We start from the raw sequence: 576,716 nt of genomic DNA, 5'->3' as shown, positions 1-576,716 counted from the left end.
AAAAATCAAGCAAAGATGTTTGCCTGCTCTCCTCCAAAACAAGTTTCATAGCTGAAGTTTTCACTGCATGCATTATCCCTACATTTACTTCCTGATGATCCATTATTCTCAACTACTGACTTCCCTAGATTTCTTGCTGAGATAAAGTGGACTCCTCTCCTCCAGTAACATTTCATATGAGATATCAAAAAAATGCAAATTAGACTATGCACAGCAGGAGATGAACATCTAAAAGCTACTTCAGCACTCAGTATTGATTCCAGATCCCAAACCTTCCCTCCATAGTCAGCACACTTCTGTATGCAGAGGCATAAACACTAATATCAGGCAGTAATAGTTCTCTGCATTGTGTTTTGAAATTAAAAGAGTAATTTGTGAGCCCACATCTTATTTCTGTTCTTTATTTTAGTTTGTTGTATATATGTATGTGTATAGAGTACATTTCTGACTAAAAAAGAAAAATCAATTAAAATTTGAAGTCAAGGAAATTGAAATGTGTTTTGGATGACACTTTCAATATTCAAATACACTACTGAGGAATGCAAAATTGTGATACCCAAAGCACCTGTAACTCAAGCAAAACAGCTGTTCGTAAGTCCCTCTGCTAAAGTTAATATTTAGAATTAGAGAAAAATTGTAGTTTGTGCCTTCCTTTTATTGACTTTAATAGTAGGTCTAAGCCAGTGCCCTTGAAGATTTCATCCACCACATTTCTTAAGATAAACATCACACCACAGAGGCACGGATGGTTTCACAGTATCTAAACGTATTTACAGCCCACAGAGTACAGCAGGGAAAGCTCTGCTAGATCTGGACTCTGGTTGTAAACTGTAAGTTTCCAGCCCAAAAGCAGCAGAACTACCCTGCAAGACTAGCACATCTCAGTTGCGTTGAGAACCAGGGAAAGGACACCATGGTACCTCCCTGGTGTGCCAGCTGCTGGCTTTTGGACAAGTCCTTGCAGAGTGCTGCATGAGGGTGCAGTATGAAAAGATGCTTAATCTCATCTGACCTCAAGGTATTAAGGGAAAAAAAAAAAAAAAAGAGAGATGATAACATTTGCTTTCCCATGTCTTAATGGACAACTTGTTTAAAGAAAGGAAATTAATTTGATTTCTCCATTGTGAACCCCTTGATCCCTCAGACTAACAGAGTTAATGTTTTATTCCCAGATAAAGCTGAATTTTGATCAAATTCAGTGCCTAACCAAATAAGAGTATACATGCTTTCCCCCTGTTGTTCCCTGGTGTTTTGGGAAAAGCACATCCCCTCAGGTGGCTGAGGCTCCAGGAGGAGCAGCAAGGAGTGGTTGGGATGTGTCTGGCTAAAAGGCAAGATGAATAAACTTTAAGTGCCTATATTTACCAATAGCTGCACGACTCTATCCACTGCATTTTCAGGACAGTCTTGGCTGCTGTAGCAGCAGTGCCTTGTTCTTCCAGTACAGCCCTTTCAACCTGACCTGGGCAGCAAACAAAATTCCTTTCCCCATCTGTGTGGTTGGTGGTGCTGAACGTGCTTCTGGCCATGCAGCCAGTAAGGACAGAGTGCACTCTCATGTAGGTCACAGCCTAATTTCTGCCACCCTTCTATGCTGCAGTTCACCACTCAAAGGTTCAGAGCAAACCACATTTTGCAGATCTGCTTGAATGGCCCTGAAGCCCAGAAGCTAAAAAAGGCCCTAGGACTAAATGAGGTTCTTACTATCTTCCCAACTATATTGCTTAAAATCAACAGTCAAAACAAAGAAAAAAAGAAACACACACACACAATGTTTGTTTCAGAGAACTTCTGCATTTCTCCGTTCTTCTAACTCACTTTCAGCTGTTTCCATTTCACTTCCAATCTTTTACTGTTATTTTATTCCTAATATGTTATGGCTTCAAGTAATCACAAATATCATCTATTTTCTCAGGTTCTGTTTGTGAACACTACACACCAGCTTGAACTACACATTTTTAGTTTGCACACTGGTAATACTGAAGTTGTCCCTCACAAGGTCACCATAGAAATATAATTTTCTCAAAATAAATTTCCTCAAATATTTTTCTAAGAAAAGCTGAGAACATTTTGCATGTTGAAAAAATCATCATAATTTTAGTTTGTTTCATGTTTGCATGAAAATTGGGGATCTTGCCCAGCTGTCATTGAAAATAACATCAACTACTGTTAAGCCAAAGTCAGTGGAATTGCCCTGGTAGATGATTTTCCACAAGTTTAAGAGCAATGATACCAAACACATTCAGATTTCATAAAGTTACTTTATTTTCTTTAATGACAGAATTCATTAAAATAATTCTTAATTTTGATTTGCATTTACTCTGTAATAATTTGGGAATGTAAAATTTCCAGGATGACACCACTAGAGGGACTCCTGAAATGGATGAGAAACCACCTGGAAGGTTTCTCAACTAGGAGCACTGCCCAGGGAGCCAAAACACAAAGATTTTCTTTAAGGAAAAAACAACAACTCTTTGTCGTTAACTGTAACTCATCAAGGAAATAAATCAAGTCAGTATTAAGGGCCTGTGACAGTGAAGAAAGTATCCCTGAGCTGTGTGCTAGGAACAAGTGGATTTCTTCTTCATCCTACTACCTCTCATCCCAAGGAAAAAAGTTTTGTCCCATTTTTCCAAGTGTGATGTAATAGCTTATCCAGCAGGTAAGGTTGGTGCTAGTGCTAATAAGATCCCAATGTCATTCTGCCCAATATTTAGAACCAACCATCAAAGTACCCTCCCAAGTCATTATGGAAGCAATAACTTTCAATCTGCATATTCTATCTCATTGCATTTGGCATCAAAACTTGGTGCTGTAGAAAAGAGTCAACTCATTATACCAGGAAAACAATTGCTGAGCAGCAACACACGTTTTCTCAGTTAAATTATTATTGTATAGCCTTATTTTACAGCTAGGCTAGACAAAGCACCAGAGAACGTGCAATAGGGAAGAATACCCAGCTGACAGTATAAAAACAAATTTTCTTCAGATGTATTTTATCCGCAGAAATTTTCATAAGCTTGTTGGGAATCTTAATATTTGAGGTGGAAAAGGCCCAGAAGTCTGGCAGCTCTGCATAATGCATTTACTTAAAAAACAGTAAGACTCTAAGGTCCTTTGAGATACTGACTGAATGCTTTATGAACCCTAAAACATGTACATTTTAATTTGGTATGTTCTTTTAGCATTTCTTTTAAACATTTTCATGGAGTAAATTGCATACTAATTATTTTAATTACAGCTGAAATTATTGAAAGCTGAAATTTTAACAACTCTTAGAATTATTGACATTTTTAACAGAGCTGTTTTTTTGCTTTTCATGGGATCTCAAACACAGACACAAAATACTGTTGTACATCTTAATTCACTAAGCTCCAATGGAAAAAAAAAAAAAAAAAAAAAAAAAAGAGACAGAATTTGTAAAACTAAATTAGTAAAAATAGGTGTTTGACAAGTCCCAGGCAATGTTAAAATTTTAAGAAAAAATGTTGTTTAAGAGCCATAGTCTTCATGTAGTGGTTGGATGAGAGATAGCAGATGTGAGATCAAATGAGGGAGGGACAGATGGGATGGAAGGAGAAAGGTTTTCTCCATGAGGACAGACCAGCAGTGGGACAGGCTAGGGAGAGTCATGACTTGTTTCAGTTCAGTTAGTGAGAAAATATGGGCCTAGTTAACAAGAAACGTGCAATACAAAGGCTTTGGGTCTAGAGGCTTTGTTTCAGGTGTTTCAACAGCATTTAGCATGTGTTTGGCACTAATATAGTAGTTATTAGCCTGTAGAGCTATTTCTTAAGTGTAAGAAGAGGTGTCAGAATAATGCATTTTCAAAAATGACTTAGTTGGTTCAACTTAAAGAAATGCAGCCCTTTTCCCTGGGAGATTTTGATGATATTTCCCATGGACAGAAGTCCAAGGAAATAGATTTGTCCTCAGTATGGTGTGGATGGCTTCAGAGGGCTGCATCTCAGCTATTCCCCCTATTGAAGCTTGAGGCAGCCAGCTGCGTGGACTCAGATGTACACTAGATAGTGAAACCAGCATAGAGTTTGCAGAAGCAGATACTGAGAATTCTCGAGCTCTGCAAAATATTAATAGTTGAGATTTATTTTTTTTTTCCAGTGAAATGTGGAAGCAATTAGGACACTAAATGTGACAACTGTAAGCTGTTCAAGTTTTTGCAATCATACAGAAAGGCAGCAATGACAATTGCATGGCACATGCTTGCTTTCGCCTGAGGTCAAATGCTATTTCAGTTCATTTCAGACATGTTGTTTTAATCCAATGAAAGCTGCATGGGCTTTGCTGTCAGCTAGGCCACTCTGTGACAGTGGCCAAAATAGGGGCATTTGTCTTTTGATCTGCACAAATCCAGCCTACAGGTGGTGAACAGGCAGAACAGTAATCCCTACTCTGGGAAAAGGTTTTTTTGACTCCAGATTTAACTGTAAATGTGACCAGCCCCAACTCCATCACCGGAATTGACACCAAATGGAAAGGCAACACCTGCATCTAGATTCTGTATAGGTAGAAGAATGTAACACTAGAAATGTAAAAAAGAATGTAACAATATCCAAATGCCAGAGGGGGGTCAGTTCAGACCTAGTTTGTGCCTATTGTTTTATATTAGCTAGTTCAAGGCAGAACTGAACTTATTTGGGTTAGATCAGAGATTCATCCATTAATGACTAATGAGTAACATCTATCAAGAAATGCAAAAACAGTATGTTTGTATCATGGCTCAGATCACCATGCTGCTTTCTGGATTTCTGTGCTGATTGTAAAAGTGGTCTGCGTCATCCTGTTAAAAACACTTCAGCTACAGATGTAGAAACTATAGACACTCATATTTGTCTCTGCAGATCTTGGTTTTGTCTTTGAGATACATAAACCATATGACTGTATATTGTGCTCACAAGGGTAAATACTCATGGCACTCCACCAACAAACAAAATAACTAGGTTGAGAGTACCACCAAGTCAAAATAGTATATCTTTGTTCCAAATATGAAGACTGGTGAACAAAAGACATTGTGTTGTTGGAGGCAAAAATTCAGCCAGGGCCCTGTGGGTTGGAGGAGCAATTTTAAAGAAATTGGTTCTACTCTGTCATCCTCTCTAAAAATACATAAAATTGTTCCTGCTGTTAAATTACCATTTGCTGGTACCTGGCAGACTCCTAATTGATTAGAGAAAACTAATTCAATGCAATGAATTATTTGCAAGTGAAGAATCTGAAATATCTACTTTATTAATATTTTTGATTTAAAATTATTATTTTATTCAGATGTCTCAGATAAAAGCTCGTTATAGTCCAGAAAAGTAACTTGAAGGGTGAATAAAACATATCCCTGGAGCAAAAGCAGCTCAGCAAGTAGTCACGCCAGGCATGAACTTGGCCCAGGGTAACTCTGCTTGTTTCACTGGCACTGCAACAGCTTAAACTTATCCAGACAATTCAGAGTTATTCCCAGCTGGGGAAAAGAAAGAAAAACAGAAAACCCAGTCATGGTTTGGAAGCAGCTCTTTTTTTCCTGCTAAACTAGCTTGACCTTTCCTAGGAAAGGTTAGAATTGCCAGTTAGCAAAGTTTCAATCAGACCTCTACCACCTACCTCTGCATGAATTGATGTTCAGCTTCCTCCCCTCCTGAGCCTGACCTTCCCCAGCATAGTCTGCTTCTGCTGACAGAGACCATATCATGCCTCACATCTCCCATAGTTTTGTCCAGCTGAGGATACCACCTCATCACCAACAGCCCTACCTACCCATCCATTTCACAAAGGAAGGAAATGGGCATCTTTTTCCCCAGTGAAAAGCCCCTTAAAATAAAAGCAGAAAATAATATTTTTTGTGGGAAACATGTTATTCAGTATCTGCAGTTTCTTCTGCTTGTTGTCCATGGTGACAGTCACATGTAAGACTACCTGACTTGTAAGATGACATAAGGAAACTTGCTCATGGCTCTTTGTAAGAAAACTCTTCAAAACACAGCAGTTTCACTAAATTTTGACTCACGAGTTAAGTAGGCTTTCCCAGGAACACTTCCATCTAACCAGGCACTGTCATCTTTGGCCTGGGTTGTATAAAGTTTTTCCAGTGCATTCTTAGGATGCCAGGCACTTCAAGGAATACCTGCACCCTTCCAAATACCTCCTCAGTTCCCAAAGGAGTGGGCTTGCAGAGTCTAGAAAGCCACTCTGATATGGGATTTACTACAAGACAAGATCATGCACAAGATATTCAGTCTAGCAAAATACAAGACTAGGCAAAATACAAGATGATTTTATTATGTAGGTAAATTATCTCTCTAGGTAAAGACCTACAGAGATAAAAAAGAAAAAGACAGATTCTCAAAGTCCATTTCTCCTGAAGGAGAACTTCCTGCAAACCCTGGACTTTGTTTATAGGACTGTGCCTTCACATGGTTCATCACTCATTGTTTGCACCCTTGCTTGGTCAAGATGCAAACAGATGCTCCAAGCTGATCCTGAAACCTGCTATAATATTTTTTTCTTGCTTGAGTTATCCTTGAATATATATATATATATACAACTATGAATATTAAAATGAGATGCATTTCACTCCCCTTTTCTTTCACAATCAGGAATTATGGTTTCACTTGAATTTTTGAGGACACTATAGTATGAAGATTCCTCACTCCTCGTTAATTTTCTCTCTTATCTTCTTAACTTGACTTCAGTTTTTATCGTATTTTTTTTTCACAAGGCATTTCATTCTAGTCTTTCCCCACTTGTTGCAATATAATAAAATAATTTATGTTGAGAAACAAGAACTGAGAGACAACTTATTAATGGAAAAGACTCCAGCTTGTTCCTAGCATTTCAGAGCTCAAGTATCAAATAGTGACAAAAGAAATGATAACATTGGGGATGGGGTGACTGGACTGAGTCACACTATCCCTGCACCATGTAGATTGCAAGGCTCACATACTTCATATTATTTTGTATTTATACCCTTTAGTAGTGACTCATGCAGCAATAAAACCCTATGCCGACTGAAGCCCTCACTACCAACAGTCTCAGCATCATCCTGTCTAACCTGAGGCAAGTGTGACATCGAGCCTCACACAGCAAGAGCTGAAAATGTCAACCTCCAGCTCCAAAAATCAGTGGGATTTTATATCCTGAGCTGCTCTGTCTGGCAAGAGTGAGACGGACAATAAAGATACTACAGTCTCTGAAGGGCCTCTCTGTTTCTTATCTGGATCTTACGGACACTGCCTGGGTGGGGGGTGGGGGGAAACACAGCTTTTTGTTCTGTGATTTAATCTGTTTTTATTTCCTGATTAAGCAATTTCCTATTTCATCTATAAGCACATGAGAGATTTTGAAATATAGTCTAATGAAAGGTAATTCTCAGTTCAACTGCTAGAAATTCAACAGCACTGATAAGTTTCAGTTGATATGAGATACAGATTCGTTTTGGCCCTCTAACACTCCTTTTGGACAGCAACTTAGACACAAACCAGGTTTAAAACACTGAAATTCAGACCTGGTAGTATTCAGTACTTACATCATATAGGCATGAATTATATCACACAAAGTTGAATGTCCAGGCCCAATGATATCATTTCTTTATCCAAGACCATAGTTTCACAAGACAATGGTTTGTATAAGAAAGTCAATGTGAATAGCTTTTGCTGGAGTTTTCCCCATGGGAGTCTCTGCTCAAGCTGCAGTGTCCCTCCTTGTCTGTGATCAGCAAAACCAGACCCAATCACACTGTCAGCTGGAGCATTTTGACTACTTATCTTGGCCAAGACAACACACTGAGAAATCACACTCAACCGCAATCAGATGAAACAGAATAGTCTGTACTAGAAAAAGCAGTCAACATATGCTTATCTACATCAAGACAGAGAAATACATGTACATTTTAATATGAAATATCTAAGCTGGACACAACATTAGCCCTCAGTGATGACTCACTAAACTGTGTTCCTGGCAGCCTAGAAACCATGGCATGGCCAGGATGATGTCTCTCTCATCGTGACTTATGTGAGTTGTGAGGACAGAGCACACTGAGGAAAATATTCCTATATCCTCGAGAAAAATCTAAGACAGATAAACTAGCCTCAATGGAAAATATTCAGTCATCCTTAATATTGCAATTCTTTTATTTAAGAGAAAGCAGATCTTGTGGCTTTAGGGGAGTTTTAAGAGATAATGGTTTGCTTTTTGAAGATTATTTTCTTTAAATTTGCCTAGGGTATTTCTTTAAACTATATGTTCAGAAAGCCTAAACAGTCAGCACCAAGAATTTCTACTGCTTATAGGGGATCCAGTTCATAGTCTCTCTGTGTTTATTATATGAGTTTTCATATCAATGCCTGGGCATTCCCATTACATATCTATCCCATAAACTTTAAATTTCTTCATTTTAACCCTCAAAATATTTATATATGAGATTTTTTTGCCAATGACAAACTTTTCCACTGGCAAGAAGAAAGCAGGAAAATTTTGAGCACTCTTTTGAGCTCACAGTCTGTGTTTGTCACAGGTACATGACACAAAAAGCACCAGTTGTGCAGACACCAGGTCTCATACTGCCACAGCCTAGTGAGCAGAGGAGCCAGCTGCAGAACACACCTGCCACCCAGCTGCAGTGCTGCACTGTAGGGATGGGTATAGACACAATGCCTGTGCAGAAAGATCAGGTTTGATGTGGTTTCAGGGTGAGGTCTCACTTACCCTGAGCTGAGTAGAAACTGATCAATAAATCGGTAAGTACTAGCTGCACACAAATAAGCACTTTATAGCTTTCAAAATTTTGAGCAATTTTGTTGATCGTATGATTATGACATGAGTAATATTCAATTATAGTATGTCTACTTGCCTGTTGGTGTTGAAATCGAACTGAAATTCTGATTTAACTAATATAGTGCAGGCATAGAAAAAAAAAATCACATGAGTCTGTCAAGCTGGGATAGATGAATATGGCAGTGTTCTGTGTGGCTCAGTGTCACGGCCTGTGGTACATTTACATGGGGCATAGACTAGCAGGCTGTGAGGCCTGAGAAATCTGTGGTTTTATCTCAAAGGAAAAGTGATACTCACATTCAGCTCTTAGTAATTTCTAGAACTTTTCCTCAATGTTTTTGGTTCATGACCCTGCATTCAGTCGTACCACTAAATTTTGTCGAAGCACAGAATTTTGTGGGAACATTGAGCACTACCTTCTGCACTGATGCATCAGTCTTATTCAGGGTGCAGTTCGTACTCCTTGTCTGCCTTTTTGTGAAGGGCAGCAGAAGCCAATGTCACAAAATAGGAGAACAAGGCTTACAGGTGTTTGAGAAAGACATAGCGGAAGATCATACAGCATTATACATGTATTACAGGTGCAAAACTGCAGTCCTTGAGGTAAGGTCTCCTAGTCAAATGAAAAGCTTTTCTGCAACATCTCAGATGAATGAATAACAGTGGGCATAGCTAGCTGCACGGGTCTGCTAAATGGAAGACAGTAATGAAGGCTTTATATTCAATATGGAATAGGAACTAAACAAATAAATTGTTTGTCTTCAATCCATTTAGTAATATCACTATATTAGAAGATGAAAAGAAGAAGAGAAGAAGAAGAGAAAAAAGCATACCTTGGGACATGGAGCAGAAACCATAAAATTTAAAAACCTATCAGTAATCATATACTTCTCACAGATATAAGATTTCAAAAAGAGAAATATTTCCATAGTCCAGGGCTGTGCATGGTCCTTGTCCATTCACAGATCTAGATCCCAGCAGGCCATGCCATTTAGAAGAATAGGAAATTCTTTTCTTTCCCATAAAGCACTGAGATAGGATTATGTCCAAGACAGGAAACCTCTGACAAATCTGCAGTCCTTGTCAGGCATAAGGTAGTAACTTTGTATTAGCTGTGGGTTAAACACTTTGAGTGAGCAACTTTCTACTTTCATTTTAATTACTTGCATTATCCCATTTTATTTACTTACATCACAAAAAGTTCCATTCACAGCCAGCACACACAGGTAGGTGATGTCCCTCCCAAGAGCTGCAGCATACATGGGCAAGAGGACAGAGGGAAAAATTACCATTGTTCTCAGTTTATAAGTGAAAATCTGAAACGGGAGAAAAGATGAAATACCTGCATCCATGGCAGAAGAGTTCTACTATAAAAATATCTCTTCAGTTTTCCATCACGATTATGCAGCTAAACTGCATACCTTATGTTGCCTTGTATTTGGACAAGGCTCAAACATTACCCAGGAAGTAGAGTATGTACTCTACCAATCATCCAGTACTCTTCCAATCATCCTACCACACAGACTGCAGTCAAATTCAGCAGGATCCTCAGGATTTTTGAAGTTCCATTACCCGTTTCATCTCTGACAACCTAATTTTAGCAGCTATCTGTTGCTGATTATCTGCATATCATCTTTCCAGATGATTGCAGGTACCTGCAATAAATACAGCAAACATACACACAAAGAAATGAACAAAGAAACAAACAAACAAAAAAACACCTTGCAATCAGCAGCTGTTCATCCTGAATGCACATAGGAGACATCTAAGCAGACAGCCATATTCTATAATACGGAAGAGTTTCATTTGTCTTTAGTAAGTCAGAGCCATGTTTTAATGTCAGGGAAGAGGGCTGGCCAGGGAAAGCTTCTCTGAAAAATATTCACTTCAGAAAGGCAATTACTTGAGTAGATCAAGTTTTTCATCAGAATTTAAACCTGGCAGTATTCTGGGAGACTTTTTAAGAATATTTCCCTTCAGTCAACCAAAAACCTGTTCTTGCAATCAGCAGAGAAATCTACATTCCTGCAAGTTGGCACCAAATTAGAAGCACAGAGTTGTTGAAAAACAGAGTTATTTTCACTAGTGCTGGCAGGCTGAATTTCCCCAGCTCTCCCAAAATTCTCCCTGGCACTGCAGGGATGCCAGGGACTGGATTGATGCTGACTCCATAAAGCTGGATGTGTGGAAGAGGTCACTCCCAATCTTTTAAAATTTATTATTTCAGATATAACTAAGAAATGAATGTAAAGGACAAGTAAAGAGTGAACCAAGAGAAAAGAGAACTTTCTTTACAGAAAGACAGAAAGATCACTGGTCACCTATCTGGGACAAAATGCTTGAAATATTAGGCAGGTAAACAGTTATTTTTTCCACAGAGGGTTGGACACATATTGATAAAAGTTCTTCACAGAATTACCCCATGTGAATAGAGTGCATTAAATGTGGCATGCAAGCCTGTAAGCCACTCTCTAATTATTAGATACACAGAACTGACACTACATGTTTTTACTTAATGTCTAGAGATTGCTAGAGATCTAGAGATTTTCACACCTTCCACTGCAGTAGCAGATACTGACCTATATCTAACTGATAAATTAGATGGTCCTTGGGTTCATTCTTCTATGCAATTCCTATGCGAAGCAGAACTTTATTTAGCAAAGGTAAGTTGGAATAAAAGCCAGGGAATAACAACTACAATCCAGGAAATGTTGAAATTTATTTATACCAGGAAAAAAAGCTACCTAAAGTTTAACTTCACCTACTATGGCTCATCATTCTTTTCATATAAAGACCTTTTTATTTATTTCTCGGTGAAAATCCACAGTTAGAAGTGTAAGTCAGAGATTTAAACCATGCCTCTTGTGATATTAAACTACTTCTCCCACTTGCCACTATAGGATTGCATAGGAAGGAACTGGAGAGTACCCAGGCAGGAGAGAGAGTTGGTGGAGACATTGTACAGGAGGCTAGTAGGATCATAGCTCATCTGACACTTCCTGCAACTGCTCATTCTGAAGGATTTAAGTAAGGTAATATATTTGGATCAGCTAGTTTGGAAATCCATTTTAATCAGTCACTAATAACTAAGCATGGCAGAATTGTATTGGACCCATGATAACAATCCTTAAGGCTATGAAATTACAGGAATTACTGTTGGTTGTCTAGCCAGAAGCAAACAGACAACTGGATGGACTGAAGAACAGTGCAGAAAGCTTTAACCTCTGTTTATAAGAGGAGCACCAGCTGAAACAAGAAGAGGATGCGGCCTGGGGAGTTTCTGAAAGACTTGCAAACAGTTGAAAATGCCATTGAAGGACTTGCCTACAGAAGACCAACCAGAAAAGGCCTATAGACATTGTCACTTTCATATACCAGCTGATGTGTCAGACCTCTACACCTATCCACTGCTGAAAGTTTCTCAACATCTCTACAGGCATCAGAGCACTGTATACTGTGGAAAGTCAGGAACTACAGGGGCAGGGTCAACTTTCCAGCATTTGTTGTTGCACCCCACACCAACTAGACACTGTTTACAAGTGCAGTGCTGCAAATCTTTATAAAGCACCAACTAACATAGCAGTTTTCTCTGACTGCAGTTAAGCATGCTCCCAGAAAAGTGTTTGGACAGTGAAAGCAAATGGACAGAAAAAGCAAATGGAAGTTTTGTTACAGAACAAAACCTTTTGCTTTCCAGTGCAAAAAGGAGTGCTATAGCCTTTGTGAGAGCTTAAACCAGTTTATTTGTAGGGGGGGTGGATAATGGTAATTTGTTCTTTTGTATTCCCACAATCTTCACACAGAAAAAAACAAACAAATAAAAAAAAAAAAAATAATAATAATAACAGAGTTCAAAACAAAGTTGCAATATCCATGAAAATCACCCTCATGGATTGGCAGCTGTTTTAGCATTAGTTTATGTGACTAAACAAGTGGTCTGTTCAGAAGTCAGGATTTCAAGAAATATTATTTTGTGCTTTTTAAAGTGCTGTGTCTGCTTCTTAAAACTAGTTATAATAGCCAACTGTCATCACTAACCAAGGAAACACACTTACACCTGAAGCAAGTGCTGCAGCCTTGAACACCTAGTAAGACAGCAAGTCCTGACCTCAGTTAAATTGCAGAAGAGCACCAGGTTACTCTATTCTCCATCCATACTTTTGTTGATTGCAGAAGATGTTGCTGAGTGCACAGCACTGTTATGAAGTCAGGACATTTATTTTTAGCTCATAAATATTAATTCAAGGCACTCAACCTCAAACATTTGAAAGTCTTGGTTCTTTTTTATTATTATTCATTACACAATGATATTTTAATTGGAAATAAATAATTACCAGAATTTTAATTATGTTCTACTCTTTTGGAATTGTTATGAGTTTAATCTGCACACAAAGAAGTACTGAAAGTTATGTCTGTATATTAAAACAGGCATATGTCTCACTATATTGTATTAATTATGTAAAACACATATTTTGCATATAGATGTCTGCTGAATTACATAGAGATGTTTCTTTAGGACTAGGGCTGTAAGACTACCTGAATTTTCCCCAGCTATAGCTCCTTTTTATGAAATCAAAGTAGGGCAGAGGCTTTAATTAGTTTCAAATGAGAATGAAAGTTCTGTCAAGCTTGACAAGAGCATTCTGATGAAAGTTGATAAAATCTGAAGGGGACTGATAAAACACTAACAACATATTGTTTCAGTGGCATCACCTGATTTTGAAGGATCAAATTATCCCTGTAAGAAAGCCAGGTTTTGATAAAACCAAAGCAGAAAAATATCAGAAACTTGAACATCTTCTGGCAGGAAGTCCCTGCTGAAGCATCCTTCCAAGACCTGCAGTACTAGACGAATTATCAATGCCTGGGACTGTTTCTCAGGATATCCAAGGTTTGCCAAAACTATGGGCATAAACAGTTGTCTAGCAATCCAAAACATCATCATGGGCACTGTTTCAGGCTTTGTTTCTGGGTGCAAAGAAAAGTAATATATATATATATATAAACTTTATATATATATATATATATATATTTATATATATATATATATTTATATATATTTATATTTATATTTATATATATTTATATATTTATATATATATACTATACTATATATATTTATATATATATACTTTTTATATATATAAACTTTTATATATATAAATATATATATAAACTTTTTATATATATAAACTATATATATATATAGTTTATATATATATATAAACTTTTCTTATATATATATATATTTATATATTTATATTTTTATATAAATATATATATTTATATTTATATTTATTATATATATATATATTATTTTTCTTATATATGTCTTTGTAGAATAGAGTTACCTTTCTCAATTAATTCATTCTCTAATTTTATTTCTTTATTTTTATTTTAAAAGCACATGATTTGTAACATGTAAGTAGCAACAGCTTCAAGAAAAGGAACAAGCTATTCTCCTCAGTGCTGAATTTTCTGTCCTCTACGAAATATCTTTTTCCTTCTGAAATTTGTTAGTGAACTTTTCCATATTCAGTGGGCCAGGGTGTACAGTTGCTCAGTAGTTACAGCTGACATATCCTCCTGATATTCTCAAGTAGGCTCCTTGTGCTACTGTACCAAGTACTGGATCATTCATACAAAAGGAGCAGCCTCTGGAGGGACAACTGGGAGAAAGACACTGAGCTCCCCTGTCCCAGATGATTAAGACCATCTCATGAGAGACAAAGAATCACTCCAAATCTTTGCAGTAAGACTAATGAAGATCAATGCCTTGCAGCTGTAGTACAATTCCCCCAGCTCTGCATCCTCCTGCAGTAACATTAGCTTCTCTCCATGTCCTCAACAGAGCTGGAGGTGTGTAAGTTTGCTACTTGGCTGCTGCCACCATCAAGGTGAAGGATGAAGGTAAGGATGAAGCCAACAGCCTGAGGGCTGGCCAGTGACCAGGCATCAGGCAGGGCTGGCAAGGAATCTAGAAATCTTTGACATTCCCAGCTTTTTACCAGATATGATTGGAACTAATCAATGAATGGAGAACATTATGGACTGAAAGGCAGAGAGGAGGTGGAGAGATTTCTGAGACAGTGCATGTGTAATTCTCCTTTCCTTAGAAAAGTCAGTGGGGAAAAAAGAAAAATCTTTATTCTTATTCTTTAATTCTTAACAAAAAGCCAGGCTTTTGGAAACTGGAAGAAACAGTATGTCTGTAAAGATTTCTGAGCAAAACTTCATGCATTGATCTGCTAGCACAACTGCTCTGTTTCTTGACCTCATTTTCCTGCTGAAATTGTCATTTCTGGTAATGGGCTTAGTGATGTTGAATTCTACATGTGGACTGTTGCTTAGATTTGAAAAGCATCCATTTCAGCAGGTCATTTGTGGTATGGTGAAGAAGCATGAGAAAAACAAAAAACAAAACAAACAAACAAACAAAAAAAACCACTATGCAGGCACTGACTTAGTGACTTAATCATATACTGATATACCTGTTGAGCAGAGGCAACCACTGCTTTCATAACAAGTCATAAGACTCAATACAAGTAAAAATGTGGACAAAATTATATCCCCAGCCTCACTTCCAAACTCTCCTCTGTTTTTACAATGAAAAAAAGTAAGAACCTTACCAAGCCTGGAAGCAGGGCTGTACTGTAAGCACACGTGGAAAGAAAAAGCTGTTGGCTACATTCTGAACCCCTTTCACAACTGTCATACAGGACTATAACTTTTTCAGTGAAATAATGATGCTAAAAAGTTTACTTTGGGCAAAGCTTTAAGAGTTGTTTTTTAGTACTGAAGTTTTAGATGAAGGATTCTATTCTGGAGCAGCACACAGAGAAAGTACAGCTCAGAGCATCATTTTTTCTCCCACTCTGACATAAATGGGGGGCTTTGAGAAGTGCCAGATCCCTGGTTTGTTGTCACAGATCTGCCAAAATGCTCAGTGCAGTTCATAGTGCCTAGAGGGGGATCCTGCAAAGTAATATGCAGCAGTGGGGCAGAGGCAGGCTGGCAAAATCCCAAGTTTCAAGGTTTTCCTGCCACCCCATTCCTGACCTACTGAGCTATCCACCTGTCCTCCCAGTCATGCAGAAAACATATGTCATTAGTGTGTTTTAAACAAACTTCATGCCATCTGGGTAAGTCACACATTTCCATCTACAGAGCCTTAGACCCTCTGTAACACACAGCATTTTTATCCCTGGAAGTCCTTGATCTAGCAAATACTCATCTGGCCAGTGGCTTATCAGTCACAGAACCACAAAACAAACTGCTAAGCAGACCTCTAGACTAAGCCACATGGTAATGCAGAAATAGCCCAGGAGCTCTAGAGTCAGCCCTGTTGGTCACCATGAAGAGCAGTTTCAAACCCTATTGGTCAGCCAAATAGGAGTGAGGTGCAACACAAGTGTGGTGGAACAGGGCTACTTTTATAGGTATTAAGGAATCCCAGAGATGGGTATGAAATAATTTGCAGGTCGAGATTTAAGATTAAATGAAAAAAATCTACCCAAGTAAATTAAAGGAGATTTATCTATTACTATTTGGTGACTCAGAACCCAGTCCCAAATCTTAAAATTGAATCTTCACAGATAAAATTAGTCTGGAAACATACAATCAAAAAATATACATATTATTGAAGTCGTAGCAAACTCTCAAGAGTGTAACAGTTTGGAAAGCTGTCCTCACTTCTGTGTTAGGAGTTCTTTGTCATTTGTCTAAACGAGTTAATAAGATTTCTTTAAAATACCTAAAACTAATTTTTAAATTGATGGGTACAAATGACTTTATGAAGCATTATACATTCATTAAAATATTAAATACAACTTCTTTTCAGATTACCAAGTTATTAAAGCTCCCATTTGTGAATATTATTAAAAAATGTATACAAAATCTCATTTTCTATTTGGTTTTAGAAGAACAGATTTAAGCTTTCCAATTAGATAATCCTCATGTGGATTTTTGTGAGGGAAAAAGAGAAGAGTCTCATAATACTTATTTTCAGATGAGGGAAAAGATAAGCTATTTTATATGCAAATATAACTGATCTCATTTAACTGTTCCTGAGGGAAATGGAAGATCAGTATGCAAACCTCTTGCCAACTGGTAGTGCCTTCAACCTCCTAATTTTTTCCTCTCTGAACATTAGTTAGTAACTGCGCTTTCCTAACGGAAGGGGCACAGTCCTGCAGGATGCTGTATTGAGTGCCTACATCTCCCAGAAAAATCAGCATTGGCTGGGAGTCGTGGGACTCAGCCCCGGGAGCTGCTCACTGCCCTGTGTGAGTGAAGTGCTTATAGCTGCAGAAGTCCAACAAAACAAAAACACATTTCCCCAGAACAGTGCTACAAGTATTTATTAGCCTATCCTCAGGGAATATGGCACGCAGTGACCTAAATGATCATACTAACAAATCTACATGAGACATCCTTTGCTTACGTTTCAGTTTCATGCTGTTCCCAAAGCAAGTGGTAGAAATGCATAACTCACAGGCACAGTCAGGCACTCAGGCAAGACAAATAATCCATCACCAGGCAGCTTAAATTTTATCTCCACCTCTTACCTTGTGGGAAATCTCTACAGGGTGTCTTGTAGGCAAGGGCATTTTAAAATTACATTGTTGTATCAACACAAGAGCCATACCATCAATTTATAGAGGCTGGTCTCAGACTAGAACAGCTGGGTTTAGGCTGCCTCAGAAAGACATTTTTCTGTGCTTTCTCATTCAGTTGTACACCTCCATGAATATTTCTCAGAGCAATGGCAAAGCATTCTTGTCTCTGATTACTTCATTTGTCCACTTTACATTTTATATACAAATCTACATCTCCTCTAATTTAACTAAACACATCATGAAGTCCCAATACTTTACTAACCTCCATAAAAGCAGATTTACTCTGAACTCCTATATAAACCTTAACTGTCTGTTTAGAAAAGAGACTTTCAAGTCACATAGCACAGTCTAAGTCAGGAACACCCACTCAGCATTTTGACCCATTCACCACACAGTTATGCAGTTCACTTTTCATCACACACCTTTATGTCAGTAGTTGAGTAGAGAAACAGCAAATATTTCTTTTCTCTTGAATTTGCTCTATGACTGGTTGATCTCGGCACAGAGAATTTAAGGAGCCTTTTGCATGCACCAGTCCTGTGGCTTTAACTATCTCTTCCTCTTCAGGTGCAAATTGTGCTTGTCTGAAGAGGTGAAGTCATCTGCGTTCAGCTGTTCACATGCCCAACCCAGACACATCCAGGCTCTCCTCCATCCCCAAGCACTCTTCAACCACCAGTAACACTATGCTGTCTTGCAAGGAAAAGGGGGGTTCAAGTATGTCTCAGCTTAACAAGTAATTCCAGGCTCAAGAAAATCCTGATGAGCACTTGGGGATGTAGTGAATTTAACAGCAGATGAACCAAAGTACACCAGCTCTGAGTCCATCCTTCAGTTGAGGGTGATCATTCAAACACATTCCTTTTGATGCCTTCTGGACTGAAGATACAGTACTTGTGTGAGGGTGTATAAAATGTTGTTTGGTATCTTGTGATAAACTCAAGATATAAAATGTTTTAAAGCAAAATTTCCTTTGAAGATGCCACAACAGAACAGTTAACTGGGAGATCATATTTTTTCGTTTATATTGTTTCCCACTGTAGCCAATAACCATGAAATAAGATTTCATTCTAAATATGTAAAAATAAATAAATAAACAAATAAATAGTTTATAAATATACATATAGTGCAACTAAGTATTTTTCCAACAAGGGATAATATTAATATCTTCCCTTGGAAGTTTTTTTGTTTGCTTTGCTTGGTTTGATTTTTTTATTTTTTTTTTAATCTAAGAAATCAATTCAAAGGGGAAAGTGAACACAACTCAAGAAATCAACACCCCCACCTCAAGTTGTTGAAATCAACCAAGAGGATGATGAAAAGTGACAAGAGAAGTAAGAAATTCTCATCTTACTAATGCTCTAAAAGGCATTATTTCCATGGCTCTTTCTGCTCTCTGCAAAATGATCCGTACTGAAAAAAGCTGTTCACTTCCCAGACCCCATTAGCATCACATCCCTGTTTTAAGCTCTTGCATTATTCATGGATGGTCACGTACGGGGCAGTCCTTTGGCTGTTTGTGTTTTACTAGTTTTGCTATTTTCCCATTAGTGACCAGGACAGTGCTCTAGATACAGGTTATAGAATCATTATTTTGGCAGAACCCCTAAAGCCAGATTTATGCAATTATAAAAGTATTGCAAATGAGTTAAGCCAAGGCAATTTGAACCAACTTTCTTATCACAACATCTTTCTGAAGGAAAAAAGTAAGTGTACTTCTACAGTCCCAATGTAAGATGCTCATGTTATTCTACAGCAAATTCAGTTCCATACTGAATTATGTTGTGTAACATTTTCCTTTAAGGGCCAGGGTAGAGAAGACAAAAAATAGCTTATTTCTTCATAAGTCTTCTTGAGCCTGGTCTAGTAAGATTGTCCAAGGAGGAAAGGCATTCAGCAGAGACACTGCAGAGCTCCTCACTTCCCTTCTACTCCAGCATCCTTTCTACTGCTACTCATAGGTGTGCAGGAGGCTCCAGCACTGACAACAGAAACACAATGTAAAAATAAAGCAGTTCCAGAGCATGACTTGAATTTGACCGTAGGAAACCTAGATTTTTTTCCCCAGAAGGCTTATGATTTTCATTCCATTACAGCACATTTTCAACTCAGAAATAGAGCAGTTTCATCAATTGCTTAGATGAATACAGATAGTGTAAAAGTAAAGTTAAACTGTTAAAAACACTGTCTGCTACAGATGCCGTGCTTTAAATATTTATCTCGAAGCTGGAACATTAGCTGCACCTACAGCCAAATATAGGAATAGATCTATATTAGTTATTGTTTAAAATGACATAAAGATATGATTCATGAACTAGAATTGTATAACCATTACAAAATCTGCTACATTAGATCCACAACAGTTATCTAAAGCTACTTCTTTATGACTTGGAGAGCATCACATTGATGTTCTCATTCAAACCCAAAGAACAGTACTCTATACATGGATCTGTGGATTAAAGCATTTATCAAAAAAAAAAAAAAAAATCCATTACCATGTAGTAAAATGTGTTATTGAAAGAGAGACAGAAGTTGCTATTCAGCTGTGAGAGAAACAAAACACCTGTACCTCTGTCTCAGGCTTTGCCACTGTTTTCAAGACTGATTTTTATATAGATCTCCTGCTTTTCCATCTACGTGCAGAAAGTCTAGAAATCGGTGGAAATTTTAAACAGACTTGAAAGTTCCCATGAATCCTGGAAATTGAATGAGCACACAAGAATTACTGATGTAATGAAGTGGTGGAAATTGTATTAGGTAATTTTCAGATAAACAGATTGAGAAAGAAAATTGTAACAATTAAATAGTTAAAACTGAAAGAAAGTGTTGAACATTATAGTTAAGAAAATACTTGTGCATAACATCATCTTTCTGCTTGAAGCTTCTTTCTTGACTCCTTGGCTTCCTTCTAAGATAGTAGCTGTCAGGACGTCATTGTTTGAAGAAAGTACTTGCTAATCAGACAGTAATTATAACCTAATTATATTCTAGACCTGTCCAGTTTAATGTGCCAGGTTAAATTTAATTTGAATTCCTTTCTGCTAACTTATAGCAAATTTGTCAAAGTAGCTTTGTGTATGTTTTCATTTCGCCACAGCATTGCCAGTCCATCAGCCCAACTTAGTAAAAACAAAACTGAAGGGAGAAAAAATAATTAAATCCAAAAACCTACATGCCCCAGTTACTGACCTGGGGCAGAAAAATCTTGAAATTGACATGTCAACATGCTCTGAAAACAGATAATCACACAGACCAAATCATATAGTTTTGTGATGTTTATAGGATTGAATTGTCAATGGGGTTAAAGGTGATTATGTGATTCTTTGTAAAAAGCTTGAGATGTCAATAAGACATTTATCAACTCAATAGATACAGATTTTTCATAATTTCTTTCAGAAATATCTTGTAATAAAATACTACAAGTCTTGCAACTAAGGTTATGCACTTCAGTATTGCTAGATCAATATCAAATGAAGCTCCTGCTAGTCTAAGCCCTCTACATTAAAAAAGATATTTTGTTCTAACAGTACCAGAGTACTCAGTGGATATTGTTATATATTTCACTATGAGCAATTGAAATGTGATTTTGTATTTTGTTTTCATGTTGATTCAGTTTTTAGCAACTGCAAGATTGTTTTCACTGTTTGGTTGCACTTCCTTTACTGTACTCACTCAGCTACTTGGTATCCCACAGCTTCTAGGTCATCAAAGCTGGGGCATGAGTGCAACCGGTCGGACTTTTGCCCAGCAAATCAAAGAACTGTACAAACAGTATGATAGCCTCCACAGTCCATGTAGGAGCATCAGGAGTTGGGACTGGAAATTAAGTCACAACATATGTCCAACATTCATCCAGAATACAGAGCCAAAATAAAAGTGAACTAAAGACAGATACACCTACAACATAGCTGAGGTTAGACTGAGGTTCGAGCTTAAATAAGGATTCTGGGCCCATGGAAAAGGGATGAGGACAGGTCCCAAGGCAGGCCAGTCAGGGATGTTAAGGCCTGTTAATGCTCTTAAGGCCCAGGCAGTCGGAAAGCAAAGGATGAGGAGGGAGGCTTGCCGTGTGTGGAGTTCAGGGATTTACTGAAGAGTAAAAGTGGTAGGATGGTAAATCTAGGAAAAAAAGGTAAGTCATACCATGGGGAGGTACCAAATAAGAAGCTAAGAGTGGAACCCAGACAGGGGAAATGCCAAAATCCATGAATGAAAGAAGAGAGATTACACTGTAAATCAAAAGAAGAGGGAAAAACATGCCAAATACAACATAGTTTAAAAAGCAAATGGGGTTTCACAGATCAAATCCCTCCAAGAGATTTAGGGGAAAGTAGGATGAATGGTTCAATGCAGAGGTAAACCTGAAATACCCCACAGAAGCTCAGACAGTCAGGGCTGTGAAACCGTGGTCTCTGCCCAAGTTTAAAGGTTTCTCACCTCTTTTGTGTTGTTGGTGGAAGTCTATCTAGTAGTAAATCATATTCCATCTCTAGTGATGGTCCCCAGGTAAACCAGAAAGTCACTGCTCTACTCTCTCAGGTGACAGTGAGCAGTGTAATAACAGCACAGGCTTTTTGATGACCCAGTTGAAGGTTAACATCACATTTCTATATTTTAATCTCTGTTTTGAATTAGAACAAACAATGCCCTCTATTTAGAAAACAACAACAACAACAACAACAACAACAACAAACAATGCAAAGAATTAAATGGTTATGAAATTCCAAAATTTAAGTAGCTGTGCCACTTATTCTGGTTCTCTTCAACCCATGAGTTCCTGCTTTATGATGAAACATAAAATCATGACACAAAACATCTTTTTCTCCAAATTGTCTCCAATTAAGCGCACAAATGAGCCTTCTCTGCTGACTCCTCTGCATTGTTCTGCTCATTTGTTAGACAATGGAAGTTCTATGAAGAAAAAAAGAAGTTCTGTAGTGTAACTATACAAGAGTAAAGTTATACTTTTAACCAAAATTCTACTGAAACAATGCCAGGAAAATGAATTTGTCCACTGCAGTAGCTTTTATATATATTCTGAACAAGTTAGTTACAAGTGTTTGCCTTAAGTTCTCCTTTACATTTTCTACCTAAACTTTCTCTCTGTAAAATGGGAAATAAGAGGATGATCCCATTCCAGGAGTACAAGTAAATAATGGTTTTCCAAACTGATTCTTTCACTTCACAATGCAGAGTCATTAATAATGAGGAAAAATTGAGGATTACTGAATGAGTACTACCCATCTTCTTCCTGCATTCAAGCAGGAAACTAAAGGACATTAGTCTTTAAACATTGTAGGTGGTTAAAGAGCATAAAAGAAAGCTTATTCACCTAAACTTCAATTGAGATTGCACAGACAATTTTATTTCCAGCACTTTTTACTCCTGTGTGATTCCACTATCTACATAATGTTCTTTTGACCATTTTTTTTTTAATCTATGATGTTACAGTTACTGTGGTCTTGTACATACTTACAGCAGGATTAATATAAGTCTAGCTGGGGATGGTGAGCCCTTCCAGTATGGTTACTGAAGTTAAAAAGATGACTTAGGTGAATAAAAGTTTTATGAACAAGGCAGTATGTTATTTAGACCTCTCATTATGTAACAGTTATCCTCTACAACTTATACTTTGTAGTATCTAACTGTGGGACTCTTATAGAGTATATTGCTGTTTCTAAGAACATTAAGAATTTTTAGAATATGTAAATAGAGTATGAATTCAACAAACCTGCTCATTTTAAAAGTCCCAATAAGTAATATAAGTCTGCAAGACTGAGGGCTAAATTTTACTTTTGTCTTTACAAAGACCTCCCATTGACTTCTGACAAGTCTGAGTAGTCTGTCAAACATACACTTCCTATGTAGACTTCATTAATCAACACAGGGTATGTAGTGCATCAATATTAAAAGTACCTTAACAAGGACAGAGAGCAGAGACTAAGGGGGAATACTGTGCAGCAGGTCAACATCAATAAATGATTATGGTATGGAGCAGACCATTTGTACAGTGAGACTGTTCCTAAACCCATCAATCTAGGTGCTAAGAATGAAATGTAATTTCTATATTACTTATCTTTATCTCTCCTTGGTTTAATTTTACTTTCCTTCCTCCATCTATTTTCCTCTACTCTCTTAGTTGTCATTTCTTGCTGGAAACTCATATTTGCAAGTGATTCAGCTCTTGTCTTTTCCCCCTCTCTTTGTTCCTCCTTTTTCTCCTTTCTTTGCAGCACTTTTCAGCTTTTTTTTTCCCCCTTTCTTTTCTGTCTTCTTCCCACCCATCTGTATTTTCCCTTCTCATAATCAATTTCCACTAAAATAACCACTTTACTCTCATACAATGCAGAAAATATAATTTAATTTATTAAACACCTGATTGATTTCAAACTTCTGGTCTAGCTTTGTAGGTTGTTATAAATCAGCAAAATCTTTTGATCATGTTGGAATTGTCTAAGTTGAAATATTGTTTTTTTTTTTGCAGGATCTGGTCCAGAAAAAAAATAAAATAATAAAATAAAATAAAATAGCATTGTTTAGCAAATAATGTTCTCGTCTGAACATCTGCAGAAGGAAAAACATTTTTCTTAGCATACTGAGTACACATACAAATGATGGTGTTCTATTTCCATGTGTTCTGGAATGGAAAAGTAACATGATAAACTTTGTATCAAAACTGATTTGTGTACAGAAAGAGTCACTGTGAATCTGCAAAGATTTAAAAAAGGGAGAGGAAAATGGCAGCTTGTTACAGTACACCTGTACACCTGTACACCTGTACACCTGCATGTTAATTCATCACTCTGAATTAAGAGCAATTCCTTTATTTCTAAGTGATATCATCAGAAGGGAAAGAAAAAATAAATCCATGGCTATTTGTGCATTTTCTTCTCAGTAATTGTCTTAAAACTTTTACAAGGTCAAACCTGGGACTCCTGAACCAAAATGATAAACCTACAATTACCTAATGTGGCAGGCAGGAGTGTAATTAATGCTTTGCTGGATTGTAAGTAGTTGAGATAACAACAACAACAACAAAAGTGGGAGGGGAAGGAAAGTAAGGCTTCTGAGGGCAGGGTGCTGTTAAACATTCCCTTTGCCTTTATTATTTATTATTATTATTATGAGGTTGTCTCCCTCCCATCCAAATTAGGAAGTCTGAGGGCTGGCTGTCCTATCAAGCCGGCAACAAAACTGTCCAAAAAATAACTTTAAATACATATACATGTATATGTGTATGTATGTATTTCAACATTTTTCTCAGTGTTTTTACTTCTGGAATAAAGGAAAATTGATTAGCTGGTTTTGAGTTCACAGAGTGTAAATATATATTTATAGCATATCTATATTCCAAAACTATATTCTGAACAATTTCAACTCTCATCAAACTACTGCAGTGAACTATAATAATACTGAGTGAGTATGTGGGAGGAAAGGTATTCTTGCAGATGTAGTTTCTTAGAAGATATTGGATGTGTTCTATGACAATACAAAACTCTTCCACAGTAACATATCATTACTTAAATGTAAACAGTAAACTTCCATTTTCAGTTGACGTAAAAAGTCAAAGTCAGAATAAACTTCTATTTCTACAGATGCTGCTTGATGAGATCCCTTTTAAATATAGCTTTATGTATTTCCCATTTCTATGCAAAATGAATTTTACTGAGATGGCTGATGTACAAGCAGCACTTCAAAAAGCAGGCAGACATTTAAGCAGAATGATTAATAAAATTGCAAGATATAAATGACTTTTTCAAGTAACTTAGTAACCAGTTTTCATGGCATAAGTTGTGGTCAGCAGTAGGTTTTAGATTTATCTTTGAAATTACCCCAGCTGTTCTCTTGAGATTTTTGTCTCTTAGTGGAAAGAAAATGTGGGCAATATTTCAGCATTGGAAACCAGAAAATACATCGCAGATGGGCTAAAACTTAAAATCAAAAAGAAATACTATTGGATTTGATCTCTGGCCACTGAAAACATGCACATGTCAACACTAGTTGTTAAGGTTTGGGGCTTAATTCGTGTAAGGAAAAATTGTCAATTAGAACAGAAGTCGGTTAATCATAGAGTGATTTATAAAACCACAGTTTGTCTCTAAGGAGGCAAAAAATGAATGACACAAATGCTTGGAGTGTATACATTTACCATGAAAGCAAATATGGAACTACAGAAGAGTGCAAATGTTAAACCACATTCATAGCCAGGACCGTCTTTTCATGTATCAGTATCGATATGGAGACAATCGATTGCTAGAACTGCCTACTGCAAAAAATCCTTCTCTGTCAAACCTCAGTCAGGGTATAAGCAAATTAAAACCAGAAGACTAGATGGAGCACTGGTCTGGTCCAGCACGTTAGTATTTATTCATTGTAAGGAATATGTGATAACTTTTTTGATGATATTTCTTTTGCTCTGTTTTCTCATTATAGACTTTAATCCATGAGGCACTATTTGACTTGGAGAGTGATACCTTTCTGACATACACAGTTTATCCAAAAGTTGAAGAAAATCTTTTAGAAAGAGACAATTATAAAGGTATAGGATGAAGGAGTGACAAATTCTTAGGCGAGATTCTTCAAAGTTTAACCACTCTCCTGATTAAAAATGCATACATTATTTCTCATTTAAATGTATTTAGCTTCAGCAAGATCTGGCTGTCAGATACTGTTACACCTTTTCTTCTAAAATAGAAAGACTTATTGTATCAGAAATCATTTTCTCTCTGGATAATTCTAGACTGTGATCATATTAACCTTCCCTTTGCTAAACTCAGTTTCTTGTAGCTCTCACTACAAGGCAGACGTTACTTGCTCCTCCAACACTGGTACAGAGCTATCCTGGAAGACTTACAAACAGTATTACAAATGACAAGGTATTTGATTTTTTTTTTTTCTTTTAGAGGTTTTCTTTTCCTCCTGCCACCAGACACATGTCCAATTTCTGTATATTGGTTGCCCAGGCAACCTCAGTTGCCTGTGGCCTGGGTGCGCTGGTAGGTTTTCAGTTCTCCACCACAGGAGAGGCTGATATGAAAGATGGAGGAACTGGTAATGAGCTGAAGCAGATTTAAAAAGCCCAATTAAGTGGCTGACTGCAGTAATGGGAGTTTTATTTAAAGGTTAACTGTGCAAATAAATTAATTTATGCAGATTGTTTAAAATAAAATAAAATAAAATCCTATAACTTGCAGGAAATTGGATTGGACTTGATGATCTTAGTGGTCTTTTCCAGCATAAATGTTTCTATGATTCTAAATAGAAGGGGAGATTCTACATCAGTGCATTTCTAAACTAAAGTGCAGTAGGCAAATGTAATAAAAAGATATGAGTGACATTTGCTAAGTATGTTACTTAAACTGAAACTGATATAGCTCATGCTTCATTATGTATGCACCTTTGCATTTTGAAAGCATGAGCAGAAACACACACCCTACCCTCCCATCCCCCACCCCCTGGCAAAATAAGAACATTTAAGATGTCCTGAAAGTGCATTATATTGAGACTTGGCTTTTAAATGGAAAATCATTAACTATCTTTACCAAAACCACTTCAGGTAAATAACACGGATTGATTTGCTATTCAGAATTTCTGAACTTCTGTTTCTCTTAAATGATCAGCAGAGGTCTTGCTCGACAGCTGCAGACATTTTCTTGCTTGTGAAAAAGGAACAAGTCAGGACCGGACACTTGCTCCAAGAAAGGGAAAGTTTTAACATTTCAAACTCCCTAAAAGGATGTTCTCAACCTAAAACTCACTTCTAATGAGTACTTCGATGCTTCTTAAGCAGAAAGCTTTCTTTTAGTCCAATAAAATGTTGAATTGCATGCAAACAGCCCATAGATGAGACTCAGCCCTGGATCCAATGGGGATTTTGTCAGTTTGATCGAGGCTGCCTCTGTATTCAGGGCAGTGGTAGTCTCTGTGAGCTTCTAGGTGTTGCAGTCTGTTGGTGCATAGGATGAATGTAGTCTTTGGATTATAAGTTTCCAAAGCATGTAAGCTTTTGAAAGCTTTTGACATTTTGCACCTACCGCTGATTGATGTGGGCATGGTAATTCAAAGAACTCTTGGCTTATTGATCATCTTTGTTTGGTAGCACAACACATTACTTCTAATATGTCAATCCAGAAAAACTCAAAAAAGTTAAGTTAAAGTCACTTAAAAATCTTCCAAAATACAATGCAAGAGAAAACAATCACATTCTTGAAAGAAAGGTCATTATTTATTATAATGTTAAAAGAATGTTACCATCACTCAAAATTAAGCTGATAGAAAGGGAATCCAACTGTGTATGTGCTGCACCACTGCTGACTCTGCTACCACTTGAACCCACACAATCCTCCTACAGAGAGCTTGGTTTTCTCCATACAAAATAACGAAGGCTATTTCCAGTTGTCTTGAAAGACTCAGCTTTTGACAATATGAGTTCAGAGACCCAGGAAGTTTTGAGGGATAAAACATGAGGAAGACTCCAGGTAAGGTTCTGGAAAATGAGAGCCTTCATACAGCAGGGTATCTATTTAGAGATGAATCTCTAAAATGGCAGACAAGCAATGCTCTGTAATTATTCACCAGTTTCAGGAAACATTACTGTATGGCTACAGCTACCACTGACAAATCCTACTGTGCTAAGGACTTGTGTTACAATGAATGGCACAGACCATACTGATAGAGGCACAGACCTCTTCTGATAGAAGAAATGTTAAAGTGGAAAGGAAGGAGATGAAGACTGACACAGGGCAAGTAAAAACTGCAGATGTCAAAAATAAGCCATGGAAGATTGTTATAGATATTGTTGTAGTATTGCCAGCCTTAAAGGTACATAAACTAGGAGAAATTGAGGAGAAAAATAATCTTCCTCCTAAGCAATGTTATACCACCAAAATAAGGAGGAAAAAAATGAAGACAAAACAGCAGTGGAAGTGAAATGCAGCAAAAGGGAACTTCCAGTGAATAGTCTCATTCCAGCCAGCCCAGGCTTAGAGCACAGACAGCTTCAGGCTGCCTTCAAGGAGAGGGAGGAGAAGGTGCTGTGGTGACTGAGGCTGGCTGAGGGACTGCTCCTGACAGACCCCCTCCTCTGCACTCCCAATTTCCCTGGGAGCACCCCATCATGTCCTCCCCAGCCTCAGTGCTCAGCAAAACTCCCAGTGTGACTTTGCCTCCAAAGAACAGAAGTGAGGGACACCAAGGATATCCTCAAAGGCTAACCTCTGCCTGGAAGGACAGTTCAGGCTTTGGCTGTAGCTAAAAACATGAACATCTCTTCACCAGGTACCCGAACTGCAAGTGCTCCAAATTGCTCCCCCTCTATGAGGAATTGTTCATTGTTAAGACCATGAAGGCAGAAGTTTCTGTCCAAAGGACCCTGCACACACAGCTATGCAGCCACTCCATGATTATTGCCACTGCGTTTTTATTTGATAGAAAATCTGGAAGAAATGTGATGGGGTGTCTTCTGTGAACTTTTTCCCAGGGACAATTCTCCTATAATAATGCCATTTAGGAGAACAAAGAGGACTTCTTAAAGATTGATCTTTCACTGTTGGTTTCTTTTGGTTAAAATGTCTTTGTGATAAAATTGCTTTTATTGGAGTTCTCGGAAGGCAGTTTCACAGTTTCACACTATCCTGAGTTCAATGAGGAAATGAAAGACACAGCTTCTGGAAATTTCAGATAGTTTTAATCTAAAAAATAATTAAAAAAAAAAAAGTTTAAATGATGTTAAAAATGGTCATTAATATGTGACTGGTAGAGTTTATTATATGAATCCCCGTTTTAGGATCAGCAGCTTACACATGTTGAACATAATTAGTTAACTAAATCATTTATGCCTTCTTGCTATAGCTGCTTAGAGTAATAAATAACTCTACAAAAGTCACAAGTTTCAAACAAGTTAATGAATTAATTTAAGCTAATGAAAAAATATTAGTTTTCATCAATAAATTTTCTATCCAAAATTTGAAGGCTGCAGGGCTATACTTATTCCACATTTCTGTTTCTCTTTCACTGTCTTGCTTGTAGCAGGGAAATTTAAAAGGCTTATCAGAGGGGAAATGGGGGTGGGGGGAGAGGGAAAGAAAGGAAGAAAGAAGGGAAGGGAAGGGAAGGGAAGGGAAGGGAAGGGAAGGGAAGGGAAGGGAAGGGAAGGGAAGGGAAGGGAAGGGAAGGGAAGGGAAGGGAAGGGAAGGGAAGGGAAGGGAAGGGAAGGGAAGGGAAGGGAAGGGAAGGGAAGGGAAGGGAAGGGAAGGGAAGGGAAGGGAAGGGAAGGGAAGGGAAGGGAAGGGAAGGGAAGGGAAGGGAAGGGAAGGGAAGGGAAGGGAAGGGAAGGGAAGGGAAGGGAAGGGAAGGGAAGGGAAGGGAAGGGAAGGGAAGGGAAGGGAAGGGAAGGGAAGGGAAGGGAAGGGAAATCAGACATAAAACGTAAATTGAAACATAAATACTCAGTATTTTGATTTTAAATTTAATTTTCAGTGAAAAAATGATAAAAGATTTACACACATTTCTATAGCATTTTTAAAGTTTTGAACAACTTTATTCTTTTTCTTCTAGTTAGCAAATGTTAATATCATGTATTGGATTTCATATTTACTCTTAATTAACTCTTAGTTGCTAATTGTCCCTTTCATACTTTTCACTAGGTATCACTTATTCACTGATAACAGTTTTCCAAGACTTGAGAATGTTGATTAGATTATTAATCAATTGGCTGATTATAAATGGATTCTAAAAATATTTCCTTTAAAAATTCTTTAGCTAGACTGTGAAGTTACTCAGATCATAATCAAGGAGTTCATTTTTTCGAACCAGTATATCAGGGTGGTTTCCAAGCTTTGCTGATCTGCAGTTCCTCTAAACTTTCCAATATCGATTAACAGTATCCATCTCTGATTTATTTGGTAGCGAAACATTTTCCAACAGCATTTGAACTATTTTCTCCTTTCATTGAAAAAATCCATTTAAGAATTTGAGGTGGCAGAGAAAGAATATTTAAGTTTTCTATAACATTAAGCATTTTTAAAAGCAAAAAAGGTCTGGATCATACTTGCCTACACACGAATTTTGATGAATGGTGACATAGTACATTGTCTAACCTGCTGGGTTTAGTAGAAAAATAATCCTGACTACTGTTCAACACCATATTTACAAATATTGTAATTTTGTCCACTGTGAGAACAGCGTACTAGAAAGTCTAGAGGTAAAGAGAGTCATTCACATGAAAGGAGACAGGCAAATTGGTTTGTTCAGTCTCAAAACATAAAAGGTGAAAATAGGATGCAATCATCATATAAATATAGACAGGATAAGAGCAGTCTCTATTGAAGTATAATACTGGCACAGGAATACACACATAAATAGATACTATAAATAGATCTTGAATGTATTTAGGCCAGAAAAAAAAAAAAAAAAAACAAAAAAACAAAAAAACAAAAAAAACCCCATGAAATTTCCTAAGAGCAAAAGGTCTGGTCTAAACGGCGCAAAAGGACCAAGACTCGAGCTAAATTTAAGATATAATAAGAGCAATATAATCTCTGATATGTTGGAAATATGTATTTATAGCACATTATATGTACAATTGCCTAAGAGGTGTTATATGGTGTGGCTGGGAGAATGGGGTCAGTGATCAGATTCCCCTTTCCTAGTTGTGTTCCAATTTCACTCCTAAAATCAGCTTCAGAAATACCTTAAAAATCCTTGTAACTTAGGTCTGTTTATAAGAATTGTCCAGACCTGGAAAAAACAAAAACAAACAAACAAAAAACAGTTTCATATAAAAATTGTGTGAATCCACAATACCTTCCTTATCATATTTCTCTTGTGACTCTGTTGAACCTCATTTTTGTTGTTTTCAGAAGAGAGGGGGCTCTCCACAAATTGACAAACACCTGGGTTTTCCATGTAGGTCTTCCATGTTTTTCCCAAGCTTTGTCTAGTTGGAAAACAAGGGAAAGATCCCACAGCTTCCCAGCAGCTGGAGGTCTGCTGGGCATCCTCAGGGAACAGCCTCTGTGCCCAGACATGAGATTTATCTATTGACAGTGTGTCCAATGCCCAGAAATAAATATTTGTGCAAGGCCCGTTAGAACTTAAACCTCTGTAACCACTCAGATAGGAGAAGAAAGAATGAGTGGTGTGGAGGAGAAGTCAATGGAAAACAAAAGAATATACAAGCAAGATTTCAGTTTACTTTTATTTGTTGCTGCTTGAAAGTTGCTGAGTTTTAAAGCATTAGAAACAGACACAGTGGGTGACACATAGCAAATGATGGGGTCAAGCTTCAAGACAGAGTTATCGCATGTCTATCAGGAGCACATGGTAAATATTTATGTGTTTCAGTCTAGAAAATCTGGCATTTCCAGGTGAAAAAAATGCAGAGAGAGAACATATTCTTATCAAACAGCTTCAGTAATAACCTTTCCTTGTCACCATTGTGCTCATAATTTTAATTGTTATCTTTCATGAATTTTTATACGACTTTTAATGTTTTATCTTGTGGTTTGCAAAGGAAAATTGATAGCTATACAATTACAAACTGTCGAAAGCAGCTCTGAATTTTCATCTTAAAAAAGAAAAAAGGACATCTAGAAACACCTCAAGATATGTTCCTGTGGGGATGTTATTTAAAGACCTAAATTATTATCCTCTAATTCTCTCTTCTCTAGATAGAACATCTACTATATAGAGTTAAAACTTATCAGATACTTCTACGATAACTCTTGATTAGGATTAACAAAAATAATGAAAGACTATGTTAATCCAATTTCTTTCATCTCCCATTTTTAATAATATACTTTATCTTTATTTTCATTAAATATTCTTTTTTTTCCCTTCCGGCAGATGAAACAGTAATACATTCCACAAAGTGTGTAGGTGTGTTGCCAGGGACAACAGTTTCAGCCATAAATTACTTTTGAACCACAAACCCTTTTATTGCTCCTTATTGAAGGCCATCTGTATGTTATGCTAATTTGAGGCTTTCAACTAACCCTTCTGAACATAGCAATTTGGTGTGTTAGGAGACATTCATATTACAGCTGTTCTTAAAGTAATGACATTAACTTACAGGCTGCAAACAGGTATGCCACAGTGCAGCAGCAAACAAGTTAAGGTTTAACCCAAATTCATAAAGCAGAGGGAATTATTATTGAAATGTAACTAAAAGGGAATGAAAGCCACCTGAATAAAATAATAGAAAAGGTAATGATTCCACTGTATCAATTAAATGTATACCAGAGAAATAAAACATAGTATTTTAGCCAAGATTGCCTAATTTCAAAATTACAATTTCATAGCAGTGGCCTAGACTCAATCCTTCAACAAAATCAATTTGAGCATTATCTCTTCCTGCTGAAGCTGGTGGAGCTTTAATGATTCATATTTGCTGAAATGTGGACTAATATTCTACAAAAAAAAAAAAAAAAAAAAAAAAAAATTTTCCAACAGTATGAAAATTTCAGTCAATTAAAAAGAAAACTTTTCAAACTAGAATGTTCTTTTGCTTAAGTATGTGCTTCACCCCTCAACATTAATTGAGGGTAAAAATGAGTCAGGTTTGCAACTGAAAGGGAAAGAATGTAATTGCCAGTTTTATGAAAGTGCTCAGACTTTTGCCTGGCTGCTACTTTTTGTTTTGCTTTTCTTTACTGTCTATGGCTGTACTCTGCGTCCAGCTGGATCTGACTATAAACTTCTAGGTACATAAACCACTTGGATTTTCCTCCCTATATGTTACCAAAGACACTGTTGAATCTGAATCGATTATAAACATTACAATATTAGTTGGTAAGTTGCGGTCTTGAACACTACCTTATTTAAAAGGTCCATACGGACTGAAATAGCATTCTAAAATGCTATTTTTTGAGAAAATAAAAAAGTTAATTATCTGAGAGCAATCCTATAAATATAGCAATATTCAATGTTCATAGAAAAAATACCTCTTCAAAACAAATACATCAAAGATGGCAACAGAGAGGAGATGGCAAAGAGCACAATCTGTGTAACTGCCACTAAGTTTTATGTTTTATAAGAACAGCCCATGGCCAATATGGAGCTTGGGTGTCCCAGTTCTCTTAAACACCTGTGAAAATTCAGAGCATAATTGACACCAATGCATAAGTGCATGCCTCACTTGCTGTTTGGATTAGAGCACTGGCTTAGATATATAACATGTATGGTCTGCTATAACAGGAATTTTAACCCATCTCCCTCATGACTTTATTTAGGTCTCTAGTTGCTGGCTGCATTGGTTCCTCTGTCTCTCCACTTTCTTGAAAGAGAAGTCAGGGAATCCCATTGCTCAGCTACCTATATCCTACCCTCCCAACAGATAAAAGTGCAACAGGTAATAAAAGTCAATAAAAGATAAGCCAATTCCTCAGGCTCTGTAGATAAGGGAAAATCACAATATTACATGAAATTTTCTACTACCAGCAATAAGAGAAGTTGGACAGTTAGGTTGCCCGCAGTGTGTGTGCATCCAAATGCCTGTGGACATCAGTTTGTGTGTTAAAATGTGACCGAGAATGTAAAGGAGAGAAACGACAGTGTTTGAAAGGATTTGAATGATAAAATACTTGTACTGCAAAAGAGATGAACAATGCAGAACATGCCTCTGTTGCATAGCACAGTTAGCAGGGAAACACTGTTAGAAATATCATTTGGAAATAATGTTTGGAATAATATTTTGTATATCATTTGGAAAGTGCTTAGAAGGAATAAAGGATATGGCAAAAGCTACGCAAAGTTGCTTTGTGTTTCTCGAGTATCTTGGATAATCTCTTAGATGAAATATAATTGCAGCAAAAGAGCCTCATATAACTTTTCTTGTGGGTATTGTCCAGACAAATAATAGCTTTCATAGAGAAATCCTATATTTGAAATTAGTTTTCAAATGATCTGCTTGAAAAGAAATTTCAAAATATCAAGAAGGAAAAATATTAGAATTTAACTTGGTAGAAATTAAATCAGATGGATTTGAAAGATTTCTCTAAATCAGACCACTGAAAAGAAACACCTGCTTAACTTCATTTCATAGAGCAGAACTCCCTAAATAAATGGCTCTACAAATTTAGCTGGGTAGATTGATACTATCTAAACAGAAACGAATTGATCATTGATGGTACAATGATAAATAACAGATAAAAGGAAAAGCAGAGGTGATTTTTAAGAAAAAAATTATGAGGACAAGAGTATTAGTTAGTCTGTCAAACAGTCTCCCAAAGGAAGCAAAAGAATATTCATCACTTGGCAGAGTAAAAATTAGACTGCCCAATACAATAAATGGTCTGAATGTGAAAGATAACACTTCTTCATTGGCAGCAGGTACAGCAGACGAGCTCTCTTGAGGCTCTGATGCTGTAGCTCTTATGCTTCACTTGCCAATTTTCTTTAGGAAACCAATTGCATTCAACATCCAATATGCATCTTGCATGTCCACATCATTTGTACTAAAATAATGTATTTTTATTTTAATCTGTGAGAGCCTATACTATCTTTTGTCTAAGTCCTGTATATCTGTAGTGTTCACCATAGTAAAAACGTAAGCCTTCTTAAGGTAAATTGGATCTATATCACTTGAGCTCTTTTATATTTCTGTGTAAAAATAAATAAATATATACCATAAATGAATCATAAATATTCTTTCTTTTTTTTTTTTTTTTTTTTCAGACATACACAGTTTTTGAAGAACAGTGAGACGTTTAGGATTAAATAGATTGTTGGATTGATGACTGAACAACAGAAAAAAGATTGGCCTGAAATAAGACAATCTTTTTTTTTTTTTTTTTTTCAACAAAATAACCATAAATTCTTTGCCACTCAACTAAACCAGAATGTTTTCTTCTCATTTGTTTGGTGTTTGTTCTTCTTTTATTTTACTTTCAGGAAATGTAAAAGCAAGTCATTTGAAAATGTATGGACTTATTCAAAAGCTTCAGTATTTTTTTCCTACAACTTACCTCTGCTTAATCACAGCAACGTCAATTTTAACTAAGCCCATTTTCCTCTTTATTATTCTACTTTTACAACATAGGGCAAATATAACCAGATTTTCCCTCAGAAGAGAAAGCAATTCTCAGACTCCCACATAAGACTTTCCCAATTTTTTCATCCTGGCCCAATGTCAGGCTTCACCCCATGAGTCAGAAGTTCTTCAGAAACTGCGTTGTCTGGCCTGAATAAAGAGAGAGTATTGCCTGAATAAAGAGAGAGTAGAAAATCGTCAGGCCTTCAGAAGCAGAACCAACAATAACAGGAACAAAATTCACTTATTGAGCCCTCTGCCAAGAGAGTCGTCATATTCCCTAGAGCTACTATCCACCATTTCAGGGACTTATAGCTAAAGTTGAATTTAAACCTTTTACACGGCACAAGCTTTGTATATCTAAAAGCTGCTCCTCATTTTGGCCTGTTGAGGGCCTACTTTGCAGACTCCCACAGGGTATGGTCCTGGAGGGAAGAGGGGTACAGAAGGTTTGGTTTATGCTGCTGTCCAAAGGGACAACAATGGGCTTGGGAAATAGGCCAACAGGAACCTCATAAAATTTAATAAAAATAAGTGGAAAATACTCTACCTGGCAGAAATAAGATCATTACAGCTGGAAAGCAGCTCTGCAGAAAAGAACCAGGCTGGGCTGGTGAGCACCAAGATGGCCATGAACCAGCAATGCACCCTCACCCTTCTGGACTCAGCCATTCTGTTTGACACATTTTTAAGTCCTCATGAAACATCCTCACGTCACATTTTCCTCAGTCTTACTGAGAATTTATCAAGTGCCAATTTATCAGTGTCAGCTGGCTGAGGCAAGAACAGCCTGTAACCATCTGAGGGGATGTTTGCCCACCCTCTTTCACCTGTTTTTGACTGGGATGGTCTCATGAGAATATGTGAAGCTTCCACACTGGTTACTCTGTAATGCATATTCTAGGCACCATGAGCATACAAATCAGACATTTGTAAGTACAATAAGCCTGGCAGAAAAGTTATAATGCTGTGGACTGATCAAAAAATGTCTTTCATTGTGCAGCTGAGAATATTGCAATTCAAAAGAAATTAAAGTCTTCAAAGTTGTGTCTGTGCAGCCTAACAGATGGGCTTCTTCAAAGATTCATTATTAGTCTAACAGAAACTATAAATACCAGTGTGTGAACTGAACAACCAAAATACACACCTGCTGGTTTAAATCCATCAGAAATATGTTCAGCTCTCTGCAATGAAAAAACAAATAAATAAAAATTAATAAATAATCAACAACAACAACCCTCCCTGATGGCTAAGGAAAGCAATATTAAATATTTTGTCTTGATAGCTGAGATGTAACAATAGTTTTCTTTACATAAATGATTAGGGCAAATATGATGTGATTTAATTTCATATCATTAAAAAAAAAAAAAAAGTAAATAATCTATTTTTATACAGAGGTTGTCATTCTGGGGAACAAAGAATCATTAAAACCTGGAATTATCTTGAAGGAGAACTGCTCTTCACCCTCCTTTCCCTGCGCAACCCACATCTCTACTTCTGGTACACAGATTACTTGTACATTGAGACCCATTAAAAAATGGCTGTTTGTTTAAAGACTGAAAATGCTAAGCAGCAAAGGGAAATGTACACAAAATGCTATGCAACAACTTGCTAACTGTAGATATACAAAGGGTAGCCAGATGCCAACTGAAAGGAAACCTGAACACCGCAGGCTTCTTCAAAACCACCTCCTGTGTTGGCCACAGAAAACAACCTGTTGACAGCCATGCTGCTGTAGTTGCACATCTGTCAGTACCCTCACCACCTAAATTAGTGCTAGCTGCAGCATTCCCATGTGTTGAAATTTCACCATCAATTATGGTAGCAATGTAACCCTCAAAATGGGAAAACTTATACTTCAGAGGACAAAGACTGAAAGCTGGGGAACTGCTATGCAGAGTATTTATATTGGACCTTTCTGTGCATGGGCACAGAGATTTTTGACAAAGAACAGGCTCAGTGCTGATGGATGGGACCATAATTTCTGCCAGAGCAGACTGCTCCCAAAGCAAGGCACAGTGACGTTGACTCCCCGCTGGGGTCTGTTGTTCATCCTGCCAGAGAACATCGTTTTGATAGGCACCACTGCTGAATGAGAAGGACAATTATGAGAAATTACTTCACATCCCTTGCACAGTCTTCCCTTCCACAGAAGATGTTTCCCTTTTTGTTTGGTTGCCCATGTATGGGTACACACCACCAACTTGGGCAGCAAGTACAAAGAGCTTCTTTCACTTTTGTTCAGCCCTCACCCCAGATGTGTTTTCAACTGCTGTACTACATTGCTTCCTTTGATAAAGTTATTGGGTGCAGTGATTTGATGTGTTTCATCTCTCGGTAGTGTGTTGGGTCTTACACGTAAACCTTTTAGCAGAGGTCTGGTTTGTTTCACTTTTCTTTTCCCTCATTACCTTTCTCTTCAGCTACTGCTGCTCTTCCTTTCCTAAGGCCATTTACTATAGTCAATGCTTAAGTACCTTTTTAAAATTCTGGGGAGTTTGCCTAGAAAATGATGGCTTTCCCTGCCTACCATGGATCATCTCTTTTACTCTAAAAAAGAAAATAAAAATAAAATAAAATAATAAAAAAAAAAAACACTCCAACATTAAGGGTTTTTTGTTTGTTTTTTAACTTCTTGGAGATATATGTTATGCTCCTCACTTGCTGCAAAAGACCATGCAGGTGATCCTGCCACACAGGACAAGCAGCATCTTGGCTTTGGCTGTCCATTGACAGAAGTAACTCTTGTGTCTTGGAGGTGTTCTAAGGATTGCTGCATTGAAGTTTTTACACACTGAATTTCTATGGTAATATAAATACAATTGATAAAAATTTCATTTATTAATATTGATAAAATTACATTAAAATGCAGTGGAATCTCACTGAGTTTTGAAAATTCAGACCTTTATATTTGTTTTTATAGTCTGATTTAATAATTTTCCCTAAACCCTGAGGTGTGGGGCCCCAGCCGCTATAGGATTGTTGTGACTTTGACCTCCCACTGCATGACTGTTTGCATCCATATTCACATACAGTACAACTCTGGTTATACCTTGTGTAGGCTTTTGCATAAATCCTGGAGAAAAGCAAACAATGCCATTTGACAGAGAAGAAAAGGATGGTAAATTATTGGGTAAGATAATTTTCCAGCAAGACACATCTCATTTGATTAACCTGGATTGATGGTGACTATAGGTCACAAGTGCAGGGAGGTGCCATGCTGGGTCAGATGCACTCCTCTCCCCACCACGTGAGAAAAAGCAGAGGGTAGGGGAAAAAATGTGTCCTTTGGCATATGTACAGCTGGGCACTTTTCACACATATCCTCATCTATTTGGGGCTGTGAATTGCAGTGCCCTACATGATACTGGATCTCCCATCCCAGTCCACATCCCCATGGTGTGCTTTCTCTGGCACACTTTTTTTTTTTTTTTTTGAGAAGCTTAATCACAGATCCCCCTGCTCATGCAGGGATCCCTTATTTAGGTTAGTACAAGTGTGGGGAAAAAAAAAGAAAGGAAGCTTTGCGCCAACAGTGTAGGTGGAGAGTAAATGAAATTGGCTATTTGAACTCAGAACCACTTATTCTCTTCAGAGGTGAAGACAAAAAAAAAAATAAAATAAAAAAATAAAAAAAAATAAAAAAAAATAAATAAATGAAAAAAGCCCAGAAATTCTTGAAAGACACTGTATATATATATTCTCCACAGTTTTCTACAGCACATGGTCATGTTCAAAAGCTGAACACATGTTGCTTTCACTGGAGAGGAAAGGCAACATGACAAATGAATAAATTAGCAACCAAAGTTCAAAAGTTCAAAATTGCTTTTATACTAAAAGAAAGATGTATTCCTATGCTCCACATAAACAGAGACCTATGTCTTCTGTCTAAACTGCTCAGCTCTGGTAAGTCAACAGACATAACAGCAACTTCAAGCAGTGTTATTCTAGCAGTGGACTATTGTATGATATATTCTATACATCTTGTTTGGCTACTGGATTCTCCAAAGAGTGCATACAGCTGCTGGAAAACAATGCACACATTGTTTTAAGATAATCTGAAATAAATCCTGCTTTTTTTTCTTATCCTCTTTTTTAATTCTATTTTATTTAACAAAATAATTCTGACTTTTAAGACACATCATATATTCTGATAATTGTATTCTCAGAATGAGTAAATAAAAAAATCTGCTTTTTTACATAAACATATAACTCTAGGGTTCCCGTTAATTTTTGTTGAAAAGTGGAATGAGAAGGTTTGTTGAAAAGAAAGAGAGCTCACAGTGGCTTTTGGAAATGTGAAAGTACATCCCAAGTACAACCAGTAATCTTCAGAGGTCAAACACAGTCAGTAATACTTGTCTGAACCCAGTGTACACAATTTGCTGAACAGGGTAGGGAAGGCACTTTCATTTCAATATCCCTGGAGAACCTTTAAAATCTCCTCTAAAGTTCACCATTCCTCAGGCTCCATGTGCTTCATGGTATTCAACAATTGTGTATTCAATAAATCAGTAAGCCTTGATGTGATTTGAAAAGCCCTGGCTGGAGTTTATAAGAGAGCCGTCTGTGTTTTTTTGGCTTTCATCCCTGTTTCCAGATGGTAACATACATTTAAAGACATTGCATACATTCACACCCAAAACATAAACAAATAAACAAAACCTGTGCTAAAACTATTCCGACATTTGCAAAATCAAGCACTAGAAGTTAAGAATGTGAGACTGCAGTGTCATAGTGTAGCCAATGCACAGGATACCCATAAATTAGACTGCTTGAAATTAGTTTTAAATGTTCAAAATTAGAAATAATTTAAATTCCGGGTCAAGGTTGGCTTTTCTTTGCTGTCTATTTTTTTTTCTTTTTGCCACAGAGATCTTTAAAATATCTGTTTAAAAGGTAGACATCAAAACCTGAAATTAAAATAAGTTTATCTGCTTCCTAACTTAATCCTCCAGCTACGTCCTGACTGAAATTCGTCAGTAGTTCTGCTGTTTGTTTTTTGTTGTTGTTGTTTGTTTGGTTGTTTTTTTTGCTTGATATTAGTTTTCCATGTGTAAAATACATGAGAAGAGCCCTCCAAAGGACAGGTCTTACACATCCACTTTTTATCGCTTTTATTCTTTGAATTTTTGATGTACAAGAAGTTTCACAAGGGCCTACAACATCTCTGATCTCTATCCCTAATCAAAATACTTTTTTCTTCTGAGGCAATGTAAGTGTTTTCACAACAGCAGCCTTCAATCACCCTTAGCCAAAAATATGTCTTCTTCACTTTGTTTTTTCCAGTGGATGATTACTGCAGAAGTCTCATTGCCAGCCCTGTGGTATTGGGTTCTCCATGATGGAGTACAAGTCCCTTCCCATTTCCCCAGCCTGACAAGCCATCCAGTTCTTCAACTGATACCCAAGTCCACCTCTGTACTAGTTTTCCCCATGATTTTGCTTCAGCTGCACAAAGCCAGCCCAGGTCAGCAATGAACACTAGCTGCTCAAAGGGGTTCTTTTCCATTAACCTAACACTGCCTGTTAACATCTCTCCCTGGGGCAGTTCCTTGCCCATCTGATATAACTTCTTTCCTAAGGACTTATCTCTACTCTGTCCTCTCACAACCATACTCAGAGCAGCTCCAAGGCAGGAGCAGATGGAGTACGAACCCTTGTAGACCTAGTTTCTTTCACACCACCTCAAAGTTCGGAAATTTATGATAATCTGCAGCATGTACATAAAAACTTTTGCTCCCTGGAATTTTTATACTGAAATACCCTCCTACATTATAGTGCTTAGCCTTTGTTTATGATGCTGAACACAAATTTCCATAATAGCATTGACATATCACTGTCTACAAGTCATTACCATGACGGAGTTATTTATGTCCCTAAATATTTACGTATTCCATTTCAGCCAGGAACTATTTATCAAACAAAGGCAATCACTGCGAAACAAAGTCAGCTTTTTGCTTGTGAAGAATGATCCAAATATAAGCATTCTCTTCTTTCTGACTACACATTAATCTTCTATGAAATAAAAAGTCTGTCCCTTTTTCTAAGATAGGAGCAGCAAAATGATTTCAGACTTCATTCTTGAAGTACTCTGTAGAAAATTACTCTTTTGAGAAATCCTGGTCAACATATTTAGTGCTGTAGGCATATGTCATAGCCTGAGAGATCCACATTAAATGTACATAAGTGCATAATGAGAAACATAGTATGAAAACTGCAGTAGTTGTTCATTTGATAACAATCTTGTCTTCAAATGCCAGTATTAGCTATTATTTTACATGCAAAAACGATCCTAGTTCATTGGCCAAGTTGATTTTTTTTTTTTTAAACAAAGGGATGAAAAGTTCATTGAGAGCTTTGCAAAGGATCGGAGAGTAAGACTGAACTCATTGTAGTGGCGCCCAGCATTTGTTCTGGCTGAGGACTGTCTGCAGTTGTCACGATCCTAAGCCCAACTGGCCCCTCTGGCTGGGCTGACTATTAGCAGTCTCAGCATGGTTTACTTGGATCATTGTGTCCAGGCTTTCTGTTATTTGACCTGGTGTATACAAATCTCCTCTCTGCAGAAAGACTCCCAGAAAACAGAAATTTCCCCAGTGCATCTGTCTATGCTAAGGCAAGACCATCCTAAATCATTCCTCACAGGCTTTTATCTAGCCAGTTCTTGAAAATCTCCCTAATAGAAGTCCCATTAACCATAACACCAGTAATAACACTCTTCTCTCATTATTAACACCAGTGTTAAACTTTGCATTTATAATAGGTGCTGTAATCATGTTGATAGGAGTTAAGCATTTAATACTTTAAAAAATCACTTAAAACTTAAATGAGGTACATTATTTTAGATTTATTTCAAGAAGCCTTCTTAGCATATGAATTTTACTTAGCTACTGCTGCTATTTCAGCACATCTTCCTGGCAATTAGTTTAATTCTCCAGCTACATCTATCTGCATCAGACCCTGCTCATCAGGAAGAGGATGTAAGGTACCTGTGTCTCTAAGAAAAATCATAGTAACTGAGAATAGTAACCATGCAAAACAGTCCTGCAGGATACAGTTCATGGCCAAATCAATCTCTGGGTTGTTTTTTATCCACATAAAATACTCTTTTGCTGATTTGTGTATGAGTGACATATACATTTCTGGATTTTATTGTCATCATCTGTTTACTGGCAAGTGGGAAACATAAAAGAGCTCAATTCAAGGAACAAATTATTTGCTGTCAACAGTTCACCACGCACTAATTTTCTGTTAAAACTAGAATACCATTGGTTAGCTTCAAAGGCATTCTTTTTGTCTATTTTTTTTTCTTTTGAATAGATGAAATTTTCAGAATAAAACAGCTAAAGAAAAAAAAAAAAAGAAAAAAAAAAAAAGAAAAAAAAGTCATAGAAATAATTGTTCTGTGTGAAACAGTATGATTTAGCGTAAAGTAGTCATGGATGGGGATGCTCCTTTGTGAGGTCCTGCTGTGGGCCACCATTCCAGCTTGCAGAAGGCTCCTTGCTATGGACCCCTGATAAATTGCACAACAGCACCAGCAAAGCTCAGGTTTTCCCATACTGACATTTCGTGCAACAGAAAATTGAAAACAAGAAGGTCATTGCCATGAACGACTGACATCAGTCCCTGGAGAGCTTCGGAAGAATAAAGCAGCAGATAGAAGGAAACCAAAAAGTCAACGGGCTTTGAAATCCCTGCCTTGTAAAAACAGAATAATGTGTTCTTGTGGTGGGAAGTCACGGGGTATGAGCAGCAGTGTCTCATTAGAGACAACGTTTCTTCCAGCTTTGTATAAGACTGTCATGCTACATAGACACAAATGCCAAGAAACAGATTTTGGCTTCTACTGCCCCAAAATAGTGCACTGAGTTGTGATTTTCACTAGAACCCATCAGACAGGAGTGGAGGAGGTACAGGACATAGCTCAAGGAATAACAGCGTTAGTAGTATCCAGAAGCAACACACGGGTTTCTGCAAGATTTGGAAAGACACTTCACTGCCAAAGCATCTCAGGGCTCAGATATATAAGCTAGGACATGTTAGTTTAAGACACAATCACATAGTCACAGTCATATTCAAGTAAGGTTTTAATTACAACCCAAATCTATTAATGGATCATTTAATTATTCTTCATCCCCTACAGTGCACAGGCAGCTGAGATAACCTGATCTATTTCAGGGCTATTTCAGCTGGGCTGTCTTTGCACAAAGTAGGTGAAGAAAGTATGTGACCTAAGTATGTGGTTTAGCCTCAAGATAATGACATCCACAAACTATCAGCTACAGACAGATTTCCTCAGGCTGCTTACATGAATTCTGTAAAAGGACCCTTCAGTCCTGGATTAGCAGATTGATTGGGAACATTTGGAAACTTAGATTATGATCTAACAGCACGTCCTTGCAGCCAGGAGAGCCAACCATTACCCTGGGGGGCATCATGCACAGCACTCACTGCCAGCCGGTCAAGGGATGGGATTATCCCACTCTGCTCTATGCTGGTGCAGCCTCACCTAAGGAACTGTGAGCAGTTTGGGGCACCACTGTATAAGAAGGACATAAAACTATTAGAGAAAGTCCAAAGGGGGGCTACAAAAATAGTGAGGGGTCTGGAGAGCAAGACATGTAGAGGAGCAGTTGAGGTCACTTAGTTTGTTCAGCCCAGAGCAGAGCAGGCCGAGGGGAAGCCTCATGGCGGCCTGCAGCTCCCTCATGAGGGGAGCAGAGGGGCAACCGCTGAGCTCTGCTGACTGGGGACAGCGACAAGACCCGAGGGAGCAGCATGGAGCTGGGACGGGGGAGGGTCAGGCTGGGGGTTAGGGAAAGGTTCTGCACCCAGAGGGTGGTCCGGCACTGGGACAGGCTCCCCAGGGCACTGGTCACATCACTGAACATGCCGGAGTTCAAGAAGTGCTTGGACAACACTGTCAGATATAGGGTCTTATTTTGGGGTGGTTCTGTGTGGAGCCAGGAGCTGGGAACAATGATCCTTGTGGGTCCCTTCCAGCTTGGGATACTCTGTGATTCTGTTAACACCACTTCACTTTTTTTTTTTTTTTTTTCTCCCCTCAATTTGTCCAGAAAAGCGTTGAAGCTCCCCAGGTAAGGGACTGGCACAGGTAATGTGGAGTCACACTGTGCCATACAGACATAAGAGTTGGACTTGAAGATCCTTAAGGGTCCCTTCCAACTCAGGATATTCTATGATTCTATAAGTAATGCCCTCCTGATCAGCAAAACACCAAAACAAAAATGTCTTGGTCAAATTCCCCAGCTCTGAGTGACTAAAAAGCAGAGTTTTATAATATTTCAGCACAGGTCCCAGCTCTCTCATAGCGACTTGTGTTTAATGCAGTGATTTCCCTACTTTGCTCTACTTTTCAGGAACTAAACAACATTATTTCTCAAGCTCACAAAGTAATTTTGTTCATTCTGGTAAAACAGCAATAATGAAACAGGCTTATCAGTAAATAAATTCTTTTTCTTTTATCAGTTCTGCATTTTTCACAGAATGCTTGTCACGATGCCAGAAAGGCATTGCTTTAAGGAAAAAAAAAAATAAATAAATAAAAATCTGCCTTCGCAGATTGGACTGCTGAGATAACACTGCAGAAATAAGAAATTTCATGCAGGGAAAAAAAAAAAAAAAAGGTATCAGAAGTTCAGCTTACTGAGGGTGCAGCTGGTATTGTTTTGTGATGCTAAAATAACTTACACTTCATATACCTCACAATCAAAAAACAATTGTCAGAAATCCAAGCAGACAGTAACACTGACAAAAGCAAACAAACAAACAAAAAACTCATGGTGCATCTCACAAGCTATGAAAGCAGACTTTGTGGCTATCTTTTGCCACTTAATTCATCACCTATGAAAACCAAACTGTCAGTATAAATTTCTAAAGCATGTATCTGAGTAAATTAGATGCTTTTAACAACCCATCCAAAATATCACAGCAGAAACACTAATTTGATCCTGTCCCAGCTATTTAGCTGCTGGACTCGCTGCTCCCTGTGCACGCATACCACTCTGCACAGCACCAGCAGCGAGCACGGTGACCATGGCCAGAGATGTCCAAGGCATTTCTATATGTGACAGAGTGGGGTGGTGGCTTGGATGGCAGAACTAGGACAGGTGTGCCCTAAATGCAGTTAATTAGCCCAGCCACCAAAGCTGACCTGCACTGCTGGCACCACCAGACAGAGCTGCTTTTCCTGATTTCTCACATACCCATCAAACATGTCTTTCATGAAGATTTGAAAAATATGGTTGAGTTGTATGTTATACCAGCAGTCATAGCTGATTACCTCTGCTATGAAGATAATATGGGTCTTCACTACAGCAAAGGTTATCCAAGAAGCAGAGAAAATGTTCTCCTTTTGTTAATGTATTGTCTTAGAAGTGGTAAACCACAGATAACTAAAATGATGGCTTAACTAATTTTTAATGGAAATGTATTAAAATGTGTTCTTTATGTTTTCAATAAAATGCACAAAATTGTTCAAGAGGACTTTGGAATACTTTACAAGCATTATCCAGCATCTTCCTTTTACTGCTATTTTTGTCATGCAGCTTTTCCAGCAAATTTCAAGATTGTATACAACTGAAAGAGGAAATCAAAATGCTTTTTCATTCCTAATAAATACATCTGAAATTTACTTCTCACATTCCACTGCATGTTGAGATAACTATCCCAACAAGAGGTGATATATGTTTTCTCTTAAAAAAAAAAAAAAAAAAAAAGAGAGAGAGAGAGAGAGAGAGAGAGAATGAAAAATCATTACTTAAAATAATGATCTAAAATTGTTAATTCACAGTAATTCATGATGACAGTTTAATAGAATTATGGTAATAGGGGAAATAAAAATTCACCTCTGTGAGGCTGATAATAATAAAAATAATTTGAAGCAAGTATCTAGGTTTACACATATATAAAATTATTTTTATTACACTAAATTAAAAGTAATATAAATCATTATATTAAAAAGTAGAATGTTTATATCACATTGTTACTTTATGAACAGATATGATAGTATATAGTATATTTATATCATAAAACACTGAGGTTTAACACCTTGAAAACTGAAACAAGTATGTCTCCAGTCTCATAAATTCATCCTGAATTTAGGCTTCAGCACAGTTCAGTAGGTTCAAAAACAATAAATCAGCTGTAGAAAAGGAGGCTGTCTTTAAAAAAGAGGGAGAGAGAGAGAGAGAAGAGACTATACGAGCACACTTTTTTTTTTTCTCTTGAGACTGCTTTCTGACTTCTAAATGTTTCTGATGCATATTGGTCTCACTGATTTGGAGTTTGCCCATGCCTTTGCACAGGGGCACATCCGCCCCTTAAAAGTATCTCAGATGACCCCAAATCTCCATAGGAGCTGCAGCTGCTCCAGGAGCGATGCCAGTCCCCATTTCCCAATGGCAACCTGGAGGCTCACGACAAACACCAATTACCAGCTGCTGAAGCATGTGATTACCCTGTGCAAGCTAATATTATGAGTTTATATAATTACAAATTATAATTTGTGTCTCCATCTGAATGGATTGCAGAAGCTGCCGTGTAGCCCTTGATGTGCTGTAGCCACTTCATGGTGAAAAACAACTGTCCACAACAAATAATATATATATATATATATATACACTCTGCTGCAGAACACTGAAATTTGAGTATTTTCTACTAAATCTGTGTTTTGTATGACCCCTGTATTCTGAGCTTCTAATTGATGATTTTTTTATTTTAGCTGGAGTGTCTGGTTGCACCTCTCCTTAGCTGTTGCTCATCTGTGTCCCCCAGCTCAGCATTACATTCTCCCAATCACCTCCCTGGGAAAAACTGGCACCCTTTCAAATCACCTGGCATACACTGCTCAGCTGGCTGCTCCCTAACCTCATTCAGTCAAACTGATCAGACTTGGCTAAAAACCATTAACAGCAGCAAGCAAAGCACCCACATGGTGATGAGACAAGCTGGGCAGTGGTCAGCCCCAGTCCCTTTCCTTTCCCATCACCACTCTCACCCTGCCTTCCTACCAAAGATCAGCACCTCCTCAGTTTAAATGATGGTGGGGTTTTGTTGGTTTGTTTTGTTGGTGGCTTTTTTGTTGTTGTTTTGGTTTAGTTTTGTTTTTAATACCAGTCATTTCAGAGTTTGGGGTATGCCACAAAGCTACGCAAAGAAAAATAGACATTAGGGGAGGAGGATGACTTTCGGCCAAGGTCTGGAAAGAGCATCCTCATACCAGTACAGATGGTGGGTGGCAGCTGGAGCCCCTTAAGCCTGACCTGTCATTGCTTTAGCAGAATTACTGTGCATTTTCTAACCCAGATTGCTGTGAGTGGGGCTTGCTGTGGCTCAGTGTTAAGGCAAGAGGCTTTTTGATATCCTGAATTACCCAAACAACCCCCTTCAAGAAGAAGTTTGAAAGGTTTTAGTTGCCTCTGCAACAGCAACATTATCACTGTCTTATAGTCATCCAACACCACTGTAACTGGATTTTAATGATCACAGAACTCAGTCTTCAGAGCAAGTAGTTGCCTTTAAGATGAGTTTGCATGTGTGTATTTTTAACAGAACATTCACTTCATTCTTGAATTATTTAAGGGCTCTTGGATGAACCTGCCAATATGACATTTTGCTGTGAAAAAGAAAGTGCAAAACAGCAAGAGCTAATAATACTGGCTGAAAGACTAGATGCAGCCCTGTAGCCCAGTAAATGCCATGTTGCCATTGCTGCTAACAGGCCACAGACCTCCCACTAACCTTGCAAGATTGCTTTATCTGAGGTTTGGTGTAGCTCGTGTAGCTGTAACAGCAATTTTTCTAATGACCAGGTGGCTAATTCCCAACTTGTTTGAATAATCTCCATGTCTAGTAATTGAGTATTACCATAATTTTTATGTGGCTGGGAGTAATAAGTAGCTATCTGGTATAACATGAAATATTCATGACCCCAAGCTAACCATGTTGTGCAGAGGAAAGCAGCCACAATGTGACTGTAGGAATGACCAGGATGGGTGCAAAGCAGTGCTGGCAGGGATAACAACAGAGAGGTCATGGGCTAGTGCTGGACATTGCAGGATGTGAGCCTCCCACACTGGTTCATGGCATGACCACATTAAAGACCTGGATTGGGAACTGTGCAAAACTGGCCTCAGCTACAGCATAATGAACAAAAGGCAAGTATCTAACATGGCAAGATACTAAAGGTACGGGATATACACATGCAGTGTGACATTACAGCCTGCAAAGACAAAAGAGAAGAGATTAGGCATGGCAGAAGTTGCATAAAGATAGCCCTGTTGGGAGCCTGGAGTGAGGAGGAAGAAATCATCAACATCACACTTCTGCTGGCAAAGCAGGGGAAGAAATGACCCCACCAGGGCACTAGGGAAGGACTAGGTGGTTCCCCAGCACACCACCACCTCCCTGGGGCTGAAGCCACCAACCTGGGACCTGGGCTCAAGGGAGGTGATGAGCGTACAGCAGGGAAGGGTCAGAGGTATGCATGTAATGTGTCTGTTTTCTGACTCAGCAATGACTTCTGGACTAGTGATAACTCTTTGATTAGACTGTTAAGATTTTAAATATACTAAAAATAAATCATTGGCTTTGTGTATAAGGTTTTGTTTTTTTTCCCTTCACCCACAAAAAAAGGGATCTTAAGTATAACAGTGAGTGGATGCAGTGGGTATTTATAAGGCAGCCAGGACATGACTTCAGCAGCTATTCCTGTCTATAAGGTAACCGGTACACTGAGGCAGTGAAGCAGGAAAGAACTACAGTTATTATGCAATCCCAGAGAAAAGGGATCTCAGGAAAAGACTGAATTTCTTCTCTGGAGTTCAAGGCCAAAGAAGAATATATCTCTAAATCTCTATATGTGAAAGCTATTTAAAAAGAGTTATGACTTTGTACTTTTCCTTGGTTTTGTGGTGGCTGTCAATAGTTACATTTTATAGAGTGAGAAGTATTTTTTAATTTGCATTTGGTGGGTTTGCAGACTGATCTGATGTTTTGTACCCATAATAAAAAACATGCCTGAAGGGATTGTCCCACAGCTGTCCTGCTGCTGCCCAACACGCCCTGTTCAGTTTGGGTTACTTTCTCTGTATCTTACGGATCCACTTTGGGCAACTCCACTCTGACAGTAACTCCTCAGTGTTGTTGGAGTAGTATTCATTTAGCTGTTTACCTCATGAAGAGAAATAAGATTCAAATCATCACTCCTTGCAATTTAAACCAAAATACCAAGGAGGAGGAGAGGGGCTGCTTTTCTAATTAAGGCATAAATTTTTACAGGCAAACATGAAATTCTCTGTGCTACACTCTAATATAGCTATATATATATATATATGTGTGTGTGTATATATATATATATAAAAGCAAACACTTATCTCTGATCCATGTTCTGTGCTTGACAGCCAAATGGGAACTGCTTTCATTCTTGCCATTCCATTCCTGAGCTATTTGTTATTGCTGACTTTTGTATTGCTCTTTACTTCTGCTGAAACCACGAAAGGGTAGAGCAAAAAAACAAGTTAGGCTGCCAGCACTGTGCAGACAGAACACATCATTAAAGAAAAAAGAATCCTGAAAAACATAGTTAAAACAAGAAATATTTCCAAAACTTGGTCTGCACAGAATAAATACCTGGAGGTATTTCACTGGAGGACCTCACTCTCTGAGTAATTGTCCTGGAACAACCCCTAGTGCAGACATCATGGCTTCATCTACACCGTATAGGAAAAGCAAGCTCGCAGTCAGATTCACAGGATGTCTCAATCCCACAAGTCTGAGCCTGCTCTCAATTTATAAAATACATTTTGATGTCCCTTGGCAGTTTCTAGCTAGCTTAAAACTTCATCCTCCTCCATCCGTAATTCCAGCATTAAGTGTTTACCAACAAATTAATTCTCCTGCTCTCCCACGTACCTCTCTCAGCTGTATTAAGGACACAGCTGCACTCTATGAAGTTTCCAGAGTTTGGCTATTTCTTCCCATAATCTTAGTTATACCTCAGGTGACAATTGATTTATTCTCACCTACCTAATCCAAGCAGAACCTAAAAAGGGAAGACTTTCCATGTCAAATCTGCCCCTGGCAGGTCAGTCTTTACACCCACTTGTCCGCCTGCTGACAGCTACCAGGCACTGCCTGCAACCCTCCCAGCTCTCTCCTGTATGATGTTTCCATTCACCCTAAAAAGTACATGATGAAAGCCATGTAAGCTACATATGGAAGGGAAAGAAGAGGGGAGAAAGAGCACATTCAGGAAGCCATCAGGTTTCATTTTTTGATTATAAAGCTAAAAGAGTGGAAGAGCTATACAGATTATTTCCTGCTTTTCAGCAAAGACCCTTGTTTGGCTAGAGAAGAACAGCATTGAGTAGGTACGTAATCACTGTGATCCCTGGGAAAAAATCATTTGTGGTGTGGACAGGCCTATTGCATCTTAGATAAATTTAATGTGTATGGAAGTTGAAAATTAGCACAAAGGCTGTCTGTCCAGGCTGTATAGACCCAAAAATTATTGTTTACCTTGTGGGCAACCTGAGGTTGATCTTGGTGCAGACTGGCAGTATCCACCACTTTCAGAGCAACAAGGTTCAGGTTTATAAAGGCAATGTGGCTCCATGGGAGTGCACTGCAGACCACCCACATCTTCAGGTCACTCCTAGAATAACAATTGTCTCAATGCAGCAGGGATAATCAGAAGCTATTTTTATTTTTATTTTTATTTATCCACTTGAGAAGGACCATATGGACTCTGTACATATTAAGAAATTAAAGACATATACAACAAAACTTGCAGAAACTATAATCTTGTAATGTAAAGGAAATCATTAGGGAGCCAAAAATTAAAGTGACTTGTGTAGAAATTCATTAAGGCTGAAGAGTCTGGTTCTTATATGATTTAATAATACTTTATCAATTATATATTGGATGGAGTGAAAACGTGGGATAAAGTGGGATGGCCATCAAGAACATCAGTAAAACTGCAGCCACTCAGAGCATAGTTTCTTTTGGTTAATTAGGTTACTCAGAATAGTTCTTGTGATGAGAAGTGTGACATCTTGCTTCTGCGCCAATGAATCCATTAGGTGCCCATGATTTGGGCAGAATTTTGTATTTTTTGACAGACTTTTTGTGAGGTGTGAAGACAGGTGAGCTGGGAGGAGATCCACGTTTTTCCGAGAGAGCGTGTGGTAGGTATCACCACCAAGTCCTCTGGCTGCTGGATTTCTAGAACCTGTGTGAAATGAAAGTAATTAGGATTGCAAAAGGATTTACTGTGTCTCTTTACATGGCTGTTGTTTTGCATAATCTATCCAACAACACCTGTGTTTCTCCCTAGTGTGCTAGAAAGACATTCTTTGATCCACCAGAAAATTGAACTCAAGCTAGTTAAACTACATGGTTTCTTTTCCTCAGAGAGAGGGAGAGATTTTTCTGCAGAAAGTAGGAAAGGAAAACAGACAATTACAATGAACTTTAAATGTGTATCTCTGTTATGAAGACTAATCAGACCTGAGTCTCACTGTAACATCAAAACTTCCACTTGTGTTTAGAGATTACACATATACAGCCCTTCTTTTTTGACTTTTTGATTATGTTTCTAGGCAGAAGAAGGCATGGTAGAAACTTCCTTCCCTTGAATCAGTAAAGACCATCTCAGGATCACTAAACAGAGCAGCTAGAAAACTGCTACAAGAGATGAATGTGTCAATTCACGCAGCTAAGGGAAAAACTTTTGCCTCCTCTTGCTATCAGTGACAACCAAGGAAACATGATACTCCCAGAAATGCAGTCCTTGTCCATCCCAGCTTTGGCACTGATGTCTCCCTTCTCTGCTGCTGAAAATATGCTTCTCTGGCACATGAACAGCGAATTTTTTAGCTTCTAAAACAAATCGGTCCTGCAGCCCCTGCTGCTGTTATACTAATAAAAAAAAACAATTCCTGAGAAACCAACCATCTAAATCTTTAAAAGTAGAAGGAAGTGTCCCCTTTGCTGTACTAAAATGTCAACCTGATGTGTGACTGAAAAAGTCAAGAGTAACAGGTTTTATTCCCAAACCACAAAAAGACTGAAATTGTGTTTTGTAGCCAGCCTCTCCACAGTCCTTTATTTAGCTTTATAATAAATGAAAATTTAGGGCAAAAGTTCTCCAATGTTAAATAAAATCTTTTATTTGTACATCTAATGCACTGAGGCTCTGTTTAATGAAAATAAATTTATCAAAATTTGGCTGTTGCCAATAGCAGCAACACATAAACTGAAAGCTCCCATTCCCTGACACTTTAGCAAGTCACTTCACTGCCTGCCATTAGAATCACTTCTGATTAACACAGGTGTGACTGAGAAGAAAATTAGGCATAATCTCTAGCATGGATCTAAACATATTGCTGATGCTTAACATATAAGATAAGTGTCTTTAAGAGAAATGAATTTTCCTCCTCCATATAACCACTCTTACTAAATGCATCCTTCTAAATGTCAGACTCCCTGATGAAGTAAACACTGCATGAGTCATCAGCTTCTTTAAATGCAAAGCCACTATACTGAAGAAACTGGAAATGACTTTTAATTTTCCTTTAATGATACTTGCAAGTGCATATCTGTGAGATGACCGAGGCTGACATCTGAGGAAGAAGCACAGATGCAGTTTCTTACTGCCTGTAAATCATCATCTGTTCGGTATTTCTTAATCTTGCCTTAGTGTTTCTTTTTTTTTTTTTTTTCTCTTTCTCTCAGAATTCAATAAATCATATCATGAGATTTAATCATAGCCTTCTGTATGAGTTATGAAACAATCATTGTCTGCTGCATTATTTCTCCTTGATAACTCTGTTGCATGGTGAATCTCCATACAATGTCCTTTGCTTCAAATAGCTAATTCTTTATTAACAGAGAAACAACAGTAGCAACCCATAATAATCCTTTTCATTATACTCTAATGCCCCACAAAGTCCTTGGTGTTTCTTGTATTGTGAGACTGAGATACATAAGCTCTCGTGAAATTGACAAGAAAATAAGAACAACATGGGGAGGGAAGAGAGAAGGAAACTTTATTTAGTGGATTTTAAACCTGAAATTTAGGAACAATGAGTAGAAAAAATATTCTTTTTCTGGGAATGATTCCTACAGCTGATTCAAAGCACAGTGGCCTCACTATCTGAGCAGGATGAGCAGATTATGGCAGTGCTTCTTGTATGCTTTTATCTTCTTCGAGCCCAAAGTGCAATCTAAGATTTTGCTCCTTTCCTTTGCTGGAGTCTAAGTATCTCCAAAACAGCCCAGGCTCTTAAAAATTATATAGGTGAAATGAAGATGTTTGAATGTTCAACCACATTGGAAGCAAATCTACTGAAGAAAATGCAACTCAGGGGAAGTTACCTATGCTCCAGTAATGGAGAGTGGAAAGACTTGAGTAACTGTAAAACTTTGGACCTAAATTTTTTATGTGAAGTCTATGTATCATGATAAACCTACTAAGTGACATTATTCACTGTATCTTGCATAAGTGTTACCAAAGAACAAAAGCAAAGGCAAGAACAGACTACTAAATCTTGTTCACAGACACTCTCCTAAAATTCATCCAGATTTTTGAGCCATTTGCAACTTTTCTAACCTACCTGTCTTTCTAGCTTTGCTTCTCAGATGTTTTTGCCTCAGTTTTGTTTGTTCACATTCCTCCCGTTCCTTTAACTGCTTTGGCTTATACTGGCTTATTTTGCTTTTTTTACTATTGTTGCCATTATTTTTTTCTCATCTGCTTCCCAACATTCTATTTTTGACTATTTGCCAGTGGCTAGCTATGTTTTGTGCAAGTGAGGTGCTTCATAACATAAGAAACTTCTGAAAAATATTTTTGTTTCTTTAGCCAAATATACCTGGGAAGTTCAAAATTTTCATAATTATTTTGTTCTTAAGTAAAACATGGGAAGATTGAGACACCAAAAGACTATTTAAAGAAACAACAAATTTATCTGGTTCATGGAAATAGTCTTCCATTACAGGTAAACAGGACAACTGAATATCTTCCTTCTTCCCTCAAATGAAGCATGAAATACAATTTTAGAGCTTGATTCTACCCACTCCATCCCCATCTTAAAATGATTTTCTACTACAGGAATACCCTCACCTTTAACTAAAGTAGCATTGATTTATATCCTGCAAGCGAGAGGAGGAACCATGGAGGGGATGAAATAGTTGCTGGTCTTAGCAAAAGGTTTTGCCACTGAACTCCCTTTGCAGTGACATCACAAGCCAGCTACAGTTACCCCTTGCATGCCATCATGGGGTAAAAATGCTTTGATGTCCTGTAATAAAAGACATAACTTACGTAGATGTCCTTTCAAAGATCTGTTTACTAAAGAAGATTAAAAGGGTTTCCTGCACCAAATGAAAAACCTTGACAGAATCGGATGCCTCCTTATTTCACATATACTGTGTGACACATGGGGAATCAAATAAAAAGTGACCATGACATACAGCAACTGTATGTCATGGTCACTTGTCATGTATGTTTAGCTTCAGTACTAAAATGAGGACCTGCAGAGAGCTTATATTTAAAAATACAATTTTTGCAAGTTTTGCTAAAGTGTACATTTTCAAACTATACATTCATGGCTACAAAACCCTTATATCAACATTTGCTAAAGTAGCATTTTATATGAAGAAGCATGCATGTATTTTAATATTGGAAGCAGATGGGACTTCTCCTATGCTAAAAAGGGAGCAGATAGCTTCAGCATTTTCAGTAGAATTGGGTGCTTGCTCCCCTGGTCTGTTCATTCAAACTCCAGCTCCCAAGCAACCCTGAGTCTCCTCAGAGGCAGCACAGAAAGAGGTCTGAGCAGAGAAATCCAAGGGAAGCTGTGTTTTCCTAGGACAGCCTAGTATCTGATTGACAGTTGCTTGTTAGGGGAAATAACCTACACCAGGCAGTTGAAATAACATTTTCCTACAAAGAAAGCAAACAAATAAACAAGCAAATGAAAATGATAAGATTGAAAGCCCATCTATTTGGGAATAGGAAAGAAAGTCAGGATAAATTAGAGAAAGCTATCAACACATGCGTAAGTTACAAGGAGGAGAGGAGGAGAGGCTGTGAACTTGGAGCTTAACTTTAACAAATCTTGCAGCTGTGTTCATGCATCCTCCTGCCCAAAAAAAAAAAAAAAAAAAAAAAAGGAGGCTAATTTAATTTACCCCTCTTATCCATAGTTTAACTTCTAAAGCATGCATGCAGACAGTTACCTCTGGTTAGTATTGCTTTGCAAATTCAGCTTCACTCACCTAGTAGTAGTGAATGTATCTGTCCATACATTTAATGTATATCTATGGCAGAAAACTATCATGCATTAAACTCCTGTTTAATGCTGAAACTGTGTCTTTTAATTGGGATTAAACTATTAGTGCAGTTTAATGTAATTAACAGTAATGATAAACTGACCAAAGGCCACTTCAGTTCTGAACTCAAGCATTCACAGAAAGACTAAATGCTTTTTAATGAAATCAGCATTAAGTGCCAGCTCAGACAGGGATCTGCTGCAGACAAACCCTCAGAAATCAGGCGCTTAGAAGTCATTACATGCAAGTACTCAGAAGAACAAGCAAGTTGTGTGTGGTAGCTTAGATCCCTCATGTTATCTGTTAAATTGCAGTGTCTCATCAAATTATTTTACCTTGTTTGACAGCTAAGACAGTTACATAAGAAGTAGATTTGTGAGACACCCTCATAGTAACTCCTATTCAAGTGTTTAATTAAGTGTAAACTGGCTATGGAACTCTGGACTCCTGGTCTAGTCCATAGATGGATAAATAAAGGTTAAAGAAAGAAAAGTAAATACCAAATGAAAAAGAAATGCAATAAAGGTTATTTTTATTCATTGTCGTATTTTCCCAGGTTAAGCTTTTATGAATTTTGTAAATGGCATCATCTGGTAACTACTCAAGCCAGAGAGCAAGCTCTACAAAATATTCTGATTGCACCAGAAGGATGATGAAAAATGAAGTGATGCAAAACTGAAATGACATTGTTCTCCCACACTTAGGTAAAAGCATCCCTCTCTTCTTTTATCTGGGAAGATGCACGTGGCTGGAGAAATGGAGCCATGTGTGGGTGTCCAGCTGCACCAGGAGAGCCACACACGCCTCTGCAAGGTGGCACTTGTGCCGAGTGAGGACTCCCCTGTAGCCTAACCCCTCAGCTTACAACAGCCCTCTGTGCCTGCTCAATGCCTGCCTGCAGGTCTCCCTCCTGTTCAGGTGTCTTTGCTGGCAGGGGCATCAGGGTTCCCCTTCCCATTTGCTTTCCAGGAGAGTCGGTCTCTAGGAAGAGACTGGGGACAAACCAAGGTACACATAGCAATGTTTCATCACAACTCCTCTGTTTGTTGTCATATAAACTGTTCCCTGGCACTATTAGAATCATTAAGGTATTTTAGAAGCATTATAATCATTGAAAATGCCTTCACTGGTGGTTTCTTAAACCATATAGCTACTACCAAAGAGTCCACCCTCCATGAAGACGGAGTCAGTCCTTCCCTTCAGGGATGTCTGGAAAGCCATCTGCTTAGCACAGACTTGCACTGTATAATCAGACACCAAGACGCAGCAGCCTTTATGAAATTGCTGTTTCCCCACAGGGTGACTTGTTAAGCCCGTGCCAGGGCACAAACACCATGGTGAAACCACCAGCTGCTCCTCAAAACATGCTACAGATGATATCCATAGTAAGCAATTCAGAGCATGCTGCCACTTCTGTCACTGCCTGGGGATTTTCTAACAAAGCAGTTTTTGCTTGGAAGATGTCTACTTGTCAAAAACAAGCTACCTATTGAAAATGCCACCAATTGAAACGGGAATGGCACTACCAAGAGATGTTTCCTTCATTCTAGCATGGCTCATAAACAGTCCCATGACAAGAAAACCCTTCTCAGATCTGAACAATCTGCTTCCCAGTGCTCCTTCTTATCAAAGTTAAGAAGGTAGCAACTCCCCACATATCCTGGGCAATATCTACCTCAGGGACCAGCAGCATGCAGCTCCAAGCCAGCCTGAAGCAGTTTCCATCTCCAATGTTCAAAGATGCAAGCCCAGCCACCCAGATGTTCTGCGTGAGCTTCTTCCCACATTTTCCTCTCTTACATTATAGGCACAGTCAGTCAACCCTTGGCCCTCCTCCATTCCAACTGAAAGGTGTTTTTTTTTTCTGTATGACAATATTTTTTTTTTTTTTCTGGCTGAATGGATATTTAGTTATACAATCTTAAGTAAAGCAATTCAACAAGTAGAAGCCAAGGACCAGGACACCCAAAATTGAGAAGACTGATATCATAATTTCAAGTTTTTCTAGGCCTTAGAAAGCTATTTTTTATCCTTCTCCAGTTGAGGCATGTTCTGCAGCCTCAGTAAGTTACCTGTAGTTTCTGTAACTCAAGCAGGTACTAATTATGGAGGCTAATAACCATTTTATGGTCACTCTCCATTAATCCCCTTGGTAGCTCCATCGCTATTTCTTCTTGATGCTCACCTCCTCCTTCCCCTCCCCAGACATGTTCCAGAAACCTGATCTATAAAAGCCTTTCACTTCTTATCTGTAGCAGACAAAATCCTTTAAAAAGCTAATCTCAGGTTTTGTTTCATTTGACACTAACACATTAAGCCTCTGAGAACTCTTTGTATTGCACTGTCAGCTTACATTTCTCAGTGCTATAGGGCTGAAAAGATGAAAATTAAATGGCAAGGCAGGGCTCCCTCCATCAGCACAGGCAGATAACTGTGGTTGAATCTCTTCAGTGCATTTCTGAAGGTAGCTGAACAGGTTTCCTCCACACATGTGAAAAACTTTAATTTTCTCTATGCCTGTGATAAATCCCTGCCCTGGGGCTGTGCCAGCACAGCATGCAGGAGCTCCCAGGGCTCTTCAATTCAGGCCACAACAACCAGTCCACATCAATCCCAGACATATCCTACCCATGCCAAGCGAAACAGAGCGATGCTTAATGCTTCGGTGTTGTTGTCTGTTACTGGCCAGACAAGGCAGCTAGGCATATCTGCTTTTGTCACTCACAACAGCAGCCTGCAGCTGATAAAAAGATTTTATTTTCAGCTGATTTTCTTCTGTTCGAGCTACTTAAAAAGCATGGACACGGTGTTCCCAGCCTCTGCCTGTGTGCAGTGCTTTCTTCTGCGCGATGCAGTAGGTGGTTCATGCTGCCTAAGTACATTTCTGACCTGCCATCACATGCCAGTTAAACACAGCACCGAAGTGAAAATCCTTCGGATACATAAGAAGGAATATTGGGGTGAATTTGTGCTAGAATGAATACATGGCGTGCAGAGCACAACACATCGAAAATCATTGTTTTGTGCGTTCTTTTGTGAGGGAAGGTGGAGGGGAGAGCTGACGACCCTTTCATTTCAATATCCATACTGCTTTCCCTGTGCCTTAGCAAAGCCCTGAGAGAGAGGGGCTCCCTGCTGGGTGTGAGTAGCCTACACAAACCAGCCTGCAGTACAAACGCCCCACTGCTGAAACGCAATAGCTTTCAGACCAGCTTTACTTCTCATGCAACAGACAATGGGATCCTGTTAATAACTTGACTTTGTTCCTAGAGGGCTATTATATGTTAATGCAGGGCGATCTTTAGTCTGCTTACAAAGACATCTGACCAGGCCACGCAGCAAATACTTGGCCTTTGCTTTGCACAAATAAAAAGCAGAAATCAGTTTTGTTTCAGACATTGCACAGAGTATTGGCTGCTCAACACTTCCCCTTGAAAAGCTGCTTATAGAAACCTGTATGCAAGCATATCACAAGCAGAGAAAGCAGATAAATGTACTTCAATGGAGAGCATTTGTTTAATATATATCTCTTTAAATATAATATGTATACATCTGTATACATAATGCATACAGCAGATGTATTTAAATGGAATAGATGATCCTATGATCGGAATATAAATCAATAATTTTTATGATGTGCTGTCCTGTGATTGCTTTAAAATTGGATGGGTAGCAGCAGCAAAATTGAGAATAACTCACAGTGCATGTCTAAATAAACTACCTATGCCTATATGTATATATATGCATATATACATACAACACCAAGAGAAAAGCACACATAAAAGTCTGTGTAACAAACTAACCTGTTTTCAGATTTTAACAGAAAAAAAATCACACAGAGATAATAATCAATAAATGCATAATGCCTGTGTAATTTTCCTTTGATTCTTTTCTCTGTAGGATTTTCAGACTTAAGAACACTAACTTCTATAAACACTTGATCAGTGTTTATAATAAAAGGGGAAAAACTGTCTGCAAATATTTATGCTAATGAAAAGAAAAATGAAGCACTTCTTGCAGGCTTTACAGTTCTTTAATGTGCTGTGTGCTTTCAGGAAAATGAACTTTCAAAAAGCCATGTTTGCTGCTGCATGTAAAAATACAGATGTCTCTCAAAATGGATCCCAGTATTAGCTCCTGATCCAGAATTGAACAACACAGTGCTATGACTAATTTTTTTTTTTTTTTTTTTTTAAGACTGGCTTTCTATTTACACAACCTAACTTGAAAATATGTACTTTGGATGTTATTAAGCTTGTAGAGGATATTCTATAGCAAGACAACATGCATTTTCTTTGCATGAGGACTTTAAATTTTTGTCCTAATCTGTAGCTATGAAGTTAGCTTCCTTTCCCATTCCTGCAGAGCACCTCTAGGGAAGAAACACCCAGGAGCAGGAAGGCCAGCTTGAGACACTGGCATGGCTCTGCCAGGGCTTCCCTGTGGGAGTTTATACAAAGTGTGGGGGAATCCCTGTGAAGGTGGTGGGCAGCACACCTGCCTTCATCAAGCAGGCTCATTCAGGTCCCTGCAACATGAAAATTACTGCTGAATCTGCTGGGAAGCAGGAATTTGTTGCTGGCTCTGGGTTTGTTTCCTTCCCCTTTCCACGGAGCAGGTAATTTATAGGTAATGAGGAAAAGCAGGCACTTCTGGCATATATTTCCTTACATCCCATAGCAGACAGCTAAACCAGATAGTACAACCCCCACTTTAAAGTGTTCACTGCTGCCCATTCATTACAAGAGGAATTTAGTGGGGCTACATTGTGGACAACAAAAATTAAGCCTTGTGAATTCCCAGCTCCACTGTCCAATTTAATGGGCCTAATTACCCATTTTCATTAGGTTCTAGTGAAGAAATAGAAAAATTCTCTCAGCAACATATTCTAAGCTGCTTTTCAGCACCTCTGTAGCAAGTGGGAATGAGCAGGAGCCAGCACCATCTGGGCAGCCAGCTCGCTGCTGAGCCCCACCAAACACTCCACAGGGCATGCTTTGAGAGCACCGTTACACAACACAGCATTAACAATATTTTCATTGCATTAGTGTTTGGGGATGAATCCATCAGGAAAAGATGCACAAAAGACCTTTTACAAGTACACCACCGAGGGCCACTCTGGCAGACCTCATGAAAACTGTTTGGAGTAAAGTCTGAGGAGACAGGAAAAGGCAAAGGAGCCAACACAGCATGGAAAAGCATTAATCTCCAACAGTGGACAGATATTAGCCCTGGTTCAAATTGACCATCTGACCAACAAATTATTTGCATAAAATTATGTTTATTTCTGTCATACATTCAGCCATTAAAACCTCAGGATGTTGTGCTAAGCACGTTGTCTCTGGTACAGACAGGTCTCAAACTGCACATAGGTTATTTATTGGTGTCTAATATGTTCCTTAATCAACCCCACGTTTAATAATGCCAGAAACTGCAAATATTATGACTGTCTGTGACATTTCCAAAGTGCTCCTTTGCTAGAAAAATAATGGGAGTAGCTACAATGCAGGCACCAGCTGCAAGGCAGTCAAGCCAGCAAGAGTCCTGGAGAAGGTGAATCAACCTGAACCTTTGCATTAGGTTTGCAACAATATTTGGAAAGTAAGTTTGTCCTGACGCGAACTTCTTCAAAATGTAGAGCTCCTGATCCCATGTGATTCGTCTCTGACGCTTAAACAAATTAAATTTTCAGTAAAGTTTATACACAACTGGAGTAGACGCATCAAAATATTTTTTGTCTCCATACATCCTTAGTCATGCTTGCCAGAAATTTATTTTATTTGGCTATAGAGCTGTATTTAACCTCACTGAAGTATAACAGGCAAAGAACTAGCACAGGAAGAGCACCTTCCCTTATTTTAGATATATTGGTTCAGCTTGGACTGCAGGAGCGCCACTTTGTCCATGAGGGCAGAGATTTATGTGGCAGCATGCACCCGGGCATATTCATTTTGTTGACTCTCTGAGGTATACGTCAGGTTTCGCAGTGAATCGGCACAAGTTGTACCCTAGAGTTTCACACTCTAGGGTACAACTACTCACTGTAGTTCTCGAGTGCCATTTCACACATTATTTTATCTTTTGTGGCCCAGATGGCCACTTCACACAACCTGCAATACAGATTCCCTCTTGAATTTTCTTTCCATTATACCTCAGCACCTAGGCTATGTGGATGTTCTGCATCTGGATAACACAGGTCAGAAGAATACCTGCCATAGTCCAACACCAAGTGGTGAACCACTCATCTCACCATCAGTAGAGATGGGACCTATGTATTGGGATAAAGCTTCATGCATCTGTTATGGGTGGTACTCAAATTCAACCTGTTTTGGGATGTGATTCAGTGACCAGTGAGCTTCCTGGCAGAGGGAAGCAGGAACACGTGAGCCAAAGCCATTCCTGTCACCTCACCAGCGTACCTCATAAAGAAGGTGATGAGGGCTGAAAGAGGAAAGCAAGAAGGGAGGAATACAGCATCTTTCCTTGTTGAAGAGAAATGGAGGTGAAAACTGTGATGTTTTATGGCTTTAAATCTACATGAAGGAGTCTGTAATCGCCATAAGCTCCATATCCACTATAGTTAGTGGATAAATCTCATAGCTATCTGATAGCTAACAGCTACCAGAAATCCATGGAATTGGGACAGATTAGGATGTGTGCAAGACGGAAGACAGAACAGGGAAATACCTGTCTTGCTTATTGTCCTCCATCCCAATGCATCCATTAAGACCTCAGCATTAATGCAGTAGAGAGTTCTTTAGTGTAATACTTGCCTTGTCCCTCTTAATGTCTGATCAAAAGATCTGAAAATTAAGTCTGTTATGTTCTCAGAATTTTAGTTTGGAAAGACAGATCTTGGAAATTACCAATATGCAAAGATGTGCTTTTATTTTATTATTTTTTTCAAGTGAATTTCATCTACATTTCATCTGTGAGCAGGATATTTCAAATATTATAGACTAGACCTTACGGCCTAATTTTCTATGCATAGGCCCACTCAAGTCTTATTTTAATTAACAAGAGGTGCTTTAGTATACCAATAAAAAATAATTATTGTCCTTTCTTCCTTATTCCACTGAAGCAAATAGATTTCCTGTAGGCTCAGAACCTAGTCTCATGATTCTTTTATAGCTGAACAGAAGAATCTTCAACAGACAGAGGTCATGCTGACTACAGCCCTGAGAACAACACTATTTCTTATCGATTTCTTTTGTCCTCTGAGGAAAAAAAAAAAAAAAAAAAGTCTTCAGTCTTCTAGCTTAATGTTTGATCTGGCCAGAATTACACTACGGTAGTTGAATAAATGAGCCATAAATTTCATTAGCCCATAACTTTTCTGTAGTATGTTGGTTAATGTAAAGAGAGCTCTAGCCAAGTAAAATATAGTTATGTCATTTTTATTATTCCCCTTCAAATAACCAGGCACAACTTTCAGCCCTGATGTAAGAGGGCATATCTTAATCGCAGTCATTAGGGTCTGTCTTTAGCTTTTGATGTTGAAAGCAAGAAAGATGAAACCTGTTAGATAAAAGAGAATGTCAGTGTTTGATGTATAACCCTCCTTCTCACCCCCATTTCTTGACCATAAAATTTATATCCATGGAAAATCTGAACATTTTTCTAGCACTGTTCTCAAGCTTTTATTCCACAAGCTTTGTTGAGCATTTCACCTAAGAAATTATGAGTTTCCTTTATATTTACTCTAAATCAATGTTAATTACTTTACAGTATTTATGTGTCCAACAGAATTTACGAGAGAAAAAGAAAGTGCATCTCTCAACCTCCTTTATTTTCTGTACCCTAACTGTCTACAAAAGATATTTAAACGAAATCAGACAGAATCCTCGTGGAAGTATTGGTAAATGTGCAGAGGCCTGAAGTCAGAAAATCTATTCCACGGTTATTTATATATAATGTTATACTTATATATTTCTGAGTATTCAGACAAACAAACACAGTAAACCAGCAAATGTAACTCTAAATTAAGTCATCAGTATCAATGAGGATGCAGCTTCAGTAATGGTTCCATTTCCTACATCCATGTCCATTGAAGAAGAAACTAACGTAAATGTTGACAATCAGTTATACAATCACCTAATTGTAAGCTATCGAGTTCACATATTTTAGGAAAGTACTTGAGCAGAAGGAACATAAATCAGCTTTCTTACTGATTTGCTATGTATCACAAATGACTACCAACAGGTGAAGGATTGTGTCTCAGCTTTAGATCCAACTAAGTAGGATCACCACTCTGTTTCTGATTACATGAACATTTCAAACTGTTCTCTTATTCTCTCACTTTCTCTGGCTTGGTGGATAATTGTTTAATATAAAGTACAAGAGCATACATGTACTTCACACAAAGAAAACTTCATCTCCTTCCTCCGAAGTGGAAGCAGATGTGGTTCAAACCTTTCAGATTAGTCTGTACAGGCTGGACCCAGGCTTACTGTTGTTCTCAGAAGTTCTCCAAATGGAAGGTTAATAGCTATCCCAAGAGGTCTTTCTTTTTCTCCTTACGGAAGGAAAAACAAGACTTAAGCAGAACTTCAGCAGGACTTTGGCCAAGATAAGAAGTGAATGAATCTAGTGGTTTCTGTCTGGACCTCTTAAGTGCTTTTAAGCAGCACTCCATATGGTTCAAGTTAATTCAATTGGTTGAGACTACATCTGCAAGATAAACCAAGGTTGCCATGATTGCTCATATTGCTAAATTGTTAGCTTCTCTAGTACAGCTTTGACTTATGCCAACCACCAGCTTCCCAGGAAATGTCCAGGTTGGGAAATAATTGAGCCCACTCATTTGGGTAGGGGAAAAAGCCAGATGCAAACAATACCATGTCATTTGCCACCAATGCCACAAAACAGGCCTTAGCACACTTGTTTATTAGAACAGGCAAAACCAAAAAAAGCATGTCTTTCATGGGGTATTTCACACTGTGCCATACTCTCTTTACTAGACAACAGGTTACCTAGAAGTTCAGTCTTACAAAAGATAAGTATCTGTGGCAAAACAGTATTGATTTTCTCTGTGCCTTCCTTCATCATCTGTACAGTAAGATAACTTTTAATTCCTTTTAGTTTTATTGGTATAATTAAACAGACAGTAAACTGTGATGTACAGCCATTACCTGGCTATAGTGCAGTTATTACACAAAAACAGGTGAAAATTTTATCTCATAAATCTGGGAATACACGTGTTATCTGGAAGCCTTGGAAGGACAAGAGATGTGAATTGCAGTTACCTTTCTTGCCCTAGCTGCAACGAATGATCCTTGATTAGTGATTATTTACACACAAGAACAAAAATGTCAGATAGCATGATGCTTTTATGTTGGCCTTTTGAGGGACTGCACAGGAAAAAAAAAAAAAAAAAAACAAAAAAAAAAAACACATGTTTCCTGGATAAAACAAATGCTATTGATCATGATAGAAAAAGAAACAAGCCCTTTATATCCAGGGACATTTGCCAACAGTGTTACCTTAGTTTAGCAAAAACAATATTCACATATGGGGAAAACAGACTCACTGGGAAAATGCCAACAAGATGAAATTAAAGCAGCAAAAGGGTAGGAAAACTTCAACAAATGAGAAAGTGAGAAAAGGCAGCACCTTCTCATCTGTGAGACTGCCATCTGGGGAGATTTTTTGTCCTGTTTGTTTGCCTTTCTTTAAAGCAACAAAAGATGTTAACTGAAAATGCAAACTGACAATAATCACTCACCTTGCAAAATGCAAGTAGTGCTTGCAGAAACATTGCTTGGCACTCTCCATGCTGAAAGAAGTTTCTGATAGGTGAGGAACCAGCTTCTGGAGAAGAAAGATATGCTCTGGTGCAGCTCTGGGCTAAATCTAGGATGGTATCGTTTGCATCCCCAGCAGTGCCTGAGGGCACAAAGCAGCCTGTGCTTCAGAAGTTATTCTGCATATCACTGTTATTCATTCTGGTAGTCTGGTCATAAACCTGCAGCTGAAGTTCAGCTCAAACTTATTGTTAGTCTTTAATTTAAGTGCTGGACGGAGAAGAGAAGGAGCAAGGGATGCCATGGCATGTCTGGGACATACTGGTAGATCCTGTCCTGCTACACTGACAAAATGGTCAAAGCAAGAAGGCAAGTGGGAATGAAAAATAATCAGCAGTGAGTTTTATTTTTGTTTTGTTTTTATGTTTTAAATACCCTTTTGTGAGCTTTCTTACAAGTTGATCTAAAATAGAGCAAATCAAATTTAGTTTTGGGGTGTGGAGGGGGGTGGTGGTGAAGAACAGCAGATTTCTTTTTAATTCCTCAGAGGTAAAACACATTGAAAAGTACCTGCATATTTTTAATGCAAAGTAGAATAACTCCAAGAAGAAAGACTAAGAGAAAGAGTACCTGTAGAAAGATGGCTCAGTGACCCTACCTCCAGAACAAGGCAAATTCAAGTTTAATTGAATGTACCAGATCCAGTCACTTAGGTACCCAAAAAGGAAAGTGCTCTAGACAGAAAGCTGGTGCCCTTTTCCTGGGCAAATGTCTGCTCCTGTTAACTATGCAGCTGAAATTTGAGTATCACAAAATCTGTTTACCATTACTACTTTTAGTTTTTTTCTGTTTAATTCTAATTTTTTTTTCCCCGTTAATTACTGAAAAACAGTCTATTTTTGATATCGTGATTGAAAACAGAATTTTTGGTAACATGATGCCCAGAATTGAAAACAGAATTCTTCTGGTCCCAAAATTCACAGAACAAGGAGGGTTACCTTCTCAATCCAAAGTTAAATATGATTACATCTTACTACTGGAGAAATATACAAAAAGTCTTTCTTCCCATAATTCATTGCCCACTCAGTTTGTTGTCATTTTGGTTTATTTTGTTTTGTTTCTTTTAGAGAGGCTGAACACTTTTATGGATAAAATTCATATCAGGACTAAAGTAACACAAGGTCTTTTCATGATATGCCAGAGAAGACCTTTATGTGCTTTAGTCTGGAGGAAGTACCATGGTTTCAATTGATGAACGCCTCTTGGAGCAGCTTGTCTGGTTTAAGCCAGAAAATTGCTTCTCTTGAGAATGCTCTGCTCTCTGAAGAATACAAGTGTGTGCCAGCTTTTCAACTGCAATGCCATGGTGTATTAATATAATGTGCTATGAGGATAAGTTTTTCCACTGTTTTGAAGTTTCATGAGTACTGGCATGAAAAGCATTGCAGAAATCTAATCATAAAATAACTAAACTTGTTATTCTGTCATTTAGTTTAAAATTTCTCCTTAGCACTGAGCTTCACATTCTTTGGGCTATTTACTTTTTGTCTTGCCCATAACCATATCTTCTGCCAATATTTTGAATCACTCTCATTTTCCTGTTTGATTTACTGACTCTTATTTACCTGTGTCTGACTCTTTTAAAACTCTCAAATTTCACGTCATCTGGAAATATCACTAACGTAGCAGTCTTCCTTCTTTGGAAAAATAAATAAATAAATAAAAATGCAGAATAGAAATACATGCCTTTCAAAAGAAAGACCATAGATGGTAATAGCTTTCTTGGAAAAACAAACAAACAAACAAACAACACCAATTTGCAGTATGTCACTGATCAAAATTATTTGAATTACCACACAGGAATACTGCATGTGCATAAATTGTTGATACCACACCACAATTAGGTAGATTAAACAGGCCCATTGACAGGCCCATACACCTGGCAAGATCTGACTCAGTGAGTTTAAACCAAGGATAAACCTAATCTAGTAATTTTTTGCTGATATTCACTGAACTTCTGGGGTCATACATTAACCATCTGTTGAAATGATTTCATGACACAAAAATATCCAGAAGTTCTAAGGAGTAATACATTACAATTATCAGCACGTATGTTCAAAGAATTTGAGGGAGAAAAAAAATAGTAAATATTGAAAGCACATTTACTTAGTGAATCTAATGTCATTTATTGTAGCTATGTCTTATTTCAAAGCTTACAATTCTCAGATGCCAAACTAAGCAGTGCAAATCAGATTTGTTTTGAAGTGGACTTTAAAAGACCTCTGTTTTGTGTCACATATTGGTAAGGCAAAACTAAGAGAACAAAACTAGTTACAAATGTCTGTATGAAACTTTATGTATGATTCCAAAATATTGTTTTAGATTTCTGATTCCTGAAGGTTATTATTCATAAATAATTCATGTTGTAATCCAACCTCTTAATGCAAGTTGAGGACATGAAGAAAAAAAAAATTGTCTTAAAATCAAGTAGGGACAAATATTATTTTATTTCCAATTCCATAGTAATATATCATGAATATATCAGCATAATGCTGATTTTTTATTCCTGCTGTTAATTAGAGAAATATAATATAGCAACAGGGTTTATCTTGAAATGAAACAGTCCAAAAATATAAACTAGAATCTGTTAGAAGAACTATACTGATCTTTATGGGTCACGGAGGTATTTGACCCTTACAGATACTTGTGAAACCCATCTAGACACAATTAGCACAGAAGCAATACTTGATATAATATTGTACAATGACAAATTTGATCAAACAGTCTAAAAGCATTGTCAGTGCACACAGTAACACCTTCAGCTCTATCTAACAGGCAGTGTAGGGGAAACAGAGCAAGATTCTGAGAAAAAAATATGTTCTGGTACTGATTTCTTTTAGTAAGTACCTCATTATTAATGCTTCAAGATAAAAAAAAAAATAAAATAAAAATGTTACTTCTAACTATACTCACAGCCATTTTAATTATGATCAAACTGCATCAAAGTGAATTTAATTGCCTTAGTGCTTCAAGTTTTAGAGGAGCAGCTCTGGAAGCATCTAAATGCACTTCCTTCCCTGCTTTCTTCTTGCTCCCTGGGAAGAGAGTGTTATCTGCCAGCCAGCTCAACAATAAATTAAGGTACACCCCTACTGTCACAATAGTTCTGAAGATTGTTTCCTTGCCATGCTGCTTCAGAAAGAGAGTAAGCAGGTGCATATATAACCTTCAATTAAGTGTATTATAGAGCACCACCTGTGCATCCCAGGGATGTGTTCAGCAATCACAGAGCATGATTCCTTAGTTCAGACTGGACTGTCTATGGGGGCAAGGCTGTCAGAGAAATGGGTTTATCCACCCTTAGGATTTTTTCTTCTTTCCCTATTGGGCACATAGTTGAGGATCTACATATTTTCTGCAACTAATCACCTGAAGCCTCGTTTGAGACATACAGAATATTTTGTATTTGATCTATCAAAAATATTAGCATAAAGTTGTCTGAGGTGAAATGAATCCTTCTTTTGTAAAAAAAAAAATAAAATAAATCAAGGTGCTGATTTCAGAAATCAAGCAAGTGAAATGGAATATGATGAATCATGAAAAACTGACATATGACAAAGACTTACGTGTTTTTCAAGTTAGAAAAGATTGTTTTTGAAGAATTTCCCAGTTTTGATGAACTGACACTTTATGATGGCAGAACATTAAAGATGGATTTTCAAAGAACATTTTCAAGCATCCCTGGCAATAGGATCTTATCCTATATTTCCCTGCACAAGAGTAAAAGGCAACTCTTACTTCTGGTGCCTGTGCTCTGTTTAAAATCAAACTTTTTGTGTTGCCAGAACTCCTATCACTTCTAAAGCAAATGCTACATTACTTCTTAAATTGGTAACTATCAGAAAAACAAAAACAACAACAAAAAAACCTATCTAATATAAATTTGATAGCACAGCGTGGCAAGGGTCTCTATTTCATTTTGATTATGTGCCCCTATCTTCACTCTGTTTATAAGTACAATGGCAATTCTCCAGAGAAGTGTCACAGCTTAATTGTCACTTTTCTCCTGAACTATGTGATAAATATAGAGTAATGTAATTAATGCAGCAGCAAGAAAAGTGCTGCTCTTTGAGAAGGAGAATTCGTAAGTTCTCTCATGTTGTCCTAGCAACTTTGCAGAGTTGACATAGATTCTTCTCTTTGAAGGAGGAGTAGGTACATGTCAGTTCAGAAACAGTGGTGTTATCTGTCATCAAATTACCTTGCGCACTGAATAAAATATTGTTTTTGCAGTCTGACTTTAAAAATAAAATAAAATAAATTAATGCCCTGCATGCAAAAATTGCTAAAATAGATTATCAAGCAGGTGAACTTAGGCCCAATTCAAAATTCTCTGAAATAAAGAGAAATAGGCTTGTAAACTGAAATAAATTTTAGCTGAAAGACCAGATTTGTAAAGGTATATGAACAGATAAGTCCCTTCATAAGCCTCTCAATAAACTCAAAAGCCACTTGTCTCAACATACTTTAAAAACTCTGGTCCTGCACGTACAACAGAAGAATAAACAACTTCAACATTATTAGTAAACAGAAGTAAGTCTCTGATTGTTCCTGGAGATCATATAGCTCCACAAAAGATACAGTGAAAGGTATAGTGCTATTGCAGAGCACTGATTTTAACCCATCTCTCTTCTCTGCCATGGATTTTATGTAGGGTTGGGCTACTATGGGTTTGTTTCCCTTGGACACTACCATTTCCTCACGCCAGCAAGATAGCTTCATATTTGTGTCCATATCCTGGCATTGCAATCACACAGCCTGCCATGCTATCAGAGCTTTCTTCTTATTGTAGTGCACACAGGTGACCTGCTTTCCTGCTGCGAAGCCTCCATCAGAATTTCTTGCTAGATTAATTTTGTTTTAATATCAAATGAAGTCTGTGGTTTCACTCATAGCTTCATTTTCTTCTCCCCGATATGTACCAGCTCCCTCTTAATCTTCCTAGCACATGCTTCTGCTGTGCTATTCTTTTGTCTGTTATTTTAAGGATTTCCATTCAGTGCTCTTTCTTGGCTTAGATAATTCCTCCTCCACCTATGTGACAGCTGCAGCTCAAATCCTGTCCTCTCTGGGGACTGCCCATTCCCCCTCAGTTCCAGGCTGCCTCTCATCTGCATCTGATGATGCCTCAAAGGGCTCAGATTTGAAGTTCTCCCTGCTGCCTCTCTAGTTCTCAGTCATAAGCTGTTGATTTTCACTGCCCCTTTCTGGTTAAAGTAGATTCAGTTTTATTATCTGCCAATATAAAGACTGAGGTTGCTGCTCTTACCAGATGCTCAATTTATCCTTGAATCAAGGATACACGCTCTGAATCTCAAGTACATGCAGGTTGATTTGACTTTAAGGGAGGATGAGAATAAGGACAAAAATAATAATTATTATCCTCATCCTGCTCCATGTTTTGTCATCTTATTTTTACAGGTAACTTGCTATAAACTATGTTTAATGTTGTGTAAATACATGTACAAACGACAAAGGGATTTCTTTTTGAGGTGGAGGTGCTCTGCTTAAACTGGTATTTAGCAACATGTTAAATTGTTATGCTAACATGCTAATTGTTATGTTTTGGTTTTTTTTCTTCCATTTAAAACAGTATGATAAAATATTTTGATGATGTTCAAAATTTTTCTTACACACCAATGACATGCTACAGCTACTTTCAGCAATATCTGTCTGCTGATATTTATTTTTAACAGATTCAGAAGATTGCTAATTGGTGCACATACTTCCAAGAAAGGTAAATAGGACAGCCTGCATGAATACAAGCTAACATGGGCAGATTCTTAATTAAATCCTGTATCAGTTTACCAATTAAAAATCTAAATGCTGGAATATAATTACAGCCATTGATTATGATTTCAGAGAAAACAGATCTTACTGACTAAATCTTATTATTTGATGAGGTCACAATTTTCCTTAAAAAAATAAATATATAACTGTGAAGCTATATTTACTTTTATAAGGCATTTGACTTAGCAGCATATGACAAACTGATCTAAAAATAGCACTACACATTGCACATATTAAATGAATTAAAACTGACCCACAAATTTCTAGAAATAATCACAAAAGGGGAAACACCGTGGAAATCAATTAATTTTACTATGATTACAGGGCTGAAACTGGACTTCAAAATATAAGACATTTTCATAAATTATTCTAAAGTAAGGCTAATGGAATCTTAAAACAATTACAGATGACAAAAACAGGTGGAATGAAAAGGATCAAAGATAGAACAGTTACAGAATAATCTGGAGTACTTCAGCACACAAAATAATTCAAGCCCACAAAATATTTTAATAGAATCAAGCTCACATCATATATCCATAAAGAAAAATGCAAATCATACCTACAGAATGGGGGTGTATCGACAAAGCAGTGACTTAAAATGAATCTAGAGTTAAAACGGACAAGAAGAGACCTACAGGGATGTTGAGTCCAAACAGGGTCTGTAGTCAAGCAGAGGCAAGCCAAGAAACAGTGGCTGACAGATCAAGTCAAACAATTTCAAGTTGGAAACACTCAGTTTCAACTGCAAAAGTAATTGAATAAGATCTTCAAATCAAGACAGAATACATCTTTTGAAGAAAGTCACAGCCCTTAGTTCTCTCAATCTATTATAGCTTAATGAACAAGCAATCAAAGGCAACAGGGATCCAGCCTGAAGTTGCCACCTGAAGACTCTTCCCATTGAACTAAGGACCTCAAAAAGTAGAACAGTGACATTTTCTAAGTGTAAAACAGTGAAGTTTTTAAACTTGTAAACTAACACTTGAAATTGAAGGCTCTTTTTTTTTTTTTTTTTTCAGCTCAGTCCACTCTTTTCTGTGGTTTTGGGCCTTTCTTTGCAAACAACATTAAGGAAAACCAACAGTCAGACCACATCATAAAGGACCCAGAGACTGTATCCTGTGTATATCAGATTATTAGGATATTAGGCCAGATGCCCTATCACCATAAATCATTGTAGACATATTGCTCTGTCTCAATCTCATAGGAAAAGATGCAATTTCCCAAACTGGGATTTGGCTAGATATAATTTTTACACAACCTAGAAAAAACATTAACATATTCCTCAAGTAGTTGCAAAATGCCACAAAAAGATTTTGTGCTGCTGTTTAAGAGGCTTGGAAAAGGCTTTCCAGGTAAGTAAGCTTGAAAGAAGCTATAAAAAATGTTTGTAACACATATAGGATCTATTAATTCAACCAAATAGTCCAACTCAGTTAAGCATTTCTGGTTTCCATAAGGCCCAAATGACTTTAGAAACACCACACATCTGTTTAACTTTCATATTAAAAAGTGCAAGAGTTAAGTCTCTTCTCAGCATCCCAGACTGGGCTATTGAATTGCTATATTAAACTGTTAATTCTGATCTAATGAAGATTACTGTAACGAGCCAGTAGGGGTGAAATTCTAGTCTCTACCCTCAAAGGATTATATTTCCTGGGTCTACCCAATTTTAGGAGAAATCAACAAAAGCTCACATATCTTGTCACCAGAACATAGCTCCATCAGTATTAGGCTATTAGGAATGAGTCACCGACAGATCCAAAGAGCAATATGTAGGCTTCAGAGAAGAAAAGTACCACAAAAAATTAATCATGGTATTAAATCAGCTCAGCTCAGGATCTGAGAAAGCAGACAAGCATAAACCTTTCCTGAGAAAGCTACTGACTGCAATACAGTGTGGGGGTTCCCAATTTTGCTTCGCAAAGTGCCCATACCCGGCTAGGAAAAGACCTTCGTGGGAGATAAAAGATGTTCTTATTGGGGCTTGTGGTGCTATGTATGAGCCTTCAGCAGTGCAAATTCCTATTAGTTCTATATTCCTATTGGAAGAGGAACAATTTTCCCTAGACAAAAATGACCTTAATACTTCTCACTGCACTTTCCAAGAGATGCTAGCAGTTTACAAATACTACATGTTCTATCATCCTATCCACCACACAGCTAGTCATTTTTTTACAGAAGAAAAAAATAGTCTGAAATTTCCCCTCAGTAAAATATGTATTGTCTGGTTTTTTATTAACAACAACAACAAAAAAAACACCACTTGTCCTTCACGTGCTTGGAAATGGATTCCACGGGGATATACTCTATGACATTTCCAAGAAGTGTTAGGCTGAATTAACTGTAGCTCACCAGTCCCCTTTCTTGCCTTTTTTAATGGCGTGTACTGTTTCCAGTTATTGGGAAGCAACAGGAGTTTTGATAAAAGACTGACAGCAGCCTCATAGTCACTGCACTAGCACCCTAAGGTGAATCCCATCCACACACACACACACACACACACACACACACCCTCAGGTTTTAAGAAATTCAGCCTGAATATAGCATTGGTCACAATCTCCTTTCCAAACTGGTGGTACATGCAGAATTCTGGAAGCAAGTTTCCCTATATACAGTGAGAAAAAAGTTACCAAGAATTTCAGCTCTTTTCATTGTCTATCACTAGATTCTCATTTGTTAACAGGCACTTTTTTTTTTTTTTTCCTAAATTTCCTTTTTCAGCTAGCACATTTTTTTTGGAATCCATCTTTATGAAAGCAGCCCTCAGGAGGCTTTCATAAGGAGGCTTTTTTCAACACCAGGCTGGTGAGAAGCTCAACATGAGCTAAAGAAGCTGTGGGTGCTCCATCAAGTGTTCAAGGCCAGGTTAGATGGGGCTTTGGGCAACCTGGTCTAGTGTGCAACATCCCTGCCCATGGCAGGGGGGTTGGAATTAGATGGTCTCTAAGGTCCCTTCCAACCAAAACTATTCCATGATTCTGTGATTCTTAGCATTTTTAATGTTCCCTGCTAGATTTAGCTGCAGCTGGATGTTGTCACTTCTGATTTTGTCCTTAAGTACTAAAACAGTGCTTTTACTTATTCTTCCTTCACTGTTTTTCTTTGTTGTTGTCCACCTTCTTCCTAGACCAACCCTTGGTGAAGCCTTTCTTCATCCCACTCACGCAGTCTCCTGCAAGTAAGCAAAAACATACTTACCTAAAGGATTTTGAAACAATGTAGTGGTGAACACAAATATGATATTAATATGCAGACACGTGTATACACAATCAAACAAAAAAGAAGCTTTACTGTTTTTTTTTTTGTTGTTGTTGTTGTTTTGTTTTTTAAACAAAATGGCACTTTCATGGCACTTTTCCACATTGCTAAGAGGTTAGCTACAGTAGCATAGAATTTTGTACGGAAATCAAATAATGAAAAAATATGATTGCCAGACATGTTGAGACCTGTGTCCATCTCTTTCAGTATCCTTAATACAACAAGGGCCTACAGATGCATCAAAGTAAGACAAGCTCATTAAGGACAACTGTAGGACAACATGGTCTTAGAGAAACCAGTTTCCTCCCTCCAGGAAGAAGGTCATACTATAAAGGCTGTCTTATGTCCTTAAGTGTGTAGTTTTATGGTCTTTTCTATTTTGAAGTCTTTTTTTAAATTTTAATTTCCTCTAATTTGTCATGAGATTTTCTCATTATCTATTACCCTTTTTTGATCCTATTAAGCTTCTGGTTTCAGTGATAACAAGAGACAGCACAGTTCAGAGGTTAATTGTGCCTTGTATTTAAAAAAGTACTTCCTTTTTTTCCATTTTAACTGTGCTCATTTTTAAATAATGCTAAAATAGAAACAGGAAAAAAAAATCAGTTTAAGACAAAAATGAAAGAAAAAAGAGTGAGTTAAATTATGACACTCAATTCTTTCCTGCAAGCCTTAGGGAGAACTTGATGGCACTGAGAAGTTAATGCAAATTGCAACTGTTAAGGTTAGATTAGAAAGAAAATTTAAAAAATAACTCTTTTAATCAGCTCCTCAGCTGGTGTGAATCAGCTTAGTTCTCTGGGAGTTATTGAGCCTGAAGTGATTTATATCACCTGAAGGTCATGCCCTTTGATCTTTAAATATCTAATCATTTTTTATGAGTCTCCTGTGGTCTTCTTGTAATGTATGTACGTCTTTCTTAATCCACAGTGTACAGAACTGGACAGTCTACTTCAGCTGAGGTCTCTCCTCCTGCTTCCTATATATGATCTACCTGTTCTTAAATTCCCAGATCAAATTTATCCTTTTTTTTTTTTTTTTTTCCCCAGCAAACACTACTGATCCCTATTTAGTTTGTGACCATCATCAACCAGTAAGCAACTCCCCGTGTTGTATTAATGCCCCCTCCTGGCTTACAAACACTTCATGTATTTTGTACTCAAACTTACTGGATTTCATCTCACTGATTTCAAACCACTTCTGTAATTAATCAAGATCATTTTGAATTATAATTGTGTCCTTCACTTTCATTCTTTCCCCAGGAATTGCCTCCTACCAGCCAGGGACTATCCTTTCTCCCTACAAACTCAATTCTGCATCAGAAAAAATTTATTCAAGGAGCCTAACTAGTGCAATACTGCAAATTGCTGGCTATACAGCTATCTATGGGACTCACTATTCCAAAGCTCAAAATCAAAGATTGTCAGATCCAGTTTGCTATTTCAGCTCATCCCTATCTTTAATTACTCATTCTTGTTATTAATACAGTTGATAAAATTCACATAAAGACCCTTACCCTGCATCTGCACCAGGGCAATCCCAAGCACCAATACAGGCTGACTAGAGAATGGATTGAGTGCAGCCCTGAGATGGACCTGGGGGTGCTGGTTGACGAGAAGCTCAACATGAGCCAGAAATGTGTGCTTGAAGCCCAGAAAGCCAGCCATGTCCTGGGCTACATCAAAAGCAGGTGGCCAGCAGGACAAAGGGAGGGGATTGTCCCCCTCTGCTCTGCTCTCATCAGACCAAACCTGGAGCCCTGCATTCAGTTCTGGGGCCCCCAGCACAAGAATGACATGGATGTATTAGAGAGTATTCAGAAGAGGGTTATGAAGATGGTCAAGGTACTGGAGCACCTCTTTTACGAAGACAGGCTGAGTGAGTTGGAGTTGTTCAGCCTGGAGAAGAGAAGGCTCCAGGGAGACCTCATAGAGGCCTTCCAGTACTTAAAGGAGCCAACAGGAAAGCTGGGGAAGGACTTTTTGTCAGGGGTGTAGAGATAGGACAAGGGAGAATAGTTTTAAACTTAAAAAGGGAAGATTTAGATTAGATAGACATAAGGAAGAGATTCTTTCCTCAGAGGGTGGTGAGGCACTGGCACAAGCTGCCCAGAGAGGCTGTGGATGCCCCATCCCTGGAAGTGTTCCAAGACCAGGTTGGATGGGGCTTTGAGCAACCTGGTCTAGTGGGAAGTGTCCCTGCCCATGGTAGGGGGGTTGGAATTAGATGGTCTCTAAGGTCCCTTCCAACCCAAAGCATTCTATGACTATTGACATATTCTATGACTGTTTATTCTATAAACAACTCAGTGAAGGCCCTATATTCCTCTGGGTCAGTAGTTGTACAGCTGGTGAGAAACCAGGAGATGAGATGAGATAACATTATCTCAAGTGGCACTTCATGTTTAGACAACTGAATTGTTCTTTTTAAATTTCCCTACCTTATCATAAATACGTCATTTAATGCGTCGGTGCTCGCTTATGCCTAGATTTATGTGAAGGATGCTTCTATAAAGAGGAAGACTATACTGCAGCTATACTCCTCTTTTCTGAAAGAAACAGTTTTATGCCTGCAGTCTACATTTGCTTCTGACAGCTAATGAGTCAAAGGAGAATTGTTCAAAGCTACTTGACGTATGCTATAAAAAAAAGTCTTAAAAAGAACTGAGCACACGGATCTCATCTCTGCCTGCACGCCTTCCTCTTGCTCGGAGAAAATGCCGAAATGCTTGACATGTTCAATAATAAAAAGTGCAGTCTCTCTATTTTCAGTGTCAGCCAGCAACCAGAACTATTCCTGTGGACATATACTGTGCAATGCAGGCAGTAATTATTTCTTTCAGAAAGATCCAAGGAGTACAAGTGTAATCCTGCTTTTCATCCTCTCTAAAAACCTTTAGCTGTGTTCTCCTAGTGGGATGTATCTTATCTCCCTTTCTCTTCAACGTACGCTTGGAGGTTTAAAAGCAACCTATAGGTTTCTCTGCCAAGAACACGCAGCTGACTCCCTGTTGTATACTACACAGATGTAGACGTTGCTATCTTTAAAATGTCACAATGCCTGGAAGAAATTAGTTCCTATGCAGAGCAGCATACTCATCCTGACCCTACAAAAGGCGTAACAATGATCCACAAAGGAAAGTACTTCAAAGAATGAGCTGGGGCATATCCTGTTTCTTTCATCACAAATATCAGTCCCCTATTCATCAAAACAGTGTGGAGCTGCTGGATTCTGTTCCACTGCTGATTAAACAGTGACAATCATCATTTGTAGAGGAAACAAACAAAAAAGCCATTTCCCATTAAGTGAGCACATTTAAGAATAGTATTTCCAGCCAAAGCTGATTGCTTGTTGACAAAATTACAAAATATGTCTGCATTTTACAAAAGTTAAGCCTATAATCTACTGAAGTGCAGAGGTGGAGTGCTGTGACAGATGAGCAATGGCAGCAAAAGTGTTCAAAGGGACCTGAACCTTTGTTAAGGCTTGATCCTGTATCTCAAAAAAATTAATAGCTCGTTGCCTTTGCAGGGCCATAATAACATGGTTTATCGTATCATACAAACCATTGTGTAAAGTTTACCACAGCAAGGTATACAATCTGGCTTCTGAACCCAGTGGAGAAAAGAGGTGATTTGTCCTTTTTCCATTACACCAGAAAGTGGCTGTAAATAAACGAGGCATGGGAGCACTGGGGCTTCCCTTCTAGCTGTGGAGGTACCTCTGCCCTGTGAGCAGAGCAATGACCAAGGGTCAGGTTCCAGTGTGATGCACTGAAGTATTGTCCATGGGCCTGACTCCAGATTGATAGTGATGTGATAGATCAGAACTGGAGCTTTCTTGAATGACCATCAGGTGGCATTTATATTGGTTTAAAGTATTTAAGGTTAGAATCTCTAATCTTCCCCTGAGGTATTGCTAAAGTGGTGTCAGTAGAAGTTCCTTCTCCTATTGATTCAACTACAAGCCAACTGCTTGGTTGGCTGTTCTTACAACATCAATACCATCCATTTTCTTTCACTCCCATCATCACATTAATGCTTCCTAATTTCTTTATAGCTCTTTCAAAAGCTCTTTCTTTATAACCCTTTCCAAGCCAACATGAAGCAGTATCAGAAAGCAACCACAGTAATACAAACCAAAGGAACTCCTTTTTATAAATCCAAAGAATAAACATTTTTCTGAGTAAAGCATCGATGTTTAAACAGAAGGAGCGTATCAGTGACAGACACCACACAAATCAGCTTTGCCCGCTATGTGTCAGGTGCAAATTGATGTTAAATAACCTGTGGCAAAGAGCAGGAAAGATGACAAGCTCTTATGCAGTAAGTTGAGCTACTAGTAATTACATGCCTGATACACAATTAACAAGGTAACATTGGTTGTGCTCAGCCAACACCCTGCTAATCACCCTTTTTTTGCTGAACATCTGTAAGCAAACCAGCACTTCTATTATTTTTAATGAGACCCCTGCTATTTAGTAGTCAGCTACTCATTGAGTTTTATATTACTCTTTTGGGGGAATTAAGTTCATAAATATTTTTAAACATCTTCCTATCACAACATTCATTTTACCTTGTAAAGCTGACTGACTAAGGAAAAAAAAAAAAAAATTCACAAAAGCCCTTAACTGTACCATAAACACAGTTCTTCACATAAGGACTCCTAAGGAGACAGTAATTTGTATTACTGTGCAGCATTTTCCTGTTTTGGTTACTACAGAGATTCCAAGAGGCCTTTGAAAAGGGAACATTGTGACATTTCTATCTATTTATCAGGAGTGATCCATAGCATAATTCAGGACCTTTTTACTCACTAGTAGAGGAGGGTCAGTAAGAACCGTCCTTCTTTTCCCATCTACTAGAAGACCTAGCACAGCACAGGCAGTTTTAGAAAAGAAAATGATATTCCAGAAGGGGAAAAAAAAAAAAAAAAAAAAAAAAAAAAGAGTGCAGCATTACATACATACACAGTTTCTTAATAACTATTTGCATTTCAGATTGCCAAGAAATGACTTGAAATAACCTAGTGTCTTCCACCTAATCAGGACAATTATGAAAATAACACCGTTTAGCTGTAATGTACTTCAATTAAATTTACACAGAAGAAAGATCCTAGAGACAATTAACTACAAGTTAGATTTAGAAGAGCAGAATACAGGAATACTCTGGAAGAATAATGAAGGAACCAATTGCCTAAAACATCTAACAAAACTCAATGCAATCACAAGCCTACTTTCCCTAACACTGCAAGAAGCAACCCTAGGCCCTTCTGAGCCAGGTATCTGCAGTTGCTGCAAGGAGTTACCTCTCTACTGCTTTCTTCTTCAGTTTCTCCACCTGCTGGCCATGCTGGAAAGCAGCACAGCGCAAACACAAAAGCATTTGATGCCAATGATTCACACCGTGGTACTTCTACAGGCCATTAATGAAGTTTCTCTGTTCTATTTTTTACTGTGAGATCACACAGTTGAGACAACACAGTAAAACAACACCGCATGAAAGGGCAAAAATACCTGGTCATTAAAGCTTTTCAAAAAAACATTAAGCTACACTCACTGAAAGTATTCCCTATATTCCAAATGGAAGGAAGGATACAACTGCTGAGCTAAGCTTTACAGAAAGGGTCATTATGTTCAGATCATTGACAATATATGATTAAATTCACTATAGGGTGTAATGTCTCTGAAACAATCTGAGAAAACATTTAATAAAATAGGAGGCAAAAACGAGGACCAAAATGATTAAACCTGTACTGTTCCATAGTAAAACAGAGACGATGATAGCAGTATCAGTACTGTACTTCATGATGGACCAAAGACCACTGAAGACAGCACAGATGCTGCAGAGTAAAAACATTGTCTCTGGGAAGGTCGCACATTCAAAGAAAACAAACAGACAAAAGTACGATTTAGTGCCAAAAGATAAACAACTTGAAAAATCTCTACTGTCTCAATATTTTGTCCCTGAGAAAAGGCCAATTTTCCCTTCCTCTCTCAGTTCCACATTTAATCACTGCATTAAAAAAATACTTACATGAAGCCTATAATTTGAAGCAAAAAGACAGTCATTTCACAGCTGTCATACCTCTGTATACACCCCCCACACAACATCAATTAGCTGTGAAGGCAGTTTCCTTATTGCTACTACAGCAAAACAATCACCAAAGCACTCAAAATCCAGGGCAGTCTTTCTGGGAGAAGATTGCTTTGTCTTTGTACACGGTGCCTGGCTAGCTGTCAAACAACAGGACTGACTGGCAGCTTGAATGACAGTGTTTCCAAAACGTTGCAGGTGCACACAGCTTCAGCGGCCAACGCTTTGCCCTTGAGTATGCATAAGCACCACATACGTGGGCAAGGCTGGATTTGCTGAGCTCTTCCACAGTTTTGTGCAAAGCACAGTGTGGCTTGCTGGAAAACTAATGCAGATGGACCCAGGTATCTGAAACATTAACATCTATCTTTTCTGTTAGAAAAATTTGCTATAATGCTCCCACTGCAAAGGAACCTGAAGCTGAACTCACCTATATAGAGCTGCTGAAACCTGCTATAACAAAACTGGACAGGGAAGAGGGGAGCTGGATTGACATTGCTAAGCAGATTCCATCTGGCAGTATTTTAGTAGCAGCCCCTTAGAAGTCGCTTAAAGCAGCAGCTGGAAGATGGTAATTGAGCACTAAAGCAGTTAAGTATTTCTACCTGAAAAACGTGAACGTTAGGAAGGAACCACAAAAACTCACCAAATAACAGTATTCACTGAAAATTACTCACAACACACAATGCCCAGCCATGAAACTGTTGCCACGTATGCTGCTGTAACAGGCTCCAGAAGATGAAATGCACCAACACCCTGAAGGAAAATTTTAAGATGCTCCTTACAGATTCACCATGATACAACAACAGGTGAAGGTGATTGTGGAAGGTATTCCTTGTAGTAACATGATGACATTATATTCTAGGCCACTTCCCAAGTAATTACAATTTTTCTATGAAAATATTCTTTCAATAATACAAATTGAAGCTACCAGCAATAACAAAAGATAATAGAGCAGGTGCAGGTGTCTGACTTCAGTTGATGCTGAATGTTTAGACACTTCATCGGACACCTGTCCCAACAGTTGTTCTAGCTGTTGCTTAGTAAGATTCAGATTTAAGATTCAGATTTTATTTTTTATTTCTGCTGACTTTGAAATATTTGCCATTATGATGCCTTCAGCAATGCTGATGACTGCTTGCTCTTACTTATTCTATATGCTAGATAAAGCTAGATTTCAGCTCATAAAAGCATGCCCTTAAGATCATTTAAGTGTTAATTATCATTTACAACTCTGAATCTGAACAAACAAGTCCCCAAACTCATGAGCAGATTGACTTCATTACAAAGCATGCCTAGAGGCCTGTATTTGCTGTGAGACAAGCTGTAAGACCTCCTCGACAGGCTACAGGCTACCTAATAACATAACATGAAGTACTGACAGTAACTTCATAAACAGACAACGCAAATGATACAAACACAGAAAATCGAACTAGTTTGAAATGTGCCAGAAAATAGACTGTCCTGAAGATACATTCAGGCATTCCATAAGGAAAATACTGTCTTGTGACTTCATTTCAGTTTTAGTGACTTGATGAAAAACAAAAATTCAGGCCTTTACTGATGTGTAAGAGAGAAAGCAAACTCATATTTTTTGTTATTCTATTTAGAATATTCAACTACAGACTATTTGAAACTGTAACTCTTCTACAGATGCAATTATAAAATCTCTAGATCCTAGTATTTCTATGATTACAATCTGTCATCCAAATCTTCTGTCTTTCTAATGCTCTCACGCTCGTGACATATCTACAACAGCAACTGTTTCTCCTCTATAATGAAAGATTTCAAATAAAGCTAAATTAACTAATGGGTAGTGATGATAACAAACCTAGCAGTAAAATGACAGCGTGACATCAATGATTGAGATTTTATGCTCAAATGCCTTGTGGATAAACAGGTTTTTATTAAGAGTAAAACTGATCCTTACTCACTACTGGCTTTCATCTATTGCCAAAGTTAATTATCATATTAATGCCATTCTAAGATGGTGGATCACAGACGAAGCAATAAGATACAGCATTAATATAAAATAGAGCTTTTTTTTATGCGTTTGGCAGTTACCTTCAGATTTATATTTGGAATTATACAAGGCTAACATTTCTACTCAAAACTGAGCGGGAAGAATGTTCTCTTACCACTTCTCCAAAGAACAGGAAAATACAGATTTGTTGGATGGCTTGCTACCTGCAGCGATGCCAAACTGAAAGAACAGCCATCATGGATCTGTGTCAGAGCTGTTATGTTGGTGAGTTTAGGGAACAGTGTCTGTACAACAGAAGTAGTGTACTATACTAACATACTAGTTATCATAGCTTGTGGAGGACTTGTGTTAGGTCAGAGGTTAGACTCCATGATCTTGAGGTCTCTTCCAACCTAGACATTCTGTGATATATTCTGTGATAGCATTGCACAAAGGAAAACAGAAGTTAGTTTTAAATTTTATACCATAGTCTTAACATGTGCATATTTGTGAACTTCAGTGAGTCAGGCATGTGTTTAATTCCCCTTTCACTGGAAAGATGTAATTAAAAAAACAACCTAGGATACTGTTATCTACCAAGAGCCACTTCTTCCAAGATCAAAAGAGAAATGGAAGAGAAGAGTAACATGACACTTCAGAGTTCTTTGCAATCTGTTGGCTGAAAGCGAAGGAAGTAAATAAAAATCTTTTCCAGTGTCATCTTTCACTGTTTCTTTGCTTGGTCTTCAATTATTTCCATTCTTTGTAATTCAGAGTCCCTGTGCTCTTACAGAGTTCTTACATGCATTAGTCACCTGTAGTCCTAAACTTACTTGTCCTATAATCAGTTCCTACGCAATTTCTCTAACCTCTATAACTTCCCAGGAAGTTAATTCTTCAATCCAACAATCATTTTATTAGACTAGGTCTGGCCAAGAAAGGAAGGATAATAATTAGCATTACTCCACAGTAAAGAGGCTGTTACCAGAAATGCCAGAAATGAGTGAAGCCTCTCTGCTTCTACTCCCAAGAGACACTGTGAGTTTTAAGAAACCATAAATCATCCTGGAAAGTATTGAGCAAAACAACTGAATGTTAGGGTTTGCAAATCCATCGTGTACATTTGATGGAATCAAGGATGGTGAAGAATGTAAACTTTTGCATTTACACAAATGCATATCAGACAAGCCATTCTTTTACAGAAAACAAACAAAACCCAAAAGTATGTATATATTTTACTACAACCTTTCCATGTCAATAATAAAAGAATTAAAATACAGGAGAACCTGTAAACCAACTAGAAAACAAGATACATAGGAATAAGAAAAAAAAAAACAAAAAACTTTACAGGTCTTCATGCACTAAGTGGTCCCCCAAAGTCAGTCAAATTCAGTTATGCACACGAACTTCAAAATAAGTGGCAGATTTTTAACACTGTGTATGTTTTTTCTTTTTAATAGTCTTAGACTGTCTTAGCTCCTCAGTCCCATGAGCATATGGGCAAGATTCAGAAGGCAAAGCACAACCATTAGGATGATGAATGAAAAACCAACAGAGACGTGTTTTATATGCTTCAGCTGAAAGGCATCGTTTTACTTCAGGCTTAGTTTTCCTTGATGGCTTCTCTTTTCTCCAGTCACGAATATGAACTCTCCCATTTAGAACTAAGATTTAAAAACAAACAAAAATGCAGCTGTTAATAGACAGCCATGGGAATCATACTGGAAAAAATGCATAGTGACAGTCAGCAAATAACATATATTTTCTACAAATGGATCACTCAGGCAAAACCAAATGTACCATTTGTAAAAAACCAGAAAGATGTGCACAACAAACTGAAGTAATATAGAGATGGACAGAGATGGTCTAAAGAAAAATTGATCAATTTCCCTGAGAGATGTTTTACCATCGTGCTGAATAGTTTGAGGCACCTATTTATCGTCCTCATAGAGGAGAGGGTTTACAGAGGTGTATTTTTTAAAAAAAATATATCAGGTAAGATAACTTATACCAAAATCCTCAGAATTTAGATTGCAAGTTCTGAAAAAAGTTTGATCTTTAAGAACTATAATCCCTCCCTTGTTCAACACTTTATTAATCCATGTTCAAACTGTAATTACCAGCAAAAAACTAGTTTAAGTCTGATTAATTCTGATAATCACTGTTCAAAAAAGAGTCCAGCAAAAGTTTAATATCACACATTCAAGCCTGGATGAATTTATCCTTCCAAGTTTCCTTGTGATGCACAAATAGCTCTAAACTCACACAAAGCCAATCCAGAAGTGGGTTCAGTGCTTTAAAATCTCTCTCAGACTTAAAATAAGCAGACCAGTAGATCTCATTAGATTATTAGGGCTCATAGATCACTTAGTCTCGTTTTTTTTTTTTTTTGTGAATGCATACATCTGTTTGTGATGAGATTAAGAGCTCTACACATATTTTCCTCTGTTCTCTTTGGCATGAGCAAGGTCCCTCCACAACATCCACTAGCAGAAGTCCCTTGTTACAATGACGGACTACTGAAGAAAACAATCAAAAATTGGTCGTCTTGAAGTCCCAGGCACTTTCCATGCGATGCAAGATGCTGTGAAAGATGTGGCCTTAATCTTAGTCTTTCTTCAGAGGTAACGTGCAGATAACATCCATGACAAATTAAAAACAAACATGGGAAAAAAAATACACACACAAACACCCTCCCCATACCACATTACAAGAGGGGAGAGAAGGAAAAAAAAAAAAGCAAATAACCCACTACCATCACAGCTATAAACAAATCAAGCCAGCCACAAAATTGTGTTACTGAGCCCTTTGAGCCATACTACTACACACTATATAAATACATCAAGCTTCACAGTTACAGCAAAGCTAGTTTGATTTTGTCGTCGCCATTTATACTACAGGGCTTGGTAAGGCCAGGCCAGGTCCGGATTAAATGCTTTAGCAAACTTTCTCTGCATTTGCCTGCCCCCTAAATCATGAATACATTACAAGAAAGGAAAAAAATCTCCCTAGTCAAACAACAGTATTAGATCAGCCACTTTAACTGAAGGTTTGTCTTTTCAGACAAAATTGATCTAGAAAAGTTTTTTGCTGATTACCGTACCAGTCTTATTCAAAAGGAAGCTTTACTAACTGTACCTTGGAGCAATGAAGGGGCACAAAGAATACTCAGTTTTCCAGACTAGAACAGTAACTTTTCAGTTAAGTTTAAAAGCAAAGCGAAACAAATAATGCCTATCTACTTCTTACCTTCGAATACTTGATGATTGTTCTTGAGCAGTGTCTGTAAGCCTCCATATTCACTCTTCAGCCTCTTTAAAGTTTCTTTATTTAAATGTTCTGCTACTTCTCTCAAGGAAAGGCTTTCTGTAATAAATAATGGTGTAGCTATAAAGATGTGTATATCTAAAATCCTTGAGAACCCTAACTTTTGTATAAATTAACGATTATGAACAGAATCTATGAATTATACACAAGTACTGTAACAACTTTGTGTTCCCAATATCAAACACATAAATGGTATATTTTATATGTATATTGTCTGTAAAATGGCAGTTTTCATTCTACAGGTCTCAAGTCAGAATTTCCATGGTAAGACGTATTTTTTCTTTCACTGCTTTTTTTTTTTTTTGCAGTAATCCTCAATGTACTAAGCACTGTTTACATGCACGTAGTAGAAAGTTTACATGCATGTAGTGAAGGAGAATGAGTCATTTTCTTCCTAACAGTAGCATATAACTGCATATACGATAGCATATCCTGTAGCATATAACAAACTACAGTGAGTAAATAATAAATATGGGTGCAGGAAAATGAAACTTACTGAGTGCCTATAAAATAGGCTGCAACTTCTATTCCTTTTCATTCTAATGCTAAGCCAACCAAAAATCCCTAATCATGTTGTAATTAAATGGCACTTCAAAGCACTTCTTCAAGAGCTATAGCTAGTTATTATGTCACTATCCAAAAATAAACTTAGATCCTCCCCAGCTTAGATGCAGAGATGTTTTGTGAAACAGGGAGAAGTTCTGTTTAAGTTGATTCTGCCACAGTACTCAAGTGTAGAGTAAAAGAAAAACAAGCAAAGACACGAGTTTCAAAATACACTTATGCGACTTATTTGCACCCCAGAGTGCAATAAAACATTGTATAGTAGCAATCAAAGGTGTTTTTTTTTCAGTTCATGGTATTTCCTAAAGTCTATGTCACTTACTAAATTTAAAAACATGTAAATTCATTGGAAAAAACACCCTCCACCAGCAAAGGTAAAAGGTAACAGAAAGTGTTGCCAGAAAGACAATCTCACCTCCTTGATTCCAGGTATTCATATTTCCACCGTGAGTATTAGAACATGATTTTTGGGGGACTGTATTTAATAGCAAATTTGCCACATTCAGAACCACATCATCTACAAAATCTCGAGGGAGGGCAGCACAATTTCTGATTTGCTCTACTTTTTCTCTGGGTTGAAATCCAGGCATCCAAATTCTACCAGAAGTTTCCATTTCATTTTCAGGAAGTCCTGAGCCTGCTTCTTTGCATACATCAGAGCAATCTTTATGATTAAATCCAACTCCTCTGTCACATGCAACCACAGGACAAGTCTGACGATTATGAATATACCGTGTTATCTGATCGTCAATCAAAGCACATTCTGTAGGTGGATAGGTCCTGTTTTTTCCAATAAGGCACACCTATCTTAGCAGAAATAGGTAAATCACTATTTGTATCATAATATTTAAACAGAGTCCCATACTTCGATACAGCCCCCCAGCCAGACAGCACGTTTTATGCAGGCTTCTAAACAGCAAAGTTAAATACAATTAACCAACATAGGCTGATGGAAAAACAAAGGCAGAAAGAAAGCGTTAAAGTTTTCCATCTTACAGACAAGTATAATAAATAACGATAAATCCTTTCACTCTTTCTTGTATTGAGGATTGTAACCTAGGATGTTAACTTTAATATAGCAGATTAAAAATACTCATGGGTTTCTTGAGTAATCTATCTTCAAAGCATATTATCTAAAGCAATGCAACTGACTATGCTTCAATCTCAAAAAACAATAACGAAGAAATATCACAGAATCATAGAACTGCTTGGGTTGGAAGGGACCTTAAAGATCACCTAGTTCTAATCCCCTTGCCATGGGCAGGGATGCCACCCAGTAGATCAGATTTCTCTACGCCCCATAGAAACTGGCCTTGAACACCTCCAGGAATGGGACATCCACAGCTTCTCTTGGCTGCCTGTTCCAGTGCCTCACTACCCTCTGAGTGAAGAATTTCCTCCTAACATCTAATCTCCCCTCTTTTAGTTTAAAACCATTCCCCCTTCATCCTACTCTGCAGGGGGGTTGGACTAGATGATCTTCAGAGGTCTCTTCCAACCTCAGCCATTCTGTTATTCTGTGTCCTATCACTAGCTGCCTGAGCAAAAAGTTTTTTTGTTGTTGTTGTTTTTTTAAACAAGCCCCACTTCAGACAACACCTTTAAAAATAAAGATAAAAGCCCTACTGAGTCCAAAATTACCCTTTTTGTTGATGGAATTCTAAGGCAGTCTTCTTCCACATGAAAACCACATACAGATCCCACTTGGGCAACAAAATCGAGATATTCTCTGTACTGAGTCTTCTTGCTTTGTTTTCGACTGTATTTTCCATGAAAATCGAAGAAGCAACATGGCAGCACAAAGTAGCTACACGAATAGGAAGACCTATGGGAAGGATAAAGGATAACTGCTGAATGGAAAGTTATTTCAGATAACACACAAATTTAAGAAATAGCCCAGACACAGGCAATGATGGAAATTTTTATGGAGGTGACAGAGCTTTATGAAGTACTATTTATATGTTCCTCCTTCAGAAAATTTATTAGTATATTCAAAGTCACTGTTTCATAAAGTATTTGCTATACCAAACTACTGTATCAACAGAGTCTGCAGGACTAAATCTCAAGGTATCAAACTATTGCAGCTGGTTGTGATAAGCAGAATGGTTCAAAGAAAGGCAGGACTAACAGTATTTTTTTTAAACTAGATTCATGTCTAAAGAATAAATACAAAATTCTGTTTGAACTTCAAAAGCAAAATGCTGTACTGAATTCCATGAGAAAATAAATGCTATTCCTGGGCTTCTCTGCAGCAAAAAAACATTTTGTAAAAATAATCGATTGGCACCACAAGAAGCAAAACTTGCAAGAACCCCTGATGTGGCTGCAAAAGCAGCAGTTTTCACCAAACACATATAGGTAGTTATGCTTTTATTCCTTTCCTCCTGCTTCCCCACCACCACCAAGTACCTGGCCGCAATTACAGGTATCCATGGCGTTAATTCATCTGAATGGTTACCTATCAGCCAATCAGTATCTGGAAAGAGATGACTATCACCTGGCATGATAGATAATTCCTAAAAAAAAAAAAAAATAAAAAAAGTTGAAGTACGATTTATTATAGGTTTCTTTAGATTTATTTGCCAATAAAGCACTGAACAACAATATAAAATCCTACAACAGGAAAAATACAAGGTGAATGAGAACCCACAGAAGCCATCAATATTTTTCTCAGTTTGAAGTTTCGCCAGGCAGTATTTTTTTTATAGCTACAAATAATTAATTTAGCAACAACCCACAACATATTGGTCAGACAAAGAGAGGAATGACAAGTCTGATGAAGGTATCTGACATCCTAAATGTATGTTAACAAATCTTATAGATCGATTATGATTTCTTGCCATTCTCCTATCACATGTATTTCTGGGCCCAGTTTTTCAGACTCATTTCATTTGTTATGTCTCTGTCTCACACAGCAATGAATCAGAACACAGCTTCCCTACTATCTTCTCTTCTTTCACAGGCGTTTCCTAAATTAAATCCAAGTACACAGAACACCACCTTTCAACCTTACCATTTGTTTATAATCAACCTAATCCAGCCCACCACTTTTTCTTCCTTGTGTACGTTGCCAGAACACTCTTATCCAAGTTGTATCAGAGGTACCCTATGATACATGCAATATCAGGAGTAGAAATGGGAAAGCAATACGCCAGGGAAAGAAGGCTTCATTGGCAGCCTTTATGATAGCATTTTGTTTGCGTTATTTCATTACATATGGAATAAAGAGACAGGTTATTAATCTTAAGAATACCCTATTCTGTTATTCTTTAACAAAACACACAAGAAACAAAAACCATCAAACAAACAGCATGAACAGCTCATACAGGCTAAATTGTAAAAGTTCCAGAGTGCTTTTAACATTCATCTCAGTATGTTCCTACCTAGAAAATAAGTTCAGCAAAGAAAATACTTGAAGTTCCTTATACTATGGAAGAATACGTTCTTCTCTAAAAACATGTACAAATCTCACAATAATTACTGGACAGATTTGAAGAATAAACAATCATGTTTCAGATTCAAATCTCCAATTAATCTCATTAATAACAATTCTGAAAATGATGCCTTTACTCTCATTTTATATATAGAACATATGCCAAATTCACACACACATGTATAATAGTATCTGTACAGGAATTCAAAAAAGCTAACAGGGAATTTCAGAAATCTCGGGCTCTCCCTATTCCATCCCAATTGTCCTCTTCAGAAAGCATTGCTTTAGGTGCTTTAAGTATCAATATGGTATATAATCATTTACTTGAAGTACCAAATCCCTCTCAATTTTTAGTTATGTATATAATTTCCAGATAACATACTTAACAAATTTCCTTTTTGAAAGGTTGGCATATGTTAAAACAACTGTTCTGTAAGTGTTTTCTTATGGTTAAGCAAATTACTCTTCCATTATATTTCAGTTTTCATTATTCAGTTTAGGCATAGCATGAATTATCAGCGTTATACTCCACATTTTGACAGTAACCCATAATCACATTTGTTTTTGTTATATCTGACAGTAGTTTGGTGATCTAAAGTACCACCTCTTACATTCGTTTATATCATTAGCATAGACACTGAATGTCACAAATGCCAATATCCATGTTGCAACTCATGCTTTAAATTAATATCAAACCAAAGCAAAGCAAAGGCTGTACAATATGACTGCTCCACCTCCCAACTATGAAAGCTGCTGCTCTTTTCTTGATGTAAAGTTGATAGCATTTAAAGATTTGTTGAACTGATGTTCAACCAAACCTACTAGAGAATAGCTATGGACAGAAAAGTTAGTGTATTGGAAGCTGACAATTTTTGAAGGAATAAGGTGAGAAACTCCAGAGTCTAGAGAACAAGAAACCAGGAACACTTCACCTCCAAAGGGCAACTGTTCATCACTGCCACACTTAAACGAGCATCAAATGAAAACCAGCTAGAGTTGAAGCAAATGTGCCTGTGCTCAGATTGTTCCTGTCCTCATAAAAACAAGAATGGAGAACTTGAAATACAATCCCTCTTTCAGACTCATTTTTCTGTCCATTTTTTTGAAGGCTGTTATTGCAATGACTTACCACAAGGTCAGAACAGCAGAGGAATTGGCTCCTTAGAGTTTCAACAATTTTGTTCCGAAACAATACAGAGCACTATAAGATCAGAATCACTTTGAGAGTGATTCTGTTATTAATTCGTGAATAAACTACCCACAACTTTGGAAACCAACATCTTTTGTGATGTACAGAAGGTGCAAATAAAGCTGCTCACTATTGAACTTCCAGTAAAATCAAGGATTGCTTCATAATGTGCATGTCTGCACAAGCAGTAAGAAATCATGCTAGTGTTCTCAGCTGAAAAACTAAGTAAATTGCAAATAAGCAAGCATATGATATAGCTTTGCTCTATTAATCCCCTCTACAGCTTACTTTATAATCTTTTAGGACATACGAGTGGCAGCATACCAAACCCACACATAGCTTTAGACAATTGTCAATAACCCCATGCTTTTAATTACATTTGCATCAACACAGCCTGAAGCAATGAACGAATGAATAAAGTTACAAATGAATGAGATTGACATACATTTGCTTAATACCTCTAAATGAGTTTCTGGTCCATACATGTCCCATATTTTTCTTCTCCTCAGATCAATTCCTCTACCAGAGTGCTGAAATATTTGAACAAAGTATCATTTGTAAGTATCAATTGCAGTAGAAATTCTCAGACAAGTTGACTAAATGTACATATTAACATACACTACTTCAGTCACACTAAAATTTGGACACATAACGAAACACAGTTTCATCATTTCAGGCATAAATTGATCACCTCTAATCCCTTGTTTTCCATTCTATTCTTCTATTTACCTATTAATAATAATTAGAAGGTTTCTAAAGCTCTATTTTTTTTTTGATAATTAGTGAGTAGTAAAGTCTTGTTCTAATGACAAGAATTAACTGAATTTTGACTATTTGCCTGCCAAAGGAAAGCAAAACAAGAATAATGAAGGTATCTTTTGTCTGTTTTAAAATGCACTCTATTTACCCCTTCGCTGCTTAGAATATGAACCAGTAAACCATTTCCACATCCAAGATCTACAAAGGACTGTTTCTTGGCCAATCCTTTTTCTTTTCTCTCTTCTTCCCAGAGAATCTAAGACAAGAAAAGAAAACATTTTAGACTTATACTCTCAAATTTCCCAGTCAGAAAACAGTAATAAGACGTCTGAAACAAAAGGAGAATGCTGGGAGACAGTGAAGAAGTGACAGAAGACAGCCACAGCACTCAAAGAGAAAGCAACTTGAGAAGGGAAAAAAAAAAAAAAAAACAATATAAAAAAACAACTAATGGAGGAAGTAAGATTACGTTTCAAAGTATCGAGCATTTTCCAAGTGCTAAGCATCCTCCACTCACTTCTGAGTGCCTGAAGTTGAAATTAATATTGGCTGGGCTAGGGAAAGTATAAAGGTAAAAATATGCTGCTGAAACAAATGGCACAAGAGATTAACATGACGAAACAGCAACTAAATTAACAACAATACCTCTGCATGTGACACTACAGAAGCCTTTATATCCACTGTATAAAAGAAAGAATTGGGTGCAGGGATAAAAATAAAAATGTCGCTTGTAATCAATTGGCTATGAACTGCAACTTTCTATAGACCAGACAAGAAATTGTAATTTACTTTGCAAGAATCAGCTTCCCCAAATTCTGAATCAGATGAAGTGGATCCCCCAAAGCTCTTAGTCCAGTTCCAGCCCCTGCTCTGTACCTAAGTAGTTACTCCTACATAGTTCTGCAATTTGGAAATTGCTATTCTTAATAATAGGATATTTGTCCTCAGCATATAGATTAGTCTCCTCTTATTCCTGTCAAACTCTTTTTTGCTCAATGAGTGTGTCCGCTGAAGCTTCTCAATTCTTATTTTCCCCATGAATAACAGAAATTGTCAAGAATATTTAACCACAAGAATTAGTAACATCGGTGCTTGTTATTTTGCCAGTTTAGGCAAAGAAGTTCCAGATAAACCATAGGATTACGTGGTTGTGTTTACATTTTTAAATGTAGCAATCATTGCTCTTCTGCTCTCCAAACTGTAATCCAGAAAACTCTTATTGCCTCCTACTCAGATCACACCCATCCTCCATCCCTTGATGAGTTTCTTATGATTCAACCTGAACAGGTACTTCACTGGTAATGTGTCTAGACAGTAGGCAGCATTTATATGACTGCAGAGTATAATGAAGGGGTCAGATGACCCCTCCTCTCATCATGTCAATTTAAGTACTGTAAATCCATATTAATTTAACACTGGACCTTTTATCACTCATTTAACATATTTCTAAATAATGAGTTATTCATATCTGTTTTTTTTTTCCCCAGTGAGGTTAGGTTATTAATATATTAAGCTTTAATTTATATAAGCCAGTTATTGCATCATTTTAATAACTTATGGAAAGTTACTGCTACTTCAACTAAAAAACATTATGACTGTAAATAAACACTGTCTTGCAAATTTGTATGCACAACATCTTCAGCAGTGTCATCAGAGAATTTTCCTGGGGCTACAACTATTATAATTCCTCATGTACCTGACTTCATTTTCTATTTTTCAACATTCAACAGCTACTACTGTCATGGTGGGAAAAAACGATAAAAGTCTGTTAACTAGCTCTTTCCACAAGCCAATGTCACATCAATATGATATTCAAGATTTTGAGAGCAGCCTATGGCAGTCAGGCTTCCTCAAACAATTTTAAAAAATTGATGGGATAAGGAACTGAGTTTCTAAGTTTAAACAAACAATTAGTAAACTAAAATAGTCCTCAATGAGATCTGTAAATGAGTTAACTTGTTTACAAATACTGATTTAGAGGAGATGCAACAGGTATCTGCATTATACTTCTAGGTAGACAAACTCTTACTGCACTCTAGATAGTAATCAAAATATTGATGTGCCTACAGCTTCTCATCTCCAAACTAGACAATAATCGTTATTTCTTTGGTATGTAAGTGCTTTTGTTTTAACCACTCTAAAATGAACAAAAAAACTACAGCTTGCCTGTGTGACATAAGAGTCCTATGACAAAAGACTGCAAGTCTTCAAAAAAAGTGTTAATTTTCCTCTAATTTTAATTTTGTTACTGTGCTTATTTTTTGTGGTATGTCATGGTATAAAAAAAATAAATAAATTCTGTTTTCCCCTTGCTTTGTCACATTATTTTTTTTTCCAGATTCTATTGTAAAATGCTTACTTTTTGTAATCGGTTATTGTATATAAATCCCTGAAATGCCATTGAGAGTACTACCAAAGAAGATCCTAATACAAGCTCAATTCAAATACACTCTGAGCCACAAATTCCACTTTTGGTCAAGCTTTGTTCGAAAACACTAATAAAAGCTTACCAGCAAGTAAGTAGCAATGGCAACATCCTCATATACAAACTTCTCAGGATCTGTTACTTCAGGCCATACCTTCAGGAGAAGAAGAAAAGAAAAAAAAGGAAAACTATTATTTTCTGTGCCATCTTAAAATACTGCAAAGAGAGCTCAGAATTACCTGCATGCTCATCTTCTTCAATAGACTTCTATACTTCATACATTTTGAACTGAGTAAAAATACACACAAAAAACGTAAACAAAGATTTTGTGAGTCACACAAAAGTACATTGGTATAAAGAATGTCTGCTTTCAGTCAATAAAGTTTCCAAGAACGTTACAGCTCCATATGCACACCTTGCATGTAACCTGCTGCATCTGGTCTGTAATAGAGCATGTATTTTTTTGCTTATTCTAATTCTCATATTATTATTCTTCCTGTTAAGTGCATTGTTAATTACAGTATTCATAAATTTATTTTCAAAAGATGAGGAACTATCCTGGCAAAATGGAACAAGAAGAATCAAAATATGAAGGAGAAAGATAGAAAAAGTATAATCCCTATTTTCTAAATGAAAAATGGAGACGGACTAAAACATTCTATGGTACAAAACGCTACTGAAGAGCTTAAAAAAAAAAAAAAAAAAAAAGAACCCATTACCTTACTCACGATTCAAACTTTCCTGCCACATGTATCTTTTTATTAGTGGAGAAACATCAACAGCAAAACCTTTCAACATTTCCATAATGTTTTACAAAAACATTTATCAACTTCTTTGGTTTCTAGAGTTTGGTGTATAAGGATATTACATCATACAGCATTTAAGGTCATTTTCAGGAATCCACAGGATAAGACGCTACTAAAACACTGCTGCTCCAACTCAGAAAGGCATACTAATGCATCAAAATGTAAATAAAGCAACAGACTTTTAACCAGCGTTGCTTCCTAACTCTTTGATGCTTTTTACAAGAACATACTATATTTATGTTTTATTGTGTGGGTAATTTAGTATTTCCATCCACTGACCTACTGCTTACTTCTTTTTTGAAGACAAAGACTGTGGAACATGTCTATCACCACCAGATATTTAGTGTGAATTTGGTTCAAGATTTTCCAGTTCAGTTCTTCCAAATACTATAAAAACTATTTTTTTCCTCCACATATGCAGTAAAAGACTAAAAAACAATCCAATGAACTATAATGCATGCATTTTAATTAAACTGATTCCTTTATTAAAAAAAAAAAAAATGGAAGAAGCAGTTTCAGGAAACATAACAGAAATAAAAAACAACGGCAGGAAAGCATGTTATTACTACATTTATTGCCAAACTTACCTTTACCATCTCCTTGTATTTTTCTTTAAGGTCTTGATAAACCTTGCAGTACTTTGCTACAGAAATGAGTGAGAGTGTACTTCTAAACTCACTGTGCTTTTGCTCCACAGACCACTTAGCCAGTTTGGGCAAAAGTTCATTTCCAAGCCATGCTAGTTTGGGGTATGTAATTCCATCTGAAAACCAATCTTCTGAAGACAGAGCAACAATAGACAAAGACCTTAAAATAAACAAATAAATAAATTAAAACTTTGATGACATACAGTGGATTCACACATCTCACCAACTCATGAGTAGAGAAAAATATAATAAAGTGGAAAAAAAATCAGAAGATCAAATAAAGGCCTAAGAGTACACTGTAAGCACATAAATGCACAAACAAGAGGAAAATAAAAGTGAAGTTAATGAATAATAAAACAGTCTTTCCTAGATTTTGTTAGACAGCTCATTATCTCCTAATTCAAACACCATATGAGAGTCTATGCTAGATTTACTACAACGACCAAAGACTCACATACAATAAACAACCTGATTTACCACAATATTCCAAATGCTAACAAGTGGGTACCTCATGAAAACAAACAAAAATTAGGAGCAAAATATCATCAGTTGGTACATTTCACTATTTCCGATCTCTAAATTTATTTAGATTTTGTTAGTTATGTAAGCTGTCAGCATGAACAATTACATCTTCCACGCTCAAGACCAAGATGTCCACACATTTTAATGACTGAAGCCTGGCAGGTTCCAAAGAGCAATTCCTTTTCATTTTTTAACCTTACTAAGACCTACACCTGACTTCCAGCACAGACATAGTTATCTCCTACTGATGAGGATACACATACAGTCAATATATTACATTTGAAATTGAAATAGATTCGTTTTGTGTTGATTTTGGTATTTTACGTATCATTTTTAACTGAACACTATGCACTGAGATCATACCAGTAATGCCACTTGCTAATCACACAAGTTATAAAAAACAAATCACCTGGACACCAACGCTAAACCACGATGTGATTCTTAAAGTAACTCAGGGTTTCCTTCCACTCACTCACCATTCTTCATCTTTTATGTGCATAAGCTGAATTTCATAAGTATTGCACTTTTTAATCTGGTATTTTCCTTCCTTGTTTTCCTCCAAAGGCAGAAAGGTCACAGTTCCATTGTAAACATCTGAAAAGATACGTAAATGGTGATATATTATTATTACATGGTATAAACCATCTAGCACAAAAGAAAAAAAAAAATAGCTTTTTTTCTTACTATATTAAATGCATACTACTGAGGCAAGATCAAGGACAATGAAGGAGAACCACAACGCTGAATTTTGGGAATTCAAACAGTTCAATAATTTCAGACATCAGGCACACTGAGAAGCAGATCTACTCTTAGCACTCTACTGCATGTTGTTTCCCAAAAGGTATAAGGCCAATCAGCAAGACTATTCACAATCTATAAATATCTGAAAAGCTAGAGACATTGAGATTTTTTAGTATAAAAACGATGCTTTCCCATTCCACACAGCAAATCTGGAGTTATGGGATGCACACTCCAATTTATTGCAGACTTACCTGCTCAGCCTGACATTAGAGAAACTATCAAATGCAGAATTCCATGACATTATAATATTATGGAATACTATGGAAAATATGATCAGTATGATCTACCGTGTGATTATGATGAAGTATAACCACTCTTCAGTTTTAGCAACACCAACTTTTCCAATTAGATTTCCTGGATGTAGCCATATGAAAAATAACAACAACATACAAACACTAAATTAGTATTCTGTAACTCTGAAAGGAGACTACCTGAGAAGACCCGTTTTTAGGTAAAGGCACAGGTAATATGTTAAATAGTAAGTTATGTTCAGCAGCGATCCTACCGATCTTAGTATCTGTCACCTTTGGAATAAAATACTTATGCTTAAGTTCCGAACACTATGGATTTTGAAAAAGTTGAGATGGGCAGAGTAACAGCTGGCCATGCTCTTCAGTGCTTCTACCATATTTAAAGAAGATATCCTGCAACTTTTAACATGTTACGTTTTCTAACATTACTCATGCATGTATCAGTTAACTCCTACACAAAGGGAAACACAGAGGGAAAGAATACATCCTTTTGAAACAACTTTCAAATAAAAACAAAAGAGACTGTAATGAAACATAAGTGGTATCATACAATCTAGTATTCACATGCTACTATTTTTTACCGTCTTAATTTAGTCCCTATATCCTTCCTATAAATTTTCTCTAAAAGGATTTACTCTATTCTATATGGCACGATACGTATGTATTATTAATTTACATACTAGTTGCAAAAAAAAACAAACAACACTTAGCTATTGCTTATCCAAGGGAATTTCTTTAGAATAACATAAGTTCCCTATTTGAAACTAATCCTTCACTTAACATCAAAACTGATAACTGCAAATCTCCAAGCTATGAAAATATTACGTTGACAAAGAAACCAAAATATCTATGGACACCAAAATTTCTTGTGTGAGATGGAAAAGAATAATTTGCAATAGAGCAAACATTAAGTCTTGCTTTTTCAGCCTATCCTTAGCCAATCCCCTCTCAATGCTCCAGATTTTAAAAATCTTAATAACAAGAAAATTTTACAGGGTTTTTCCAGGTGTAGCTCAGAACATCACCTTACAACATCAAAAGAAAACAAACAAGCCTAAACATAGACTTTTTTTGGAAGGCTTCCTCAGTACTCAGAAGTAATTTTACACAGTAGGACCACTCTAAGTCCTAGCAGGACTTCCTGCAGTGTGATTCCACCACAGCAAAAACAAAACAAAAAAAAAACACGCTTTTTTTTTTTTTTTTTAAAGCAAAACCAACAGCATGCAAACTGGCACAAGCAGTTTGGAAGTGGCGAGGCTGATGCAAAAGCTGTCTATGTATTTTCTGAAAGCTAACTCAGCATATTTATAGGGTACAGTCACTCCTTGCAAGCTGTCATTAGGTCTGCACAACGAGCAGTGTTTCTTTGGGGGAAGCTTCTGACAGGAGCCCACACGATGCACAGTCCTTCCTGCCTCCCTAAGGAAGACGGGACGATGAGCCGTTTTCTCCCCCCTCCCTCAGGCCCAATTAATCAGAGGGGGTGCCCAGGGCTGGAGGCTCACCTTGTACCACCAGCTCCTTCGTCGGAGGGGCAGGGGGCCCGGCAGGCCGTGCCCGAGGCAGCAGCGTCCTCAGCACGGCGCGGAGCTCGGAGCCCGGCCGGCCCCGGGCCGTGAGGGAGGGCGGCAGGTGCCTGGTCACCTCCCTCCACAGCCGGCTCAGCTCCGCAGCCCCCTCCGGCCCCTCGTCTGTCCCTCTTCCTGGCACAGCGGTGAGACGGGGAGACCCTTCCTCGCTTTCCCCGAGCAGCACCGTCCCCTCCGCCTCGATGGCGGCGCCGCACAGCCGCCTGTTGGCCACCTGCGGCTTCTCCAGCCAGACGCGCACCGCCGCCCAGAAACCGCTGGGCAGCGCGGCGCCGCCATCTCGCACCGCCGCCGTGCCCACCGGCCCCATGGCCGCCTGCTGGCGGGGGGAAGGAGGCGGGACCGGGCGCGTCCTGCTCCCGTCAGTTCCTGAGGCGGGGACGGCGACGGTAAACAGAGCGGCCCTTCATCACCTTCTCGCCCGTAAAGGTTGCAAACCCGATTAATTGTGGTGCCGGGCGGCTGCGGAGCGGCTCCTAGAAGCGCTCTGCTGCTGTGTAGGGGAGCGGGCGCCAAACGCTGCGAATTCTCCCTGAAGCAGCACCGTGTAAGGTACCTTTAGTCCCAGCAGCAAGGCTGAAGGGTTTTTAACGTGTTTACGGCTTTTAAAGTTCAAAGCTGTCGTGCTGACTGCCGTACCTCGGTGTAGAAAACGCATTTCTGGGAAAGCTGATCGGGGTTTTAGGGCTGTAATCCCGCAGGTCACACACTATCTGACCCCTCAATCTCGAGGAAACAAATGTTAGCACGCTTTTGCAGTAAAACGTGGTATCTCACGTAGTCTTTTTTTTTTTTTTTTTTTTTTTTTTTTTTTTTTCTTGCTTTCCGGCCAGAAACGAGCCCCTTTTGCTTAATTTAGGCAATTCAAAGAGAGGTTGTGCAACTGAAACCTCAAAGGGAGTTGGGCAGTCACGGAACTTGAATTACCAGCAGGAGCACCTTCCACATTTAATTAAATAAATAAATAAACTCAACATGTATCATATAAGCAGCAATTCTCAGAGAGTTAAAGATAATCTGCACCGTTGTTTCATGCCACATCCATGTGCGGATTTCAAACTGGCAGTGGAATACTGTTCGAGGATGGACATAACACCTTGGGGCAGTCCTTTGGCTGCCATTCTTCTGGTGTAAATAAATACCTGGCTTGATTTCTAGTTGATTTTGAAGTTGTTGCTTGGAAGGACTTAATCAAAGCATTGTAGGAAAGCAGAGAGGGAAATGTGTTTTTTGTTTGTTTGTTTGTTTTGCTATGCAGGAACACTTTTCTTGAATGCTTAGTTTAATTATTTGAACAGTCTCATTGATTTACAATGTAAATAATGTTTATACACACACATATTTAAATAACTGCAGTATTTTGATGTCATGTTTTTCTCTGTTCTGAGCTAGAAGCTTCAGCCTGATTTAAATGCTTTACAGTTCACTTTTGTTTGCCAGTAAAAGGGTAATGTCTGTTGGTATGGCTTCAGGTTGAAATGCTTTTTCTCAGCGCCTGGGATTTGGGTTTTATTTTTCTTTTTTTTTTTTTTCCTTTCCAAACCAGTTGCTCAGTACTGTAAGGAACTGCTCCTTCCTGGAACTGTTAGCATATATAGTATATATAGCCAAGTTTATTTGTGAGAGCTAGCCCAGTTCTGGACAATATTAAATTAGTAGGAGCTTTGGAAGGCACCATATCATTCCATGCTGGTCTGATCAGATATTTGCTTTGTACTTTTACAGTACTGTTATCTACAGTAATCTATCCACTCCACCTTTCCTGCTCCCCATTTCCTAGTACTCCAAATAACTGAATGGACTTTTGGCTAATTAAGTCAAATGTCCATTACAGCAATAATTTTAGAGTACCTTCTGTTCACTTAAGTAAACTGCTTGACATTAGCCAAATACTAGTGCCTTTGATCTTCAGTCCCCAAAATTTATCCTTATTTAATGAATTTAAGTGCACAATTTTTCACCAAATAAAGGAAGAATTCCAGCTGCAGAAAAGTCCTTGTTTCCTGAGAAAATAATGATGAATCTTCCTATTGGAAGATTCCAATTTAACTTTTCAAACTTAACTTTTGAAATTTAAATTTTCTTAACTTAGTAAACAGGATTTATTCAACCAATTTTGGAAATGAAATTACTAAACTTCATTTTAAAATCAATTAATATATGTTAGCCCAGCACCTGAAAAATTCAGCTGTAACATTTCTACACTGATCTAAAAGTGCTTCCAGTTTATATAGTGGTATCTGACATACCTAGAAATCATATAGACTTTTGAAAAATATAAGTTAGATGGAAAAACTTCATTTCACTGACTATTCTCTATAAAAATCAATTAAGGAAAATAATAGATTAAGAGGAAAATAATAATTTTCTGTTGCAAAAAAAATAACATGCACTATTCAGTACTTCAGGCCTTAAGAAACATTTTGGCAAAATACAAGGAAGGGCAAAAGCAATATTTTTTTGTATTAGAATATTACAAAACTATTTGGAAGCAGGTTTAGGAGGGTTTACGGTCTTTGTACAGTTTCTGTGTTAGTGAAGAAAATTCTACCTGTTTTGAAAGCATGAGAACTTTAGTTTGTATTCCAAAAATAGATCTTCTATCTAAGTTTGAAACTGAAACACAGTGTCTTTTTTTTTTCTCCAGAACTTTGCAGATGTGTGAAAGTAGATGGTCATGAGTTAATTCTTTAACAAAGGACTACGCTAACTATTCTGGAGGTTTGGGAAGTCTGCTTTCATAATGACTTGCCTTATTTCAATCAGGCAAAGGAGTTGCAAATGTGCAGAATTTACAGGAGTTTGTTTCTTGCAGTGGTGTACATGACTTTATTGCATGGTTACTCATTCATATATTCAACCAGTGGAACATAAGGGCAGAGTTCCTACCATTTCCCTTAAGTCTTCTGACTTGTGTTGTTTATGCCTGAACAACAGCTTATTACTTCACTTATGCAATAATAAGCCTTAACGCATAACCAACATGACATTTACATAAGAATTGCTTGAATTTTAACTAGTAATGTGGAGATAGTATTGGTATCTTCTGAACAGGGTTTCGTTTTGTTGTGCACGTTTGGTTGCTTTTATATTTTATTTTGCACTACAGATAGAAGTGAAGTGGCTTAATCATTCACATTAGGTTATTCAGAACATGCAATTTTCTTCCCTAGATCTTTTCTCACCTCTTATTATGCAATATTCACCAATGCTGTCCCTGTTTCATATTTTGCTCCTTTTAAAATGTGCAGGCCATATTTTAGTAACAAAGGCCATGTAATTCATTTACATTTGATCAAAGACATTTTTCCTTAGCTTGTACCACGTCAGTTGAATTAGAAAAACGTACAGCCAGTCTTTTAGTCTGCTTTGCACTGCTGTATTCACAGATTTGAACAGGTTAAATTAACAACCCTTTTTATTTCTTTATACTATTAAAAGTTAGACATCTGCAGTGCCTCAGTGCATGTTGTATGTTTTCTTGTTTGGTGCAGAACGGTTTAGCTATCAATGGCATCCACTGTGAATCTGAAAGAAGCCAATGGCAACCAAAGTTCCTGGGATACTTTGCTACCAGATTTCCCCAAGGGGCCGCTCTGCAAATATCGAAAGAAAGCTTCCTTCAACTGGAAGGAGATGGCAGTGTTTCTGGATGGTGAGGATATCATCCAGCTTAAAGTAAGTTTAGCAAGAACAGTAAGCATGTTTAAATTTTGTACGTCTTTTCAACAGAATCACATGTGATTTTCAAACACAAAGTATTTAATAACACTCTGTACTTATGGAGCATGAAATTACCTTTGCACATGCAATTTCCAGAGCAGAACTGAATTTTTAAGCAAACTACTTTGATGCCAGCTAAGGTTTATTTCATTACTAATTGTCAATACAGTGGAGACAAGTAGATGCTACATTACAGGACTTCATTATCCATTCCAAACTGAGAAAGAACTATATTTTATCAGTTTTCTTTATGATTATTAAATCATTAAAAATTAAATAATTAAACTTTTTTTTTAAATAAAAATAAATAATAATTAAAAATTAAATAATAAGACATTAAATCATGTATTATGTATTTCTATTTAATGCTGATATTTATTAATATTATATATCATGTTTTACAATTAATTTACAGTCACCTAAATTTATGCCTCATGGTATTTCTGCTGTTCTTTGACCTGATGTAAGTTCCTACTGTCTTCTGTGCTTGTATTAATGCTTATGTGGCATGTGTTGGACACTTTAGCTTGCCTACCTGGCTGAAAGCTGGGCCTACAAAAAAAAAAAAAAAAGGAGATGAACTGCTGCTCAAAAAGTGGTGTAGGAATGCATGATGTGGAAGATGTAGGAGGAGACAGAACTGCCTTTTTTGGATGGTGTAGATTTATGTGGATTTAAGCTAATATTGAAGGTGCACTGTAGGTATTAAAATCTTACAAGGAGGATCAAAGAAATCAAAAATGCCTTGTTTTGTATCTAACATATACTTGAAAGCGTATGCCAAAAAAAAAAAAAAAGAGAAAGTGAGTGCTCTGCATCTGAAAGAGTTTCAAAACTGAGCAAATGGTATTGTTCATAGAGAGAGAATAACCCTAACTTTGAAACAGGAGCATGGGGAATCATCTGTTGTTTTTTTTTTGTTTGTTTGTTTTTTTCCTTTATACTGCAACATTCCTTTCAAAGAGGCGAAAAGGACTTAAAAAAATTAAAAAAAAATAAGATTTTGCCTAAGGCACTTTATTATTTTTTTTTTCTAAATCACGCAAAAGATATTTAAGAAGATGCAGATATCATATCATCAAGACAGAGATTTGAGGTGATAAAAATGCTGTAGCATATCATTCTCGTTAGGGTCCACCTGGAGTACTGCATTCAGATGTGAAGCCCCCAGCACAAGAAGGACATGGAGCAGTTGGATCGGGTCCACTGGCGGGCCATGAGGATGAGGCTGAAGCACCTCTGCTATGAGGACAGGCTGAGGGAGTTGAGATTGTTCAGCCTGGAGAAAAGGAGACCTTAGAGCATCCTTCCAATACCTAAAGGGGCCTACAAGAAAGCTGGAGAACTTTCTTACGTATTCTTTAGAGCCTGTGGTTATAGGACAAGGAGTAATGTTTAAAACTAAAAATGGATAGATACAGATTAGATATAAGGAAGACATTTTTCACTATGGAGGTGATGTGGCACTGGAACAGGCTGCTCAGAGAAGCTGTGGATGCCCCATCCCTGGAAGTGCTGAAGGCCAGGCTGGAGCAAACTGGTCTGGTGGGAAGTATCCCTTCCTATGGCCAGGGGGTTGGAAGTAAATGATCTTTAAGGTCATTTCCAGCCCAAACCATTCTATAATTCTGTGGTTTTAATTAAGGGAAAAAAAAAAAATAAATTTTAAAAGATGTGCACATTTACATATTAAATGGAGTACGTTTCTGCTTTCACCTGGGAACAGAACAGTTGTGGTACCCTAATGCCTTTAACGTTACAGCATATTTTTAACTGGATGCTACCCCTGGAGTTCTGCCTTTGTTCTCAGATTGAGAGCCCTTGCTCGTTAGAGTCCTTCCCTCAGCTTCATGGTGAAATATTTAAGTGGCTATAAAAAGCAAGTAACTTTTAACAAACCGTTTTCTTACATTCAGAGTGAATCAGTCTCACACTTGTTACTTCATGACAAAGGAGCTTTTGTAAAATTTAGCTGCATGAACTGTATATATAATGACAGACAATTTTGATATATTTTTAATTCTGGGGGATTTTGCCTTTATAAACTTGAGTCTATCAAACTATTGTAGTTTGAGGCCTAGTATTATCCTAGAAGAACATTAACTTGTTTTATTAATGCTTTTCTGTTAACATTCTCATGTCATTTTTCCACCCTCAAGAACAGAATCTTCTCTGCTCTAGAAAATGATCCTTTCTTCGCACATCGTCCTGGAGAAGATTTGAGCCGTGAGAAGTATCAGGAGCTGACGTTCCTGCGCTGTAAACGACTCTTTGAGTATGACTTTCTTACTCAGCAAGAGATCATAGAGAATCCATTAAAAATATTTAATATGGTTATCTGCATAGGAATGTATGATTGGTCTCCGTGTCTCCAGTATTTCTTGCATTGTGGTGTAAGTACAGGTCAAAAATATATTTGAATTTAAGTGTCTCATAATACCATAAATCTGTTGTTTTCTGTCTGTTGTATTAAAGCAATATTTTTTCCAGTTCATTGTTTTGAAAAATCAAATTCAGTTTATCTGTCTGGAAGAATCACAGAACTGTGGGGTAACATTAGTAGATCTTTGTCATTTAGCCCCATCTCTGTTGGAATCCTGCCTGGAGAGTAAAGGTGAAACAGTATGGGCACAGCTACAGAAAGGTATTTTGATGCTTACAGTTCCACCTTTTGTGTCCTCTTCTGCCTCTTCAATGGCAGCAGTAGCTAAAAGAACTTCTACAGCTCCAGAGACAAGTATCAGAAACTTCCTTGCCTCATCCCCTTGAGTGTTGATTCAAGGCAGAATCCAGAAGGAATTGAAATCAGTGTAGAGATTATCACTGACATCAGTGGCTGGGCTTCTGTTCATCAGGTCCCCCCTAGATGAGTCTCTCAGAAAATACTTCAGAAGGAATACTTAACATAGGTAACTTCCCACTACCTACTGGGAGGTGTTCTGCCCATTGCAGGGAGATTGGAACTAGATGATCTTTAAGGTCCCTTCCACACAAGCCATTCTGTGATTCTATGATAGGTGGTCAAATAATATTTGCTGAATTAGTAAATTATTACTCATTGCAGGGAAGGTCTGGAGTTTTGTTATGTGAACATCTCTTTAGAAAAACCGAAGGTAGATTTAAAAACAATAATCTTACTGGTTCTGAAGCAGCTACCTTCAGTTCCCAATCTATTTGCTGTGAAACAAACTAGAATAGTCTGAAAATTTTGCTTTATTCAAGGAGATATCCACATATAAAAGTGGAAAGTGAGCTCACTACGCATTTCTAAGAGTTTGCATGGAAGGCTTGAAGAGGTTCATACTGTGAAAAGTTGATCCTGTCTTGAAAATATTGCAGCAATGGGCCATTTAGTCTTTGATCTCACTACTCAGTGTTTTCTCTTCAGAGAGTATTCAATCCTCTGCAAAGGGTCCATGACAAGATCAAGTCTTGACTTGCTTCCTTAAGGTATAGTCTAAGTAGTAGTTTACTATGCAACCAACCTTTCCCTTGTCTCTTTAATGGATATCACTATTGCATATATATTTGTGTTTTCTATCATGGGATTACCGATTTCATTCATTATTTGTTTTTACAGGTATTTGCAGGTACAATTTTGAGTGCTTCAAACAGGTTTGCAGACCTACTGGGAAAAGTTTTTAACATGGAGGTAAATTTTTTTGAATAGCTTGTGAGAACTGGGCATTGTCAGAAACATGGCATTACCTGTACCTTTGTATTATTTCTGATCTACTTAGGTACTTCTAAATAGCAAAAAGAAGACCAAGGAGCACATTGAAGCACTGAGCCTTGAATGCTCTCACTGCTAGTTGTCATGCCAGTTCCTGAATCTGTATTAGACTGTCCAAGTTAACATGCAGTCAAAGTTTGCAGACTTCTCCCAAAAAGGCAACATTGATGACACTATGCCAGTTTTGTTATTGCCCAGTGTCTTTTAACAGTATGGTAGCAAATTTTGCACTCTCAAAGACTCCAACATCTACATCATATGCTATGCAACACAAGCCCTTGGCATGATGCTGTAAATATTCCATAGAAATGCTATAAACTGGAAAACAATAATCTCTTAATGCCACAGAAACTCCACAGGTATTCCAAAGGAGACCCAGAACCAAGTGCTCTGTACAGTAAGTCGAGCCTACCTGATACAGAAAGAGCCAATCCTGAACATTTTCTCCTGCTCAGCATTCACTCATTGCCTGACCCTCATTGATTATGCAAGATAAATACTCCTGAGTGCATTCAAACTGAGCATCATGCTTCTTTTGTATCTCTTTATCATTTTTTATCTTGTTTCTTTGTCAACCATTCACCTTCCTTGCTTATTAAATCTTCTGAAATTGTTTATGTCTCAGCAGTAGACAGACAGCAATATACTCCTACATTTTTTGTTTTCACTTGCTTTTCAAAGGTTTGGTAACTACGAGTGCATACCACAGGCCAAACCAGCCTAGGTAAAAGGGTGCAATATGTACATTTCAGTGTGACCTCAAACAGCTGGTGTTCCCAAATACTGATGGAGAATCAAGTGTATGCATATATTCATATGATTCACCCATTTTCATCGCAAAAGAGTTCTCTCAGCCCAGACAGTTGAAAACTATCAGTCAGTGGATGTAACAATCTGTACCTGTCTGAATAAATCAGCCATCAGCAAAGGAAAAAAATCTTTTACCCTACTGCAGGTAGATTTTGTAATTGCAAGTCACTTTTCAAGAGCTAAATTAGTAATCGTTTTCATGTCTTATGGTTTTAATTACTCTAATAAACTAGTCTTGAATTGTGCCTTATATCTCTTTGTTTAGATTTTTGGATGTTTTGCTCTGACTGAACTCAGCCATGGAACTAATACCAAAGGCATACGGACCACTGCCACATTTGATCGTAGCACTCAGGTTACTCTTTAATGCACAGGAATAATACTTAACACTGTTAATCTAAGGTTAGACTTCTTCAGAAAACACAGTACTTGTAATCTAAAAATCTGAATGTTGAAGCTATGTCTGCATTTTGTGATACGTGTATTCTAGAGAGTAGATCCTACTCGTGGTCCCTTAGTTGTCCGAACTGGAAAATGTGCTTTCACACTGTTAGCCAGCATTCCTTTCCATAGAAAACTGCACAAGAAGGAGGTGGTCCCTGCAGAAGTTTCAGCCCACAGTGGACTCAGCTCACCTTAACCCAAGATCTAGGAAATGCTTCAAAGTCCATCACTTCGCTTTACTTTTTTAACTGCTTCAATGAACAATTTAAAGGCTGAAATTTAGGCCTTGCAGTCAAGTCATGAACTTTTTCTCCTTTAAAGGTTTCCTCCCCACATGAGTTCTCTCCGAAGTTGAACACTGTAAGAGACATTTTAACTGTTGAAGCACAGTACAGGATGAAATACTGGCAGCTAAAGGATGCTTTCAAAACATGATCTTGTCCATGAATAGCTTTTATCATTTTAATCATTTTGTTCCTTTTTTGCTGGCTGCAGGAATTTATCATCAATACACCTGATTTTGAAGCTGCAAAGTTCTGGGTTGGTAATATGGGGAAACACGCCACCCATGCAGTTGTGTATGCCCAACTGTATACTCCTGATGGACAATGCCAAGGATTACATTCCTTTATTGTACAGGTAGGATAAGAATATTGCTAATCTGTTGTCTTTCTGTGTGGGTGAGGGGTATTAAATTAAAGATCTTCTGTTAATACTGTTTCTTACGGCTGACCAGAACTTTAATGAATGCCTTCAATATTAATAGCAATTGTGAACAGTGCACCATTTTAAAATGTTCACTGTGTTTTTGTGCTGGTTGTTCAGCCAATTTTATGTCAGTTTTCTGCAACTGGAAAATGCAGAAGAGGTAAGAAGCCTGAAGATTATCACACTGCCTATACAGTTAGAAATAACCTATGCTGTATGAAGTCCTGAAAGTCTTGGACAAGGCTTAAGGTCAGGGAATATCTCGAAGATGATTGTTCAATTGAAGTTAGGTTGATTCCTGCTCTCTGCGTGCACCTGAAGGAGGTTTCAATGTTAGTTTGGTCCGTGTTAAGGCTTATTTAACGAAGTATTGTTATTAGCTTAAGTAATTTTCATTATGGTACCTATGTCCTGAATGAATGGATATGTAAGTATGAGTTATATCTAGGATTATGTGCCTGGAAAATCAGAGAGCTTTCTTTAGTATTAATGACAGAATACAAATATGGGAATATTTTCACTGTTTGAAGAGTTCAACCAAGAACTTTAATTGTCCCACAACTGAACTAATGTTTCCTTCCTCTTCTATGCAGATTCGAGATACAAAAACTCTCCTACCTATGCCAGGTGTGATGGTAGGTGACATAGGAAAGAAACTTGGGCAGAATGGTTTAGATAATGGGTAAGTCTATCTGTTTGAACGAGGAAACATTCTACATTATATCATGCATAGTGGTGCAAAATCCTGAAATCCTGTGTCAATTCTGCCTGTCCTTCTGAGATGGTGAAAGGGCTGAGGTAGCTAGTAGCTTTAATATGTTGCTATTTAAAATAAAATGAAATATCAATTTTGAAGAATCCTGAATTTCATTATTTTCTATTCCTGGAACTTTCAGTCTTTCTGTTCCACTCACTTTTTAGAGTACGAAGTGCCACTGATAACTCTGTGGATGTTACCGAGTGATTTTATAGTCAGACTCTGCAACAGTAATACTGAAAAAAGAAAAAAAAAAAAAAAAAAGTTACTAGCTAAAGCATGTTAGTCTATAAATCCACATGGGTGTAAGCTCTCATTTTTTTTGCACATTAATTTCCAGCCCAAAGCAGGGCTAGTAGAGGACCACAGACAAGGCTTATTGTTAGTAAAGACATAAGATTACTGTGACCAAGTAGGTCTGGATCTCTGACACAAGTCAGAGACTCATTACCTGTCTTGTTTAAGCCATGAGGTTCCTGGACTAACCCTGTCCAGTTCAGATGAGGAGGTTAGTTACTTCTTCTGTATTCTATGTGTACAGTTGAAATAAAGAAGTTCCTGGACTTCATTTCTCAGTCATGGCATTGAGTGGCCATGTTGAGTCTCTGCTGACCAAAGGAATCTGATAGATTTGTGCATAGAAACAGAAAATATTTAAAATTGTTTTTTAAACCCCTACATTATTTTTACAGCTCTGTTTAAAGACAAGAAATCTGAAATAATAAAGGGGGTGTTAGTGGGTGTCACTTCTTTAAGCTTGCAATTTACTTTTTTTCTGTTGATTCAGTTTGTTGTTCAGTTGTTGACCTACATAGTGTGTCATTGCAGTGTGCCATTGCCATCTGCAAAAAGCAGATATCTTAAGGTATCCTTCTTTGCAATGTAATGGTTTTGACTGGCTTTCCAGCAGGTCATAGGTGTTCTGTAGTTTTTGTCTTTACCAAAAGACAAAAACTCTTGTCTTTTGACTTTAACCTCCTAATACCCCAAATAACCTGTAGTGTCAATAGTGGCTCTGACTGTGTATGTACATAATTCTTATTGATGCTCTGTAGTGTAAAGACACAGATGAAAGAAGAAAAAAAAGCATACAGCAAATGAAGTTTTATAGAGGATGGTTGTGAGAAGAGGCCTGGACAAGAATTTAGGGAGGTTTAGTTGGGATTTGCCTGCATCTGCATTACAAACTTGTAGCCACCAGATGGCACAGCAACATGGGTTTGAGTATTCCGAATGTAATCCAGCTTCATATTTCAGTAGAAATAGTCAAATTCTGCTGCTCATTCTTAATTTGCAGCATTGTTTTAAGCACAACATGAGGATGGAAAAGAAAAAAATGAAAATTTGTCATATAATCTGTATGTATGTTCATCTAATAAAGTATTAGATCCCATTATGCTGTTATTAAAAGCATTAGCCTCTACCTCATACTTTGCCAGTTTCTTGAATGTACATATGAATTCTGGTTCTACTACCATTGACACTTAAGTAAATCAGATATATTTCCATAGAGTAATACTTAGGATAAATGGTCAGAGTGAAGATCGGAGTACAGGGAAACTGATAGAGATGTCAGATTTTGTTCCTGTACTCAAAGTTTATGATATGCCTTTTCAACATGGGTATACAGATTTAAACTCATGAGCATATTTGTAGGCCATGGAGAAAAAAATCTAGTTTGCTTGGACATTGTAATTGATTTATGCTATGTAAGAGAACAGAGAAGGTGATTGTAACAGTCCCTTTTGGTTTTAGAAGATTAATCTCCTCTGTCATTTGGCTGAAGTTTGACTGATACATTCTAATACAAAGTGTAATGTTTTCAGTAAGAGTTGCAGAAATAATGTGGGAATTTTTGTGGTGTGAATTCAACTGACTAACCTGCTCCTTCAGAGTCTGTCTTTCCAAATAATTCTCATAACTTCTTAACTAGAATGTCATTTAACTAGAATAACATTTAAAAAAAATCACTTCAAAGTATTTTAAATTATCTTCCTTTCTTTTTGTCATTCACAAAATTCGGTGTAATAAATACATACGTGATTAAAGATAGAAATACATTTTTTCTTACGTTAAATTTAGACTCCAAAAAATAAATCGGGCTGCCACTAGGGGATGCAAGTGCTTCAGTCTTTATTTTTATAATACAAAAATGTCCACCTGTTGCTAGTAGTCTAGCACTCTGTGAAATATGCTGTTCACTGTGGTCCCAAAATCGAAATATCAGGGGAAAAAAAACAAGCACTAAAAAAAAAACAGAAGTGTAGTTAGGATCCAGGGGCTTTTCAGTAACATGTATGGCAGGTACAGAAGTTGAGAAACATAAAACAAGAGCTTAATTGCTGATGGCCATTTCTGTTTTTCCCCTTTGTCTTGGTTTTGTTTTGTTTTGTTTTTTGTCTACTCTGGGTAATGTAACATTACCAAACCTTCCCATTATGCAGCGCACCTCAGTAAATGATTGCCACCAAATCAGTAGTGAAACAATTTCATATCCTGTTGTAACTAAGAGTGAACTGCTGCTTTTCCAGTTCAGAAAAAGAAAACATGCCCACCTGAATTTATGTTGGAAAGAGTTTGAAAATTAGTTTTAATTGTGTTTCTTAAATAGTGCTGAACATGCCTGTCTTTATAAAACGTGCTCGGAGTTCATTCAGCTGTATCTACTGGTAGTGTGGATACGGTCTGTTGAGCAGACAAAACCTACGATAAGGGAAGAACTAGTGAAATTAAGCTATCAACAATACAGCAGACCACTGCCAAAGAGAAAGCTGTTTATTTGAACTGAATTGTTTGTAGGGGAAAAAAGGGTCTTCTGGGTGAACAGGAATTGTTAGTGGTATCTAATTTAATGATGGACTTCAGAAAACCGAAGGGTTTTTACTAGCAGTTTTAACAACCTTTCATATACAGTTAGCATGTGATCTCTGCACATACAACCTGCTGTGACATTCAATGTGTTCTGTAACAACAAAGCTAGATTCAGAGTTCTGAATGCTGAAAACTAAACACAAAACCCAATAGGAATGGGTAAAGGGAATTTGTTGGACAGAAAAGCAGTAAGTCCTGTAAAAGAAGCCCTCCTGGAAAGAAACTGAGGGTTCTGAAAGCCCTCACTGCAATTCCTTGCATGCTAGAGATATCATACATCATACAAATTCAAGTCCTTTTTATTATGTCATTTAAATGTTTAGCTAATTTATTTATTGGTAGCTGTAGCAGTAGCAGAATGTTAATGAATTACTGGCAGTGAAACTGAAATACTAACAAACACACAATAAATTAAGATTCTGCTACTGCTGATGTGAAGTGTAGACCAAATGAAAGCCTAGTCCTTCAAAGGATTTTTGTCTCCCAGAATTTATGCCTTTAAATCTTAGATTTCCCAATGTTTGCAGTTATTTCACTTGGAAGGTTGGAGCTGAAGTTCATTTTGGAGCCTAAGTAGTCTCTTGGAGCTTCATTTTACAATCCAGAGCAGTAGTTGCTGAAGATAAGTTGCACACTATGGTCCTTTGGTTGGTTGTTTCTACTCCCACACTGCCTTTTTCATTGTGCTGGGACAAACATTTGTGCTGTGCAGTGGACTCAGCTAGGGAACAGGAACTGTCTGAAAACTAATCTCACCAAAAAAAAAAAAAAAAAAAAAAGTCTATTTTCAAGCAGATGATTTGTCAGGTCTGGTTCACTGCAAGGCCACAGTAGAGGCTGTTCCGGTACAGGGAAAGTGACAGTATAGGGATGTAAATAAGAAAGCAAGCATAGAGATCAGTTGTGCTTCTCTAGAAATAACAAGCTCATGCCTGTTTGAGGTTTTTATTGTCCTTGAGCCACTGACCAGAGCCACAAACAAGTGTCTGAAGAGAACAGATGAAGCAGCTATAAAATACAAATAATAGTTAAAATACCTGTACGTGAACTTAAGTTACCTGAATACACTACCGTCAGTCCTTGTGAGGAATATTTTGTAAGACATGTCTTGTATATTTGCAATTTAAGTCAAAACAGTGATTTTGCAGTGGTTTCACTGATATTTCCCTGTTTCACTCTCTCCACTTAGTTTCTACAGTCAAGGTGAGATGTATGGATACATATAATGCTGCATACATGGCTAAGATGTGGTCACATCGCTAAAGAGCTAAATGCATTATCCCCTTCTCATTTTTATCACTTGCAAGTACGCAACAACAGCGTAGCCACAGCTAGTTTAGCCACGATAGCCAATAAGACATATTGTGATGCCTGTCATAATGACAGGCACTGATGGTATTAACGGGGAAAGGCAGATTCAGATCTGATCACAAAGTTGTTTTATCACCTGCAGAAACTGGGCCTCACATCTGTAGTGTATTTCAGACAGCCTTTTTTTTCTTTTTCCTTAGCAGAGCTTTGTCTGCTCTTGACTTTTGCAGGGGTCTAACCATCCGGAACTCCTTGAACTCCTTGCCTGACTGGCACTTAACTTAGAAGAACTGTAGGGTGACTGGATTTTTGTGTCTCCATGGAGTCCATTAAGATAGGATTAGGAGGCCTCTGTTGTTTTACTACTGTTGTTGAGTGTTTCTTCTACAGACCTGCATTCTTAGATTAGTTTTGTTCTTAGAAACTGGAGCTAAAATACCGCGTTTCAGTTTTCCCCAGCCTCACTGTAACTCTTCTCAACTTTAACCTTTCTGTGAGTTTCAGTCTGGAATATGCGGCTGTTTTCTTTCTCTTCCACAAGTTTTTCACCAAACCTCTTAAATGTTATTCTTCCGAAGGTTTACTGTGTCTCATAAACAGCCGTGAGATCACTTGACTTGCAGTTTTTCAATACCATTCACCTGCTTTCTGTTTCTGGCTAAAAGGATTGACAGAACTGTCACTGCACCATCTCTAACAGAGTCAGTAATAAAAGCTGGCAGGACAGGCATTTTTGTGGGTCTGAAATTCACTAAAGCATATTTGAGCTATTTGTACCATAGGTAACAGCTTATTAATTTAGTACTGGCAAAAGGAGCTCGTGGCTTTTCCAGCTGCTCTTTTTTTTTTTTTTTTTTTTTTTAATCAGCATTACTGCACACCAGATGAATTACTTTTGCATGATTTAAAGTCAGTAAGATTAACTTTACTTGAAATGTTCCCTAAACCACCGGCCAAAGAACCCAAACAAAAATGTTACTATTGGAATAGTGCTTCACTCAGCTCAGCTAATCTTGGTAGAAGAAATGTATGAAATACAGTTGTCTTACCTGTGTACTAGATTCTGTAAAATTCCACATTTCTTTAGAGCTCTGTGAAACATATTTAAAGTGGCAGCTATCTGTCTCTTTTGCAGAGAGGTCTTAATCTCAGACACACTAATTGCTGTGCAGAAGAGTCCCTAATTAGGGTAGCTTTCAAACCTATGGTCTTGTCATCACCATGTGAAACACAGACATTTTCCAAACTTGCTGGTACTTGATATCCCCATGGCTGTATATACAGTTCCATTATTGTAAGATATTTCTACTTCTCTTCAATTATTTGAGGAGATTTTCTCCTAAATGCGTTGACAGATGTGGTCCATGTCTATTCACTGTGCTTCCTAGGCTAATAACCATTAGAAATGTGATCGTTGACTTCATTAAAGCTTACTATTTATTTTTAATACGTTCCGATATCAAGTTCAAATTGGCCAGCATGTCTAATAATTTCAAATAGCAAAATTCTTGGAGAGGGAGCATAACAGCAGTTGGCAGTCATTTCATAACGTCGACTAACTCCCAGATCCTATAAGGTTCTGCTTTTATTTTCAACATTGGTGCTTATAGGCAATATATCATATTTCTTAATGCACGGGAGCTTTCTGTGGGTTTTTTAATTGCTAATTCTATCTCTCTCCTTGGCTTCCTAAAGTTTTTGCCATTTTACATGCCTCTATTTTGATAGCAGCTTACAGAAAAAGAAGGAAATAAAGTATCTTTAATGGCCAATATCAAGGAAAGAAATCCGAACTTCTAAAACCTGTCTCAGTGTGCATTATTTGAATCAATTTTCAAAATAAAAAAATAGGTTGTTACATAATGAGTAGAAATTTAGTATTCTTGTTCACTAGCTATGAAGAATAGTGATTATAAGAAGGTATACTTTTTTAATCAAAATAATTCTAGGTAACACTTTATAACGTGCAGACCTACCTACCTTACACTTATGGCTGACAGGTTATAACAAAACTTTCTACAAGGTTTTCTCTTTCCATAAAGACTTATTCTACGTTTAGGTTTTTAGGTTTATATTACAGTTGAAGAAATGGAGTTAAACTGTTCAGGTTATTTTGCTAGCTGTTTTGTTTGACACACAATGTGTTCAATGTAAGTAAACTTGCATTTCCTAAAAACAGGTTATTATTATATGGAAGATGTGTATGTTAGTAGATACAGAGCTTCAAGCACACATCAATATAATGACTTTCTACAATTGCACAGCATTGTTGAATGAATTGAACTAATCACTACAGTGTAAAACTCTAAAAGACAATTAGTCATCTTCATCATTAATGCTACTATGAATCTTGCCATCATCATACACAGGTCTAAACCTACTCCAGATGTATATTTGCAAATAGAAGTCCCAAGAGTTGGAGCCTTTTGAAATTTCTTTGTATCATGTCTTTGTTAAGTCAACTTTTCCTCTAACCTGGCTCACGAGTCCAGTTTTTATCACCATTCAGTAGCTTTTCTAAATGATGTTTCATTGCATTCTTCCATGCATCTTTTCCTGCTTGGGAGGGATTCTTTAGAAAAATCTACAAGGCTTCCTTTCATCACTCAAATTCTTCCTTAAAGTTTTCATTTGTTCTAATGGCATGTAAGAAATGGTTATGATTAAGAAATGATTAGCTACTGTGACTGGCTGATACATCAAGCAAGTATTCTGTAGCAGATAGTGTCTGCCTCACAGTTTGAACTATATACGTAGTTTCTTGCTGTGCGCTTTGGTTGTAAGGTCAAAGGAGAAGGCACCTCCTAGTTCTGTGGATGTACAGCTCGCTAAGCAGAGTGCTAAACTAGGGATCTAATCCTTGCTACACACACTGTCTTGTAATTAAAGTAATAATTTTTAAAAAGTTCAAATTCTATCTAGTGTGCATGCTATTGCTTAAAAATAGTAGAGTTGCTATACTTTCTTAGATGTGATTAATTTTATTTGGTGTACAGGGAGCAGGGAACACGAATTTAGCCAAAATATCTTTTTGGAATTAGATTTTTTTATTTTCAGTGATAAGAAGAAATATTAACAAAGATGTATATGAGATCTTTGGAAATTCTGAATTTGGTTCTATTATGTAGTGTTGTCTCACTGAAACTCGCACTTAATAAAGCACATGTATAAGGCCAGTAAGCAGCTGGTTCTTGGTTAGGATAGCCTGCTTTTCTCTGTGGCTAAGTTTGAAAATAGCCTGTATCTCTAAGGCTGAATAAATTCAGTATGCAGATATGTTTCCTTGGAAACAACTCGTAATTTTAAAGCACATGCAGCAATGCAGCCCTTATGTAATTTATTAACGTGAAAGACCTGGCTCTCAGGGGCCTTATTAAGTAGATCAGCCTGTATTGGCAGGCAGAAGGAATTTGCTTTGATTACAAATGCAGCTTTTCAAGTGCTATTAGATACTGAGATATTTGTGAGTGGAGCAGATATTACCCCTATCGAGCCAAGTTGTACTGCCCATTTTGGTGAAACAGTTCATACACTTTCTTCCTGAAGAATATGAATATTTAGGACAGTCTGCCTATTCTAACAGCTTCCTTCTTTATTGCTGCTAGGATGCCACAATTTAGAAAAGACAATGTCACTCATCCCTTCTTAAGATGACACATTCCAGGGAATAGAAGTCCTAGTCTGAGTTCAAGCAAAGGAAGGTTCTCCTTTCTGTTCCTTCTTAGTGCACTAATTCAGCTGTGTACTCATTTGTATTACAGAAACATGGAAGACCCTCACGGATCTGTATTGTAGACTCACACAAATAGCTTCCCCCTTTTCGAAAGCACTACCTTCTCTAGACTGCAATGAGCAACCCCTCAGTAAGCCAATAAGACATTTGGTTCAGCAGAATTAACAGTGTCAAGGAATTCTTTGGAGTCAGAATGGCCCAGCCTGGTTTTAGCAGCAGAGAGAGTTGAATTTTTCATCTTCCCAAGCTTTTTGATAACTGAGTCACCAAGCTAACTCACTTTCCTAAGTTCATGCAGACTGAGACGTTTATACTCTGTCGCTGAAAGCGTCTATCACACAGACTCTGTATAAGGTCTCTGATAAGTAACTACCCAGAAGACTGTCCCTGTCCTCAAAGAGAATAAATTGCTCTTCCTTCTGTTTGGTTGTTTTGTGTTTTGTTTTGTTTTTTGTTTTTTTTTAAAAACTTATTTTCTTATGGAGTTGCTCAAAGGGTCCCTTGAGGGTTTGTTTTTTAACCATCACCTTAATTTTTAAAAAACAAATTGAAGAGTGACAGCAAATAATTTCCCATATTGAATTTCCTCTACTGGCCTGAGTATGAATACATACTATCCAAAAATTACCTACCTGTCTTGATGGGTTTACTGATATGCATGCTGTGACCTTTTTCTGAAATGTAGACACCCTAAACTATGTCAAGATAGATTTTACATTACTTGTGTGTTTGTTTGACTAGGTTTGCCATGTTTCACAATGTCAGGATACCTAAAGAAAACATCCTGAATATAGCTGGAGACGTCACAGCTGAGGGGAAATACTCCAGTTCTTTCAAGGTATGAATCAAAGTTTTGTTTCATTAATATGTAAATATACAAAGCCACAAGTAGGTTATGAGATAAAGCATGAGCATCATATGTTGGTAAGCACTAGTACCTAAATGATTGTTGACACAGTGTCGCATGAATGCTGATTTTCTAATTGTCTTTCAGTGATGTCTAAATTCACCTTATTGATTTTACTGACTTCTTGCTTTTTGAGGTACCACAGCAGTCCCAAAGTAGTTTAAAGAAACTGCTTTGGATCTTTTCCAAACACCTTAACTGACTGTGTCAGTAAATAAAATTGTCCAGCCCTCTGGGCTTCTGATCATGCTCCAGAGTTGTATTTTTATGGGGTAGGCAAATGAAATGTTAGCTCCTCCATTTACTCTGTGCCGTTTATCCATTTAGGATGTTAAAGAGCGTTTTAGCGCATCTCTTGGATCTTTGTCCATCGGCAGAATTCTGATCACAGCAGTTTCTGCAACCAATTTAAAGCTTGCCTTATCAATAGCCATTCGCTTCTCAGCAACTCGCCATCAGTTTGGACCAACTGATGAAGAGGAAATACCTGTTCTTGAATACCAAACACAGGTAAAAAACTTCAGACTTTGCATCTATAGACTTTTATGTAATGACACTCAGATTCAAAGCTACTGCAAATCAAAATAGTGACACCGAAGTTAATGAAATTAAAATTGTCTTTTTCATCTGAAGTGTAGATGCAGTGTAGCTTTGGGTGTTCATTGCAGCTTAAGACTTCTTACCCATTCTCTTGGCATGATCAGACTTTTGAGATAAGTTCTTGGACAAGCAAAAGAAAAAAAATATTTATGTCTCTCCGAAGTACCTAGAACCATATGTCTTCTAAAATAGTAACCTTTTCAGAGAAAGGCTGTCTTCTATGTGCACAAAAAAGTACTGATGAAGAAACTAGCATTAAAAAATGTCAGTGCATCTTTTGCTACTATCTTCATTTTCTCTTTTTTAGACCTTAGTATTTAAAAGTACACAAATCAATGACAATCATTGTAGTGAACATCCAGCCAGCACTGATTTTAAGACGAATACAGCCAACCTTTTTTTCCACAGAATATGCAAATGAAAAACACTTTTTGGTCTGAAAAAGGTAAAATGGGTAGTAATGGTAAACTAGAAAAGAGTGAGAAAACTCAGATCAGCTGGATGAGAAAGGTTGTTAGGTAAGAAGTGCTAGAATAACCAACCCACCCATTCTGTCCTTGCAAAGTAGGTGCCTTTTTTCCAGGCTTGCAACTTTTTAAGTTTTCATGCATTTCAACAAACTCTAGCAAAAGCTGCCTTCTTTCCACCTCATCTAAATAAACCTGGTTTTACTTCCCACTACTTTGTGAACCTCTATTTTGCTCGACTTCAGCTTATTCTGTAGGTTTTGCTTCCTGAACCTTTATTCCCTTTTTTCTCTACTACAAAAGCTTCTTTAAGCAGTTTCCCTTCTCCTTCATGGGCTTCCATCTGATTTGCATATAAAGATGCTTTTTTTTCTTCTTTCCAGCCCTGTTTTTTTCTATTTTTTCCTCACAAAGTGCAAAGAGCACTACTAACTTAGGTTCTTTAATGAACAAGCAAGTGAAATAGTTATACCCTCTGCCATGGTGGTGGACCACGGTATGCCAGGCATTGTGTAAACACAGAGCAAAAAATGTCGTTGGTCCCCAAAGCTGCAGTGAACTTCTGCACTGGGTTAACAGGATGTAGGATGTTGATCACAAATTCACAAAATCCATGGACTGGAATAATATAAATGACTTATTCACAGAATAGTTATATTTAATTATGTTTATAAATTATTATTGCTAAGTTCTCTTCACCATAACTTCACACACATCTCCAGTTTAAAAAAGGTAAAAAGGAATGTTGTTTCCCAAATGATATTTTTTATATATATAATTACAAAGTATATATGTTTATCAGTTTGCAATCAAATCTATTTAATTTTTATTCTAGCAATGGCGTCTTCTTCCTTATTTGGCTGCTGCATATGTCTTAGATTATTTCTCCAAATCACTGTTTGAGAACTTCGTTGAATTTTTTGCAGGCTTATTGACAAAGCAAAGGAGTCAGAGGCAGGTGAGATATCTACACATTTCCTCTTAGCTGTGTTCTTACTTCAACAAACTGGAATTTGTTAAGTGAAGGACCTACTTAGAAGTAGGCTGTCTTATGATCAAGAATGATAGAGCAATGTCTCAGAAATATGGATGAATAAGGAAAAGCCCCCAGATGAGTTTTAATGGAGTGGTTAAAGTTTTATTGGTTTCACTGGGATTTAAGACTATGTCCCCTTGCAAATTGTTTATCATAAGTATATGATGATGTAAATTCAGTTTATGACCGTTATAAAAATGATATTGCAGGGGGCATATATCAAGCACTTTCCAAAATGGTACTATTCGTAATTACTGCACAAACCATGCAAGTTTCATACTCATATGAAACCATGATTGCATCAACCATGCAATCATACTCATGCATTAGGAAATATGCTTTTGGAGAAAAACGTTAATATTTTTGAGTTTTAATGCTGAATTTCTCAACTACTCATAGACAATCAGAAGTTACCCCTTTATAAAGTAGTTTGATCTATCAATCAGTCTCTGCACGGACTGATTCTCAGCCAAAGTAAGTGCAGTATGTTTTTTTATAGCATATAAATTATATATATATATATATGTGTGTGTGTGTGTGTGTGTATTTAAATCTTGACATTTTTTACTGTAAGGTCCTACACAGTGGCTACACATTGCTCAGATCTCACTTAAACATTCATTTTTTTTTCCAGCTAAAATAAAGCCTGTGATAGATTTCTGTACTAGTGTCTGGGTATTGTAATTTATCCTCTTTGCACAAACCACAGAAGAGTCTGATTGATTATTTGATCTGTTATTTTATCTCTAGAGGTCTCCAGTGCAGTCACTAATCCTAGATAAAACTCAGATTGTAACAAAAAAATCTGCCTGTTGACAGTGTTAAGAATGTAATCCTTATGAACTTCTTTTGTAGTATGGGAGATCTGAAGGAAAAAAAAGAGAAAAGAAAAAAATGTTATTTGCTTTCAAACAATTTTGGTGGTATTAACCCAACACCTCTAGAAAATCTATGTAGTATGAAGGTTCCAAGCACACTTTCAAAGGAAGGCCAACAACATTAGTGTCAATGCAGTAAAAAGCAGTAAATAATATAAATATCCCTTTTCTGACTCAGGAGAGAGGGATTGCTTATGTCAAAGAGGAGAAAGAAGCTTTCTCTGGATGTACCACCTTCAATAACCTTCCTCCATCTTTGGGAGGAATAGATCGGCAGTCAGTGAGCTATCCTGTGCAATGCCATTTCATCTGGCACAACTGAGCCATGTATCTATTACCTGGCACAAAATTTTCCAGTTCCATGTAAGAATGCTAGTATCTAGCAAGTTTTTTATGGCAGTTTTTTTTTTTCCTTTTTTTTGGGGGGGGAGGGGTTTCAAAAAAAAAAAAAAAAAAAAGATTCTGCGCTTACATAGATCTCAGAAATTTGTATGTATGTATTTCAGGTTATTCTTTTTCTTTTTTTCTTCTTTAAAAGAAGTACACTGAGCTGTGGCTTTTATTGGTCAGAAGCCTACTTTGCGTGAAAATTATTACTAACTTGTAGCTTGTTTTTACAAGGCTGATTTGGGACGTGAGATTCATGCCTTATGTGCTGCCAGCAAACCACTGTCTTCTTGGACTGCTCAGCAGGCAGCCCAGGAGTGTCGAGAAGCTTGTGGAGGGCATGGTTACCTTGCAAGTAAGTCACAAACTATTGCATGCACTAATAAGAAATAAAATGATTATGTTCACTTGTATTTTGACTGTTACATCATGGTATCCGAATTTTAGGAAGGTATCCGAATTTTAGAAAGGGATTTTTCCTCACATCCATATTTTAAAATTTTATTCCTAATACCACATTAAAAGAACTAAACCTGTGCAGTATCTGCAGCAGCACTTGGACAAAATAAGACTTTCTTTTTCAGTCTCAATTCCAGAAGTAAAGATGCAGATTTTATAGAGGAAAGTTCTTCTTCTAAGTTGAATGCCACACTTCTCTAAAGTCTTCACAGTATACATTTTCACAAGCTAACAAGTGAACTTTCAAGCTCACATGTTTGTAAGAATACCCATATATACAGGAACGGACAACTCTTACATTTTGTTACAGTATAATTATTTAATCCGTTTTAGCTTCCTTTTGGTGCATTGCAATATATTAACGTGTTCACTTGATCTCTATAAGTGAATCGTCTGGGTGAAATCCGAAATGACAATGATCCAAACTGCACATATGAGGGAGATAACAATGTCCTGCTTCAGCAAACCAGCAACTACTTAATGAGCTGGATGAATTGCATAAGAGGTAAGTTTTTTTATTGTGGCATCATGTGTTGGACCCAGCAGTGAGTAGGTAATGGAATTAGGAGGTAATTTCATACTGAAAGCAACTGATAGTCATTTAATTATTTTGTAGAGCATAAATAATGTGATACAGACTCCATCATATGATACATTCACAAATACACAGATACTTGCTGCAAGAAATATACTTTTTCCTGTGTCTTGCAGTAGCTAACTAGATGTTTTGCCATTCTTAATCATGTTATGCAGTATTTTACTCCATGTGAAGTGCAGGTTAGTTCAATGGAACTACTCCTAAAATCACTGTAAGTCTGCATATGCTCTGTTCATTATACTTAAAACAGTTCATACCACCTAACTTGGTTGCAGTCTTCATCGGTACATGTTGTAGTTCTTCAGATCGATGATTTTGTTTCAGTTTTCTAGCAGTAATTTTCACCAGCTGGAAAACACAGCAATAGGAGTTGAATCTTATGGGACTTATACACAGTGATGTAATTTTTTTCAGTACTTGTCAGCCATCTCATTTGGCTGGACTAGGCCATAATAAAATAAATATTATGTCCTAATTGCATCTGGCCTTTCAAGGGTATGCATGGCTTTGTAATAGGTTTTTAGTTCCAAAGAGTCTAATTTATTTTCTCATAAATCAGTTTTATTGTCTTTGGTATTTCAGATAAAGTTCCTTTCGAATCCCCTCTTGGAACAATAAACTTTTTGCAAGACTACCATCACATCCTTGGCAGGAAATTCACTGCCGTTAGTGTTGAAGATTGCATGGACTCCTCAGGTAGCCTTTTGTTGTTGTTAAATTCTAAACTCTAGAATCTTAAATTCTTTCCAGATCTAGAGATTGGAGATTCACTTTCTGCTATTTATTACATATTTTTCTACATTGCTATATGCTGACTTTCTTTGTATTAAATGCATTTCAGTTTTCATTTCAAAATAATGCTTTTTTATCCCCAGCCTCAATTTTAGAATCAAAGATAGCATCAGCTGTTTTTCTTCCATTTTTGTTCTTCTAAAATATAATTTCTAATCTATTTTTTTTGCCACTACATGATTGTTTTCAAGTGAAACTGTTGTGAGGGACATTGATCGTTACTACCTTGGAATTTTAAAATTTCTTATTTTAGGAAAGCATACACATGATTTAGAAATGTGTTGGGAAGGTCTTTAAGTGTGTGCACTCTTGACAATTGCTTCTGGTTGCATGGAGAAAAAAGAGTAACGGTGAAAGAAAACTCCCTACAATTTTACTGGCTTACTGTACTATAATCGAGTATGACATGACATGCTGTTCCCACTTCTGTATCACTGTGAGCCTAGATTGGCCCTTAGAGGCAAAAATTAACAGAGAAATGAAGAGATAATGAGATAGTGACAAGGAAATGAGCAAAAGTGGATTTGTGAAACTGAGAACATACTAGATGAAGAAACTCCAGTCTTAATGCATAAGGGACAATAATATTGATTCTGAATGCAATAACCATTTCAGTGCTCAAATAATTGCAAAAAAACCTCCGCTTTAGATAGGGATGCAAAGTAGTAATATGATACCATAATAGATTTGGGGAAAATATGAAGAAACTCAAAATATAAAGGCTTATAAGGAAAAGATTAACTCAGAATGACTGCATGCTTTCTTCTTTGTTGTATGTCTCCAGCTTGTGAAATCCAACAGAGCACAAACTGATACCTTAAAATATTTTCTCTTGTGTTTCCTACTGGACCAGATTACAGTTTAAAAAATATATGAATCTGTTGATTGTTGCATTCTGCTAGAAGCTGGGATTTTAAAACAGGTGCATAGGTTTAGGCAGCATGTGAACCCTCATAATTACCTAGATAATATCCTACATAAAATCTTCAGCTAACACACAAAGCTATCGAGATTATTAAAAGGACTTTATGCTGATGTACTTGTCCCCTTACTAGTTCCAGGCTGCTGTAAAAAATGTAGCACAAGCATACGAAATAGTTCATTCACATGCAATTACATTTGGCCACCTTTGCAGTGTTAGAAATCATGTGTTTTGCAAGTATGTAACATCATACCTGCAAATGGAGTGGGCCCACAGATTGTGTGTGTTCTTCTGTTCTTTTATTTTCAGAAGAGAATGAGTATCTTATAGACCTAGGTCTTAATATGGAAGAGAATATAACAAGGTAAAAAAAATAATCAAATCAGAAAATGCATCTAAATTGAGCTGTGGACATATCTTGTCTTTTAGCTTAGGCACAGTTGGAACTAGTACATGGTCAGGTACAGTAGGTCTTCGCTGTATCATTTTAATCTATTTTACCCAACATTTATTTACTGCAGCTACGATAATGGGCAAAGTGTCATGTTAATGGATTGATTAACATCTTCACTTTTCATCTTAGGTAAAAAAAAAAAAAAAAAAAAAAAAAAATAATGCACTGAGACTGCAGTAGAATCTGCATGTGACTTCTCTTTTCCACAGTTCCTTTAGCAGCATATAAGTGGCTGGTTTGCTACCTGCTCCGAGAAAGTGACCTAAAGCTGAAGAAGGAGAAGCAGTCAGGGCAGAGTGATTTTGAGGCAAAAAACAACTGTCAGGTAATGCTTATTCAGCTTTCCTATTTTGTTTACTTATTTTCATCCAAGTTTGCCAGATCCTTTTAGTTTTATCTTCTTGCGTCAGGAAGTACAATTTCCTTAAGCAAAAAGCAGCAAGTTATATAACTTATAATATGTAATTCCTGTCCATATGAATCGTATTGAACATGATAGAAGGAGGACAGTTATGATCAGCAGAAGTCTTCCAAGATATATTTCCTTTCAGAAAAGTTGCAGGCATGTGCTGGATGGTGTGTATAAGTTTATCACAACTTCTGAAAACCAAATCTGCTACTACTAAATCTACTGCGGCATCTGATTATTACATCTCCATCTGCTCTTGTGGCCAAATACATACTGTAGGAAAGAATCTTGCTCTGGCAGATAGGTAGACTAGATGACCTAATAGGTCTTTTCCATCTCCAGTTTCTGTAGTGCAAAGCACTCATGAAAGATACCAGACTGAAAGCATTGGAACCTGAAAAGGAAACGTTGACAATCTACAAATAGCAGATCCACTCTCTCACCAGAAAGTTCTAACAGCTAGTAATGGCTTAACTCCAAATTTTGGTTTATATCCCCAAGCTCCCCAAATTCTTCTGGTACCTTCATGAGAAACTGGCTTGTATCCAAGAAAATAAGACTTGTCATTTGTCACCGAGGAAAGAGATCTGTTCCCTGAAGATGGGCAATGTGGTTTACCTTATCTGCAAAGCTCGTTAAAAAGCAGCAGGAAGGAAAATTCAACTCTTCACCTAGAAAGATCCAGTCTGGCTTCAACAAGGGATAATCTATGTAAAACCACTGGTAGAGGAGAGGAAACCTTTCCTGCTTTTACCCTAGAAGCAGTCTATTAGAGGTGTCCTTCAGGGTGAAATTCAGAATGAGAATTGCCCTACAGCTGAATGCAAGATAAGTTTCAGAAATTTAAATCTGATTGCTTGTCAGTTGGCCAGCTCCTGGGAGGCTTGTGCCAGGGCCAGAGAGGATGGTTTGCACAGCGGTATGAAGATTACTCACCTCACTTCTCTTCAGTGTGCTAAAATTTAAAGAAATTTAGGCACACAGCTGCTTTTGAGATAGGCTTTGATATACCTCAGGTCATTAGGTTTTCTTTTCTCCCTACAATTCATCTTCAGAACAGAGGGATTTCTTATTTTAAATGACATGCCTCAAAACCATCTGAAAATGATTTACAGGGTGCGCTTTAATGCATATTTGATTTAAAACTTTCTGGGCATGAAGAAACACTTCTCTGTCAGCCCACTGACTGACTAATATATAGTATTTTTTCTTGCTATGGGAAATCTGGAAGAGATTCCTAACTTAGGTCCCGAGGCACAAAGGAGAAAGTACTTTATATTACTTGTCTATGATGTTTCACACTGGTTGGAAGTTTACCAACTTCAGGAAGCAAGAAGGTCCATTTCTTTTCAGCCAGGAGCTTGATAGAAACAATACAGAATTGCAAGGAAAGGTAAAGAAGGAAATAGAATTTGTAGGAGAGAAGAATAGGGAATTAATTGTTAGTGTTGCATTTGGGATATTGAAACCTATTTCATTCTGACTAGAGAACTGACATTTCAATATTCTGATATTAAAAAGTCTGTCTATTAAGGGGGAAGTCATCCCTAAACCTGCAGGTAATAGCAATTTTGCAATTTATACTTGTATCCGAGCTTGGTCATAAGTATGCCACTATACAGTTATCAATAGAGATACAGTGATCTTTGGAATATGCCCGTTTTTAATGCTACAATTGATTTAAAAGCAAAGATGATAAAATTATTTTTTAAAAAAGGAAAACAATCAATTCTAAATGAAACAAATTGAACAAATGGGCTAAAAGCAAACATCAGTTTACAAATCAGCCACTATATTCTATTTTCTATATATTCCTGTTCTGTTCAACTAAAATGTTTTCAGTCAGCAGTCTGAGGACAGGACATACATGCACCATCATACAACAAAGGTGAAGTACAAAAAAGTGGACAAGCCTTTCTGTATGAGTACAATCACTTAAAGTTTCATATTCCATAATAACAGTGATTAGTAAGTGGTCACTTTTGCCTTTCTGATCTCATAGTTGGCAGGGATTCGTTGGGTAGTTCTTTCAAAGCATGTTGCACTGAATAGACTCATGCTAACATGATCAGATTTTATTATTTGAATGGACTGTAGTAAGTTTTCAGTAGGTTACTGAACACCTTTGACATTTTTATCCTTGTTATAAAATTCTGCATAATATTAAATAAATATAAACCATCCTTTATAATTTTAGAGTTAAATGGGTTTATTAGTGACCCTGAAGTTAGCAGTCCTAATTTTGCTTGGTCTTCTCTCTAATGTAAATACTTGCTCCCATACGGTCTGGGTGCAACATGCACTGCCAAGTCAGTTTATATTTTAGGCATACAATCTTTGCTCCCTTTAGATCGGCATGAGACTACTCAAACTGGAACACGGTGGAAAATTAGGGTATTATTTCTAAAGGGGATTTTCATGCAGTCTTTTATATAAAACCTTTGCAAATAAATTGTAGAGTTTTTTCTTCTAGAGTTTTGTCTTAGACTTTCTTTTATCTCAAGCTGCAACAGCAGATCTAAACCAACAATTCTCCACTGACACCACCACAGCAATGCCATTTTGCAGCAGCTGAGGATTGTTTCCTTGTATTTCATTACTCAATATCCTTCTCTTCTCTTTCCTAAGGTGTACTACTGTCGGTCACTAGCCATTGCTTTTATTGAACAAACAGTCTTACAAAGATACCATGACTACACTCATGATCCCAACATACCATCTACTCTGCAGACAGTGCTTAAGAATCTCAGTGCTCTGTATGGACTCTGGTCTTTAAGTAAACATCTGGCTGTGCTCTACCAAGGTGAGATCAGCTCCCTGACTACATATTATGCATGTCACTTTATAAAAGCCCTAACCTAAAGATTAGGGATTTTTTTCCTAAGTTGTATTTTAGCAGGGGGAGGGACCCCATGATTACAGCATTTTCTTACTGCCTGTGTAACGTAGAACGTTCATTCTGGACAAAAATTTCAGGAGCAGGGATATGAAGCTACAAATTAACCCAAAAGACTCTCTCAGCTCTGAGGTGATGGAGGATTCACAAGTTTTGATGTGGCCCAGTGCTTGGGGGAGATGGCAGGATAGGAAGCCAAATGTTGTAGTAGATGCTCGTTCATGCAAAAGTCTCCCAGTGTCTTAGCCTAATGGTTTTGCAGCCAGCTCATTAATAAATGACAGTCAATCCAATTATATAGGAGCATTTGGTCTCTTGAATACTGAACCGATAAACTCCTTACTAAAAGGATTTTTAGAATTTTTAAAAGGATTTTTAACTCCTTACTAAAAGGATTGTATCAGTGTAATCTTAACTGCTGTAAGTTTCTTTGATCATTTTGTTGTGAATGTATTTGCAGGTGGCTATGTTTCAGGTGAACAAGCTGGTAGGTTTATTCAGAATGCTATTCTGGAGCTTTGCTACAGGGTAAGCAAATCAATATTATTTGTTGTGTTTAAAAAATATATAGATACTAAAAAAGAGATGTCATATATTCCATACTTGAAGGGATAAATTAGGAGGATATGGCCTCAGTAGTTTCCAAATAACTTGATGTTAAGAGAAGATTAGTAATTCATTGAGCCAGAATCTGGTCCTAGCTTATTTACCAGAAAATGAGAAATGGTCTAACTCACAAAATAATGAACTCTTCTTACCTGTAGTCTTGCAGTCTTCGTTGGAAAGCCATCAAAATACTGTAATCTACTGCTCCTTATTTCATTATTGTGTTAGCTCATGAATTGTTTTTCTCAGCACAAAAGCTTTTCAGAGTGGTTCATATTTTTCCGAGGTAAGTAAAATTTAAAAGAAGAATCTAGAAGTTATGTCTTTAAAGTTCTAAATTCTATGTTTTTAAGTGTATAAACAGTATGATCTTGGTTGAAATATGTTTTAGAAAACAGTCTCTTTCTGGCAATTTCACTGGGAGGAAAAACAGGAAAATAAATTGAGTCTCCTTGTGTATTTCTCTTAAGTTTACAGCTATCTGGTATTTTATGGAAATAATCTTTATGCTGTTCTGTAGTTCACAGATAGCCGTAGAGGACTTCAGAAGTTGCCAAATGTATGTCTTTTGTTTTTAAACAGTTGAAAGATGATGCAGTTGCCCTTGTTGATGTCTTTGCTCCTCCTGACTTCATTCTCAACTCTCCCATTGGTAAAGCTAGTGGTGAGGTAAGAAAACCTATTTCAGCACTGTTAAGTCTAATCATTAAGAATGATGTGTCCTGTAAATAGCCATAACATATTCAAACCACTTCACAGCTAGGCAAGAAAAGATGACCCTTTGTCAACAGAAACTATATTAGTTAAATCGAAGTCAGCAAAGCATTACGTTTTGAATTTATTTGTTGGAGATACACTTTAGTAAAAAAGTTGTACAGTATTGTTTGAATTTGCTCTTTCGGGGACCTGTGCTGCTGAAAAAAAAAAAAAAAAGTTATACCTTGTGCTGCATTTATTGGTATTCACTTAACTCCCAGTTTTGTGTAATGTACCTTTAAATGGTGTAAAAATTAGTTCCTTCTCTTAATTTTTCATAAAATATTAATTTTAATAGGAGAAATGAGAATTTTAAATTCAAATATGTAAGTATTTTTCAAGACAAAAATAAATTGGTATGTTTTCAACAGCAGTGTGTCAAACATCCAGCAACAAGTCACATATTCCAAGGTACAATTACAGCCAGCATGTTTCAACACCAAAATCAGCTCTGTTTGGAATTTCTTGCATATATGGGAGGGTCGAGGAAGTTGATATTCAAGTTTGCCATCATTCTCCTAGTAAATCAGGGGAGTTTGGCACACACCACAACCAAATTAATTAATCTACCCAGTATGTTTGTAACCCTTGGCAGTTATGTAGTCATTAATTCTCACCAAGTACTTTTACGCTTTCATCTAGCAATCTTGGAATAATTAAAAATCCCGCTTAATTAAAGCTCCTAGAAACCTTTCAATGTAAGTGTATGTTTACATAATTCATAGCCTAGGAAACACAAGCCCCAAAGGTTAAGGGTTGCTAGAATTGTAGAATATACACAGCAATTGTCACAAGTTGACAGATAAGTTGTTATGAAACTGTGGTTTTGTTTACTTTATTTGTGATAGATTCCTAGAAGCCAGCATCTCCTCCTTACTCTCATCTTTCTACTCTGCTGTGAGCATGTAGGAACAACCTGTCATGAAGTGCTTCCCAAATGTCTTACCAAGCAGTATGTTAGCAGTTTTCCCTTGCTAACCAGTACAAGGTACAGCATTACCCAACGGGTCTCAGTGATCTCAATACAGATGTGAAAGTCAGTGTTTTGTGAGCACCTCTCCTTGCTTTAATGAATATATTATTTATATATATGTTATATATATAAAATATAGCAGATGTAGGTGGATATATAATTTATATCCTTTCAGAGGTGTCACCAGACCTACAAGCAGGATTCAGGATGTGGGTGCACCATGGATTTGGCTTTACTAGGTCATGGTTCCTCTCAGCTTTTTTTTTTTTTTTTTGCTTTTTTTTTTTTTTTTTCTTGGCATGTTTAAAGAGCTGTGTTTCATTCCAAAGCCTCAGTAAAACAAAAATTCTTGCTTACTGGCCAGCCCTACTCAGCAGGGCCAAGCTGTGGGATAACTATTATGTGGAGATTGGTGTCACAGTACAGCAGTTTGGTTTAGTGTGGAGAGACCCTGCAGAGAATCAGTAGAGCCTAGGGAGAGTGCCAGGAAGTTTGACAGGATTGCTGAGTCAAGTGTACTCAATGGTTTTCAATATTCTTTGTCTGTGTCTTTATGTCTCGAGTTGTCCGTAGTTCCCATGGTGATCAAGCAATACAGAAGGCAGCCCAAATGTTTCTGAAGAGACTGACCTCACAGAATGATTACTTTGGTAACACAGTCTCTATAAATAAAGGAGGAAGGGCTTGCTCTACATATCAAGCCACCTGAACAAGAGGACTGTAATCATGATAGGAAGCTTTGTTTTCCTTCCTGTAGATTTTGAGGCTTAAATTAATGAAAGAGGGAGGGAAGCTCCCAATGTAATCCTAAAGGAAGGAACATCATCTGTAAGACTGTAAAAATATCTGTATTGGCCAAAAGCCCATTGGTACCCAATGTCCTGTCTCTAGCAGAAGCTGACAGTGGATGCTATAGCCAAGAATACATGGCTAGTACACAGTGATCTGTTCCTAGAGTACTACTCCCTGTCAGTCATCTGGAGATTGCTTATCACTAGCTGATAAAACTGTCATGTGGTGGATTTGGCTATCCCTACCTGGGGTTATTTTGTGCACTCTAACAAGAAGTTTGGCTTGATTACTCACACAAATACAGAAGCCATGTAGACTTATTAAGGATGAATATTGGGAATTTGAAACTAATTTATTTCCATGTACATCACTGAAATCAATGCAGTTTACCCCATTCTTACAGAATTTCCTTTGTTTAGAAAATCTATCACAAAAGAACGATGTCAGTTTATTCCAGCAACTGTGTATCTTTAGCTCAAGAGCATTTTAGGACTTTGGAAACCGTTAGACAACCCACCACATCAGTTGCAGTACAGACATTGGACAATGTGAGACAAGCAGATTAGGACTGTAAACGCTACTGACTTCCTAGTATACTAAATACTTGCTAATTTTTTTCTAAAATAATTGAGTTATATTGAGAAAGTAATTTTAAGCAGTGATATCTAACCCATGTTCTGCAGAATTCAGGGAGGTTTTCTGAACTGCCTCAAAGTCTGTGGTTTTTAACTTGTGCATGTATTTTCAACTCTAGTTTGAAAAAGTCTGCCAATCCCTCACTCAGAGAAAATACTTCAAGCTCCCTGTCTCCTGACTGTCTATATTTAATTCTTTGTTCAGTGCCATCTTTGCAACTTAACAAAACCAATGCAATCATTTTAGTACAAATTACAGTATGATACAGAATAGATTATCCAAACATAACAGGAAAATGAATTTAATTCAGGATTACCTATGGTGCACTGAAGTGGAGTGGCTTTCACCACAAGCCACAGTTCATAAGCAGAAGCTTCCAAATCTATTATGGGCAGCTTTAAGCAATGAATAAGATTTCAGGTTTTATTTAAAAGAAACTTTGACAATCTCAGTTTAAGTATGTAAAATTATGTCTGTGTTTATTTCAAGGTTAATTAAAAATTGTTAAACAATGTTAAGCCAAGCTTGGAATGGGTGAGATAGTTAACATAAGTCCACATAATCAATGTGAAAATACATTTAATACTCAGAGGATTTATGTCAGTATTTATTTAAATCACCATAAATATATAGGGCCAATCCTTCTTTTGATGTGGATGAAAGGCTTTTCACTTTATATGAGACTGCTGTTATACTAAGTTAATATGGTATTGTGCTGCATTCAGCCCTACTGCTGAAGATACAGACCTCACCTTTCTATAACGTTATTTAAAGCTTTAAGCTTAAGTTAATTATGAGCTGCCAAATGTTTCTGAAATTACACTTCTACAGAATGTACCTCTCATGTACCTTTTTTAACTGTTCCACATTAAATTGCAAATTGATGAAGAGTGACGAATTAACAGTCTGCATATAAGAGAGAACTTTCTTAGACTGAACAGTGCACATCTGGGAGAGAAGTTGCAGTACTGTTGAGAAATGGGTTGAAATAAAGGTGAAAACAGACATGCATGGGTGCTTTCCAACAGTCTTCAGGTTTGGACAGAGCAAAGATTAGCTTAATTTAACTTGCTTCCAAATTTCTGCCTTTGATAATACAACTACTGTAAAATATAAAACAAAAAAATCATAAAGATTACTATTTCCCTGTTCTTATGCCAAAGATGGTGTAAATGATTTGGGTGGATATCTGATGTTAGCAGTACTTAGAAATTTTGAGCTTAGTCTTTTTATTTATTCTCATCTGTACATAATTATTCACATTAATTACCTAAAAATTCAGTCACGGTATTGTTTAAACCAGTAAGTTTGATACTCTTCCTGGATTTATTTTATGTATATTTTTCTCTTTTTTTCAGTTATATAAAAATATGTGGTCGGAGATCCTTCAAGGCAACAAAGCTCTGAACAGACCTTCATGGTGGGCAGAATTTTGTATTAATAAACCTGTTACAGGCAGGCTGAGGTCAAGATTGTAAACCAAACAACTTGTAAAAGGCCGGATAGGCCTGAGATGGATACCATATTTCAAACGTCAAGAGGAAATGAGACCATATGTCAAACACTGAAAAGCAAGAAATTTCATATAGAAGTGCCAAGTTTTAAAATAACTTTGAAATCAGGTCCAACTTGGTCTCAAGGACTCTTAACATAATAATGACAGGAGTGGGAGCAACACATCTGCACACTATTCATATTTACTCGGTTAAATACAAAGAATGAAGGTTCGTAATGATCATTGCTTTGCAAAGTTTCTGTAAACGAAGTGTTCCAATTGCTCTCTTGACCACTGGCATATTGCAGAAGTTAAATAATCAAAAAACATTTCCTCCAGGGCATATGAAAAAGCTCAACAAATGTATTTTTTTGAGATTCTAGGATAATATTTGCAAAATAAAAGAGAATCTGAAGAAAAAAAGGAAAAAGACTTCAAGAACATCAACAGTGGTAAACCTAATTCCTGACAGCTATGAAGCTCTTCTGATTCACTTCATGCACGTCTGTGTTAAACTGCTTAATTGCTCTTCCAATGCAAGAAAAGGATTGGATTTGTAGATAATCTGCCTTTGAATCGTGTGTATATCTGTACATACAACAAATCAAACATGATTCATGCATCTTTTTTTTTTAAATGTGTAGTACTACAAATTCAAAAGTCTTGTATATATTTTCTTTGATTATAACATTTTTGCTGCTGCACAACTAGTATCAAGTCTGGGATATATTGACGCACAGAAATTGCACCTATGTTTTAGGTCAGAATATGCTTGAATTATTATAAATAAGGAATTAAAAGTACATACAACAGTGATAGGCATTATTAAATGTATTAGTATTTTTCTCTTTCAACTATATTAACTGTCAAATGTTTTTAACTTGTTTTTCTTCAGAAATAGAAAAGACTAACAGAACTTTGAAAATTCATAATATTTTGTTTCAGATATGTTGTGAAAAACTAATTTTTCCTTTATTGTGTCTATGAACTGAAGTACTGTTATGCCTAAATCTTGTTTCTTTTTTTGTTATGAACAGTCCTTTCAAGCCAAAGAGATTATTTATCAATTCAAAAGTTGAGTATTTGTGGCTAATTATGGATAATTTTTGGCTTGGGCTATTAAATGAATGTGAATTCAATACTTGAGTGTTGAATTCTACTTGAGCAGAATCAGACCCTTGTCTTTGTGGAGATTTACAATTTCCTCGATAGCTGCAATGTCAATATTTGAAAGTAAGTCTTTACAGACTGCTACAATGTGATCAGGTACTTCTGTAGAGGCTTCTACAGTTCCATCCAAATCTCACAGAGTTCGGGAAACATTTCATTACTGGAGAATGCATTGAAAGGGCAGTGTCAAGATCCCTCAGAGGACCTCAAGGTACATTTATTTACCAAACAGATTTTTTTAAGGTTTTAAGAGCAATTCATGGTCAATTATAAGATCACCCGCAACATACTTTATTAAAAACAAAAATATTTTGTGTAGTTCCATTGGAACTATTCTTTCTTCTTCTGTCTCTATTCTTTCTTCTTTTCTAACGAAGTACCACAGTTGAGGATGTTCCAACGCAAGCTCTTTGTCTGTAGAACTGTATGAAACAGTAAAAGTTTAGCCATCTTTGCTGATAAACAAATCAGTATTAAGTATTTATTTTCTTTGAACTGTTTTGGTTCTTTTAAGGATGTCCAATAGATGGCATCATCCCATGGAAAATATTAGATCACTACAGCTAGATTAGATTTTATAGAATTATAGTCACATAATTAACGTTATCTATTTTCTGTATCACTGGGGAATCCAGCAGCTGTCTACTACTTGCATGTGTGCAGACCTGATGGAAGTAGGTAGAGCACGTTGTGCCTGATATCTGGTGTGAATACCAGGATTGCTGGTATCAAAAGGGGCAAGAGGGAGAAGAGATGCTGCTCTGCACAAAATGGAGCAAGCAGCAGCACTGATCTGCCACTCCACATTCACTACTACCAACTGATCACAGCAGCGTTATGTCTGAACTGTCTTACACATGTGGGATTTCACCGTCACCTCTCAGCTGTTTGTGAGTGGTGCAGTCTTTTCCTGCCTCTTTCCACACCTAGGAAGAAGAAACATAGCAGAGCTGTATTTATATCTTGCATATATACTAGAAGTTTATTTGTGAGACCTTTGCAGTCCAGAAGAAAAAGAGTGTTTTGCATTTTTTTTTTCTTCAAAAAAAAATACAGAAAAATCAGCTGTCTTGCATTAGAACCGAACTGAAGACACAGTAAGCCGCAAAGTTATCTACCAAACATGACAGGAAAAACATAATCCTATCACTTCTGTAGAAATATATCCCTAAACAGTTCCAGCTAATCTTATTTATGGCTACTATTAAGTCAACATCCAAAATCCCTGATAAAATCTGAGCTCCTCCGTGCTGATAAGGACTACAAACTGACAGGGAAATGTGATGTTTGTACTGAAAACCTCCTAACTTTGACTAAAACAAGCACTGCAGAGTCTGCCAGCAAGCATATGATTATGGGTAGGCAGAATTGGATACCCAGCGGCTTGCTGCAAGTTTAGAGCTTCATGGGATCTTTGAATACCCATACAGTCATGGGAGGAGTTGGCCACCTACACGTTTTACCACACCTTGGATAACAAAGTGCCAAACTGGAACAAGGAAAAATGAAGCAGATGTACATGGGGACCGTAGGGAGTTTGTGACACTCAACATCTCTGTACCCCATCCGAGGGGGCGATGGTGGCTGCTCACCAAGACTTTGCACACTCAGTGCCAGGTGTTCAGCAGCTGTTGGGCTTTCTGTGCTGCCAACAGAGGCTATCTCCATTTACTCTCACACTCAATGCAGAGCCACAGTGCAGCAGGCTCACTATGTAGCTCCAAGGCATTCTGCACTCAATGATTACCAAACCCTTAATAATTTATGTATGAATATCTGGATAAGCATTCCTTAATCAGTTACTACTATGAAGTTCTGGTCTGTGTATTAAGCCAGAACAACACAACCAAATAAGCAAAATCATTTTCCTCTTAAGTCAGTAACAAGCCAGAGGTTCTAGAGGACTTCTATATCCAGTGTGTCAGGAGGCCAGAAGCTGTATGCAGAGTAGCATGGAGGGAGAAAGATGTAATGAAATTTGGCATCCAGTTCTCTACTAAATCATAGGTCAATAATTCAACACTTACCACAAGATGTCATTGTTATATGCAGTTTGTTCCTCTTCACAGGACATTAAATAAAAGAGACTTCTGGCTGAACAGAAAAGTCATTTCCTTCCCAGTTCAAAAGCCAAATAAGGTTGGATCTGACATTTTAACTTGGGCAGAGAGCTGGGTCAAAGGCTGTCAAATAGCTTCAACCCAAAACAATTTGGCCATGGGAATCTGTCCTTTCAAGCTGCCACATGAAGGCAGCTAAGTCTGTCACCAGAAACTTGAATTCAAGTAGATTTTTGCAAGAGCCCTGATCAACAAGGTTTCACTGTGCCCAGGGTGGCTTGTCTCCTAAGTAGTGGCATTTTTCTTCTTTGAGATTTTGTCAGGCTGCGTCCCCACCAAGGGTGTTTCAAACTGCTTTCCTCTGTGATGTGATATTTCTGCTGATGTGAGTCAATTAAAGCAAGAAAGCTTTTTTATATAAGAAAAAAATGTATTATTCATGTGCATTAGGACACTGAATGCACACACCTCCTTTGCTGGTGTGGCAAGAGACATACGTAGATATTTCACATCACCTTTTGTAGGAGTGATGGTGTCAGAAGAAAAGAACAGGGAGTCAGATGGAAGTCCTCCCAGCTTTACAGCTGCAGATCTGGGGATATGGCTTTCCCAGAGGTGCTTATTTTCTGCACTAAGCCGTAGACTTATGCTCTTCCATTTCTGTCTGTAAACCTCTTTCCCACTATAATAAATGTTTTACCATGAATTCTGCAGAGTAGCAAGTTTCTCTTCTGTTTGCTTTTATTCATGTATTTTCCTTACTGACATAATGTGTTTTCAGACCTGAGTGGTGATTTAATGCTAGCACACACTGCTGTCAGCATGACCATTCCGTCTCAGATGCAACAACATGAACATCCCAGGGCCCGTGTTTCCTCTTGGAGCCCTGTAATTCCATGGGTCTTGGTACTGTTTTGTTGTTCCCAATTCTCATTAGCCCGAGGTCAGAGTAAGGCTCCAGATCATTTTAGCTCAGTTCACTGGCCTAAGGAGCACCATAAGCAGAGGGGAGCTCGCTGCATGAGACAGCCATGTGACAGCATAATCGGAGACAGACAGCTACAGCCAGGGAGGGTCAGCTGCGAGCACAGCAGGCAGCCCGCAACGCTGTCAGTGGGAACAGAAGCACAAAGCTTCACCCTTCCCCAAGCAAGTCAGGTCAATGGTTTATCAAATGCAAGCAAAGCACTTCACATCATTTCTTTTCAGAGGCAGAACAAGGGATGAATTTATTTTTTGCTGAAAGCAACAGTTTTGCTGGTTTCCTTGCCATTATCTCTCCCAAAGTTTTGCAGTCTGGTTGCACTTGTTCAGTCTGCCCTCAGCATGAATCAGTCTTGGGTAAATACCACTTCCATCACAACTTCTTTCACCATGTCAAAGTACAGGTTGGCGAGTATGTGGCTAGAACAATTTCCAGTGGATTTCTTATAGCAAATTGACCATGGTCAGCTTCAGTGTCCAGCATCTGCTGGGATCTACATAAGCCTCCAACAACACAGTGCCACTGGTCTGTCACCCCCAGTCTGCCTGTGCTTTTCCATCCTCCTGCAGAGTGCCCTGCCCAGCTCGTGTCACCTAGTTTTGACCTACTCTGCTTTCATAGCTTTGCTAAAAACTAGCAGTTTGCCAAATACTAAAATGTCCATTGTTACTCCTCCTTTTATGCAAAGAATATCTTTAAACAATAAGTTCTTTGAAGAGGAAATTTCTCAATCAATAATGGCAATTCTGATTAGAGGGGCAATTGCTTGCAGTGTATTTGCCACGGAGAACAAGGATTTTGAAATAGCCTGTGTAAGGACCAACATGGAGCTCTAGTTTGGTCAGACTGTGATAGAGCCATGCCTTGTGCTTTCAGTAGGTGATCCATAGGCCAAGCCACCTTCTAAGGCATCCAGAAAACAGCAACCTACTACTAGCATTGTATACAAAATGTGTATAAACTGCACAGTGAGCCCACCACCTCTGTGAGGTGTTTGGGGGCAGCCTGTACATTAGCAATGGAGCATGAAACCTTTTAACAATGTAATAACATCTTTGTAAAATATAAAAGTCAAAACAGGAATTTATATGCAGACATCATTCCCTGTAGCAAAAATGAGCTATATAAATACATATATAATTGTTTATGATGAGTCAAAAAAGGGCAAAAAAAAAAAAGAAGTCAAGTGATTCTGCACTGTACTTACATGCTTTTATCACTGGGATGTGGTGGAGTACTTTCCAGTCCAATAGTAATGAGGGAGGATGTTGAGCGACATGTACTATGGTGAACACTTCAAAATCAGCAGACCAATGCAACCGGCAACAAAAGATTGTGAAGACTTGACTAGGAGGATCAGTGGCCTACTGATACTCATTTTTGTTACATTTAAGTGTATAAAAAAATTCTACTAGTGTTTGCAGAATATAATAGCAATATTTTGAAAGGATAAAAAAGTGGAGAATGTGATGCTACCATAAACAAAATAACGTAAAATCTGAAATAGGATTCAATTAAGAAAACAAGTAGCATATAGAAGTACCATAAATGTCAATAAAAAGGTTTGTAGGAAATAGACTTTTTCAGATTACCATGATTTCATTCTTGGAGGAGTTCCCAGGTGTTCCCAAACTCTTTATTTCTTTTTAGCTTATGTGACACACAATGTACATATACACATCTAAGACACTATAGTTAGCTTTATGTTCTGTTGTGATATAAAAAAATCAGCATTCTATCTATCAGTAGCACACACATGAATTGGATTAAGCATTTGCTAAACTGACAAGATCTTACAGAATCACAGAATCACAGAATTTCTAGGTTGGAAGAGACCTCAAGATCATCAAGTCCAACCTCTGACCTAACACTAACAGTCCTCCACTAAACCATATCACCTATCAGAGCGATATGGTTTAGAAACCATACCGCTTAGAAACCTATCAGTGGAGAAATTATTGTCTGGCTTTTGGTATGTTATTAGGGATAATGCTAAACCTGCCAGTGCTTATTATTTTCACAAGTGAGCTGGAAATAATTGCAAAATCTCTTTTATTAAAATGTGCAGAATTGGTGGACTGGTAAATAGAGCTGAAAACAGACTTGACATACAGCATAGTCTCAAATAGCTAATAAGTTCAAACCAGTCTTTTTTTCCTGATTTCTACTATGCAAAGAGCTCCTTCAGAAATATAGGGCTAGAGAGGTGTTTTGTCATTCTAGATCAGCATGGGCTGAGATAAGGTGAGCGTTTTCCTTCCACATTAGCTGATTGCTCTCATCAACAACTGCTTTGATGTATTTGGGAGACAAGGATGTGTTTTACAATTTTTTAAAGGTTACAGGAGTGTCAGAAGAAGAGTAAGAAGACAAGAGATCCTAACAACCTTGACATAATGGAAGTTTCTTCTTGCCTGAACACATCAAGAGTTGAACCCATAAAAATGCAGGCCTGCCTGGAGAATGGAAACTAGTGTGGAAGACAAAGATTTATAAGAGAAACTTAAGGCAGTCAAGGCAGACAGGCAATTTAGTGTGTGATCACCCAGCATGATGTGGTAACAAAGACTCACGTAACCCTTTTTAGATGCGCTTAACTTAGGAGAATAGAGTGGAAGAGGGCAATTTTGTGTCTGTCCATGCTCACAGACACCAGATTCCAGATAACTGATTCCCCTGTTCAAAAAACAGCAAAGGATGCAAAAAAAAAAAAAAAAAAAAAAAAAGCAACAATATTGACTTCAAAGCTGGAGAAAAGTGTGGTACAACAGGAAACTGGAAGAACTCAATGTTTAGCATGTCAAAGGGGAGATTAAAATATGATGCGATTACAGTATTATTGGCTTGTCCAAAAGTGGAACAAAATGTTGAATGTCAAAACAAAACTAATTTGTGTCCAATCACTAGGGAGAGATTTAAGGAAATGGTTTACTTTGAAGGAAAGTGTGTGCTTATATACACATTATTTGGGACAACCAAACAATGGTCTATAGTTCTGTTATATGCTGTACAAAGATCTTTTAAATCTCCTTTTCAGAACAGCTGGTGCCATTTGAACTACCCTCCCCAAATGTACTTCTCTGAGTGTCATTAAATAATGATTTTTTTTTAAGCCCACACAAACTCTTGGCTTTTTCATGTAGTTTATCAATGATGAGTGTTTGAAAAGTTCAAAACTGAGTGCTGGCTGTATTTTACTAGCATGATGGAGGAGCCAGGAAAAACATATCTCCTGGGGAGTATTCCCACTTGTAAATTTATTTTTGACACATATAGGGTGGAATTGGGTTTTTGTGCTTGTTTTGATCTCTTTACAAGTTCTTGTTGAAAGGATGTCTTCCAGCTTCATAGAGACTGTATATTCTGTTCCAGTCCAAACCTATTTATCCATAGCCACGCTATTATGCCATAAACCCCACAGCCAGCAGCATGGGGCAGTGGCAGTGCAATTTTCACACAGTACTTCTGTAGAAAGACTTCCTTAACCACTTGAGGGACGGTACCACCATCTGATTTTTGACAAGAACATAGAAGAAACATTGAAGTGCATAAGACACTGAGCAACAAGAAGTCCAGTTCTTCATTCAATGCAGAAGCACTCGTGCAGTTGAGCTATGCAATACAGCCGATTAAAACAGTTTTTTTGTTTTGTTTTGTTTTTCCCAATAGTCAGTTGCACCAAGCATTGTTCATGCAAGGCATGATCCATCACTGTGGATGCAGTCAGAGCCACTCTTTAGTCTCACTCAGGGTGGCCCAGCGACAGCCACCAGCTGCTGCAGTGCTGTCCTCCTATGGTCTGCTATGCTCTCCACTCTTAGCCTACGTAGTCCATCACAGTGTTCAGGCTATTGTGAACACTGAGGCAGTGTTCAGTATTCAGGCTACTTTGGGCTTTGGGGTTCATTTGTTGGGTTTTGGGGGGTTGGTTGGTTGGTTGATTTGTTTGGTAGGGAGGGAAGGAAAGAGAGAGAGAAGGAGGGAGGAAGAATTAAAGAAAATTTTACCTTTCTATCTACTAAGTTGTCTGTTTTGACATTTTGACAAGCAAAGAACTAGGCACATTACTTAGCCACGTCATAGTTTCTCGTCCTCAGACAGTGTATGTTTTTCTGTTTTTTCCTTATTATACTTCCACTGTGTGTCCAGTTCTGCAGCAAAAGTTGAGCAATTTGCAGTTTTACTTTTGTTGCTAGGGTCCCTGCTCATTGTGGGAGGATTCCATATGCAACCAGGGGATGATTTTCCTGTGTGTTAAGAAATAGTCCTGGCACTAAACTGTTTGAGTCATCTTTCTGTTTGCTTGACTTCTCCCATAATAATATTATCCAAAACTTGATTCACAAACTAATCTCACAAGACAAGATTTTAGACATTCAGAGAAAAATAATAATAATAATAAAATTTTTTTAAAAAAAAACTTTCCTTTTTTTTTTTTTCTTTTTGACCTAAGAAAGCTCAGAGTTGAAGAAGAGTCATGCTATGTTTTACTTCAGTTGAAGTTCAAGAGCAAAAACTTCTGCAAAAAGGTACATTCCTGAGATGTCCAACTTACAACATGATGGATTAGTATTTGTTTTGTCTGGGAGGGACATGGTAGCATTGTCGTTAGTAATGGGGTGTGTCATACCACTTCTCAGTACCATCACATCACCTCAGAATGGCCAGGATGTTTCTGTATTCAAATTCCCATTCAGGTATGAAATAATTGATGGACAAAAACTAATAAAAGGTACAGACCTTTTATGGTCTGTAAAATGTAGGTGCACCTACATTTTAAGTCTTATGGTGTCTCAAGATGTCTTCTGCTCAACTGTTCTTCAAGACAGCGTTAACTATATCTGTGTTAGTCCTTAAATCTGACATTTTCTCAGATATAGACTCAATGTTGAATTCCAATTAACATTCTGCAACAAGCAAGCATGGTTGTTACTCTAGAAATCTGGTATTTTTTCCTCACATGTTTTTGTGGGATTCTCAGAGGAGAGGACTTGCTGGAATGCTTGGGAGATGAGGTCACAGACCAGAGTCCCACCATCCTAAGTACTGTACAAAGATCTCACAAATATATGCTCCCTTATCTTGCAAACCCTGGTAATTTAAATAGAAGACAAGAAATAATGAATCATGAGCAGATTAATGTCAGTACGGGATAGCCCTATGTGCAGAAATTGTAGTGTTCCAGTTGCCTATTTTGGCCGTTTAATTTATTTATTTTATTTTTTTATAAACTCAGTGTCAGGGTAGTTTAAATGTGAGATTAAAAAGGAGATAATGGGAGATTGCTCTGGAAATTTTATGAGACCTTCCTGCTTTGGAAAGGACGTTTATGAGAAAATAGTTAGCCAGAGCTTGTCAACAATTATGGCATCATATTTGAGTAAATACATTATCAGTGGATGAAAGGTTTCAAAATTAGGGTTAGACTATGAGGAGTCTTGAGAGTGAAGACCAAGAATTCATGCTTAATCTAGTGCAGAAGACAGTGGAAAGAAAGACACAGAGAACAAGGGAGAGTGCCAAGGTCCTGTGCTAAGAGAACATACAGATAATCTCTCGTATTTGGCATGGAAATGATGTGGAGAGAGCAGCTTCTACCAAGGCCAGACAAAAAAGAAATGGGTACTGAAATGACTGAGTAAGTTTTTACATGTCGGAGAGAGTAAAGTCAACAGTTTTTGCAGAAAACTCCCCAAAAAAATAATGATTGAGAGCTTGGGCATAAGGAATAGACTGTCTGACAGTAGGATTTCGTCCACAATGCAAGTCGCTCTTTAAACCATTACTTTAAGTAATTGCATCTTTTTTTTTTTTTTTTTTTTTTTTGTTTTTTTTTTGGTGGTGGTTTGTTTTTTGTTGTTGTTTTTTTTTTTTTTTTTCAGTTATTATTTGCTTCCATATGTATCTAGGCAACACCTGGAATAATATTATTCTCTGAAAACATCTAGAAATTCAGTGGTTTGTTTCAGCATGTTGCAACATTTTAACTTTAAAGATACAGATTTCATACACACACATTTACAAAACTCAATCCATGCATGTGTGTACAGACAAAAAAGTAAGCAATATTTAAGTGCATGTACAAAAATGGCTTAGCCAGTTTTCCCTCTGGCTGTTATTTCTTTTTGTCAGAATTCAGCCAGAAGTGAACGTGTAAAGCTAGGTATGTGTGTAGATTTGAATCTGATATTTTTTTTTAACAAGGAGTCACAACATTAGCACAGTATTTAACTCCTTATAAAAGCATTATGAATGGCAGAGAGATAATAAGGAGCAATTTGTGATATGGAATACTACTTCTAAATTAGAATGAAAGTTAACAAGATTATTATCTCAAGAAGTATACTATAAAAAAATGGGAGAGGAAATTCTCTTATTACATTCAAGAACTGCAGCAGAACTGCAAGCATATTTTGTGTTTTAAGTTTATGAAAAAGATTCAAATAGTCTCATTTGTGTAACGAAGTTGCTGTTTTATTTTTAAGTAATAAACTCACAGAGAGGAATTATTGTTACAAATGCATCCTACAGAAGATATTACAGTTTTAATTACCTCAAGATGGATAGGGCTCAGAAATGAGCTATTTTATTTTAATTAAAAACCAGAGAACCTAATAGCAGTGGTATGCCTAAATAGCCCAGGGAAATCATTTGTTGTTCTCTGGTTGCTACGAGAAACTATATAATGTCTGTGGATTAACATATAGCTATGTAAATTCTGAATGCTTATAAAAGCTTGAAGTTTTCATGCAAACTTCATTACAATGCATTCACACCTAATTACTTAAGCACATTTAATTATAAATAATTACATTTTACCATTTCCACACTTCAAAGGCAAACTCACTCTAAAAGCCTCCCTTACTATGCAGTATATGAATTTCACTGCAATGCACACCAGTAAAAATAGTGGTCTCATACGTGTTACAGTGCTTGTGAGTGGGAAAGCAAGCAACAGTTAAACAACAAAGCAAACCAAAACAAAGGAAAACAAAACAGAATTAGGACAAAACAAACATTGAAAATAAAATAAAATAAAATAAAATAAAATAAAATAAAATAAAATAAAATAAAATAAAATAAAATAAAATAAAATAAAATAAAATAAAATAAAATAAAATAAAATAAAATAAAATAAAAAGAATAATCTGTATTCAGGCAATGGTGCCAGAGCCAAGTTTTCAGCTAGGAAGGGTCCATCACTCTAACTGGTGGATTTTACAGTTTGGGAAATGTCATGTTTCTTTGTTCTCAAACTGGTTAAATCTGGCAAAAATCATACATACAAGCTAATTCTGAGCAGCCACAGCATGGATTTTGGAAGAGTCAGAAGGGGTACGGAGAAGACAGTCTGTGGTTTTCCTCAGCCCAAACACAAAGCTGAGACATGGCCCGAGAGCAGCACCTCTGGCAGCGCGCTGTGGCTGCACCTGCCCATCCCTAGTGGTCCAGACAATAACAACATCTGTGGAGGCTCAGGCTGAAATGTCTGCACATCACTCTGCAAACACAGTTCACCAAATATTACCAAATTACTGAAACAGCCTATGATTTGGGAGGAGGGCATCTGAAAACAGAGGAAGAAAGTATGGGGGAAAAAATGAGAAAAAAACAAAATGGGGAAAAAAAAAAAAAAACATAAAACAAAAAACAACCTTCTTATTTGTGCTGCAGTATGACCAGAAGCAGCTTTATTATTGTTCTGAATTGTTTACACAGCAGTGCAACAGCTGACAGAGCTGTTTTCTCCTCCCACATTGTGAAAGTTATTTTTATTTTTGGTTATATTAATACTTTCATTATTTTGATTAAGTATACTTAATCATATACCCTTCTGCTTTCCTACCTTTCCTGATTTCCCTCCTGAGTTAAAGATACCATGAAATGATATAAGTTTTTAACATAGGTAGATCAGCACGTGTATCATTACATCCTCCTCAACTGTGAAAGAAACAGGGATTTACAGACAGAATTCATCCTTAGGGGGGACTCTGCTACATACAGACAGCAAGCCCTGCTCAGAGCTGCCACTTTGCAAACCTAAGTCATACCCTCCAAGGACATTACACCAGTGGCTTATATGATGGAGCAGGGCTCTGTCTTGCCTATTACCTTGCCTAAAAATATTCCAATCTCCAGGAAACAACATCAGATAAACCACTGTCCGTCTGTTGCCAGCTAGCATTTTAGCCTCAGTAGAAAAGCCAGAAGACAGCCAGCGAGGCTGAAAAGCAAGATTTCTGTTTTGCATGCAATTTTGGTCCAATTTGAACAATTATGATGTTTTTTTCTTATTTCCCACAAACAACTCCTCAGAAAATCAGTTTCAGAAACAGTGTTACGTGGTCTTCCAGACACTGCATTCCAGAATCCTCCTACTCCTTTGAAACTGGCCTACTCTCCTGTCACAAGATCTCAGAAAACTTTATCTCTGGGTAAAATGTGGACAAGAGTGCAATCTGTTCAGCCCCTCTTGTCTTTTCTACTCAGCATTTTTATACTCTAGCTTTTGTTAAGCTCATCTGCCTGTCCCAGAGCCATGTAGATGGTTCTGTGGAGCCATGTGGTCACATCCACATTTGCCATCTGTGGGCCGTACTGGTGGGTCACTCACTCATGCAGCCTGGCTCTACTTCGTTAAGCCAGGTTTCTACTTCGTTAAGCCAGGTTTCTTCTGCCATAACTTTAATCCAACCTGTCATACCCCTTCCAGACCTTCAAATTCCCAACACAAGGCATCAGTATTCAAATTAATGTAATGAGGTGGCCCTGGGGGAGCTTTATGCCTTGGATACACATCTCTGAGTCTGTCTGATCACAGGAGGCCAAGAGATATGGCTCGTGTGATGGTGGAAGGAGTGCAGTAAAATGTTATAGGTGCCATCCATAGGTATCTCTGAGTGTATAACCAGCTTGCCACACATGCTTAGCTCCTGCATAAGGGCACAGAGCTAGATTCAGTTGGTCTACAGATTTATGATCTACTACGCTGGAAATATGGCGATGGTAGAATATCTGCAGTGCTGCAATGCGGGTGTCTGGAATGCACTCACCAGGTTGCATGACTCATCAGAGTACTGTTTCACTGTTTTCTTGTTTTTGAACTTGAACTTCAATTTCTGCCTTAGAAATTCTCACATCTGGCTTATATGAGAAGGAAAGGCAAGAATTTCATTCACCATAAGGTTAACCAAGCTGCTCAGATGCCAGAACAACCATGGGACTCTCCAGTAGGAGCAGGGCACCATGACTTTTCAGCTACCATTCTGGAGACATGGACATGTGACAGTGAGTGCAAACCACTTAATTAACACATGCCTTGTTTTATTTCCCAACACAGCAGGTCCTCTCTACCAGCCCGAGCCATTCTGTGATTCTATGATGTGACCCTCTCAGCCTGTCCCTCTCTGATTGAAAATTAATATACTGAAAATCCTCTTTTAGTTCGTCTCCTTTTTTGTTTGTTTGTTTGTTTGTTTGTTTTTGTTTTGTTTTGTTTTGTTTCCTGGCTCTGGGGTTTTGCCAGTAGGACATTTAAAGTGATGCAGGTTTGGCATTGGTGGAATTCCTGCTGAAGTACCCTAGAGTCAATAGCTATGAGGTGGTTCCCATGCCATCTCAGCTACAACGTCCATTCCTCAGAGCAGCTTCCCTGGTATTAAGCTGTCTGTACCTTAACTCTTTGCTGGTAACTGCCTTTGATATAGTTTCCCCAAAGAGGCAGAGAGAACAGTAGCATCATCCTGTACACATAAGTAAGTACTAACAGGACAAGACACGAAGAAGCTGTCACAATTTTTCTTTCTCCTTCCACCCACTACAACCAGGGAAGAACTTCCTGAATATCCTTCTGTAAGCACTGAACAAGTCTCATCATATTACAGATCTTTCTCATATTAGGAGCTCTGCAGGCACATTGAGCTGAAATTATATACCCACATGTGAAAATCTAAGCACTCATGTGTACGCTAGACACCTGTACTGAATGGCAATGGAAGAATAACCATCCCAAGAAGACTTTTTCAGCATCTTAAAGTAGCTGATGACTTGGGCTAGGAGTATATAAATTGATAGTTTCTATGGCAAGATGTTTTTTTATCCAAGATAAAGGTCAAGCACATCTGGAAGACATAATGACCGTGTCCTATAGAGACTGCATCAACTATCTTGCTGCCAAAATCTACTATAAACAGGCATAAAGGGCCAATCTGCTGATTTTCCCAGCTGTCACTGGTTTATTTAAGAGGCTAAGTCAGTTTTCAATTATCATTCTGTTAAGAAAAAATGAAATCTATTGTGCAAGCTCTGTGCCAAATTACCGTTGCTGCATGCTACAATTCCTTGAATTTTGAAGAGCTCTTTTTTCTGTTGTCTGTTTATCTCCTTGGACTGTATATACTTAAATGGTCCCAAAAACCTTTTAGCCATTTTACAGAGCAAGACAAAAATATTTCCTTGACATAGCTGTGGCATGGGATCTGCTTTAAATAGGACAGCTGTTTATTGTCCCAACCTACACTGTCCATTGCACCTTTTGAACATGCCAATGCTCATTCTGACCTTATTTTTGAAGTATTTATCTAACTCAGTGTAGTTATGTTACTCAAAACCTCTTAGCACTATGGGTTGAAAGGGTATAATATGCAAAAGCATAAACATAAGTATTATAAGCATGTAAATGTGCTTTTATAATATATACGTATCTATTATAAATTGGAATGAGATGGTGCTGTCTTAGCGGAGCACCCTTTTTGAAACAGCATTTCAAATCTGAGCAAAAAGGTGAACCGTCTCATCTGCCTGGACATATAAAATGGAACCAAAAATGGCAGAGGAAATACCAGAAGAAAGATCCAGAGACACTGGAAAGAGCCAGTATCAGTGCCTAAAATGAAGTGCTTGGTGTGTCAGAGATCAGGAATATCTCAGGCAGCAGCGAGGAAGACTCTCCCAACAGGACCCATGCTCAGGCTGAAGCCTGGCATGAGGAGTGCCATCAGCTGTGTAAATGCATCACATCTACCGTGGGGCTACACTTCCCACCAGGGTCTACAGGAGCTACCGCAGTTTCAAGAATGATCCGTTTCCACTAGACTAGAAATTTTCCATGTATTTAAGAAAATTTGGAAGAGTCTCAGTGTGATATTTTGTGATTATCACTGATTACCTGTAATGTGTTGCTTGAGCACTTAAGAATTGGCAAAGGATTATTAAATGCAGAGAAGCATTAAAATGGATGGACTTGCAGCAGCTGGGTTGATTGGGCAGGCAGGAGGTGCAGGACAGCATCAGGCATTAACTGGCCTTTATTCCTAGAACTAGAGCAAGTGAGAAACTGCCATTGCAGTTGCTTCTTTTGTCACCAGCAATTTTACTTCCTTGGCAGGCAAAGGAAGGAAAGAGATATAGAGAAGACGAGAAAAGAGGAGTCAAAGGATGTACACATAAGGAACAAGCTTTCTTCCGCTTATTGATCAGCATCTCTGTAGTCTATGGCTACATTTTGCTGAAGCAGGACAAACTGGCCATGTACAGTATAAAAATCTTTTGATACTTTTTTTTTAATTATTATTATTATTAGACTAAGGACAGTTAAACATTTGTGAAAATTATGAATCATCTCCTTTATTTACACAGGATCTCTGTAGATCACCAGAGGTGGAGGACGATTAAATGCCTGCCTTATGAGGTGATTCAGGAAGAGTGATTTGTTTTCCTGGGAACACTGGATGCAGTAAGGTCTGGACTCAGATCCAGGAGAAAGGGGAAGACAGCACCACCAAGCAAGGGGAGAGGCTCTGATGAATCAGCACATCTGAGACAACAACAAATCAAGACCATGACCAGTAGGTTAACTGAGGCCTGTTTGAGCAGCAGGTGCACATTAGTCAGCTTCTATCAGGAATATTCACAAACTTGAGTCCCAGCACCTCCAGAATTAATATGCTGCTCTAAGCATGACTACATCTCCTGAAAAACTGACAAAACTGCTAATTCTGTGGAAAGAAAAAGGAGATCTTCCTGAAATACGAGTCAGGGTTGAAGGAGAACTTGGGTTAGGCCCATAAACTGGACATTGGCCAAAGGGCCCTGAACACACCAGAGTGTGGAGGGACCTCTACAAGAATGGGAAGATTTAATCTCATATTTTCGTTTTGTGGACAGTATCTGAGCAAGGAAATCACCTAATTTCTGTGGTACCTCTTCAAGGTACAAGATGAACAACCTTCCATGTAGACTTAGCACAGTAATTTGGCATCTGACCCAACCTCTCTTGATCTTAGATATCGATCAAATGGTGTGGGTAAGGTGATCTTCTCAACTCCCTTTAGAATCACTGAATAGAAACAGGCACTTAAATGATACGGTTCATCACACCTGTTTCAGATTTTTGTGCTGGAATGAGATGAATAGCCCTCTCCACTGCACTTGAAGATCAAAGACACTAAGAAAGGCATTGATTTCTGGACTGGAACATCTTTTAGGTGCAATACTTCTAAGTCTACATTTACATGTCCCCAGATCTGCTGCATTTGCAGCCAACCAGACCCAGAGAGACCCAGACACAAGCCTCTGAATATCTACCCAGATATCCCATAGATGGAAGGAGCTTCTCTCCACTCCTGAAGCACCTTTACTGAGCAAAAGTATGAACACGAACCAGAGAGAGAGAGGAAGAAGAAGAAAGCAATAACACTTCAGATTAGTTCAATCCAGGAATGTCTTAAGGCATGAAACTTCAGGTTTACGATCAGGTTATTTGGGTGGGGGGTTATTTTCTTACTGAAGTCCTACATTGAGTATTGGGCTCTTGGGAGTGCAGAACTGCCAGTTTGGTAGGACACAACCTGCTTATCCAGAGTCTAACACAAAAGGACTAATTAACTCCATTCCTTTTTAAGATGGATTATCAACAAAAGAAAGAAAGCACGCACAGCCAACTTGTAGCTGCCAGCAAAGGCACTATTGCAGACTCTGTTGCACCTCTGCTAGTAAATTAAGCAAGTTCAGAGAGCTGTCAGGCACCCAAGCCAGCTGGCACAGAACAAGCCCTGTCTGCTTGTGTCACCTCCCAGACAGGGCAGAGGCCTGCAGCCACCACCTGCCAGGAACAGCCCCAGGAAAAGCCAGGACATTGCTGGGAAGGGCTGCCCAAGGCTGCAAAAAAGACATTTCAGCAGAAATTTTCAAAAATTAAGTAGCCAATGGCATATTGACTTATTCTTTGGGAGTGACAGCACATAATGAAAAATCTCTTGCCTATAGAAAGAAATAACGCTGTCAAATGCACTGGGATCATCAGAAATGGGAGAAGGTGAAGAGAACTGCTGGTCATAGTCTGCAAACGTGCCTTGGTTTCAGAGCTGGAAAAATGTCCAGTACTCCAGATGCAGAGCAACTTGAAAAACATTCTCTGTTTATATTTATTTATTCACTCTCACGGTGTCCTTGGTTGCCCAGAGGAGCTACTGAGAGTAGTTTCTACTGTGCTGGTGGTTAGAGTTAGGTTACACACACTTTTAGAAACTCAGCTGTCTGCCACTAATGAATTGTTCAGCATAGCTTGAGGGTAATGACGCAATTAGCAGAAGTAGGCCAAATCCGTCCCAGGTGAAACACTACTGATGTCAATGGTTTTATTCTCAATGATGTGTTTGTTCCAGTGTGTGTAGACAACATGTAGAAAGAGGAGTCTTGCAAAAGGACTTGCATGGATTTCCTTTGTCTTTTCTAACACTAATCCTAGGGTACACTGAATAAAATGCAAAATTGCAACATTTGCTTTGAGAGCAACAGTGTATTTCAGTGGACCAACTCAAAAGTTCAGCCCATTAACAACTGATTTATATTTTTAACTGGGTCTTTTAAAACTATACCTACAGACACATAAAATAAGGTTTGTTCTATTCCTTAGCTACATACTATTTATTCTTATTTTTTGAATTCGCAAAATTAAAAACAAAAATATTTTTTGTTATCACTGGCTGTTTTACAAATGGATTTTCTTCAGCCAAGCCCCTGTCTAGGCATGGTAGGCTAAAAGAAGAGTGAATTTTGTCCTCATTTCCCTCCTGAATGGGGCATTGTATGAAAAAAGTAATAGGCTTTCCCTGCCCTAAAGACCTTTATAGTCTCACCTCTCATTATTTACAGATATGTTTTATTGCAGTGAAGTCACCATGGCTGCAGGACTAGTACCCTAATAGATAAAAAAGGGATTACAGATCAAAATTGAAAGAATAAAACAACCATTTCACCCAGGTCATGCAGTAAGTCTATGTCAGAACTCCCAAACCATTCTGATTCAGGTTTACTCACTTAATTTTTCTGTGTTTTCCTGGAAACATGTATCACTGTTTCCCTGGTAGCAAGCAAAGCTTTGATACAGGTCTCCCCTGCCAGACAGGTTCTCCAGGCTGCCTGGAGCATTTGCCTGCATTAACAAGGGAGATACCACCATCTGAGACCATGACAAAATCCAAGAAAATCATGGTCCTGGTCAAGATTCTGTCCAGAGACCACCACCAGGGGTTTAGCATCTTAAGTAAAGAGCCATCCCTCCTTTTTTATTACTTTCTAAACAAGGACAGTAATGAGGACAAATTTATGACTATCTGGGTAGTCTACTTGATACTAATCCAAAGAGTACAACATACAGTCTTCAGCTTTATTATCTTTGAAAGAAACCACCAGTGTTTTTATAAAGGATCTGCTGCTTAAGTGTGACCTCTTAAATTATCTCTGCTAGTGGGTTGTAGCAACAGTTCCCCAGCTGTGCTGTTATTCATCAGTAACCATAGAAATTAAAGTACTGCCAAGTATGTGCTCTTTGTTTTTTTCGAAGGGCTGAAAGATGATGCAGTGATGTCTTTGCCCCTCCTGACTTAATTCTGAACTCAGCCACTGGCAGACTTGGTGGAGAGGTAAAAGCAAAACTTGCTGTCATTGGAAAGCTCAGCTGCCAACAAGCTCAGTCAACACCACCAGTTCTGCTGGTGCATTTTTCAAAAAGCCTACAGCTAGAAATAGGATGTGGTGGAAAGTCATATCCTGTTATTCAGTAATTGTAGTCTTTAATGAAAAACTTTCTTGTTTGTTTGTTATTTTTGTTGAGATTGAACCGAAGCAGTGCAGTTATTTTTAGCAAAATTATTAATTTTGGAAAGAAAAATGTACAAAAATCTCTCTTGAAGGGATGCCTTCAAGTTAATTATTGATCGATGTTAATTTCTGATATTGAGTTTTTATGTATTATTCTGTTATTAAGTTAGAATTTTTCCCTTCTGGTTTTAGCTGCCCTGAAGTGGAATCCAGGCTTTTTAATGGGTACAGAGAGGCCAAATTGCAATAGGCAGCACTCAACATCTTAGTGTTAAGGGGATGAATTCTCTTTTTCCACAATTATAGACGGAGAAAATTAGCTAAAACTAGACTTCTAGGCAGCTACAGGCACGTGAGAGAACTACTCTTAGTGGCTTACTACCCCTTTACTCTGCAATTTAATGACTAAGTAACCTTGGTATTTTATTTTGCATTCCACTGCTTGCTTTTCTGCCATACTTTGTATTGCTCAGTAATAGCTGGTTATCCACAGGCCATGCCTCACCTGACGTGCTTTTGCTTTTTGTTGAGCATGCAACACCTCTTCTATAAAAAATGGGACTGCTTCCTATTCAGCCAGGAGAATTTAGAGAAGATCTACACCTGCAGGGAAGTGTAGAGATTTCTGCAGGAGCTTTTCAAGCAGGAGATCATACATATCAACTCTGTAACTTGGATTGGCAGCAATAAATAGATGTACATCAACATCAAGTGTCCCTGAACACTTGGGATTAATGTGGGAGGAAGTAACTTGCATATCTCTACAACCAGAATGAAGGTAACAACACCTTAGATTTGCTTATTGAAGTTAAAAAAAAAAAAAAAAAAAAAAAAAAAAAAGGGAAAGATTTGGCAAAAATGCGTAGTTCCCTCTGTCAGCTTTTGAGGGTTAACTAACACCTACTTTGACCTCTTCTTCACAGGCACTTTTCAAGGGGGCAAAGTCTGATTTTAAATTTTGACTTGCAATTGTCAGATTGTCCATGCTGATGTGTACTAAAAACATTGGATCACTGAAATGCTTGGAGTTTGAAAAGGAAAAAAAAATACATCCCACTTCATATTGGTTCAAATAAGGAAATGATGAAACTGCCAACTCCAGATTCCAAATGAATTAGGAAGTTTATATTTAGCTCCTACTATTTCTATTTCAATTATAAAGCATTTCTCATTGAATACACACCACCATCTCAAATGCTACAGTCTACACAGTTACTTGGAGCCCCATAATTCATCTCTATTTTTAGTTTGTTCAGAGATAGGGGCAAAGGACAGCAAGCAAATGATTCAGGCTGGTGTTTTTATAGGACCTTCACAGTTGCTGCTCTAGGAATTGCTCTGGAAGAGACCCAAACCTGGCCCAATTCCCATTGAACAATTTATCCTACTAAGGTAACTGTCACAGCTTAAGCAACTCTTTCCCAGCTTTCGGAAGGGTGGGAGAACTGTTCTCTTGTAGAGCAGTAGAAGCAGTTTTTCTCAGTAGGCATCTTAGACTTACTAAACGGTACTTTGTGGCCATGAAGAGAAGAATCAAAATGGTCACACCTTGAAAGAGAGACATTTAATCTGAATACCAGGCCTGGATATTAAAGGGATATTAGTCTGTTGGAATCTTTTATCCTCACCATTCAGATTTTCATGAAAGATTTTCTACTCCCTAACTGCACATTAGAAACAAAAGCGTTTCCATCTTAAATACACAAAATTTTCCAGAGACTTTTAAAAATACTTAGTGTACGTTGCACATATACTGCAGTGTGCCACAGAGCATTTCATATTTACCTGTAACTTGGACTCAGGAAGTGAAACACGGAGTGGAAACACAGAAATAAGATTCAGTCCCAATGAAGATAAAAGGCAGTGGCTGCAATGGACTGAAGAAGACATTTTTTATTGGCTAAAAATGCAAGAGTTCAGTTTTGTAAGTAAAAAAAAAAATAATCAATTTCTTAGCAGCTGGCATGAAGAGATATTAAACTGATGGAAAATCTGGCTGGATGGTGGAGATACAATCCTAAGAAGTGAGCTTTCACTTAGACTTACGCCAAGATGTGAAGGTGTTTGGATCTCAGAAACCCAATTCAACACTGTTAGGAGAGTGTTTTAGCTTTACCATTCAGACACGTGCAAGGGGCTTTTCCAAGTTAAAGGGAAATTAGACTCATCAAATTTGAACTTAGCCAGCATAAATTTGGCTGAACTAAGTTTGGCTCAGTTGCCTGGTGTAATTAGATGAGCTCTCATAGGAAGAAGTTAGGAAAATTTAAACTGGAATACCATTTCTACTGCTAAAATGAATTGGAATTCTTGTGTCTGGACCACACAAAGTCCTAAGTACTTCTCCCTGAAACAATAAAACACTGGCAGGAACATGGAAGGTATAAGGTAATATAGATATCAAAACCCTCTTCAAGGTACAAGGAGGGAGGTACATATCCCCAGTATAGTGTAAAAGACTGGCAGAGAGGTTAAAGGTTAGCTCCAAAGAAGTCAGATCTAATTGACTAATACTCTAAATTCATAGGTGTGATCTAGAAAACTCATTCAGCTGCTGTTAATCCCAGAAAAAGCTGTGCTTTACTGTTAGAGTAACTTTTCTCTGTAAAGTCTCCCGGGTGTACATAACCACTTTCCTCACCACAACAGCCCAGAGGTCAAGCCTGGCCAGGAGTGCTTTTAAGATGCATGAAAACTTGGAGATCCTAAAAAAGGCAAAATAAATAAATAAATAAATAAGTAAATGAAATCAGTAATTTTTGAGCTCTCAATTCCTAGCCCAATCTGTAGGCATTAGGATATGACCTAAAAGGTTAATGTTGGCTCAAACTTCTCTACCTCCAGCTACTTTTGAGAAGTCATCTCTGAGTTGTTTCTTTGTGAAAGCCTGAGTTTTACCCTGTCTGCTGAGGCTGGAAACCCAGATGATGCGTGCTAGTGTGATGACAACACATCCCATTGGCCTCTACGGAGGCTTTCAAGAAAGTCCACATATGAAAGTTCTGGTTCTCAGTGGTTCCCAGTGCCCGTCCATGGGTGCTGGGTGCATTTAACCTGTCACAAGCCCTACTCTGCATTACCAACCCAATGCATGTCATCTCCATCCCTACCAAAGGTTGGTAAATTCATTAAGTTGGAATTTCAGTCTTAATTTAGGTATTCTGTTAAATATGGGCTTAAATCTCCTACTAGAGCTACAGACAGGATCATACACAACAATGTCATACATCCAAATTCAGTCCTAAATATTAAACTACTTAACTATACTGGAGTAGTATGTATATACAAGCTGTCTAGGAAGTAGAAGATAAACGTTAATGTCTTAGTGTTTATAGGAGTGTAACAGCACTTTCTTCATAAGAGTAGTTTGAAACTTACAATACAAAATGATCACTAGTGTGTTTTGGAAAAAAAAGCATTTACATCAGAAGGTTATCCAATCTGATTAGAAGGATTTTAGAAAGTAAGTTTGGCTTGAAATAGCTGCACATGAAACAGCTACTATCTCAAACAAAATTAATGATTAGAGAATAAAGCTGTATATACCAATATGTCACATACAAGCCATGTTAACAAAATTGTCATCAGTGTTGCAGACAACATGAAATTGTGTGGGACTGGCTGACTTGCCAGAGAGTCATGCTGCCATCCAGACCTCAACAGGTTGGAGAGATGGGCTGACAAGAGCCTCATGAAGTTCAACAAGGGAAAATTCAAAGTCCTGAACTTGGAGAGGAGTAACCCCAGGCACCAGTACAAGGTGAGGGCCACCCAGCTGGAAAGCTTTTCTGCAGAACGGGCCTTGGGGTCCTGGGGGACACGAAGTTGAACAAAAGCCAGCAATGTGCCTTTGCTGTTAAGAAAGCTCAGTATTCTGGGCTGCATTAGACAAAGCATTGCCAGCAGGACAAGAGAGGTGATCTTTCCCCTCTACTCAGCATTGGTGAGGCCACACCTGGAGCACTGTGCACAATTCTGGGGCCCCCAGTAGAGGAGAGACATTGACATACTGGGAAGGGTCCGATGGAGGGCCACCAAGGTGCTGAAGGGCCTGGAGCACCTCTGATGTTAGGAGAGGCTGAGAGAGCTGGGGCTGCCCCGCCTGGAGAAGAGGAGGCTCAGAAGGATCTTGTCAATGTCTATAAATGCCTGAAAGGAAGGTTCATTGGGGAAGAAGCCAGTCTCTTTTCAGAGGCCAAGTCTCTTTTAGGGCCAGGCCAAGAGGCAATGGGCACAAATTGAAACAGAAGAGGTTCCCTCTAAACATCAGGAAGCACTGCTGTGCTGTGTGGGTGAATGAGCACTGGCACAGGTTGCCCAGAGAGGTTGTGGAGTCTCCTCCTTGGAGATCTTCAAAAGTCACCTGGACATGGTCCTGGGCAACCTGCACTGGGTGGCCCTGCTGGGGCACGAGGGTTGGACCAGATGGCCTCAAGAGATGCCTTCCAACCCTGAGGTTGGATTCTGTGATTCTGACTCCTATACTAAACAGTAATTAATTATAGATTATTTTTAAAACAACTTGAAAATTACGGGAAGCTTGACATTTTGAACAGTAATTTTTTTTAGCAGCATATTTCTTATAAATAACCAGGGAATTAGAAAAGTCTTCTATGACATATGAAAGAATTTTTTAATAAAATAATCTTACAAGGGAAAAAAAATAATGAACAAAGGAAAACAATAGTGATGACTTCATTGTGACCACAGACCTTGACCGAATGCTGAAGTTGCACTTGCAAAGGTATTTGTTTTGCAAACTATAAAATTTACTGTAGCCTCTTCTGAACTGCCTGTGTCTAACACATTTATTTTATCAGTGTTCAAATAACATCTAAAGTTTCTTATCCTTTGGAAGATATTTGTTTTGTAGAGCTCATCCAAGTCCACACACCCAATGATGTCTCGTAGACTCCTTATCCTCATATGACAGACTGATTTTTCATGTGTTGCAGCAAATTCCTGAAAACATACAGCGGCCTGGAAATCATCCTAACTCAACTGCTTCTTCTTGGAATAACACATACTGACTTATTGCATTATGAAGGACTGAAAATACATAACCACATTTTGTAATAGATTGTCCCAAATGGCTTTGAGACAATTCTCCAAGGCTTTTTACTCTCCTCAAACTGATATCATGCATTTATTCCATCTCAGTGTGAAATCTGAGCAATATAATGAACCATGGAAGTGCAGATATTACACATACAGACTTACTAAGAGGCTGGAACAAACACCACAAAAAACAACACCAAATCATCCATAGACCTCGATGAACTTTGGGACAGACCTTGAAAATTTCCACTGTTTTGTAAGATGATTTTCTTCACCCGTACATGCATTCACAACCAAAATCGGCTAGTCAACTATCGGAGTTGCAAATAATACTATGGACATATAGGCAATCAAGCTGGTCATTGGAGATTCTTCTGAGATGATTAGATGATGTGCCACATCTCTCTATTGCGTCTCTTTACTAGTTTGGACATGACAATGTTGCTTCGGGTCCTAATATAACTCCGTGTACTATTGAAGAAGCACTGTAGGGTGAAAGCAATGCTCTCTCACAGGATTGTACTGATCAGCAGTCTTTTTTTTTTTTTTTCCACCTGAATGTTTTTGACTTTCATTACCCTGCAGTTGGATATCTGGATGCAATTGCAATAGAATAGAGTTTTAGTGGCTGAAGTTTATTGTTTTTAGTTCTTTAGTTTCCCTAAAGAACTAAAGTGTCAAGGATTCATCAAATAATAGTTATGCTTGTGTTCTCCAAAATCAGATCACAGACAACATATTTCTAAGCGCTAGTGTCAGTTTACCAACATCAAACACTTGGCATGCTTGCTGTAACTAGCTTTTGAAAACGCTACACAAAAAAAATGAATATTTCCAATGTCTCTATTGGAAGCAAGTCTTCTCTTGAAACATATTTGCTTAAGGACTGTTCCCCAAATGTAGGGAAATGAAAAGTGATTTATAATTAGATCACAAAAATGCTCTCTAAACATTAAGGTGGGTGTCATTTTGGTGTATTCTGAAGAGATGAAGGACTTAAGCTTGCCTAGATGAAACACTATCCAGCTTCAACTGTGCCTGGTAATTGTATAAACATAGCTATGCTTATATGCATATGCTTACACTTGTATGGCTGATTTTGGCCAGGGAAAGAATTATACCAGTAAAAACTTTTTATTAATATACATTTTTATCTCTCTCCAAACCAACTTTATGCCAGGATATATACATTGGAAAAATAATAACATTCTTAAGCAATTCCAGCTTCATTATTATAAGCACTGCCTATCTCCCTTGATGGATACTTAAGCAGCTTTTGATCCCTCTTCTGAATGTTTACTTCAAGGATGAAACGTATAAAAGAGGATTGCTCTCTATCTTTCCTGCAGAAAATAACATAGGGAATGGACCATTTAATGCCTCAAAATAACATCAAGTGGAACAAAAAAATGAAAGTTGGATTCAGCATGTTACACATTAGTAAATCAGCTTTCCCTTGCATCAAATCCTCCATTATTTTTAATGATGAAATTAATGTTTTAGCTTTTGCCTAAGTAAAATATTCACTTAATATCACTGAATATTTCAAACAAGTATTCAAGGCAGTATTCAACTATGTATGTTGTGCTTAGATGCTGAGGAAAGTCTCAGTCAAATGGAAGCCAGTAACAGATTTCCCAGAGGACTTTGGATGTGTTCACAGCTATTCTGCAGGGGAGGTGCAAGCAGGTGTACATGGCAAGGAGACTTTCCAGTGGCAGAGCAATCTGAAAGATCTGCCTCAACATCCCTTGCTTGCTCCATCCTCAGAATTACCTCTGTATATGAAGTTGATACCAAAATTATTTTTGTTGATTGTAAGAACTATTTAAATTTGTAAACAATAAAGTGTGCACATAAAGTTTAAACCTTCAGTTACTGTTGTTTGGAGGGTTATTTTCTAAGATATTCTGGCAAATTAGGAAATTCCTCCTGCAGCTGTGAGGCCTTCTATTTGAACATCTGAAATTCCGCAGCTATCAGCACATTAGCTCAAGCCTTGGTGACTTGTAAATCTTTCTTGGCATTTTATTTCACAAGGTCTAGTTCAAGCATTAGATGGAAATTACATTTGCAAAGAGGCCATAGTTGAAAAACCTGACTCAAAGAGAGGCAAATGTTTTTTTCACTTTAAAGGCAGCCCACGTGACCATTTAAAAAGGCAACCAGTGACCATTTAGAAAAGCAAAGATGCATTTGGAGCTAGAAAATTAGTGCAGATCTTTAACAGAAGGAAAAAAAAAAAAAAAAAAAAAAAAAGAGAGAGAGAGAGAGAGACATTTTTCTCATTACTAGTGACATAGAACACCAGGGATATCTGAAGATCTGAGACAAGAACACACTGTCTAAAAATCCAAACTTGAAGGCAGGCACAACCCTGACACAGCATTTACCTTGCCAATAGCTGGTGACAAGCAGATCCGCCCACCTAAAGAATGCTGTTCCAATTCCCACTTCTTCAGCCTCACTTTAACACACCCTGCAGTCAGTGGGAGGGCTGCCTGCAGCAATCTGAAGCTACCAAGGGCTATTTGAGGCTGTGTAAGAGTTTTATAAACATCTGTCTGGAGCCGACCTATGATATAGGTAATGGTATACACAACTGAGAAACAAGAAAACTATTTCAATGATGTTCCTGGCAGTTTTTCTGTGAGTGCCATCCTGAAATTCATTTTCTCTGGTCATTGAAAGCCATGGCCTACTTGTGCCTGTTCAGAGACACAGTTCATTTTTTTCCATATCACTACTACATGAGTGTCTCAACTCACCCTAGCACAATCCCTTACCCCTTTGGTTAGGGACTCCTGCTCAGACACATAAACCTGAAATTTCCTGAACTCTTGAGAACCTAGATCAGATCTTCTGCTTACATGTATCTATTCTATCATTGGCCTATGGATTGATTGCCATATTCTTCAAAATTTATGGTGCTTGGTCCCCTTAGGATCCAGAATAACTTTTTGCTGGAATTAGACCGCAGTTTCTCCTAGCAATTTTCAGTGAAGCACCTTAAATGAAGATACAGATTCCTCTTGCTGCCAAATATTCACACAACTAGGGCACTCATCTAGGTAGGGGACCTAGGTTTTCATTGCCTACGCTCTAGGCATGGTGCCTTAGCAAGTGATGACGGATGATATTTTCACAACTTTCCTCCACAAAATGAGTGATTTTTCAATAGATATCCACAACATTATATTTCCATTACAAAAGTCCAAGAGCAACCCAATGTTTTGAACCCCCTCTGACAGACTGGCATGCACTTGTTTTTGGATAGACGATGTTCACAAAAGACTGAGGGGAACTGCAGATACGAAAGGGTTCAGCAACCTTCATGAGAACATACAGATATCATTAAAGTTGCCTGAATTAACAAGAGAGTGTCACTTGGTCACTGCTCTGTCAAAAATTCAAAAGAGGTTTCACCTTCTGCTCAGGTTTTGTTCTGCACAGTTGGAACATGTCCTGGGAGAGGGGGGACATGGACCTTAGGAGGAAGACTGACAAAACATGTGAAGCCTAGGGACCCCAAGAGGACTTAGATACTGATCTGCTATCAGGATTTTGAAAGAAATTCATGTTTCCAACACTAGAATTGTACACTTCTAGAAATCTGCACAGATGGGAATTCTATTTCTTTGAAAGATATGAAAAAGTTCCAAGGATCTATGTTTGGTATTTAAGTACCTTATACTCCTTTGCAGACTTTGGCCTTTCCTTTTTATTTCTGACATTTATGTTATTCACAGCTTCCAGATCTTTACAGGGAAAGTGACACAGTATTCTACTATGTGCAGTCAATAAAAATGCAATCAGAAATGCAAAAGACAAAAACCTTTTTTTAAACCCTAAACAGGAATTATGTATTATTTAATGGACTACCTGTAGTGCAGGGAATTGCTTTGGGGCAGTTGGAAACAGGGTCAAAAACTCCTGCATATATTCAAAGCAAATTGTTTCCAGACAATGACAAAGTTTTCTGGATTAATAAAAAAGATGATATAGTGCAAGTAGGTGGCCTTCAAAGAAGTAAATTCTCCACTCCTGCTTCTTGAAAGCCAGCTGTGGAGTTTTTGACTGTGGGACAATCCTCTCCAGTGAATTTACAGGCAGATGTTTCTGTCAGAACATTATGTTTTTTAGAATCAGTGATATAAAGTCGGATATGGGACACAGGTTGCATTTGTATGTTTAACTCCAAAATGGTGGCCTTTTGATGTCTCCATTTGCACCAGTAACTTATAGGCCTGGTCAACACCTTCCACATATGCTCTAGCACTGACAATGGAGAAAAGTCTAGCACATCAGTTACCTCAGAAGACAACAAATTTCCTTTTCTATCTCTAGTGTATTAAAGATTTTTAGAGCATGTCTACTGGGCAAGGTTCTTCATGGAAATGCCAGCAAAAGTTTTGGCGGTTGTAAGGTTGATTTGTCATCCATAAATGAATGCATTGGGCAGAGCACTCACACAGCCTGTGAAACACCTATTTCCAGGGGTTTTTTTTGTTTGTTTTTTTTTTTTAGCCTAAGAAATATCAAATACATGTGTCCCAGGAATGGATATAAACATTGAGCTCTCGGGCGGTGATTTCACGCACCCCTCTAGCCAGCCAAATTTCCCTGTAGTTATAAAAGTATCACTATGCCAAAAGAATATCCTGGTTTTTTTTTTTTTTTTTCAGTTTAAATAATTCCTTTGCAACAGTGGACTTGGGTTCCAGTCCTAACTGTAAGAACTGTTTAGGTATCTTGTCTAGTTACTATGGATACTGTAGAAATAGGATGCACAGTTCTCAAATGCAGTGAAGTTGGAAGAGTGCCTTCAATCTTTCAGGGAAGGACCCAACTACTAGATTAGAGTGTTGATTTCATTGCTTCTTCTGCCTCATTCGCTTTTCCTTGGAAGGCACTTTTCCTTGCTTTAAGAACGTGATCAACACTTATTACAATACCATTGCCAGAAACTTTCTTTCCTTCATCTTTAAAGGGTCACTTCATTTCTAATTTGCACATTCCTTAAGCATAGCACAACTCTGTTGTGTGCTCTCATTGTTTTATAAAACTAGTTGAAAATAATATGACAAACAACAACAACAAAGGCAAAAAATGCTGATGATATTGAGCTTCATTTGCCTTTCTTGCAAAATATTTCAATATAAAGACATTTAGTATTAAGCAATACTTTTAATATTCATCTTATAGTTACACTGAGTTCATCCTCCTTACTCATGCCCCTTGGGCTATCACTCCCCTTGTTGTTTTCATCCTTAAACAAATAATTTTAGCAGGTTTTCTTTTATCTCTTATTCATCCTTAGGCCAAACTTGATTTTTTTTTAAACTTTCAGTGCATGATTTGTTTAATTAACCCTTTGATTTCTCATTCAATATTGTTGTTCTTCAAATTCGACATATATTTTGTATTATTGTTGCAATTAAATTATCTAATACCTGTCTGATTTTTACATATTGAGCTCTAAAACACTCTCTTGAGTGTCAGTACACTTGACTCTGGATCTATTTAGTGTTAGAAGTTTAATTTTCACTTCTTGATCCTTGTTAAATCTTCTTTATTAAAACTAATATTTTTAAACATCTTTCTCCAGTTGAATGTCTTAATTCAAAGCAAATCAAATGGGGGATATAATTTCACCCTTTTTCAGATTTAATTTAATTTATTCAACCTGAAATTATTTCAATTATCTAACTGCTACAGTCTTCCAGGCTTTCTCCAAATCTATAAAAAGGTGCTTCTAGACAGTAGATCCTTGCTCTTAGTCTGGTTACTTCTTTTTGAGTTACCTTTTTCTCTCCATTTTTATCAGGAGAATTTAGAAAACTATCATGTTCTAGCAAGTAATGCTCAGATGGCTGAAACTAGGCAAGATGACTTCTCCATCTTCCACAGGTTTTGGCAAGTGCTTTGACTTCAGTATTCTTTAGTTTCCAGTAACATAATAAATAATGGCTTTTAGTATAGCTGGGCCTAGCACCAATTTTTGCAATACTCCTTATGTTCATCTTCCCTTCCAAATTGGTACTTTGCCATTATCATTAACCTTGATTTATGGTCCCTTGTCTGCTTGCCAGCCTACTTGAAAGCATAGTCATCCAAGTCATTTTTAATTCATTTCTAAAATGAGACTCCATGCCATGCTATTATAGAGTCCAGATTCAGCAAATATTCTGAATTCCTATTGTATATTAATCCTGCCACTCCATTTTACCAGAGATGTCAGTCTGAGGAGAATACAAAGCCTAAGGAGTATTAAGAACCAGCATTCCCAGAACAGAAAGAATAAGGGAAATATATTTGATAGGTTGAAGAGATGACTCTAGAATACAGAAATACTCATATGCCTTTTATGTACAGCAGCAGTACAGACGTCTTATTTTACCATTATGCCAAGGAACCAGCTTGACATTGCTTTTATTCATTTTCCTCAAGAATTCATAAGCGTGAGCTCAATTCATCCACATTATTAGAAACATAGTTTATTTGTATTGGTATTAGTCTTCTAACTACATTCAGGAAAGTTGGCATTCTGAGGGGGGAATTAGTTTTGTATGATTATCCTTGTTTTATTCAATACAATCTCATTGTACTCTAAGGACTAAATCCTTCTCTTTTTCAAAACCTTCTTTTATAATAGTAATTGCTCTCACAGGTCTTAAGATTATATTAAAGTTACCCCACCCCATAGTGCCCTTATTGCCTTGATTATTGTTTCCTGTTACTATGTAGTAATCAGTGAGAAAGATGGTTAGCTTTTTCCTCACTGAAAGTCCATCTCTGCTTGATTTTTTTCCACCTTCATCTTTATTGATAAGAAAAATGGAGGGAATTGAAAATCTTCTGATTCATACATGACTGGGACTGCAGGAACTCTGAACCTAAGTAAGGAAAAGCTTGCCTTCTGCAGTGGGAAGAACTAACGAACCATCACCCCACAGGAGAGCATAAGAATGCAATGCAGTAGCAGAAATTATTTCCATTAAATCCATGGGAAAAGGGAGCTATAGAGAAGTGGTTCTTTCCCAAACCAGTAAGAAGGGGGGATTTTCTCCAACTTTTTAGGAATGAAAAGGGACAGGCATCTGCTTTTGTATTTCACTTATATGAAAAACTAGAACCAGAGTCCCAAAAAAATGTTAGATATTGGTGATATACAGCATTTCAAATATCAACCTGCTAGTCCTGTACCAACAACTGCAATTAGAAATCTCCAGTATTTTCTTAAAGATAATAAAGAATATAAATAAAGATAGGAATAAAGTGGCAAGCAAAACTTTCTACTTGACAGTATTCCTCATTCCTTCTTCCCTCATTTTTGTGAGCCTTGTTCTGCTAGAAAAGCATAATTTGACAACCTTTGAGATAGTGTTAAATACAGTAATAAAATTCCTCAGGCAGTAAAGTAATTATCAACAAGGATGGTGCTGGAGTAGTTTGTGCATTTGATAACATTGATTCTGCAGAATAAACATACACCAGTGGGAAGAGGTAAAGAAGAGCAAAGGTTCAGTCTCAGTTGGCAGCCAATAGTTGTCACCTCAGTCCAGAAGACTTGGAGCACAAAATCCCATTAGGTGCTTTTGATCATACAAATTGATAAGACTGCTGTGGTCTTCAAGCTGATGCTTAGAGCTGCCTCTGTGCAAAAAGATAACAAAAATAGTATAGGAGCCTTACGTAGGTACCATTAATTCTTAAAAAGCAATAAAAAATGTTGTGCAAAGCCATAAAGTGGTAAGAGAAAAAGATATATGTGAAAAGAAAGGACATTGGGAGCCCAAGAGGTTAGAGATTAGCTGAAACAGGTAGAAGAAACAATGCGATTTGGCTCCTTCATATCTGGCACAATGAGGGGGGAGAGAGAGGGGGGGAAAGGGGTATCTTGATTGATCTTGAAGTGTCAAGAGAAAGTTGTGGCACCTGTGGGAGTTTGCCCATTTCATGACATTTTATTTATTTATTTTTAATTTATTTTTATTTTTTAAGAATCCCAGACTTGAAGAACGGGAGAGAGAAAGAGAAAGGAAGTGGAGGAAGAGGGAAAGGGAGGACATAAGAGGAGGAGGACAAATGTAGGAGGAGGACAAAGAAAGGGGAAAAGTGAAGAGAGAGGAAAAACGAACAGGGCAGGGAGAGGGAGAGAAAGAGAAAAGGAGAGAAAGAGAGGGCCATCGTGTCATTGGTCTGTCCACCAGTTTTATCCAAGAAAAGAAAAAACAACAACAAAAAAACCCACTGTTTGGATACCTGTTTTTTCATTCCATTCTCCCTTTTGTTTTTCTAGCACAGTTTCAACATATACTTCAGAAAACTTTGGTGGACCTATTTGTCTGAAACAACTGTGCTCTTTCTTCTTTGTTTTCATCACTTTAACAGCTGCTTTGCAGCAAATGACAAAGAATTTAGGTCTGATAGATATTAGCTATTACACTGCTCTCTTGCTCCAACCTCCATATGCACACCCTGATCCTGCTCTCCCTTATCATAAAAACATCACAGAAAATACGCTACATGACTAGAGTTACAGTAAAAATGTTTGTACACACAGAGGTCCTTATTCAGCCATTGCTCAATACTCTCTCAGGGAAACTTGACTTCAGTGGGAGTTGGTCATGTAATGACTGAGCAGAGATTTCAGGGCATGAACTGCAGAGCACAGGAACTCCCACGGAAAATTTATTTAGAAGATCAAGGTAGTGAAGCTTAGCCAACAGGCTATTGTGGGAATAGAAAGACCAAAACTGAAAAGTTTCAACTTCTGCCTCTGGCTAGGATATATTGGAAAATCAAAACCCAAATTTATATATCGGCTTAAGCATTTAAATTTTTTTTTTATTACATATCAGGTTCTATTTAAACATGTTTGTTATTTTTTTTTTTTTTTTTTATTTTTTTTTTTTTACCATGATCTAATTTATACATCTAATGGTAGATTTAAGATATATTGTAGGTGGAGTTGGTAGCATTGCTTACTGTTAAACTCTTCTAACGCTTCCACTTATAAGACCTTGTATTCAACAGCTGATGGTTTTGCCAAACCTGAACAATCTGTGCTAAAATTTTACATGTTGCATGGAAATATTAGCCTTGGGCTAAATTTTACTGGAAAATATTATCCAGAATTGCATAACTGTTCATTTTTTTCCAATAACAAAACTGCAAAAATAAAACTTTTTTTTCGTGACGTTAAAAGTATACAGATATTTTCTTGGAGAATCTAGAAGTCTACATTACAATACGTACTGGAAAGACTTTGAAAAGAAGCCTTCTTACAGGGAGAATGCTTTCACTGTTTTCCACGAAATCTAGATAAAGTTTTACAAGGTATAAATTTGTATGAAATCACAGCTTAAATGGGCTCAGCAGAAACAGCTTAACTTTTAAAATCTAAACAGCATCAACTGTCCTCACTGAGCAGCCAAGCTTCTTACCTTTCCCATAGTTCTGGGCTTTCAGAATGAGACATAGGATACCTGTCTTCTCCAGATTCCTTCCTTTTTGGGGCACAGACATTTTGGTAGGGGAAGCTAAGTAATGCAAATGGAGAGGAAAAAAGAACTTGGATGTGAGGGAACAGAGAGGAGAAATTGGCTAGTGAGAATGAAAGAGGAGGCAAACACAGACTGGTGAAGGGAAAGATGCTCTGAACATTCTTGAACAAATATTTAAACCTTTCCTAGAGGATGGGAACTGGGTCTGGCTGAATTACATGGAATAAGAAGCCCAGGAGAATCAATGCAGTCATATGAACATGTTGGAAAAGATGAGACACAAAGTGACAAGTTGGGAGTCATAACATACTTTTTTTAGCTTGCAGTGGGCACCCAGCTTCCTAAGTCTCATCTTTCTCTGTTGCCAGATAGTAGCTGCGAAACCCATTGGGGTGATCTATGTGTATTTTTCTCTTCTGCAGCTGGTTTCTATGAATGATGTCAATTTACTTCTGCTGTAAATTATTAAGCTACTTGACAGCACCCTGTTGAGGTCAGCAATGACATCTCTCTCTTTCTTTTACAAGAAACTAAATAGGAAATCAGGCCTTGACAGAAGTAGGTAAGGTAGTTTAAGATGACACTGTCCACTCTGCCAAGAAGTTGATTATTTTTTTCTATGGGGGATTTAATTGTCACCACAGCTGGACCATCACTAGATGAATGTTAAAATATTCCATATGTGCCTACACCTATTTCCTAAATTATGAATTGTTTGTTGTGCATTATTTTTTTCATCACATCAGCTTTCTTTATCTGTGACCCTCATGTAAGGAATCTTATGCTGGATACCAGACTTCATATTGCCCCTAGTTCAGTTCAGTGTTCATTTATTTGTGTAATCAAAATACAAAATGAAAAATCACTCTAGATATCTTTTCCAATTTTCATATACTAAACAACAACACACAAAAACAAACAGAAAAATGACAACGTTTTAACTTTGTAGCCCACCAGTGCCAACAAAGTTTTCCCTTTCATTCAGCATCAAACACAGGAAACTCCATGGAGGTAAATTCTTCCTCTTGCCTGCAGCAGAAAAAATTGAAGCCTGTCTTGAGCTAAAACAGCTTATATTTTGTCTTTACTCTCCAAGTCTTCATACTGCAAGGCTCAACAGAAAGGTTTCAATTACTTGCTAGCACTCTGATCAAGCAGCATTGGTTTGGGATTTTCTTAGAAAAGCCTTTTCACCTTCCTGAAATGGCAGAAATCTGAGAACAATTATCAGAGGAGGAAATTATCCACAAGCCTAAGAGCCTGCAGGCTGATTATTAAAGCAGTGCTATGCATTTGAGGAGCAATGGCTTTGTAGCAAGGCTGAAGGCTAGGCTGAGGTGATCTGATTGCCCAAAGCCCCATCCAGCCTGGCCTTGAGCACTTCCAGGGATGGGGCATCCACAGCTTCTCTGGGCAAACTGTGCCAGTGCCTCACTACCGTCATAGTAAAGAATTTCTTTATATCTTATCTAAATTGACCCTCATTCTGTTTAAAACCTTTCCCTCTTCCTTATCCTGTCACTGCATTCCCTGACAGAGTCCCTTCCCAGCTTTTCTGTATCCCCATTTAGGTACTGGAAGGCCGCTGTAAGGTCTCCCCGGAGCCTTCTCTTCTCCAGGCTGAACAATCCCAATTCCCTCAGCCTGTCTTCACAGGAGAGGTGCTCCAGCCCCTTGTCCTTCTGTGGGCCCCAGAGCTGAAGGCAGAGCTCCAGGTGGGGTCTGACAAGAGCAGAACAGAGGTGGACAATCCCCTCCCTCACCCTGTTGGCCATGCTGCTTTTGATGCAGCCCAGGACATGGTTGGCTTTCTGGGCTGCAAGCACACATTGCTGGCTTGTGTTGAGCTTCTCAACCACCAGCTCAGGACCTTCTTCTCAGGGCTGCTCTAAGTTCATTCTCCGCCCAGCCTGTATTTGTGTTTGGGATTGCCCCAGTCCAGATGCAGGAAACTACTTGTGTATTTAGCACATAAAGCAAGGATTTTGGTGGAACAAAGGCCTCAGTGCCCCCAAACCTCAGCCTAGCTGGTGCCTGCTGTCAGCACAGCGCTTGGTTTGCCTGAACAGTTTTTTAGCACTGAGAGCTGTCCCAGCTGGGGCCGCACGCTGCCCCATGCTCATCTGGGACAAAGGAACAACTCCTTCCTCTGCTTATGCTCACAGAGGCCCAGGCAGCTTATTCTGAGAGATTCGTAATTTCAAGAAAATCCTAACACTAAAAACAAAACAAAGCAAACAAACAAACAAACAAACAAACAACAACAAAAACACCAGATTACTGTTTGTATATTTTCTTGAGGTTTTCTTCCCATATTCTGCTCAAATAATTTTCAGTGAAAATTTTAGTTCTGCTAAAAGATTTTCTCCTCCACACTGGGCACAAGCTGTGTACCCCACTTTCTTTGTTCTCTTCTGGACCTTGAGAGGATCTGGCACAATAGGAAAGGAAAGGGAAAGTTCCAGTTCCCCACAGCATAGCCCATGAAGCCAGGCCACTTGTATGAACAATATGGTCAAACACCTTATATTCAGTGCCTGTCTGGACCAGCGGTCTCTCGTTTTCCTGTTAAGTCCTTAAAGAACAAGAGCACCACATTTTTTTTTTTTTTTTCATGAGCCTTATTCTCTCAAAAAAAAAACACAGATGTAAATGTCTAGCCACAGAAGACCCTAGGCACTAAAATGAATGGATACACCATTCTGTAGGCTTGAATCCAGAGTTTATGCTCTGGAGAGGGATAGTATTCATAACATATAAAGTCCCTGTTCTTAATTTTTCCTATTGGTTAACATTAACCTTCTCCCTGCTTAATGAACGTGTTATGTATTATCCAAGATATCTAATTTTCCTTCTGCTCTTCAAAGGGAGCCTATGTACTTCATAAACACTTCTTTGCACTCAGAGGGTCAATGAACTAAAAATGCTGGTGTCTAAAGGTACCAAAGTCCTCATAGAAAACCAGCTCAGGTACCTCTGGGATAGATTCATATCATGAAGTTTCTTGCCTGTGTATGTAACAAAATTTGGTTTCTCAGTTTACTTGGCTTATCCAAAACATTCACAGCCTGGAGACCTACCATCAGAACAAACAAACAAAAAAAACCCCAACAAATAATATTTACAGAATATTTACAAAAGATATTACAGAATCTAAACTTTTTTTTTTTTTTTTTTTTTTTTTTTTTTTTTTTTTTTTTGACACAGAAATGGAGGCATAAAGAACCTTTGTAACACAGTCACAGCAAACCACTGACTGGAGCATTGCCACTTTGCAATTCTGATTAAACACTTTTCCATCCACCCACTGGAGCCATCCAGCATATTCCACTGAAGCCTGTGCAACTAGTTTGCTAATGCTAGTGGTTGAACTAGCTCAATCTATTATAGCTTCTCCTTAATGTGAATGGGACTACAGAGACATACGATTATACTAGATTTATCCACATTTTCCAATTACATTCTTAAGTGTTACAAATGCCTAAGCAGAAGAAATTAAACTTGTTTCAGATTATCTCAACCACATCAGTTATATCATAATCATAGAAATATTGATTGGAAAGAACCTCTGGAGATCCAGCTTCCTACTGGAAACAGGATAATCACCAGTGCTGGATCCAGTCACCTGTATTTGTCCAGCCTAATCTTGGAAACCTTACAAGAATTAAGATTCTACAACTTTGCAGCCATGAGTCAATCTAAGCAAAGAAGCCTACTAATTTATCACTGAATGGAAGGCACCTTTCCAGAGGGAGAACCAGCCCTGGTAATGTAGTCTAGTATTTTGTCTTTGAGAATACTCTGCAAATGCTTAGGGAGAATATGTTAAAGAAGGAGCACGTAGACTGATAGTCTTACAGCAGCTGGGTAAACTAAGGAAAGGGAAGTCTTTTATAAGAATATTACTATACACAAAAATACAGATATAACCTGAAGCTCAAAATCCCCTCATCACAGGGGAATATTTTTCTGGGAATATAACACAAGCACAAAATGTCACTGATTACTTGCCCTGTTCTTACTCTATTTCTTTATGAGATGTTACTGGCCATTGTAAAATATAGGATAAGTATATCCTATATATATAAGGCTAAAAATACCTTTATTCTTTCCATACCCTATTAAGTTCATCATCTGGGGTTTTGTTTTAAAAAAACAACAGGCTGAAAACTGCCAGGTTTGTATCACAGTCTTTAATCTTATAGTGCTAAGAAAGCCAAATATTCCAAATCATGAGATTGTAATCACATGGATCAAGATAGAAAAGTGGGCTAAGACGTTTAAGAAGGATTTCATCAGTGTCAGTCTATGACATTGTTGGTTTCCCTGGGTAGTCCTAAAAATTGTCATATCTTTAAATCTTTCTGCCTCTGCTTCACAAATTCAGTAATAACACTGTTCAGACATGTTTCAAGAACATATACCTAATCTATAGTTACAACCTTCATATGTGTCGTGGTTTAACCCGACCGGCAGCTAAACACCACGCAGCCGTTCGCTCACCCTCCCCCCTCCCTCTCTGGGACGGGGGAGAGAAATGGAAAGTGAAGCCCGTGAGTTGAGATAAAGACAGTTTAATAAGACAGGAAAAAAAAAAATAACAAAATAATAATAACAATAATAATAATGATGATACAATGGTGATAATACGAAAGTAATAATAGTATGTACAAACAAGTGATGCACAATGCTATTGCTCACCACCCGCTGACTGATGCCCAGCCTAACCCCGAGCAGTCCGGCCCCCTCCCCCCGGCTAGCCACCCCTATATATTGTTTAGCATGACGTCAGATGGTATGGAATACCCCTTTGGCTAGTTTGGGTCACCTGTCCTGGGTCTGTCCCCTCCCAGCTCTTACTGCACCCTCCAGCCTGCCCGTTGGCAGGACAGAGCAAAGGCTGAGATGTCCTTGGCTTAGTATAAGCACTGCTCTGCAACAATTAAAGCATCGGGGTGTTATCAGCACTCTTCTCATTCTAAGCCAAAACACAGCATTCCACCAGCTACTAGGAAGAAAATTAATTCTGTGCTAACTGAAACCAGGACAATATGTCATGCTAATAGTTGTCATTAATAAATACCTAAATAAAAAAAAAAAATAGAATTGCATTATCATATATTTGAGGTATACACATTAAAAACATGGCCTAGATCAATTTACAAAATAGAGAATTATATAAAAAATTAAATTAGAAGCCTAATTTAACTGTATCTTTAAAATGGTGAAGCAATGATTATTTCATCTCCAAGTCTTTGAACGGTAGATAGCATCACTTAGATATTGAATAATCTGCGTTCATGTAAAATTATGAAGACAAATTCTTTCAGATTCTCTTTTCCATTATTTTCTTCTTTTTGGACCCATATTGTTTATACACCCGTTGGTTTCTCCTTTCCTGACTCAGACATGCAACATCTCTATTTCTGGGAAAGTATTATTGACATTTAGTCCTTGGGTGTCTGTCACTGGCGGGGGGCAGGGTGAGACTATCTAACGCATGGAATGTAGGTCATGAAAAGCTGAGGGCATTCGAGATGTTTTTGAACCAGAAAACAGGCTTTACTGGAATGGGAAAATAAGAAATTAGACAGCTTCATGTGATTTAATTTTAGATGCTTCATGAAACATCACAGCTGCTCCACTGGTAACGTCTTCTCTGGAGACAATGAGCTGAATGTTCTTACAATGGCTTACTGCTGGTAGGCGAACTAAGCAAAATTCAGTAATTAAGCAGAGCTCTTTTTTTTTTTTTTCCCCTTTAAAAAATACTGGGTACTCATCTTTTATTTTCTCCAGTACAACTTGAGTGTGCATGAAAGCTGCTATGTATATGTTGAAGCTTAGACGCTACCTCATCACCTCCAGCCCCATCCAAGGTGACTGGTAAAGCACACTCAATGTTACTGATGAAGGAATTTGGGACAGTTGGAAAGTGCTTCACAAGTTTTTTCCATTTCACTTCTTTCTGGGCGGTCCTTACCAAAGCCTGCTTTGGGCTTTGGCTCTTCTCTACCCAAAGCTGTCCAGAATAACTCCAGTTATATAACATTTGCCAGACACTCATCTGTTCTTCAGACTTTTCCTTTTCACCACATTACCCCAGATTTCCTACCTGCCTAATAGCATTTCCTTCCCTCCCTTCTTGATCAAATTCTTTCCTCAGCTGTCATGATCTCTGTGAAATCCTCTCCATAATATTCATAATTATTTTGTGTACCTAACTCTTACTTCTGGACTCTAAAGTTAAAACATAATACTGCTCTTTCCCTGACCAAAATCAAATGGATGCCTAACAAGTTACAAAGGGAAATATTCATATCTTAACAGTCGGTACTACCTTAAGAAGCTCTCATTTCCCACAGAGTCAGTGGAGAATAATGTTTTTTCTAACTTGGGCACAGGTACTAGACACAGTGAGTATCCTTAAATAATCCAAAATTTGTGATACTGAAGCCTTAAAAGCATTCATGTAGGAAACAATTTCTTTCTAGGAAAACAGAAACCTCTTTTCTTGTGGTTCTGTATTCCTGCTAAATTTTTAAGGAGTGAAAAGGGGTGATGACTTGCAATGTATAAATATAAAGCCATTGGTCCTTGCTAGTGGTCCTTTTGATGTTCTGCTCCTCTCCTTCTGCCGCTTATCAAGTGATGTGTACAGAGCATCCCTTTGGCTGCCAGATGTCACGCCAGCTCAGGTGTTAGTCATAGCCTGGGCATGATCCTGAACCCACATCTCCCAAATGGTCACTTGTGTCCTGAAGTCAGGCTTGTACTTCTAATTTCTAATGGTAGCCATGTGGTTACTGAGGATTTTGAAGACTACTGAGCCTACTGATTTCCAAACCAGTGTTTATACAAATGGGAGGCACAGGATGTTTAACGTCTGTCTGCTGCACTCTAAGTGGAGTTACCAGAAACCATGCAATCCTCTATCATTATTTAGACCTCATTTGAGAACAGCAGGGTGATTCCATTTTCAACAGTTGTGGCACAAAAAACACAGAACAAGATTATATAACTTCAGTCACCTATCAACAGCTTACAGGGGAATTAGTTAAAAAATTATTTGGGGGTTGGATGTTTCTGATTGTGTGAGTCTAATCTTAAACTAAGCAGCATAAACATTATCAGGAAATAAGAGACATTTTTCAGAAGTTACAGACAAATGTGTATTGCAGGTAATTTATCAGTAAAAAATCCTTTTATGAATCCTCAAATTTGTCTGCAAATGTAATAACGTCAAGGAGAGGAAGCAGTGCTGTAGGATAAATGACGCACAACGATCTCTGCACTGGCAGTAAGAATTATACCACGTAGTCATTTGAGGATATGTGTTGTTTGGCTACCTAATTTTTAACAACAAGGGGAAAGAATAGAATATAAAAAGAAAAGAAAAAAATATAAGAATAAATTTTAAAGTGGCAGTTCAGATTTCCATATGTTATAGTAAATTTATTTGGCTCTTATAAGGATTGGAAAGGAACTATTGCAAAGGATGGATCAGAACAGAGAGTTATTAAAGAGAAAATGAATTTGCGTATAAAAATCCCTTCTGAAAATAACATGCCAAGGCCTAGACATTTCAGATTTTCCTGTAATATCCAAAGACAAGAGAATGTACTAAACTGACATTCAGCCCATGGGGAAAAAAAAAAGGATGGAGGCACTGGTTAAACAGAATGTAACTCCAGATATTAGTGAGGCTGATAAATTTTCCTGGGTAATTAATCCACAGAGGAGAAAAGTTCAGAGGTAAAGCAATTAGGAATGGCTGCACCAAACTGGAGAGACAAGTTAAATCAGATGTTTCAGTTACTGACATGGCTGTATTTCATGTGGACTTTATCACTCAGATTACTACTAATAAAGAATCTTGCAAATAAAATATATTATTGTCAACCTTGATTTAAAAATTAAAAAAAAAAAAAAATCTGATTCAGCTAAGGTATAATACTTAAAACTCTCAGACTGTAACTTCTATCCCAGTTGTTCCAGCTTAAACTGGAACCTTTGAAAATTAACAGACACCCACAGGAATGCAAAATTTCAAAATACAGTACTGAGTACTGTTGCATGTCTTTTTCCACTCGTCTACCTGATATAAAACTAGTAGATTAAAGTAGGATTGCATAGCAGCTTGAATTTAAAAAATCTGGATATGTTATTAAATTCAGACAATAAGCAGTAGCAAGCACAGAGGGAAAATTCTACAATTCAAGCCATGATTTTTCTTTTCAATAACATTTTTGCAGCTCTGCTCTTTATACACATGGAGACTCCTTAAGTTCAGCCTTTCCCCTCTGTAACTCTGGTGATGCAGTTAGCAAACACATGTACCAGTACTTTAGATCCTTTGAAATGAAACCTTTTCAGCTTCTCCCTTGACAAGAGCTAGTGTGACAGCAACACCAGCTGCTTGGACTTCAACAAGGGCTTTCTTTTTAAAAAAAAAGCCACAAGCACACCAAACAGTCAAAATGAGCCTGTAGCAGATACATGCAGCCTGAAAATTAGAGATAAGTCAGGGCTCCAACACCTACAGTGGGTGGGTGTGTTATGTAGTTAATGTTAGTAATTGGCAGCATCTTGCTTTAAACAATAAATCAGACATCTCTTTTACTTGACTGAGTGTCAGGTGATCAACTTAAAGAAAGTGCCTGCAAGACTGAAAAGTTCTCAAACTGATAAGAGGTTTACATCAAAACAACTTCATGCCAGATTTTGCCACATTGAATGCATGCAACAGATAACTTGCAAATCTGCTAATGGCATATGTCATCCCTTGATAACTTCAGTTTATATTACACTTTATCTTAAGGAAAAAAATCAATGATTTTTTAAAGCTTTATTTCTTGAAATTTCCTCTTTCTACTGGGTTTATTTCTGAAGAAAATAGAAATCTACTTTTCCCTGGAAGCTAGCAGACGGGATATTTCAGAATATGTATTTGGCTCTAGAAAATAGTTAATGGACCCTGAAAGGTGTTGTCTGGTCAGTATTGTAGTCACTCCATTTTCACATTTCCTCCATAATAAAGCTGAAAGGCACCAAGATTTTTCCTTGGCTGCTTGCAATATCTGCACTATGGAATGAACACAATCACTCGAGCCGCAAGATTGGCCATGACTCTCATGTTGATACTAATGAGGTTCCTGGTATAATTTCCATACCCCCTCTAAGCCAATGCTATAAATAACAATCAACACAGCCTTACATGGCTAGGTCTTGATAAAGTTTCTGATGGTGCCAAAATATCCCATGCCAGATGCTTTTAATAAAGCAATTTCCATCTTATGGAACTGTGTTTGCATTACTCTCATCCTTCTGAGCTGCTTGCAGTGATGGTTGCCATTGGGTCAGCTTTTTTCCCCTTTCTTGCCCTTTGCTTCTGTATAAGCAATAGCATCATTATTCCCTGGAGCCACCCACAAAGAAGAAAGGATATGTATGGACAACCCCTTTCTGAGCACATCTCACATTGATTTAGGACTTTGTTCCATCAGGAGAGCCCATTCAGTGCTCATTTCTACTGTCTTTAGGAAAAAAAAGAAAAAAAAAATCACTAAAAACAGCCAGAAACTCAGTGCAATTAAAAAAATCAGGAGATAGGAAAGGACTCTAAAGCCAAAATTAACCCAGGAACATTGCATCCATGGCAATTCTTGAATCTTTTTTGTCACAGCAACACCTTTTTCACCATTTCTCCAATATTGGTTTAGTTAAGGCAATTCACTGGGAGATAGGAGACACGAGTTTGAGCTCCCTTAATCACAGAATTGAATCAAAGCCTGATTTCACATTTCCTGGACAAGCAGCAGTGTCACAAGTATACTGTATTGAAAGGGTGTATGCAGAAGGTAGTATGAGCAATAATGGAAGATATAGAAGACTCCCATAAAATAGCTTTAATCTGATCCTTAGCAATGCGTATGTTTTTGTTTGTTTCCTATAAAAAAGAGGCATGGAGTTTAGACATTTCTCAACATTGATGACACTTTAGAGAGATTTCAATATTGTGATACCTCAATACTTAATCTCAGTTAAGACATAATTTGAGATAATTTATCAGACTCTGTTCCTCATATTCTAGTTTAATCAGACTGGATCTTTGTTTTTTCCTTTGGGGCAGAAATCACACCCTGCTCACAGGATACTGAATAAGAAATTCAATTTTTCCCCATTCTTGCTCCTAGTGCAATCAGCTAACGTATTTATTGTGATTCATGAAACGGATCTGTTGAGAACTTAAAGGTCAATCAGCCTGAATGAACTAATTCCATCTCCTATGCAGAAATGAAGAAATAAAAGTCATGGAAAAGCAACAACAACAACAAAAGACATTTTCCATAATGTTTGTTTTCCATTCAGTACAAAAGTGAGGCAATTGCTGTCCCTTCCTGCTCTTAATGAGGGAGGTTGGACCTGACTGCAGCACATCTGCTGTATGGGGTGGACTGACAGATATTCCCTATAGCCCACACTGGGATAAGGTCTTCAGCACAACGTCAGAGAAGCTGAGATGGAGATGAGAGTTTGCATGCAAGCTGTAGGAACGATCCCAGAACTGCTCAGTGCATGACAACTTCTGTTCACTGGCTTCTACCTCCGCAGCTCTGTAGTTGCACTATAGTTGGGGTTAGGAAATTTCACAGATGAAGTCTTTTACTATTGATGAGGGAGAAGTAGAAAAAAAAATGTATTCCCACACTCTTGTTTGTGCGTTAAGCCATATGCCAGGCACACAAACAATCTCAGCCTAAATTCTCAAAGCTTTTGGGAAATACATGAAACCACAAATCCAGGCTCAGTCAGAGTGAGTGTGTGAGTCAATACACTTATTTAGAGTTCAGTAATAGCTGGGCTCAGACCATAGACTACAGGCTGTGCATGCACAGAGTAGTCAGTTGCTGCTCTGAAGAGGTACCAGTAGGAAAGAAGACCCAATTCAGTGCAGTACATGGAGCAGTTACTTGTCTATTTTTTCAAAGTAGTATTTGTATTCATTTATGTCCCAGAAGGAAAAGGGGAAAAAAAATCTTGTAACAGTTGTATCAGAACTACATCTACTTTATTTAGAACTGGAAAGTAGGGTTGTAAAGGTCATTTTCTGAGATCTGATAGCTCTTTACTAATGGATAGAATTTTATTACACTCTGCTGAGGATCAGATTAAAGCTATTCTATGGGAGCCTTCTAAATCTTCCATTATTGGCCATATTACCTTCTGCATCACCATAAATGGGTTTAGAAAAGTAACAGGAAGAAAAAAAAAAAAAAAAAAAAAAAAAAAAAAAAAAAGCTGATCTAATTGCAGAAGTAAGCAAGTACAGACTCAATATTCAAGGCAACAATAAAATGCTATGGGCTATTTTTTCAATTTTCAGCCAAAGATTTAAGAAACCTTGTTTAAAAACAGTCTTGCAGAAGGTCACCAATAATTGTGAGATTCTCCCAGGGGAACAAAACATCTGTTGTAAAGAAACAGTTGTCACAAATTCATAGAGTTAGAAAAATACATCTATTTCATACTCAAAACCTATTGAACAATAAGGTACTCTTGCAAGAGATGGCATGTAAATAATTTCAACACGTATAAGAAATGTGTCTCCAGGCTGTAACAGACTAAGTGTTGTCATTGAAGTTAAATCTTTCTGTTTGTATATCCTACTCCATAAAAACCATTATGAAACTGACTTTCCTATTGGTTCATATTTTATCTTGCTTCAGCAATCTATATTGGAAATCCTGTCCTGTTTATTCCATGTTTATACATCTGGGGTAGACTGACAAACTCTCACAGTAATAGAGACTTGGACCAAATGTTGCTATTGCAACTTATTCTAATTTCTCTTTCAAGTAATCACAGTTACTTGTGCCTTTATATTTCTCACTTCAACATCAGCAGTGTTTATGTATTTAGTCTAAAAGCCTTCATCCATTAGGAAATATTAACGCAAAATACTGTAGTACATCTCAATGACAACTTGGGTACAACACTGACTCCCCACATACTTCAAATGAAGCTCAAGGTCCTGATCCCTTTACTCCACAATTGTCAATGTCTGAGCTAAGTATATTTATAATTAAGGAAACTCTTAAGCTAATCTGAAATTCATCCTGATCAGGGTAAAACTCTTTTGATTTGATTTAGCTGAAAACTATAAATCACTGCTTAATCATGTTACTTTTATTGATTGCATGTTCTTCCTGAGGAGAGAATCAGAGAATAACAAGCTATGACTGCACAGTCACATTTTATTTATTCAGTCACATATTTATTCATTAGAATAGAATAGAATAGAATAGAATAGAATAGAATAGAATAGAATAGAATAGAATAGAATAGCCAGTGGTCCACATTTAATTTGATTTATCTGCAATTTGATTCTTGCAATGTTTCAAAGGGATCTAAACACTTTTAGCTTGGTTTCTTCAGAAGGAGTCAAAGTAGTAATTTATACAGATCCTAAAACTGGCTGTATATTTTCCAGCTGGTCAGCTGGCTCAAATCCAGGTCACCCCTTCATGTAAAATTATAGCTGTTTTGTGACAAATGTAAAAGGAGTTTGTTGCTCTTAGTCCAGTTCTCAGCAGTTTGCTATTGTAATCACAAAGGCAAAACCTTGTCTGTAGTTGCAAGAAAGAGGAAAGTGATTGATTGGTGTCTGGATTTATTTTTTGGCTTCTTCATATCACTTCTCTGGTTCACCACTAAAAATGAGTTCAGCAGTATCTATCAGCTTACCTTTTCCCCTAAATTGCCCTCCCCCCCTCAAAAAAAAAAAAAAAAGTCGATTTTGGGGAATTTACTATTTTCCATGCTAAAAGAAATTTTTCATGTGGTTTCCTTTCATGAGAGCTAATGAATAAATAATGCCTTACTAAGTTTCCTCTTAGATTTACAGTATTGTATGCAGGTAATAACAATGTAGAAACTCTCATTAAAAAGTCAGAATTTCTCAGAATTTTCTGCTCTGAAATAATCCCTTTCTTTGCAAGATACTTCCCCATGCTTTTTTGCTACAATTATTTGGAAAAGATGGTTTGGCAAAAAGGAATTTTTGGGAGTGGGAAGGCAGGGTTCACAAAGCTAGAGGCTATTTAATTTGATGACCTACCATAAGTGGTGAAGCACATGAAATATAGTTCTAGTATGATCTCTAATGGGTCTTCTGAATGCTTTAGTAGTAGGAAGGCTGGATGCCTTCTTGCATCTTGAGGAATCAAAGAAAACGGAATAAATCTTGTCTTCTATTTTTCTCCTGAAAACTGGCTTGCTCAGAAGTCTTGCCAGTATCAAAATAGCTGCCTGAAGAGTTTATATTGCATAATGTGCACAAATTACTTGACTTATATTAAAGTCACCTGTTGCTATATCATTCTGTGCATAAAAATAAAGAATACCAGCCAGTTTGTGCATAATCTCCTTTCTAACAGATTTATGAGGAGGCTGACAGGTGACTCGTAGTTAGCCACTTCCAGCACACCTTAAAGCTGTCAGCTGTTTTTCATAGTGCAAACACTCCCAGCTTTCCAAACAGCTCCCAGATGTCTCTGACCTTCCAGAATCAGATGCGTTGTTAACGTGCGCAGATATTTATGAGGATTTTTTTCCTGTTCCTGGTTGTTCGCATGTTGAGATACTTTGCAGATGGCCAATAATAAAGGCTGTTTGCCAAAAAGCCGACCATTTCAGACAAGCGTCTGCTCATGTTGTTGTGGATCGTTGTGCAGATAAGATCTGTCAGCACAGACACAATTTCTGCATAATAACGCTTTACAAAGTCAGCCAGGCCCTTTTGCTACTGGCCAGAGGCACACGTCTACCTGCTTGAGATCAGTCTGAGGGACACACCATGGTCAAGCTCTCGACACAGCCTAGAGATGTGATTAAAGCCATAGACTTCGAGAACTTGCCATTACTTGGTGCCCTTTTGTTTTCTTGGATGGCAACAGATCATATTAATGGATCTGTCATATTAATATATCCAAATATTAATGCAATCTTCTTTAAATATTTCATAACACGTAGGAAAGAGACCAGCAGGTCACATTTCACAAAATATTTCTCATTGGAGGGAAATTTCATTTGGGACTTTTTCCCTCCAAGTCCTATAAAAATGGAGTACATCCTTTCCCTTTGACTGCTTCCAGTTTTTATTCAAGTACTAGAAATTTAATCTCACAGAGTTAAAAGAAAGTGGAAGATCTTCAACCAAGGCTGAATTTATCTTGTTTGGCATTAGCTCTGCGTTTTTCCTATGAACTGCATTAGTTTACAGAGGTTAAAAAAAGAAAGGTCCAAGGGATAATTTTATTTTTCTTACTATTCTATCTTAAAATTATAAGAGCCTTAATCCCCTGTTTTCTGGCTGAAAATTGACACAAACCAAACATACATAAAAAAAAAAAAAAAAAAGTTTTCTGACAAAGGAGAAACAGAGAGCATGAAATGAAGCCAGGAAAGCAAAACCTGCTGGACATTGGACAATGGATTGTGGCTTATCAAGATCAAATAATAATAATCAATGAAATTTAAATTGTCAGCTGAAATGCAGTCCAAATTAAACATTGGGAGGCTTAGAGACATCATCCTGGGTAATTGGGCACGTTGCCTTTGCCCTGCTGAGACACTGAATTCAGACATCTATAAAAGCACATATTCACAGTCATGAACTACGGTTTCAGTGACGAGACTGAAAACCAGAGAGGAGGCAATCTCCATTTAGACGTCTATCTTGTTGTAGACCACACAGGCTCACTGAGCCTCTTTTTTTTAGTGGTGGTGGTGGTGTTTTTCTTTTTTAATCACACAGAGACAGCATTTGTGATTTGATAGCAGAATATTATTTGCCTGAGTGCTTCATGTCAGTAACCAGTGACAGTAAATGTATGGGGCTGAAGCATAAGGAACGTTGAACAACTAATCCAGCATCACTGTATGGAATATATTTGAATTGCAAACCCCCTAATTTTCAAATGAGTTGCAGAAAACATTTTATCTGCACTACAGTTTATTTACCTTAGCCACCTCCTCTTTTGCCTTCATACTGTCACACAACTCATTCCTGTGGTCTGCATAAAATGCAAACAAAATCTTTTTTTTTTTTTTTCCTCCCCCAGACATTCAGATCAGTTTATCATTTCCAATTTCAACTCATTATATGAGCTGCTAAGTTATTAGCATGACTCAAAGATCACATCACAAGCTATCCTTGGATGCTTATTTATATGCTTATTAATTAGAAGGCCTTAAAAATGTCAGGGATCTTCCAGTCTCACCTGAAGCAATCCATGGAGCATCGCTACATTTCAAAGGTTTACAGAAAATTAACATGAATCATTAGACAGCTTATAAAACAGCTGGATAAGAGTTATCTGTATCTGCTGATAAAACAATAAAAAATAAACAAAACTAGCTCTAGATATAGCTAACTGCACCCTGAGTTACTGTTAAACTACAAAGAATTTCAGCACCATCCTATTGATCACCACATGTGGTGTAATCTCATTTGATAATACCTCTGCACTAATCACAGAAGGAAGTATCTGTCAGACAATGTGTTTTCTGCACTATTGCCAATACTCTGAGCAGGGTGTTTTATCTGACAAGGGTCAGTTAGAACAGCTGTTTTTAAGGTCCCAGTATCAGATACTTTAACATCTGCAAGGCACAGAATTCATCTTTCATCTTTGCATTTCCCTGATAAATACCTCTGCAATTCTTTTATTCTTCTGCATATTCATCTCCCTTTTTATTTGTTATACATGTATAGACTGTATACATGCATGTAAAATGAATAAAAGTGAACGCATCTTGCATGTTTTATAGTATCTATAACCTGGGGTTAATTAGATTTGTATGCTGTGTTGTCATTCATAAGATCAGTGATACCATGGGCCTGCTACCAGTGGCATACAAAATTTTTGTTGGAACAGCAAACTGCGATCAATCACTTGCAGAAATTTGCAGGGATGTTTTAAAATTCACATCAGGAGAATTGCAGCATGGCCCAGACTGCAGCATTCACTGATGTATTGATCATGTACTTAACTTCTAGCATATGTTTGCTTCACAGATTTTAGGATCAGGCCCTAGGTTTCTAAGGTGCACTCATACTGGAGCCACAGACAATTTATTAAGCATATCCAGCTTCAATGACTGGAACTCTTGGGAACAGGTGAGTATTAATTTAATGGATAATTAATCTACCTGTTTTCTTTTTCAGCTTTTGAGCTGTATTACTTTGTCAATCATTCTTCCATTTCAAATGAGTCAAGGTGGTGCTTACCAAGGCTCTTGAGACTACACGAGGAAAACGAGCAGAGTTATTTTGATTCATTGTTGTAACAGATTGTAAACCTCTCCTCTGTTTTTAGAAACATTTACCATAGCAGCTGAAAAATGATTTTTCAAAATACTATTGCTACAGACATGGGATTAGATTTTGGGTTTAATCCAAAACGCCCTCTGTGCAGTTAAAATCCCCTTTCCTAATCTCTGCACTCACAGATGAAAAGAGTTGAATAGCACATTGACAGGATTTTTTGTTTCTGTTTTGAGGGGATAATTTCAATCCAAACCTACCCTACCTGTGTAGCACATTACATTCCACACAACTTTCTATTTGCTAATCTTGGCAAAAAATACGTGGGGAATTATCTGTGAGAATGGGGTGAATCATTTTTGGTACTAACAGCAGAAACACTTCTGCTACACAGTGTTTTTTAACCAGTAAGGCTTAACTTCATGCAGTTCTTTCCTGTTTTGTGTAACTTTAAAAACTGAACCTGAAGCAGATTCTCAGAATGGTGTAATTTTACCCTAAAACCTTCATTAGAGTGAAACTCCATTTGTTCCTTATTATTAATATATACTGGCCATTAAAATCCTGATAAATTGTATACAGTGTCAAAATATGACTCTTATGGTTTTCTTTTCCTTGATTGTATAAGCAAGACCAAATATTGGTAAGATTTCTTTACCTACTACTCACACATAGTGTTGGATTAAGTTATATCATATACTTATTAACAAATTTCTGTGCATTTTAATAACTTCCGATACAAAAAAAAAAAAAAAAAAAAAAAAAAAATGCCTTCTCTCTTCCTATCTTCATTCCATGTTCTCTGTGAGCTCTGTGTTGTAAAGTACTGTAATTTCTGTCTGAGGTACTGCTCTGGTTTTGGGAGATAAATACATGTATTGAAATGTTTTGGTGTGATTGGAATTGTCAAGATGAACTGGTGGGAAATCTTAACTCCAGGAAAGATGTTTACATTCTGTCATTTTCTCCCCGGAATCAGGACACAGACCAGTGCTGTGGTGTCAGAAATTGCCACACACATATAAATTTTGTTTTATGGTCAGTCTCTAGCAAATATAGTACCCATGAGCCACACATGATGAATCACATAATCTATAAGGTATTCAGGACATACCACCTACATCTTCTGGAGAACCTGGACCTCAAATACCATAGGAATAGGTTTGTATAAAGACACAGACAGATAAATAAATCTCTATATCATCCAGCTATTCCTAATCCCAGGCAGAGCCTACTGACACTTCACTTCCTCTTCTTCACCCATGTTAACAGAGGAAAGAGGTCAGTGCGTAGCTCTTTTTTTTTTTCTTTTGTTCAGAGACTTCTTCCTTTCTTTTTATTCTGTAAAACAAACAAACAAAATAAAACAAACAAAAAAACAGGACCACAGAGACTTGATTTCACAGAGGGTGCATCTGTGACTCATAAATCCATGCTTGCACATACAAAATTTAAATGCATCAACATCAAAATCTTTTCTGTTCAAAACCTAGGATTAAACAGCAAAACTCCTTGCTGTCTGTTCATTGACCTGAGCAAGATGATAACTGTAGCAAATTTTTACCTTATAGAAGAGGAATGGCAGTGTCATTAAAGGGGAATCAGAGTTTTCTTGGAAAATGCTATATTTTATACCATTTTATCATCTGCAGAAGCACATTCTTGAACATGGTCAGATGGAGATGGATAAGGAACCTCTTTTATATGAGCAAGCTGGGAGAGATAATTTCTGCCCAGATGTTGTAATTAATAGCAATTGCTGCAAACCCCCACAACCATTACAATTACCTATTGGCATCAGGCAAAGGTATGCCTCACCTGCAGCAGCCCACAGAATTATGGTAATCTACCCAAACTCCAAGGAGGGTTTTGCTAGTTGATGGGATGATTTTCAGGTGTTCTTTAGAGAGCCATTGTGCCTTAATCTTTAATTTCAGAGCCTGACCCCATGCCATTAGGGTTGACAGCATTAGCAATTAACTCTACTGGGTCAAATTTCCTCAGTACTATGCAAAATAAATGTGTTATGAAAATATGTCCCAATGAAAAAAAAAAATACTCTTAGACAAGGTTCACTTTTCTGTTCCAATTTTATTTAATTACCTATCCTGTTTTGGAATATGGTTGTTCAAAAAGTATGTTTTGTAAATATTGTCCCAAGTTAAGGTAAATTCATAATGCCTATCAGTGCAAAATGAGTACAGATTCCATTTTTAATTTTCAACACATATTAAATTGTTTCAGTGGTACAACTAATTTGTAGAAAACCTTGTTGTATTTTAAAGGGCTGGTGGTGATTTACAGGAGTTAGGCAGGCTGTTTTCAGAGGCTGCTCTTTTTCGATTTGCCAGGATTTACTCATGTCCTCATGTCTTTCTTTTTTCTGCAGCTGCTGTTGCAGATGTGAGGCCAAAAAAAAAAAAAAAAAAAAAAAAAAAAAAAAAAGAGCTCCCTCAGCTCCCTCATACCATGCTAGATTTCTGTTTGTGGTTGTTTAGCCTCATACCAATAACACTAATGGTACTGGTCTGCAAGAAATCAGAGAACTTTTACTTTAAAAAATCTCACTAGCATTTAGATAATTTGTTAAAAAAACAAACAAACAACAAAAAAAAAGCAAAACCAGCAAAAACATAGACCATATGTATATGCATTCTGGTGAAAGAAAACGTGGAACAATGGTATACATTTATCACTGTACCTCTCATCACTTTCTCACACTCTGCCCACTGATTTCTTCTCTTCATATAACATCTGACAACCCAAACCACTGAGAAGCTGTAAAGGGCTTTTCAAAATATCAGAACTCCCTTGACCGACCACAACATTTTTCCTGCTTTCCCCTGAATATGGGATTTCATTGTAAGATTTATAGGCCAGAATGGCAATATTTTAGTACACCAGAATGGCAATATTTAATCCCAGAGGAGTAATGTAATTCAAATGTTGAAATCTTTCTGTAGAGGCACAGCTGGCAGTTTATGCCCCTAATGTAATCAATAGCAGGTTTTTCAGGGGGATATAGAGCTTGCAGGAGGTGACCTGCACAACTTGCAATGGGAAACAGCACTGGTGTCTGATCACAAAGACTACCAACATAATGCACTTTCAAGCTCAGATATTTTTATGTACATAAAAAAGGTATTTGGGAGTATTTTTTGTGGTTTCAATCTATATTTCCTATGTTCCTTACATCTGGACTTACAGATGGGAAAGAAACTGCTTGAGAAGTAACATGGCTAGAAAGATGAATGTAATCAATGCATTTCAGACTCTGATCAGATAACTTGTCAGATAACATTTTGTGTAAGGCAGAAATTATTTTGTTACCTTCAATTCAAAAAGGTATCCAATGCTTTTGCGAATATACCTTCTAGACTATACCATGAAACATCACTTATTACTACACTCAGAGTTCATTTTTCCGATTGACCCAGAACTTTATGAATTACTTCTCCTGGACTTGAGACAATATTCTGATTTTTTTTTTTACTTATTTGAAAGTATGCTGGTAACCAGAGGCAAAACCTTCGTTACAGCCTGCTGTAAGATCAGTGGGTTGAAACTCACCAACCTTGAGATTTGTATGACCCAGACATGTACATCAATTCTAGTCACCCGAGGCCCTCTTTACAGGAAGGAGGCTTGTAGTAAATAGTTTTAGGATACAATTTTTGGATCTGTTTTACACTTTCTGAAAAGATGAAACTACCATTTCTTTATCTTGATGCTAAAGGACATCTAGACAGGTAGCTCAGATGCAAAACTGGCAGTCAGTCTACCTGACATCAACCCTGATGTGGGTTTCCGCCTGCCCAGGAGAGCAGACAAGTTGGCATTGCTGCCATATCAGTGCATATCTTCAAGACCAGATGAGAAGTTAGAAAATCATCTTCGAAGACATTAGCACTGTATTCTCCAGCTTCATTGTCTCTGCCATTTAGGATCTTACTGAGAAGATGTTGAATGCTTCTTATTTTCTTGTTATGCATTGGGTTAGTTGTCAGGGTTTGATTTTGTTTTATTTTTCCCAAGCTGTATTTGGGATTTCAAGCAGCAAACCATCATGCCCAACTATTTATAGCTATGGAGGTAGATCTTTTCATAGTGGAGCACAACTTCAGATGCTGCAATCGAGAAGTCGTTGAACTTCGCAGCTGTGCAGCTGCGTCACCAAACCCCTCATGCTGCCCAATTATTTTCCTTGGCGACTGCTTCCTTTAAGAACTTGTTTTTTCCTGACTATGCCTCAGTTGGCTGTTTGTGAAGGCTGGCTGGTGTTTGTTGAAGAAAGAAAGAGTGAGCAGTTACTTCTGTTATTCTCCAGGGAGCCTTACAGGGAAAATGCTGTTTAATATTGACATATTCTCACAGTCTCCAGAGGAGCCCTTTGATAGAGAGGGAGGGGAAGAGGAAGGAGGATTGGGGGAGACCTGCTTTGTCTGACCTTTCTCTCCAGAGGATAAAAATAAAAAGAGAAAAAATAAATATCTTTTTCTCCCTCTCTCTTTCTTTTTTGTTTGTTTTGTTTTTTTGCTGAGCACTTTTTGGTAGAAAAATGCAATATAGCATTGCCCTGCGTGCTTGCCAAAAGATAGAGATTTGGACCAGCCAACAATCTTTTCTAAACAGCTCTGCTTTAACTGCTGGTGGTTCTGCTTCTTTCAGCCTAGGTTTACACTCCATGGCATAGCCAATACAGTTTTCTACTGCACAACCCCACCAAGCTGTGTCTGCTGATCCAAGCACTGGGAGGGTCTGGATAAAAGACCAAATCTACTATTTGTGGAACACCAAAGTTGCAAAAATAATCTGCTACTGTGGGAAGAGGGATGGGAACGAACACAGACCTGGATGTTTGTTTCCCCAGGCACCTTCAGTTAAATGAAGATTACGGGAACCCAAGTAAATAAAGGGAATAAAATAAAATAAACATGCTGCTACATCCCCTTTTCCTTCCCTGTTTTGGTCTTCTTCCCACTTCAAAGTAATCCTCAGACTTTAGCCCTAGATGTGGGTACAGGGAGCATACCCATACTATCCATAACATCACCTCTGGGATAGACTCTCAGTCTCACATGTCTTTGAACACCATTTCCTGGCCAGCAGTGCCTGAACAGAGACAGCATCATCTTTTATATCCTGTAGTATCTTCAGTTTATGTATATAAAAAAAAAATTAAAAATCACCAAACCACTACCCTAGACTATGTTACAGACCTGAAATGCTCAGCAAAGCACTCCAGACTTCAGAGCTTATGAAGAAATAAATAAATAAATCCTATTTATTCTGGATTTCTGGTAAACCAACAAACCCCCAAGCAAGAAACAAGCAGTCAAAACAAAATTAAAAGAGTGTGAGATGACTGTCTGGGATATATGGTGCTACAGAATAGCTGGTGCAAAACCAGTGGAGAAAATAAACACAGCAGCTGCTGTAGAGGGCAAAATGCAAAAGTGCAGAACAGCTACGGTGGAAGAAGCCATGCAGAAGAGCTTTGCAGAGAGGAGCCAGTTCAGGAGCAGTCAAAATAGATATATAGAAAGGAGGGACTGCTGGCTGTCTGTGGTTGTGCAGAACAAATACAGAACAGCAAGCAAGGAACAGGCTCTGCAGAAGAGCTGCCATGCACTGATTTTCCTTTGTGACCACTGAAGCTCCTCAGTAGCTCATATTTCTCCAACCTTTTCAAGATTTTTCAGATCCCCAGAGGCCAAAATTCCTGGAGCTGCAGCAGGTACGACTGCATTGTGGTGTACAGCTACAGACTGCAGATCACCAGCTTTCCTTGCCTGCCTTTCAACTGCAGCCAGCTGCAACTCATGCACCTCATTTCCTGTCAGTTCCTTCACAGAGCTACAGAATCCTCTGTAAGCGAAAGGCACTCCCTTGTTTTTCATTGCTTGCAAATAGAAAAAGCCTGTCTCTCCACTGACGTCATATTTTTGAACTGATATCAGAAGTACAAGTGCAACGGGGCACTTGCGTAGTGGAGGAGAAAATAGGCAGAAATCATCAGCCACAGGAGCTGTTGCTGAGGATGGGGCTTAGGAAAAGTGAGAAGGTGTGTGCCCCACTGACTGCAGTCTCTCTCTCTATCACCTGTTCCTCTCAGGAAGAATTGTGCATGTTTAGGGATGTTACCTCTCCCTTGAACCAAACTGCTATGAGGTTACCGAGATAATAATAAGATGCCAACCCTGCAGAGAGGGGTCTTCAAATACCTAGTTGAGGCAGCTGTACAGTAGTCTTGGCCCAGTGTCGTGCCTATATAATTATATAAAAGATTTTTTGTCTTTAAAAGATTTATCTCCTACAGGGACTATTTTTTTTTCTTGTTATTTCATGCTCTTTCCTCTTCTTGTTGTCTACTTCATGCATACTTTGTAACAGCCACCATTGCCATTTACTAACGCTGTTTTATGCATGATACCATCCCATTCCTGCCTTCTAATGTACACTGAACCTGTAAAGTTGTCTTTAACTTCCTCAGTCCCACAGCAGCCACAGGTAGGCAGGGTGGGTGAGAGGGAGCTTGAAGTCAGGGGTTAGCCTGCTAGAGTGCTGTGCTTTGTAGGCCTTGCTGGGCTGCAGCATAGAAACTTCCCCAAATGCTCATGTCCTTCAGATTGCCTTTCAGCAAGGCTTTTGATACTGTCTCCCATGACATCCTGCTAGCAAAGCTGAGAAAGTGTGGAATAGATGTGTGGGCAGTAAAGTGGGTTGAGAACTGGCTGACCGGCCAAGCTCAGAGGGTGGTGATCAGCAGTACATAGTCCGGCTGGAGGTCAGTGACTAGTGGTGTTCCCCAGGGGTCCAGTCTTGTTCAACATCTTCATCAACGATCTTGATGAGGGAATAGTGTTCACCCTCAGCAAGTACACTGATGACACAAAGCTGGAGGAGTGGCCGACATGCCAGAAGGCTGTAATGCCATTCAGCAAGACCTGGACAGGCTGGAGAGCTGGGCAGGAAGAAACAAAATGAGATTGAATAAGAGCAAATGTAGAGTCCTGCGCCTGGGAGGGAATAACTGCATGTATCAGTACAGGCTAGGGGATGACCTGCTGGAGAGGAGCTCTGAGAAGGACCTGGAGGTCCTAGTGGACGACAGGTTGGCCATGAGCCAGCAGTGTGCCCTTGTGGCCAAGAGGGCTAATGGGATCCTGGTGTGCATAAAAAAGAGTGTGGCCAGGAGGTCAAGGAAGGTGATCCTCCCCTTCTACTCTGCCCTGGTCAGGCCTCACCTGGAGTACCGTGTCCAGTTCTGGCCTCCCCAGTACAAAAAGGACAGGGAAGAGTCTAGCAGAGGACCACAAAAATGATACAGGACCTGGAACATCTCCCCTATGAGGAAAGGCTAAGAAACCTGGGTCTGTTTAGTCTTGAGAAAAGACGAGTGAAAGGGGATCTTATCAATGTTTATAAATACCTGAAATGTGGGAGACAGAGGGATTTGGCCTACCTCTTTTCAGTGATCTGTGGGGACAGGACAAGGGGCAATGGCCACAAAATGGAGCAGAGGAACCAACATGTGAAAGAACTTCTTCACGGTGAGGGTGACGGAGCACTGGAACAGGCTGCCCAGGGAGGTTGTGGAGTCTCCTTCTCTGGAGATATTCAAGGCCTGTCTGGACACCGACCTTGGCAACCTGCTCTGGGGAACCTGCTTTGGCAGGGGGGTTGGACCCAGCGATCTCTGGAGGTCCCTTCCAAACCCTACAATTCTGTGATTCTGTGATTACTGATCTCTCTACTTCCTTACTTTTGCTCATTGGGCCTTGCAGAAACAATGAATTGGCTTTAGAAATCTTTGTGGTAATAAAAGGCTTGTTGGACAAATGAACACCAAAATTTTCATCTTTCTAGTTCAAACTTGACTTGGAAAAGCTGTAGCTGCCAGTTTCTTTGAAAGATTGAGATTGGGCTTCTGTAACTTATTTATTTATTTAACTTTTTTTTTTTTTTTTTTTTTTTTTTTAAACAAGAGACAGGCAGTAATTGCATACTGCAGAAAAGTTGCCTGAACATTTCTTTTTGTAAAGAGACACCAACTGCCATTTTTTACTCCAAAGGTCTTAGCCCAGAAACAAAGAAAGATAATAAGGCTGTATTATAGATCCAGTGTTAACTGCTGCTATCAGTAGATGCTGACTCTGTCTTATGACAGAGCAATTAACCTTTTCAGCACTGACCAAAGTCAGGGAACAAGTGGCAATTAATAAAATAGGCTCTCATATCTCAGCAGTAAAGGGTCACACAACAGCTGAAGTGACACAGACACTATTGTGTCCAAAGGAAATGACTTTTTTTTTTTTTTCTCCTTAAGAGAACCACATCTGACACTTATTTCCTCAGAGTAAAATCCCCCCCAATACAAAGGCACTTGAGACTGTTGGATGTGTAAGCTCCACAAGATTTTCAGACAGAGCTTTGAAAAATGGGAGGTGTTGGTGGAACACAAGAGTTTTAGATGAGTAGTGTCTCTCCTCTGTAGTGTGATGACTGAAAGGCCAATGCACTCTATAGAGTGCACTGCTTAAATGTTAACATTGCTCTGTCACTTTCAGACTCTGTTCAGTATTATTGTAACAAGAGTTGTAAGAAATTTATTTCAAAATCATTGTTGTTTTATCAGGAAGCCATAAGGCTTCTGTTACAAGAAGCACCACAGAAATGGCTAATCACTCAGTTGATCTTACCACATACTCGGTCAAAAATTTGAAAAATTAATAACTGTTGGAAATATTTAAACTTGTCTAATATTAATAAGTGGATACAAACAGTCCAATATCCTTCATGAACTAGAATACGGTAGTCCTAACATGGTACACACTTATGTATAGGCTTGAATTTAGCTGTGACAGTATCCTACATGCCACAGTTATCTTAAATTCAACATACTTATGTTTTTTGCGAGCTTAGATGCAAATTTTGTAACTCATGGGAATGTAGTTAATCCCCCTGAACAGTGAATACTCTACAGATATAACTAAGACACATTTGTTGACAGGGTCTACAGCTCACATTTTAGTGACAACATGGGTGTCATGCCATTACCAAAGACATAAGCAATAATGAGAAGGAAGAAAAAACACATTCACTTTCAGGATTAATATGACCCATTTTTCAACTGTATAGTTGCAGTCACAGATAGCCAGTGTGTAACAAGACTTCTCTTTTCCACATGCTTGCCATCATACGACCACAAAGGCACAAGAATTGTCACAAGTTAGTTGGTATAGCCCACATGTCTAGAGTTGACGGCTACCTAAAGAGGAGCTTCTAGTTGCCCCAAGGATTTTGCTTTGATTAAAAAATGTCTTAAAGGCACAAGTAATCTAAATAGAAGTCTAGAAACCACAGCTAGATGTATAAAATGCTCCAGATAAAAACTTGCTGTCTCTCTTTGGTAATGGTAGCAATATTCACTAAGAAAGAAGATAAGTATCCTAAACCTCAAAATGAGATCAGGATTTAGCTTTCAGAAATTTCTGTGCTGTATTTATTACACATATATCTCACACACTCTAGCTGGAGCTTAGTAGTGCTTCCTTTCTGCTTCTTGTCACGTATTTGCAGAATAGAGCATAACAGGAACCCAGCTAGATAGTCTCTAAATTACATCAAAGCATGATTCATAAATATGGGAAAAAAATAGTGTAAATAAATGACTTGTGTACAAAGCATTTCTAAACATAGCCTAAATACGGGCTGAATAATTATACCATAGGATTGCAAAGGGGTTTCAGAACATCAGGGCCCAATTTTCCGCAAGAAAATTTTGGCTTGAGAGAGTCTATTCCAGTCTGATAGAATAGGGAAGGTAGAAAACACTTGTTTAAAAAGAGGTTTACACCAACACTTTATTTGTGTAAACTTTAATCTCCTTACAGTAGAAACTTACACAGTACAAGCCAAAAGTAGTATAACAATTTTACAGCAAAGCTTACCAGTAAAATGCAAAACTAATTTGTATCATTTTTTTTTTAAAAAACTGTGCACTTTCTCAAACTTAACTTTGTTCAGCACATTGTTTTGATTTATATAAGGCATTAATTCTATAAGAATCATTTACTATATTCCAAAATCGCATGACCTAGGTGTAACACTCTATAGCCTGATACCATTTTTGTTCCTTTCGATATTTACAGATTTAATCTACCTGCATTGACATGTAGCATACAAGCACTAAGAACAAATACAAGCTTTGCCAATAGTAGTTTCACATTGAAAAAGTTATATATAAAAAAAGCTCAGTTGCAATAGCTTGGTTCTGCTGCAGCTATGACTGTAATTTAAGAATAATTTACCCCTTTGGTGTGTTTTCTAGCTTCCAGTTGTATTTTCATCTTTCAGAACAAAGAATTAAACCTACTCTGAAATCTCCTCAAACTGGAAGTAGGCCCCGTTTCCACTGGCTACCCAAAACTTACTTTCCTCCTCCCCAACCCCAGAACCTGTGTCTTAAATTGCTTTGAAAGTCAAACCTGCAATATGTGGCATAATTGAATTTATTCTAGCTACTATGTACAGAAATGGTTCAGGCAATTAAGTTAGTCCACCTTGTCATTAGTCAACAGGAAGTACAATTACTGTAGCTGTAAAGGAGGTATCTAGTGTTCCAGAATAAGTGAGTTTAATTATGGTGGGAGCTTCCTCAATTCTATTTACATGACAATTTCAGGCTCAATGTTAAATAACAAGTCATCATTTCCTCTTCGGACTTCAAGTAGTAGAGGTGATTCATTCATCACAGCCTCTTGCAGGTCACTGGAAGTCATCAAAGGACGCCCATTGACTTTAACAATAATATCTCCATCTTGGATCCCTCCTCTGCAAAGACAGAAGAAACAGACAATAAGTATGCCTTGCCTTCTGTGTAGAGAAGTACCAAAACTCACCACCTCTATGGCTGATGTAATGAATTTTTGTGTGTTTTAGTTTCCACTGAAAGGGAATTTCACCCTTCTGACTGGAACAGAATAAACTGTAGTACTGCTAAATGCAGTTTATCTTACAATATTTCATTGAGGATTTTCTTCTAAAACAGAAAACAGCTAAAGTAGTCTAGTTTTCTTTGTCTTCATCAAAACTACAGCAGAGGAGAAATAGAAAAGACTTTTAGCCAAGACTTCCTGACTCCATCCATTTACAAGAATATGTTTTTATCTCTAGAGTGTCAGGCATTGGAAATCGAACACTATCAAAATTTCAAGAAAAGCAGTGATGTACCAACTGAACAATAGGCAAATTATTTTTCTCTTGCTGTTCAAAGATAGGCCACAATAGCCACTTTTATTGGCTTTTGCATCTTTTTAATCATTCCTGAAATAATTTATAGAAATGCTATTTATTTTCCAGCTTTTCTGTAAAATAGTCTTTTCCTCTAAGATAAAGCATTGTCTCAGACAATAGCTCAGACAGTATCTTATGTGAGTGCTATCCTGTTTCCTGTTTAAACTAAGTCCAAGTTTCTATTTATAAATATTCAACATACTTTCCAAACACAACTTTGGTTCATTAAATGAAGGGTGTTATTTAAATTTGCACACTATTCAATACTGCCTGGTGTCATTTAGAATAGTTCTGATATCAAAATATTTCATTGCAGTAGAATCTTAGCACATTTTTTTTTTTCTTTTTAAACCCACAGGCACTATTTTAAATTGTTTAAACAGAAATCAAGACTGATATAATGATGTACTTGAATATGAATAGGAATACTACCTACTAATATCTATTTGGAAATTTGTTTATGGTGAAGAGAATAATGTGCTCTACATACCTATGAGAAGGTGAGTTTGGAACAACCTCGTGTACGTAAATTCCACTTCTGACATCAGGAAAATCAGCATTATTGTGTTTCAATTCTTCCACCAAGCTAAAAAGAACACAATTATATAGCATTTGAATCCACTACAAAAGCAGCAGCACTCAAAAATTCATATATAACCTCAAATTTATTTATTCTCAAATGTTTGTGACTAAAACTGAATGCAGCACAGAAATAGTAGCACTGTGTCCTACGCACTACAGAGGCAAAAGACATTTCTGCCCTAAAGAGCTAACACGGGCAACGATGCAGAAATTTGCTAATGTTTTTGCGTTTTTACATTTTAAAAGATAGTCTAAATCCATAGAACAACATAGCTTTTGACAACTTCAGTCGTCATGTAGGAGATTAGAACTGTGAGTTTTCCAGGGAAACTTCATCTTCCTCAGATTTTCTCACATATAAAATGGGTTGTGCTCGTCTTTTTAAAGAAAGAAGACAGGAACCAGCTGCAAAATAGAGGCATTAAAAACATTCTCTAATTTTTGAGATGATGACATTATTTCAGCTTTGTGTACTGTGTAGGTTAAAACCCACTTCCAGAAACAGAGAATTTTTAATTAATGATGGATTTCTCTGCTGTCAGTCATGAAAACCCTCAGATTGAAAGAAAGCTCAAATGGCTGCACAGAGCTTCACTTTGTTTTATTTTTTATTAAGGAAGCTAACATAATTACATGACTAAAGCAAACACATGGAGTGAAATAGCCTTTTCCTGAAAATAGGCCTGGAGACATCTTACACTGGTTCATTAGACAACTCAAAGCCAGTAAAATCTCACATTGTGTTCATGTCATAGCTACACAGAGAAACATTCTGAGTTCCTCTTTATTGGTGGCAGTCCAGTGATGTTAATGCCATTCCACTGATTTGTTCCAGCTGAGGATCTGACTCTTTGGGGAGAATTGCAAGAGTGTAACTCAATAAATAAAGATGGCTTTACTACAACCCCAGCTGGAAATTGTCTTGTTTAATTTTTTAGTCTACTGCCACTTTGGAAACGTGCCTACTGCTGAGAAAGAACAAAAGTGTAAGAACCCTCATTTGTAATCCCAGGACATGTCCGAATAACAGCAAGACACAAAGCAGTACGAGAAAGAAAAAAGTAAAAAAAAAAAAAAAAAAAATGGAGGAAGGTGTCCATATCCTGCTTTTGTTAACATGTAAGCATAGTTTTGAATTTTAGCAACTACTTTCTTCCCAGTTAGTGGTTAAACATAAAATCTCATATCATATAGCCTCTACTGGCACTGAAAAATACATCAACAAACCCTCAGGCAGCTAATCTGCTACTGGCACTCAGAGTCACCTGAATGCAGCAGCTTGTTTAAATAACCTGGTGTCACTCCAGACAACCTTGTCAAGAAGGAAAGGAAGTATTCAAGCCCTCCCTAATTTCCCTCAGCTTCCAATAAGTCATTTACCATTATCAGTATTTAGAGGACAGCTTTTTCAAGTCTGAGAACACACATTTCACCAATACAATTAAATTATTAACAGACTTCCAAGAAGCTAACTGTGTAATCCACACACTTCTCGATTCTCTGGAGACTTATGGCAAAAGCTGAATGGTGAAGTTCTGAAACACAACTGGACGTATATTGCCACACATGCTATGCACAGTCATACAGACTACCTTTCCAAGATACTTACGCAGGTGTTATTGTCAGCATTCGGATGCCAATGAAACGCTTCTTGCTATCTGAAAATAACATTAAAAATATTGAAAAATTCAGACAAATACTGCAAAAAATAACTATTTTTTCCCCTAAAGTACTTGTCAATTAAAACAGGAAGTATCATAAATCTAAAAACGAGTCATACACATCTACGCTGAGATCATCTTTCGCTTAACCTTGGTATATGGAATGACAATCCTGCTCTCTGCCAGTAAGTATGAGAGAAACTCATTTATGCTTTCTAAGAGTTTTCCTTCAGGAAATTTAGGAAAAATTCAGTGATTTAGTATCATACTACTTCAGTGAATAGATTTCATAACCAACTACCATTTCATCTGAAACTGGTCAAAACAATTTAATCATATAGTATCCTCATTAAAATTGTAGAAATGGGATTTAAAGAAAGGAAAATTTCCACCTTTCAGAGAAAAGACAGCCTTATAAAGACACAACTGAAAGGTTCACGAGTTCTACTCCAAAGAATGAAAAGTAAGTTAAAAAAAAATAACAAAATGACACCATAGACCTTACCCAGGACTCTACAGAATTTTAAATGGTACAAATTCACTCCTTCAGGAACAGCACCAAATTTCTGTATTTGCCTTTTAGCAGTCATGATATTGCACAGCTGTTTTGTGAACAAATGCAGTCTGATGACTTCCTGAAGTGAGTGCTTCAGTAGTTAGTTATCTCCGGTATGAAACAGTATTTCCCCTTACTTGTTCCAGCATAACTACTCCACAATTTCTTTGAGCTTCTCTATATTCTCATGTGAGGAAAAAGATTGAAGAGGAGATGTAGAGCCTCCTCTAACTCTCATTCTTTCCAAGAAAAATAGTCCCAAGTAAAAGAATTAGTCCTAAATATTAAGCATGTCCAATATTCCCATTAATGTCAGTGAAAATGTTGAGTACTAAAACATGGAATTTACGACACTCTGGACAGTCATATCTGTAACCGTCATCTCTGCTTTTCCTTGAAATGTTCTGTCTCTTGTATTTTATTGTATTAGTGAAACTAATGAGATCACAATCAGCTTTAGTGTAAGTATCGCAAAGATGTCCTATTACTCAAAACTGAAGTCTCATAAGCCTTGGGCACAGCCATGAACTAGCACACTCACAGTGCTTCACAAGCATACACAGCATATACAAATACTTAAATGTCCACTCTAAAAAAATCAAATCAAATCAAATCAAATCAAATCAAATCAAATCAAATAAAATAAAAAATAAACATGGTAACTCCGATACCTGACAAACAATTCCCCCCCCCTTTTCTGCAATGTGGACAGTTAAGTGATGAAATTGTCATCCTTAGACTTCCTTAGACCACATAGATGACAAATTTTCTGGGGACAGTTTACTGTCTGTATTGAACACTTTGCTGTCACTCATTGCCTATGAAATGCAGAATACGAACAATAAGCTATGAGGCATAAGTTATTTAAGCTGCAGAATCTAGATTCCTCCCCTTCCCAATCACTGTCATTTTGTAAACCAAAATGTGTTAGGTAAGAAAGGTAAAGAAAGCTTCAAGCCTTTTGTTTTGTACAAGTCCATCCAATTTAAGCCAAGTCAAAAGTCTTACACTAAGTTTTCATGAACAACAAGTAAAATTGTCTTTTTTTTTTTTTTTTTTTTTTTTTTTTTATAAATATCAACAGAGACTGAATGGGCACAGACAACCAGTTGTACTGTCTTATCATCCCAAGGGGCCTTGTGATGGGTCAGGATTGAGTCACATTGGCAAAACAGTATGCAGCACCTGGAACTACCCGTCATATATTTCCTCTGCAAATAAAAAGACTCAAAACCTATCATTTTGTCAATTTGTGCAATCACGAGGCAGAAGAAGAAAAATAACTGAATAAACTGAGAACTGGAATAAAGGGAGGTCATACATTTAATAAGCACATCACCAGGGTTAAGTCCCAGCAGAGGTTAAAAGAAGGTTAATATATTACAACAGTCAGTTTGAACAATTGTGAAATCACTGCAGCGTTGAGTTTTAGCAGAGCATGGCAGAAGGAGAGATTCAAATCACATTTAGTTTTTGTGGACACCTGGTGAGCTTGAACACCGATTCCAGTGGTACAAAGTCAAGTAAACCAGCCTCAGCCATCAGCTTAAAATTAAATCTGTTTTGTGTTAATGGAAAGTGACAAGCAGCTGACATCAAGTATCTAGATTCAGTTCGTTATTTAAGGAGCTTTCTGTTGCACAGTAAGGAAAGTATTTATTTTACTATTAAACTGTTTTTAATTGATGCTTATAACAATATACATAGATTGTATATAGATATACAATCTATATAGATTGTATATAGATATACAAAGCAGCTCGATAAACAGAGGCTGAAGACAGAAATGTTTATAAACTGACAAAAATAACCAATAAATTTAAATTAAGGAGTCAGTCACTCAGACTCTTCATGGACATGAACATCTGTCACATGAGCAGTTAATATCAGTGGGTCCAGGATATCACCACGATGTGACTGTAGGAACAAAACCTGCACTCTTTATTCAAATGGCAAACAAAATTCCCACTTCTACACTTAGATCTTGCAGGTTGCATGAGCAGTCCTGAAAGCATTTACAAAAGATATTCCACAGCCAAAAAGAAATCAGGAAATATAACTCCAAACTATAATGCTGAATTATGTGTAGTGTATCTTCAATATAAACTGCAGAGCTTAATTAATTCAGTAGGAAGAAATTCCTGTTGGACACTAGCAAAAGGCACTGAAGTAAAAAAATAAAAAATATATAATAAATCAGTGGATGCCAAAATATATAGACTGATTTCCACATGTAAAAACACAACACATGGTTAAAATTGAGACATAGATGGAAACACTTAATTTCATCCACCTGTTTAGGAATTCATAACTATGGAAGTAGGTTGACATTATGACTTGAATTCAAAATTAGCAAAGTTCCAGACCTTTCAAGCAGTAAGCATGATCTGTACAAAGCACGGTATGTTTTTGGTAAAAATACATTAGAAATTATTTTGTATGGACCATAAAATATATTTGGTAACAAAGAATGTTTAGATAATTAATTCAAATGCCATTCTCTTCTACTTCCCCTCTCCCCTGTACTTAGGTAGACTATATATTTGTATATTTCCAGGTATATAATGGATGAGACTTCAAGAATTTATGCCTTCTACATGAAACTGGCAGTTAACTGATCAACTGAGATTTAAAAGACTCAAATCAGACTTATTTAATAATACCCTGAATATCTCCTATAGGCCAAAGTGAATCTGAAAAGATTCTGAAGAAAGAGATGTTTCCGCTGGGAATTTTATCATCTTCAGGCAATATGATATTTACAGCAAGATGGTAATACCCTTAAATTTATTTCTGTGACCTAATTGTACCATAAGGGTGGATCCCACTGAAACTACTGAAATGTAACTGGAGCAAAATAAAGCATGATAAAAACATCCCAAAAATCCTGCTTACATAAATTCTTTATGACAAGAAATAACGTCTATAAAACAAAAATTAAAACTATTAACAAATGCCTAAAAAATGCAAACTAAATCTCAGACATTATGAAAATATCTGCTAGAAGTTCTCCTCCTCTGTGCATCAAGGGCTCTAAATGCATGAAGTGAAAGTACAAGGTCCTTCAATAAGTAACAAATAAAAAATTTGTAAAAATTGCCTGTGCCAAGAGCATATGTCAGACAGTGAAGCTTGCTGATGTTAAGAGTTAATGTGAATCCTTTTCTTTTCATCACAGGGTAAATAGAAGGATCAAAAATAATGAGTGTCACGTGCCAACTAAGCTTAAATCTTTCGCTATTTTTTTTTAGGGGTCCATAGGCAGCACCATCTCCAGGTCCTCTAGCTGGGCCTAGCAGGTTCACCACTTTGGAGAAGCAAAGGTGCCTGAGGGTGCCTAAGGAAACAAGAGGGCTTGTTTCAGTGGTGGCATATCCAGCCTTCACCTTCCATACAGTGACCAAGAATTTGCTGGCAGGTGGTAGGCTTTCAGCCTCAATAGCCTGCAGGGTACACCATCACTCTGCCTTGTCTTGGAGCAAGCAGTTTGATTTTGCAGGGCAGCATCACCAACAGTATAGGCTGCTTCTGTCAGAAGGCAACAGAAATGGAACAGCTGGTAAACTGAGTAAAGAAACTTTTTTTTTTTGACTTGTTGACTGAAGTAAAATTAAGACAGCTACCTTGAAATGCACTTTTCAGTACATAGTTAGTACCTATTTTCATCATTTTTTTCCAAATCAACAAGGGAAAGCAACCTGATTTGGGGAAAGTAGCAAAGCTTGAATGAAGGAAACCCAGTCAGAATAGTGATGGTCTCAAATATATAGGCAGATGCATAACTTTGAATTCTCTAATGGAAGTTTCTGAATTAAAAGTGTCTGACAGAACATAGAAGACAGCAGTGCAGGGAAGCAGTTCTGGCATCAGAAACTGGATGAACTGAGGAGGATGAGATTAAAATCAAAAAGATTCAAGAAAAGCAACAGCCAGCAGTCGTGAAGCAAGATGAGTAGGGTGTGGACAGATAAGTTGGCAAATGAGAGAAAAGAAAGTTTGGCCTGGATGAAGTATTGCTAGATCAACTTTGGCTGTGTAGCACATACTATGACACCTACTAGTACAGTGTTAGACATGAGGCACATATGAAAACCCCAGAGCAATGCAGTCGCTGATATATTTAGAAGTATATGTTCTTTGGTTCTGAGATATTTTTTCCTCTCCTGTGAACTAGCACGTAGTTGTTCTTCCCCATGGGTCTGAGGATCTATCGCAATATTCAGTTACGTAGCACAGACATAGATGACCAGGACAAAAGAAAGATCAACCACAGATAATGTGCACACTACAAACCGTTGTTGGATAATTGTTTTATGAGTTTGCTCCTTATTGTCCACAGTACATCTTAATCTCCTTTTTGCTTGGACAATGTGAAAGAGGAGAAGAAGACTTGCTGAGTCACCATCTGGTCTCAAGATCATTTGAGACTGTCATGACTCATTTGTGACCACAGAGCTCCTTTTTCCAGATTTACACAGGTAATACCTACTCTTTGGGGCTGTTAATAATAAAGCAACACTCTCTCTTCTATGAAGAAGTCTTCTATTTTCAAGTTCAAGGTGTTCTATATGGTAAAATAATGCTACTTCTTTCAGCAGTAGGATCCAAGACCTGTGCCTTTTTGCATTTCACCCAAACTTCAGGTTAGGATAATAACTGGAAGATAACATCATCACTGTATCTTGCAGACCTTACCTTTATTTTGTTTGTCAAGTGACTCTGTAAGGAACTGAGTGATGCGATCTGATGGAATAGCAAAGGAAATTCCAGCTGTAACCTTCAAGGTGTTAATTCCAATCACTTCACCATCCTGTTGGGAGACAGCAATCAATTAATGTGCTCCTAAGTGACAGGATTCAGCTCACAACCTAGCCTTTCATTTTAAAGTCTGGTGTAAGTGATTGTAGAGTGTTGTAATCACTCAAGAAATAAACATTACTTCTAAGGGAGGATCTGGGCTCTGATTCACAATCCCTCTCACATTTAACTGTGATGGCCAGAGAGATTACAGTACAGTTTGTTCATCCAAGGTACATCCAACCACTCATCAAGATTTCCTCTCTGCCGAGCAGGCAGCAGAGTCACAACTATCATTACAGCCAGAATTCACTGACCTACAAAATCAGGGTTGGTTTTAAGTAATCTATTTTAAAAGCAGTTGTGTAGATTGAGCAAGTCCCATCTTTGCCTTGTCCCCCAGGTTTCAGAGCATGAAAGAAAATAACTGCTCCTACCAGAACCCATTTTCCTCATTGCTGTGTATAATTTCCTGTACCCAACAATGGAATGTTTCTCAAAGATGTATGAACTGAAGCTCAATTGGTGTTGCTTGTATTAGCTTCAGGTTATCTGCCCACCATTAGGCTGGATGGCTGGAAGATGGTATAGTCTATGAACCATTACAAAGAATATTCTCCAACTTATTTCAAACTAGTTCTTAAAGACAAGTCACCTGGACTTACCAAATTAACTAGAGGTCCTCCAGAGTTGCCATACTGTAAAAATGACATAAGGGAACAATAAATATGTGCTCCACCGTAGGAAACGAAGATTGCATTTCAAGTAGTATTTTGTTTGTAAGCAATTGAAAGAGAACAAGGCATTTCTTAGGCAGCATTGAAGGATGTAATCTTCTGTGATCAGTATTGCAAGTAGGTTTTACACTACCTGCTCACACCTCTTATGATGATGATTATTATTTTTTGTTTTCAATAACCGGAATTAAGCTAGGAGCAGCAATTTAAAACTCAAAATAGTTCTGCCTTAAATTTAAAGAAGAATCACTAAATCGCTAATTAAAAATGGGTATTTCAATTATTCTAAACACTGTTAGAACAAGGGTTTGAAATAAGTAATTGCTGGTTACAGTTATATTTCAAGGAGGTACATTCAACATATGCATCATTTTTAAGTAGTTTTATTCATCACTTTGGTTTGTAGCACTGTCAATCTCTCATTCTCCACTGGAACAGAACGCAGTGCTTTGGAAGTTTAATCACCTATGAGGTAGGTTCTACATAAGGACTGATTTAGCCACAGAGATGCACTCCCCTCTAGGGAGAGCATATAGCAGCTCTGAACAATCTGGAATGACCTAATACTTAATGTCCTTCAAAGGAAACATCCAACAGGACTACAGGAAGTGGGAGTTGGAGAATTTCCTTGTCCATCTTCATGTTGGCTCAACAAGTTCATTTTTGAGCAAGGCCAGACTTTTCAAGTAGGTCTACTGAACAGCCAAAAGCAGCAACTTACCACTCAAAATAAACAAAAGCTAAGTGATGCATGACAGCAACGTGAGCCATATAAACTGTTTACACTTAGATAGCACTGAGCAAACCTTATAGATTCTCAGAACAGTAAAACAGACATCAACGTTTTAAAATAAGCTTCAAAGTTCACGTTTAAACAAAGAGATCAGTTTCTTACAATGTATCTTTTCAGTGATCAGAGGTTACACGCTTACTTTTTTTTGGTCTCACTGACTCAAAAGAACTGAGACTGATTTTTCAGACTTGCTCAGCCTACCATCTTTGATCCACTTGTCCTCTGCTTGAAGGATCTGCTCAGTGAAAGAACTTTAGCACATGCAACATAGCTCCATTTAGGAACTTACGGTCCTGTTTTCTCCTGCTCCTGCTGTCCTAGCATTTCTCAGAAGGCAGCTGCATGCACATTCCTACAGTAACATCTTGGCTAAGCCACAGGAATGCTCTGACTAGACCAGCACTCAAACTCCTCCCATTCTCAGGAGAAAACTAGTGCATTAGCTAAGTACACAGCATCCCTATGCCAGGGACTATCTTCATGTTTTGTGGTCTCCGATGGCAACTTACACGTTGTCATTTTCCTTACCTACTCTACTATCAGTATTCCATTTGCTCTAGTATTATCTGATGTACTGTTATCCTTGTGTAAACTTGTCCACTAGCTTTTGAGTGCAGTGAATGCCTAACTATATGCAAGGAAACAGTCTGATCTTGAGGAATGTGCACAGGCGTGAAGTCAAGAATCCCATGTTCTAATTTTGCCTCTGCCACCAAATCAGTGTGTGCTTCCAAGTAAAACATTTTGCATAAGTTTTCCTATCTTCTTTTTACAACTGAAGAAACTAATTCTAATTACATGTCTTAGGACCTTCAGCTTCTGAATCGAACAAAGCCTTTTTCAAAAAGTTCATTTTTATGTCATATCTTAGCACAAAAGTGTAGTTAACCTTGTTTTTTTCATAAAATTTCTCTCAATAGCTCTGTGACGATACATATTTGTCAGGAGCTTTGCATGTGTAAATGAGTCATAATGCTTAGTGTTTATGTGAAATTTGGTATCGAGGTCCAGCAAATAAATGCTGAAAGTATTTTTCTTTTAATGTATAACAGATTTAAGCTGTAAAACCTCAGATATGCGTGCAGTGCTCTTTTTAGAATCACTACAAGTTATATACACACCCAAGGACTTCACTAAAGCACTTTGGATCTCTCCAAGCTGAAGCTCTGAAGGAGTATTATTTTCGTGTTTTTCTATACAACAGGCAACACTAGGGGGCTTTAACTCTGTACAGTATTTCAAAGTTTAATTTCTTTTACATCTAGACTCTTATTTGAATTATGTGATGCTCAAAGGGAAAACAAAACAGGAAGACACCCTCCCTCCCCCCATTTCTCCTTAAAGAAAAACAACAGAAAAACCTTTTCCTTAAGTTCTTACCTTGGTGTTCTCACATTAAATTCAAGCAGATGCTATCAACTTGACTGCTCCATCTGGTTCTAATGGATGGAGATGAAAGAAACTTTGGCTCTATTCTACAGTATGCTGGGCCAGACCAGCTGAACAAGCACAGAGAGAAATGTGTTGATTTACTGTGGGTCTATATAATCATGTCTTACTGCACGAGATCTACCGAGTGAGACGGGTCTGTCATATCTAACATCTTCATGGATAAACTCAGAGAGGTCCATTTTATTTAACATCCCTTTTATGACATTAATGCCTGAGTGCAGCTAACAGACAGTGCGTAGTCTTATAAAAATAAGTGCCTATCACTGATTTCAAACACAGGGTTCATTTGGTGGATTTATCTGTTAAAAAGGGAGGGATTTAAAAGTCCCAGGACTGTGAAGCCCAGTTTCTCTTGTACCTAGTACTTACATTGATAATAGCATCTGTCTGAATGTAATCCATATCAGAGTCCCGCAAGCCAAGTTCTTTGCCATCTCGCTGAGCAGTGCTGACAATACCTGTTGTCACAGTGTTCTGTAAGGCAAAAGGGCTTCCAATTGCCACCACAAATTCTCCTGGTCTCAGATCAGCAGAATGACCCAGTAACAATACTGGCAATTTTTTCTTAAATAAAACACAGAAAGAAACAGCCATTAGTTTATATTGATAGTAACTTGCTTAGAAAGATAAACTAGCATGAACTTCGGAACACATACTTTCCATTACATTAATGTAACTCACTAGCATATGCCCAAAACTTACTTCAGATACCATTAGTATACTGCATGGCATTACTGCCTTAAACTGTCTTCAGAAACTAACTGCTAGCAGCAGTAATTCCAGAAAAATGTTAACAAGATTCTGAACCAGATTTCCCCATTTTCCAGCAGATTTTTACCTCCTCCTCCTGGAAACAGCATACAAACCAGCTGTAGATCAGTCTGCCACTCCCCCTGCATTACCTGCCAGAGCATGTACTGGCACTAAGCTAGAATGATTAACTAAGATGCCCTGTGTCTTCAGGTAAGGACAGCAGAATCTGGCCACATACTAGCTGAACTATATTTCCCCCAACCACCACTTTTTTTTTTTTTTAAAAAAAAAAAAAAAAAAGCAGTTTGTAGTACAGAAGACAAGGTAATTTAATTCTAAGGTGGGAAATTTTTTTCAGGCCAATAGAAAATGTTTGTTTAGTACATTGTTGTCTCCAGATATATTCCCAAGGAATCCCTAAGCATATACGCCAGTCAATATGTCTGCACTAAATGAAATTGAGATAAAGTTACCAAATTAATTCATCAAGGTCTTTATGCTACTCACCTTAGGGTGAATCTTTATTGTTGCAATGTCAGATTTTTTGTCAATGTCTCTGATAGTTGCTTCATAGGTGTCTCCATTCTGTAGCTGCACTTTCAACTGTTGTCTCCCTGATATAGCGTTGGTACTTGACACCACGTGGGCATTAGTCACAATTAAACCAGAATCAGACATAATAAACCCTGATCCACTGGAAAGTGGGACATTTCGACCAAAGAGGGGGTGCCTGTGCAAGAAGCAAGTAATTGTAATTCATAAGGGAAACATAATGTAGAGATGATTATGTCAGAAATCATTTACCATCTTTCAGCCAATAACAAAGCATTTGATCACGGATGTTATAACCCTTACCAAAACAAACAACAACCCCACAAAACAAACAAACAAAAAATACATTGATGGAGAAAGCATCTCTTGCAGACTGATTGTAGTCAGCCAGGGAGATAGAAACTGAGCTTTTTGGGTAGCTGGCATGGTCCTTTTCCTTTGGTTTCTAATCCTATAGGTTTCCTTGCAGAGAGGCTAGGTGACAAAAATGGAAGGAGAAGGAGCCCGTCTGACCCACTAATTGCTGCTTCCATATGGGAAGAAAATGATGACAGAAAATAGTAAGGCTAACAAATGGACTGATCCTCTAATGGGAAAAAGCTGACCAGGGACAAAGAAGAACCTTGCAGCTGGACAGAGGAGCAAAGGAAGAGATGACTTCTCAGGGAATCATGAAGCACAAGTGTAGAAAGACAGGAAAAAAATATGTCTGGAGACTGAAAGGACTAGGAACACAAAAGACAAAAGAAATGAAAAACACTAACAGTGGGTAAGATTTGGTGGAGAATGACATTTGTTGCAATATAGACAGTTAAGACTTTATAAACTGTTTAGAGTACTGTGACTTTTCTCTGTGAACAATTGACGTTATGACCTTAAATTTGTTAGGGGAAAGGAAAATGTGGCAGAAGATGAGAAAAGGTCCACAAATTCTTCCTTCTTCCAAGATGTGGTCCGTATTAGGAAATTGTTTGAAAATTCTGGGCTATTCAGCAGTAAAGAATTGGAATCAATCCCAGGCAGAAGGCAGTGCTACAATTAGCACCCAGCAGGCTGCTGGACAAACATTTACTTATAGGGAAAGAACAAACAATCTTGACTACATATAGAATGCAAAGATCTCAAACACATTCAATTTTAATGTTCTCTCATTAGACCAGTAAGACTATGTGCATAAAGCAAGGTCTCAGAAAATCTGATTATCTTGATTTTGCATAATAAAAAAGCCTGTAAAAATATCTCCTGGGTAGAGAGATATTCAGGTAATGGAACATCTGTAATATTTGCAGTAACTTGTTCTGACAGCTGGTTGGCTTGAACACTCAACATCAAACCTGGCTCCTCAGCTTCAGTAACACTGAATATCGGTATGTCTTGGTCAGCAAATTTAGATCATTTTTCCCCAACAGAAATCATTTATGTGTTTAGATAGGTTATATAGAGATGGTCAACAGGGCTCTTACTGTTCTCCCTGACAAATAAAACCAGCTGACATTATGTCTCACTGAAAGTGGAATAAACACCAAGGTGCTATGTTTTTTCAGCTTATTTCTGGACTTTTTTTTTTTTTTTTTTTTAAATTCTGGAGATATTAAACATAATTTAATAAACAGCACATCTTAGTTAAGGCTGAAGAGACATCCAAAGATGAAATAGACTTATTTTTTATGTAAAGTACTTAAAAGACTCTAAAACCAATATAGTAGATCTACTAAACAGGAGCAAAACACATAATGGGAATTGTATTATTCATGTGATACCTCAATTTCACAACCTTTGTATCAACCTTCTCTGAATAAATGGGTCTTCTGTAATGTTTCAGATTCTTTTGGGAATATCAAGAACTCACAAGTTAGCACACAATTCAACTTGGTTGCGAACAGAGGAAAAGGAAAATCTTTAGACCTTCATTAAACAATGCAATTACATATCAAAGAATTAGAAGAATTACCTGAGGAAAAGTTCAATGTGCACAACTGCAGGTACAATCTTTTCCACCACATCTGCTATGAAGTTGAATTTATATCTTGGGCTGCTGGACTGTAGGTGACCTATACTAGCAGAAAGAATTGGATATGTTAATAAGACAATACCCTTTTTACTAAGTAGGTGAGATGAAGGAGAGGCTCTACATTCTAATTTCTAAATGACATCAAATCATCAGAAGCAATGCTTTTGTGCCACCATGATTTTCTCTATGTTCAGCTCATACTGAAGAATGACCTCACAGTAGTAGGTCTTGTACTCCAAGTCAACACCTGGTCTTCAGGAGTACTAGATTTGCTTATTTCTAGATGACATAACATAGTAATGGCTACAGATAAAGATTCTGTCTTTCTAAAGTATACACTTCTTTCTTCAGATGCCCTTTACCCAAGTCTTTAAAAGGAAAGGGGGCCTGGGGAATCACCCAAAAAGGAAAGATACACAGAAAAGAAGGAGAGAAGTTTGATAAACAGATCTCGCACATTTTGGTATGCTGCATAGTTCTTAATTTAAAGGTCACTTGCACCAATCCATATCTACATATGTATTACTGACCATGAAACCTTTGTATTCAAGTTGTTTATGAGTCATGAGATTACAGCACCATGGAGTTTAACGTATTTACAAAAAAAAAAGACATCTCACTGATCTACCCTGTTCTTTGAATTAATTCCTAAGATTAATTAACTAGCTGTCATAGTTCACATAGTCTTTCAGAATTCTTTCACAATAAACTGTTAAAGGACCTACAAAGTCATAAAGTGAGACTCTTTTCATTACCACAATATGTAGAGACTTGTAGCAAAGAAGGGAACTTTGGAACTGACACACCACCAGTATGAAGGAAGAAAGCATTAAAGAAACCAGATCAACAAAATTAGGCATTTCTCCATAGAAGTCCATGCGTTCTTTTTCCTGTTACTGGACATGGGATTTACTTTTGAGGGTAAAGAAACCATGCTTACATTTACAAGCTAAATTTATATGGTACGGTATAAACAGACAGAACAACTTGGCAAGAGCAGATTCAGGCTATTATTTCTATGTACATTCTCACGCACTCTGAAAAATCCTTCCATCCAATTGAATATACTTCTTTCAGTATTTGGTTTAAAAGAAACACTGCAAACAGGAATCACAGAGGCAGACACATGTAAGCACAATACACTTATTTATTTTGCTTTCTGGGGCACTGAAGATTGATCTTACCTTCAGCTCACAAGCAGCTTGCCAGATTACGCAGTATATCCTTTGAAGTCTACTAACATGACTTTAAATGGTTGCACACACAGCAGTGTACACTGACAAGATATAATATTATCATCACATTTATTATAATAGAAATGGCTACACATCTATGAAAATCAGTTGGCTAGACCCTCAGCTGATGAGCTATCAGAAAAGTGTGGGGTAAAGCATTGTGAAAAGCTTTTTTCGGTCGGTGTACATCAGTGAAGTGATGTACTATGTGAGTCAGGGCAACTACAATGCTTTGTATCTATTGAGTGCTGAACTGTTCCACTCGTGCCAAATTGTCACAGTGCTGCACTCTGCCAAAAGCAGAGGAGGAAGCCTGCCAAAGAACTCATCTTCACACCACTCCTGACCCACCACCACGCAATCATCATGGGTGGCAGTGGCTTTCCAGGTACCATTTGGGGTAAGCAGAAAGATAAAATCTGAACAAAACAGTGGATTAATGTAAATATTGAAAGAGTGGAAGAAAATAACATGCAGTAAAAGAGAAGAGAGTAAAACTGAAGCAAATCTCGTCTTTCCACAGTATACTGAAAGCATTTCTCAGTCTGAGCAAAGTCCAGAAGCTTGGTGCTGGGGTCAGAAACCATGAACACTCAGATGTGAAGGTGAATCCAAACCTGCCTTCCTTGGAGGAAGGGGAAATTTCAAACAAAGAAGGATCAAGAATAGCAGACATGCAAACTTTTTCTTCGAAGTCTAGCTGAAGATCTCCTGGCCTGATGAGAGATGAGCTGTTCTTATTAGTTTCTGGTGGGGGCTAAATACTGCCAATCTTGAGATGCCTGCATAGAAACTGACTTTTCTTGAATCATTTTCTGCAAGCTGGGAGTGACAAGAAGCTTTAGCCACATTAGATGGCATCCAAGGAAGCTCAAACTGTGGACCAGGAAGAAGTAACTGGCAACTAATACTTGGTCTCAGATGTATAGACTGATTTAAGGGAACTAAAATGTTGGTTATTACTAATCAATAACAGTGTGCTGCACAGTTGTTAAGCCACTGATTTTCATCAGAACTTTTCAATCTGCTTTAAAAGGCAGGTATTGCAGCCTGAGAAACAGAAGGGGGAATGAATATACAGCATTGTCTAAGCTGTATAAAGTCATCCTCAAAGAAGTGTCACAGCTGGAGTAATAGAATCAGGGTTTTATGTCAGACCTTCAATCTATCCTTTAATTTGCATTAGGTGGTAAGGACTAGCTACTGTTTTTACTAAAACATAAAACTAATCACATCTTATTCCTTCCTCTCCCCCGCCAGACATTCTTGCTGTCTCTCAGTTTCATGCAGCTCTCAGACCTCTGCTGGACTGAGAATGTAAAAGCTCCACGTTTACAGCAGCTTCAGGGCTTTTGACCTATTGACCTAATGAGATTTGCTGCATATTTTTTTAAAGGTCTCTTAATAGCATCCATTCTTCTCCATGTTATTGCTGCATGTTCAAGATCATCTCACATCAGTCAAAGCTAATTTATCTTGGCAAGAAGGCGTAATATGATGCAAGTAACTCTCTGCAGAACAGCCAAGACATGAAAAGTGTTGTGAGCAGGTTGTACCTGAAACAAAAACAAACTTATATTATCAAAGTCTTTAGCTCTCTGCATCTTTCTTAATCAAAATAGCTAGATTTTTTTTTCCAATCCATACCCACAAATCAACCAGATTCAGCAGATCTGAAGTATCATCCTACCATTTAAATCAAGTCATTAAATCTTGAAAAGCTTTCAGGCACCTCCCATGGAGAATTCAAATTCCAGACTTGGGTATAAGTGTATGAACTGAAGTTAAAGATGTTCAGTCTAGTCTGTTAAATTTGATCTTGCGTTTCCAGCTCTATGGGCTCCAACTACTATGGATTTACATCCAATTGGCTAAAGCTAAGTGACAATCAGGTAAGAGCCCATTATTATCAGCTGAAGATTTGGATAGTAGCATTATTTACAGCCTATGAGTTCATTTAATAGCTTTATATCTATTTTCTTGCAGAGGCAATAGACCCCCTCCAACCACATTAGCACTGCTGTAAATCAGGAACAACTCCAACAAATTTGTGGAGTTAGCTAGTATGAAAAGAACTGAAAAAAAAAATAGTTAGTAGAAATAAATTGTCATTATCCCACTGAAGACAATAAAACTTGAACTGTTTACAGTTGAAGAAGACTGAAAATTTCTGAATATCTGCCAACTTATTCCCTGTGGAATCAAACCAAATTGTATTCAACGCCTTCTTAAAGATGATACATTTTATCAAAATCCACAAATTTATATTCATTAGGAATTAGTGAGCCTGGGAAACCCATTCTTTTGAGGCTGTTCTGCCATTACCCTTCCAAAACCAGCGTCAGAAAGGATCTGTATGTTCAGCAAAATTATTATGTCTAAGGGAGGACTGCAACCTGGCAGATCTGATCACCAGGGATAAACACTGTCCCTACTACGCTTTCATGGCAAGAAATGAAAGACAAATAAAAGATTATAATGTCTCTGCTTAAAAAACAGAAACATCTGCTGGAAACATAGGTTCATGGGCAGCTTTTCTGATGAATTCAGCATTAAGATCAAGTTGCATAGCTGTGCACTGACCATAAAGCCTTGGTGGGTTTAATGCCACTTTATGGTTCAGGCAGCTTGCTTATACAGTGGATGTCTACTGTGCACAGATGAAAACAATTTGGTGAACCAACACCAAAGTGGCTTTCCTGTGCAGTACAGCAGTCACAACAGCCAGACAAAGATTGGCACATGCCTTCCAGCACAGACACCTAACCACCTCATCACTGACTTCAGAGGCTTGTTATTCCTTCTTCCCAAGTGACTCTCATGATGAGACACGAGAACATCTCTTTCCTGACAAATATCTTTTATGAAAACAGTGAAGTGCTACACTCTGAATATATACCAAACATTGTACTATGTTCATCCTCACCTGCAGGAACTAAACCCAAACTCAGACATAAAGAAAACAATCAGTAAAGGAATGTGACTAGAGTTTATTTCCAGCTAATACCCCGCAATGCATTTCCCTAAATACAGCTGGAGGCAGGTGTAAAGTTCTGATGACAATAATACCATTAGGAGACCTCAGTATCTCTTACTGGGCCAGTTTTTCAGAAATGCAAGTAATGATGTCCTCAGTTATTCCTCTGCATCTTCAAGGTTACACTCTTACACAATTCAAATGCCCTAGGCAGAACTGTGTGCAATGACCTGCTCAAACTTTAACTGTATTTTCAAGTGTTTCTTTTCACGAGTGAAACATCTAGACTCCTCGCTTGCAAAGATTTGACTGACATGGGTAATGTTTTATATCATGACTGCTTTCTGACAGTGACTTCAGTTATGACTTCAATTCACAATGCAGAGGGCAGACTTTCTCAGGCAGAACCCTGCAAAAGATCAGTATTAAGGCCAATGGGTCTTGTTTCCTGGAATTTATTGAACTTATTTCCTCAAAGGTTTTCTATTTTTTTTCTTGTTGCACTGATGAAACAACACCTTTTTTTAAAAAATTCCTTTTTTTTTTTCCCCTTTGCTTCTGCATCCTAGAAGAGAAAACCCAAATTGTTTGACATATGACCTGCCTTCCAAGAAACCATTAGCAAAATAACATTGCAGAGAATTATTAACTGTACCGAGCATGTCGTATTGAGAGCTGATAAACAACCCTCTGTGCAAGAAAAAAAAATCTGACATAATTTGGCAATAAATCACAGGTGACCTAATGAATACTTTGCGTGAGGAGTGTGACATTAAAACTTCCATTTGCTACAGTGGTAAACAGAGCTCTGTAAGAATGGGTCTTTGACTACAGAGGTTGTCTTCCATCAATGTTTATGCCATTACTTACACACTAGCATATACTGCTTTGTCTTTGTGACAGAACGTGACAAAAGGCAGGTAAAAGCTAGCTGTTTCAGAAGGCTACCATATCATAAGGTACCTTGTGCTGAACAAGGAAAAAACAAACACACAATTATATGTAGTATATAGTTCAAATATGTCCATAAGTTCTGCATACAATTTCCATTGGTGTCTTCAGTAAGTTCATGGGTTTGCTCAGATGCATAAGGCTGATTGCATGAATAACCATTTCAGCACACAGGCAGACTGAAGAAAACCCATAACAGAGTTCCTGCATCTCCATGCAGTACCCACCACCTTGCAGTTCCCTGCATCTAAAACTCTCAATGTAGCATGGTGTTCTTCAAGCTAATACAGGTCCTTAATAAGGAAAAACCAAAATTTAAGGTTTGTAAGCTTTGGAAATATCACTTGCTTTGTCATTCTAGACACCTTTCTCCCTTTCTGCACCTACTACTCCTTTTTTAATGCATTCATTCACCAGATTTCTGTCACCATGAAACTACGGCTAAATTTTTTTAGCCTACCTTGGTTTATCACAACGAGCATCTAACTTAGCATCAAGGTAAGAAACTACAAATGGGCAGAAACAGAAGTTTCAAGAGCTGCTCTCCAAGTCATTGCATGTTCTGAAAACAACCTAATTCATGCTATGTAAGGCTACCATTATCTAAGATTGTTTTAATGTATGTATGGTTAAGTAAAATTGGATTTACTTTGTAACTAGTTTAGGTCTCCAACCTCTGAGTCATCTGAGGCCAGATTGCTTTCATGAACAGGGAAAATAGAGAAACTCAACAGCAGTTTTAAACTGTCGATTTTCTTCTAAAGCCTCTCATTACAGCCATTGCATGTTATTGTTAAAAAAAAAAAAAAAAAAAAAAAAGAAAGAAAGAAAAAAAAAAAAAAAACAACACAAAACATAATTGAGTTCTATTCCTGGCTCAACCACCAACTCAGTTTGACCTTGGGCAAGACACTTGGTTTCTTTGAGCTTCAGTTTGTGCAGCTGTAGAATTGAATAAAAAAATTAAAACTTCACAGAGAACCAGATGCTTCATCTAAGCTGTGGTTTACTGGGACAAAAAATAAAGCCAAAATAAAGTGAACATTAAAATAGTTGCTTGGAAAAAAAAAATAAATCATACCTCTACCTTACTGCTCTGAATTCCTAAGCCTATTAAACAGTAGACTCAGGAGGATTCCTTAAAGAAAATGTCATGTGTACCAAGCCCCAAGCACTCTGTAAGCCTAAGTTGCAGGCTAGCTCACCCATTCTGGTTAAACATTCTTGTTATTTTGAGTGGATCAGTTCCAACCAAATATTAGGAGTACTAAAGCTAACGGATGCTTGTGAGAAAATGAACAGACAAACAGAAGTTTCTGATTGCTAAACACTGGAGAGACTGATTATCACAGCTCCAACTAGCAGTGGAGCAGTTTTTGGCTCTGACAAGCCAAGAAGTAACTTCAGGAATATCATTTTACCCCCTCCCTCTTTCTGCGTCCCTTTGCTTTCTCAGAAAAGTGGGATATATGAAAGCCCTCCTATTCACAGAAAGGTTTTAAAAGGCCAACAACGGTTGGCCTTTTCCCTCTAACTCCTCCCAATAGCTTTTAGAAAGTTTGCTATCTATGTTTGCTAACGGTTGGTGGTTCACCTGACATGGATGCCCTAATACATGACTTAAAACCCCACTATGCATATGAGTTTTCTTTCTAGGAACGGTATTAGAAAGCTAGTAGAAGCACACCCTTAAAAATAACATACAAGGAAGTATGGAAAAAGAAACTAGCAATGTTAACCCTTATATAAAGTGACCAATTTTAGTAACAAGAAACAAAACAGAACTCCAACATAGGTGATTACTAAGCTTTCTGATGTTATAGCCTGAAGTTACTGCTGATTATTACAATATCCTAGGTCAAGCAAAGGCCTTGGTATGTTATTGCAAAACAGAAGACTGCTTGATATCGTGAGTGTCATCATTTTAAACCACAAGGAAGGTTTACAGGCATCCTTTCCCCTTTAAACTCCGTAAGACTCCAGCTGTAAAACATCTTGTGAGAAGAAAATAAAAGACTATGTTTAGATGTTTTATGTACTACCTGGTGCTTTTTTTTTGCACTGTCTGAGATACACTACTTTAGCAGGCACTTTCTTGCCAGGATACCTGTCAGGTGAATCAAAGCAACCTCTGATAACATTCCCAGGGACAATCCCAGAGCAGAGTCATTTCCAGCTCTGCACTCTGTGCAGGACATGGCACCATGGTTTTTCAGCACAGCTCACAAAGGCAATGCCATTGAGAAGCATCAATAATGAGCACCAAGCCTATGAAGTAAACATGATGCTGGCAATATCAGAGCAAGATTGTAGCATGGACAGTGTGCCTTGAAAAGGGGTGACTGACCTGATTGCCTAATGCCTGTGGTCACTGCCACACGACAAACCGTGCTTGTCTCATGCTCAGCAGCATGCACAGCATTGAGGTGCCTGTGGCCATGCTGCCACGGGGCAACCTTCCTAATGCTCTAAGCCCACCCAGAGGATACAGGAAGGTGATTTGATCCCTTCCGAGAGGACCTGAGCACCCAAAAACCCCTACACCACACCACAGTGAATGCTGACAGCAGGACGAGCCGCCTTGCCCCTGGGAAGCCTCGAAGCCCTCCTGCAGCCCCCAGCCCCTCACTGTGGCCTGTCAAGCAGCACTCCCCACACCACCCACCCCAGGCAGACCCCGCCATGCTCCTACCCGATTCACAGGCTCCCTTCTGAACCTGGGCGACAGCGGGCAGACCGTGCTGCAGTGCCTTGCGGCTCACCGCCTTCAGCTGGCAGACGTTGTCGTAGGTGCGGCCGTCGCTGCCACACACCTGGGCGCTGAGCTTGCACTGGCAGACCCCCTTGGCGAAGCGCTTGCCCATGGGGTAGCGGCAGTCCAGGCTGTCCCCGCAGGGGGGATCCTCTTTGCGGCCACACGAGTCTCCCTCGCCCGCGGCGCAGATGAGGCAGCAGTTGCAGCGGTCGGGGACGTAGCCGCTGGGGCAGCTGGGGCTCGGGCACTTGGAGACATCGCAGCGGGTCGGGCACTTGGCTCGGGACGCCGGGAGCTCGGCGGAGCCTCGGCTGCAGCCGAGGGAGAGCAGGAGCAAGGGGCTGAGCAGAGACACCCGCATCCTCGGCGGCGGAGAAGGGGTGCGAGCTCTGCCCGACCCGAGGGGAAGGAAAAAGGAGGAGGAGGAGAGAGGGAAAAAGTGCAGTCGCGGTGCAGTGAGGGAAGGGAAAGTCGGGCTTGGTGCACACACGGGTGGGAAAGTCCTGATTCCCCCGAGGAGGAGCGAAAAGCGGAGAGGAGGAGGAGGCTGCGGGATGAAGACCAGCTCCGTCCTTATGAGGCGCGGCGCCCAGCTGCTCCCCGGCACTAGCTGGCAGCGCTGAGGCGCCCAGCCATGGCCAAGCCGCCGCGCAAGGTGGCCGGGGGAAGCAGTGAGGACAAGCAGGACCGAGAGGAGCAAGGGGGGTTTTATGGGGGACGTGCCCCGGGCCGCCGCCGCCTCCAGCGGCAGCCGCCGGAGCTCGGTGACCGCCAGGCCCCACCCCGGCCGGGGAGGGACGGCTCCCGGCGGGCGGGCGGAGCGGGGAAGGCTCGCTCCCCTCAGTTTGGCTCATGCTGCTCTCCTACTGGGAAATCACCGGCCAAAAGGGGGGAAAGGGTGAGGGGGATCCCGGCTGTAGCGAGCCGGGTAGTGAGAGGGACACAGCTGGACGTTCTGCCAGATGATCACTTGTATGGCGTGACAGCAAGTTGTCCAGGACATCTTCGCCCAACGAAGGGCATCCGTGGGGCTCTCCATTGTAACTTACCTCAACAGAAGATTTGGTAGCTTCTGTATAATATAATATTAATGGGAAGTATTGCCGAAGGCCTAATCCTTGGGTGATTGTTTTCTTTTTTCAGCTATCCTTTACTACAAAGTGTTCAGAATCATTCTCATTTGGGAGAGTACCTGCCAAGCTGTGTTAACTAGCCGCTAACACAGTTTTCGTAATAGATAGAGTAAAACTTACTGATGTGCACTATCCTTACCAACAAAACACATGCTCTCATGTAGCTTGTTGCAGCTTTCAAATTACTTAATTTACCTATGGCTGCTAGAAACCTTACCCTAACTTATGCAGAAAAACTTCCAACATAACTCATCTAAAGACCACACGGAACATGATAAGCAAGCCCTACTCACTGGGTATGACAGACTCTTCACTTCTAGCTGCAGTTCACCCTTCATGTTGGGGATACAGCATACTGAACCCTGCAAGGCTGTGCCTTGGACATCTCCTGATGGGATCCCATGAACCAGGTGTAAGTCGGCAATAGATGACTACAGTTTATTGATCATCTGCATCTGGCTATAGGGTCATACCGAGGGAGAAATGCTGTTGCTGTCTTCCAGTTAAGGACCTTGAATGCAGTAGGCAGACTCTAGAATCCCCAGCCACAGTTAGTGTTTTGTTGTTTCCTGTGTTATACAGACAGAAGTGGTTCAAGACTGGATTCTCCAGACAGCTGCAGTCCCACTTACAGGGGAAAAAAAAAAAAAAAAAAAAACTCATAGAATCATAGAATAGAATCATAGAATATCCCGAGTTGGAAGGGACCCATAAGGATCACTGAGTCCAACTCCTGGCACCACACAGGTCTACTGAGGAACTCAGACCATATGACTAAGTGCAAAGTCCAAACACTTCTTAAACTCCATCAGGCTTTGTGCCGTGACTACGACCCTGGGGAGCCTGTTCCAGTGCGTAAAAACCTTCTCAGTGAAGAACCTCTTCTTGATATCCAGCCTGAACCTCCCCTGCCGCAGCTTGACACCATTCCCCAAGGTCCTGTCACTGGTGACTGAAGAGAATAGATCGGCACCTGCCCCTTCACTCCCCCTCGTGAGGAAGCTGTAGACCGTGATGAGGTCTCCCTTCAGCCTCCTCTTTTCCAGGCAGAACAGACCAAGTGACTTCAGCTGCTCCTTGTATGTCTTTCCATCCAGGCCCTTCACCATCTTCATAGCCCTCCTCTGGACACTCTCCAGCAGTTTCACATCCTTTGTTCACATCCTGAACTGCACATAGTACTCTAGGTGAGATCGCACCAGCGCAGAGTAGAGCGGGAAAACTGTAAAGCTTTGTTGTAGAACACATTTTGTCATTTTTTTTTTTTTGAAAAGGTAAGATTTACTTTTTCTTATAGAGCAGTACATAAAATATGAAAAATGTCTATGTTTTGATACAAACTTGCCCTTTAAGGAGGCAGGAGACTCATACAATTAAAAGTGTTAGGTCTGAAACATAGATCAGAAGGAAAACAAGGGCTCTGTGTGTAAGTAACATGAATATTTTCATTATTTATGATGACAGTTACAAGGAAGAGGTTGAGGAAAATGTTTCAAATTACAAATAGCAGTCTGTAAGCTATTGCTGTTAGGCTACAGAATCTTTTATAGCTGTATTGACATTCCTGTTGGTTGCCTCTTTCTGTAGTCATTCTTGGAGACTTCAGACAACATATAGGAAATACAGGACAAATTCAGACAGAGAAATAGAGCAAACTCAGCTGATGTGCTTGTGATCTTGGATGAGTGTAAAGAGATTCACAGAATCGTATGTAAATGTCTTATTGGTTTGCATCTTATTAACTTAGAATGAAAATAAATCTGAAAGGTATTTTCTCTTGCCTGTTGTCATAGCCAAAATAAAACAAATGCAGTTTCTTAGAGAAGCTTCTACTGTTAAAGCTAAACATTAGTTATATTTTGAGGGGTATGTGTTAGGCTCCTGTTTATTATAGGAGACAAAACAAGAACAGTAAGTGATATTTAAGTATCTGCTACTATTTTTTTTTTCATCTTTCAAAAATTATTATTCTCCCTCAAAAAGAATGACACAGAGAGCAAGGCTAGAAAAAAATAAATAATAATAACAAAAATATTATGTCAAGTACTGGGTGCTCTTCTTTGGAAAAGCGAGTAAGAGGTTTGATGGCTCAGTACTATTTGTTGAATGCCTTTCACTTGAATTTTAATTCGTGCAAAAAGTCAAAAGTGGTATTAAAACCTATTCAAATGATAACTCATTCAGTAAGAGTTCTCCATCACTTGGAAAAATGACTGTTTCATGGGTTCTGAATCACTTCCGTCTGGTGAAAATGATGCTTACTGCATAGCTGGAAGGGAGGTGCCTCAAGACAAATCCAAAGCAATGAAGGAAACATTACTGATGACTCAAAGGGTCCTCTCCCTTAAGGGCCAAATTGTGGTTTCATGCAAACCCCAAAGATCAAGAAAGCATGTAGTTGCCTTGCCCTTAAGAGAACACCATGAGTTCACTCCAAAATTTACCTACTGCATTCTAAAACCTCTTATTCCTTTTCTCAGATTAGGAAAATAATCCCTGCTGGCTTTCTATGTCATTAACTGTGCTATTTTGCCAGTTTATTTTCCCCTCCTGGTGTATATGCAGGACAGGTATATATATGTTCCTAGGCTCCTATGTTCCAGACTCCTATGATCCAGGAGCCTGGGATAGGTATCGGAGATATGGATACTGATGTCTTCTGTGCTGTGTAGTCCTCATGTAGTCCTCCTGTAGGCTACAAAGTAAGGCAGCACGTGACACTGCACAGAATTAATAGTGATATAATGCCTCATCAGAGCACTGCAATAGGGATCTATATGCTGCTGGTAAAGAAAGTGCCATTTAGTTGTTGGCAAATTCTAAATGCATGTCCCAGTAAGCATTTAAATGCACACTGAATGGCTTGAGTATAAGAATATTTTCTACTCTGGCTTGTCCCTTCCCAAACTGGATAGTTAAGTATCAGCTAATTTAAACATCTGTTTGTCCGTCTGCCTCTTTTTCTCATTTTAAATCAGAGCATATTCTAATCCACACACTCTCCTAAGTCCTATTATTCTAATTCATCTCTGCATATACCTAAGTCTTAGAAGGTTCTTTGGAGTGAATTTCGATATCATTAAAATTTCTTGTTACTGTTTCCTTAACATGGTTAGAGTTCAGAAACATTCACTTATATTATAACCTCGCTATACAAATTGTGTAATTTGAAGACCACTCTGACCTCTCCATTGAGGTCTCTAAATTAGGAGCACATGTTTAATATTCATTCTCAGTTCCTTTTAGTATTTTGAAAAGAAATCCAAAGCACACTTTAAGCTCGGGTAATAAGCACTGTTTGTTTATCAGATTGTCCACATTTCATTTCCCGAACTAAACAGCTAAAGTCTGTTTGCACTCCTGACATTGCAAGTCTCACAAGCTGATCCAACGGAACATCTGTCAGTTTGTTTTCAAGACTGGACATTGCGGGAGAAAAATAGGGGTGGGGGGAAAAAAATAAGACTTCCACAAACACATCAATTCAAACAAAGCGAGAACTTTCTCGGCTGTCTTCATCAGCCAGGCAAGCTGTGTCTTAGCAATACACTTTTAAGGACAATCTCTTTCTCTTTCTCCCATCCCCTAACAGCAGTTAAAAATCATAGCATCATTTTTCTTCTCTATGTTCTGCTCAAACTGATGCCAATAAATAATGTTTGGAAGTATTGATGAGTCCAAATCATGCATTCAAGCAATTCTTTTGCAAAGTATCCTGAAAGCAAATTAAAAAATCGATTGCTTGTTCTCGTTTAACATGAGAGACAGCTAGTCTGAACTCATTGCACTTGGTGCAAGAGAAAAAAAGGTAGGCTTTTGGCACAGACATGGGATTATTTGAAGGAAATGCCACAGCCTGCTCTGTTCTTCAATATTTCTAGCCAAAAGAACAGTTTGTGTTGGTATGCTTAAGGGGAGGAAATTCAGACCGTTAATAGCAGAACTGGCCTAAAAATCATACACTTTAAATTCTTTCACAGTCTTAATAAGTCTTTTTCTAACTGTAGAAGAGGGAATTCCATCTCAAACTTTAAACATTAAATGTAAGATCTGCAAGGAAAAGGTAGGTGTGTATTTGAGGAGATGTCTGGGGCAAAAAAAGAAGTCACTTCTGTTAGAAAATACCGATTCACAAAAATGAAGGGTATCTAGAGGAAGAAAACTTGTGTTTGGAAGAGCTGTTTGATGTGTGACAGTATGTATAAGAAAACGGGTAGATCTGGTCAAAGCATATGTTTGAAGAGATAAGGATGGAGAATGAAAAAGGGAAAGAAAAGACCCCTTTGTCTTTCCGCTCCAGGATATCCAAGAATGAAAATTTGGAGATTTTCTTCTGAAATGTAGAAAACTCAGACTCAGTTATCTGATCTTTCCGGTCAATAGCAAGGACTTGAATTTAGTTTTTTTTTTTTTGTGTTGTGGTTATTTTTTTAATTTGTCCCGGAAGATTCATTTTTTCTTATATAAGGTGTTAGAAGCCTTAGTTTTTGCAGAAGCAAAATGAAAACAAATATGAAACCTGTTGTCACGTGCAGACTTTTTCACATGCACCCTCCTATAGGGACTTCCATTAGTCGGGCCCAGAGGTTGTGTGAAGAGCCTTTTGAATAGGGCCATCTGGTTGTGCCACTCTGCCACTCTGTAAGAGTGTAAGAGACATTGCACCAGGTCTGAAGATGCAACAAGCAAGCTCAGTTAGCAGCTGAGAGGGGTTAGGAGGACAAGGCAGACCAATGGCAAAGGCACTGCTCAGCAGGATACGTGAGTTTGCAGTTCTCTAAAAATGCTGCTGCCTTGCCTCCTATTAGCTCTCCAAAGAGAGATCCTGTGACACCAACTGCTATCAGTTTAGCATGTGTGGGGCTATCTGAAAGAAAAAGAAATCTCCTTCAATTCAAACCACGCTTTTGTGGGTTCTTCAGACAAGACACATCACCAGAACCGCACCACAGTCTCCTCTAGTTCATAGGTTTGTGTGTGTGATTTGAATTTGTGGAACCAGCAGTCAAATGGAAATGATCATGAGTCACAGAAATGCCTTATTCTTCTAATAAACAGCTAGAGTGGATTGGAGGAAAACACACAAATATAAATGGAGTTTTGTTTTTCTGTGTTCTGCTTCACTGCTGAGAAAATACTTCAAACCTCATCCCATCTGATGTGTTCCTATGAATGCATGTGTCCTGCAAAATCCTGCTGATGTGTGTTAAAGAAAGAGGAATGAATTTGAGTAGAAATTAAAGAGTCACTTTTAGATGTTTTCTATTCATCCAGGCCCAATAAAATTCACCTTAGGAAGCACTTAATGAACTGTCAGAAGCAGCTTAGAAGTGCTGTTCACAGTAGAGTGAAAATAAAGTGAGCTTGTAAACCTCCAGAAGACAATAAAGTGGTATACAACAGTCGTTATAATTAAGAACATATCACATCTCACCAATCAGATTTCTTCTATAATTGAAAAATAGAATTGTAGAGAGGATAAAAGCTGTAGATGTCATAAATGCACATAAATAAATACATTCGTATTTTTGATACTGTGTTTTATTATACTATTTTTGTAAGCCAATAATGAAATTTAAATCGTGTGAAAATTCATGCTGTATAATTTCTGGTAATTCTGTTGTCCAAAAAGTCATCCTTCCTTCATTATCTACCCGGGATGTAGTGTCAGGGGTTTCCATGGGGGCATAGCCTGAGTCCAGTACTATTCATATTAAATCTACAGTTGACCACAAGATAAAAGAATAGAAAAATTGACACATAAAATGTTGTTGTTGTTGTTGTTGTTTTTTGTTTGTTTGTTTTGTTTTGTTTTGTTTTGTTTTGCAAATTGGAGGCGTTGTTCTCCATAAATATGATGCAATACAATAATGACAAGGGCAAAGTACTACAGTTCGGCACAATTAATGAGCAACCCATTTATAAAACAGGGAATGACTGGCTAAATACAGTTCTCCATAAAAGTTTTCAAGTTTACGAGAGGCCATCAGTCTACATGATGGAGGGTGAAAAACATCAAAGCCATCAAAGCCTCTCCACCTTACTGAAATGCACAGATCCTTTGTACATCTTACTAAAAACAACAACAAAAGAAATCTTTCTCTTTTCCTCACTGATTATAAGGTCTCAGTTGGAATTCTCTGCCAGTTTTGCATCTCCCACATTAAGAAAAAAAAAAAAAAAAAGAGGGGGGGTGGGGGGGAAATCAGTTGGAGAAAAAACACCAGAACTTTAAAATCATTAGGGATCTTAAATATGTCTTACAAGCTAAGCTTGAAAGAACTGAAATTGTTTAGTCTAAACAAAAGAAGACAAAAAGGGGACATGATAAGAGTCTTCAAATATGTAAAAGGTTGCTGAAAGATGAGAGTAACAAGCTGTTCTCCATGTTCGTTGGTGTAGGACAGGAAAAAAGCTCAAAATGCTGCTAGGAGTTTATGACTGATATTAGGAAGAACTTTCAAAATAAAAAGGTAGCAAAGCACTGGAACGGACTTTTGTGGAGATGTAGAATGTCCATTTTTTTAAGACCTTTTGTATAAGAAAGCTTAGATAGCCAACACTGAGAACTTCTTTATAAAGAACTGACCCTGCCTTTAGTAGGTAGAATGTTGAATTGCCTTCTTACTTTTTTTTTTTCTGAGTTTTTGATGTTAATGCATACAATCTGCCATATTAAAGAGTATATAATCAGATAGCTGAAGCCCTAAAAAGAAATTAGGAAGCTGACTCAGAGAAGTCAGCTTCTTTTCAAGAAGAAAGGAAGAAAGAGGTTAGAATTGGAGAATAAAAACAAACAAACAAACAAAAAAAAAAAAACAGTTAAGACTATTGTAAGGTAGTAGTTTCAGTCGTGTGATAAAACCACAAGGCAAAACCTAAATAGAAATACATTGAGATTGAAAGTGAAAATGATTGTACAGCTATGTGAATGAGCACATTCAAGAGAGTTCGAGGTCTAGGGATGATCATAGGATAAAATGCTGGGGGTGGGAGAGATCAAAGAGAAATAAATAACAGATGGGACTGTGGGGGAAAAAGAAACATTTCCTCCAGATGGCATGTATTATCTCCTTGAAAGATTGGCAAGATTAGAGAATCTAGCCAAAAGGAGGATGCACTGTAAAGAGAGGTATAGCAAGTGTATTATATTAAATTCTATTCAGCAAGAAAAGGCTTCCTGTAAATGAGTTTATGTTTTAAATATGCCAATTCTATGTCTTAATCAAACTTACTCTCTGTGTGGCTATTGTTATTGGTATCACTAGTTATTAGACATATAGCTATGAATATTATCTAAAGCATAACAAAATTAAATTCCTTTTGCCTTCCTTCTCTTCCCTAATTTTTCTTGTTGATACCATCCCATTTTCTGCGACTGCTTTTTTTCCTCCCTGACAGTGTAACAAGATTCAGGGGCCTGCAGATTTTATGGATCTTTTTATGGTGACTTGGCATTGTAGCAGGATGGTGTCGATGTCACTGGATATCAGCCAATCCTTCTGTGAGAGGGTCTGCAAAATGAGTGCCAAGAGGGATGAGGGTTGGAAGACTGAAACAGAATTATAGAATTAATTACAGAAACAAATATAGAATAAATTATAGAAATCAAGGTAAGTAGTTTAAATTAATGAATAAATCTTTATTCTACTTAATCCATGAATGGACAAATGATTCAATCTCACTTGGAAAATATTAGATTTGCCATAAGAATATTTCCTGCTTAGGGTACACAAAAAGCCATGATATAACTGGCTGCTTTTCTCATCAAATTTATCTCATTAATCAGTCCAAAGGAAGATTGATGAGGAAAAGGTGGGGTTTAGGAGTACTGCCAACATCAAATTCCCAAACTCCTGACCCTTTTCTAATTATGAATTTGAAAATTAATAATCTTTATTCTGTTTCTTTTTATAAGCCTAGAAGTTATGTTTTTGAGCTTCTCTCCATCAAGTGAGGGCTGGAAAAAGTGTTTTATTATGGAATGGAGACTCTCAAGTTACTGCAGGAGTTAATGTTTTAAGAAAAACACCACATTTTCAAGATTTGCAGTAAAATTATGAGAGTTGGAAGCTTTAGAGTCCTAGAACTTGAAGATAAGTAGAAGTACTTATGCAGAATTAAAGGCTAAGTCAACATCTGAGGAAAATTAGAGTGGAGCCTGACTTTTCCCTGTGAAGGCTGAATGACAGCTAAAGAGAGCTACTAGCAGAACTCAAAAGCCATGGTATGGGGGCCGAAAAGATGGGGAACAGTGATTCAAGATAGATAAGATCGTAAGTGTGGTATTACTAGATCAGTCCAGAGGGATGGTGTCCTCTCATTTATGGTGCCTTAAAACAGATCCTTGGAAAAGAATAGGACAAGGCTGAACTGACACTTGCCCACCCTAGATAGCACCGATTTGGGACCAGCAGTTTGCTCACATACACCCTTCCACCTCTGCAACTCTTCAAATTGGAAGTCTCCAACAATGTGCACCAGCCTAACTCTGAGCAAAAGGGCTGGACTGCAAAGAGAGACGGTTGTTAGACTGTCATACCTGACCTGTGAGCATTTTTTTCAGCTTAGCCCTGTGAAATAGTTGGCCCAAGCAAGTTAGGAAGACAGGTGTCACTGTTAGATGAAGCTGTTTGCCATAGGGTTTTATTTGCTTACCCTGGCACGATTTATATGATGTCAGCACACAAAGAATGTCTCTGCAGATAAAGCAAACAGCAAATGATTTCATGAGCCTGTTTGTGACAGATGTGTGCAGTGGGAAGAAACACTGTAGCACAAACTGCAATACTCATCAAGATCGTGTTATTCCAGCTCATTAATCACATATCTCTGGTTCATCTCCATGCATGGTTATCTGTGAAAACTCACTAGCAGTCCTGACAAGGCTTTCTGCTTGCCACCCCCTCTGCATGGCTGCCTGTTGAAATTCTGTGCATCATTACTGAGCCACACTGAAAGGCAGAGATGGGCTCTTTCACGTCTGCTTCACAGTCCTCTTCCATTCAAGGCCAAGATCTTCCCCATGCTTGACGTCTCCCACAGTTTTTCTTGATGAAAAAATTGTTTTAATTGGTATTCTCAGCCAAATATTTTTATCAACGTGATTTAACCAGGTAGACTAATTTGTTAACGATTTTTGATGATGACCAGAGAAAAGAAGGGCACTCCAAGTTTGATAATTACCTAATGAAATTATTTGCCTAATGAAATTAATGAATCTTATTACTGCGGTGCACAAAATATATTTGGAGAAGTGCTGAAAACGAAGGGTCTTTTTGATTGGGGAGGGTGGGGAGGGGGAGGGAAGAAGAGATGCTTGCTTTCTCTCCACTACAAGAAACCCAAGGGAATGCATACTTAGTGCTATCCCCCTGACTTCTGGGTGCTTCTGGCCCAGTCTTTGGAAAATTTTACTAGTCAAAGAGTCATGCATGCTTGTTTTCTCATCCCTTACTTGTCATAGTGCAGCTGCATTTCAGAGTTGTCAGAACAGTGACTACATATGGAAGAGAACAAGATGAATATATCAGTATTTGCAGTTGAAATCAAATCTGAGAAGAAAATTAAATAATGTGGTGTTCATTGTTGCAAGATTAAAAAAGGATTCAATAATTCCATTTTTAGCAGTGCACAGACTCATGAAGCTTTTGTCTGCAAATGTTTGTGGCGGGTTGAGCCTCAGCTGGAAGAGCAGGTTCTTTTTTGGATATGCCAGTGTCTTGTTATTCAGGGACAACAGCAATGAAACAGCCAGGTTCCAAACGCATGAATTTATCTCCATTGAGCTGCCATTCTGTTCCTCAAGGAGTCCCAAAACTTTGTGTTCACTCAGTCTCCAAGTCCTTCATACAGTTCTTTATGACACTAATCCACAAATCCTTTGTTAGTAGTTTCAGCTTTCTAAGTCTGTAAAGGTGGTCCTTGGCATTACACTGTGCCACAAAGGCATGGGGAACACAGATGAGATGAACTCCTCATGATAAGGTAGCTGAAAATTTTAGGAATAGGCCAAGCGTGATGTTGCTGGCTGGCAATTACTGCAGTGAAACAGACTGAGGAGTAAATTTGCTCCTGTGCTTGGACACCTGAGTGTTCTCTTTAGACATGTTTGCCTGCTCCTCTTCAGAAGGACCACTGGAGGACAAGGAGAGGTATTCATGTTTTATATAGCAATATACTGATCAGGGAACTCATCCAAGAATCAAGAGGCAGAATTCTTGACCATTCTCATCTGGAAGGGATTTTGGCCTGCATCTCCTACTGTTTTTTTAGACAAGCTATTGACAATTGTCTTTGAGAGCTCCCACCATTTTTTCTGACCATAAAAATGCATAAGTCCAGATGGCAGATGGCTTCTATAGTCTAGTGTTTAGGATATTCAGCTCAGTGGGACAAGCGTGGCAAAGTCTTCCGAATACTTACGCTTATGCCAGTACACAATGTTTGTGCTCAGTAGCCTAACACTAGCAAATAAGTGTCCTTCAGAGACAGGTTTTTTTAAAAAATGGGTGTCTCCCTACTGCCCCTTTCTGTAAGACCTTACCTAAAATAAACCTATGCTACAAAATTCTAGTGTATTAATGTTTTTTATGCATGTGTAGGAGGGAGCAAGACAATGTTTTAATTTTGTTTTTGTTTTTGTTTGTTTGTTTTAAATAGACTGAAGAATTAGAATTCCATTCTGCAAAATCCTAGTAAATGGTAGTCTACAGCAAGATCCATGTTTGGGAGCCACTACATATACCAGGTATCACAGAGTAACTTAAAGCAATAATGGCTTTATTTCATTTATAGGCAACATCATGGGTTAAGGGAGATATTTTAGACTGTCCCCACGTGGGATTTCAGAGGTATTTGCTGTTGGAGCAGAATGCTGCCATTTTGCAGTGTGACTCCCTCAGCTCCCTCTAACTAACTCCCTCAGGCACACTACTCTACCCTTTCCTACTGCTGGCCTCTCATTATACACTTGTTCTCCTGACTTTAAATTCACACTTTTTATTCCTACTCCAGTCTCCAGAGACATAACTTCTTTTCACCTCTTCCACACCAACTTCTCTTGACTCCTTATCTAATCACTATCTAATCACAGCTACTTTCACTTCCCCAAGTTCTTGAGAGGTTGCCTCAGCAGAACTACTTTCTTTAACCTCACCTTTGTCTTTTCATCTGGCTTCTTGAAGAATCTTCCTCCTTACCCCATCTCCTCCCCCTCTTCTTTCCCCACATTTAAAGAGGTGACTTACTTTATATATCCCTGACTTAGTTGTGATGAACACTCAAATAAATTACATTATTTGTTGAAGTTAGATCAGTCCCTTTTCAATCTATAGTTAAATTTCCCAAGAATTCTGTGTAATGATCTCATAGTATAGTGTTTCATAGCAGGCTGAAAAGTTTTTTGAATGGCAAAATATTCCACACAATAATGAAAAAAATATTCCTAAAGGTATATGTCAGCTTAGGGACAAGTTGAGTTTTCAGTGTATATTCACACTGGTATCTCAAACACTTAGTGCAAGTGTTACTTTGCCACAGTAGTCAGTCAAGTCTGCCTATTGTGTGCCCCATCAATCCATTGAATTGTGACTGTATTTGTCCCTACATTTCATACTCAAAATATTTTCAAGTTTTGCTTGTTCATATATAAACCAACCTATCTTCCCTGTCTTTCCCTTTTAAGTATTCCACATCTTGCAATGTTTCACAGAAAAAAAAAAAAAAAAGAAAAAAAAAAAAAAAGAGAGAGAGGTGAGAGGTGAAAGCCTTTATCACTTTGAAATGTTTTAATCAACAAATGACAACTCATCTGGTATTAATATTTAGCAAGTAAATATGATTTAGAAGCACTAACATAAAATGTTTTCTTTTTTCCTCGTTTATAGTGCTATTTTCTTGGAATACATTAAGTGCCAACAATCTGTTTTCCTATTGTAATTGATGCTTTCTGGTACAGGCTTATTAATTGCAGTTTTCTAAAAGCATCTTCTTATGGATGCAGTCAGTTGGGATTTAGCTTGCTTTTTTATTTCTACTTCTTCCATTGGAGTTCAGATAACTCCCACCCACCTGACAGCATCAAAACCAAAACAAGACAAAAATCATCTGCTTCTGGTGAATTTCCCAATGCACAGATGACAGCAGATCTGAAAGGGAACTGCTTCTAGGGCCAAATCCTATGCAGCTTTAAGTTCGTGGAACTCATTTGAATTCAAAGGATACCAGGAGAGATCCTGGCACCCAGCTATGAGTGAGGAATGCACAACCAGACCCAAAATGTTGGGGACTTGACTTTATTAATACCATTTAATTTGGCCAGGATACAAAGGTTAATATCTTTCCCCCCTGCAAAAAGTTCCATGAGATCTTTAATTGACTACAAATCACCAAGAGTCGGGTTTATCTTTCACAACAGAACAGGGCCTCTTTGAAGCACACCGGGTAGTAGTTCGATGCTGAACCTGTCGAGAATCACAACCCTGCATCCTTCATTCAGAAGATGCTATCTTCTGAATCACAACCACTGTTTTACTGCAGCACCTGGCAGTTCTGAGATCCCAGCTTCCATATGGATTTTAGCCACTCTGAACCTGCATTGCTTTGCAAGATCTGGAAGGATCATAACTTGAATTTGTATAGTGGCTGACTTGAAGAAAATGCCTTACAATTTAAGAAACCTCTAAACAAACAGCTGATAACTACACTCATTATTATGCAGGCAGGCTAAAATTTGGCAGACTATGTACAAGTTCCACAATGCAAACACAGCTTTCAAGGCACAACAAGAAAGATCAGACTGAGTTAGCTAGTCAAAAGACAAAATGTACAGGGAACTTAGATATCCTATTAAAAGTTTGTCTTTTGAATCTGTCAGCTTCCTCCTAGATAGGTGATTTATACTTAAACTGACACGGCTTTACTTAGTTTGGTGGACATTCAGAAAATTAAATGAGCTGGAGAACCATGACAGTTCCCCGAGGAGAGAAAATCCTTACATTGCAGTCTGGAGGCACTGGCAGAGAAATGAAAACTTGAGCACAGTGTCAGTGGTCAGCCATAAACCAAAGACTCTTTAGCTGTTTTTACCATTGTGGGAGTTACAGAGAAGCAGAACATTTAGTTCTTTTTATCAGTATAGTCAATGGAGTATAAGGTTCAATGGATTTGATCAAATGTGTCTGCCTATTTAAGGATTAGACAAAACTTTCAGTGACCTTCAGTGCTGGAAGTTTTTCTGCAGTATCATACATGACTTTAATCCTGCTGTACACGATCACAGCTTATAGTTTCTCATTCCCTCTGTGATTTCTCTGTATTGTCATTTCCTCAGACTCCCTTGTTGCTTACATTCTATGACCACCTGATTTCTGTGGCTTTAATTTTGCCTTGGGTGGAAGATATTATTAACACTAGCTCATCTCTAAGCTTTGAAATAAATAACATGGAGGTTTCTTCAACTGTTCTTTTGAGAAAGAACTTACTTATGAACTAAACATTTTGTTTTTTCTCCTGTTCTGAAAGAGTTGTTCACATAGGATCATGTTGGCATTGCTCAGGTGGGATTTAACAGCTTTAGATACCTGCAGTCTAAGCATTTGTGTAGATTTGATAATAGTGCAGGACTTTGTATTTTTCCTTGTTGAATTTCATGAGATTTTTGTCAGCCCACCTCTCCAGCCTGTCAAGGTCCCTCTGGATGGCAGCATGACCCTCTGGAGAATATTTAGACAGCTGAATTCAGTCCTTGAGTTTAGCTGATAGGAATAATATACATTACGTCTTGTTTCAGTTAAGAACTTCAAAAGGATTTAGGTCAACTTTCACAAGACACTGGCAGTCTTTCCATGTGTTTTGATGGGAATTGGCTCAACTATCTGTAATAGCTGGGAGTCCTCATAACTATCATTATTCCTTTTTAAATAGAAGTGAAGCTTGTCAGAATCAAAACTTACTCTCATCTAATAGCTGTTTGGTATCTCAGTCCTGTAGATACGTATTGACATCCTGCCAAAAAACAATGAAGTTCATACTAGTTGTGCATCCAAGACTCAGGTTTTATAATAATGAGAAAAATTAGGTTTGATTCAGCTTGCTAGCTGCAGAGTTCTGTAGCTGGACACTAGTTGTTAGCATCAGTATGCAAACCAATAGCAAAGGCCAAACAGGCATGGCAACTACCCTAATTACCCTAGTAGCTGATATTTCTTCCACTGTGGTTGAGACATATTGTGTATTGTAAAGATGTTCATATGACAAAGCCTGATGTACCTTTTCATGAATTTCTGCCAGAGACTGAATATCTGTATTGCTTATCAGATTCATTTTCTTCTCGCAGATAACTAGCAATAGGACTAGAGGGAATGGCCTCAAGTTGCACCAGGGGAGGTTTAGGTTGGAAATGAGGAGACATTTCTTCTCAGAAAAAGCAGTCAGGCATTGGAACAGGTTGCCCAAGGAGGTGGTGGAGTCACCATCCCTGGGGACATTTAAGGAAAGGTTGGACGTGGTGCTTAGGGATATAGTTTAGTTGCTGACATTGGTGGTAGGGGAATGGTTGGAGCAGATGATCTTGGAGGTCTTTTCCAATCTTAATGATTCTATGATTCTATGAAAGAGGTTTGAGAGGAGCTAGAGGAGTCTTAAAACTTGCCAAATGACCTGATAAATCCACTCCCTTCCTGACAGAAACGGAGGCCTTTCCAGTCTGAACAGGAGGGGGACTCAAAAGCACACTTCTGCCAGAACTCTCCATGCAGAAGCTTGTTATAATGCACCATAGTGTATCATGAGTTGAAATGAATACAATTTTCCAGTTAAAGCTTCCATATGTATGTAAAATTGTGTTCCTTGGGATGTGTAAAATTATACTGTCCTGATAAAGCAGGACATCTAACTTCCCCTTTCCCGTTAGAGCCCCTTAAAATTCACACTGTTGGTATCTTCATGCTAAATTCATTTGGTGCATTTGTTTTGCTAAGCATGTTTGTGTATACACAGAGAACAATGAGCAGCAGCCGCTGTTATATTCATTCATTAGTCCTAAATTCATGCAAAAACTCAAAAAGAAGAATGTGGATTTAACATAAAATTAATATCTCTTTTTGTTTAACTATATTTCAAATTTGGCTTCTCTTTGACAGAAGACAAGTATTAGAACACATAGGGTTTATGAGTTGTCCCTAGCAAACTTGTTTCATCATTTAGCTACATTTTTTACATATGAAAATAACATCTGTTCTTTCCTTTTACTCAATAAGACTTTTTAGAAGAGATTAAATGCAACAATTTTCTAAAAGCCTAGTGTAATGAAACAGCTGAATGAAAAGCTTAAAAGAAGGCAACTGAAAAATAAATGCATTCCCAACCATGACTATAACTCATAGTTATATTTTGTGAGAACTCTAACAAGATAATCCATCTGGTTTTGGTTTTCAGTCACAGATGAACTAATAGCCTCTCATTTAAGTTACTGCTTAGAACCACTATAAGCTTAAAGAAGCATTAGTCATTTTATGTTTTGTTGGTTTTCTTTTTTTTTCCTTTTTTAATGTGTAAGGAATATCTTTTTCCTTAAGAAAGGAACATAGCCTGAATAGCAAGGATTACCAGAGAGGCAGGAAAATCTGTGTTAGCTAAAAAAATTGATTACGTGGACTCATTTGGTTTAGACAAGCCTCCTACCGTGTCATCAATTCCATTCTACTGCTTCAGTACCAAACTGATAATACCAGTTGGATTGTGGGATTGAAGAAAGCATAATTTTGGAAAGAATGAACCTAAAATTATTTCAGTATATGTGTATGAAATTAATGACCTTGAACAGTTCTGGTATCTTTCCTGTAGAAAACACTGGCAAGATTTACATAATCATTTCCAACTTTCTCCCTGGTATCCTACTTTAATATTCAAATTACACATTTAAATTCTAAATATTTATTGTCTCTCTTCTCACTGTTTCTTTCAAGAATGTTACAAAAAGACCTTGAGCAAGCAATTTTGAGTCCAATACTTTACATGCAGCACTTATACTTTTGCCACAGAGCAAAGCGTGTAATGTAGGACTTCAGTTTTTCTGTTTCACTAAGGCCCACAGCAGTTAACATTGCTTATAAAAACAGTTTTATCTGTGGAAATATGCATTTGTTGAAGGAAACCCATACCATAAGGAAGGAACCTTATTCACAACAGACTTCCTTCTCTAAGGACTTTTTCAATTCTCACTGACGGCACTCCGAGTTTTTCCATTACTTCTATTTGGCATTGAAACAGGCCTCTTCACTGATGAGTTTGAAACCCTGATAGATAGGAGAATATTTACTCTATGCAATAATAATTCCAAAAATTACTATGTTACAGTGGAGTATAATGAAGAATTTTGCTGTCATAGGAATTCTGGTCCTTCATTTTGGTTTTAACCTAGAAATTATATGACATGCTATAGACAGATAAATTGCTGCCAGTTTTTGATTGTATACGTAGTTTTAAATAGATCTCGTGTTTGCTTCATCAGCTGTTCTTTAATGTGCTCTCTGTTTATTCATATTAGGCTCATAATCCTTTAGTCCAGTGCTATCATTATAGATTTCATAGAAAGGCAGAGATTATCCTAAAAATATTTTTCAAACTACACTATCCTAAACTTACCACCAATGTTCTTAATTTTAAAAAATGTTATTTTCTCTGAGGCAGATAAAGCACTGTATGCTAGGTTCAGGACTGTGTTACCTTTTATTCAACATATTCCTAAGTCAAAATGTATTGTTTCTCTGTAGACACAAAACCAACCAGATACATATACGTGGCAATACAGCTTTTGTCTCCCAATCTCTTACACATTTACTTTCCTGTGGAACTGTAGGAGATAATGTCTTTGATCACAGCAAGCATTTTTAGGATATCATTCTTGAGATCTCTGGGAAAGTGACTGCGTGTGTCTGCCTTCTCAAAATGTTCATGGAAAAGGCCACCTTCAGAATAGCTTAAGTGAAACGTGCCCAGCCTATTGAATGGAAGGATAGAATTAAGCTCTGAATTTCTGTAGCTTCTGTGAAATACTGATTTCTCTGGTCCATACCGTGGCATCTATGATGGTCATTTATTTTGTTTGTTTGTTTGTTGGTGCTTTTTAATGTGTTCCTTACAAATTCTCACTAGTGGCTCTCTGACTTTCTTAGAAGCTTCAGTATGCCGTGACTTTTTCTGTGGCGCACATCTCTCATTAGCTGTTGTTTCTAATTCTTAATAATTATGTCACATTTGCTATTGGGTTATAACTCTTCAGAGAAGGAAATTGTGGTCTTATTTCTACAGGGCCAATTTTTGGGGCAGAGCCAAAAGTACATAAATGTCCTTGTCATGGAATTTATTTTAATACCTTTTAAGTGCAATTTTTGGTTCTCTTTGCAGGCTTCAGAGATTCCCTTCTGTGTGGTGTCTAATCTAGGTAATATTGGTAGAGATCCCAAAAGCTGTTTATGTGAGTGGGTAGAAACTCAATTACTTAAGCTCTTATTCTCACAACCAGCTTCCTAGTTCTCTGTTAAAGAAAGTGTGTTTTGTTTTGCCTTGCTTTAGGCCTCCTGACGTAGGTCAACATTTTCCATGGACAAATATAATCAGTACTGGCATCATTTTGTAACTCAAAATGGCTCCTAAGTCCACAGAATTTTTCCATTAGGTCATTCTCAGAAATCCGTTCTTATGAAACATGCAGGCAAAATCTTCTTTAAACCATCTCCTTTTCCAGACAGGGTAATAGCAATTTTGTCTGAGGGTACCTTTGGAATTGTAAGATTATCAGGTTAGAACTTAATGGAAAAGAGTAAATTTTCAGTGAAAACAGAAAGGTAAAGAATGGAGCTTCTCACTCTTCACTCCTCTGCCCTCATTAAGTCACTAGTTCTATTTTAAGGCAAAAAGCTGCACACCTCTAAAACTGAAAATAATACTAAATACTCTATTTCCCTGGTATTTTATACATTTACCTTTTTACTAAGAACACAGTAATTTTTTGATCAAAAATGATTTGGAAATAGTGCTTATAGCAGTAGACAGACTATTCTTACTAACAGAACCAGGACCACATTTTCCTTTATGTCACATAAGGACAAATATGATGGTTGCAAACCATAGCCATGGTGTTCTCTTTTGTTTTGCTACTGTCAGGCACAAATATGGATATCCATTAGAACTAAAGGAGCTTAGTAAGAGTAATTAGAAGATTGTAGTTAAGATCAAAGGCATATACCGTGAATAAAAGCAACCAAAATAAAAACTGAATGCAGTAATTAATATATATATATATTGCTAAATTATGTCCAGCACCTGTGAAAGATAGCAGTCAGCCACCAGCCTGTAAATTTCATATGTTTTTATCCACATAAGCAGGTCTCAGTTCTTGCAGACTTGCTTCCTAGCTTTGCCATTACCTCACCGAGGATTTGTGCTCACGGGTGTGTTTGTGTTTGTGTAAGCAGTGGAAATTTTTTTAACAAGTATGAAAATAAAGCCTGTGTGTTTTTCAGTTTTGAAAATATTTTCTTTGGCAATGAAGGTGATAAACTCAATGGCTAAAAATGGGTATATTTCTAGGGTATATTTCTTGGTTTATACCTGAAATAGGACACCAAACTCAATGACAACAAATCTCTCAGCTGGTAAAATTAGTACAGTAGCATGAACTCTACCAATTAAACACAAGAAAGCTGTCACTAGTCTAGATTTTTGGATATATATTTTGATGAAGACAATGTATTGCTCCTATTATGGATTTGATACTATGGAATGGTTGATTTAATCTTTGTAAACTTCACAGTGTTACTGGTGTAATACCACAACCACTGAAAAAAAGCAGTCATCATTCAGTCTTTAGAGTGTTTGCTTGAGTTTTCATCAGCATCAAACCACAGTATCCAAAGCTGAAAGGCCAATCTAGGTAAATCAACAATGCCAGTTGGAGGTGTAATGGAAGTTTACAGCACTGGGGTCATTGTACTTTTAATGCAGCTGAGACACAACAAAGGGAGGAATAGGGTAATTACCCCACTGTTTTAGTGGTGTCCTTCCTCTTCCAAAACAAGACTTTTCTTCCAATAAGAACCTTCTTCTGGAACTGCAAAGCCCACATATATTTATCTGGGACCTTAGGATAAGTACTGATATTCAGCAGTAGTGCCTATAAGTTTATGCTAAAGGAGTACCCAAACCATTAAGCCACAGAGATTCCATGTGATTTCACAGTTTTATTGCTCTACTGGGGGCATAGTTGCCCCATTTTCTACCGGTTCTTCCCCAAAAGTAGCAGTGCCTCATGTTTAGGATGAGAAACATCTTTCAGCTATTCTTTTTGGAAATAATGACTTATTAAGAAAGTTTGAAGCTGTTTTCTTGATTGAGATGTCAAACAAAATAAGCCAAAGAATGTCTTGTTAGCATACTTAAATGATAGAGAAGGAACTTAAATGATAGAGAAGTTTTGAGCTTCCTGTGATACAGTAGCTATAGTTGTATCACAAGAAGAATATCTAGTCAACAGAATGTAATGGCCAAAATCATAAGCATTTATGGACTTCAGAATGCTTTATGCAGGTCATAAGCAGGAGTTTGGAGGGCCAGAGCTTTGATGTCAGGAGTCTAGTATCTGACATACTCATTCATCCATGTAGCCCATACATTAGCATTTTGAATTATTGTCATTGAGGTCTGACAGATGGAAAAGAGATGTGAGCAAGCAGAAATACGTAACAAGAAAGATTACCGGATGAGCTTGTGTCATGTTTGACTCACTGTTGAATCTGATTCTTCCTGAAAAGTACTGTAAAAATCAGGAAGTAGCTGAATTTTTCAGTTAAAATTAGAGCGTTACTTCTGTTGAAATAAAACTGTGTGTATAACACAATTCTGCTTATAAAAATTGTTTTAGAAAGGAAATGAATTGCTGAACAGACCAGTAACAGGCAGTGGATGTTAGATTTCTTTTCTAAATTATGGATTTAATTCTGTCTGAGATGTTAGTGACAACTGTTTGTTAGCCTACACTCCTTTCAATCTCACTTCCTAGTGGACAGACATCCTTATCAGAATCATCAGTCTCTGTAAGTAATTGTTTCTGCTTCAGGCTGAAGACTAAACTATCCTCTCTCAAAACTGAGAAAAATCTTTTAGCAGTAGTATTGCCACTGTGGTTCATACTGTGCTTGTGCAGATAAGGAAATAGTGTCTGTCTCTTCTGCTGTCATATCTCATTTCATTCAGAAGCACTAGGCTTGTCTGAGCTCAGCAAAATCGCAGTAATAATACAATGAAAAAGCTAAATCTTCCAAAAAGATTTTATATTGTTTAGCTTGGGTAGACCAAAGCCCATTCAGTCACTGTAGGATATGGGATTCCTTACTAAGCATCTGTCCTGTGTTTTGGTATAGCCACCATTCAAAATCTCTTCTCAACACTTCAGCCTGATTAAATCCCATGTACGCTTACGGTTTTGGCACTGGTCACATACACATCAGCACTGACAGTGCCAAAGAAGCAGCTGTACTCTTACAAAATTGTCAGAAAACAGGTTTCCCCTACCTCTCACTTCAGTGATCTAAGCATGGTTTGTCCCAACAGAACACAACCAAATGATATAATGCCCTTTTACTTAGTGGTTGGAGTACTAGACATGAAAGAGTCTGAATCACCATCTCCCTTGGTTTATATCCACTTTGCTCTGTGACATTTACAGATGGATGTCTTTTAATCCCTTCATAGCTTACACCATTCTAGTATGTCAAATGAAATCTTGAAAGCAAGCAAGTTCAAGGGATCACCAAGAACCCAGTGAAGCCCTGGTGCACAGAGGCAGAAATGAACATAATTAGGATACCATATAGCAAAAGATATTTATCTAATATTTTTAAAAAGCTGCAGTGAAGAAATTATCCTTCCATAATAGATTCTGGTGCTTCATTACCCTACTATTATGAAAATACACAATATAAATCTTATTTTTCTTTCCCTTGCAGATGAGAAGAGCTATCTTATTTACAAAAGGCATTGTGAAGACTGTTATATCTACCCTCATCCTGCTCTAGACTAAACAAACATAGCTCCTTCAACCCGTCTTCAAAGTTCATATTTTCTAAACTTTCTATCAGTCTTATTGTTCCTCTTTGTACTCTAATTTGTCAACATCTTTCATGTGTTGTGTTGTGCCTAAACTAGACAGAGTTCTTCGTCCAAGGTCTCACTGGACAGAAAGTAATTTCCTTTGTTGTCTGTGACACATCCACTGATTTGAAGTTTGCCATTTTTGCATTACCACCCTCAAGAGTGCATTTTACTCTTTCCTGTTTTCCATCTTCAGCAAATTATAGACATCCAGATTTCTTCAAATCATTTAAAGAGGTCCCCAAATTTTGCTATGCAGGGCCCTGTTTGAAATCCCTTTCATTTATAAAGTGTGATGTCCCAATATCTAATTTTCAATTTTTTAGTAAATCACATGTTCAGGTCATGGAAATGTTGAGACAATATCCCATATTCTTTTACAGGAGAATGTATGATGTGAAACTGTTATACATAGTCCTGGCATTTATGATCTCACCTTCATAAACTGTCCCATTAGATAACATAGTTGTGCAAGCAAAATTTTGGCATGTGAGCTCTAAGATCATTTACCATTATCTTGGTATCAATACTGCCAGCTGCAGTCTCACACCGGTGGCTTATAACATGTCGTGTTTTTATAAAACCCACTTGTGAAGTCTTTGGAGTTCAGAGGAAAAGTGAGTACCTAGATTAGTGCTACAGATTTTACAAAGTATAAGGACAACAGTAATCTAGGAATTGCAAAGTTATCAAATCCAAATTGTAGAGACTTTGCGTTTTTGTACTGGCATCCTTATAATAATAAAAAAGTCTGCCCAAGAGCAGCCTCTTGGGAGTGAAACAAATTTGTATGTTCTTTGGAAAAGGGTGTGTGAAGTAAATCTGTAACAAGATCTTTTATTTTAATAAGTTCAATTATAAGTACATACACTTATTTCTAAGTGATGATATAAGCCTCTGTAATAGTGAAACAGTTTATTTGCACAGTGAGTTCTTCCAGGGAGTTTTATTAGTTTGTTTTTATTCATGAAAGATGAAGTTAGGGAATGAACAGGATTTTAACGTATGGTAATGTATGGACTAAATGAAAAATGATACTTGACTCCACCTAGCAAAGAAGAGCCACCTCCCCTTAAAGGACTGAGCATTCAGAAGGAAGAAAAATAGCTTCAGGATATTTTCAGATGTTTTCTAAAACTTAATCCACTTTGTTTCCCACTATTTATTCAAAAGTATTGCCTCAGGACATAGATGATTTTCAACACTGATATACTACCACACCCTGTAGTATGAGGTACAGCAGCTGAGCATTCAGACGTTGGCCAAGGTTGCTTCCATATCTGAGATGCTTACACATGGCTGACTGAACCTGTAGATCTTGGGAGCTCAAGGGTCATAACTCTGTTACTTTATCCCATGAGGTGTAACAGCTATCTTGGTTTTCATATATCTTCTTCTATAGTGATCCAGTCCTCTTCTTTATGAAATAAATTTTGCAGTCATAGAATGGTTTGGGTTGGAGGGGACCTTGAAGATCATCTAATTTCAACCCCATTGCCATGGGCAGGGACACCTTCCACTAGACCATGTTGCTCAAAGCCCCATCCAACCTGGATGTACTTTTAAGCAAAATAAAAATAGTGCTAAAAATCTTAAAATGAGTTGTATGTTTGCAAAAAAATAGAAACATGAAAAATTTCTGAGCTGGAATATGAGAAAAGAAGTATCTAAGACCTTGAAAATAATCAGGTTATCCCAGTTCCTGGTTCTGCCATCTTCTACCTTGTTATGTCTTTTTTTGTACACGTAGTTTTCACCAAAGACTTCACTGGGGAATATAGCTAATGAATGCTTGAATCTTAGTGGCCTGAATTTTCTTCAGTTAATAATTTAAGCCTCTTCACTTAAACTACATGACTGCCAGTGCAGATAGTGGTTTTAATGGCTTTGTTCTTTACTTGCTCTGGCCTAGCTCATCAATACCATGAGAAAAAATTATAATACTTTTGAAGAAGTGATCAAGGTATTAAAGATATGTTGCTCTCTTGTGCTTGTCTAGTTCACAAATTTAAACTTTTTAAGTCTGAAAGGAACCACTTGAATAACTTACTCTAGACATTTCTGTTTGATTTTCATTGTTGAAAAGGAATAAAGCCAATAGAAGCAATGCAGTGAAACTATTAGACAAAAATGAAAAAAGTGAGGATTTCCAAGTGTCCTGAGACTGTTTTTCTTATGTTTGAATTCTCCAAAGTACTTTGACCACAATGGAAAAACACTGTTGATTATCCCACACACATTGTTACTTTAATAAAACACCAGACTAGACACATATTCTGTTAGATGCTCCTAAGACTATTTTAAACTAGCTGAGTGACATTGAGAATACATGTGCTTGCTTAATCTGAAACTTTATATTAAACAATTTCAGCTTTAAGTTAAAATTTCTAAAATTACAAAAACATAAACAAAAATATGCCTTGATAGCAATTTTGAGAAATTAAAAGCATTCACAGTTTCCCTTATAAATTAACTCAGGAGAACTGAAGAGTCAATTTTACAATTTCCCATCTTACTGATATTCAGACTTAAATGCAGGATAATTTTATATTCTTATTGATAGTCTATCAGTTAGTCATTGACAAACTGTATGCAAAGTTTCTGCATAATATAACAAACGAAGTAGCAAAGAATCCAAGGTGTTTTTTGTTTTTTTTTTGTTTTTTTTTAATTAAATTGTACTACAGTCAAATTGTCCAAGCATAAGTTTAACCAAAATGTAAACAGAGCAGACAGTATCGTGACTTACAAAATGTGAAATGGGAGAAGACTAATTACAAAAATATGAATAAGTCAATGAAGGGTTACACATTCTTTTTTTCAGCAGATAGAAAGAAAAATTTCTGTAAAATCTTGAATAAAATGGAAAGAGAGAATGGTTTCAGAGCATGCAGTCATAACCTTCTTCAGAATGAGACCCTAGTGGGTCTTACAAACCAAATGCTGCAAAATGTGGCCTACTCTGTAGCCCTCTTTCCTGTAGAACCTCTCACACTTTGTACAACAGTAAAGGGAGTGAGAGGTCGTGGACAAGACAACCAAGGAGGAGGATTTGCAGCAATATGCCAAAACTTTGGCATCCTGTGGAGCCGTGTTCCACGTGGTTTAGTGCAGACACAATGCTGAGGAAGTCTCTCCAGTGCATCCATGCCCACACAACCCACTCCTCTAGACTCTCACACGGGAAAAGAGCCACACAACAGAGCTGCTCAGCAGCTATTGGATGGGAGGAAGATCGAGTGTCTCAGCTCACATACACTCACTGTTTCCAGGAGTCTCTTCGACTTGGACCTTTATGCAGAACCTCAGCATTTTGTTATAATCTCCTGTGGCAAGGGAATGTCATGTTAGATACAGACCTTTAGCCAAATCTCAAATTGTTAATTTAACCCAGAACTGGAGTTTTATTTTAATGGAGCTTAACTGATTTATGTGAACTGAGAAAGTGGCCTATTGTCCAAATCAAAATCCACATCTCAGCAACTGAGTAAAATAAAACCTTAAATTGTGCATGTGGAGGCAGCAATCTAAATATTTCTAAATGCTCAATCTAAGTTTATATTAGATTTTGCTTGTTATAAACCATATCCAGTGTATTTTTATACAAGGGTAAGAGATCAAAAATTACTAAACAAAAAAAGAAAAAAAAAGAAGAGAATTCAGAAAAGAAGAGCAAATGCATTTGGGTAACTCAGGTACAGGTTTAAAAGGGAAGTTCAGAAGAGCTAAACATGGAGCTTGCAAAACTGAAGATGTTTGCCTGCTACAAAGACCACGGAGAAACATATTCAGTACACTGCTTTAAGTTTTACCTCTTGCCATTTAAAAAGGATGTATTTTGGTCTGTCTAACAAAAGGCACCAAGGAATTCTGAAGGTTTTAATATATAATTGCTGTAATTGTGGGAGACTGGATGTGAGCATCTTCAAAAGTGGCTCCCTTTCTGTTCAATCTTGGTATCTGCTACTTCAAAACTAACATAACTTAGAGTAGAAGGGAAATAATAGGCAATAATCCTTTACTAACAAATAAAAATTGATATGGGATACCTGCAGTCTATAAATGCAATTATTAAACATTGTTAAGTACTCAGAAAATCCACTAACTAATGTTGTTTATTCATGTTTACTGTTGTTTATGCAGTGTTTACTCCCATGATACATCCTTTGGCAGCATGGTCAAACATTTTCCTCCTAAATTCTTTCTCATTCTTGCCAGAGGATAAGCTTTCCTCATACTTCTAAAAACTAGTCTCTTAGTATCTGTTGCAAGGCTCCTAGCTTTATTTCCTTTACACTTTTAATAGCTTGAAACATCATTTACACATGGCAAATTCTCAATTGCCCAAGATACAAGTAGCTTAAGCTCTCTCAGTAAGCATTAAATTTTGGTAGCACATGTCAAAACATCCTTACTACATAAGTTGTAATTTTTTTAAAAGCTTTTGATAGGAATATATTTAGATGTGAGAAAGTCCATTCCTAAAGCAATCCCACTTTGCTGCTAAATCCCTGCTCCTGGTCGGTAAACCATTGTAGAAAACAGGTAACCAGACTTCACTCATTTTAAAATAAACATTGACCAATTAGTGTACTTTTTTTCCAGACTCATTCTTAGAAATAGGAATGATTTGTTTCCAGCATTAACTGGTATGTGGCAGACACCCAGGATTCAGCAATGGTGATGAAAAGTCTGGCAGACCTAAAAACAAGTAAAGATGGTGGCTAAAAAAAGAAAACAATAGAGCAAATATAATTGACAAGAGGTGCAACATGGACAACTTTTCTTTGCTTTAATAAGAAATTGTGATTCAGTGACCCAGAAAATCCCAGACAGAAATTCATACATATTGATCTACTGGCAGACAAAGAAAGGAAACTAATAATCTACCAGGTGATTCTATCCAAAAATTCCACATATCTGAGAAAGAAGAAAAAAACATGTTGGAAACAAATCTGTCAAAATCTGTTAATAAAAGACAGAATTTCAGGCTAAGATACTTATTGACACGCAGCTCAGTTTTCCTGAAGCTTCTTGTAATCACAAGTCTTTTGAGATTCTAAAAATCGTATAGTTATCAATAAGTAAAATAAAATGAGAAACTTAGATTGATTGCTCTCTGAGATAACCAAATAATATTTGAGTAATCTAATTATCATTACTTTGTGGTGAATAACATTTCCTTAGCTATACATTTGCATGTGAGACTATTGTTATCTATGGTATGCAGGAAAAACAGGAACAACATTTTTTATAAAACGTGTAATTGACAGACCTACAGCAGAGCATAAAAGAAAATCATTTTTGAGTTACTTAGTAAGCAATTTACAAGTGTTTTTTCTTGAGTTCAATTCATCAGTATGAGAGAGCACAAATGTTAACTGAGTCTCTATACCATGTAAATCTTGACCAATATGAGGCAAAGGTTTAAGGTTTAAAGAAACTTGCAGCATAGCAGTTTTAGTCTACCAGGCAACTAAATGCAAGTATGTCAAGAGTTATGAATGCAAGAAGTAATGCTTTCTCACATGCAATAGGTAGAGGGGATGTATTTGTTTTACTATCCTAATTCTTTACAATATAGGTGTTTCTACATAGTTGATACTAATAGCAACTTTGAAAATTTTGAAAACAGGAAAAAAAAAAAAAGAGCCATATTTTACAGTGATGCTCCATACTTCTATTATGCGTTGAGGATCAAATTGCCTCAAAAAATCATATGTCATTCATGGCTGAAGATACTCGTAGAAAGAAAGTAAACTAAAAAATAATTAGAATTTACTTCAGAATTTCAAGCAAGTATGGATACTTCCCTGCATTGGCACTGAAAAATAACAGTGTAGCTCTATTGAAAGTTTTTGCATGTTATTAAATAGATAGGAATTGGTGAAAATAAATTATGGGAAAGTGAAGAAATTTATTTGGGGGTTTGATACATCACAAGACCTAAGCCCCCAGTTCCCATAAAAACACGTCTCCTCTCTCTGTGAGTATTCATGTCAAAAGGCCAAAATGTACAAGAACTCCAGGAAAAGGTGGGGGTCAAGGTCACTTCTTGGGAGTTTCTTTCTATGTCCTAATGCCCGTATGCTGTTGCTTTTTGATATTACACAAAATGCCCAGTTATACTGTGTTAGATATTCCTTCTTAAGGGAGAGAAAGAAACAGGTGTGTTGTGTCTCACACACATGGCCTATACTAGTAAAGGCAGGCACAAAGAAATGTATCTACATTTCAAGCAGAAAATAAGCAGGTGGATGATGGTCAGTAATTCTTGGTAAAGTTCTTTCCTGCTTTGCAAATGGATTGGCTCCTGTGAAGTTTGTCTTTTCCCACAGTTAATAATGTAACTCATATAACACTTTTTTTTTTTCTTTTTTATGTTTAACAAACAGCCAGTAGTGTTAGATATAGTTCAGAAAACATTCAGAAGGGAGCCATGTTATTTTTAAAGAAGCAGAAATGCTTCATTAATCATACTCATCAAAACTTCCAAAAAATTAAATTCCTTGCAATAGTGAAATTCCCTTCTGTTGACTTGGCAAAGAAAGAATACTTTGAGAGCAGATTTTGTACATCTGCCACATCAGGAAAAACACCTGCTGAAAATTTTCAAGAGTTTCCCAGCACATAACTCTCTAAAATAATATGTCAGACTAATCTAGTTTTTGTTGTTGTTGTTGTTTGTTTGTTTGTTTTTGTTTGTTTGTTTATATTTATTTTCTTATGCAAAGATTCAATCCATTTAGTATGTCAGTGCACTGCAAGGGAAACTTAACCTGCCCACTTAGTGATCAAAGTGCTGGCTGGAGGAATATCTGCTGAGAAATTCATTATCTTCTTTCTTCCCTTCACCATCTGAAATAACAAAAAGAAATCAGAACAGCATTAAAAGTAAAATATTTAGGGCAACATCTCCTTTGCACATCAGCAGACATTAATACCAGGAGAGCAATTTATATGTCCAAAACTGCTACCAAATCTGCTGATAGCTTTAGGATATTTTCCCCCCAAAAAGTAGTTTGCCTGATCTCCATCTGTTAACTATTTTGAATATCACTGCCCGGAATACTATAGCACCAGGCTCATACAAAGGAATTCCGATGGCATTTATCTTAACAAAACAGGTAGCTGTCAGAATTTGACCATTTTAAAGACCATCAGTCTGCAGTGTGTGCCTGCCTCTGGTATCATTTTCTAAGTTTCTCTTCTATCGCAGTATTCTATATTTGCACCCCAGTTTTCTGAGTACCAAATAAAAACGTGAAATACCTGAGAGCTGATGACTTTATCCAGGTTGGCTGTGGACAAGTCAGTTACAAGAACTGTCAATATTTCAAAGTAGTTTAAAATTATCTACAACTCTTTTTATTCATTGCATGTGCTCTGTTGCTTTCCTGGAGTATGTTTCCTTTGTGGAAGAACACATAGATGCTTATCTGGGGAAGATCAGTGTTTCCCTTGCTCTGGTAAAGGAGCTTTACCAGCAGAGTCCGTAGAAAGGACCTTAGGCCTCATTTTTGAAGGGTTTTGTTTGGTTTGGTTTTACAGGGTGTTAGCTTTTGCTTGGAAATTAAGAGTAAAGGAGGAACCATGTGCTATATTTTCAGGTTTCTGAATTCTTTCCTTAGCCTCCAGGACTGGAGACCACTTATTTAAAGCTAGAGAGTGCCACCACGTGGCTACAGATTTTTTAGGCTAGCTAGTGACTTTTGGTCCTGGAAGAACTGAAGTGTTAAGATTGAATGGCTTAGGTCCTGCTAAAACCAGCATGAAACAGGTGTAACTTCTCTGAAGAGGCCAAAATTGCAACAAAACAAAAACAAACAAAACAAAAAATGATACTCTAATAAAATTAATTAAATAAATAAGATGCCCAACATCCAGGAATTCTGTGTGCTAGTTTCTAATCCAGAGAGTGTATGTTATACAGAGGTGTTAAATGCAAGTGCTTCAGAACATAGGTGGTGGAGCTCAACCTTCCTTTACTCCAAGGTGAATTCCTGAGAGGACAAGGTCGAGCTCCCTTTTCACACAGACCCAGAGGGCATGAAGAATTTGGCACATCTTTTTATCTAACTAGAAGAGATGGAGAAAAGGACCAGACCAAAGCCTGTGTGCGTGTCAGGGAGACCCTTTTCTAGTAATTAAGTATTCTGTACAATGATTGTAGTATTATGTCCTCCCTAGTCCCATTTTCAAAATGAAGGGATGACACGACATCTGTTCCTGGATGAGAAAACACCACAGTTGTATGCCTATCTTTGACAAGGTTCTAGGTATGTAGCTGCTCACAGGCACCAGTTCATAGTTTCCTGGAAATAGAAGCTTGTTATTTTTTCAATTCAAGCAGGAATACCTGGTGTGCCAGTAGCCTGCAGAGGTTTTAACAGCCCAGCAGGGCTTTTTGGCTCATTAAAAGAGTATCAAACTTTTTCTACTGTCTGGCTATATAACTAGCGTTGAGTGTAAGCCCACTGAATCTGCATTTGCTTTCTGTGTCTTTTTTAATTTAGGAACCAAACATGCTCTTCCTTGTTGGCTTTTCTAACAAACATCTTCTGCAGAGGTATGTTTTTTAATCCCTATCTAATAGGCATCCAGATTCCATGCTGTTCTGCCTTTTTGCTTCATTAAGCTTGAAGAATGTTCTGCCAGTCACCTAGCCAAAATTGATCATTTACATAATAGCTGTGGCAAAACAGAGTGTAAGTCTGATTATTTGAAACATTATATAGACTTGCACCAGAGAGCATGCCAGGAGAGATTCATCTCACCCACCTATAGAATTCTGCTTTGTAGCCTGCTGACCATTCTCTGATGCTAACAGGACCATAGCCATCTAACAGGTGTCTTCCTGAAGGGAAGATGAATCTTACCATTCCTGATCAAAGGGAACACAACTAAATAGCAAAATCCTTTAGCCCAGATTTAGTTCCTCCCAGAATTTGTAAATTCGAACTTTGTTGCTCAAGTGCATTGCATTTGTTACAAGAAAATCATGAAATTATGTTGTACTTTCTAAATGCCAGACATCTAATAGAAATGCAGCTCTTTGAAGTTCCATACCTACAGATCACTTTAACCACATGGAGTAGGAAAACATTTTTTCGCAGAGCAAGGAGAGAGAATTCAGGTACTGCCTTTTCAAAAATTGGCTAAAGTTTTCATTCTGTTCATCTGGCTTGAAGGCAGCGCCCAAGAAGTGGTGTGCTAGACACAAGCACAATTTAACATTAAAAGGTGAATTAGTAATGAAGTACTGGATTGCTGTGAAAGCAAAAATCCTGTGGAATCAGGGCAAAAAAAAAAAATAAAAATGAAGTAGCAATGCAAGAAAGAAGATAGGTCTTAGAAGAAGAATTGAATTACAGGTTTGGAAACACAACTTCCCCTCCCAGAATATAAGGAGACTGCCTGTGCTTACAGCAATCAGAACCAGAGAGAGGTTATAAATTTATCTAGACTGAAAGCCAAATGAAATGGAGAGTAGACTGCCAAGCACTGAAAAGTAAGCTATTTTACAGAGAGCGACATCCACAATTTTCCCAGCTCTATGGAGATAATACAAGATTTCTGTTGAGCTTTCAGGTCAAGGCAAGGAAGAGGACATATTTCCTATGCTTATTGAGACAGTATGACATCAGACTGAATGTGTTTATGCCTTTAGTGTAAGATCCCAAGCTACCTGAACATTAAAACTTCCAGCTTTAATGCTTGGTTCAAGTCTGATTGCAAGCGTTCAGAAAAAATGAGTGGAATTGCTTTCAGCAGTACACACTCAGGCGTCTGATTCATTGTTCAACATAATGTTTTTTCTTTTTTTAAAGCAAAATTTTTAGCTATATTTGGTGAGTGACATATATTTACAAGCATACTCTATTCCTTTACTGGAGGAAGTCTACAAATGAATGAAGAATTCACAAGGTCAGGAAGATGGCAAAAGTTAAATGCCCAATTGCATATATGTAAAGTTTCAGAGTCTGCTGTGAATGACAGTTTTAGGAAAGAAAAAAGATTATTGGGCAAAGAACCAAAGCAATGAGAATACATAGCTACACAAACCAGAAAATAAGTTGTTTCTTGCATCTTTCACTTCCCCCAGGTTTGATAATAAAAACAATAGGTAGCCGACCCCCATCCCCACCTGGCTATTGAGTCTGTGTGCACATCTTCCGTTGAAGCTTCCATTCTTTCTAAAAGTCCTTTAAAAATATAGCAAACTAAGTTTCTATATAAAATTGTTATAGAGAACGAACAGGCATGATTTCAAATTTTCTCTGAATGTTTTAATTGAAACTTTAACAGACTTTTTTTTGTAGATATACACATTCAGTATATACATTCTACAATGTCATTTCTCATAAAGCTTTAGTATGAAAATGTTTTGAGGCATAAAGATTTAGAACTACCAAAATTAACAATCTAGTATTTTTGCAACTAACATGAAAGGATGCATTTTTCTGAATATAATGTAAATATATGTAAAATGGCAGGAAATGCTGTAGTAAGTCATTGCAAACAATATTGACAATTCTGAAAAAGGTCAATTTAAAATGTCTTTGAAAAGAGAGAAAGAGAGCCTTCACATGACAAATGAAATCCATGGAACAACATGCATATTACCAGAGACTTCATTCCTGAGCACTGGTTAGTTTTTACAACATACAACATCAGAATTTCAGAGATAATTAGGAGCTCTGAGTTCTGCAGTAGGTTAGTTTGTTGGGAAATGAGGGGTGATTTCTAGGGAACTGGATCAAACCAGTTCTCAAATACTGCATCTAACATGCTTGTGCAAATAGTTCTTTGGCATCAATTACAATTAAATAGAGGTAGGTCAAACAAGAACTAGGTCATACAAAGAAAGCCAGTTTGTACGGAGTGTTATTTCTCTATAATGCTTTATTAAATACTTTTCATCACATGTATACATTGATCATTTTCTAATATGCAACTAGGCAAAAAAAAGATAGCAAAGAAAAAAATAATATTAAAAAGAATAAAGGCTGATGGGTTTTGGTTTTAGTTCATAGTCTGATCCTCAGATAACAAGTGCAAGATGTTTTATCATCTTAGATGATAAAATGCAGTCCACTGTCTTGGAAACAGGTAATTTATCTCAGGATGCTGAACTCCTGCTCACAGCACATGCAGTATGAGACACTGAACAGTATGAGACAGGAGCATTCTGCATGCTCCTGCCAAACCTGTGTAATATTTCTCTAACTACTTCTGTAATTGCTAGACTGCATTGTTTCAAAGTTGTTTATAAACTCTTATAACACTGATCAGGAGCTAGATTTATTCTTCTAACATTCAGCTCTGTTGCAAAGGTTCTTGCCTTTTGATAGAAGAAGAGAGACATTTCCCGATCCACAAGGAAGTTATGGTAGATTATTGCAAGTCTTGTGTAAATCTTCAATTGAGCTTTTTTATTGCCCAAGTCCATGGCAGCAGCGAGAGCCAAATGATAATAGCCTGCTGCATCAAAGGGATCCTGAAATTTAAAAATAAATAAAAACAGTAGTACCTTCTCCAGTACAGCTGTCTAAGAGGACATCCAAGCTCAGTTTGTTAGGTAACAAACCAGAAAAATATAGTTTCAGATCTTCTCCCACCTTATTGTTTACATTCTAAATGCATAAAAATTTAGCAAAATGATGTGAAGAAACATTACTAAGTGCAATCATTTTCCACAGCAGTTTTCAGAAATTCTTACCTTAAGATCATAGAATATTATGTCTCCTAAGTTCAAGTACACCTTGACATAATACAATGTTTCCTCCTCAAACTCCAGGGGAGAGGAACAGAGGGACAAGGCCTTTAAATAAAAGTGTTCAGCTAGTTCACAGTGACCCAAATGATGATGGATGGCAGCCAGACGATGATAAGCTATTCGTTCATTTAGCTGATTTCCTAATGAGATAACGTACAAATCAGGATAAAACCAAAGAAACAAAAGTCAGATTCTTTCAAACCAGAATACATCTATAATATATATATTTTTAAGTTTATTTCTATGCAATATTTTGTTGATCAAAACTATTTTTGTTTTGATACATGGCCAAGCAATACATGGCAAAACCTGCCTTTTTCCTTAAATATCCCAAAGAATTACTGATTTTTTTGACTGTCGGATTTGACTGTCTCTGGGATTTTCTAAAATAACTGCATTCATACCTTTCATGTATCACACACTGTGCACATTTATAAAGAACATAGACTATTTTGGAAGTTTTCAAAAGGGTAATAGATAATGGGATTACAAACTCCCTTAACCCTCCTAGTGAAAACTTCACATTAGAATTTATATGAAAAAAGATGACTGATCAAAATGATCTGTCTGTGCATGTACAGAGGGACAGAAGCATTCCTAATCAGTTGAACAGTTCTCAAAAATGAAGAAAATCATTTCAGAATCTAGCCTTATTGTTTTTAATTACTTTTTCTTAGATCTGTTCACCAGCAAGGCTACAAGCAAATCTGAATAGAGCACATGATACTCATAAGCATCTTGGCACAAAGGTATTGATCAGTATTGCAGCTTGGTTGTAAGAAAACACATTAAACTTGGGCGTGGAATCCCACACTTAATTCTGTGCTGTACATTTTCCATATGAATTTAGAGCTTGAAGATGCAGCAATAACATTGTTCTTTCTTGAACAGAGGCAAAAATAGCAAGGAGAGTATTGTTAGGAATTCCTGTCAGGAAATCTGACTGAATTTGAAGGACAAAAACATCTTATTTTTAGATTCCTGTCTTAAACTGGAGATATCAGTCATATCCAACTGTAACTGAAACTGGTCTTACCTAAATTTACGCTAAGCATAAGAGATGCTTTTGCATATTCCAGACTTTCCTCGTAAACCTTCAGATTCACCAGCAATTCCACCAGTTTATTATATAATCTGAGTTCTGTGTTTTTGTTGCCAATCTCAACAGCAAGTGGAAGAGCCCTGTCCTGAAATGCACGAGAACAAGTTAGGCATTTATGGACCACAAGATGTGCACTGAAAAACTTCCATTTACATCATGTCAAGCAATTTCTTGTTTTTCTTTGCTCTTTGAATATATCACTTCTTAAACCCAGAAGAAGAGTTGCAACAGGTGAAATCTACTAATAGGATGGCATGAAGTACTCAGTACAATAGGCTATAATCTTGTTTGCTGAGAGGTTCAAGATTTTTAGAAGTCTGAGACAGAGGGAGGGCATGTAACTATTGATGCTGTAAAAAGAAATAAAAATACACAAAACCTTGTAGAAAGTTACTGCTTTCTCCTTCTCCCATGTACCATTGAAAAATATGTCTCCAGCAGCTTCAAACAATTCCATTGCTAAATTAGGATCTCCTGTATGGAGAGCAGCATCCTGAGCAACCTGAAAACAAGGAATGAGGGAAAAGAAATAAAAAAAATATTCATTACATCTTGATTTAAAAAAAAATATACAAATACTATCAATTGAAAAAAATGATCTTGTTATGCCCCCTCTTCTTATTATAATACAGGAAAAACTATACTTCATGAGACCATACTTCGTCTTTTTTTTGGTACGCTCTTTTTGAGTAGGCCAGTGGTAGATACTGAAAAAAGAATATAGGAACCAGGGCACATACAGGTCTCCCTTTCTCTGTAAATAATATCCTACTAACTTTGTCAGCGCAAAACAGAACAACAGAGGAAAAAAAAAAAAGCACTGTTCTTGATAACTGTAACACTAAAATTAATTGAAATCAAGTTTGTCATAGAAATAAGTGATTGGGAGTTAGATATAGCTAACAGCACAGATTTAAAAGCCTGTGAATTCTGTAAATAAATGCTGCTCTACTATCCTGGCTGCTCTAACTAAATGTATGCCACGTTAGCAAAAAATGCTTCATGAGAGGAAGCATACACCCACCCCAAAGAAAATAAGTGATATCAGGATACTCAGTTACTGATTGGATAAGCAGTAATGGGAAAGGGGACTTGCACACAAAGCAGGATGAATCTTGTTTTGGTTTTCAAGTTGCATCAAAATAAATACAAGTGCAACTCTCTGCTTTGGCTCAAAGGCAGTGCCCCTTTTCAGCCTGTTTTAGCTTTAGGCACTGAAGGACTATTGTTCTACAGTTTTGGAAGTTGTGCTTTACGTGCAAGTTGAGTTGTGATGACTTGCACAAATTACTAGAATTTTGGTCAACCTTCTAGTGGGGAGACTCCTCTTTTAAGATTTTCCTCATGCAAAGGTACTGTGTTCTAAATATCAGATTCCATACATACACATTATGGAATATACATGTACATGCATGTCCCTGACCCACCCTTCCTCTTGAAGAAAGTGTAACAGAGAAAACCATCTCAAATGCTTATTTAGGTTTTGCACTACCAGGTGAATGACAGACTTGTAAACTATAAGATAAAACCATTTAGTAAAAGAAGAAGAAATAATATATCCATAGCACAGTTTCTTCCCGTAGATGCATTTATTCAGTCTTACTGGCATGCATTCAAAAAGCTAACAGAAAAATTCATTAAATTAGCCCAACATGTCTCAGCACATTTGAAACGTGAATTTGTTCCTTATGTTTTCCTGCTTCTTTGCACATTTTTTTCAAAACATTAGATGTCAGAATATTTTATTTTACTATCCTATTTTGGTACCACTCATACACCAACCAAGACTCAGATCTTGCTATGTCAAATTCTGTATATATCGCTGCAAGGCATCACCCTCCCTTATGATGGGGAGGATTTTTACACCCTTTACAAAAGCTTTTTACAAAAATTAATTCCCCAGATACTTAAGTGATTGGCTAGAAGCTGTACAGATGATTAAGAGACAGGTCTATGCTGCAGTGCAGCTCCAAAAAAGACTCTGGATGATCCAGTTGCAGCAGTCAAGGCCTGGATCCCAGTTTCAGGTCATTGTTCAGTCTGTTAGCACAGCAATAGAAGCAGTAGCAGATCCTACTCAGTTGCAGGGGGTCCAAGCTGTGCAAGCCACCAGCCTGAGTGCTGCAAAGGCAGCAGCAGCTCCAGCTGGCCCTGTGCCACACTGTGCACAGACATGGAAGGAATGCTTTAGATGTTCTGGGAATGCTTGCTGAAGAAGCTGCTCTGTTTTCCTGAGGATCTGGCCTACAAGCCAGCACACTATACTAATTATGCTATCCACCAGCATGTAGCACACATAAACAATTCAATTGCTGTGGTGCTGCACAGCTGGTAGACAATTATGTAATAGGATGAAGAGATGCACAGAACACAAAGTTTGCAAGAAAGCAGGCAGTAAAGGTCATGGCACAACATCTTTCCAGAGTCTAGCAACAGGTTAAAATGGAACACCACAGGAAGATGCTCAGACTTTCAGCTTATTACATGAATGGTGTTACTATGCATTCAGAACATCAGTTAACAAAATCTCTGGGATAGTTATTACTTATTTACTCTCTTACCATGCCACCTGCACCATGCTGATGACATATGCATGCTTGTCTTGACAACATACCTGAATATAAAGATCCACAAGCTCATTCTGCCTCAGAACATAATATATCTTTCCTGCCCGTAGCCAAGCATATGCTTCCTTCTCTTTTTTCTGGAGATCTATAAATATTCCAAGGCTTCTTTTGGTATATTCCAGAGCTGATCTGTAAGCCCTGAAATGGGGGAAAACTGCTTATCACTGAATGGCTCTTGAGAATTGGGAACGTTTTTCATTATAATTAGAGAAGTGTTATACTAATGTAAAAGACTATTGGTTCAAATCTGTTTTCTGTTAGATTGTTATCACATTATGTTATTTCAGAGTGATTTATTTAGTTTTATTTAGATGTTTTTTCCCCTACCTCATGATAGTGACAGGTAGAAAAAATATTTCCTCACCTTCATCTCTTCTATTACTTGCTCTTTTTCCTACAAGCCTCAGAAAGAAATAGTTTGTAATTTTGTTTTTCTAAATATCATCTAGGCCTTTGACTTATGTACAGTTCAGACTAATCCACCCTTGTACAAAATTTTGGAGTGGGATGGGGGGGGAACATAAATTATGAGGTCACTGGGCCGCACTGATTGCTGCTTGCAGTGCTTGATATCAACCACAGAAGCCCCAGATTTCTTTATTAAATCCTCTTCTATCTGTCCTATGGTAGATTCCCATCACCATGACCAGATGCACTTTCCTCCAAGCACAGGGCACAAACATATTAAAATATACCATGAAGTGCACAGTTGCTTTTACAGCAAATGGAAGCAGTTAAAGCAGAATAAATTAGATGGCATATTAGAAAAATTAGATGCTTGAACTTAAGCCACAAAAATAAGCATCTACTCTCTCCCCACAATTGAGCATATTTTTTCCTATACTGAGGTATGCCTAAAGACATCTGAATCTAAACTGATTCCCCAAGTGAGATACAGTAAGAAAAAATTCAGACAAACACTTCTGCTGTTGTTGTTATGAGAACCCCTTAAGTTTCTCAAGCACCTGTTAATTACTATGGAGCTGTGCAGTCTATATTTTCTTTAATGATAAACAAAAAAAATGGTATTATAAGAACAATAACAGGGTAGAAAATTCTGTAGACTGACACTGTGCAGTACTGCACATAGGTTTTCTGATTATATAAATTTTGAAAAACATTTCCTCAAAGAGAAACACTTACATAGAGACAATCTGATATTTCACTTGGAATATCCCATTCAGTTTCCAATGGAAAAATTGTCATGGAAAATTTATCGCAAACAAGTCACCTACCAGCAAGAATCCTTGTGATGTTGCAGTCAAGTGTTGCATAGCATACAATTTTTTTAAACCATTTACTTACATTTTAAAAATATTTTGGCTCTTGAAGTGGTGCTAATCCCTGTTGAACATCTTGTCTCCCTTGAGAGATGATAGTTACTTAAAAAAGCAAATCAGAAGTCTTCACTAGCACTGGACCCCCTTCAATTATAATAAAGTGTGTTGGCAAAGCAGAGGGAAAAAAAATCAGTCACAGTCAACTGCTGCAAAAATTGAGATCCTTTAGCATGACAGAAGAGTTAAAATCAGGATAAAAGAAAAGTAATTCAGCATGTCTTACCTTTCTGTTCCTAATGACAAATAGAGCTGACTAATGGTTTCCAAAATTTGTCCCTCCAGAACTTTATTGGACATCTTTCTAGCTAAAGATAGTTGATATTCATTGTAGATGACACACTGAGCCTCATTGGGAACAACCGTACTGTAGAACTGACACAGCAGTTTAATTGCTTGAAGCTGACCTAGGGGAATAGATATGAAATACTGCCATGAATTTCTATTTTAAAATGAAAGTTAAATTAGTTTTAAAATAGTTCATTCCTACTGTTTCATAAGCTCAGCAGTCAGTGAATAATATAGAAGTCATGACAAGAAGATTCCACCACAAGCTTCTTCACCCTCAACAAAATTAAGCAAGGCTAGAGGTTATTTAAAACTTGGTTTCTGGAAAAAGTGATAAAACAGTCACCTTACCTGCATAAACTGCCTAAATCAGCAAACATAAATATAGCGTGGTTCTTCTAAATCCAGCTATTTTATGCAAAATTAATCCAGAGTACCCATTGTTTTCACATTTATATTTGAGTCTTGTGATGTTTGTACAGCCAATGATATCATAGCTGTTATAAATATTATTGAACATTGACATTATACATAGTATTGACCAAAGAGGTCTCTAGACTTTCTAGTAATTTATTTGTTTCTTAATGCTTACACCTTCTCCATCATTTCTGGCCTGAGAAGTACCAGAAATACAAATAAACAAGTACTTATATTCTCCACCATTATGGAATGGTGGTGATTTTTATCACAGATGTCACATAACTAAACATAAAAAGTTAAAGAAAAAAATAGTATACGTCCATATAACAAACATTCCCAAACAGGGTACATTTCATAACTTCAAGAGAAAAACAAACAAAAAAAACTTACTTTCCAGATGACTTGTCTCCATTGCAACTAAAAATGCCCATTCATAATAAAACCTTCCCTTTTCTCTCTGCCTTCCACTAACGTAGTAACATCCCAGTTGAAGGAGGACTTGGATAAACTCTTGGCCACAGTCCATGCTTGAAAGTTTGGAGAACAGCTTCACTGCCTTGATATAATAATGTTCTGCCAGCTTATTGGCTGCTGCATGCAGGCAGAGCGCCCCAAAATTAGCCAGAGCTATAGCTTGGTTATGGGTCATATTTGCCTCTTCAGAAAGCTGTAGAGCTTTATAACAGCTTTCAGCAGCTTCCTTTGTGTTGTTTGTTCTTTTCAAAGCAATAGCAAGCATATTATAAGCAACACCTAGTTGTTGAGGATTGCTCTGTGAGGAGTCTACAACAGTATTTAAAATGGTTACTGCCACATCATATTGCCTGTAAAGAATGTATAACCAAGCAAGCGAAACCAAATAGTTAATAGTTTCCTCTGGCTTCACAGATGTATCAGAGTCCAGTGCTTTCATCATGTAAACAATGGCTTTTCCATACTGTTTGTGGTGGCTGTACAGTTTTGCTAAGCTGAGATAGATGGTGCTGCACAGTCCTTGTCGCTCATTTGTAAATGCAGAGGAAAGAGCTTGTATCAGGTAAGGTGCAATTTGAGCTGGAAGTATTTGTCTGAGTTTCCTCAAGCCATAGAGCTTCGGAGCATTTTTGATGACTAAATCAATCCTTTTCAAGGAATCCATTAAAGTACTTGAGCTCTGGGAAGCGGAGACTTTTATGCAACTTAACACAATGTGTGGCAAACACTTCTCATTGTAGGACTCTGCTAGTTTGAAATAACAGTTGTTGGATAAGTTGTTTTGTAAACCCAAATCATTAAGCAACAATTGCAGCCTTTCTAAGAAGGGCAGTGCCTCTTCATGCTGTTTGCGTGCAGTGTAGTGTTTTGCCAGTAGAAAGCATGCCCTTGCTTCCGCATGTTTGTTCTGGCTCAAAATTGTCCTCTTCAGAGCATACTTCAGAATATCTGACTCAAGGTCAGCACTGCAAATGTAGTTGGGAATTCCCATGAGAAGAGATGTAGCCTTGTCAAAAATATGAGCACATTTTTCTTTGTTCTTCTGTGTCAAGTAGATGACTGCTAGATTTGTGTAAAGAGCAATTACGAAGTACAAATCACTAAACTCTCCAGTTACTGCCCCCAATGCTTCTTCAAAATAAACCCGAGCTTGAGAAAACTTCACTTTTTTAAAACTTAGCCTGCCTAATAGAAAGCATAGCCTCGCTAGTGCCCAGGACATACCTGCTTTCTTTGCTAACTCCCTTGCTATGCTAAAAAAGCTAACCAGTTCATCTTCTTCTGAAAAGCCATAAAACATGCTATTAATAAACGGATAAGAGAAATCATACAGGTTTTTGAAATCTCTCTCATACTCTTCCCTATTTAAGAAGAGTAGCAATGACTCAAAGACATCAGATGCTTGACCATCATCTTGATAGATGTAGAAGCAAGGTCCTGCAGGTGGAGGAAAGATTTCCTGATTTGGAGACATGACAGAATCCTTTCCTTCAGTAGCTGGCCCTTCTGCCCGTGTGACCTCCAAATTCTTGAAGTTCTTTAAGAATTCTTCTATCTTGCCATTCTTGCTAGTGCATACCGTGTTAGAGTGTGAACATGGAATTTCTGCAATTCAAAAATAATTCACAGATCAAAGTTTCATGTGTGCATGTACACAATGATCTTTCAGACCAACAGAAACATTTATCAGTAGAGGATGTTAGGAAACACTATATAAACATACTGCTTTCTCAACAATATGTTAAGGAGACAAACCAAAGGTGGGGAGAAGAGAACAAGATGGGTCAGGGAGGAACAAACATGGGAAATGGAAGAATGGGGATAAAAGGACTTTCCACACCTAAGCACGCTTCTGATTATTACAGTTATCTCACCTGTTCCTGATCACCAAAGTCTGTTCCATCCTATTTAACTAATACAAACTTTTTTTTGTGTTTGAGTGTATACTCAAAGTACACTTTGAGTGTATATGAAAGCAAGAGCAAGCACTACCAAGGAATTAAAATTCAGACTACCTGGTAAGCTGGAGACCACCAGAATCTGGAAAAAAACAGGGTCTACAGTGGAGGCTGAATAAAGGGCCTAAGGTCTGGGCATGGATATGGGATAGATTTAAGGTTTGAAGGAACCATAAATTTGAGCATTTGAGTTGAGTAAGGGTAAGCCTAAATTCTGCTAGAAAACTAGGGTAGATTAGCCAGGGATGGTGAGATGGAGCTATTTGTGTTGTTAAAGTCTGAAGTGGGCGCCTGTGAAAGTACTGTACTCTTGCCCACATTATCTCCACGTGGACAGCCATGCCTGTGTAACAGGTGTAATAAGATTCCATTGTCAGATACCAACCCCGCTTCTCTGCTGGTGCAGATCATCTTTCCTAGAATTACAAAGTTTGTGGTTGTCATTGTGGTCACTGATCTAAATTCTTCTAGAGCTATCACTGCTGAATATATTATAAACACAAACAAGACAGACATGCTATCATTTTTCAGTTCTCCCACTGTTATCAGGTTACATTCATAGTCAGTGTAAAGCTTACAGCTGAGTATCAACAGGAGTTTATTGACCTTGCAAAATTGAAGAGCTCAGTTTCCGTAGAACTCCATTTATGAAAGTGTTCAGCGGAACCATAAACATAAAATCAGTATTTAGAAAAATGTTAGTACAATGGAAGTAATGGCAGTAACAGCTTAGTAGCTAAATTCCAGCAGGAAATAATTCTGCATTCTCAAAGTAACTCCTTTAGGGAATATATTTATGGGATGTTTTCTAGAAGACTGAAGATCTACTAGAATTCAAACTGGGCACTTGCCAGGTGTCCCATAAAAAGTACTTTGACTTCTTAAACAAAATAACGTGTGGTCAAATCAGTAAAAATACTTTGCAATAGGATAGCAATGTCTGAGAAAGGCATCCGATACTTGTGAAAGATACATCTTACAGCAAAACCTAATGATAAGGTAGAAAAGCAATGAGAGAAAGTCAGAATGTGAAAAGACATCGGAAAGACAAAAGCAAAAAGATTAGAAGCTACATTAGTTTTAATAAATACAAAAATTTTAATAAATAAAAATTTGTGTGCATATTTATTACCACATTCATGAGTTTTCTGAAATTCCTGTTCTTCTAACTGGTCTGTAAGAAAGAAAAAGTCATGTTAGCTATGGTATCTTACAACTTTTTTTTTTTTCCAGTTCCATAGGGTAGAAAAATTGGATGTTCCCTGTAAATTTAGAAAAGATTAATTTCCTAAATCTGACCCAAAGATCTATATTTAAATGTCTAACATAGCACATCTGTAGAACATAAAAGAATTACTTTTTTATGTAGAAGATATTTCTCAGGATATGCCAGTTGCCATACTGATTATTTTCATTGTCTTACACAGCCTGTGGTGGCATAAGAAATTAGTGCTCCTGGTCAGTTTAGCAAGACAATTAATTATATTGACTACCTTAGACCAAGTCTCTAGAGAGGAAACCCTGATTGTCCCAATTACTTCACATGAAGCATAAACACTTCAAGAGATAACAGCTGTATTAGAGATGATGTAGCTACAAGTAAATTATTTCTTTGTATTAATAGATTTTGCTATGCTTTTGATAGTTAAATGAAACATGAAGAGGTGTGTGTTTACATTACCTGTCAATAATCATTATGCCACATTTCATAACAAAAATGCAAAGCAGATAACATTTAGCTGAACACAGTTTTTTCTAATGCAGCACTCTGACGTTTGAATGCTTAATGATCTGTTCAGTTCAATAGCAGTATTTGAAAGTCCTGATGTTTAATTCGCTCAAAAATGGACAAAAGAGGATTTCTAAATGCTCTGTTGGGAGAAGTTTTGCATCAGCAGGAAAATAGCAAAGATTATCTAAACGACGTATCTGTGATCAAACTGAATACCAATATATTTCAAAGTAGCTACAAAGTCTAGAATATTGTTAAAATAGAAAAAAACTCACTTATGACAAGGATATAGGAAAAACACATGCATCTTAGGCAGCGAAAAGAAGTAAAACTTGTACTTACCTATTCTATACACAGAGCAAACATCTGTGATTGAGGTTTGCTTCAATAAATGTACCACTTCTTCTAATTGTTTTTCTTTTGAAAAACAAGACAGCTCTTCTGCTTTAAGAAAATCCAGGTCTTGTACTCTAACAAAGAAATAAGCAACTTAGAAGGTGTTTCAAAGCAGATTTGGCTTGAGAAGCTCAATGAAATTTGAATGCCTCACTAAGTTTGAACTTGTTAAGAGAAACCAATACAGGCTTCGCATTACAGGTCCTGTTGTGTTCAAAATTAGTATCAGTCATCATACTTACAACCGGTTGTGTTCAAAATTAGTATCAGTCATCATACTTACAACTGTATACACAAACTAATGATACCTAATGATGCTTGCAAGCTAACAGTTTCTGCTGTATTATTTCTGCCATTTTGTCAATCTGTATCACTGTATAGCATTTTATGAGAGAATTTATTAAAAACACAAATATTTAAGGACATTATGGTATTGATGTTCTAAGCTCAATGTTACATATCAAATGAAACTATAAGCAACATCTAAGAACTCCTCATTTCAGCATGCATGCAATCCAGACATAAGGGCAACCTATTTACATGGCACCAATGCATTCTGAAATACACATTTTTACAGGTTTCTTTTTGCATTATGAACAATTATTCATAAATGAACCTCATATTAAGCAAGTTAAGGCCTATGGTGATGGTACTAGCAAAATCAGAAGTTGGATACTTTAATAAAGATCCTGAAAAAAGTAAAAATTGAATCTTCTGAAACAGTAAAAATTCTAGGATTAGATGATCCAAAGAATAGACACTGAACCAGATATAGGCAACTACAGCAACCCCTTTTCCCAGTAAGAAACTCAGGTACAATGTGATATTGCTTCCCAATATCTAAGCTAATTTCATATTTCTCTGTGTTAGTTCTGACTGATATACACTATGGCAATTTTTATCAACAGAACACACAAAACCAAACCAAAAAACTGCAAACTTAAGTTTAAAGTTCGGTATTTTAAAGCTCAAGAGACTCTTCCTAAGCCTCTTTTGGTTTCCAAGTTAAATACGTAACACTTACGTATTTCCAGGTAAGTCCAGTTTAACAGAATTCATCTTTACAAAACCTATTTGGCCAGTAAGCAGATGTCTTCCAACAAACCATTCCATGCATTCAATGAGGTAACCAAGGATCTCAATTTCGTCTCCTTCCTGGAAACTAATCTCTTCAGGCACAGTACTTTCATAATTCATCACAGCTATACAGGATCCTGTTGCTGTGTAATAGAGATAGATAAATATTATTTGAAGATACAGTAGTTTAACAATACATTTAGTAGACTAGCAACTCAGCAGAGAAATTTATTTAGTGAAAAATATTCCTGGAACCCTGGAATATTTTTCTGGAACCCTGTACAACCTGAGTTGTACAACCAATGCAGCAAGACTTAAAACATCTGTATGGAATCAGTTTGGTTTGAGCAATTAAAACTGTGAATAACAGCATTAAAATCTATACTAGTAATTTCCCAGCCACTAGAAAGCAAAATCTAAAACCTTTTCAAAAATCTGAAAAAGTGACAAAAAGGAATTGCTTTAAGTCCCTCCTTTCTGTCTTTTGTGCTGCCAGGCCACAGCACAAGCATTTGAACCAATTTATAAAATCTTTATTAAGTAAATAGGCAGTTATATACCAGTCCATACAGTATTGAAACTGACATGTATGGTAGAAAATAAGCCATGTTTACTCTCTAACCTGAGCCCGTCTGTATGAGTGTTATTTTTCTGTCAGTACTAGCTACATCAATACACGTGTGAAAGATCCACAAAAATTACATTGGTGTGTATACCTATTTAAAGTTCATCATCAAATCTACAGGGCATCAAATTAATTACTTTGTATATCTACTTAACACACCATATAGGAGACAAAAAAAAAAGGAGACATAAGCCTAAGAGTTTAACTCAAATTAGATACATCTAGCCATTTATTTTGTAAAACCCCTTTGTCGTAGGCAGAGATTTATGCTTTCACTAATTTTACAGCAATACAATTTTAAAAGCTGTTTTCTCATCCTAATATAATAAAAAGAAATATTGAACCCTTCAGAGTCTGTCCTAGTGAAATCATAGAGTAAGTTTGTTTTGTTTTTCACACGTTGACATTTGAATGGAATTTCTTACCAACTTGCCCGATGGATTTACATTCAGTTTTGTATGTAACATCAACAGGATCAGAATACACCTTAAGAAACCATCTTTAAGTAGAAAAAGAAATTGTAGTTAGTGCATGAAACACCTTATTAAATCTTGTGACAGTAACAGTTTTGGTTTTAAATGCATTTAAAACCAAAAAGATGTACCACTCCCAACAAGTATCTTTCAATTTCAACACTGACTAAACTTCAGATACAGCTATATTTTGAGCAATGTTAGCACTGAAAGAAATGTTACCTCAGTTCCTCTAGCAACCTAGCAAAAAAAGCCCTGCTACTTCTCCCCACCCAAGATCCACAGAAAAATTACAGCTTTTGAACTACTGAGAACACCAAGAATTAATAATTTTTGATTATTCCTAAAATAGGGAGTAGATTAAGCCCACTGATAAAATTTCAGCTTTCTAGCAATTACGAGATTGGATATGAACTTGAAAGAAACTGCATTATAACTGCGGATGGCTTCTGCTAATAACATTGAGTAAAAACACTGCTGTCTTGTCCTCATCACATTTCCAAGCATCCCACCTGTTACCATCCATATTTCCAAGCATCCTGAAAAACGAGAATTGTCAATTTAAATTATTTTAGAAATACTAATAGCTTATATTTCATATTCAGGGGAAAAAAAAAAAAAAAGGCAGTATCTAATTTACAAGATGGTAAACCATCTTCTTTAAAAGCTGCATTTCAGGCATTGGAATTAATTTCAATTACTTGGTATGGAAGGAAATAGAGCATTTGTTCTCAGTGTTAATAGAAGATGGATATTCCATAAGAAACCATCATTTAGATGGACCTTTCTCTAATCAGATACATACGCATGAAACAGATGCATATACATGTAAAAGAGGTAGTTAGGGTCAGGTACCTACTGATGAAAAGGGATCAGTGGCTCCAGAGAAATGTTAGACAGCATGGTCATGTCACCATCCACAGATCCATCTGTTACATCTTCAGTAAAAGCTGCAGTCTCAAAATAAGTGTTCGTTTCGCAGTCTGTAGCCGTTATCTTTGTTACCAGATTGTCAGGATGTAAAACAAAAAATGCCCCTAAAAAGAATGCAGTGTAGCAGATGCCATTTTATGTAATTTTTTAATGCCATACAAGCTTTAAAATTCTCATCAAGAGCATCTGTAACGTCCAATTAGAGATAGAAAATAATTGTGAAATCTCAAATTATCCTTCTCATTATTTATCAGATTTTCATACATTTTTGTCTAGTTTCTATATCAGTAAAATGACGTAAAGTGTAGAACCCTCTTCTGCATTATTTTGCAGCAGATTACCCGGATATGTGTGTCTATATTCCCTGCAGAACACAAGAAACATTCCTATTGCATTGGTCAACAAGCTAGCTAGTCCAGCATTCTGTCTCTGACAGTGGCAGCAGATGATACTGTTTAAGAGAAGCACATAAGCCTGGCAACTATTTGTAATCCCTTTTACAACTCCAGGATCTGCAGTAATATTAACCAAGTTGGAATGCACATCCCTATCTAACCCTTTTGGTATCCATTTATGGAGCAGTTGCACTTGAATTTATCTAATCCCCCTTTGATTCTTCTGAACTCTTCCTGAGCTGCTCCTTTCTCTTCTCTTTTTGGTACACTTGGATTTAACAGATTTAAATTTCAACTTAACTAAGTATTTGAGTAGATCTTAAGATTTACTTTTAAGGATTTTAAGAAACAGCTTTAAAGAAAGGCACTTTTCTAAATTTAACCTTAGTGCATACAGTCTTCCTTACCTTCTTGTACTAGTAGACTTCTGTACATCATCTTCAATGATTTTTCATTTACACACACTTCAATGCCTGTTTCTTCCTCCTCTTGAGAACAAAGCCAGAAGGAATGATCTAGGAATAAGTTCTCCATGCAATGATTTATAAAACCTATGAGAGAAAAAAAAAAAAAAAAAAAAAAAAAAAATTTGTTTTCTTTGCAGTGTTACTATATTTTAAAGAAAATAACTTTCAGAAAATCATAAACTGGGGTATGCATTCTGATAACTCCATTATTGCTTAACCCATAGTGTTGTTATTTAACCCATTGTTACTAAGCAAAATTACATCCATTGAGTCACATGCATTACAGCAACTTTTGGTGCTTAGCTATCACAAGCTACACCTAAAAGGTACAGAAGTTCTTTGCCTCTAACATTGCTGAAAAAGCAGACCATGTCCTCACATTACAAGGGTTCCACGTGGTTTAGCTGTATTTCAAAGGTTTTCACTAGCAAGCTTTGCATAACAGCTGCTTCGCATCCTGTAATAACAGGTGACTAGAAATAATCTCAAGAAATAATCTCTTCATAAACTTCTGTTGCCTGTATCAGCTATGTCGATTTAAGTAGATACTGTGCCTGGGTATCAAATTCCTGAAATTTCTTTGAGACAGAGATGATACTGCACATTAGAGTTAAGAAAGCCACAAGACAGTGCTTGATCTTGGAAACTGGGACTCCTTACATTCGGATTTACAGCTTTCAAAGCCGTACCATGGTTACAGGAACATCTGAGTCAGTGTAGTATGGTATAGTATGGTAGTAGTGTATAGTATGTTATAGATGGTAGATTATTACTTCAGGGACCAAGATTAGAACATTAGTTGATCCTTTGAGTATACAGTTACAGTGGAGAGGAAGGGGCAGACAGATCAGTAATCAAGGTGCTACTCTGCAGTTTGGAAGATGCTAATTGATTTCCTTTCAGCCAGTCTCACATAAGAAGCTTCATCTTTTTGTGCTTTCTCTGTGAATTTGGATAAGAAAGGTATTTTCTCTATTTCACTAAGGAATGTCTTAAAATACAAAATGACAAATAAATAACAACAAAAAATAAAAGTCATTATATTAAATTTGTCTGATGAAAACAGACAAACTCAATGTAGTAGTGCACACAGGGTTCTCCATACACATAAGAAAAATATAATCAAGTGAACAAAATTAAAAGACAAAATCTGATTCAAACACTATTCTTCAGAAAAGACCTGTGAAGTTATAGGTCATTAAAAATGGAACTCAAATCAACAGCACCACACTGCCACAAAATGTATGCTCAGATTTAGAAACAGGACCAAAGCATGCAAATCTGTTTTACTTGATATTTCATCTGAAGCCTTACCAACTTGGTCCAGTTTGCTCATTACTACTCAGGAAAGATGTGGACCAACTAGAGGAGTCCAGTGGGGAACATGATCAGAGTTCTAGAAAATACACTCTGTGAAGAAGGATTAAAGGAATTAGGGTGGATTTTCCTAAAAAAAAAAAAAAACACTGAGGGGAAGTGTGAGTTAGAAGTCTTCACTTAGGTCTCAGCCTGGTGCAAGGAAAGAATTATAAGTTCTCCATATCTAGGGTGAGCAGAAAAAGCTGTGAAAGTATTTAAGTAGCAGCACGGATTAGACAATACAGCACAAACACTTGGATCAGAATAAACTGTTTGTAAAGAAAGCATGATCGGATGCTGGGGTATTTAGACTAAACAACATCCAGTAATGATAGCTGTTACCTGCTTTGGTACAAATGCAGGTTCTCTTGGAGGTGGGGGATGTCTCTCCAGCCCTATCACCAGTACTATGGTCAAGCACGTTATTTACTGCTTTTAGGAGTTATCACATTGAAAACGTCAAGATCGCATTCAACATATTCCCAGTCAATCAGAAATTATATGCAGAGGAATAAAAAAAGCATATTGTACTGCCGTATGGTAAAAGAGCTTTACCCAGTGAGTGATAAGTTAGAAACTTCCATATTTCTTCAAAAGTTTTAAATGTCACCACTATTAGATCTTGATCACTGTGAATTGAGAGCAATCTAGCAGAGAGCTCCTAAAAAAATAAAAAACAATATTTTAATTACAATTTTGCCAGGCTCAAGCAAAATTTCTCACTAGTTAACACTTATACTAAAACACTATGTACTAAGAAGCGCAAAAAAAAAAAATCATCCAGGATTTTGCCTATATTAGATACCTCTTCTTTAACACATGTCTATAACATATAGCCAAACAAATTTTAATCCAATTTATTCTTACCAGTTATACTAACAATTTCTTTGTAAATTAACCACACTGGAATTAAAAGTGGAATTTCAGACCTGTCTGTATAGTGGCCAATATTCACTATATGGAGTGTGAAAGCCAGGAAGGCCTGTAGTGATCCTTTCCAAGAATACCCTCCTAGCCCAAAGCAATTTACAGCTTGGGAACTGCTTTTGCCAGGAAGAGGAAGAAAAGGCATAAGGATTTTTGATTGTTTGTTAACATTTTAAAATATCTGTAGGTCACTTGAGCCACTGCAAATTTTTAGGATCCATGGCATCCTATTGTAGGCTCACCTCAGAGCTCTGTATACATAGGACAACATACCTCCTTTGATGCATCTTTGAACCTGCTACCTGGGAGCTTCAGTCTTGTGCCAGAGGAGACGTGGAACAGACATCTCCTAGTTCTCTGGTTCCATGCATTAAGACTAATTTAATATGTTGGAATATTTTATTTTATTTTTTTTTTTTTAGAATACGCACAAAGATCCTTTCCTCCTCATTTGTAACAGTTCATATTGTTAGGGTATCATTAAGTTGTGAATTTAACAAAGAGCAGCAATAATAATTTTAAATTATAATGTTGAATTTTATAAGGACAATGCTCATGGTGAGAGCTACATAAGCTTTCAAATTAGTGTAAGAAATATGCATTTTAATGGATTCTAGCCAAAGATCGACAATATACGGTCTGGTTGCACATCAATTAATTGTTTAAAAATGGGGCTCTGCAGTACTGTTGGTTGCTATCTTTCAGGAAAATATGAAGAACTGTGGCAATTTATGAGTCAAATACCTGAACCAGTATCTCAGAGAATAAATCAGATGCACAGCCAAAAGTCTTATTGTATCATTTCCCAGTACTGTAGCTTTGATCCTGGCACATCATAAAATTGAAGTGCATCTTTTAAAAAAAGATAAGGACCCTGCTGGGCAGCTGAACTCCACCACAACTGCTCTTTCACTCCCCCTCCTCAAAGGAAGAGGGGAGATTAATGTAATTTATTGCCTATCACTAGCAGACTAGAACTATAAGAAATTAAAAGCAAACTAAAAACACCTTCCCCCCATTCACCCTCTTCTACCTCCTCCTCCTGTGCAGTGCAGAGGAACATGGAATGGGGGCTACATTCAGTCCCTAATGCTTCACCTGCAGTTCTCCTTCTCAGTCACTCTCTGCCCCTGCCTCATGCAGGGTCCCTCCCACGGGATGCCGTCCCTCCCAAATTGATCCTGCGGGGGCTGCCCACAGACAGCAGCTCTTCAAGAACTGCTCTCACATGGCTCTGTACCACGGGGTCCATCCATCCCCCAGGAGCAAACTGCTCCAGCACAGGTCCCCCATGGATGGGTGGCTGCTCCCCACAGACCCCTGCTCCTGCGTGGGCTCCTGTCCACGGGCTGAAGCTCCGGCCTGGGGCCTGCTCCTGCGGGGGCTCTCCATGGACTGCAGTGTGGAGATCTGCTCCATGTGGGACCCATGGGCTGCGGGGGGACAGCCTGCTCCACCAGGGGCCTCTCCTCAGGTAACAGGGGAACTTCTGCTGCATGCCTGGAGCACCTCCTGCCCTCCTTCTGCACTGACCTTGGGGTCTGCAGGGCTGGATCTCTCTTCTCTCTCCTAGCTGCTGTGTCACAACATTTTTTTTTTTTTTTCCTGTTCTTCAGTCTTCTCTCCCAGAGGCCCAACCACCACCACTCATGGCTCAGCTCTGACCAGCAGCAGGTCCCTTTTGGAGCCAGCTGGAGCTTACATGGGGCAGCGCTGGGCTCCGTTCACAGAGGTAAACCCCCTTCTACTGAGCCCTTGCCACGTAATCCTCAAGACAGATCTAGAAATTGATTTTAAATTTACAAGAATTTATCCCTCAAATATTTTCTGTAATCTAAGCAAGACAGAACTTGATCCACAGTTTATAACTTATGTCTCAATTTTAAAAGTTCTCTGAATTAATTAATTTCTGTATTTTTAATTCACACAACATGAACACGTTAAAATTGTAATTCCTTTTTGAAAATAAAAGTCCAGTTTAAGCCTCTTCCAACAGGCACGCCTCATCACTGCTTTGATTTTGTGCATACTCCTTTCTTCACCAGATTAAATACTAACAAGAGCCTGAAATCTATTAATAAATTGCCAACACATGCTAAAATATCTGAGCCTCAGGGGCTTTATGCACTGATGAATATCAAAACAACATTCTAAGGAAATTTATCATTATAAATCTTGTTTCCTTCAAAGTTCTTTTCCTAGTCTGTTTCTAATAAGGCCACAAATCTAGCCTATTTGCATGCTCTTTTCCTTTTCCTCATCACCCATCTCTTCCTCCATCTCCTCCTAAACGAAAGTTAGAGCAGAGCAGCAGGAGTACAGGCTGTTTTCACAGTCACAAAATCAGCAGGCTGGTGATGGAGGGTTCATAACACATGAAAGGAAAATCATGTAGGAACACATACATCCAGCATAGTCATAAAGTCATAACTAATTAAGATTTCAGTGTTTGGCTTGCTAGTGAAGGAGGCTAAAACAGAAAAAGGATGCCAAAGGTCAAATGGTATCATCCTGCTTTTTTCATCAAGAGTAAAAGGAAGACTTTAAGTTGTATTTCTAGAAAACCTCAGTATTTGTACAGAACAGGTTTCCTATATACTAACAAATTAAAGACAGTAATAAAAAATGTTTAATGCTCTTGTGTGCAATTTAAACCTATAGCTATCTAGCCCTAGGAAGCTGAATATTTATACTATTCTTCAGACTTCCACTTGGGCTTTGCAGTGGATTTTCTAAGTAACTTACATGCCAAATGACTATAAGCAACTGGAAACTGAAAAGCCAGTGTGAGGGCAAATTAATAAATCATACAAAAGACAGTTTCCTGTGATGTAAATCAAAGTAGAAGATATTTTAATTAGAATTCTTAAGTAACTTATTTAGCTGGGTTTATTTGGCGTGAATTTGGTGTTGCTGTCTCTTTCAATGGTTTAATATTTCTCAGGTCTGTAGATCATTTTGTGAACCAGGAGGAAACTCTGGTCATTCAAATTCAAGGATACAGCATGCAGATGGGATTGGAACCAAAGCATCTCCCTGATGAGTTCAGTAGCATACAGCTGTGTTCTCTGAACAAATAAACCTCTCAATTCCAAAACAATTGACTTACACTGAAAACTGCCATGACCTCCCTGCTGTCATTTTCCAGAAGACGGAGCTGTTCTCTGAGGTGTCTTTGGAGTCTGGGATCAGGACATCCACTCTTGCGCCTTACCATTGTTAACTTCAAGGAGATATCTGGAGAAGGATATCCATTTATAGTGCTACAAGTTTGGTGATGAAGAATCAGCTTTGTAGAGCCAGAAAACCCCTCAAAAGCAGAGAATCTACATTAAGAAATATTTTTACAGTTTCAGAGACAGACACACAGAAAATTGGGCTGCTTCACACATGGGATATTTTCTTCATTTTTATTATCCAGTAGGAATAATGATCTAGCATAAGACACAAGATTTCTCTTGGTATTATAAAAAAGGCTTCAGCTATACAAAGGATTTGATAGTCTGAAGAAAATTTCTGAAACTATCATGCTTGGGGATGTAGAAGAAGAAAAATCAAGCAGATTGGTAATTTATCAAATCAGACAGCTCTGCAGGCATTGAGAACATGCCCAGATTTCCAAATATCCTGTGCATATTTTAAAAGTCAAAGAAAACATATTAGATAATGGCATCTCAGGAAAAGACAACCATAGTTCAGTGTGTTACAACAATGCTCAATGCTAATCTTAAATTCATGGTTAGACGACACATCATCCCCACTACTTCAGAAGGCTTCTATAAATTGAATATGGGAAAAGCTCTTTCTCAGCTAAGCTAGTTAAGCAGTATAAACCAAAATAAATGGCCAAACTAAAGACTCACTTACATGATTTCCTTATCATATGTGAAAGAATCTGGATACCTATGCTCAGACCTTAAAGTAGCAAATGAGAAGCTTTTACAACAGTTAGGGGTATAGTTGTTGCTAACTCCTCTCAGATAAAGAGGATCTTCAATAAAGTTGCTTTCATTCTTCATGTCTCATCTGTTAATTTAACTCAGTAACAGTAAATCATATTCATAAGGTTTCAGATACTTTGATAGGCACATAAGCCAATAATACGCACTCAGGAAGAATTCCTATTGCAAGCATGTATATAGGTCATGCTTCCACCAATAACTAGGGTAGTTGCACATTCTAAAATATTCCAGCTCCTCTGAGATTCACCTCTTAATCCAGTAAAATAGATACTTTCACATTCTAAAGTGTTGCATCTTAATCTGTTTTCGGAGTGCTTTCTGTTTCTGGAGTTTTATGACTGACTTGAACCTGAATTAGCCATTACTTTAATGTCAGTAAGGGTTTCTCAGAGATGCAAAGCAGAATTACTGAATTACAAGACCTCTGTATAGCTGTGGTCATACAGTCAACTGTAAAGCACAAAACACAAACTAAAGCCTTTGAGTGTTACTCAGATCACTTTTAGGTAAGAGCGTTGTTGATCTTTTCATTTTATTCGAAGCCATGACAGATACCAGCGCAAGAAAAGACTTATTTTTAAAAAGTTTGCTTAAATTATTTTACATAATCAAATTACCTTCAAGTTAAATATTTAACTCTATAAACATGATTTAAGTCTTATATGGGTTAATAAGACTGAAATAATAAATGCGTTGAACTAAACGGACTAAAATATGCGTGCTTCTGCCAAGAGAACAAATAGTAATGGCTTATCGGAATGAAATATAGTCCAAAACCCAATTGCACCTGTGGTACAATTGTGGTCCTGTCTGCCCTGATCCATACCCTTAATTAAAAACCCAAATTCTATATGGGTGAGGCAAGCATGAATAATTTCCGTACAAACCACCATATGCCAGAAAACATCCCAGTGTTGTTTCCAATTTCTTTATCTCTAGAGCAGAGTCCAGGAGACTGGGTTCAGGGGCTGCTTTACATTCAGTGAGTTAAGTCTGTATGCTTCATGCAAATACTGAAGCCAGACAGACTACAGAGGACATCAAGCACAGATATTTCTAAGATATCAACATCTCCCAAATTATCAGAGGAGTCATTGATCTGTTGGTATAGGAGCACCTAGTTTGCTTGAAGGAAGGGAGTAGAAACTCCAGAATGATGAGGAATTCACACATTTCCTTTAAGAGTCAAATCTTTTGATATCAACCAGTCTGTTATTTTTCATTTTCCATAAGAAAAAAATGTGATGACACCCTCAATTCACAGAGGGAGCTAGGAGCCCACCTCAAAAGAAGCCTGTTGTGTTTCCTGAAGAACTCAACTCCAGCTTTATTAAAAATACAGCATGTTAAATTTTGAGACTTAGAAGGGCTGCAAACTTAGAAATAAAACATTTGAAGAACTGAAACCCGTACATAAAACAGTGAAGTTTTTATTTGCTTCTCTTGTTTTTATTAGCCATTCCAGTATAGTCCATAAATAGTTTCTAGGTTTTATTGCAGTTAATAAATTACTTTTTTTTTTTTTTTTTTTTTTTATGAGAAATTGTCAACAAATCATATGTAGAAATTAGGCACTTCATAGATGCCATGAAGCATGTCATAAAATTAGAGGAATGACAACTGCAAATGCTGTTGTTGTAGCTGTCTCTATTTGAAAAAGAAATGAGAAAGCATTGCATGATTGCATGATATAAAAGCAGAAAAATTCTTACCAGTTGGAAAATTCTCAGCTTGACTGGGAAGGGTCCTTGAACTGACATTTGTGCATTTTCCATTTTGTGGATAATCTATTATGATAAACAAATGAGCAGTTAAGTGCATTTTCAATGTCCACATAAATAATCACTTTCATTTGATGCTCTTGAGAAGTACTAGAACAAAATAAATATTTTTTCCCTTTCTGCTTTATAATTCTCCAAAATTTTAAAAGTATCTAAAGATCATTTCTCTCCTACCAGGGAGAAAGTTAAATCTTGATTTTATCCTAATGTGAAGCTTTAAGATGGAATTTTCCATCAATAGAAAATTGCTGAAAAGGAAAACTGAAGTCCCATTTGGGAGGGAGCAAAAGTCAGACACCATTGTTTCTTCACTTACACCTATACTAAAAAGTGGCCTCCACAGAAGTTTCAGTAGTATAAATTGCAATTAGTATCAATGACACATACCAATGCATACACAGGGAGCAATAATCCTTCTCTTTATAATTGTTACAAATTTAACACTTGGGAGAGGGATAATGTAAAAAATAAGAGTGAACTGAAGTTTTAAAAAATTAACTCCAAAAAAAAATTTTTGTTTTTTTGACTCATATTTCTTCCAGTCCTTTTGGAAATGGTAGGTTTTCATGCTAGAAAACACACGCCCAAGCAAGTTCTGTTTTCTCAAGGTTCCCTGAGCAAAAATCAATGAAGCCAAAGCTTGATATTTCTGAGACTGAAAGTGGTAGGAAAAGGTCTTTCTTTTTTAAAAGAAAAAATCTGATGCAATTTTCATGTATCTTAAAAGGAGAGCAGTGGAAAATGTCTTAAGAAAATGGTTGCAATATAGTAGGATGTGGAAATATCTTCCCTTTCAGTGATTTTGTTGATATTACATGAACAATGGCACACGACCAACTAGGAATACAAAAGCACAGAATTTTCCTACATCAGAAATAAAACAGTACACAGTAAAAGCATCATCTTTAAGGATAATTATTACTATACTAGCATTAGAAATTGAAGTTCCCAAGCACTTTGGATTTCGCAGGAGAGTAGGTGGTGTCATAGAATCAGAATCACAGAAATGCTGGAGATTGGAAGGGACCCCTGGAGTTCCTCTGGTCCATCTCCCTGCTCAGCCAGAAGTACAAGATAACTGTCAAAACTCTAACAACATATTATAAGTTTTATTATTACCCAGTAGTCAATAAGGGCAATTTATTGATAGATGTTTCTGGTATGTGAAATAGGCATTACTGTTATTTTGATAGTATCAGATACAGATTTTTCTTGAAAGGTATTTGCTGAGATGTTAATACCCAGCAGGTAATGTTTTATGTTAAAACTAAACCTAATTTCCGTTACTTTGGGGAAGAAGCAAAAACTATGAGCAAGCATTTTATTACTCAAGGGAGTTTAATTACAAATAATGGTTTGCTATAAAATTTAAATTAAAGCATAGAAGTTACTATAAATACCTTTTAAACATTTTCTGAAATTCTATAATTAGATTCAAAGATTTAACATGCATTCCATGCCCCATTCTTAATGAATGGATGACTTGCATGCTTCTTGGCAAACTGAAAAGAAACTTTATACTGCCCTGGGATGCTTGTACCTGGTATTCCTGGATGTCAGGAGAGTTGCAGCTGTCAACAGAAAGACATCGTCTTTCTAAGCCACAGAACATACAATTTAAAATGAAATAAGTTTTCGTGGTCTCTAAAAGTATATTCACATTTAGAAAGCTCATATTCAGACCTACTAAAAAGTAGGAGTTTGGCCACATAGGTCTGACAGACCTATGCCACTCCACTGGTCCACCCAGAAAGTGTTTCTGACTTGCATATTTTTACAGCATGAAGTATGTTTTCATTTGCAGAAAAATAAAGATGGTATATGGTATTGTAAAATGGAAACACGCAGTCTAACTTGTCTTTACTTCCAGCTCTCAGAGATTATAGCAAAAAATGCGAAGCAAAGTACCTGCAGTTCACTCTTCTGGCTCTTGGATTCTGATAATTTTCATCTCATCTAATTTTAACTAACATAGAGTTTCTATATAGATTATTTAGTTTGCAAACCTCTGCAGCATTACTACAGAGGAAATACGGCTGTTCGCCTTGTACTGTAGATGTAGGTCAGAAAAAAACTCAGTGGAAAAACACGACAGCTCTCTGCTAGCACACTGCAAGCAATGTTTTTGTTAAAAACAAAACAAAACAAAACAAAAACACTCATTTACCATTCCCTCCAAACAATAATAATAAAAAAAAATAAAATAAAAAATTAAATGCAAAGGTAAGTCAAGAGCAAAGTGATCAGAATGTATTGATAGAGGTCTTACCCATTTGTTGTTCTTGCAGAGCGTCTGTCTTGCCTCCATCCCTGGCAGTGCTCATGGCACCACTGGCTGCCTCACATTCCCAGCTAGGCATGCACATTCCCTGCTCTGTTTCATTTCTTTCCAAGTTACTGCCTTGCTTTCCCTCTGAAGTAGGAGCAGGGGTTCCCTCCTCCATGGTGCCATCAGAGCTGAGCACAGACATGCCACCTCCTGCTGCCAAACTTGCCATCATTTGCAGGTCCTCACAGTGACATGATTAACATTATCAATGATCTGAGAGAAAAATAAAATAAAATAATGTATTTAAAAAAATCTCAGAATACATGCACGTATGCGAGAGCTGTCCTCTGTCTTCTGTGGGAGTTATTTTTAATTGTAATAAATGTTAAAGTATTATTTCACAACCCACCAGGATTGGAGACCCAAGTCATGGAGGACAGAAAAGAGAATAAAGAAAGGAACATAACGGAGAAAAAGCAATTACTATGACAACACTAAGATGTTATTGCTTTGTCACAGGGACAGTTGACCTGTGATCAGCTGTACAACGTGACAGGAAGGGAAGAAGCTGTTGGAAACACAGCAGCTGGCAGGGGAAAGCACTCAGAGCTATTCTGCTGCTGCTTGAATCTGAAGATACAAATAGGGGTGGGAAGAAGAAAGGAGTGCTTCCCCAGGCTGGGTGTTGGGATACACCCTATGAAAGATATCCAAGTTCCATGTGCGAGCGATCTGAAATACTCTAGAAACTTCTCCAGAAACTACACTGGAAGCAGTGAGGAAACATCCTCATTGTCATACCTTAACCCTAGTCCTGGGCAAGGCACTTTACCTAATGAATACCTCACTCTCCCTCACTGCACATCTCGAACGAAGAGGAAATCAAGTTTACTACATACTTTTGGGGACAGGGTGTCTGAAATTCACTAGTGTTTGTAATTTCCCTTTTGAAAACACTGCTTGTCACTGTCTGACTTTTGCTTTAGACTTCTTTCAGACAGAACTGGTACATAACACCCAAACTCATCCCAGAAAAAGCTCCTGCAGTCAGGTGTCATTGCTGCTTTAGTGACAAAGCACTCAGTAGGTTTGACTAATAGCAGCACTCCAAGGCCTGAAGTGAAACATATTTGTGTCCACTGCTAATTATTTGTTCCTGGACAGCTCTAAGGCAGAGCCTCCAAGGTATTGCGTCATTAGTATTAACATAGGCAATGCAGGGGAAAACATTTTCTGAAGGTGACAAGGATGGAACGGGTACTGCATGCTTAATTGCAACAAGCAGGCAAAGTTTTATAAATCCAGTTAAAGAATGAATCCTCTGGAGGAACCCCCAGTGCTGGAAGACTGGTATAAAAGCATCCAAATATGTCTTTGCAGTAAAGCAGCAGAGATCCACTGAAGCTTGAGGCTGTTGGCAGCAATACTGTTACTGGCACGAACATCAGGAAAAAGCAATAGAAATGGAAGTAGAGCACAAGTAGTTGCAAGCTTCATTGCTCCCTTTACAGGTTGCTGACTTGAGATGTAACCATGAAATGGGATCTTCAGGACAAGCTAGTTCAGTCTCAAAACCCAGTTTTAAAGGTTGGACTAAACAATCTTCAAGGTCTTTTCCAACTGAACAATTCTATGATTCTGTGTAAAAAGTGGAACAGACATCATCTCCAGTGCATCTGCAAAGGATGAAGCTCATGTAGCCAGCACGTCCCACTGATATTTAGACCCACTTCCTCAGTGGGTTCTCACAGACCTCTTTAATTGGTTTCATAAAGCCACAGGATAGATTTTTCCCTTAGTTCTGTCACTGGGACTCAAACCCAAATTCCTCTGTGCTTACTCCAGCCGTGCTCATTAACAAGCGACTATCACTGTAAGTATATCAAACTTGTAATCTTTGTGAAATTTCCTCTGCTGCTTCTTGTCCAGAAGAATTGGTTAAAAACGAAGCTGTAGATGAAAGACTGCTTCTGCTCTTCCAAAACCTCAGACTAGTGCCCAGTAACCCTAGTGTCCCTTTATGATCTACCTTTAGACTGGTCTGCAAATCTCTCTCTTCTCTATTGTAGTGGGTTTATATGGGCAGGAGTGGTGGAGATGAAGTGCTGTAGACTGACTGCAGCCCCCATTCACTGCTCCCCTACTCTGCTCAGGGGGAGAAGGTAGAAGAGGGTGGATTTAGGGAAGGTGTTTTTAAGTTTGTTTTCCTTGTTTCTCACTACTCTAGCTTGTTAATGTGTTGGGTCTGTCTGAGCTGGAGTCACCTTTTCCCTGCAGCAGCCCATACAGTGCTGTGCTCTGCACTCGTAGCTGGAACAGCACTGATATCACTCCAGTGTTGTGTCTATTGCTGCATAGTGCTGGCACAGCATCAGGTCTCCTTCCAAGCCCCCAAGAGCCATCAGGTTGGGGGTGGGCAAATGATGGGGAGGGGACATCGCCAGGGCAGCTGACCTAAACCAAAGGGATATTCCATAACACCTGATGTCACACTCAGCAATAAAAAGGAGGGCTCTCATGGGGGAGGGGGCTGTTCCTCCTGAACAACCACTATGCATTTTGAGGCCCTGCTTCCCAGAACGTGGCTGAACATCACTTGTTGATGGGAAGTAGAGAATAATTTTTTCCCTTCTCTCTGTGCTTCCACGCAGACTTGCTGTTTCTGTGGTTTATTTTTCTCCCCATTCCCTTTCCCTTTAACTAAACCTTTCTCATCTCAAACCTCGAGTTCTCTGTGTTGTATTTTCTCCCCCTTCCTCTTTGAGGAGAGCGGGAGTGAGAGAGTGGTTGTGGTGGAGCTTGGCTGCCCACCTGAGTAAAAACACCACAGTTAGTAATAAGCAATAAATTTCTCTAATCTCCCTACATGGAGTCTGTTTTGCTCATTATGGTAATTGTTGAGTCATCTCCCTGCCCTTACCTGAACCCTTGAGCCCTCTTCATCATATTTTCTCCCCCTTTCCCTTTGAGGAGGGGGAATGAGAGAGTGGTTGTGGTGGAGCTCAGCTGCCCACCTGAGTAAAACCACCACATCTGTTCACTATGAAATGGGGAATCTTAAAGCACGTTGTTCCAGCTTGCCCTTTCACATACACACTTTCCAGCACTTTGCTCCGTAACAAGCCTCATGTCATAGGTTCCATAACCTAAGCAAACTGATGGCCATTGTGACCAGTGGCACCAGCCCCTCGCTGCCTGCCGTGGTGGGCAGACACACAGGACAAGGCAGCGATCTGTTTGCACAACCTCCATACTGTTTTGCAGTCATAAGAACTTTAGCCCACAGAGCACTTGAATAAACAGTAAAATATGTATAGACAGAAGAATGTTACACAATTATAACAAATTAACAAGGTATACATGAAGGTAGTATGATCAACTGAGAGAATTAAACCACATAAATTAATGAAGTATAAAGAGATTAGGATGAACATTGTTTTAATATTTTTGTTGTCCCCTTTCACTATTTTTTTTTTTTTTTTTAAGTGCCTGTCAGAGTGGCAAGGCCGATTTTCAGAAGACTGTGCTGTAGCTCTGTGGTTCTCACCATGAAGTTATATCTTATATACACTTACAAAACACAGACAAAAACTCAAAACTCAATGTATCTTAGTAATTACACCTAAGAGTATTTCTACTAATATATCTAGGTAACATTGCAGTTCTTACTTCTGATCTCAATTTTGTCTAACTCTCCTGTAAAACTTTGTATCTGTCCTTATGATCTAATTATAAATAATTAAAAATGCAGGCTTGCAGAGCCTGAACTCACATTACTAGAGATATGCTTATCCATTTATATAGCTGGTCTTTTCCTTAGAGTAATGGCAGTAGCTAACACCATTCCTTTTCGTATTGTACCATGATTCGTATTTTTTCCACACTTATGAATTAAACACTTCTGTATCTGTCTTCTATGTGTGGTGTCTCATGAAGAAATACTGTGATATTAAGGATAACTAAATTCCATATGTAGTTTAAAATATACTGTTCTATGAATCTCAAAGCCAGTTCTTATTTTTAGATCAGATTATCCTTAATCCCAGAAGTGAAATTCAATATTCAGAATCTTAATATTTTCCATCATCTGCTATTACAAGCAGAAATATCTTCCTTTAAAAGTTTTACCAAAAATCATAATGTAACTTGTATTCTTAGAATTCAGTTGAGGTAGAGAACAGATATAGATTAAATCTTCCTATCTTCTGCATGAGTGCCTGCCTGTTGGTAAGGGTAACATATATAAACAGGATTATGAACGAACCTATAGAGCATGGTGCTGCAAAAACAAGAACAAGTGGGACTTTGAATGAGTCAAGGTAAATATGATCTATTTAAGAAGCCATAGTATCTAAGAGCCTAAGGCAAGGAACAAATCAGGATGTGGGAAATAAAAGTAAAAGTGATAAATTCTCAATATTTTCTCTTCCCTTTTCCAAAATACACAGAATTAAAATTAAGATCTCAAAAACCTTTGACAGACATGCTCAGCTCTGCAGTTTTCTTTCCCATCTTTAAGGTTTACCTTAAAGTGTCAGCCTATGTAGCTATATACAAGCACTGAGACACTGAGAACAAGACTGTCAATCATTTCCCTGCAGGTAGGCACCTTGTCTACCTGGGCACTTTAGAATGCCTTTTTCATTTTTTTTTAAAAAAACAAACAAACAAACAAACAAACAAAAACACATTTAAACACATCTCAAGGGATACAAATTTGGACCCAAGTGACAAATCTTTCACTGAATTTTGCATCACGTCTGTTCTTTTACTGTTCACCTTTGAATATCAAGTACCCCAAGGAGCAAAACTGTAACATAAAAACAATGCTAAGGTATGTCAGCATCTTTATTATGCTTGGTGTTTTCTCATCTATTATCAAATAGTTCCAATACACATTAAAACAGATTCAGAAGCACCAAAGCAGAGGAAAACTTTTAACTACTATAAGATTTAATAAATATTAACCTTCAGTGCTTGAATCACTCAAATATATTTCATAAACATATAGCCCCAACTTCTACTACTGTATTTACTAGAAACTAGCTATTCAGTGATAGCAACAATTACAAGATAATGAAGAAGTGGAGTAAAGATTTGTTCTAATATCTTGATTACTAACTTTGTCTTTTAAAGCTAGTTCTGTATTTGTGTGCACTGACAAAACATTTTACTTACATCTTATGTACTTTGAGGCTCAACCAAGAAATTAATATTTGGTGTAGGATGCTGTCCAAAAAAGCCAGTGATCTTCTCATTTTTTGAAACCAACCTCTGTGCAAAAGCCACGCACACAAGAGGTGTGCAATTTCCCTCTGTTGCTGCTTCCTTTTCATTGAGTGCCTGTATCTGTTTTCAAAACACAGATACAGAAGAAAAAACACATAGCTTGATATTTTCCATTACCCTGACTATGAAGGTGGAGGTTTTTTTCCCCCCTCTGTTTTTTGGTGTTGTTTTAAGAGGAGTTGTGGATGATAGGAACATTAATTTTCACTTCAGTCAATTTCTTCCAATTAAAGAGGGTTGAAAAAGAAAACTAATAACATATGCTGAACAGGTTCTGTCTATATCTTTAAAGGTGTATTTTTAAGTCTGAGAAAGGTGCCCAGTATATAAAATAGGTTGTATTTTAACTAGTTGCCAAAAAACTGCATGCAGAGATTATTTGTGGTCATACAGGAGTGCTATAGAGGTGCTGGAGAAATAACCAGAGTCCAGAAGTAAATGTAAAGTTCAATTAGTTTATCCAAGGGGATAATTCGTACATATTGGGAACGTTGCTGTGATTGCTCCTTTTGTGCATTAATTCCTATCTTTAAGGCAAATGAGCAACTGCTACTTTCTTTCCCTCCTCATCTCAGCTCACCTGCGCCCCTCCTGGAACATGGGCAACTCTTCTGTATTTAAGTCTCTAGCCTCTTCTGTACCCAATACAACAGAGCACTTGTAGCCCCCAAATTTTTACTCATCTTGTGGTGTGTTGCATTCCTCAGGGGCTCCAAACCAAGAAAGGCTACTAACAAAACCTGTGTTACACCTTCATTTGAAGCACATTTGCCTGTATTCTTGATCTTGTTCTCTGCAGTCTGCACAAGATCAAGACCATTCAAATAGTCAGATCCAAAGTTAAACTAAATGATTTTCCCAAACTGATGCTAGATTATTTTGTTATTCTTTCTTCCATGTTTCTCTCAACTCACGTTTGCTTCACCTCTTCTCTATTAGGCTAGAAACATCTCACTACTATTACAAACTTTGTACTTAGAAAAAAATCACAGCCTTGGTCTTCATGTAAGTCAGTCATGGGCATGAATTCAAAAAAATAATCCATACTATGTACTACGTAGGCAAAAATTAAAACAGTGAGTTTTTTTCCTTCAGTCCTACTATGTATTACACAGAAACGTAAAGCAAATCTGTAATCAAGTTACACGGATTTAGACATCTGAGCACTCTCCAAAAATGTAAGACAGACTCCTTTATCACTGAAGTTACTTCAGTGAAGTAACTAGGTTAGTTATCAATTCTTAGTAAGCTATGTTGCAAGCAGTATCATTTCTCATGTTTAGTCTACAAACAAAAGAGCCCCAGCTTCAAATCTGAAAGGTGCGATAGATTTCTTCAGGAGTTTTAACCCCTCATGATTCTTTTTTCTTCATACCTTTGTAGCACTGAAATATTCTTTCCACTCAACGTTTAGCTTTGAATGCACAATAAGTTCAAATCTTCCAAGTTTTGACACTGAGATTTGTAGACTCAAATCTAGGATTGCATAGCTGCTTAAAAATACACAAGTTTTATGGGTGCTTCAAAAGAAGATCAGATCACCACTAGAAAACTATAAAAGGTATCAGTGAATCTCAACACTTCGTTTTATGTGTTAGGTCTGACAGTTTGGCCTCTGGCAGCTAACGCAGCAGAATCAAGTAGGAGGAATGCTCTTGTCACAGAATAGCTCACACAACACTGCCCACAACAGCTTCTCAAACTACAACAGATCACATTCACACATTTTCCAGTACATTATTGGTACATAAAAGTATTAAACTACTAAAGTTGTCCCCCTTAACTGGCTGCAATTCTAACATGCTAACGATAAACATGGAGTCAGATGCCAGACCACAAGTACCTAAATAATGGTGAGAGGCAGAGGTACAGACACAGAGCACTGATTTCCTACCTTTTGCACGTAGGACTTGCTGCAACATGCCAGTAAACAGCAGGCAGATCTGTGCCTTCCTCCGCTCTGGTCAGAACTGACTCCAGCACAGCTCTTCCTGTTTGACCTTCTTATCTTTCCTGTTGATTGCACAGCCAGGCCGGGATGTGGTATGTACAATAAGTTGTCTATTAACTGATACTGTTAATTGAAAAGCTTTTTTTAGGGGGAAAAAAACAACATTCACAAGTTGAGCTACTAAAGTTTATTATACAAAGCAGAAATGTATCAAATGTGCTGGAATTCATTTATTCCTGCTTTTCAAAACAATAATTCATTTTGTCATTTTGCATTAGCTGCTAAAAGGTTTCAATGGACATATCCAGGCCATTGTGCTAAGCAAGCATGTTCAGTCAAAGTGACAAATAGACCTTCAGATGAAGCACCAGGCTTCGTTTCCCCTTTGCTTTTAATCACAGAATTAGATTTCTTGCTATCATTATGGCTACAAAAAGCCTCGTGAAGAATTATTTGACAGTGAACTCACTCTGATACACTTGGTTTTAAATTGCAAAGTGTAGGGCTTTGCAGCTCAATCATGCAATCTGCAGCCACATAGCATTAAATAAGTTTTGGAAGTTAAGGAATATATACACAAGCCTTTATCAATGATCCAGATTCCACAGCCTAAAGAAATGACCCACAAAGGCAAAGGAATAAGAATCCATCCCACTTCAAATTTATTGGCTTTTTGTCCTCTGCAATAAGATGAAGATGACTTTGTTTTTATCTTTTCTTTCTGCCTAACAGTGAATATTCCACACATGGCCACCTTGCTGGTAAGCACTATGTACGCCCAAAAGCCAGTGGTGTGGGCTGTCCTCAGCATTGCAGCAGGCACTAAATGAGAACAGAACAAAGAGAGGGTGTCTGCCCCAAAGTCTATACATCTGGCATCTCAGACATCCCCAGACAACAAAATCACAACGCACATTTAAGTTGCTTCTTGACTTTATAAGTAGTGATTAATTACAAATCACACTCTTGTTTACCTTACTTCAGCCAGTCATACTATATTAACATGAATTGTAAATACTACTTCACGCAGATTAGCCAATCTGTTCCCACAGTATGTTTGGGAACACTCCATCCTTCAAGAAATTATAAATTTTGAATTCTTTTCAAGTGAGTGTATAAATCATACCTAACCAACCATCCCACAGGGCTTCTCTCCTATTGGAATCTATTTGATATTGCTCAATAACAAAGTACACAAAGCTGTGTTCTAGTACCACTTCAGTTTTAATTTATAAATTAGCTATGCCCACAGTATGAAATACCTTATTTATATCACCATTTTACAAACAACTAATTTTCCATAACTTTTGTAAATGTCTAAGTCTTTTTAGCACATTTATTTAGTTTGTATACTGAAGGATAATCTTTTATCACATTATAAACTCAGATCTTTGCTGGTATTCCTTTTTTTTTATTTTATTTTTTTTTTTAATGTGAACCTAAAATAGTTTTGAAAAAAAAAAAAATCTAAACCTGTTTTCCTCCATGATTACCAACCTTCAATCTTCTGTTTCTATGCCCCAGTCACTGCAGAATCCATACACACGTACCACTGATTCGTGTGTTCCTAAAATCTCAAGAAGTACAAACAATTGTTTTAGAGAAGTGAAATCAGGAGAGACATATCTTGCTTAAGGAAACAAGTTACAAACTATCAGCTGAACTCACAGTTCCTTAACTTCCTTTTCAGTACCTTCTTCTTCAGCTGTCCTCTATGATTTTACTCCAAAGTGTATTTCATCATGCCATGTTTAGTTTCATGGGGATGTCTACTTCCATGTAGTTTAGGTGGAAGTATGAAAACTAAGTTTTCAACCTCAGGGCAATGTTATCAGAAGTTTGCTCTCGTCTTTTTAAAAGAATACCAATCCACATTACAGAGATTTTATTCAGCGTTACTGAAGTTGTGAACAGCTGTTCCCATGAAATAACTCTAGAGACCAATATACTGTAGCAAACAGGAAGAAGGCAAAGTTAGCAGGGTGGTTTCCGTATTAGTAATCACATCCATTGGACTACATTTTAATCACAAAAATTTGCTACGTATGAGTTGTGCCACCTGCTCAGGTTTCCTTACGTGAAAGAACAGTCTTCAGAAATCGTCTTGTTTAACTATAAAGATTACAAGCAGACTTGACAGCCTGTTTATGTGTGGTTGCCCCTGAGCTTTTCAGAATCATTAAAAGAAGCTGCCAGGAGGACATTGCGTGTTGAAACAAGAAACTTCCTCTAATTGTCTTTCTCTGTCATTGTTTTTCATTATCCTGTTTGTCTGCCCTTCTGCAGCTGCATATTTGTCCAGCAGCTTTTCATTAGAACAGCTTGCATTGGGAAAAACAACACATTTTAATAGTCAGGCCAGGCTACACCTTCTATTATAACTACTCTTCCATCACAGTTAGAGATATACCTATGAAAGCATATTTTAGCCTGCTACCAAAGGGACCAACTTTAATGCTTAAGCGCATTGAAATGTAACTTATTTGGAACCCTTATTAACTGATAACTTGCAGCAAATAACAGATTTAGGCAAGAAGGGGTCTTTCTACCTGTTTACTAAATTCCTGCCAGATAATCTTTCATCTCAAGCCCACGATGTGTTACAAAGCCTATTTACCCTTGCTGAATCCTATAATAAAAGAACCTCTTCTGTTTAATGTTTTGCTCAAATTAACATTCATCACTTCAGCTGGCATGACAAACTTGAAGTCATGCAAGTTGCTGCTTTTTTGGCTGAATTATTCTCTTTGTTTTATTTCATCCAGCAGTTGAGGTATACTCACAAAACAAACAAAAGCAATGCAATACAATCTGAACTGTAAATTTAAGAGAAATACCAATTGAGCACACAGATGTCAAATCTGTACAGCTTGGAGTGTGAGCCTACAGTAGTAACCTTTTATTTAAGGAACTTGCCTAAATAATGATATATATTTTTAACAGGCTTACTAATGTGCACGTTGTGTCAATGTTTCAATATTACAGCTGCATAAAACTTCCTTATAAATAGGTTTAGCCATATGTTTCCTTTTGATTAGCGTGTTATCTCTCCAGTGACTGCACATACAGTTAGGTAAAGAGTTAAAGTGTTTTCTCCCAGAGTCCTGTCATCTTTTCCCCTGCCTGGTTGGAACCCAGATAGCTTTACTTCCCCCAGGTCTTGGAAAAAACACCACCCCAGCTCCACAGGCTGGGTTAGAAAGGAAAAACAGAAAACATGAAAAGAAAAATATACTCCCATCCATCTGTAAGGAAATGCCGTCGCCTTGTAGTCTGCAGGAAAATGCTGAGTCAAAACATCCAGCTGTTACACTGCTTCAACACTGTTCCTTAGCTATTTACCTAGCACACTAAATAACAGCTAAGTTTACTTACAATTATCACACATTAATAATAGTTTCTATTAAGCTCATTATCCCTCAACAAACCACAACATGGTACACTCCTGACAAAACTTTCTCCTAAGTTTAGCAGCTCCTGAGAACCACTGTTAGTTGCTTGAGGACATTTTTGGCCACGGACCAAAAAGCCAACAAGCTCATACCAGTGAAAACATTTGGGCTTGTATCCCAGTCCAGACAGGCAAGAAGGTCATGATAGGACTCCCTGTTCTGTTTCAGCCATGACACAGATTTCAGGTCTCTCACGTATTAGAGAAAAAGAAACCTTCTAGAATAGTTTCATCATCTCACAATAAAAAATAGTATTTCACACTTACCACTCAGAAGATTTATCATTTCCTTCCTTCTGTATCACCAAGATTTATTTTCTGACCCACAGCCATAACAACCTCCCATAATCACGTACACACTTTGGATTCACACATACCACAGACAGCTTATACTTCTTCATGACCCCCAAACCAAAAGCAGTCAGGGTTTGTATTCACAAGCTCCAGTACAGGGAACAAGCTTTCTCTATTTTATTATTAAAGCTGTTAGATGAAATTGAATTCCATATATCTTTCCTTAGTCACTGCAATTAACAAACCACCTAGAAATTCAGGTCTCTAAAAAGCACAAAAAAGCCTTAAGAATTTAGGAAATGTATTTTGACATAGAGGCAATAGTACTGCTCTTCTACAAACCTACAACTATTAAAAAGAGGAAGGTGAAATAGAATTATCTAAACTTAGTTCAATTTATACTTTAATTGCCACCACCACCCCTGCATAACCTGAAGAGACACCTTTTAAAGCATTTTGGGCAACTTAAAGGAAAATGAGCACTTCCTTTCATTAACAGGTGAATTTTTTTTTTTTTTCATTAAAGGTTGACTTATCCAGCTGCTTAAAGTTTTCAGGGAGAAAGAGTTAAGGACAAATCTGTAACCTTCCTATGGATTTCCAAGGAAAGCTAATATGATAATATGTTATCTACTCTGTTCAAATGAATGTAATGCTTCTTTTCCTTTGAAGAAATATCTTCTTTTTCACGTTAGCCATTCAGAAAAGGACACTAATCTAGGTTTTTCACTGAGTGAGTTTCTTATTTATATTGTCAGAGTTTTCCCTCTAGTTTTTAAAACAGAAAACTATTTCAGTATATCTGAACATGTTTATTGTGAGGATTTAAAACCAGACTGGAGTAGTAGGCTTCTACTGTATGCTGAAATCTGCAGTACTGAAATTTCAGCAGTCTGTTAGGTGATTCTGATTAGTGCTTGAAAATACAGTGTGAAGGAACTGTACTTATTGGAACCTGAATATATATGGAATACAGATATTTCATAAGCTAATTTTGGTATTAAGGAAGTAAATTTTGACTTAGGCATCCAAAGTGGAGGAAATCACTATATATAAATATATATTTCAATGTAGACTCAGTAAAATAAAGGTTTGCTTTTGTCTCTGCTGATGCTCTGTGAAAGGATATGCCTGAAGGAATACCTGGAGGACCAAAACAATAGATAGCCACCAGATTAGAAATGATCATAAAACTGTGATTTATTATCATGTCATCTTTGTGCCACTCAAAGTTAGTGTAGGTAGCTTCCATGATTGATGAAATGAATACTGGTGGTAGGTATGCCATATAAGGATTTTCCTTTTGATAAATATAGCATAAAATATTATTTTCTTATAGTTTTGGATTAATGCCTCCAGTCCCTGAAATGTCTACAAGATAGAAAATCTTATATTGATAGTTTTGACTTTAACAAATGACCATAAATTCCTGCACTCATATAAAACTAGAAGAGAAGACGGGGATTTTTCCAAATTACTGCTGCCCTCTAGTTGAGACCTGAAGAAGGGCTCATGTGTTCAAGCGTCCAGTGTTTGCAGTTCTGTCTGTAGTTACTAGATCTCAGCTTCTCCTAGGAGCACCTTTCCTCTTATATGTATCTCTATTGAACGGTTGTCTAAAGACACCAAGACTAAGAATATGAAATGATGGCAATAAACATAACAAGACCAACACTTTCTGCTACTTAAGTGTCCAGCCTTGGCATGCTTCATTCAATATTTCTTAGAAAAAGAATAAAATAGTTAAAAGATACAGTGAAATCATCCGTCTTGTGAAATATGTGGAAAGATTTTCTATTTAATAAAGAATATCTGAGGCACAGTGGAAGATTTTTCAATAAGGATCTGAAAATCACTGGAACTCAAAATGCTTCCTATTTGAATTTCAGCTTTTGAACCATCTTACAATTCCACTTATGAACTTTTGATTACGTGAAATACAATTTACACAAATTTAAAGCTTTTAGTTTTGAGACTGGAGGTGCTTTATTTTTATTTCTGTTAGTGCCAACAGAAACTGTAATTATGTGAAGGTGTGACTGGGGAGGGCACATGCTATAAAGATATTTTTACTACATTTAAGGGCATGCAACTAAAAAGAAAAATTATAACAAGCCTTGTCACTTGCTGGGTACACTGCATTAAATGCACAGTATGTGTCTTATGTCCATACATTATATTCAGTAATGATCCATTTTTCACCATTTTGATCCATTTTGGAGAAGTAAAAATAATTAAAAAATAAAAATAAAAAATAATCATTTATTCCTTATTTTCTAGGTGACTTCTCTGCATACATTATCCACAACCCTCAGCCACCTTTAACTTTTCTTTTAGGTAGGCTTGGCCCAAGCCATTACATAAAAACTAGGGCCTTCGACTGGTATCATTAAGCCTGGAAAGCAATACTGATAACATGAGACAGCTTTGATGCAGTTGAGGACATCCACAGAACTGTTCAGTCACAGCTGCATTTTCCTGGGGTCTGATGCTTTCCAAACCAGGTATATTCCCTGGCAGAGTGCAGCGAAAGCTTCTATAAACTGTCATGAAGGCAAGGCCTTGCTTGCAGATGATGCTATGTGAAAATTTTGTCACCTAGTAAGAGTCTAAGTTCTGCTAACATGGTACAGTATTTTTTTTTTTTTTTTTTAGATTACAACAGTGTTGTTACAACAGCAATGCAAGACAAGCAACAGCAAATCAGCATATATCAGCTTGTTCTGCAGAGTACAGAGTTAAACTGACTCAGGGACAGTGGGCTATAATATCAGCTACTTGAAGTGAGAAGTTGCAGCTTCACAAAAGCGGTAATTTTCCAAGGAGTCACATCTGCAAGAGATCACACGGTGCTTAATAAGTGCTAACCTCTCTGCAACAGGCACAAAGGGGATAGTATTAGAGTTCAAGCTTGTTTACTACAGAAAGCACATCATTTACAAATTTACAGACAGGGGTACTGATTTCACTAGCTACATAAACTGTGTAACATTACACTGGAATCCTTGCAAGCTTCATCTGCTGTTCTCAAATTCAAGTTAAACTTTTGCCAATGTTTTTGCACGTGTAGTTGTGACTTTTATATTATTCATGCCTTATATTGGCTCTTCCCCAAATCATTCTTTGTATTTATATTTCTGCACACCTCATTTCTATAACTTGTGTGGTTGTCATTGTTGGATATAAATTATATAGCATTACCTGCTAGACTTCCTGTCATATGCAGCAGTCTCCGATATTAAAATTTATTTGTTTTGACCAACTTTCCAAAAGCTGACTGCTGACATGAGAGAACAGTCCCTGATTGTCTCATTGTAACAGAGAATTCTTTCATCCTCAGCCATTGTTTCCTTTGATGTTATTCCATTCTTTCTGTTTTCAAAGTTTGCCTTGAAGTTGTATTTGACCTACTGATCATAATGCATTTAGGTTTGTAATGGGTAATTGATGCCTAAGTTGAAACCGCTGATGTAATATTTATATTCTGCCCACAGTGTAAGAGGAGCTGTACATAAAAGTTGTTACAGACATCTTGGTATTGCAATACAGACATCTCCATACAGTGCTCTATTATTTCATTACAGCTGTTCCACACTAATTCATTAGTTATAAACATGTGTACCTCTGGCTTAGTAAATAGCTGGCAATTTATTTTCATATCCTGAATCTCATTTTAAGATCTCTCAGCCTGTTACTCTTTGTAGACTTCAGACTTCACTTACATCTTGTTTACTATCAATGCCAAAGCAACACACGACAAACCCAGGAACATGGTGGAGAAGCACCCAGTGTCACAGGCACCAACACATTGCAAACACAAGCCTGGCCCATTTTGGCAGCTGTCCCAGAGCCAGCAACTCCCTGATGTAGTAGCCTGAATATAGTAGCCTGAATGTTGAACAAGCCATAACTCGAACTGGGAGTAATAGGAAAATTAGAAATTTCTGGAACAAAATTGAGGGACAATTTGTCATTTAAAACATAAGCTCTTCAAAATAAATTACTATGGATTGCAAGATCACTTTTCATATTACAGGAGATCTAATAGTTGTCAAAAGACAGCAACTTGGAGTAAATACGATCCTAATAATTAGATTTAAGTTGACAAAGTAAAGAAATGCCAAAGTTTCTTGGCAGATTAAGCTCAGTTTTCAGGACTACCTCATAGAATTCAATGGCAAAAAATACAGAGATGCACAGTAGATTATTTTTTTTCTGATTTGTTTATGATAAGTTTAGGTCATTTTAATAGGAATTTGCGCAACTAATTGTATAACTGCCACAAACTGATGAATTTTATTTATTTATTTATTTTAAAGTTTTGCTCTAGGTTGCCCTGAATATCCTTTGGTACTATCTCCGCTTTGAACGTGAAGCCAAGGGCCAACTTCTTATAACAACTTCAACACCAGGTATTTGAAATTGCGATCTCCTATATTCTGGACAAGAATGTAAATCACTTCTAATATCTGACTGGGTGAATGTTTTTTCACAAGTGAGTGTTTTTTCATTCCCCATGCAGAGCAGCAAGTTCCTGTAGATTGACCTTCCATCATTGGGATGCTTTTAAAATATGACCCCTTTCATACTATACTGGTAATGACCTAAAAAAACTTTGCAGACAAACAATTAAATAAAAGTAATAATTTTATTGCACTGAGGAGCCTATGGCTTCCCCATTGTTGGAAAAAATAAAAATTAAAAAAAATAAAAAGGAATTTCAAAAACAGCCTTTTTTTGTTTGCTTCAACTGGACTTTCTCAATAAAAATTCTGAATAAAAATATTGTATGGCAGCCTTACTGAGAAACTGAATTTTAAAATGCTAGTATTATTAATTGAATACTACACCTATTGAACACTCTGAATTTTAAGAAAAATAAAAAAGAAAAAGTGAAGAAAGGGAAATATAAGCAATGTTCTTAACTTCACTTAAATATACAGAAAAAAAAATATATGGGGCAGCTTCTGCGAGAATGTATATTTTGTCAGTCCATAAATCTGCAGTGTACTTAAGATACAGAGGCATACACAAGAACAAGAACATACACATTGTCAAGTGTAACGCTAGTATCTATTCATGAATATATGCTATATTGATTGTTCTATTTTATATTTAAAGTGTTCACTCCTTTTTCCTTTACGTGAAGCCATACATAATTTCAAGTCAAGCACACCACGATATCACAGAACTTGCCTGGCAGTAAGAACCTGACTATATCCATCTGTTTTCCGGAAGCAGAGAAAATGAAACGTGAGATGTATTTTTTTATTTGCCATGGATTCATTTCTGATATTTGGGGTGGTTAGCAATTCAACAGAAAACAAAGATTTTTATTCCAATAGAACTAATGTAATAGAAGACGTATGAATATAAGTAAGAAACACACAGTTTAAATACCCAGGTACAGTAAAATGCAATGTAAGTTCTTAGAATCATGGAATGGTTTATGTTGGAAGGGATCTTTAAAAATTTTTTAGTCCAATATCCCTGAATAACAATAGTGAAGAAATGTTAGAAAACATTCATATGCTATAAAAGTAAAGTTTTTTGCCTTGCACAGAGTTTTTTAATCTCTCCCATGATAACACTGAGGGTTTGGTGGAAGCCAGACTATCAGGACTGTCAAATGCCAGTTCAGTTTCCAGTAAAGACAGAAGTGGTTCAAAATGCTGATATTTTGGAGGCTGATCTTGGGGGTCTCTTCCAACCTAGATGACTCTGTGGTTCTGTGACTTTTCAGCCTTTTTCGCAGTGGCTGGACAAGCTGATCACTTTCACAAACACTGTCAGGAGATGATTGTCACAATGATTGTCAGCATTGCCTATTAGCCTGAAATTTTAATTGGTAACATGAGACTGAATCTTGCAGTGCCTTGATGACTGTGTGATCATTCTCAGGGTGTATCATTGTCCTGAAGGATCTCAGCTGATTTGTCTATAAGACAAAATGCTCGGTGTAAATTGTTTAGCGTTAACCTTCTTGACAACTTTTTCTGGATGGTTTTAAAACTACTAGCATTAAACTACTTCAAAAAGTCATTCAGGCAGAGCTTTCTCTTGCCCTCTGTATCCTGGATAAGGCTGTTTTGGATGATAGTCCACAAAAGCAGGGATTGCTCCATGGTCTCTTGGTTGGAGTGGTGAGGTCCTACAGAGTGGCAGCGTATGAGTTATGCACTGGGTCACAGGGTCCCCTAATTAAGCTTGTGGCAGGTGCTGTTGTCTTAAACAAGGAGAATTTTGAACTCCAAAATCTGTTTCTTACAGCATTTCCTAAAGCACATTTGTGCCGTGTGCTCAGCAAACCATTCTGAGCATTTGGGTAACTGTGCCTTTTGGTTATTTCCATGACTGATAGAACTTCAAGAATCCACTCATAGACCTTGGGTTTTCTCTGCAATGAATAAGCAATGGCTTTAGTGTTCAGTCTCCTTCTGCACTACTGCCCAGCAGAAGGGTCCAACTTTAGCAGCCTGAAAGCCCAAAACAGTTCCCTCTTGTTACACCCGGTATTGATTGCACAATTATTGACTATTGATTGCAAGTTATGTCTAATTTTGCTTTCAAAGCAACACTTCTGCATAGCCACAGGCTTACTAGCATCACTCAAAGAATGCCTTGAACTCATGATAGTTATTATATGCAAAGATATTTCATGATTAAACTGTTACACAAATTGCAGTGATGCTGGAAGCCAGATCTTATTAACATGAATGCAGAACAAAGACGAGATGAATGCTGCTGCATTGCCACAATTGAGATGCTCTACAAATTTCTGCTACTCTGATATGTAACAGACATAAACACATGGATATTCTTGTACCGTCTGCAACCTAGTGAAGTTCTACAAGACCAACTGCAACTCCTCTGCCACGCTTTAGTACAACTGGGCAGTGCAAGAAAGCTTTCATTGGCAAATGGGTGGCAGAAGGTTGCTGGATGGAAAAATGGCAATAAAGGCAGTTAGCAAAGCATGCTATTGAACAATTAAAGATGCATTCTGCAAATGACAGAAAGGGATAGCAGCATGCTACTGAAGTTACAAGTCATGAGCTTCAAGGAATGACTAAGCAGAGTAGGAGTGAAGGGTGGAATCTGATAGGACAGATTCATGAGTGACACAGAGAAAGTGAATAGGGAACAATATGTTTGCTCTCTCTTCCACTACAAGAGTGAGTAGGCATTGAATAAAGATAGCAAATAGCAGGTTCAAAACAAAAGCAGGTGTTTTTTTGCAGCACCCATAGTTCAGCTGTGAAATGTCTCAAGCAGGGTACTGCGGTTGCTTGAAGTGTGCATAGACTGAAAAACAAAACAAAACAAAATAAATAAAATAAAATAAAACAGTTGAGCAAGGTAATGGAAGAAAATGCATGGAAGGTTCTTAAACATGCAGAAAACTCATTTGGCTCAGCAAGTCTGCTCTGCAAATATCCATTGCTGCTGGCTGTCAGCAGTGGGGCACCAGCTTGGATTGTCTGATCCCATATCCCTGTGATGCCTGAGTGCAGGTCCATACTCTTCCCAGTGGCAGCAATTATCTCCAGGATTTGCATCATTTGAGTGCAGAGCAGGAGTCCTCTGCACGCTCCTGCTTCCTCACGCTGGTAGTGTTATGCCAAGCTGCCCTGCACGCAGCATCAGAGGAGCTGTGCAACATGATGTGCTTATGTAACTGCATCTGGATCTTGCTGGGTTTCTTAAAATGGAAGTTTGGGTGCTGTTTTATTAAAATAATAATTAAAAAACAAAACAAACAAACAAAACAAAAACATTATTTCTATCAGAATTATAGCAATTATTTGTTAGATAGATGGAATACTGGACAGGCTGGCTTTCACAAAACACTGTGAGTCTTTCTAATTTCACAAATGAAGGATCAGTGAGGTTCCCCTGCTCCAGCCAGCACTCCCTTCCTCTCCTCAATAACCACACTTGCTGCCAAACGTCTTCTGCGGTGCAGCGCTGCCTGGAGCCCGGGCCGAGCTGAGGAAGAGCTCAAACATCCCCATCCTCCTTCCCTGGCCGTTCCGGGGACATGCTAAAGCACCTGTGCAGCGACCCGCTTTGCACAAACGTCGGCGACCTCACCAGCCGAGCACCGGCAGGAAAATGCGGAGGAAGGGGAGCTGCCGGGGAAAAAGGTGCGAGCGGGATGCGGCTGAGGGGGAACCGGGGGGGGGGTCCCCGCAGCCCCGGAGTGAGATGTAAACCCCTGGAGGAGGCACAGAGCTGCCGAAAACCCCAAGGTGCCCGCTGGGGTGGCCGGGGTGCTGGGCACCTGCGACAGGGGCGGAGCGCGGCGGCGGGCGGGGATGGGGCCGGGGCCGCCCGCGGGGCCGTGGGGACGGGCGGCGGGGACGGGCGGCAGCGGTGGCGGCGGTGGTGGCCCCTCCTGCGCGACATGAGCACCGGCACAGGTAGGAGGCAGCGGGAGGACCCCCTCCGAACCCCTACATATGCACCGAGCATATCGGGAGGGCGACGTTGCGATTTTTTTTTTTTGCGGGGTGGGGGGGGCAGCTGGAAATTGCGGACCGTAAAGATTTCTGTATTTTTACATATATTTATATATATATTATTATTATTGTATGTATGTGCATCTCTGAGGGGAGCTCGGAGCCCGGGCGCCGCCCGCACACCGCAGGGAGCTCCGCGGGGTGGGTTCGGCTGCCGGCGCCCCCCGGTACCCCGCCGAGCGTGGGGCAGGAACCTGCTGCCCCCCTTCCCCGCCCGGCATCCCGCAGGGAAGGAGCCCGCAGCTCATCAGACGGGTTTGAGGTTAAAATATTGGGGTTGAAAGCTCGGCCTCTACTCCCGGCTGAGATTGCGTGCTGGCAGGGGAGGTGAAAACCACGCAGGTTTCGTCGGAACACCAGCTACGATTTCCACCCAGGAGATCCAGTTGCCCAGGGAAATACAAAAGTATTTTTTTATTATTCCCTCCCCAACCCCCTCCTTCCCCCCGTGATACATGCAGGATTTGTGAACGGGCTTGAAATTGTGTTTTCCAGCAATTCAGCATTCGTCTGCATTGGGTGGCACTGGCGGGTGATTGCTTCAGAGCTCAGCTGATCGCACAATATTATAGTCTTTAAGGCAAACCCAGGGTTGTGCATAGGGAAAGGGGGAGGCTTTCAGAGCTGATTGTATATTTCATTTCTGAGCATAACTGTAGCTGCTAAATATATCCTCTGCCACAACAACGGGGAGACGTTGAATAGCTACAATTACGTGGTGACTCTGTATGTCAACACGCTTAATCACACCACATCCTCGCAGCGAGCCAAATGAGAGCCTAACGCAAACAAAGAGGAAGACAGGCTCCTTGTTAGAGCAGTGAGAGACCCGGGGTCAAACACCTGCCGGAGGCTTCAGATAAAAACGGAGCTTTGCATTTCCTCTATTGAAAGCGTAGCGATTTCCACATATGCCTATCAGCTGTGCTTCCGTGTGGTCTGTGCATGGAAGGCACACTTCCAACCTGCCAAGTGCCCAGGCTGGGGCAGGTGGGAGCAGAGCAAGAGCGTGTTCAGGGGTGCTGGAAATCCTGAGCCTTTCTTCTGCCTCTAAAGGAATCTAGATGGTTAACACAGATAGTGACATCTGCATTGGAGATGATTAAAGTCAAGCACAGAATCCTATCCTGTTCCCCATCTGTAATCTCCAACAGAAGAATATGCAGCACTGTGAAGCATTTAAATTCTGTAGCAGTAGAGCTGAGGCTGAGAGAGGGAGTAGAAAATTCCAGAGTTGCATCTTGAGAATGTTTTAAACACAAATTTGATAGATTGCAAAGTCAGAAAAACAGAAGAAAAGTTTGTGGATAACAGTCTAGTACAGATGAGACTTGACACAATTCTATCTCTGTAATTGCACCAAATACAGCATAAATGAAAGAGAACTAATGAACAGTGCCAAGATAAAAATAACATCCTAGGAAAAAGGGTGGAAAAACCCCTGAGAGTCCTTAGCTCTCATTTGAAATTACAACTGGCAGTTTTAGGAGCATTGTTTTTAAGTATCACTTTAGCTTTGATGTTTCCAGATTTGGATTTACCGTGTCTGTGTGGACTATGTAAAAAATTTGCAATCAATTTCTATGATAAATTAAATGTGGGGAGCCCACCTCTACTCTGCAAAAGCAATGGAAAATTTCTTTTAACATCAGTAGTGCAACTATCGTACAGCAAATTTAATGCCACAACTCACTTGAGTAAAATTACTGCTTACAAAAGATTTCCACCAAAATTGCTCTGGAAAGGCTGCAATTCAAAGCTCAGTGGTGGTGTTGTAGCAGAAGGATGTTTCTGTCTCTGCCAAGAAAACCAGGCTGAAATGTGGCATCGAAATCACTGCCACATAAGGTTTAAGGCATTGCTGCCGTGTTTGGTGATCCATCCTCATGAGATGGAGTCAACCTTTGTGGATGTCTACTTGCTACTCCAGAAGCCTTTGCTCAGTCTGCGTGTCTTGTGCTGATGTGCCACATCATTGGGATCCCTGCCTGGATCCCTGCCATGCTGCCTTGCCCTTTAGATGTACAAATGGTTACATTTGGTAATGTGATTTAGTTTATGATACATAGATACAGATAATACCTTTTAAAGTGGCTGTATAGTTCTCTGAAATGTCATTCTGTATTAATGAACTACAGACTCATGGTATAGTTTTACATCTAGAAAACATATGATCATGTGGCATAGGAAAACACAACTCAAATGTATTAGTATTTATAGCATAATTAGATTTTCCCACACATGATTATCCTCAGCTGAATTCCATATACTTACCTCTGACCTTGTCTGAAAACATTTCTAAGCAAGGGCTCATTCACAACCCCTATATACCTAGGAGAGTTGCATGAAATGGCTGTGTATTCGGGATTCTGAGTGTACTTTTAATAATTTATAATATGGTTATCAGCCTGATATCCCAGTTCTTTGCTGTCTTGAAATCATAGCAAAAAGAACAAAGTAGGTTAAAAATTTGAAATTGAGAAAACTAGGTTTCCATCAGTTCCCAGAAATAGGGTAACATGGTGTTGATTATTTAAGTGCAAGAAGAATCACAGAGCTAATTACATACTAGGTGAATTATCTCAGATTAGATTAAATTAAATGTCATGACACAAATTCGCTTGGCTCTTTAGTTTCTAAACTGTTACATTAGAGGGAAAATTTGGTTGTGTGGATCAGAGAGCTGCTGACAGAGGTTCACAACCCAAATGGCGCATGGCCATAGTGCACTGGTTACAAAAGAGGCTGCACAGGCTGGTCACACTGGTTCATGCCCTGCCGGGGAGATGCTTAACTCCTTTTCAAAATTCACATGTAAATAGGCCAACGGGAACCCTCCCCAGAGACAATAGCCTGTTTGTTTCAGACAAGTATATTTTCCTGTTTTACTTTCATCCCTTCCTTTTGAGCACTGGTAGCAGAGAGCATTAAGTTACTTGATGGGAGCAGCAAGAGGTCGCCTTGCTTTGGAGTTCTCCAACTAATGAAATATGTATGTGTGAAGATAATAATGTGCAGTCCTCCAAGTTTAGTAATTAAACAGAATTAGAGCTACTTCATTTCCTTGCCATTTTAGCCATGGCATGATCTCCCTGAGAAAGTATACAATGGCATGTAACTGCTGATGGTAATTCTTGCTCTAAAATTGAATTTTGTGGAATATATATATATGTATATACACACACACATATATTTGGATTGTAAAAAAAAATAGGAAGCTGTATCTTAGGCTTAAGTTGTTTTTGTTTGTTTGTTTTTTATTTGTTTGTTTGTTTGTTCTTTGTTGAAGATTATTCTTTGCAACATCATGTTCTTTGATAGTAAGAATATACAGCACTGCTACAAGAGGGTGAAATTGGTCAGAAGAGATTATCAGGTGATAGCTTCATCAGCCAGTAACTTCTGACTGCAGGACATCCTGCCTGCTGCAGGCCTTTCTGTGCTACCCGAGCTCTGCTCAGATGGGAAAGGTAGCTTGTTCTCCTTTAAAACACCCGGACATTTTGCTCCACGAGTGAGGTCTGCTTCTTGCCAACCTGCCCGTCTTCCACATGGTGTCTGCAGCACCGAACACCCTGTGTGTCTGCTCTTCTGGCCACAGCTGGCTGCCACTTCAGCATGGTAGTAAAGCACTGTTGGTTTTGCTGCACAGGGCTTACATACTCAATGCCCAATATTCAACTTTATGATAGAAACAGAGAGCCAAGAAATGTAAAGAGATAAATAATTGAAAAACCAATTAAAGTGTGGCTGTTGAGGTAACTTTTCCCCTCTTTTTCCTCATTCTGTGACATGGGCTCGCCAATATTCAAAGTGAGGAAACCCCGGTCATAGTTTTGCTGATTTTGACAAACCATTCACCTTCTATCCTCTACAGACTCCCAAATCCAGGCTGTGGAGATGTGTCCCTCCTGACTTAAAGCTCAGAGCAGTGTTTTCCAGTCCTGCTGGGGGGTTGCTCACCTTCATACCCTGAATTTTCAAACAAAGGGATCATAACAGTGAATGAAGCATATTTGGGTGGAAGTAGAGCATTCTGCTTAGGGCTTTCACAGGGCAGGGATGACTGCTGGAATGGGAGCGGGAACGACTAGCAGCACTACTGTGCCTTCTTCATTCATCCCTCCAGCAGGCCAGCATCAGACACGGCAGCAGAGGGGCCTCAGAGATTATCAGACAATTTGCTGGCTCATTGTCTGCATCCTTAAATATATCCTTCAGGCAAATATTTCTGAATTTAGATGATTCCCTGTGTCAAGATCTATTAGCAGTGTGTCAGGGCCTTGAGCTGTTACCGTCTGAACTGTTGGAGGGTTTTTTTTCACAGCTGGTTAGCTGATGCTCGTGCTCTGAAATCTAGATGGAGTCTTGTTTTGCAGGAAGGACAGTTATTTATTTTTCTGTTCTAGAAAAGAAATCTGAGAGGAATATAAGCTCCATTCAGTGAATAGTTCTGTCTGCTTTAGGAACATATTTTCTCCTTTTCTCTGTAAAAACAATTCTACTGGCATTAGCTATATTGATCAATACCTTCATTTTGGAGATTTTTCCTGATAGTATAGTACAAGTTGGTTGATCTGTAGTGAAGGAAATCAAAGCATCACTGCAATTAGCCATGAAAAATAAAAATAAATATTCCTGAATAGTAAGATATCACTAAAGATGTTTTTAAAAGACTTTAATGTTCCTATAATATGGATTGTTTTTTTTTTTTTTGTTTTTTTTTTTTTTTTCTATTTAGAAACTATTACTTTTTGAATTAAGCAGTATTGTCACTGTTAAGCATAACAGACCACAATTGCTCCTCATGATAGATAGGAGAAGAAAGCGTGGTACCTTAGTTATTACTGTATGGTAACTGATCACAAACACAGCAGTCCTTGAAAGTTTTCAAATATCTCCTTTGTTTTTACATATCTAGCATTGGTCAGTCTCTGATGCATCAAGAGAGGATGAAATGTGATTGTCCTGTGTTTTTCCTCTTCCCTCTTGCCAAATTCGTATTTGGGAGACAAAAATAAATATAGGTGTTAAAAAAAATTCTGGCCCCTGCTGGTTTATGGAGTGAAATAACTGAATATAGTGTAAATGTGGAGCAGTAAGCATACTGTACTTGCGTTCCTTCAAGCCTGTTTCAAAGGACAAGAAAGTAAAACCAAATCCCTATGACTGTTTATAGTGTAAAATCCTTGGGCAAGAGGGAGGAGTTAAAGTTTGATCCATATCATATGCAGAAAAAGTCAAAGAACCTGTTATGCTTGAGTGTGTCATACAAGAGCTTTGGCAACTTCAGAAAATAGGTCATTAGAGCTCCTTCCCCTTGCAGGTGTGTGACTTGTGGATTCACAGGTGGCAGCAAACCTCAGAGGTAATAAGTAAGGCACTTTACTAATTGTTTAAGTAAATACTGAGATCTTCTCTAAGCTATGCTAAATGGGACTAAATGAACATGAGGTGGTTAATTCAGAGAGTTCTTGATCAGAGGCCAGTTTTTGCTTGATTTATTTCTACTTTTGTCAAGATAGTTCACTGAGGTGCATTTGTAAATCATAGATTGTTGCAGTATTGCAGTTTAAAGTTATGTGAATGATCTAGAAGTCATGAAAAATATTTTTACAGTTTCATCTTTGTTTTCATCTCAGTTACTTGTGTTTACTTTGCCCAGTTTACAGATTCTCTAGGTCCCTTTTCCTTTCCTGTTGTGTTCTCAGAGTTGCAAACTTATTTTGGATCTGCAAGTTATTTCTCTGCTTTGCCTTGTAACAAAACAGTGAGGGGTTTTAATAGAGTTTAGCTGACAAGTTTGCTTTTGATAGTCTTGTAGAGTTTGCCTTGCTCCCATGTTTCTTTTGGCTTTGCAATACCAGCGGCGTTTAAACAATCTCTTGATCACAATTTTAGATATAACACAGATACAGAGGACCTAATCTTTAAGGCTGTATGTATATAATTGTGTAGGGCATGGAGACCTACAGACAGAAACTGGCCTTGCTGACAGGAAGGCAGGAATGGAGTAGGATTTGCAGCCAATTCACACAAATGGTGTACAAGGCAATCTGGAACAGCTGGGCCTTCGTATGTCTGTATGGCGGCGATCTGGAGCAAACGTCTGGCAGTGCCTCCAACACCTTGCCCCTGTGACTCGCACATATGCCATCCGTTCTGCTATGTGCTAACCTGGCTGCAAGTCGGGCTCTGAGTGCCAATTTTAGGGTTTCTGCTTGCGGCCTGAGTTCCAGTGTGCTCACCAGTTCCTGCCCTACTCAGGCTAAATAAAGCAGAGCCAACCCGAAAATAATGCACTCTGCCTTTGCCTGGAGAGCAGACCAGCGCTGCACCTGAGCACAGGTTGTGGGTATGTGGTAGTGGTGACAGGCCAGAGCGGGTTTGTGTGCCATCTGGAGCCCGTCCATGGCTCAGTGTGCCTTTGGGTACAGAGTTCCCACCCGCGTGGTTAACAACTCCTGCACAAGGGAGAATCTCACTGCTCTCTTCAGCTGGAAATGCCTGGTGAGTGGCTGTAGGGAAGATGGAGCCAAGCTCCCCTCACAGGTACGTGGAGAAAGGGCATGAGGTGACAGCTAGGAGTTAGAGCAAGGGAAATTTGTGCTGGCTGTAAGGAGAAGAAAAACAGGAATGGGAGTGCCTGAAACCTGGAAGAGTTTTTCCCAAGATGGCCGTAAAACGTCCAGCCTCTGGGTTTTTAAAAATCTATTTTGCAAAAGTCTGAGTAACCTGACCTAACTTTGAGTATAGACCTGCAGTGTGTTGGACCTCTGGGTGTCCTATCCAGTCCCAAATTTTCTGAGGATCTCTCTGCTACAGAGACCTACAGGCAGATTTATCTTGAATGCCTTACTTATTTACTGATCAGCGTTCCTCCTAGGCTTTGGTGGCTCATTCCTATCTCATGAAATTGGAGGAAAAAAACTACTACTTCTAGCTTCAGCTTTGTGTAGGAGCATTTGTAAGTTCTCCTGCACCAGGCCCTGTGGAGAAAGTGTTTTATGGACCACAAACCTGTTGAACTATCACCCAGAAGATGCAGGCCCACTCCCGTGGGCTATGCTAGCACAACTGCAGAGCCAAGGGGTGACAGACACCAAGCATGGTGTGAACATCTGGCTTCTCCATCCATGCTGGGATTTCAAGAAATGATAGCACTTGTGGCTGAGATCACTGAGAGCTGCGGAGTGCTTCTTCACTCTGCAACTGGGGCATTTCTTTTCATGACTAACTGAAGAATCAAGGTAAAGATGTTAACATTTTTAATAAACACAGCTTCTCATGATATGGAACTAAACTAACATCTCAGAGACTGTGTTAATGTGCCATCAGCTACATGTATGTCTTTACAAGCCATTAAACTGTAAGCATTAGCACTTCATTTTGCTGTATGTCACATTCATTGCTGTTATTTAAGCAAACATTGCAGTGATGCCTATACCAGATCAAGTGCCTGTGTGGCCCAACACACTGTGTCCAGCAGCACCCATCACCCAGTGTGGTTAGCAGTGGCTGATAATAGTATCTTGAAAATTGTGCAAGACCAGGATGAACACAAAGCAATGTTTCATACAAATACCTGATTTTAGCTCTTTTTTAATATCCTGGCCTAAATTTCTTTCTCTGCAGAAAGTCAGTGTAACGATAAACTTCAGTATACATTTGTATCTTAATAGAGCTATTCTGAAAAACAGTTATACTGCTGTTGATTTGATTTTGTCTGTATTATTTATTAATTTGGATTGAGCTAAGAGTGAAAGCTAGATTGTGCTGAGGACCCATAACTCCTGTTATTTCTAAACTCAGAGTTAATCTTCCCAGAGTGAACATTATAGTGCACTTTTTTTTTTTTTTTTTTTTTTTTTTTTTTTAAGGAAAACCGTGGTAGTGGTAGTCACTCATTTCAAATTCAATTTTCTTTTTTTCCTTAGAGCTAAAATTTTAATTTGTGATATGCCTGAGCTTTTTTTCATGGTCAGCGTTGATTTTTCCATGGGAACAACATGGTCCATGTCCTGAAAAGAATATGAGACTAACATTAGAGTGATGCTGCCAGCTCTGCAGAAATGCTCAGCTGGGCTTTCTGCATGCTGTCTCTGAAGCACATAAGGTCTCCATAGATCTAGAAGCATGCCATAGTCATGGCTATTTTAGAAGGCAATACATAGCACTTGCTGCAAATTGAAGTTGGCAGAAAAAGCCTGGCTGTTAAGCTAGAGCTGTCAGAAGCTGCCATAACGTTGGTTGGATACTTGCTTGATTCACCCATTACAAATTAGAACAAGGCAGCTTCTCAGAGTATTTATGCATACAAAGGTACTTAATATTTTTGGAAATATATAGGAATGCTATATATAGGAGGCATTCTCAGCTTCAGCTCTGATTTTGATTTTGCACATGTTTCCTAAGACTGTTGTGGTGATCTGTTCAATTAGGGATGGATTATTTCAGTATAGCTGTTTGCACTGTAGACATCAAAACAGTTCACCAATTTCAGGTCTGGAATTTAGGTTGAATTTCTATTTAACTCTAGTTATTCATTTGAGCTATTTTTATTTTATTGTGTAGGTTACGGGTCAAATTCAGTTGCTTAATCATCTAATCTTCTACTACTTCTCAGAATAACTGGTTGTTTGCACTCGCATATTCCAGAACCAAGTTAGAAAAAACAGACCTGTCTTCCCCATAGACAACAAAAGATAACAAACCTACCACTTCTCCTGATAGTCTTTTTCTGTACTAGTCACTCTTGTGCTTAGAAAGTACTGTTCCCTTTCATATTTTTAGAAACATTTCATTTCTTGTTTTCTGTAGCTGAACCTGTTTTCTTGAAGTGAACCTGTGAATGTATTTTAAGTTATGCATCCAGTGTCACTTAGAGAGCCCTTTGCAGTTGGTAAACAGCAAACCTTGACATGATAAAGAAAGCTGCCTACTCTTAGCCTACCCTGAGGCTTCTTGATGTGGTTCTGGAAGGCAGGTGGTGGTTCCAGTGCTCTGGGCATGCTGGAAGGCAAAGGGCTGCAGGTTAACAGGAATCTCCTAGAAATTTGCTAGGGAAATTTTGGTAATTATGGTGTGGAAAAAAACAGTGGTATGGAAAGTATTATCACTGCATTGACATTATTGGACTGTGAAGAATTAACAGTTACCGAAGGTCCTATATTGGTCACAGGCTATTTGACATTTCAGCTTGACAGCTATGTATAGCACTTGAGCAGTAGGGATCGAGGACTTCTGATGGACAGTAAGAGCTATGTGTCCAGGAGAGTCCGGTGGTACTAACCTACAAATTGGTCATCCTACATGTTTCACTTCATCCTGTCTCTAGGCTGTGATCTCTTCAAAACTGCTGTGTCTGACATAATGTTGCATCTCCATGTTGGCGTTTAAAGCTTCTTTTTATCACTTCAGACTTTGTTGTTGTTGTTGCATATTTCAGTGTAAGCATCCTAAAATGTTATGCCCTAAAGAAATTGCTAACGCAGTAAGAAAATGGAAAGCTCTTCTACATACAAATAATGCAATTAAGAGGGTAATTATTGTTGTTAATATTTTTTCCTATACTTCATCTGACTGCAGTTTATTTAGCTTGTAAACTTTGGGGAGGAGGTTCTGTCTCTGTGTACTGCATAAACAGCCATACTATTTTTAGTCCCAAACTGAAAAGTAACTTCATCTACTTAGGAAATTTCTCCTCTATTTGGCAAGAATTCCTTCCATTTTTGTTAGGATGGATCACTCTTTACATTTATGCTCTCTGATTTTAGGGTTTCCTTTTGGTAGAATGTCGTTGTGGTACTGTTGGAGTTGTGTATTTTTATAAATATGTTTAGCTTTTTGCTAGTACTGTTCATCAGTGTGCTACAAAGCTCTCACAAGAGAATTAATGACTTCTTAATTCACTTGTACACCTAGGGGAGCTGAGGACAGATTTGTGACTTGTCTTTTGTAGGACTGATCAAGGGAAAAAGAATTAGGAATACCAAAGTATGAGTTAAATGTTGCATCCATTAGGTCACTGGCTTCATAAGTATAAAACTTGATATATTTGGGGTTGGTTTTAGCATTGATGTAAGTGGCTGACATTTGGATGAAGAAGTAAGAAAGGAAAATGAACTCTTGTCACCTTCCACCAAGTTTTGAAAAATAAAATCTGGTCCTTAGGTTGTCCAACAGCTAAAGGAGGGAAAGAGAAAGGGAAGAATTAGACTTGCAAAAATAAATAAATAAATAACAAAGCCAGTTTCCTGCTGCTGATTCTGTGCACTGGGCAGCCTGGATATTCCCCTCCTTGAGCTTTGTTTCCATCTGGCTAGTATCCATGAGACTCCATTCCACAAAGAAATCAGGATTGCAACTGATGTCGCCCATCAGACATGGTTGTTCTTGTAAAATATTTAAATCAAACAGATGAAGATACAAAAAGCTAACCCTGGGTAACATTCTTATTTTTACGCAACACGCAAGGGCTGCATGTACTGGCACATGGGCTGCAGTCGTGCAGCCCCACCAAGGAATCTGCAGCCCAGAGCACGCTTGTCCCAGCAGACCCTTGCCAGCAGCTGCCACTGTCACTTGCCAGTTGTTTCAAGCTGTTTAAAGGTGACGTAACATGTCAGAGAGATAACATGCCACTCTTTGCTCTAGGGGCAGGGTTAAGCTAATATTTCCCTAGCGCCGAAGGCCAATGTTGTAGATACATGTAGAAATAAGGCAAAGCCCCTGCTCTTCTCTCTGCCCATCACTGTTTCCCAGCTGGGTAGGGAAGCTGGGCACTGGGGTCAGTGGCCTGCTGTGTGCAGCAGTGAGAGCAGGGCGCAGACATCAAGGCAGGTCAGCAGTAAGAATGGAGAGAAGCCAGGGCTCTGCTGGAGGGTGTCAGATGGCTGAACATTTTTGTAGCCCAACTGAAATAAGAGCCAATTCCTGCAACTTCCATCAGTCACGGTCACATTAATACAATAGGTAATTTGGAAAATATTTTTGATTCAGACTGATAATGCCTCTAAGCTTTTGTATCCCTGGTAAGCTGAAAGCTTAGTTACTGGGGTGGAGATTATGGCAGTCCTGAGGGCTTGCACTGAGTCAGACTTGTTTACTGGGTAAATTTGTCATGATTCCAGAAGAGTATAACCACTGATACCACATATTTGTAGAGCAAAGAGCATCACATGAATAAGGAGAACCATTCAAATGAGACTAGGAATGCACAAGGTCACACCAGATGTTGTCCCCTGGAGACTGGTGCAGTACCAGCACAGCGTGGTTATAGAATCATGGAATGGTTTGGGTTGGAAGGGACCTTAAAGATCACCCAGTTCCAACCCCCCTGTCATAGTCAGTGACACCTCCCACAATACCAGATTGTTCATCCAGCCTTGGCCTTGAACATCTCCAGGGATGGGGCATCCACAGCTTCTCTGGGCACCCTGTTCCAGTGCCTCACCACCCTTATCCTGAAAAATTTCTTCCTTATATCCAATGAAGAACTGAAACTCACTTCAGCTTTCTGTGTTGTTTGAAGCCCGTTTATGTGCTTGGCCTTTGTTCCAGATGTGGCTCACAATGGTTATACCTTGACCTAACAGGTATCTGGGTCATTGCAGTCTAGTTGGTGAGGAGTCGTCATTTGACAACAACCAGTTGATTGGAATTGATGTAAAGCAAAACACAGACAAGTATTTCTTTGCTGGAAATCCCCAATACCATACAAATGATGGACTTCAACCGGACTTCAAACAACAGAAGTTTCAAAAGCTGTGTTTTGCAAGGTGTACTCAAAAGTTTGTTCAAATTTGTAGTCTAAGAAATTTCTTGAAGCTTATTTTCAGAGCTGTTCTCTCGAAGCCATAGATAAAACAACTGCCAGTCTTGAAGTCTACAGTCCCCGTAAGGAATAGCTGTCAAAATGTGCTGTGGCAGAACATCAGAATAAGGTGCTGGCAAGTTAAAAGTATCTTATGCACTACCAGAGACTCTCAAGAAAGCATAAGTGCTAATGCTGGGGATGCTGACTTATCAAAGGAGTGCAGCTACATGCAAGAGGATTAATTTTACATGCTTTGAGCTAAGAAGGCTTCACAACCTCAGATGCAAATCCACAAATGAGTTAAATTTAGTACACATTTTATTGTGCCTTTGTTTTGAAATGGATGCTGTTCTTGTTTACAGCTTGGCATTCTTCATTTGTAGTGCTTGTCATGTTTTTAAAGTTATTCTAAAATTGATTCTAAAATGGATGTTTTTGAGATTAATAACTTTCAAGACTAGATATGCTTTTTGTCACTTGTCCTATTGAAGCATAAGAAAGTATATAAATATAAAAACAAAACTCTTTTGATATAATTATTAAAAACTATCCCTTGTGTTAGACTTTAAAATTTCTAAAATCTTTTTATTTGAATCAACATTCTTGGAAAAGATTTTTCATGTTACTCACAGACCACTCCAAATATAGCTTTGGTCATCTTCCTTGAGCAGATATAGATCCTAAACTGTTTTCCCTTACAGTTGAACTCCCTAAATCCTTCATCTGTGAAGTACTGTGTTGCAAGTTATTAACTGGTTACTTTATTCTGGAAGTTTGCAGATGTTTATGTCATTTAATGCAAACAAATTATAGATAAAATACGTTAGGACATTAAATATTTAAATGTTTTTTTCAGATAATAGTTTTGTTTATTCAGCTTGCGGAACCTATACTGGAAGTTAGGAGCATGTTAAAAAGCACAGGTATGATGCAAGAAAACAGAAGGTTTTGATTATTATTTAGAATAAAATCAATAAGCAAATAGGTATAGAATAAAATTATGGAAGATTGCTGTAGGTCACTGCACCAGTACGTTAACATACTAAACTATTTGGAGGACGACACATTTTCCACATCAGAATTAAACAAACAGCAGCTTAATGCATTAAGTCATTTTGGTAACATCTGCTCTATCAGTTGCCTACGGGCTGGAAAATTATGTATTGTGGCAAAAGCTGCACAGACAGATCCAGCAGCTCAGGATTTAATGCTCGAAGTGGTGAGGCCAGTTTTGGGTCCTTTGACTCCAGTCACACTGGTGAGATGCTTGCAGCCCCTTCATCCCACCTGGGCTTGCAGGAGATGTTCAGCATCAGGCATGTCCCTGCCGTCCTATTTTTCCTCCTGCCACAGCACTAGAATTGGTGAGTGGCTTTAATGGGCTGTTGCTGGTGTTTCTGCTGTGTACAGTTCTAGGCCACTAGCAATGAGGAATATAAATATAATGAGCTGTGGGAGGATTGTTCTTTTTATTTTTTTTTTTTTTCCCCATAATACTTCTCCAAGTTACTTTGCTCTTCCCAACACCCTAGGTAGGCATCATTAGGACAACACTCATGAGACTGTCAATCTTACTCCAAAGCAAGGTATTCTACTGTATCTCTAGGACTTTAAGTAGTTTTCTACAATTTCTTTAATAATTTTAGTATCATCAGTTTACCAGATAAACATGATATACGTAATCTTGTACCATACAAACAGAAGTGAAAACCTCATGCTTACCCCTGAGATGTAGCTATCAAGTAGGGCATGTACACATGCAGGGAAATTAGGGGAGAAATTGCGAGCAATAACATCTCTATATGAAAAGTAAAAGACAAGTTGGAGCATCTTTTTTTTTTTTTTTTTTTTTGCCATTAGGAATTTGTATTGCTCATATGGGAATGGCATGAGGAGACTTAAAATGATAAAAAAGTTGCAACCTTCTTCTGCAACTAGAACAGTTACAAACAGATTATAATAATTAAAAATAAATAAATAAATCACAGAATGGTTTGGGTTAGAAAGGACCTTAAAGACCATTCAGTTCCAACCCCCTGCCATGGGCAGGGACACCTCCCACTAGACCAGGTTGCTCAAAGCCATATCTAGGCTGGCCTTGAACATTTCCAGGAATGGGATATCTATCACTCCTTTGGGCAACCTGTTACAGTGCCTCACCACCCTCTGAGTAAAGAATTTCTTCCTAACATCTAATCTAAATCTCCCCTCTTTTATTTTAAAGCCATTACTCCTTGTCCTACCACTACACCTCCTGATAAAGAGTCCCTCCCCAGCTTTCCAGTAGGCTCCTTTAGGTACTGGAGGGCTGCTAAGGTCTCCCCAGAGCCTTTTCTTCTCCAGACTGAACAACTCCAATTCCCTCAGCCTGTAGATTTCTGCATAATCACTAGTCTCACAGTGATGGCACTTAGTTTAAAACATCACGTGTTTCAAGGCTGTGATAAAACAGTGAGACTTAACAATGCTTCTTATATTGCAATCCCAAAGCTCCCAAAGTGGAAGAGTCAGCCAAATTTCAACAAGCAGTTAGATAAGCAGTGCTAATCACTTTGCCTAGCATTTGAACTGCAAGGGAGCTGTGCAGCATGCAGAGTCTTGATGCTGGATACATGTACAGTAATATCTGTGCCAAAGATTGTGCCCTGTAGAACATGTGGTTCACTGGGATCAGTGTTTACTGCTATAAAATTGCTACAACTTTTCTAATGTCTGGCCCTGCAAAGTGCAGTGTTAAATGTTTAATATTGTAAACCAGATTCATTTCTTTGTATGTATGGTATAAGCATAGATTTTAAAAGATGGCATTGCTCCTCCACTTAACTGTGACTTTTTGACGATGGCATTTCCAAGGTCATTGTGAGTAATATTTTATTTGTAGGATTGAAATGAAATTCCTCCTGAACTCTCTCTGGGTCTATCCTAGAGCCAGACAGCTGCAAGTCTGAAGGCAAGAAGTATAAATGGAAATACATATTCATTGTGACTGACAGCACTATGGGATAAGAAATTCATTTTGACATTTATATCTTAAAACAACAACAACAGAAGAAAAATAAATGTCATTCATTTAGTCACTTATATGACTGCCTAAAAGTAGATTCTGTTCTAATAGAATCCAGTGGTCTAAAACTACAAGTTCAGATGAGAAATGTTGACCCCCTGCCAGGATATCCCAAATTCCTTATGGCAGATCTGGAGAGAAAAGTTTGGCTTTACTACTTGTGTTGTGTAGTATAACATTATGATGGAAGATGGCCTTGTAAAAATCTAGATGGAAAAAGATTCTGCAAGTTAAAGGTGTTCAGCAGCACCGAATGCCACGCCGCTTTTTCCGTAGATCCTGAATATGAATTTGGGAGCCTAATTGTTATCACCTTGCTGCAAAGAGTCCTCATGCATTTATGGTGATGTTCATGCTAGAGAGTGATTTTAGACAGGTCTGTTTTGCTGTCAGGTCAGGGTTTCATGCAGAGTCCTGCCCCGGCACAAAGAGGAACACGTCCATGGGCAGCTGGGGTCTGGGTGTATGAGGAGGGGCTGTGAGGAGGCTCCAAGGGGAGGCTCCAAGGGGAGGCTCCAAGGGGAGGCTCCAAGGGGAGGCTGAGGAGGCTCCAAGGGGAGGCTGAGAGGATGTTTACATCGTTGTCTTCGACTTCCACCTGGTGGACTGAAAAGATGGTGGAACTTCTGTTTCTGAGATCTGCTTCTCAGAGATGCATGGCAAAAGAACAAGAGTCAGCAGTGCAGCATTGGAATTTCTGATTAGATATAAGGGGGGAAAAAATCCCAGGGGAGGTGGAAAAGCGCTGGAGCAGGTTTTTCAGGGAAGTGGTGTCCTTCCATCCTTCTGTCAGATCAGAACCAGACAAGGCCCTGGGAACCTGACTGAGAGGGATCCATGCTGAGGGGTAAGCAGGACTCAATGACCTCCAGAGGTGCCTCCCAACCTACATTATTCTGTGGTTCTAAATGTAGTGTGTGGGTGTGCTAAACTTGACTTCAGTGTGATTAAATTTTTATTTAAAGCTAGAGCTGAAGAGTAAGTTAATGCTTCTGGGACTCTCATGCAGTGCTTCCAAAAATAAAAGAAAAACTTTCAATGGAAACTTAAGTTCTTCTTTAGCGTAATGGTATCTCAGCTAAGAGTTATGTGTCTGTTTTATAACTGTAGCCATGTGTCAGAGTGTGTGTGATGCACTTTATAAAGGGTCAGATTTAATTCTCCAGGTCATAAACTGAACAGCTAAATGGATTCAAGACTTAACTTGCCCATTCTGCAACAGATAATTAAAAGATCTAATCTCTTACACAGCTGACCTGAGAATAAAAACAATACATTTCAAATATTCTGTAGATTTTCTGCATAATAGAATGCGCAGCTTTTAATTTTTAATTTAGTATGCCATTACTACAGCTAGGCCAATTTTAAGATAGTGTATTGATTTTAAAGTTGAATCTTGAGATCATTATTTTCTTGTGCACTGAATGGAAAGCATATTGTGAATTCCTGAATATCTATTGAGGAGAGGTAGAAACTCATTAATATAAAACCATCTGTAAAATGATTGTAAAATATATTGTAGACAAGGAGCTGTTTTAAAGATGAGACCAAAATCAGTTTTAAAAGAGCAATATTTATTTTATTATATTTTCCATCTATGGCCATGCTTCATCATGCAGCTAATAAATGGATTGATGCATAACTGAATTTAGGATTAGCATATAGTCATTAAAGTCATTGAGGAGATATGAATGTTTAAAAGGGTTTGTATTGTTTTTAAGTAAAATAATTAAATCTTTCTGTGTAAGTAGAAGAATGCATTTTAAAGGAGTCGTTATAATTCTGCCTCTGTGCAAATGTACAAAAACATAATCTCACTGCTTTAAAAAGAAACATAGACTATGAATGAAAAATAGTCAACTTCAGCTTGATTAGAATTATTTTCTGTCTTTTAAATTTCTAATAATTTTCTAAATTTCTAAAAATTTCTAATAATTGTTATCAGACCATATGAGGAAATGATAAATACACAGCAGTGTCAGCCTGCCAGAGGATCCCTGGGGGGCTGCTATCACACCGCTGTAGTGAAGGGCACGGCACATTGGTCACATGTCTAGAGAGCAAAGAAAGGATTTGGAGTCATTTTCCTGTATCCTTCCCCTTCACTAAGTGGAACTCACAACTGAAATCAGCTCAATTAATTGGCAACTAAGTGTTGATTACATCAGTAATCAAGCTAGAACTGATTGCATGACTTAGGTGGTGGATTTGACCTGCAACTGCAAAGAAAGCAAAGTGGGAGCTTAAAAGAAGCCATTTGTAAAGCAGAACAGAAAATATTCTTGAATACAGGTGCAGGGATTAGGCTACTTTCTCTTGAATGCCATACTGAATGGCATATTTACTAATAAAAATATAATTGTTACTATATTTATAGAAAACTTCCAATACAGCATCTTGACCAAGACTGTTTTATCAAAAACTCGAAGGATTGTAAAGTGATAGATGTCAATCCTCAAATGATACCATTTGAGGAAAAAAAATAGGAGCAATACTGTAAGCTAGCATTTAGGGCGCTTTTTATTCTTTTGGTTAGGAAGAAGAATTGACAATGGATGCATGTATTCCTTGGAAAAAAAAAAAATAAGAAAATAATGTGAAAAAAAGACCATTTTTGTTGAGAATGGCAGGGCCAAAAAACAGGAGGCAATCTCCTCAGTCAGAAATGCTGCTTTCAGGTATTTCCCCACTGCAGAGTACCTGTGGCTCTTCTGTTCCCAGGGAGATGAGTAATTTTGAGTAATTCTTTTTTTTTTTTTTTTTTTTTTTTTTTCCTTATGGGCAATGCCTGTGTTTGCATGAATTTACCAGGTACTTATATGTAGAGGTTTCCTATTGTTTTACAAACCTTACTCTAAAAAGGACAACTTTCCTTTTCACTGAAAAATCATTCTTTTCCATTTATCTGTAAAGTTTTCTTAAGAGTCTATGTTAAAGAGACAGTTTACAAATGTATTTAATATATCCTGAACTTGCACAGTCAGGATCTGGAAATAAGAATTTGTAGCATTTGGGAAATATTTATTCAGAAAGAGTTCCTTTTTTTCCCCGTTGCCTAATTTTAAAGTTAAGAGGTTAAAGATGTTTCGTGTTTGTTACACAATGGTACATATTGTTAATTCTCATCCAAGAGTGATGCTTAAACCGTTATAATAATATAATATAATATAATTTTGAATAAAATACATTTGCATGTTGTAACGTGTTGCACAGTGGTCTCCGTGTGGAAATTGCTAATTTTTTTCTGATTAAACTTGCATTGTTCTTGGCAGTATTATTTGAGCAAACAAAAGCTGGCATAATATAGAGATAAAAAGTAATTATGAACTTGCCTCTGAAGAGTTGATAGTTTGACCTGCCAAACCCATCAAGATAGGTATCCATGAATATATATCCATGAATGAAATACGCAGGAGTATTTCAGCTGACTTCAATACAACTGAAATATTGCACTAATATTTTTCATATTCATTGATGCTCATGGTAGTATGCACTCTGTTAGTATGAACATCCAAAAATATGAAAGACAATTAATGAATTCATATTTGCAGAGGAAAAACAAAGAAAGAAACAAGAAAAAGTCTCAGCCAATAACTAGGATAATTAATGATTAAAAGTTCATAATTATCAAGGGGTACTCAAAGGAGAAAAATAGCACAAAAAGGAAGAAAATGGTGCAGTGCATTGGTGAAGTAATGGATTGACAACATTGTACTGAGGTATTATCAGCCTCCAGAAACAATGATATTTGTTTAAAGTAATTATATACATACATATATATATATATATATATATATATATATATATATTAATGACTTTAATGACTTTCCTAATTCTTGGATGCTTGGAGGTAGGTGAGATGATGTCCATCCCATCAGACAAGGGAAGACAGAAATTTGACCTTATTTGTCTATTTGTATAAAGCTTGTGTTTTTGCAGAGTGAAAAGCTGAAAACTCATTCCTTTAATGACTACAATTGCAGTTTGAAATGTTACTCTTCCTCACAGTGCTTTGAATATATAAAACTGTCTAAAAACATTGTCATTATGAAACCAGTGGCACAATCCATAGCGTTAAAGCCTCTGCCTTCGTTTGTCAGTGCGGTGTTAGGTGGTGAAACTGTGACATGATGTGGGTCATTAAGCTGTATGGCTTGGGGCTTAAGTGCATGTCATTCCCTTCTTCCAGACTGAAATTCAGACCGTGCTTTTCAACTCAGTGCAGGAAGAAATTGAGATAGCACTGGAATTTCCAACTCTGAGACAGAAAGGTATTACTAGTTGAGTAGCTTAAAGAGATGGGACTGATATGTGACTGACAGTATGAAAGATGTTGTTAGAATGACTGAGTCTTCAAGTTATCTCAAATTAAGGGCTTCTGCAAGTTATGATGGCTAATTTAGGGATTTGTGCTTTTGGCACCTTATATGTCACTGGCTGGGGTGAGTGAGGTGGTTAATGAGCAGACAGGTACTTCCAGAAAATGTCTCATTTTGCACAGCAGCAATGACAGTTGTAGCTAAATTTATTAGAAAAGTAAGGATTGGATTGGATTAAGGAATTGCTCCTAGTTCTTTGCTTATTTAACATGTTAGGCATCACTGTGTCTCTTTTTTTTTCTTTTTTTTTTTTTTTTTTTTTTTTCCTAGTTCTTTTAATTGTATTGCTGAGATAATTCAATCACATCCTATCATTTTTCATACCCTGAGGACCTCATCAGTCTTTTCACAGTGTTGGATATCACGCTTTGAATATGAAATTGATATTGACTTCTTCTAGCTTGATCAGATTAACTTTATGTTTTTCTTAGGTAGCTTACTTAGTGCTGTGTTCGTATCCATGCTTTAAGGAAGTACTCAGAAAAGCAAAATAACTTTTTGAACTTCAGGCCTGTTTCTAGAGAGTTGCTGTTAAAACACAGAGGTTTTGAAATACAGATACTGATAGTGTTCAGCAGTGCAGAAAAACTAGTCATACTGGCGCAAATGTTTATTTCATTCATTACAAAGCAGAATTGTCTTTTTTATTCAGTGGGAGCAGGGCTGTCACTCTAAATGATAGAGAGGACTGGGATGCCATAGAATTGGTATTTACCCTCTGAGTCATCACTTACTTTATGACTGTTTGGACTGGGAGGAGAATTATCTTTGCTTATATTCTGTTTCTGAAATAAACACTAGAAATGTACTGTGGTAGCATGGATTGCTTGCTTTTTCTGTGTAGTATATTAAACTGAAGTTGGACTGCTCTCTTATTAAAACCATTATTTTTCTGTGATACTGGGGGAGTAGAGCAGGGCTGGATTGTGCCTGATGCTTCTTTGGCATGTGGTCCACAATGGGGAAGAGGAAAAAGAGCTCCTGTGTTTTGCAGTCCTGCAAGGCAATAAGGCAGGCTAGCCTCCTCCTGCTCCCCTGGCTCCCATGGTCCACCAGGCTTAGCCAAGCATCATTTATCCAACTTCTACAAAATACCAGTTGGCCAAACATCAAGCAACAGTGTCACAGACTGGCAGTGGCAAGGAAAGCCAGACAGACTGAGTCTCATTTTAGCAGGCTATAGGTCAAGGAATAGCTACTTGCATCCCATATAATCATCATCTTAGTATGTTGTCATTAAAGACCAGAATCTGTGGGATTATTGGCAATTGGAGCAGACTGCAGGCAGATCAAGCTCCACAGTTCCTTCCCATCGGTGTGACCTACATCTGCCAGGAGCTGCAGCCGGTGGAATGGGTGGTGGGGCATCGGCCTCTGCTTGGCAAAAACTCTTGGCTTAGGGATGGAAAGAAGGGGCTCTCTTGAGGCAGAGGAAAATAAAGGTTTTTCCTAATGCTCTTGGAAAAACAGCTGGTCAAGGCCAGGCCTTGGCTACAGTCTTAGGTTCCTCATATTTGTTGCCTGCAATGAGAGGATTTACCAGATTCAGTCACAGTGAAACTAATGGCGTATTTAGATTAAGAAAGTTCCTTAAAATTCTTTAAAGTATTTTCCTCTGGTTACTTTTATTTTGAATTGAAAAATGCTCTTCGGTGCTGTCCTCCAACCATAACTTACAGTTTTCCCCTTGGTGAACTGAAATCAGTTTCTGAATCCCACTTTTCATCACACAGGGCTGCATTTTTTCCTTCTTTTCCAGCCCTCTGGACACTCTGACACAGACAGAACCTGGTGGTGCACAGCCTCACCCTGCCCCGGGGCTGGAACCAGGCTGCAGCACCAAGTTCATGCTCCTCTTCAAAACACAGGCCTCTGTGCAGAGCAACCTGGGCACAGGGGCTGGAAGAGGCATAGAGGCTCCAGCATCTCCTGCCCACACACTGCATACATCTTGCTGTTGTTCCCCTGAAATGGGGAACGTAATTTTTCCAGGTTTCAACCCTATTAAAATTAGAGGACTCTTCTGGCACAGGATTTGGTATAGCATTTTCATCTGTCCTTCAATGAGTTGCATTTCTGTATATTACCTGGAAAAAGTGCTGTGCAATACCTTTCCAACAAATAGACACTTTTTTTTTAGGTGATATTTCTTTTTCCCCTTCTTTCCATGACAGGTTTGTATAAAGCTCCTTACCAAAATACATGTATTTGGTTTTACATGAATCCACTAACAGTATAAGCTGGCATGTTGCAAAGTAAGCAAACCAAAAACTCTATCTTGTGTGCTCAAAGACTGTTGTAAGCAGCTAAAAAAAGTGTCTGGAGGCAGTAAAAATGTTGGTTGCAGAGCTGTGCAAGAAGTAGCACAGTGGCTCTAGGCTCAGGGGTTGTGTTTGTGTGAATGTAACACGTTTCTCTTATGGATCCAGTTTTGGAAGAGAAGCAATTACAGAAATTGCATAGCCCAAATGTGAAAATAGAGACAGTGTGCTGATGTATCTCTTGGGGATGAAGCACAATTTAACTCATATATAAGTGAATCGAAGAGGTTTCATGCTGTGACCAGAGGCTGTGACAACTTCACCAATGTTAACTAATTTGCACCTGTTTAAAGTGGTGTGACTTTAGCTCCAACACTTCAGTAATGTCAATACCTATATATATTTGAAGTAACTGTATGATTGCAATAAAACAGTGGTTAATCCCATCTTAATGCCAAATTAAGCATAGTGAATAAAGCCAGGAGGAGTTCAGTTTTATATTGCAGCATGAATTATTCAAGACATTTTTATATTCAACAGAATAATACATAAAAAAGAAAGAACCTTTGAAAAGGTCCTTAAATTATTGTTTGTAATCCTTTTAGAAACTCCATTTCATATAACATTAATGGAAAGTGAGTACCTTATAGAGTAATCAATGGTTGAGGGTAAATCATTGTGGCTTAACTAGCAAGATAAATTACTGGGTTTTATGTTATTTTATTTTGCTTTGGCTTTTTGGTGTTGCTATAACAAGTAGGCATGGCTGTTATTACTCTGTTTGTACCAGGGAATGGAAAGAGAAATGAGCCATGGAAATTTGTTCTAAACTGTTTTTTCCTGGTTCCAAACACTTGCTCATTTCCTAGCCAGGGAATTTTCTTGTTCAAATCCTCTGCTCAACAACACAGCTGAGAGCAAATATCACCGTGAAAATGAGGTGGGAGGATGCTGAGCAGGGCCATAGTCTGGTCAGTACTGCCAACCGGAGGGTGGAAACCAGCAACAAAACAGCAGGTTCTGATCTACAGCATCTTCTCTATGGTTTGATATCCTAAAGATGGGAAAGAGTATGGCTCCAATAACCAGTGGAGGTACTGGAAGTGACCATGGGGCAGCCGGGGAGCTGCAGAGCAGATGCAGTTCCAGCACCTCCTTTACTGCCCATCAGCTGCAGCCTGTGTGGGGCTTAATCTGTCTAACAACACCTGCCTTCAGCAGAACACTCATATCAACAACCCTTTACGTTATCTCGAGGTTACACATATTTAGTAGTTTCACAGCTTTCTGTGAGCTTCCTCTTATGATAAATCAGCATGTAATTTTAAAGTGTTTTGAGCATTTATCTCAGGTTCACGCTGATACACTGGTAATGAGTCCAGGGTTTTTTAATTGATTCTTTAAAAAAGAGGCAGCTATTAATTTTGGAACTACTTATTCTGGCACCGAACAATAAAGAATATCAATAAATTTAAAGCACTCCAAGAAAAAAAATCTTTTTGCTTTGTTTCTTGGTATTAAAGTCAGCTCAGAGGTGATTTCCTTTCAAATGCTGCTGATGAGACATTGTAACCTTAGGCGAATAGGGAAAACGCTGAACTTTCTCGTAGTGATAAGTAAAATGCTGAGATCAAAACTCAGTTGAACTGAGATGAGAAATTAATGCTGTTTAAAGTCTTTCAGCTGAATCAATAGCTGTTTCACTGGTGGGCATCATTGGGAGCATGGTAAAGTCCAACAGTATTAGATTTCCAGTGATGACTTATTTTTTATCTTTGCTTTCTAAACAACAACCCATACTGTTGGCAAATTCCTCAGTGACCATCGACCAAAATTAATGTATTCAAGCAGGCTTTGGATCTGCCCTGCTGTTTTGCAGCTACATTGTTTTATAGAAGATGGGATTTGGAAAGCAGACAGAAAATTGTTTCCTGGCTTGGTCACTGTGGGTTTAAAGTGCTAGGAGTTGGGTGTACATGCAGGGGACAAGGAGAGCAGTCAACCTATACTATTATTTGATGGTCCTATACAACAGACAGCTTATGTCTGCAAAATTATGGAAATGGCTGTGTAACTTTCCTGAAGAGAGCAAAGCAATGAAGACCCTTTAAGTCTATGTAATTACTTAGCTAATGGTTCGGTTTATTCTCTATTTAAGCACTGGAAATTTCCATTGATTAAAAATCCAGACAATATAAATGGTATTTTTGTGTGTAAAACAATGATAAAATAACATTTAGTGATCTCTTTCTCCCTTTGTATGCATGTGAAACATAAGCCCACACAGAAAATCCAACCTTAAAAACCTGCTGTATGCATTCATTTACTCCCAGAAGAAATACCCCCAAATGATCCTGGCATATTCACAGGGCCTGTCATCTTTCTTGCACTGTTCACAATCCTCTAAATGTCACAATTCCGTGTAGTATAGTTCCTGCTGTATTAAAGGATATAAATTAGCTCTTCTAACTTCCAAGCCTTCTAGGGAGAATTTTGGTCATGTTGACTGCCATTTATTGTCTCATCTGCTGCTGCTGTTTCCCTCCCATAAAGTGCTGAGCTTGGATTCAGGGTTTTATCTTGACAGTTCTTGTTACAGTACCATTTTATTGCTGCCGGGATACCTTCCCTTAACACAACACATCCCATTCTCCTGATTGTGTTCCTCATTTAATACCAGCTATTCAGCAGAGGGTTTAAGTTTCCCCCCCTCTCTCTCTAATCCTCCCTCTCATTAGTCCCTTGTAGTGCCTGACCTTTTAGTAATGAATACTTTTTGTTCATTCTTTGCCTTACCCATATTACATGGTGGTTTTTCTGCTCTAAATAGCACGTCAGTCTATGACCTCTACTTAAGCATGTCTTGTCTTTTCTGACATCTGCTCCGTTTTCACTGGCCATCTCTATCAGTTTCGCAAGGTCAGCAAATTCCCTGTGCTTCAGGTCTATTTGTAAGATGTGAGGTACGTGGTGGCATCTCTGTGGCTTTCACTGTCACTTTGCTGCTAACCAGAGCGTATCCATTTACCCTCTGACCTGTGTCACTTAGCAAACCACTTTCTGGATGTGCTGGCATGCCGTGACCTCATTATGAGACAGGGATATTTTTTTTCCTCCAGTTCTCTTAAGAATTTTCTTGCACCTCTTTGTATAGTATTTTTGCTGTTATGAAAGCTTCGCTAAAGGCTGTATATTTGACCTCTGTGCACCATTTTGTATGTATTAGTATGTTTTTTCCAGATAAATCTGGAGGCTGGTGCTTATGTTGTAGTCGGGACAGTAAAAGGGGACATCACGTGCTTCAGTCTGATCTAGGTCTGCTGTAGGGGGACTCATGTGAGAAAGAAGCCGGCAGTGGGAGAAGCTGTGGTCTCATTCATTCAATGGGCTGGCCGGCAGACAAGGGCTGTCATCACCAGTTTCAGGGCTGAAGGAAGCTCTTTATTCCCAAGAGATAGCAGGGAGCAGGAAGGGACTCATGACCCAGTTACCTCTGGAGCAAGCACAGCTACGTGCAATTCTATATGCAAAGCTCAGAGTGAATTCTCAGCCTTATTTCACATTTGAATATTTTCTGCTTTATAAATATGCAGCATTTTCAGTATCTTATAATTCAATGCCTTGCACTACAAGAAACCACAAATTGCTCTTTTCTCAGACTTGCTCGTGTGTGTGTTTCAGTTAGACACATCCATGTATATTTCATTACTGTGCAGATGTTTTCTCTCACTTGAGGATGGAAGTGTTTGATAGTCAGAAGAGAAGTTAGAATTTGGGCTACTTCTGCACAGGACAGATTTGTCAGGGTATATCTGGTCCCAGTGGATGCAGTTGGGTGGTGCTGCAAGTCCATTTCCAGCAGGAATGGGAGCTGTGCTTGGTAACACCAAGAAAGAATGGGCAGAAAGTCAAAGGTTATAGGTTTAGTTGTGGATGTACCGTTTATCCTACTTTATGTTGTTAAACCTTTACCCTTTTTTGTTTGTTTTCACTTCCACCATATGTTTGTCGTCTTTGTTTAGATCATAAGTGCTTGAGGGCAAGGATCATTTGGCAGTAGTGCCAACTTTGAACACAACCACTACAGATTACTTCAACTAACAGATGATGATAATTAAAAGGAAATCTGTTTCATTATTTTTGTCCTAGTGATCAAGCATTGCCAAAATCTCTGTATTTATATACAGGGATGTATTCACTTTTATTGCTTGCTTGTTTGTTTGTGATCATTCTGTCCTCAATGGAAAATCCAAATAAATGCTATCCCAAGTAGCACTGCAGCCACTTTTTGTGACCTAGGAGGAAAAATAATTTAAAGCATGCTGTGAACAATCTGTGAAATATTTCTTGTATTTTCCAGTGTACTCAAAGTAAAATTCATCAATTACAGGTTGTGTATAAAAAGTAATTCTTTTTAATATCTAGTGAGAGTGAGCTCTGTAATTTCCATGTGCTGTTAAAATCATATACACTGTTGGTTAGAAACTTAGTAAGAGGCAAATAGTTCATGGACATGCGGACCTCAAACAGCATGGGAATTGCTGTGTGCAAGCAGGCATGTGTATGTTGTATATTGCAAAATTCCTGAATCTCAGCTGTTATGTTAGCTCTGATTTTTTTCTTTAAATTCTCAATTAGATAAAAGTTTTGTTTTGTTTTTTATAGTGAAGAACCACTGCATTTTTCCATATTTAGTAAAATAAATATTTTTGTTTTATAAAGTAAATATTTTTTCTAAACATTTTCTAAGACAGGCTATGGAAAAAAAAAAAAGCTCAAATGGGTCTAGAAAGGTGCTCTGATCATGGGAGAATGGGAGCAGTGTTAGACTGTATACTCTCTCCATACTATTGCCACTCACTTGTAGTGGGAAGAGTGAAATGAATATAGAAAAAAGTGAATTAATCAGGAATAGATCTGAAATCTTTTTTTTTTTTTTTTAATAATAATAATAAAAAAAAGCCATTTAAAACCAATGGCACCATCAGCTCTAGAGAGTTTGCAGCTTGCTAATCTATTTCAGCGTGGCCTGAATTTGTTGCTAAGCTGTCTGGCTGCCATCAGCAGAGGCATTGACCTCAGTGATGTAACCTTGGTTAAACAAAACCCAAAGCAGAAAGATGGTGAGGGATGCTGTGAGGGCAGTGCCCTGGCTACCAGAACTTGAAGTTTCAAGAAGAGCCAAGGGCCTCATCTTTTTCTATAACAAGGGTGGAGTATTATTACTGCCATTACTATAGAGGAGTTACAGGTGTTTGGCTTGCATTGAGTTGAGAAATAGGTTTAAACCTGTAATGTTTTATGGCTCATTTGCAGCAGGAGTGTCAGCAGTCGGTATGTGAGCTGTGCTGCTTGTGCTGCCATCAGTTATCTTTTGCCATTGCCTCATCTTGTCAGTAAACCACAATGAATGAGGGGCAATAGTCTGCTAGTTTGTGTCCATCAAGCCAAGTGCTGGAGTTTCACTGTAACACTATCAAAAACCTCTCAGCTATTCATCTATGAGTTTTCCTCTGCTGTAGCCAAGTCGCGAGACCGTAGGGGAGGCTCAAAGCTTACAAGCGGAATTGTAAATACAAATTAGAACAGTATTCGACTGTGTCATGATTGTCAAAATATAGATGATATAGCATTTAGTCTTGAAAAGGAAATGGTCTGGGAAGTGGAGGGAAAGGCTGTATTAGAAGGAAAGCTCTTTGACGTTTCCTGCCTATTCATTTACCTTTCTTCTGAGTGGTGCTATTTAGCAAAGTGCTTCCTGCCTCTCTGCCAAGCTGAAGCAGCCTCTGGGAAGAACTACAGAGGCCAAATCCTGCCAGTGTCTGGAGTGCTCAGCCAGGACATCTGGTGGGGATCCAAAAGACTGCGGGGAATGATCTGGCCAAGCACAGACAGCACAAAAGTATTGAATGAAAAAAGTACTGTCATAAGGTTTTAATGCCAAAAGTCAGCTCCTGTAAGATAGGGCATATATAGTACTGTTAAAAGTGAATTCATGGCTTTAAACTTACTTGATTTCAGATATCACACCTTGTGTCTGCAGCTTGTGGTGCATGTGAGCTTATGGTTTCAGTGTGCAGAATTTGGGCTCAGGAGCTGCGATCTTAAAGCTTGCTGTCTGAGTCTCAGGCTGCAACCGCCAGGGGCTCTGTAAAGTTATGGACCATGTCAGGCATGGCCCAGGGACACCACAGGGATCTCTGAAGTCCAAGCTCCTCAACTGTCCTTATAGACAAGCTTCTTCCATTCCCCATAGTCAGTACTTGACAAACAAAACAATGTTTTATTTCATATCTGCTGTAAAGATATTTTGTGTAAGTAATAAACTAAAGGGCAACATTCTGCAAAAGTGGTGGAGTTACTACTAAGTGCTGGAGTTACTACTAATTTCTGCGTTAGTTGATAGTCAAGTCTGTAAGATCAAAAACAGTCAGCTGATTCTGGCTTATCATCATGAAATATTTTCAAATTTGATCGTAATTGCATCTCGATGCTTATGACGCTTTGATGCTTTTGGTTTTTTTGGGGGAAAAAAAAGCCTCCACCTACCTCTTTCTATGTAGTGTTTATAACAATCCATCCGTAGTGAGCTAGTAAGAACCTAGAGAAATTTGTAAGAGCTTCACTGAGCCTTCTTTAAATTTCCATCTTATTCTGCACAAATAAGCTTTAAATGATAGCTTTATTTTTTGATGGAAATTGGAAGGAATTGAACTTTCTCTGAAAAGATTCAGCATCAACTATAGATGTTGATGGAGAATCACCCTTAAACGTGCCTGCAGCTAAGATCAGTTCAATAGATTTTAATATGATTTGGTGCAAAATATTCTTCAATCTGCATGGCACTGTGAACTTGCTGTAACTCTTGTGCACACTGCTGCATAATATGTGTTGCTTTCCCAGCCCTCCCACAGCAGCATCAGACACTGAGGAGATATTTTCACAGTTACACCCCTGACCAGTTTCTGTTTGTTGAAAGAGAGAAGAAACTGTTTCTTAGCAGCTTTGTAACCAAGCAGGCAATGACAGGATAGAGGATGGTGAACAAGGGAGGAGGGGAGAGTGTTTTGGTGGCTTCAGAGGCTGCAGGAAAAAATAAAATCTTCATGTTAAAGGCAGATGCAGTCCTATTCCTGTCCCAGCACTTTAGCTCAGGTTTAGCCAGGTTATTCCCCATTCCATCAGTCCCCTTTTTGAATATACACGCCACCTTACCGCCTTCACACAAAGTTAGTCCAAAGCAAGAGCTACAGATTGTAACATATTCACATGAGAACTGGGCGAGCAAGTATTGCTTTAAATAGCTCAACACATCACTGTTATTCCAGTGATGCACAGTCCAGCTCAATATGAGCAATCAGGGGAGCGATTTTGGGTTGCCAGTTATCTCCGTGACTGCTTTTTGGAGAGAAGTGAGCTCTGAGCATCTTCTGAAATCAGTGCTGTGCCCTCCTGTGCACAGGGACAGGGAGCGGAACAGCCTGTATTGAGGGTATGGCTAGAGGGGTTTCTCCACATGTGGCAGATACCATATATTTAATTTGTCAGCTGCCTGTATTTTTAATTTTTGGCCAGCCAGTTTGAAGGTTTTTCTTCTTCAAGCCTTTTTTTTTTTTTCTGGTGCTGCCTTGCAGTGCCTATAGGAGGTGGCATCCCCAGTCCCTCCATGTCCTTGCCAGCAGTGGCCCGCCGTTGGACACCCTGCGGACATGTGAACATTGAGCCTTCTGCAGGGCGCTATTTTTACATGCCAGCGAGGCTTTGGCTTGCATCCCGCCTGTGCGTGGGTGCTGCAGGAGTCATCTGAGCCCTGGCCGCAGTTGTGCCAGAGCCACTCTCGTGACAGCGCGTTGCCGCAGCGCCTGCTCGTCCCACCGCCGGCTGCTCCTCGCTGCGAGCAGGGCTCAGGAAAGCGTGGTGGCATTTCCCACGTCCATGTCCCAGTAGAGCTGGATTAATGCAAGAATGCCGGAAGATACAGGTATGGTGGGATGACTCCACGTTTCTGGGGGCACAGACCTGAAATGACTTGGTTTTCATCCAGAACCGTGGGAACTTAATCACTGGTATTGTCACAAGAATGTTTGTTTGGGAGTTAAGTGAAAATTCTGTAGAGTAGAGAAAGATGGTTAAACATTTACTTCAAATTGTTTCAGATAATTTAATTACATCAGTGAAGATTATGAAGCTACGATTATACTAGCGCTTATTAGTTGACAGATCAATTTTTAAATTTCCCTATTATTATTTAATATTAAATTACTTTAGACTTCATTATATTATAATGAAAAAATACCATTAGCTACATGTGGATATATTGCAGAGCTGCTGCTATATTCTTTCTCATTGCAGTCTCACTAGAAGCCATGCAAAAATAGCCTTTATATTGCTGCACTAACAGTTTCTAAAATTCAGCAGAGATTTCTTTCTAACTGTACTTGGATTCAGTAAATATTTTATTACAATTATGAAGGCAGGAGGTTAGCTTGTGCTAGGCTTGTTTATATGACACAAATTTTGCACTGAGCATATGGTGAGATTTGGAGCTCTTGTGTGCTGAGTGCTTGTGCTGTGTCTCGTGTGTTTGTATTGCTTTGCATTCTGCTGGGTAACGCTTCTCATTCATCTCTAGTGCCATGAACTCTGAAATTAGCCAAAAAAATCACAGGTTGTTTCAGTCTTTATGTTAACTGCCTGCTGTCCTGTATCAGCTATAGATTTTTGATTTGATTTTGATCCATAGGAAGTGCTGGAAAAAGCATGCAGTCCTCTCCCCTGTGCCAAAGGAAAGGCACTGCACAAGCTGTCTATAAACAGTAGAAACAGGTTTGTGGTTCAAAAAGGAACATGATTCTCAAATTGTGGTATTTTGTCTTTTTGGACCACGTTAGTAAATTTAATTAAATAGAGGCCTATCACATAAAGATTTACTGAATTTGCTGAACGGCCTGTCTTACAGAATATAAACTAAAGAGAGGAGCAGTAATAGCAGTAGGAGTCTACAACAGTAGTGCTGGGAGAAGCTGTGAGCATTTCTGCAGGAGCAACTACAGGCAGCTGATGCTGCAAAGCCCTGCTTGGGAGGGCAGCTCGTTTGTGCTTGCTGGGTGGGCACAGCTCAGCCCTCTGCATGGCCAGCTGGAGTTTTCAAGGGGCTATGTGATGTGGAAATACAAGGCAACACTTTAGCTTTCCTTTTCTCCTTGTTAACTGTGTTTTGTTGTGATGCATGAAAAGAAAAGGTATTACATGATAATGAAAAGGCACCGCAAAGTGCACAAATGCACTATCCTGAAAAAAGGTTTTAACATAAACAACTGAGAAATATGTTAGAACAGGCTGCCATGGGATATTTAACATGCTGTTGCAGGACCATTGAGATCTTACGCCCCCACAGAGCTCCTTAATGAATCACAAGTTCTTAGGGGGAAAAAAAAATAGTAAAATAAAACCCCTTGTCTAAGGGAAATTTTTAGCTCATGCCCAACTAGTTCTTCAAACACCATGTGTATTACCTTATTACTTACTTATTATAGTATTACTTATTATCCCTGCGCACATGCCAGCATTGGAGGTGCTCCTAGTCACTGCATTTTACATGCAAACACAAAGCAGGGAGGCAGCAGAGGCCAGCTTTAGACACCTAAAACCACAAGTAATGCCTAAAAGGACTTTTATGGGCACTTCAATATTTGTTTCCTTTAATTTCATCTGGTGGTTTGAGTCCAGCTCTGAGTGTTTTGATTGAAGCAACATCAGAAATGTTTGGCAAAATAACAACTTGAGCTTTGGTCTCTAATTCTCATCTGATTCTCCTCTAATCTTCCTCAGAGAAGATTGAAAATTTAATTCCCCTCCAGGCTTCCCTGAACCACACCCTTCCCAAATTGCAAAATACAGGGTTTCAACAATCAATACTTCTGTCCTGTGTCCAAAATTCTTAATAAGTAAATGGTATTTGTGTATCCTATTTGTTTATTTTGATTTTCAAGAATCATCTCTAGCTGTAGATATGACAAGGTTCAGTGTCAACACTGCTGAGATAACTTTCTCTTAATCCAGTTATGCAGAACAATATTCATTTTCAGAATGATAACGTATGGTTTTAGTTTGGAGTTGGAATGTGGCCTTTGGCTTTGCCGGATCTCTTTATGAACCAAACAGCTGATATTGGTAATTTTATATGTTATTCTAGATATTACAAGGTGTGGTTTTTTTGCTCAAGCAAAACGTTTCTGTCTCATGAAATTAATATAATGGGTTGTGAAGTAGGAATGTTCCTGCTGAATTTACAGATGAGCTATTAGTGCTGATAGTTTTTGAAGAAAAACATGTATTTTTTCTTCTGATGAAGGGCTGTGATTTGAAGACAAATGATAGTGCATTTACGTGAGCCTGAAATGAAAGGGTTGTCCCTTTTTAACCCAACTTCAAGAACAGAAAAAAAAAAAACAATCAAACAAACAAAGCACAACCAACAAAAAACAAAACAAAACAAAACAAAACCCACAACTGACACAAAAAGAACAGGAGAGGGGAACCACCTCCACATCCCAACAAACCCCTCCTGTTTCTCTGGTTTTCCTTTTACTTTTGACTTTAGGTTCTGGTTCTACAGTATCCATCAGAGAAGCTTGCTGAAGAATCAGCACTTTCCATTGATTGAGAGGTAATTGTTGGGACTGCTAAAAACTGTTCTTTAGGAATAAAGTATTTATTCGCGTCAGAGTTGTCTATCCATTCAAACTGCGCTTTATTGTTTCTTTCACAACACTCTTGAAAATATCTGTATCACAGAACAGAAAGCACCTGCCAGACCAATGGTTAAATTGTGTAATTTGGTCCTTCGTTATTTCATGCTTCTATGGTGACCAAGAGTAGGAAGCCTAATAATTTTTTTTTTTTTTTTAGAACAGTGTCAAATAATATGGAGTAAATGGGATGTGTGGACATATTTGTGTCCATACAGTGGTCAAAACAGGTGGAAGTCTTTACTATTAAGCTTCATATATGAGGTCTGATCTGAGACTGAATGTATATTCTTAAGTGTGACTCATCTTCACTTTTCAGTACTTTGTTTCTGCACTCAGTAATGGCTTCTGTGGGTCCTTATGTAAGTTAAAATAAAAGCACAAAACTGGAAAAAGCATTAGACTATGTCAAATTATGCAGTTTCTGGCCATATGTTTCTTTATAGTGTTTGTAATCCACTGAGAGGATTTCTGTCATTTGGTTAAAAGACAACATGATAGCAAAGTGGTTTGTCATTCTCTGCGTGGACTAGTCCTAGATAAGATCTTTTGCCAAGGATTTGAATTCTCCATTCCAGGCTTTAGAGCAGAGCATGATCAGGGATTCACAAATCTTCTCCATTTCTGCCACCACAGTTTCCTTTGCGCTACTTCCAAAACACTTCTGTCTCAGCCAAATTTCTTCTTCAGCCCTCATTGTTGCTACATCCTAGTTAGTCTAGCAATGCTGAATGAGATGGGTTTGTTCTAAGAATTGGGTGTTTTTGGACCACATGTCTGTGGATTTTTGCAAAACTGTGTACCTGTAGGAAATCCATCTCCTCGTCAGCCTTCACTCCAAAGTACTTACAAGGTGCTACTCTTTCTTTTTAACATTGAAATTTAATATATTTTATCCTATGCTATTTTTCACCTTTATAAAAAGCTTAAGCACTTTGTCTGAACTTTCCTGTAAAGACATGAGATTAAGAACACCAAATGTGAAGAATGCCAGTATAAATGGGTGTAGTTTGGCAAAGACATAAGCACATTGAAAACATGATTTTACAATTGCAGTAAGGTTTGTAAAGCAGCTTTAATAATGTGTGATATAATTATCCTCTCTTCTCCTAGTGCTTGTAGGAAGTGTCTAGAGCAAACAGAAAAGAAGTAAATCTATCTGAGAAAGTTATCTTATTGTATGGGGTTTTTTTTATATATTTTTTTGTTGTTGTTGTTTAAAAAAACATACTTTTGCCAAAGTAGAATGCTGCCAAACTGGGAGGAGGCAAATTTTGGAAAACCAGGCACTTGTATTTCCAGTCAGAAGGAATCATTCAATGTTAAGAAAGAAATTTCTAGTTTGATTACATTCTGCAAACCAAGGTATAATGTAATTGTTTAGTTTTTAATGAGCTCCCTATTCAATTGTGATCAGGTAAGTAGTGTGAGATCATTACATTCCATCAGTAATTCACTATTTCACTCATTAAATATGTTCATTGTAACTTCTGCATTGAAGAATGATTTTGATACAGAAAGGCATAAAAGAAGAATAATGAAAATTACCACTTGAACATATTTATTTTAAAATGACTCAATACACATTGAGTCATACACAAGCTAAAATTTTATGTCGGCTAATATTCTCAAAATTATGTCAATCATTGTTATTTTAACATAAAGCACAATATATTTTTAAATCTTCAAATGTAAACAAATATACTATTAATTACATCATTTTGTTGTGCTAGAAGAAAGTATTTGAAACTGTTCTTCAAAAGAACAGTTTTATAAAGAGCCCAAAGGCACTGTATCCCTTCTTGGGTTTTGTGTGAAATATTGATTAGTGTAGGTCTGAAATGAGAGGAGAGCAACATAATTATTCATCTAACATACATATTTTAAATATGGTTTATGTTACTTCAAGTTTCGTAGAATTCCAAAAGAAATACTCCATGTTTTTTTCTTATAATTTATTTTATATCCAAGGTTGGTTTTTTTGTTTGTTTAATTCTATACCTTGATAAGAAGTTATGCATAATTTCCCCCTTCCCTAAAGGGGGACTACAGAAAAGCAATAGGGAAAGGGGTTATGTTTTTAACTAAAAGAGGGGAGATTTAGATTAGATATAAAGGAATTCTTTACTATGAGGGTGGTGGGGCACTGGAACAGGTTGCCCAGAGAAGCTGTGGATGCCCCATCCCTGGAAGTGCTCAGGGCCAGGCTGGATGGGGCTTTAAGGTCCCTTACAACCCAAACCATACCATTGTTCTGTGATTCCTGATTAGCTAGGAAGCAGAGGTTATAAAAATCATCACTTGACATGAAAAAACAAGGGGAAAAGGTTGAAGTAGTCAATTCTGTATATGCGTAGTCAGAATGTTTTTTGTGTTTTGAAGAAGAAAAATATAGCTTTCTCTGAAAATATAAGAATATTTTGACTGCAGTGAAGATCAGTTAGTCTGTCCTGGCAGGGTGCTGCAGGACTCTCTGGTGGTGTACTCGGCACCTCTGGCATCTTCTTTTAGGCCAATATGTTCTGGCTAGTCAGCTATTTTTAAATCTAGTATTTCATGAATTAAATGCTACAAATTTGATGCTTTTGTTAATAACTTTGGAGAAAGAAGCTTCTTTCCTCCACAGTTATAAGGTAGTACTGTGCTCAAGAAAACATGTTTCAGTTTCTTACAGGGCTGGTACTTTACTTGTTTCAGGGTGGGTAGTTTTGGGCAGGTTGCAGTAAAGAGAAATTGTCATGTCAAAAGTTAAACACTGCAAAGTTCAGTTTCCCCTGTTTTCTTTGGAGGAGTAAGGCTCACATTAACATGAACTGTGTGCACTGTTTGTGTAAGTTTGAGCATCTGCCTTTCTATAAACTTGTAATTGCTTTTTGCACTGTGTTGTTTTTATTGGATATGTACTTAATTATAACCAGGTCTTCAGTAATAGCTCCAAAAATCACATTGCTTTGAACAGGACTTTTTGACAGTCAGAGAATGGGTAATTTTAGCAGACAAGACAGAATACCAATGGCTGCTGAATAATGCTACAGGAAGCTCAATCCCATGCATGTACTAAGACAAAAACAAAATGAGCAAACAAAACAAAACAAAACAAAACAAAAACTTCTGTTTATGGGAGTATTGTGTGTCAGTTTGGGCAAAACTTCCAGAAACTTCCCCTGGAAGACTGAGTGGGAGGTTCAGCATCTCAGTGAACTACTGACTTGGTGGACATGGAAAGGGCTTTTAGGTATCTAGTGGTGGCAATGAGTGTGAGAATGGAGGAGGAATTGCAGCAAGGGCAGATATTAGAAAACTGAATGAGACTCTCTTCCAGATTTTGGTGTAATTTGTTATCATATATGTTTATATGGTAGTACTGTCATAGCCTTTCTGTATCTTCTCTACCTATGTGAAGATACAGATGTCACTGTGGGCTTTCAGGTTTTGGTTATAATTAAATCAATTCTGTGTTGTGGTTGTTTTTCCATCTTTTTATTATTACATTTATTTATTTATTTTATTTCCATCATACATATTTCTATCATACATCTTTCTGATGTTACAACTCTGATATTGCAGTAGAAATATAAATTAAAGGTCTTGGCCAATCTGAATTTAACTCAGACTTTTATAATTTTATTAATCATGTTGCAGCAGTTTCACAGAAAAAGTTATTTCATTATGTTTTTTTTGTTGGTGGTAATGGTGGTGGGTTTGTTTGTTTGTCTGTTGTTAATGGAAGAAAAGGGTTGTGCAGCAGTGACATTATTCCCTCACTAAACCCTGAAAAGGAAACATGTTTTATTCCCATTCATACTTAATGCATTTGCCTATGAGAATTTGCACAATGTTGTTAAGTTTATTTTGAAGTAAAATTTTTAAAAATTCAGTCACTTTGAAATAAGCAATCCAAACATGGAATAAACATGACATATTAAGGAAGAATGTCATGAATTATGTAATTTACTTAAACTGTGATAAATTATTCTGTTACTAATTTTCCTTCAGCTATGAAAAAAGGACATCTTTCGAATTATAGTACAGCCCCAATACAATAACTGTCATGATGTTTACTCTCTAGACTCTTACTTAATACAGGGCAATATAAAAGTCATGCATATATGCTGAAAATATGCATATAATTATGCTGAATCGAAAGAATAAGGTCATATCTCACCTGTTCTGCATAATATATTGTAATGTCAATTTATATGGTTATATCAAGTCTAATAAATGCAATTTCTAATTTACATCACAAGATGGCAGCAAATTTTTAATTCACTTAATCTTTTACTAACCTAAATAAGCCTAATCTCTTGAAATCAGTTTTCTTACAAAATGATTATTTAATGATCAGATATGCATCTTTACAGACATGTTAATATTTCAAAGTATAAACTCGAAGTATCTACAGAAATGTATTTCTGCCTTAAAATCAATTAAAAAGGTAATTATCTCGAATCGTAAATATAAGTAGCTCACAGTGTAACAGTTATTAAATCCCACTGAAGGTATTTTGTATGAAAATAATGGATTTCATCTGCAGTTTTTGGGTATCTGAAAATAACATGCGAAAAATAATTTTTTGAAATTCAGGCAGTGGCACACAAGACTTCATCATGTGGATTTTTTCTTCTGTAAGCAATTCACATTTATGTTTGAGATGTTTGAAGTCATGAGCCTTGCAAGTTATGAAACAAGAAAAGTCCCAGCTCATTCAGAGGATATTTTCTCCTGTGCTGGCCAATTATACATGTACAAGTTAAAACTGTTCTATCCACATGACATGATTTGTCCCAAGTGTTAATTGTCATGATTTGTGGACCTTACAGAAGGTGGCTTTATTGCAGTTATGCATCCAATGGCATTTAAAATGTTCTACCTTTGGTTTTACCTTGCAGTTTCCCAACCCCAGGCTGTACATAGCCAACTGGAGAAGCCATCAAGTACTGCAATTCTCTGCAATACCTGTGGAAACCCATGCAAAGGAGAAGTTTTGAGAGTTCAGAACAAATATTTCCATCTTAAGTGCTTTGTTTGCAAAGGTAAGTGTTTGTGACAGCTGTTACTATGAAGAGTGCATTAACATAGGACATGTGACTTCACGGTATTGGAAACTTCATAAAAATAATTTACAATGCAATCCATGCCTGAGAGGACTTATTGTAAACTGTACAAACTGCTTACTGTAAGAGTGTAAACATTCTAAACCCTAAAAGTGGAGTGTGTTTTGAATGGATATAAACCCATGAATTTTACTATGGAGTTGGGACCCGAAGAAGAGCAGGTTGGGGGAACTGGTAGTGAAGCATAGTATGGGGTCAGGAGAAAATTAATATTTATGGAGAAACTCCAAGGTTCTCTCTCTTCCAGCTTTCCAATGCATGCCATAGTGTGAGCCATTGCCTTGTTTGTTCAGACTGTCTTGTGTCACAGTGTGATGTTTGAAGACTACTGTGACCGTCTGTGCTTTTCTGTTTTGGGGAGAGAGCTACTTGGTTTGCTCCAGATAGGCACCTGGAAGGGATCTAATATTAACACACTGTGGATGACAGAAATATGAGTCTTGGAAAGAAACAGGGAATTAAGTGACAGACAAACATTCTGTAGGTACACAGTTGTTTGAAAGATTACCTGAAAGTTGCAAAGATCTAATTTGGTGTACAAATGAATAAAATGTTAACTTACATTTACTGGATAGTACATCACTTAGTATTTAAAATGACATTTATTCGTGCCTATAGCACCACCTAGAATTAAGAACATGGTCCCAGCTCTGTTGATGTGACTGTTTCCAAGAAAATCTAACTTCTCAGGGTAGAAACAATCTAGAGGGATGAAGATAGGAGAAGCATGAGAAAAAAAAGAAAAAAAAAAAAAAAAAAAGTGGACTTGCCAATGTAACAGAGCTGGTTACTGCTAGATCAAGGTTTAGTAATTCCTGCACTGCACCTGTCTACCAGGCAATGTGTGCATTTCAATAATAAATTGAATGCTTCTTTAATGCTGTTTAAAATTTGAGGAAAAGACTCTTGAGGAAATAATCAGAAAGAAAACTGTCATTATCTGTCAGGTACAGTGATATTTTTATAAATCCCATATATCGTATTCAATACCTGAGTCAGACTTTAATGAGTAAGATAGATAGTATTAAATGTGCAGCTCAGTAATTGCATTTGTTGCAAAATTACACAGCAGAAAAGTAAGCATAATGTGCTATCCTAAATAGGAAAAAATTTGGGTTGCCTATTCAGAATCAGAATGGTGTTTGAAGCAGCACACAACCCATACTCATTCCTTTCTTTTTTAAAGTCACCTGTTCTTTTGGCTAATTTTATCATCAAATTAGTTTTTAAGACCTTACTTGGTAGGAGAGCAGCTAATTTATTATTCAGGAGTTGCTTCCTTCCTGAAGTCTCAAAACATATTGGTTTATCCTCCATTTAATTGTCTGGATGAAGTCAAGTCCTCTTTTATACAGATCTGCTGTGAGAAAACAAACTGACAAATCCTATGGAAAGGGACCATACAATACATCCATGTGTTCATTTCACAGAGCACATTCTTTTGCAGGCTGTCACCCACAAATGCAGCAAGCTGATTCTGAAACTTTCTCTGATCCTTTCACTGAAACCTTCTTGGATTAGGAAGTACATTACCCCTACCTCTCCTACCTGCCTCATAGAGATAAGTAGTTGTATGTTCATTTCAGGCAGATCTTGGATAAACTGAGGAAAAAAAAACCACCCCTCTATATTAACAAGCAAGAAGTAGGGCAGCTTCTGTCAGCCACACATCAGACTCCCAGTTAGCACAGGAGAGATGGTATAAGTTACACTTATCAATCATGGTTACACTGATTCATGGTATTAGTAATTTTGCTAAATACTAAGTTTACATATGATTTTTTAAATTAGTTTTTGTTTTTCCTCATTTAAATGCCAAAATTATTTTTGTTACTTTTCATTTCCATCAGTTAGCAGACCTATCTCTGATATCTGCTTTTATTTTGTTTCTGGTGTTTTATATGTCACTTATGAACGGTAAGTTTCTTTCCAATGTGGATTTACCACACTGTTATGTGAGATGAGATTAGAAATAGAACAGAGAACTGAACATACATTTCACCAGTTAATGTAATGGGAAAAGAAAACTAGGTTAGACAAATGTGATTTGGGTTTTTAATCATGTGCTTAAATCAGTGGATGGTAAAATGTAGTTAATATGTTAGGATTTAGCAAAAAGTGTTTCTCAGTTCTCTTGGTCAGTTAACCACTTACCTCCCTTTAGGCTTGGAGGAGAGATTCGTGTCACAACCCCTTTTCTGAACCCTTCTCTGTCATGCCACTAGACTCTTGTGCATGGGCAGGGTGACTACCCTGAGAATAAATTTACATTACAGTTGACTCCTCCCTGCAGTGCATTTATTTTGATGGTACTCGGTGATGCTGTTTTCCCCCTTTTGCCTCATCCACCAAAGATAGCACCTCAAGAGGAGATGTCCATCCAGTGCAGCAGCAGAAAAGTCCCAGGACAGCTAATCCTTGGTGTGGGCTGGCAGAGCTGTGTGCTGCCTGCGTCCTTAGGTTGACTGCCTCCATATTAAACCATCTCATGGCCGTCATCAGACAACCTTAAGCTTAAGATGCTTTCAAGACTGCAGAAAATTTTTTCTTCACATGTATAGATGTAATAGGATGAAGACCACAAACTAAGAGATCATGAAGAAGTACAAATGACAATGTCTTGAGAGGTGTCTAGAGTTATTGGAAGTATGTTTAAATGACTTGATATGTCAGAAGTGATATTACACTCAAAGAAGTTGTGTGTACTTTTTGAATATGTGTGAAATGTGAAACCACTTATCAGAGTTGGAGTTTTGGATAAAATGCGAGGTTTAGTAGACAGAGTAGTATAGACATCTAGGTGTTTCATTTTTTTAGGGTAGAAAGATAGTTTTATATATTGTTGTATTGCCATCTGATTATTCCTATGCGGACTATGAGTTTCAGAAATGCTCAGAATGGTAATGGCATGTATGTAGGTGCTGTTTACCTTTAAAATAATTGATACAACCATGCAAATCTAAGGAAGGTTAGTATAAAGTCACTCATTCCCATCCAGTTCTTCCTGAATTCCCCCGATAATGGTTCTAAAGAATTCTGAGAAAAGTTATCAAATGCTTCCTGTTCTTGAAATGATTGTTGTTATTATTCAAGATTCTTGTTCTTATTCAAGAATGTGAGGTACACATACACGTTAAAAAAATGTAATGGAAATACTGTGAACACCTGCTATTTTTGTCTAATATAAAAGTTTAATAAGATCTATGGAGGTAAATATGCATGATAAGCAATGCTTATACTCATATCTATTTGTATGTATTATTTACTGTTAAAGTGCACAACTAATCTGCTAGTAAAAAGCTGTAGGTAATGTGCCATTGAGCCCTACTTCAAAATTTTACTCAGTCTTTAAAATATCTCCCACTTTAATCAGGTTTAATAAAAGTGCAGTTACAATTGAAGAAAATGTCTTTGAAATATAAGGCAAACATTTTATTCATTAAACTTCAAAATATTTGGTTCCCTTACTTGCAAATTCTAATATTATTTCCTTCTTTTGTAATGTAAAGCAACAAGGAAAATGAGAAGAGGTGATAAAATATTGACAATTCAGACAATAAAACTGAAACTAATTGCAATGTCTAGTTCATTCTGAGGGTGTCTGTCAGGACTGCTTCTCATACTGCATACTGTGCTAGGTAAATACTCACCTGGAGCTCATTTACAACAGCATAATTTACAACAGCCCTGAGAGGCACAGACAAATGTAAAATTGCAGATAGGAGAGATGTAGGTGCCGTGATTATATTATCCTGAATAACCTTTTTGGCCCTAAATAAAGATAGAAATTATCTTCTTAGATGTTTCTCAAGTATTTCTTTTGTGGTGTAATAGCATCCTGACATTTACAAGGTAGCAGTAGCCTGTGGCAAATACAGTATTCAGGAAATAAGGAAGTCTGAATCAAAGCCCAGCATTTCTAAGGATATGGGTAATATGATTACTATTTTTTCATATAAAACCAGAAAACATACTTTACAGTATTTTATATACTCTCTCTATATATAATATTTTATATACTCTAGCAGACTAGATAATGGAAAATCCATAGCAAGTTTGCAAATCTATTTACATGCAAAATTTCTGTAGCCTTCACCCTAGTTAAATGGGAAAATCCTGCAAAACTGTTCTATATACAAGATGGTTCATATTTAAGATGAACTGGTTTGGTCTGACAAGAGGAAAAAAAAACAAAAACATGACCATTGTGGTATATAAGCTTCTCTATGTATGTATCCATAGGTTATGTTGCTTGACCCCTAATCAGGATTCCCTGGAATGCTGTCTTGTTATGGATGCAGAATATGCAGTATTCCATGGCAGCATGGCTGACAGGTTGAAGTACAATTTTTTTCCCCACATGTTTTGATCTATTAGTTTAATTAACCAGGTAGAACATTTCTAATCTTCAGCTGGAGTTAAGTAGGTGGTTCAATGTTTATCTTGCAGCATTACAACTTCCTGGGAATTGTGAAAGAGCCCTGGACTGGATTTTTAGACCAATTTTAAGGCCCTTACATGCATGCTTTTTTTATTAGAACATACAGTGCAGCCTGGATTTATTCCATTTGTTGTGAAGCTGTGTTTAATAGGAATGGCTAAGACAGAATTTTTGGTGAAAAGTTTAAAAAAGTAAAGTAACTTGGTAGTAGGAGTGATTTGTTTGTTAGATCAAATACATCTGCTAGGATATAAATAAGCACGTTAAAAGCTATGCTGTGTGATCTGAGGGACTGGTATCTGCACATAGCTAAGGGGTTTCACATTTCAGAATGGGAGTCATTTACGGGAAACTCACTCGTAAGATTTCTGAGTCCCAGCTTTTGGCAAAGCAGTGGGGGTTGGTGGCATGTGTGGTATCTCAGGCACTGGGTTGAAACGTGGTGGCTCTTGTTCATCAGGCACTCTCAGCAACATGCCCATCACTTCCGAAGTCCTTTAGGATCTTGCAATCTCACACTAACTCAGTATAATAGGGGAAAAAAAAAAACACTTTTGACACAATAATGACAAAGTTTTTCTTTGACAGTACGTTTGGTGTAGGGCTGATTTAGGAATGTCATGCTAACTTTACATTTTCTATCACTGAAAAAAATCACTTCTGCCAATGTACAAATGATCTACTGCAGTGGGCAGTGGTTGTGTTGAGGTTTGAGATTTTTAAATGCTAGAAATCACTAATCACTAGCTTTCTAAAAGCAACTTAATAATTAAAGCTTGCTTTTATTAAGTATTAAAAAAAAAAAAAAAAAAAAAAAAGGTAAGTTAATCACAGAATCACCTACGTTGGAAGAGACCTCCAAGATCACCTAGTCCAACATCTGACCTAACATTAACAAGACCTCCACTAAATGATATCACTAAGCTCTACATCTAAACGTCTTTTAAAGACCTTCAGGGATGGTGACTCAACCACTTCCCTAAGCAGTCCATTCTAATGCCTAACAACCCTTTTGGTAAAGAAGTTCTTCCTAATATCCAACATACTGAAGCCCCTCAAGTCTTGGTGGTATAACAACCACATCAATGTTTTAGTGAAAGCTTTGCTTCAAGGCATATATTTCATCTGCATGATGATTTTTTTTTAAAGTATCATTCATTAATTTACATAATATTAGTAAAATTTGGTGAAAGGGACAGAGTTACAAGTATCATGGTTGCAAGTACTGGAAAAGGAATATTTTACTAACATTTAAATAGAGCTTATCAAACCATCAAACACAGGAATCCATGCTTTTGTTATTTCTGGTTTCCCACTTGATTGATTTCATTTAAAGACACAGTGTGTGGGGCCTTAGTTTTTTCAGGGCATAGTAACACTGTACCTGCTCACTCTAGTCTTTACACCTAGGATACCACCCAATATTTTCTTACTAATACATTTTTTCTTTAGTCCTTCCATTGCCTTACTTTTAGCCTTAACCCCATCCTTCTAGTCCAAAGATGGAGCGGTTATACTTGAAAGTGAAGTGCTTGTTGAAAACATGGATTTTTAAAGAAGTTATTGCTGAAACTTCTGGGGGATGATCCAAACCACACATACAGCCATGTGCATAAGACAGAACTGAATGCATTTTAAAATGATGCTTGATGTTCATTAAATGAAATGTTAGATGGAAACAAACTTTGCAGGCAGTAAAGTTATTATTTCAATAAGGCAATTTTGAGCATACATAACTTCAGCCCACATTAGATAGTGTCACCTCTATGAAAAGCCTGTAATTCTTTTCAATTGCTGAAGTTCTCTTCTCTGGGTGAAGTTTTTACCCACGCAAAAGAAGTCAGTGCAAAGTTGCCTCTGTGGAGGGGGATTGTATACCATGCCCTTTCACATGGAGGTACAACAAGGATACAGACACCGCGCTGGGGTAGTTACTGGGCATTTCAGTGTGCCAAGGTGATGTGAGGTCTGCACAGAGACCCAGAGCTGTTGCATTAAATTCATCACTGCCACAGTACTGTTATTGCACCTCCCGCTTTCTGCGACTCATTAACACCAGACCATCTGCCATATCCGTATGTAGTCAGATGAAAAACTATTTAATTTGCAAACCTGTAATTGGCACCCAAAGCATCATTACAAAAAAAAAAATAAATAAATAGAAAATATTTAATGTTTTCGCTTTACATGGTTTTATTTTATTTTTTAAGAGAGACACAATATCTTAAGTAGTCTGGCAAATGACAGCAGTATTTTGTCAGAAATGTCAAAGGTGTTAGAAGGTTGACAGTGGCTGAAAACACATTATTCTGTTTCTTAAGTTTCTCCAGCTTGCTTGTAAATTAAAAATAATCAGATTGATTCCTTAAAATAATAAATCAATACAGACAATTTTTCTAGATTTTGGGGAAGTTGTGGTATCTAGGAAGAGCCATATATATAGTAACATTATGTGAGAGCTTTTGCAGGGCTGTTATGCTGTTTTTAAGCTATTGGGAAATTCTGCATTACAAGAGGAAAATGAAAAATGGACATGTACTAATGCAAACATTATTAGATATGTAGTTCCAATAAATTATAGGAGTCAAGTTACATAATGCACAGAAAGCTCCCCAAACTATTCACTTTAATTAAGGCAACTGAGTCTTTAATATTTCATCAGTCTGGTAAGATCACTCAGAATCTCTAGTTTTCCTGCACTAAAGTATGTACAATAGCCAGTCTAGCTTGAGAGCTAGACTGTTATCAGTGCTACATGTGTAAGGTGAAATGTTGTAAGATGGATAAGGTATATTCCCACAGTTCTCTGTGTCTTATCTGCTCCAGAAAGCTGTTCTGGTTGCACCCTGCTAGAGCTGCCTGCTTGTGTGTTCCTGTTTGGAAGCTGAGGAAGGGTCTAGCACACCTTTTCTGATGCTGCATGCTCCTTCTTTTGTTTGGAACAGGCTGTAAGAAAATGAGATGAGATTACAGGTATTGCAGATATTATGACGCAGAAGACTTCTCCAAAACTTCTGTGAGAAGTTTACCAGGACTCATCAGCACCAAAACACAGAGCAGAAAGAGCAGTATGGACAGTTATCTTCTGGTAACTGGTTTAGACCACTTCAAACTGACTTGCAATTAATTTGAAGTTAAGTTAAAATTGTAGCAGTGGAAGCTTGCCAGGTGATTGTTGTTGTTTCTCACAGGCATAGTGGCCATGAGAAATGCTCCAGAAATAATAATGGGCTTTTGGAGGATGAGGTCCCAGACTGCATCAGTGATATATTTCTGCCAGAAGAGAACTATGTTAGCAGTATACTTAGCATTTTATTCTTGAGATCTTAGTTGGCCAACAGGATCCACCTCAGAGATGGAAGGAAATGCTAGAAACGGACTAAAACTACAGTGCTGAGGAAGAAAATTTCCATTTAGCTGTTGGGAAAGCAGATATTTTTTTCTTTGTTTAGCCTGTAACATTATGGTTGTGTTTTTCTTCTTTTTATTTTCAGGGACTATGCATCTCTCTCCTATCTTGTTTTCATGCCTAGTTGCTTGCATCAGGGAACAAATGGGAGAGGGAACAATTTAAAAAAAAAAAAAAAAAAAAAAAAAAAAACCACCAACAAAAAAACTTCATACATGCATTTTCAGGTTGATAAGCAAAATGCTTGCTTGTTTGGCAGGCTGAAAGCAAAACAGCACTGCCTGGATGACAAGAGGACCAGCGCATTTTACTGTTACAGCCTGCTGTAGCACAGCAACTGCAGCATCCTCTGAGCCTCTCATGACACAGCTGATTTTCAGGCCCTGCACACAGCTGAAAAATTAATCTTCTTTCACTAGTCTCATTTGAAAGCAAGGAAAATAGAGGACTGTTCTATATTCGTACAGTGCAAATGGAATACTGATGGAATAACAGGGCTAGCAGTGTGCTTAAAGTCCCCTAATTAATTGCTATTATTTATCTTTATAGGCTGTAGGCCTTATGTGATGAACCACCCTTAAAATTTATGGAGTTAGACTGTGAAATCACATGGCATAAATGACGGTACTCCAGGTGCTGTTACAGAGACCAGGCTGGGGAAAAAAATCACCTTTTTCTAGTAAGTAGAGGAACCCCTCATATCCATAGGAGGTATTTTGGTGTCAGGTAACTGGAAATCATCTCCATGAGTGGAAATACCAAGCTGTGGGAGAAACCATCCTGAGGTACCCTGTTCAGAAACAGTGCAGCTACCTTCCTCTCGAGTCCCCCACGATGCTGGTACTGGTTTGCTGCCATATACCATAGGAGGACACAAACACTTGTCTATTCACTGCTTGAAAATCGCTCCTAAAGCCATTCAGTGTGGGGCATTGCCTGGCTGTGCAGGGTGGTGCCAAGACAAGCAGCTTAGTTTCTCAGTGTCACTGTCTCTTTATTATCACAAGTGCTATATTTGCAATGTTTTCCTTGTTTCAGTAAGAAGAACTTCAGTAGTAGTGGGAAGCTGTTTCTAGGTTTTAAATAACCCTACCTCCAGATATTCATTTCGGGTGACAAGTGTTGGGTAGGAGTGGATCTGTGACATAACGCTGATTTCCTATCCTAAAAGAGTGAGGTCTGGTGAATGCCTTCAGACGTGCTCCCCAGGCATTCTTCAGGTTTCCTTTCCCTGATTTCTTGTTTCTGCAGGTGTGCAGGACCATTTCAGCTGGGCAGTGTGTCTCTGCCCACATCTTCAGTAGGAAAGGGGGCAGCATCTCACCTAAGGTAGAGACTGTGGGTCTGTTTTTCAGATCTCCTCCTCTCAGCTGTAAACTGGGACTTCTTTTAATATTCAAGCCAGCATTTAACCGGATTCCTAGTATTGTCCTCTGCTCAGCTAGGTATCAAGTTAAAACATATCAAATGGTTCAAAGAGTGCAGGCTCGATGTGAGGGCTCATGGCTTGGGCTATACGTGGCACAGCATAGTGGGTGGGGGAGCAATGTGCCAGGAGCAGAGGAGGGTTGTGGAACTTCACCCACGCTGCTGGATCAGGGGGTGAGCAGGAGGGCATAACCACGGTGACTCTGTCCTGTGCCCCAAAGTCACTCATGAGCTACATTTTTCCCCATTCATGAATAAATCTTGATTTTGCAGAGAGACCTCTGTCCACTGTCACATAAGTGGTGTCTGTTATGGACACATGCTAAAATAAGATACTAAGGAAAGATACAAAGGAAGGGCCAAAAGCTCATTCTGCTTAGTTTTCTGTGTAAAAAAATAAATAAATAAAAATAATATATATATATATTAATAGACTTTCTTGCATAGCTGTTTTGCTTATAGCTAATCAGTTTAGAGGGAACTCCTAGAAGTACTGATGACCATTGTCAAGAATTGAGATTAGGGGGACAAATGTGGCATCAATAAATATCTATTAAAAATTACTTTAAATTTCTTAGAATGATAAGACACTGAAAAAAAAATATTAAAAGTGATGTTATTGGTACAGAAAGAAAACTGCTGTGTGATGGCTAAGCCTGTTTTAAAACTTTTCCTCCCAGCTTTTTTTCTGTGATTTAGTATCTTACAACGTACCTGATGTTTTTGCCTGAAAAGCCTTTTTTCATCTAAAAGCAAAAAAAAAAAAAAAAAAAAAAAATCTTTAGTATGGCACCTGTAAGATTGCTTCAGATGGAATCTTCACAAACTGTGTTTTTACTGACATAAAAACAGCTGAGTTTATAAAACAAAGATTCAAGGAAGTTATAATACTCTTCCATAAAAATGTTAGTGTAATAAACCGAATCATTAGTTGCACTGATGTGCACTGATGAGGTAATAGTCTTGCTGAGTGGAAGAGGTTATCAAATCTCCAAAGAAAAATACGTATCTTGGCCAGTAGCGGCAATTCAATTTGTTACAGATCTAATTGGTTCCAAATAAATTTTTGCTATAACCTATTTATGTCAGTGTATTTCTACTACTGTATTACACAGAAACTAGTATTATCACTTCCTATGCACTTTCCATTGTAAGCATAGCATTCAAGAACTTGACATTTTGTCATTATTGGGGAACAGTTGAATAAAGCTGTTCAGGTTTTTCTTATATTATAACATTCATTAAGTGCTGATTTATGGAGGGTGACAGATGCATCTGCTTAATTAAGAAAAAGCATTAAATGAAAGGAATGTATTTTAAAATGTTGATATGTGTATTCCATGAACACACATATATATATATATTATTGGATATAATATATAATAAGGTACACAATCCCCAAGATATTTAATATATATAGATTTATAAATATATGTATTTATAATTACCTCCTAATTCATCTCACACTTCATGCTTTTTATTATTCTGTGATATTTCTTACCCTTAAAAATAGTCTCTTTAAGCTAACATTTCAATCAATCACACCTCATAATCCCTTTTTAATATTGCTCAGACTTAATACCAAAGCTGTAGAGATCTGAGGCCTTTTTTCCTTTTTTTTTTCCTTTTTTTTTTTCTTCCATACTTACTGGTTTGCTGTTCCAAAACCACTTTCCTGTGATGGTTAGAAACACTTCTATTAATTTCCTCCCTTGTTCTTGTGGCAACATTCTCACTGGGTGTAAATACCTCTTAATCTTTTCTTTAAACTCAATCTGTTTCAACCTTGGTTTTATGTTTAGATATTAGTTTTTTTCTAGGGTTTTGCTAGATTTTGTTTTGGTAGGCTAAACAAGCTAAGTTCTGCCTTTCTATTAAAATAGGCTTTCTTTTTTTCATGTCATCCTGATAGCCATCCTTACACCTGCTCTGGTGTGAATCAGTCTTTTGTGAAAATAACAACAATTTATACCCTATGTGCTAGATGAGGTCTCACAAGGTATAGTGCCTCCAATACTCACTAGCTCTGTGGGACCTACTTGGCACAGTGCATCTAAAGCATTAATGACTTGTAGTTCTCTGATTGCCAGTATTTGCAAGTTTTTTCTTTCCTTCTGGCACTCAGAAAGGATTTTTGTTGTTTATGTTTGCACGGAAGACATTTCACTTTGTGTCCTGAAAATAAATCCCTGCTCCACATCTCAAGACATCCAGCCCCTCTTACTATCATGATCCTCTCCTTTGCATTAGTGCAAAGGGATGTGGAGTAATACCCAACATGCCAAGGTAATTTTAACCTCTGTGGCAGTGATAGGAAAGGCAAATAGTTTCAGGGTGAGACAGAGTCCCATCTAATGATAGTGGCAGGGCTGTCATGACAGAGCCTGTTGTGACCCATGTTAGCAAGGCAAACGTTGGTTTGTTTGTGTTTTCTGCACAAACAAGTGAGTAGCAGGTGAGTAATGGTAAGAGTGCAAGACAGAGTAGTGACAGATGATTTATGAGTACATCACAATCTCCTCATCATCTCCTTTTTTTGGATGCCAAGCTCCAAGTTGCTTTTAGATGGTGCAGGCAAAAATGTATAAGTCAGTTCCTGTCCTGCATCTCCTGCCAAGCTTGGTCTGTGAGTGGCTGCAGTAGAGGCCTGAGGGGTGCTGCTCACCTGGTGAGGGTGAAGGTGCAATGGGCAGTTAAAGCTGTGTGGAGCGTTACAAACATCCACCTCATTCTCCAGACAGCTGCTTCTTCATTGTGCATTTTGTATGATTTTGTATAAAATCTGTCTTTACTTTTTGCCAAAGCATCTCTGTTTATGCTGAAATCTTGTCTTCATAGTTCAGATGGCTATAGTAACTAGTAATCTTATGATATAATCTTGCCCAAAACAGTTCTCGGTGGCTTTTTCCAGTTGCACTGTAGAAAGATATGCCACCGCTGGCATAAAGAAGTACTCAATAGGGAAGCAACCTCTCCCTGCTCCTTTCAAAAACATAATTATGTCCTTTAATTTTCTTTATTTATGACCCACTCAGCAAGCTTAATCACTATATAATACAATTTAGAGCTATCACATCATTAATATCATTTCAGCGTGCTGCTCATCCTCATCTTAAATCCATAGCTGATTTGTGTTTTTGTCACACCAGTACATACCTGGGCAAAATACATCAACAAAGAAACCCGTAACACTTAGCAAGTCTTGTGAAGAGTTTGTACAAAAAGTGTGTCATTACTAAAAATTAGACCAAAGGCTAATGGTGAGGAAGAAAAATGTTAATGCATATATCTTAAGCCTGTGAAGTAAGGCACACGAACAATGTACTACTGCAATATGAATCATCTAACCTATTGTTGTTGTTGTTATATAATACAATATAACTGGAATTATTTTGGTCTATAAGCCAAAGAAAGGTTAATTAAGAAGATTAATTAACCCAGGTTCTTTGGTTCTTCTTCATATACTAATACGTTTTCAGCATGATTGTTGTTTTCTGTCATGTAGCGGTTAGGGACATCTCCAGGGAGGAAGAATGAAATTTAGATGCCCACTCAGACTTTAAAGAGGGCCTTGAGTCCAGGCCTCTTGTGGCACAGTCTCTAGCTATTAAGCAAGATGATAAAAAAATATATAATTAATTAAATAAATAAATAAAACATGACTGGATATGGTTTTGAATGAAAACAACAGGATCCTATGCTTTCTAGGATTTTCTGTGTTGTGGGTATGTTACTCGGTTACTCTGTGCCTCAAGCATGCTTACTGGACTCGTTTCTCACTGTTTACATACAAAACATCTGATTCTGGCCATGATGCAATCAGGTCTTGGTGTGAAAAGGGAGCTTTACTTTTAAATAACATTGTCTGTGGACTCTGGTACCTAAGCAGGAATCTTACTCGGGAACATTTTTGACATTTAAGTACTCCCGCAGTTTTGGGACAGAGACACAGAAAATCTTTGCGGCATGTAGTACATGGAACCCAAATGTGATAAGCAACATTTCCACTCATCTGCATGCTGCATCCATGTAGTGACACTGTCACAGTCTGCTCTGCTACACATCTCAGACTCATTTGACTGTAAGCACAGTTTGCTGCTGGAAGCACTTCCCAACATGCACATCCCCAGGAGCAGAAGACCGTATTAACATGTTTTATGCTGTGACTTAGAATAAGAGAAGTGCAGTGCAGAATCACCGTTTTCAATTTCAGTTGTTGTAAATCAGTTTGATAGGTTTTCAAGGATCTGGGTCAGTATGGATGAAGATCATCTCCTGCATCTCTGTCTACCTCTGTGTGACTTCAGCCACACAGAAGAGAGAGAGAGCGTCTGTTGTCTCTCTCTTTTCCTATTTTATAATCTCAAAATGCCAGCCTAGCACAAGGCCTGGTGCAATATAGAAAGCCTCTTGAAAACTCTCACAAATATTTGGTTAATACACTTTAACCCTTTCCTCCAGCTTCAGCTTTAAAACTATAGATCAACAGATAGGATTAAAAACTCTACTTTTGCCAGGAGCAGATGGTTCTGGAGATCTCTTCTACTCATGCTTGGTGTGTGACATTTATCAGGTAAACCTAAGATCTATTTTAAAAGATTTTGTAAACTGTAACAGAATTTTACAGAAGTTGCCATGCACACCAAACCCCGAGTTTAGGGGGAGAAGTATTTTATCCACTTTTGTGTCCAGGAAGAATATCAAGCGATTGTAGAGTAAAATCAGAGACATTTAATTGTAACATAGGTGCTTTGGATTATGAAGGTTTACATCCTTTATGCATTTCCTTTAACCCATTAAATATAATTGTGAGTATTGTTTATGCCAGCCCTGTACCTGACTATTAAAGACTTAACTCTGTACTAGCGGCATCTGCACTGATGTTAGTATTTTTACAAGGAATAAATCTGAACTATTGGTGTACAAAATGCATCACTGATGTAATTTACTACAAAAGCAGTGCTTTTCAGATGCCAAACTGTTCTGTGACCATAAGCCCATGTATTGAACTGCTAAAATACTCCACGAGGAACCCTACTAATCATCTTAAAAAGAGAGCTTTCCTTTTTCAGCCTTCTGAGTCTATCTTTTTTTTTCTTCCTGCAGCTTGTGGATGTGACCTGGCTCAAGGAGGATTTTTTGTGAGACAGGGAGACTACATCTGTACTTTGGACTACCAGAGACTCTATGGTACACGGTGCTTCAGTTGCGATGAGTTCATTGAGGGAGAAGTGGTCTCAGCACTGGGCAAAACGTATCACCCAGACTGTTTTGTGTGTGCTGTGTGCAGGTATGTGTTCTCTCAAGTTGTATTTCATTTAAAAAATAGATTTTGAAGGACCAATGCCAGGCATTCAAACTTGTAACATGTATGTGTATATATATAGATAGATAGATAGATATAGATATATAAAATCCGTTTTCTATTATCTACTCCTTAAAAATAGCAGATTTTGAGTACATCAAAAAAGTACATCCAAATTGTGAGTACATCATTTGTTTTTTAATGCTTTCTCTATTTTATGGTGTTTTATATATGAGGCTTTCAAGGTACTTCAGAAACTGCCACTGCATCTACAGTCAATCATTTTCCCCCAAATATTGTCTTATTTCTCTGGTGTCTTTTGTATTCTGTTGACTGAAGTTACACAGGATTCAGAAACCATTGACTGAGTCTGAGGCAAGCCAAATGTATACAGTACGAATAGACTTAAATTGAAATATCACAGTGCTGCTTCCCAGAAACTACAGTAGTCATTTAAAATAGGACAGAAAGGTCCCAGTCTCACAGACACTGAGGTATGTGTTGGATTTCACCAAGATTCTCCCACAGGAGCATAGGTGACAAGTGACACAGCATACAGGTTGTCCCCTCCCTGAGCAGCCTGGTGGAGTTCACTGGGATAATTTCCTGTGCATGCACATGTCATGTTGTGACCCAGTGTTGGTGGCAATGTTTGCAGCCTCTGCAGTAAAATATTGATGTTTATTGGAACCATATCTTAACCCTTGTCTGTGGAAATAACACAAACATCTGTTGAAGACTTCTGGAAGAAACTTTATGTACACTACATCTTTAGGAAACGCACCGTTGTTGCAACAGTTTGAAGTAAATGCAAATGCTCTAATAATTTATCTGTCTAAACTGGAGCCTGTACCAACACAATAAAGCAATTCCGCATTCAAAGAGAAAGCACAGGCTTTGTTGCTGTGAGTAACGGGGCACTGAGGCATCACATTATAGATGCCATGCCACGTCCAGATAATTGTGCAGCTCTGACGTCCTCCTGTGCTCATACAGAAACAGGACTTGCTTCAAATTCCAGAACAGCCATGCTTCGTGGCAGGATGTCTGTGTAGCCTGAATATATCAATTGCAGAAATAATTAAATAGCCACATTAAGGGGAAGTCTCCAAAACTGACAGGCCTTTGTTAGATTAAATTATGTCTGTTCAGGTTTTGCCATGATTAACAGGAGATTTTTCCTTTTGTATAGTTTAAACAAACATGAGGAGAGAAGATAACAAATAAGTCTAAATACACGTGTATATTTAATAGGAGGTAGAATGATTTACATGGTTATTTGTGACACTCATGAGTTAAAAGCTGACTGCACGTGCTCTACCCGCAGCTTGTCAGTATTACAGCTCATCTGCAAAGCAGCACAGGTAATTCTTGGTACCTTTATTAGCAGTAGTACCTTCTTGTAAAGTGAGGTACTTCTTCAGCTAAGAGGAGAATAAAAACACATCAATTCTACTTTCCTGCTAAGTGTGGTGACATCCTCAGCTTCCTCATCCTCATCGTCTCATCCTCATAGTCTCATCCTCAGTGATAAGACTAGGGCTTATCACTGGGGCCTAATTTATGTGCCTGTGTGTTACTGTACTTAGAAACTTGTTAAATCACACAGGTTTCAGTCAGGCTGTTGCTAAACTAACCTCTTGCTGTATTTAGTCAGTCCTTCAGCTGATAGTAGGGAGCTTTGTGGTACAATTTGTCTCCTTTCCCTGGAAATTCAGAACAAGCTTCCATATGACTAAATTAGTTAAGTACCTAACATTTCAGGTGAGCTGAATTGAAATACAGAGAAGATACTCACAGGAAAATGCTACAAATATCACAGGTAGTGAAGACATGCCAAACCTAGGTTACAACTTTAAACATAAAGTTGCTGATACAATATTATTTCATATTAAAAAAATAAATAAAAAAAAAAAATCAGAGATGTTCCCTAACTTTCATGTATAACTAAATTATTGGATTAAAAGCTGTTGTACTGATAAATTTTCTAATTGCTGCTGTCTAAACCTTCATTAGAAAGACACAGATATGTTTCTGTTGCTTTCCTTAGAAGGACACACAAATTCATATTGTCTTCATCAGAGCCAACTAACGTCCATCTGACTTGCAGGATTCAATTTGTGCCTCCTAGGGGGGTTGTAACACTGACTTGTGGTGTAGATCAACAGAAGAATACTATCATCCGTTTATATTAAAAACACCAGACCAGGTTCTTAACTGCTTTAAATCAGCCTTGCTTCAATTATGCTAGTCTTTGTAAGCCAAACGTAATTCATGTTTTTTATGGGAAAGAGTGTCTGATCTAAACATCATCAGCATTTATTTTATTGAGTGGTATCCTCAGCAAAATTCAGGTGGGTAGACTGTAAATACATGTGGTTTAAGCTCACATAGAGTTAGGTTATGTTTTGTGTGTTTGTGTTTTTCATTAAATAAATAAAAATAAATCATTAAATTAAAAAAAAAAAAAAGGTGGGAAGCCCCAGAGACATTTGATTAGGGGTACAAAATTGCAAAGCACATTTCCTTGGCCTTTTCTTTAGAGGAAAGGGTCTGGAGTACCATTTGTGTCCTTATTTATTACAGATGGGCAGAAACGTTAAATAATGGACCAAAAGCACACCATCTTAGGCAGCTGGCTGATCACACAAATTGTGTCCGACATTGCCTATTGCAGCTGGACTTTAATGTGGGCTCTTTCTTAGAAGTCTGACTTCTAGAACAGTGGTGGCTGCCCTTCCTGCTCTAATGGAAACCAAGCATGGCTCTTACCAACTTCAGCTGCAAAAGAAATCGTTGACAGCAGAAGGCACTTGGTGCTTATGAGAAGGGTCTTCAGCATATTGCAGGATTGTTAAGGACTTTAAATGAGCACTTTTGTAACCTACATTTCTGTAGCTGGTAAAGAAACTGTTCCTGCATTGAGTAGTAAACCAGTGACACTAGCAACTCTTTTTTTTTTTTTTTTTTTTTTTTTTTCTTGTTTTCACAGAATCTCTTGATTTGAACAGAAACTGGTAGGAAGTGTGTCTGGCTTCAGATGGTAAAATCAGTGAGAAAATGTAATGTACACACAGCTAGCTGGAGCAGTGGGGAAAATGCAAATAACATAGCTCCAATCAGTTTCTGGAGCTATTGACATTACTACTTTTGAATGCCATGTGACCCAGTGTCACACAAAAGAGCTGTATTCCCTCTTGCCATCTGCACTGTGTTGATAAGCTGCTGCACTGCTCTGTGAAAAAGCTTGTGTCAGAAACCCAAATCTTCCCTGAGGCATCCATTGGGACTTCGATGTTCTTGTTCCCTCAGCTGCCAAAATTTGAAGTGAAAAAATTCATTATCAATGAGAAAAACTGACTGTTAAAAATACAACATAACCTAGTGTCCTATGTGATTTTTTCTCTCTATCTTGCATTGATCCTAAACAAATTCAGGTTTGATTTGCGTGTTTGCTCTGCTGGCATAGTTTGAGGGCTTAGCTCCTTCTCCAAATGCTGAGTGTAACTATTTGCAGCTGTCATGTATTGTGATGATATTGCCTAAAACCAGGAAAGCCTAGAATGACAATGTAGATTGAAAAACATTGCAGATTAACTTCTTACTCTGAACTCCCAGGAAGGGGGTAAGCAGTCCTGTTCATTAACTGGAAGTGGCTGTGTCCTTCTGAGGGCTGCCAGAGACATCTCCTCTGAAAGGTCTCATATCTGTAAAAGCAAAATAAAAAGAGGGAGATAATTAAGGCTATCTCTATCAAGAGGAGCTGAGTTTTATTAAAATTGTTCTCATAATTCTTATATGGTGATCAGACACAAAACTTCATGGCTGAAAGGAGCAGCTTGTGTACAATGTGGAAGGCCAGGAAATAGTGTTCAAAAAGCAATGGGAAATCATTACCTGTGATGATAAAAAAAATACTTTTTAAAATGGAATTTTCATGAGAAATCTTAATGTGATAATAAGTTATATAGATATATTAATCATATGTAAGATATGGTTAAACTATACATAGACACTGTGTTGTATTTCAGTGATACTGACATGCTATGTGTGCATAGGGCATCAGTCTAGGTTTTGGTAATATGGGTTAATATAATTAAATAAGTTTGGGATAGGAGTTATTTATTCACCCAGTTGGATAAGTGTATGTAATCGTCATCCCTAAACTTTCACAATTCTTATAATTAGTTATAAACATTTTTTTGTGTGTGTGTGACATGTAAAAGATGAATAGGGAACAATTTAACACTTAGGTGTGTGATAAATTAGCATGACTGTTTTGGGTTAATGTCCACACAGCATCATGTTTGCTTTACAGAATTTGACTATCCGAGTTCTGTGTTTCATCTGAATTTAGAAAGTTTTCTCTTGAAACAATGTATTGGCAGAAGTAGAATACGTGCCCAGAGGTGAATGATATGGGTAGAGGTAAGAGGTACAGTTATCTACTCTTCAAGGGGCTTGTGCCAAATCTGTTTCTAAAACTTCTCTCAATCCATTTATATTACTGTTATCTTCATGAACATAACTAACTGTAGCCAAGCAGTTGAATATAAAAATTCAGAAAACTGAAAACTTTGTTGAAAAAAAAAAATGTTTATAGTCCTATATAACACTGCTATTTCTAGTAAGAATTTATTGGCTTTTGTATATGTATGACTTAAGAAATTAAGACAATACTGAAAATTAGAAGTTAATTCAGTTCATTCTGGAATGTAGCAATTATGTCACACTTTGAATATGCTAAACCTTGAATATGCTAAACCTTTTTAATTACTCACTTTTTTAATGCTGCTGAAATCTGGAAGAGTTTGTTCCCACTTAAGCACCACTGGGTATTTAATAAAGCATCTCATAAAGCAGACTTCTTCATCTGGATGTTGACACAAAAACTTTGAAATCAGACTGGACTTCTTGGGATTTTGATTGTAAAACAAATGCATTTATCAATATAAGTTGCTTCCTGGACAAAGGACTCTTATTGAACTGCTCTTCAGATTCATGCATGGAGTGTACCTAGGCTCATGGAAGGGACCTGTGGAGGTCCTGTGGTCCAGACCCTGGCTCAAAGCTGGTCCAGATTGGTCAGGGTGCTGAGGCCATTGTCCAGTCACATTTTAAGTATGTCCAAAAATTGAGATTCCACAGTCTCTGGATAGCCTGTTCTAGTGTTTGAACACACTCAGGGTATGATTTTTTTAACCTTATACTGAGTTGGCATTTCCCATGTTCTGGCTTATGTCTGCTGCCTCATGTCCTTCCACTCTGTACCTCTGAGAAGAGTCTGACTCCAGCTTCGTATACACACTATCAGGTAATTTTAGGCAGCAGTAAGATCTCCCCTGAGCATTTTAAGGCTGAACTATTCCATCTATTTCAGCCCCTCCATGTGCATCCTGTACTCCAGCTCTGGGCCTAGCCACCTCCGCTGACCTGCTTCCAGTATATCAATGTCTGTCTTTTCCTGAGGAGACCAAAACTGGGTGCACGACTTCAGATTCAGTCTCTCAGGTGATGAACAGAAGGAAAGATCACTTCCCTCATCCTGCTGACTGCACTAATGCAGCCCAGGATGTGGATGACATTCTTTGCTACAAGGACTTTGCTGCTGACTCATATTCAATACAATGTCCACCAAGACTGACACACCTTTTTATGCAAAATCTTTTTAAGCTGCTTCCCAGCTGATCAACCCTCAGCATGTACTGATGCATAGGATTGTTCTTCCCCAGGTGCAAGCTTAGCTTTTGCCCTTGTTGAACTTCATGAAGACAATAGATGCAAGTGATGTTCACTTTGTCTCACCGACTTTAGCATCCTGGGTCAAATTCATCCGTCTGGAGCAACCTTGAGGAATGTGAATGTACCAGGTACAAATTAGAGCACAATATGATCCTGTAGGTCCTCAGGTTACGTTCTGGCATTACACTGACCCAGTGTAACTGCAGGCTGCTGCTGAAATGCATAGCTTTGCTCTCCCCACGTTCCTGATCATATGCTTCTGTTAATTTTCTTATATCAAATTTAATTGACTGTTCAACCATGCAGTCAGATCAGCAACTTAAAGAACAGAAAGCCATCAGTCTGCTCTGGAAAAAATGAACATCTTCTATTTGGCCCAGAATGTTTGAATGACTTGCCCTCAGCTGCATATGCTGAGTGCATGTACAAGACAAAGGCCAGACCTTTAAGTGTCAGCACACAGTTACCCTGGGTTAGGCTGGTGGTGTTTTGATGTTTTACAATATAATTTTTTTGGTCATCTCCAGTCATCACAAACTTTACAAATATTGTAGGCAGGTGGATAAAACAAAATTCACGGGGACATAAGTCATGAAATATGTAGCTTACAAGACACTTCAGAGAACTGCTTTAAAGATACTTTTAATTCACATCTTAAAAATAGATTAACCAACTGTGAAAATCACACTGAATATTTTTTAAAGGGATGTGTAGCTAATTAAAACCCATACCTAGCAATGTTCAGGGAGTAGCTGGTTGTGACATGTCATTATATTCAAAGGCAGATATGCTGCCCTTAACCTACAATGCTATATATAGTCCTGCTCACAAGTTACAGATCTCAGAAACTGAAACCTTGTTAACTGTCTGTTATCACCTTCTGTTGTGCCTTCACTTGTACTGGCATTGAAATCCTGGAGTGGGGCTGCTTGTGAAATGGAGAGGTCAGATGTTACAAAAATGCTCTCAAGTGTATGGTGTATGAATTTTGGATTCCCAGTGAATGAGATAGTGGAGCAAATGCCACCATTTGATTATGAGTTTAGAAAACTAGACAGTTGCTGGTCAGGCCCTACTGCCCATGCTGAAGCAGCAAGACATAGAAATCTGCCTTTGGGGGGATAACCTCCAAGGAGGATTTCCCAACTTTTATAGAGCAAGTTATCTTACAAACGTGGAAAACTTAATACAGAAGTAAATTTATTGCCCTTTCCCCTCTGAATGAAAGGGCATGGTTACTAAACTTTCAGAAAATAAAGCAAATGGGATAATAAAGCCCCCCACACCTTTCCCCTGAACTAGACTCTGTGGCTTGTTGTGGTACATGTGAGCATTGGCATATTTTGTGGGTGTTATCTATCTGTGGGTGTCTTTGTGCCATAGGAGGTCAGTTATTCTATTAGTCTCTTCTAGCTTTAATTGCATTTGCTTTCAGATTGCCATAGATCACATAGATGAATTAGTTTAAAGTGATTGGTCCCTGCTTCTGCTTTACTTCAGGTTTGGTGCATCTGTTTCAGATGGCTTCTATGTTCAGCTGGATTATTGTCAAGCAAATTAAAAAAAAAAAAAAAAAACTTTTCCCTCTGAATACATCTCCTAATGTAATAGATACAAGAATGCTTAGTAGTAGCGATACTTCTTCAAAGATGTAAGTTATTCATGGCTTCCATGACATCATTATCCCTAGGATTATAAATACTGCAAAGAGTTTTGTTTTATTGAGACCTCACATGATAGTCCAATTGGCTCGTTAGCTGATTCCCAGCCTTATTCCCATTAAAGAATATGGCAAACCATAATGGATGGTAACATCCTGCCCAGGGAATTCAAACATTCATAAGAACAAAAGGTATTGGGGTAATTGTTTGACAGTGTAGTTGCATGATTGTATCTGTGGAACAAGTTACTTTTTTGTGGGGTTTTAATTTACAGCAGATTACCAGTGGTCCTGGTAAATCTACGTGCATCTGCTAATCAAAGTGAGATTTCTTCCTAAAAACATGTAGGAGGTTTATTACGAGCTCTGATCTCAGTCCTGGAACAGTTGAAGTTCCTTGCCTTGTGCCTTTCAAAGTGAATGAATAGTGCTTGGTTTTAGACTTGGTTTTGTAATATCTTATTAAAATGAACATATGATTAAATGGTGTCTTTCACATTGGCAGTAGAAAGCTAGTAGAGCACTTGAATTATATCACTCCACTGTTGAGACATTTTGGGGTAATCAGGGGTAATTTTTATTCAAATCACTCTATGTTCATTTGAATAAACTTCTGCTTTGGACCAGATGACCTCCAGAGGTCCATTCCAACCTCAACAGTTCTGTGATGTTCATGAAACTCTTTTATTCTAGATATTAGAAGGCTTTGTGACTTCAAGCAATATAAAAATCCATTGTGAATAATAATATTGACCCATAAAGAACATTTTATATATGTAACACAGGAGCTTGCTGTTGTTGCATTGCTGCAAGATGGGACAGACTTACTGCTCACTGAAGTAGTTTGGCTCCATCACACTCTGCCTGCTATACTGGTGGCAGTGTTTTCTTCTTCTAATCAGTGTATGCAGTAAAATCAATCATAGAAAATATTCTGTTGAACAGGTGGAAATGTAGCACTCCCTTATCTGTACTGGCATGATTTTGGGACTCTATCAGAATCACACATGGACTATTTAGTTGAATAAAAGAGCAAAACAATTTTAAAGGGTATTTCCATAAAATATTATTCCTTAGCTCAATGTAAGTAAGAAAGAAGGAAGCAAATATTTGGAGTATTAAGTCATCAACAGATGACAAGCAAAATCCATTACCAGCTTTCCACAGATATAAAAGTAATTAAACTGCATGTGTCTTCATATTTTTTTTAAGTGTTGCCCATGGTCCAAAATGGATGACATTGCTGAACAGTTATCTAGCTGGTTTTAGATGTATTTTAGTAACCATATTTACAAAGGATAGCATAGCTTTTGTTCTCTTTTGAAGTACTTAATTTTTTCATTTAGATGCAACGCAAATGTAAAATAAGCTACTCTAAGACAGTTTAGAGAGCAAAATAATGTTTGTACATACCAAGAAATATCTGTGTGTCTTGTAGCAAAGACGATCTCTTCTTTAGTATAAATCTGATAGCTTCTGTGGGGGAATGTCATGCAGATTTTTAATTAAATGTTAATGAATTAATCTGGTCAGATACATTTCACAAGGAGGCAGAAGGTCTGCCTTATTTTTATGCCCTACTTAAGCCATATTTTGATAGCTCGCTTGGGATTTAGTTGAGCTTTGAGTAGAGTGAAATGTGCTTCTAAACCCTACCATCCTTTGCTGAATTATACAGTGATTTGTCCATCTGGTCCTCTTATAAAGAGAAAAAAAAACTTTGTGTTTCTGTACATGGACAAGAAAGCTCATGGCAGAAAGCTTGTTGTTTTAAGGACACTGATAAAAAGGAAAGATTTAATTAAGTGTAAGGAAAGCTGTTCTTGGATAGAACAAACAAGTGATGTAGATGCTTCTGTTTTTATAAGAAGGATGTGTTTTCTCCGATGAGAGTCCACTAATATTTGCTTTCTGTATAAATGGATTAAGTGAAGGACTTTTATATGGTCCAAGTTGGGAGGAGAAATGCTGTCATCTTTAAGGAATAAAATCATCACCCTCAGGCATCATTTTCTTAATAACATCTGCATTTTCTGGTACTTGCTCCCTGTAATTCCAATTTTATTTTCATTCCATAGCTGATCCTGTTAATGACCAACCATTGCTGATACTACATTTCTTATATATGCAAGAATTTGGACTTGAGTGCTCGGTGTCTTTTTGTACCTCTTGATATAAGTAGCTGTAACATCAGCATTTGCAAATGTCCCTTTGATACTTTAGCCTACAAGTGTCTGAGAAATGGGGAATGAGATATGGACAAGTAGAGAAAAATCAACTACAGTAATAGGCAGTACCTTTACGGAAAGACATTTCATTTCAATAAAGGTGTGAGAATGTAACCCATATGCTTTTGTTTCCTCTGTTTTAGGCTGCCTTTCCCCGCAGGTGACCGGGTAACTTTTAATGGGAAAGAGTGCATCTGCCAGAAATGTTCCCTGCCCCCTTCCAGCAGCACTGGCTCTTTCCCAGTACAGAACTTGCGAAGTAAGTGGGGAGTTGTGCTGTTTTCTGTTGTTACTTTCTAGCCTGCACATGCTTAAAGAACAAATTTTACACTAAAATCTGTAACTGGATTTTTTACTACTACACTGCATAGAAGCTGTCAACAAATCCAGTGTAGTCGTATGAAGAAATACATGGCAATTTTTTGAGAAAGTCTGATTTTTAAAATGAAACACAAATGGTGCCATTGTAGACTTAATAATACACAGAACCTCTCAGAACATTAGTTTAAAACTGGAGTAAATCAAAATATTTGAAAGAAGGCGTAATATAGATGTTAATATTTTTGAGAGTTTAATCCAACTCCAGCTAAAATAAAATCCAACATGAGATTTAGTCATTTGTATGTTTTCCAGGATTGATTTAGAAATATCAGTGACACGGTTGCATGTCTAAATACTGCACAGAAAGGGTTAAAGTATGCAATGTAATCAAGGGGACTTCTATTAGAAGATACATACACTACAGAGAAGTATGATTGTTTCATAGCACATTTTTTGCAGCTGAACTGAGGTTTCATAGATTAGCATTGCTGCTCTGAATTCTGTCACTGTGCCCATTCGTTCATGAGCAGCTACCACACAAAAATAGTAATAAAACAGCAACAGCAATTTAATTAAATGATGAATACAGAAATATTTTTAATGACTATCACATCAAGCTGAATTTAGTATGAGGAAAAAACACCTAGATTGCTTATCTTTGTATGTAAAGAATCCAGCTCGCTTCAGGGAGAAATCTCCCCCCCCCCCCCTTTTTTTCCCCACCATTTTTTTCCCCACAGCTCTCCCTTTACAGAAATTTTCACCATCTCATTTTTTCTGTTTGTCAGCAAAAGCTGCTGTGTAAATGCGGTGTGAGACTCTATGCTGACTCCTTTCTTGCTACTGCTATTCTCTTTAGAGGAGGCAATACGTGTCTCTTTTAGGTGCTTTTCCTTGCCTCTTATTCTGGAGACAGATCATTCTCAGCCTTGAATCTAATCCATTTTGTCTGGCTGAATGTGCAGACCCATACTATATGGCCTTTAATTACCTGTCTCTTTTTCTTATGGGAAAACTGCCTTTGACTTTAATGGAAATGATTTGCCTGGTTGATTACTGACAGAACAAGTTCATTTGATTATCTATGATACAGAATCCTTTAATGTACTTAAATTCTTTCTTTGTCCACACACACATGTCACAGAGGCTGCTTCCTGTGCTGTATTTCCCCAGTTCACCTAGTTGCCTTCACCATGCCTCCCCAGTGCACAGCTACTACAGCTCCTTGCCTGCAGACCCTTAGCAAACCCCATGCCTCAAAGAGAATGAGTTCTGGAAGCACATCTTTATGGCAAAACAGGACCTTTGAAAACAAAATTTTGGCTTTTCTCCAAATAAATCCTCAAACACATGCAAGTATTTAAACCTCAAATACAGGTCTGCCTTAAGTCTCATTATAAAATGAGGAAATCTTTCTACAGGTTTCAGTGGAATTGGGTAAGAGCTGTGGTTCAATAATATCTTTAATATCTGCCACGCTATGTCCATTCTTGTCTTTTTCTTACTCCAGTGCCCCAGTTTCTTGCAGTGCTGCTGCAGGGCAACATCTTCTGATTTCAAGGTAACATGCAGCACCCAGAAGCTGCAAAGATCAAGGGCCTCAGGAAATTGGTTTGCAATGGTGTGGGACATAGAGCTTTGAGGGATTAAGGGGAAACACTGCAGACACAAATGTGTGTAAGTGTGTTTGTGTATAAGTAGCTGGATACATAAGTCTGGCAAATGATGATATGCAGAAAATTAACCAAATAGCTAAAAGAATAAGAATGAACTTGGACAATATTCAGAAAATAATGCAATATGTAAAAGAGAAATATGTAATAACATCTGTTTTTCAATCACTTGCTAACCCTTAGGCTAGAGCCAGCATTTCAGGAATAAACAAGCAGTGACAAAGACAACTCAGTGTCAATGACATCATGGTTGAAGTGCAAAATTGAAAGTCCAGAATGGTTGTCTGGAGCTTCTTTATGTATTACATAACGCAATAAATAGCATTAGTATCTTCCTGTTTTAATAACAGTCTTCTTGGAAAAGAACTTCATGTTTTAAACAAACAATTCGTTTTATGAAAGAACAGTAGTGCACAAAAACATGTGTCCTCAAGCAAGCTGAGTAAAGGACTGAGTAATATGTGTTGAACGACTGTTAACACGGTTTTACTCTTGCCTCTGAATCCCTGATATGTGCTATGTATGCTATTTGTTAGTCTATTTATCTCTGAATTGAGCTCAAGAATGCTTTGAGGAGATGTCTTAGGACTTACTGATCTCCCAGCATGACAGCCCCCTCTGACCACATCCTCTGTTTTTGTCTTCCCCGTTTAGTTTTGAATTCTTCTATACATTACATTTAGAATAAATGAAGAATGTGAAATACTTGCTTTTTGCCCAAGCCCCCAGAATTTCTTATGATTATATACATGCCTACCTACCTCTGTTATTGAGTTTATAAAACACTATCTGTGAAAACCCCTTGTGGCAGTGATGATGCTGAAAGAGTACTTGGAGAAGAATATCAATAGGTAGCAACAAATTGGTGTGTTCTGCAGAGTTATTGGTTGAGATTAGGTGAGTCACCAAAGGATGCTACACCCAAGACAGGAAGACAAGGGCATCACATCAATAGGCAGTGTTGGCATAGCAACCACAATATTTGTTTTTACTTATCTGGAACTTAACAGAGAAAACAGCACCCCCAGAATGCTGCATTTCTGCACACCCAAGCTTAAGCAATATGAAAGGCAAATGACATCTCAACACGCTGTTGTATTAAGTTTGCAAAATAAACTTTCAACTAGAGAGATTAAATAAGATTACCAGATAAACCCCTGGTGCATGGGAGATCACAAACAAATTTCTGATTGCAGTTTAAATATAGATACTGAAGTTTTTATTGTCTTGTGGGACTAAATGTAGGCACACACCCAAATGGTCTCTCTTATTAGCAAAAATTCAAATGTTCTGATCTGTTCTGCACACACTTTTATGCTGGTCTTGTTTCCACATATTGGTGCTCTACAGAGTGATATTAAAGAGACATGATATAACTCCCGTAAACCATTCCAAATCCACTAAAGGAAAATAAGAACTATCCTTTATTGTTTTGTGCTCAGAAATTAAACATTTACAACTGCACTAACAGAGTGTCTCATTAGGGTCATGTAATCAACTAAATAGAATCTTAAATCACAAAGTTTTTAAGAGGACTGTTTAAATCTTTTAATGAGATCCTATGTTTGGAGCACTTTCTTAATAACTAGATAAATCTTTGGTGGTGGTGGTGTTTTTTTTTAATGCTTTTGTGTATCTTTCTCTTCCATGTAAGATGGTTTCTTTTTTCTCCTCTGGCATCTTTAACTGACTCTTTAATGTGTCATTCAGGTTTTGTCTTTTCTCTAGCAAACTGTTGGTATATATGAAGAATTCCTCCAAAACTATATATATATTTTCAGATTAGATCATACAAATCAGAAAGATTACTCTGTTGTTGATACTAGAATCAGTATCAATCAAAAGCATCCATCTTTTTTTTTTTCTTAAAAACAAATGAATACATAAATAAATACAAAAGTCTTATCTTCAATTACTGTTCCTGGGCAGTAAAGCACTACTTCACATGCAGCCTGTTTAAGCGATTTAGCTTAGGCTATATTATCCAGTTACAGCATGGTTTGCTTTTAATTTTTCTTAGAACTTTTTGGAGCTTTATATAAGTGAGTTTCTATAAATAATGTCTTTACAGCCAGCCATCTCTTTCACATGTTGCATATCCAATGTCACTATGATTCAGGAATTTCTAACGCCTCTTACGTTTTGCTATACTTTTCGTGGTTGCAGAAATTGCACATCAGAATTTCAGCTTACTTTTTTTCCAAAGTTGCAAAAAGTATTTTGAAACATTAGCCAACTGTCAGACCTGGAATAAAGTCTTTTAAAAAGAATCAGTTATTTGTTTTAGTCTTGTAACTTTTAGGTCTTTATTTATTTATTTAGGACTGATTTTCTATACTTTCAATCAGCAACATTTCCTTTTTACGTATTTTTTTAAACAGATTGTAAAGAAATTGCAATAAAACCAAAGTTATTAGGAAACCTAAGTTAGTAGGGTTGTTTGTTGAATGATTTGTTGTCATCTAGGATATTACAACAGGACCACAGTAGTAAGCTTTAGAGAATGCACAAGCTGTTACTAGGACAGCAGTGGATTCATGTACTGCAGTGATGTGTATCGATCTTGTGCATGTAAAGCATGTGATGCACTCATATTGGATTTTTCTCTTGCAGATTGTGGAGGCTGTGGTTCAGAAATAAAAAATGGGCAGTCATTGGTTGCCTTGGACAAACACTGGCATTTGGGCTGTTTTAAGTGCAATACATGTGGCAAGCTACTGAATGCAGAGTACATCAGCAAGTAAGTTGAGTGGGGGAGCTCAAAGCATTTTCCTTTGTTTTCAGCAGTACAATGATAGCAAATGATTAATTCAGTGTTGCATATCCTTTACTTTGTGTTTATCAATGGTTTTAGAGGTATTAAAGATTCACAATCTAAAGAAAAACAAGTAGAAGTAGAATTTTTCCATTCACCTAGTATTGGTAAAAAAAAAGCAATTATACTAAAACCAATTATACTAAAGGTGGAGTATGCTTCAAAGCTGTGCAGATATGCCCTTAATCTTCTGTTTGCTTTTGCTCTATGCAGTGCTGTAATGTGAATAATGTTTCCATGTGTTTCACATAAGCAAAAAAATTCTCTAAATGTTCATTAAAGAGGCATGTATCAGACTTTTTTGCACTACTCCAGACCCTCATGCCATCAGACTTGGACTGAATTTGATGACAGCAGTGAGAGTCAGCACAAAACACAGACACAGACAAAGTCTCATGTCAGCACTCGTATCAGTCTGATGAGATACAGGGCTTTCACTGGCCAACGCAACTGGGATTAATTTCTCCTTTAGAGAAGTGTGTTGATATGATGAAATTTTCCTAAACAGCTAACAACCACCAGCACCCAGAGATTCATAGGTAATGGGATTTCACAGCCAGTGTCCCACTGGCTTTCAACAATTTTCTGGGTTTAGATTAATACAAGTTAATTTTGGAGCATGAACCAGAGACCAAGAAAACAATATTTTAAAAAAGGGTGTTCCTAAACATGGTTTTGCATTATCTCAAATCCTACATTATTCTGCTGTATTTTGGTACATTTCGTTTGGTTTTGATTTTTTTTTTCTATTTGTTAAGAAAAAAAAATGTTTTAAATATATAGCTACTGTGAAATCCTCTCTTTAAAAAAAAAAAGCTAAATTCAAAACAAAACTGAATAGAAAAAAACATCCTTTCTTCAACTGATTCAGTTAATTATTTTGATAACTTATAGGTTAGTTCATTCCAGTTGATATGCTATAAAATTAATACTTATTTTTCTCCAGGAAAAAGTCCAATAAAACTGTGCCTCTGCTAATAAATCCACCTGATCATTGCCTCTTTTAGCATATTATGCAGCAATGCACCAAACAGATTTAACTATGTTTAATTTGCACTTCACACAAGAGAACAGTCTCCAGTTTCTTCTAAAGCAATTATTTTTCATTCCACTGTTTAGTGATCTAAATGCAAAATTTTGAAAAACTGTGATATAAATGCAGAATTAACAGATGGGTTAATTTCAGTGAAGTAGACCAAGTTCCTTGATTCCAACTTCTTAGGAAAAAACAGCTAAGACTCCCATTTGTATTATTCATACTTTTAAATTGTAATTGTTAACATATTTTGGCTGTATAATCCTCCAGAATACCTGTAAGCCTATGTAAAGCTCTGTGTTGCCTGTCCTTCTTCCCTAGAGATGGCATTCCATATTGTGAAACAGACTATCATGCCAAGTTTGGTATCAGATGTGACAATTGTGAAAAGTATATCACAGGAAGAGTGCTCGAGGTAAGGAGAATCTGTCCTTTGAACAAATCTCAAAGTATGCAAAGAGACTTGCTCTTTTCCACATATTCTTACGCTCACAAATGAGTGTTAATTCAATGGTTTAATGTGTTTTTTTGTTTGTTTGTTTTTATGCAATAGTAGGAATTACTTCTATAATTGTTTCCTGTTTCATCTTTTAACGATTTGATAATACACATCCTAAATAGATGTTTGTGGTACTGAAGAACATTCAGGTAGAAGAAGTAGGATGTGAATGGGTTATCAGACATATTTTTATACTTATGTGAAATTCCTTTGTAAACTCTGCTCTTTGATTCTGCTTGACATTCCCCAGATTTACAATGAAGATGCTGAAAAACTAGAATTAGTTTTATTTTTGAGCAAAATTTATAAAATTTATTTTTGCACCCAGAAATGAGCTACGTTTCAGGGTTGGTTGTTGGGGAGTTTTGTTTGTTTGCTTGTTTTGAGCAAGGAGATTGTTTGTTCTAAGTGCATGTTTATGCTTTATCCAAAAGAGGTTTCCACGTAAGTGACCAAAGGTTAGAAGTTAATAAATTTATTTGATTCAAATAGAATTTCGCCCTGGATCCAAGTGTGTGGTGATCCAATCAATGTTATCCTTTATCCACTTTTTGGATCTGCCCTTTCTCTGCATCTTGTTAAGCCTTAGCAGTACTGGAATTAGTAAGAGGTTCCCCAGATCTCTGCTTCCTTCTTTTCATCAGCTCAGAGAACCTGGAGAAGTCCCAATGGACATCTGCCAGAGAAATAGCTGCTAGTCATACAGACTTAATTATCCAAATGGTAGACAATAATAGCTGTGGAAGGAATTGAGAGGCAAGTGGAAGGAAACAATGAGTCTGTACTAGTTGGCATAATGTGTTACTGGGATTAGTGCATGGGAAATATTTCAAATTATTATTGTCAAATGTTTCATAGACATCTCAGAAAATAGACTTCTAATAACATCTGTACAAAAATATTCTTTTTATTTGGTAGAATTTTACCCACTGTTTGGTTAAACAATAATATGTGTTACAATGTGGCCTGTGTAGTAACAGAGCTCAGTTTGCTTTGTGAAGTCTGTGGGCATATACATCTTTATCCATTTCTTGTAATTACTTGGTGAGAGTGTATTGAGCAACACAAGAATTCCTTGTTTTTGCTGCAGATGGACCATAATAAACTTGAGAAAAGATAATTCTTTAAAGGTGTTGTACGAGTTCTACCATCACTGATTCATTGACTTTTGGTTAGTGCATGCATTACCTCCTTTCCTCTGTCCTTCCTGCCTACCCCCTGTAATGTGGCTCTTGTGAAAAAGCTGTAGCATTGATACACTTATTGTTTTGCTACTTGTGCAGGTTGGGAGCAACTGATTGAAGTCTATAGCATTTAAGTGTGGATGAAAATATCAATTCTGATTCTGAAAACACTTCTAAAAAGAGGAAGCAGATATGTAAGAAAAAGGACTTTTGCAATCTGTAAAAGCACAGTAGCATCAGACAGTGTCACTTTCAAATAGGAATGCTGGGATGAACTTAGTATGAAGTAGGCAATGGATTAGAACGGGTACATTGATATTCAGAAACTGGAGATTTGTTATAACAGTCTGGAAACTGGACTGTCCTGTGTCCTAGTATTTTGCTGCCATGATAATTCCAGCTGTGCATCTTCAACTCTCCCAAACCTGGTCATTTCCTCTCAAATATCTCTAGTGTTTTTCCTTTACATTTCCACCACATTTACATGGGCAAGAGATGACAGATAGTGTAATATCTACATGGTAATCAGTCCACAGGCTGGAGAGTTACTGCTGGTGCCTCTCCCTGATTTGACTCTCAGCCCTCTACCGACCTGGGATTTCCACCAGCGTTTGGACCTCTCTGAGGGATCTCAGAAAATTCCCATTGAGTTCTTGTGTCAGAAATGGAGAACAGCCAGATAAGGAAGTAGTATGCACACCTTATTTCATGAATAAGAGAGACTAAAAGTTGTGACTTAGGCAAACAAATTTGAAAAAACATGGAGACTACGTCCATTGCTACCACAGTTGTCATTTGTTGTTTGCCTGTAGCAGACAGATTTATTCAAAAGGCTTGAAGTTGGGGCTGATCTCTTCAATCTGTCTGGTATCAAACTCAGGGCGTGTTTGTCACTGGCCAGTTTGTTGGGACATTTGTGTACCTCCTGGTCAGGAGGATAGAAAAAAAATAGCTGTGGCTGCTTGTCATATTTTGAGGTTTTGGATAGAATTGTGTGGAATCCTGAAACATTTTTCAGTACTTCAGTATTTCTTTTTGTGGTCTTGAATATAATCTAGAGATACACAGAAATAGTAGGGCAAATTACTGTTAAAGAGAGGAAGAAATCTTGATAGTGATACTTTTTAGCCACGGGAATAGTCCCCCAGGAGAGATGCTGGAAGCTATCATTTAGATCATATTAAAACTAGATTGGACAAGGCATTGGAAAATCTACGTTAGGGAACAATCCTGCAATGACAAAGGGTGGGACTATATGACCTAATAGGATTTTTTCCATCTCTGATTTCTGTGATAATGTCAGGAGGACAGCTGCTTCCACAATTATTCTGTGTCCAGATTTTATAATACTGTCTCCCTTCCCAACACTTGCTCATTTTAAGTGTTTATTCAGCAGAAGAGGAAGGGAGAGTCAACTAGTGTGAATTACCGATAACTTATTAAAAATATGTCTGTTTTTGTAGGTTGGCAGCCAAATACAACGATGATTTAGTTATTTAAATTCCTCCTTCAGCCCATTTTCTGAGGGCCAGATCCATTCCATGGAGAAAATAGGCTTAAACATAGGATAGCTGTTTATAATTCCTTTCTTGGCTTTCTTCCTCTTTAGTCCACCTTGTCTTGCCCTCAGCCTCCCAGGGAACTTGTACTGAAAAAGACACAAAAGGGGACAAGCAAATGATTTATGGAGACCACAAATTATTCTATTGCTTTAAATAGAAAAAATTTTGCTGTTCTTTTTACAAAAGCCCTTCTCACCAGTGATTGTATGGATAAGGTTTGGTTTGCTCATGAAAGCCTAAAGGGCACTGTTTAATGCAACATCAGCCCTGTCCTACTTTCTCCTCCCATCTAAAATGGACAGGAAGAGGTGGCTGGAGTTTGCTTTATAGTTTGACTTAATGCAGTGTATCTGCAAGACTTTAGGGAAAAGAAGACTTTATTCTTTGTGCTATAGCTATCACATGTGTCTATGCTGCAGCTCTGTTCTCCATCTAGCAACAGTGGACATCAAGCAGTAGCACAGAAAATAAACACATTTTAAAATAATACGCTTTTGATTTTTTTATAACCATTCATTTCCATTTTGTTGTGTTGCAATCTATTCCTCTTCATTTGGCACTAAAAACATTTTTTATCTCTTTTTAATATCACAAGTAGTTACTTATTAATTAAAGTCTCAACTTGTGCTAATAGGCATATAAAAATAGACAAAATAAGTGTAATTGTTTTGTTATGAAAATATACTATATTTCACAAGATAATCCAAATGCTGGTACAAACTCTTTTCTGTCCAAAGAATGCTTTCCATTTATTTAGTGAACTTTTATCGATCTCCTTGTGTTTTGCTCAGAGGGAACAGAGGTGGGTTCCCTACATCCCAGTCCTTCCCACAGGACAACCTGTGCAGAGGCTTGGAAGGCTGATGCGGTGTGTAGAGGTACTGTGTGGCAGCCAGCAACTTCTGGTCCTCTTCTGGGAATTGTGGCTGGGTTTCCTTAACCTGTAATAATTAGAAACTTTATCTCAATTCCAGCACCTTTCTATTTGTATGTGGTCAGTCTACAGTTGCTAATTCTTCTAATAAAGATTGATTTTTAGCTTTTTTGATCTTCTTCCTTTTAATTGATGAAGTCTAAGGAAAAAATATAGAGAACAGTCTTAGTTCCTACCAACTTTCATTTGCTAAAATGAACAAGCCAAATTATCCTCAGCTTGTAAAAGAAGCTCCAAGCTCATGTTGTGATGTTGGTAGACTTTCACAGTGCCCACTGCCAGCTGGAATCACAATCTTTCAGCATGGATGGACATTGTACTCCAGATGACGTCTCACCGCTACCTTGTGCAGTAATAGTAACTCTTTTCACTGTTTCTAAAGAAAGTCCCTTCCCTGGAACATCTCAGACTGAATGTGGTGTTTGCATTTTATTATTTTTTTTTTTCCAGTGACTTTGTTACCACTGACAGCCTATAGTAAGATATAACTTGGGGGATGTTTCTCTTCATCTGCTGTTTCAGCAAATGATTTCCTAGGTTGCTAGAGAAAACTTAATATCCAAACTTAATCTCCTGGCAATGTTTTGATGGCAAACTCCTTTTAGATTGTGAGTAAATAAGGTGTTCTTGCTTAGATAGGGAACTGCAGCAGTTATGGCCAGGCTGAGCTCCTCCATGACCAACTGTAGTGGTAGCTGATGAACTAGATGATTCTCTGTCACTAGTAGCTGGTGTTTTGCGTTTGATGTGAATAAAAGTTGACAGTGTAAAATGTTGGAGCATATGATTTTGGAAAGGTCTTTTGGGACTTATTTCCATGCAACCTAACTAACATAATTGCTACTGTAAGTGCTGAGGGATATTTTCACCTCTTGAATAGACTTTTGTCTACAACTGTCCCCTGATTTACAGCTACATGGCTGTGGTGTAAATGTATCCTACACGAACTGGTGATAATGGCCATATCATTTGCTAAACATAAAGATGGGTCTAAATGCTGCCTGATACGGCAGCATGGAAGTCAGTATATGGGGAAGAGAGGGTTAACATTTTGTTGTTTGCTTAAATATCTAGAAAATATAATTAATATATTTTTTAAATCTATTAATCATAACTGTATGGTGCTTTAAAATGAGGTAAGAAATGCAGTAGGCACTAGACAAGACTGAGACTAGAAATGCCAGTTATGTACATGTCAATTAAATGGCAATTATACCTCAGTGGCATATTAATTAAAACATGAGTATTTTTCTTTGTAGTTTGCTTTTCTCTTTCCCCTAGGGTTGAGCTGGTTTTTATTCCCCATCCACTTTGTAAATCAATTGCCTTTCCCTTTGCAGAAGTCTCAGTGTAGCAGAGAGACGAGACTAATTCTTTACAGCAGGGTGTATGAATTTCTGCCTGCAGTGTGGAATAATGGTTCATTCTGAAATGTCTGTTCCCCTGCTGTTTCACTAACAACAAAACCTAGTGATGTGTGAAAGGTACTTCAGCAGCATATAATACAAGCATTAATACTGAAGCACGCAATAAATGTGACTCCGTCTATTTGAACAAAATATTTCCTGTAGTATGGACAGCCTCGAGAAGGTTGTCAGAGCAGCAAAAGGATCTAAGTGTCTATACTGATCCTCATTTAGAAATTGTTCTGCATGCCGGTTTTCTCCATCACGAGAGAAGAAGGAAAACTGTTGGAAAAGATACATCTAAATAAATCAGCATTAGCTCTTGCCAAAGGAAACCATCAAAGGTAGGAAACATTAACTAGCACTTTCAATGACTAGTCTTTGCTAAGATGCAAGACATTTTGCAGTTTGAGAACTGTCTCTGTTTCAGTGCCACTTGCATTTGTCGGGAGCTGCTGGCTTGCAAAGGCAGGTTAATCATCAGTGCGTTGTATCTGAACTCAACTGGGTGAGCTGACCTGGGCTTTTTGCTTTGAAACAGATATCATTAAAATATTACCAACAAGCATATAAATAGCAATGCAAACATTTTTAAGCTTAGTTTTTAGTCTTTTCTGTAGCCCAATTACAATGCTTTAGGTTCATTCACCTAATCTGTCTCCCACCCTCATCCTTCCCCTTTTTCAACAGCCTCTTCCGTCCAGAAGGAGATACAGAGCTACTCTTATTTATACTTATTATCCAAACTGTTAAAAACTCACAGCTCTTTAGATGTCAAGAAAAACTAGTACATATTAGAAGGAACTGGTTGCAGAATTTTACCCTATAAGTAATTTTTTTGGGGTTCTTGAGTAAGTGCAAGCAGTGGCATTTCTCAACAGCTTAAGCCTGCTACATTTTTAAATTTTTACCAAAGTAAGAGATTCTGCAAACTATTTCTGAATAATACAAATAAGAAGCTCAAAATATGAGGGAAATTGGTTGATACAGAGGTAAAACTTATTATGGTAGATTATTTTTTTTTCAATTGTGTGCTTTCTTTTATTGTAATAATTCCTGTTGTATGCATGGAAATGGTCCCTGATAGCACTGCTGTGCAGTTTTGGTTGTGTGGGTTTGTGTGTGATAGAGGTCTAGTGTGTAATTAGACTCCGGGCTCATGGTTAGACTCCTGAAAGGTAGGTGAGTGATGTCCACTGCTTTTCATTATGCAAAAATGTAGTATCAGTTCATTGAAACTGCCATAATTAATTAATTACATTAGATTATTAATTAGTTTTGAATATCTCAATCAATTAAGATTGTTTTGCATCAAAGCAGTGGCTTCTGTATTTACCCTGTACCTAAGATACAAGCAGCATGCACTATGCCAGTTACAATGCCCTTCTGAGCACTGTGTTGCTGTGGTGATACATTATTATCTAGCACTATTTGCCAGCATTTGAATATTTTGACAGTGTGAAACGTTGCACTTTTTAGACACCTTCAGTTCCTCATCATATTGCTTTGCATAATTTCTCTCATTGCTGTTTCTCTTCTGATTCATGCCTTGGGCACACTGTGGTCGGCTAGACGGCTGCTCTGCTGTGCTCTGTAACACAGCCACGATCCAGCCACCAGCACGCAGCCTCCCTCCAGCTCTGTCCTGTAACCATGACAGTGGTGTAGCAATAAGTGTACTTAGTGACAAGTGCCTGTGTTGATAAAGCATCTCCAGTATGCTCTGGCCCATGTGACAATGGTTCCACGTATCTGCTATTAGCAGGAGAGCTGCCTATGTGACTTACTTCTTGTATTTCTAAGTATTAAAGCAACACCTTCCTACTCCCAGGAAGTACTATTAATGTCAATTCTGTAGATGAAAGTAGCATTTCTGGTCACAGCTAAATCTGGGGATCCAAAATATCAGCCCTTATTCAGGCACATAATGAGAGACAGCTTCTGTCCTCAGAAGTTTGCATCCTTGATCACCACAACCGACATGAGAAGAGCTGTGCTGGCTTCATTTGGTAAAACATCCTGCCTCTCCAGGGCTGTTCAATGTTGGTTGCGGCTTCATTCTTCCTGTCTGAAATGGGTGGGCGAAATCCACAGCTGCAAAGTTGAAAAGGAAGGGGAATATGTCTGCAAGTCATCTTTCTCCTTCTTTGCTCTCTCTCCCCTATCAAGGGATGGCAGAAGTGAGAGCCAGCTGCAGCTTGTCTTGGCCCATAAGTGGATTTGAAGGAGTGGGAGAGGAAAGTTGAAAAGAAATGAAGGAGGTTGTTGAGCAAATGGAAAACAGAAGGCTCTTCCAGTCTCAGTGGGTGGCAAGAAAAAAAATGCAAAGCTAAGTAGAAAAAGACAAAAGATCACTCATTGTATAAAAAAAGCAACTGAGTGAAAAAATAGTGATTTTTAGGCATGTTTGACCTTTTTGGTTCACAAGATCATATACCAAGTTCTGTTGGCCTTTCTCAGCTTTTGCTTGACTGCGGCAGGGATGAAACCGCTCCTGAGTCAGAACTTGTTTGCTGGTGTCACAGAATGAGATTAGAGTTATAACAGTGTTTGGCTTTTTCTATTTTTTTTCTTAATTATTCCCTTTAGTATTTATTTTTATTATTATTAACCCCCCCCCCACACACACACACACACAAGCATTAGAAACTTATACTTTAGAACATCCAGTATATAGTAAGTTACTATGATTCTGAGATATATATCCCTGTTGGTACATTCAATTCTGCATTTTATACCTGGAAGAATAAAAAGTATGTGGGAGGCAGTAAAAATTACTCAAATGTGGGTGGGAATTCTCAAGGCTCTGCAAAGTACAGGGGGATGAGCCAGAACCAAGACAATATGAAATAGTCGTACATGTGAGAGTGCTAGAGCTGTAAGTAATGCTGCAGATGTATGTGCTGAACAATTCAAATGACTGTTTATTGGCATCTAATGGGAAGATAAATGAATCCAATAAGGAGAAGATAAGGAGAAGAATTGTTTCAAAACATTACACAACATTTACACTTGTGTAAACCCCATTGAAAACAGTGCACTTGCCTTGGCACACTGTTGAAGTGACTCAGTGGTGAGTCAGGTGCACTGTGACTAAGAGAATTAGTAAGAGTTTTCCTCCACATTTCTTTTTGTCTTGTTGCTGTCACATTTTTTTCTCCTCGGCACTGTTGTATAATATAAGCAATTGATATTTTGCTGAATATCTCTGCATTGTTAATGTTGCCTGTCCCTTCATACCCAGTAGATGACATGATAGCTTTTTACTAATTTAACCATTACTGTATGCACCTGTTACTGTTTAAAGTTTCAGGTTCATCTGTAGCATATGCAAAGCTCTGACTTTGGAATAAATGTGAATGGAGATTTTATCTGGTTACTCCTAAAGCTGGCAACCAAGCACAGTAATATACTGCGAGCAGCAGTGGTTATCTGATTTTCTGAACATCATCACACTTATTTGAAAAAACCCCATAGACTCCAGTTTACAAAGACAGTATAGTCCACATACTGTGCCATTATGATCACATGCAATAGCAGAGGTATTAGGGTGTGACTGCTGAACAACACTTGGTACGGTGCTGTGCGCCCTCTCCCCGGTACTCTTGAGATAAAAACAGAACGACAATAATAAGTAATAAAATAAGTCCTGATTTCAGCCTGGTAGGTGGAATACCAAGGTAGGAATATTTTCTGGGCTAGTTCTGTGCTGTTAGGTTGGGCAGTAATTAAATAATAACTAGTATATTTCTGGGAGCAGGAACTAGAAATTCAGCACAGCTAAAGTCAGGGAACTGCATTTACTTACAGAAATTACAAATTTGCCTTCATAAATCAATGCAATGGCTGGTTGGGTTCATTAACATTGAAAAGCTGTATCTCATTTAAAAACTTAATTGAATTTCATGAAAAATCCAGAGTTCCTTTTTATACCTGTATTTCATCATCAGTTTCCTGTACATTTCTACCACCTGAGGAGAAAAAAAAAAAAAAAAAAAAAAAAAAAGTTCATTCACATTACAGTTTAATTCCCCAGTAAAAACAGTCATTTTAGGAATGAACGAGGAAGTATAAACAAGATGAATTAAATATAAATTAAAGGAGTTTAGCTTTTTAATTTGCATGTTCTGTAAAAATTCTCAGTGAAGGTAGATACTTCTTAATGCTGAACTTAAAATGATAGATAATGATCTTCTTTACTGAGTGTTAAGATGTTGCTTTTCTCCCCAGTTCTATTGATATGAATACATGGAGATAAGCTTCCTGATTTAAAGGTGTTGTTTGTTGGTATTTTTGTGCTTTACTCTGTTTACCTTTACTTGAACAGGTGTCTTCTTGGCGATTACCCAACTCTGTAGTAGATTTGTACCATGGAAAAAGACTGTAATGAAGAATCCTTCATATGAGTTTTTTGTTGACTTTGTGGTTCACACAACTACAACATGTGTCAGCATAACAGCAGGTTCTGTATTTTGCAGGCTGATTTCCATTATCTTTGTCCAGAATAGGGTGCAGTCAGGACCTCATTTGAAGATTGTAGTGTATGAGGATGACAGGATTCGGACCTATCTCAGTAGATGAGACTGCCACAGTCTAACATTTTTTTTCCACTTATATGAGCTCTTTACTCCCAGTAGTAAAAGAGGTGAGATACTATTGTGCATTTTGCTGCTGAGATAGATTTTGTTGTTGTTGTTTAAAAGGAGGAATTTTACTGAATAATTCATAATCGGGACAGCAACCAAGTAGTTACAAGTATAATTATTTTACTAATTAAATAATGAGTAAAATAGAGTCTACTTTCTAATTCTTTTCTACTTTTCTACTAGTCTAGTTTTAAAATAGAGTCTACTTTCTGTCTTCCTTTACAGACAAGTTTACTAAATCAATAATTCAGTGAGATAGTATGTACTTGTGCTTCACTTGAGAGTGAGTTGTCAGAAATCTTGAGTCTTCTTTCTGGGACTTAGTTCACACTTTGAGCTCTGGGCCACTCTGGTTTAGTCCCTCAAGTGTCAATCCACAAGCAGCTATTGCTCATCACCTGCAGTAAAACCGTGACATCTGTCACACTTCCAACAATGGCATGAGAGGCCAGAATAGCAATGTCATTGTGATAGTCTCAATTACTGTACATACATTCTTTTATATATTTTACCACCTCATCAATTATCGCAGCCATTGCAGAGGTTTTCACTGAGCTGTCTATGATAATGTAATATCTTTTCTCTGAGTGATGACAGCTAATTTAGAACCCAACTTTTAGTAGTTTAGGTTGTTTTTCCTGGTACAAATTATATTGTATGTTTTCCAGGCATGATGTTCATGCTGTTCTCGGTTCCCTACAGGCTCTAGGATTACTCTCTTTATTGTCTTCAAATTGTGCTTTAAATTATGCAATTCACACTTATCACATAAAATTCATTTTTTTTCCTAGTTCAGTCCCTCAAGGTATGGGAAATAAGTAAATGCAGTTGTATACACTTTATGCTTTTTTATTATTATTTTTTTTTTGCAGAGACTTCTACTCCTGCTCCTAGTGAAACTTGGGTTTTCTTGCTGATGTGCTGTGGGACAGACAGTAATTGCAGTGTCCCTCATGCTTCGAGTAGAGAGTGTGGATAGTTGTTAGTGGTCTTTATCCAGTGTGAGAACATTTCTTATGTTGATGTCATCCAGAAAACTGTTCCCACTGCACAGAAGAGAATTATCATAGGATGCATTCCCTCATACCTAAGAAGAATGAAGTAATTCATAACTTTTTTTTTTATTATTTTTTTTTCCCTCAGAGTTTAAGGACTGTTTTGATTCCATCTTTAAATTGCACACCAACACTTTGACTCAGTGATTGTGGAAAGCTGGTGTAGTCACTTGAAAGGAAATTAAATTGTTGGTAATTAAATTAATTAAATTGTTGGTTTGAGGAAGTCTCAGTTGCAAATTAATCTTTAAATTGATCTTCATAATAATACTTTCTTCACATCTGAATGCCTGGGTGCAAAGACCAGGTGCAGTCTTGAAGGAAATGTAGGATACTGAGAAGGGACTCAAATGGTTAAATGGTTACAGTAAATAGGGTTACATCAGGCTAGTGGCCAGTCACTAATGGGGTTTTCCAGGGATCCATTTTAGGGCCAGTTCTCTTCAATGTTTTTATAAATGATTGGATGCAGGACTCAAATGCATACTAAATAAGTTGTGGACCATACTAAATTGGGAGGAGCTGTGGACTCCCTCAAGGGTAGAGAAGCTCTGCAGAGAGATCTTGACAAATTAGAGATTTGGGCAGTCAACAACCACATGAAGAGACAAGTGACAAGACAAGAAACAAGAGCAAGTGCTGGATTCTCCACCTGGGAAGGGTATATACAGACTGGGGAATGAGAGGATGGAGAGCAGTCCCCCAGATCTGGGAGCTTTGGTTGATGGTAAGTTAAACATAAATCAGCAGTGTGCCCTGGCAGCCAGAAGGGCCAACCATACCCTGGGGTGTATCAGGCACTGCCAGCCAGTCGAGGGAAGAGATTGTCCCACTCTGCCTTGTGCTGGTGCGGCCTCAACTCAAGTACTGTGTGCAGTTTGGGGCACCACTGCATAAAGACATAAAACTGTTTGAAAGTGTCCAAAGGAGGGCTACAAAGATGGTGAAGGGTCTAGAGGGGAAGGGTATGATGAGAGGCTGAGGTCCCTTGGTTTGTTCAGCCCAGAGCAGAGCAGGCTGAGGGGAGGCCTCATGGTGGCCTGCAGCTCCCTCACGAGGGGAGCGGAGCAGCAGGTGCTGAGCTCTGCTCTCTGGGGACAGCGACAGGACCCAAGGGCATGGCGTGGAGCTGGGACAAGGGAGGGTCAGGCTGGGTGTTAGGGAAAGGTTCTTCACCCAGAGGGTGGTTGGGCACTGGGACAGGCTCCCCAGGCCAGTGGTCATGGTACCTGCTGGAGTTCAAGAAGTGTTTGGACAATGTTCTTAGACATTCGGGCTGAGTTTTGTGTGGTCCTGTGCAGAGCCTGGAGTTGGGCACAATGATCCTTGGAAGTCCCTTCCAACTGGGGATATTCTATGATTCTATGATAATCTACCACTTGAACAGTAAGAGATCTCTCAGAGATTGTTGTTGCTTCATCTGTGCTGTGTGTGTGTGTAGATATTTTATTAAACAGGCAACACTGGGGGAACAATCTGTCAAACTGATCTTTCAAGCTGTGCAAAGAAGAAACTATATGATTATTTTAGCTGCATTAAATTCCCTCATATCAATATAACCAAGAAAATAAAAAATAACAAGGACATCAATACAACTAAATTGAAAACATAAAACAGTTACTGTCCTGAGCTTATAAAATTTCTGGGTTCTGCTGGAACCAATTGCTCAACCATGAGATGAAGCATCTGAAATAGCCTGAAGAGGGACAGCAATGAAAGCCTTTTTGGCACATACCCAAATGAGGTTATGGTTTGCATTCAGACCCAACACACCCAGGTCCCATGGTCTAAATGCAATTCATGGTATCTAATGAGTCTAATTGTATAAACCTATTAAGGAATATTATTAGTTAATTCCTGCATGAAGTTTGTAACCTCAGATTTAGTTATCACCTCTCATTTAGAAAGGTGGTGTGATGTTTTAAACACTTAGTGATAAGGATTCTGGCAATTCTTGTGTTATGTGCTTTGGTTAGAAGAGGGGTATAATAAATTTAATAAAGGGGGAAACAAAAAACAGTGTCAGCACTAAGAGTTATATGAAAAATTTGAGTATATCCTATTTTAACTCATAGGTAATTATACAAAATCAACTGGAATTATTCAGATGTGAGCATCAGCAAATGGATCACTGCACCTTTCTTCCCTTATTTTCCTGTTGTATTTTTCATAAAAAGAGGTCTCTGTGACATTCTACAGCTAGTCAGTATTACTTTCTATACAGATTGAATGAAAATGATGTATTTGGTTATCTAGTTATGTTTAGGGAAATATATTTTATTCTGTGATGCATCCAAGTTATATGAGAATGTATTCTGACAGTTTATTTTAGCAAAGTAGTAATTGAACTCCCTTAGTTAGTGTTAGCCTGGGAATTATATCATCTGTGCCAAAGCAATTGAATTATTGAGGCTATACATTGCATTAGCAATGCTTGTGCGATATGAATCTTCCAGGGCAAATTATATTTCTTTCCAGCTTGATATTATAAATTTGAGTTCATCTGGTGATAGCTGAATACCCTTCTGTGGTTAAACACCAGCATTCATGCAAGCAATTTTAAACCTCTGAGGTTTAAACCCAATACTGATACTTAATGGCATGATAACTTAAGGTGTTGACATAGTAAATAGTGTTCAACTTCCATTCCTTACATTGCAGAAATCACTCAGCAGTTTGCACAAATGATACCATAAAAAAGAAAAGCTGTTTTCAAAATGGTAACTCTGATGTGATGTGTTGCTCTTCCTTGTTGATGGTTGTCGCGTTAAGGGGTGTAGCTGATTAACCGTTATGGGCCCGGTCAGATTCAGAGTACTGAACCAGTCGGACATTCACCAACAACGCGTTAACCATCTGGGGGTCCAGTCAGACCTTCACCAAAAACGCATTAACCGTCTGGGGGTCCATTCAAACATTCACCAAAAACGCATTAACCATCTGGGGGTCCATTCAGACATTCACCAAAAATGCATTAACTGTCTGGGGGTCTGGTTAGATTCAGAACACTGAACTATCATGGTTAACCACCCTCACCCTAGTTGCACTTAATGAGAGCTATCACAATGCAATAAAGTATGGTTTATTACAGCAACAGATAATCAGGTTCTTTTGGATTGCCGGTGATAGGGACTGTCTGCAAAAGCAAGCTAGTATGCATGAAATACACGGGTGTTGTAGGTGTTACAGATGTTACAGGTGTTATAGGTGTTGTAGGTGTTACAGATGTTACAGGTGTTATAGATGTTACAGGTGTCACAGGTGCGCAGCCTAGAAATAAACACGTTAAAAGGATCAAAGACTCTATAGAGATTTATAAGCAAGTATTCAGATCTCACCCAAAGGCATCCCAAGGGGGGGGGGAAGAGAGGCTCAGCCCGTCGACTGATCCCAGGAGTCAGGAGGTCCTAAGGATGTTGTATTTCCTCGGGATGGTATCTCCCCTGACGGTGGTATCTTCCCTAACATCCCCTCTCTCTTGGACCAATTTATATTATTTTCTATCTTTTAGGTGGAGCTTGAGTGGCTCTAGTCAAGCATATCTTAGTTATGAATGGTGTAAAGTTTTCCCGTCTCCGTTTAAAGTAATAGGCTCCGAGAAATTCAGGGCGCATGCTCAGTGAGGGGTGGTCGCACCTTGGAGGTGGGTAGCTTTTGGGATGGAGGTGTGTTTTGGTATTATAATGATATTATAATGAGCAAAAAGTACACTAGGGTACAGCATTTGTCAAAACATGACAGGTCTTTGGCTCAGGGTGGCAAAAAGAGGCAGCTTTGTGCACAACAAGAACAATCGAGGCCCCACCTGATTACAGAGCCTAGCCGTGGTGTCTCCACTCCACTCTATGCTCCGTGCTGTTCCTTAGAGCTAGCACACCAAGTTTCCCAGCGCGATAGCATCTAAGGCTGGGAGCCTAGGGAACGCTCAGATAATGCAGTTATGCCCTACCCTGAAAGCCTCTTCAATGCTGTACCTTTTCCTTAAAAATGTGAATGTTAGTTTTATTTTCCTAGTTACTTCAGGCATTTACACCACATAATCCACCCCTTGACTATAGTCACTCAAGCTTCACGATGGTTGGAATATGTCGGGGATATCACATACATTCTCAGAATGAGGTTTATCGAGTGTACGTACATTGTGTAGGGATGCTAAACGTTTCTTATAAACCAGAGTTTAACATACAAACTAATTGTCAGTCTAAAACATAATACAGTGAGTATTAACAGAACAATAACAGGGTGAAGCATCTTGAAGATTCCCGTGGCAGCTGGTGACCATCCAAACAAAGTGTCCCACCAACGGTGTCTCTCATCTCTCTTTACTCTTTCCATCACTTGATGTATTTCTCGTGCATCATGATGGACAGTAATCAGAGTCTTTTGTCCATTTTCTCGGACTTGTGTCATCAGCTGCTTCAGGTCCTCATGTACCAGCAATTTCTTCACCAAGGTTCATTCCAATAGGAGTAGGCAGCAGTTCATGAAGCAGAATATAATTAGATGCAATAAGTTGATAAGAAGTGTCAGGAACTGAGTATCTAAAATCACATCCTAGAATTTTGGTAAAATTGCAAACACAAACATTAGAGTGATTACTGGTATCTACCACTGCATTATCTACGACTATAGAATCACAATGAGTTCTCATGCAAACACAACCTTTCCCAATATATACAAGTACAGTTTCAAGGGTTTCATTAGGATGTATCTCAAAGTGGCAAATATTTTGCTCAGTGTCAAGACAAATGTTTTGGGATTCCAGCGTGTTACTTTCACAGATGAAACCTTTTTGTTCATGCACAATACATGCATTTACATCAATTGTTTGCCACTTTCCTCCCTTTTGATGGGCCCATACTTTATGCTCTTTAGGATAAAGTATAGTTCCATTATGATTGAGTCCTAATGCAATGATTGGATATACATTGTATACGGTGGCATTACTTATAGTAAGTATAAAGGCAACAATTTCATCATTTTCTGCATAATGGGTAAAGTTGACTAATTGCCACCAAGCTTGAAACTCTTTTTCAAATTCTGAAGTAATAACCCAAATCAATTTTCGAATTTCAATGGGCAAAGTTTTTCCTTCTCCCTCTCTAATAATAGCTGCTGCTACAGATTGTATCCATAACTGCGCTTGGATGCAGCTCAAGGCAAGGGAGGTATTGCCTTGGGCTTTTCCAAGGGCATTTACAATTAATTGATGATCATTTTCCTCAATTTGTTCCCAATGGGGTAAAATATCTGATAGAAGCCATTGATTTGCTCCTAAAGCCAATAAGGATGATTTTATTGGTTGTTCCAGTTTCCTTAGGTCATCTGTAGTAGCAGTTACTCTACTCATTAAGACCTCAGCATCAATGCTATTTAATATACCTAATCCTGTCCCTAATAACCTAGTTGCATCCTGTGGCCCTTTTTAGGGACCAACTAGGGTTAAAGAGAATTTGTTGTTGTCCCACATTTTTAATTATGTAAGGACCTGTGTTGAAGATGGAAGGAGTTAGACCAATGGGAGGCTGAGTAGGTTCGTTTTCAAGTATCTGCGGAGGCAGAGGCTTCTTATCCTTTGTAGTCGATGATGTTTCTGTATTAACCATGAATTCAAATAATATTTCTGTGCCTCTGTAACCCCAAAGACAGTACACAATTATAGGTTTGGTGAAAGTAAAATTGTACCAGCAATCAAAATTTGGTTCAGTTATTGTGGAAGCTGTCTTAATTTCAGTCGGCCGATTATAAGTGGATCAGTTAGTTATTCGGCAACCAATTTGTATTGTCTGTCCAGACATGGCTTGAAGTTCAGCCATTCTTAGAGAATCGTTCCAACTCCATTCATCTTTTGAAAATATTTTGTACTGTGCTATACTGTGACAATACGTGGTTAAATGCCATGGTGAAACACCTCAGCTCCATGCACAGCCACAGTAGCTAAGTTTCCTTTAAGGTCTGTAATTGCATCAAGGCCAGGGTAAAGCATAGCATTATTAATCCAAACTGTTGATTCATCATCTTCCAGCTGTCCATATAGAGTTCGCTCAGGGTTCCTGTGAACACAAAGGAAAATAAAATATGCTCGGTTGTACTCAACCGGCAGGGTTAGAAAGAGGGTGAAATAGCAATCTTTGATTTCCCATGCATAGAAATATTTGGGAGTAGTTAGCACTATTACTACTGTTAGATACACAGAGGGCTTTCACTATCTCTGCCATGTTTGGAACTGCGGCAGTCAAAGGTGTAGTGTTAGCATTTAACTGTCTGTAATCCACTGTAAAACGCCATTGCCTGGTTGGTTTCTTTACTGGCCACACCAGTGAATTGTAAGGTGAATGGGTCCTTTTAATAATGTCTCTTTTTTCCAATTCTGTTACCACCCAGTCAATCCCCATAAGTGCTGCTGCTGACAACAGATATTGCCGATCATTAATGATTTTAGCAGGGGATAAGGGTATGGATGTTTGTAACAGGCTCAGTCTCACAGTGCCTGAATCCCTTTGATGTGTCGCGAAACTCCACACAGTTCCATCAGGGAGCTTCCACATACAACCATGCAGTATGTCAAATCCTAAAATATTAGTATATGCAGCACCAACTAATACTTCTATCCTGGTTAATTTTTGTTCCTCTGGCAACCAGAGTGAAATTTTTGCAGTGGGGCATTGTTTTTCCACACCATTGATTCCCGTGAATTTAACCCTGTGTTGACCACCCCTGCTCAGGGTTTGTGTTATGCTCAGGGTTTGTGCTGTCTCATGTGTAATTACTGACATTTGGGTCCTGGTATCAATAAGAAAATTTACCAATATTTCTGGGGGGTTCAACAGAAATGGCAATGATAGGGTCAGAGTGTTCATTAGAGAGCCATTGAATTGCTAATACCCGCTGAGCAGGGTGGCTCACTGCCCTCCCCGGGGATAAGAGTTTTTTTGCCGACACCACAACTCACTCCATTCCCTATTAGGTTTGAATCTCTCTTTGAATTTGGGGTATCTGGGATTTTGAGTGTGGATTCGGTGGACCTGCCGAGTGGTCTTGGGATTTAATACTGGATGAATTAATCCAGCCCATTCGGTGTCCGTACTTATCTATGTCTTGTACCAATTCACTCCAGGTGGGAATAGGGGAGTTAGGATTTTGCCTACAACCACTATCATCATACTTCAGGCATTTACACCACAATGGTTTCAAAAATAGGAACAAGTTTTCAGGTGTGCATGAACTTTACATTGGTTAAGTTTGATCAAGTTGATCTAGTGGAAGGTGTTCCTGCCCATGGCAGGAGGCCTGGAACTATATGATCTTTAAGACCCCTTCCAACTCAAATCATTCTATGATTCTGTGGTTCTATGAAGTAGAAACAAGATTTTTTAACCTAAATTATGCTCCCATATTTCAAACAGCAAATGGCAAAATAGCCCCTAGACCTAGATAATGTTCTTCAGCATAAAAACCTCTGGAGGCTTTGACATTCATTTAGTGAAAAAGATTGACAAGCCATCTCTGTAGTAATAGTGTAAAATTTCTAGCTTAACAGAAGGTACAGTGCTTTGGGAGCATATTTAGATGGTGAACATAGTGGGACAGTACTAGTAATTTGTTAAACGTACACAGAATTCTAGTAGCCCTTTCAACCTCCTCCAGGTTAACAGGCAACATAGTCTACATTTGCATATTTTTACTTCATTGAGAACTTCTGTTGGAGTCAGACTCAGCTTTAGAATTACTTGGTCTCCTGTGGTGTTTTTTTTTTTTTGTTGTTGTTGTTTTTTGTGTGTGTGTTTTTTTTTTTTTCATAATGGAAGCCACATTGACCTCAAAAACCATGAGCCATTCTGAATAATGCAGGGTCAAAGAGGACAAGATCTGGCTTTTGTTTCCATAGGGGTTTTGAAGAGCAAGGGCTGCTTGGAGCATATGCAAGAGCTGGCTTTGGGTTGTTGAACCTAACAGGAATCTGTTATATGTAGAGACCACATGAGTTGTGGGTGAGAACTGTGCATAGAGGGTTGTATACCTGAAAGGAGGGTGTAGTAGGGACAAAGTGAGGCTATTTTCAGTGGTATCTGATGCTAGGACAAGAGGCAATGGGCACAAACAGGAACACAAGACGTTCCCTCTAAACATCAGAAAGTATTCACTGTACAGGTGACCAAGCACTGGCATGAGGTGCCCACAGAGTTTGTGGAGTCTCCCTGTTTGGAGATATTCAAAAGCTACCTGGACACAGGCCTGAGCAACCTGCTCTTGGTGACCATGCTTAAACATGGGAGCTGGACCAGTTGACCTTCAGAGGTCTCTTCCAACCTAAACCATTCTATTGTCATGTGTATGTGTACACACATACACATAGGGATATATTCACATAGGGAGAATGTTTCACAGTTCATTGTTTTAACATTTCTGTTTTGTGAGTGTCATCTGAAAGATGGTGTCGGGGGTATGTTTGGGGAGATGGGAAAGTAAGGGATGTCACTTGCCCACTTTGCTTACTTGGAAGAGCACAACTCCCTGGATGCTGTTTTTGTCACTGGCTCATTGCCTTGGATTGCTGCTGTCCTTGCAAACAGGAACCAGAGCTAACAAGGTTTCCCACAGTTGACCATAGAACTGAATTTTGGCCAAAAAGTTAACAAAGCTACCAAGCTTTTTTTGGCAAAAAAGTTACCAAGCTACCAAAAAGTGTGCTGCATAAATCTCTTGTTCCTGTTTTGTTGTTGTTGTTGTTGTTGTTGTTTTTGTTTTTTTTTGTGTGTGTGTGTGTGTGGTTTTTTTCTTTTCTTTTTTCTTTCTTTTGTTCTGTGTCCCCTCTTGAAAAACACACTGAAGTAAGTGGTGAAACAGTTGAAATTAATGGGGTTGTAAAATAACTGGAAATTGAAACTTATGAAAATTGATTACCTACTAAACTTTTCTAAGCAATTTTCTGTTCTCATTCCAATAAATGAAAACAGTGGTATTAAATTACAAAGATTACTTGGCAAAACTCCTGGTTTATCTGTGTGAGGAAGTTAGTGCATAGTATCTGGAAGTGTAAGCTCTGGATCAACTCTCATGGATCAACTTCAGTACCTGTTACCTGCAAGACACTTCACTTTCAAAGCAGATACAAACATTCGTTGCACAAGATGGTTCTTGATAAGCATTAAGAGTGTAGGGGGGTTGTGAGGAGCATACAGTGAATTGCAAATCCATGCTCAATCCATGACCTCCCACCTGCCTTGTGCAGGTAAATCCTAAGCTACCTTGCATTTGGTGCAAAGTATGATTATTCACAGGAAAAAGTGTTCTCTATATTGAAGTGTTTCTGTTTCATAAATTCACAAACCTAACTAGTGCATGTTAACTTTTATTTATTTTTATTTATTTATTTATTTTAGGGAAAACCACAATTTCATTTTATGAAGTGTCTGTAACCAAAAATCAAAAATAAGCATTGAGACTTTAGAAGACTGTTGAACTAATTAACTCTATTAACTAATTTACTGTAATTAAACATTCTAGATTGTGAAGAAAGCCCTTCTCATAATGAAGCTACAAAACCGGTCAGTATACTTACTCAATTGTACATTTTTTTTTCCCAAACAGGCGGGAGAAAAACATTATCACCCAACTTGCGCACGATGTGTCAGGTGCAGTCAGATGTTTGCAGAAGGAGAAGAAATGTATCTTCAAGGTAAAAACAAACAAACAAAAAAAAAAACAAGCAAGCAAACAACAACAACAAAAACAAACAAACAAACAACAACAACAAAAAAACAACAGTTATATTAGGCAGCATGCTCACATGGCTGAGCTGTATTGTGCATATTCTTCATAACTACCAAAGAAAGTGGAGAATGCAACATGTAGGCTGAGGAAAAGCAAAAGCAACAGCAGGAAAACTTATTTATTCTTATTCACTGTTACTTCTCTCTTGATTTAAATCACAGGACAAGTGGCAATCACAGGAAGAATGAGTGGTAGCAGGTTGTTTTTTTTTCATGCAGATGGAAGTGCTTGACAGTGAAGATTATGAACCTTTCCATTTACTAGAAAATGTGACTTTTCTGCAGTGATAAGACTTCCACATAAAAGTTAACATACATGCAGGACAGTAGGTTTCTTAAAGCTACCATTGAAGATGTAACACCAATTCTGCACCCACTGTTCATTTACATACAAGGAGAAAGCCTATAGAACCTTACCTGAATTCTTAGTCAGGCCTGACATTCTCAGGGTAACCTCTGAGAATGGTGATGATGATGCCATGGATCTGAAGCCTATACCAGACAGTGCCTGTACTGGAGACAGCCAGGAGCTTGCACAGAAGAAATTCAGTGTTTCTTGTCAGGGAATTTCAGCGGTAATAGGAAAGACTTGGTCTGTAATTTATTCAATAATAATAATAATAATAAACATAGATATAAGCTAAAATCTGCATTTCAGAAGTAGCAAATTTTGGCTGTACTAAATTGATCAAAGAGAAAAGCTGTGTACACAGTTAAATAGAGGGTCAGTCACCAGAGAAAATGAAGGCTTTTGCCTGCATTTTTGACAGGGCCTATGTTTTCGAAACAAAATAGAGAAGAGAAGCTCAGTAGGATGTGGGAACTGCAAGGTTGGTGTATTATTCCAAAATCACATCCTTGCCCATTGCATTACAACTTCTGCAATTGTCCACAGTTTTCTAGAAGTGTACTTAGAAATCATTCTTTAAGCTGGAAAAGTTTGACTTTAAAACAAAACAGTGGTCTCAGTAAGATCTAATTATAATTTAGTATGTTATTCAAAATTACAATTTTATTGTCACTTTGGTTTACAACAAGAACTATCTCGTTAAAGGACATAATGATCCTTGTCTGTGCTCATGCATTCTCTCTCAGGGGCCAGAAAATGCTGTGGTTTTTCCAATTGCAAAGTAGCTTAGCAATGCTAAAATCCCCTGGGAAATCAATACTTTTAAAAAAAGATACCAAACTGCAGATTTGTTTCTAGATTTCAAACCATCTGAAATTGCCTTGCAGTGAATCTTTTTGAGTTTAGTTTGTTGTAAGGATTGATATTAATTTCTGTCCAGATTTACAGTTCAATAGCTAAAAAACTATGCTCTTGTCCTACTAACTTAGACCCATCTTACTCACTTTATTTCCTGATACATGAAACATTCCTACCAACTTGTTATCATACACTTTATTACTTCATGTAAAAAGGAGTTTCCGTTAGAAACTTAAATGAAAAACTTAACTTTGTTAAGTGTTAACTTTGTGAAAGATCTGTGATTAGTTATTTGAACTGCCTGACCTGATGAGTTAGATAATTAAAAAAATCCTAGGGGTTTATAACATGTTCTTTGTCTTCTTAATAAACACACATAAAGTTCCCTTAAGAACTTTAAGCATGTGCCTTAGCAGAAATTGAGTCTTCAGTAGATCCAGCAGATGACTTTTGGGTGAAATGACTTTTTGTTCTATATGAAAAGTTCCCTAGCCTATTTCATGTGACCATAGACAGGAGTAAGTAATTCAAAAAAATTGATCTAATTACTATTTAGAACCACTTGGAAGATTTACATCAAATTATGTGCCATTTGAGACAAACTCTTTCAGTTGGTGAGCTCAGACCCATTCATAATTGGAGCATAAATTAGCACTGAATTTGAAGGTGCTATAAAACCATTTTTTAGTGGTTCAGTCACTAGAAAACTTCAGTAACTTATTAAACTTAATTTATCCAGTCTGGACTTGCAGATAATCTTTTACTGTTTGAGTCTGGGTTCATCTGGATTATTCTTGTGAATTGAATTCTGATGATCTCCATCTGTCTTCTGGGAAATAGACTTTCTGTTTCTATCTTGTTTCCAAAATCTACTGGTGAAACTGCTATCAAACTATCTGCTGGAAAATTATCAAACTGCTGTGAAAACAAAGCATTTCCTATAAATCCTCTTGGTGCTCTCCACCCAGTCTAAACACTAAACCTTTATAACAGAAATTCTCAACTTCCCAGTTACTCAGAAAGAACTTGTAGTGCACTGATATTATTTATATGTGTGGAGAAATGCTTTAGCTTGTGTCTTGTCCTATGTCAGCCTGACATAAACATAACAGTTCCTTTTTGCTATTAAAATTTGAATGTAATTCTTTATTTTAAATAAGTACACATATTCCACTCCTCTGAACATTGAACACAATGAGTACTGAATGTTATGTTGAACTCTTAAAAGATTTTTTTTTCTTTCTGACAAATTCAAAATCATTAAGTTTCTTTTTCAGACTTCTGTTGACTTACATCTCTGGAGTTTGTAGTCCTCTATTCAACACATATATACAGTATAGAATTGGTTCATTTGTGTATTTTCTGTTTCTTGAGGGTGAACATTCCCCTAAATTAAAGAAGTTCTTTAATATTTAATTTATATGACACAAACACATAGTGCAAGGTCAGTACAATGAAGAATTTAGGAAAAAAAAAAAAAAAGACTGGATTTTCAGCTAGTTTTAAATGCCACAGTGACATTCCATTCCATCACTAGGTTCTCCTTAATATGACCTGGGCCAACCTATTACAAGAATAGAGAACAGGAAATTCTGAGTACGTATAAGGAAATACAAAATTACCATGAGAGTGGAAAATGTTGTCCAGGAGTACTGTGGATCTCCATCCTTGGAGATGGTCAGAACCCAACTGGCCACAGCCCTGAGCTGCTTTCTGAAATGTGACCTGCTGTGAACAGGTCAGGCTGGAGGAGTTCCAGAGATCCCATATAATGCCTCTTAGGACACAGGTTTTGATGTTAATTTCACTTATTGAAGTCCATGTAGCTTTCTAAAATGCACCAAGTCTTTAAAATGTATGTGGCCAGTTTTACTGATACTGAGCTGTTGTCATTTTTTAGCTTTGAAACTATCCACAAAATTGTGATGGCAGTCAAATCAGTTAGCATGCTGTATTTTATAAAAGCCTCTTATTTGATAACTTAATTAAGCAAAACTTTAAACTTACTCTCCAGGTACATCCATCTGGCATCCAGTTTGTAGACAAGCTGCCAAGGCTGAAGAAAAAAACAAGGTAAAAATACCTTATTTTTACACTTTTTACATTTTATTCCCTATCCTTTTTTTTTTTTTTTTTTTTTTTTTTTTTTTTTTGAGTAGGTGTAGAGGGAAAGATTTGGAATTTTTTATTAAAATTAGTGAATTTTAAACTTTAATGACAGAAATCTAGTTGGTTAAAGTAGTGGTTTTTATTCTGCTTTTACTGGTGATTAAAGGAGAATCCTGACTTAAGAGTTATATATATATATAAGCTGAATAGGAAAAAATATGAAAATATAAAGAAATCAAGTTATTTTTTAACTTGTCTGATTATGATGTAATCAGTGCATGACCTTTTCTCTTTTTATGTGGCTCAGCATTTAAAAGATCAGAGGAGGTTCACTTAATTTGTTTTTACCAAAAAAAAAAAAAAAGTACCAATTCTCCTTGGAATTTCTTTTTTATTGTTTGTAAAATGTTGGCAAGCCAGCCACAACTTAATTTAATCTCTGGCTTGAAGTACCTCCTTAAGTTGGATGATTTGTGCATCTGTCTGTGTGCAAAGGGAAGAGGGGGTTGTTCTGGCAACTTTAATAATTACAAGGTTAGCAGATGAATAAGCTGCCCTTAGGAAATGAAGAATTAATCTGTAGCTGGGGAAATGATCTCTCTGAAGTGGTGGGACTGAGATGCAGCTATCTCATTTAATGCAGAGGCCAACTGTGGAGCTTTTCGGTTCTGCTTTTCTCTGATGCTCCAAGTGGTATCCTTGGTATCCTGTTCAAAAAAGCCTTGCTTTGATTCATGAAGGCTTGGACACAAGTCACATGGGACAAGTCAGAACAGGAGGCAGCAACTATAAAAAGAGTGTTTACAAATCTGGTGTGTTAGCAAGTACAACTTTGACTAAATTACAGTTTTGAAATAATCTTTTTTGGGCCTTACCCTGAAGGTCTTGGCTGTAGTTTTTGTACCCATGTGTTAGGAAGTGATTGCTCTGGTATTCTGTGGCGGGCTCTGAATACCAAGTAAGTAGTGTTTCAGTATTAAAAAAAAAAAGAAGAAGTATATTGTCAAAATATTTCAGTTTAATAAGTGCTGCTGATTCAGTCTAATAGCATTACGCAGCTTCTATTATCAGGCTTCCTAAGGATATTATTCTGACTGAGTAACTGAAATTGCAGGACTGAAACCCAATGTACTTTATTGAAAGCGTAGTAGTCCTTTTTTTGTCTCCTTCAAAGACAAACAGTGGATACTATTGTACTGGGTTCATACTGGCGGTCTCTACCCCACCAAGGAAAAGAAAGTATGCTTGTAATATATTGTGTAGAGGCTGACACATGTCATTCATGACACATATCACCTGAGTGCTGGGAGTCTGCCCCTTCCGCAGCAGAGAAAGATAACTGAATCTGAAAGTCAGTGGGAGGCTTGCCTAAGTACAAATAAAAAACAGAATGAAACTCAAATAATTTTTCCAAGCCTAGTCATTTTTCCTTTTCTTTGGGGTTTTCCTGATTTGTTTTGTTTTGTTTTTCTTTTTTTCCTCATCATTATATTCATTAATTAAACAAACAAACAAACAAGAAATAAGAAGAAGAAAGGATGCTTTTTCAAATTGAGTACTAAGGGACTTTTCAGCATATCTAGTACAGCTGGGAATAGGATATACTGGTTGAGCAATCTTCTGGTCAATCTGTGAAGAGTATTGTTTTTAAAAAGTCATCTCTCTATGTATTTATACCAATATAAGCACAGTATGTAACTAAAGTAGGTAAAAAAGGTAGGAAGAGTAAGTAACAGCACACTACAAAACTTTGGAGATGGAGTGGAAGGGATGAAGAAGTGAAAAAGTGTGACAGCAAAAAGAAAAATTTGGGGAGTATGAGTAAACAGAAGAGATAAAGCTGGTAATGGCAGAAGAAGTCAAAGTTCATCAAAGTGATGAAGAATATATAGATATATTTGTATGATTTATAGAATTTTTACTTTTAGCCATTCTTTCTTGCTACTTCATAATTAAAGAGTTTTCTGTTCCATGTGAAAACATTTAATGATTACAAATAATGTTTCACCCCTATCTGTAAATGCTATGTTATTAAGTGATCATTGTTTCTCTACTTGGTAAGAGATTGCTGTGTTACATATTCATTTTATGGTTCTCTGTCAACAAATTGAATAATATGGGCATTTCCTCAGGTCGTGTTAGTACCTGCCATACAGACACTTCTGAGATAAGGTATATTTACATATTGCTTCTAAAAGCTAGCAAATATTTCAAGAAAAGACAAGTAGTAGGAAGGGTGCTACCTTGACCTGACAGCTTAATAATGCTAAAAGGTTTTGAGCAATTGTAACCTCCAGATAAGAATTGTCTGCATTTGGTGAAATAGGAAATCACAGTCATTCTTAAATGAATTCTCAAAAATTCTCAAATGGCAAAATTCATATTTTTTCCAATCAGGGCCAGTTTTCTCCATAGATGGGAAAAAATATTTTACAATACATTAACATATCTGGGTAAAAATAGGGTATAAAACTCTTAGTAAGATTTGTTTAAACTTCAGTTAAGAATGTCAGATCTATTCACTCATTGTTAGTATCATTATTTCTCACAACCTTTTGTTATTTATCAGTAATTATATCTTTCATCGTAAAGGAATCTATCAAAAGCAATAATGATCTGTCACTGAATGCCAGAATGATTGAAAACATAAAAAAAAAATAGCTGAATATTGAAACAAATCTCTTAAAATCAGAGAGGGCAAAGCTAAGCTATTGGTTATCTGATTCAGGATGTTCTGCAGGATATCATGCTGTTTGCTCTGAGTGAATGACACACTACCACGACACGTTCCAGTAGCAACGTGAATTGGTTTGACATTACAACCATAGAGTTGCAAATATAAGTAATATTGCAAACAAATCACCTTGTGACACCAGATGCAGTGCTTCTGTAATGTCTCTGATAGTGTCCAAAGGCTGTCCTGGCAGCCTAGGAATGCCCCAGGCCATTCTCTTCTGAAAGGAAGAGGGGAGAGCAAGTTGTATGTAAAATCATTTTGCATTTTCAAATTTATCAGTTGGATTAAGCACATTTTTTGCAAGTTTTTGATGTGCTTGTACATTTTTAGCTAAATATGATATGCCATTTTTAAGTGGTAAAAATTAAATTAAAAGAAATGTCTCTGACCTGTCTCCCTATTTCTTCTGTTTCACATCTCTTCTCCTGCCATAGGAAACAAGGACTTCCTCTGAGAGTATTATTTCTGTACCTGCTTCAAGTACATCAGGTTCCCCAAGCCGTGTGATCTATGTAAGTATTTTACTGTGAAATGAATTCTGTGAGATGTGGAAAAAAGCCCATGCTTCCTCCTACAGTTTAACATGTATGTAAAGTTAATGTCTCCAAACCACTATAGTTGGTGATTCCTCTAAAATGGAATTTACTTACTCATATTTAAAATGTTTGAATACTGCCTTTACCATAACAGACTTCTGGCGGTTTCTTGTTATTTTTTGTGGTGTATTTATAGCACTTACATTACTACCAGAACTGTTTTGTACCACAGCAAGCAAAATACCACAATACTTTCTAAAAAGAAAAGTTTAAGTAAACAGTACAGCCCACAGGTAGATTACAAGCTTAGATTTGAACACTATACGTCTAAATCAAGCCTTTGAGGCTGCCTCTGATTGCTTATGAAAACACTTGTGTATGATTGCAGGACTCAGGCCTCAACAAATTCCAGTCCCTAACCTCAGAGGACCTTTGATGTGTTTGTGGTCTAATAAGTGCTAGCTCTGGAAAGCTCAGAGAGTTTAAAATAACTGCACAAATATGATAAAAGCTTATGCTGAGTATTTTTTTCAGTACCAGGTGTACCTTAGTTGTAATAATTGCTGTAGATATTGTTCATGAGCAAAGTCTCAAAGCTACCACTTGGTAAGCAATAGGTGAAAAAAAATCCAGAATTGTGGCATCTGTATAAACATCTCTGTGAGGTCTTCAGTATTCTCAGGACTATTCTTTGTTCTTTCCAAGATTTCTTTGTCCTCAGACAGGTAAGTCATTGTCACTGAATAGTACTAGAGGGAATTGCTGGAGATGTGATTGACTGTCAAAGAGGTTGCTATGCTAAAGTTAAGGACTCTTATTTACTGCACAGACAAGTGAAACCGTGCCTTGAAGCCAACTTGTCTTCTTTCTTCAAATAGAAATAATTTTGAAAGCAATATACCCTTTATATGAGCTACTAGTGTAGGAATTGCCCCTTATCTGAAAGGCCATAAGTGCTTCTGAGTTCTCCTTCCAGTAAAACTCCATGCTTTTGCATACCAGGGTATATTCCCACTTAAAAAAATGTCATTGCCAAGACTGCTATGAAGACAGTTCATGGTGGTAAAAGACTATTATCACGTAAACATTTTCTTTGGCCAGATGGTCTCCATCTCTTCAGCCATGTGCTGCTCCATTGCTTTTACAAATCATAAGCATTCTTCTAAGATTTATGTACTTTTAATGATTTTTTTTTTTTTTATTAGATGGTACTCTTTCTTGGTGTCTGTGATTATCACTTTAAATGTACTTCATAGGCTGTTAACAGTCAAGGACAAACCTCCATTTTCTTTTTCTGCTTTTTTCAAAGGATATCATTAAGTTAGCACACAACTCTAATGCTTGTTACTGTAATATACTCCTTTAGAGGCATCTGGGGCTATGAAAGAATAAAGTTCTCAAGCAAATATGAGCCAATTACAAAAAAGAGATTTCCCAGAGGTGTGCAAGTTCTTGCTATATCTGTCTCATATATGACTGCTTAATTGTCAGAAAGCTGTGAGTTCAATTAAATCCAATTTCAGCTTTTAGGAACAGAAAACTAAGAAGAATCAAAAACATGTTTTTGGACTTATATGTTATCCAAATAATCCTTCGGCTATCTTTTGCATCTGTTTTTTATGACATACAGACATGCTCAAAATTTGTCTTGGGTGCTTTCATGACTGTTTTAGCCAAATCTATGCTGCCACTGAAAGGAAAGTCCTTCTTACACATGGTCCTGTTCCTCTCCAGCCCTGTCCTCCTGTCTCCTCTTCGGTGCTAGTTGGTACACAGAGATACGATCAGTCAGATTTGAGACTATCTTCAGCTAGAAAATAACCCAGGAAAAGCTTTTATTATTATTATTATTAGAAAATAACCCATGAAAAAGACACAGTTGTCTACCAAATTTATAATGCTAACAGAGGTGAGGGAAGGCAGAGCAGAGTGTAAAGCACATGCACAACAGGCACCATCAGCAATAACATGCATGTGTGTAATTAAAATAATTACTGAAACTGTATCTTAACAGCTGTTGAACTCTTTGAAGAACTGTGTTTGACAAAAGAGCGTTTTGAGAAACAGTTAAAACTTAGGAACCATGATTCTGTGGTACTTATTCTTTCAAAGGCATCAAGTCTGAGTGACATGATTGTTCTGAACCATCTCAGGGGTGATGTGCTTCTGGGTTGTGGTTTACTGGTCAGCTAGGGAAAGATTAAGAAAGCATGTTTTAACTAAACCTGAGTGTGGTTCATGCAGACCATTTACTAAAGCTGTATATCTTTTTTTTTTTTTCTTTTCTTGGTAATAGACTGTGGCGTCTTCTTGCACTGAGAGAGGGCATAGACTAAATCCCTTTGAAGTTAACAGTCATCTTTTCATTAATTTCAGAGATGACTGGGCTGAAATTTACAGACTGAAATTTACTCCAGTGTAGACATTCCTTCAGAGTCACTGAATACCACTTAAAAATCAATAAAATCAATAAATTTCTAAGTCATGCCATTAAATAGAGCTTGAATAGAAGTCTTTATTTACACTTAGCTAAATTCTAAAGATATTTAGGAGCTTTATCCCTACAAAGATATATCTAACCAGATAAATATATATCTAACCAGGTTTAGTTTAGGTTACAAAGATGTGTTGTACATTCTTATACTTATACTTATACTTATAAATCACATTATATTTTCATACAGAAACATATTTGCTATTATACAATTGTAGAAGTACATAGTCCAAATGAAAAAGATACTCTAAACTTAAAACTTGTTTTTAACAGAATCCAAAATACTAGATTATTGAAGAAATGGAATAAAGCCTCTTAGCTGTAATTTGAGTCATCTCTAGAATATTTAAATTCCACTCAAGTATTTGAAAGTAGGTAAAAATAAAATAGAAAATGTAGGCTGAATGCTTGCAGAATGGAGTGTTTAGAAAGCAACTGTATCTCTAAGGCATTTTTTCATCCAAATTTGCTTACATTTGGATATTTAGAGTGACAGGAATTTTGTAAGTAGGTAAGTTTTACTCTTGATATTTTGGAAGTTTTGTGGGAGGATCCAACATTGCACTTCTACACAGAGAGACAGGGGATAAAATTACTGTAATTCACATATTCCCAATTTTGAACTTTTTTGTTTTCTCTAGAATAATCTGCACAACCTGAATACCTTTAAAAAGAAATTATCACAGCCTCCCTGATCTTCCTTGTAAGCTACAATTCTGCCCATTTTTTTCCTGGAAGAGACCTGCCAGATAGGCTTCTGATCTTTGAATGACCTGTCCCTGCATTAGAGGTTGCCACCTCTTCATTCCATTTTCTTAGTTAAGAAGAATCTTCTTCCTTTCCATGTTGCTAATGTATGTACAATTCATACATTATTTTAGGGAAAGGGATAAATGAAAGTTGTCATGCCAAACTTCTATATTTATAATTAATCTAAATCTTTCTAATTTTTCTGTATTTATAATTAATCTAAAAGAAAACTTTCCTGAAAAATCTGTTGAACTTTTATTATCTCATAGTAAGAAAAGAGATAATCACTGCACACATAAATCTTGGATACTTTCATATCTTTTGCGTTTGGAAAGCATTATCGCAGTTTTACAGCTGATTGTACTGAGAACAGTGAGTTCTCAGAGACAAGCGTGATTCAGTCATCATTTTGCTGCCAGCAAAGAACTTATCATTCCGTAAAGCCTGAGATAGGAACTAGACAATTTTGCTTCCCATTTCTCTCCTCTCAGCGTGGCTGGCTTGTCATCATATCTACAAGCCTAGTACATACATGCTGGATACAGTTTTACTGCAAGCTACCATTATCCTAAGGATAATCTGTGAAAATGTGGCTTTTGATAATCATGCTTTTGGAATAAGGATAGCAAGAGGAGGATGAAGAGTGAAACAGCTGGGAAAGAGCAAGCTTTTTTCTTCTGTTGGTTGTGTGAGTCTCCTGAAAGTATATGAGCTTTATTTAAGTGGCATCTGTGATTTTCCAACTAATCCACCACAGTGCAAATCCATCATCTGCTGGTTTGTGATCTGTAATTAAGGACTACTTAGAAATAGTCAGGAAAGGAGGTGAAGTTGTGGGATACAGCTGAATGGAAAAAATTAAAGACCTGACTAATGTTTGTCAGCGTCTGGAGAGTATATGTTGGAAATACACATTTGATTATTCACTACTGCTTGTGGTAGGGGAACCCTGCACACCAAAACCACTTTAAAATGAAGGGTGTTTTGCTTGAGAAAGACTTCAATATCTGTCCCACATGTCTCTTTGTGCAGCTAACAGTAAGCGGGATATTACCAAGGGAACTGGAATTGTGCCATGCTACTCCTGTTAGCTAAATGTGATTGAAAAAGAAAAGGAGAAAGCACCAGTATATAATAAGAAAGCAACAGTAATATTTAGTGTTGTGTAGTAAATATAAGATACTTATATTTGCACAAAGAAAAAGCCTATTATTATGATGATGACTTTTCTATCTATATATATCTGTCCTTTTCTGATTGTATCCTGATCATATTCTTTCTTATTCTCACTGCTTTCTTTCCTCCTTTTCTTAGGCAAAGCTTGGAGATGAAATTCTTGACTACAGGGATTTGGCTGCTCTTCCTAAAAATAAAGCCATCTATAACATTGACCGCCCAGATATGATCTCCTATTCTCCATATATCAGTTACTCTTCAGATGACAGGCATAGTTACGGGGAGGTACTGAAACATGGGTATTTTTTTTAATACAAATTTGAGATTTTAATGTGCATCATTAAAATTTGCTGAACACTAAAATGTGCAGAATTAAAAAAATACATATCTTTTATAACTTCAATTAGTTGAGTCATGTCATCCATTCACCCACAACGCATTTTAGCCTTCTAAAAATACAAGTGAGGCTTTCATTTCACTTTTTAGCTCATGGAAATTAAAGAATTGCTTTCTGTGATCATTTTTTAAACAGATGACATGTAATTAAAATATGTTTTTCTATGAGAGGAGTTCTACATGCATGTGGTAGGAAACATGAGCCATTGCTAATTATAATGCAAAAATCAGAAGCAAAGCCAAATGTCTTTCATGATATTTTTTTTAAGTGTACTATGTTATTTTGGTAGCACAACAATGGTATCACTTTGCTATGCACAAATTTCTTTCAACTGTCCCTTACTAAAGTTCATCCTCATGTCACACATGCATTTCAATCTATTCATATGCAGAGCTAATGTTAGACAATTTGTGGTAATGAAATCTAATTTAACATAATCTTATTAATTCTGATTCTTTCTTCTTCCTTTTTATTTTTTTTTTGTGAAGCATATTTGTATATAACTCCTGTCATACAAGTTTGTTTTTCTTCCCTAATCATATCTTCCTTTTGTTTCAATTTCTAATTTATTTTATAATTTTAGATGCTTTTTGCAAGTTAAAGCTCTCAGGTATAGTAGGTATGTTAATAAGTTATATGCTGTCTAGAATGGAAGTCTTTTTTTCTCTATAGGTGTAAATGGATGGATAGAAATAAGTACTAGAAATAATAGTAGTACTATTTATAATAGCCGCAGTCTTGCTATCACCATTGCCTTTTATGCTTAATCAGTACCACTGAAGTCTCCAGTGCTACTCTCAGGCAAAGTGCAGTACATATTAGTTCTTGCAGACTCACTTCCAAATCCTCCCCATACAATGCTGAACCACAGTAGCTCCATTATAACGAGTGCTAAAAGAATTAAGGTTATATCTGGTAAAGAGTTTAAATGGTATTTAATGGTTTCTGAATTCATAAAACTGGAAGCTGCTGCCTCACCCTGAACCTATGCAGTGTAAACACTTCCCTTCTATGTCAAAATTTGTGGGTGCTGTTAATGTTTGTGTCCTTCCTCAACTGCCCATTCACATCTGACCTTTCAGAGGTGACATCTAGATTTGACAGAGGTGCATATGCTCTGCAACTTTCTGCCCTGCTCCTCTGAAGACTCAGTCATTGCACATGCGTCAAGGAGATGGTTATAAAAGCATCTCACCTACCAAAAATATATGCTGCTGCTGGAGGGAGTTTCTCCCATCCACTTTCAGCAGATCCTTGGCCACTTGCTGCAGTTTCAGTCCTTTGCCAGAGTAGGTGTCTGTGTGGCTGAGCTAGGTACGAGGCTTTGTCTGGACCCCTGGTGTGATCTGACCCCCATGGTTTTCACTCAAAATCTGGAGATGCCACAGGTGGGACAGCCACTCAGAGGTGCAGTGAAACTGACTGATTTGGTGGTAGCCCATTTTTGGCTGGGATTCAGTGCCTGCAAACTTTGGAAACCTCAGCACTGAAATTTTAGGAGTGGGTTAGAAGGCAATTGCAGCTGAGCTCTTAAAATAAATAAAATAAATTAAAATAAATTAAAAAAAAAAAAAAAAAAAAAAGCAAAGAGGGTATTGCTGCTTTTAGTGTATAGCTAAGTGGTTATCCTGCTATAGTAAAAGTTTATTGGGACAGCTGGAGTCATTGCTCTTTTTGGAAGATAAATACCTTTGTAGATGATAAAAAGGACCACATCATAAAAAAGGGTCTTTTCACTTGGGGCAGTAGGAGATACATTGGTTCACTTGGGACCAGCAGCCCAGTACTTGCCTACAAAACAGCTGTTTTCTTGCTTGCTTCCAAAGAGGCTCAGGAGTGCATGTCCCCTTCAGCCATGGTTGCTAGCATACAGATATATTTGAGCAAGCTTTAAGCTAGATATATTACTTACCAATAACAATTAAGATACCTGTCTTAACACAGACTTTCCAGCCAGTTTTCTGCCTTCATTCATGGACGTGCTTTAAAGCATGTACTGAGTTTCATGTTGCATTTGTTCTTTCCCCAGTGTTTGTAGCACTAGATTAAAGTTTGCTTAGGTAGGTCTATGCTGATGTAGCTATTTGTGTCACTAAGACCTCTGTGATATCTTAAAAAAGAAAAAATAAGATCTGGTTTCTAGACGCCTAGACTAGGAAGAGCATTTGGGGCTGTACTCTCAATCCAACATGCACATTTTCATGATGCTTTAAATATTTTACATCCTTGATTTTAGCATGGTAAAAAAAATATCCTGATTTTCAAACTTCAGCATCCTGGCTATATGTACAGCTCCAGGAGTTTCAGTAGAGTTGTGCTCAGATAATCAAGCTTAAAACTTACTAATTTTGAAAGGAAAATGAGTGAACACTAAATAATTGAATTACATGACATTTAATTAAAAATAAAATAGTACAAATATTTTTGTTTCCCTTAAAGCATCTAGCTCTGAGCAACAGAATTATAATCCAGATTTTGGTAGTACTTCAGGCAGCTGCTTTAAATGTGGGTTTTCTACTAACAGTACTTTGTGGTACAGGTCTGGCCTCACCAGGCCACAGGATTTTGTAGTAATGAAATCAACAACAGCTGTCTATGAAAGGTTTTATAACTTATTCCTTCTTACGTTGTTTAAAAACAAAGAAAAATAATAAAAAAAAATATTCGAATTTACCTGACAGTTATTTTTCTTAACTATATCATGTGTTATACATGGATATTGATGTTTTAAGAGTAGTTCTTCTCACAAGTAACATCATGCATGAATTTGTATCACTAATTTGTTGTGTGTTGCTGTTTGCAGTCACCTCAGTTGCTCTCTCCAACACCTACTGAGGTAATCCCCAGTGCCTTTGTTCTCCTGTTCTGACCCATTTTGTGATGCATAAACCTGGTCATACTGATAACCAGCAGCGTCTGAAATGTGGGGTTTGCCTCCTGCCTCTGCAGTGCATGGGGTTTTATAATTTGTTTTTAACAGTGTTACTTGTGTTGAATATGTGCTCTGCTTCTGGATTGTCATCTGTATTCATCTATGTCCACTGTCATCCATGTTTCAGCTTTCCAAAATAAAGGTTGTATTGTGGTCACTTCTACAAGCTCTACTGAATAAATTCCATTGGGAAACAGGATTTATTTTAACATTTAAAGCTGCCAGCATGAGTTGATATGAATTAATGCTTGGTATGGCTTTCTCTTTTATTTATGTATTTATTTATTATTTTTCTTTTTATTCCACAGCCAGTTAAACTATTTATATTGTTTGTACACATATACTGTTGAATCGTGCACATACCTGAACTTCTAAGTGTATCTTGATGTACATTAATGATAAAAGCCTGTCACTGTTTCACCTTATTACAGGCAGCAAAAGCATTTCACATAACTTCCCAGATATCAACTCAAATATCACAGTCCTGGCTCATTTCTCCATTATTCCAATTTTCTGTAAAGAGAACTATGTTGCAGAATTTTGGTAGTAGAGAAGAACTGGCAATTTCCATTAAAGGTTATAATTCATTAATTTTCACCATGAATATTGGTTAAACAGAGAATTTAACCAATCAAAATGTAATTTATTTTACACATTAAAAATAAAAACATGTTTTATTTAATATTGGATTTCATGAACTTGAATGACTGTTCATTACAGAGACCAAAAGTACACAAAAGGTAAGGTCTGAAATAATCAACATGAACTCTTGGTGTTGTGGAAGATTACAATAATTTCCTTTCAATTAGCTATCAGTGAGCTAGTTGTCATGCTGTTAAATTGCAGACATGGCACTAGTATGGAGGTCAGTGCTGCTGTTACCTATGTCATACAAGTTATCCCAGGTTATCCAGCTTTTCTGTTTCCAGTCTTCCTCTAAAGAGTCTGTGATCAGGTGCTTAGGTATCATCATCTGCAAACTTGTCACCAGTTTTTTTGGAGAGGGTTTTATCAGAAAAAAAAGTTCACTGCGTCATACAACCAAAACTTCAAAGAACATTGGATAACACTCATTTGGTATTAAAATATCATCCCAAGATTTTCCAGAGATGTGGCTATACTGCAGCATAACTCTTTTTGACTGGGTTAGAATGAGTATTAAATAACATAGCTACATAAATGGAGAAACATTCCAAACCGAGCATGGGGGAGTTGGTGGCAGAATGCCTGTATAATGCTGCATGCTTGGGAAGGTGCCAGTTGTTGCTCTCCTTTTCTCAGGTATTTCTGACTTTGAAATGGATATTTAAGCAATAATGCTATTTCCTAGTATGCAAAACTGATCTTCAATATTTTCGAAAATGCAGTCACTGAGTATGGGGTGACATGGAAGGAACAGAGGACACTTTGGCCAGAGGAGAGAAAGTGGTGAATGAGATGACATTGTACATCCCCAGTGTCAAGGATAGTCCCAGAGCAGCCAAATTGGAAACTTCAGGCAGGAAGAATCTAAAGATGAATGAACAGATATAATTTAGTTGTCCTGATAGGAATCTGGAAAATTATGATGGGGTCAATTAGGACCTTCAGTGTGTTTAAATGATGAGTGATCTAGTGGGAATTACAGATGCCTAAAGATATCCCAGGATTCATGATAAGTGGCGAACACCTGCTATGGGATGGCATGCTCTTCACTCACTCCTACTGGAATAGGAGGCGGGTAGCACTTTTTGGAATAGCACTTTCCATAAGGGAGCATCTTTAGGTTACATTGATTTGCTCTAATCTGAAGTTAACTGAAGCCATTTCTCACTTGTCTTAAACAAGAAAATTGAATTTGCTCTTGTAGCTAGTTGACAGAAAGTCATTTCCTTATTCATTACTGGATGTTTTTACTGTTAAGACACTGGGCAAATTACAACTGTAATTTAACTAGCTATAGAAAGTGAGGGACTTTGCATGGGTGTACATGATTTTAAGTAGCTGAAGTCAAGGCTTTTTTGGAAATAGGTTATATATTGTACAATTTTGCAGTGTTAATTCTAATGCTATTTATATGAGTATGTATTATAGATTACCTAGCTAATAGTGACCATGTTTTGCTTGTAGTATGGCGTGCTGGGACAATTTATATAGCAGATAACAGTAGTTTCTGTGATGCAGTAAAGCCGAGTGCTGATATTGTGTTGTCTGTGACCCTTATACTCTACAGCCATCTACGTGGGTAAAAAGTGACCATAGTGCTATCACGCTAACCTGATCTCATCTTCCACCTGCCCCCATGTATGTTAAACTTTTACATAAGGTGGAAGAGACTGAAAAATTATACTGCCTTGAAACAGTACTTCTACAGTATTATGTTCTTGTCAAATGATATTGTCATTTTAAATTCATGTATGTGTTGCCTTTCCTGTGAACATGACCATTCTGTGAAACTTGGCCGTTCCAGAGCTCCTTTGGTCATACTGCAGTTGAGGTGCTTACAGCTGAAAGCCACCTTGTTTCATTGGAATTGCATGGAGCATTACAATAGCATCAAGTTCCATCTACACAGCACAGAAACACGTGAAATGGCATATTCTGCCTGCTTTGGAAGTGATTTATCTTCCCTAATGAAATATTTTCTGTCTTCCTCTCAGGGCGACCAAGATGACAGATCTTTCAAACAGTACAGGACATCAAGTCCTAGCTCTGCTGGCTCACTGGGTTATGGTCGCTACACTCCAACGTCCCATTCTCCTCAGCATTACAGCAGACCAGGTAATTGAGAATCATCCCTATTAGTTCTCTAGATTTTTCCCCTAATTTGTCTCATGTTGTAGGCAGGGTAGACTCCAGTAGACAGGTGTTTTAGGTGGAGGCGTAGTTCAGAATAGTATTTTGTTTATCATGAACAGATTGTCCCATGGGGAGGAAGGAGAAAATTCTTCAGGTATAAACATCTAAGAAAAAGAAAACAAGCATCTAGAAAGCTTGATTTTATGTATCTGTAAACAGAAGATATAACAGACTTAATCCTGGTCCCATCCTTCCTCACATTCAATCCACAGCTCTTTCATGGTTTGGCATAATACCAGTGAATGTGCACAAAGCCAAGAGGGTGCTCAGGTGATTTTGTGTCCCTTCTGTACTGCAGGTTTATGATCCATGGTGGCTCTCCTCACCACAGTGCAAGAGCTAGAGGAGCAACTAGAGGCACTAATAAGAGGCAACTAGATTTGAAGTCCAGATTGCTTTAGAAGAGAAGCTGTCAGCAATGTTTATTGATGTTCTTGTGCACAAAGAGGAGGGATCACCCTCTTTTGATCTTTACATGGATGCCTCATACTAAGGCCCATTACAAAATGGACACTGTGCAGAATTTTATCCTTAGAATGATCAACCAAATTGCTCAAAATTCATTCTAATTTTTTTTCCATTTCATCATCTGAACTGAAAACACAGAAATTCAGAAAATTTCTATTGTTTTCTCAGTGTCTACCAATTTCATTGGGGATACATTATAATTATAAACTAGTTTAGAACAAAAAAAAAAAAAAATGAATTATTCATCTTTCCAGTGGAAATAAAAATTGTATGGGTAACAGAAACAGGAATTGTTTATTTGTACTATGTAAAGTCTTTGGTAAAGTGAAGATGAGATAGAGGATCAAAGATCTATTAGAGATAGGGAAGATTAGTCTGTGCTGAAGGTCTGGCAGCTGTGTCATACCTAAGCTTAGCTGCACAATATTAAAGGAAGGAACAAAGGTGAAAGAAATTCCAAATTAATTCTGTCATACAGCTTCACTGAAAATTTAGTCATCATAATTGTTATTTTTAATAGTTCTCTATTCGTCCTCCAAATACGTTATCAGGAGGTTGTTACAACAAAGCAAACAAATAAAGTGACTTCTAAGAATATTTTTCGAAGTATTTAATTACATGTCTGACTTTCAGAGCTGAAAGAACTCCAGGACATTTCTTCAAGTGCTTAAATTAGCCATGCACTTGAGTGTCCTGGTACATTGTGGACTAAATCCTACCAATATGCACTGACAGCAGTGAGAACTGGACCCACTTGTAAAACAGTTCTCATCACAGACAAGGCACTCCCCATTTCATTTCATTAGATCCATTATAAGCATATATCATTCCCTCTTGCAGCTTTTTTAATATGCAGAAATTCCCTGAGTGCAGCTATGCTTTTTGTGGTTCCTTTTCTGGAATATTTTCTGATGCATTACATTATCAAGGTTTTATACAATAACTCTCTGTTGAAATCCTTTGTCCATGGTCAGCCACATACACTGTGATGTTTTTATACATAACCAGAGAAAGATGAAATCTTACATATAAAATATATGTTTTCTAAGCATCAGGAGGAAAATGTTCCTGAAAAAAAAAAAAAGGATGGCATTGTAATTTGTGGCTTTCAGTAAGTGAACTAAATAGTTTATTTTCACTTACTCTCTGTTGCCCCCAGCTGGTACTCAGAGTCTTGGTACCAGTAGCTGCATCTCCCTGCCCCAACACCCAAGCCCTACATCTACATTCAGACATCATTACATCCCTTTCTTCAAAGGTAAGGTCCAGGAATGCAAAACCGTGCTGTGATACTGTAGACTTATTCAGATGTGTTTCACTTTTTTTGTCTGTGCAAGCATGGCTTCCAATTGGATACAATTTGTCTTAATTTTTTGCAAGTGCTTTCTTGACGTATTGTGTAGTTTTAAGAAATGAGTGGGTATGAGTTGTTTTATTTATTTATTTATTTTCAGTGAGTGTTATTGTTTTTCGGAGGAAATAGATTTTATGACGAAAATGAGAGAGGGAAATAATTTTAAATCCTGTTTGTTCTAAGATACTATGTTTATGTTTGCCCTAATTTGGTGTTGCTAAATAAGTATTACGACAAGCTTGTATGTTTGATCCAACATCAGAGAGTCAGTTATTTAACCTTATAACTTTCATTTAGAGATTATTATTATTATTATTTGCAGCATTACCAGAAATCTTTCCAGATAAGCTGGTTGAATCAATATAGTTGCACTGATTAGCAAATAATTTGTGCCATGTATTTTGAAGCAGAGTAATTGAGACTAGTCTCCTTGCCATTACATTTTTTTTTTTTTTTTTGCATTGGATATTAACTGCTAATGAACTCCATGTTGCAGACAGGAGACAGTAATGAGGAATACCTGTAAGCCTTTCAGGCAAATGCTGTTCTTTTAGCTAGCTACTTAAACAGAAGAAAGAGAAGACATTCAATTACCACGTGTCTTCCCCTGATTCTGTCTTCTCCAGGAACAACAAGAATGTGGAGGAGATTTGAATGGCAAACATTTTCAGTGCCTGTTCCCCAGCTCTTATGTACCATTTTATTTAGTAAAGGGAAACTGTTCTTGTCACTGTAACCTTTACAGAAAAGGAAGTGACCCTCTGCAGGAACCAGATTTACAAATAGATCTGACATACAAACTCAAATGAATTGCAGATGCTCATTGCCTTTGGAAAAAATAACTAATGCATCTTGATTAGTCTCTAATGTATCCATAAACAGTTCTGTTCAAAGTCAGATGAATTTCATGAACACAAATAGGAACAGAATTAGACTTAAGTGCTGCAAATGTGATCCTTAAGAGAAAATTCTGGAAGAAAAAGCTTATGAGATTAAACCAATTGTCATTTTAAAGTCTACCTACAAAGCTTCTTCCCCCATCCACAAACACACCCACCCACCTGCAATTCATGGAAGGCTGACACACCTGAAACACTGCCTGAACATTTTTTTTCTATATCCTCTAAACTTGGACAATATTATCCAACCTGATCTACTGAGTAAGAAAAGCTCATCACTGTGCTGCATTGCCTGATTTCACTGCACAGAAAGCTCTTATTCAAAGGCTTGCAGTTGCTTAGCAGCACTCTTGCTAAAATGAGTTTCTGTTCAATGCTACCTGCTGTTGCTCAGAGCAGCAGCAATTACTTATTGCTGATGTTTGGAGGAAGAAATCCTTAAGTGGCAGCTGTTTTTGCCCATACATTTATTAGTAGAGTGATCAAAATTATAATATTTTGCAATTCTGCAACACTTTTTATCATGAAGCTAAAATATCTTGCAAGCAGTAATTTATAATGCTTTTTAGCACTCCTACGAGGCAGGCAAGCATGTTTATAATTCTTCTTTATAGGTAGTTCTGAGCCCTGCAGAGGTTGTATGGATTAACTACTGCTTTACACTGAGTTAATGTCTCAGCCTGAAAGGAGTCAAAAGATTTGCCCTATCCTCTTCAAGTTCTGTGAATTCTTTTCTCTAAGTTGAAGACTGCATTTTTTTCCTTATCTGGATAAGTCTTTTGAGGGTGTTGCTGTACTTTTGTTTTTTTTTTCTTTTCAAAGTGGTTAGTGTGGAAAGAATAGAGTTGTAGGACTCTGTGCTTCATATACAGACCAAGGTTATTGTTGCCATTTCAACTTTTAAAAAGTGAAATCAAACTATTTTTTAAAATAAACAAATAAATAAATAAGCTTTGATTAAATCCAGAAAATAATACACTAGTTAGTAATAATAGAACTAATCTTTGTAAAACTAGCTGTCCACAATCATGATAAAAATATTTCTTTAAACTTCTGGCTCACAGAATTTTTACTACCTTAAGAAAAAATAAAACCTGCCAAAATATTCCTTTTGATTTCACTGAGTTTGTATCATGTTCTTCCCAAAAGCTACATGGTTCATCATTTTTCCAACAGAAATAACCGAGTTTCTCTTCTTTCTTCAGTACACTTCCTGTAGAAGTAGTCTAGCTTCCATGAAGAGTAATAGGATGAGCTGCTCTTTGTCATGCAGATAAATTACTTGTAGTGGGGTTTTTTTGTTTTTGTTTTTTTTTTTCCCCTTTTTAAGAATTTTTGTCTTCAAAATATCATCAAGATAAATTCTGTAACAGTCTTGCATCAAGAAAGCATCACAGTTCATGCCCTTCAGAATCATAGTATGTGATCTCCAGAGTACCTATGCTTGGTACAACTCTTCCTCTTGAGTTGATGGAGTCATTGAGCATTGAGTCAGGGAACATAAAGTCAGTGCTTAAGCCCCAGTGAAAAAACGCTTGCTTGAAACACAGTGGAAAGCATCTTGCCTTTCTAGTGTAGGAACACAGCTTCCAAAGCCCATTTATTTGGCTTTGAATACTTGGAGAGAGTTCGTAATCAGACTTCAAAAAACTTTGTCTAGCTTAATGCACCATGTGCCAATAGATGTTGAAGGATCCAGTTTCAGGGGTAATCTTTGACATCTTTATTTGGCCAGTGGTATCTGCTTGTTGTTCAAACACAAGTCAGGAAACTTAGACAGCACTTAATGTAACATGTTATCAAATTTCTCATCCTACCAAATAAGATAAAAGCCAACAAGGAAGGAGGTATAAGCAATATTGCACTTTTCCTGACAGTCCCTTAAGCACTATGAAAAAGGGAGCATGGTTTGAGCTCTGGTCAGTTGTCTACAAAAATACACAAGGTTAAAGGAGCAGCCTATCCTCTCCACAGCCAAAAGACACAAGAAGGGTTTTGTGGTTGATGCTGAAGTTCAAAGTAAACTTTTCCAGATTCTTTCCAAGTTAAACAAAATCCAGGGAAGAGTTTGTGATTCTGGTTTTTCACTCTACAGTGACCAGTAGATCAGATCACATCCTGCAGCTGCTTGTGGCAGAAGACAAAACCAAGAGTTTGAAAAGTTGCTCTGTCCAGTAGTTTTATTTTCTCAGGGACCTTACTTGAAGTTCTTCAGTGTGTACAAGGCAAACCTTGAAAGAGACAAATTCTTGGCAGAGTCTTATTTTAGAGACTCATTATAGGCTAGATTAAAAGAGTGTCTGGAGTTTCAACATGTGGACTTCCTACATATATCTCCACTTTGCTTTATTATTAAATACTTATTTTCATATGCGTAATGTGAAATGCAACTATTCTTTTGTGTTTGTCGAAATCAGTGGCAGAATATTAAATATATTTTAAATATACATCAACTTGAATGAGTGGGCTGCCAGTAGAAACTTTTCCCCCATTCCATCCATAATTCTTCCCTTTCAAGCAAATTAGAGGTGATGGCTCTGCTAAATGCTCCTTTCAGGTGATGCTTACACAGAGAAGTTTGCGATTTGTTGTTTTCTGGTACTTGTTCTTGCTTCCTGTTTTCTTGCAAGTTTATTCATCCTAATTAATGCTTCCTCCTGGCTCCCCGAATATGCTACTGACACCCTATCCCAGAATAATGACTCTATGGGTGTATAATGCCAGCACCTGCGGGTCACTGGGGTTCACTGAAGTGTTTTTTCATGTAGGTTATATATTAATACATGTATGCTTTTAATAACATGCTAATTTTTAAGTAAATGACGAATAAATACACTGTGAAAATCACTTGAAAACTTTCCCTTTCTTTTTAAATTAATAAATTCCAATCACTTTGGAATTCCAATCACATCACTTTGGGATGAATGACATTAGAAGATTTTTAAGGTTGTTGGAGTTGTCAGGAAATTTACTTTAAGTAAGTAGCCACCACTGCTCTTTGCATTCAAATTTGGAGTGAAATTGAGGCTTCTTCTGCTTAGTAGGGATGGCCAAGCATCTCAGAAGCCAGCAGCAAAGAAAGAAGGAATTAATAAATGCATAGTGAAAACCTGTCACCACTGCTTTCCTTCAAAGAGCAAAGTGGGAATCAAGAAATTGAATAACCGTCTGGTTCCTTGTCTGAAGACAACTTGACTACAAACTGATTGTGGTGTAACAGATTTTTAGTAATTCTGTAATTCTTCCCTTCCTTTTTGGAAAGACCATAGGCCACCACCACCACCCACAGTTGTAATTTCAATTTCTCACCTGTTCTAGTTGTATTTTCATAGAATCATGGAATGGTTTGGGTTGGAAGGGACCTTAAAGACCATCTGGTTCCATCCCCTCTTTCATGTACAGAGACGCCACCCACTGGCCCAGGTTGCCCAAAGCCACATCCAGCCTGCCATGAATACCTCCAAGGATGGGGCATTCAGAACTTCTCTGGGCAACCTGTTTGACTGCTGAACCAGCCTCTGAATGAAGCAGACCCAGCTCTCTCAGACTTTCTTCATAAGAGAGTTGCTCCAGATCAACTTCATGGCATTATTCCAACAGGAAATCACTGTTCTTGAGTGTGCAGTGTTAACAGCCAAATAGTTTTCAATTTTAGTTTTTCACCAAATGTGAAAATAACAGAGACAAAATTTAGAATGGATAACTTAGTGTATCATCATGATTTCATCTGGCCTGCTTCTGCTCCCATTGAACTCAGTAGCACTACCCTATTGATTTCAGTGGTGCATGTCCAGGCCGTGTTTGGTTACAGACCATCGATCATACATCAAGTCAACAGAGATCTGGGAAGGGTTCAGTGGATATGCCCTCCGTGGGCATAGCCTTGATAGTTATGGCAATCCAGTGGTTTTATAGTTATAAAACTTCCAATCCCTGTAGGCAGATCTCAGTTATAGATCTAACGCTCTGAACTGCTGCACTTCCTTTCCCCAAAAAATCTTGCTATAATTTCATTATTACTATCCATTAATTTTGTGCTCCATATGAACTAAAATAATAACAGTAAATTAACAGCCCTTTTATGTTAGAATAAATGTCATGTTTGGCTTCCAGTTGCTTAAAAGTGCTATAAATTAATTGGATTTTACAAGTCCCAAAAAAGTAGAGCTTTACTTTTTTGTTTGCCAAGCTGCACTATAATGCCATAGAGTGTGCTTCGGGGAAATAAACTAAGAGGAAATTAATGGTACTTAATGAGTATTTGACAAAACAAGTGGAAAAATGGATACCAATCAATGTTATATATGTCTTCAAATTTTGTCAAGTGACTATGGCATTATAGATCTATGACTTGTTAATCCAACTTTGAATAAATATAAAATGCTGTGGCATGTTATCTGTGAGGAATGTTTGCAATTTAAAAAAAAATCAACATCTAGTTTTGTAATTGATACATGTAGGAGCATTTGACTTAACTGTAACATCTGTTTTTTGGTCTAGTCCTGCTTTGAGATATTTTAAACAGTACTGAATAATTTATTACTAGTTTTAAGGGCAGGCTATGAGCCATAGCATTAAACTTTTCAAAATCTTGATTGATAGGTTATTCACTTAACTATGCAAAACATACTACAAGACTGTGGATGCACTCATCCTTTTATTTTGTTCATTATGGTGTTTTTAAAAGAGGAGCTTTAGTTTCAAAGAGAGGATGCAAGACTGCATTTTAATGTGATATTATCTATCAGATATTAATTGTTGATGAGATGTTTGTTGATTGAGCCAATTCACTGTGTTGAAAATGGTTTCCCAGTTATTTAAAACTGTTGGATTAACAAGTCATTCTGAACAAGCTTTTATGCTTGAAATACTCTACTTTGCCTTCCATTTTTTTCTTTTATCTGCTTTCTTTGCTCTTCCCCTTGGAGGCAGTGAAAGTGGTCGGAGCACTCCAAGCTTATCCATGTACTCAGACAGCAAATCTTCATCTTCTGTCTATCAGCAGGCTCCTAGACATTTCCATATTCCAGGTAGGCATTCACTGCTTAGTGTTTGATCTTCAATTGCTGACACCTGTTTATTCTCTTCTCAATGTTGTTTGTTTGTTTGTTTTCCTATTAATTTGTGAATTTAGAGCTTCAAAAGAAGAAAATTACTGAGTGAAAATCTGTAAACTGTCTCATAAATAAAGGAGTTAGTACTGTGTGCTTAGGTATAAAAATTTGCATTAGATGATGGCAAATGTTATGAAGCCTAGCTGCAGGGGTTTTTGGTTTTACTTTTTTTCTTTATCCATTCACTTTCTGAACTAGAGAGTCACATAAATACAGACTTTGAAAACTGGTGAAAGACTTTGGGCCTCCATGAAGCTCACAGAGGCTGTGTCTTTGCATACATACTATGCTGTTTTCAAGTTTGCATTCAGTTACAAGCATACTACATTTATATTCACACTGCTTAGCTTTTGACTGCTAAGCACACCGACTGCTAAGCTCAATGGTATACTTTGTTTAATTATGTTTAGCTTCTGGGATTAGTGTTTCTATGAACACACTGTACTTAGGAATTGTATTTGCTCAGGTCGGTAGGTCTAAGTAACATCTGACATCTCTACAGCACGATATGGGAACATTGGACTGTGGTTTTGGGGGCTTTCCAAAAATTCCTGAAAGGCCAACTATACATTTCAATATGTAGACAAGCTATAGAATTTCATATTAGAATATTAGGCATTGCCAGTATAAACATCTATATCTGACCATATATCTGTCTTTCTAATTAATGGAGAAACAGTCCCTTTTCAAGTTTGACTGTTTTATAGTAGTCTGTTCTACCATTATATTAATTTTATTTTAAATAATGACGAGTATATGCAGTTTCTTTGTTGTCTATATAAATTGGTAATGCAGCACTCAAGATATCTGAAAACATTTTGAGGGACTTAAGAGTGGATTATGCTATTTAGGTAGGCGTAGGCACTGTTTTAAATAAAGTTGATGGGTAAGGCTGCATTCTCTTGTAATAAGAACTGAATGACAAACCGATGAAATAATCAGCAGTCTTTGCTCAAGTGTTTGCATTTTAGTGTTGTTGAGAGGAGACAAGAGCAGCACAGTCTGAACTGCTTGCTTACTCTTTTATTCTTTCCTTTCTCTTTCCTCTTCCTCAGACACTGGCGTAAAAGATAACATCTATAGGAAACCTCCTATCTACAAACAGCATGGTACAGTCTGCTTTTCTCTATTGCAAAAAAGATATTTTGACTTGTATTGGTAATTTAGAGCAGATATTAAAAGCAGTTTTCTTATTTACATAATGGTATAAAATGTGTAAACATAGGAAATTGATCTCCTGTTTTCACACCATGCCTTTGAATATCCAGTTTTGGTAAATAACTCTTCTATATTGCTGGAGGGAAAAAAAAAATATATATATATATATATATTATTAACTGGTGTATATTATAGAATCATAGAATAGCCTGAGCTGGAATTGGCCCACAAGGATCATTGAGTCCAACACCTAATTGAAATACCTACTTCTCATCTGCAAGTTCTTCAAGCTGTATAATATTGGGATCTAATGTAATCACACCATGGCAGTTAGAAACAAATTCAGTATCTGATAACATTGGCAAGATACGATTGGAAACCATTTGATAGACAAAGCAACAAGGTTGCTGTCTGAGTTTCCAAACCATGGAAATAAATATATGATGCTTTATGCCACTGAGGATCTGCATTGATACTCTAGTAAATATTAAAAAAATACAGGATTATAAGGTCTGCATTCTTCCATTATTATTTTTATTGTATATTTCACTTATTACCATCACTGTAATTTCTCTGTGTCAGTGTCTACTTGGGTTCTCAGTGATGTTTGACAATTATCTTTGTTCATAATACAGGCTTAGTAATTCAGAATTCATTTTTCTGAGCTAAATTCCATTATTAATCTTTGGAAGCAAATATATAAGGCATATGCTGTTATAGAATGCCTGAGAAGTGCAGAAGTACATTTCTGTTTAAAAGAATCATGAGTGGGGTGCTACTGTACTCAAAAGACAAAAAGGCAAAAATAAAAATGAAATGCATGATATGAATCTGCCCTAAAACAAAAGCCATGATTTACCCCCGTGCTTGGAAAGATGTGAGAGAATGAAGTGGATGTTCATCACACTGCGAACCGTACCTAAGGCACTTAGGGGATGAAAGCAATACAGATAGCTATATCACTCTTAATGGCAAGGACAGGTCTCTGTTGGAGCAACTTCTCCCATTTTACTAACTCCTGCAACACTTTCTGCACAGAGGTGACTTCCCACTTTGCATACAAGAATGAGAAAACCATGCATATGTGTTTTTACATACTTTAACTGATAGTTGATAGCTTTCCATGAGTGAAAGGTTAGGAAACTGCAGATTTATCACTGTCTTCATGATCAGAATAAGGATAATACATTTTAAATACTTTCCTGTTGCGGTAACAGAGGGCTTTAGCTGTTTTAAAATGCTCAATAAGCATAGTGAAAAGAATAATATTTTTATGTAGTTAAAATTTTTATACTACCTTTCATGGAAAACAACACTTCTGTTTTGGTTAACCTTCTGGTTTGTATCCAATACAGTATTAGTAGAAACAAAATTGACAAATGTTATGTCCCAGCTGGGTGAAACACCCTGTGTACATTCACTGTAACTGAAGTGCTTCATGCTCAAGTAACTGCACATTCAAATCATTAATATTTAGATAACCTCTGTGGTTGCTCTGGTTTTGAGCAAAGTCAGACTTGCTGATGTTTCAGTGCACTTTAGATAGACTTTTTCTGCTCACATTATCCTAATCTTGGTCAAACTAATGCTTCCTCCAAAGGTAAAAGATAATATCTGTTTGATGTAGTGCTTGATTTAGTGTCATCCACAAAATTTAGAGGCTGCCCAAGTTGTCCAATTCTTTCTTCTCTTTAGATGCACAAATCATTAGTGTTAAGTACTAAAGCTGGGCAAAAAAAAAATACTGACAAAGGAAAAAGTTGAATATTACAGTGGTGTTTGGAAAGAGCAAATGCAAAGTTACAAAATAAGTGTCAGAACTTGTTCTGATATAAATCAACATAGCTTCAGCGATTTACACAACCTGATGATATGGCTCTTGCATTCTGGCTGTGTCATTTAATTTTACTGATACTTTTGGTTTGCAAAGAAGATTATAATGAACAGCTTTTTTTTTTTGCTTTTTTTTTTTTTTCTTTCAGGACAGGGCTTTTTATATCAGTTTTCAGTTAGTTGGATATGCAGTTGAAGTCTGGATTTTGTCAATTTTGCACTGCTGTATGTCCACTAACTTTAATGGAGTTGTTCCTAGTAATCACTGAAGTGGAAAGTGAAATTATCTAGTCAGCAAACTCTATACATTAAGAGGATCTATACTTTAAACTTCTTTTACATACTATAGATATTCTAAGTGTGTGGATTGCAGATGTGTTGAAAATATGTGCTAGTTGTGTTTCTGCTGAGAAGCAAAACTTAATTTACTATAATTCAAAAACAAACAAAATGGATTAATGAACTTTCCTTGCATTTAAAAAAAAAAAAAAAAAAAAAAAAGTAGCATTTACCTTTTGTTCTGGAAGAACTCCCAGCAGAAGTTCTATAAATCTTTCTACTAAAGCATGAACACATGAGCAACTGATGATTCAACTCCTCAAGCTAAAGGGACACTGAACTAATGCATGCTGAAAGGGAGCCAGAGAACATTCCTTCGCTGAAAAGACCAAGTTTGAACAAACAAGCACAAAAATGTTCTTTAAAACAAAAAGTGCAAGAAGCTCTTCCAAAACATTTGTCTTTGGGAGGTTTCAGTTACAGCAGTGCCCAACAGATTTGCTATAGCTACAGCTTCTGTGTTTCTATTATAAACACTTAAATGCAGAATGAAAAAAAAAAAAAAAAAAGCTTGTGGAAGAATGGTTCATACAAGGCTGGTCAGGCTGAGAGGTCTGAAATCGGGTCAGAAATCAAAGCATGCTGGAGCCTGAATGGTCTTTATTTATTTATTTGTTTATTTTGTGCATTGATATTTCAACAACATTTGAACATAATACAAAGTTAAAAAAAAAAAAAAGTTTGTTCTGCGGCAATGCTAGCACTGATCTAAGTGAAAGGTGTAGTTCACATCAGGGTTCACAACAGAACCAAGTATCCCTTGTATTGGAGAAGCTAGTTCTCAATACTGATGAAATTCAGGCCACTTGGATTTATCTGCCAGTAATGTCAGGAACTTGGGAGGGGCAAGCTTTGCAGGCCTCTTTTGATTTTCATTGGACTCCTCTGGACCTCTGTGTAAAACTTGGGTGTTTAACTATTTTGACGATCGCATGTGATGTTTGGAATTTCTGAATAACACTTTGGATATCACTTTTTAAAAAAAATATATATGTATTTTTTATTCTTTAAAAGCATCAGTGTCTTGAAACAAAATCAATTTGCAAACATGCATCAAATTCTCTGCATGGATTTCTCTTGAGTGTGAAAGAGATCCATCCATATAACCTGGAACAGCTTGCTGACTGGAGATTTACGGTATGCTCCCAAAATACCAGTAAATCAGGTCCAAGAACTTCTTGCAATGTAGGCACTTCAATTTTTCATCTTTCACATTGTTAATGAATCAACAAGCTATGTTCAAATTGCTATTATTTCTTTCTCAAAGAAACAGCTTGCCATATCAGAAAAATGCCATGGTCAGAATGCCATTAGCTAATTGTGAAAACAGAGTTTTTTTCATAATGTTGTTTTTTTGTTTAATTATATTGAGAGGGAAAAAAAAAAAAAAAAAAGCATTGAAATATTTTCACATGGGTATTTCCAAAATGACAAGTAAAATTTTTTAATTTTTCAAGTATCACTATCTTGACAAAACCAGTTAAGGCCTAGATGCAACCTGTGTAATGGCACCAGAAAATGAAACAGAAGAGCACTGAAATGATAATGTAGTGGCCTTTTGACTATGTTGTTTAGATGCAGGGCAGATCCTCTGCAAACATGCTGGCTGGGGAACTGGAGAGGGCAAAGTTGTTCCCAGCTAGCTGGGAGTGTTGCAGACTTTTAAGGGTGCAACTTGATCTCCTCTTCACCTCTGTCTCTGAGCAATCTAATCTGTTCCTTAACTTTTGTATTCTCATGCTACTTGTATTGTTAATAAATATATTCTTCTGGCTGCCTCGTTGTGCATGGAATTCTTCTGTTGCTCTTGTACTCAGATATTGCAGACAATTCCCTTGTTATAAGGGAATTTAAAATGGATTTAAAATGGGTTTAAAATTATACTAAGACATTGCACTGCTCCAGTTTTATACCATTAAAACTCTCCCCACAACATAGAGTGATACAAGGGCAAGAAAGATTCAGATTTTTGGAAGTAATCTGAAATGGCATGAAATTTGGCACAAAATATTTCTGTAAAATTCTGTCTGAGTTATAAATCAGTCTCTGATACAGAACTCTAGTAGAGAATACCAGGAAAAATATATTTAATGGTTGGGAACTATTCAGTGACTATCTTGTAGGTTTTCAATTTTCATTTTTTCTTCTCAGGAAGTTGGCAGGTTACAGAATAATATAACAAGAGATAAATATTTCTTGATAGTAAATTATTACAGAGAGCAATATATTTAAAAAATTGAGTTATCCTGTGAATTTGAGAGTCCTCTTTTACTTTATCTAAGAAATGATGAGTGCAGCTATGTGAAGGTCAGGACCGCCTGGCCCTTACCTACCTCACCTTACCTTACCTTCACTCTCACTTGTACTGACACAGCCTGTCTTGCAGGTATCATCAAGAGGTAATACTAAATTTGTACCTATCTTGTTTGCCATCATTGCCTAACATGCTGAAGAACGTAGGAGGCACAAATGTGCAAGACCACCATATAGCTATATAAACATATGTTCTTTCATGATCATGGTAACAAAGAATAATGGAGATTTGCTTGCAAATGACTTGCTCCTTGGTGCAGTGACTATATAGATCTGTCCCTAAGTTATGATGTATTTTTTTTAACCACCTGTCATTCCACTGAAGTAGCTTCTTCCTAGAAGATAGTTTAAAAATCCATCAGGATTAGTTTTTCTACATTTACTGTATGTCTACAGAATTAGTATTAACATAATCTTTTCCAAACGTTTAGTTCTGTGACACCGTAGTGCTACGCATCCAATTATCTGCCCAACTTCAGATTCATTATGGATTGTTTTTTCCCCTTTTGAGAATATTTAGAACATTAACACAGCCAAAACAGAAAACAAAAAGTAATCTCTTTCAATTTTTAAAATTAACTTTAATCTTCCAGCATCAAGAAGATCAGAAGGGGAGGATGGAAGTTTGGATCAGGACAGTAAGAAGGTAATGACCAGAAAGAACAACAGGTGGTAGTTTACTTGAGTTTCTTGAGGGAACTGTTCTATAAAACCTGGTTATGTTTAAAGGTATTCTTTTATATAACTGAAATAAGCATTACTGATTTTAGGTCTTTACAAAAGACAGTTTCAGGAATATTTATTAAGCATAATGTCTCACCCAGAGTGTTTAGAATTTACATTTTTCAGTAAAGAAATAAATAAGGATATTAAGATTAGCAACAATAAGTTTGTGGATTTTTACTCAGTCTCAATACATACACTGGTGATTCAGCTAAGGCTGTTGGACCTTTGCTTAGGGTGTGTGTTAACATACAAGAAAAACGTCATAACTGGTTAGTTGTAAGAACGTGACATAGCACATCTTCTAAAGTGGGGCATAGTGGACAACTTATGCAACAGAGAAATTATCCTCAGCCCAGATGAAAGTTAAAAGTTTTCAGTAGCTGTGACATCTGATGTGGAATCCTGTTATATAGTCAATTTCTATAATTTGATAAATGTTGGTACAGACTGTACTGAGTATAAACATGCAAGTTAGCAAGACTTCCCAGGCTGGTGAAGTAGGACATGCATTTGGATGTTAAATCTTGGCTGATTTAATTGTTTTTTATTCATTTCAGCTAAAGACCAGTTGGCTTATTCTGAAAGGGGATATGGACACCAGAACTAATTCCCCAGATTCAGAAACTCGGTCCCTGTCTCTTACTCCCGGAACTGACAGAGAAAACTTCCAGAGAACACAGGAGGGTACTACTGCCACATACTCCCGTGAGTACTGCATCTCAGGGCTGTCATAGCGGGCAAGAAGGAATGTGACAAAGGAAGATGGCCCTGCTGTAGGCCTGTCCAAATAGTTCTCTAGTGCTTTATGCTTCATTTCCCTATCATAGTTACGTATATTTTCCAGTTGTTTTAGCTATGTGGCTTGTAATCATTCGGTACCTTTGGTTTTCAATATTGAAACTATTTTTAGTTTTCTATTAATGAAAGAATCATAGAATTGTTTGGGTTGGAAGGCACCTTAAAGATCATCTAGTTCCAACCCCTCTGCCATGAGCAGGGTCGCATCCCAGTAGACCAGGTTGCCCAAAGCCCTGTCCAGCCTGGCCTTGAATACTTTCAGGGATGGGGCATCCACAGCTTCTCTGGGCAACCTGTGCCAGTGCCTCACCACCCTCATAGCAAAGAATTTCTTCCTATTATCTAATCTAAATTGACCCTCGTTCAGTTTAAATCCATTCCCCCTTGTCCTATCACTACACTCCCTGACAAAGAGTCCCTCCCTAGTTTTTCTGTAGGCCCACCTTAGGTACTTGAAGACCACAATGAGGTCTCCACAGAGCCTTCTCTTCTCCAGGCTTAGAAACCTCAACGCCCTCAGCCTGTCTTCATAGGAGAGCTGCTTCAGCCCTCTCATCATCTTTGTGCCCCTCTTCTGGACTGACTCTAATATGTTGATGTCCTCCTTATGTTGGGGGCACACCCCTCCTGGTGGGGTCTCACAAGAGCAGAGTAGAGGGGGAGAATCACCTCCCTCACCCTGCAGGCCTCACTTATTTTGATGCAGCCCAGGTTAGCTTTCTGGGCTGCAAGCACACATTGCCAGTTTACGCCAAGCTTCTCATCAACCAACATCCCCAAGTCCTTCTCAGAGTTGCTCTCAATCCATTCTCCACTTAGCCTGTATTTGTGCTTGGGATTCCCCCACCCATATGCTTTATTGAACTTCCTGAGGATCACAAAGGCTTGCCCCCTTCTGTGACTTGGGCAGCGTGGCTAGAGCTCTTGCCAGTGAGGCAAAAAAAGGCTGTTGAGTATCTCAGCCTTCTCTTCTCTTCTGGATAACCAGGTCTCCCATTTCCTTCTGAAGAGGGCTTGCAATTTCCCTAGTCTTTCTTTTACAAAACACGGATGCACCTATTGCAAGCCTTTCTTGTTGCCTTTGATGTCTCTGGCCACATTTAAGTCTAACAGGGCTTTAGCTTTCCTGAGCTGATCCCTGGCTGCTTGGATGATTTCTCTGTATTCCTCCCAGGCTACCCATCCCTCTGTAGGCCTCCTTTCTCTGCCTCAACTATGGCCAGGAGCTCCTTGTTCATCAATGCAGGCCTCCTGGCATTTTTTCTTGACGTCTTTGTTGGAATGCATCACTCATGAGATTGAAGAAGGTGATCCTTGAATATTAACCAGCTTTCTTGGGCCCCTCTTCCCTCCAGGGTTTTATCCCATAGTACTCTACCAAGCAGATCCCTGCAGGGCAAAGTCTGCTCTCACAAAGTCCAGGGTAACAAGCTTGCTGTGCTCCCTCCTTGCTGCTCTCAGGATCCTAAACTCTACCATTTCATGGTCACTGCAGACTTGGCTGCAGTGCTTATATACCGTAAGAAGCATTGCTTATATAATGAAATTGTATTATCTCTCTGTAGAGGAGAATTTCCTTACAACAAAAACCTGCCCCTCATTAATACATAAAAGCACTTATCTGTATGCTACCTATTTAAAAAAAACAAAACAAAACAGGGTAGTAGTATCAAGCATATTTTTGACTTGTGGTAATTACTCCTTGATACAAATTATGTCTTTTGAATATTAGTACAGCCATTTTTTCCGTATCACGATAAAGCATAAGGATCACTAAAAGTTTAACAGATAACTTGGACATTTCACTCCCTGTGTCCTCCACTTTATGTCATAAAACAGTAGAAGGTCATCTGGGGTGAAAAAGCTGGGGAAGCAGTTTTCCGAAAGAATGTATCCAATGTGAGGCATGTCTGGCAGCAAGGCTAGGATGTCAGTCTTGTGGGCATTTTGGTAATGTGATAGCTGGCTCCATCAACTTCTATTAAGGAAATTATGGCTTAGCTATGCAAGAAAGAGGAAAAACAGATGATACAAAGCCTGTCACAAGGGTGTGACAAGATAAAAAAGAAAGGTTATTTTGGGTCATCAGTCTCACTAGTCTAACCTGAAGGGATTTGATTCCTTAGTCATCACCAGACATTGCATACATGTGCACAAGATGTTTTGTAGAAAATCCTGAGCAAGAAAAAACTAGGTCTGATCACTTCTCACACAGGACATCTATTATTTACAGTTATTAACATCTATAATTCATTAACACCTAAACAGTAGCTTTTCTCCCTTTTGCACTTATGGTTGAGAGTGGCCAGATCTTTAACCTGACATTTAGCCCTGTCTCTGTGGCATTGCCAGTGAGTATCAAAGAAAATAAACTTTTCAGATACAGGCTTGGTGCAAACAGTTACATACAGAATAGAAGGGTTAGCAGTCATCTGACTGTGAATCTCTGGAAATGTGTCCAAACATTGTGCAGAGCCCTGCATTCGTTCATCTAGCCTCTGAGCAAACCAAAGAAGGGTATTCTGGTCTAGAAGATATTTAGTCACATTACTCTAGCTACATTCCCAGAAGAATATATCTAACATCAAAGTACTTATGTATGAGGCTTGTATAATTGGCAGGTATCTGGAGTGGAGCTTGCTTGTGTCCAGCCATGTTGAAGACTAAGTGACAGGGACAGCATCTCCTTACATCCACCTGCATAAATGTGTCTTGTTTCTATACGTATAGGTTTTTTATAGTTTATTGTTTACCAAGGGAAACCAGCTGATGTGATTTTTTTGGACTTCAGCAAGGCTTTTGACATGGTTTCCCATAGGATCCTACTGGACAAAATGTCCACCATACAGCTAAATAAAAACATCATACGATGGGTGAGCAATTGGCTAACGGGCAGGGCCCAAAGGGTTATGGTAAATGGGGCTGCGTCAGGCTGGCGGGCGGTCACCAGTGGGGTCCCTCAAGGCTCCATTTTAGGGCCAGTACTTTTCAATATTTTTATAAACGATCTAGATGTAGGAATAGAGGGTATTTTGAGCAAGTTTGCTGATGACACCAAACTTGGAGGAGTTGTGGACTCAAATGAGCGCGTAAAGGCCTTACAGAGGGATCTGGACAGGTTGGAGAGCTGGGCGATCACCAACCGCATGAAGTTCAATAAGAGCAAGTGCCGGGTCCTGCACCTGGGACGGGGAAACCCTGGCTGCACGTACAGACTGGGCAATGAGACGCTGGAGAGCAGCCTAGAAGAGAGGGATCTGGGGGTCGTGGTAGACAGCAAGTTGAATATGAGCCAGCAGTGTGCCCTGGCAGCCAGGAGGGCCAATCGTGTCCTGGGGTGCATCAAGCACGGCATCGCTAGTAGGTCAAGGGAGGTGATTGTCCCGCTCTACTCTGCGCTGGTGCGGCCTCACCTCGAGTACTGTGTGCAGTTCTGGGCACCACAGTATAAAAAGGACATGAAACTGTTGGAAAGTGTCCAGAGGAGGGCTACGAAGATGGTGAAAGGCCTTGAGGGGAAGACGTACGAAGAACGGCTGAGGTCACTGGGCCTGTTCAGCCTGGAGAAGAGGAGGCTGAGGGGAGACCTCATCACAGTCTACAACTTCCTCGTAAGGGGGTGTCGAGAGGCAGGAGACCTTTTCTCCATTAACACTAGTGACAGGACCCGTGGGAACGGGGTTAAGCTGAGGCAGGGGAAATTTAGGCTGGACGTCAGGAGGGGGTTCTTCACAGAGAGGGTGGTTGCACACTGGAACAGGCTCCCCAGGGAAGTGGTCACTGCACCGAGCCTGTCTGAATTTAAGAAGAGATTGGACTGTGCACTTAGTCACATGGTCTGAACTTTTGGGTAGACCTGTGCGGTGTCAAGAGTTGGACTTGATGATCCTTAAGGGTCCCTTCCAACTCAGGATATTCTATGATTCTATGATTCTATGATTAATCATTATTTTAACTTCACATATTTATGAAGTTAAATATCTAACAAGGTGTGTAACTCCTGCTGTTAATGTGTACCTGATGTGCAGAAAAACAGCCTCAGAATATCCAGGTTAGAGTGAATGTCGTATTGGAAAAAGCAGAATCCATGCCCATGCAGAGAGTATCTGATGTTCAGATAGTGCCTAATTAGAGAGACTGATTACTCTATCTTGATCAGTTACCCCAGAAAATTTGGGAAAATTTGCTATAAAAGTACAACTGCATTTGGATGTGATAATGAGCAGTAGGTGGCTTTTGCTATTTTTTTATTTAAAAAAAAAAAAAAAAAAAAGCAAAATAAAACATTTTTAACTTCACAAATAAGTTCATGGGAAACAGAAACTAGGTGAAATGTTTTTTCCAGCTGGAGTCACTGTCTCTTTTCTTATTAGTATGTTCTGAGCTCTTCCAGCTTTATACACCTCTTGGGTTTTTTCCAGCTAGCCACACGATGTCGCTTGTGCCTGTAAATGTGGCTCAGTCCTGGCAGCCTGGGAGGCAACTCCTGAGCTTCTACGTGCTAAAATTAATTGTGTTTGTTTTCAAACCATGATCTCTTCCTTAGTGTATTTTTCCCTTGTAACTGACAAATTTGGCAAAAGAACAAATCCCACTCACCTTCTCTGTAGCCAAGATGCCAACAAATTTATATGCTCACAATTTATACCACTCCTTCCATGATGTTAGATTTTATTTCTAAAACATCTCTTACTTTTGTCTTAATTTTCCTAAATTAAAAGTCAATTTCATAAAGCCATTTTTCATATGATGAGCTTTCATTGCCCCAGTTATCCTGTAGACCATTGTTCTAGTGAAGTTGATTTAACCCACCTGAACAGAGCATCCTTCCATGATGTCCTGTCACTACAATTATTTCCATATCTTGAAGGTATCAAGACAGCCATTTCCAACTTTTGTCATTTTTACACTTAGGTTAATAAGTGTATTTATAATGGTCACCTTGTTGCTGTATAACTATGCCTGTCTCCATTGTTTCCAAATGATGAGCTCTGAGCTTAAATAGCAGAAGTTTGGGATATTTATTAGTCCCTAAGTACAATTTTTCCCATGAATTATTAAATTGCATCCCATTTCAATTACTTTTATGATTAAGATTTTCCCAGTTAATGATTGGGGAATCCTCCTCTATATTGGCAATTCTTTATACTTCTGTGTAGACAGCCAAGTTTATTAGCCCATTACTATTTTTGGTGTCCAGTTTATTAGTGAAAATATTAAGGAATTTCAACTCCACACCAGTTAATGCTGACGTTTCCCTCTCTAGTGAGAACTGCTCAGTTTTCACTATTTCTCACATTTCATTTTTTCCTTACTGACCTTAAAATTCCTCTGATAAATTCCATCTTCTCCAGAAGCTTTAATTTCATCTTTGGCAACATATGGAACATTTTGATGATATTTTATTAGATGAGATCCAATAAAATTTATTTTGCGTGGAAGTTGTTTCTCTTAGCAAATAAAACAACCACGGAACTATGATGCTGTCTCTAACTTTTATGTTAAACCAATCAAAATCTACATGAATATAATTGATTTTCTGTCAAAAAAGTCCTGACTACCTTTTTCCCTTCTCAAACACAAAAACTGCAATTGCTGTTCTCCAATGATATAAGCAATTGGACTTCCAATCTTTTGTGAGCTTATTGGCTCCCTTGTTTAAGTACAGAGTGCTTTGAATTATGTTTCTGTCACAATTGTGATTCATTTGCATACCCTTATTGTATTAGCTTTTTCTATCATTGCTCCATACTCTAAATTTGTTCCTAAAAGCTGAGGTGAAATAATCCTTTAGTCTTGGAGTCCTACCTAGGTTTCATCTTGTGTACTGACAGCATAATTCCCAGTGATCCCATTTCTTCTTTTCTTGTTCTCTTTTTTTTTGTGTAGCTGCAGAACCTTTTGCTATTTGTTTTAATATAATTTTCAATGTTTAACTCAGCTTGACTCCTGGCAGTTCTCACTTTATCTCAGCACACTGTGAGCTCTTTGCTGATCCATCTTTTGTTTTTTCTTTCTATGTGGTTATTCCTAATAATCTCCTTAGGGTACTTATTAATCCAGTTGGGTCTGAATTCCCTTCCTTTATTCCCCTTTGGATACAAATTGCTAGCATTTTTGTCAGAAAGAACACTTGTACATTCAGTTCTTTGAGCTAAGTGACTTCTCTTAACTCTTTGCCTCAGTTTATCAGTTTCTTGTACTGAAATCAGTAGCGTTTACTACAGACACATTTCTTCATCTTCTGTTGAATTTAAACTGATTCAACTTGCCACTTCTATGCAGCATTATTTTTATAAACCAAACTAGTCTAAAACACTTTTTGTCCATTTACCAACAAAGAGAACACCCAAACTTTCTTATTAGCCTAGATATTAAAAGTTTTTTTCACCATATTAGATCTACTCTGTTACTGGTAACTTCACTTTGTGAATTTAATCTATGCAGAACCTTTCTATTCAGTATTTATGCTCTCACTTATTTCCTTTTTCCATTGCCATACTTTCATTTATGTTTGTTTTTTTTTTTCCACTTGAAGCAGTGTAAGTTTTAAAGAACTCAAAATGACTGTTTTTTTTGTTTGTTTGTTTGATTGTTTGCTCTTAAGTGATAAGATACTAATCCTTCTAAAATGAGTAGTACTCAGTTATATTTTATCCTATGAATACAATATACATAGTTACCTTGCAATTGCTGTTTCTGGCTGTTGTCCTGATTTCTGTGTTCTACTAAGTTGTAAAGGACTTTACAAAAAATATTATCATGATATATATATCACGTCTTTTATAGGATTTCCATATTCTAAATCTGCTTCTCTACCTGGTTATGGAAGGAACGGCTTGCATCAGGTAGGTATACATTGAAACGCATTCTCCATGTAATAGCGTTTCATAAATAGGCAACTAGTTAAAAATATACACAGCAGTAACACTTCACAGTTTTTTGGCTATGAGCCCTGCCTGACAGATTCATACCTTATGAGGGTTACAGTTTGTCTGCCTGCAGGAGTAAGACTGAGTCTTTTCGTTTTGATTGGGTGTGGCATGAGCATTGGGAATCTTGATTCTTCTTCTTTGGACCAAGGTCCAAAATGTACAAGCTGCATATATTAACAGACCACAGTATAACTTGAATTAATGATGGGATGGGTTAAACCTTTCATTAGGCAAGGAATGATCTTAGAGCAAAGGTGGAGCAGCCCATAACCTTTGCATTTCTTAAACCACTTTATTTTTTATTTTTTTTTCCTTCTTGGTATGTGTATATATATACATGTAGTCATTATATAAGGCAGGAGGGAGCAAGGCAGAGAGAACGGCAGGAAGCAACCTAGAAAGCAAAATACATAACAAAATTATGATCAGATTAAGACTAGGAGTTCATTTTCTAATTCTTTATTATGTATCTTTTTGTAATTCCTCAGGAAAAATCCATCACTGATACTGTGGTCTCTCTCTCTCTGGCATTCGATATTTTGTCTTCTCAGTTCATGTCTCAAATTTTTTGGTAAAAACACAGTATGGTTAATGGTGATAAATTGGGAATACGTAGATACACTTGCATTTTGAAGATTGATTTGTGTCTAAATTATATGGATAAGACCTCATTCAAATTCCCTCTTTTCTCCAAACAAAGATATGAAAGCTTCATAAGTATATAAGCAGGCCTAAACTTCTCCAGTGATGAGTTAAACTATAGGTTATTAGTAGGAGCCACAAGAAAGTAATTGTAAGAGAGCAGCTGAACTGATTTTTCTGTAGTTACTGTCCATCCTTTTGAGTTAATATTACAAGACTAATTGTGCCTGTGATATTTCAAATACCTGACTGCTTGAATTCCTCTCTAAAGAAACCAATGGCAACACAACTTAAGGAAATTAGATTTATGAATTTGAAAATGTTTGGATAAACCTGTCCCCATTTCAGAGTCAATAGCTTTTTTTCTGACTTTTCAGAATAACTGTTACCAGTAACCTGGACCAAGCAAAAGATCAACTTGCTCACAGCCTCTGCACTGTTGAGGAAACAAAGCCATCAGAAAGTATAGATGCAGTGTTTGTTGTACTTTTGCAGGTTTAAGTCATGTAATGTGATAGGGAAGCAGCAGATGGCAGCATTTGTCCCATATAAGGGGTGCAACCTCATCTCTGAAAATTTCAGGAAAGTTGAAAATGATCAAATCCTTTATATCAAATTCTTCTCAGAATGAAAGTGCTCTGTTTAGACTGCAGATTCATACCAGCTTTTTTGGTATGTTGTTTTTAATCAACTATCCCATTGGTGCATAATGCAATAAAACAAAAACAAACAATAAGGAGCCTTGCTGTTTGTTCTGAGCCTGGATATGCACATGGTGTATATGCTAGTGGAAAAAAAAATAATAATGCCTTTCTCCTGTAATAACTGTCATCGTCATAGCATTTTCCAGCAAAGAAAAAGACAATAGATCAAGCAAAGCTATGACACGTATGGACAGTTCTCCCTGATCTTAGTGGCATCTGCAGTTGTGAAGCAGAAAACAGAATAAGACACACAGGTTTCAGTGCAGCATAAGTGATCAGGTCTCCTGGGATGACTGTCATAACAACGCTGCATTGCAGGGAAAGGCATTGGAGGCTTACCTTCATGTCAGGTCTTCAAATGACAGTGGCTGGTGGCTTTCTGACACCTTTCAACCTGATTGGAAATTGCTAAGAATCAGAGCTTAAAAACACCCACAGGATTTAGGGGTGAGATGGGCTGATAAGACTTTGCAGTTGCTTCCCTGGATGACACCCAAGCACCATCTTTCATTGGTCCATGGAAATTCACAGTGTAGACAGTACACTGCACCCGCACTACCTCAGAGTTTGATGTACACTTATTGACACTCCATCCACTTCTACAAGAAAAGCTCCTTCTTTGCTCCTGTAGATTGAAGGGTGTTGTGAGTGCTCTGCATACCCATTTAGAGCAATTAGGTCAATTTCTAATAAAAATGTTGCTCTCTTTCTGTCTCATAAGGATCTGTATTTTGATTGTGCACAGAGTGGTGTGGGTTGGTTTATGGTGTATTTTGCTGTTACATTGCATTTTTTCTTCTCTTTTAGCCTGAAAATATGGGCCAATACGAAACAGACCAGGAGGCAAGCTGGGGGATGAAAGGTATATTGCAGTAGCATTTCCACTCCGCTTCATGTTTTCTTCCTTTGAGGATGTTTGTTAACTTCTTGCCAGAAGGGTTACTATTCTGATATCATCCCATGGTTCATGTGATAGTGATAGCTAGCTAGCTCAGTATCGTGTTCATCACAGAGAATCTTCTTTTTATCTGACTGAATACAAAGGCCTGACACCTGCATCACAAAGTGATGTAACAATGTTGAGTTTATCCCAGTATTCTGAATATATGGCAACAGCCTCCATGATTCTCTTTGCTTAACAGGTGGTGTTCTCATGTCAAAGAGAGGAAGAAACTTAAGCTAATTACTCTTTGAGCCGTATCTGATAAAAAGATAAAGTTCATTGTGCTTCTTGTTAGTCCTACAGTAGGGCTAAGATGTACAGCATTCAAAAAGCAGAATTACATTACATTAATTTATTTTATTACAGTTTAAGTGGACTGTATGCTTAATATGGAAATTGGGTTAGAATTTTCAAAAGCGATGAGCAATTTAGGAACATGCATCTTCTGATGGGGAAGAGTAGGGTGTTTTTTTCCAAGACACTTAATCTTGTTTTTTAAAGAATCTTACTCCAATGCTACACTTCATGCCTCTGTGTTGATAAAAATATTTGTCTGAGTAATGGAGAGTGTAAATTTTGAAAAGTAGACTTATCTTTGATTTTAATTTTTTGACCATAAAAAAAAAATATTTCTATGGAAACATGCTGGATGTCTTAGTAGCATTTAATCATTGATGTATATGAGAATAGATGAGCATACTGCAGTCATATCTATCAACACTGGCCTAGCTAGAATACTCTTGTGTTAATTTAGATGCAGGAGCACCCCACCCTACTCCCCCAAAAAACAAAACAATTGCTGTCATTATTTCCACTGCAGTCAGTCCAAGAGCAGGGTGTTGGCATCTTGGAACACTGTATTAACTTAATGATTTTTGTGTATGTTCACAAAATGACATGCCTGTAATAATCCATATATTTTAACTGTTTTCAGTAAAGAACAATATGGGCGGGACTTTTGGATGACAGTCTGACTTAACTCTGCACAAAAGCCTCTTATAAAGAGAAATTCCCAATTTTGCCATATTCACGGGGTATCAAGAGATGGAGTTTCTGTAATAAACCTTTGATTTCAAGGACTGTTGCTTCAGTGTTCTAGGCATTGAGACCATTGGGGTCAAATGCTTACAATGCATGCAGTTATCCAACAGCTATTGAAAACTGTAAGAGAAATGTAGTAGGATAACAAATTACTAATGTACCTATATGTTCATAATGGTGACTTCAAAAGCAGCCTATAAATTCTAAACTGTGAACCTATTCTCATTCTCTTGCAGAATACAAGGTAAGAAGGGCTTTTCCAACACTGGAAGAACAATCAGATTCAGCACTTCCTAGCAAGGTTACATGTGCTTCTTTTTTTTATTTATTTTATTTTGTCAATTTTGTCCCAGTGAAATATTTGTCAAATAAGGATGCAAGTATGTACCATTAATATTAGTAAGTTCCCCACACTGTCATTTCCACAAATCAGAATCAGATTTGGCTGGAGTTCATATGTTCTTGTCTTTTTAACAGATTTATCCTTATGAAACCCTTATTGTAACAAACAGAGTTCGTGTCAAATTGCCTAAGGATGTGGACAGGACCAGACTGGAGGTAGGAATGATATGTGCTTGATGGCTTTGCAAGTCTTTGTCCTGTCTGTTTACCATCTGATGTATTCCTAAGCCCAAGTTAAGTAACAGCAATGAAACAAGCAAAATAACACTATATATAATATTTTATTTGAAAGCACCAGTATATCACAGAATCAAAGGTTTGCGTTGGAAGAAACCTTAAAGACCATCTAATTCCAACCCCCTGCCATAGGCAGGGATGCAACCCACTAGATCAGGTTCCCCAGGGCCTCATCCAACCCGGTCTTGAACACCTCCAGGGATGGTGCATCCACAGCTCTGGGCAAGTTGTTCCAATGAGTGAAGAATTTCCTCCTAACCTCTAATCTAAATCTTTCCTTTTTTAGTTTAAAACCATTCCCCCTTGTCCTGTCATTATCTGACTGAGCAAAAAGTTGCTCTCCATCTTTTTTATAAGCCTCCTTTAAGTATTGAGAGGCTGCAGTGAGGTTTTCCCAGAGCCTTCTCTGCTCCTGGCCGAACATCCCCAGCTCTCTCAGCCTTTCTTCATAGGAGAGGTGCTCCAGCCCTCTGATCTTCTTCATGGCCCTCCTCTGAACCCACTTTAATGGGTCCACATCCTTCTTGTGCTGGGGGCCCCAGACCTGGATGCGGTACTCCAAGTGGGGTCTCACAAGGGCAGAGCAAAGGGGCACAATCCCCTCCCTCCACCTGCTGGCCACTTCTCCCTTTATGCAGCCCAGGATGCAGTTGGCCTTCTGCAAGTGCACACTGCTGGCTCATTTCAAGCTTTTCATCCACCAGATGAAAGTCCTCACCAATTCCTTCTCAGCAGGGCTGTTCTCAATTAGTTCTTCTTCCAGTCTGTACTCATGTCTGAAATGCCCCAGCCAAAGTGCAGCACCTTGCACTTGAATTTATCGAACCTCATTTCATGTGGGCCCACTTCTCAAGATTGTCCATGTCCCTTTTGGTGCCCGGGTGCCTTTGGATGACATCCCTTCCTTCTGTTGTATCAACTGCACCACTCAACTTGGTGTCATCGACAAACTTGCTGAGGGTGCACTCAATCCCACCGTCTATGTCATTGAAAAATATATTAAATAGTACCAGTCCCAAGGCAATTGTACATACTATATATATATATATATATATATATATTATATTACATAGGCAATTTAACTGAAGTGGAGTAGCCCAAAACCCCCAAAATGTGTGATAGAATGGTGTTTCACAAAGACAGCAATTAAACCCTTTAGTATTAGATGATTTTACAGGGTATTGGGAATAAAAACTGGGTAGATAGAAACTCATTCGTTGCAGATCATATTTAAAAAAAATAAACTCTCCTAGAATAACCTAAGAATTACAAAATAAAGAGAAAAGCTCCAATTATCCTTCTAATGTATGGAACTATGTTACAGGTCTGTTATCTCATTCAGCATCCCCTTTTGGCTGTATGGTCTATGATCACATGAGAATGTACTATAAGTTTGCAGTAGCACCCACCTCTCTCAATGAGTAGTAATGTAGCTGGAGAAATGCAGATATTATAGAGGGGAGCTTTGTTTCCAAAGGCCAAATCCTGAAGTTATGTTCAGGCAAAATTCACAAAGTTAATTTTTTTGCCTGAGTAATGACAGGACTGAATAAATTATTAAGCTTTTGTACCTTTGTTTTAATTATTATTAATAAGAGAGATTTCAACAATAAATATGTGATTAACAATGTTGGACTTTGGGGAAGTTTTATATTTAAATAAATTTATAGTATTATTAACATGATAACTTTATAAGAAATGAAGAAATATCATAAAGCAAACAAAAACAAAATCATATATAGAATTCTTAAACATACTGTATATTTTGGAAATGCTGTACATTCCTTAAGTAGTTCAATGTGCTTGTTGCTTGATTACCCCACAAATGGTATGGATTTGATTGTAAGGATAAGACAGCCTCAAAAGTGTTCTGTTTTAAGCCTGATATATAGCAAGGTATGAGATCCATAATAAAAAGCATAATGAATCCAGAAGAAGGAGCAGGGAGTTGGGAGGATACTCATCTGGACACATCTTATAAAGGATTCTTTTATGTACACATATATATGTTTGTGTATTTTTAAAAATTGCATCTTTGTTTAAAGACATCAGGCTTGTCTGAATACCAAATGCAGCTCCAGCTTGCTTTTTTAAGACAACATATAGTTTGCTTTGGATGGATCATGCACATCCTGACTGCCATTATCAATAACTCATACACTCTCCTCAGCTGCGACTGCTGTTTGTTTAACATTAGAGTTGCTCAGTCTGCTTCACACCAGGTGCAGCTCTGTGCCTGATGGCTCAAGAAGCACAACCACTTCAAAGATCTCACAGAGGTTTGCAAAAGAACAATAAACAAGGTCTGCTTCAAACCTGCAGCAGAAAAGCGATAAGGGGACCAGACCGATCTGCTGATTGTTGCACTATGTTAAACATGTGTGTCTACAAATGACCCTTTTGTAGACCATCTTACATTTATTAGGGATTGGTAGGTGTGTTTTGTTTGTTTTTTTTTAACAATTAAATTAGCAACATTTTAAAAGGATTATAACTACTGGAAAAACAGAGACAGCAGTTCATCTATGCATTCAAACCATATGCAGAGTTGAGTGACAGGATTAAACTGTTGCCTTCACTTGCCAGCCTCTTCTCTTCTCTGTCCCACTCTTTTGTGTTAAAGGATTGCTGGAAATAGGTAGCTTTGGGTAGAAAAGCAGTTTGTCATTATTTCCTCTTGTGGCAGAAGAAGAAGGTTGTAACTTGTTTGCTGACTTGTACATTCAGTGGATTTCAAGGTTGGGCAAGACCCAGGACTTCATCAGCCCAAGAGTACGTGGGTTTATAAGTTTCCACAGGAACAGACAGAGATTAGACACACATGCACACATATATACACAGTCCATTAGCAGAGGACCCATTTAGCATTTTTTGATATCCTTAAGATATTGGAGGCAACGCTGTGAATACTGGAAGTAAGCAGTAAGGTTAGATTTCTAACCTTTTTTTAAGCTATGTTTCACTTTCTCTAAAAAGTGTGATTCAATGCTCACAAATCTCCAGGAGGCAAATGCTCCCTCCAAGCAGAATGGGCTGCCAGCTTCTGTTTTCATCCTGCAAAGCCAATTCACTCTTGAAGGGGCTGTATTTTGCCTGCAGAAATGGTGAGGATGATAGCACTGCTAAGCCTGTGTATTATCCAAACTGTAGAGTGGTTTATCTCAGAAAATATTTTCAGAGTCAATGTTCTAATATTATAGCTTTATTACCATCAGTTTCTCAGGCTAAAGTCTTACCTTGTTCTCACCACTGCAAATGTAAACTAGCTCCTAGGTGTGATGGGTAGGGACAGGAGGATAGATGTGGTGTTGGTGAAAGGAAATGTTAAAATCATTGGTTTCAATTAACTGTCAAACTTGAAAGTGATCTTGCCTTGTCCTAAGGCAGTTAAAATCTCTTACACATCATATCTCTGATTTCCTGGTCTGCTTAGTCGCAGTAAGATCAGTATATCTGCATGAGCTACATTTCTTTAAAAGCCCTTGCAAGTTGACTAGAAGCAAACTCCTCTTTGTGAAACAGGGTTTGTTATGAACTTTGAATGATCCAGCATAGATGTCATGGAGAAGGCACTGTTCTCTGATTCCTTATTACAAGGAAAGTTTCCTGTAGAGAATGTTCTTATCATGAAAAGTGAACTCACATAAAAGGTATTAGCTCCTTGAGTCAGATTAAGGGAGGCAGCCATGAAAGTTTCTGCTAATGGTCAAGGATTGCAGGAGGGTGGGGTTTTAATGTTTGGTAGTGTTTGCCTATCTTTGCTCCCCTTGTGAGTATTTTTTAGATTACTTGTTGCATAAGAAATCTGTTTCAAGGCTTATAAATAATATTTTTTTTTCCTTCTAAAAATGCATATTTTTCTAAGCCTAAGAGGCATCTGGAGATTAGGAGGGCTCAACTGGTAATAAATCCTTTAAAATAATAGGAATTCTTTCTTCAAAACCACATATGTGTAAACGTAGAAACACTCGGCATGTTTTTGTTTGATTGTTCTAACTCAGCAGTGAGGCAGAAGTAGTTCAGTTCTTTGTGCTCCTAGAGGAGATGCTTATGCCAACAGTGAGCTAATACACACAGCACTGAGAACTAGTTATAATAAATGACATGCTGATTTTTAAATATATTACCAGCACTCTGATTTTGAATGAATAGCCTGGATCTTCTGATATAAGCTGATTAGAAATGTGAGAAATTTACAAAAGATAAGGATTTGGCCCAGGATTTTTTAAGAAGTTTCTCTTTACCACGCTGCTTTTTATTCTAATGTTAGCTGAATGCAACAGCATTCCCACAAGCAGTTATAAGGGGAAATGTTGAAGAACAAGTTAATTTAGGTGATATAAACAGTAACACGGGACTGGATTATACAATGTGGGTGAAGAAAAGGAATTGCACCCTCACCATGTTTGCAGATAACACAGACTGGAAGGAGAGTAGTTGATACTCTACAGAGCAGCACTTTCATTCAAAGAGGCCTGGAGAGGACAGAGGAGTGGGTCAATAGTGACCTCATGAAGTGCCACAAAGATAAACCACAATTCTGGCTCTTGTGATGGAATAACACCATTCAGAAACATAAGATGGGGAGCAGCTCTGCAGAAGGGTCCTGATGATAAGCTGAACGTGAGTCATCAGCACAATTTGGCAGTAAAGGGGTTATAGAGAAATCATGCCCATTTCAGATGTAGGCTCTGAAGGGTTGAGAGGCAGCAGTTATGAGTTGCAGGAAGGCCAGTTACAATTAAATATAAGGAAGAAGCTCCTCACTGGGAGAGTAAAGCTCTGGAACAGCAGTTACCCATGAGGCTGAAGCAGCATTTAGAATTCATCTGGACAAGGCCCTGAGTGATGTGATTAAAAGTCAGCCCCACTCTGAAGACCTCCATAGCTCCTTAATTTGCTTATCATGATATGTTCTGTGGAGACAAGGCCTTAATGTAAAGTAATCTAATCACAAAATAGGATTCTAGGTTACTTTTGCTGCAATAGCATTGAAAAAATAAATACTTTGGTGCATTTGGAACATTTTATCAAAAGGTTCATTTTATTATGCAGAGGGTTAAATATTGATGTTCTGGGGCTAAGACATCACCTTTGGATGGTATAAATAAGCACATTCTTTACCTGCTCTTTTCTGAGTAGTGTTCCATGTGGTCTGTATTTTCTCCAACAGAAGCTAGGCCTATGGACACTTTTGAAAATATTTGTGCCACTTTTAAGCACTTGAATACCTTTTACAGTTTTTTCCTTGGGCTCCTAAAAGAATGTGCTTGATATTTTTAGCTTACACTGGATATTGCTCGTCTGTTTTTGAGTATGGCTCATGCGCAACCACATAGATTTATTTATTTTTCTCCGGAAGTTGCTTTTATCACAGAGGATAATATTTCTTTCCTGGTCACAGGCTGGTAGTTTTGAAAGTCAACATAGTTAGAGTCTTTTTTGGAAAGTCCATTTAGAAAACATCATTTATTTTTTTCTTTTGATTTTCTTATCTTGATGCATCTGAGTTTCTCTAGCCTTTTCTTTTGAATGTCAGAGTTAAAAGCATTATTCATTCATGCCCATCCGATACAGTAGAAAATATATTATTCCACTTCTGTTTGAGCCTGTTCATTCTTTGCTTAACTGAAACAATTACTAAGGAAAAAAATATTCTGGAATGTCAAGTAGCAAACCTTCATCTGCCACCTTGTTCTCTTGTAAACAGAAATCAGAGATTTAAACATGGGTGCGGTCTTGTTTGAACAGAGCACTAACATTAATTCAAACATGCTTTTCCTCCTGAAACTGCTTGTCTGGATCTGTTTTAAGGATGAGATTTTTTCCACTAGTTTTTATTCAACAATTGCCCTGGGTTCAAGCCATTTGGGCTGCAACCATTTTAGGAATGGATTCCAGTAATTCAGTTTGAATTTATAACAGCCCCAGCTTGTAGATGTCATTCATACAAGTAATGTTGTATGTGCCACCTCCTCTAGAGCTTGGATGGGAAAAATCAAGGCAAAAGTGGAATGTTATGTGTTTTAACATGGGGAAGAGCAGTTTGTAGTTTGAAGCTAAATTTGAATTTTAAGTTCACTTCACAATGAAGCTCATAACCTGGCATGAAAAAGTGCAGTTCACTGACTTTAGTGGAACTTCACACTGTTTAACTTGCAAAACATTCATGTTGTGTTTCTTATTCTAAGCATATGCTTGTGTTGTGATCAGTGCTGGATGTCTATATCAATTTTCAAAGTCCTTATGAAAGGAGCCATTGCAAAACAAAAGCACACATTAGAAATGACATGATATGTAATAGAGCTAATTCCTACCAGAGTGGAACCAGTGTAGAACTGAAGAGGGATCAGATGTGGAGAATGAGTATTGTGGATACACGAAAACCCAAATTAAGGAAAACTGGAAAATCTGCTGTAGGAGCAAGGTATTTTGAACCTAAAGCAAGTGTATGTGGAAAGTTTCATGTTGACTTCAGTGTACTTTTTTTGGATAAGGCCCAAAGACCACAGATAGATCACCAGAAACCAAACCTCTGAGCCCCAGGTGTGAGTCTGCGACAAATATCCAAGCAAGTGTTAGCACTAGTATCCATGAATACACAGTAAATACCTTTATTGGATTTTCCAGTTTAATAATCATCTATGTCTCCCTCTTCTAAGAAAACTGCACTTACATGTCTTAAATTTTTGAAACTCAAGATCTTCTATATATTTTCTTAATTTACCATGGATTCATAGTTTTAATTTTATTTATGAATCATTTTCTTAATGGTATCCTTATCAGCAGTAAGTTGAAGGCAATTACTTACATAAATGGCAGTATATAAAAGCTCATTTGGTTGAATGACAGAATGATGGGATAAGTTATCCTTAGAGATGTTCTTCTTACACCACTTTGTAGGGAATGTATTGATATCACTGATTGAAATACTTGTATCTTTTCAGCTTCTTGCATAATTACTCAAACAGGGAAAATATTGAATGTACTGTACTACTACAGAATATTTTGTATATGCCTTCTTTCATGACAGGTTGAACTGTAAGTACCCCATAGTAGTGCTGTTCAGTGGAATGCAGATTCTCTGTGGAGTTTCATGATACTGTGAGATACTAAATGACATATATTCACAGATCCAGGAGCATTGTATGGATGCTAGGGATTACATTGGCAAGTGATAGGGGTTTCAAACTCCCTTTCTTACTGCTTCTGTTGTACTGCTCTTTCTGGGAGCCTTCCTGGGGACCCACATTGCAATGTGGAAGCAGAGAAGAAAAGGGGGTATACACCTCCTGCAAACACTTGATTGCACAAAGTGCCCCAACTAGTCAGTTTTGTGACTAAGTGTCATGTTCTAGCAAAACCGCAATTGCAGCACTTCCTACCTTATAAATATATAAATTATATATATATATTATATATAAATTATATATATATATATTATATATATATATTCCTTTGTAAACAAGGCCCTTATAAATGGAGTTGCCCCAGTTCTCTCTTCATACTTTTAAAGTTCATGAGGTGGCAACTCCTGCCATTTCTTAACTTTCCTTTCCCCTATCATATAATTACTTAATAGTTTAAAATATTTATTAGGCATGAAGCTTAATTACTTGGTAGATGAGGGTAACATTCAATATTCCCTTGGGAACATGGCACATGGCTAATTATAGCTTTGTAATGAGCCATGCAGTAGACTTAGAAGAAGCCTCTGAAAAGCCTTCTGAGCCCCTGCAGTGCAACAGAAAGAATGCAGAGGAGTGTTCATCTTGATGCTGCAAAATAAGGATTTAAAATTCAGTACATCAAAGAGATTTTTTTCCAAAAACATATGTTTGGGCATCTGAAAGTGACATTTGGTCAAAATTCTAGAGAAATGGGAGAAGGGAATTGCGGGACAGGAGGGGGACAGGAGCAGAAGAAGGGAGAAAGGAACAGGCTATTTTTATTCCAAATATATTCAGTTAAGATACGTCTAGCATCCTAAATTTTAATATAGGAAGTAAGATTATATCCCATCAGTACAGTCTCTGCATTACCCTAAAGAACTAAAATTTGTTTACTTACATGTATGCATACCCATGGTTAATTTTTTGGATAAATTCAAGTTTAGTTTGAGTATTTTGCATTTTCAAGACTCCGGTAAAGATCCTATAGCTTTTACTTCTAGATTTTGTGGAGCATAAGTTGGAAGTATTACAAGGACTCTGAACAAAAATTAATTTAATTGGACAACTATTTAAAATTACATTCTATACAACAGAGTGCACGGTAGCAAAGGCAATATAATACTTAGCTGCAGTTTCCTATGTACATAAGATAACAAAAACAAAAAGAGAAACAAGCCAGATGTTTTAAATAACCCCTAGGAATTAGGACTTTGATTTTTCTTATCTTCAACTCATCAACTCCTGCCATCCTCTGTGTTGGTTCATTGGTTCAGTATTGACTTATGAGGAAGTATGATATCCTCTGAATTTCCTACATCAGCAAGTTTTCACTTCAGGACTCCCATCCAATTACTGGCACAGAATAAATGCAGTTATGTAGCATGACCTGCTTACTACGGTACAGCTGTAAGTTAATTGCAATTTTTCCTTACTGTGACTTATTCACACTAATGCCATGTTCCTAAGTATTAGTTTTGAAGATCTCTGAATTACATTAAAAGCACGATTATTCTTGTGCAAAAGAAATCTCATTGAATTAAATAAACATTATAACTCTATTTACATGTAGAATGATTAGTGGCTTTTTAGCGTGCCACAGAAAAACAGAAACAAGCCTCGTTAATTTACAGCAAAAAGCATCACTTCTTTCTGAGTTAAAATGTGCAACTGATTACTTTTCTTCTGGGAAATTAAAATTGAGCACATATCTATACTGCTCATCTTAATGATCATGCTTAGTTGAACATGAGGATTTTCCATTTTAGTGGTTGCAATGCAGTAGAGAGATTTAGCTCAGCCCTCTAGTTCTGTATATCATATCATTAAAGCATTTGCATTTAAATTCTTTTTGCATTTAATTCTATGTTTTAGGAGAGCTAGCTACATGATTACAGCAAAGGCATGGTTACCCTTTTCAGGCAGCACTGTGCCATATTTCAGATAACATGCAAATGAGGAATTACAGATACAGCACTTTGCTGAACTTGAATCTCACTGTCTTTTTCTCTTTTCCCATGCAAACTGACACAAACTGTTGTCCAGAAGAAAAGACTGAACGCTATTGACTTTATAAGGCTCCGATTAATATGATTTTATTGAAACAATGTGATGCAGTAGTCTTTTCCAGTGTGATAACATTTAAATATATCCAAAATGTTGAATGTTGCAACCATCCAATGGCTCCAGGTTAGCAGCCATTTCAGTGAAGAACCATATTTAAGTTATTTACATTATCTTTTACAAAGGCTTTCAGGCAGCATCATGTTAACATCACTATGCAGCTTCCAGACTAAGCTAATCTAAATACAGCCAGTTAGGATGTGTTCAGACAGGGGCCTTAGCCTTGTCCTGTGTACCTCTCCTCAGTGTCAGCACTGTGTACAACTTTGCCATTGAAGCAGAGCAGAGAAGTAGATTGGATTAAGCTGTCTGAATGTGTCCAAATTGTCACAAAGGGAGTTAGGAAGTGGTTCCTGGCATACTGTAAAACACCCAGACTTCCTTTGTAAACAAGGCCAAAAAAAAAAAAAAAAAAAAAGTTACTTATAACTTGGGCTTTTCATTTAATGACCCAATTATGCAGCATTAACATAGCTGGATATTTTAAGCTGATCCAATCATAAAAAATAAAAAGTAAAAAACAAATCTGAAATCACATTCTTGGCCTCATACGTATTTTATCTCATACCTCAAGATGAATATCCTGCCCTATTCCCTATGAATAATTTTCAATTTCCCTTCTTTTGTTTGACTAATGAGAAAAGGCAATGTTTCTGCATGAGAGCATTTCAGCTAATACAAATTAATATTCAAATACCTAAGAAAAATCAGTCTAATATTTCTTAGCAGTCTATTTTCTCTGCCTTTGGGAAGAGCTTTAGGTCTGAAAGCTATAAGGTTTAAGAAAGTCCAACAACAGTGCAGACAAAATTTAACATCACACATATAAAGAAAAATATGAACATAAGCTTCCCACACTGGCCTATTCCCATGGCGTTTAGACCCTTCAAGTATTTGTAGACATTTACCATATTTTCCCTTAGTCATCATTTGGCTACAATTTTACATACTTAGGCCTTTTAGTCTTTCCTCATAAATCAAACTCTGCAACCCATGATTATATTTGTTGCTTTTATCTGAAATGTCACCAGTTTGACAACATCTTTCAGGGATCAAGGGTTATTCCAAAATCTGCAGACAGAACTGTAATCATCGCTGCTGCTAGGGTTGGTCCCAAAGCCCATGATGCTTAAAAAAGGGATGGTGAAAATTTCTGAAATGCAGGAAAAACAGTGGGAATCATGCGACACTGGGCATAGATGGCTGTCCTCAGAGAGGGTTCAAACCAAAGAGGAAGTTTTCCTTTCTACTAGAATTAATTTTACCTCCTACTAGAATTAAGTTTGAGTGTGGGTATTGCATTAATAGTGTAAAAAACTTTGCTGATATTGCAGTCTGGTAGCTTAGTCCTTGACATGAGGTACAGTATATAGAGGAGACTTAGAAGCAAAAAGTAACTGCTTAGTAGAGTGGGAGGTAAAAATAAGAGAGCTCATCCTTTCCCCATCTCAATCTCTGCTATTAGTTGGTATTCTTGGACTGGAAACTCTCAGCTGCTTTTGGAGCAGGCTGCACCAACTGAGGACTTCTATGAGGAAAAAAAAAAAAAAAGTTGCTGGTATAAAACCAAACTTTAGTAGAATTAGAAAATTAGTGCATGCAAGGAATGAAAGTGATGTCATCTGCATATAAGCAGGAGTAGAGAGCATATCTAATTTTTATTGGCTTGGATAGATGCATGTGGACTCAAAGCTCATTAACTCTGAGGGCAGAGCAAAATGATAAATGTGAAAGTTCTGCCTTGGAGAGGAAAGGAGGAATTGCAGAGCTTTTTTTTTTTGAGGTTGGTGGCAAGCTTCTTGTGGTAGTGAGCTGTAGCAAGTATTCAGCACCTTGCAGAAAGGACCTGTGGCCTGATGTAGCACTTACAGTTTTTCTTTCAGTGTTGAAATAGATCTGATGAGACTATAGCAATTCCTAGGAAAAAATCTTATAACATAATTCAGGAAAAAAAAAAAAAAAAAAAAAAAAAAAAAAGGAGCAATTATTCTTTTTAAAATCATAGTTTACTATGGTTTTGAATAATGGTCACTGGATTTACTGGATTTACCTGCAAGGTACAAGCTTTCTGATTTTCTTTTGGAATATGAACTACAGTTTGTCACTGATTTCTCTTGAGCTGACATCTCAAGAGTTGCCCACAGTCTAGAAGCAAGATAAAACAAACTATGATACCTTATGCTCATCCAAACTTTTTTTTTCAACCCCACAGCTCATAGACATGTTCCTTACTTTGAGAAAATAAGTTAAGCTTGCTATAGTTTATCCACTAGGTTACCAGAAAAATACAACAAAGTTAGTGGAGGCAGAAGTTTCTTTTTCTTTCCAAACACAGTAGAATTAAATTCTGTCAGTGAGAGATTTTTTCTAAAATACATTGTCAGATGTTGCTTATTTCCATGTGAAACAGGATCTCCTCTGCCAAATATGCATGGCGTATTTGTTCCATGCTATGCGTAGTGCTTATGTTGGGTTGCTATCATTGGTCAAATGAAGAATGAAGGCTCACTTCCAAACTCTTAGTCAGTGTTGATTTGAAAATGTGGAATCTCAAGGCAAAAAAAATAGAAAGCCTGTCCTTTTTTAGGAAACCATAAGGGCCCACAATGACCATTCAAGGTAATTAGTCATACTTTGCAAACAAATTCATAAATTTTCCATGTGTAATTTACATTAAAAAGAGAAATTCAACGTTAATAAGTGGAAATCAAAATTTTGCTTTCAAATTTGTCAAAAAAAAATAGCTGTGTAAGATAGGGCCAGTGAGGTCATGTCCACCATAGTCAGATAAACCATTGTGGCATTATTAGGGCACGTTAGCGTGGTCCCTGCCAGAATTTTGGATAATAGCAGAAAGGTTTCAAGGAAAGTCTTGTGGAAAATGAGAGGATGTGTTAAAAAAAATAAATAATAAATTTGTAATTTTCATTGCAGTTAATCTGTCCCTTTTAGACGGTGTATGCTTAAGACAATGGAAACAGGACCTTGATTGATAGTACTAAAATGCTTGAATAAAAGTTAGCCCACAGTTATCAAAAGAATTTTGTATGCTTTTCATTTCTAATTCACACATTTATCTTTTCAGCATTTTCTGCAGGTATACTAGTAACTGTTAGGCAAACTTTGTATACATTCATTATCCTACCTAGTTCCAATTCTTAAAGTTGTTATTCTACCCTTTTTGTGTTTGTCTCATATATGAAAACATCAAATAAAAGCATAGTTCTTGGCATTTAAAAAAAGCTTTATCCAACTTGGGCTCCTGGTACAAGTCTATCCCCGTGGATAATCACATTCTGGATTTAAGAATTTAGCAGTGTGCTCTCTCCTTTGTTACAAGGCTGCTATTAATGAACCAGTGTGATGTCCATAGCTCTCATTAAAGATCAAGGCAAAACAAATCCAACTCTGAAATTACATTGTTATTAGTTTCTTTAAAGTCCAGGAGTCACTTAAATTTGTCTCAGTGTGCTCTGTCATCGTGCACCGTATATAAATACATCTTTTTCCTGAAGACTGTAGCTTCCACTCAGTTGGAACTATATTGAAAAGATTTGTTTTTTCAAAAGTTGCTAGTGCTAACAATTTCACTGCCCAGCTGTTGTAAGCTGGTTTGGTTTTGATGTGTTTTCTTCCAGAATTTGGGAATTTAAATGTAAATACAAATGAATTATTTTGTGGTGTGTTTTAAAGCTTAGGAAGGGCAGAAATGTGCCTGTGTACAGAAGAGCTTAATGATACTTTTTTATTTTCATTTTCAAGAGGCATTTGTCCCCTGAAGAGTTCCAGGAAGTCTTCAAAATGAGCATTGAGGAATTTGATCGTCTGGCACTTTGGAAGCGGAATGACCTGAAGAAAAAGGCCCTGCTTTTCTAGTCCCTCATGGATAAATATGTGCTTAATCAAAAAAAAAAAAAAAAGTCTTGCCAGAACTATCACATGCACTTGCTGTTCAACCATTGTCCAGCTTCATTGTGTTAGTATGTGTCAGGGGAAACAGAACAGATTAGATGGCAATGCGTTGGAATACAGAAAATTTGCTAAACTTGCATGACCAGCTGGTTTTGTCAGTAACTCCTGGTCCTATCCAGTTTACAACATGCAAAAATCTAGCTTTAAATTTATTGTTGCTTGCAGTTATTGCTTGATGCAAATCAAAATTCTGAAAGGAAGAGAAAAAGTGTAGCTGTGACAAAGGAAATACATCCAACATTTTGTTTCATTAAGTTTTACAATACAATTTTTATGAAATCAAGTAAGTAATTAATATAAAATTCACCAATGGGGGATCACATGCTATTGAAAATGTGGTAAAAGCCAAAGAAAAGCATGTCCACAAGCAATTATTGCAGCTTTTGTTTATGTGTGGTACTTTTTAAGAATGAAAGCAAAAATATGGAAGCACCTTAATTCTACTTCTTATACTTTAGACACAGCCTACTCTCTAAAAGGCTGTATTTGTCTAAATGGTAACTAGCTATCTTTAATTACAGCACAAGAGTTTTTATTTTATTAAAAGTATATTGTGACATAAAACACTTATAATAACAAAATGTATACAGAAACCTACTTAAAAATGTAGTCCCATTCATCAGGAAAACTGAAGCCTTATTACAAAACTGGCATAAGAATTTATTATGCTAGTAAACTGTGTTTTCCTACTATTTTAGGATGTTTGGGGGACTTTTTTTTTTTACATTTCATGCTGATAAAAATGCCATGTAATCTTAATTATATGTAGATAGATATCTATCTATAAGAGATTTTTTTTCATTAATATATGTTCTAAGTAAAGACATTTTTACTTTCTCCACTATCTGGCTTATCTTGATAAGCCATGAGAACTGTAATAGCAATTGGTAGGTGTGGAAATGGAACAGTTCAGCATAAAATGTAACAAAAAAAAAAGCTTGGTGTGCTCTATCAATAGTCTATCAAATTATAATCAAATATATGAAACCCTCATGCATTACTACTTGCATGTTTCTGTACAAGTCAATTAAAAAAAAAAAAAAAAAAAAAAAAAAACAACTTTATGTGATACCGGTGCAGTACCTTGAAACTATCTTAATTAACAAAGCTAACAAAATCAAGCATTTGATATGAGCGTTAGATCTTATTATCTCTTCCAGCTGAAAGACTGTATTAAATTTAATAATTTCATACGGTCACAAGTATGGTTGCTGACAAAGAATGTTTTAAAGTGAGTTGCTAGTTTTGTGTGATACTAAAAGAGCATTACAAAAGTACATTTTTCAGCCATGTGTCAGTATTCTGCATTTTTACTGCCTTGAATGTTTGTACTCACTTCCTATTTCACTATGTCTTTTTGCCATTTCCTTGAAGTAACTGGTTAATATATGCACTACTACACACTGTTTCAACTGCCCCAGCATCAGAAAAATCATAGCATTGAACATGCCTTCTTCCAATAACTTTCAAAATCCATGCTGTTGGAAATAAATATTTTCTCATGACCTAAATGTTTTGTCTGATGATACAAATGTTTAAAAAAAATCATTAAAACAAAGACATAACTGGATGACTATACTAATATGTGTGTATAATTTTTTGATTGTATTGCTGCTCTGGATAGGTTCTTCCAATAATATTTATGTTACTAATATGTAATTTCTGTTAGATTTGTTCAATGAGGAGAAAGGATATCTTCTATTGTGAAGTATACCTCTGAATATCAATTTACTGCAAAGTTTGTCATGATTTAAATGATCCATCTAGCAATGGGCATACCTCACCAGGCAAGAGCTGCTTTGCTGGGGTGTTCAGTGTATACAGCCATAAGCTAGTCTTAATTGAGAGCTCCTGAACTCAACTCAACTAGGGATGCAGGCAGCATCCTTAATTCTTTTCAACCTCAGAATAGCTTGTTACGTGTTGCATATTTGTGAGACCTTGCTGCGCACTGAAATTGACCAATGCAGAATGTGACCAGCAATCTGTGATACAGATCAGATTTAACACGGATCTTTGTAAATAACATGAAGATTGCTTAACCACGGCAGTTACTGTACCAGTGCAAGGAAAATGTGCATAGCTAATCAACACGTGATCAAGAGCTCCATATTGCTGTATTGAGTTACACAGATCTATGGCAGATGACATGTGAGGACAATCAAAGCATGTGAGCTCTGTTTGGCCCATTTATGCTGTTTGGAGCCAGTTAGTCTGTCACAATGCCAACAGCTTAAAAGTGTCTTCTGGAGGTCCTCATCCTTATTTTTATCACTGCTAAAACAGATGCAATTCTTATTTTGCATACCCCCATGTCAATGTTTTAGCTCGTGAGCACCAGTTGTCATGATGATGCACAACTGTACCTAGGAATGGTACCCCATCATCCACCCATATTTGCTTACAAGTCAGTGGGCATCGTTCTGGGTTTCCTTTTATGGTCAGTCAAGAGAAAAAATCAGTTTTATCACATCCTAGTGTTAAAAGCCAGTTATATGAATTACACCTACCATGTTTCTGTCCACTGCATATAAAGAAAGCCAATCCAGGTGGAGAAATATGCATTGCATACTACCTAATCTTAGACAAAATGAATTTTTGTGCAAGTGAAAACATTAAGACAGCAATCTCAATGTGGTGAAGTATCAGTGTCGCAACCATTGGCAGTTCCTAACCCATGTTATCAAATCACTTTCAAGCCATCAGGATGGTACTTTGAATTGCACAGATCTCATAAAACGCCTTGATAAAATAATTCTTTGTGTTCATTATATACTCACCAAACATTCAATGCCAAACACACAAAAATGTCTCAGACGACAGCCAGTTTATCAACTCAAGTTCCTACTGCCAGCCAAACCAAAAAGGAATTTTGGCTTCCATAGACAAAACCTTTGCTGACATTAGATGAACAAGTTGTGTATCCTTCTTATTTCATTTTCCCCAAAGTTTGAAATGATCTGTAGATGTCTGTTCTGTGAGAAGATGGCATAGCTCAATAAGCTGTTCTGTTCTTCAGGTGTTACATGGCAGTGTATCACTCTATATTTAAAGCATCTACTGTCGCATGGTTTATAAACCTAGCTAGTTGTTCGTTTTAGCATATCATTCTCTTTTACAGCATGCTACTGAATGGTGGATTTGGAACCAGCCAGATATACCTGTGGAAAAGGGCCATAAAGTGTTTTAATTCACTTTACTGCTACTTCTTCTGTACATCACTTAAACTCCATAAACCAGAACATGGCATACCAGAGAATACATTTGTGTTTTTAAAATTTATCATATTTTCCCCATTTAAGAATTGTGAATTGAAATTTTAGTCATATATTCTACATGCAATAACTTGGAGTGTCTTGTTATGCATGAATAGATTAACATGTGCATAATCAATGTTCTGGTTTCTTTCTAGAACTCCATATGCTAATCTTAAATAGCATTATGAAATGGAAAATGCATTTCAGAATAATTAGATAAATCTTTGCCAGAATTTTCCATCTAATAGCATGGTCCAACATTGGCAGCAAGAAAATCAGTGTCTCAGCAAATCATTGGCTGTTTTTTAGGATTATGCCCTTTACCATTAGGTATTGTTCCATTGCCTTGTTTTCAAAGAAATGCTATCTTTCAGCATTGTGGTAAGTATGGGTACAGCTGTGCGGTTCAAAATGATCACTTTAATTCTTGAAGAAACCTCTCTTGATATGTATTCAAGAAGTAAGGGAATTCTGTCAGAGATTTCATTTTCATACCTGGATCTGATCTGTATGTCTCAGCTGTTCGTGACAACCCTGATGTATGACCTAATTCTCACTTCATGTATTTTAAAGGCATGTCTCAAACACAGCAATGAAAGAGCCAACTTATTTCATCATCATACTCCTTGAGACAAAGGAACACATGGATTTTGTGGTTGACTTACTAATGCTGAAGCATATCTGACCAACAATTCCAGATAGGAAACCAGGCATGCCAGATTACTATTATAGCTGTCTGAGAAGGCTGGACATTTTTGTCTGACCTTCTATTTCTTTTCCTTGTGGTTCAGTGGAGAACTCTGAAAGCTGGAATTGCAGAAACAGGGAAATACATAATTATGAGAAGCTCCCTAGAATCTAATAATCCCCTAAGACAAGGCTAGTTTTACATGAGCAAAAAAAATGCAGCTCACAGCGAGAGAGGCACCTTGTATTACATTCCTCATTTTGACGAGGAACCACCTATATAAATTCTCTCAAGTGTGATGAAGACAGACCATTAATTTTATTAGCCTTTTCACAGCTCTGCTATTTGCAGTGATGAGATCCCAGGCACTGCCATATGCGTGGTACATGGGCTCCAGAGCATCATTTTACTGTCCCTTTGACTTGTGAGGAAGAGGGTCATATTCTTCTAAGTTTCCTAATATCTAGATTGACGTGACCAATTATTTGATAGGACACAGGCATGGCTACTATTTTACAGATATCTTGAGTATCTGAAAAAAAAATAAATTACTTTTTAGTATCCTAATAACAGACTGAAAACCTCCTGTACATGTTAAATAATACTGGAGGTTTGCACCAGACTACCTCTGACATACGACCTAATCATCACAGGCTCACTGTGCAAGTGCTGGAGGTGCTTGGAGGTGCTTGCTCATGCTTTTGAGTCTTTGCATCTCTTCTCACTCTTTCTATTCTGAAAAAGCCATGTTGGAAAAGGTGATATTCATGAAGAACATGTGCCTTTGAAACAGTAGGACTCAATAGTTTACTTCTCTGATGATAAAGCTGCAAGTACATGCAGCAAGTTGAAGTTTGCTTGATGGATTACTGCAGCTGGTTATGTTTTTCTCCTCACATCCAGCATCTATCTGATTAAAGCTAAGAGAAGTAAATAGTTTCACCTGTTTTTCTAAGTGTTCTTCAATCATTCAGTATGTTTTTGTCTTACTCCTCGGTGCTCGATGTCTTGACATCTATGTATCCAGGCATTTGTAGTAGGAAGATTCCATTTTTTAAATAATCAAACAAATGTCTTCAGCATTCAAAAAGTTTTGACCAGCCAATAGTTCTGTGCTAGACACCAGCTGCTCCAGAATGATCTAGGTAAGAAACCAAAATCAGGCAAAAGACAGCTGTCCTGGGTATCATCTAAATGTACAGTGATTCACAGATTTAAGGATGAGTTTTTCTTGTCTCAGCTATGGTATATTTACCATTTGTTTGAATAAATCTGGATATCCTTGATTTCCTCTCCTGAATTCATGTTAAAACTGTGTCCTGAATGATTTGCTGTTGGTCTGTTTTCTCCACTTTCTCTGATGAGCATTGTATCCTCTTAACTCATGTTTCCAGTAAAAGTTGCAATCTTTTCAATCTTTTTTTTGAAGTGAAAACCTTTTTGTGCCCTTGATAATTCTTCTCATCCCATTGTACCTTGTGTTCAGGAGGTGGCCTAACCCAGAATAAAGGCATTACAGTATTTGCCTTACATTCTCTGTATTATGTCAAACATTCTAGTACATTCTAACATTTTTTTATTTTTTTTTTGGACAGGGAAAAAAGAATGGTAAGAATGACTTTGACTTTTTTACTATAAATTTGCATTAAATTTGCATTTGCATTAAATTTGAAACTCTGATGTTGCAAGCTTCTTTGCCTAAATGGACATGCTTCTGAACTCTGAGTGTTTTTAATTTTTTCCACTGCAATCCTTACATTCCCTTATAATAAGTAAATAGATAACATGATAGATGCTAAGTCAATCCAGGTTTCTAATGGATTTTCTGAATTTCTTTATAGTTATATGGCCTGGAATAATGTAGGTGGGGAACCAGGTTAATACTATTCTTGTCAATTGATGGTTTTGCTACTCAGGATTTAAAGAAACTCTCTCAAGTTAAGGATACAGATGCTTTGGACACCCCACTTTTTCTAGTATTATACTAGACATTTTTCATCTCCCAGCTAGTATTTAATAGATGGCAGTGTCTACAGAACTATATGAGTCACTGAATAAAATATAAACAACATCAAATTGTTCAGATTGCATTTTTTTTTAAATTCTTTCTTCAGTGTAATAACTGGTTATTTGTTTAGTGCAATAAAAATAACAGTAATCAAAGGCTACTGAATGACTTTATTATTTTTTTCCTAAATGACACATTAGAATATAAATGCACAGTAGAAGCAGAAGCTGAAAGTATTTATTTATTTATTTATTTATTTATTTATTTATTGAGTAGGGGCTAAAATGAAAGGGTTCCACAGAACATACTGGTGTAATTAGCAGGACTGCTGTTATAGGTTGTTACAAGGAGCTGAATTTCAAGTCAGATGTCTTCTTTCACGGCTTGTAAATGTTTTTGAAAATCTCCTATACAAATATAAATATCAGATTTTGTGCTTTCACATTTACTTTACATTTGTACCTCTGAAATGGGTTCTTGTATAAATTAGCACATTTCAGGTCTTCTGTGCTCATCAGATAAATAAAATCAGTATTTTTATACAAATAATCATAAGTTTGGCAATACTTTGAAATTAGATGTATGTATGAAAAAATTCTTGCCTCCCGTCTTGCTTACTAAAAAATTAATGGCAAAACATCTCTGTAGGAAATTCCATTAAGAAATGAGGAGGCTTACTATTTGTAAAGCAAACCTTACAAGGATGCCAACTCTGCATCATCAGACTTTGATTTCCAAACACTGTACAGAAAACAAGCATCAGAGTAGCATGTGTACAACCATAAATAAGGTCTTTTTTTCTTTCAAAAATCCTTCTAATTCATTAGCTTAAATGGAAGAATCAGAAATGTTTTTTAGAGCAGAAAAACTATGAACAGCATGGCTTTGTTACTTCTGAAAGTATCTATGGTTGCTTGAAGGACTAAGAAAACTACTTATTTGAAGAAAAAGAAAAAAAAAAAAAAAGAAAAAAGAAAAAAAAAGAGAGAGACTGTTATATCACAGACAGTCACCTCAAGAGTAAATAAGATATAAATAAGGAGTAACTTGAAGTTGCTTTTTCACTGCTTACGTAAGTGACCTTCAGGAGGAAAGAGTGTGAAGAACCAGTGTTGTAAAACAACACAGTAGGTTTAGCTGAATAGTGGAGATTTTCAACAGATTGCCCAGACATTATTTTGACAGATTGTAAGTTTAAGAACTGGCTGTTCCCTGATCGTGATGATAAAGGAGAAGAGGGGTATAGAGTTTCATGTGTTGTTGAACAATGCAGGGTAAAGAAGAGAGGCAGGGAAGGACTGAGATTCCATTTTTGGCACTGTCATGCCTCCGTTTGAAGAAACTGGAGACAAGGAGGCAAGTTTTACAGGAAATCTTATCCTGCTATGTTTGACCTTAATGTAAAAATAAAAATAACGAGCCCAGCCTTAAAAATAAATAAATAAATTACATTCGTACTACACAAAGGTGGAGCTGCTTTTCAGTGATTCTAGGAGTTTAATATGCAAAGAATAGAAGGTTCTTAGCATAACATTTTAAAAATGTCAGTTGTTAAATGCTAAGCCCACTGGAATCAGTGGAAGTATTACTTGCTGAGCACCGCAAAGGTCAGGTTGTATAGAACATCTGAAAGTGGAATCAGAAGAGGGGATTGTTTGTTTGTGCTTAACTCAACCAGAAGGATGTAAATGGGAAGTAACCCCTTCAAGCTATGAATTCAGACTCCGGAAAGTATACAGCACTTTTGTGATTCCTTCACTCACCCTGATTCAAAATCAATCAACGGTGGAATGAAAACAATAGTTTATTTTACATTTGTGAAGAGAGTATAATTGCAAATACTTTTGTTACACAGAAGCTCTCCTTGTATAAAGAGTCAGGAGAAGCACATGTGTTATATAAAAGCTGCATAATCTTTCTTCTTGAAGTTTCTGTGATGCACACGTTTTAAAATTTGCTTTCTGCAGAAAGGTGAATGGCATTTCTGTAACAGGGAATTTAACCTATATAAGAAATCCTTGTGGGGCATATATATACTCAGTGCTAACTGAGAGTCCTCAAGCAAATTTTGAATGCATATGTAAAATTGATTTTTTCCCCAGCAAACCTGAAAAGTGGGATATTTGGGAATCAAAAAAACAACAAAACAAACAAAAAACTTGTTGAAGAGCTGCTTCAGAAAGATACACTTAAAACATTCAGAAAGATGCCGAGTGTTTTGGTATTAACAATAATAGAGTTGGTAGTAACAGGATCACAGTACATGATAAAAGAAACAAACAAACAAATCCTTTATCAATAGCTTTCTGCTGTGCTTACTCTGTGAATGAAATGCTGTGCATTTCTTCTAGTTTGTAAATGTCTCAAGCCTCTGAGACAGCTGAAAGGATTTTTTTCTTACAGAAAAATCACAGTTTCAAGGTGACAGATGATTTTTTTTTTCTAAAAATCTGTAACATGCTTTCTTGTTTTGAAATCCTGCCATCATTATATTTTACTGAAGACAGTGGGAATTACTGTAATGTCACTCCATCTCTTGACAGCCCAGATTGCACAGTATTTTTGCCTTCTTCTCAGGCAAAATGCCCTGAAACCATCCGTTCGCATCCCTGCCAGTAGGATGGGAAGACCGAAGGTCAGACAGTGCTGGAGGCAGTGGCATCAAGGCTGCCACCATGAAGCTCTGATCTCCCATGTCCCAAATGCCAGTGTCCATAATGTGGGGCAGTGTCTGGCCACTACGTTGTGTCATTTTGCCAGTTGCAGGGGGAGGTGAGGGTGGGGTGGGGGAGGCTATGTTGACAGCCTTTCTGGTACCAAAATGACAAGAATGTACAGATTGCTTCTTACAGCTATGATTTCACTAAGTTACTGACAAAGCCATATTCTTGCTTAGGCATCTAGAAAGGTCTTACTGAAAAGTATTGCACAGACATTTTGGGGATGCATCGCTTATATCATTCAATAGCTTTTCTAAAGTTTGTTTTTTTTTCTTTTTCTTTTTTTTTTTTTTTTTTTTTTTTTTTCCACAAGGATGTTGCTGAGGTTTTGGGGTCTCTGATTCTAGCAAGTTGTCTGTTCATGGACTCAGTCCAAGAGTCCAGACTTGAAGTGTAACTGAGTGTATTTTTAAAAACTGACCCATGCTTTTAAATGCTTAAAGTACTGTTTTCCTGCCTTTTTACATTACTTAAGTGAGCCAAATCCAAATTGCTTGGAGTTTCGTACAAGACATAAATCTCAACAAATGGTTGGGGATTTTTTTTTTCTCATGCCTGTGTTTCTCAGTTTTCATCCAATGTTGATTTTCCAAGGGAAAAAATCTTCAAACATGCATAATAACTCTCCTAAAGATAATAAATATGGCCTGTCATTGTCATAACTTTCTTCCTTCAACACACTGGGGATTATCTGATAGTTAAAGACCAATCTTGTAAACAACTATACTGAGATCTTACTGCTAGGAGTACTCTTTTTTTTTTTCTTTTTCTTTTTTTCTTTTTTTTTTCTTTTTCTTTCTTTCTTCTTTTTATTGCTATGATTCTTTTTATTGATTTTAGTTATTTATTTATTTTTGTGATAACCAGTACTAAGAATGGTAAGAAGTTTACAGGAAGATAAGGGTATCAAGGCTTCACCAAATATTGCCTAAAGCTTCCAAAGACTATTCCTATGTTAATGAAGTTACCCTTGATAGACTAGCAATTTATTGTGAATTATTGAGAACAAAGATGGTATTTGGAACATGACATGGATGTTTGTTATTACCAGTAACTTGTCATTTTCGTAACTTAAAACTAGAAGGCACTTTTCAAACATGGAGGACATATGTTTCAAATGGGAGGATTTGTACCAATTTACCTTGTAGAGCTTTGTGTTAGAAGATGATTAGTTTAAGAATTTTATTGGGTGCAAGGTATGACGTACAGTTACTGTGAACCACAGGTTTCCTATTAATGAAGTGACTTCAGCTTCCATGCAAGAAACTCCTTAGTAATCAATTGATTTATTCTGATCGTGTTGTGTTTGAGGTGAGTTATATGCTGTTCCTTTTAATTGTATAGAATAGATTTTGTGTTTAAATAGTATCATTAAAGACTCATGGGAAAGAAATTCACTGAATCTCTACAGCCTGTTTTGCAGCTGAGGTAGCTCACAAAATGCACATGGCCAAATTCAGAATTGGAGGGAAAAATGGCATTTAAAAATGATGGATTGTGGAAACCAGTAATTCAAATGAGAAAAAGTTCTTTTGAGCTCTTCAGCTTTAAAGGGAGTTTGTCTCCAAGAGGAATGGTTTGTGCTGGCTGGTGTTCATCTCCATGAGAAACGTCCCACCCTTTAGTCCCGATGGAGTTACCACCAGAAGGCATGAAGTCCTTACCAGTCTCTCCAACAGCCTAAGGACAAGCACCTTGTTATCTCATTCTCTCACCCAGCATAGGGCATAAAGTGCTTGTTGTCTTGTCTGTGTTGTTGCAGAGCTTTTAAGTCTCTGAATCCACTCTGGAAAGGCTGCAGAAATTACCACTGGAAATTTGATTTGTTTTGTTGCCAGAGCTGGGACACTAACTAGTAATTAATCTCATAACAGCTTCATAACATCTTCTAGACATTTATTTGGAAGAAATATTCTGCAGTACGGCTAGCCCCAGGCACCCTGCTTACAGACTGCAGAGAGGCCGCACAACTTAGGCAGAGGCTGAGCATTGAAATGTTACTTAATGTAATGTGTGCATTAAAATTCATCTGTCCAGAGGCAGCAAAGCCAGCACATCCTAGAAGTGCTTGCTGCAATTGTACGAGTCAGTGGTACTCTGCATGGATTACACTGCATGTGCCAGAGCAGCCAAGAGCTGTTCTGACTTTTCCAGCAAACTGTTTTGGACTGTTCTTGTTAGCTCTCACATTTTGCAGATCCTGATACTAATCAAGTAGCTCTGTGACAGCAATAGCTGAGAGCATTTGAACTGTGGAGAAGAGGAGCTACGGTTTAATTTTTCAAGGCCGACAGAACCCTTTAATATTGCCAGAAAAATCACTGCTTCTAAGTACTCCAGACCCCCTTCCTGCCAGCTCCCAACAGGCATAATGCAAAAAGGCAGGTAGGAGCAGGCTGCTGTTGCTGCTGGAAGAGCTCATCCTGGCAGCAGTTCCTTCCCTGCCCATATCCAAAGGCATGCAAGGAAGGGAGCAGCTGGAAGGGAGATTGAGGCTTGATAAATTGTCCTGACAAGGTGGGGCCATGAAGTAGGCACTCCTGTTTTAGGCCACAGAGAGCTCATCCATTTCCTAGCTGGTCAAGCACTGTAAATGCTGAATAAATAGAACTTTCCCTGGTCTAACCTGTTACTTTGGTTATCACCCAATTGAAATGACTGAGGATGATAAAAATGGACAGCAAACCGTATCAAGTTTGGTGAGATCAAACTGAGTTTTGTTCACCAAATGTAAAGACTTAATGAGCTGTATACTCACAGATGAGCTACATCCTGGTACATACATGTAAGTGTGAACTTGCATATAGTATGCTGCAAAAATACTTGTTGCAAGAGAACATTTGTGTAGCCAACTGTTACAGCTGAAGAAGAGCTAAAAATATCCTAACACCCAGTGGACTAAAAATGAAGAAACTGATGCTCCTGCTTTAGCTACGTTTCTGTGGCTTCAGTTTACCAATTTCTTTATGGAAAGAGAAGAAAATAAAAATGTGAATTTATCAAAGCTGCAACATCTTTACCCACCATGGCACTGTGCACAGGTTCAGCCCGCAGCCTTGTCAAAAATCGAAATCTGCTTTAAGCTCTCTGAGGGAACTTTCAATACAAACTTTAATCAATACAACCAGCCTCACCTTGTGCTTTTGCCTCACCTCTCTCTTGTGCCAAAAGTAGATGGTTTTAAATCAGCGTTGGCGCTGAGTGATTTTACACCATTTTAAACAAAAGGGCTTAAATCTTGGCTTTAGACAGATGGCAACGTGCTCGGTGTGCCCCGCGGCCGACAGCCGGAGCAGAGCATCACCCGGCCGGCACCAGGACCAGGACCAGGGAAGGGAAAGGACCGAGCTGTGGCGCTTTCCCGGGAGCTGGGGGCAGCCTCCATCCCCCAGGGGGCGAGCAGCCTGGCAGCGGGGCTGCCTGGGGCTGCCCTGCCCGGGGCGTACTGCGCCCCGCTCCCCTTACAATGGGGCCAACCGCGCACCTGCCCCCCCTCCCTAAATCCCGTACCGGGGGCCTTTGTTCCGCTGGCTCCTCCCCGGCCCTGTCCCCTCCCTTGTCCCCCACTCTCCTCCTTCTCCTCCTCCTCCTCCTCCTCCTTCTCCCGCTCCCGCCCCGGCGCGGCGCTGGCTGCGCTCCGCGGGGCTGCGCCCGCCCCCGGTGCTGCGCGGAGCCCGCTTTGTGCCGGCAGCCGCGGCGAGGACGGCTCGCAAGGTAGGACGGCTCCTGCTGCCCCCGGGAAGCAGCCCCCTGCCCAGCTCCGTGGGCTGGGAGGGATGGAGGGAGGGGAAGGGCTGGGCACAGAAAGGGGCTTTTTTATTTTATTTTTTTTCTGCCGAGGCTCCGCTGCTCCGGGCTCATTGCTAGCAGGCAAAGCAGTGGGCTTGCTGGGAGCTTTTCCAGCCCAGGGGCGAGGAAAAAGACGTGAAGTCTCGGTCGTTTTCTTGGCCGGGCGGGAGAAAAGCACGGGAAAGGCTGCGAGCCCGAGCATCAAGCGGAGGCTGCGTCCCCTCGGCCCCAGCACCGCCGCGCCGTGCGGTGCTCGCTCGGGCTCTGAAGGGGCAAAAAACCCGGCTGAGATCCCCCGGAACCAAACCCTCCTCCTGCCGTCCCAGAAACTCGCACCCCTGTCCCAGGGAAAGGCACCAGCCTGGCTGCCGGGGGAGCCCGGCGCAGGCGGGCTGCTGCTTTGTACAGCTGCGAGTTGCATTATTTTCTGCCTTTTAGGGTGGGAAGAGGTGGTCTCTCTGCAGACTTTGCCACTCGAACCCATTTCATCGTAGTGGGGAGATTGCATCATGTTACAGTCCTGGATTCAGTAAGGGCAAAGGCGAAAAGAACCGTCCTTCCAGATCTATCCCATTGGCTTCACCATCTGACCCCCTCCTTTTTATTTCCTGTTTAACAGAAAGGTTAAAACTAAAAAGCAGCGTGTGATTGGTAGAAGGCTATTCAGTTCGCAGCGACGTATTTTGATTTCTTCCACTGAGAGTTTTTTTGGAAACTCGATTTTCACTGTGTCAGTTCTGTCTGTGTATAGGGAGGGAGGCATGGAAGAAACCTGCCAAAGATTTAGCCAGTAGGAAAATAATGGGCGGCAAAAGAGAGAGCCAGATAAACAGCCAAAAGCAGACATTGCTTTATAAACTATGAGTTTTGGAGTCAACGGAATTGGTGCATTCAGGCAGGCAGCCCTCAGAAAGCAAGGCGTTCACCTGCCCACAAACACCATATGGATGAATGGATGCACTCTTCTGAAAGGCAAGACAAGACAAATGTCAGGAAAAGTGTTTAGCTAATCTCCCCTCTGGATCCTCTGTGAACAGTTTGACGCAACAAACACTTGCTGTGTTTGTGCCTGTTTTATATGTCGTACCTGTGCAATGACTGATCTTTTAAGCTGAGGTCTTCCTATTATTTTATCAGCTTTCTTGCTTTGAGAAAGATCTAATTCAGTATCATACAGCAATTCAAAGCTTCCTCGGCTGATAGGCTTTGCTGTTCTTTGTGCAGTTCTTTGTTTTGTTCCAGGGGAGGAAAAATGTCACAGCACAGACTGGGTTGGCTCTCAGAGGTATTTTCTTTCCATAAGTGGGGTGTCTCACCCTCGCAGGTGCTCTGTGGCTGTGGGCTCCAGGTGTTTCAGGGCCACATTTTTCTTGTATAAAAATGGAAGTATTATGAAGGGATTCTCCTCTGTTTCCCTGGGAAGGGCTGGGGCAGAGGGACAAGGGAACAGCCTGGCAGCCAGATGGATCCATCCATCAGCGCTCTCCTATATGGGCACTTTGTGCCCTTCAGTCATCCCTTATGCCTCCTGGTGGTTTCCACAGGAAGAGCTGCACAATTGCTTTCTCCTCTTGAACAATTCCTGTTTCCTTGTGGAAATGGGGTGGAACAGAACCGAATCCTGTATTAGAGCTGAAGGGAAAGCAATCCTGTCTTTCTAGGGCTATAGGGCACCAGATGAGGCTAAGAAGCATTTGAAATGAATTCTGAAAAAAAAAAAAAAAAAAAAGAAAAAAAAAAAGCATCTACGGATTTCTTTGTGTGCCTGAATACCCAGTGATTGTAGTGACAAGTCTGCATGCAGAACAATGAGCAGACATGCACTGCCTTTGGTGATACACGGAACTGTTTGGTGTTTCCCAGGAAATATGTCAGCAAAACTCAAAGTGGTGTGTGATGCTCCTGGTTCTCAGGTAGATCTATAGATAAGGGTATTTGGAAGGTCTTTGGGGTCAAAATCACAGTGTTTCTTGAAGCAGTGACAGCAAAAAGGGGTAAAATACAGACATTTAAATAGGTCAGCCATTCAGATGACTTTACAATTTTTCAACCTGTGTGAAGCATTTTTTTATTTTCATCTCCTGCAGCTTTCAAAATTGAAGAGAGATTTTCAGAGACATCAAAAACATTTGCAAGTGTCAGTGCAATCTCAGTGAAGCCAGGCTGTGTTTGATACACATGTGACTAATGGTGCTGCTCCTTTCAGTGGTGCAAAGGGAGCCTTCTGTAAGGTCACAACAGGAATTGTCTTGCCCAGCTGCTCACTGCAGACTTCCTTGAGACATTGCCTCAGGACAAAGAGCCAGCATTTCAGGGCTGCTTTATGCAATCTGGAGTCAGTCAATTTAATTTCCGTCCGTTTTCAAAAGTTTCATATCTGATACCTCAGTCAATGAGAGTACGGGTAAGCAAGGGCCCGCTTGGTTAACTGCATTGTTCAAAGCTGTGCTCTTTGTGTGGCGTGGATGCAGCGAGGATGTGCTTTGTGTTCATCTGCAGGAGATCTCTGCCTGGCTGAAGTGGCAGTGGTGGGATGCAAGGACTTAGCTTCCAAACTCCCAAACAGTTTAGTTAACTCTGTGATACTGTGGTTTTAGTCACAGTAAAGCCTACTGTGTCAAGTCCTTGAAAAATTCATGCATCCTGCAGTTGTGCAGTTCAACTTGTTTTACATGTGAATGACACCTAGCTTGTGGTATGGCCCTGGATTTCCACTGATTCATCAGTTTGTTGGCAAATACCACGTCTCATTTGGCTCAGGAACTTTTGTCTGGGCAGGGCAGGTGAGAGTTTTACACAATCAGTTGATAATATTCCAGGTTAATATATCCCAATACAAAATTTTACAGCATTACTGTGAACCAGGACTGAAAAAAATGAGTCCTGAATGTGCTCCTAAGTCTTCCTTAATAGTTACGTATTCAAATTTTGGAGGAATTAGTTTTTCTGCTATTAGTTTTTCTATCCTAAGTTGGTCTTAGAGAAAAAGTAAGTTTTTAATATCATACCAGATGTCTTTCTGTAGAGTGTCTGCATAAAGCAATACAGAGAATTGTCCATCAACACTATGAGGCAGTAGGATAATATGTAGCTGTGATCACATGGCAGTGATGTACATGGCTGTCAGACAGCACCTACCCATGCACGTATACCTGAAGGTCTGGTATTTTTACTGCATATACAATGGTACAGATTTAGAAGAGCTCATTGCTCTTACTCTCTGATTAAAAGTTAACTCTGGACTCTCCAGGTCATGAAACATGTGCTGAAGTTAGCAGTGCTAATGGATACCATTGCAGGACCATAATGAGGGTTAGTATAGAAAGGAGGGTATCTTATAGCAGATGACATTTTTTTTTTTTCACATATGGCAAGAAATGAAGTCCTACATGGCAGAAGAACAGAGTTGTCCGCCTTCCATTATCCCATGCTACCTTGACAGAAAGTTGCTCACAACATACATTGTGTAGTGAGATTTGGCTGTTCAAGCTGCTGAGCACCCTGAACACACAACACTGTCAAAGTGAGCTAATGGGCATCATTTCCCCTAAAGTAGCCCTGGGAGATCACCCTAGGCTGTGAAAAGGATGAGTCAATATCTGCTGTAAGTTTCACAGCTGTCCATCAAGAAATCTAGGAAAGAAATTCCTAAGAGGATGTTTTATAAATCTGCTTTTGTATAGGTGCGGTGGTATCTTAAAAGTCAATGCCATATGCATGTCAGTAAAATAAGCAGAACTGCATAGGACTGTTTTCTCTAAATATCTTTCCTAAACTGAAAAATAAATAAGCATTTTAAAAATCAGTACGTTATTCATTTCATGGTAACATAGTGGTGGGAGGTTTTTTAGTATCTGGGGTTTTCTGCTGCCAGCATCTCTCTGCTACCATGTATTTTTGAGTGGTAATAACTATCTTACTGTAGGACAGATGTTGGTAATGTCCTTGTTGTGCCAAAATGTTTATGAGTACAAAATGCTGAATAATAATATGTCCATCCATTGATAATAAGTACCATAAAAGAGTGCACAAGGGATCTCAGATTTAATCCGTAATCTAGTTGATGTCTCAAAGACTTTTAACCCCCAAAGGTTTTAACCCTTAAGAAGTACAGCACTTTGTATATGTGAGGTAATTGCCATGAGTTGCACTGAATATATATTATTCATTAGGGGACTGCCATTATATCATGTTTGTGAATTCCCCAAAGTCTCTTATCACTTTCCTAACCACATCTAAACACTTAGGGAAAACAAGATTTTGGTGTCCTTCTACTCGACTGACTGATGTTCTGGCTCAATGAATTTAGCCTGTGCTGGTAGCCACTTCTAATGAGCATGCTGGCTTGGTTCATCTAAAATAAACAGACTCTGGGAAATTAGCTTAATTCATGTGAATTATCAGGGACAGCACTCTTTCTCAAAGAACATGGAGTATTATGTTATCTCAGATTTGCAGAGAAGCAAATAGTAAAAACTCTTTAATATGCTGCTTTCATGCAAACTATTATAATGAACTGTCTTCCAATCTATTAAAGCTCAATATTTGACCAGTTGTTGTGGGTGTTTTTTATTTTTTTCTTCATTCAAGTATGTTTAAGTATCTTTTTCAAACTTACGTGGTCTCTGAATGGTTGCATATGCTTGTGGAGTTGCTGCTGTCCAAACAGGGAACAGAAGATATGGAAAGGTAAGGAAGGAATTTCCACATTATTAGCAATTAGCAGACCCAGATTTTATTGTGTTCAGTGTTTCTTACCAGGAGCAGCTGCAAACAGAGAATTACAGCATGACCTTCACTGCATTTCCTAGTGCAGTCATCAATCAGATCTGGCACGAGCTTTATCGCGTCTGTCAGTGTGGCTCATGAGCCACATGCTGTCTAGTCTGGGGGGAAAACAAACAAACAATGGGAGCTACTGTAGGTTTCGTTTGAAATAAAACAAACACGAGTGAGCTTTTCCCATGTATGCCAGCTTTGTAGACAGACTTCATTTTTTACCATGTGCCATTGGTCTGATTAATAAAATACGATGTCTGGAAAGCAGTGAAAGAGACTCACACTAAGCCTCGGTGTCCTTAAGACACTACTCACAAACCAGGGCATCCTCAGCCTTTCGCAGTCATTGTTCTCATTTTGTGCTAATCCTGAGTGTTACTTTTACCAAGGAGTTAATGCAGTTAGATTATTTTAGGTAGTTTCTGCATACATAAGCGTTAGGGAAGGAAGAAGGGTTTTGAGCCTTGTTGATTCTTGGATGAAATAATGCAGCTCTGCCAAACGAAGCAGTTTGTTGGCTTTGGTGGGAACTTGTGTGCCTTCACAGGTTTTTCTGGGGCTTGCATTTGGAGGCAAGTTTATTATGATGGCTCAAGTCAGCTTGTGAGCTGCAACATCAAGCTTTCAAACTTGCAAAGCATTATTCACACCATATAAGTGCTTTGTTTGTTTGCTTTGTGTTTGTTTGTTTGTTTTTCCCTACCGGCCTTGGTCTGCATTTAGAGTTGTATTGCAGTTCAGAACAATTTGTGTTCTTAGATCGCTGCTACAATCCCATGCCTTTTTCAAGTCCCTTTGCTCTCCTTTTCGTGCGAGCTGCAGGAAGTGCAACCTTCTCGCCATCTTTCTGAGGGCTTGGCACAGCAGCAGGTTGTCACTTCGTGCTTTGCTTCCAGTTAGATGGCAGAGCAAGGAGCAATTGGACAGGCAGATGTGCTAGTGTGCAGTCATAACTTCCTTGGTGAGCCTATGCTCGTGTGTATATACAGATGAACATTGAGAGAAAGAGTGTGTATGTATAGGTGATACGTATTACAACTGCAATTGTCACAGGTTTTTTGAGAGAAATGGCTCATTACTAATATATATTTACTGTTGTTTCAGTACCAACTATATTGAGGCTCTGAACTGGAAACTGGTGATGTTGCTGGCCAGAGTGGGGTATAATCTATAATTCATTTGGGGTTTTAACCAGTTGGTTCTTGGCAGAAGCAACATTTGTACCAGGTTTGGGCGAGGAATCTGGAAATGCCATAAACAACATACAATAGCAGGTGCAAGGAAAGCACTCAGTAAATGCAGAGCAGCGTTAGGCAGCCAAGGGGAAGGGTCCTGAGGTGTTCTTGGGTGGTGTTGGATGGTGCTGCTAGCTGCTGAGTGCACGTGGTGCCACCCTCACTGCCAAGCCAGCATCACTCATGGGTCTTAGCCCAGCTCCTGTGCCCAGGCTCAGGACAGGGCCTTGGCAGAGGAGTTGTGGGAGATGAAAGCAATCAGCAGGGTGCACAGCAGCAGGAGGTTGAGGTAGAAAGGGGAAGCTGCTAGCCAAATCAGAGCCAAGCCCTGTGTCATCATTCGGGTGCTCCTGCTTTGTGTGCTCCAAGCTGGCCGCTTGGCCCTGGCACAGACTGAACAAAAAGGCATCCTTTATTAAAACAGGCAGGATGGGCCACAGTGGGGAGATGATAGAATAGCAGGAGCTGAAAACAAAATAGAGAATGTAAGAGGCAAAGTCATTAGGTAAGGAGAAGTAGGGCTGTTAAGTGTTACCGAGACTGGGATGGCTAAGAGCTGAGCTACAGAGGAGCCACTCTGATGCTGCCGCTGGGGCTTAGCATAGATCAGACTGAAAGAAATTTCCCTTGTATGGAATTTATGTATGGTATGGAATTTATTTTTATAAGTCAAGTCTGTGATAGGGAATAGAGTTAAATACTCACTGGACGTTGTAGCTGGCTGTAGGAGATACAGGCAGAGGAAAAAAAAATACATTTAAATGTAAAAACAAACCAAACAAAAAAAAAGGGGGGGGGGGACAACACAACTTTTAAATATTTAGAGTTATCCAGTTTTCAGCTTTATCAAAATGTATTATCAAAGAATACCCTCTGGAATGAAAAGGCTGAGGAGCCTCTGTGAATATACAGAGCTCTTCTCACCCCATCCCTCCATCTGTACCATGTGTTTTCAATTAATTAGGCCCATGAAAAACTGCAAGTCCTCTTGGACAGGAGATGATAGGTGCATGGTGGGTCCTTCAGGAAGAACCAGGAGAGCTGGAAGGAGGTAGAGGCTAGGTCAGGCCACAGCATTTTGTTTTGAGCTTAACAGGAATGAAATCCACCCTGAAGTGTCTTGGGGAAGATTCTGGATGAGGGCCAGTGTGAATAATGCTGAGCGCAGTTGGGTGGGACCCCACCTGGTTACAAAAACAACCATATTTCCAAGGTTAGTTAGTTCTGCTGGGAAGGGGAAAAAAAAAAAAAGAATATTTAATAAGTACAGTTTTATCTGTAAGGAAAAACCCAGTTGGAGATCTTAAAAAAAACACATACATACACATAAAAAAGCAAAAAACCTAAGTCTGGCACTTCAGAAATTAATGAAAGCAAGCCCCTAAATATACAAACAACTGAAATCACACAGCAAAATCCTCAGATAAGCAAAACAAGTGTCCTCCAGGGAAAAGAAGTGCTGTTCCCTCTCTGGGAAAGTTTGTCTGTTCCTGTGGCTTGTGAACTTTTCATCTTTTCTGGGACTTTCTGCTGTCCTTGGTTCACTTTTTGCAGTTCCTTTGTCTCCTGCACTTCTTTCCCAAGAGCTCTGAGAAGTGTTGCTGCAAACACTCAGCTCTAAGTCAGTGAATCACCGCATCTGATGTCGGTGAGATCAGTGCGTTGGGTTGTATGCGTGTTTATGTTGCTTTGCTGAACGGGAGCTCAAGCAAACACCAGTCAGCCGGGCTGGTGGGTACCTGGCCACCTGGCACCGACTTTTCTGTCCCCCAAATTAGCTGTCCTACCAATCTCTGCTCCTGCAGCTGTGAGCCAGCCTGAGATAACTTCCAACAGTGCCGATCTGGATTAGACCTTGTCCAGCAAGCCAAAAAGACACAACAGGTAATTTTAACCTGACTCAGGGTCCAATTAGTCTCCTGGTAACTGCTGTTCCCGTCTGTCTGTCTGCCATGACTGAGCCTCATATCCACTCAATGCAGCCATTTCCTTCACATCCCTTTGGATGTTCTCCCTTATTATTGTTTACAAAGCACTTAGTCTAGATTTTGCATATGTGGAAAGACTAGCTGAGAGCTGTTACCCCGTTGACCTCATCGTCTCCAGATCTCTCATTTTTCTTTCCTTTTGCTTATAGTCCAACTATGTGACTTTTGAAAGCAATTTGAGTGTAAAGAGCAGCTACCCTGAAGGCTTCCCTCTAAACAGTAGCTCTCTGTACAGCCTAAAGGCAATTATGTGTATGCGCACGGGGCCCATGTGCTGCCTCCTCAAAGAACAGCTAAAATCCTGATTATATTGCAAGGAAAGCAAAAGCTGTCTTGAAGGGTATGATTTGGGGGGTTTTAAGGGATTGTAGTGATTTTGGGGGATCTTCAGCCCTCCTCTTCTTCTGTGTCACAGTAATATCATTTTAAGTATTACAGGACTAGCTCTGCTGTAATTGCATTTTCTGTTTTTTGGTCAGCACAAGCATAGATGTGCTCCAAGGACTAGGGCTCCAAGATCTAACTGCAAACTCAGATTGCCCTCAAGTTTATTGTACTTTATGAGAGCAAAGGGTAAAATCAGTCTTTGAGACTTGGGGTCATTTGGGATAGGTTTCCTGACATACCAGCCCTTGCAAAAAAACAGCTGTTCCAAGGTTGTCATTCTGCCAGCCTTAAAGAAAAACAGTCAAACAAAGAAAAAATACCCTGCCAAATAGGGATTAGACCTTAGCATGGCTTGAGTGTGCTTTAAGTAGTCTCAGTCTTTGCATTCACACTCATTAAGTTCCTCTCCCCTTCAGGGAGCTGACTTGGAAGCAGTATTTATGAACGAGTCTGGCCCTCTCCCTGCTCATCACTGGAGGGAAGGACTGCTTCCTACTGAGGTCTAAGTGCTTTTCTCTGTGAGTCACGATCTGGTCTACCCAGAGGAAGACCTAATTGTAAAAACCTGAAAGTACAGATATGTGAAACGAAGGTGCACACCTTGCCTTGGTGTGATTGCGGAGCTGTTCTCGACCAGAGATAACAGAGCAGGAACGGGAACTCACCTGAGATATAGCCTGAGCTATACAAAGAAGTCTGTGTCCTTCTAGTAAGTTGTCATTAGGGACCTACAGAGCACCTACTTAGAGCAGCTCTTTACATGTTAATAACTCATCAAAAATTAATGACTTCATGAGATGGAATGGGGATTAGGAACAGGAAATGGCAGATATTCAGGGTGCAGTGGGAAGGAGAGAAGTAGGTTGGTTTCCTTGAAGGCTTGAAACAAATGCCTAGCAAAGTTGTGAGGATTTTGGCATGCTATTTATCATCAGCCTCTCATCAGCCCCACTACTGACTCAACACTCACGAGATTTCAGTACAAAACCCTAATCAAACTACATTTTAATGAAGTGTATAGGAGGGTAAGAAGCATGTAAGAGTCCTATAGCATCTCTTCCTGCTATAGTCACCTCTCTTTTACAAGTTTTTATCTTAACTCCTGAAATTCAAATGAGTTTAGGAACACTTCTAAAAGCTGGGATAAACAAGCATTTATTTACTTTACTTGGGAAACAATTTATTTAATAAAGGTGGATGTTATATCTACAACACCATTTGTCGCACTACTTTTGAACTGCAGTTAATTAGAGTCCAGCTCACCTTGCCCTTCTGTCAAGCAATGTGTGGAGAAAAACATCTCACCTGCTGTCTTACAGCCCTGTTCTCCTTACATGAGCAGTATCACATAATTCAATATTATTTGCTATTAAAATCATAGACTAGCAAGCCAGTCAAGAAGAGCCATGTGAGTTATCTCACTGAAATGAGACATGCTGGGCCTCTCCACACATACATGTGTGTTTTTTCTTTGATTGTATTCACAGTGCCTGTCTCCATAGCAGTCTGCCAAAATAATCCTTCCCCTGTTCAGTTCAGCTCTACCCATTGCAATGAAGCCACTAAAATTATGCATACAGTTCTTGAAGGCTCTTGTCAGCTCCAAGAAGGGTGGGACAAAGTGTGGCTCTGTGTGTATCTTAGCACTTCACAGTGTGTACTCAATAATAACTTTGGTGTTTCAGAAAGGTATAAAATAATTGTAGGCAACTGTGCCTGTGTGATAACAGATTCTGTTAGAGTATAACTACATGAAAGCAGACAAACGGCATTACAAGAAGTTTTTTCCTTGGATTGGAAAAATAGCTATTACTGGCATAATTTTTCAAAATTGTAATTATTGGATACTTTCTGAAAATGTGAAATTTCTTTTGTTGTTGTTTCTTTATTAAATTGAGAATTTCCTCCCAGTGAGATTTTTTGTTAAATTTGAAAATCATGAGGAAATAGATACTCCACATTCACCAGTGGAAGTTGTCCAAAAGCAGAAGGGGAAAATGCCATTTCAAACTGTTAAGAACAAAATGATAAAAGCCACCTGAAAAAATAAATGTTCAGTGGTTACAAATTTCTCATTTGAAGTGCATTTTCTTTTGGAATTTTAAGCAATTAGTTATACTGTAGAACATCTACATTTTATGCTGTAGTAAACCTACAACATTTAATAATTTACTCAGTCTTTAATTCAGAGTCGTAATCAGAGTGATGATTCGTTCTTGTGCTTAAAAAATAGTAATATAGTAATTTTTTAAATTACTATATTAATATTTGTTATAAATTTATAAATTTAATTTTAATATAATTTTATATATTTTTTTTTATAAAATTGTTTTTTTTTTTTTTTTTTTTTAAATAGTATCCATATCTACAATAAGTCACTCTCCCTGGTCCCCTTCCCTACCTGTAGGAAGTGAATTTTTGTCATTGACTAATAATCAGAGGATCAGTGACTTAGGACCCAATAATAGGACTGCTGGAAAATCACTGAATGCCAGCAGAGTGTGAATTTTCATTTTCTGCTGCCTTTGAATTTTCATTGAATTTTCAAAGAATTTTCATTGTCTTGCTTTACATTCAGCTTGTCTGATGGCTTGCTACTAGTATTAAAGATTACTAGAAGCTGTACTTTTGAGGATACCATTATTTTCCTTTCTTTATCTGATCACACCATGGAATTATGTCACTAAATTAAAATTCTGGTGGTGGTAGGCTGTGTGTCCTCAATGATTAAAAGTGTCATCAGCATAAAATCGTGTGTGCTTTAATTTAAGGATCAGAAAGTTGCATCCCATCTGTTCCAAGTGTGAGAGCTAAGAAATGGCATTATTAAGCTAGTTAAACAACTGTAAAATGTATATGAACATTTGCAAAGGGATTGATTTATGCAATTTTGTGTTGCCAGAGCCTCTTCATCTTCCTTTTTTTTTTTTTTTTTTTTTTTTTCCTGCCTTCTTCATATGTGCACCAATTTTCAGACTCTTTCAAGGGAAGAGTTGTGTATTTTTCCTGTATACTGTATAAGATAAGTAATCAGTAATGTGTCACCTTTCTTTTGCTGTGTTGTTATTGTAGGATTTTTGCAAAGGTACTTGTTAGGTCAGATTACTATCAGTTTTTCAGGTTGAAAATTGAAACTTCTGAAGGGAAAATTTAAAATGGTGTATTGACTGTGACTCATAGCTACTTGTCCAAGCATATTTTCAAATGATAATCTATCAGCATCTACTCACATAGGATACTCTACAATGTAGGTTGAGCTTGATCTAACTGTGTTGTCCAAAGATGATAAAACTCCTGCTGGATTTGGAAAATGTTAAAAAGATTCATCTCCACAGTGAAACCAATGCTTGTAAATATCCTACCCCAGAATAATCATCATTATTATGTATATTTACCTTGTTCTCAAACAAAAGTCTGCCCTATATGCCTGTTTGCCTTATCCTCTGTATAACTGTCTGATAATTGTCTGTCATATATATACGTATGTGTATATATATATATATATATATACACATACGTATATATATACATATGTATGTTTTGTTTTGCCTTGCCTTACTCTGTATTTGAAGGAGACCTGCATCTGTTGTGAAATTTCATGTGATAAGAGATTATGGAATCAGGATCCTGACAAATTGCTTTAGAAGATAAAGGATGAGAAAGTTCCCTATTGTAAGAAACGTGACCAAGGTGCTCCAGCACGGTAATTTTCAGTCCCTCCATGCAGAGACTTGTCAGTGGGAATTTGTTTGGGTCTGATTTTATTTATTTATTTATTTTTAATCAAAACGCCATAGGCAGAAATTATTTAGGAGATTTAATTTCAGATTATTTTCAACCACTGTCCTTCAGGGACAGCATGTGACTTGACATGTGCCAGGTCTGCAACCAAAGACAAAGTGAAGCAGAGGGCAAGCAACTTGGATATTGATCAAAGAATGATTTCAAACAGTAACAGAGAGGGAGACTTGTGAAATAAATGCATTGATGTTTATCATCGGATGTAGAAGAGTAGTAATGGGATATAGAACTGTGTTATTCACTGGACTGTGGGATCTGAAGAGGATGACTGATTGATGGAGCTGAATTTGTACTGAAAAGCAAAGCAACTGAGTGCAGTGTAAGTCCCTGCTTATCTGTGGCACTTGAGGTAGTATATGTGACATCTGTTCAAATGATTTAACTTACTGTTGTGGTGGCTGTTGCATAGGTTGTTCTTGATGCTCAGGAGACAGCAGTGCTTTATTTCCCTCCTTCTCCCTTCCCTTGGAACAGTAGGATGAAACCTCTGCTGTGATCCTGAACATGACAAAAAAGGGCTCTCAATGTTACCAAGTAGTATGTACTTCAGAAAACTTAAGTCTAGATATTTGTCTCATTTCTATTCCCTGTAAAACTGGTTGAGCACAGGTAAAAGATGTCATAAAGATGGTAAGTAATATTAGCACTATTAAATATGCATGTGAAAATAACGTGGCTGTATTTAAACAGCTGTCTTACAATCTTTAAAGTGCTGTCTCATTACAGTAGAGCTATTTTTCACTTTCTCTTTAGTAAATATGGAATCGGATTTTCAAATTAAATGCCCGTGAAAACCTATAGGCACTTACAGTGGGATCCATCCTGCCAGACCTGAGACATACACAGGAGAGCAGGTCTGTAGCTGAACTTGCTCCCTGTAGACTCCCTTTATGATCATTGGATGGAGATTTGCTTCTTGAGGATGTAATTAATCTGTTCTGTTCTATATGTCTATATTAGGAAGCCTAAACTTCTCCATTGACTGTACAGTGAGCCTAGGGCAACTAGCTCAAATACAGATGACTGCATTGTAAGTGTTGGCATTTAGTCAGAGGAATGTCACCTCTGAAATTCAAATGACCTGTCTCCCTACTTTCAACCATGTAAAATGAGTAATTCTTCTAAAGTTAAATAATTTATTTAGGAGTTTTAAAACAAGATGACAACTCTGGATTTGCATAGATAGTTTTTGTTTGTTTGTTTGGTTGGTTGGTTTGTACTCTCAATTTAGGCTTCTGTGGCACTTAGAAAAAAGTTTGTCACAATGTATTTGTATGGCTGCTTAAAGGCTTTGAACAATCAGAGGACTAAATAAAAACATCCTTGAAAAGAGGTTTGAAATGCAGGAATGATAACAGAGACAGATTTCTGGAAAATGAGCTTTATGGTATAAAATTCTTAGCTGTGTATTTCTGAGAATTGCTGTTTAATTTTTGTTCTCTGTTTTACGAGAAATTTGCCACAATGCTCTCATAGAAGATTGTATACCAAATGTTGGTTCATTCAGTTGTGAGATTTTTATTTATACTGCTGTGCTCCATGTCTCACTAAATAAAATGTCTTGTGTTTTGGTGACCAAGGTTCTCAGGATTAAATAGATCAAAAATAATGAGTTTTATTACTACTGCTAAGACTTAAAATAAAACAAACAAACAAAAAAAAGTGTGCTGTCATATTACAGGAAAAAAAATATTCTGAAGCCAGAAAAAGTGAGAAAGAAGCTAATTGTATTGTGCCTTGGTAGCAATCACTTGAAAGTACATGGGAAACTATAGCTAGAATTTGGGAAAATTTTGTTGCTTGTGTATTTAGAAAAAGTGCACATCATAGGCAATGATTTCAAGAAAACATATTGCTTTAGGGAACAACATGTTAATCAATTTAAACATGAACCCTACATCTGAGTAATGTCAGGGATTCAGGATTTTGCAAGGAAGTCCAAGGAGAACCAGTAGTTGAATTTATTGTCAGAGCCTGTGTTGTATTAGCATACTTCAGATCTGGATATAGAAATACAGGCATAAATACAGTGAATGGCTTTCTTTAACAGAAATTCACATATGAAGTATTATATTGCAAGCTGATCTCCATAAAGGCTGAATTAATCAAACTTTTATTTGTTTGGTTTTCAATTGTATGTCTAATATATTACATATTATGTATTTCATATTTTGAAAATATTTATGTATAATATATTTTTCTCAGGAAATTTAGTAGAGCAATAATTTTCATAGAATTTAGCAAGGAGATTTCTGTGGAAGTGTCTGTCTGGAAGTGCTATTTCTGTACCCCACCTGTAAACATGCAGTAGTACTCAAATGACTCCAACAGGAGATGAACACCTATGAAGATAGGGTTTTGCATCCAAGAACCAGTCCAACAACATCCTTTACACGTGTGAGTGTTTTCATTTAAGCCAATGGGAAAATTCAGAGGCTGTTTATGTGCCAGAAGGTCAAATAAAACAGAAAGATGCAGAGGGCCTTGTGAAGCTCCTTCGTACTGGGGTGAACTTCACCCTTAAGTCAGACAGTGTACACAATCCTATGTTCACTGTTTCTTTTCCTGTTGACATTTGTTTACTTGTATCAGTCCTTGTCTGCCTTTCTGTTGTTGCTGAAGTGTTAAAAATAGTTCAAAGACTTAAAAATAGTTTAAATTATCTTTGTAAAGAATGTAGTCTTCATCATTATTTCAGGCTGAATAATTGCTACCTAGCTACATCTTGCTTATGTTACCTTCTGTGGGTGACATCCCGTTATTGTTCAAAACATGACAATTGCTGTACTGTTTTAACTAAATCATTTTTGTTCAAGGAAAAAGATAAGTTAAATATTGTTAGGAGCTGGAGAGGTAAAGCATTTGTTAGAAAGTGCTATTCATAAACACATCACATTCACTCAAGTGTAGACCACCACATGGTTGCTGTTTAGTTTAGGCGAGCATGCATTTATACATTCTTTACAAAGGCTTATGATACACTGAGCAGCTGGAGTTCATGTTAACGTTATGTATTAACCACAAAGACAAGATAGAGCTAAGTGAGGGCATCAAGTCTTAGTAGATGTTTGTAGTCTTTCTCCAAAACTGTATCCAGATCCTTAGCAAAACACCACAAGTTGCTACAAGTAGCTTTGGTAGAAAGAGATCTATTGAAGATATTCATACCACTCTCCTTGCCCTGTTATCCAGAGAACTGCTGATATCTGTTAAAGATCAAGATGCAGCAGACTTAAAGGACTGAGCAGGGATTAAGAGTTTAAGTGCAAGGAACAATCTTCTGGAGATGCCTAGCTTTTACTGCTGGCTTTGATTTGGAAGAAAGTGGTTTGTAACTACAACCATACAGTGTATAGCTGTTTATACCTTTTTAGCTCGTTAAGATGTTAATAAATACTAACTTGGATAGGATTTCTTGGCTGAAAACTAGTCATATAGTCATCTCCCAGAGAAGGTAATGAAGTTTGACCTCATAAATCTGGTAAAGGGTACTGCAAAAAGTACACTGCAAAGTGTGCTCCAAAAAGTGTAAATCTGAAATAAAATCCTATATTATTCAATAAACCTAAATCAAGACAGCACCAACAGCACAGGCTTTCAGTTTCCAAAAGGCAGAAGCATCTAAATTATTTTTCTTCAAGCAGCCTCATTTGTTGACTGCAGAAATGTTTGTGGAGAATTGGTGCCAGCTTCTTATCAGATGACTAGCTGGTGCCCATCACTTCTTCTCCTATGTTGCTATGCCACTATCAATATCTTACAGACTGTGTGCATATATAAATATGTAAGTATATATAAATGTATGCAAACTTAATACATAGTGACAGCACCCCTTTTGTGAGGAGAGAGGAGGGAAGCATCATCATGGGTTGTTTCCTTGGATATCATTGTTGATTTGGTCAAGCATATCCAGCCTACTGACAGCTGGTCCTCTTTGCTATGTAAAATGTAACACTCCTTTTCATTCACTCATTTCTTGCACTGTGGAGGTCTGCAGCAGGGATTGGTGACTGTTGTATGTGTTGTTGCTACAGTCTTGTGCCTTTACTGAAGAACCACTGTACCCCAGGAGCTCCTCATGGGTCAATGGAGGATGGCTGAGAAGGCATGCTGTTGAATGACACTCAAATCTATGTCTGCCCTCACAATGTTCTGCTTCATCCTTGGCATTGAGATTCTTCTTCACTTAGGCAAACCTGCCTCTTTTTCATGAGTCCATGGTGGAGATGCGGGATTTTCCTGTAGAAACAAGAGCACTAAGGAAATACAGATAGTATTTCCAGTTTATTAATTTTTGTACCTTACATCAGAGGAAAGACACAGTTACTTGTGTTACGAACAGCTGGTCTTATATATAAATTAATGTATGTGTAGTCTCTTGCATGCAGTCTGTGTGCATGTATGCTGTGTAACAGACATCCATACATAAGCTACTAGAAATACAATATCCTAACCTGTTGCAGTGGAATTATGATGAGCAAATTCTTCCTATCATTTCAGATGTTTCCATTTTCTCATCTATTGGAAACACCAAAGCTTTACTCCTGGTACACTCAAGGGTTTCTTTTTGTTTGCTTATCTTTTATTTTTTTAATTTTATTTTTTCCCTCATGTACTGCATTCATTTTCCATGGTACGCTTGTAGATTTCAAAACCTTGCCAGGAGGTACTTTAAGAATTGCTGACTTCTCCTTGTTGTTACATGTCAGCACAAATCAAAGTGTATGTCAGTTTTTTGTTTTTTTTTTTTTTTCCAATAAATAGCTTTATTAAATTCCTCTTATGGTGTAGAAATGTGTGTTTATTCCATATTGATATTACTGTTTCTGTAAGGGTTGAATAATATTGTTGAATCATACTTCTAGGAAAAGAATAATGTAGAAGGAACTGTACTGTATTCAATTTCATCTGGAGAATAACATTCTGAGAGTTAAAATACATCAAAACTTACACAAGTCTCCTTGAAATGAAAGATTTGAATAACTGTGTACATTGCCCTATAATAACATTTGCTTATTCAGTTTCAGTCTCTTCTGTTTAATTATCAGTGAGAACCACAAAATAAAAGAGGTAAAATGGAAATGGTGGGTGTGGTAACCCAATGCTTCATTATTTTATACATATTTTTTATATATATATGTGTGTGTGTGTATAAATCTCTACTGATGTTGTATTTGTTGACTGTAATACGAATTTCAGAAGGGAAAACAAACAATCTCCCTAATGTAAAACAAGAAATACTACTAGACTGTTTAATTCTCATAGAGATGTTCAGAATGAACTTTACTATTCTTTGCATGGTTGCTTTGTAGTCCTTAAAAGCACAGAGCTGCATTGTTATCACAGCAGCTAATGCTTTCCACAGAGATGCAGGATAACACTCGTGTTTGGAATGCACTGCCTCAGGGAGGAGAAAGTTAAATGTGAGCCTACTTGCAGCTATTGCTTTCATTTGAAAATAATTACAACTTTTAGGCTATTGGTGACATTGCTTCCAGTATTTTCAGCAGTTTATAGTGCCTAAGTGTATGTCACATATAAGGATACACACAAATATTTGGCATATGTCTTTAATAAGTAACATCTTTTACCTTCAGGTGTTTTGTTACAGTATGGTCTATCCAGCCCAAAATTTCTGTGTCCAAGTCACTTCAAGAAGCTGAGTATACTTGCTTCAGTAGTCCTTTACTGCATAATAAAACCATTCTTATTCTTGCTTCCACATAGCTACTGAGTCCGACATGTAAACAAATAAAACCCCACAGGAATAAGAACTGTGCGTGAGAAGTGATTCTCTGAGGACCTTGGGGTGAAATGCAGCCTTCCTGCCATGCCCCAGAGTGCAAGATGGAGATGTTTTCTCCCTCTACTCACATCCTGATAGTTGTGTGTCCATCCACAGCAACATGAAGAAAGTCACGTATATACAAATATTAGCGTATGTATACACATGCGTTTAGGACTAGACCATCTGCAGAAGTCCCTTCCAACATTAACCATTGTGTGATATCTATGCTAGAGATGGTGGTTTCACAGCAGCTTTAAATCTAAATATAGGCTGCCATTAAAAGAGTCGATCAACTCTTGCCCCCTGTTCTTTGCTGCTTGCTTTTGACCTGTGTGGGTACTAGTGATCCTGTGGACATGTGGTAAGCTGGGTCTGTGCCCTGGAAATGAGGGATAAGAGAGGAGATCAGCCCCTCTCAGCAGCAGCCCAGACATAGGGTAACTTAAAGTTTTTGTAAAACCACAGCTTGCTGGGAAGGCAGGGGGAAAAAAAAAAAAAAAAAAGAAAAAAAAAGGCAGAAATAACCATCTCATCTGAAATACAAACATATTTGCACACTTGTACGTGCTTCTTTGATTCATACAGACTGAGTTGAAAGTCATCTCAATATCTAAGAAAGTGACTCTCAGTATCTCAGAAGGTGACTCTATTTTCACAGTGGGGAAGACAAACAAACAAATAAAAACAAAACAAAAAAACACTGATAACTGGTTTTATGCAGAAAATCTGGTCTGAACTAAGGATTGCAAGTTCTCTTACTAGGAAATAGTTAAGCTGAAAGTACCCATAAGAATCTTGGAAGGGGAGAAGAGAAGAGAACATCAATGGGAGGGTTGTTTTATTATTTATGTACAATTATACATCATTTTCTCACAGAGTTATGTTGTTTATCTGATGTCAATCTAAAGACAAGCGGATTAATACCTTTTATATTTAAACTGTTAGCAATGTCTAAATTAACCTTTTTCTGACTTTTCTGGTTGTGTTATTTGGATAATATGTTACAACTAATGTCTAAATAACTGTTATCCCATTTACAAGTATCAGATTGATTTCTTAAGAACTTGATTTCTTCCTACTTACACAGCACTCTGCATAAAAAAAAAAAATCTAAATAATTAATGAGAAACACTTATTTTCTGTGAAAATGATATCATGTCATAAAGCTAGAAGCAAAGAAGAGGGTCTTAGGCGAAGATCAGTTACTTGAAGTTCTGCACAGACTTCCTTACTAGTGAACCTTTCAAATCGTACTTGATGAAGAGCTATAGTGTACCTTTCAAGGCCAACTGAATTTAGTACTACTTGTGTGTGGCTTAACTACCTGAAATGCTGTGGCATTTAAATTCTGACCAAAAGTGGGGACCTTTTACATTAATATGACTTTTTCAGCTGCAAAGGCTCATCAGCTGAAATAAGACCTGGTAGAGCTTCCAAGTATGGGGAAGAGGGACAACAGTATTCCTGGCAACTGTACCAAGGTATGTTCAAGCCCTGAGAGATCCATGTCATTCTTTTGAGCTGAGCTGATTTTGAATGGCATGTATAGGATTACATCCTGTAAATATTTTGCACTTTACCCTCTTGCTTGAACTTTTGGAACAATTCTGGACAGACTGAAAGGAGCCTATAACCTATTATCTCTATGTTATAATAAGGCTTTGTCCTGTGTCCACTTATTTGCAACCTATTAATCTGTTAGAATAGCACATCAGTATTTCCTCATCATAGCCTTTTTTCTTTTTTTTTTTTTTTTTTATGATGAACAGATAAGGTCAGTTGCGTTATGTATGTATTACTACTGTTAATACTTTAGACAGATGCAGGCTGCTCCTCTGATTAAAATGATTAAAACAATACCAGGAGGTGATAGATTATATATTATTATTTCCCCGAGTGCTGACCTTATTACTCTTCAAACATTCCATAAGCAGAAAAATAGCAAGGATCCTCAATACAAGTCCAGGATGAAGGCTGTTCTTGGACTCCTAAGTACCTGTATTATCTATTGTACCATGCAGTTCCACCTCTTTTCATCATTATGCTTCTCATAAAACTGACTAACACTGTGAAGGAGTCTTCTCCAAATTCTGGGCATGTGGGAAGGGGTCTCTCAACCCAGAGTAAAGCCAGGTTAGGAAATTTGGTTCCCAGTTGTCAGCTGGGGACTTTACAGCTCTTTTGTTATCTTGTCTCATGCCCAGATGACAAGAAGGTTTATTGGTCCAGGGAATCAGGATGAGTTTTCCCCACTCATGTTTCCTCTTTGGTATGGTGAATTTGGTGATGAAACCCTGAAGACATTTTCGGTGATGCTTATACAGGGGCTGGAGGCCAGTATCATTATAAAATGTCTACACTGTGCCTCCTTTCTCTTCTTTTTTTTAAGTAACAAAAGTAAAAATCAATTTTACCTTTCATTTTGTTGCATTACCTACAGTAAAAATAAAACAGCTGTATGCTCTGTGAGATCTGTAGTTGTGACGGCCAGATGTCAGCCAAGTCTGATGGACTGTTGTCATACAGTTGCCAGAAAAAACACACAAACATTTTACAGGGAGTGTCATCTGGAAGAGATGTGAAATTGTCTCCCTGCTCCAAACAACCTAGAGGAGGTCTCAACAAGAGCAGCATATAATATAGGGTGTTGTTTATCAAGAATAGCAATAGTGCGGACTGTTGGAAATGTTTCAGGAAAAAGTAACAGAAATTATCAGAGGGCTGGAAAATGCAGCCTGTGAGAGATTGGTGGTGAGACTTGGATTGTTTAGCTAAGAGAAAACTGAGGAGAGGCATGACAGCAGTCTCCAAATGCGTTAAGACCTCTACAAAGAGAAACGGAGTATGTTCCCCATATCTCTTGTGGATAGGACCAGAAAAAATGGAGCTTAAACCACAGCAAAGGAGATTGATATTACACGTAAGAACCACTTTTCTTATGTTAACAATGGCTGATGTTTGGGCTAGATTGCCAGTGGAGGTCAAACGATGGACAGACATCTATCAGCAGCGAGGTGGGTAAAGCTGAGCTCACCTTGGATGAGAATGATGAACATCACTCCCTCAGTGTTTCTTTTAGCCATATCCTTGGATTGAGCAAGAATTATTTATGCTGTGTGTGTGTGTTCTCATATTTTTCTAACCCTCTCCCACCCAAATGATTGTTTTTTTCCTCTGTCTTTTACTATGGCTTTCCTCAGACTAATACTTAGTCTTGAAAAAGTAAACATCATAAAGAACATTTTTCATGAGGCTAGCTTGGACTTCCTGGCTGCTCTCTTTAGACAATGACCTGACAGCTTCTGTTTCTCCATCTTAAGTAGAATATGATGCTAATACAGTAACCAATGCAAAATGATTTTGCCTCATTGGAGGAAGCGTTAACTGCCAAATACTATAGCTTCACTTTCATTTCTTTAGTTCTGTCTTCTCTGATCAGTTTCATATTCACACAAAGCTTTTCCATATAACTTTATATTTGGAAATACTTTTTTCCTTTTTTTTTTTTGTGTTGAAATTGAATTCTGCAATTTTTAGTAGAACTGACATTTTTTTATTATTATTATTATTTTTAACTTTGATAACAGCTGTAGGACTAGTTGCTTTGTGACCTCCTCTGTCCAGCAGCACTTTCTTTGCTCTCTCCCCTGTTTGTGTCTGAAATGGAGCTGGTGTCAGTTCAAAGACAAGGCCAGTGGCCTACCGGGGCATGCATACTGTTGACTTCTTTCAGTTTTTAGGGGATGGCATTTCTCATTCCCTGATGAAAGCAGCTCATTGGGGTCAACCCACTACTATGCTCATCCCTATGAGATGCAACCACTGATAGATGTTATTTGCAAAAGACAGTCCCCACAGAGTAATTGATATTATTAAAACTTGACTTTTTGGAGGAAAATATCTTAATTGAGCTTTTAAAGGAGTGAATGTTGAAGAAGATCTGACTGAGGGCGTATCTCCTTCTAGTGCTTTGGGGTGTCCTTGCTTCCCCCTGCATCTGTTGTCTCTTCCTGCTTTTTCTGATTGCTCTTGCTTTAGAAGCAGCTTTAGTAGAAGTATTGTGAAGATACCATTTCTAAGAAAACATGGTCAACAAATTTTGCTGAGAGAGGTTGTGGATGCCCCATCCCTGGAAGTGCTAAAGATCAGGCTGGATGGGGCTTTGAGCAACCTGGTTTAGTGGGAGGTGTCCCTTCCTATGACAATGTTCTTTAACGTCCCTTCCAACCTAAACCATTCCATGATTCTATGAATACCTAGCTTTCTCTTCCTTGTGCACATCCAGTTATCTTGTTACAGTATAGCAGTGATATCTGTGTTTTTCCCACTCTGGTATAACTTGAAAATTTTCATTGACATTTATGATTCAGTTACTTTTGGCAGACATTGATTCTCTACATTAGACCCCTACACTTGTATAAACAGGACTGGCTTCAAGCTGTGTTAAATATAATCACTTAGCTACAAAAACAGAAAACAGATATAATGATGAAGATTAAGATTCCACTTTTTTATAAACATTTTGGGCTGAAAACAATGGTTTGGAGTAGCAGTCACACCCTGCTCACAGGTATTTTCCTCATTAAGTTTTTTACCTCTTACATCTTTCCCTATTGTCGTCTGCTTTCTTTCTGCTAAAGTACATTTTTTCTACTCTAAAATCCACAGAAACAGAGTCTGCCGAAATCACATCTTAAACACGCAGAGACACATGACAACAGGAAATATAAAGCAAAACCTGAAATATGACACCACATAGGGAAAGGAATATTGAATATTAATTGAAATCCTGGCTTTCCTTGAGCTGCTGCCTAGAAGTGGCTTGATAGTGGCATAAAACACTAAAAATGTGGAAGGGACACAATCAGCAAAACCATCCAAAGAGTACTTTTGCTTTATTTTGATGTTTGTCTGTTAATGTTTATTCTATGGTATGAGTGAAATAAGAAAAAAAAAAAAAAGTAAAAAAAAAATCAGTGTGCTGGGAAAAAAAAAGAAAAAGAAAAAGAAAAAGGTTTTAGCAGTGAGACAGAAAAGATTACAGTTTTTATTTTTAAAAAGGATCTTCAGATGTTAGGTAAAGCACCTCCCACACAATCCTCTAAAGTACTGGGTCATTTCAGAGCTTGTTTGAAAGTTAAAAAATTACTCCAAAGAAGGAAAACAAAACAAAACAAACACACAGAAATAAATCTCTGCTCTTTGAAAACTGACACTAAAAGCATGGAAGTGTTTTTTCTTACAACTGAGGTCAAAACAGCTTCATCACTCCCCCGGCATTGCCCAAACTTGAACTCTCTAAAAAATGTTTCCTGAAATTCAGAAAGCCCAGTTGCATATTACATGAACATCACAAGCTGTAACAAGAATTTAACTTGGTTTGTATTTGTCTTTGTAATTCCAGCCTTCCGTTTAGACAAAAAAAAAAAAAAAAAAAGAAAAATACCTACTATGCCAAACAGTAATATTAAGCATTGTGTTACCTCCCATTTAGCTGTAGTTCTGAGGGTACTCAGGTACTCGGACTCCAAGAAGGACAAGCTCTTTAGGTTCTGCTTCTACTGAAGGCATCTCTCCAACAGTTACCTGGGTATGAACTTGTCTAATGCACTTCCCAAGCACACTTGAAAAGTTCTGACCTCAATTTGGTGCTGCTTTTAGTACAAGCAAGCTGGTTGGTATGAACAGATAAATTGAGCTGATAAGTTGATTGACACTGTTGCGTGACTGTGATGGGGAAGAGTAGTTACTTTTCTTCTGCATTCCCATAATTTCCTATATTTGCCTGAAAGAACATGCTGTGCCTATAGAGACACACTCCCAGTATCCCTGCAAAGCCCACCCAGAAAGGCAAAGGGCATCTTATACCTGGTAGGCAGGCATATCCCACACCTGAAACAGGTTAGTCCATCTAGCAGTAGATCAGATATTCTTAGGGCAGAAGATATGTTTTAGCATATTTAAGTCAGAGTTCCATGAAGATCATGTCTTAGTTGATTATAAGAAAGGCATTAACTACTGAACAGCCTCTAAGAATTTGTATAAACTGTAAAGCTCATAGCAAATTTCACTGAAACATTCTGAGCAAGAACTGAATAATACTTCAGGATCCTTTCTAGCTGTTTTTACAATCTGGGTATCAATTCAATTGTAAGTTGCAATATTATTTTCTTAATGGATAAAAATACTCCAAATTTCATAGCAGTATAGTTCAATATTTGAGTATTCCAGAGGGTTGTTTTGTTTTCCCTGTGATCCAATTTGCTCTGTTGATGAAGAGGAACATGTGTGGTTCTTATTACTAGAGAAAGTACACACTTTTTATTGATGGTACTACTTTAGTTTGCTTGGTTTTGGAAGACATGGGTTTGCTTAGGGAAAATCCAGATGCAGATGATTAGATGAAAGGGAAAACTACCAAAAACAATAGGATGAGTCTAAATCTGTGGAGCCACCATAATATATCTGCGTATCTGGATTGCTATTCTCTCATAATGAGTAACAGGACCCGGAAACCCTTTAACATATGTTGCATTCATAGTGAATCAACCCACGGTTTTACTCATATCCTTTTTATACTTTCATAAAACAAAATTTGGATCTGGTTCCAGCAATTTAAAGGAGTTTTATGGCAACTGAGTCAAAGAATTTGGCATGTTTTGCAGGTTGGAAGGCCACTGGACTGTTTTGCAAAATCTCTTCTAATGTCTTAGTAATAATGAGGTAACAGTAACAAGCTTTTATGTGTTGCAAAAATAGGGTTCTTTTTAATTTTTGAGTACTTAGAGACTATTCACTCTAGAATATTCCTGTCTTTTTTTTTTTTTAATTCCCTTTAAAATGATAGACACTCTGTACATAAAATATTTCAGGAGTCCATGGAAGATTTCTTACCTTTTTTTGACACTTAAATTGAGATGGATGATTTGATTTGGACTGTTTTCTTAGTGTCTTTGTTTAGAAAAGCTTGTTTAGAAAAAATCTCAAAAATTTTTGGCCTCCTTACTTATAAAAATTAGAAAAAAATAATGATAAGTGTACACTGTTTTTTTTAATCTTGAACTGAGTTTTTCTGGGGTGTAACTGCAAGAGAGTATAGGATAGAGATTGTATGGTTAATATAAGGGTCAAGAAAGTGCATAGTGCTGTTTCTGACCTCTCTGGAAATGGTGGGATTGTTATAATATCAAAAAAGTCTCACCACTCTTCCTTCAATATATAAAAGTAAATGTGAACAACCATGGCCAAACATTTAATGTTGCTGACATGTTTGCATAAATAACAGGATATTTTTTCTATTAAATTTGCTCCTTAGCTTTTTTCGGGTATGTGTGTTTTTTTGGCTATAAGTATTAATGATTCCCAACAAGCAGAATCAGTCACTGATTGTGAACTTTTCCAGAAGTACAGAGATGCAAAATGAAGCAACACAAATGGAAGAGGACAAGGAACTGATTTCTCACTGCCACTGTATTGTGCTTAAGATTTTAGGAACACAGCTGGATCTTCCTTAGATGAGAGTAGAGCAAGAAGTAAATCCATCAGTGTTAGCAGAATTGTATGTGGTTTGAAGTTGCTGTGTAAAAAGTGTTAGTTTACCATGATATTAGCTAATTTGACACATTACAACCTATTTACTTTGTATTCATACCTGTAGTATTTATATTATCCAATGTATTTAGTGTTTATATTTGAAAAGGTGAAGACTTTGATGTGATGGCTTGAAGAGGCATGTTGGCAGTATGAGCACTTCTGACTCTTTAATCAGAGGACTTCAACTCATTGTAGCACTTGTGAAAATAAGATGGCACTGTATTAATGTTTTAAGAGATGTTAAACATCTCATAGTATAAACATCTGCTGTACTGAAAGACCATGAGGAACCTGAGACTAAAATGCTGCAATCTAAATCTCCAGCCTCCCCTACATGATCATTGAAACCAATGGTTCCTGATTTATAGAGGAATAACTCTTGAAAACAAACAGGAGCACAAGCAGCATTATTCCATTTTTATATCAGCTTTAGTAGAGCTGGAGTTATACTGAACTTCTCTTGTACCCAACCCAAAAGGTTACTTCTTGGCTAGTAGTGAAACTATCCATTTTTTTGTTCTTATAGACCTTGTGACTTAACAATAATCTGTGAGTAGCCTTGAGGTTTTGACCTCCTCATTATCTGGTATCTGTCTGACATGTATGCCACTGAGACACATGCCAGCTCTCTTCTGGGTTTCGTATCCTTTCCTTTCTTTATACTATCAGGACTAAAATATGCTTGTGATCTGGTGTGCAGACCAGACTTCCAGGTTGCCTGGGCATTGTGTTTCATAAGCAACCAATATGCATAAATGCAACTATTCAGAATGGAAGAGTGCTTTGTCCTTCATATTTTTTTGAATTAACAGCACTTAAGGGAAAACTAATGTTTGTTCAGCATATTAGTATTTTGTCCGAAATTGGTAAATCCTTTATTATAGTTGTTATTCTAGGTGGTTAATTTATCACTTTTTTTACCCTCTTTTTTTTTTTTTCTTTATCAGCTGCTAGATTCTGTGAGCATGTTTATTTTCAGGATATGAAGCATATTAGTGCTGGAGCATTAAGAAGGGATTAGGTCCAATAACAGCAACAGACTTTCAGAAATTAGAAACAAATAAGTTAGGGAAAGCAGAAGAAAGAGCAGGCTTAGACTAACCTTTAGTGTTTAAAGAAAGCTGTATTTACCTCAAAGCCTGTCATTTAAAATATATAATAGTAGATCATCATACAGTTCCCTCTTTGTTTCTGTTATATTTTTAGTTTTGATTACTCTCTTTTTGGTGACATATAATCTGAAGTAATTTTAACTAGCACTCACATCATAAACAGTCTCTACAGGTTTTCTGTTCTTGCAATTTATATTTACCAAATACTCATTTTGTTCACATAGCTTTGGTTTATTCATAAAATTATTTATTTATATCAAAACAGAATGTGAAATTGTGTGTAGTTTCATTAGAATGAAAGATTGAGATAAGAAAGCTGGACCACACAGTCATCCTCAGGAGCTGTTCTGATTATTATTTTGAATTGTAACTTGCTCTTATTGGATATCTTTTGATCAGTCACCAAACCTTCCCTGAACTATTAGGACCTGAAACTTGAGTCAGGCATATCATTAGAAAGATTATAGTCAAAATTTGGAATAAGATTAGAATTTTATGTGGATTTGACTTTGTGGCAATTCTTTTTTATTACTATTATTATTATTTTTAATAATTCTTTAAACCAATAAGTCTATTACGAAGTTCAGTTTTGAAATAAACAGTTTCTGCAGCTCAACTAAGATTTTTTCCCATTTTCTTTCTGAATATCAAGATGAATATCCATTTAATGCCCATTTGAAGGGATGCTATTAGTAATAGGATACACTGTATTGTTCATATTTGGGTTATTAGTTGAAATCCAGCCAGCTTCAAAGCTATTAACATGGTTGAGGCTGTTAGTAGCTACTGCAAAATGAGCTGGAAGTCTCATCCAGCTATTAATAGACATCTACAGTAGTTATGGTGCAACTGGTCTAGAAAATGTATATCTAGTTGGTGTAATTAATGAATAACAAAATAATGCAACTTCCTAGAATGTGATTTTTTTTTTTTTTAATCTGGATTTTTTTTTCTCCAAATCACATTTGAGGTCTGTTAGTGCATCATCCTCTGAAGTTTTCCATTACGTTAACATATTCCTGTTGGGCTTCTAAAAAGAAGTTGTCAGTTTTTAAGACAAAGGTACATTTTAGACATAGTAGACTAACCTCACTATAATTACTGTCTCCATGCTTGAATGAAACCTTGAGATGAATGTAACTTTGATTCAGAATGGAAAGGATGTAAGAACTGATTCTTCCTACACTAAAATAAGTATGGAAGGCAAACATGATAACATACAGAAAAAAACAACTTAAGCATCCAGTCTTTCAAGTGGTGGTAATGTATTCTTAGCGATAAAATAACCTCACTTCATTTCAGCCCATTTTGTAATTTTGGGGGAATTATCACAATGAAAATAACGTAAGTATTGTCAATGTGCTATAACTGTCAGCAAATGCTACTGAGCATTGTGGCTGTTCATCAAAAGACTTGTTCTGATGGCATGAGACTTCTGCAGAAAGATCTCTCTGTGTACTTCACAGTCCAGGCATTGACATTCAGATAAATGAATTGAAACAGATTAAATTGAAATATATACATATATCACTGTAGTTGCAAAATTGTAGAACTAAACGTATTGAACTTTAGACTGGTTAATGGGATGTGATCTTTTACAGCCATAGATAGTAGATGGAAAAAAAATATTTGCAAATTAGACATGTCCCTCAGTAAACTTACAGACACATTTTTATCCTGAAGACAGTCTTTGGCATTGAATGGGAGGACTGAACCACATGAAATAGTCTTGCAGTAGTTTTCAACCAGTGAGACTAAGAAGAGACAGGGAGAGCACTGCCTCTTTGTCTTGACTGAGCAGGAGCAGTGCTGGGACAGTGGAGAAAGATGCTCCCTTTTTCTGGAGCATGAGTGATAGGTTGAAAAACAAAACAAAAACAAACAAAAGAAAGCACGTGAAGATCTGTAGGACAGATTCTCAGCCCCCAGCAGAAGTTGTTCAGTGCCTCATGAGATGCAACTTGACCAGGATCAAAGCTGTAGTTTCCAACAGACAGTGACTGAATAGCTAGCAGGAAGTGTTTAATAAAAGCTTAAGAATCTGTTCCATGAAGACAGATCATAATTTTCTCTATCTCTGTCTTAATAAAACATTCTCTTAAAATAACGATGACCTGCTGAACTGCTTGTCATACAGAATTTAACCCTACCCTCTTGTAATTTATTAAAAGAAATTCAGGATGGTACAATTGAACAAATATCGGAAGAATGCACTTTTTAAATATACATGGGTTTTGTGATTAAACCTGATTGTCAAGAGACTGAATTCTTGATTTCAGAGTAAGACATTAGCAAGCAGAACAAAAAGAAGTTGGAAATTTAGTAGCTGCAGAGTCACTGTAAAATTAAAGTCAGAAGTACTGAAGATTTCAGCACCTGACTGGATTGCTTTCCCAGTGACTGTTGGATTTGTGATGGATGCACCAGATATAACAATTGTGCAGCTGTATGGTGAGTCCTTATTCAACGAAAATGAATCCTTCCATTTGCACTGAATTGAGGCACTCTGCAACTGTTCAGTCTAGGCCTTTATATAGGGGAAAAGGCAGAAATTGAGAGTAGAAAGTGGGATCAGGGCAGTTCCACTCTTTCCCAGAAGCCCACAACTACATTGCAGGAGGAGCAACATGAAATTGCATTTTTAGGTAAATGTGTCATAGGAGGACAATTCAGGTTAACTTTGGAGTTCGCTACAGGTTCTACAGATCTGTTCAGAGCAACATTTCCCATGTCTGAAAGAAAGAGAAGTCTTTTTAGGACTCTTTGTTTTACTAGAATTGTCTCTCTCATTTAATGGGGAATTTTTTTTAATGTTAAACCATATAAAAGGAGTACATTGTGGTATTGGCTCTAAGACTATGTCCAAATTAATATTTTTATTTTATTTTAAAAATGTTCCAAGCCAAAGGCAAAATGCTCCAAATTAGCTTATAAGAAATATAACCCAAAGAAAAAACTGTCCCCTGGATGCAGCCCAGCTCTGGGAACAGAGGGAATTAGATTATCTTCCTAACTGGCACCAGGTCCTGCACAGCATTTGGCAGATTACTTGGGTCAGACTTTAGGCATAGTGTTTATGATTAAGTGGATAGGCTCTGGTTTCCAAACATACTAATAATATATCAGATATTTTAACTGATAATAAGGGCCAATTCTCAAAAGTGCTGAGAACTTTGATCTTCCAGGGAATTTCAAAACAAATCAATGTGATTCATTAAAAAAAAAACCAAAAAAAAACCATGTAAATACTGATGTAAAGATACAGACTTCATTGTATCTTTGTATTTCCCAAATTATCCAAAGGCGTTGTAATACCAAAAAATTAATAGTCATTAAACAAACAAACAAAACAAAACAACAACAACAAAAAACATCGTTGTTAAGAAGGTACAAACCAGCCAAAAATAATACCCAAAGTTTTTTTTTTTTCCTTTTTTTTCCCTCCATAAATAAATAACTTCAGTATAAACACAGTTTATACTGTGTTTAGTAAAACAGTTAGGCAGTTAGGAAGATAGTGCAAGTTGAAAAAACCTTTATGTACTTTATTTTGAGATACAGTTGAAATTAATTTCTGCTTCAGAACAAAAGTTTAGAGGAGGAAAAATGAAGTTTATCTTATGGCAGATGATTTTAATATACTTTTAATGAATTTGACTCGTAGCATACTCATTCTTCTGGAGTCTTACTGGAGACTGCCTGGGCAGAAAGTTCCTGAAAAGTCACACTTCCTTCTGGATATGAGTAATAATGTGTGTGTTTATTTAATGAAAAAATCTTTTATTTTTAAAAACTAAATAAAAGACTTCTTCAAATACAAGAAGCTGGCAAGAAGCAGATATTTGCTAGTAAAATACACGGGAGGTTTCCAGAGCATCTTTTTCTAATATTCAATACTGTATCATTCTGAGGTGACATAAAGTGTTCTTGTGCCTTGAAGGCATGAAGAAATAGCTCTGGAACAGAGATTGTAAATGAGGAAACCTTCTGACTCTGTCTTGGTAGCTCAGGTTGGTGGAGTCTTATGTTTTGGCTTGATAAAAGACTTGAATTAGTCTTCAGTTCTCAAAATGTTTAATGAAAATTCTTTTTTTAGTGTACTGACCTGGAATGGAGGAAATGGGAGCAAGGAGATGTGCCCTATCCACCTCCCACACCTGCAGGAGCTGAGCAAACCTGTCCCCAGACTGGTGGCACGCAGTGGGCAGCCCCAGGTGCCTGCTGTCCATGCCGGGTGCTTTCCATCTTTCTGTCCATACAAACTATGCATCTGACATGGTGTTGGTGGCCTCTCACCACTTTGTGTGATCCTGCTATGTTTGGAATGTTGTAATCTTGGTGTGGAAGGATTGGCTAAGAAGCAGAGCAGATAACCTGCTCCTCATCATGGCATTCAAGTCCTGCTGAGGAAATGATTATCTAACCCTCCAGATGATCACACCAGAGGCTGTGAGGCTGAATTCAAATGAGTCAGAAGCTCTTAAAGACCCTTTGCTGTGATATGCGTATGTGTTTATATACAAATGTCTTACCCTGGAGGGTCTCACAACTGCGCAGTTGACAGGAATATGATGTTACAAACTGGGAAACCTTGTACTGCTGGATCTGGTTCCTTTCATTCATCCCATTTGCTGCCTGGGAGAAGTTGGTGGCTATCGTATGCAATTCAGAGTATCTTTCAAGCAAAGGGTGTAGCTGAACATGTGCACTCACACCAGGCTACTACCTAAATACCTGTCAAAATTACAGTTTACCTGCTGTAATGTACTGAGGTCTTACCATAGAGGAGACGTCTGTTTTCATGAGCAGAGCATATTCTTTCCCAATGCCAAAATAAATAAAGGGTAGGAAAGAGGGATGAAACAGAGCTAACGAAGATTTTTCTGCTGAGTGGATGTTTGGATTGTAAACTCTACAGGGGTTTGGACAATATCCACACTTGTGCTCGAGAAGGCTGATCTCACTATCAGTGTCCAACAATAAATAAGGTTTTGCAAAGAGGATAAATAACTCTTTGCAAAGAGAGATAAGGGTGCAGCCTGTCCAAAACCCAAAGGCAGCAACAAGTCTCATAAATAAGTGCAGAATTCACAATAAGACACAAAAATACAGTGCTCTTAGAAAACATGCACAGAATTTCATAGAATTCAGCAAAAGATTAAAAAAATAAATAAATAAGCTATGGCCCAGACAATTAATTGCAGTCAGCTTTCTCCCTTGTCATCTCCGCTGTCTTTTCTGCTGATTCCCTGGCACCAAGACATGCTCCCAGTGTAGGAGTCCAAGAAAATGAAGGCAGAAATAGGGACAGTAGGAATCAAATACCATCAACACAATGCCAAAGCAAATGCAAAGCTCTCCTCATATCTGCCCTTGTCTGAGGGCATTGTTGCCAGAGATCCACATCGTCTAACAAAATGGACAAAAAAGCATGCCTCAACCCATTTGTGGTGATCTCATCATAACTCCCCCTTCAGAAAGTTTCTTCTTCACCTACTGAGAAACATGGAGCCCTATTTGGTCTTTGTCCTACCCAGTGATTAAGAATTACTAGCAAAATGTATATTCTATGCATCTTTGCTGATTTTTAATATTCATAAATTTCACCTGAAAATTTGCTGTAGTCCTAAACAAAAATTCCTTTTGTCTGTTGTCTTTCAGTTTTATTATCTCCTTTCTCTTCAGTTATTCAGATGAGTAAAAAGGAGCATACCAATGTCGTGTTTTACATCATTATCATAATACTTTTGCCTTTCTTAAAACAAACAGCTTATGCTTTTGATATTTTCTCTGAAGCAAGTTTACCTTGTGTTTTGAGCATTTTAATCTTCTATATGTGGGTGCTGTGAGCAGCATGTAGCATTATAAAATTCAGTTGTTTTTTTTTCTGTTCCATTGTTAATGTTCCCTGTTTTGTTGCTGGATGTGGTATGTGAAGTAGATATGTTCACTGAATTTTCCCTTTTTTCTCTTGGGATGGAGCATGGGCCTCAGGAAGTGGCATGGAGCTGGGACAGGGGAAAGTCAGGCTGAGTGTTAGGAAAAAGGTTCTGCACCCAGAGGGTGGTCAGGCACTGGGACAGGCTTCCCATGGCAGTGGTCATGGCACCAAGCCTGCTGGAGTTCAAGAAGTATTTGGACAACACTCTCAGACATAGGGTCTGCTTTTTTGGGTGGTTCTATGTGGAGCCAGGAGTTGGACTTGATGATCCATGTGAGTCCCTTCCATCTCAGGATATTCTGTGATTCTATGACTTGAGGTGACAAGGACAGAAAGGTTAGAGGCTGGGGAGATGCTGCAGGGCATGTCCAGAGGTGCTGGGGTGTCACTGAGGAGTGTATGGCTTTGCCATAGCTCACTCTCCTCCTGGCTTCTCCACTTAGTGACATGATAAGGAAGAGCAGGAGGGAACAAGGCAGGAGCCCTCAGCCCAGAAGGTCTTGTCAGAATGGGCATTTTGTGGTTGCTCATGGGTGAACGTGAACAAACTTTCCCAGCAGCATCAGACAAACCCACAGCTAAGACACCCTGCATGTAAAAAACAGCTTTTACATGCTTCTTTTTTATATACTTCCTTCCAATTTTACCCTTCACAGGCAGAATTTTTAAGTTTTCTACCATCTGCATTGCCTCACAGTCCTTTTTCATTGATTTGTTTTTACTCTACTTAAAGTTCTTAGGTTACTTAGCTTCATATTGTTTACTTTCAAGTGGAAAAGGCTTGAAGATATGTATTTATTTGTTCATTTTGAGAGACCTCACCATTGCTTAGACCACCTAGAAGTTTAAATCCTCTCAGGGTACCTATGACCTCTTCTGTGTCATGTACTCAAAGGAATATATTGCAAGTGGGTTTAAATAGAACCTTTTTTCTTCTAATCCAGAGAAAGTTAGAAAGGACCAAGGGAGTAACATACGTTTGGTTGCTTGCTGGCAGAACTTTGGGATCATACTCTGGTCATCCATGTTTGCAGCACTTTTTTTTTATTGCCATAATTTCATATTTGTATGGTTGGGACGTCATTAAACTGTAAATTTGCATATGCAAGAATGATTATGTTGTTTTCATATGTATGGTTTAAAAAAATAAAAAACACAATATAATGGTGTCTAACTCTAATGTGGTGTCTTTAGTTATCAAGGCTGATAACAAAAGGGATTAAAATGATTATTTCCAGTGATGGGGGACCTAGAGGGTAGAGAGGAGATACCACTCTCTTCAGTGCATTTCACATGAAGAAGTAGCAGCTGGTCTACTGAGTCCTCCGGTATCTTCCTTTTAGTCCTCTCATTTCAGGGGAGCTAAGGTGTTGGAGCACAGCACATCATTTGATTACTTCCTAGGCTTTCCACATAGACTACAGCCAGGATTTTTTCTTCTCAGAACAGGTATTTGAGTTTTTGAAGCAAAACTGATTGCCCCAATGTTTGGATGGATTCTCTAATTTATGCTTAAAGAAAGCAGTCACACCTGGGGAGGTGTTTGTCCTCAGCTAAAAATCAGTATATACGGGGCTTGCATGACACTCCCTGACAAAATACTGTTTTCCAAACTTGAGATATTTTCTGAAAAAAATGCCATCTGATTGTAATGAGTGCCAGAGAACGTTTTTAGGGTATTGTTGCTGAAACTAAAATTTATGACAGGATCTCAGTGAACCCTGTTCTCTTCCTTTTTAATTTGAAGCTCTGTTGACAGCACTGCTTCATTGATCAGCTACATGGATCATTGCACTGTGGCCTTACAGAGCATGCTTTGGGAAACTGCTACCAGAGCTCAACGGAGCGACATTAGCTCATGATTTGCTATGGTTAAGTAGTGCTCCCAAAGGACCAGGGTACTGGAGTGAGTTTTCAGTGATCTGCATTCATTTCTGGCTTTGCCATTTATTTTTGTAGTGGTCTTAGGCAGTTGCTTTTCTCCACAGTCACTTAGCTGTTGCTCTTTTTTCCTTAAAGAAAGATGATAATTGGTAAAAAGAACTGATGAGGCTTTGGAGTAACTGCAATCCTCAAATTCCACTTAGCTGTCTGAAGCTGAATTTTTATGCCTTGCTTTCTCCTTCTGTAAAGCGAAGGTATCAACACTACAATCTGAAACCTCCTAAGCTGGGAGGCTTAATGAATATTCATGCAGTACTCTGAAGAATAAGTGCATAAAAATTTTCCAAATAGTAATCACACCTGCTGGCTTTTATTTCAAGCCCCCTTCCATCCTTCTTCCTTCATTATTTCAAAATTAATTCTGTCTGTGCCACAGAGCTGAAGGCATGCCTTGGAATTTTATAATGAACATTTTGGAGTTGTGCATGTGGTTTGCTTGTTTATGGTGATATTTTTCATCTCTTGTTTTAATCCTCCATGTTCTTGTTTCATACTTGTAGGCTGAACTGATAGGAGTGGGATACAGCTTCACTGTATACTGAAACAATTTTCTAAGTGTCATCATTGCTGAGAATTATGCCACCCCCATGTGTGCAGGCTGCATGCTGGCACGTGCAGCAAGCAGCTGGGGGGTGGAAGAGGGAAGATGTATTGGCATGGCTTAGCATTTTTATTCCAAAACATTTATTCTTTCTCAGTGAGAGAGGGCAAAAAGTGAAATCCAAGTAATTTTAATTAATCCATGCTGCAAATGATGACTGGCTTGGCTTGAAACCTTATCCTCTTCCTCAGTACTCCTGGATGTAGGTGAGCAATTTGTCTGCAGGCTAGTGCAAGCCAGGAAGGTAGTTCTAGGGGCCGAACGTGGCCACGACGGTCCTGCCAGGCTGGCCTTCTTGGAGTCAGTGTGGTCATCGTGTGGTGAAACTGGGTGTCTCCCCAAGCCCACGGCACCGCAGCCTCCTGCTCCATGTCAGGATAATTTGATGAGGGGCCCCGGGGGCCGCAAGTGCTGCCAGGACGGCTGTCAGCATCTGACTTCTCGCCAGCGGCGTGAGGCAGCTTGGCGCTGGAGAGCGGGGAGAGGCTGGAAAGGAGAAAATCGTGAATGCTTACATGGTTCTGCCATCAGCATCATCATTACTATTATTTATTAGGCAGCTGCACATCTGGTCAAGCCGTGCTGCAGCATGCACGGAGGCAGGTTCTACTGGCCGGGTCTGCCCTGATCCACAGGGCTGTGGTCCTGGGAGAGCCCTGCAGCACCAGGGAAACCTGCCAAGTGGTAGAGATGCTTATTAATGAAATTAAGTGCTATTAAATATATTAATAGCGTAATAGGAAGTTCTGTGCATTTTAAATACTTTTATCTGATTCTCTAATGCAAACACCTAACCATTTTGTAAACTGTATAGTTTGTTTTGTTTGTTAGTTTTCAGGTTCAGGGAAAGTTTATGGCTTTTTAAAAAAAAATCCTTAAGGCCTTCCCACCACATCTAGGTCACGTGACTCAGATCCACATTTTAGTTACAAAAGCCAGAGACAGAAATAGCCAACATTGTCAAAAATGGATAGAGTTAGTCAGATAGCTGGGGAGGGCCACAGCGTGAGTTGGATTTTCAGATGTGCTGAGGGCTGGAGATTATCTCAGCAGCCGTTGGCACTGGGAGAACTTTGCCTTTAATGGGAATAGTTAGGCAAATGCTGAGCGGCTCTGAAATTTTGTCTCAAACAGACAATAGTACACACTCAAGATGGATACAGTTGGTCTGTAGGGCTCATTGGGAACTATAGCGCAGCAGTGGTGTTGTCACCAAGTCTATACATTTGGAGAGCTGCAGAACATGCATTTTACCCCTTCATTGCTGGTGTTCCCAGGGGAGAACATCAGGTTCTCCTGCTTTAGGACACGCACAAAACTGGCCCGGCGAGCAGTGAGGGGCACTGGCTGCATGTGTGTCCTGTCCATCCCCAGACAGAGAAACCCCCTGATTCTTACAGACACAAATTTCCTGCTGTTGCCTGATACCAGAATAAAAGGAATTTCTAAGCAGCCTGAATTTGGGACTGCATTCCCATGAAGTTCCACAGAGCATTAATGTAGGTACAGGTAGATGTAGTCTGTATGCTGCTGTTCCACCATAAAGTTATTCTAGCACAGCTAGGCATTGCACTTAAAACCAGCATCCTTGCCCTGCTCCAGCCATCATACAGCTTCAGAAACAGGTGTGCCAGCACAAAGAAGAGGTGGGAAGGACAGCATGTGAGTGGCACATGTGGCTGCTCCTCTTGGTGGCACTGAGCCTGCCAGTTTCCCAGCTGTAAACTAGAGAGTGGTACTCTGCAGCCAAAAAGAGTGGCAAGAAAATGAGATACTTAATGTGTCTACGGTACCTTAAGAGCATAAATTGCTTTCTAAAAGTTAAGTGATGAACATTTGCTCTCCTCCTCTCACTTGAAAATTTTCAAAGGCTTTTTTTAGAATACATGCTAATTTGTTTCTTGATTTGGCTTTTCACCAGTTTGCCATTTGGAATGAAGAAAAAAAAAAAAAGATAAGATGCTGCCTTATTTATTTATTTATTTATTTATTTGGTAGTATGACTTTTAAGAAAAATTTTGGGGGAGGAGAATTAAAATCTCAATAAAAGAGATTAAAGCAGCACAGAAGAGAAAACGTGCTCAGCACAAATGCATGTTTGTAACATTCCTATAAACAAAGCATTGTACTGAGATAAACCTTTTTGCTTTTCTTGAAGGAATACTGTTAAGGTTCATGGATGCTGGTTGTCCCATCTCTTTCTTCCTTTTCTTCTCTTACCATGGGACCACCTGGCCTTTTTGAAGCACCTTTCTGCCATTCTCAAATGGTCTAAAACAAAGGCTTATTTAAATAGTTTCCATTTTCCCACTGGCCTTTTCTGCCTTTTGCCAGCTGTCTGTCATTGGTTTGCTAGTGGGGGGGTAATGGAGATCATCTCACATTATTTTTCTGCTAATGTGTATGCACGTCATGAGCCTGTGCAAACAGGGCGACAGAACTGGAGAGGACTAGGACACAATGGAGCGTTTTATCCTTTCTTACAATTTTCTTGGTTTTAGCACCTTATCCACTATAACCATGGTGCTCAAAGTATAGTTTAAAAAAAATACTGGCAACTTTATTCTTAGACGGTTTCTTCACTGCATTTTATAACTTTTTCCAACAGGAGGTAGTGCTGTTTTGTTTATATATACATTTTTCTGAAATTCCTCTAAAATCTAAGAAAGTGGATTTGGCTGCTTTCTTTCTTTTTGTAAATGATTTCTAACTCATAAGAAGAGGCTGTGTGAATGATGAAAAATTCATGTTATAGGGTTAAAATGTTCTTACTAAGAGGCTGTTAAAAATATGTAGTTTGCTAATGTTCCTATAAGCATTTTCCAGTGTGGCTTATGTGGGAACAAAGGTAAAAGATTTCTATCTCAGAGTTTTTCCCCTGAATCTTGTGAAATTAGTCATTATGTAAAACCAGGATGTTGTAATTTATATCTAGGGAATAACTCTTTGAGACTTTCTTCAGATTAAAGGCTATAGAATTGGGATTCGTATGGGTATGCTAAGCTCAAGGACTTTTATGACAATATACATTCGATTCTTCTTACATTTTTCCTTTTGCATTGCAAATCAGATGCAAATAGGAAACTATTAGGAATAAATGAACAAGAGGATAAAGTGAAATTTCAATTGTTTTCTTACTGTCCAAGACTGGCAAACAGCCCCTAGAAATTGGGCTGGGAGATGTTATTTATACAAGCAAGACCAGCCCTGAATTTTCCATACATTTGCTTATGAAAGACCTTTCTGTGTTCTTTGAAAGAGATTTACACTTTATTCATTTACTATTTAGCTCTGACCAAAGTACATAGGGGAAGAAGAAAAAGAAGGGGAAAAAGGGAGCAAAGAGTAGTAGGAGGAAGATTCACTCCAATTTGTTTCAGGGTCTACAAATGCAAATGAAGCATTTTGGTCTCTCCTTATAAAGGAAGGAGCCTGTCAAATCAGAAGCCATTGCCTCCCCATTTGAGTTGCAAAAAGGGTTGTATGCATAGTCTAATAATTATCTATAATGCTAAGGAAGACAGATGTAGCATTAACTCCTGGTTCAAGCAACACCCATATTAATTTTCAAGTGAGCAGCAGCAGAAGCAGATGGTGAGATGAGGGAAGTATTCAAATGCTGGCCATCGATAGCTTTTACCTTTGTGTCGTGGATGTGGCTGAAGCCGGGCTGATGGGTGTCCCGGTCGCACCAGCTGCTCCCTGCCCAGCCTGGCTGCAGGGGGCTGCTGCACACTGGTGTGTGTATGGTGGCAGGCACGACACATGGTGTTTGTGCTCTGATGCAATGGGATAACTTTTGTATAGTGTCAGCACATTTTTGATAATACTGAGACCAACAGATGCAGCAGTCTGCGGTTTCCTAGTTAGGTTATGAGTCTGTGAAAAGCAATGTGCATAAACCCAAGAAAATATGCAAACTTGCTATAAACTGAAATCCTGCTTTTTTTTTTTCTTTTTTCTTTTTTTTTTTTTTTTTCCTTGGGGGAGGGTGCTGTTTTTTTGCTTTTGAGATCTCAGTGGGAGGATATTTGGCAGTGCATCTTCTTTGTTACTTAGGAATACAGGAAGAACCAGGAAGCACCTTTTGACAAATATTGTTAAACAAGCCGTTTGGGAACATATCCAGGAACATAAGACATGTGTTGGATGGCTTACCAAGCTCTTGGAGAAGCTCATCTTGATCAGGATGTTCCCTCAGCCATGACAGAAGTCTGATGGGAAGTGGAGCCACAATGAACCTCCTAATCACAAAATGTGGCTTCCCTGCCTGAGTTATACCACTGAAGTCTGGTCAGAAGTAGTTGCATAATTTGAATGGAGGGTTTTGCTCTGGATTCAATGGTCCGTTTTTATCTTCATGGTATACATCAGCTGATAGAAGCAGGCAGTCATGAGGAAAATATGCTGAGGATATGTATAATGTGGCCAAAAATGAAGTTTCTGGGTGCTGTAACAGTGAGAAGCTGGTGTTGCTCATGTTGCTCGGTTTGGTGGCAGCATATTTTACAAATGGTAGATTAGCTCATTAACCTTAAAAAATGCCCCCAGCCTCATAGTGAGCAAGAGTTGGGACTGACATCTGTTACAGTTCTCCTGGAACGATTTTTTGCCCTGGACTTTGTTGCCTTGTCTTCTTCAGCCACAGCCATCGCTTAGAGTGCTACCATACACCCCTGCTAATGCTAGTGTTTTGGACATACACCCGTAGATCTTTGCAATGCCTCTGTACCATGGGAGAACAATACATCTTTTTATGTGCCCTCCCTGACATTAGGGACCAGCTCTGTGCGGGAGGATGAAGCGGCTGGGTATCACTACCAAGGGCAGTGCTTCCCTGCCGCCGATCTGTTCTCTCCTGCTCATTACGACATCCTCTCGCTTTTGGCAAGGTGAACAGGCATCCAACTGTTTGTGTACTTTGCTCCTGTTGCACAGAAGTGAAATTACTGCTTTTTAGCTGTTAATAACTAAAACACAGACATGTTTTTTTTTTTCTCTGCAACTCATCTTGTTGAGGTTAGTGGAACCGATCAGAAGAATGGGGACTTTTTTTTTTGCCATGGGAAAGTGTGTGCAAGGTCTGGCCTAAAGGTAGATAAAGAAACCAGATGCATGACGAGACATGGTCCAACCGCTCGGTGAGGGAGAATGTGAGGATTATTGTTGAAGGGACTGCTGAAAGAAAGAGGGATTTCATGGGAGTGAGGAGGCTGCTTGGCAGGGAGAAGGGAGACTGATCCAGACATATGGGGCAGTGTAACCAGATGCAGAAGAAATGGATAACGTGCAGAAAGCAGAAAGTGGCCAAGGGGAGTGAAAACCACAGAGGTAAATTTTGCCTAAGACCTGTAGTAAGCTGTTTTACAAAGCCCATATCATAAAGAGGGGCAAGGGGCATGAGGATCATGATCAGACTGAAGAGGAAAGGTGTCTACAGCAGCCCAAGAAAGGCAGCAGTTTAATAGTGTTTGTTAAACATTCGTTTTCTGTTTTCACAATAAATTCAAAACACATCTGTCATTAAAATGAAATCTCCACAATACACAAGTATTAGATATATGTCCTAGGCTGCAATGAATTAGTGCATCACAGAAACTAAGAGAACTACACCAGCTAAGGACCCAAAGTTTTTAATCGTGTATTTTTCTTCTCCCTGACTCCCCCCTCCCCCTCCCCCCCCCCCCTTTTTTTTTTTTAAAGTGGAAATTATCTCATCTTATTTTACTAGGTAACCTTAGAATATAAATATAGATTAATGTTTATTTAGTCTGGTGAGGGAAGTTCAGTTTTAAGCCCAAGTTTTGTATACAGGCATATCACATATAAACCTAACAGTAGCTAAATAAATTTGTAAGAATCTGCATTTTTTCAAGCAAAAATTGCTGCTAGATTATCATTCTCTAAAGAAAAATCACAGCAAACAGAACTAAGAGTGCTGTAGATCACTTCGGTGCCTGACGTAGCACCTCATCTTTCTGCTCATACAGCTCATCACAAGTCTTCAGAGTAACTGAAGTTAGTATGAGAAAGATGAAATTTCCTTTAAAGGACAATGTAGCATCCAGGGTTTAATGTTTCAGGGATCTGCTTGTGTACACTGAAGTCTTCCATGAAGAAATAACTTCACCAATTTCAGTCATTTGAACCACCTCACAGAGATCCACACTATAAGGTCAGTGATTAAAACAACATAAAACTTCAGGACTTTTAAAAAGGAGTCATGGTTTTAATTTTATGTCATGACCTGCCAAAGTCTTTTGAAATCTAATGTTCTGATATTTTGTTTTCTGCCTGATCAGTGCTGGAGATAAAATACAACATGTATCAGTACTCAGACTATTGACAGTATATAGCTTTACAATTAATTTATGTGCTGTGGCTCCTTGTTGGTAACACAGTAGTGTCACAACTTCTCACATCAGAGTTGCAGGGTCTAAAGCTATTCACGAAAATTGTCCTGGAGTGTTTGTGATCCTTTCTTTGAAATATGCTCACACATATTAGTCTCAGGCCCTCTCATGATAATAATTGTCTGACAGTGTTTTGCCAAGGAAGTGAACTTCACATGCATACAGTTGCTTTTCTTTAAAACTATCATATGCATCTCCAAGTGTTGTCTTAGACTATCTAATTGAGGAAGTGTTCTGGCATATTTTTAAAGTTGTCAGTATGAGTTTTGGTGATATAATAGCATTTTGAATTCTCACACAATCCTTAGCTCAACTGGCAAAATTTCTGTTGACTTACTGAGCCAGCTTATCAGTGGTACATTTTTAGCACCTCTTTTCTAGTCAATATGAAAAAATGCACTTTTTTGACTTCCATTTTTCTTCTTTCTAAGGAAGTATATCTTAATTTAGATTCTTGTACCCAAAGTTTCATAGTTGTTTGTTTGTTTGTTTGTTTGTTTTTTAACTGTACTTGCTAAACGTATCTTCTTTTATAGTGAAAGAGTATCCTTCACTTATAAACACGTTTATGGAACTGGAAAAAAAGGGGCCTTGAAGTTTGGTCGGTGGAGCTCCATTAGCAAGTGTGAATTCCACTTTTGGCTCATCCATCATGTCTAGTTAATGCATTTGCTGTGGCTCTCCTTTGAGCAGTGTCTGCCCAAGCCCAAGGCAGCTGGACCAAATCCAGGCTACCGGCACTCACTGTGCAGTCGGCACTGATGGGTTACATCAGGAATGTTTGGTCGGTCTTGTTGGGCATGCTGTATAGCATGCACTGAAGGAAGGAACTGAGAGGAGTAATTTGGCTCTGGGTAGCTAAGCATGATTTTATATATATATATATATATATATATATATATGTGGATATATATATATACACATATAATTTTTATTTTTATTTTTTTAAAGAAACTATATAATTGAAAGTTGATTTGCTTTCACTGTCTGTGTAATAATCATGAAGGAAAACCAGAGAGAAGGCAAAACCAGGGAGACATTAATACATTCCAGTGAATTAACTCAAGGGCTACAGGGAACAAGGGGAATTGAAATTTCCTGTTAGATCATCAAAACTCTTCTATTTTATCAGAGCTAGCTGAATCCACTGTTGAAATGCATTTATTATTTTTTCAGTTGGCAATATGCTTCATGGTTACATTTATGAATCGGGTATATCAGAGGTCCAAGTGAACTGTAGCAAAGTGATGTATGTGTATGTGCACTCTGGAAAAAAAGCTTTGAAAAAAGCTTAGGAGGAGAGCTGTTCCATGCCACCCATTGATGAATTTTCTTAGCATACAGGGTCTGCCACCAACCCCTCCTATATGTCACCAAATAGTAGGTTCTTGCTTTCATTACCTAGCTGGTGCTGCAGATCCTGCCTCTTATCTTCCACTGCAGACTGGTGTCAGCTTTGATACCAAAAATATTCTCCATGGTTACTACACAATTCCAGTGCGAGGGGCTACATGCTGAGCCATATATTATAATCATCATCATCACCATCATTATCATCATTATTACATTATGTGTTCTTCTTCATTTACTGTTATCATCTTGACTGGGTCTTGGTTTGTGAGATGTTTGCAACATGATGATTTTCATATCTCCATAAACCCACAAATTGTTCCTCTTTGAAAGCCTGACTGGGAAAAGCTGTTAAAAATATAGTTTAGATAGGTGCTTGAGAGGGAGGCCCACTGTTATGTAAGACGATGCTTTCTGTTAGGTATTCCTCCTTAAGGTCCTTTACATTTGGAACACTTTGCACTTTGGTCTCTAAAAGTCTATGTTGATGATGTAGCAAAGCTCACTTTCTTTCTGGCTTCGAAAAAATAGGTTAGGGTACAGACTAATTAACTAGGAAGCTTTGGTGATATTTATCATGATAATGGGATTTTATGAAATGTGTTTCATAGATCAGAGATCTAAGGTGAGTCAACTTGTGTAGTGAGAGAAGGTATTGACTTTAGGGCACTTGTTTATATGTCCTACAAATTTTCAAAGGAGGCAAAGAATTGCAGCAGAAAAAGGATAACTAATTTTTCTGGCAGTCTAACATTGCCTTAGAGCAATGGAATGGATCCACTGTCTGGATCCTCTGTGTCTCCAGAGTTGTATGAGAAGCCAAGTATTTTAGACCTGACTTCCCAGAAGGCTGCCAAAGACCAGGTTTTTGGCATTCTGCCCACATGGAAGTCAAAGTCCTATGACCTACCTGATAGAAGTGCAGAGCAGTCCTAATCGAGCGATTAGGAGAGGTGTGCAGGAATGAGACAAGTTCTGCATGGTTCCAAGTAGTTTGAAAAATCGGTTATTTCAAACAGGATCCAGAATCACCAGTTTCTTCTCTCTCTTTCGTGTTTCACTCTTTCCTTAACCTAGTTCCTTCTCTAAAATGATAAAATATTTCTTGTGAAATTGTGCTTTGTAGCAAACTTAATTTGCAAATCAGTTGGATAAGGGTGAATACCATAGAAGAGGTCAGAAGAAAACTAATATTTCTGCATTCCAAGTAACACCTAAGAGAGTATGAGGTCCCTAAGAACCAGAGATACTCTTGGATAAGAAAGAGAGGGAACAATCAGAGAATCACATCATGGAATGGCTTGGGTTGGAAGGGACCTTAAAGAACATCTAGTTCCAACCCTCATTAGATCAGGTTGGCCAAGACCCCATCCAGCCTGGTATTGAACACCTCCAGGGATGATGGGACACCCACAGCTTCTCTGGGCAACCTGTTCCAGTGCCTCAGTACCCTTACAGTGAAGAATTTCCTCCCAATGTCTAGTCTAAACCTATCCTCTTTTAGTTTATGACACACACACACCCCACCACCTTGTTCTGTCATTATCTACCCATGTAAATGACTTTTATATCTTTGATATTCTAAATGTTCAAGCAGTTTTTGCTATGAAGGGTTTGCCGGAACCTCATGGAGCATTACTAGGTACGTCAGCATGGGTTCTGTTGGGGATTCCTGCTGCAATCTGATAACTCTGATAATGTAGTGTTCATGAAGTGTAGGAGAAGATAGGAAACTGGAAATTGGAAAGACTTATAGACTTTTAGTATGCCAGATTTTTGGTTTTGCTTTTCCCTGGCATTTAATTTGCTTATCATTCTGTATATAAGCCATGTGATTGTCTTCTGAAGTGCAGCAATACATGCTGAGAGTAGTATTAATACAGAGTGCAAGTAGTACAACAACATTGCTTGTGCACCTTCTCTAAAGATTTTTTTCAAAAAAAAAAAAAAAAAAAACTCCCATGATTCTTCACCTATGGATCTTGAGTTTCAAAGCTACCTCAAGCTCTATTTTTTTTTCTTTCCTTTTTTTTCTGTTGACAGTAATCTGTCACATAATGAAATTCCCCAAAAATAAGAATAAAAGGTGGCAGTAATTGAGTCAAATTTCTTAGGACACTGCTGGAAAGCTGGGAATTTTCCACATGAAGGGGTATCACAGTTCACACCATTCTATTCTCTATTTGTGTAAAGAATGTTTCTTTGATCTTATTTCTCAACAAAAGTCTGTATCAGTGTGTACATCTATTTAAAGATTTTTTTTAAAAACCCTAACAGAAAAAGTAGAACATGCTTCTCTCCATACAATAAGCTATGTATGATAGAAGTTACACATTGCATAATGGACCCTGCAGTGAGAACTGAGTGTTACAGAATACATATATATGTATATTTATATTTATATATATATATGTGTTTTTTTCATCTTCCCATTAAATTGTGAGGACTTCTGGATCTGTTCTTATAAAATACAATATTATCTCATTTCTGGCTTTAAATTAGCTGCAAACTGGAAGTCTTTAACACCAGATCCACAGTCATACTCAAGACTTTTTGAACCATTTTAAAGTTTGGTATTCAATATGTATAATAAAAACTGTATTGATGAATAAAAGGAATACCAAATGCAGCTGTGCAGTTACCACCTACAATTGCCATATTTGTATTTCTTTGTCATTGTTTCACTACTCTGTTTTTTGCATTCCATTAACTTACACAGTTTACTCTTTTACATTTCTGCTGGCTATGTAATCCAGCAGAATCCAGGTATGTTATCCATAACTTTGAAAGAAATTCTAACCTACAAACAGATCTGTGCACAGTTGAGGATCTCTGTGGAAGAGGACTTAAAATATATCCTGCAATGCTTTGCTTTCTTTTTACTAACTTGAGTTATCTATTTCTGTGTGTTATCTATTTCTGTGTGTCTCAGCCTTAGCTGAGCCTGATCTGCACTTGGGACCTGGAGTTTGGAGCAGACTTTCACCTCCTGACACAGATTTTCTGTCTCTTTTTTTGCATTATGAGGAGACTGTTGTTTGTTTGGAATTGGAGTCTGTTTATTAATACTGTCTGTCGTGGCTGCCTATCTTTTGTGGTTTGGAGTAATGGAGCAGTTGAATTAATGCCGGAGCCGGCAAGCAAAACCTGGGATGCCTTTTCCTGACAAGATGATGTCACCTGATACATTTGGAGATGATTAAATGGGAAGAAAAAATAAAAAATCTCCATTTTCTGCCCTAGTAGGATAATGAGGGTCTGAAAAGGAAACTGAAACTGAATGCTCTCTTTGAGCACAGATGCAGGAGGGTGAGACTTTCCTGTGCTGCTGAGCATGCAGAAGGAGTGAAATCCATGTTCTTTCGCTTTACAAAATTTATTTTGGGAACAAAAGGAATCTGACGTGGAAAATATACTTTTAGAGAAAGTCTTCAGCAACTTGAAAAAAAACAACTGTAAGTTTCTGTAGTTAGTTATCAGTATTTTCTTTTTCTGGCTAACATCTTGAGTTCAATGTAGATAATTAATCCTTAAATAGAAACAAATGCCTGTAATACTAAATTCTTTTTTTTTTCTTTTTTTTTTTTTTTTTTCTTCTTCTTGTGAGTCTATGAACTTGCTTAAAAGGAGGCATTCCTCTCTGAGGTCTGTGGCAGTGCTTAAACACTGGTCTGGACTTCAAAAAATAAACTCTTTATCCATCTACCTCATCCTAATGGATTACACTCCTGCATTGCTGTCGCTCATTGCATGGCTTTCACTGATTGAGTAGGATTTTTGGCAGCTTGTTTCTTGTCCAAACATTCCTTAATGCTTTTCTACCTCATGTTTTATCACCTAAGCACTGCAACAGCAGTATTTGGAGCTCTGATAGCTTTTTCGGAAAGCTAGTTTTGTAAAAGCCAATTCCTTGGAAGCTGAAGCAGAAGGAAGAAAGAGAAAGAGGAATACATGTGGGTTGTGGCTGAAATGATCCCTTGACACTCGTTGAGGTTGATCATAAATATGCATGAGACAGGAGGAGTTTTTAGTAGCTGTGTTGCTTCTCTTGCCCCAAGCTGTCTGGAAAGAGAGTCTGTGACAGTCTGGAGAGCTCCAAATTTTAAACAAAAGATCATTGTTATGAGTTTTTAGAGAGGCTCAAATACAATTATTTGTATGTTAAAACACCCCGATGACAATCCTTGTATATGTTTTACTTGCTCCTTGCTAATTCTTAATTTTTAGGGCTTCATCTGCTATTTAGGGTTCACCCCTTTTTCATGCCCCTTTGCCATTCTTTCTAAAAATACCATGCACACCCAAGATGATCTCTAGTTTATAGAGCAGGTTTTTAGTATACTTAACAGGGTGCATCACACCTCACATACTATAGTCAAGAGAGCAGCACAGAAGGGACTGTGTGAGAAAACTGTCCTAGTGAAAAGTCTCATCTTCTCACTCTTCCTCCCCCCCCTCCTTTCTATATCACAGATCCCTTTAAGAGAGACTGGGTATTGAACAAAGAAGTCAACTATGAGGAGCAGGAACTGAGGGCTGGGATGCAATGAAAGGATGCCCTCAGTAGCAAGAGAAACTGTCTCCAGGCAGACCAGGCACTGTAGTGTTGTTTATCCTAAGGTTTAAGACCATGCCAGTTGATTCTATTTGCTCTCTTTTTCTCTTTGACAGTAATGCAAAGAAGAATTCGGGTCCACTAAACCTTTCTCTCCTACTATATCACTCTGCAGATTTTACAGTGAATACAGAGTATAGGAACAAAAATTCACTTTTCACAAGTACTGTACTCACTGCCTATAAATGGTGTGCCTGCTGTCTGTCTATAATTACCCTTTCCTCTACAGGAAACATTGTCTTATGGTAAAGATATAACATGCCTCAGGGATGCACTTTCTATCCCATCCAGCCTTCTTATGTGATCTTGGGCTAATGTTATGTAGTCATGCAGTCTCTGTGCCTTTGTTTTTCATGTGTAAGATATCAGGGATTCAGCTTCTTGTCATTTGTCATAGGCTTTAGTCATCTCCGTAGCCTTCACTCAGCTTTGTCAGCTTTTGGTGCTCTTTTGCACCGGGAAGGCCAGAATTGGGCAGACTACTCCATGTGTGGTCTCTCTGGTGCTGTTTAGAGGGGAATGATCACTCCCCTCCATCTACTGGCTTTTTTCTTGCTAATGTAGGTGGCCCCCGGCTTCATGGGCAAACCACTGACTGCTGCTCTGCTTCTCCTCCAGGCTGGGACATCCATTTTGAAAACCTCTTAATGGTTACCCAACGTAGTGTGTATGTATGTATGTGCACGATTGTATGGAGTTGTATTTGGGTTGAAGCACACCTATTCTCTGTAACTGATTTTTGTATGTAGCTTAAAGGTTGGCCTCAAGATGATCCATAAATCCAATCAAACTTTTTTTTTTCCAGGAAGTTAAATGGGATCTCCCACTCCACACCCCCCAGCAGAGGGCAAAAGGGTGGCACATGTTTTTTGGCTTTTCTGGAAGATGTGTTTTTAAATATAAGTTTCTATGCTAATAGAGGATTAGCTAGATGAAATTCTCTAGCCTGTCTTGTGTAGAAGATCAGATTAGATGATTTCTTCTAGAAGATCTTAATTAGATGGTCTGTTCTGGTCTTAAGCATCTGTAAATCACAAACTAAATGGAGAATGAAAGATTTAAACCCAAAGAACTTTTATTCAGCAGTGTGCAAGGAAGTGATCAAGAACATTTTCTATAAAAATTAAGTTCAATTTTAATTCATATTTCTGTTATATAAATTTATCAGTAAATAAAACTATACTTGCATTTACAATAGATGTGAGCATGAAAATGAATTTACTTTGTTTCAGGTTTGTACTGTACTGTTCCTAAAGATGTTTTAATCAGTTGAGTAAAATATTTTATATTCTTAAAAAAAAAAAAAAAAAAAGATTTAAACTAGTGCCCTTTAATGCAGATTTTGGAATTGCATCATTATGTTGTTTCAATTCCAGTTGGTTTTCGTTTTGGTTTGGAACAAAAATTGCAGCGTGATGTAATTGCCTCTCTATGATTATTTTTACCTTGGTGTATTCTTCTGCTGGCTTGTGTGTATAGTTTTTATGTGCTGTCATTTGAAAATCTTTAAAACTCTTGAGAGCCAGACCTGGAAACCCTTCTGGATCTATCATTGCTTTTTATTTGTACATGCCAATTATATCAGTACATTGGGGGCTTATTAGTCCTATTGAGCATAGAATGGACTTCTCATCATTTGATATGGAATGTGATTTTGTTCCTCAGTTGAGATAAAATCTGCTTACTGTTGTGATTACCGTCCCTGGGCTCCACCCCGCCTTTCACCACCTGCCATTTACAAGTAATTCCTTTGACAATGAGAATTCAGCCAGAACTGTCAAATAAATTTGCCCCTTTTGGAGAACCTTCTGAATATTATTCTTATTTTGTGGTGATGTCAGATTTCCAAGGGTAATCTCTCACTAGAGGAGTATGTTTTTCTTTGGGACTTGCATCACCCTCTCATTTTTAGTCTCCATTTCAGAAGTAATGATTGCTTACTGAAAATATGTATTATGTGGATTTTCTATTATTCAGTTCTATTACTTTTTGTGAGCACATCATTACATTTCTAGGAAGAAGAAGAGAAGATTCTTTAATACAGAAAACAAGCCAAGGGTTGAAAACAGACAAACATGTTTTTCCCAACTACATACTTTTTTTTTTGCCTATCTTAAAAGACGAATTTGCAGACTCTCCTTATTTTAAATGCACTAAATGTACTTCATGATAGTATTTCTATTTTATGCCAATTCTATGCCTATTCTATTAAGCTACCAGCTCCTAGTTGTCTCTCCAGCAGCAGTTTCCTCTTTCCTCTTCTTTTGCTTCTTTTTGTCTTTGCCTTGTAACACCATCTTGGTCTGTTTTTGTTTCTCATTTTGCTATCTATTACATAATAAGCTCTCAACTACAAGGATCTGATAATTTTTAATAACTGAAGAAAGTTACACACACTGCACACTGGCATTTGCTCTTGTTCATTCCTCCTTTCCAAAAGCCAAGGTTCTAGGCAAAGAAATAGTATTCCTCTTGTACATTACATTCACTGGGGAAGAGGAAAAAGGAGAGCTCTCTTTCAGGTTATTTACAGTCTTTTGCCTTAAAGGATCCAGAAAAGATGACAGTTCAAGTAAATTTTATTGAATATGTGCAATTGAAACTGCCCTATTTTCTATTGTTGATGCCTTTTTAAAGAACATAGATGCCTTTTAAAAGAACATAGATGCCTTTTTAAAGAACATATATTCTGGTGTGTACTATGTACATGTAATTGATATGGCTATAAAAGTAGTTGAAAAAGTACAGTTCTAGTACTGTATACTGATTAGATTTCACAATGATTGCCTAGGTTCTGTGGTAATGATTTCTTTTGAAATTAATATCACATCAGTAAATATTAAAAGATTCATATATTCCATGATAATTTAAAGTAATGCTTCTAACAATAATAGCAGTAAATCTTATAATCAAAGTAGACCTAAAAGCAAAAGACAACCATAACCAGACTCATTTACCAGTAATAGAATATACATCTTATTTCTAAAATAATAATAAAAGAAAGAAAACCACAACACAGAGTTGATAACTTGTGTTTGGTGGTGGTGGTTGGTTGTTTTTATTTATTTATTTATTTATTTTGTTTTTTATTTTTTGAAGTTGTAGATCCTGTTTCTTTGTTTTTCTTGAGTCTATGATCTTGCGTACTGGTCTGCAAAGCAGATTTAAATCATCGCTCTGAATCTCTTCCTTTTAGCTTCAAAAGCTGTATGTTCCTCTGTAATGTGAACAGCTAGAAGTAATGTAGTTCTCCTGAAATACTTTTGGATTTCTGATAGAGCCCTAGTCAGCTTCAAGTATGATGGTTAAAAAAATAAAAAATAAAAAACCTATAGCTGCTGGATGTTTTTCACGAGCTACATTGTCAAGTAATGTAAACAGGTTTAATGCCATCATTTTGGATATGCTTTTTTGGTCTCTATGTAAAAGACTTTGTAAAAATCATTCAGAAATGTTTTTCATGTAAATGTATGCTATTTATATAGTAGATAATAGCAATGACAGTAGTCTGTTTTGTAGAAGAACATATTCACCAAGAGAAAACTTGATCAGGATGGATATGTATGTGTAAACTAACAGTGTGTTTCAGAAAAGATTTGCTCAAGTGTACTTCTTGTTAAGTGATTTTCTGGTTGTTGTTGTTAAAACATCACACCTTAGTATTGCCAACTGCCATGTCTTCTGTTGCCTTCTAGGAGTATGTTGATTTTGCCAGTGTATGCTGAGGTACAATCATCTGTAAATAAAAAGTGTCATCTGCATTCATGGGTGACAAGAAGAAGCAACAGCCTCTTGCAGGGGTATAGTAGACATCTGCAGGTTTCCCTGCGCAGTCCTATTCTCAAGAATCAGATAAAATCAAGACCAAGGACCATTTAAAAGTCCGAATGTTGTCAGAAATTGAAGAAACAGATTCCAGGTTCACTTGGGTAAACAACCATATCAGAGAAGGCTTTAAGAGTAGGGAAGAGCTGGTAAGGGAGTAAGCAGCAAAGAATGTGCTTTTTAGAAGTCTGAAGAGACTTACCAGCAGTTGCCCTGTTAGGCCCTGAAAAGACTATAAAAACAAAAGTGAGTAAGCAGAGAAAAACTTAAGTAGAGGCATTTTGGAATGAGGTTAGAACTGAGATTAATCCTAGGTGCGGCCCTGAAATGAAATGAATGTTTCCCCTCATCTTTTAATGAGGATAATATCCTCAGATACAAGAAGTATGGAAATGTGAACTATTCCATCCAAGATGAAACCATAAATAAAAATAGACAATCCACTTAAGTGAAGGGACCAAGGAATCTCAGAGTTATGAGTGAGCTGAAGCATGAAAATGTGGTTCCAATATGCACTTACTATAATACTGTATGTTAGGGCCCAAATACTATAGACTTCTCATAAATCTGCTGAATAGGTATCATATGATTAAGCCATAAAAAATGTGTTTAGTTGTATGGTCTGAGCTGCTACAGCTATCAAGACAATGCAAGTCATCAGGGGTAATTTTAAAGGAAGGAAGTGAAAATTCACTTATAAAGTTTGTTGATAACAAAAATGAGAAAAATTGTGAATATGGAGAAGGAATGTGATTTTTTTGTACAAAGAATTGGAAAGCCTTGAGATCTGGAATAGCAGAAGTAGGGTGAAATAAGAAGTGCATATTTTCAGTGAATCTAGGGAGTAATAAGAACTTATGTGACAGGTTGGGAGCTTGACTTTGAAAAATGGTAGGAATATGAGTCACTGTAAAAAATGACTTTTTTTTTTTTTTTTTCCCCACTGCAAATAGAAGAAATAAGGTGAGGGAAGTAGAGACTCTCACTACAGATTTTGGAAAATACCAATGTGTCTGGAAGTTTTATCAAGCTTAAATTTTGTTGCACAGTTAGAAATTGTTTGTTAAAAGAGAAGAACCAGAGGGGCATTGCTAGAAAAACTTATTGCTGCCACGCCTGCACTTTTGTGCAGGACTGGCTTGATGACGTGGTATGTGAAAGAATAGTGTCTTCTCTTCATTAATTTTGAGGTAACTGCTAGATACACCAGTAGTGCTCACTAATGAATTAGTCTGTTGGTTTTGCCAGTTAATGCAGTCTATTTCCAGCAGGGAAGAGTGTTCACTTACAAGAATTGCTAGAAAATAACTATGAATATGAATAAATGACAATTAACTCCTTTTTTTTTTTTCTTTTTTTTTTCTAATGGGATTTCTCACAAAAAGTAAATTTATTACTGTCTTTCAGCCATGGAAGAGTTAATAGTTGAGCTGCGCCTGTTTCTTGAACTTCTGGACCATGAATATCTAACTTCGACTGTCAGGGAGAAGAAAGCAGTAATAACTAACATTCTCCTGAGGATACAGTCATCAAAAGGTCAGTGTCGGGTGTGTTTTCTTGCTTGCAGAATGCACAGAATAAGTCTGTGCTCAGTGAAATTGTTTTAAGGGGTAAAGACAAGCCCTAAATTGAAGCAAAACAGAAAGACAGGGTGAATCCAAAATGGAATTTTCCTGAATGCTTTCCTTCACAGTCAACAGTAAAATATAGCAAAAGACATAAAGGAAGTAATTTCATTGCGCATGGGTGAATCCAGCCACAAAATAACATGATAGATGAATGTTTTCATCTCCGTTGAAGTTACTTCATTTTATTTGTGGCAGCAATTCTATTTGTTAGTTTTGATGCAAAAGTAAAGGAGTGCCAGCCACATGCGCATGGTGCTGCATGCTACATCTCTGCCATATGACCCAAATCCAACAAAGAGCTTGATTTTGAAGTGGACTCCAGTGCATGACTGATACAGGAGTGCCAAGGCAGAACTAGGAAATGGCTGTCAACATGTTTGGTTTGCATTTTGCAAGTAGAGTAATATTCACTTACCCTTTGTCTTCCTAAAACCATTTTGATTGCACAATCGCTTTTATCTCCATCAAGATTATGGAACTGAATGCAGCATGAATGATTGACTATATACATCAGCCTTTCAACGGTGCTTTTACAAAGAATGTTCCTCACTATTTTTCCTAACAGTACTTGTATATTTCCTTACAAAATTTCATTTTGTATAAGGAGGCATCAGAACTATGAGACCTCTCTGTCTCTCCAGCATTTGACAGAAATGCTGTAGCTGTAAACCCCCGTTGTTTAGATTTTTAAAAATACTAGAGTGTTTTGAAGAAAAATGCCACTTTGCAAGTGGCTGCATTTCTTAGCTTTCTTCTGCCATGCTAAAAAAGATATGGTGTTTTTTTTTTGATGCAGTGAAGAAATGTAAAAAAATTGCACTTGCTACAGGATTCAAGTTCAAGGAGATCAGCTTAGATGTGACACTTAGGAAGATGGTTTTGTGAGTAATATTTGGTGATAGGGAAACAGTTGGACCAGGTGATCTTGGAGGTCTTTTTCAACCATAATGATTCTAAGAGCAACTGTCTAAGAGCTGTAAAATGATGATTGTCCTTCCTTCTGTTTTCACATTCTTAAGGACCCATCATTATTTTTTACCTTACTAATAGCAGAAGGAAGCAGGTAACAATTTCACATGTTGTGGAAGGACGCTTTGTGCTCCAAAAGCTGATCAAAATACCCTGCACTTCTTAAAACGAAAAACTGTAGGTAAGAACTTGCAATTTGATACGTTTTACAGTTCAAAATAACTTCAACAATTCTGACCTGACAGTGTATGTTTTTCTTTTAATTTTTACAACTAGATTTATTTAAAAAAAAATGACTTTCTCAAAAAGTCAGCATTCGCAGAATGTGAATGTGCAAACACAGAAAAGAAAGATTGTTATATCTTTTCTGGATTGTGGATGGTTTTTCAGGACATAAAACTATAGCTGTTATAGGAAATTAAACAGTGCTGGGTACATTTTTGGACCCTGCAACTCAAGCATTGACACTGTGAAATTATGGAGTGGTACTTGGCATGAGTTTGGCCTTTACTGACTCATTTTCCATTCAGTTCTTCCATTATCAGTTCTTAGGTGTGATTTGGGAGTTATCACAGGCAAAGATCTATGCCTAGCAAACAGTTCAAAATTGTCCATCCAGTTCAAAATTGTCCAAAATTGTCCTCCACCCTGGCTTTGAGGGTGAGAGATGTTAAACTTATGGATATGGCTTTCTCTGTATTAGAGCATCTTCCCAGACACGTTTAATTTATGACTATAGATGTGGGTGATGATAAAAAGAACCAAGGCCCATAGTTTTCCACCTTTCAGCACCTATATCGTAGGTTTTAGAGCCTATTTCAGGATCTGTAACAAGATCCATTGCATGTTATAATACGGGAACAATCCATTAACAAGATCCATACAAGATCCATATATTAAGTGGAAGAGCTTGGTTCAGTTACTGGAACTTTATACCCACTTCCACTGCGTGTATTCAAGGAGATACAGTTTAGACATGTCAAACGGAAGTCATAAAAGTGATAGAAGGTCCAGAAATACGTGTTCAAATTATCCTTAAAGGAGGTATCATAATTAATCTTGATGTAGAAAAGTGACGGCTGAGATTGAGCTCTTAGACTTACACAACAAAAAAGCAGTGTGCAGTTGCTGGATGTTTATTTCAAAGTGGAAATAAAGCACATGTTTTGAGCATTGACGATATGAACTAATGGAAGAACTTAGTGTCTGCATGCCATTGTTGGCATTTTATCAAGATGGAATATTTTGCTAAAAGATATGCTCTAGTTCAAACAAGAATTAATTCAAGGAAGTCCTATAGCTCAGTTAAGCAAGAGGTCATAGGACTGTACTTCATATGTCTATAAACTCTAGTTTATGGAGCTACAATTTAAATAGAGTTTAAGCCAGCATGGCCTCTAAAAACAGCATCTTATTTCTCTCCCCAGGCTACTCATTCTTGCTCATCGTGTACTGCAGCTTCCTTTCTGCTAGCACAAGCATTATTTGCTTTTTTTTTTTTTTTTTTTTTTTTTCTGGTTTATTCCTAACCAGTGTCAGTTCACTGCTCTGGTTCAACCTGAGGCCACACACATGCTTACGCTGGCACAAAGGAGAGGTTGGTGCAGGGACAGGAACAAGGCAAGGAAGGAGCGGTGCTGCCTCCTTGGGAGCTCAGCCATTCATTCCAGCTTAAAGTGTGTGTGAAACTACAGAGGGAGTCATGCACATTAACGGAGATGACCCTGCTGCTTTTTTTATCAGCTGTAACATTCAGTACTCCCATTCCTTTGAAACTATTCATCTCTTCATTAAAATTAAAAGCAGTAAAAGGCACATAAACCCTCAGTACTCTGTAACTGAGCTGAACTGTCATTCTGAGTCTGTTTTTCAAGATGTTGCTTTACTCCACCCACATAACTCCATGAGAGCTCTCAGATCGCTGGCATGGTTTCACAGGCCTGAGGTCTGTGCTGAGTTCAGACTCTTTATAGGCATTTGCAAAAATCAACTGCCTGAATCCAACAGTGTATTTCGATTGCTGAAGGAAACCATTTAAGAACAACAGGGAAAGGCAATGAAGGATCAGTGCAGCTGGGAACTGCCTGGATTCTTTCTAACATCTGGAAGTTAACAATTAAGTTTTTCTTTGTAAAGGTGTGGAAATTATTATAAAGTTGGATTTTGGTAAAACACTTTAAACTGTAGCTTTCTTTTCAGTAAGTTCTTACTTGTGGAATTCTTCAGAAATCTTTTGCCCTGTGTTATGTATTTCCTAAATGCACACCATTATCTTCACTTCGTGTCCACCAACCAGAGCGTACTGGGCCAGTCAGATATATTATTCAGGTTGCTGGGCCTTAGCCTGCACCATGTCCAAATCAGTGGTTACTCTGATGAGCTGGCAAAACTATAAACTTTGTTTTTCTTCCTGAATCTTGGTATGCCCAATGTACTGTAGGCCTGGAGAAAACACTTGGCTTTTCCTTCTGAAACTCAGACTTCTAAAAGGCAAAGACACAAACAGTTTATTTTGGAGTAAGAACTGTTAATAGATTCAGTCATTTAATATGACCATCACTGTTGCCTGTTTTCCTTAAAGGGTCTTGCTGTTATAAATCTATAATGCTTTGTTGTGTAGTTTGGTAGAAGAATACAAATATTAGAAGAGCAGGTTCGTGCTTCACCAAACATAGTTTTGGGGAGAAACTAGATTTACAGAAGTAGTAGAACCCACTTAGAAAACATTTTTTTTTTCCCCAGTAAAATGTACTTCATATTTGACTTTTGATTGTATGGGGGACTTGGATATGGATAGCAGTCATAGAATGAATTGATCCTACATAAAGAATAACAAATGAAAGTTATATCAAAAAAAAAAGAAAAAAAAAAAGGAATGTTTCTCAAGACTAATCACCTCTTCTTTTGTAGGAAGAAAGAAGATTCTATGGCCCTTAGAGGCAGTTTATTTTATCAGTGTTGATTTTCAATCCAGGACTTCACAGCCAGTGGACTGGGTTATTATGACTAGAAACATTTCATCATTGATTATATTTTTGAAAATTATGTGATCTTGACCAACTTATCTAAACATGAGGAGCTAAATTCAGTCTAGATGTGCACAGGGTACATCCATCCTATTGACTGATTTTTTTGTCAGAGCATTGAGATGCACCCTAATCTTGCTTTTGATTTTTAGAAAAATAAACAATACCGTGAAGTGTGTTCGACTGGGATTTAAATGATTATGCCAAGAAAACGTGGAAGTAGTCACTCCTCTTTCCCCAGGGAGGGCGGGGACCCTGTTTAATTTGCCCCATGTTGCCATTCAGACATTCACAAGAATGCTATCTTCCCCTCATCAATGGTTTTATCTCTGTAATAGATGCCAGGCAAATTGTTTGAATTTTATGTCTTTCAGTTCCAGATGGATAGGCAGTTCAGCACGATTTCCTGTAAATTTTTTCTCTGTCTGGTATTTGTTAATCCAAATATCATTTATGTCATTATCGTATATAGTAAGTATGTGTTTGTTCTGCTTGATTAAATTCCTGAATTCCTACCATTCTTCCAGTTCTTCCTCAGTAAACAGGTTTAGGAGGTAGGTTGTGAGCAGGACTACATGTCAGATTCCAGTGTGTGATGGTAGTATCCTCATGTAGAAAAAAATGTCTCATTTGTATCCACCTAAGCATTAAGTGACATGTTTTGCTCTTCCACAGGTTTTGAAATAAAAGAACATGTGCAGAAAACGGAAGTTGCCAACAGTTTGCCAGCACCTCCTCAAATGCCTCTGCCAGAAATACCTCAGCAGTGGCTGGTGAGTGTTAATTTAAGTACATAAATATATATGAGAGAATATTTTAGTGGTAAGCACTAGCAGAAATGCTTACAAAGGGAAGGAGCCTGTGTGTCCAAGGAAATGATTATTCCTCTCAGCTCCACTCTGGTTGAGGAAATTTGGATCAACTTGCCGAAGAGAAGGCAAAAAATCCCCTGTGGTGAAATAAACCAAAGAACAGGTCACCTGCAAGAGCTGTGGAACTGCAGTCCTTGGCAGTTTTCAGAATTAGAGCAGCAAAAGCCCAAGCAACTTAATGCTGTATTCAGAGATTGGCCTGTCTTGTGGAGATCATGGGTCCTAGCCAGTTTCTTATGATTTTAAGGACCAGCTTTTCCTGGATCAAGTCTTATGAGAACATTCATGAATTAAGAAATGTAGAGTTTTAAAGTCCAGAAAGAATGCTTCTTTTTTTCATAAAGTCCTTGGTGCCCTTCTGTGCTTGGTCTCTTGGTAAGAAATTCCCTGCAGAACAAGCAGCAGTTTAAGTTCTTAGTGATGTTTATATGTTTACTGGCTGCAAATTCAATTCCTGCAGTTGGGAGCAGCTGTCTTATTAAACAGTAAACTATGAACAAGTTTTAATTCTCCTCTGTTACCGCTCTGTTACTATTTTAGATTTGAAGAAAACATTTGCAACATATTTTTTTTTTTTTTTTTCAGAGAAGCATATGCAAATAATGGTCTATCCTGTTGAAAGGTTAACATAGTCTTAGCCTTAATACTGATGAATTATCCATCTTTTTATTAATTTGTGGAAAAGTGTATGTATTGATAAGGACAGTCTAAAGCTGTACCGAGGAGGCCTTCATTCGTCTGAGGCATGAAGTACATGTGCAGTTTACAGATTAGCAGTCTGTCTTCTCATTATGGAGGCAGAAGACTCCAAAAAACTGAAAGCATTCTTCTTCATTTTAATGTGTTACTCTGTTTTTGCATCTCTGCCCAGATGTTTAAGCAGCTTCCCTATTTCATAAGCCAATAACAACTTGTGAAGATAAGTACTAACTTATCAGATCAAACTCTTGGCCATCCTTTTGAAAGTGAATAATACTAGATACTGCTGAACAAATTAAAAATAAAAAGGGATGTTATATAAAATATCTTAACCATAGTTTGTTTCTAAGTGCTGCCAGCTGCTGATTTGTGACCTGGAACAAGATTTCTTTCTTTTTTAAATTTCAATTCTATGTAATGTAAAGAAGTATTCTCAAAGCATTATAGAAAGGGAATGTTTGTGCTAGAAACATCCATTTTGAGAGCCATACATATTGTATCAGAATTCAAGTAAAATGAATGTTAGAAAATCATTATGCACAGATTTGAGTGGATGCAAAAGTGGTCTTATTAATATGCAGGGAAACCTTGAGAATCCATTTCATGGTTAACAGTGCCTGAAAATGATTTTTTTTTCTTTAATTCAAGATGCATGTAGCATAAATTACAAGGCAAGTTGTTGATGAGAAGGAGGAAAATTATGCAAAATACACATGACTTTGAAATGTAGACTGTAGGTTCAAGCTTCATAAACTCAAGCCAATTGAGTTCCTCATTCTTTCATATTTGTGTAGGTTCAGTTTAATAAATTGCCTCTGAAGAGTCAAATTGTTGTTCTAAAGACAACTGACCTACATTTCCTTTCTCATATACTGACATGAAAATTCCCTTAAAGTTGGTGCTGCTTCACTGAACGAAATGTAGTGAGGTATGAATTTGGTCCAGTAGGTCACTGCTGTTTTGCAGGAGTTTTATTCAGTTTGGATTTCAAAGTAACAAAAATAGTTCTCTGAGATACAGTGATTAATTAATGTGGAAATTGACAGAATTAGAGATGGTTGATCTGGGGCATGTTCTTGCTATTTTGAGTCTGACAAAGTGGAGTTGGGACATGGCCCTTCCCTCTGACCTGAGAGTAACACTGCAGGTCCTTCCATCTTGGCATCTTGGTGAAGTTATGAAGCTGAACTGGTTTTTTTTTTTTTTTTTTTTTTTTTTTCTGTAGTGGTGGAAGCTCATTTTGGCCACTTTTCCTGTAATCCTATTGATGCTGTCAGGCAATGGTGGTCCGTGCCTCCATTTCTGGTGTTGGTACCACTTTGAGATCAGCTGGAAAATGTTCCAGGCTTCTTTTTGTCTTCTGTTATCCAAATATAGGTTACGAGTGGTGTTATTTTAAGACACTATGAGATCATAATTTGTGAAAGAGATGACAGACTGCTGTTGTCCTGCAAAAGATCAGGTGGAGCCAGAAGGGAAGGGCAAAACTATCAGCTTTTTGACTTTTGAACACTGGTGCAAGCTCAAACCCCAATTTGACTGTTAAAAAATTATCCTGAAGTTATGTTGAGACAATGGAATTGATTTTTTTTTTTTAAACCTTTCACTGCTAGAGGCTTCTTTGGTAGACCCTCATTATAATTAGATATGACCAGAGACTGTTGCATCATCTTTCTTTGTACACCAGGCTGGACATCCGTGATAGTGGCTAAGATCTATTTTTCCCTTCCATTAAAGCTCCTGCATAGTGATTTTTAATCTCTTAATCAACAGGCTCCTAAAAATGGGTAGATGATGCTGTCAATCTCTATAGAAATTGTACATAATTACATTGCTCAGTGACACCGATGTCCTGCCTTTCATAAAGACTTTTCACAGAAGAAGAAAGCCTGGAGAAAGGAAACCATTGGGCTCACCTGAGGATAGGAAATTCTGCTCCAAGGTGCCCTTCTTCACATTGCAAGTTAGAAGTCATATTACATGTCACCTCCTTTTGTCGACCATTCAGCACAGAGACCAGGTTCTTCCAGTTGGTCTCAGCCTCCGGTAGAAACACAATATGCTGCTGGAACACAGCAATTTACTGGAAGTGGAAATCAATAACTTTAAATAAGCTATGCACTGTTTAAAATCTAAGTTTTTAGCACATCAGTTATTGAGCATGCTGGAAAATTAAAGTTTCATTTACACCACTGTTTCTTTTTATGGCACTCAAGGGATTGTGCATTCAAAAATGTTTAGTCTGAATTGATGTTTAAGCTTTTACTTATGTAAAGATGTGTGGGTGGGAAGGAATTCAATCCTCCTTAAAGTAGTGCCAGGAGCCAGAATTATGTGTGGGCAGGTGCTGTGCGAGGTTTCCTTTTCAGATCTGTAAATAGACCTGCATATTTGCTCAGGCCAAATCTTATATCAGTTTTGTTATTATTCATCAGCCTATGAACAAAGATTATAAAATTCATTTTATTTAGAGACATGTTGTTAATATTTAAAGTGAAGTCTCCAGTTATTAAAATGTGTTAAAGCCCAGAGAATTTTCCTGGACTCAGTGGGCTTTGGACCAGGTCTTAAAATCCAGGGACAAAATTGGACCTTACATGTACTTGAATAAATCACATGCTCTCTTAGAAATTCTTTGTCTGTATACATTCCCTTGCCCACATCTGGTCTAGCAGACTTTCTGTCAGGCTTAGAAAGCACAAATCCTCCCATGCTTTAGCCCATGCAGACAGCTCCTTCAGATGGCCAGCAAAGTAAAAGCTTCAGATAAAAAACATGACCATGAGAGGCATGTCTGAGTCAACTCTTACTTGGATATGAGAGAGAAGATCATCTTTTGAAATAAAGTTGAGATGCTTCTCCATTCTTTTAGCCTGCTTTCTCCCTCTCCAAATCAGCACTCACTTTTATGATATATCCCTGCAGTGAAAGGACAGGCAGCAGTGGGGGATTTGGAGCAATAAGAAAGTTAATACTCTGTGTGTAGCCCTCACAGTGCTGCCAGGGTTTAATAACTAGGATCCCATCACTGCGCTATCACCAAGTTGCCTTGAAGTCCATTTTACACTGAGGCAACAGAATAATATCCGCTATGTCCTGCTGCTCTGACGTGCCGGAGGAATACTGGCATAAATTATCCACAGTATGACAGTGACAGAATACTTCTAGCCTCCAAGCATTTGGTTGTCGTAGTACATCTGACATTCAGTGATTTCAGCACATTGTGCAGTCCAAGAAAATCAAATACGAACAGCACCCTTAGCTCTTTTGCATGATTTTCACAGTAAAATTGGATATATGTTTTGTTTTTCCTGGAATATTGTCAATTTAATAATTATTTAACCGCAACAAGTGTCCAGCAAGATGCCAGAACCCCTGTAGATATAAATCAAAAGCATAGGTCATCTTCCTCCAACCCTTTCTTGCAACATACACAGTCACACTGTAGGAGTGTTTCATATAAATGGGCTTCCTATTGAGGAGAAGTGATATGACAGCCCCCCTTTATCTGGCTGCCTGTCAGGTATACTCTCAGATATTTATTAGAAAATGCTGAAAGGAAATAGCGTCCTTGGAGAAGAAAAAATCATCCTGAAATCAAAAGGATTTTTAAGGTGATATATCATCAGTTGTATTAATCATTCTTCAAACAAACAAACAAAAAGTGCCAGTCTTCAAGATTTTCTCAAATGTGCAGTTAGGCTTGTGACAGCAAAAGCAAGAGGCTTGTGTACCAGGTGGGTACTTAGGAATCTTTGTTTCATCTTGTTTTTTTTTTTTCTTCTGATACTGGAAATCAGTTGTTATTCTCAGTACTTTAAAAAATAATCTTAAAATAGTGTTGGCTTTGGAGCTTTTTTTCCTCGTAAAAAATTTTTAGAAGCAAAAATAAACAATTCAACAAGAAACTCAATTGTTTCTTTCAGAGCTGGCCAGTAGCTTCAATCTGAATGAACAAGACCTTCAGTAATGAAGGAACAACTAGAAGGTCCTTTTTGATTATTGAGTCCAGTTGCTCTTACTGCGGGTAATTAACACATAAGCTCTTTCAGAAACTTAAAATCTATTTCTTACCATTTTAGGTTTCTTTAAACCACTATTTCAATTCAAAAGGCTGTTCCACCATGTTCATTGTCAGCCATTGTCCTTATGTCTAAGTAGGTTTTTTTTCCTCACTTTGGTAAATCCTTTGTCATTTGAAATCACAGTCATATTCTTCTCAGGTTTCATTTCTATACATTTCATGTAAGACAGGCTCTGTTAGTTTCTGTTTTGAAGTATAGTTTGATCCTGCTGAACTAGTTTCCATTATCTGTATTTCTCCTATGCTCTAGTTTCATATTCTAGTTTGACCAGAAGTGACCAGAAGAGCTGTCCTCAGGGCATGATTTCATTGTGGAATATTTCCAGTGTTTATATATGTGATTGAATAAGGAATAAGCCATTGTGGTTTTTTTGTTTGTTTGTTTGGTCTTTTTTTGGTCTTTTTTTTTGTTGTTTATTTTGGTTGGTTGTTTTTGTGCATGTGTTGATCTTCTCTTGCAGGACACCACATTTGCCATAGCCATTTTCTCTGGATAGGGTTGGTGTATTATTGTTGATTATTTATATCACATTTGCAAATGGTATCACAGAAAAGTTTTAGTTACAACAATTACCTTTATAACAGTGCCTTTTTAACAGTGACCATCACAATATTTCAAAGCTTTCTTGATGTCTAATCTGACAAAATGACTGTTCCCAACAACCTTTACCTAGAATTTGCATTTAAACTGGATGAGCTTTTTGGGCTTAGAGTAGGATGGAACTTTTTTACACCAGATTCTTCCTATGATCATTGTGAAGCTATATGTCTATAGCTTCTCTGTCTATACTAGATGCTCATGGTCTTTGACCTTTGTAAAAGGAAGTTATGAAATTAGGCCAGTAAGTACCAAAGTCTCTCGTTTTTGTTTGATGCAGTTTAGGCCCTTAGAGAATATTGCTCCAGAGGAAATGGTGTTTCATTATTCACAGTGCTGCTTGTCTTGTCTGCACAAGCACCTGGATGAGCTTATAAAGTGGAGTAGGAAGGTGACTGGGGATTAAGGTACTTCTTTGAGCTAGAATAACCACCTCTGACTGAGGGCTCTGTGCTGCTTAAATTCAGTTTCTTCTTTCTCATGTAATACACATGAAAATGTTTCTCAGAATTAATTAAAGACCATTTCTTGCTACACCCAGACCCTTTGCTCGATATGAGACAACTTTTGTTTAGTCTGAGTGACAGTTCCAAATAGTTGTGTAATAATCTTTTATTACAGAATCTGAATGAAACAGAAATACCCTGTTTGTGTTTCTGCCTCATTCTTTTTTGCATTTTCTTTTTATTTCTTTAAATCTTCTGTTACTTACATGGGGTCTGCTGTTTATTTTCACTTCTGCCTTCCATAGATTTGGGGTGAAACTCTTTCTATGGTTCATCCTGTGCTGCAGTTTTCTCTGTTTTATTTAATATCTTAAATATCAATGAATTAAATGCAAATTAATTAAGTAGCTCTGGTCCTGGTGTGATTTCTGTGTAAGTACTCTCCAGACAGTATTCAGATCAAATTGTGGAGCCACAGGACGCCTTGAGTCATTCTTTAACTGTGACTAAGTCTGTTCAGATCCTTTTCCCATCATCAGGTTGTGGTTTTTGAGGCTGGAATCTGTAGTCACTGTAAATACTAATCACTTTTCCAGAGATACCTTTAATTAGATATTCACTCCTGCGTCAGCAGGCGCACTCCTAGGCAGTCTCAGACATATTTCCACTCTCAGGAGCAATGTGCAAAGCCTGTACCTTGCTATTTGTCTCAAATCTTCCGCTGTTCAGAATCATCCTGAACACAAGCTTTGCTTGTGCTTATGTTCATCCTCTGCCTGGTGGTCACTTCCACTACTACGCAATCCTGCACCTGATTGCTTCTCTGAGCACATTCATCTCTTCTGTATCTGTAAACACCAGACTACCAAATGCCATTGGCTGATAATTTTGCAGTAGTAAAAGCCTTATTTCATCTTGGAGACAACTACAAGAGCCTCTTACTACTCCTTACCAGTCCTATGAGCCACACTTGTTTGTTATGTGGCTGGCTGGTTTGCTGTCCTTTGTCAGATGTGCTCAGAGTCTGAAAAGTTGAATTGTTAGACTTTTTTTCATGTTATTTGGCTCCCAGTTTCTTAGGGTCTAGATGACAACCTGAAAAATTGTCAACCTTGAAAACCGAAACCTTGGAATACAAGGCTGTGGTCACATGAAGAATTCTCCTTGTCTTCTGCATCTTTGCACTCAGGCTAATATTTCACTTCTGCACAGCTCAACATGCTCTTAATATCCCATGTAGTCAGCATTTTTGACCTGAAAAATCCATGGTCCATCCACGTCCTCAAGTGCTGGCAATAAACAGCAGTTTATTTTTAGTGCCTTAGTGATTCTGAGTTTTTCTAAAGACTTTCATACCAAGTCCAAGTGTGTGGTGAGTACTCATGCCCAATTTCCAGCCTTTACTGCGGTGTGATGAAGCCTCGTTGACATGTACCGTTAGCAATTTTGCCAATTGTATTGGTGCTCAATTTCTCAATTTGTTTTGCCATCTGGACATTCACTTTTTTTACATCTGGGGAGCGGGATCATAATTGCATGAGCCCTCTTCCCCCCCCAGGCTGAGGATGCCACAGGGCTGTACGGAGGTCAGCTCAAAGCTTGCTCTGGCACAAATGGCACGTGCATGTGTCAAAGACTTTGCTTGAAAGCCCACATTTGCCTGCTGCCTTCTGAATAGCTTTATTATGCATCACCAGTGTGTGACCACTCTTCCAGTGTCATGTTGCTGCTTTGCAGCATTGAGGGGTAACGTAGCAGCTGGCTCTACAGTCCAGCTGGATCTGAACTGGTGGCTGATCTAATAACACATGTGTGAGCATGGCTGTGGAATTGCTGGCAGCCCTTGGCTCCAGCATGGGTGTACCGACAGTCTTTTCCTCTGTTAAAGTCACTGCTTTTCACAGTAAACTTTCACATCTTAAATCATTGCATGAACAGAGGTGTTTCTTTCTATTTCCTATATAGTGTAAGGCTTCATTGGGGTGTAAAGTGCTTTTATAACCTCAAACTGTGGAGGATGACATTTCTTTTCCTCTGCCTTTTATACAACTTTTCACATTATATGCTAGTGTATCCTCAGCAGGTATCAGATAGACTATCCCTAAAAAAAAAAAAAAAAAAAAAAAAAAAAGTTATTACCTACCTTGGTAACCCCTGGACAGAAGAGGGAAAAGAGGGAAATGAAGTATTTTCTATCCTAGGATAAAGAAAGAAATAGTTCATTTGTGGTCCGTGCAACACAGAAGGGCAGGTGGAGAGGTAGACCATAATAGACCATAAAATTAATGTTTCCACTAAGTCTGTGTCATAGTATCCAGTAGAATAGTGAGTTTTAATGTCCAGGTAAGTATTGCTTATTTGGAGATACTTTTTTTCTTTCTCTGAGCAATCTCTCCTGTAAATTGTTTTTGGGCATCCCATGGACAACCCAATCTTTAGTGTCTTCAGAGATCTCAGTTCTGTAATATAATTATCACCCCTTATGAGTCTTCATTTCAAATAAACCATCTCTCATTTTGTCTCAGACCCAGCTCCTGTCAAACATCTTTATCTGTTTTTTCAGTGTCACTGGTGTTATTCTGGGCAACAATATCCCACTCATTTTTGTCCCTTTTCCTTCAGTGATATAAAAAATAATGTTTTTTGTTTTGTTTTTTTTTTTCTAACTCAGTTCTTATTCCTGTTATTGAACAAGATTATTTGTTCTTGAAAGGCAGCATTCTCTCATTTTCTTCCCTGTGGTCTGTTGTAAAAAAATAAAAGCAGAAATTTTTGCTAATGCTTTCTTTGCAGGTTGCCAGGTCTTTCCTCCTGATACCACTCAAACTACACATGTTCTATGGTTGTTGTTTTTTTTTTTTTTTTGTTTTTTTTTTTTTTGTTTTGAGACTTAATCCTTTTATATGATATGTAAATAGTTTAGTGTTTTTATGGACTTTTTATTTTCAGATAAACTAATGAAAAATTATTCAATCAAGAATTATTCCAGTTCATAATTCATAACTTAACCACAGGTCTTCCACTGAAAAACTGCCAGGTTAAAAACATTAGGCAATACAACTATCAATAGTAAAATAAGTAAAGCACTGTAAATATTAAGTAATATCAAAGTGCTCATATGTATTTTTTATATTTCTGGATGCTCAAAGATATACGTGTTCCATAGCTCCCCGAAGATGTAGCTGTTTATGATACAGATTTGAATGAGTTATTTTTATTTTGTATTTAATCTGTTGGATTTTCTTTCAATATTAAAGCAGCCTGCTTTAATCAGAAAGTATTCAATGTTGGATATTTCTGTTTCTTCTTATATATATATATATTATTTATTTATTTATTTTCAGTGAAAATGAAATCTTTTTATAATTGTTTTCAACTTTGTTATAGCAAGCACTGCAAAATGCATTTCAAAACCAAGGGCCGGTTAATTCAGCAATGGATTCCATCTGTGTTGACATTGGCTGCACAGCCCAGCCCGCCCCAGCTGCGTGAAGTAACTGGTGCTCCAGCAGGGTCGAATTCAGACAAGCACCATTTGTGTTTCATTTCCTTTTTTCTTTCTTTCTGAATAACATTTTGTCTAAAAACAAGTATTTTTTTTTTCCTGATCTTTATTGGAACCTCTTATTTATTTCTGGTAAAAGATAGCTTTGAAACCTTGTTGCTATGTCAAGTCAAAATTGGAATGACTCTCAGGATGGGTATTTCCTGGGTGAATTAGGTTTAATAATGATAGGAATTTCATATATCATCTACACACCTGGCAGGGAAAATAGTTTAAGGCTAGACAAAGATATGTTAATATATCTGTCCTATGAAAGGGGTGGTATGAATCTGCATTGCCCCAGGAATAAGCCTTGACCCTGACTCACTTGAGCAAGGCTCTGCCCACCTGCCTGAAAGAGGAAAATGCATACTCTTTTGAGGAAGTTCTCCCTATTGTACCCAACAATTCAGGGCACACAGACCTGACTGTGTGTGTAGGTGTGTAGGGTAAAATTCACAACGTGCTGTCAATTTTCCAATATTAACTAACATGTAATATTATGTAATGTCCCTTACGCCTGTTGCACAGCAGCAGGTAACCTTGAAAGGCTCATTTATTTTGTGATGATGTGCAGATTTGCAATTTGTGTTTTTTAGCAGAATCACAAGGAATCTACAGTAAAAGTTGTATTTTTTCATCATTTTGCTTATTTGACAGATAATTTCTCTAGCAAAACTGGTCTGTGATGAAAACTCATTTGGTTCACACTGCAGATAACAGTAATTGCTGTCTCTTAACTGTAATTGACTGTGACATACTAACTTTGCTACATCATTTGATATAGAAATAATATTAGTGTAAATGTCAATCCAGCCAAGAATGTTTGTGTTTAGGCACAAATCAGTTCATTAGTCATATGGAAATTCTAGATTTTACTGGGCAGCTTAGTGTTCAATGGCAAGTTGGTGCTCAATCTTCTGAAGTACAGATTTATTCCTTGCCTTTGTGCCAACTGGGAATTCATAAGCATGTACCCGTGAGGCAGAATAACCTACTGCATATAAATGTAACTACAGAGCGCTCTAAGACTGGTACTACTCATCTTGCTGAGTAGTTGAGAATTAGGTGTCTGGCACAGTTTAGTCGGTGTCGAGGTGTCTGGCTATGAAATGTGGAAAGACGAATCCATCCCTGAAAGTGCCAAGGACCTAATTTCAAAACAGTCAATGTCACATGTTATTAATTCTCACGTCCCTCTCAGGTAATTATAGGCCTATAGCCAAAGAGGAACATAGTCACTGTGCCTTCACCTATGTTCCATGGAAAAAGGATTTCCGCCTCTCCTAGACTATTCAGCCCACCTGAGATCTGAACTGTGCTCTAGAAACGTTTGTCCATAAGTAAAGCCCACGTGACTAATTTCTTACTTAGATATCTCTGTTTTCCTGATGTTGAGTGGATCGGTCCAATGAAGACAAACGCCGTTACATCTATTTCATTACATGACAAAGATGTATTCAAAAACTGTTACTGCAGAAATGAGACTCTGCTTACAAGTTACATTTTTGTAATAATGCAATAAACCACTGGTATTGGAAAAAGACTGAAGTATTTCCTCCAATATGAATATATGGATCTAAAAACTTATGGCAAATATGAACGTGTTCTATAAAATGCAGTTGTTTTGGTCCTTGCTAAAGAAATAGAACAGTAAAGTCATATGGAAGAAGTCTGAGTACTAAATTTACTTTTTTACTATATCAACATACCCGTAGTTGGTCAGTTTTAAATTTAAAACAGGCTTATATTTAGAAAAGAAGCATTTCAGAATTTGACCTGGTATTTGAAATATTTATTTTATCATATAATAGTTTCTTGATGTTCCAAGCTATTCATCATTTGTATAGTTCAGTTTTCACCAAGTAGAGGTACATTTTAAAAATTAATGTCTATATTAAGAATTGGTTTGCCATTGAAAAACAGAATGCATCATTAAAACATGGTCTAGGTTATCTATCATTGATCTCTGCCAGATCAGGCTATTTAACTTTTCTAAACTGTACAACCAAAGTGATGCTTGCTACTGTAATATGAATTATTTTAGATGTAGAATACTAATAAATAAGCCTCAACACTATAAAATGTCCTATGTATGTAAATCACTTTGGTACATAGATCCTTTACATTTGTAGTCCTTAAATAGAGAGAACTATATCTTTTCAACATGTTAGATGTATTTATAGTATTTATATCACTGAAGGACATCAGTTGAAGTACATGCAAGAAGGTTCTGCATCCTTTCCATGAACAGAGGTAAAGGGATTGGCAGTAATGATAGGTTGTGAAGTGTATCATTATGTTTTGAAGCATAAATAAGTCACTTCACATCTTCAAATCTCAACCTCTACTTATTACTGTTTAATTATAGCATCATAAAAGGAGCTTGAGATTTAGGTCATAAAAGGAGCTTGAGATTTAGGCTTTTTTTTTTTTTTCCTTCTAAATGCTGCTACCCTTCATGTCTTACTCAAAGGTCAACATCTAATTCACGCCTCCAGAGCCTTGGCTTTAGAGATAGTTAAAGTAAGATATAGTTACATAGTTATATATATAAACCCAGCAGCTAGTCCTGACTATATGTATATATGTGTTACTTGTAAACTGATAATGAGCAGATGTTTCAACGATGTTTATTTTAACACCTTTAATTATTTTCTGATTTTTTTTTTGTCCTGTTTTCTTCCTTTAGCCACCAGATAATGGGCCTCCACCATTACCAACATCTTCCCTTCCTGAAGGCTATTACGAAGAGGCAGTGCCACTTAGTCCTGGGAAGGCTCCTGAGTACATCACTTCCAGTGAGTAGTGTATGCAGATCAGTTTCAGAACAAATGCTAATTCTAGTGTCCTTCGGCTTTTTTTAGCGTTCAACAGCTACATCTCTTTTAGTGCCATCGTAGTGTGTCATATGTGTGGTTTAATTGTCCTCACTGCCATAGGTTGTTTTAGTGTGCACAGCTGTTTTGGTGTGCACAAACAAGGCTCCTTTTAGAGGAAACTAAACCTGGAGCTCCAAGTTAGGTGCACATGTGTTTTGACTGCTATTGGAGACAGAGAGTCCAATTTAGCCATTAATCCTTTGGATATATTTGAAGCATGAATATGATGGGGACGTTCTTACCAGGGATCCAGAGTTCGGATTGTCCGGAGTAAAACCCTCTAACCTACCAATAGTGTAAACGTAGATGCCTTAGAACTTGGTGTTGGTCTGCAGATCTCCTGGTATGTTCCTATTGCACTGAATTACTTGCCAAAGTACACAAAGAAAAAACAAAAAAAAACTTTTCTAAAGTGAGTAATTATTGACAGGATGTGATCTGCAGCATTTCTGATGATGTATTGTGGATAGGGATAAATCATTCATACTGGCTCCCATAAGCCATGCCTGATGAACATGTCACTATTACAGTGACTAAATATAGAACTTAGAGGCATGATTTAGTGGTGGACTTGCCAGTACTAGGTTAAAAGTTGGAGTAGATGATCTTAGAGGTCTTTTCCAGCCTGAATGATTCTATGATTCTATGACTGTTTAGTGCAAAAACCATAGGGTTGTCTCCCAGCTAAATGCCAGAACTTCATTCTGTAACACAAACACTCTTTACCAAATTCCACTACTTATCCGAAGACTGATTGCACTTAAGAGGAGATACGATGAGAACACTGATGAAACGATGAAATGACTGCTGTGAGAATGTACACAGGGTCAGTCAACCCAGTTAACTGTCACTATGTACTAACAAATTGAAAAGATTTTCCTTTTGCTGCTCTTTTTTTATTAGATAGGGTCATTTATTACTTGTGTGTGGCTGATTTATCACTAACAGTTAGTTTTTTGTATTAAAGGGATATCAGCCCCCATTTTATAGCTGTTTTTATTATTTGAACCAGAGCAAATGAACAAAATAATCTCTCTGTCCTTAAAACACATGCATAGAAGTCACCTTGGAACATTAATTATTCATTTGTACACTGTGTGGCAGGGAAATTTGTCATTGTGCATTAGCTCTAAACATGAAAAAACAAACCAGGGTAGTTGGCAGCTCTTAATTTAACGTAGGAAATTGAAGGTAAGAAAGAATTTTATATAATGCAAAGTAATTACAGGAATTTAGCAGGGCAGCAGAATCACTCCTCTCCTCATGTCCTCCCTTGGTGGGTGGACATGATGGGTGGTCCTGCTATACCCTGTGAACCACTGACTTGTGTTTTGTCATTAAACATGAGCCATGCTCAGGCAGAAAAACATTAGTAGCACAAATATTAATAGCACTGCTAAAGGATTGCCTAGGAAAAAATATGGCACAGTATGAAACTGCTGTCTTATTGTACTTAACAATCAAAACCCATAAAAATATTTAGGATATCAGTCTTAAAAGTTCATTAGTAATTCTGCAATATAAATGTATATATATATATACCCAGATATCTAATGCTTTTTTCTATTGTAACTTATCATCTGCCCTGCTGTGATTTTGATGTATATTCTTATGTCCTGAATTCATCACCTTTTAAAATTTACATTAAAAGTTACCCATTCTTCTTTATCCATAATGAAGTTATTTTTAAATTCAATATTCCATTAGCAATTTATCTCAGTTCAAGCAAAACTTCCACTGAATCTAGTGTGTGTGGTAATTAAAATAACCCAACAATGCACTATATTAACCTAAGATTATAACTATATTAACCTATAGACTGATTGATATAAAGACCATTCCAAAGAAATGTTAAAAATATAAGAACTGCAATAATAAATTGTTAAATAACTGTTGGCATAGATGTAATTAACTTCAGTAAATATTCCCAGAGTCTTTTTGTAATATCATTAGTAACAAGGAGGCTTCCATACCATAATAGAATACCTATAAATGGTTAAAGTCAATCAGACCTTATTGATTAGGCAAAACTGCTTCATTTTGGACAGACCCTTTTCATTTTTTTCCTACAAAGTCTCTCCTTTCTCACCACCACCACCACAAGACCCAAAGAGTGTGTTTACTTGAACATATACACAATAATATCACGTGCAGAGACAGTATCTTAGGTAGTGAGATATGGTAACACTACTCTGGTGGCATTTTTTCATTTAATTGGTAGTATATAATATTGGCAGAGTACTATCTGAACAGTATTAACATATCTCACTGAAAGGGTTGTGAGGCACTGGAACAGGCTGCCCAGGGAAGTGGTGGAGTCACCATCCCTGGAAGTCTTCAAAAGACGTTTAGATGTAGAGCTTAGGGAAATGGTTTAGTGGGGACTGTTAGCGTTAGGTCAGAGGTTGGACTCGATGATCTTGAGGTCTCTTCCAACCTAGAAAATTCTGTGATTCTGTGATCTCTGTATACAAGTAGTAACTTGTTCTGCTTCTTGTCAGCCCTTACAAATTTTGAAGTTTCAGTACGATCTTATTGCCAAAAGTGGAACAATATCACAAGTGAGGTAAACAATGGTTGTGGAAAGGGAGCAAACATTAAATGAACATTATGACAGTGGTGTAGCTGCAACAAAAGTTCACTACTAAATCTAAAAAAGAGATGAGGAAGTTATGTTTGGACACTTATGTATTATTTTTCTTGGAAAGGGAGAGGGTGAAGTTAAAGATGAAATGCTTTATGTGAAACACTACCAGTTCCCAGAGGGAGAGCAACTCTAGGTTTGTCTGTTAGCCCATTCATGCCTTTGAAAGAGGGCCTTCCCAAAGATGATGAGTGACTAGATCTTACATCTTCATATTTGGTAACACCACATGAAGAATTCTTCCTCTAGTCCAAACAGGTTGGCATTCTACTCTGTGTTTGAGTTTGGCCGATGTACTGCCAAACATTTCCTGATGTTTCTGTACGCATGTTTGTGGATAGCCACTCCAAAAGGAGGTCAGAGGGAGAACATTTTGGTTTGGTTCTTGTTTTGGTGTTTCTTTTTTTTTGTTGTTGTTTTGTTTTCGTTTTGTTTGTTTGTTTGTTTTTTCTGCTTTTTGGGTAGAAAGTTAGAAGAGTCTGGTGACTTCTATCAAATCTTACGCGTTCTTTTAAACAAATATGAAAAAAAAAAAATGCTCTGGAATAAATGTTTTAAAATCTGTCAGTTTAAACATCTAATCTACATTTTTCCATCTGTCTCTTGATTTTTCTAAAATAGGTGAAAAAAATGTTGTATTTTCCTATTGATAATCATCTGTGGCATTTACCACTTCCCCACATGGAGCTGCCCCAAGCCAAATCCTCCATAGTAGAATTGACCAGAAGACAACAATTCATTTTCAAAAAAAGTTTCATGAGCTTGAAATATATATATTCTCTTTGAAATGAAGATAAAGTATTCTATATAAGCTTTGTGAAACCACAAATTGTATCAGAATATTTAAGCTTGATTTGGAGTTGCAGATATCTGGGTATAACCCATTGTGACTCTGCACGTAGGTAGGGACTGTTTCAGAATGAGCTCTCCAGCCATTTGATCTCTTGTTCCCTTCCTAGTTGCTGCAGGTTTCCCTTGTGTCCCAAATTGTGTCCTAAATATCTAGCTAAAGCAAATAAGAGATTTTCTTCCTTGAAATATTTGGATGAAATTTCAGCTATTGAAAATATTCCAATTGTTTCTTCTCCATGAGAATGGAGAAGCACCACCTAAAATTGTAGCTATTTATTCCAAGCTCATTCTTTCAGTTAAAATTCCCAAGGCATCAGCACAGGTCTTCTGTAAAATTTCATAATGGAACTGCATCTTTTATTCAATTAACTTAATGTAGTGATATTACTAAGCACTGAAACAGTAGTTTGTTGATGGCTGACATACAAAGGCCTTAACTCAAAAGGAACCCCGTTGAGTTTTTCAATTCTTTCACTATACTTCATGGCTAAATGTTTTAACTTGACACTTTTATGAGTAAAAATCCTTTTCTTAAAGATTATGACTCGGATGCCATGAGCAGCTCTTACGAATCCTATGATGAAGAGGAAGAGGATGGAAAGGGGAAGAAAATGAGACATCAGTGGCCTTCTGAGGAGGCCTCTATGGATCTGGTGAAGGATGCCAAAATCTGTGCCTTCCTGCTTAGAAAGAAACGATTTGGGCAATGGACCAAACTACTGTGTGTTATCAAAGAAAACAAACTACTGGTAATTTTTATTTTTATCTGACTATATTTTCTTTCTACCTTTTAGATGATGTATTTAGTTTTATAGGAATTTAGGCTTTGGAATATGTTCTGCAAACAGTGGCCAAGTCTACAGTAACCTTACCAAAGATTTCGGTTATGATTTACCCAAGAATCAGAGAACCACTGTAATTATAAGTGTATCATGTAGCTACTCAGATTTTTATTGCACTTAAACCCGGTCAGTACCCTGATATAGGAAAGAAAGTCTACCCTATTAGCTTCTACTGTATTTAATTTGAAAAAAAAAAAGCTGAAACTGTAAATCCAATCTTTCATTCCCTGTGGACCAAAAATCTCATAGGGAGCTTTGTGTATGAACTGTTGGATCAGACTGCTGGAGAGAAAAGTCCCTTGTTAGACTGAGAACTCACTTGGCAGCATATGCTGTTGTAATGTATACACTTTAAACTAAACCTACACCATCTGTTCTGCAGTAATTACAGATGCAGTATTCACATGATGCACAGCTGCATTATAGAAAGGAAAGAAACAAGTGGATGTATTCTCTTAAGCAAATCTGTTATGTTTCTTTCTAATTGCAGGCACAAGTAAAAGATTCTGAAAGTTAGGAAATTATCTGCTCATAGAAGTCTTTTTGTTTATTGAAAAGAGTCTAATTAATGGAGACATTCATTTCTGTGACATTAAAAGCAACCTAAGGCTTACCATAATAAATCGTTTGGAGTCTTAGACACTCCCTGTCTTCCTATCTGGTGTTTGCAACAGTTATAGCTGTTTATGTAACTAGTATTTACTGTAATATCCCAAGTATTAAAAGCTGGTTAACAGATGATAGAACATTTTCTGTAGAACCTCATAATTCCATACTAGTAAAAGACAGCTTAGGTGTGTTTGTTTACAAGTACATTCATGCTTATGGCTGTGTAGGAAATAACAGGGTATGAGATAGCAATATCTGGGTAAGAAGTTTCTGAAAATATAGTTGAAATTCATTTCTAGTTTCCCATGGTTACAGAGGATTTAATTTTTGCATCCAGCTCTATTTAAGTGATAAAAGGAATGTTGAATATGATTTGTTTTGTATTATATTGTTGTAATGCCATTATCCTTAGCCCACATTTTTATCAGCATATACCAGAATTGTGTCAGATTTCAGGACCGTCAGATAACAGCTTGAAGAGAAAAAAGAAGAAAAGAAAAAGGGAAAGAAACAGATTTTCTCAGAAGTCACACAGTATTTCTTCTAGAATTATGTTTGTTGTTCTATATAGAAATCTGTTATTTTTTTCTCTTTTCATTTCCTTTAGCCACGTGTGCTCTGAAAAGCTTTTTTCTCTTTATGCAGAGTGTCTTTCAGTAATTCTATAACAGGGATTAAGAAAATAAAAATCCCAGTAGGAGTCTAATGACTAAATTACACAATATTTGTTTATTGTTTGAAGGAGATATGAGATATGCAAGTAAAACAAATAAATGTTCTTAGGGATTAGAAGTTGCCTGCATAATAATGCGGCTGTCATCATAAAATATTTTAATTTGAATTAGACATTAAGAATAACACTTAGTAGGGAATTGTTTTTCATGTAAAGTCACTTATACATAAATACTTAACTTTTAGTAAATACTTAACTTTTATAAATAAAATTTCTAATTAAATGTAAATGAAAACATATGCTATTGATTGCTTCTTGAAGTGACTAATGCTATATGTTTTCAAGGTTTCATAGCTTGAAAACTTAAGTTTTTTAATGTTGCAAACTTTAAATCTATGACCAAGAAATTTTGAGTTAATTGCCCTTGGAGAGGAAAGGAAGATCATGAATGTTTTGCAGAGGGTGGCTCTATTTGTTCAGCCTAAGTTGAAGTGTTTATAACCTCTAACAGTTACTGTGCTCCTGACAGTTGCATCATGCCATGAACACTGCCTCAGACATGTAAAAGTCTTTATGTTCTTTCTCCGTTCACATTTATACTCAACTATTCTATGTATGCATATACTAGTCCATGTTTAATATCAGATACTGCTTTAGCCTTCATGCTTATTTGTATCAGTAAAAGCCCAATTTACATTAGTATATAAAATTACTGGACATTCATACTCACAGTTAAACCTTGCTCTGTAGTCTGGCAGTCTGTGACAGCTTTAAAAAAATGAGCTATACTGATGTGTTAGAGGATGGGACTAGGTCAACAGGACAAATGATGCAATGTGAAACCCTGCATCTTCAAATCACCAGTTCAAAAATAGAGTGAGTCATCTTTGATACAGCACAAAATGGCTGTTCACTGACAGAACTTTCTACTTGGGGAAAAATCACTGGATAAATCACACAGTTTTAGGCAGGACCTTAAAGGGTAAACCAACATTTATGTGATTTTGTGCAGTAACTGATTAAACCAAATTAGTTGAAAAACTACAGTCCTGTGTTTTTTCCCCCTGTCCAGACTGCAACAAATTTTGTTACTTATCTCAACAAGGACAGCTGAATAAGGCATCTGCCTTCTCTTTTGCGAAGGCAGCATGTGAGCACTGGTCTAGGTTTGCCTTGATACGCTGAGATGTTGCTGGAGGCCAGGGTAAGCATCTGGGTTTGAAAGTTGTTAACTGTACAAGTGTATACTGCTGGTACATGTGAACAGATATCCAAAAGCACCCTCTTCCTACCTGATGGAGTTCAAGGTTGAGTCATAAAGATAACACAGAAGAAGCTTAAATGCCCTCCATATGTTGTACCTGCAATAAAAGATCTCTATTAATGTCTGTCTGGAAGCAATTTTGGTTTACAAAGAGGATGAAAAGAAATGCAAAGTTAGCATTGGCTGAACTCTGGGGTATGTGGTAAAGAGTTGTGTTGAAAATATTAAAAATAGCATTTCTATATAATAACAGCTTTCCCCTAAAGGTCACAAAGGTGAGATTTAACTTTTGACCTTTGCATTTTGCAGTGTTACAAAAGTTCCAAGGACCAGCAGCCCCAGATGGAGCTGCTCCTGAATGACTGCAGCATCACGTACATCCCCAAAGACAGCAAAAAGAAGAAGCACGAGCTGAAAATCTCGCACCAAGGAGCAGATGCACTGGTTCTGGCAGTACAGAGCAAAGAGCAGGCGGAACAGTGGCTAAAGGTAAGAGGTGACTTCTGACCAGGAGCTTTCTCACCACCAAAGCACTTCCATTGCCTGTTCATAGCTTTCAGGCAATCTAGACCACTTAAATCCCATCCAGTCTGGGACTGCAGAAATCCAGACTTAATGCTCGGGCCTTGAAGCAGCTCTTTGGGCAACCATAATCTCAGCACTACACAGCTGCTGTGGGTGCGTATGTTTTTCACTGCTAATTGCACAATAGTCTGGCAGCAAGAAGGGAGGTGGCAATTCCCTTCCACTTACATCTCCAGCTCATTATCTGGAAAGCTTTGGTGACTCAGATTCCCTAACATGAAGGGAGCTGGCACCCAGCTTGCTTTTTGGAGTGGTGCATAAGCATAGCCGACAAGGCTTGTCTTGCAAAAATTCAACATACCACCGTCACAGATACCATTTTTTAAACAAGCTAACCTTGAGGAGATACCTGTTTGAATTGTTCTAGAGGGAGAAAAATTATTCAGCTTCTAGAAGTCAATTAAAGTTGGCTGACTCTCATTGAGCAACATATCATCTGTTACGGTTTGTTCTGGGAAGGCAGAATTCTGAGAAATAGGATTTTGTCATCTTCAACCCTTTTCTGTTCAGTGTCTGAAAATGTCGAAAATCCTGGTGCAAGGGCTGCAGTTTTAGATCCCAACCAGATTAGTAGTATTTATACTGGACTTTGCCAGTTTCAGATATGGAGGTCAGTGAATTAAGTAGTGTGGGAAACTATCACTACATTTTTAGTGGCTTGATTTAAGAACTTTAAATCCAGCCTTTTGAATGCATATTAAAAATCTGAATGCATAAGACTCATCAGGCATTCTCCATGCTGTGCTCTGATCTAACCTTATATGGTACTTATGTGCTAAGAATAAATTGTATTTTTCCAAACACAATTGAATTAAACACATAGGAATTTCCTGATGACAGTTTTTTTCTGTAGAAGCGGAAGACATAAAATGCAGCTTAGGAGGTATGACTTTCTGCTGTGGGCTAATTGACCAAGTGGAAAATTAATCTGTAATTTCCTATTTTGCAATATTTGAATATACCTTTGGGGGGTTTGCAGTATGTCTGCTTTTGGTTTTGACTGGGAGTTTGTGTCTTATCTTAAAAATGCACTTTGTGTTGTCATTTTAGTGGAAAGTAATCTGTATTTGTTAGGCTTCTTCTAACACCAGTATCTTGTTTCAATTTTTAAAACATAGTAGCATCCAAGGGTCCTATTAATTCACCTAGAGTTTCAAAAATACTGATTGAAATGAAAAAAAAATCATCAGTCATATTCTTTTCCAAGGGAATTCCACTTCAGTTAGATCATAGTAACTCCACCATTATTTCCTGTCTTGTTCTAAACTTGGGCTTAGTAAAGCTGAATACATTGGCATTTATCAGACTTTCATAAAAATTGTTGGGTTTCTGTTTTGTTTTGTTTTATTTTGTCTTTAAAGCATTCTTCACACAGGCAGAGCAATGCTAGGTTTTTCTATATCCCAGATGCACTCTTGCTATTTAAAAAAAAAAAAAAAAAAAGTTTTGCACATTGCATGTTAGCACAATTGTGTGTGCCAGGAGTGAACGGCTGGAAAGTATGCTATCTGCAAAGCACGTGGAGACAGTCTGACAATACTTTATGTAGTTTCTTCATGCTGCAAAGCTCTCTATTAATAAGCTTCTCAAAACTACATGGCAATGCTACCGTACGCTCAACTTCCAAGTCCTCAGTGCTGCTGCATCACTCTCCGTCCTGTACAGTACAAATTACCAGTGCAGCAGCTAACCAAAAATAGTTTGTGCAGCTCTTGCAACAGCTCCAGGGTTTTCAAGAAATGTGGCTCTTCAGAAAACAAGAAGCATTCGTTCTGTGTTTTTAAAAATGTAAGATTTTTTTTTTTTAATTGCAAAAAAATATATTTTTTTCTTCATGCATCCCTTACTTAAAATGAGCTTCTGAAACTCATGTGTAGATTTATGTAGGAATTTCTTATACTGAAGAAGAGATCACTGTTTTGTCTTTGAAGAAGTGGTATGAGCTTCTTCTGCCAGTGGGGCATGAACTCTCTGTCCCCACAGCTCTCTATCATCTATGCATGGTTTCTGTAGGTAATAAATTCTATTTTTAGAATATTTATTCTAAAATATAAATTTATATCTGATTCAGGCACTAATGATGAGAAGGGTCTCTGCATCCATACTTTCTAATCCTAACACACCTCCTCTGCCAAAGATACTGTGCCAATACATGCCAGCAGAGCCAGGTTATCACTTGGGAACGACAGGTTCTCATGAGGAAATTTGTGTGTAAGTATCAAATTAAAGCTTTACTCTTGAACCTGAAAAGCTCAGAATGGATTTGGAGGCTAGAATTTCCCGTGAAAGCTAAAACAGAAGATCTTTTTAAGTCATATGTAATCAGTATAAAATACATTTACTTGAGCAAATAATTTTAAAATATCTTTTGGAAGACAAGACATATTAGAAGTCGAACTGAAGTAAATGCAGAGTATTTTAGACCTTTTTTGTGAAGATGACACCAAGAAAACAGCTGATAAAGCTACTGCAAATTGAAGTCTAGACTGGAAACCACAAAGGGAGTTTCAGGTTTACCAGTTAACAAATGTGTGATGAAAAAAAAAAAAAAAAAGGATAGCTGATGTCACCAAAGAGCCTGTCAAGATTTCAGAGCATCGAGTGCAACTAGTATAAAATCCAGCCTAGAGCTGAGATCATATCAGTAATACAGTGTGCAACATTAAGTGGTGGAATTTTCCAAACTTGAGTCCTAAAATGTTCCCACAAAAATGTACATGAAAAAATGTATGCAGTTACACACTCTGACCCAAACATAAGCTTTTTCCATGTGCGCTTGAGTATATGGGCATCTGTGTGCACTTTTGTGCATTTGTGGTCAAGTGAGGTCTTAAATCTTCCTGTTTGTCTCAGCACATCCAACAGACCCACAGAAACTACACACTTATTTGTCAGGATCCCTGGGACATGCTACATTAAAAATAAAAGGACTACTAAGAAGATTACAAGAAGATGCTTGTTTAGTGGCTTCATTCATATAGATGAATGTGTTCTGTGTGCAGAACCTTCAGACAAGGCCACAGAAAATTGCTCCTAGTATTAAAAATACATGGATGCCAAAGAAATTAAGTTCTGAAGCAGCTTCTTGTAGAAGACCAGTGGAAGAAGGATGTGGTCATGGTGTCCAGCCCTAAGGCCTTCCCTTCCTCCTAGCAATGCCTCCTGAAAAAATGTATTTCTGATCTATCATTCATCATTTATCTATTGTGCATCAGAGGTAATTTACCATTTGGAATCCTGCCCTTGATTTTCTTTGTTTTTCCTAACATTATGCACCCTTGGTTAACTGTTTTTGTTTATGGTATGCAGCCATTTTGCATCATCTCTTCATTTTAGGGCTTATAAGAAAGAAAAAAATCAAGATTGTATCATTCAAAGACCCTGCAACACTCCTCAGGAGAGTTACTCAGGTTGACCTACTCAACTTCCATCTCAGATAATTGCATGTCATCTCCAGTAAAAGTCTTTGAAAAAAATCTCCTTTTGCACTACACTGAGCTTAGTGAAGGAGCCAAGTAACTTCTGTGCTTCAGTCTTAATGTGGACTGAGTTTTACTGAAGAATAAACTACTGTCACAGCTCTTTGTTTACCAGTTTAAATCAGTATAAGTTTAAACCACAGTTTAAATCGGTCATATGGGCTTGTGACTGTAAACATTGTGTGCTTGTTTTTAGTTTCTATGGGAATTTCCAGCCGAAGATCTCAAAAGACTTCAAACATTACTTTCTTGGCTTAAGTAATATTCCCTAAAGAGATTATTATCTGTATGGTGTAGCTGAGTGAAGTTAAGTGCCTTTAGAGTGACTGATAAAGTGCTAGGGGATGTATGCCCAGTACAACTGATTTCCATATAGTGCTTGTTGGTTTACTGGTAACTTCAGGAACTCATGGTGTCCCAGGGCAGTCAGGCTGGGTTGATTCTGCACCACACATCACTGCCAGCAATGGAGGCATCACCTGGAGGTTCAGAGGGCTGAGCTGCATGTCAGAGCTGTGGCCAGACTTACTGGTAGGATTTCTTCTCACGCACTTGGAAAACAGGAATACCCTGGTTTGGCTGCGGGGCAGCCAGTGTCCCCTTGAACCACTGTATTTGTATGACTGGCACCAATGAAAAGAATGTTACTTTAAAAAAAAAGGCAGATACAGTACGTAATACTTAAAAAAAAAAAAAAAAAGAAAGAAAGAAAAAAAAAGGAACTACAAACATCATATTTGCTTGTTTTTTTTGTTTTTTTTTTTTTTTTTTTTTTTTTTTTTTTAAAGAGATAAATTTTCTTTACATTCCTGGCTAAGATCTCAAATACAGGCTGTTAAGCTGTTGCAGATCTCGCAGCAGAATCTGTGAGGGCTGTGACTTGGTCCCCTGCTTTCACCACTAGACAGTATTCCTTATCTCTCCAATTTTCATCTTGGGATGGCAAATTATTTATACCATACCCAGCTCAGATTTATGGCCTGAAATGCAGCCTGCATTTCCATGCCACCTTGCAGGGGCAATGCTCCCCATGCAGTAGCGATGCCTCCAGCCACCCTGTGCCTCCTGTCCTGTCTGGTCATATAGGACCAAAGTCTTTGTGGTAGTGATGCAGGAGAAAGGGTACGGGGTTCGTTTTGTTCAAATATGTCAGAAAAGTATTTTTAAGGGGATATTTTTAGGCACTAAAGGCTTGCTGACTACTAGTTTGCTGGAATCTCATCCCCAGTTTACTCAAATGGCAATAAGACAGAAAGGTAAATCTTTTCAGGCTTGAGGATGTTTTCCAGTACACAGGGTAAAGTATGTTTCTTTTCAGGATTTATAGCATTGTAAAGGTGAATAATTTATGCTTTTCCTCTAATTTCTGTAATTTCTAAATTACAAATTTCATGGTAAACTCCATGGGGTATCTCTTCTACTTCTCAGTAAAGTGCTATTAAAGCTTTGGTGCTCTGTTAAAGAGGTTAAGATTGACACTAACATACGTAGTGAGTAATGAAATTAAGCAAATGTACTTCAAGAAATGATGCAAAACTATCAGTTTTAGCCCTAATTACTTCTGAACTTACTCACTTGTGATGTTATTCCTTTCTCTGCCTGGCGTGGGACACAGTGGCAGTCATTAAATTCCTGTGAGTTTAATGAAAACAGGTACTGGGTGTACAAGAGTTGCTATATGATCACATCCCTGTGGTAAGCACAGTTTGTGCCTGAACTCATCCAATGGTATCTACCAAGACAGAGGTTCACAAGCTCTTCAGACACAAGGGGGGCTTTCAGTCTTATTCCTTATCAGGTACCAGAGAGATTAACCACAACAACCCAGCTGCAAACTTAGTACTTTTACTCAGAATTTGCTGGTCTCCTTTGTGGGAGTGTATGGTTAGCAAGCAGTTGACTTTTTGATTTTACTTCATAGCTCATATTTTTTTTAATGATGACATCATGTTTGAAGGTAGCTCAAAAAATCAAATTTGATTCATCTGACTTTGCAAGTAAAAAGAATAAAAGTAGGGTAAGTTATTTTGCATGCAGTCACAGTGTCATTTAAAATAAAAAACAATAATTATATAAATTTGTAGGTGAACACTGGTATGAAGGTTTTATAGTAAACTCTACTGCTTTTATAGTAAGGTATTTTAAAACAAAGAAGTATTCCAGACAAACCACATGGCAAAAATTCCACTGACTTCACCCTTCATTGTCAGCTGACTCGGGCAGGCAATCTTTCCAGCTGTGTACCTGCAAATATTTCCCTTCTGTTCCTCATGTCACCGAAGTCAAACAATACACTTCTATATCCTAAATCAGTGGGGGATTCAAGACCTTCCTATAAGATAAATAAGTAATTGCAATACAGTTCAAGCTGCACAAGCTTTTTCCATATCTGCATTTGAGAGAGGCAGTTCTGAAGTCTACTGACTGTACTATTGTAATGGCAATTGTCGTATTTGAAATTCTTGTGATGGAATAACAGGATATTATTTTAAATGTATTTAGTTTTGAAGCTATACAAAGAAATGAAAGGTCTTCTTTTTTCTGATTATATTTTCTCATATATTTTAAATATTTTAATACATAGTGTGTTTTCCTGGCAGATTCTGTGCATGCACGTGTGTGTACGTAAAATACAAGCATTTGTGGTAAGAAAGAGAATGATTTCCCTTTTCTTATGTGTGGGAAAATTTAAACTATTAATGGAGCATGCTCCATTACAAAGTATTCTCAGAACAGCCTTCCAGTTTGTGCCATTTTGTTAAAAATCACTCATTTGGGGGTTCCTTTTATTTGCTTTCTAGTTTTGGAACCATTGAGATATTTGCTCAAATATTCATACATTTCATTGCAGCAGATAAAAATTTTCTGACCTCCTCTCCCCCCTCCTGCTCACAAGTATTTTTTAATGAAAATAGCGTTCTTTTGTTTTCATATGACTCCAGGAGATGGAACATCATAGAAAAAATTGTCAAGGACTCTGAGTCTTGTGATTGAAATTATGCAAGTTGGCAGCACTGGTGGAATGTTTTATCCTTAAAATTTTGAGTTAAAGCTATAAGCATGTGAAAACCGCATTTATAATGGCAGCTGTCTGCAAACGTAATTATAGAGTGCATCCAGTCAACCATTATATATTAAAGGCATTTCATCCTGGTGAGCTCTGTAAGTATGAGTTTTATGCTGTGCATCAAATACAATTATACAGCATACAGAAGATGATGAGCAAGCCTTTGCCAGTGAACCCCTTGAGCCGAAATGAAGTGTGGGATCCTTAAATGTGCATTTTCTTCATATCTTGATGTGAACTTCCATTTGAGAGTGTGTCATTTTTTTTAATCAAAATTTAATTACAACCCAATTACACACTTTATCGTCTCCTTAAATATGTGAGGTATGATAAGAACCGTATTTACTTGAGTGCATGACTTTGCACATACTATTCAGTTAGTGCTGCCAAATCATTCCCCTCTGTTCTGTCTGTAACTCCCATTACTATCTGCCTTTGCCAAAATTAACTAACCGTGTGGTGTGAGCAGATGCTGAAAACATGAGCCATTGAATCAGGGTCATGCAGGAGACAGAAATGAATGTTCTCAGAAACTGTATGGTCACATTTCTCGAGGAAAACAGCAATTTTACACCAAACTGAAGACCAGCAATTGAAAGGAAAGCAATATACAGAAACAGTTTCTAATGTATTTTGGGAGGAACTTAGGGCTAAGTTTAACTCCAAGATGCAAATATTCTGGAACAGACACATCTAAATTTTCTGTTACAAAGCATGCCAAGTGCCATGAATTTGATAGTACTGTGCTTACATTTCTGAGAAAAGATACGGAGAAATTCAAACATCCAAGAAAGAACACTGAAACATTTTAATATACTTGCTTAGAAATAAAAATGTAGGTTCATTTCCCTCGTCTGCTTAGATTTTTATGTAACATTGAGTGAGTGATTTAATCTTTCTTTCATTCCCAAGTTCTTTATCTGTAAAACAGGGTTGGTTTTCTTCCTGTCTTTATGGGATATAGTGCCTTTAATTCATGATGTACACGAGTTGTATCGTTCTCAGTGGGACCAAAGGTGCTGCTCACCCCAATGGGTGGCTGCAGTCGTGGCATGAACTTATTCCTGGGAATGGTCTGGCAGATGCAGAGAAGCTTATCCACCACTTCCTCCACGAGCTTGCATGTTTCTTCCGGGTTCCTTACTGGCCACTGCAGGTACCCACTGACAAATCTGCGTGCATCCAAAATGTCAGTGGAGTCTTCATCAATGTCGTTGTCCCCCTTGCTTTCAGAGATGCCATTATTGTTTCTGCTGCCCAGCTCACGACGCAATTTCATGAGCATGTGGCAAAGTACGAAGAACAAGACAAGCTCTCCAGTCAGGGCCTAGAACTGCCAGTGCTGCAGCATAGATAGGAGCAGGGCTCCCACATGCGCCCAGCTGTGCTCCTGGTCCCTCTGCTCCATTTCTAGCAGCAGCTGCATCATGCGATCTTGCAGCTCCTCTGCACGCTGCTGCATGCGCTCATTTGTAGCTGCATCTAGTTCATTGCTGACTTTCTGTGGGCTATGTATTAAACCCAGGAAGGTCAGGGCGAAGAAAATTGCCGAAACCATGGTCTGAAAGAGTTGAGAGAGAAGCAAGTCAGTGGGACTGGGTGGGAGCTGGCTGGTGGCTGAGGGAGCTTGGGCAGGAGCTGCAGGCCCTCGGGGTCAGGTAGGAGACAGAGTGAGGGAGGTGGGAGGCAGCAGGAACTGCAGCCAGAGCCGGTGGTGACAGCCATAAGCCCTGCCCTGAGCAGCTGGGCCCTCGCTGCAGGCTTAGCTACCCCTTGAGGGGCTGGTGTTTGTGCCCTGGCCATGGCCCAGCCTAGCCTTCCCTCTGCTGCTTCACTTACCTTGCCAATGGCTCAGGCAAAACTGCAGCAGCGCTGCTGCCCTAAAAGCAGCCCCTGCATTGTGACATGTCCTCTGTGGTGTCACCTGCACCCCCACCCCGCCACAGGGCCCCCGGCCCTGCCCTCAGTCCCCACACAGGTCCTGGCATTGCCTGAGTGCTGTAGCTCCTTGAGCTCCTTTTGCCATGGCCTTTGGGAGCCCCCAGGGCTGTCTGTGGAAAGAAATTTGGGGTGATGGAGCCCATGGATGCTGTGGCTCCTAATGTGCCGCCCGGTGAGACAGGTCGGCTTCCTTGGTGTTGGCCTTAGTGCCTCCCTGGTAGCGCTGGTGGCCTTGCAAGTGGTGGGATGGGGCCTCTCCCTGGCCAGATCCATGTGCCTGCTGTGCCAGCAGGGTGCTTCGGAGGAGACATTTCTGAACATGTGTGAGGCTGTATGGGAGGGGAGGTGCCCGGCTCTGCGGGATGCTCTTTCCTCCCATCCCTGCCTGTGAGGAAAAATCTTAATAAATTTTTTCAGACAGGATATTCTGTGAAGCTATTTTATTTGCGATGGCAATGTTTAGCATCCTGCATGCAAGAGTGCCCAGTGAAAGTCTATCACAACCTTGTATTCCCTATTCGTGGGACCTCTCGCAAATATTTTTCAACAGTCTTGGGAATCAGGAGAGGTGCCAGTAAACTGGAAGCTGGCAAATGTTGTGCCAATTTTTAAGAAGGGAAAGAAAGAAAAGGCCCTGGTAACTACAGGCCTGTCAGTCTCACATAAGTTCCTGGTTAAATGATGAGAAAATTATCCTAGGAGTTATTGAAGCACATCTGGGGGACAAAGCAGTCATAGGTCCCAGCCAACATGGGTACGCGAGGGGTAGGTCCTGTTTAACAAATCTGACTTCCTTTTATGATCATATCATCCCTCTAGTCGATCAAGGCAAGACAAGGGATTGTCCTGCTCTGCTCTGCACTGGTGCAGCCTCACCTCGAGTACTGTGTGCAGTTCTGGGCACCACTGTACAAAAAGGATGTGAAACTGCTGGAGAGTGTCCAGAGAAAGGCTACAAAGATGGTGAAGGGCCTAGAGGGGTAGACATATGAGGAGTGGCTGAGGTCACTTGGCCTATTCAGCCTGGAAAAGAAGAGGCTGAGGGGAGACCTCATCACGGTCTACAGCTTCCTCATGAGGAGGAGTGGAGGGACAGGCGCCAATCTATTCTCTTTAGTGACCGGCAATAGGACCCACAAGAATGGTGTCAAGCTGCAACAGGGGAGGTCCAGGCTGGACATCAGGAAGAGGTTCTTCACCAAGAGGGTGGTAGCGCACTGGAACAGGCTCCCCAGGGACATAGTCATGACACCAAGCCTGTTGGAGTTTAAGAAGCGTGTGGACTGTGCTCTCAGTCATACGGTCTGAATTTTTGTGTGGTTATGTTTGCAGCCAGAAGTTGGACTCAATGATCCTTATGGGTCCCTTCCAACTCAGGACATTTTATGGTTCTGCGGTTCTATAGTTGTAGAGATTGATCAGGTCTCCCCTCGGCCTCCTTTTCCCTAGACTACAGGCTCAGTTCCCTGAGTCACCCCTCATATGTCTTATTTTCTAGTCCTTTCAGCAGCTTTGTTGCTCTTCTCTGAACACATTTCACAACTCAATGTCCTTCTTGTAGCATGGGGCTCAAAACTAAACACAGTACTCAAGGTGTAGTCTCACTAGTGGCAAGTACTGAGGGACAATCACTTCCTTAGGCCAGCTGACCACTTGATTTCTGATGCAGGCCAGGATGGCATTGGCTTTCTTGGCCACCCGGGCACACTGCTGGCTCATGTTCATTTGGCTGCCAACCAGCACAACACCCTCAAGTCTTTTTCTGCCAGGCAACTTTCCAGGCACTCTTCCCTAAGCCTATACCACTGCATGGCATTATTATGACTGAAATGTGCCACTCAAGACTTACTGAATGCCATACAACTGGAAACAGCCCATTGATCCAGCCTATCCAGATTCCTCTGCTGAGCCTTCCAACCCTCAAGCAGATCAACACTCCCACCCAACTTGGTGTTGTCTGCAGACTTACTGAGGGTGCACTCAATCCTCTCATCAAGTTTGTTGTTAAAAATGTTAAACAAAACTGCCCCCAGTACAGAGCCCTGTGGAGCACCACTTGTGACTGGCTGCCAATTGGATTTGACTCCATTCACTGTGACCCTTTGGGCTTGGCCACCCAGACAGGTTTTAAACCAGCTGACAGAATGTCCGGCCAAGCCATGAGCAGCCAGTTTCTCCAGAGGAGGGCTGTGGGAAACAACTTCAAATGTTTTGCTAAAGTCTAAATAAACAACATCCACAGCCTATCCCTCATGCATTCAGCAGGTCATCTTATCATAGAAGGAGATCAGGTTAAGCAATCAGGACCTGCTTAGTAATGACAAGATGTGGTAAATACTGTTTTGATATGCTGAACACTGAAGAGCTCTCCCCACAAAGGGTGTGTTCTAATTTCTCTGTCTGCTGCTTTCTAATTTATCTTTCCAAATATCTACTTAAAATTTTTATTTAATGTATGTCTGAAAAGCTTTAAAAATGATAGTAGTGTTTATTGCTGCTTTCCCTAGCCCACTTTTTCTGACTGCTCATGTAGACCTTAAGCTTGTATGTTATCACAGTCACAAGGTAAGTTGACAAAAAAAAGAGTAACGAGTACCATGTGTGACATAAAAAGTGTAATCATTCTCCACATTAATCGACATGAAGTTTCAAGATCTGTCCTCATCAGACCGATAATGGTCAGGTGGGAACCTTACTAGAGGGGGAAAACAAAAAAAAAAAGTAGTGATGTCCATAGGGAAACAACAGATGTCTTTGCTCATTGCGTATTTTTACATTTATTTAGTTTCAGGTTTTGAACTTCAGTTTCTGTCGAAATCTCATTGATTTCTAGGTTCTGGAATTTTATTTAACATTTTAAAAACAGACCTAATGCCCATTTCTGAAAACACATTTACTATTACATTGACCTATACCTTTATGTCTGTATGAAAGTATAAAATGAAAATATCACAAAATGCCACTCCAAGGTATTCACTGGCACTTCCTTAGATCTTCAGTAGCAAAAACAAAACAAAACCAAAAAACAACGACAACAACAACAAAAACAGCTGGGTAATATGCTATGCAAAACTGTTATCCTTATCATCATAGTGCAAGTAATTTGGTGGTGTCAGCTGAGTTTGTATTGCAAAACTAGCACATAGAAATCACTAGCACTGTTGGTTTCTTTACTCAGGAGAGCCTCGGAGCTTAACTTGTCTAGAAACTGAAACCTTCCACCTCTAGACATTATGTCTCCTTGAGGTCACACATGAAATGACTTAGGGAGGCAGTGTGGAGAGCTTCATACAGTGGCAGCCTGCCTAACACATTGCTGTGGACAGGGAGATTTTCACATTGATGCTTTGCTAACCTGACAGCCTACTAAAAGGCTTTGTGATTCTCCTTCCTATTTCCCCTTAACATCCATGCATAATTTCTCTGATTTGTATTTGGTAGCTAATTAATTTATTTTTTTTTGTCTCCTAAGGTTATAAAAGATGTGTGCAGCAACTGTACAGGCACTGTAGACTCCGATGGGCCATTGTCTAGTTCTCCAGTACACAAGACAGAACTCGAAAAGGTAAAGTTATCAAACCAATAATGCTCACTTCCACAAAAGCTGAAATTAGATTTAGTTTCTGGATTTAATGCACTAACTTCTTCTTGTTATACCATATTCTAGGGAGGTTTTAAATAAATAAATCCATATAGTGCAAAGTGCAAGCAAGGCTGTAACACTCAGGGAAGAATAGCTGAAGATGATAGAGAAGTCTTGAGGGGAAGTCTTTTCTCTTTGAGAATTTAGTTCTTAAAGATCTCCCTGGGCATGCTGTCAGTTTCAGTAGACCCTTTCAAGCATTTGTGCCTTAACACAAAAACTTGTAAGAAGCTACCACAAGCAGTTGTCTCTGCTTCCTTTACTCAGCAAGATATTTGAGCAAGAATCCGAAAGGAGAACAACTCTGCAGTGAATAGTCAGTACTTTACCAGCACTGATTAAGCCCCTGCTGTGTTGAGGCATCCACATGAGCAAACGCCTCTGTAGACCCTACTTAAAAGTCCTACTGACAAAGGCTTTATCACCAATTTCCTGGGAAGGAAAATCTTTTTACTGTACTTTCAAATATGGAGTTAATTTGTAGTTTATGTGCTATTCTAAAGCCTATATGGTAGTATTAACAACAACAAAAAACCTTTTTACTAATTTAAGTTTGTCTTCAGGTGGATTGGTACTTAGAAAGTGTTTTACTTCATAGTAAGCATACTTTGACTCATGACACTTAATTTGATGAAGGTGACATTATATGGCAGCTTTCTTTGTCCTTGCAGAAGTTGTCATCTGAGAGGCCAAGTTCAGATGGGGAGGGTGCTGTGGAAAATGGCATTGCTACAGTGTGCAATGGAAAAGAACAAGGTAAGTCTCAAACGTTGGATGCTTTTTGTAAAGAGTGTCCGCAAATACAGAGAGTAGTAAAATAGGTATAGATTTTTTTTTTAAAATAGGTAGTAATGCTTTTGAATTGTTATTGTGTGGGTAATATCAATATAATTAGTACAAGTAAATAGAATACAGAAATTTCAGCTTGGACTTTTTGTGTATTCAAAAGTACATTTTCTTCAGGATAAGTGCAACCACTATAAGCATCTAACAGTTGCTTGTGGTAATTGTGTACAGCAGCAACATGAATGCAGTGAATGTAGATTTTAAGCAAAAAAAAGCCCTATAATTGAATGCTACAAAGAGTGCATATTATGTATATATATGTATATATAGACATATATGTCAGTCTATACACATGTATTTATACACACATGTAAAAATGAGTATTATGTATGATTATATATATTAACATATTAAAATGTACCTAATCATGTAATATCAATGGGTTTATATAATCATATAATTTTACACATGCTACTTTGGAGCTGTGCATATTTTATATTCCTTATAATCTGACAGAGGCACATCCCAAACCCAGAGGGAATTTTGTCTGAGTTATATGTAAAAAACTCAACCCCTATACTTCCATCCCCACATCTCACCATCCTCCCCAAAACAAAGAAACCTCTGTGACTTCCTTAGCTTGATGTGTAGCAATGGTATCATTTAGATACACAAAACTGACATTTTTCTACAGCTGTGAAGACGAGGGTAATGTGAGCCGCTGAGAACACAATGTGTCAATACTGGCTTTGGTGCCAGCCCTGTCTTGCCTTTTGACTCTCTCACTGTCTTCTTCCTGTGTTATTTTCCAACGTTTCCTGACCATAAAGATTTCTTACATACCCAACAGTACGGCACACTGCCAGCTATGGTGGTTTGTAGAAGTTGCAGCACATGGTCAGATTCCACAGCACGAAGTCTTCCACTTAGCTTTCAAAAAGCTCAGTACTGTTTTAACCTCTGGAGCCTGCTGAGTACCTCAGTGGTACATAAGCTGAATGGGTGTTCTCCAAGATGTCCAAAAGTGGCTGGTACCTCAGGTGCCCTGCAGGAAGCATGCTGATGGAGCATGCTCTGCTAGAAAGCCAGCACACCTCAGACTTCTCAAGAAGGGAAGTTAAAAATACCAGTTGCTTTGAAAATTATGACCTTCAACTGTGTAGTAATAATATTAACAGACATTAATGACTACAAAGAGATTAAAATATTTTCGGCATTATTTTATGTGGTTCTGGGTGAAGTTGCAATATTTTTAATTGGTTTTAAACAATGGGAAGGAAATGCTTAAGGGAGCTTGCTTTGCTGTACATCACCCATGGACCAGCCTTTCTGCCACTCAACCAGCTTCTTGTTTTGCTGTGGGAAGGAAAAGAGAAGAAAAGGTTTTTGTGACAAAAATCACTTGCAGTCATGCAATCAGTATATCTCTGAGAGTCTGAAACATAAAGTCATGAAGGCCTTGTTTCTGTTGCCTCTCTGTTCTACAGCAGAATAAAATAGCTCCCTCAACCATGGGAGTTTGTTTCATGTTTGGAAAGCTCTGGATAAGTTGTAAACAGCCTTTCCTCAGGAAGCGAGTATTGGACCTTTGCTTGCACACACTGCATTGATGTTTGCTGGAGCAAAAGCTATCCACTCCCCAAAAACACCTTTTCCCCCTCAGCACCACATGTAGCAGGTGGCAGATTTATTTGTACAGTCTTGCCTATAGATAAAATTTCTAAATCATTTTCCATGTTTGCTAACAATTAAACTAAACATGATAAATTATGCCATTGTGAGTCCCAAACTGCTACTCTGTTTTCCATGCATTCTTCTTCCCAGTTCATCAGTTCATAATTATTTTTCATGTGAACATTTTGTCCTATTTCTCTTCAGCTTACACAAGTCCATAACCACTAAATGTTCTGTTTTGGGGAAGTAGAAAAGGGAGTTGGTAGGTCAGGGATAAACTTACAGCAGCTCAATCAGTAACTATTTTAAATGTATTTTTCATCAAAATCATAAATCAGTGCAAGTTCATGGGTAAATTTGCTACCCTGACAGTTATCAGAGTAACTTTTGCTCTGTTGATGGAATTCAAATCCACTGAACATCATTTCTGAAATGAAGATGATTTTTTTTTTCTTGGGGGGTGGAGTCTGTTTTGCAAAGTATTTTTTTTTTAAATTCTTTTTGGCTTTAGAAACCTTTTTCCATATTTTTCAACTAGTTAGTTAGGGTTTTAGTCAGATAGGTACTTCTTAAAATGATATCCGTTGTCTTTGCCATGTTACTTCCAGTAGTTCACCATGGTTCAATGCATACAGCTGTAATTTTACTAGTAACACATTAATGGAAGCATAGACTGGCAATTGACAAAATCCCTCCTTTCAGCAAGCTTTTTCATGTAAGCTTGTAAGATAGCAAAAAGTGCGAACTTTAATCATTGAATGCTTATACTGATCCCACTCATCTAATTGTTAATTGCTAATTTATAAGTCTTGTCTTTCTAAAAGGCCCATTCTGTTTATATTCCTTGACGGCAGGGCCACTTTTGCTAGGCAAGCATATTCTGTCTTTGTTAAATATTTAACTGTTGAAATATTTTGAGGTAAATGTTTAGAATGGTGACTGATCATCTGGCTGGATTTTTATTCTTGTGTATATAAGGTAAGTAGTTCATTCATATTGATAAGTTAGATGATGACTGCTTTGGAAAGAGACTTTAAGCTTGATTAAATTAAAATGAATTAGAAGCTTGATTTTTGTTTTTCTGGATACCTGAACTATTAGTTTTACTTAGGTTCCCTCTGTTGATTGGATAATTTAAACCCACTAAAATACACACTTTTGCTTTCTTCACAGTAAAGAGGAAAAAAAGTTCAAAATCAGAAGCCAAGGGCACTGTGACAAAAGTAACAGGGAAAAAGATAACAAAGATCATAGGTTTAGGAAAGAAAAAGCCATCAACAGATGAACAGACCTCATCAGCTGAAGAAGATGTACCAACATGTGGTAAGTGATTTTTCTTTTTAAGTCTGAAATGTAGCATGTGATTAAAATTTTATAAAATTCTAAGCTAGAAATTCCTATAAGTTTACTTTTACTGATGTAATTCTTATCCCCACATCAGAAGGATGCACCTGATGAAAGAGGAAGAGAGTAATCAAGAGCGTATCACTTGAAAAGAGACTAAAAGTGCTTTACTTTTTTAATAAAACAGTAGCACAGGCTCTGAAGGAAACAAGAGCTGTTTTCAAACGGGTATAAAATGAATATAGGCTAGATTATAAAATAAATTTACACTAGGATTTAGAATAAGGTTCTTGGGAAGGCACCAGGTCGTTTTATGATGAGGTTATATGCAATGGCAGTCATGACAGCAGTCAACTGGCCTCAGCTAAAGTGATTTGACTGTAGTTGTGGTTTCCAAAGTGGTACATATGGGGCAAAACTTGAATGAAGTAACAAATTTATAGTAAGCTATTTTAACTGATGATGTTGATTTTTCCTACTAACAGCTGTACTGCTTGGCAACACAAATAAAGTATATGAAAAAAACATGTAGAAAATGCCTGTGTTATGTATCTGAGCTGTTAATGCTTGCTTACCAATTAGGACTTTGTATAATGCATTTAGCTGATGTCATCACAGCTCTGCTATTTTCAAACAATGCAATATATTTACATTCTTCTGTTCTCCTTTTGGTGTTCCAATGTTAAGTAATACCTATTTATTTGAATAAATTTGCACTCTTCTTCCAACCTTCTCCAAAAAAGTTCCATAGCAAGACAGATGTAAATCAGTTGCATTGGATTTTTAATTTGGATTTGCCTGTTCCCCTTTAATTGATTAGGAAATCTCTGGGAAACACAGAAATCTGTGATTAGGCAGCACAAAGTGTGATGGATGCTTACCAAGTGTGAAAGAAACAGATCAGTAGACCACCAGCAAGAACTTCATAGATGGCAGGTGGCTCCCAAGCCACACTTTGGGAATCATTCCCATAAGCAATCTGTGATTAAATAAGTGTGTGCATATATGTCCATACATCATCTAAGTACAGATGTGATTTATCAAGCAAAAGAACAGCTGGTAAAAGCTGTGTCCAGCCAGACGCATTGTCCGAAGCATCTGGCTTCCATAAAGCCTCTAACTTCCTGGGTCTCACAGTCTGTTGATTATTTCATATTATGTGATATGTTAACCACAGCTGTGCAACATAATTCCTAGTACTTCTATCATTATTTCAGAAATGGACATAAATATAGCCATTACTATTGTCTGCATTTGGCTCTACTCTACACCACTTGCAAATTTTATAGAAAAATATATTCTAAGTGTCTAGGCTTTGGTCATTGCAGGAAGTCTTTGCAAAAGGTGTTTCTCACCACTAGAAATTTGGCTGAGTGCAATACCCTCTGGGAGGTTTCTCCATAGTTGAAGGCTTTTACACTTTAGAAGGCTCTGCCTACCATGAACAAAGGGAAAAGCGCAGTGGGGCTGCAGAGGACACACAGTTAGAGTGGAAATGGAAAACTGCCTGCACTCAGAGTCATGGCAAAGTTCTTCCCTACAGCATCACTGGTCTTCAGCCACCTGGACTGAGATGAAGTGATAATGCCCCAACTAGAAACATGCTCAAGGCATTTTGGTCATGTCAAGCTCTGAAGCTTTAAGTAGGGGTATTGTGGAGGACAAGTATGCAGTCCTGATTATTTAAGTGAAGTATGAGAGTTTGGAAGAGTGTATTTTTTAGAGCTGCATTGGGAGCAGAGGTGGGGGAAAAGTACTGTCTGAAAAAAGGACTCTTTCCAAAACAAGCCAGCTGGCTCACACATGAAGGGTTTTCCATTTCTAGGGATTCTATTATAATGCACAGCTATACAGGTTTTTGTTACAGGAGGAGGAAGGAGAGTTGGAGTGTGATCATCACAAGGAGCCAAAATAACAGGATTGTGCACATCCTCTTTTTTTATGGCACCTTCCAAGATGTGCGCAATTCTGATCTGCTATATCCTGTTGGATCAAGCTTTGACATTGGAATCACAATGTTGGAAGGGAAATCCAGAGAAAACAATGATAAGTCATAGTTTTAATGAAAACCAAAGAGATAGCTATCCAACATGATTAAGTGCTTAAATGAAAATCAGACCTGAGGTAGAAGATTTTATATATATATATATATATAAATTCTGGCCTGTGCAAGGTATTATTTGTCTCTTTCTTCATAGCATGTTTGGAAACATGCTGTATGCATTTAGCTGTAATGTGGAAGCAAAATATATGTGTTGGAGGGGTTTTTGTTTGCTTTTTTTTTTTTTTTCTCCATTTACAAGTGAAACAAGACAGCAAAATTGGATGTTCGTTGTCCTGATTTTTACAGCTGAGTCTGGAATGATTGTCGCTGTGGGACAGAGAAAGAAAGACGCTCCTCATTTTCTGACTCCATATGCCTAGATATTGTCTGCATCTGTTATAGAACATGATATGAAAAGCTGAGTTTATTTAAAATGCAATTTAGTCATGTAATGTTGATTTGTTCTAAGGGTATTGTAGTATTCTCAGTGAAAAAAAAAAAAAAAGAGGAAAAAAAAGGCTTGTGTAAACTGTAGTTACATTTTATATGTATTTATTTCTTAATTTTTAAGCCAATATTAATTTTATTTCTGTTGGCATCAGTAGTGACCCTTAAAATTCTTCTTTAGAAGTATTGCATTCTTCTTTCTAAATGAAATCAGAACCAGTAACATCATTGTGTACAGTTAACTGTGCTAATTGTTCCTCCTGGCAAAGCAGAATGAACTGTCATTGAGTGGAAGGAGCTTAGTAGGTCTTCGGGACTCTGACTGTGGATGTTACAGAAGCCAGCTCATGACCTAATTATATAATGGGAACTGTGATTTTCCCAGAAAATTTGGGCAGTCACAGTTATCAAAACCATTATTACCATGAAAGTGGTTCTTTTATGAAAAAGTTGTGTGAGCACATCAGCTGTGTATCTACTTGTTACTACTCTCCCTCTTCCCTTCTTACTAAAGTCTTGGGGTTTGGTGAGCTCCTGCTCACCCAGCCACTGCAGTGACTGATACAGAAAGCCACTTGCAGGTGAGCAGGATCACATCTTTATATGCTTTTTGTGGGGCAGGGTCATTTACTTGTCTTCATAAAACCCATCTGGACTTTCTATTGTAAGAGCAATAAGTTGTTTAAATTCTAGCATTACACTGAAAAGTAAGTTGTATTTTTTTTCCAAAAAAAGTCAGGAGTAAAACATCCTATGTTTCATTTTGTTGCAGGATATCTCAATGTGCTCTCAAATAACCGTTGGCGTGAGCGCTGGTGCCGAGTGAAAGATAATAAACTCATTTTCCACAAGGACAGGACAGATCTGAAGACACATATTGTTTCTATCCCTCTCCGTGGCTGTGAAGTCATCCCAGGACTGGATTCAAAGCATCCCCTGACCTTCCGGCTGCTTCGGAATGGGCAGGAGGTTGCTGTGCTTGAGGTGCCGTGGCTGCTAATGGCTATGACTTTTAGGGACTACCACAAGCTAAATTAGAGAAGCACTTCCATACTAACGGGCCATTTCAAAAATCTTTGGAATAATATTATTTCTGAGATGGATAATAAATACTGGAGGGGAAAAAAAAAAAAAAAGAATTATAGTCAAAGAAGGAACGGAGATTTAGGGCCAAGTTGTATAATGCAGTTCAGAAATCTCTGTAAGATTTTTTTCCCTGCATTGGTGTTCCATTGAATTGGTACTAAAATCTCTGTGATTCTTCTCTAGGCACACTTTTGTATCAGAATTATAATCACTTTGGATAAATAACTTCTCAATAATTAAATAATGGACCACTGTTGATGGGAACTCTCAAGATCTTAACCCTCATTTGTCTGCTACTTACATGAACTATTGTTCAGCCTGAATTTCAGTTAATGTAGTTCTACAGTAGGAAAAGACATTATGCCAGCAACTTTGTGAGTCTCATTATACACTGCATGTGTATTCAGTGACATACTCCTAGCACCACAGAAGTCATACCTTCACCTGTGTTACCTGCACAGTAACAGTGTGCCTGGATGAATGGGAGCTGCACAGTGGTAGTCCTTGCAGCCTGGACAACTGCTGATCTGACCTGGGGAAGGATCCAGTCTGATGGGATCCCAGTTCTAAAACAGTAGGCAACTGCTGATGACTGGCAAACTGGTAGAGGAAACCCATCTGATCTACAAAATTGCCTTCAGTGGCTATGTCTAGTCTTATTTAGAGCATTTAACATCTCTACCAGAAATTCAAGTGCAAGATGTGATTGAAAAGCCAAAATGAAGTTAAACAATTATGTCAGACCTTGTTTTCAGATCTTGTCAAAACTGGACTTTGAAATGTGATTTTTGCAGGGGGCTGTATTCATTGTATTTTGAAAGCTGAAATGCAAAGCCACTTAAAGTCAAGCAGAGTGAAGATTTAGCAGGAGGCAACCTTTTGTTTTCAGTGGCAGAACAGGCACTTAGACCACTTTGGTTTTCCCACTGTAGGTCATACTATTCTCATGTCCTTGCAAAAAGTCCTATTGCATGTGAGCAGTTCAGAGAATTTGAAAAACTAGAAAGCGGCTGAAAGAGCTATGAAAGGCCATGAAATGTTAAAATAAATAAATAAATAAAAATTTAGAAACCACACTCTTTCTTTTTTCCCACCTTTTTTTCAATTGTTTATTTTGCTGCTGTTTAAGTTTGCAATTAGTGACTTGAAGTAAAATATGATTTTTAAAAAACATATTTTAACAGTATTTGTTTTTATTTGTGTCACTAGGAAAATAAATGCCATCAGCTAGACAAATGCAAGTGGAATTTTTCAAAAAACAAACATTATTTTCTTTCCTTGTTTCTACTTGGCAATAATACTTTATTCTCAGGATTCATCCTAACTAAAACCCCTTGGCCTTTCCTAGGAAAATAGTTCTGTTACAGTTTTCAATTTTCTGAGGTCTAATATAAGCATGACTTGAATTTAAATCAACTAGCCATAAGTGATTATTTTTTCTTCATTTATGGAGATTGCCCACTTCATATTACATCATAACTGATGAGCACATGGCTTACTTAAAGTACACTTCTAGCAAAGCAGATTTAGTGAGAAATCCTGGGTTTCCTAAATTCAGCAGAAGAAAGCCAGAGCTTCTCATATAATATGGTAGCAATTTGTCAGCCAAGAAGAATGCAACATTTTGAAATAATTCTGTGACAACCTCAATTTAGTGGCTGACTAAAGACCTTATGTATGCTTCTGCCCTCTCCTTGCAGGCATCTTCCTCTGAAGACATGGGCAGATGGATAGGGATGTTGCTGGCAGAAACAGGATCTTCAACAGACCCTGGAGCTCTGCACTATGACTACATCGATGTGGAAATGACGGCAAGCGTCATCCAGGCTGCAAAACAGACCTTCTGGTGAGAGGCATTCAGCTGCCCGCGTGTTTTCAGTACTGTGAGAATTTATATCTGCACATTAACTCTGGTGCCAACAGAGCTTATCAAATCCCCCCAGCCCTTTACCAGATTTTGAAATCCTTAAGTGTCTCAGCATCACAGCATGATAGATGTGTTTAAGATTATCTTGTTGGCATCCTGCTAAAGTTCTGTAAAAACGCAGACACAATCCAACTTTACTCAAATCTTGACTCATTTTTTTTCCAGTAAGTCTCCTTACTAAATGCTATATTTTAATATTTTATTTTGGTTGAAGTCCTGGAGCTATCACTAGAAGAGGATAAATGCTGAAAAGTAAATAACTATGCATCCATGCAGTTTAAAATTATTTACTTCTTGGCTATATTAATATTTGTATCTGAACAGAACCACTAAAAATGTGCAGCAAATTTACATCTTGAGTAGTCACCTTCTCCATGTTTCCTTCTTAAGTTCTTTTCTCATTAATTAAAAACTTAATCAAGCTCCAGTTCAATTTATTTCTAGTTTTTAATTTAGGAGGTGGAAATTGGGTAGGAGTCTTGGGTACAGCACAGAAATTATGTTTAAAATGCAAATCAGTCCAATGAATTCCCCATCACCAATCCTGTGTTGAAAAAAGTAATGCATACTTAGCATATAGAGTGATTTACATGTTCAAAGTAAATTAATTAATTAATTCTGGCATTAAAGCAATCTCTGGTGAGATGAGACTGTCATTTTTCCTTGGCTAGATAAGATTGTTCAGAAATGGGAATGAAGGAACAATTGGGACACACAACATCTCCTGCTACAGATGTACTCCGCAGTTTGCAGGGGTCACAGGAGGGGTTGCCTGGCAAGACAGTTTGCAGAGACGTCATCCCTCATCTCTGCCAAATGAGACTTCCTTCAAATTCCACAAATATGGAATTCGCATGACAATACGTTAGAGAATCACACCCCATCTGCCTGTCATAACTTTAAACAGAATAAATATGAAAAAAAAAAGGCAAAAGCTTCAGAGCTTTCCTAAAGAAGGCTCTTCTTCCATTAGCTATGTGTTAAAAGAGCTTTTAGAAAGGGAAAATGCACAGTTTCATTCAGGATCTAGCTTGAACTTCTTTTGATAGGAAATGACTCAATGTTATCACAATCGCAGTTTTGAAAAAAAAAAAAACACAAAACAAACAAACAAACAAAAAACCAAGATAATTTTGATAGAATCAAAATGCACTTCACTTATAGACTTATATTACATATTTGAAGTTAATAGGGTTCAAAAAGTTTACCCTATGTTGACATGTATTTTTGCTTCAGTCAGCATCTCACAATAACCACATTTAAGAAAGAAACAGAATGAAAACCTTTTCCCCTTGAATATTGCTTGGCTTTCCTTTTCTGAACAAATGTGATATTAATTGGAGCCAAGTGAAAAAACATATGCAACTAGACCACATGTTAGAAAGGAATGTCAAACAACTTGCAAAATAGCAGAATTCCCCTATTAAGAATTAGTTAAAATTCATTGGGTGTCTTAAAAAGACTGTAAGCTTGTCAATAAGCAAGTAGGGTAGCCATCTGCTGATTTTCAACTACTAGAAAATAAGGAGAAACGACAATGATGCTTGTGTAAACAAAATATTATTGCCGCCCTTTATAGGACAAATATCAATATTCCAAATTAACAACAGTTATCATTACAGCATTGGTTATCATTCAGCCACTTCGATTTATTAGTTATTCTTTTCCTGAGACTGTTACTGTGCCAAGTGATTGGCTCTGCATTAATAATCCCATCAATTTCCTGTATGTAAATCATTAGGCATCTAGGAAAGGCTGAATAAAAGTTGTTTCCAATTACTTTTTTCCATTGGCTTTCCCATCTAGCAGTTTCAGAATACAATTATTTTACATGGATCCCTCTGTAAACCGGTTTGGAGAGGCTTAGTGAAATAATGCTTATGAAGTGTTTGCAGATACTTACATAAATGTTAGCTTACTGTGGTGGTGGAAACAGTTACTGCAGGTGCATCAGATGTTATTAATGAATATCCCAGTTTTCAGACTTGGCTATTATGCATTACTCTCAATGAAGCTACTTAAATAAATAAATAAATAAAGCTACAATAACAGCTCCAAATGCAGTCCTTCAGACTAACCAGAAACACTTGAGTAATGTTCTTCATTAAGAGGAGCAATAAACAAATGCAGCCCTTTAATAATGTCTAATGAAGTATGAGCTATGATAAACATTTTTATCATGGCATTTATCTTAGGCTCTTTACTGTTTGTTTGTTTTAACAAGAAAATCTTCTAGCTAATGATTATTCCACCCATGCACTGCCTGTGCTGTGCGTTCACTGGGGCTGTGGCAGACCTAAAAGGCTCACACTCAACCAGACAGGTTCATCCCTCCAGTGAACCTGGCTCTCCCATGGCTCAGGTGAGCCATAGCTGGATGAGGTCTGTCTCCCTCTGAATAACAAATTCAGTGAACTAGATGTTATTCCAAAGCCAAAAGAAAGCAAATGTTGAAACCACAGAACTTTTGAGCTCCAGCCAGCACTACAGAAGACCCTCTCAGGTTTAGTAGGGCTTTTGTCATATTTTATGAATATCACCACAGAGCCTGAATAGTCCCATTGTTTGAGATGGAAAGCTTTGTTTTCCTGTTCACATATACCCGAATCTGTAGGAATTATTTGGGATCTCATTTGATACCTCATTCAATTTCAGAGGTTGCTAGAAAGGAAAACTACCTCTTGAGGTCGTTATTGCTATTGGGTCTGATTCTGTCAGTCTGTGTGTTGTTAGATCTTTGCTCCCAACACAAAGCCCGCTGTAGGCTGTGATATTCTTCAGAATTCCAGTAACACAAACTACAAGATAGATTTTGGGAAGAGAAAACTAAATGAAAAATATATATGCCTTTTGAAGCATTCAGAGGGTTCACATCCACTGTGTGAAACATAGCAATAACGAGAATATGGAGTATTTGCGTGCACAGTTACCCAGACAGAGAGCTGGGAAGCATAGTGCCATTGTGCAAACTCTACCTAGCCAGAAGTTCTGACGTGGACATGAAAAATCCCCAGAATTTGGGGAATAAATTATCCTGCAAATTTTGATGGATGTGTTGACTCAAATTTTATCCAAATTCCACTTCTTTTTTCAATTTTTTTGCTGGATGTAATTATTGTTTCTCCAGTTTCCAAGTTCTCATCCCCCCAGACATGCGTGCACTCAGAAACACCTGCTTATCCCCCATGCAGACAACAAGGGAACATTTATGTGACACTGGCAAGCTGGTTTATAACATATATCAGCAGGTTCCCATGTAAACATGCCACTGAGCAGTTACAGCTGTTGCCATCCTGGCTTTCACACAGCCTTATCCCTGCTGTAAGAATACAATACAGAAACATATGGTGTAATATTGGCTGCTAGCAGTAACATGTGAGTAGCAAAGGGAAAACTGTCCTCAGCTTTCCTGCAGAAGGAGAGAAGATATGAGCTTCCAGACTACAAAATCAGATACAGGGAACATACCACTGAATCATCATTTAGGCTCGGTTCAAGTGCTGTTTTTTATTATTTTTATTTTGCCTTTTTCAGTTTTATGAACAGGCGAGTTATATCCACAAATCCGTACCGGGGAAGCACTGCCAATGGCTACGCATGTCCAAGTGGAATGGCACTTCATTATGATGATGTTCCTTGCATAAATGGATCGGTAAGAATTGAATTTACACAGAACAAATGGTTTGCATGTGTTGAATGCATGGACATCTGAAAATTATATTATCTAAAAAGGCCCACTGGGCAGTTTCCAAATTAAGTCCTATTTTTTTGACTGGGGACTGCAAACTTCCCTCACACCTATAGGGTATTAGGGGCGTGGGACATATTGCTTACATTAACCTGCATGTGAGCCAACGTGCATTTAGAAAGCAGTTGCCTGTTGACGACTTGTTGCCAAGTCCTTGAATATGATACTGTCTTAAGGCGGTATTTTTCAATCACACTAGACCTGGCAAAATTGAGTACTCTGTTACACTGGGCACTTGTTGGTCTCAATTGAAAAACAAACAAACAAACAAACAAAAAACAACACTTTTCCGTCCCTGGGGCTTCGTTCCTCATGAGAGCAGGTACTGCAGATCCCAAAGGAGAGTCACAGGGCTCACTTCCATCCTCCTAACTTGCAGAGCTAATCATAGGCAGCTGTGTAATAGCATTTAACACATAATGGATATTAACCCAAAGTAATACGTGGTCCTCAAGAAAATTTACAGGCGAGATATGGAAGCCCTTAAGTTGGGCTCTTCATAAGGGCCCCCACTAAGGCTGCGCTCAGAAGAATTCATTGCTTCAAAGTGCTAAGTGGACTGCAAGTACAGGCCTCCATCATGTCTTAGTAATGTCAGAAAGTAAGAAAAAAAAACCTGTTGGGAACTGCACGCAACAGCATGGGGGGTGAGTAGCCTCTGTGTGTAGCTCTTGGATGTGCTTAAGCCTTTGTATGAGTAGCATACTGCCACAGCCAGGATGGATTAAGGAAGGATATTTGGCAACCAGTCCTTTGGTTTCTTTTAAGATTGATTGAATGAATCACTGGAGTATTGTTGTTGAGCTTTCCATTTTTCTGAAGAAAAAATAAAAAAAGGAAATGGCCTGTAGCTATTTTAGATAGTTAGCTCAGAATAATAATCCTCCAGCAAAGAAAATGTAATACTAACATTCCAGCAGCTGGTATTCACTGGAAAGACATATAGCCTGAAGAAGGAAAAACAACAACAACAACAACAACAAACACAAACAAACAAACAAACACAAACAAACAAACAAACAAAACTCAGTTTCAGCTAGCTGTTAGGCATTATAGGCATTATTACTTTTAACACTTTATGTACCAGATGTAATCCCACAACTTCATCTGCACAGCCCGTGGATATCCCTTGTTAACACATTCTCCTTGCGCCCTCTCAGTGTTAGAGCTAAACACTGATGGTACAATCTGTGAACAGGGAAAGTAATAGGATAGCACTGGCTTGCTCATTCTATTTGGAATGCAAAGGCTATAAACCATGTAATGCACTGCTTCCTTTCCACACTGTGCCTTCTCCCACCTTACTAAGTAGTTAGCTTCAAGTGTGAGCAATAAGCATATGCTTGCTAAATGCAGAGGGCTTACTATGGTCAAAAATCTTACTAATGTTTTAATTTCATTTAGGTTCTGCATGGTGTATTGTTTACTAACTGCCAAAGTGTGTGTGTTGCAGTGGGAACCAGAAGATGGCTTTCCTTCTTCCCGTAGCAGGAACATTGGAGAAGAAATGCTTTATGATAATGCAGGCCTGTACGATAACTTGCCGTCTCCAAAAATCTTTGCACGCTATCCGCCAGCTGACAGAAAAACCAATAGGTTATCTACTGACAAACTCTCCTCTAACCATTACAAACACCCTGTCTCATCCAATCTGTCTTCTGCTCAGTCTGTCACTAATACCTCTGCTGTGGGGAGGGGATCGGTCTCGCAGGTACTGTACTATTTAATACTTGACAAAATGTTTTGTTTTTTTTTTTCTGCTCTGTTTATCTGATTGTTTTCTTAAGGATGTTGGAATACTTCACCCAATCTGAGCACTGAAGTGCTTGAGGTTTAGTCATAAGTTACTGCCCGTAAAACAGTTTTGCTAAGTTGTAAATTCTGCTGTGGAAGTATTGTCTCCTTGTGGCACATGGGGAAGGCCTTCCTCACAAGCTCTTGACAATTTACAGATTGCAGATAATACAAAAAAAAAAAAACAAAAAACATTTTTTTTCTTCTAAACTTAACCTGAATTCATATCAAGCCTCTTTCTGTCTCCTTAGGCAAGGAATAATGACTAGGAAAGAAAAAAAAAAAGTGATATAGGGCTTGGTTGTGACAGTCTCCAAAAGCTGGTCATAAGCCTGTCAAAGTATCACAGAGCTGTGTGACTTTCAATCTAATCTGAAACAGAACAGTTAGATAAGAGTTACTTCCCTTGCGAAAGGTACCTCTTGCATTATGTGTTAACTTAAACCCTACAAAAACCTCATATTCAAATATTAGCATTCAGCGAAGCTGCATAATCAAAGAAGGGGCTTCTGCAATAAATTCTGCTGATCCTACTCTGCTGCAGCAGGCTTCTCATTGCACTCTTAGTTCAGTCCTCAAAAGCTTTTAGAAGCAAGTGAAAATACCGTGGCACAGGTGTGCCTCATGCCTGTCTAACACATTCCAGATGGAAACACCAGGAGTAAGCAGGACAGCATTTCTTCTCCCAGGTTTCAGTCCATACTGCTCCCCTTGGATGTAAAACATACTTTTCCTGGTAATCTTATAGAAGCATAGAATCATTAAGGTTGAAAAAGACCTCCAAGATGGTCTGGACCTGTCTGGCCATTATGAGGGTTTGTCTTTTTTAAAGAAAGAAAACTTTTAACTAGCAGCTAAAGGTTGATGCATTAACTCCTAATATTTTAAAATGTGCAATAATGGTATCATTGGAAAAATAATAAATCCATGTACCGCAGTGATGGAAAGACCATATAGTAAATAAGAAAGTGTCAAATTTCTGTGTGGCAAACCATGTTGGGTCTTTCTGTATGCAATTAACTTTGAATAACCTGTGTTTCATGAAACTTCACTGTGTGAAATTATGATGTAAAACTCTTCTGCCTCACAATGGCTTAGTACAGTAAATGCTAGAGTTTTGAATAATTTGGAAACCAGGATATCACTAGAGATGGGGTGTTCATCCACTCATTATCCTGTGATTCCCAGTGTTTTCACTTCTGGTATCCTGCTGAGCAGGCAGCTTTCAGAGACAAAATTCCTGAAGGATGCGCCGTCTCCAGCTGGATCAATGTAGTCTATTAAGGTTCTTTGAGCAAGCAACTTTTTTTTTTGTCAAGGTTTGCCCTTGATGAAAGGTTAACTGCAATGCTAGTGGCACAGGAATAGCCAGAGCCCATTTGTACTTTTGTTTTCAAACAGTTTAAAGGCAAGAAACCTCCTGCGACTGCCAATGGGATCACGGGAAAAGTGAGAACATTAAACAACCAACCGAAGAAACCTGAGTCAGTGTCCTGTGTGAAGCGCACAGCGTCCAGTAAGTATATCTCCTCACTGGTGCCACCGTGAATGCAGTTTTGAGGATACCCAAGGCAGCTGTCTTCTTGGCAAATGATAAAGAACCACTATGGTGTTTTTTTTTTCAGTCTGAGAGACTAGGCAGGAGATGTCTACCAAGGTTTTGAATAGGAGATAGCATGTACATTGGTGACTCAATGTTACTCCAGCCATGCCTTGAGGTAAAAGGTTGTGATGTGCAGAATGATAAATATGAAATGTGGCCCTGTGGCTGCCAAAAGTCATGAGAGCAGAAGGAAAAAAATAATCAGTAATGATTCTTCATTTGAGGCAGAGGGTAATTCTGTATTTCTGCTTAAGAGCGGGATGAGAAGCTAGGAAATGCGTTAGAACATTATATTGTTCATAAGCAGATTTACTCTTATCTTTAATGAAAAAGAAAAAGGTACAACAAAATAATGAAGATAACTATAAAGCTCAAAAGCTTCCTTAGATGAGATTTCAATCCATAAACAGCAAATTCAGAATGTGGATTCTTCTGGGCAGGTAGATTGCCTGTAGGTAATATGAAAATATGCTTCCTGAGATGCTCAGTAAAGGAATTTTGTAGAAAGAAAGGAATTTATGAGGAGAAACTTGTCTAATTTCCAATACTATAATTTTTAGCAATTAAAAACAAGCCTAACAAGGATAGTTTTCCTTAAAGAAGAAGAGACAAGAAAAGAGTTATAATTTTTAAGATATAGATTCCAAAATTTGGCTTCTGCTAATGAAGGAATGAACATGGCTTTTTCAGCCCATGGTAATTTTTTAAGAAGTCGTGGATTTGACTGGAACATGGGAAAGTTGGGTTAGACTTTAGGAAAAAGAAAAAAAAAAAGTGTCATTCTAACTGCACAGGTCAATTTGTACTGGAATAGGTTGTTGTAGTAAAGGCATCTCAGATGCTAAAGACCAATTAAAACTGGTTAGACAACTGTTGGTCAGGAATGGGTTAGGTGAATTTGACTGCCTTCAAATATGCAGACTAACTGATCTGTGTGGTGACCTATTTCCTTTGAGTCTACAGCTGGAGCACAGGTATAGAAGTGGCTGTGAAATAAATTAGAACACATATATGTGAGCCAGGAAAAGAAAGCATTTGTGTGGAAAATTATAAAATCAAATAAAATAAAGAAGAAAGAAAGCTCTAAAGTAACATTGTGTTCTGTTCAGTCAGATGAGAAAAGGTGTGTGTTGTAGGTACTTGAAATAGAAATGGAAAATAGGTAAAAATGGCAACCAAGAAGTTTTTCCTTTGACCACTTTCAATTAAAAATCAAGGCTTCAGAGATAAAGAGAAGCCTCCTTTTCTTTCTCTGAACTACAGAGAACGGCAAGGCCATTAAAAAACAAAAAAAAAACAAAAAAAAAATGATGTGGTATTTCTCATCTTTCACGTAGAAACCTAGAGAACTAACTATCTGTCCCATAGCATTTCTGTAGCTGTGCTTCAGAGCTCATTAGGAATCACAGACCTTCAGAAAAAGCCAGTGGAAGAGTGGCATTAAACCAGTTTCATGAAGTGCTTCTTGTGATGTTCAGACCTAGGGCACAGTTTGGGGTTTTACTGTTAATTTAAGCAAGTCACTGAGGCAGTGGACTGCCTGAACAGCTAAGGAAGCATCTGTACAAAAACATCTATGGTACAAAAGCCTGATTAACCCAAAGTTAAATTGAGAAAACTAAAGGTTTTTTGTGTGTCCCATTTTAAACTGTGATCAAAATTTGAACGGGAGCAGGCAGGAACCAACTGGATCAAATAAATCACTGCCATTTAATATGTACAGATGCAGAGCAGTACAAATATGGCAAGAATCGTGTGGAGGCAGATGCAAAAAGGTTACAGAGCAAAGAGGAGGAACTACTAAAGAAGAAGGAAGCGCTGCGGAATAGGCTGGCCCAGCTCCGAAAAGAAAGAAAAGATCTACGCGCTGCCATTGAAGTCAATGCTGGTATGAGGTGCCTTATTGTGCTGAATCCTGCCCACAGTATGTTTAATTTCCCAGCCTTGCATTGTGTGATGAAGGTGTGGCAGTACATGAGGTTTGGCCTTGATGTTAAACTATACTCTATAATGTCTATATTTGTTTGACTTTGATGTTAAACTATACTCTGTAATATCTATATTTGCTTTTTATACATATATACATACATGATGTATGAATATATGTGTGCATTTATATGAATTGATGTGTATATATATATACATATATATGTATACCTGTGAGCTAACAGTGATGGGGACTTAAGCAGAACAGAGGAATAATTTTATTGTGACTAGCTAATTATACTTTCATGACATGGGAGAATAACAAAACAAATACTGATTTGCAACTAGATTAGAAATCTTGGGAAGCAACCTGAAAGAAAACATTTGGTTTCTGTTACTAGATTTTTACATGGAAAAATGCTTTTTGCAAAATATGCAACATTTTTGTGAAGTCATTGATGTTTTGAACTCTTGTTCTTTACTTTGTTAAAAAGAAAATAATTTTTGAAAGTGTCAGTTTAAGCTCATTGTTGACATAACATTTCTGTGGATGACAGGCAGGAAGACCCAAGTAATTCTTGAAGACAAGTTAAAGAAGCTGGAAGAGGAATGTAAAGCAAAGGAGGCTGAGCGTGTAAACCTGGAGCTAGAACTCACTGAGGTGAAGGAGAGCCTTAAGAAAGCCTTGGCTGGTGGCATCACACTGGGCTTAGCTATTGAGCCCAAGTCAGGAACATCAAGCCCACAGGTATGCTAATCCACTGGATATGCAAACCCCAGTACCATGGCTTAGAACGGCTCCAGTAAAATGGATGTGAAATGAGAGTTTTCGTGTAGAGAGAAGTGTACTTTCTAGAGCAATGGGAGCAGGAAAACATGGGAATCACAGGTAATATGTATGTAGTATGTGTGTAGCTATTATTTGTGTTACGATAAGGCACAAAAATTGATGCCTCATTGTCCTCAATAGTTTGCAAGAGCATAAACTGAGACATTGCTCCATCCCAAAGGAAGTTTTAAATACACCAAATCATCATGCAGTGGCTGAGACCTGCTTGTTTTGGTCCCACTGTCACCCTTTGCAATGGCTCACACGTTCTTGATGGAGCGTGGCAACCTTGCTCATGCTATGGAGCTGTGCCAGAAGCAGCTGGGTAGCTGTATTAGAGATATCTAAGAGAGATGTCAGTTCCTCCCTATGACCCATTGTTATTTTATGACAGAAAATGAACTTTAATTTTCATCACAGAACACAGAATTTGTATTTTTTTTATTTCTAATATTGTTCTAGCATGTTCTAGCCCCATTTTCATTTATTCAACGTTATCGTGAGTATGATTTCTTTAAAAATAGTTTCTGTATTTCTAAGTCTAGATGAATAATACTGCCTCTGTGATTATTTGGAGGAAACTCAAGGTAGGGTTTTCACTCTTTATTAGTCTCCAATTTTCAAGCATCGAACTTTGGAAAACTCGCCAATCTCCAGTTGTGATACCAGTGATACCGAGTGCTCAATACCTGTGAACAGTGCAGCAGCTCTGAAGCGACCTCCTTCATCAAATAATTCTCCATGTCGAGGTCATGTACTTCGAAAAGCAAAGGTGAGAAGATGTGTAGCTTTCTTTCTCTGTCCTTCTTCTTACTTGTTTTTTTTTTAAAAAAAAAAAAAAAGTCTTATTTGCATGTAGAGGGACAGAGGTAGAGAGAGGGAAAGATAGGTTCCTTCTGCTTCTGTTGGTAAAATTTATGTTTAAGAAGAGACTGTACAATATCTAGATTATCTGTATTACTTTATAAATACTGCATGCTTGCCCTCCAGTCAGGGTTGGTTTCACGGAATTGTTTATGGAAGAATTGATAAGTACTTTGACAGACAGATTTAGTTCTACTTCCCTCTCTTTCCCTGTTTTTCTCTGCTCCTTTATAAATTTAATTTGCAAGGTAAGTGGTCTGTGGTGTAAACAGTCCATCCAAAATCCACTAAGTTATACTAACCAGTATAGCTGAAAAGTGGCTGAAAAGTTATAGTAAGTGTTCTGATACAACACATTTTCAGGTTTGGTATTTGCCAGCTGACACAGAACAGAATGGTTCTGCATTACAGTTATTGAAAGTGCATTACGAAATTTAACTACTCTTAATGTACATTTCAAGTAGAAATTAATTTAATGTAATCTCACAAGACAAGCTGAAATTTGCATTCGTGTTGTATTGTTACAAGTTTTTTTCCATTTTTGTGCTTTACGTTCAATGAGATTTGCATGACCGTTCTAGTGGGCTGAATTTGCCAGCAACATAAGCACGTGGGCAGCATATAACCAAGGGTGACAGTAATAACACTGCCCCGAGCTGTTGTTGATTTAGTAATTCACTGCTAATTGTAATTATAAACAATAATAATCTTAGACATCTGTCTTCTTAGTAGACGCTTTCTGTTCTCAAAATAATAAAATACTCCGCAAAATAGGGATTTTTTAAGTAACTTTCCTTAAAAGCATTTACAGTCTTCATTGATAACACACATTTACAGTGATAAATCTGTCAGGCATAAGCCTGGCACCTAAATGTACTAGATTATAAAACATCATCAGCTCACCAAATGATTTGATTTTATGATACATCCCAGTTTCTCCCTGTGTCTCTCCCAGTCCCCGTTAAGCTCCCTACATTGCCCAAGCCATGAATTAATTCTCGTGCTGTACCTTAAGTGAGCACTTTCCCACCCACCTTTCTCCCTCTTTTTCATGGGCATCAATGGCCTTTTCTGTCATTTAAGTCAGATAACAATAATTAAACTGGGAGTAATTAGTTTCAGTTCTATTTAACTTTGAAGTTTGATGTTTCTGTTTCAAACCTGAAGAAGGATTCAGGTACTCTGAAGTACGCCAATTATACTATAATTTGTCCCAGACAGGTATTATCTCTAACAACACATTTTGTCTTAGATTTGCATGTTAGCTCGGCATTACTGATAAAATATGGTCTAGCAGTTAGAGCACAGTCTTGACAAAAGGGAGCATGGATTTGTTTCAGACGTGCTACAGACTAGACAGGCACATTTAGTCGTTAGAGCTGAAGAAACCTGGGCACTATAAAAACCTGAAAAATTTTGATGTAAAGAATACCTTCCAGATGTAGTTAATTTTTGTGTGCAACTTGCACCATAGAGAATGGTGCATCCTGCTGTGCTGTTTGATATCGCTACACTTTGGATGGCACGATATTTTGGTCAAGTCCTTTTGTAGAGGAATCTTGCATATAAAATCAGGCTAATCTGAAAGGCTATGGAGCTAATAAGTGCATTTCCTACCCTGGGAAAAATAACTCAAAGTATCCAATTCAGCTTTAACAGCTTTTTCCTAAAAACCTCGTGCACTAAATATTAACGGTGAAATTTTGCTGAATTAGACAGTGCAACCCAAGCTGTGCTCAGCCCATTCGCAAGGAGCAGCAGCCAAATCCTGCCATCAGGTATGCATCTACAGCACACCCGCCCTTCAGTGGGAGTTAAATGTGCATATGCGAGGGTGGAATTTGGCTCTCAATTCTTTTGGCCTTTTGCAGTTATGAGTGAGCCCAGGCCTTATAGATGTGGCTAAACAAAGGGAGTCACACATGAGTATCCCAGAGCAGAACTTACTTGGCTCTTGGTGCATGAATGTCAGTGCAATGTGTGGGAGTGAAGCGGATTTCATGTCCGTGCTAATGCTTGTGTATTCAGCAACTGGCAAATCGCCCACTGTTATGGTTGTATAAGCATTCAAAATGCCTTTTTTTTCCTCCTTTTCCTCTCCACTATGCATTTCAATGCACCGAATGCCTCCCTTCTCACTCCGCCCTTGCACCCAGGATGCTGAGCTTGTCACCAGCCACCCTTTTGTTTGCAGCCACCCTCTTGGCACTGTTGTGCTCAGCAGCCCAGAGCACTGCGCTCTTCTCTGCTGGGGCAGCTGCTGCTGCAGAATGTGTGCACTGTCCAGCCTGCTGTGTTAGAGCTGTGTGGCAGAGTGCTGCCCCCAGGGGGGTGTTCTACTCCAGCAGAAATCTCTCCAGATGCATCACCATGAGAGAGAAATGCAGAGGGAAGTAAGAAGACAGATCTAGGGATAAATCTGAAAGCAGCAACAAGGTGGTTGAGTACTTAGACAAACACTGTACATATGTATGCATACAGTTATCTGGATTTTTTTTTAATTTTCCTCATTTCCTCATCAGTTTTTTGGTTGTTGTTGTTTTTGTTTTAAGAATGTATATTTTTCAGCAGTCAGAATGATTTTTTAACCAATTTTGGTAATCTACTGTGCTGGCAATGGGGACTCTAACTAAAATGTAGAAAGTCACAATTTGCATTAGCATTGTGAGTAAAGTAAAATACTCCCAATATCATTGCTGTGCAAGAATAAAGTGATTATTTAAGTGTGTTTCATAGGTCAAGTGACTTTCTAAAATCAAATTTTTATGTGTAGCAAGGAGACTGCAATGATTGCTTCTAATTTGTTTTCAAACTGTTGTATTGGTGAAGGTCAGCAGCTTACATTTTGCTCATGTTTGGGGCTTGGAGAAGAAAATGAGCACTCCTGGTTTCCCAGCTCTCACTCAGTTTGTCAGTGTTGACTTAAACATTCTTTCATTGACTTGAACCATGCTGGAGCAATGGAAACAAAGGAGATGTTCCTTCGGCACCTGCAGAATAAACTGCTGCTTTCAAGGCTTATTTAACACATATTTAAAAAAAAATAAATATCTTCCCTGTTGCTCAGACAAGGACTTCCTTTAGAGGCTTGGCAGCGTAGACTTAGGGAATATATATTTAGCATCCTTTTTCAAAGTAATCTAGAGTTCACCAATCCTGTGTTTTAAGTTTAGGTTTAATTTAATTTAAAGTGTTAACTGAAAAGGGAAAATGCGTTATATCTTAATAAATGGAAAGAAAAAAAAATACCCAAAATTTAAAAAATATTAACCTATTCTATACCTGCTTTATTATTATTTTTTTTCCTCTTATGTTGCTAGAACCAATGACTGTGATTTTAGTGGTGCTTTACTATAGTTGAAGAGGTGTCATGGTCATGCAGCTGTTCAGCCAAACTAATGCTTTTACTGCTTTCAGCAGCAGAAACTGATATTTACATACATAAGTAACAGTTTTCAGCTAAAGCTCTTAAATAGCATGAAATGAGTGTTAAACTCAGGAATTCAGCTTGGGAGCCAACTTAACAGGCTTCCTGCAGAGTATCTCTGCAGAGTCGATGGGTGGGAGAGGAATTTGTAGACCCCGGTTCCTGGCTAGGAACAGCTGTGGAATTGCTCCACAGAGATTACTTCAGCAAGAGGCCAGCTCCTTTGGCACTTCATTATTTCCTGATCTCTGTATGGATGTGTTTAAGGGAGCTGGTACATCATGCATGTCCTAGGCTTGGCCCATCCTTCTTCACATCTTCTCTTCTGATGTAATATTAGGAAGTACTGTAGATATCACCCAAGTCAATAGCAACAAGTTTCCTTAGATGAGGTGTTTAGCTATAGCAAACTCATTGCGACTTTTCACTTCTGTGGCAGAAGAAATGGCAATCATGATACCTTTATCTGAAATACATGGGTGAAAGCATTATAGATCACATGCGTTGCTGTGGATGGTAGGTGTCATTATCTGCAGTTAACAGGCAGAGAAACTGAGGGATGGAAAAGAAAAGGGATTTCTTAAATTTAATGAGCAATAGGTCAACTTGGATTCTGTATATGGGAAATGAAGACAGTGTTACCTAACTTTACGCTGCCTGTAAGCATCTCTTTTTAGCCATAATGTGTGCTTACCAAGAATTTTACAGTAAAAAATGGAAGAGTACGTAAGACTAAAATGACTTGGTGTCAGCTATGAGATATTGAGTGCTTACTTCTCTCTCACATATGTAATTTAGAAAGCCCTAGAAAGTACTAGAAAAAAGTTGCCATATGTAGTCGCAGAGGGGTGGAGGCTGTGCACAGACCGTATCAGGACATACTTGTTAACATTCTCTAACTAATCTGTGGGCAGATGGCTGGATCCAGTAGTCAGTGGAAATACTGTTACTGACCTCAGCTGGTTTTGGCTTAGCAGATCTGATGACATCAGTGAAATATTTTGATTTCTCTAACATTTTCCATATCTTTCTTTCCCCCTTCCAGGAATGGGAGATGAAAAATGGAACATAAGTATAGCAAAACCACTCACTTTCCATAAAGGCCTTACCTATTATGGACCAAGACATAGGCTGCAAAAGACTCATCTAAAAAGTGGTATCAAGTGATACACCATAAGAGGTTTTTATAATTCTGTTAAGTTAATGGTAGCTTGGCGCTAATTTGCCTGTATTCCCTCTACTGTATTGCTATGTAACTACGTGTGCCCCTTTTTATTACATGTAATTCTTCATTTCCACCTTCATTGGTAACGAAAATGAAAATCAAAAAGCAAACCAACCATAGTACGTAAAAAGAGGCATATAGTTGCAATTGAAAGTTTACTTTGCTGAAACAGTATAGAGCAGCAATGTTAATTACATTGCATCAGATGACCTGAACAGCTCTGAAGATAAGTGCATTCTTTAAGAATGATGTGAAATCATTTCAGGTATGTGCTCTTGCAGGTAATACTGCCTTGAAGAACTCTGCTTGCCACAGAAGTTGCTGAGCCAAGGTTTGCTCATTAGCAGTCACACTGCTGTCCATGTGGCAAAAGAAAACTGAAGAAATGTGTTCACAGGGTCATTCATGACCTTCTTGAACCGAGAAGTCAGGAGCTCTTCATTACCACTGGCCTCAGTGGCAGTGCGAAACAGTGGAATGACACAACTTAGCTGTGAAGAGTTCTCTGATACTTTTTAAGACAGTCACTTTTGTCATTGGGAGATAAAAAGCTGCCATGCTTTGAAGAAAAAAAAAAAAAAAAAGCATTTTAGTACATTCTCTTTATTCTGAAGCACCAGTCATTTTCAAAGGTCATGTTGTCAAGCAATGATTTGTTCCTGACTTTTTAAAATGGCAAACAGGTATTTTTAGATATTACTTCTTTTCTATACTTTTTGAAAAAGAAAAATGATTGAAATTAATCAACAGATAATGGCAACTCAGAATAGCTTATGTGGTCAGTTTTGTTTTGTTTTTTAAATAATATAGTATTGTTAAACTTGAGTTATAGAACACTGCTGTACTTAGTTTCCTTCGTCTTTTCAGACCTCAGCTATTATTTTTGAGGAAGATGAGACTGAAAGGATGATAATTTTAAGGCTCTTTTTATAAATCTTTTTACAAGGAATTGGGGATTTTTTCAGACAGGAGTCCATTTCTGTTTACTAGGAAATTGTGTCTTGCATTTTAGTCTGTAAAATTGTAGATACCTGTTCTTCTTTGTCTCTATGTCACTCCTGCAAAGTTATGTGCAGTAAAATGCCAGCTGAAGTCCTTTAAAATCTCAAGATTGGCTTAAAAAAATCAGGAGAGAGAAAAAAATATATAATAAGTTGGGTTCTTTTAATTTATTCTTTTTTTTTTTTTTTTTTTAAAGCCTTTGGAGAGCTTTCAATCACATTCTCATGATTTTTCTCCTCAACTATGAGGATTAGAAAATTAATTAAAAAAATTAAAATACTACTCATATTTTAAGATAATCAGAGATGTTAGTGCTGGAATCTGTACTTAAGACTTGCAAGTAGAATCACAGAAGCTGGCAACACAGTAGTTATCAGGGATCAAATCCTGTTACGGTCCAGAGGTCCCGTTAAGGACACCAAAGGACTTCCTGAAGGAACTGTTAGGATTGGCAAGCCCAGAGCCCCAGCACAGAGCTAGCAGAAAGACCCAGCACTTAGCAGCTCCCACAAATCAGGTGTATGCCAAGTGGTTTTGAAAAGCGTGTCCATAATGGTGCACACAGAAGTGCTAAATCCTGTTCCCAAATGTGCCAGGCATCACATTGACCCTTAGCAGAGGAGAAATGGGGTCCTAGATTGGAAAAGGCTCTTTGCTTCCTGGGACTGTGCATTGTACAAAGTGCCACAGGAATGCAAATACTATAGGGAAGCAAGTGTCAGTGTGTTTTTCATCAAAAACAGGATTTTTTTTTATATTATTTTCAGTCATCTGCTTACTTATTACTGTAAGTGGAGGGCACTTTCTATGCTGTATGACTATGGACTAAACATTACCAAGTTCCCATAAACAACAGCAGAAACAAATTTGAAGCAAAAGTAAGTTCATTTAGGCTTTTTATTTCAAATTAAGTTATTTATTTGTATATTTCAATAAATATTTAATTTATATCTGTACATATTTATGATGCAAATTAGGCTTCTAGTAAACATTTGCAAGGATGTAACAGTTGCCATTAAGAAGTGGTCCCGCATAAAGTAATGCAGAGTAATCGAAAGCCAAATTCCTTTGAGTGAGACTTATTTACCTAATATTAATATTGTATCTTCCATCCCCTTTTGCCCATCCTCCTGCAGAGGCTCCTTAAAGCCACTTCCCCACCCTATACTGTATAATTGCGTGTCTCTAATGGTAACATTGCAATTAGCCTTAGTGACATGTCTATTCTTTGTAATGGCCAATGTTTTCAAAGGAGGAAACAAATAAATAAAAACCCACTAGAAATAATCTCTCAATGGACCACATTCAGTGCTGTGAAATGTTCCTTTTTCTTTTTTAATAGTACTGTTGCTGTGCAATTTTTATAAAAAGCAACAGAGCTTGTATTTTCAATGTTTTCAGGATTTCAGGGTCACCAGGCAATCAGTAATAGAGCAGTATGACTTTTTTAAAATGAAATGTATTGTATTTTAAACCATTGCATTTCTATGTCTTTTGAGAAAATGTTACACTTCTGCTTCCTCAACAAACTCCTGTTACTATACCAGGTGCTTTTTTATTTTTTTTTTAATGGGTGATGCTTTTTTAAAAAACAGATCATAATCTTAGGGGATCAAATTTTTTTTTTTAATGAGATGATTGTGGCAATTTGAATTTTGAAATGGAGAATACTTAATTTAGTATCTTATTTTTTTCATTTATGACACTTTCAAACTAATTGGCCCATGCTGTATGTTGTAAGATAATGTTCTCATATTAAGAATGTAATTATTTCCTTATTGTATTTTTTAAAAAACAAAATCATATTTAAAAATTTCTGTGAAAAAAGCATGAAAGAAACATGAAAAAAGTTTTTGTTTTATTTTTGTTATTGGATTGCCCATTATAATTGACTGTAAATATATTCTTTCTACTGTATTTCTCAATGTATTTAATATTTTTGGCACACATTCATGGAAACTTCTGTAAAAAAAAAAAAGTCCAAAACAGACCCACCTATAAATGTGTGTCTTAGTAGCTTCAACTAACTTCATGCCTTTCTAGTTTATTCTTCAGGAAGTCTTGCAGAGTGTGAAAAAAGACTGGCACCTGGTAGGTGCGACAGATACAAGACCATTATTAATAAAGTTACCTGTCATAAATAAAAGAAGTATTTGCATTGTTGTTTCCTGTTATTTAAAAAAAAAAAAAGGTATATAAAAGTGTATATAGTATATAAAGTATATATATTTCTTTATGTCACTTTTTTTTGTATCACATTAAAATGTACATTTTTTCTTCAACTTGAATACACTATATCTAAAAGAGAGCCCAGCAATGGAAAACAGCAGTTCAGTGCATTTAGCACTCAAAGCAGAAGGCACTGCTTATCTATTGTCACTATTTGCTTAGATGTCAAACCAATTAATAACATAGTGTACATTTTTATGTACAGTGATAAAAATTACCCCAGAGAAATTAAAGTAGATCAAAATCAGACTGCACTAATTATCAGGCAAGATAACTGTGATTATAGCAATTCCTTATAGATGACTGAAAGAAGAGATTGCATAATGATGTGCCATAAGTATTCCTTGTTGCTTTCCCTAGATTTAGCTCTCACCACCACCACCACACTAAAGTTATTACTGAATGTCAAGTTTAAGTAGAAAATACATTTCATCTTACTAAATTCATGGAAGCAGCCTAATTGGTTTCCTTTCTGTACTCACAACCTCCTTGATCTTAGGAGAAAAAGATGGCCAGCGTATGTAAAACATGTCATTGTGATATAACTAATAAGAATTGTGTCACAAGTAGACACAGCTTTTTGTCTACTTAATCAAGGCTTGTAATATTTCACTACTCTTCATGCAATTAAAAAGTCTTCCACCTCAAAAGCAAAGCAAACTATTAACATTTCTCTAGAGAAAGTAAGAATGTTTGTAGGATATATATATACACTACATATATACAATTATATATAACACATATATTATATATAATATAATAATTATATAACAATATAATTAATTATACAAATCAATTATATAAAAATTGTATACAATTGTATATACATATTTTATATAAAATATATTTATTTAGAATAGTTGTAATATATACTGTTATTACAGTATAATAATATATAAGCAAAAATTAGAAAATGAATATCTTAATTTACTTAGACTCATGGCCTAAAAATGCCTTATAAATGAACTTAATGGTGTTTTTATTTAAACTAAATTTAATATTGTGTCTGCATACCAAAGGCATCCAATGATGTGAAAGACCTCACCAACACCTTAGCTTACTCCATTGAGGCACCAAAATTATAACTATTGCAGTGCTTTAATGCTAGATTCTTTATCACCCCTGTGACCTTTTCTAAAAAAACAAAAACAAAAACAAGTTGTCTGAAAGTTGAGAATCACCAGGCATCCCTTTTACACTGGGATGTCATTAGTCATGAAGTGCTAAGAGGTCTGTGAGGCTTCTAGGAAAATAACATATTCTGCTTGAATTTTTCAGTACACTTTTGACAAGGTCCATCACAAAGGAATCTTAAATAGCTACTGGATAAAAGGTAAAAGCTTAGTAGGATAAATAACTGGTTGCTAAAAAAAAAAAAAGAAAAAGGAAAGAAAGAACAAAAAAATCACAAATTCTTTTTTTCCAGTGGCCCTGAGCCTTAGGATACCACAGGGCTGGGGTCTGGGGCTTGTGCATATCAGAATATTCAGAACTAACTGAAAAAAAATAGAAGTGAGATGAAAAAAAGTCTGTTACTGTTTCAGGATATTAACACTAAAATCCAACTACAAGGATTTGCAGAAACTTCACCAGTGATTAAAATGTCAGAAGAAATACAATGTCAATAAATGTAGAAAGAACTGCCAAAGATAAGAAAAGATAAACAATTCCGCAAAATAATCCAGATGTAATTATGAGTGCTGACATAGCTCTGACTACACTCAAAGATGATCATGGATCATAGTTAGGTCAAAGAAAATATCCATGTATTGCATAGTAACAATGATAATAACGATAACAAAACAACCAGCAAATACCCTGTGGTTTAAAACACAGCACAAAATTCCAGACCCTGCCTGGTTGAGACATACGTAATATCACAACACATGCTGTCAGCAGCAAAACATCTTCAGCTGTAGCAATATGTCATCCAGGCACCACACGTCCCCATGACAAAGATGAAGATAACACTCAAACAACTGCTGTGCACCAGAACTTGTGCAAAGTGGTAAATACTCTGATAGCTCCACTGACTTCTTTAGGACCCATAAAACTTCATCCAAAGTCTGGACACTGAATGGCATAAATAGATAGGCTGGTGATGGTACAAAAGCAAGAGAGACCCCTCCATACAGGGAAAAATATTGATATTAAAATGAAATCCAAAGGGGGAAAAAGATAAGGGTTTCTTCTGAAGAAAGAAGTCTGAAGGAGGGTGAGGAATATGTTAGAAAGTTAAAAAAAAAAAAATCACTACCAGAAAGAGAATGTGACTAGGGAATGAAATAGTCTGTGTCACCAATAGTACAAACTCTCAGGGTACCAAAATTAATGGGGCAGGTTCAAAACAACACAGAGGTACTTTCCCTCACTGTGTGATTCAGCTGTGGAATTAATTGCCACAATGTTATGGATGCTAAAAGCTTATACAGGCCCATAACGATAAAGAAAATTCATGGCAGAGAAGAATTACTTAAGGCTATTTGACACAAAGCTACCACAAAGCTACCAGCTCTGCTGCAGAGAGGTCCAGCTCCACAGTAAATGGAAGCTGGAAGCACGCACTGGGTAAGTATTGTATGCTTCCTCCTCTTCCCCTGACATATTCGTATTGATAAATGACGCTGGTTTCTCTCAGAAATGACTTATTTAATTTTTCCAACCACTAGTTACAAAAACATTCTTTCCTATAAAATAATGTATCATATTCTTTTCAATTTGATTTTTAATGCAAACATCTGTCTCAAGATCAAGACAATGCAACATTATTGCTTCAGAATATATTAGATAATTGAAATAATTAGAGGAAAGATATTCCTCTTCAATGAGCTCTCCTGATGACGGGGAAATAATTTTCCTATTAGATTTTGCTTCACACAGGCTCAAGTTAAACATAAATGAAAAGTTTCATTCTTGGTTTCATTAATTTTTCAAGAGACTGATAACTGCTGTCACTGAATTATTGATTGGAATTACTACTTTTTTAACTTTTTTTTTTTTTTTTTTTTTTTAGCACATACTACTATTTTTTTTTTTTTTTTTTTTTAGGTCAGCTTATGGTATGATGCTGTAATGATGAAATGCTGAGAAAGGACCCTTTTATCATGTTAAAAATATACTGAGCAGCATTTGCAGCATTTTGCATCATCTTTTGAAAACCATGAAGGTCAGAGTACAGTAACATTTTCACCACAGCAGCTGGAATCATATAAAAGCAAAGTATCTTTTAAGGCATAAATCACAAAAATTAAAAAAATAAAAAAAAAGTCTCTTAATGGAAAACAGGAAAAAATATTGGCTGATGTTTATGACTCAGAAGTTTTATTACAGAGACATAATTCATGATGATGTTGAAACCAACTAGACTTCAAAATAACACAGCAATTAATATGGCTTTGAGGAGGACAGCAAAGAAAACAGAAATGAAGCGATTATCTTATCCTTTTTTTCCATCAAAATTGGTAAAGTAGCCCTTTAGGTTAAATGTTGGCAAGTTTCTTGAGGTGGGTTATTTCCAGGAGCATCTTGTCTCCCTGTTCTCACTTCTGTCCTTCCAAAGCAGAAGCTTTCCTCTGAAAGAGCTTGTGGAACATCATTAAAAATAAGAGGGTTTAGGGTTTCTTTTGGTTTTGTTTTTATTTATATCAGAGCATGAAATTTGGAAAATGAAACAGTCACTTGAGATTCAACAGGCCACATTTTTTTAGTGACAGATTGCAGTTTAAAGTCTCAGCTAGCCACAATACAGGATTAGAGAAATTGAAATGACAATCATTAAAATGTCTTCAAGCTGAGGCACTCAAGAAGGGAAAGCCTCAAGCTCATTTCTGAACCCAGCCTTACATTTAGCAGGATGTGCCATGGGGTAGGATCCCATTCCCCATCCTGCATGGCTCCTCTAACTGCTTTGTCTTTTGGCCGTGACCATCTGAAAGTGTTAAACTAGGGCAGAACATTCACACTAAGAATATTAAGTCTGAATTTATATTTTGGATTTTTTTTTTCCCTTTCAGTTGTTTCTTTGGTTTTTATTTTACCAGCTTCAGGATTTCACTAGAACAGCCAATCTGCACAGCAGCAACCACCTATCAGCAAAACCAAAACTGTATTACAGCAGTAAATCTGAGCTAAGTCTGAGCAGTCTGTCCAAGTTTTAAACCAGGAAGGAATTTCCATATTGCATGGCTGCGCAGAATATTCTGGCCTTAAAAGTACAGTGACTTTAGCAAAGAAAGACAGTTCTTGCTAGGATCAGTCACAAAAGAGCACTTTGAGAGCTGGGGCAAAATCCTTGCAGACAGCTGGCTCAAGGACAGGTTTGGATTTGCAGACCCTTCAATTTTGTAAGGAGGATGCAGCTCCTACATAGCACAGGCAGGAAGTGAGTGGGATAAAGAAAAGCCAATACAGGTAATAAAGAAAAAATGAGTAAATAAGGAGTAAGTAGTGTGTGAAAATGCCAAAGAAAACAGAAAAGATCCGAACAAAGACACAGGAAGGTCAGAAGAACACACAGCTTTGTTCTATTTATGGCTGTTTATTGCAGGGAGATCAAGGTTAAAACCTGCTGAATTCTTTCATTCTTAAGCTAGACAGAAATTTTCGGCCTTTGATTCAGCAGCATTCTGGGAGAACATTTACTTTTCTTTGGCTGTAATTGCATGGCTTCCCTCTCACCACAGAGTGTCACCCTCACACCAGTTATACCGCAGCTCAACTCCACTAGGGGAAGAGGCAAAAAGGCAACGTCCTGTAATGATGTGCAGGAGGAGGAGATGAGGCTTTGCTGCAGCCTTACCGTACAAGTTTGCTGCTAATGACTTACAAACCAAAAGCCCACAGACTCTGAGGACTGCTTAAGCCGTTTCCCCTCCACAAAACCCATAAGCTGCTTCACAAGAAAACAAAACAACAACAAATAGTTTAGAACCAAATTTTATTAAAGAAAAACCTGTAGTGCAGGTTCTTGGGACAAATGCATACCTTTGGATGCAGTGGAGTACACAGGTATGTATACAGTAGTTTGCCTGCTACATGTTTGGAAGCTGAAAGAGACTGTGATCAACTGTTCCGCACAGTTCATCATCATCATTAAAAGTTGCCAAAAACTTGGTTGTGGACCACTAACAGATACTTGGTTATGTGTGTGCACTACATATTGCACAAGACTTTTGATTAAGCTATTAATTGTGCAATTGAATCACAGTTAAGTGTTACATCAAGCATATTCAAACATATATTTATTTGTTTTTTTCTTCTCAAAAACAGCACGTCACTACAAAACTGCCATTAAATGTTACATATTTACAAAAATATACAAATAACACTTTTCCCCATTTATGACAATGCACCAGTTATGGATTAATCTTGTTCTTCCCTTAAGTCCTGATACCGTATACAAAGAAACCCAGCCAAAGTCAAGGTTTCCCGAAAGAAAAAAAAAAAAAAAAAAGTAAAATAGGAAAAGTCTAGTATGGATTTCACATATATTAAAATGTGCAAAGGCAAAAGGAGAGAACAGCACACTTGCGTCTGTTAAAGGTATGGACTACAGCATACTGATTACTACTAAGAGCCTGTACCTGGACTGGAAGAGCCTCTGTATCAGAAATCCATTTAGAAACACAGTGTTAAGCATTTGTTGACCATACTCTAAAAAAGCAGTTGTGATTAGTTCAAAAACTAAGCGTTGCCTTCATTGTAATTAGCTTATGTGCATACAAAATACATGCATGTGAACCATGGGAGTAGGAATTACATGTGAAAATTAGTCACTCACCTGTGTGCATATGGATACAGCAAGACGACAACTGATTTTAGCCTGCAGGTACATTTCAAACTCCCTGTGGATGAACAGCTTTCTTCTGGAACAAAAGGTTTACCTGACAAATTCTGTGAACCTGCATGGCCATAAATTTGGGCAGAATTTGGCCCTGCAAGGCCTAATAAGTAATTCTCCACATGGAACAACAGGGCAGTGAAGACCACTTTGTGAATCTTCACAACTAGCATGTCAAGCCTAGTTCTTACTTTATTGGCTTTTCTTTCTTTACCAAGACCTGAAGCTCTAATTAGCCTGAAGATATTATTTGAGCTTGGTTTAACTGTCTTTTTTTCCCCTTTATTCCCACAGGCAATGCCAGCAAATGTATATGATTTGTCCAAGCCAGGGATTTGTCCGAATGAGGGATTTTGGACCCACATGTGTTGGAACAGCCACAGATGCAGTGTAAATAAGACCACATAAATCCTTTACTCTTCAAATGGAAAACTCTCCGTTCCAACTCTCACTGTCTCTCAAATCTTTCTCCAATACCGAGTCCAGGGTGAATTGATATTCCTAGTGTAGATTCATAAGCGCAAAGTTATGGTACTATGATACTTTCATTTAAGTGAAAAAGGGTGATAGCTGATGCCTTCTAACACCACATTTGCAATATACTGGTGTGATATTCTTTAGAACCACCTTCCCTTTTGCAAAAAAACACACCTATGATTAATGGAAGGAGAAATCACAGTAGCTGTACACAATTGTGAATTTAAGTGGTAAGTAAAGCACAAAAGGTGTAAGCTTCCCAAAGCACCCTACCAGCTGATCAAGTTCCCTACCTCTTTCATGCTGCTATTCCTTTGCAATGTTTTCCTTGTATTTTTCTCACTCATACAAAAGAAGATAAAAATGAGTTAATCTTCTTTTGACTTCAAACCAGCTGGCTGGCAGAACCACAATCGGAGAAAAGTAACTCAGAAGAGACTGGGATCAAGAGGGAAGAATTCAAGTGTACTTCTCCATGTGATTAGGTTTTCTCTCCAGAGTCCTCTGCCCTGCAGCAAGTTCATCTCATGCCATACACCCATGAGGAAATGATTCATAACATGTCAGTGACAAATAAAGAAAGAAGCTGTACTCAAATGCCTGGTGTGTATAGAAAATATAAGAACTCTGAGTTCCTAAAACTAAAATTTCTAGACACTTTTTGAGAAAGTCCAGTGTCTAGTGTTTATCTTTAGGAATACTATGCCTACTCACCAACTTCATCTGTCCTCTCTAAATTTTAT

The 576,716-nt window shown here is 37.8% G+C and overlaps 6 protein-coding genes across 24 annotated transcripts; 3 read left to right on the top strand and 3 right to left on the bottom strand.

Annotated features, from left to right (window-relative positions):
• Nucleotides 1-83,950: 83,950 nt before the first annotated feature.
• Nucleotides 83,951-99,330, bottom strand: TRMT44 (tRNA methyltransferase 44 homolog). Its single transcript, XM_032187116.1, has 11 exons — nucleotides 98,936-99,330; nucleotides 96,852-96,969; nucleotides 95,794-96,013; nucleotides 94,486-94,554; nucleotides 92,124-92,231; nucleotides 91,675-91,746; nucleotides 89,004-89,110; nucleotides 88,236-88,419; nucleotides 87,010-87,397; nucleotides 85,953-86,069; nucleotides 83,951-84,367 (listed from the first exon to the last, which is right to left on the bottom strand). Exons 1-11 carry the CDS (start codon nucleotides 99,327-99,329, stop codon nucleotides 84,132-84,134), a joined length of 2,013 nt encoding a protein of 670 aa, XP_032043007.1. The 5' UTR covers nucleotide 99,330; the 3' UTR covers nucleotides 83,951-84,131.
• Nucleotides 99,331-99,402: 72 nt separating this feature from the next.
• On the top strand, nucleotides 99,403-134,311 carry ACOX3 (acyl-CoA oxidase 3, pristanoyl). 4 transcript variants are annotated; one of them, XM_032186595.1, is made up of 18 exons: nucleotides 99,403-99,566; nucleotides 102,514-102,697; nucleotides 104,902-105,135; nucleotides 106,323-106,394; nucleotides 107,551-107,640; nucleotides 108,225-108,368; nucleotides 109,031-109,119; nucleotides 117,851-117,947; nucleotides 118,344-118,526; nucleotides 119,919-120,041; nucleotides 121,619-121,739; nucleotides 122,229-122,348; nucleotides 123,024-123,137; nucleotides 124,819-124,934; nucleotides 127,647-127,821; nucleotides 128,375-128,442; nucleotides 129,103-129,189; nucleotides 133,036-134,311. In XM_032186595.1, the coding sequence occupies exons 2-18, from the start codon at nucleotides 102,530-102,532 to the stop codon at nucleotides 133,153-133,155; spliced, it is 2,121 nt and encodes a 706-aa protein (XP_032042486.1). In that variant the 5' UTR covers nucleotides 99,403-99,566; nucleotides 102,514-102,529; the 3' UTR covers nucleotides 133,156-134,311. The 4 variants fall into 4 exon arrangements, with proteins under 4 accessions (XP_032042486.1, XP_032042485.1, XP_032042488.1 ...); XM_032186594.1 differs by having other exon boundaries at nucleotides 99,403-99,571; XM_032186596.1 differs by lacking the exon at nucleotides 99,403-99,566 and adding an exon at nucleotides 101,698-101,740.
• Nucleotides 134,312-193,216: 58,905 nt separating this feature from the next.
• Nucleotides 193,217-217,237, bottom strand: HTRA3 (HtrA serine peptidase 3). The gene is made up of 9 exons (XM_032186699.1): nucleotides 216,434-217,237; nucleotides 208,519-208,618; nucleotides 206,523-206,745; nucleotides 205,632-205,826; nucleotides 202,946-202,978; nucleotides 202,179-202,293; nucleotides 196,876-196,924; nucleotides 195,175-195,270; nucleotides 193,217-194,222 (listed from the first exon to the last, which is right to left on the bottom strand). Exons 1-9 carry the CDS (start codon nucleotides 216,855-216,857, stop codon nucleotides 194,057-194,059), a joined length of 1,401 nt encoding a protein of 466 aa, XP_032042590.1. The 5' UTR covers nucleotides 216,858-217,237; the 3' UTR covers nucleotides 193,217-194,056.
• Nucleotides 217,238-249,991: 32,754 nt separating this feature from the next.
• On the bottom strand, nucleotides 249,992-282,406 carry SH3TC1 (SH3 domain and tetratricopeptide repeats 1). The gene is made up of 18 exons (XM_032185977.1): nucleotides 282,347-282,406; nucleotides 275,164-275,436; nucleotides 272,826-272,900; nucleotides 270,261-270,388; nucleotides 266,780-266,885; nucleotides 264,806-264,949; nucleotides 263,930-264,107; nucleotides 263,023-263,096; nucleotides 261,920-262,115; nucleotides 260,842-260,969; nucleotides 259,900-259,941; nucleotides 256,726-258,414; nucleotides 255,854-256,034; nucleotides 254,278-254,428; nucleotides 252,043-252,165; nucleotides 251,598-251,748; nucleotides 250,505-250,701; nucleotides 249,992-250,282 (listed from the first exon to the last, which is right to left on the bottom strand). The coding sequence occupies exons 2-18, from the start codon at nucleotides 275,393-275,395 to the stop codon at nucleotides 250,052-250,054; spliced, it is 4,026 nt and encodes a 1,341-aa protein (XP_032041868.1). The 5' UTR covers nucleotides 275,396-275,436; nucleotides 282,347-282,406; the 3' UTR covers nucleotides 249,992-250,051.
• Nucleotides 282,407-294,138: 11,732 nt separating this feature from the next.
• Nucleotides 294,139-440,563, top strand: ABLIM2 (actin binding LIM protein family member 2). Of its 12 annotated transcripts, none has more exons than XM_032186628.1 (22): nucleotides 294,140-294,295; nucleotides 331,833-331,976; nucleotides 346,442-346,625; nucleotides 356,414-356,529; nucleotides 360,878-361,004; nucleotides 362,437-362,530; nucleotides 382,993-383,080; nucleotides 386,396-386,454; nucleotides 389,662-389,739; nucleotides 394,322-394,468; nucleotides 397,384-397,416; nucleotides 400,152-400,272; nucleotides 401,978-402,076; nucleotides 408,000-408,101; nucleotides 409,241-409,294; nucleotides 414,422-414,474; nucleotides 415,112-415,259; nucleotides 422,142-422,200; nucleotides 424,441-424,495; nucleotides 425,854-425,918; nucleotides 426,095-426,175; nucleotides 439,312-440,563. In XM_032186628.1, the coding sequence occupies exons 1-22, from the start codon at nucleotides 294,190-294,192 to the stop codon at nucleotides 439,423-439,425; spliced, it is 2,127 nt and encodes a 708-aa protein (XP_032042519.1). In that variant the 5' UTR covers nucleotides 294,140-294,189; the 3' UTR covers nucleotides 439,426-440,563. The 12 variants fall into 12 exon arrangements, with proteins under 12 accessions (XP_032042527.1, XP_032042519.1, XP_032042520.1 ...); XM_032186630.1 differs by having other exon boundaries at nucleotides 294,141-294,295; nucleotides 425,854-425,861; XM_032186632.1 differs by lacking the exon at nucleotides 294,140-294,295 and adding an exon at nucleotides 294,503-294,571.
• An 11,302-nt stretch (nucleotides 440,564-451,865) lies between these two features.
• Nucleotides 451,866-566,992, top strand: AFAP1 (actin filament associated protein 1). Of its 5 annotated transcripts, XM_032186688.1 has the most exons (19): nucleotides 451,866-451,908; nucleotides 504,763-504,891; nucleotides 509,654-509,751; nucleotides 521,914-522,022; nucleotides 526,137-526,348; nucleotides 529,297-529,476; nucleotides 541,532-541,624; nucleotides 542,374-542,458; nucleotides 545,336-545,485; nucleotides 548,770-548,981; nucleotides 550,784-550,929; nucleotides 554,545-554,662; nucleotides 556,212-556,469; nucleotides 557,954-558,068; nucleotides 559,879-560,043; nucleotides 560,639-560,829; nucleotides 561,521-561,682; nucleotides 563,490-563,552; nucleotides 563,646-563,696. In XM_032186688.1, the coding sequence occupies exons 2-19, from the start codon at nucleotides 504,765-504,767 to the stop codon at nucleotides 563,649-563,651; spliced, it is 2,490 nt and encodes an 829-aa protein (XP_032042579.1). In that variant the 5' UTR covers nucleotides 451,866-451,908; nucleotides 504,763-504,764; the 3' UTR covers nucleotides 563,652-563,696. The 5 variants fall into 5 exon arrangements, with proteins under 5 accessions (XP_032042579.1, XP_032042580.1, XP_032042582.1 ...); XM_032186689.1 differs by lacking the exons at nucleotides 563,490-563,552; nucleotides 563,646-563,696 and adding an exon at nucleotides 566,247-566,992; XM_032186691.1 differs by lacking the exon at nucleotides 556,212-556,469.
• Nucleotides 566,993-576,716: the final 9,724 nt, after the last annotated feature.

Source organism: Aythya fuligula, chromosome 4, assembly GCF_009819795.1.
Source record: "Aythya fuligula isolate bAytFul2 chromosome 4, bAytFul2.pri, whole genome shotgun sequence".
Lineage (NCBI taxonomy): Eukaryota > Metazoa > Chordata > Aves > Anseriformes > Anatidae > Aythya > Aythya fuligula.
This window is presented reverse-complemented; position numbering and strand designations above follow the sequence as displayed.

What these genes read in the sequence shown, in the direction of transcription:
- TRMT44 (XM_032187116.1), bottom strand. Translation starts at nt 99,329, where the DNA reads ATGGGGCCGGTGGGCACGGCGGCGGTGCGAGATGGCGGCGCCGCGCTG. An exon ending in GAATTCCATCAACAAAAAGG is followed by an intron (nt 87,398 to 88,235) that starts GTAATTTTGGAC and finishes CTGCTAAGATAG; the next exon opens with GTGTGCCTTATTGGAAAAAA. An exon ending in GAATACCTGGAATCAAGGAG is followed by an intron (nt 86,070 to 87,009) that starts GTGAGATTGTCT and finishes TATTTATTACAG; the next exon opens with AAAGCCTTTCCTTGAGAGAA.
- ACOX3 (XM_032186595.1), top strand. Translation starts at nt 102,530, where the DNA reads ATGGCATCCACTGTGAATCTGAAAGAAGCCAATGGCAACCAAAGTTCC. An exon ending in AGGATATCATCCAGCTTAAA is followed by an intron (nt 102,698 to 104,901) that starts GTAAGTTTAGCA and finishes TCCACCCTCAAG; the next exon opens with AACAGAATCTTCTCTGCTCT. An exon ending in CATTTGATCGTAGCACTCAG is followed by an intron (nt 107,641 to 108,224) that starts GTTACTCTTTAA and finishes TGCTGGCTGCAG; the next exon opens with GAATTTATCATCAATACACC.
- HTRA3 (XM_032186699.1), bottom strand. Translation starts at nt 216,857, where the DNA reads ATGCGGGTGTCTCTGCTCAGCCCCTTGCTCCTGCTCTCCCTCGGCTGC. An exon ending in CAATAAAGATTCACCCTAAG is followed by an intron (nt 205,827 to 206,522) that starts GTGAGTAGCATA and finishes GTTTTATTTAAG; the next exon opens with AAAAAATTGCCAGTATTGTT. An exon ending in CCAAACTCACCTTCTCATAG is followed by an intron (nt 194,223 to 195,174) that starts GTATGTAGAGCA and finishes CTGTCTTTGCAG; the next exon opens with AGGAGGGATCCAAGATGGAG.
- SH3TC1 (XM_032185977.1), bottom strand. Translation starts at nt 275,395, where the DNA reads ATGATGGCAAGTTTGGCAGCAGGAGGTGGCATGTCTGTGCTCAGCTCT. An exon ending in TTGCTCTGTGTATAGAATAG is followed by an intron (nt 259,942 to 260,841) that starts GTAAGTACAAGT and finishes TCTTTCTTACAG; the next exon opens with ACCAGTTAGAAGAACAGGAA. An exon ending in TATGCTTAGCGTAAATTTAG is followed by an intron (nt 250,702 to 251,597) that starts GTAAGACCAGTT and finishes TTATCTCATTAG; the next exon opens with GAAATCAGCTAAATGAACGA.
- ABLIM2 (XM_032186628.1), top strand. Translation starts at nt 294,190, where the DNA reads ATGCTAAAGCACCTGTGCAGCGACCCGCTTTGCACAAACGTCGGCGAC. An exon ending in ACAGGCATAGTTACGGGGAG is followed by an intron (nt 394,469 to 397,383) that starts GTACTGAAACAT and finishes TGCTGTTTGCAG; the next exon opens with TCACCTCAGTTGCTCTCTCC. An exon ending in TAGACATTTCCATATTCCAG is followed by an intron (nt 408,102 to 409,240) that starts GTAGGCATTCAC and finishes CCTCTTCCTCAG; the next exon opens with ACACTGGCGTAAAAGATAAC.
- AFAP1 (XM_032186688.1), top strand. Translation starts at nt 504,765, where the DNA reads ATGGAAGAGTTAATAGTTGAGCTGCGCCTGTTTCTTGAACTTCTGGAC. An exon ending in ACAAGACAGAACTCGAAAAG is followed by an intron (nt 541,625 to 542,373) that starts GTAAAGTTATCA and finishes TTGTCCTTGCAG; the next exon opens with AAGTTGTCATCTGAGAGGCC. An exon ending in TTCCTTGCATAAATGGATCG is followed by an intron (nt 554,663 to 556,211) that starts GTAAGAATTGAA and finishes TGTGTGTTGCAG; the next exon opens with TGGGAACCAGAAGATGGCTT.